Source organism: Strix aluco, chromosome 4 (assembly GCF_031877795.1).
Source record: "Strix aluco isolate bStrAlu1 chromosome 4, bStrAlu1.hap1, whole genome shotgun sequence".
NCBI classification, from domain to species: Eukaryota; Metazoa; Chordata; class Aves; order Strigiformes; family Strigidae; genus Strix; species Strix aluco.
This window is the reverse complement of record NC_133934.1, coordinates 89,507,826-90,032,985: the sequence shown is the minus strand read 5'-3', so window position 1 is coordinate 90,032,985 and position 525,160 is coordinate 89,507,826. Positions and strand designations below refer to the sequence as shown.

The window sequence follows — 525,160 nt, the reverse complement described above, 5'->3', positions numbered from 1 at the left end:
CTGAAATGCAGTGTTAAGCTGTGTCTGACCTGTGGACTCTGAATTTCTCACCCATACAATGTGAAAACAGGGAAAAGCTCGAATTTGAGATTTCATGGCCCAGATCTATTTTGGTCCAGTGATAGCAGTAGGGGCTGTTGCCGTGCAACATTTTGTTTGGACAGCTAGGATTCAAAATCATTGAATTATATCTTCTGGCGAAGGGGAGGGAAGAGGGAAGAACAGATTGTTTAAATGTACGATTTTAATCATGTAGGAAAGTGGCAGGAGAAGAGATGATGTAAAACCCCAAACTTTCATATGTTTTCATTTAAAGATTGTAGATTTGACCAAACTTCTCTTTCTTCCTCTTTTTTTAGGTTCTGAAAATAATATTTATTATTTTTGACCTCCTTTTCATAGCTCATTTTATACTTTTTTTTCCCGTCAATCCTTGAAAAATGTTCAGGTTATGTTTAAAAATAAACGCCTAATATTATCCCTTTGCTGCATGATTGTAAAACTACAGATAAAGATTTAAGTCAAATCACTTGGAAGGACTGATGCCAGACTGGAAATTTCTAGTACTTTAGATACTACCTGGGAACCCAGTGTAATAGCTAGGCTCTGTCTCAAGGCTGGTGCCTCGAAAGACTATGGCTGCATTATAACTGCTTTCCTTGGGGAACATGAAATAATTCCTTCAGGGAACAGAGGACATGACATAGTAAGGCTGGGTTTCTTTGGTGTGGGGTGGGAATGGTGGGAAGAGTTAACTGCATACATACAAGGCCCTAATTCTCAGACTTTCAAATCCCTTAAGCTCAAGGAAGCTGGAGGAGATGTCATTTTAGGGAAGCATACAGTGGAGCATTCACCAGGGTCAACTTGTACAAAAAATTCAAAGTGAAGAGGTTGCTGATTCCCCTTTGGAAAGGGGCAGAAGGGCCAGAGAGAAAAGTTGAGAGAGTAGAGGATGGCATCAGAACAAGGCGAAAGAAGGCAATTCACCAGTCAGCACTTCCCTATCTCCGGAGGCTTGCGTTTAAGCACATCCATCCAATGCAGCTGCAGCTTCATTTTAGGAATCAGGAAATAAGCTGAGTGGCAAAGAAAGATAGGAACTGACAGCTCTCACTGTTCAGGCTCTGCCCTTCACACTGGGAGAGCAAGTAGAGAAGAGCTTTTCTCTTGCGGAAGTGTGTACCATTCACTGTTGGGCATCATCACTTAGTGGAGAAAATGGTAGAGAGAGAGAAGGACTTGTGGAAGTGTATGGTCCCAGCTGCCTGACTGAATTAAGCACGGTGCCTGTGCAGGTTTTGCTGACTCTGTGCCTCCCTGGGATCAGGGCTGGGGGGGACACAGGATGGGAGAGCAAATGACAGGTGTGAATCTGCTGACATTTTGTTTCCAGTGGCTTTGCCATTAACGGCTAAGCTCCTGTTCTCCACTTTAACAAAACCCTTTTAGAGCCCCATTAGTGCTGCCTTTGTTTTTTCTAGTCTGTTTCATATATAATTGTGTCTTGTTTATGGAAAATCCTGAGGTGAAGTGGAAGCAATTTCTCTTCATTCCAGGTGGCAGCAGAGTGGAAGCCAAATCCTGCTCATGCCAAAGACCAGTGTGTTCCTGAGCCTTCGTGCTTCTTCCTTTTTACCCTCCCATTGTATTCCTGCCAGGACCAAAACCAACACCAACTTGGTGGGTGGTTTTTCTTGAAATAACTGAAGATGGCCTATGGGCTCTTTCACACCATTTTGAATTGCACTGCCTTTTGTGGAGCCTGGGGCGAGAGGGGACACCCATATGCAGACAGATCATACCCTTGATGGTGCCACAGCAGGGTGCTGCCATCACATCTCTGCTCTTACAGTAGAGCTTTTGGCAACTATATGTACCTATGACCTGAGCGTCTCTTCCAGCAACTTCTGGTCTTCTGTGATTATCTGTCAGAGGTTTTTAAAAATGATAGTGATGCCACTATCAGCAGCCAAGACTGATCAAAAATTATGTTCCCAGTGGGTAACAGGTAGAAGTTAGCACTCAGTGATATTTACTCCTTGGCTTCTTAGAGAGCTACCTACCTATCTAGCTGTCAGCTAGTCCATAAATAATAAACATGTGTGGGGCATTGAATATACAAGCTGACTGAAGAGTAACCCCTGCCCTGATAATGGTTAGTTACAGCAGTAACAAGAAATACTAAACTTAACATCTTTGTCTTCCTATGTTACTTTTGGTCATTTAGTTGGCTTCTGTTAGATGGTGCCTATGTAACTTGTGAGTTATGAGGCTCACAAGAGGCCAAAGCAGTGTAGTCTGCTCATCATTTGTATAGTGGCAGTGGGGTATCTGTGCTGCTTCATTGATAAACCTATAGAATCCTGCAGTTTCTAAGAAGAGGTGTACAGAAATTGGCTTCTTGATTAACACTGTTTTCACATCCTAAGTCTCATGAAGCCAAACACTGGACTGAAATAACTTTTATTTTTAATTCCTCTCATCCCTCCCCCTCCAAATTAGAAACATAAAAATGTTAATTTGGCTTCAATGTAGTGTTTCATTTACAAAAAAGTATTTTTATTTTCAGATAATTAACATAGTAGCCAGTGAAATATAAACTTGGTATGTCATAGAATTGCCTGATAACAGATTATATCACCTGAACCTGTTCAGGTATTTTCCCAGAATATGAGAGAGAGGTTCAACTTGTTCTTCTGGATCAAGGAGATTTGGATCCAAAATTACATTTTCTCTCACTCTGCCTCTCTCCTCAGTACTGTGTTTCTAAGTTCCTCTCAGTTACTATTGCTGTACTTCAAAACTCTGTTTGGTAGTCTCCATTCAAATGTGATCTGTGCTGTGAAGAGGCTTGCTGACCCCATCCTAATGGCTGGTTAAAGCCACAGTGCACTGCTTGTGTGCTGGTTTTCTTCTTCCTTATAGATTAGTCAATCACGAACAGTTTCTCTAGTGACTTCAGAGAAGCTGAAATCAGAGGAATGCTAATGTAAAGTGATTGAGGAAGAGTGATGGGATACCCTGCAGTTGTTAATCTACTTTAAAAAACAAATAGTCCTCCCAAACAGCCTCACCACAGCTATTCCAACATCTATTTGCCACCCTGCTTCCTCTGCAGTCCCTTGATTTAGCCTTGTTTACTTCATATTCTCTTGGACTTTAGGAGCATCTAAAGTAAAAGAAAAAATCCTCGAAGAAGTTATGCCTTCTCTTATTACATCTTTTGTTCATACCTTGCCACCTCCTATTGCTGCCTGACTTAATACAGTCCCAGCAGATCTAGTTGGGGGCAGCTTACCCTGACAGGTACCCTGATACCCAGTATCAGGTCATTAAAAGCAATTGAACAAGAAACAAGGAAGCTTTCCTGTCTTGGGAGGGGAGCTCTGCAAGTGCCTCTAGGCATCACTAGAATGACTAATGATTTCCAAAGAGAAACTGTGAGCAGGGGATTAAAGTTTAGACATATGGAATCTCCTATACATAAAAAATTGTGCATAGAAGATATAAATATATATGTAAGTATCTGTATTTGCATAGAGTATTTGAATTCTAGAAGAACTAACTTCCTTAAACCAGCTGCAGTGCTGGTATATGGGCAAGTACATGTTACCATGTACCTCACCAGCAGAAGAAAGCTGTCAGGTAATGATTTTCATTTTCTTCTTGTGGGCAAACTGGCTGAATTATTGATGCTTGACCTCACCACCAGCAGCCTGCATTATGGAGGTGTAATAGCAGCTTCTCCTGCAGGTCACAGAGGAAGAGATCAGGTAGCTTCATCCTCAAGAGATGAGTTTACTGTTTCTTTCCTTTCCAGGTTGTGTTTTGATTGCTCAATTCATGTGGGTGTCTGGTGTGTGCTCTTTGGTCGTGTTACTGTTATTCTGTGTATGATTTTGAGGGCTATCTTTACATTCAGAAAAAACAGACTCCCTTTTTTTTTTTTTGGTTGTTTGTGAGACACATATGAGAGTTCTGGCTTTGCAAGAGTGGATTTCCCTGGATTGATTTTGCTGTGCATATATGTATCATTCCATATAGCTTGGAGGTACGCTGGTGTTTGGCTAGAAAGAAGTGTGTGCTTGCATATTTCTTATACCCAGCTTTGCTTCAGTTTTCTCTTTTCCAAGTAATTTCTGTAGTAGTCCTTCCCTTGACCTCTCATCCCATCTTGTATTCTTCCATGCCTACTTCTGTTTTGCAGAGTCTCCCAACAGTTTCATCTCCCATCACAGGTTCCCCTACTCCTGAAAGATACTCCTGCTCACCTGTCTGCTCTTTTCCACTAATTTTAACTTAAAAACGACCTGTACCCCAAATAATTTTGTCTTAATCTCTTGATTAGTACTTTTAAATGGCTTTACTTTGGATTTTTGTTCTGTTCACTTCATGTGTTTATTTTTAGTCTGTAATCCTATTCAAGGTGGAAAATATGTCTACGTTTATAACCCGCTGTATAAATCCACAGTGCTATGTATACCCGATTTTAAGAATTGCTCAAAATAATCCATAGATTCAATAAAGGAAGGCAGCACAACCACTGGGGTAAAGGTAGTTAAAGAAGTGTTCTGTTTCCAAGGCATATGGGCATAAGGAAAGGGACAAAACTCAGTACCTCTGTGCTTCGTTCTCACTTTATGTTCCTTGGAAGCTATTTAGATTCATGCTACAGCTGTGCAAGAGAAGGATTCAGGTGATATTAACATGCTGATGGAAAAGCAAAAGGTGTCTCTGAAGGCTTCTGTTGCTCTCTTTTTACCTTTACTAATTCATCATGTAGCAGATGTCAACTAAGACCCTACACATCTGCACCATGGGTTAATGAATAAGTTTATAGAGCGACCTGTGCATTTTTAGGGAGCAGAACTTCCTTTCTATAAAAGCTGGAGATACTAGGGCAGCCTGTGCAAGGGATGGATCAAGGTAAGACAGGACCAAGGCACTCGATCTCATTTTGTGAGTGATACTCCTTCAATTGTAGCCCCCAGTCTCTCTAAGAATTCCCTACTGTTGGCAGTGTACAGTACATGATAAAAGTTTTCATAGCTGAAAGTCTGGAGCATGAGCTGGCTTAATTAGAATTTGAATTCTACTGTACTTCCTATTTAAAGAGCCTTTTTTGTGTTGTGACTTCTTATACTTTGGGTAACCCATCAACACTATGTGCCTGTTCCCCCAAGGTCAGATAGAAAAGGCTCGTGGTTGTCATTGATGTATCCTGGTTGTCAATTCAAAATGAAAAGTGAAAGTCTAATAGCCTGATAATGATCCCCTGGGATGTCCATTTATCCTGTGCATCATTTTCAAGTCCTTAAACACTTGGGAGTATCACAGAACAAGTCCTCAATATGTCACTGGCACCACTCAGAGAGGGTGCAGCAAGAGATGGTTCTGACATGTACTGTGGCATTTGCAGCCCTGTTATTGTGACCTAATCCCATGATAACATGAATCATTTTAATGGAGATGTCATCAGTGGTTTAAGCCCTCACCATCCGGTCTGCCATCATTACATCCACCGAGTACAGCAACATAACTCAATGATACTGTTCAAATTACACCAACAAAAAATGATTGAAATGTTACTCTTGGTTTCTACTTTTATGAACGGTGTATTCATCTCCTGCAGCACAGACATCAAGCAGAAGAGGATATTGAGGGTAGAGGTGCTGCTGTTCAAGTGCAATTAAGTTTTCCTGTCAAAAAGCAATCATTTCCCTTTCTTAGGGTCTTTCACTGCAATTGAAGGACAGAACTTCAGCTGTATGGGATCGTAAAATGTGAAAGTTATATCAAAATTCTGGATGCCACTTTTTTTCTTCAATGAATCATTTGGGTTTTTTTCCTGCTTTGTTAAATCTCCCTCCACAGTGGGAACTGCAGCAAATACGAAAAGCTGAATGATTATGCATCATTGTTGCATTTAAGGTCTGGAAAAAAAACCCCCAAAAACCAAGATGTGCATCAGATGAGAGTAGTTAATATTTGCAGTACTGGACGTGCAGCTGGGAGCTGAGGACTAAGTCAGACTGGAGTATCTCTGCAGACAGACAAATAGGAGGTAGTTTAAAGAACATGAAAAGCAGAATTCCACTGATCTGTGGCAGAATGATTTTCTCTCTCTTTCTGTGTATATGTATAAGGTTAGTTTTTAAGAAGCTGTTCCTTTTAAGGTAAGAGGCAAGCTATGCTTTGATCAGGGAAGCAGTCAGAAGAGAATTGTTAAGCAACAAAGCAGAGATATGTTATTTCTTGGCTAATAAACTTCCCTCTCTGAAAATAAATTGAGGTTCAGTTTAACTTTGTGTTGGTCATGTGTCCAGGGAACTCAGCCCACAGTTTCTGCTAATTGGCATTCTCATAATTAGCCTCAGCACTGATGCTGGGGGCTGAATGGGCCTCATACACCAAGTCCCTCACCCTCATTTTCAGCAGTTCTTTCCCCTGGTGAGGACTGAGATGTTTTAACAGGAAGTAAAGAAACTTTCTCTGATGATGCCCAATTTTAAGTACAGGTAGTGAGCATGTGTTTCTCAGGAACATCATACAGGCTAGTGACTTGATGGATGTATAGTAATCAGAGGGCACAGGTGATCTAAGGATGAGGCAGCTATCCAGGATTTCAGAAACCTTAAGTTCAGTTCCTTATACCACTATAACCTGTGTTCCTCTGGACTGCCTTCTAGAAATGTTTTGAAGATGACCACAGTAGAGATTTCAAGGCATTCATGCTGCAGAATAAATAGTTACAGCCAGAAGTCTTTAATTAAGAACTGGTGTTAAAGTATTCAAAACTATTTAATCCACCTTATTGTGATTAGCCTAGAACTCATTGAAACTGCTGTCCTAGCATGCACCATTTCTAGTTTATATTTCTCATGACAAATAAACCTTCGCTTCTCTTAAATGAGTGGTCAGGAATGTTGGAAAAATATTTTCAAGGCATTAGAGCTTGGAAAGAAGGCTTTTTCTGAAGGCTGCCTTCCTTTAGGGAAGGCATGCATGAACAGTGTTAAACAGCTATTTTACTATTACTGTTAGCTGGTTTTTCCATATGTCTAGCATAGGACAGCCTAAAAGTTGTCTATCCAAAGACAAAGCATGCTGCTTTTTGTTTGGGTCTTTTGGCTGTACTAGTTTTTGTAAATAACAGATTTCATATTTCTTCCCATTAGCATGAAAAGCACTTTCTACAGAGAGAACAGTTCTTAGAATAAAATTATCTCATTAATTCCTAGGACCTAATAGAGCACACTAGAACTGCATGGATGCTGTGGCCTGGCACTGGTATTGAGCTGAACATGGCTTTAGGCTGGGTTGGAGCTGGTGTAGGTCCCTCAGACGTCATTTCGGCTGCTCTAACTTAATGTAACCTTGTGTCCCAATTGTAGAAGAAACTTCTGTATCCTAGAGCAAAATCCTCTTCAGGATTCTGACAGTGGCCTGAAATCTAGCAATATTATTTTCTTTTAATGAAGTTGTTGTTATTTAATGTCCTCAACTGCTGGTGAACTCAGGTGTGGAAAACCTGGCTTGAATTCTAGAGATACTTGTGAAATGGGGTACCTTACCCTTACTGCTTCTAGCTCCTTCTCCAACAGCTTAAAGGTGATTGTAATTTAGAGCATATGTTAGAGGGGGTTCACTTGTCTTTGTATTTTCTTTCTATTTGATGCATTGTCAAAAGAGAGGAAAATCATAGAATTTAACATAAATGTTAAATGATTAGGAAATGTCCTCCAATTTTCAGGACTTAACTACACCGAGGTAGTTTCATGTACATCAGAAGGATTATTTAAATCAGTAATAGTTCCAGATTTAGATAATAGCTTCAAATTATAAAAAGATGATGTTAGGAATGGAAGAGAGTGAGTTCCCACTGTGATTATCAGTGAATGGGACAATCATCATGAAGCATGGATATATAAAAGATCTGTTTCCTATAGCTGCAAATGCAGAAGAGAGGGCTCTTAACACACACACACACACACAAAATACAGGAAGGGAAGAATGATAAATAGAGTGGAAGCAGCAGGAATGTGAGAGAGCGAGAAAGACAGGCTGGCTGCTCTGTATACTCTCTATTGCCCCTCTTCTCTCTTGGTGGTCCGTCAATAGCCAAGAGAGAATGGAACAGGCAATGTTGCTGAAGACTTGGGGGAACTGGCCTGAATGTTGCAATGTGCAGTGCTCTGGAGGATTTACTTCTCATCTTTTTGGTATGCTTATCTGCTCATGCAGGACACGTTAACTTGAGCTATAGTGTCCTCTGGATCAGTGGTGTGTTGAAGATGTCCCAACTGCTAAGAGTTATCTTTAAATTCTAACATGGTAAATAATTGATTTAACTCAGTCTTCTTTCCCTGTGCTTTCTTTATTAGTGATCCATTTAATGGAGATGTTTAAAGTAAATAAGGATCTTGAAATATGCTACCGAATTTTGAGATAACCTCCATTGCCCCCCTCTGTGGTGTATGAGGCTGAGAAGTCATAAAGTATTCACCAATCTTGGTTCCGTTCTGTGCCAAGGGAAGAAAGCTTTGATAAGAACAGGGAGAGAAACCTTTAGCTGACAAGGCTTATATTTGCCTATAGTCTTCTTCAGCCTCTTACAATATCCACTCTGAGGGCTAAAAACTTAGCATATCTGCTCCCAAGTGCAGGAAAACTTGCAGCCATGGTTTCAGCTCTCACTGGAAAATTACAGATCAGTTTTAGCACCCCAAAAATAAGGAAAAAAAAAAAAAAAAAAGATGGCAACACCTCTTTAGCTGTACCACTGTTGTCGTCCAGAAGGTGGCAAAAAGGTAATTCAGTTCAGCCCCTGCAGAGAGGCAGCACCTACCTGTATTTAAGCATTTCTACACTTCTGGTATACCAAAAAATGCAGCTAGGCCTTGAACTGCTTGTGGACAAACAGCATATTAAATTCTACTCTAGTGTTGCTTGTGTGAACTAATTAAGCCCATGAGAGTGTGCAAGCTATGGCTGAGAGTACCATCTGATGTAGTTCTAGTGCAGAGGTGGCTGTGTGGCTGGGTAGGATTTCAGGATGATGGGCAAACTGCATGTCTGAGCAACTCTGTACTTCCTGGAGACAAGAAGGGACCCTCTAGGTTATGAGTCCATCAATTCACTGGCTTGCTGGCCATGTCTAGGCTATATTGCTATGGGCATGAATTCAGGATGTGCATCTTTTCTTTCCATAGGCTGCCATGTGGATGTTTCTCCATGAAGTTCAGCAATAAACTGGCTCTAGGTCCAATTGATGTTAATAGCAAAAGTTGATCAGACAAGATTAGAGTCATTCTAAGCATATAAGGGACAGTGTGTGACCATCCATCTCAATTTAGGCTGAGAAATTCTATTTCATTAAATTCAAAGGTTGATACTACTGATCCTGATAACTTGTTTTCAAAATATTTATTATGAGCAAGCTTTTGAACACAGATATTTTCACTTGCATGGCAGGGAAAGCAAGACAAAGCAGGATGGTATCCTGCAAGTAAGAAAACATCAGGAAGAGTAGCTCCCTAGTAGCATTGCTAATTTACATCCCCATCAACATCCAGTCTGGGTTAATTTCTCAAACCAAGGGATTCTGAGAAATAACCAAGCATGTGTAAGGCACAGCTCTGCACCTCAGCTTCTGGATCCAGCTTCTCTGGCAGCTGTTGTTACAGCTTGGATTAGGTGCTAAACGTTTACCTTGACAACCTCTCTATTCTCTTCCATTCACTGAGCCTCTTGCTCTAGAGAATAGCAGCAAGTGATGCTTGTGGGACTCAAGGCCAGTTCAAGAATTGCACTTTAAAAGATATGATTCTCCCTAACAATGCAGCAAACACAGAAGAGTGGAAACTAATATTTCTTACATTTTCTGGATGCATTAATCTCAGGGAAAGGACTCGGGAGAATAGCGATCTCCACATTTGTATAGCAAATGGTCCACAGAAGTTTCCACCGAGCTCAGCTGATTGCAGTGACAGTGCTTTCAGTGGTCTTTCTGCCTTGGACCTGTTGTGTCAGTGGAGTGGTCATAGACCTCACTGTACTCCTGCTTGCAGACGGGAGAAGCAGCTGTTTCTGCTGGCACTGAGGCCAAGTTTGGCCTGAAAGGGCAATTTGTACCTCCCATCGCAGAAGCGTGGCCTGTCTAGCCTGATCTGTTGCTACTTAGAGGTCTTGCCACTAGTTGTCCTGCCTAACTTTGTCTTTAGTTGGTAGCATTGGATGAATATTTGGGAAGTATTCCTGCTGTAATTACATTGAATTGCATAAAGCACTGATCTTCTTAAAATAAAGTATGTGATAAAAGCTAAAGCCTGCAGGTGATACAAACATTTTCTTTAGAACCAATGTCTCTTTAACGTGATCATCAGAAATATTCCCAGATTTAAAAGATATTTCACAACATTTCATAGAGGTTACACCAATTTTAATTTTTATTTAATTTGATTTTCGAAAGGTCATCAGATGCTGTGATTTCCTCCTAACTCACTAAGCTCCACTGTGACACTTTGTGTGCTTTTGAGACTAATTTTAGCTTAATTACTTTTTGCAGGGGGGTCAATATGGACAGAAAAAAGGTCGGTAGGTAGGCTGAGCTGAGCTTGCTTAGGTTTCTCAATTTTCCTCATTACAGTTTCCTAAAATTGTTCAGTTGCCAAGAAAATAAAGGAAACTGACTTGTGCCTGGATGAATAAAATTGTTTAGTAATTTATGTGCAGTTTGAGCTTCTTGCTTCGTGGGTTAAAGATCTCCATGAAGAATTTAACAATTGATACAGCCAGTATTAAATAAAACCCATGTTTGAGGAAAGCTCCATTCCTTATAATTAAATAAAACCACTGAGAAATGTCACTGCTCATCGCTATTTGTCACAAAGATGCCTTTAGGGATTTGGACAAATAGCAGAAATCTCTTCTAAAGGGTGAAGTCATACATGTGCCTGTGAAAACCTGTCTCTCTGAAGGCAGTTTTAATTGCAGTATGTAGTAACTGGTTAATTTTTAACCTTGCTAAAGAGTTACTTTTAAATGAGTATATGACAGAAGTAATATTTTGATATTTGCTAGGAAAAGTTGACATTTCAAGCCCACAGGAGACAGTCTTTTACGATTAAGAGCTAAAATAACAGCATGCATAACCTTTCAGGTAACAAGCTAATTGAGCACAGCATCATCTTAGAAATACTGCTTTAGGGAGAGCAGTCTTTTATAATAGCTTTTGTCTTTTTTTATATGTGCAGCTCCACTGTCAAACCAGACATGATACTCAGAGTACAAGATAATATATCAATTTTAGCCATCAGTGCAGCAGGAGCACATAGAGATAATTGTTTCAATCTCAAAATGCTAAACAGGTCACAGACTGAAAAATTCTTCCTCTTTATTTAATGTAGGGGTGGAAGAATTTTCCTTCCTGGAAGCACATTTGAGATGTTCTCTCCTCATGGCAAATCTCTGCTGTATATAACAAGTACTTTTAGGAAATTTTTTCAAAGGTCCATAGTACTGCCCTGTATTTAAAATGTGCAAAAGATGCAGTAGTCAGCATGAGAAGAAGCTTAAAAAGTAGCTGTCTGGAAAATCTGTGCTTTAGATGAGCAGATGAGAATCCTGTGATTGATTGTTTGATTATGGGCATCTAGGAGTAAATATCAACATGGTAGACTGTGCAGCAGCTTAGAAGATGGAAAACCTAATTTATTTGTGTTCTGGATACCAACTTGCCGTGTGCCTTTGGGACAAATGTCAAACTGTGGTGCCTGAACATGCCCATTGCTCTGAATTGAACTTCACTTTGTACAGGATAAAGCACTCCATTTCCAATTCAGAAGTTGATATTACTGAGCATTGGACAAATATCAGAGTTTAAGGGTAACTCTCTGCAGGCAGCCCTCCATTGCTGGAACAGTCTTAAGGGTTATTTTGAGGACTGGTTATTGTATTTGTTCAATTTATGTGGTGTGCTTTATTTGATGTCTGTAAGCTATTGAACTGTCTGGTATTTCAGCCTCTTCTACAGACACAAACATTATTGGAAAATAATTTAGTGAAACCCCCTCCACTACTTATGTGTATTTTGAATGATGGCTGGTTTCTGGCACTGGAATAGCAGCCACTGTGCTCACTGCTCTGTAGTGTACCAGAGGAGCTGTTTATTCATAACTGTTTTAGCTGCAGTTGACATTGGAAGCTGACGGCTTGTGGAAAGCCTTAGAATTTTGTATGTTATATGTAGCTTTTTTTTTTCTTTTTTTTACTCGAGTAAGAATAATTTTTTTTTTGATGCATCTTTTATAAAATGTTGATATAAACGTAATGTCAAAAATTAATTAGCTCTGGTCACAAGTGTTTCCTAAGAAACAATGCCACAATTTCAAAATTTGATGGCCATATTTTAGTAAAGACAGTGTGATAGTATGCATCTCACTTTGATTGAATATGGTTAACTGGATTTTTAAATGCTAGCTGTAAGAGTAGGTCTTACCTATTGATTTTAGTAGTTTCAACAGGTGAGTATGTGCTCCAGTATTAACAGTTGTCCTGAAGATAACAATAGATTTTAAATTAAAGAGATTTTAAGTCCTAATTCCCTATAGCTGTTCCAATGCAAGGATCTGATTTCATTAGGACTGCTTTTGTTGGTAGGGATTTGCAATCATGTCTAAGATATCTGTGGCTGAAAAAGTGTCCTCAGGTAGAAACGTTTTTCAGCTCACAAATTTAGTTTGTAATTTAGTTTGATGTTGAATGTTCATAGATTCTGAAAAAGTCACACACGAACCAGCAGAAAAACCATCAGCCTGCCTGTCTCTGGAGCTCAGACTCTCCGCAAGGTATTCTTCTGAGAGATCTGTTGTGCAAACCTGTTAGTAACTTAGATGATTCATGGATGAAGTTTTAGGAACTACCATTTAATGCAGACTGAGGATATTTTTTCACGAGAAACTATGTCAGTATGTTGTTAAAGATCCATTAAGTTTCTTCAGAGCAATGAGGTGACTGAATCTGCATCATTTCTGCTTTAGAGACAAATTCCCAGTAAAATGAGGACCAGTGGGATAGCAATAATATCAACTGCACAAATTCTTTGCAATTTATCAGACTTTTTTAAAAGGAAAATGTTCAGTGAAGGAAATTGTTCTATAATGCTTTTGGACAATCTTGGATGTACCTTACACTAATAATAATGTATTTTTGAGAGCTACATTTTCAAGCCATTTTCACAAAGTTGGTAGATGGTTTCAGTTGTCTCTTCTGAGCTCATAATTGCACACTTCATATGCAAATACTACCCCACAGCAAAAACCACTGAAAGAGGTATGCATTAAATGAAAAAGGTGGGAGGATTATTTAGAATGATTGATTAAATTTTCAGCTTACCTCCTACTTACTGCAAATGATAATGCTTGTCCTGTGCTTTTCACCTGCAGGTGTCCTCATCTCTGTAAAGCACATTTAGATATGTAAAGGGAAGAGATACCTGAAGTTGCAGGCAGGATAAAGCCAAATCTTCAAACATGGATTGCAAAGGTTGATTTAAATGCCTAAGGCTTATTGTCCTCTGGTATATACGACCTTAATATGGATTTCCCAGTCACTGAGGGCTCTGGTGGTTACTTGTCACAGAATGGCACTATTTTATTTTATCTTATTTTTTTTCCCCAAAACCTGACGCTGGCTCTGCACAGGCACTTGGCAGAGGGAGGCCTGTCTGGAGGTGAATGAGGTACCTGTGGTGCCTGGCAACTCCGCCTGTTCCCAGAGGCTTAAATGGCCTCTTGTATACAGTACATAGCGTAGTCTACAGCCTTTTGGCCCAAGCAGTCTTCCCTCATACCATGCCTAGACCTCTGCCACTTAGGGCTGCTACCACTGTGTTTGCCACCATGCCAGCAGCACACACAACATCCAAGCCTGGGATTTTTGTCTCTTGGAAGTGATGAACGTAGTGCTGCTATCACCTCAGCCTCCTTTCTTGGGCGGCTGTTTCAGCAGTGCTTGTGTGGAGGCCACACTGGTACACCTGCCCAGCTCCAGCGTGCACTGGGCCTCACTCTTCACGTGGGCTTTGCCCATTGACTAGTCAGATCACAGGTCAGGCGTCTTCAGTTTCTTGAGAGGCTGCTAAGGAGCCTGGGCTTTTGGTGGCCATAACTCTACTACATCTTTCTCGGTTTCTCAGGCAAACCAGCAAGCTTTGACTTATGAAACTCTGCAGCCTCCAGTGTATGTGACTCATGACCATTTGCATGCTGCAGGTATCTGGGCCCCTTCCCATGGATTCAGGATCTTACTTTTTTTGATACCACTTTGTTCCTTTTTTTTTTTTTTTTTTTTTTTTTTGCTAGCCAGAAGTCTGGAAGGTGCTTATTTGAGCCAGGACTCAAAGCCTTCAGAGACTCTGCTCTAACTTCAGGTCCCGGGGCCCAAATTCCTGGGTCTTGGCTTCAAATGTGAGCTTTGATTTGAAAATAGAAAGAAGGTAGGAAACCAGCTGAAGGATTGGTGATGTTTTCCACATCCATAAAGTGATGCATTTTAAGCCCACAAAGATGGACAACTATACTGTGTTTCTAGAATATTTTTCAGTGCCTGTTGATGCTGAAGTGATCTGTTAAATCCTTCATGACCTATACTAACCTCAGTCCTCTTTTTTCAGAATCTTCTTTGAGAGTGTTACCATAATCTCACTGTAGTGTTAGAGAGTTGTACTTGCCTTGCGTTTGCCACAATAATTCATTAAAAGAAATGGTCCTAAACCAATCTCTGTGGTCTGGGGATTACATCATGGATCGTAGGAAAGGGTACAGGCTCCAGTGCCTGTGTGTCACTGAGTCAAAGCTGTCAGCGTAGCTCTTTTTGGAAGCAGGTGTGTTTTCAAATCTGAGGCTTGAGAAAACAAAGAAGTTTAGGCTCTCTAAACAGATTTCCCCTGTCCTTTCCATTGTGCTACTGTATTCTTTTATGCCTATTCTGAGTGTGATTAAAGGTGATAAATGTTTTCTGTGGGACTGAGGCACAAGCACACTTCTCTGTACTCTGAACTTTCCAGAAGGGGAATCTGGAGGGGGAAAAGGGGGATGTTGTCAAGGGACCATTCCTAGCAGTATTGATTGGCTTTAACACCAACTCTTTCAGAGTGTCTTTACACTCCTCAAGAAGAAGCATTGTATGTTTGGTGTGAAGAATTTAAAAGCTTTTTTTTTTTTTTTTAAATACGCTATAAACTCATGCTGATTCCCTAGTGAAATTTCTCGACAGTATCTACACTATCACACATTTTACTCTGTCTGTAGACTAACAAAAACATGCAAGGCTGTTTTATATATTTGTGCTCTTGAATGTTAATTACTTTTTAATTATGCTGATTAGTAATGTATTGAACGATGAAAATTTTCCATATTCTTTCTCAGGCCTGTTCCCCACTTGCCCATTTTTTTTAATTGCTTGTAGATCATTTTGTCTTGTTTCATTAGTTAGAGTGATTTTATTTTTCAGCAAATATTTTATTCAACAGGGAATATGGCTTAAGTTTCCATAAATATCAGCTCAAGTCACTTATTATCTTTAGTCTGTAAAGAAAGATTAAACCAGTCTTAAACATAAAAATAAAAAATTAAGCCAGGTAGTCTGGGAGAAGAAAGAGGTGCTGGAGGTGATGGTATTCTCTCTCCCAGGTTTTGAGATATTGGAGACCTGAGTTCAAATCCTGTATTTGCCTTTAAAAGTGTGACTCTATGTCTCCCACAGGAGTGTTGTGACAAATGGACTACATAAATGTTTGACTTAGTTTCTCTCATTGTTCCTCTGATAATGTTATTGGGAGGACATAAGCTGTTGCTTCCTCCTCACAGGTTCTGTGACCATTGCTGAGGATAGCACAAAGTACACAAATAGTCAAGGGACGGCCAAAATCAAAGTAAAGCACTTTTGGAGTTGTACAAAATGTTTTATTCTTCATAAAACAAAAATTGGTGAAGTTCAGTGCTATTCAGAACCAATGTTTTCTCTGATGGGAAGTGAGGATGAGTGAAGGGATATTCTTTGGAGCAAAGTTAATCCACTATGATGCACCCTTAGAACGACCGTTCTGTGTTATGTCTATATTACTTTACTCCCTTAACTTTTGGGACTATATTGGTGCTCTGATTTTGACCCCCAGTGATGTCTGGGAAAGCTTGGCACTAGGCTGGAACCTCAGAGCTGGAGTCCTTCCTTCTGGATGGCTAGCCCTGGGCACCATACCCAGATACTTCTGCAGTCTGGGAAGATGCAGATAGCTGCATCTGAATGATGTAGCAATGAAAAGCCCTGGTCTACCAGAAGGGTGCATTTGTGGACTTGTTACACCTGAGAATCCAGTTGCAAGAGAGACAGTCTTTGCCAAGAAAGTTCTTTCACATGCTGCTGGCTTGTCAGTCTCCAGTGGTATCAGAAGTTTATCTGTCACAGGTGAATCAGTTAGATGTAAAGTTGGCTGGCCTGATCATAAAAACAGGTTTTCCAGGGAGGTATCCCCTACTTCTTGATGCTGGTAAAATGGGAAATATCACAAGTAGAACATTTCTCACAGAATTTTGACATTTTTGCTTCTAAGAGCAAAAGCACATAAAAATAAAACTGGCTTGTTTGCAAAGATTAATGTAACTCATCAGAACCTCCACAAATATTTTGTTTAGGATTTGGGTGAATAAACAGTTTAGGTTCTTACTACAGCCAAGCATTTCTTAAACAGTGAGCCTAATGATTTGGGGAAGTTATTGTGTTACTCCTGTTCAACAATAAGAAATTAAGAGAAAATTTGAGACAGTGGAGAGGTAAAAAAAAAAAACAGTAATTTTTTCTTCCTTGCTGGATAAGACTTAGTTGGATTCAGCTAAAGTAAACCATCTGTCATAAGCTAAACATTCGGAACATGTGGTTATAATTTTGTGTATTAAGTAGAATATGACCAAGAAATAAATGACCAGATCACCTTTCTCACCTAAAAACAATGCTTATAAACTTTGCACTCCTAATAAAAAAACCTCAAACCTGAAAATATTTCCTTAAGCATAAGTTTTACTCCCTATTAGAAAATTATGAAAGACTGAAAATCTGATAGGAGCTTTTCCATCTTTCCTGTTATTGCTGCTTTTGCATGGGATCCATGGCAGTAATGGTGGGTTGGAGCCCAATGCTCAAACTAAGTTAGAGACGTATTTGGGAAGTTTCTATTTCTGTGTTCTCTTCACTGTCCTTTTGTGGACTGTCATTTGAGCTGGGAAAAGTTTCTTATAATGTCTGTGTGGTTTTGTGCCTGTCTATAGAAGTGCATTAAAACTATGTACCTACCTTACATTTTCTAATGGTGTCAAGCTTCCATGAAGTGTGAAATTTAATAATTTGCAAAGAATATACTTATGCTGCATTGTATTTGCATGGGTTATTTGTGTGCTTTTGCCAGAGAACTTCACTTCTGCCTCTACTGATGTGAAACAAAACAACTCACAGTCTGATTCTTCCCTTTATTTCCCACAAAGCCCTTACAAGAGGAAAAAGAAGGCAGATCTGGGACATCTCTGGTGGGATTTTTTGTCAGCTGTAGAGAAATTGTATCAGAAACAAATTTGGCCTTAGGAAACCCAGGGGCATGAGGAGTAAAAGCTGCAATGTGAGCTTGTACAAACCTGTAGTCTAACCTGGATTTGCCACCTTTGATTTATTTACTTAAAGACACAGACACACACGCAGCCAGTACCACCAGCCTGAGACTGAAGTCGGTATCAGGAGTACAAAATTCTGGACCTTCATTCTAAGTGGTAAGTGAGATTTGGATGAGTTATTGCAAGAGCTGTTGCAAAAGATGTGAGACTGTAATGTGAGAAAAGAAAAGCTTACAGATGTAGAACTATAGAACTTGGGGAGGAAACATGGCCAGCTGTTGAAGTCAATTTGTGGGGACCATGCAGTAATTAGGTTTATGGGGACAGAAACCTTATACCAAAATCAGTTTCAGGATAGAGGCCTTTCGTATGAATAAACCTATAGAGTAAGAGTATTCTGTACAAAATTAGATACAATCCATCCTAAGTGTGCATTTAAACACCTTGCTAAAGGGAGTTGTTTGTCTGCAACAACAAGGAACCTGGGTTTTTGCATGCTGAATCAGATAATTAACTTTTGTAATTCTGCAAATATTATTCACTGTGGTATCCTTCCATAGCAAATTTTAAGGGATTGCAGGAGTACCTATAGTCTTATGTAGTGAAGCATAAAGAATTTTTGGAGAAGCTGATGAAAAGCTTCACTCTTGTTTCAGTTAGTCCTGGATTATGCAACATCGGAAAAGCAAAGCCATCTCATTTCAGCTAGCTATTGTTGAAAGCAGCTTTGCTGTACCAACTCCCTAGGAGTTTCTGCACTGAGATATCCCCTCCCTTGTCTTTGTTACTTGACCAAGCTGATATCACTGTAGTACATTCCTGCAGCTTTCTTCCTCAGAGCTGACTTGGGAGATGGCCTTCAGTGGCTTATGTCCACAGGCAGCAGCTGATGAGACCCCTCAGACTGTTGTAAATTCAGATGCTTTAACTTGTGGCTGGGCATAGAGGAGATCATTTGACATTACTTGAGAGGTGTGGATTTGCTACATATTCAGGTGCCATGGCCACAGATGTCTTTTCTGTAGAAAACAGTTTCCATTTTTTTGTCTGTATTCCTTGTTTGTCACCATTCACTGTGGAGCACTGCCTTCTGGACAAGCTAAAGTCTCAGGAGGGTTTGGCCTTTGTAAGTGTTGCCTGAGCGGTGCTAAATAATTATTTTCTGAATGGCCTGCAATATGGTGTTTCTAACTTTAGTACCTATGCTATATCTAAACCACTGCCATTTACACATGACAAGGTCATCAAGAAGTTACAGGGTGTGGGTGCATGCAATTGAAATGCTGAAGAAGATATAGTCCCAAGCATTTAAAGGAACACTCAACCCAGGGTATTATACCATTGAGAGGAAATATCATTTAAGCACATAAACAGAGTTTCCGAGGACATTTCCCAACCACTATTGCTTTTCCTAGCATTTGAAGAATTAGAAGACAGCACTGTTATTTGCTTGTTAGTGAACATGCTTCCCTGCCTGACTTGCCTACACCAGATAGTTTTTTGAGGTAAAGCTATTTTTTGTGGTTCCTCCACATGAATTACGGTCTGTTTCTTCCCGCTAATCAGATGGTCATCTTTAGCAAGTATTATTATTAGTGCATATGTAAATTCAGTGAAATCAAGCTTGCAATGCAGATCCCTGTAATATCTGTGGGTATGCACAAAGTTGCTTTTTAAAAGATGGAGTAGGAGCAGGCTTTGTTTTGTGAGAGAATTCAAAGGAGGCAGTGGGGCGGTGGTGTATGCCCTTGCATTCTTCTGGTCCTTGAAAGAAAACACACAGTAACTCTATTATAAAGTCAGGATTATGCAAATCTGAAAATTAATTTTTGTTGGCTATAGCCGGAATCTATGCCAAAGCATGTCTTGTGCAAGGCATCTTGCTCTCTGAGGAGATAGACCTGTTGAGTATTTGACTCTTGGCCAAATGATTTCTTGCTTTATATTCACAGCTTTTGAGAAAGACTGTGGCTGATTATTCTGTGCAAAGCACAAACCAGCCTTAACACACATTTTCTACAATATATCTGAAAATAAAGTTGAATAGAAAATCATGAAAAAACAGAAGTTACAACAGAAGTTGGCCTCATGGCCAGCTATGTTTTCTTTTTGACACTTAAGTCTTTTCCTGGCATGATAGAAAATTCTGGAATTTATTTAATGAGCTTGAGCATCTCATTTTGGTAAAATAAGCATGTAAAATATAAACATATGTCGTTATGTTCACCCAGTTTTTGAAATATAAGAGTAATTACTGGTGTCTCTTGTAATGTCAGGTGGTTGTAAAGACTTAACATAAAAATACGTTACGATAGTCTGTACTAATAGCTAATTTTCCATGTGTTTTCAGGTTTTTCCACTGGTTTAGGAGAGTTATACAGACAATGTCATTATCCCTGAAAACTGGAGGCCTGAAAATGGGGAGCAACAACAGCTCACTGGAAGAATGCTGTCAATTAGCTTTTGACAAAATGGAAAGTTGCTGCAGTACAGAATTATCACGGAGAAGAAGGTGGGTCCCTGAAAGTTTCTACTGAATGAGTTGTGTGTGTAAACAAAGACAGATACATCAACTGTCAGTCATTTATATTGCATTCCAATCTTTATTTTTATATTTATTTTCAAGAAAGCTTATCTTGTGTTATGCACACTTGAACTCAAGAATCGGGTTCCCCAGGGAATGCATGCTCACATCGGGTAGATTTTTCCCAGCCAAAGTAACAGGGCCATGAGGGGGTCTCTAACACAGCATAAAGCTTCAGGAAAGCTTTGACAATGCCAAAGTGAGGATCAGCTGAGAAAAGATTTAGGATTTCAGTCTTGAAATGGAGTACCTTCCTCTTTCTTGACAGCATATTTATCATGGAGTTATGTGATACAGCCTGTAGTTTACTAGGGATTCAGCCTGTGGTTTACTAGCTACATCTATAGAGACTGTCAGCTGCTATGATGTTCCTCATCAAAGGAAAAATGAGAGTCCTCAGTAGCCATGAAAACAGCTATCATACATCAGACTGACCTTCTGTGTCATTCAGTGTAATGTCAATGAAACATTGACAGCTCTGTAACAACCAACCACCACCAATCTCATGCAACTCAGTGTAGTGGAGGCATATGTGACAACTGCACCACATCTGTGGTTGGATGCTCCTGGCCTTCATTTATGTAGCCTGGCTTTTTCCCCCTGAATTAGCACAGCATTACTTGGTGGCTGCCTTCTCATTTTTACCTCTATAAACCAAACTTTTTCACCTACCTGTGTACTGTATAGAACATGGACAGGTGGAATGGCAGCAGCTGTTGTTGCTTTTGGCTGCCTTCCTTAGCTTGAATTTATCATGCCACCCTCTATCATTTTATTCTGTACAATGTTTCTTTAATCTGTTTCTCTATGTGCACTTTTATGTTTGCATAGTGTAGTGTTCAAAACAGGAACTTGTCTCTGTTTTTTTCTGCAGTTCTTAAAAGCTTTCACACTTTTAACCCAAAATATTTTATCTAGGTTTTTTTTTTGAAGCCTAGTCAGGGTTGCAGGTGCCACTGTATTGGGATGGGATGACCAAAGGTTAGGTGTAAATAATTATGATGTTTGTTGGAGCAGCAGTGTCAGTTAGTCCCAGCTGAAGATGTCAGACTATGTTCTCTGAAATGCTTATCCCAGAGTGGGCTTTACTTTGTGAAAAATAATGATTAGCCATCTGTGGAGAAGAAATGATGTCACGATGAAAATGCAGAACTGGCTCCCAGTCTGGCTCTAGCTAGAAATTAGGTGTCCTGCTCCAAATAAAGACCAGTAGGTAATCTTTTAGTGCCTAAATCCTTTTAGGCCAGTATGAAAACAGCAGGGGTTTTGCTTAAATTTCCTCCTATGGCAGGGGAGACTTGAGAAGATAAATGGACTCATACTTGCCAAGTGCTTTGAGCTCCCTCAGTAGAAAGTGCCAAAACCAAGATAGATGATAGAAGGTTGCTTTGTTTGTAATAATGTAAGAATTTGTTTAAAATATTTCAGAAGAAAAAGGAAGGAATGTGGAAGAGGTTAGGAAACACATATCAGAGAGAACCAATGATAAAAACTTAAGAAGAACAAGGAGATATAAAGCTATACAAAAAATGCCAAAAGGAAAGAGGTAGGAAAAAACTTGCTGTAGGGCAGATAACACAGCAGAAGCCTAAGGCTCCTCAACACTGTGGTAAAAAACAAGAGGAAAAATACATGGGAGAGAAACTGCAAGTTAGAAAAGGGAAGGGAAGGGAACAGCAGAAATATGTAGGGAATTGAACTGAGCAGGTTATCTATTATTTGCTGTGCAAGCCAGCACAGCATAATTTTTTTAGGCTGGCTAAGAGGAATTCTGAGCGCAGAAAACCTAGGGATTGTGCAGGTAGCCTGCAAGAAGGCCTTTATTCAGTCCCAAAGTCAAGGAGATGGAAAGCACTGAAAATATATTTAATTGCAAATAGAATCACTGTTTTTACAGCTCTAACATGATCATGGGAAAGACACGTCTTAACATAATTTTCAGCCTAGTCATCCTTGTATCCAGCTGGGATACAACCTTATGCATAGGCTTCTATAGCATAGCTTTTTTGTTGTTTGAGTCCTGCCATTGTGCACTCTCTTGAAAAGAAGTCAGTCTGTCTAAAACATTATCAGCCACTTCTTCTGCAGTTACATTTTTTGGGGGGATTTCCTTTGACCTGTCTTGTCATGAGGTGAAGCTAAGTAGACATCCTTTTAACTGTAAAACTTCAAGAAGAAAGTCATAAGACATTGCTCTATCTGGGCTATGAACCTCTACCTGAAACAGAAGAACAAAAGTACTCCAAGCATCAGTTCTTGGAATTAGAAAGAACGTGGAAGGTAGTTCTGATTATCAAAGTGTCCTGGGACTTGCCCAAGACTATAAGTAGTTGAATCAACTCTACAGTCATCAAGACTCTTGTTACTTTGAAGATACTTAATGTGGCAACATTTTCAATGCTAAAGACTGGGACATTCCAAAGTCAAGGGCAAAGACTCCCAGCCTGTACTCAGTGACACCAGTTCATAAGATTGTGATAAGAATTAAATAATAAAATACAGGAAGAAGGGAAAAACAATCAGGAGAAGCACTGTCAATAAAACCAGACAAGACACAGCAAAAGTTGCAGCAGCTAGGTTCTGTGGGATTCCCTTTATCGTGGTGTAGACCATTTCCAACTCATTTCATGCTGACTGGTTTGATAATTTCCGTTAGGTCACTAGGCTTTCTGAGCTAATTAACTAAAAGCATGTTAAATGAAATAGGAAAGATTGGACCAGATAAATCCCAAGCAAATGAATCCCTTGGGATTGTATTATTTTATTTATTTATTTTCAAAAAATAGCATCAGGATTGCCTCTTTCCTCTGCCCTCTATAAAATAAAGTACTTTACATGTCAGCAGGATAAGATCAGTTTTTCTTGCAGTTATGGTATTGGCATTAATCTTGCCCAGTGATATTTTGAGATTGAGTGTTTCTATCAGTTAGAAATGGAAAACAACCTTCTAATGTTGCAGATTATTTTATTCATTGTTGCTTACCTGCTCACATAGCCTGGATACTTAGCTGAGCCCAAGGAGGTCTTGTGAGGCAAAGACCACAGACAGCAAGATCCAAGACCATGTCTGCAAGGGATTAATTCTCCGTGTAGATGAGAACATTTCCATGACCATACCAAGCTGTGAAGGTCACCAGAAATCTCTACAGCCCTTCTAATGCCCCATGTGGTTGTTGTAGTTAAAGCAGACGTTTCAGGAACCAAAAAGCAACTCAGTGCTACAAGAGGCATGCAAGAGAGTACGCTGATAAAAGTGCGACACTGTGCCAGAATCAAGCATAAAGCTGTACTCATAGACTGTAAAAATAGCTCTGTGTCCAGTCTTACCCATGAAGCCACTTAGCTACATGAACAGTTCAAACCATCAAGTTTATGAAATCTTTTCTCCTTCCCCTTTTTACTACCATCACTGGAAAGTCCTTTTCTGTCTTTTGGTCCCTGATCATCAGATGTGAGAACAGCTTTTCCTTGGACCCCAATGTGTAAGGGTCAGTCACACTCATAGCTGTTTTTTTCAGTCATAAGAGACAGACAGGCAGGTGGACTCATAATCAAGAGGGTGAGAGAGCAAAGACTTTCCATTGTTTGCCTCCAAGCTGGGCTTGTACACTCTTAGGACCTCAGCCTTCTGTGGCTTGATGGTCCACCAGCATGAGCGCAGGCACACAGACACTGTATGTCTGCATTACTGCTGATATTTCGCTATTGATATTCTCACTGAGAAAGTCTGACCTGATGAAGTTTGTTTTGATTAGCTGCTTAGACTTTTTTACTGCTATCCAGTTGTGAATAAGCAGAATTTTGTGGGCTTTTCAGCATAGAAGCTGAATCTCATGTGTTTTGTTAGACCTAAAGGAATAGATTGAAACCAAAATCATGGGCTTTAATATGACATTTGAGGGGCATAAAGTCTGAGTTTGTCTACTGAAGGATAAGGGACTGACATGATATTTTGGTGGAAATAATGAGCAATAAAGGAAACACAGTGCTATACTGTGAAGAGCATTTAAAGGAAATACTGATTCCTATGGCATAGCATCTATTATTCAGGTGTTTTATTGCCTTCGGGTATAAATATTGAACATATACATTCAAATATACTCTTAAATTTATTATTTAAACTGGTAAATATCCGCTTAAATTTTATTATATCTCTTTTTAAATAAATTACTGAAATTTAACAGAACTAGAATTTGAAAGCAGACTATTAAAGTATTTTAAAAAATAAAACAAACTTGGCATCAATCTTTCATTTAACTTACACATCTAACAATGCATTATGTCATAAACTTCAGTGCCTACAAGATCATTTTTTTCGATTTTAGGATTATTTTAAAAATGTTTTTAGTGTACTGTGAAAGAAAAATAAAACAATGTTTAAGTCAGCACTGTGTTAACAGTTACTAGCCTGGAATTTAGTGGAAAGTAATGACTGGTTGATGCGGGGTGAGCAGTGGACTTTGTCTACCTGGCTTTCTCCAAGGTTTTCAATACAGTTTCCCACAGCCTCCTTCCTGAGAAACTGATGCATTATGGCCTAGACAAGTGGTCTGTGTGGTGCGTGGGGAACTGGCTGGCAGGTCGCACCCAGAGGGTGGTGATAAATAGCTTTTTTTCAAACTAGCAACCTGTCACAAGTGGGGTCCCCCAGGGATCGATACTGGGCCCAACGCTGTTTAATATCTTCGTAAGTGATCTGGATGATGGGATCAAGTGTACCCTGATGAAGTTTGCCGATGATACCAGACTGAGTGAGGAAGCAGAAACTTCAGAAGGGAGAGCCACCCTGCAGGAAGACCTTGATAGTCTGGAAGAGTGGGCTAACAAGAACCTTATGAACTTCAGCCAAGACAAATGTAAGGTCTTGCACCTGGGGAAACATAATCCAGGAGTGCAGCACAGGCTGAGATCTACCTGGCTGGGGGAGCAGCTCTGTGGAAAGGGACCTGGGGATCCTGGTGGACAAGCAGCTCCGTATGAATGAACAGTGTGCCGCTGCAGCAAAGAAAGCCAACAGGATGCTGTATTGCATCAACAAGTGCATCACCAGCAGAGATAAAGAAGTCATTAGTCCACTCTACTCAGCACTTGTCAGGCCACACCTGGAATACCGTGTTCAGTGTTGGTCCCCACTACACAAAAAGGGAGAGGGTCCAGAGAAGGGCTACAAAGATGGTCAAGGAACTGGGAAGCCTGTCATATGAGGAAAGGCTGAGAGAACTGGGATGTTCCAGCCTTAAGAGAAGGCTTAGGGGAGACCTTATCGCCATGTTCCAGTATTTAAATGGTGTCTACAAAGAAGATGGAGACTCCCTTTTACAAGGAGTCACATGGAAAAGATGAGAGGTAATGGATGCAAGTTGCTCCTGGGGAGATTCCAACTGGACACAAGAGGAAAATTTTTCACAATGAGAACAACCAGCCATTCAAATAATCTCCCCAGGGAAGTGGTGGATTCCCCAGCATTGGACAGTTTTAAGATTCAGCTGGACAGGGTGTTGGGCCATCTTGTCTAGACTTTGCTTTTGCCAAGAAAGGTTGGACCAGATGATCCTTGAGGTCCCTTCCAACCTGGTAGTCTATGATTCTATGATTCACTTACCTGCTTAAGTAGTAACATATGGAATCAATTCAAGAATACACAAAGCTGGAACAATAGATAAGCACACTGAAATATTGGAAATATGCATAAACTCCCAATAAATTATTAACATAGGAGGGTGATGACACCACATCATCCAAAACTGTCAAAGATATATGTGGAATACTTGAACAGTAATATGACTGGTTATAAAAATAACTGACTGAATATAAATGAAATTTTGTGACTATATCATAGAGAAAAAAAGATGTAATATGAATCCTCTTTGAACTCATTTAACCTGCCTAATCCACACCGTTGGTCAACAAGACCACTTGGCTATTGTTGCTAATGAAATGCCAGTTTTGTTTATAGTCACTGCATAGTCACTATCTTCTTATTTAAATGGTTTTGGAGCAGGTCTTGACAGTTTCTTTAAAAGAAAAAAAAAAGTACACACTAGCACTTAGCATTCATCAGTGGAAAAGTCTCTCCATCCATGATCATCTTCATTGGTCTTAAACAACTTAAGGGTTGCAGCTAAGCCATGTTCACCCAACATGAAGAAAAAAAATCTTAATAGTTGAGAAGTATTTCAGTATCTTTTAAACTGCATGCTATAAAGATTACCATCTTCAGGGACATGTCTCAACTTCTTCACATATGTAAGGCTGACAAATTGAAATCTCCTCTAACTCTGACACTCTTTTGGTAAAGGGGAAAATATGACATAATATCTTGCTGCAAAACCTTCAAGAAAAAATAATGGCTTACCTGCTGCTTGGTTTGCATGTATGTCCTAAGCAGTAAGCTGAAAGTAATTATTCATTCTGATTTTTCCATTAATTTGTAGATGGTGTTGGATCTTCCACAGATAGAATTAACATTTATCAATATAAGCACTAATTTATTGACAACATTAATACAATTTTATTTTAGCATATTTACGTTTTCATATGTTCTTAATGCAGTTCTATTGCTGTCTTGGAATGCTCAAAGAAATAATGGATTATTCTATTTCAGCTGTGTGCTGACAAAACAAATAACACAAATATTGTGATACTCTGTCCCTTGAGAGATCAGAGGTTAGATAGAAAAATATGTATTTTATGCAAATTCTTCAATTGCTTAATTAGCAACAGAAAGAGGAGTCAATCTACTGTCTCTAATATATGAAGGTTTTGATCTATCAGGTATATAATTTTTGTTATTGATGAATCTCAAGGGAAAACACATATAATTTCCTGATACAGTAGTCTGTATGAATAATTATAGATGATTTTATGGTAAGCTTCCTTTACTTTTAAGTGGTTACCAAAAAAACCTTCAAGAAATCTTTGCTTTGCAGCTGTGCAGGAGTTACTGTCATGACCCACTTTGTATCCTGTCTTTCATCTGACAATCCACAAGGAGCAACTAAAAAGTTGTTTTCATGCGGACTATAGCAGTACTTATGATATCTGTGGCTATCTTAACCACTCCTTGAAAAATCATTTTATCACTCCTGCTAGAATCTTATCCTCTTTTTTTGGTCAGTATAACTGAATGGTGCACCGAGACACTGTTACGGTAAGCATAAATCAGCTAAGAGTGTAAATATAATACTTAAACTCAACCTTAAGTTACAACTACTCTGTCTTATCTGTACTTCATATGTGTTGGGAAACTGTGCTGCTCACAGCGGATGTTCACATCGTACAGAATATGTGTTAAAAAGATGGGGTGTATAAGGTACTTTCAACAATCTATAGATATTCTAGAACTTTGATACATTGCACTGATATTACCTATATGTAAAGTTTGTAGAGAAAGTTAGGATCCCTTGGTTTTAAAGGCATAGCTTAAATATATACTGGTTTTGGTTGGGAGGTGTCGCATGAGGTGGTTTAGAGAAATTACATTGCAGATACCTGAAATCCAGTTATTCAGAATCCTACCAGGGAAGTCCATACGGCACATGCCAAAAATAATATTTGACCAGGCAGAGTCTCAGACATGAAGATCGCAATCATGCCTTCTACTTGGGTGTGCTGTTCAGCCTCAGAGCATCAGAAAGGAACCAGTTTTTGAGTTTTGTGCTTAATTTTTTCTTAACTGTCTAGAGTTCCTCAGGCTGAATCCTGTTGTAAAAATACTGAATCAGCACTTTACCACAGCCTAGTGTTCCACAAAGGTTTGTTTACTTGATTTAACTTTTCTCTTACTTATAATACAATTTTTAAAATAAGGCATGAGTGAACAATCAGCATAGATTTCTGCTTCCTCCTTTATCCTGCGTGTAACACAGTGATAGAGATATTTGCAGTAAAATTGCAGACTTGGTTGTTTTAATTACATAATAAATACATCCCTCTGTAACAGGACTTTGAGATGGAACCTTTTTTGAGATGGATCCTCCTGTCTCTTTTCATTACCATATGGTAAACACAAGAAAGGCTTTCACTCTGTAAGGTCGTATTAGAATATGAATTAGAAAAAGATGGGTTTGAGACAGAGAAAACGTAGATGTATTCAATCACATAGATGAAAATTAAAAGACTTGTAACCCGATTTCTCCTCATCCCTACACAGCCTTGCAGTGCCTTTCTTTCAGGCTTTCTCTTAATCTGGTCATTTTTATGCACTTTCTGAATTACAACAAAGTCCTCAGAGTTCCCCCAGCTTTTTAGTACATACCATTTTGCATCCATCTCTCCTGAGGCTTGCTTGCATAGTTTTTTCAAACTGAGCTTCTTAGAGGTCATCCAATCTCTGCCTATATCAGAGGCTCCCAGTTTGGGGGTCTGTTTCTTTCTGCCTGGCCTGGAATCTAGAAGGTTGCCCAGCTCCTCTGCATGCTCATTTTGAATTTATTTTTCACTTAAGGTAGGGCACTAGCAGACTCGGTTTGGTCCTGCAGGCTTGTCTAAGTGGCATATATAGCAATCAAAGTCTGCTAATTCACAACTGGAGTTACCTCAAAGACTAGATGACATCATACACCAGCTGGTAGCCATGTAAGAGAGTATCCTGTGAAAATTAATGTAAATTTGGAAGAAAGAAGTGAGATATCTGGACACTGAATGAGAACTCTGCTGCCCTGTGCAGGGAAGAAGGGGGATATTCAGGAACAAGAACGCAGTTTATGTTGCCTCATGGCTACAGACAAAGTTTGTATGGGTATAAGGACCTTAAACTTTTTTGGTTAACTCCATCTTGTCTGGAAGAGACTGTTGTATAAACATCAGAGAGTGATATAACTCCTAAAAGACTGAAACCTCTAGGAGAACTTCAAGATTTTGGACTTTTTTTTTTTTTTCAGTCACACTGAGAAATGAAGCTATTTTAAAGCATCTATCCCAGAGTGGTGGAACTGCAGTTTCCTGTTGCATCTAAGGGAGAGCTGGTGTCTAGCACTAAGAGGCAGAAAGCTCCGTGCAGACATTACAGGAGAGTTTCCCATGTTCTAAAGCAATGCTTCCAAAAAATGCAGTAAAAACATGCAAAGTGAAAATATGCAAAGTAATCAGAGGAACATAGAAACATTTTTTTAAGAGGTATTACAGAAAGGATGAATAAGGAACAAGACATAAATCAGGCCTGTTTGTGGCTGTTGGGTCATCAAAAGGATTCAGTTTCTCAGCCTTAACCTGGAGGGTCAGAAACAGCAGCTGGAAGCAAATACTTAGTAGGATGCAAGCAGAACTGGAGAGCCCGAAATAGATCACAGAGGAGGGGAAAAGAGTCAGGTGGTGAAAATACCACGTGAAGTGGTGTCCTGGTGTAAGAGAAGGGTAAATACTGATTCCCATGCCACTCTTTCAACCCCCTCACAGCTCAATGAAAAGTTGTTCTGTGGCCAGGCTGTGGTACCTCGCTGAACTCTGGCTATCCCTTACACCTAATTCCTGTTCTAGGTGACATCAGGACCTTATAGGAAACATCAAGCTCCTTCTCATGATGTTGCTACAAGAGCAGATGGTCCAACTGCTGCTGTGGGAGATGACTTGTGATTTTAACCCAGGATCTCACTAAGAAATTATGAGTCATTCACATGGCCTGTGAGCTTAAGGTGCTATTGAAAGAGAAGTGCTTTTGCATCCACAGGCTCTTAGTAAGTTGTGGTCATATATGTTGTCAGATGGGCTCATTAATTCTAATTGTACACAGCAGGCACTTCAGAAAGTGCCATTTTCTGGGATTGTTACACAGCAACTGACTCACAGGGTGGCCTTTTTCTTCATTGGTTTTCTTGTGTGACACACTCCTGTGACTTTCAAACTGTCTCAGCTACCATCCTGCTGTTTTGCCTTCACAGTTATGAGTGTTCTGTCTTGGGCAAATAGCAGGAGCTCCAGGTACTCCAAGTCATTTTTAGACTGCAGTTTTTCCTCATCTGTCTCCTTAGATATCTACAAGTCCCCAAGGGTTCTTGACAGCCCTTTCTAGTAGCACAGGCACTCTAGTTTTCAATTTTCCATTGAATGAAGTGTCAGCACATGGCAAGCCATACTTTGCTGGTGCCATGCTCTGATTTAACAATGCGGAATACAGCCTCTATCATTTTTCATTAGTAGGTGTTTTATTATTTTGACACTGCTTTCTACCAACCTGTTGTACCAGAAATAATGGGGACTTGTAGCGACATGACTTGTATGTACTTCACTGCAAACTGCTAAAACTCATGTTCATTAAAGGTATCCCGTTGTCAGACATTACTAACCGAAGTATTCTAAAATGCAGCAAGGATAGTACTGACATGCACAAATGACTGCTTAGATATATTTTCTTCTACACAGGAATGAATCTGATAGTCTAGGACACAAATAAGTTGGTTTTCTCCTAGCCAGCAGTGACAAATCTGTACCTGCTTTGCTTTAGGGGATTACTTTTTTTTCCCCCCTTACACCACCTATATCTTGACCTCTCCTTCTGGCCTGTGCAACAACCGTAACAACAATTTCCTCAATCTTCCTGCTTCTCTGAGGCTGGTGTAAAATATCATTGGTCCTACTTTTAGATTTTAAATCCCTAAGTGGTTCTGTGCATGTTCTTTTTAATACTTTTTTCCTCTGATGTCTGAGGATTTCATATGCATTGAAACAAAGCCACATTTAACAATTAAATTTAACCCTTTATTAGCTATTATAATTTAAAGGGGCAAAGCCACTCTATTAGCTGTTCTGCACCATTTGGAGCAACTAGTGTCATCTGTGGCACTGGCCACAATTACTTTCTGCAGGGGTTTGCCCTCAGCAACATCTGCAGCAATCAAAGTTCACATTTCGTCTGACACCAGACAGATAGTTTTTAAAAAGAGCTTGTGTGTGTAACAGATACAAAATCTGGTTCTGGATATTTTTGCTTCTTAGTTCTTTTGTCAAGTACTCCAGAGACCATGTGTCTAACCATCATCAGATCTTGCTTAGTTTTTATGCAACATTGCAATCATATATTTGAAACCAAAATAATTCTATAGCCTTTTTGCTTGTGGGAAAGGTTAGGCTGAGAATTGCCAGGTCCCTTAGGCTGTAAAGAGTTTTATGATCCGTGCGTGAAGACGTGAAGCTTTAATGGCTATGGAGTAAAGCCAAAGCTTCTTTCTTTATTTATGTACACTAACACCCAATTTCTTCTACGGATAAGTGACTGCTCTCCAAGTCTGACTGTACAACTTTGAAAAAATTATCAATATTCTCAGCAGAAGAATCCAAGGACAAGTTAATTTTGCACTTAGATACCACATCTCTGTGACTGGACCATCTTTGGTTAATGCCTTCAGATTTCCAGATGGTTTTATAACAGTTAAATCCTACGTTTGTTAGACAGTTTGGTACAGCAGTATTCAGGATGCTGAGGCAGGTTGACTGAGCACACATTCCTTTACATGCTCCATGTTTCAAATGAGTCTGTACTCCTTCATCTTAGTGGGGCCAGTCTATCATCTTGCCACATTCACCTTGCTCTGCTGGATATTATTTCCATCATAAGGAATTTACATGGTATTTGTTTAGCTTTTGCCCTACAGCTTGTTTTCCATGCAAGGTTTATGAAGGCTCTGACTGCATTTTTCTCATATTTTTCTTAGATCAAAATGTCATGATACAGACTTTTGTACTGTATGTGCTATCAGAAATGCACTGTATCTTTCTATGCAGTGCACAGCCCAACAGAGAACAGTATATCCCAAAGAAGGTGTTGAAGCTGAGTGAACATTTGCGTTGCTTTCTGTCCCATGTAGATATGCATTTGGTATCAATCACCACTTCAGTGCTTTCTTCTTGTATATGGGGAATATTTTCCACTGGAAGTGAAAACTCCATCTTTTTTTCTGGCAGTGACTAGAACCCCATTGCTGGATCTCTTCTTGATGTGTGGGTAAGGGCTTCTCCCTCATCTCCCTTCAGTTCTGAGGAATTTTCTTGGTAGCATGTTGGGAAGTTCTCTTGCAACCCTATTCTGAATGTTTCTGAGATGTTACAAAGTTCTGTGCTGCCCTCTGTGTTGTGTTTGCAACAGTGGGCAATAATGGACACCCTTAGAAGTACGTAAGATTAGGATAAGCGTGTCTGCTTCCCTCGCCTGGGCTCCAAGAGGTTGTTCTTGAGTGACTGAGCCAGAGATGGTATCATTATTTAAGACCAGTAGGTTTTTTCAATTGCTGGTATCCAGATTCTGGCAGTGCTCTAGCTTGTGCATCAGTGCCCAACTTAAAAGCATGGAATTGTCACAGTTGCTTCCAGACTGACAGTTCAGTTCTCTGCTGATGCAGCCTTGTCCATTGCTCCTAATTACTTCTACAGAGATTTCCTCTGAATTAGTGGAGTTGCTGTCATCTTGTTGATGTTAGGTTTTATCTCTTGCTGTGCATGCTCTTGTACCATTTGCAAACTGTTGGTGAGTGGCATTTGCTTGTAGTTCATGTACCTATTCCCAAATGCTGGGCATTGTTCTGACTTCTGATGTTTTCACACTCTGCATATCTTCTTGTGTTTTTCATTGTGAAACATTTGTTTTTCCACATCGTGTCCTTTATCTTTAAAATCTTTGATTTTTGCCTGGATTGGATGACTTCCTTTGCTTGACAGATGTGGATTAGTTTGCCGAGGATTAACTGCGGACCTTCCAGTAGACCAAGGTTTACTTTTCTGAGCCAGGACTCAAACCCTCAAAACTGGCTAATGAGCCAGTTGGTCAGAGATTAGTCACCTTCCTCTCTGCTTTTACTTTCTGCTTAAAAGCATCACATGCATCTATTTCATTTTTACAGAATGCCTCACATTTCAGTAATGAGCCTCAGAATTCATCTGTCTTGGCCAGACTAAATGAAAACCATGGAAAATGTGAACTTCTTTAAAACTGAGTATTGTCAGAAACAGTGTGATTTCCTCTGTCTCTGCTGCTACTACCAGTTCCTTGCAGATACAGATTTTTTACATTTCTGTTCATAGGATGGTTTAGGCAAGTATAGAAATTCCTGAGGTGCCTCTACTTTTTAACCAATTGGAGTAAAAAATTACCTGCTTTCCAGTCCCAGAGCCTCAGCCAAGAAAGTTATTTATGAAGAGATGGAAAGCTGGCAGACCTTTTTTTGTGTGTGTCTTGGGTAGGAACACACACTATTCTTGGTTTATTACTTTGCTTGGGGGACAGTTTATATAAATTTAGTTAATAAACAACCAATAATGTCTGTCTTTCTTGCTACCATACTGTTGTAATTGATGTGGCCATAGAGAAAAGTCTCAGAATGATGTTTTCTTCTAAATCATCCAGGTTGTGTTCAGAAATATGCCTCTCTAAATCTGTTGAAAATAACAATATGTTGCTGAACAAAGAGCAAATTTGGAAATCCAAATATATGGTTATAGCACAAAAGCAAATTCTACCCTTGAGCAGTGCATACTTTCCATAGATATCAGTGGAAGATTCACAGAAGGTTAAGTAAATTCACTAAATTTTTAGCCTAATCTATGAACCACAATTTAAAATGCCATGCAGGCATCTGCCTTGAAAGTGCCAGACCCATCAGGGCTTTAATTCACATCAGCTCCAAATTTCTCCAGTGCCTACAGTGTGACTCGGGTACTACGTGATAAATTCACAACAGTTTCCAATCTGAATTATTGTAGCCCACAGCCACGATAAATGATGCTAATTTGGATTAAAACACTCCTAATCCAGAGTAAAGGTATCCACATGGAGAATTAATCAGAAAGAATGTATTCTGATTATAAAAAGAGTATCTGTTCTAAAATAAAGTCCCCCTGTGAAGGAAAAAGCCACACGCAAACAAATTGAAGGCAGAGTGAACTAATGTAATTGAAATGCTGATGGACCAGAAGAAAAAGGACTTTAACAAGTAAAGTGATTGAAGAGCGAATGCAGAAGCTTGCAGGCAGAGTAGCTACATCTTACTGTATTGCAGGTCCCTGTTGCATGTCTCACCAACTGAGGCTGTCTTGCTCAGGAGTTAGGTAGTAGTAAGTGAAGTTAAGGAAAGGAAGGTGGGTATCTAGGTGTGTAAATAGGTCGGATTTCTCTTTCAGGGCAGTCAGTGAAAGGACTTCCAGGACAAGGGAATCTTTTCTATCATCTTAAATACAAGCTGAGTTTGGTCCGGGCAGTGCATGTGTCTCATGTGTGTCATTGAGGCAGCTGCAAGGGAAGACTGAGAAGGGGGAACAACCCAGTAAGATGCTGAATTCAGCTCTTTCTAGTGAATACTAATGCCTAAAAAATTTATAGATGGATGTGTTCACGTCTGAAGGAACTGCCTTATGAATTTGCTGATCGTGCGGGAGCGGTATGCAAAAGAGGAGGAGGAGGGAAGGGAGGAAGGGAGGGAGGGTGGCTCTAGGACCCGTGCGAGCCTTGCCGAGCAGGAGGTGGGAATTCTCCTCCAAGGCAGCAGGAGCCCGAGCCCAGTCTCAGAGCTCTGCAGAGCCCTCAGGAAGAGCCGGGCACGTCCCCTTCAGAGCCGCGCACCCGGCCGGGACCTGCCCGCGCCCCGCAGAGCCATGAACCGGCTCCCGCAGCTGGTGCTGTGGGTCATCACAGTGGGTAAGGAACTTATTTTTTTTTCCCCTCATCTCCTTACGGTGCAAACTCTCTCTTATGCCCAGGGACTCAGACTTCTTTCATTGCCCCTTCCTTTTAACCTTTAAAGCCAGTAAAACATTCTTTTCAAAACAGGGGAAAAAAAGGAGAGGGGGCAGAAAGTACTAGCATAGAAGGTGGGTGACATGTGGGAAGATAAATCTTGATGGTTATTGATTCGAAGTAAATTTTGTTCACTGAAATGAATAGGTGATTCGTAGTTTTAGGAAGGCTGCTGCTGCCCGAGGCTCTTAGGCTGGAAGCAGGCGCTGTCATTGTACAAGGGCTCAGCAGGAAAATAACCGCTATACCTCAGGACCGTTTTGCTTCTCTGATTACTGGATTGCTTTCTCTGGGACTGTTTTGGAGAGGTGGGTGAAAGTAATGCTTCAGGAGTAGTGAAGGTTGCTTACAAGAAAAGGTGTAGTTTGGAGAAGGTGCTTTGTCTAAGGAGAGAGATGAGGGAGAAGGTATCGGGACTATGAAAGATGGAGTTAGGAGCTCCCTCCTAGAGAGGGGTGCTCAAGCTGAGTTTTGAAAGGAATCTTTTTGCTGGTCTGTTTGTCATTGTCAGCTTTGGTTCTGAAATGCAGAAAGAGGAATGAAATAACAGAAGGAAAGAAGGGAGGGAGATGTTAGGAGGGAAGCTGCAGTAACAGGAGAGAAGTTGGGAAGCGGCAGCATGCCCACAAGCAACGATGGAAGAAAGTAGGAGCGGGTCACGTTTGCTATATGTGCACAGCGGCAAGCAAATTCATTATGAAGATTAGGAGAGAAAAAGCTGTATCAGGACATGCTGAACTTCTCAGAGATTGAAGTTATAATAATGCCCACAGTGCAGAGACAGGGATGTCATCTTGGTCCTTATAGAAGGATCAGGAGACACTTCTGTATTTCTCAGTGTAACAAATCATATTACTCCCAGGCAGGGAAGGAGGTAAGGCAAACAGGTTGTTGGTGCTACAGCTTGCTCTTGCTAGTGCAGTTAAATTCTCTATCTCTGGCTAAATGCTGAATCAGTATGTATTTTCTTTTATATGAAGACAGGCTGGGACATCAGTTTTTAAGCAGGTTTCATTGTTTAGTTCTATTTACAATTGAATGCCAAAGCATAGCTCAGAGCTTTTGGTTTCCTGACTTTTTCTGGCCTGTTATTCCTATTGGGAGGAGGTTGCTTTACCATCAGAGGGTCACTGGGCAAGCAGAGCTGTGTGTCCCCACAGCCTCAGTTCTCATGGCATGTGGTCTCATCAAGAGCTGCTAAGTATCATCCCAATGTTTTTAGTGGAGTGACTTTCAACATGCAAGTAAGGTTAGTGTAAGGAATAGTCATTATATTTGCTGTATCTCCCAGTCTGTGGTTGGAAGCATGACTGTATTAGGACAGAGATAAAAAAAGGTGTTTCAGAGAGAGCAAGTAAAGAGCTAAATGAAAACAAATGTACATTTTACAATCTCTGTCCAATCTTCTGCCAAAAATAATCTCAATCACCCAGGGAGAGACTTGGATGCATGAGCATTTAACTGTGTAGCTGCTGTCACAATCTTCACATCGGGATTGCTTGTCTCACTGGGTTCTTATGGTCAGCTCTCAGACTCTGCAGTCAACTATTTTAAAAGCCACTTGTGTTTCCACTGAGGAAGTTTTCCGGGAGCATAATCTCAGTGTGGCTTTACATTTCCTTCTTTATTTGGAAAGCCCGAGGTCTTGGTGATGAGGGAATTTACAGGTCTGCTTTTCTCTTGTTTTAACTGCCTGGCATATGCCTTTCTAATGAGCTGTATCCTAAAAGGAAAATTTCAGAGTTCTCATCCATTGAAAAATTTTGACACACTAAAGCACGGTGGAGGTCGGAACTCCTTTTGGTGCAAAAATTAAGACTCTATGAGAAAATTCAGAAAGTTGTAGAGAACAGCAGAAAAAAACCCTCAGAAAAAGAACCCCAAAACTACCAACAAAAAAACCCAAAAAGGACTCAGTGCACAAATGTGCCTTGTTCAGTGTCAAACAACTTTGCAGTCATTCAGAGGCTGAGGTTGCACACTAGTCTCAGGAGATGGCTGGGAAGAAGGTGAAAAAAGCCACCAAATGAATGTGTGGGAGAATTTTATTTTTATTTTAAGCACCAGCCTTGCTTTGAGTCTTCATATTGGATGATCTTCCTTTGAATACTTCAGCTTGATTGAGGGGGTAGGTCAGTCCTTTTACTCCTCTGAAAAACAGGGTGGTGCTTGACCAGATGTCATGCTCTTTCCTTTGGGTGCAGAGTCCAATCTGTCTGCAAAATTACAGCACAACATATGTCCTGGGCAAACCTCAAACACCTTTCCAAAAGTGCAGTCATCTTTATGTCATTGTTGAGAGTTTTAGCTATTGAGTATATCCACAGTTCCTGAGATAATATTAATAGAGCCATTTTCTCAAGTCTTTCTTTACAGCCCTTTCCAGTACTTGTAGTGGAGCTGTCACAGAATAGGATATCTTACGTTTAATTTCAGCCTGAGGAATAGTTATGGTTTTGGGTTTTGTTGAATCCTTTCTAAAGCAGAGGGGCATGGGGAGGTTGGTGGCAGGTTTAGGAGTAAGACAGCCAGCCTTCTGTTTGTTTGTTTGTGGAATGGTATATCAGCATGGCAACGGTGAATGCCCTGTTGCTGCATGCTACTTCCTCCATGCATTTGTCTAACAAACTGTTTTCAGAAGCCCTGAAGGTTTTCTTCCTCTCTCTGGGTTTCTCTGCCTCTCAAAACCAAACTGGCCTGTTTTATAGAGTGAGTATTGGCTGGTTTAAATTTAATCAGTCCATACATGCATGAAGATACTTGTGTAGGAGTACCTCATTTTGTTGTAAGTCAACCTGAAATAAACCAGAGCATCTATCTCACTTAGACAAACCTTTACTGCTTTGTGTATCCCTTTGTCTGTCTAGAGGAGAGCATGCCAAGAGTGGAAGGGATGGGGCCCTATATTCTCTTTTGCCTCTTCATTGAAGAGTTTATCTCTTATTTTCTTTTTCTTGTGCCTATCTCCACTCAGTTAAAGTAACACACAGGTGCTTTCAGTACTTTCAGTATTCAGTTTTTAGTACTTTTCAACTGGTTTCAGTATTTTCACTTAAATAGTTACAACGAGGACCGCACCAAATGATCCTTAAAATTTGTCATAGGAGTTAGGTCTGTAGTTCTTTACTATGCATATGACAGCATATCCACCAATACTGTGTCCAGTCCAGATATATAATTCAAGGCACTATGACCGCCACTGAAAGTCAAATATTGGGCAGATGCCTTGAAATAAAAAAAAAACAGTTCAAGTCACAGACATTACAAAGCTGAGGACCCTTTGAAATACAGTGGAAAAGGACAGAACAGATATATGGGCATCCCACAGTAAGGGAGCACATGCAGATCAACGTTGGGGATTTGTAAACTACATCAAGAGGGAGGACTAAGGTGGAGGAGGAAGAAATCAGGTAGTGAGCCGTATGTACTGTTACTTTAGAGCTGAAGACGTCGTCTTGTGAACAGCCACAGGAGAAATCCATCTCACTGTCAGTGTTACGTGGTTTCACGGTTTCTAATTAGTCCATAAGATCAAAGTTGGAGAAAAGGATGCCCCTCTCCAGTGGCGTTTCAAAAGCGTTCCTCTCCCACCCTGCAGAGTCCTAAACAGATACACAGGAGGGTCCCTGTCCTCAGCCTGCCTGTATGTGTGATGGGGCGCACGCTGGCTGTGCTGCTGCGTAGAAGTGCATCTGGGAAGTCTGTGGCTAGAGTGGAGAGATATTTTCATCTTGAAATAATTTTAGTGAAAAATGCTTTATGAAGTGGTCTAGGTTTTGAGCTGTTATGTATGGAGGTTTGTTTTGTGTGTGCACCAGTTAGATCATATTGAGACATTCAAACGAGTCTAGTTGTTTTAACGTTTTTGTTTAATTCAAACTTTTGCTCAGAGAAGTCTTTTATTCAAAAATCTTAAGTCTTTATTTAAAAATCTCAAAACATGACTTAGTATCAAATGTTTAGTTTTGACATGCAATGTTATAGTTCAACACTCCCTGAAATGTGTTGGTCTTTGCAGTTCTATAAAAATTCTGAAGAATTTTCAGGCTGACCTGTGACGGTTGGGGTTTTTTTAAAAAATTTTTTGGGCTTGCCGGTAACTTAGAAAATCCTATGTTAAAGCTGCTCAGTTATCTTGTAATACCACATACCAATTTGTACCTGGATTTGTGCATGCAGGTGGTTGTCCTCAGGCTGATGTTCATTACTGTACATATGCACAGTGGCTGGTACTGTTGTTTGTAGCTTGGTATTGGATTGAATTCCTCAGAAATAAACAAAGACAACCTGAACTTCTTGCAAACCTTTAGTAAAAGCAGAAGCACAGCTCAGCTGCTGAGAGAAGAGGCAGGTGAGCTCTTTCCAGAAATAAATGGAGAGGAAGGAATCCATGGGGTTCTTACTTAACACAAATTGATGGACCTATACGGGAATACTGTTACAACAGTACATAATCTTGCCTACTGTATCTGGAGACTTTTATCTGAGACTCTTACGAGTAAGCATGATTTCTGTATTGAATACTTAAATCAGAGGAGGAAAATAATGACATTAATTATGTTAATTAATTGGATCAGGCTTGTAGTCTTTTCCTGTCTCTCAGCATCAGTCCTTCCTCTTACAATTCCTCTTCCTCCATTCCATTATAATTGCTTCCCTGCTTCTCTCCTCTCCTGGCGTGTAACAAACCCAGTGCTCTGATGTAGCCCCCCATCAGCAGGACAGGGTGTGCACAAAGATGAAACCTGCGGCAGGCAGGATAGCAGGCCAGCTTGGAAAAGTGGTGAGTTGAATGTTTGATAAGAGGTGACTTGCAACTGGTCTGACAGATGTGCTCTGAGTGAATAGGGAGAACTCTCTGAGAGTGGTGACAGATCACACCGGTGGGTTACATGTGTGCAGGAGGAACATATAGAGCCTTTGGTTCAGACTGTGACTGGTTCAGCACCATGCGGAGTTGGAGGGGCTATGCCTGGGGGATGCCAGTTTCCTGCCTTTTTATGCCAGATGTGCGAGAGGGGAGCTAAGGGTGTAGGACCTTTACCACTGAGCAGATGTGACGCCAGGACCTTCCCAGGTCTCTGCATAGCTCCCAGGCAAGTGGCAGGGTGTCACTGAAGCGTTTTGCCTCCCTCAGGTGTGCTGTTTCTAAGAGCTTTCCTCAAAGTGGTGTACCTCCACACTGCAGCTTTTTCCAGTGTGTATGATACCAGCACAGCTGGGCCCATAAGGAGTAATGAAAACAGAGAGAAATGATATAGAAGGAAACAGAGATGACCTTCCAGACTTCCTCACCTAGAAAAGGCAACTCTGACGTAAGTACTGAGGAAATGAAGAACTCAGAATTTAAGTAAGATGCTCATCCACAGGCCAGGTTTTAACTTTATAGGAGAATTTCAGGTTGGTTTTCTATATGTGCTCCTTAACATAAAGCTGACTAGAAAAACATGAAAGTCTACACAATTCTGTACAACTTTGTCTTCTACTTGTTGGTGAAAAACCTGTTAAGATTTCTAACTGGCTTTCTTTTAGGCAGTTGGACTACGTATTTGTTGTAGGTCCCTTCCAACTGAACTATTCTATATGAAGGAAAGAAATTCCCTGACAATGGCACTGAGTTTAAAAAAACAGAGACACATTGACACAGCAGACTCATCAGGATTAAAGGCAGTCAAGAATGAGACTCAAGTATAGAATTAAAAACCAAAGTATTTCCAAAAAGCACAGATCTAGCCTTGCAACTCAGCTTAGCTTTTCCCCTATCTATTGGGAGAGCCATGTATGTTAATAAGACATCACAGATTTTCAGCTAATTGGTATCTGAAATCCCATAAGCTTTGGCATATCAGCCAAGAATGATGCATTTATTCATGCATTTCAGTTGCTCACTTAGGATTTTTTTTTCCCAGTCTGTAGCACAGCATGTGTTTGAGGGCATAAACAGCCAAACTTTCTGGGGTTCAAGCATCTACACCTCTCCCCTGTGTCTATGTTTATGGAGATACATATTTATATTTTAAAAACATAGGAATGATAAAGTAACTGAGTGAGAGCCACACTAGGAAGTTACATGAAGGGATGTGATGGTGTTTTGGTCCACTGAGTAAAGTGCAGGAGGTAAGAAGTGTCTGTTCCTGCATTGTCACAGTGAAGTTTTTGTGCTATCCAGGAGCCAAACGAAACCCAGACTGGAACTTTTTTCCTGCCTTGAATCAGAACTAAGCCCATAACAGCAGTCATATTGGAACCTCAGTGAGAACTGAACCAAATAGATTACTGGTTCAGAGTCACAGTTCACTGAAATCTTGCTTCCCACAGCAGAGATGCTGTTGGCATGGGAGCAGCCTCAAACCATGGTGGACTTTTGAGTGCTTTCGCATTGAACTTCTGCTTTCCCATGGGACCCTCCCAAGTGCCTGCTTCCACATAGTGATGCAGACCTGGTTTGAGTGGCTCTGTGGCTGTGACCAAGGCCTTTTTCTACACGCCGAGGGTGAACTCTGAGTGCTCGGGCACTCCCCTTTGTAGCTCTGCCTCACAACTTCTGCTTCGCTTTCCTGGCCTTAGGGAGGCAGGAGGAAACTGTGGGGATACACGGAGAGGATGAGAGGTGGCCAGTGCTGGGCAGAGGAGCAGGATGGAGGAACTCTTTTTCCAGTGGAGTTTGCCAGCCAGTGTGGTTTGGGATTACCAAAAAGGTTAGCAGCTGTCAGTCTGAACCTGAGCAACCTCAGACAAAGCTGAATTTCAAGCTGGAACTGGGCTGAAAAACTTCTTTGCTTTACTACATATTTCATTTGACAGTTTTGCAGACCCTGGTGCCTTGACTAATACTTTAGACAATGTAAGGATCATGGACAATTATGCTTTCACATTTCTAATACCTTAGATGTCTTTTTTTTTTTTTTAATTTTCTGTTCCTGTTGTTATATTTAACCGAAGTTTTAATTTTCCAAGTATCTGCTATTTATAATTTTTTTTTCCTACTGAGTTCTGAGTGAGTAATACATATTTGCTACTTTGACTTCAGCAAATAGAATCATAGAAAAGCGTGACTGCTTGAAATTTCCTTGGTCTTTAACATGTTTTTAGAGTTTGCTCTATGGCATTTTAATATGTACTGTGCTGGAGTTCAGATATCTTTACGTGAGTAAGACTTTTAAAGTATGTAATTCACAACAGGAGCATTTTCTGTGTTTACAGTCACTACAGGAGCCTGAATAGTATTTAAAACCTCTGAAAGCAGCTTTCTTTAACTCCATGCAGGCTAACAGTTCAGCCTAGATTTTAATGAGACACTGGACTTTATGAATCTTATAAGCCCTGATAGCACAGTCATCACAGAATACTTGCTATCACCATTTTTTTTTAAAGTTTCCTGAAGTCCCACATGCCTCCTGGCCCTTCAAGATCTATTCGGTTCTTAGAAGAGTTTAAACTTTCCCAGAGTTTGACAGATTGTGTTTGTCAGTCTGCAATCCTAGAGAAGAAATTTGAAAGTCAATAAAATTTGCAAAAAATAACCTTGTGAATTAATTATAAGCAAAATGAGGTGAATAAACCAAGCTGGCTTTTATTTAGTTATTTCAAAAGGGCTTGTATTCTGGCTATTCAGGTGGATATAAAAATGAAAGACTATGCAGATCTAGCTCTCTTCACTTCATCTAAAGCTGTACTAGATTGGTCTGATTAGACACACACATTTAGCTTCCCCTCTAAAAGCTATTTTCATTTTTGATTTCCTGACAAGTTTTGGACAGGGCATAGCTTTTCTTATTTCTTTCCTCCCCATTGTAATTCCCAAACATTTTTTCCTCTCTTGTGTGCCTTCCCACATATATAGACATGAAATTAAATGAAAGGAAAAATCTGGGTTTTTTTTCCTGATGGAGAATAATTTTTTCACTTACTTTATGACCTGAAAAGATATGGAAAAAAAGCTTTGCTTTAAACAAGCTGTCTTCCACACTTTCCTTGGTGGATGCAGTTATCCAAAACTGTACAATACTCGGGGGTTGCTTATGATTGTTTATAATAATATTTTAATGATATATTTAATACATAGATTACCATTTTGCAGGGACATACATGACATGTGACTGTACAGGCTATCCGCTATGGTAAATCTAGCTAATAGTTATTTTTTTAATTAAGCTTCAGCAGAATTTACATTCACTGCTGTACCAGGGTACATGTGGAGTAAGCTAGATAGAAACTGCTTTGTGGCTGCAAGAAGGAGGATTGACAAAAAGCAACAGCCCAATTAATAATGTTACCGACATTCTTCCACTGAGAATGGTGGGGAGTACGTTATGTCAGGTGAATGTAGAATTTCAAACATAGAAGTGCTGATTCTTCTGCTGGATTTCTTAGGGCTCTTGAGACAGAGTCAACATGAAGAAGGTCAACATTCAGGCGATGTTTAGCTCAGCTCTCCAGCATTCATGCCCACCTCTCCTGCTAAACCCCAAACAGCAGCATGGACTCATCTTAGCTGTGTCAGTCAGACTGTAAGGATGGTTTGAAACTATCTAGGTTAAAAGCTAGCTTTCTTTTTTGTAAGTCATTTTAATGGTCCAGTTATGGTGTGACCCTATACAGCTTGTGTAGGTACAATTGAGGAGATGGTGATTGAGCAAGGACAAGAAGGGAGTTGGTCTCCCAATGAGGCCAGAGGAAGGTAGCAGGGGGAGGGGAAAGGGGGATGGAATTGTTTTGAGAAACTCTTAAACAGTTGGTTTTTTTTCTGAATCTCTCTCCTCAGTCATTGAATTAAGTGTCTTGTGAAACTAACCTGTAGGATTAGATACCTGAATTTAGACTATTTTACAACTTAGTGATGTCTGTTTTCCATTCTTTTGCAAGGAAGCAAGTGCTCAATGTCAGCCTTGTCAGATAGATGTCAGTGTGCTGACAACCTCCATATGAGTTTTTACCACTGTGAAAATACCTACAATCCTGTTTTACTAAATAGAAAAACGTTGTTAGCTATCTAGTTTTGTATATGGTAATTTCTTAATTTTGGACCTTGTTAGTTTTTGGCATCCAGTTATCAAAACTTTTAACAGTTTTAGGCGTCGCAAAATTCAGACTAGTCTGAATCCTAGTATTGATGCTACAGTACTGAGGAATAAGAGATACACCGTGTTGTTGTGTGGCCTTCAAGGCTCCCCATAGCCCCTTAGACAAAATAGTCTGTTTTCAGCGTTGACCCGTACCATGTCGAAACTGTTGTTAGAGGAGGTATTCTGAAACAATTAGGGATAGGACTGAATCTGTTCTGAAGGTGGTGAGCTGGGGTTTACATTTATTATCTAAAAGGGAGATAGCAAAATAGTTTGGGGCGCAGGCTTAAATTTTATACACAGAATGTTTTATAAGCTCTAGCATGCACAGAAGTGCTCCCATGAGTTTTCAAAAAAAGGTCAGCTATATTTAAAACTATTCTTAAGCATGTTCTTTCTTTCTTGGTGACCCAAACACAAAAATTATAGAATCATAGAATGGTTTGGGTTGGAAGGGACCTTAAAGACTATCTAGTCCCAACCCTTCTGCCCTGGACAGGGACACCTTCTACTAGCCCAGGTTGCTCAAAGCTCCGTCCAACCTGGCCTTGAACACTGCCAGGGAGGGGGCAGACACCAATTCTCTGGGCAACCTGTTCCAGTGTCCCACCACCCTCACAGTGAAGAATTTCTTCCTTATATCTAATCTAAATCTACTCTCTTTCCATTTAAAACCATAACCTCTCATCCTATCCCTACACCCCCTGATCAAGAGTCCCTCCCCATCTTTCCTGTAGACCCCTTTAAGCACTGGGAGGCTGCTGTAAGGTCTCCCCAGAGCCTTCTCTTCTCCAGGCTGAACACCCCCAACTTTCTCAGCCTGTCCTCACAGGGGAGGTGCTCCAGCCCCCTGATCATTTTTGTGGCCTCCTCTAGACCTGCTCAAGCAGGTCCAAGTCCTTATTATGTTGGTGCCCCAGAGCTGGACACAGCACTGCAGGGAGGGTCTCACAAGAACGGAGTAGAGGGGCAGAATCCCCTCCCTTGACCCGCTGGCTACGCTTCTCTTGATACAGTCCAGGATATGGTTGGCTTTCTGAGCTGCAAGCACACATTGCTGGCTCATGTTCAGTTTTCTGTCTACTACTACTCCCCCCAAGTCCTTCTCTGCAGGGCTGCTCTCAATCCACTCGTTGCTCAGCCTGTGTTTGTGCCTGGGATTGCCTCAACCCATGTGCAGGACCTTGCACTTGGCCTTGTTGAACAAAGGAGCAAGAAACAAATCTGGTGAGAAGTGACAGCTAAAAGTACCTTGCTTAGTCTTTCTGAGCTTGGCAAAGGATAAATGTATAGCAAGCACTGTTTTTCTGGTACTTAAACTCTCCAAGCTCAGGTTTCACATCACAGGATAGGGTTAAAAATCATCAAATTAAAACAAACATATTTATGAGCCATCTGGTTTCTGAGTCTTTGGAGTTTGTGTTTGCTATCCTGGGTAACTATTAAGCAATTTTTGTTGCTGTAATTTTCATGTCATTACATGGCTCCAGAAACTACACATTTAAGAAATACGCTGTAGAGGACTGAATTCAGAACAGAATTATAAGCACTGGCAGTACTTGAGACATTTGTTATTCTTTCAGTTGTCCTAACCTACTACTAAAAGTAAATGTACACAATAAATCCATTTTTCCTTTTAATGTGACTTTAAATTTAAGTTAGGCAAAGTGAACTGGAAGGTTCTATTATCTAGTTCTCTTACAATATGGTAAGGGGAGTCAGATTTCCTAGGGCTGGTTTCCAGTTCTGCCACTGCGTTCCATATGATTTGGAGAAGGCTACTTAGTCTTGGTGCCTTAATCCTTGTCCTATTTTACCTGTTTCATCTCCCTTGTTTAGATGTGGTGAGACATAAAACAGTATGTTCTAGTTCCTTGAAATAGAACCAGTGCACTGAATTTATTTTTGGGGGCCTTTTTTTAAGGCCCAAAAAATTAAGGAGACTCTATAACTCAGTTTCAGTGGACATTTAAACGTGTTGCTTTAGAAAAAAAATGTTTATTCTTTTACACTGAATGTTGGGGTTAGTGATAGAAGCTTTCTGACAGCATTGGCTTTTCCATTGGTGGAGGAAACAAAGGTGTTCTCCTTAAAGGTGTGCATTTGTACCGCTTTCCCATAACATATCCTTATCTGCTCCTGAGAAGGCACAGCACTGATGAATAGATGTCAAATTCCCTCTTGTTTCTCTGGTGATGTGATTGATACTCTTCATGCCAGCTCAGTCATTTGTGACACTGAGTCGATTTTCAGAGTATAATTTCATCTTATGAAGAAAGAGAGGAGTGCATATCCTATAATTGCTGGTGTTGGGTTTCTAGGTGCAACCAAATGCTGGTGCTATTTGAAAGTAACACGTTTTGTGAATGCTAACTGAAGTACAGCAATCAGCTTCTCTTTCTCCATCTCCCTCATCTTTTTGACAGAACAGAGTGGACTGAGCATTATCAGTGTTACTCAGTTCGATTTGGTTTTATGGGTCTTGGAACCTTTCCGAGTATTTTGCCTGCTGTGCAAAGCCATTCCCGATCCTCTGCACCTCGTCAGCCCTCCTGCCATGTCTTGCTCTTTCTCCTGTGGCTTGGTGTCTCTTACACACAGTGGGTAGGAGCACCTGGCAGGTTGAGCTCTGTGAAGGATGCACTGATGTCTTTAGGTCTTGTAACAAGTACACAGGTTGTTTTTTCTGCTTCCGTTACAAACACCTGGCATGAGATTTAAAAGAATACAAAGCAATCACTTGGTGTCTCTATGCCTTTAGTTTCAAAGCTCAGATTCTCAGATGCATAAAGAAGAAGAAATGAGTGTATGCAAAGCATAAAGTACACATTACTCAGGGTGAGTGTGCTCTGGAGGCGAGCATTGCTTACAGCTGCAGAGAATGCTAGCCATGATGCAAGGAAGACATTTGAAATCTTGGCTGCCAAACTGTTAAATACCCTGCTGAAATTTGTGCTTAGTTTCACATTCCATCTTCTTAGCCTCCTCTGAGTGTTTGTTTGACTGCTTTCCTCTTCTGGAGTCCAGCTGGCATTGAGAGGGTCAGCTGTTAGGAAGCCCATTTGGGAGTCTCAGCTGGCACTGGCAGACTCCACATGCTGCTGGAGCACTTGCTGGCAAAGTTGTGGTCCCTACCTTAGAAGCTGGCAACAATTTCCAGCTGAGGCTGTGAGGAAGATGTTTGAAAGGTGTTTGACACTTGCCTAGAGCTGACAGGGCTGCGCTGGGGAGAGGATAATAGGGGTAGGTGTTTGCCCACCTTCACTGGCACAGTAACCACATCTCTTACTCAGAGACGCAGGCCTGGGCACTGCACTGTGCCTTTGGTGTGTTGATTTGGAGCTATAGCAGTGGCCACAACTGCCTTCAAAGCCAAGTGCAGGCTTCCCTGTGCCCAGCACACTGCAGCCTGCTCCCTTGCAGGGCTCCATCAATGAAGCCTGTCTTACTAGTGTCCTGGGAACTGAACTGGCTTTCCATCATGCCTCAGAACAATTTTAAAACCTAATCTTGGTCTGAGTAGAAGACAGTAGAAGAAAGTAGGAATTCAGTGTCCAAACAGCAACTACTCTCTACCCAGCCTTTCCAAAATATTGTGATATAAAAGGATACGGTAACAGATTCTGGCTTGGATACTTCAGATGTGGCTATGGTATTATCGCAGGTTACATGTCTCTCCTTTTTTTTAACACAAGATGAAATTACTTCTTGTCAAAGCCATTCCTAGGTGGAGGACAATTCAAATAGAATCACAGGATTATAGAATCCTGTAGGTTGGAAAAGACCTTTAAGATCATCAAGTCCAACTGTTAACCTAGCACTGCCAAGTCCACCACTAAACCATGTCCCTGAGTGCCACAACTACATGTCTTTTAAATACCTCTGGGGATGGTGACTCAACCACTACCCTGGGCAGCCTGGTCCAATGCTTGACAACCCTTTTGATGAAGAAATCTTTCCTAATATCCCATCTAAACCTCCCCTGGCACAATTTAAGGCTGTTTCCTCTTGTCCTGTCACTTGTTAACTGGGAGAAGAGACCAACACCCACCTTACTACAACCTCCTCTCAGGTAGTTGTAGAGAGCAATAAGGTCTCTCCTGAGCCTCCTCTTCTCCAGACTAAACAACCCCAATTCCCTCAGCTGCTCCTCATAAGACTTGTGCTCTAGACCCTTCACCAGCTTTGTTGCCCTTCTTTGGACATGCTCCAGCACCTCGATGTCTGTCTTGTAGTGAAATGCTTCGACATCTGCTTCTAGAAGAATATACTATCTACTATTGACTCTGCAGTTCCCTCAGAGTGCATGTGCTGTGCACGCTCTGTCACACTTTCTCGTTACTGTAAATGAAGTGGAGTTCATTCTCTGCTTGCAAAGAAGCAGTAGCTTTTATTGACCAGGTAGCTGGCTGATGTAGTGATACAGATTCTTGGAAGTGCTTAGGACACTTCTGGTATTTACAGCATCGTTTGCGACTTCCTGATGCAGAAGAGTTGAGGCTTCTTCAGGGGGATCTGGCACAGAAAGGATGTTTTGAGATGTGTGATTCTGAGCGAGCTCTGAAAGAAGTTCTGTTGAGCACTGATGGGAGGCTGAAATGACACCAATGATTTTTCCATGTTACTTTCTCCTCCACTGGGATGATATCTACTGAAGTACCAGGAGGGCAGTGGGAACTCTTGACAAGCATATATAGAAAAGAACAGTACTACTCAAATATGTATTTGGTCTTTTCCTGTGAATGATAATCTGCTAACTACAGCTACAATTTCTGGCTGTTTACAGCTGAAAAGGTAAAATGAGAGCTGGGATGAGCAGTTCAAGTATGATCTAAATGTGTACAAACTCTGACAGGTGTGCTGCATTTGGTGGGCACAAGTCAGGGAACCCATGCTTGGTCTGGTAGCTCCTTTCTGGATGTCAGAAGAGTGTGCACTGAAAGTGTAGGAATTGTGTGGAACTGAAGAACCTTTCAGGCAGTGCATGTGTTAACCGTTAAAAGCTACATGCCACTGTGAGGCGTTTTGTCACCTTGTGAGCTGCCTTATGTAAGGGACTCCACAGTGATATACTGCACTGGGGGCAGAGCCAGGTTTGCTTTAGGACTTGTCGTGATTCAGGCTTTTACTGGGGGCCAACAGAGAAGAAAACTGCACAAGCTCTTGACCTCATGTTGTTTGTTTTCCTCATTGTGCTGGCTCATGCGTGTTGGCTGGTATCCTGGGAGCAAAGAACTAAGGCTGTCTGCTGTTTGTCTCAGCTTTGAGGGCTGAGGAATAGAAACCTCATTTTTCTCCCTTGTGTGGACAGGTCTGGAGTGACCCCTTGCAGTGAAGAAACTCCAGCCACAGGCCAACAGTAGTCAGGCACTGGTCTTTAGGAAGGCTCTAGTGGGATGTGCAGTCTCTTTCTCTGATAAAGGTCTGATTAAAGTGAGTAATTACCAAAAGGAGCTGAGGGCCTCATACCATTTCCCCACCGATCACTTCCAGAGAGCAAGGGTTATTATTGTGATTCCTAAAGAACTTCTTACTTTGGAAGGTAAGTGGTGGTGAAGCAGGTCTGGACTCCAGCAGCTACAGTGTTTCATGAGTTTACTCTAATAGAAGATAGTTTTGTTTTCTCTTGAACAAACATAAGAACTTGAGTTGAGATATCCAGAGATTTTCACATTTATGTGTTCTATTTGTTTTCATCTAGCGTATTCTACTTGTTTCTCGTGCACATAGACACTTTCCAGATATATCCAGAAATGCATCCAGTTGTGTTATTGTACTGCCTGCAAATGAAATAGCTCAGGACTAGTAGGAGGGGCTGTCCCCAGTCATTTTCTTTCAGGCACTATTTTGTTCATTAGTGTTTAATCAATTTATCCATGGTCTGAAACGAAGTCAGAAAATTTCCCAAGAATCCTTGTTTCTTTGCAGACACTCATTCTGGTTTCTTCTGCTTTGATGTCCTTGGACTGATTTCACACTGGGGTAGGGGTCTCTTGTCATATTCTCATCTTCAGCATGAAGCTTAAGTCAGGCTGAAACATCTTTGGAAGGAATGAATGAGAGAGGCCCCCTTGTTTTAAAATGGATCAGATCAGTGCCGGTATGGTTACCTATCAGTCATTTGGGTTTTCTACTACTCATTCCCTTCCATAAAGCTGTCTGGATGTAAGAGCTGGGGGATATTTTCAAAGCACAGTTTGTGGGATGTTAAGAATATCAGATAGTGTTGGCTGTGCCAGTGCACTAGAGTAATTAATAAGGTTGTCAAACCCTGAAGCTCATCCTTGCAGTAATGAGAGACAGTAATCTGAGGCCCTCTTCCTTGGGAGGAAAGAAATTCCTAATTTCACCATTCCTATTTTGGCACTGATCCTGAAAGGGTCCTTCAAAGGAAAGGAAGGGCTCATTATATTTAATGACTTACTGTCAGAAATAAAATAAAAGCATTCATATGAAATATCCCCCCCTTAGGTGCTTTCCAGTTGGGAAGTGTGGTATAGTAACCCAAAGATCTCCCCTCTAAACCACACCTTACTCTCTTGGAAGCCAAAAATAAAATAAAATGAAAAGCCAAGATAAAGAAGTATCCTTCTCATCGTAGTCATTCTTTACAATACAATTGACTGTCTTCTATTTTATGTGTTTTGAGAACATCTGGCTATCATCCCCTCTTTCTTCTATGTTTCTTTAATGGAGGGGAAAACAAGTGAAAAAACTGAAATGTAGGTGACCACTCTTCTGTTTGCAAATTCAGTTTCCTACCAAAAGCAGACTGGTACAATTCATAAATGTTATGTTGTTTTAGGCCATGAGCAAAAACTGTGCTATGTTTTTTCAACCCAAAGGTGATATTTTTGGATTCAAAAATAAAGTTCAGATCTTGGCACAAATGACAGAAATGTCTTTGAAAATAAAGAAACAATTTGCCAAACAGCCATAAGGTAGTCTAAGTCATCCCTAACTTTTAGTCCGTTCAGGAAGTCCTAAATACCAGGGCTCTCCCACCCGCTGAGAATCAGTTACATGAAGTTCATTGCTCACAACAGTAATCCCAACTGCAGTTTGAAAAGGATTCTGCACCTCTTACATTGACCTGGCTGTGAATTAAGGTATTCATACTAGAGAATCATCTCTTAGGTGGCACATATTTTGAACAGTGTGGACAAGCTTAGTCCTAATCCTTTTCATAAGAGAAACGTGCAGATCTTAGTACACTTCCCAGACTCACCTTCCTCTTGAAGGCTTGGCTGTCATACTGTTCTGTAACAGCGATCAATGAAAACATCACTCTCTTTAATGTTCGGCATACCATCAGGGCTCCATACTTATTAAATTGTCTCGTTATTAAGAAGACTGTTTATATGGGTGCTGTTATTTGAGTTAGCATCCTAGCCCTGTCTGCACAGATTGATTTCCTGATGACTACTCCAAGTCTCTCCTTTTTTTTCTCAAGGTCCCTGATAGTTCATATTTTTTCTTTCCAATGGAGCTTTCACCAACCTCATACATACTATACCCTAGAAAGTGCCTTTCTTGCCATGCCACTGTGGCCTGCCAGGCCTCATTGACAGAGGACATCAACTGTGATCTCTAAACTAGTCTCCCACTTTTTGTTTGTCCTGTTGCTGTTGAGGAGGGACATCCTCTTTGTCACTGCTGTCCTTCTCTGAGACACTCTTTCCTCTGGCTCAGACCTCTTCTTTGCCTCCCTGATTTTTGACCTCCTCAGTCTGGAAATGGTGCCTGCCTGCCCCAACACTGTCATTGTCTTCAGTTTTGGCTGCATTGCTGTTTGGAGTCTGAGGTTATCTTGCAGCTTGGTGCTCCCATAATTGCTGCTTCTCGCCACTGCTTTCTGTAGCCTGTCTTGTATCTGTGCACGGATCTGCTCACTTGCACTCAGTATTCTTGGGTCCACAACAAAGCCATGGCAGTGTGGCTTCAGGCAGCTTTTTTTAAGCTCTCCTGGGCTCTTCTTCCTTCCCTCTGGGCTGCAGCACACCATGTCCATGGGGACTGCTCTCGGTACTTTGGGCCCACTGATTTTTGCTCTCTACTTCTAAAAGGGTATATTGTGATGATACAAAACTACCAAGTAGCAGGTCTCCCTCATCCTCATATCTCTTTTTGTCTTTTGGTCATTGGTTTCTTGGCTTTCTAGTCATCTGTTGCTTTTGGAGAGAGGCTGGAGTAGCAGCCCATGGTGCTAACATAATTTCTGTCATTAAAAGTAAAAAAAAAAAAAATCCATTCTGACTTTTCCAAGTGTTGGCTTGGGATTTAAAGAAATTGTGAACTGTCCTCTTGTTTGGCAATTGTATTATTTGTGTGTCTTACATTGTTCCATTTGTAGCTTTAAATGCATGTGTGTTTATATATCACACAAAATTGGAAAATTAGTTGTTCTTATTAAACTTCAAACATCTTCTCTCTTTCCTCTTTCATCATTTCTTTCCATCTCTCTTCTCAATTCACTTATTTTGGTTTAGTCATAGCCTACCTTGCGCAGAAATCAATAGATGTCTGATCCAGAGAGTCTCCATTCTAATTTTCAGTTTATGGATATGTGCTTAGCATTTGCTTTTTTATGTCTCTTTGTTAATTGTCATGAATGGGTTTCATGATCCTGGTTTGTTTCTTCCTTGACATAATTTCCATCCCCTTCTCTTCATTCAATAAGCAGGAATGTCCTGGGCATTAGGTGGTTAGGGGTCAGTGCAGATTAACTGGAAACACTTTTCACTGCAGTTAACCTAGTGATCTACCTAGTCATAGTTCAGTGGAAGTTAGGTGAGCTCTTTTTCTTCCGGGTTTGTTAACTTCTATGCTGGAGGCTGTGCCAGTGCTGATAAAACTCTGCATTTTCCTAGGCTGCATGTAGAAATCTTTTTTTGTCTTCAGATTACTTCCTAGATATCCATTTCCTTGGAAACCATTCTTTTTTATGCCACGTGACTGCTGGACGGGGTCTGGTCCTTCATCTGCATCTTTCATCTTCAGGATTATTCTTCAAAGTTACTAGTTGATGCCAAAGTTCTTCACAGAATAATATAAACATCCTCTCCCTTTTCCATGTCCTGATTTTTTTTTTGTGAGGGAGGAGGTGGCATGGAGAAAAAGAATAGGATGTGACCCTGAAGAACTTGGAGGAGACACCAAAGAATGAGCAGGATAAAAACTTCTTCTGCCCTCTTTTTACAGATGACAGCCTGGGCACTAACAGAACAAACCCCAGGTAACACAGAGTGTTGGTAATGCACTGGGGAATTTAATCCAGGGTCTTGATCATGAGGAATGCAAGGGATACTGCCAGAAGATTCAGTTTTTAATCTTGTACTTTTCTCCAACTTAGTTCAGCCACTGAAGGGCTGCAGTCTTTTACTGTCATGTCAGAGAATTTTAGCACTTGTTAAGAGGTACAAACCAATTCACTGTGTGGCACTTACAATAGGATTCCTTTTGGCCAACTTGAGCCATTTAGTAGGTGAGCAGTTTAAGCTAGTCTCTAGACTCTTCCTGCAATGCTTTTCTCTCTCTGTTAACTAGCTTAGATTTTACACCTAAGTACAAGGTGACTGAAATCATAAATCCCACTCTTACATATTTACCAGACAATTTATGGTAAGAAATAGTTTAATCTCTTAACAGTACTCTTGTGCATCCCACCTTTTCACAACTTATGCCTATGAAAACTAAAGTTTGGCATGGAGCAACTGGAATTTCTCCTTCTGGAAAGGAATTTGGCAGATACTGAGAGGAGACTTGTGGCAGTACTTCCATAGTTTCCTGGCAGTATTGAAGAGAAATTGTAGAGGATGGAATCTTCCATGCTGCTCCACATAGCTGCTGCCAAGGTGCTGGTGGTAGGCATACTGCTAGATGAAGTTTAGCAAAAAATTCCTGTATTCATAGTCTCATATGAAAATATAATCTGAGAAAGATGGTCCTTTCTGACAAAGGAAAAACACAAGTTCTGATACAACTGTATACATCTGATCTGTTAACTGGAAAGCTAAATTATACATTAAAATACTTGTGGTGTAGGTGAAAAGTAGGATGAAGCAAGTTACTGTGAAAAATAGGCTGGGCACTAGAAGCTGTTAGCTGTTTCCAGCTGTTAGCTGTTTGTAAAGTTGGTATGAGCTGCATTTCGCTGATACTAGAATCAATGGCACACCTATTAATGACCTGTGCCTGGCACACAGACTGTAAACAAGAGTACATAAATGTCAGTGATCAGATCAGATTGTTGCAAGTACAATGGCAAAGACTCCTCTCAGAAAAGAAACAGAAAATGCAAAGGTTGTATGCTTCTGAAACCTGCTCTCCATGAGCAGACCTAGAAGGTCCCTGTCAAAGTACATCAGTTTATTATTTTTTTCTATTACATGCAAAGCAGCTGAATATCACTGTGAAAGCCAGGAGTTTGCTGCCCTAACACTTCCTGGTCTGTTCCCTGGAGACCTAGCATATTCTTTAATATCCATACCACACAGTGGCTCATAAAGAATGCAATACCAACAAATAAACTAATGAATGCCATTAAAAAGAAAAATCCATGAAGGATGGAAGGATATGTTTTCATGCAGATTTAGTGAAAAAGATCTCAGGAGTAATCTTCTGCTATGTTTTGGAAAGCTGATGGAGTATGTCCTTGTCATTAGAAAATCACCAGCTGCAGGTGTGGTTTTAAATTGATGGGTTTGTTGCAACTTCAGGGTGTTGAAAGATTGAAAAGAGCTCAGGAGCTGTAGGGAATGTTCACGTGGACAGGGCTGTTAGAGTCTCCAAAGAATAAGGAGAGTTTAAGGCAACTTTTTATTCCATGAAACATGGTCTTTTAAACTGTATTCCTATTGTTAATGAAACAAACATAATATAATTTTTCCATTATTTTGCTCAAGATTGTGATCAGGATCCAGCATTTCTTTGGTTTCCCTTTCACCCTTTTTAAACATCAAGAAAATGCTCACTTTCTTTTCATACTGAGATGCTTTCAGCATTCTGAGACTTTCTAAAACGAGTGTTACGACAGAGGTACCACCAGCCAGTTTGTTAAGGACTTCTGGGTTCAAGCTGTCTAGAGCTCTTTATTTTTAAATTGTTTATGCCTGAGGAGGTAGTGCTCTTACATTCTTACATGGCAAACGTGTACTGTGAGGTTTTTTTTCCTCATAAATACAGAATCTACTGTTAATGGAAAAATTTGCTTTTTCAGTATCATTATTGTGAACCTTATGATTTCTATACAGTAAATGACCATGTCTTTATTTCCTCTTGTGCTATGTGCTACTTAATATTAAGCCACGTGCATTCAAATCTTGCAGGACTGAAGTAGGAGTGGTATAATATAACATGTCACTGATTTGTTTCTTCTTTTCTCTAATGCAGCCTATCCTTCCTATGCAGATTCATAATCTCATAGCAGCTTCCCTCATATCTCAAGGTTTCTGGAAAGGTGTGTAACCAGGAGCTAATTACAGAGACACATACACCAGTTGCTGGTTCACTGGATATCTGTTAATAATTTGATACTTCTAACCTGGCTGAATGACCTCAGATTCTCTTTCTTCTCTGTGTGAGAGAACATCCGTTCACTTCTTTCATTTCTGTACTGTGGTTATTTTATTGCTCATCTATACCCTTGTGGTTATCTGATATATATCACTGTCACATGAGAATAAAAGCATCAACCATCACTTCTTAAAATCAGTTGAGGAAGTTTTGTGCACACATCAGCAAAGAAAAGGGTGAGGGGTTAAGAAAAAATGTTGGTAGATTTGTCAGATAGTGCTTACAGTTGTTACGTATGTGATCAAATAGATATTGGAATTGTGTCAGCCCCTGAGGTGCACCAAAACACCAGGTGTCTGATCACTGCAAGCTGTGCGACATGGAAATGAATGTTAATTCTTGACTGATGTGAAGAGGGTGAATGTTGAATTCTGTTCTGCAGCATGCGATCAGAAAAGCTTTAAAATGACTGGCAATGGTTAGGCAGCACCCACTATACTTTGAGTGTGATGTTGCAAAAACTGAGTTTACATGGAAGCAGCTCAATTAGCAGAAAGACCTTAAAAGGAGGAGACAACAACTCAGTGCATGTTAACATCTAAGCATCTTCATTCTTAGATTATCATAATCAAAATTCCATAAAGAAGGAGTTCAGCCAGCACAGGAGAGCTTTGATGTGACTGATTAAAGAAAAACTGATCTTTTTATTATTTTTCAAAAAACCTGTGGAAAGCACAATGTGGAAAGCATTGAATGCATGATAGGGTATATACTGTTTACTTCTTCAGGAGGATAGATTCTTTAAGCATTGACAATAACAAAATAGGATTGTGGCCGTACTGAGGAAAGAAAATTTAGAGACTAATTGGTAGGAGTTTGTTTATGGGTAGAAATCACATAGTGGTAAACACTCAAAACCTGTGTTACAGATACTGTAGCATCATCTACACTTCAGAAAATGAACACAATGTTGCAAAAGTACTTGCTACTTGGAATAACGATCATAAGTTTTCTTAGAGGCATGCTTGAAAACAGATAAACTCTTAAATAATGAAGGGGTTAACATGAGTTTGAATTGTGGTGGCTGGAAGGGGTTAGACTGCCACCTAGCTCCAAAAGCATCATCTAATGAGGAGTGCCTCATCCTCTCCTTCCCCACCCCCAGGCCTGCCTCTCCTTCTCAAAATAAATCTGTGTCTGAATAATGGAAACAAGGAGTTTAAATAGAAGACTTGGAAATAAGGTTATTTCCAGCAGCACCCATTTCTGGAGAAAATGGCACCATGAGAAACACAAAATGATCTAATATAGAAGTTTAAGAGAGTATTTAATGCAACTGGCCAAACTTCCAAGCATAAAAATATAACGTGCTTAGCGCTATTAAGTTGCGGAATATTTAATGACAGTATACATACGATTGTGTGAAAACATAATATAGCATGCGATCGGAAATCTCACATCACAGCTTCAGTGCCCAACTTATTACTGAGAAAAAGACTGAAACTTCTAACTTTTGTCAGTGTAACTGTTGCCATTATTTCTTAACCTTGATATTTACTTATATGTAGCCAATTCAGGAAGCTACATTAAATTCCTAGTAGTGTTAGCCCATAGTGGATGTTAGTCTACTTGAAATAAACAGGAAAGATTTCCTTTTATTAGCTGTTATTCCAGTTTATTCGCAACTGAACTGGAATAACTCCTATACAAATGCATCTGGGTAAACTTACATTTTAATAAATTAAATGACACTCGCACTGAAAAAGTTGAGGGCAAAATTTATTCTCACATAATTCAGATGAGGCTTTCTCTACTTCCCTCATTTTCTCAGGTGCAGTGATAGGACAGTGGTTAAGAGCTTTGTGAACATACACATTGTTTTTTGAGGGGTGTGGTGTATGTTTTGTTTATTTTCAGAGCTGCTAGTAGACTGTATGAGTTTGGCTGAAGAATGGAAAGTAATGCTTCAGCTGTGAATTACAGCTATAAAGATTCTGGGATCATGTTAAATGAAGTTGATACTACCTATACTGTCCAACTGTTACCCCAAAGGCAGGAGGAAAGGAGCATCCTTGACTTTGTCTCCCGTTCACCCCATCTAGGTAATGTTTTTGTAACATTCACCGCTGCTGGTTGCACCATGGGGTTTTGTGAGAGTGTCATTGTCATTGGGGTTCTCTATGGGGACACAGGCCAAATTTTAAAAGGCAAATGCCTAAGTGGTTTTGTTGGTTTTAAATGCATTTAAAAACTCTGTCTAGCATGCATTTTACAAGAGAATGAGACCACACCGTCTATTTCTAGGATGCAGAAGTCACTTAACTGTCCCTGGATTTCTGATGTAAGCGGATCCCTGAATCCCTGAGTAAGCGGAAGTCCATCCCAGTCCTGACATTTTAAATTTGTTTTTATTCTTAAAAGAAAAAAATGTGGTTATTAGGAAGAAGGGCTCTTTCTCATGATTTACCAGTCCTATTGGGCAGACAAATATCTCCAGTTCACTTTTGAGTGTCTGGGAAGTGAAGACACTTGTCCTTGGCTGTATCAGTGTAACAGTTCAGTCCTGAAACACTGGGATTCATTCCACCCAGGCTGTCCAGAGAGGATTCAATTCTGTTGCTAATCCATGACTGGCAGACATGCAATGAACTCTCCATGTCTGGAGGTACTTTTCTCTTCCCAGTGCCTATATGGGAAGCCCCTAGACAGGCCATGTAATTTGGACACCTCTACATTTAGAGATGTGTAATCTCATTTTACTACTAGTTTTTGTTTTCTTAACAAGCTACTGCATTGCTTGGTGCCAGTAATTGCAGTAGTCTGCATCAAAGCTTCCAAGATGACAAAGCGAAAAAACCCCTAAACCTCTCATTCTCTCTTCCTTTAACCTTGAAGGAAGGAAACTTCCTTGTCTGTTACTCTACAGAATAGGTAGAGTGTGGGCATGGTTGAAATGGTGGGAAATAGTGCTGTTAATAGTTCCCTGTATGTAAATAGGAAGTGGATAGACTTTTTGAAACTAGGAAGCAGGTGAAGAAGTATTATTCGGAGCTATACTGTGAATTAATGTTTCAATAATGACTTTTGTTAAAAATTTGGGGGTTTGTATGCAAGATCAGAAGTAAGACTAGCGAAGTAATAATAGTTTGTGTAATGACAACATGATACAGGAAAGAAGCTTGCTGCACTCTCTTAAAACTTGTTTAAGGGTTTAAAGTCAGCCTGGAATGTCATGGCCTGCAACAGCTGCACCAAGTCCACTGTGCTAGACTGGAACCGAGGTGCAGCTTCAGATCAGAGGAAAACAGCCATCACTTTCAATCTCTTGATAGAGAATTGATGAAAAGCAATTCTGTCTGTGTTAACCTTGTGATTTGATTTGATTAGCTGATGCATTCATTTGATGATTTCAGAATTTGATTATTTAAGACATCACCATTAACCCATTTGATTTATTGATCCGAATTCTTTGTGACCTAGACTTGGCTATAGTTAGATTTTAATTTAGAGAATTTAAACCAGTTTTGCCCTAGTGATACCTTGGTTTGTTCTTAATATTTCCTTACTAATTTTTAGAAAGAATATTTATGCAGAGTGCATAGAACTATGTTTTGTATATTCTTTGCTCTTTTAAACCCAGAAGCCTTGAGGGAAAAAATGTAATTTAGCTTTGGTATTTGAAAGATATTTGGCTCTCTTTAAATTAAATCCTTTGTTCCCACATATTGCACAATACTTCAAGCAGCAGCAAAATAATACCCTGTAAGTTGCATTTTGCTCATTATAAGATCCAAAATTAACTAATAACAGGTAATTATCCACAAAATGCTATTCGCTCATTTCGGCAAATCTTTTGAATACATCAGTTCACACACATAAAACCAGGTCTTTATTGTGCTGTGAACTGAGTTAGGAGAAATGTCCATATAAATAGCAAAAGAGAAAACGTCTGAAAACCCAACATCTAGCTCCACCAAAATACTGTAATATCGTTCAGAATGACTCATCAAATTCACATATTTGGACACCTGGCTGGAGGTCAAAAGCTTTTATATTCAACAGGCTTCTTCAGTGAAAGTCAGTTAATCCTGAAACAGCTGTGAGTGAATACAGTGTGCTAAGGAGCTAGAACAGAGGGAAAGCTACAATAATGTCAAACTGTGTGTGGGAGTCAAGACTGGATTTCAGTAGAGAGGTGAAAGGCTCCTAGAAATGAAGGTCTGTTCTGCAGGAAGCAGAAATATGTGAAATATCTAAGCACAGCCTAGGAGGACACCTTGACTCTCTATTGCTTGAGAATACACAGAACACTGTTGAAAAACACTGCTGTGTCACTACTAAAGCAGCCTTACAGCCTGAATTCTTCATGGCTTTTTGTCTGGTTTGGTGTTCATGACAGACTGCTTGGACTTATGTAATGGTGTTGTAACGTGCCAAGGCAAGGAGGAGTCAAGTGTGTGACTTACTGACAGCAGATTCACTTGATCAGCCAAGCATGCTGCAAAAAACTAGAGGACTATAAGACCAGTTGGGTCCCTTGGGTTATTGAGTACAGCCCTGTCATGAAAATTTAGATGAGAAAGGACTTCCAAACCTCCACCCTGTGCTGGGAGTACTGGAAACACAAAAAAAAGCAGGAGCTGACTGTGATGCTAAACTCTCAAATCTGTGGCAATGGAGTAGAGCTGTCTTGTGGGTTTTCTTACCCAGGCCAAGTGTAGAAGCCAAGGATTAAGTCTGATCTCTTTTCCAGGTGACAGTTGCATCATTCCACCTGAAAAAGATAGTTGCCTCATTAAGTGATGGCTTGATTTGAACTGTATCACAAAGCCTGATGCAGTATTGCAGGAGTATCAAGCAGAAGTGGGTAACTGAACATGTGCTCTAATGCTTGTGGGAGCAGCAAAAAGTAATAGTATAAGTCCTTTTCACTAGCTTGATTTTTCTAAACATCTGAAATCAATTTTGGACAGCTTAAATAAGTTTCCCACATGCTAAGATTCTTCCTGTTTAATGGAATATGCTGAAAGGAAATGACTTTGCTTAATTTCTAAAATGCTGGGTTTAAATTTTCCGAGCAAATTGTCCTATGTACCAGTCCTACCAGCAAGGAAATTAAGTACTAACTGTGCAGCATGCTTGCTGCCCTGATTTTTTGAGGTAATAAAGAACCTGGGGGCATCCTTCCTTGCTCATCTCTAACTCAGTTATTAGACTGGTTTCTAAAGAAATAGTAGAGTTAGGTTCTAACACCAATAACGATATTTCCCATGGATGTCTCCACTAATGGTATAATGCAATGAAAAGGTAAGATGTGCTTTTAGGGTATTTGCTGATTGCCTTCATGTGAGCTGAAAGTTCAATTGGATGTTCACTGATCTGCCTCTTTCCTTCCCAGTCTCAAATAGCTATATTACTGGGAATGGCAGAAGAAGCATGGACAGAAGACATTTTTGTCAGTCTTGGATTATGTGTTGAATGTTAAAACCACCACGACAGGTCATTTTCTTATGGATTGTGACTTTCCCTGTTTTGTCTTAAGGCAGGGGTCTCTCCTGTTCCTAGTCCACCTAACATTGATGGGCAATTCATGAATGAAGCATATGTGTGGAGAGCTCTCCAGAACCTTCTTTCATGATCATTGCCTTGTCGCCTCTGCTGATTCACAGTAACAGGGCTCACAAGCTAGGTGGGAGGGGACATCTTTCAGAGAAGACATAGGATACAGGGTTGACTCTATTTTTCATTTATTTCTTTAGCAACACCTGCTACCTTTCCCAGGGGGGGCGGGGGGGGGGAACCAACAAACCCAACAAAACCCAACTAATGAAGAAATAAAGCCTTTAAGGTTTTCCTAGCTTGCCTGGGGGTTTTTGAGCCTAATACATAAAGCAATGGGTTTTCGCATACACACATGTTGAGAAATGTGACTGAAGTGGTTGTTGAGTGTGTATAGATTGTAGAGTGACTTCAAAAATGTGCTTAAGAAAAGGAAGAGAGAAAGGCAATCAATTAAAAGCATTATGGATTCAGAAAATGTGGGCAGAACAAGGGCTGCCCTTTTCAGGAGGGGGAGAGAGCTTCTTGGCCTGTCAGGCATGTGATGGGCATTAGCAGCAGAATTCAGACAGTGCCCTGAAGAAATCGAATTGTCTATTGAAGAAGCGGGTAAAATGTATATCCTTCCCTTTAACAAAAATAACTGCATTTTTCCTCCAAGAGATCAAGCAAGTCAAGTGGTTTTAGTGTCTTTTTATGGCCTAAACCAAATTTTCACAACTGGGTGTAAAATTGGGAGACATTTTCTCACATGATCTAGAGGAGTGTATCCTATATCCTTTTGTATTCCTGGGGGAGCATTTTCAGTACATAGTGTTGAGCAGATTTCTGTCAAGAAGAGAAACGTGATTTGTACCTAGGACCACTGTACTTCACAGACAGATGATTTTTCCTAAGACTCCTGATAATAATACATCCTTCTCTCAGAACTAGAGTAAAGTATCCTAGGCAAAAGCAAGTCTGTCATGCTTCAAAAGTCATCTGCTCTCTTTCCCCCTACGCAGTTCTTCTGGACTGTGCTATTCATATTTCTGCTTTATTTAGCAGTATCTGGGCATGTCTTGGACAAAGATGCTTAGATGCTTTTTGGGGGGCACATACTGTTTCATATAAAGAAGTGTTGCAGTCTCCAGCCCTTTGAGAAGAGCAGGTAAGTTCTTTGGAGCAGGCAAGAGCAAGAGGTAAAGAGAACATGCAAGCAGAAAAAATTATTCTCTCCCCCTTGTGTGTTTACAACTTCTAAAATATGATTTTGCAATATAAAAACTTATCTTACCTATAAGAATGCAAAATTTCTGGAATCCAGTCCTTCAGTTCCCCTTTGCCATTTCTACTTAGACTTTTGGTCTGCTTTTTTTCTGCCTTTGCTTATTTCCTTCACAGAAATAAGCTTTTTTCCTTGCAGGTTCAACAGTCTGGCTGTCAGGCACACTGGGGCCACATGGCAGGTAGAACAGCCAGCAGCAATGTGTGGGGATTGTGCTAGCGTGGTATGAAAATGATTGAGATCTGAAGCTGTTACCTGAACTCCCAGCAAGACTTAAGTTGTAGTGACACATGTTCAGGGTCTAAGCTTCTGGCCATAAAGATACCTTCTGTAGTTTTAAAAAATGATCAGTAAGGCTTTCCTAACTAAAAAAAAAAGCATTGCATTGCACAAGAAAAGTCAGTTTTATCAGTTGGGTTGGTTTTTTTTTTTTAATTGTGTGACTAAAATTAGTCTGCTTAACTGCACGTTTTCATGACTTTCTCTTTTGTACAAAACAAATGTAATCGCGTCTCAGTCACTAGTATATGCAGGCACACTCACATGCATGCTCAGTGATACCTATAGATAAAGGCTATAGTAATGTGTGAACTGTAAGTATCAAGTATATTCTCAGATACTGCCTTCTTATGTGGAAGCCTACCATAATTATGGTGTGGTATATTTTTCCCTTCTCAGTGGCTTTAATAAAGAGTAGTGAGTGGGGCTTCTGAGCAAAATAATTCTGAGAAAGTCAGTATTTTATGGCAAAACACAAGTTCTGCTCCTCTAAAAAGACATAGGTCTTGTACTCATTTACGTGGTTACCCCAAGATGTATGTAGCTGGAGCATTTGGATGCTCGCAAATGAGAACCTAAAGAAGTAGCTCTGTTGCAGTGTAGTAGTAAGTTTTATTAAGCATACTTTACCACTAACAGTCACGTTAAGTTCTGTAGTTTCCAGGAGGAAGCTACATATCTATATCCACAATTCCATATCTAGTCTTCTGCTTGGGAAAGCAGGAATTGACAGCACAGCTTGTGACAGCTGAATACTCACTTCGGGAGCCCAATGATGTATTCTCAAAGCAGTGGATGCTACCTAAGGTTGATAGCTTATTTCTCTGAGTTCTTTTTGTAAAAAAAGCTCATTTTAATATTTGAGCACAATTCAGTTATGTCTGTCTCTTCTCTCCTAGCATATGTGTTTATTCCTCTTCTCTCTATGCATCTTTATTTGCTGTGACATCTCTTCATTGCCTCTTGTCTGAGAATGTGAGGTCTTCTGAGCTGGGATTTTGCCTTCCTCTACATGGGATAGAGCCTGGTCCTATTTATCTGTGTTATCTATGTGGAATGTATTATTGATTGGAGCTTCTGCCCATGCATAAACTGTTAATAATCAGTGGAAGAGCTGAAAATAAGATGCAGTTCTGCAGGTCTTGAGGGTTTCTCTTCCCCTCCTGAATTTCATAAAAGATGTTTCACACAGCTCTAAGAAACCACAGCCTCATACAGCTTAAAAAGAGGTGGCCAGCAGCCAACTTTCAAATAAACACTCTCTGCTCTTTCATTAAAAGAAAACATTATCATAATATTAAATTACAAGCCAAATGGTGAAGGTATCTTTCCTTGTGTACAAGCTATTATCCTTTGAAGTCATAGAGCCCAGAGTGATTTTCACATGAGGGTGACCAAGTAGGAAAAAGGGAAAAAGTAAATAAAACAGTAACATTGGTTGTTTTTCACATTCCTCTCCTGGTTATAGAAACAGACGTGTTTGGATAACAAGTTTCTCGTTACCCACATCTTTTTCTTTCCCTGAACTTCAACGCCCCTTATTCTTTATTTGTCGTCTAGGATATGTTACCTTTCTGGCATGCCTCTCCATATTGACAAAAAAGGCTAACATTGCAACTGTACCCTTGTGAAACATTTTAAAGTCATATATTCTATTCAAACCCTTGTTGATGCTGTTGCAAGAAAGTGTAGGAAGCTTGCCAGTAGATCTAGCTGAGATAAAAGAGAAATTTCATGAAAGAGCTGATAAAAGGCCAATTTTTGTCCTGGTCCTAGATAGCAAACCTGTTAGATGAAAGAGACTACTAACAACTAATCCTACCAATTATTGCTATTTTTTCTTCTTTTTAAAAACATGTAAATAAAACTTCTCACTCATAGACTAGCACTTAGCACTTTGTAGAATGCAGAACTGGATGATCAAGATGGGAAGTTAGGAGAGCGACCTGGCAAAGCAGTGTGTGGGTCTGCCTCGTTGCACATTTGCACCAACAACTATCTTTGGACTTTGTGATCACACAGTTTCTTGTGCCCTGACCCCTTCCAGCTCAGCTGGGGGCCTTATCTGCTGCTGACAGGGGTTTTCTTTGGCAGCTGCTGACTGACCGTCTCTGTCACCATGTATCACAATGTCTTTAGCATTCTAGACAGTACAAAGAAATAAAAAAATCTGTTTCGTCCTTGAGGTTACTTTGGAGTTTTTGGTTCTGAACTCTCTTTTAAGGGTTCCAGACAGTTGCTCTTTATGCAAATTGTACAGTTGCTACCCATTAAAGTTTGCTATTGACTGTCTCTTGGAAATTCTGATGTTCACGTCTGCTAGGTGGGTAATTGGGTGACATTCTTGGTAAAGTCTTGCTGTTCTGGTTTCCCAGCATGTTAGTGTTTTAACTGCTGCTCAGTCAATTTGTCTTTGGTGTAAAGACATCAAGCATAGGCAGTAACAATTGCATTCTCCTCTCTTTTGTGAGTCTGAACTATTAAGTGATGAATGATATGTTGCAATAACTATCAGGTCAAATTACTTGCTATTTGTTCAGCTCACCTTGATACATTTGAACTTCTCTTTCAAATTAATTAACCAAAATGAGAACTGAAGCCATAACTATGGTAATCAAAATGCAGTTTACAGTGTTTTGCTACGTTATTACTGTGAAACTCCACTCCAGAAGAAACGTAAATAGTAGTGCTCAGTAATAATAGGTACCATTTCTGAATGGATCTATACCAGCATCAAACCAAGGACAACCAGGAATATCGTGGTTCTAACAAATCTGTCTCATTCTACACTCTATGCTCTGTACCTGCTGCTGATTCCTCCTCTGGATGCTTTTTTCCAACAGGAGTATTTGTGCTATGTTAGAGATTTGAGCCTCATTCTTACACTTTCATACTTAGATCAGTATTTTAAATCACACATCGTGCTTTTGATACCAGACCGCATTTCAATACTAGGAAGACAACTGGGAGCTTTTCTTGCTGCAAGAAATTTTGCCTTCTTTACAGAGGTTCTTTGTGTACCAGGACAATATTAGAAGTAGTCATGTAACTGTAAGTGTCCTTATATAACTGACGGTTTAACAGCATTTTCCACAGTCTCCTAGGAAAAAACCAAATAGCTGGTACCTCTGCCTCTTCTCCCACTTATTAACTACTCTGCTCAAATTGTATGTGGGTTGTTTGTTTGTTTCTTTTTTTAAAAAGTTGGTTTTGGGGCAGGAGCGGTTTCTTGGGTTTGACTTATTTATTTAGTGGTGAATTTGCAATCCCTCTCAGGTTTCTTTTTGATAGATTTATTTAGACTTTTCCTAATCCCTTGCTCCTCCTTGGGTTGAGATGAAAGTCATCTCTGGGGCAGTCTCGGAAGTGATGAATAGAGGCAAGTAGAAGCAACTAACTAGCCGGCTCTTACAGGCTTCTGTCTTTCTAAAGGGGTGGTGTAACTCCTTCTTCCCTCTTGTTTTTCATTAAAAAGGAAGCTGAGAGCAGAGCCCCATTTTAAAGACACGAGGTAAAGACAGGGATAGCCTAACCTTCTTAATAAAGCAGTCAATCATTAGTAAGGGTGTGGAAAGCAAAGGAACTAGAGGAAGTTCACAGTGTTTACTACTGATTCCACAAGGAGGATTTTGTGATTTAGAAGAGAAAGTACAATATGCTCAATAGCAGAAAATCACAAACAATGATCTTAAAGATTGGTATGGCCAAATGAAATGGATACTCACTCTTTACAACTTACATTATGTGGATTAGACTGTCCTTTTTTGATTAAATATGAATTTTTCAGCTTAAAGCATGGCATCTGGTGCTTTCCCAAAGTGGTATTTTCATTTTTTTCTGCTACATTTGTCACTGTCACATCTTGGAAACAGCTGTATATATTGAGCTGCTTGGTTTATATATACTCTATTTAATTTATTATCTGAGTGTGTTCTCATTGTTAAAAATAGATGTGGCAAAATATTTTTCTTTTTTCATTGCTGGTCAGGCTGTTGTGCAAATGGCCTTGTGTGTGTGAATATCACATATTTGTGAATATCACAGTGCACAAATGTGCATACTCACTTCAGGGCAAAACTGTATTGAGAAGCACTTTGCATGCAGTTTGTGCAAGTGACTTAGAGTATTAACGTGACAAGAGTATTAACGTGGAAATCATCTGGGAGCATGCGAGTTTTGAGGCATTTCTCTTCTGTCACCTGTATCTTCTCAGTGTTGCAGACTTCAGTGGTGAATGTGCTCTTCAGTGGAGAGTGCATTTTGGTAGGTTTTAATGAAACTAGGAGATAACATTGTTTCTGATATGAAATTACAAAAGGATGGAATTATCTGCCATGTATGGATTAGTTTCAGATCCCTCAATAATCTCCTAACAGATTCATACAGAAGCTGAATATTGGAGAAAAACTTGTAGGGTTTCATGGCCAAGAGTCTTGGAGAAGGAAATTAGGTTGGCTGTGATAGTTCTTCCTTCTCCTTTAGGAGAACCAGGAGGGTAGGTAAGACAAGAGCAGCCAAGTCTTTGCATCACACTTTCATTTCATTCTGCTAAAAGCACCATCCCCAAGAGGTTGATCCCATCACCTGTGTTGTTATACTGGGTTGTGACTCAGAGGTCTAATAGCAGAGTGGTAATGGAAACCCTGCTCCTGAGTAGTGTCTTTGTGGCATGAGAACCTCTGTTCTTATCTGGGAAGAGTTACCAGAGAAAGGTGTGTATCTAATAAAAATGCTTACAATGATGTATGGAGCATCCTTATAGCTGATTTATGCTGCTATGCAAGGGTTAAGTTCTCAAAGGGGAATCCTTAGATGATGAAGAGCTGTTGGCAGCCATCCTTGTGTCAAAAGTAGATCAAAGAAAAAAAGCAGTGCAGGAAATGTGCCTTTGTGCTTGGATGGCCTCTGTGAGCAGAGCAGCCCCTGAGGGATTCTTGGAGCAGAGCATTCCTAAGGCTGTTCCTAGTAAAACAAGGATAGAAAGGAATATTAAGTAACCTCGAAGATCAAGGGAGCTCAAGGACAGCTTAAAGTCACTTTTGTCCTCTCCACTTAAGTTATGTTGTGTGAAATCAAGTAACTGAAAATAATTTTCTTTTTACTAAATTGAATTCTACAGGATCAATTTCACGTTCATTGTAATAATTCTATCAAAACCTGGATCTCAAAATTATATTTCTTTCACTTTCTTGCTGGCACACAATTTCTCTTTTGCTGCAAAACGTTGCACTGCTGTGCCACGGAAGCTGAAGGGCAGGGACACATTGTTCCTGCCACAGGCCACAAAATGCAGAGGCATCTTGAAGCTTGTAGCTGAACATCTCCTAGAGTGCAGCTGTCTAGCAATTATGTCTCCCATTTCTCTTTTGCCTAGATTTACTGTTCACTCTAGGCAGCTCACAGAGCGTTTTTTGGCATTTTAGCATACGAGTTTGTTGAAAACTAAATATTCTATCTCATGGGAAACTGATTTTGGAAATCTTGTTTCATTTCTAATCATGATGAAGACTCAAAATCCTAACATTTTTCACAAACCAAATTGTTTCAGATTTATGCTTTGACTTAATCAAAATGAGTCATTCAGTATGGCAAAGTCTGTTTTGAAAGCATTAAAATACTTTCCTTCAGCTAGGTATTGCACCATTTTACTGCATTAATGTTACAAACTCTGAATTTGAAGCAGATTACAGAGTAAAGAAGACATGTTTCGACCTTAACAAAATGCTCTAATAGTTTCCACGTGAATATTTGGAAGATATTAGTATTTCCCATTAAGTAATGGAACTGGCATTTTCATATAAAAACATGCCATGAGAAAATAATCACTGCTCAGCATTTTACAGTCATCAGCAGAGAGTGAGGCTATGAGCAGTCTTTTGAGGGAGCCCTTCTCTTCCGCTTTCTAACTCTCTCTGCATCTACAGGCTTTATATCTTCCTTCACCTTCCCTTGTGACTAATTATGCCTGTCACATCTACATGTGTGAATTCACACACACAGATCTCCTTTTAAGCTGCAATTGAAAAACCCTATGAGTGCTGTTCTGAAGGAATAAAACAATTATTTCTTCCTCTAAATTTATGCATAAGAGCACAACGGTTTTGAAGTGCTGTTCCCTTGGAAGGCAAAATGTATTTCCATCATGTATTCCTTCTTAGTTCTTCTTTGGAGCTGCTTGAAAACCTCTATTAAGAGTTGGACACCTGCCCCTTAATTTTATTCATCTCAGAGTTATATGTCTAATGTAAGTCAGTCATCCAAGCTATGCTCCCTCTGTGATGATGGTTCTTTGACAGTTTGTATTAAAACAGGTATCTTAGGGTGCAATTTCATATCCCTTTCCTCTAATGACAAAGCCAACTTGAAAGGCTTGCATCCTTCCTCTTCCCACAGCTTGTCATTGTGGTTTTGACAATATAACCATTTGCATGGCCTGACTGTAAACGAGATCAAAAATATTGCCAGGTTAACCTAAAAAATTTAACCAATGAGAAAGGAAAATTTTCCTTAAGAATGGATGGTGGGCTTATTGTAGAAAAATGAAAGAGTGTTTTAAAGTTTGAAAAGAGAATAAAAGGTCTCAGGGAATCAAAAACATTTTCTTTCACTTTTTGGTTCATTGAATACTTTGGGTTCCCCCCCCCCCCTTTTTTTTTTTCCCACCTCTGTTTTGGCCAGTTTTTACAGACCCAAGAAGATCCATATTCCCTCTGAGAAAAACACAGTTATGTCTCTCTTAATTTACTACAAATTTTTCTTTCCCCATTAATGTGTATGGAGGAGCAAGGGAAGAAAAGATACCAGATTAAGAGTTCAGGATCTGGAACTCTGCTGTCTCCAGCACAGATGTGATATAAACAGCAAATGTGGTTTTTACATGCCATCACCCAGGAATGCCAAACATTCAGATGCAAGGCTGTAGCTCAGACCAATGAAATTCTACCAAGAAGTTGATTGCCAGTGAAACTTTAGGTCATATGGACAAATCGCTCTTATTTAGAACCACCATCAGTACAACCTGTGTTAGCTGTCAGTATAATTTCTGTACAGAGTTAGCAGAAAAGGAGTGGATGCCTCTGCTGCTAGCAATCACCCCAGCCTGAAGAGAAGAGAAGAGAAGAGAAGAGAAGAGAAGAGAAGAGAAGAGAAGAGAAGAGAAGAGAAGAGAAGAGAAGAGAAGAGAAGAGAAGAGAAGAGAAGAGAAGAGAAGAGAAGAGAAGAGAAGAGAAGAGAAGAGAAGAGAAGAGAAGAGAAGAGAAGAGAAGAGAAGAGAAGAGAAGAGAAGAGAAGAAGGACAGAATGGAGCTTCCCTGAACAGTGCATCTCAAAGGTCCTTGGAAAGCCTTCGGACAATTGGATACCATGGGATTGATTCCTGGCAGCTTTCATAGAGGTGAGACAATGCAAAACCTAGTCCTTATTAGCTGTGAGTAATAAGCAGTTAGTATTATAAAAATAGACATATGAGTAATGAGCAGCTGTGCTATAAAAAGAGAAATCTTTCTAAGTTAATGTGACAATATGTGTACACGTGAGTATGCGCATGTATACACTACACAATTACTAGATTAGGAGGACACAGTAGATGGCATATTTTTGGATTTCAAGAAGTGTTTTTGGCAGCCTATTTCTCAACTGTAATTAAAATAGTCATTTGGATCTATTTCGGTAGATGTACATGTACACTGAAAACTGAATAAGAAATCATAATTAGTAAGTTGCTATTCAAATGCAATATGCCAGGTTAGGGAAGTAGTATCAAAAGGAGGACCCAAGAATTCCATCTCATATCTTATATAATAGGTGAGTTTTGTGAGAAAAATGTAGATGGCATGGGCAAAACTTCTGTCTAATAGCTGTAGCACAGTGATGGAAACCTGCAATGAACTGTATTTTGTGTCGGAGCTTAAAGAGTCTTTTTTTTGAGTGCAGCATGGTGATTTTATTAGAAACAAAGATTTGAGGCATAAAAGGATGAGTACGCAGTCTATAAAGCATTGGAGAGGATAAAGAGTGGTTGGACAACCTGATTCAGGAAACATCACTATCCAGGGAAGGAATTGGCCACTGAGTGACCGAATAGAGAAAGTGAGGAAATGAGAGACAAAGCAGCATTTTGTGTAACTAGGGGCAGCAAGGAAGCAGGCATGCTGTGAGCAGTGGGGAGGAGGACTGTAGGAATTTTGTACAACTGCAAATCTCTAGTCATTCTGTATGTCATGGAAACTGCAGATGATCTTTGGCAATCCAAGTGAACAGTGTAACAGGGAGTTACTCAGTGCCTGGTTGTGAAAAGCTCTTCAGACTGATCCACTTACAACCCTTCAGGGAAGATTCTTGTCACAAGTCAGCAGGTGGGCAAGGAGGTGGTGTTCTGTTTCTTGTGGGTGGGATACCAGATAGGGTTGCAACAGCTGAGTAGGTTCTCTGAAGTAAATAAGCAAGGAGCTACAAGGAAAATCCATACTAGCATGAATGACTGGTTTTAGTTTTGCAGAATATAACTAATTTTTAGAAGTCTTCTAATGGTGCTGAAGAAGAGCATATACAAGGTATGTTTGTAGATGCCATTCATGTTCTGCACATAAAACAATACAGAAAGTTTTTTTAAAAAAAGTCTGTAAGTATTCTGCTAGCCAGGTATGTTGCATAAGACTTGGGTCTGTGAAATGCATGTCTATATTCTCTGGGGAAAAGAGACTCTGTGGTTTGACTGACCTCCAGCTCACTGGAGGGGAAGCAATCTTCTAGACTTTTTAGGCCAGATTGGTTCGGTTGATATTAAATTAGCAACCAAGGGAAATGATAGAAAAGTGAGGAATAAAAATCACTTGTTTAGCAGAGAGTCGAGAATAAAATTAATCAAGGCACCAAGGACTGAAAGAAGAGTTCTTTAATTGCCTACTACCAACGTGATGAGGCTGGCTAATAAACAAGTGGCAATGGAATGGAATTACTAATTTCTAAACTTAAATGCTGATAAACTGGAATTTCTCAGACTAGGAAGGAGGATTTTTGTGATTGGAATCAAAGGACAGAAGTAGGTTGGGAACAGTACTACGTGGCAAAAATGACATTTCATCTTTCCCTAGCCATTGAACCAAATGATCTTGAAGGCCAAAAGATCAATTAATACCCAAAATAAATGTTGATGTACTTGCTGATGACTGCTGTAGACCGTCAAATCTGACTAAAGACCTGGATGAAATACAAACTAGCCCCTTTGTGTAAGGGGAGGAAAAAAGAGTGTGCATGTGTCTGTGTGTGTGTGTGTGTGTGTGAAGTCTTCAATACAAGTGACATCTTGGAGGTTTCATTGTGCCAGCGTGAGAGCATCTTTGCAAATGTTGAGTAGATGACAACATCTGAATGCAAATCCTCATGTCACATATTACAATGTTGTCTGAGACCTATTCTCAGCAAGTGAAGAATTGAGGTAAGAACTGAGCTCAGAACTAAACCCAGACGTTATACAAGTGGAAGTGATTGTGGCTTGAATACACACTTCTTTGAAACAGAATAAAATCTGAAGCGGTCTGACATGTACTTCAGTCTAGATAGTCTAACAAATGGACTTTAGTGCCTAAATAACATCTGAAGTGATGTATCCTGGTACTTCCAGAAGAGGTAAATCTCCCAAAGTTTAAAACAATGTCACACTAACTCAGTTGGAAGAAAGGCTGTGGACATAAAAATGCAGATAATGGTTGGGTTGTTTTTGTAAATGGCTAGCAAGCCACAAGCCTATAGCTGAAAGGGAGGCTATGCTGGTATAAAAATAAGGAAAAAAGTACATTGCTTGCAGTAAAAAGAAGCTGAAAAGTCAAAAAATTAGCAATAGATGAAGAAAGAAAAAGAAATTAAGAAGAAACCAGCAGCAGAGTTAGGAAGTCTAAGGATGTTTCCCAAGTGCATTAGTATCAAAAACACCTTAGCAATTATATGAATCTGTAATAGATGTGTGTAGTAGGTTTGTCAAAAATGGAGACAAAAAGAAAAAGAGTTCAATAAACATTTCTAGGAAAAAAAAACCAACAATTGATGCTTCACTGTCACATTGAAATGATGCAGAAGTTTTCATAACACAAACATGTGAAAAAAGCAGTAATTAAAATGCCTTGTTTGTAAAACAACTGGTCAAGACAGCTTGTGTTCAAGAATTTTGAAAAACTAGCTAAGGAGCTTTAAAAGACATCCATGTTGAATTTTTCAGTCAGTGCTGTGATACTGAAGAAATGTGAAGAACTGGAAGAAGGTTAATGTTTCATTAGTATTTAAAAGGGTAAATGGAATATGCTGGATGGCTGTATTTAGTTATGTGTGCTGATATACGCTCTAGTCATGTGAGTAAGACTTGGTAATACGAAGATTGCTGCCTTAACATCAGTCTTGAGTAAAAATATCAGAACTCTTGATAAAGGTTTAAAGAACTAGAAAAGGCTTTATAATTATATGTCAGTCTAAAGGGCTTATTTGAAAAGACATCTTGATGCACTGCAATTTTTTTTTTTCTGAGTTTACCAGTTTGACAAAACTCATAGTGTGGATGTAGGGCATTCCTACTTCAGTCACAGACTTAAATTGGGAACTCCTGATATGTACTTTGGTGTGTGCCTGGGCTGGTACAAATCACTATGTCACATGTAGATTTAAAATGAAAGTATAAATAGGAATTGTTATTGACTAACTCTGCCTGTAAGTTTCGTGTAAGGGTAAGTTCTGGGCTATGTGTTATTTAACAGTTTTAACAGTAAGTCAGAAAACAACGTAAAAACTGTACTGGTGATCTGCTGATAACATAAAGATTAAGATAGGGAAAACTAAGGCAGAGTCCAGCTCAACAGCGCACTAAAACCAGCTGTCTCAAAGGAAAATAATACACCTACGGAGGATAGAAATACCTGTTCTGGAAGAAAACATGCCAGAGAAAGACTTGAAGTCATGGTGGATGATCAAGTAAGTTTTTATTCTGGCCAAAATGACTGATGAGATTGTTGCACAGATGAACAGGGACATTTCAAGACAAAGCAGAACGGCCATTCTGCATAGCATGACATTAGTGTGCACTGATGTCTGCCTTTCAGTAAGAACCCTGAAAAACTGGAGAAGGCTCTAAGAAGATCCTAAAGTATCACCTCACATAATAAGCTTTGGCAAAACTGCATTTTGTCATGTTGCTCCCCTTTTTGACCATTACCTGCCATCTATCTGGACAGAGTACAAAAAGAGTGATGAAGTAAGCAAGGGACATGGGGACCAACCAACTAATGAGCAAAGAATAAAAGTTTAATAGCAAGCAGCAGGAGATCACAGTGATATTTTCAAGGTGAAGTGTTAATAACTTAAAGCTGTAAATACTCATGAAGGAGAGAGATTGAGCTGAAAGTGGAAGGTTTAGGAGTAACTGAAAAATGCTAGGATACGTAGTAGACAAAGAGTCTTCTTTTCACTAGTCTGACTTCCTGACAGTCAGGTCTATTAGTCTGTACATTAGTTTAGCTTCTCAGAGAAGCAGTGAGAAATAATGAGTTGCTATTTTGATATTAGATGGGGAAAACACTAGAAAATTCTCTAAACGAAATTCCTTTAATGCTCTAAAGGAAGATGGCTTTGCTGACCTGGAATTGATTTACAATCATGAGTTCTAATTATTTTCTGTAGTTCTCTTCTCTTCTGCAAAGTAACATTAGCATTCAGGAAAAATTTCAGCTCTGCAGGTGTCCGAATGGTTTTTTTTGTAAGATAGTGAAAGAATTGGAATTACCTTCTGAGTGCTGGTGGCTTCTGATTTTACTGTGTTTGATTACAGAAAAAGCAATAGATTTGTGCTGTACTGTTAAAAGATCCCATATTTTTGCTGTGACAGTTGAGTAGTGATACATTTTCTGTTTCTTCCTGATCATTTTATGTTCCTTAATGGCAGACCTAGCTTAAAATCACTGATCTCCTTTCTCTCCATCTTTTATTCCTTTTCACTTAAACCATTGCCTTTTGCTGATCAAAACAGAGAAATTGGGTATTAGATAAGCAATAGTCTTTATTATTTGTTTAATGCTGAAATTCATGTCATACAAGAATTACATACAAGCATGTATGAGAGGATATGATGTGAGGTCATTAGAAGCATCTCTGGAGTTCCCAGTTTCAAAAGAAAATGAAGAAGAGTTTCTTTTAGTGACTGTGTGCACTAGATTTTAAGTTCACTCAGAGAGGTTGAATGAGTGAGAGAGAAAAATAATTGAGATATAAAGTCAGAGTGTAGGCTGGACTGGAGTGTTACAGAACCACTATCCAGATCTCATGTATGGAATCATCATACTGTAAATTCTCCTCTACTCAGCCATAGCCAGAAATTCTTTGCTATGAGGAAAAAAATGAATGGGGACGTATTTCTGTGGGTGCGTATGAACAAATTCCTTGCCTATCACTGAATCTAGGGTCTTCTGATATTTTGTTTCTCAGTGAACTCAGCTGTAATGACTGCCTTTTCTTCCTCTCATATGACCAGTTCAGTAAGTGGCATCTTCCCAGAGTAGGCAAATAGGGTTGTTACCAGGTGTTTGAATGAACCCTCTTAGCTTTTTGCCAAAATTGAATAGGGTGTTGCTGACAGAATACACAGCGGATAATGTAATTAGCAGATCAAGTTTCATGCAGTGCTCTTTGTGACAAAGCAGTAAAGTGTTAATATATCTTAATACCAGACCAGCAAACTTCATAGACGCTTACCTCAATGGTACAAAAAACTGTTGTACCTTGTTTGTCTCAGCCATCACCAATGCAATGGATTTTTTTTTTTTTCACACTGAAGCAGTAAATCCATGGTTCAAGTAGATTAGGTCTCTGTTCATGGTAAATCTGCCACTGAAACTTGTCTGCTAATGAGAAAGAAGAGGAAAATCCCAAAGGTGTGTATGTAATGGGTGGAGGGGAGTGCAAGTCAGATATTTTGATTAAGTTTTAGTTTTGTCAGGAGGAATGTCTCTAGCAGAACTTCTGCAATGACTGTACTACATTTTGTGGGTCCCATGATATTTAGGCTATTTCCAAAATATATGAGCAACTTGGATTGTAAGGAGATGAGTGGGTGGAACAGGCTTTACAGAAAGCCCTGAGGGAAGTAAATACTGAACCTACAGCAGTGTTTAACAAAGATCAGGAGATATAGGACTGAGCAACAGACACAGAACATAAGTTGGGAGGAACAGACTCAAGTTGTCAGAAGGTCTTGTTCTCTTTCCACAGCATAATTTCTTTTAACGTAGTGAAATAGATTTGTTTGCAGTACGTGATTGATTTTTAGCATGGATTTTTCATAAGGCAAGCCTTTCATGAGGCTGCCAAAACTTTGGCCAGCTAAGTGCCACATAAGAATTCACATTTTTTTTGAGGATTTCATCCCATTATTGAACATACCTTACTTATAAGACACTGACACTGATCTGCTATACAGTGCAGAATCAGCTTTTCCAACATTAATATCCATAAATATTTGAACACAGAGGCAGGAAAAAATGTAGGGATTGACAATTGTTCTGTGGAGACTACAGGTCTGGCATCAGTACAGTGTGTGTCTGCTGCAGCATGATGCTGTTCTGTTCTAAAGTTATCCTTTCCTTAGAACCCCATGAAGACTGATGGCTGCCTTTAGTACTATAATAAAAGATGGAAGGATATAGCATTCTTACGCTATGAAACATTTCACAGTATTTTATTCAGAGTGGTGCACGTTGCTGTATATGTTAAAATGAAAATAATTTTAACATTTTAAAATCAGACCAGATATTGCTGAAAAACCAAAAGCAGTGGTAAGTTTGAAAAAGTTGAAGATATGTTCAAGTTTTGGGTGGTTTTCGGTTTTCTTTTTCTAGATCCTTCTGTATGTTTTCATAATATTACTGTTCAAATTAGTTTTGCTGAGAATATCTTAGCTGTTATCAATGGGATGTCTACACATTTTTGTCTCAACTGCAATTTATGTGAATAAGATTCCTGTTTCCTCTGACATGATTTCACATTTTTATATTGCTGAATTCATAACCCACATGGCTGAGGTTTGAAAGAAATTCATTTTGCATCTCTCTGTCTTTGAACATCTTTTGAAAATAAATATGTTTTAGTCAACTTGTTTATGATTCCTAGAAAAGACTAACACAATCTTAAATAAAGATTACTGTGTGCTCAGTTTGGGACTTGTGTATTTTCACATGCACATGTTGGTTAAATAAGAAAGCCATTGTTGGTATGAGTTGTTCAAAAAAGAGATACGAAGGTAATGAATATTTAATAGTCAGAAGTACTACAATGGATAATAATTTTGGTAAAGTTGTTTTCCTTTGAATAACAAAAACTTGATCCAGAACACCACCTCCATTTAAAATTGGCTAATCTTAGCATGCTGGATTTACTATTCACATTGGTGAAGTAGAAAATAATTTCTATGGCCTTCTATATCTTCTGAGATTTTGGTCTTTTTATCCAGCACAACCAAACTTTACATCAGGACTCTAAGGTCTGATCTAAGTAAAAATGCACAACTGTGTATGTCTTGGCGCCATAATCGTGATCAAATGTCACAGTTACCTATGAAGGTTTTTATAGCTCTATGACAAAGGGATCCCTAAGATAGAGCAGTGCAGGGGGATTAATAAGAAGGGTATTGGACAGACTACATGTTCTAGATATCAGATACAGGAAAGTTACTTGATTCCTTTGAAAATCCCAGGCTTTGTTCCTGGCAGTAAGAAAGGAATCTGTTCTCTGGATGTGTGCAGTGATGCAAAGGTTTCATTAGTGTTAGTTTCAGATGGAGTGTTCTTGTGTGGTGAAGATGAGAGGACTTATGCAGGTCATCCCAAAAGATTGCTGATAAATCCATGTCATGTATTGTATAGATAGCACATATTTTACAGTTGAACTCTTCTAATCACAGAATCATAGAATGGTTTGGGTCAGAAGGGGCCTTTTAAAGGTCATCTAGTCCAAGCACCCTGCCATGGGCAGGGACATCTTTCCCTAAGACAGGTTGCTCAAAGCCCCGTCCAACCTGAATGCTTTAGAGGTGTAGTTGTTGGCAGGCAGCTGGGTGCTGCAACATGGGCACTACTGGAATATACAGTGTCTCTGTAGACTATATATGCTGGTAAAAATGTCAGTGGATAAAGAATAGTAAAGAACACATTATTAAGTAAAGTATTCTGCTGTAGTTATGTTTCTGGGAAGTGGTAGGGCTATTCTGAAACATCACTGGGACAGTACTGCACCAGTACACTGCAATGAGGTTGAGCGTAATATAACAGGGCTTTGTTAAATATATGTTTCTGCTTAACAATATGGGAGCATAGTTTTGTATAGAAACATCAAAATCTTCCCCTGTTCTTTTTGTTTTGTTATAGTTGTTGTCTCCTGTTCTGGATCACATGAAGAAAACTCTTCTTCACCAAATCCACCTCAGAAGCTCTCCCTGATAAAAAGTAGGATGATTTCATTGCATCAGCCTTCTAAACCAGGTACCATAAGTCCTCTTCCTTACATCCTCCTTATTTCTACTTCAGAATATAGGTGCCAGATAGATGCTGGCAGTCACAAGGACCCTTTACCAGAAAGTTGTGCCACTGGATTTCTGACTGGAAATGGAGGAATGACCCAGAAAGGCCAGTGTAACCTTAAGGGAATCCCTTACTTCCTTATTAAAAAAAAAAAAAAAAAAAACAAACCAGGAAAGAAAAAGTATAATCTTCTCCATCAGCACAGTGAAATCCATCAGATTTGGGGTTGGGAGTTCTTGAAATAAAAGCTAATTAGTGGAGCTACTTTCCAGCAACTATAGAACAGACTACCTTCCTTGATACCAAATTAAGTTTTTTTTCAACTGTAATTCTCTTTTTCTAGGCATTATAAAAGCCCAGTGAGCTAGACAAAATGCTTGTGAGATAAGTAGGATGAATTTTGTCTTACTGTGGTTCTGGGATAGATGAAGCAAACACTAAATGTCTAAGAGAAACGAGTCAGTTGTTATCAGTGGTGTGGCAACTTGGAAATTGAAGTGGTGCCTCTTCATTTAGTGGAATAATGACAGAATGTTTGAGGATGGAATGGACCTCTTGAGATCATCTAGTACAACCCCCCTGGCTCAAGTAGTGTCAGCTAGAGCAGGTTGCCCATGACCATGTCCTGATGGCTTTTGAACATCTCCACAGATGGAGACTGCACAGCTTCTCTGGGCAACCTGTTCCAGTGTTTGACCACTCTTACAGTAAAAAGTGTTTTCTTGTGTTCAGATTGAATTTCCTGTTTTGCTTTTTTTAATTTGTGCCCAATGCCTCTTGTTCTGTCAGTGGACACTACTGAGAAGTGTCTGGCTTCCTCTTCATTCCCTCCCATCAGGTGTTTGTAGACATTGATAGAATTTGCCTAAGCCTTCTCAGACTTGAACAGTCCCAGCTCTGTCAGCCTCTCCTCTTACGAAAGATGCTCCAGTCCCTCAGTCATCTTTGTGGACCTATGCTAGACTTGTTCCATTAAGTCTGTATTTTTCTTATATGGGGGAGTCCAGAGCTGGACACAGTACTCCAGTTGTGGTCTCATCAGTGCTGAGTAGAAAGGAAGGATCACCTCCCTTGATCTGTTGGCAACGCTCTTCCTAATGCAGCCCAGAAGGCTGTTGTCCTTCTTTGTCACAAGGATGTGTTGCTGGCTCATGGGCAGCTTGTTGTCCACCAGGACCCTGAAGTCCTTCTCTTTAGAGCTGCTTTTCAGCCAGTCAACCCCCAGCATTTACTGGTGCCAGGGGTTATTCCTCCTGAGGTGCAGGACTTGGCATTTTCTTCTGTTGAACTCCAAGAGATTCCTTTCAGCCCAATTTCCAGCCTGTCCAGGTTGCTCTGAATGACAGCACAGTCATCTGGTGTGTCACCTGCTCCTCCCTGTTTTGTAACCTCTGTGAACTTGCTGAGGGTGCTCTCTGACCCCTTGTCCAGGTCATTAATGAAGATGCTAAACAATAAAGAAAGGCCTGTGCATGTTAGAAAAGTCACATACATTCCTCACAGGAGGTGGCAAGGTGACCTAGTCTTGCCAGAGAGGATTTCCTTATAGTAACATCTTGCAGATGGTATCCAATTCTTTAAAGTGTGATTCTTCTTTCTGACATGCCCTGAACTGTCCATGAGCTTTCTTCAATCTAAGCTTCTTCAGAGTACTTTTGTAACATCTTAAAATATATCCTTTACTGATTGTAGTAATATAGATATATTTCTCTATTTTACTTTTTCCTTTTCATTTCTGTCACATTTTGCCTTTCTTTCAACCTGCCCTTGAAGTTCTCCAAGTTCAGAGTGCTAAACAAAGCTGGATGCGAAGCATCTGTAAAGTGGTACACAGCAGTGTCAGAGGCTGCAGCTTTCAGCGTTCTCTTTCACTGTGACCACATGAGTGTACCCAGTTCTTTTCCTCTGTGATTTATGCTAAACAGCAGCTTCTTCTTGATGGATCTTTCCATCGCAATGCAATGCACGTGATTGTCGGGGCCATCCCAAGCACAAACACAGGCTGGGCAATGAGTGGATTGAGAGCAGCCCTGCAGAGAAGGACTTGACTAGATGATCTTCAAGGTCTTTTCCAATCTAGATGATTCTGTGACTTGGGAGCAATAGTGGATGAAAAACTGAGTATGAACCAGCAATGTGCACTTGCAGCCCAGAAAGCCAACCATATCCTGGGTTGTATCAAGAGCAGTGTGGCCAGCAGGTCAAGGGAGGGGATTCTCCCCCTCTACTCTGCTCTCATGAGACCCCACCTCGAGTACTGCGTCCAGCTCTGGAGTCTCCAACATAAGAAGGAGATGGACCAGCTTGAGTGGGTCCAGAGGAGGCCACAAAGATGATCCAGGGGCTGAAGCACCTTCCTTGTTGAGGACAGGCTGAGAGTTGGGGGTGTTCAGTCTGGAGAAGAGAAGGCTCCGGGGAGACCTTACAGTGGCCTTCCAGTGCTTAAAGGGGCTACAGGAAAGATGGGGGGGGACTCTTGATCAAGGGGTGTAGGGATAGGATGAGGGGTAACAGTTTTAAATGGAAAGAGGGCAGACTTAGACTAGATATAAGGAAGAAATTCTTCCCTGTGAGGGTGGTGAGACACTGGCACAGGTTGCCCAGAGAAGCTGTGGCTGCCCCCTCCCTGGCAGTGTTCAAGGCCAGGCTGGACCGGGCTTTGAGCAACCTGGGCTAGTGGAAGGTGTCTCTGCCCATGGCAGGGATGCTGGAAATGGATGATTTTTAAGGTCCCTTCCAACCCAAACCATTCTATGATGATCTATTGCCAGAAAGCTCAGAGTCCTTTTTTTACTGGATGTCAGCAACTTCCCTGATCTATTTCAGACTCTTCTTCCAGGAATTCAGATCCTCTCAGGCCTCACGTTGTGGCAGATAGGTTTTATACAGCTTGGAGAGTATGGGAATCAGATGCTTTTGAAGGAGAATGTTGTGTTCACTTATCTGAGCTGCAAACTGCTTTGTTATGTGAGGCATGTTTGAAGGATTAAGTTTGCATTTGTACAGTCCTTGCTACTGCAAGCAGGGATAGTGGTAAGATTTAATGAAATTATTTTGTCATAAATATTAGCTTCAAGTAAGCCTCTATTTAAAAAAGAAAAGGAATATTTTCTTTTCTGAGCTCTCAATTTGCTTTCTTGTGCTGTCATGCTGTTGTGAGAGAAATTGCTTTCTGGGTTTTATGACCAACTAGATTTTTACCTGATAGGAATATTTGTACTACTGATAATAAGTTTGTGGATACCGAGTTAACCTGTCAAACTTTAATAAATTTGAAACGGCACAGCAGGTCTGGATCAGGACTCTGCTTTGTCTCACAGAGCCATGGAGTTTCTGAGCTATTGAGATCCCTAAAGCTGCTTCACTGGATCATCAAACCCTAGCCTGAAGCTGTGCACAGACACCTTTCCCTAGAGCCAGCAGAGCCAGGAGAGTGGCCGGTGTCCTCCATCCTGTGTCTTACTGGAAGCTGGCATTGCATACACACATACACACAGCCTGTCCTAAGCCACAGCGATGTGCAACTCTAACATCTGTGTTTCTCTTACCCCTGCACACTGGGTGGTGTTTTATAAAAATGTAATTACAAGACTTTAAAAATTGGGAAAACTTGTCTACTTCGGCTGTTGCATTCAAAAGATGTTTCCATTTCTTCTTTTTCTGAAAGTTTAGTTGAAGTATAGCCAATCTTCTAGAGGCTCTTATGTTTTTATTTCTGCCCCACCTGTGTTGCCTGTGCAACTACCTATCCTTGTTATATCACTGACCTTAATTCTGTTCTTTATACCTGTCTTCTCCCCAGGAATAAGGCAACCAAAGGGATAACATTGTGTCATTCGTGTTTGCAAGGTTTGAATATACTCCAAACATCAGGATCCCAAATACAAATGTTTAGTCTAATTATTTCTCATATGGCCTAGGGGTCCTCCAGTTATTACTGTAATATTATTATTACTACTGAAAATAAATATCGTGCAAGTTAATATCAGTTTACCATATCTATTCAGCCCCACTCTGCGTGGGAGAGCTTTGTGCAGCTAACAGCCCTTCAGGGAGTTTATATTAGATTGATGAGAGAACAGTGAATTACTTCTTGTCTGGTTTATAATATGCTGATTATGAAAAATTCTGGGCAGGATGATCTAGTGTTCTCAGTGCTGCAAATGGACTCTGGAGTTTGTTAAGAAGGTGTTCCTGTCCATCCTGCTGGAGGAAAGAAAAGCTGTTTTAAAAAAATAATAAATAAATATGTAAAGCTTGCATTGCTCAGCTATTCTGCTTAAGACCCTGTCAAAATCTTTCTATTGCTGAAAGAGGGTTGCCCTTAGAGTTTCATTTTTTCCTCTCTGCCAAATTGCTAAAGCCATACAGTTTCACCATTCTTGCTGCACTAGGTATTATCCTCACTCAGGATTTTATATTCGTGTGGGTTAGACTTTCCACTGATGTAAATTCACTATTGATACTGGTGGGAGGATGCTGATTTACACCTGCCAAGAGTTTACAGGGTTGTTTTTCATTCTGGCATGTTCCTTTAACTGCCTTGGGAGAGACTCTGTTGTTATTGCACAAGACAAACTTTCTTTTTCCCCTCAACTCTTCCATTTCTTGGGAGAGATAGTCCCCATACGCTGTACATCTGCTCATTCATGTGTCCACATCACCCCTGTCCCTTGAACTGGGGAAGGTCTCATTGAAACCTTTGGTTTCTCATAACAGAAATCTCTTGTATCATCGGCTCAAGCTGTTCATGGGTGACGTCTACAGACAGTTTTGGAAAACCGGACTGGGTGTTATCTTCAGTTGGTGTCCTGGTGTCTCAGGAGAGGCAGCAGCTTCTTCTGGAAAACAGTTCCTCCCGTGGAGATGTTGAAGGTAGGCAGAGTTACAGATCCCCTCGAATGGACATCTGCTTTCTCCCAGCACTGGTAGCAGCTGTGGGTGGTAGCAACAGAGCCAACATGCTGAGGCCTCAGGCACACGTCACTAAAAATACTGCCATATGCTTGTTCTGGTGCACAACTCGTAAGTGCACTGTCAGTGCCCAACAGTCACTAAGAGCCATATAATGTATGTGTGCTGCCTGAGTTGTGTATGTATGTACCCTGTAAACAGCCGGCCCCTTTATATACTCATTTGGTATCTCCCTGTTTTAGGATAAGCTACTTTTGCTTACAGAGACTGGATTTTTCTTAGGAAACTCAATCCTTTACAAGCCAGGGCTGGCTTCACATGTCTGCTGTCTGACTTGCAAAGTCTTTGGCTTTTGTTTCATTGGACATGTCTTCACTCTGCTTTGTTTGGTTTCTTCTCTTCTCATTCCTTCTATCATTTCTTCACTTATTTCCCTCATTTTTTCTTTATTCTTCTTTCTCTACTTTGTTATTTTTTGGGGTTTTGTGCATAGTCTTCTTCTTTCTTCTTATTTCTTTCATCAAACTCCTTATTCGTTTTCCTCTTATTACTCTCTTATTTCTCTCTTCCATCCACACTGTGTGTCTCTTCTTTTTTTTTTTTTTTTTTTTTTTTTTTTCTCCTCACAGGGGACATTTTCCTTCTGAACACCAGTAGGCTCCCAGATAGATGTGAGTTCAGCCTGCATAGCCCCATCCTGCCTGGGAGCTTGGACTCTTGCGTGCTGGAACTGGCCATATGTTCACAGGATGCTGTTCCTCTCCTCCAGAGGTTCACAGTTGAAATCAGATATGTGGAGACAAACAGAAATATAATAATTTCTCTGAGAGTTGGCCATGAGGAGGATGCCGGGTAAGACAATCAATTTGCAGCTGTTTAGACTTTGAATTGCAGGGCAGGGTGGAGTCCCCCCATGCCACTGTTTATAAGCATCTTCTCCCTTCTTGAGATCATTGCTGCTGTTACAGCAGAAAATGAAGGTAGAACTGTCAGGACTGAAGCGTGCAGCTTCCTGACAGGATGTCTGTAACAGACCCAGGTTTTGAGTGTCCCCTTTGCAAAAAACACACTTGCTTAGGACTTACTCTTCTTCACTCACATGTGTAAGGGTCAAGACTGGTTGACACTCTCACTGATGCTAGGACTATAGCTGTGAAATGCACTCAGTCCAAAGACTGCCTTGGTGATGTGACTGGTATGTCGAAGTATTCAAGGAGTCCTATCATTGTTACAAGGGTCACGTTTCTCATTTTAGGTTTTACCTCTTTTGTATTTTCCTCCTTCTGTCTGCTAAGTTCAGGAGCATCCTCTGTTGCTTCATTTGTAGAGTTAAGGCAGGTGAAAAACAGAGGCTAGAGGTGAGAAGAGGTGAAGACAAAAAAAAAAGTGCAGCAACCCTGGATCTTGTTCTGTATTCTCTTCTCTTTGACCTTCCCAGTGTTTTACTTCTTAATTCTTGTGTGTAGCAGAATGCAGTAAGGAGGAGAAATGAGCAAAGGGAATCAATCATAACAGGAAAAGAAGGAGAAAAGTCCACGTGTCATCTGATTTTGCCATTTTCAATGTGCTTGTTTTTCCTTTGCTGCAATCTGCCTTGTAAGAACCTGGGTCAGACACACAACAGAGCTTTTTATTTCCATCACCTGACTGACTCCCATGGAGAACTTAAGCAATAGATCCCAGTTCTTGTTTTCTTTGAATTCTTTGGCACTCTCCAGGCTGCCATGGAGATCTGTAGCCAAGACTTCTGGTCAGCCAAAGATAGCAGAGTTTGACTAAAAAAAGGTGTTTATTTTCTTTCAGATCCCCCTCTCTCTCTTTCTTGCTTTTAGCTATTGCTCACTTCCTTCCTGGCTACTCCTTCCCCTTCTTCTTGCCAGTTTTACAAGGAACCTGTTGCATTTTTTGGGATCAGTTTCTAATGTCCTTTTTTACCTACAACTGCCCTTACTGCTTTGAATATTTGACAAGGCTCTGCAACTGCAGTCACAGCTCCATTCCCCTGTATAAACTCATAAAATACCTTTTTGATATACCTAGCTGGCCAGACCAGGCTTTGATCACAATCACTGCCATATCTCTGGAACAGATCGTATATGTTGTTTAACAGCTTATTTGAGCTCTGCAAAACAATTCTACATGCAATCAAGATTATCATCTCTCTAAAAGTGATGGCATTTAGTTTTATTAGAATGGAGTTAGCTTGACTGGAACTTGGCATAGACACTGGTATTACTTTTTTTTAGTGAAATGAAGCACTGATAAGTTCAGAGAGTTTAGTATTAAGGTTTTAAAGGTGGAAGGTGACTGAGTCCTGTTTTAAATCAAGATAGAAAGGAGGGATTGAAAAGAGACAAAACAGAGTTAGGAACCATATTAAGTCAAACAACCTTCCTTTTCCCCCTCATTACAGGGAAACTCTTTAAAATCTCTGCACAATTCCAGAAAAATCTGAGTGTGCAGGCAGGACAAAATTTATTTCTAACACAGTGATTGAGCTGCTTCTTACTAGGCAGGTAGTCTGAAATGAACATTCTCTCCATGATTAAGATTTTAGCAACATTGGTTGTTAAGAAGAGAGACCATCCTGAAGCTTTGCAGAGGCTTTCCATAGGCAATGAGAGTTCTACAAGCTTTTCGATGCTAACCAAGCACTGCTGCACAATTTAGAGCAGAACAAGGAGGACAATGAGCAAATGACCTTGAGATAGATGCCTATGTGTAGTACATAGTTTAACCATTGACAATTACTACTAAGGGATTGTCTTGAGATCAGGGTAGAAACTTAGATATAGAAAAAAGTCTAGGTGGCACTTTTTCAGATAATCAGGCACTCCAGAAAATCCTGCTCAGTCCCTTTTGTCATCCTTCAATTCCAGGATCAATTCCTTCATCATGAATTCCAGCTGCACTACTAGGATTTATCGTTAAATTGTTAATATTTTCACATATACCTTATTCAAAGAACAAAGAAACAGATGGACCTTCAGACACCATGTCCTCTGAACAAGCAGGTCAAAGTCACAGTATTAATTGTTATATATCACAACCATAGGGCGTGGGTATTCTGAGTTACTACCATTAGAGGGAGAACCACTGAGGGAGTGAGGCATTTGAATTCTGTATATTTACAGAAAATATATAAAATTACATTTCTCATTATCTCAGTAGAGTTCAAACATCAAGACCCTCTAGCTTTGCTTGGAAGCCCAATCCTTCTTCATCTGGCACTTGGTTCAGAAAGCTGTCTTCACTTTCTCAGGGTTACAGTTATGGTGCTTCTTCAGGTCACATCTAATGTCTTTTTTACTATTTTGCTTATCCCACCTTTATCCTCTTTACCACACAGACCCAGAAACAGTCACAGCTGAAAATTCTTCCAAGTCCTGTATGCTTTTGTTTTGAATGGTTTCACATGCTTGTGTTTGTTGTTGACCACAATTATTTCAGTGTTGTCAGCCAAAACTGTTTCTGTAAGGAGCTAGTTTCTTTCAACTCTAAGTGCTCACAGTTCAGTGAAAATGAAAAAGCATCACTTGGGGCAGGGATAATCCTTTCACTTTCTGTGGTCAATAAGCCAAACTGATTTTGTTCTGTTTTCTTTCTGAAGTATAAGGCACTGACCATGATGGTCTGATAGGTCAAAAAGCAAAAAGTTCATGACCATGTGCACACATGGATTTTCAGTTAGCCAACCTCACAAAACAATTATTGCTTAGCTTTTTGTGTCTTCCCCCTTTTTTGGGGGGATGGGTGGGGGTGGTGCTAGCTTCTGAGACACTTGTAGAAACTTACTATCTTTGACACTTCTGTTGTACGAATGTGGTTGGTTTTATCCACAAAAATTATTTAACTTCTACTATCGTACATGGAAACATTGTCATATAGTTCATCTGAATGTCTAGAAACATGTATGGTACTTGGGTTTCATAAATTAGGTGTCCAACTACATAAGCCTTTGAAAAGGAGTAGTCTGGTAGGCATCCTCAGAAAATGCCTAATATGTACTGACAACAATGAGCAGAGCCATTTTGATTTTAAAATGCAGCTAGAAAAGGAGAGGCTGTCCAGCCGTTATATAAGACCATGATTTTTGAACACTAATCTGGGAGTATGACTTACTGCTCCTCGTTCTTCTGTTAAAATTGCACCCAAAAATACACTGGGTCAAGTAAGAACCCTCTGTTTGGTGAAGGCAAAAGGGGTAGGCACGTGTCCTGCTCTCTCATTCATTTCCTTTTAAGTCCAATGGCTACAACTGGATGTTTGTGAAGACTTGCAGGCAACAACTTCCTATATGTAGAAAAGTAACGTAAAACTTCTAATCTGTATGTTCACTGATTAAGCCTAGAAGCGTTTAGTGTGCATACCTTTGTACAATAACCCATGCAGCGGTCCCCCTAATTCAGAAAAGGTTTCAGCTTTCCTGTTCAGCTTCATTGAATTTTTCACTCTTCATTAAGAAATTGCTGTTCTTAATATTAAAAGTCTGTCTTAAAATTAATGAGTTAACTTTGTTGGATACAGAAAAGCATGGCATAGAAAGGAATGGTAAGGAGGGGGTGGAAACCTTTTGCTCAGCAATGGAGACTGCGAGGCTAATGAAAATCAAAAGTTGAAAATACAAATCAAAAGTTGAAATTATAGGTTTGCAGGGTGAATCTTGATTTCTCTTGCCTCTTAAGCATCAGGTTGCTTGCAACTTCAAACTTTCTATCCATGCAAATTTCTCAAAATTATGTCAGACTCTAGTAGCCCTTCCATACATACAAATCAATTTTAACATCTCTATTTAGAAGAAGAGTAATATTACCTCCTTACTTGAGATCTGGTTTGACGTAAAATCAATAGTAAAGGTATTGCCAAGCTTGGCTTATCTGGAAGCCTGCTGCAATGATCCATCTTCTGCTAGATCAACAATGGGCTTTGTTCCTGATTCCATTAAGAAAATTAAATTCGCTCGGACTAGCCCCTGTTTGGATAGTGGAACCAAGCAAAGAAGGTGTAATTATTTACAACATTAGAAATCTTGCTGCAGTTGGATCTTGGGGGTGAGGCTTTCTTTGAAGGGGAATACCTTAATGATGATGAGACTCCATGCACAGAAGTATTCTAGGTGATGCAAAGCTACTTGTCATTTTTGTGGTCTCTGGATGCTCGCCAGCTTTTGCTCTGGTGTTATAAATGGAGTCAAATTTCAGTACTAGAGATATTTCAGTGCAGAACTAGAATATTTCATGGGACCTTAGGGCTCTGACTCAGAAAAGCTGCCAGTTCACACAAGTAGTGGTTTAAGACAGTGGCCTTGCTCTTCTACCAGATGCCACAGTTCTCCCAGCAGAGATGTCAGACCGGACAATGTGTCTTTCTCAGTTGTGACGTTTCAGAGGTTAGTTTATTGACTTAGATCATCAGTGGTTTTCATTTATTTTGATATACCAGCTCTAAACGGCAAGTTCCAAAGTGTCTGGCTCATAAACCATGTAGGATTAAGGTGCAGCAGCTGAACTAGTCACTGTTTTCATCTGTGAGGCAGTAATCTCTTTAGCTGCTGCTACTAATTGTAACACTGGTTGTGAATCAGAGGCTGTGTGCTACAGGTTCCTGCATGTGAATCAGAGGCTGTGTGGTACAGGTTCCTGCACTCAGGGGTGTGATAACACTGGTGATACTGTGATGTCTCAGCTGCGGCGTGCGTTGTAACTTGGTGGAGGTACTGGAACTATGTCTCAATGCTTGGAAGGTCTAGTATGCTTAATAGGTAAATTCAAAATATTTAAAGACTGTCTGTACCTTCAGTGGCTCATTGAACCAATTTGATTAAGACCCATTGATTTTTGTGGCCAACAGGATGTAATGGAGTGATGAACAAAGCTGTGTCATGTAGCAGAAGTGATTCAGCTCTGGGTCAGTGCTGAATGATCTTGGATGTTGTGCCACAGTGTGGCGGGAGGGGATATATTTATAAGTGTATTTGTAAGGTATATTTACAAGTGCTGGACATTCCTGAAGCTGCACTGTAATGCAAAATGAAAGTAAAGTAGTTGTTCTCCTTTGGGTAGTAGAGATGGTGCAGTTGTGGTTCAGGGCTGGACATTTCTGAAGCAGAATTAAATTATATTGAATTATTGAATATGATATGATGGGGCAGGAAATGGGAGAAATAGGGTTATCTTGATAAGAGGAGCTCAACTTCAGATGAGTTTAGGATATCTGTGGTATGTGTGTTCAATGGTGAAAGTGGAAAATGGGGGAATGCCATAGAAGGGATAGTAAGAAACTCACGAGAAAAAGGTTGGTTTGTGGAGGGAAGAATGAGTTAGGTAACTAATCAGTGACAAGTAAAAGCAGGGAGAGTGATAAAAAATTAAAGTTGCTTTGGGTTTTTTGCAAGTTGCAAATTAGGTGATCTCTGATTTTAATATTGTGTTCAGTAGAGATGTGTTTGTTGTCTGAGCGTTGCCTTCTAAGGTGTTTTTGGGGCAGGACAAGGGCTAGATGATCACTTCATGGCAGCTGAAGACATTTCTCAAATGAAAAAGTAATACTAGGAGCAGAGCCTGAGCAACATATCTTAACACTGTGGCCTGGCCTCCTTATCATCCCACTGGCACTGACTTAGAGCACTGACACCTCACCCCATGCCAGGCCAAGAGTGCCCCCGGCAACATCAGCAGCATGTAGGGTATGAAAAGAGCTTAGAGCAAGGATTCCTTTGCCAATATCCTTGCTACAACCCCTTTACAAAATAATAGTGTATAGTTTTAACTGTATTTTATTGTCTTGTTAACATGAGGTAGAAGGGCAGTTTTTAAAAATAAAAATAAAACAAAAAGACTTAAGACTCGTCCTGGATTTTTTAATGACACCTGGATACGCTAACTTCCATCAGACTGATTTGAGTGAGGTACTTTGACAATTCCCAGTTAGTATCTCTCTTAAGCTTTCAATGCCTAACAACCATCTTTAAAATTAAAGTGCATGGGACCATCTGTCTTTCTCTGAACTGCCGCAAGTGCTGCACAACTGAGAAACCTATGCTGTCTAGAGGCTATGGCATTTGTTCTGTGGCGAAATGTGAATTGCCAGAGCAATCTGCATTTTCTGGAACGCCACTTCTCTTCTTCCCCTTGCTTTGTGGGTGCACTCTAGCTTGTTAAACTGGGAGATTAGATAGAGAACGCACAGAAAAAGGTTCTCACACTTGACACAACCACGAAACATTCAGGGCCAGACATTTACTTCCAGAACATACAATGTCACTCTCAGCTTGAGGACAACCAGAGACTTCTGCAACTGCTTGGTTGATCTGTACTTGCAAGAGCAAGCAGAACACCATATATGTGGAAGGTACATACGAGGGGGGTGTGGGATGTTGGTGTGCAAAATTGGTGATAACAAATCCCATTTTAACTTAAGAATCATTGGGAATGGTTAGATCTTTTAATCGTTAACAATAGGTTCTGCAGCAAAGGTAACTAAACACGAGCTTGTTAGGCTGAAAATGATTTGTTTTATATTAACACCTGTTTGTTATGTTGGAGTTTACATTCATCGATCTATTCCCATGTCGATACTATTACTTCTATTTGGTGCAGTGCAGAATCTTTATGCTAGAGACTCCATGGATTTCAGTGTGTTGTGTGTATGTCTGTTAGCTCTTTGTTGTTTTCTAGGATGAAATGGAAATACCTCATGGCCCAGATTGGCCGAATAGAAAGACCTTTTAAAATCACCTTGGTGTATTCAAACTGTGGAGCACAAGAGGATGGAGTACTGGCGGTGGGCTCCTTGCAACTCAGGAACTGCTTTCATGGTATGTTGCAATACAGTCAGGTTTGGAATAACCAAATGCAGTCAGAAAAGAGAGCAGCACCCTCACCAAAACCGGTGAGTGTGATTAGGGAGTCGGTCAGATGGGATTTAAATGGAAGCTGAGTCTCCTCTAGAGTTTCTAGCAGTACTTACCTGTCAAGGGTCACATTTGCGTGTGTTTTATGTGTGTGAGCGCATGTGTGTGTGCTCCAAAGGCAGGGTTGAAGCTCTGATTATATATTGTATTATATATAGCACTGATTTAAGTGATCCTCTCTGCTTTTCAGCTTTGCTTGATCTTTGTGTGAGAAAACAACAGGGTTTATGCTGCATCCAGCAACAGGAATGGAAAAAAGTACTTGCCTAGATTATTTTAGCATTTAATATTTTTCTTTCTTAGATAATCAAGAACAAAAGACTACCCTGTGTCACCAAAGCCTTTTCCATATTGGGGCTCTATCATCCAAATCTATAAAGAAAAGAAACATTGATCTGCACTCCATAGGGTCTGTTTGCTACTGCCAGGCTGAGAACTTCTGTCTGAAACGAAAATAATTGGAATGTAGTTACTTTCTCCAAAGTACTGAGTGCTGAGCTCAGAAATCATCAGTTTTACCTGGCACGCACAGTCCTGTTGTGAATGTCGTGCAAATGATCCTCAGTAGCTGTGCAGAAACTTGCTAATGTCATCTAGGCTTCTTGGAAGTACAAGAGTCTGTCAGCACAGGCAGCCTGCAGGTTGGAGACATCATCTTCTTCACTTCCTGTTTTTCATGCATTAATATAATGCTGTTGCCTCCGTTTTGCAGACACTGTAGAAATAGCTTGGAATGTAATGTAAAGACTTCGACTGTAAAAAGAGAATACTGAATACTGGTTTCACAGAGTTGTTTCATAATATATCATGAGACTAGTTTTGAGATTTAATTCTATTGCACTCATTAATCTTTTAATTTAACAAATGTTATATTTTTAATGTAATTATTTTCTGACAGTCATGGAGTTTTGAGGGGATGCATACAGGCTGAAGCACTATGCTAAACACTCAGTCCTTAAATAAGATGATACATGTTCCCAGCACAACACAGTGCCATGGAGAAATACTATTTCAGACTGTGTACCTGGATTGCTGCAGAGGTGTCCTTTTCTCTTTCTTCTGGAATTGGTTCCCTAACTTTTGCATTTTTTTCCAGAGCAGTAACAGTCTCAGTGGAACTTCTGTGCAGAGCTCCACTAAAGGGGGCAGTAGGTCCAGAAGAGACCTACACAAACCTGCAGGTCCATTACAGATCCATGCACACACATCTATGGGGCAGGCTGGCTGCATTAAGAGTCATGCTTTTGGGAAATATCAGATTTAAAAATTGTGTTCAGTCTGGTCGCTGGGTACCTGTGCAGTCAGTCAAATGCTCCTGCAGTACAGCTGACTAGACTATGAGCGAAGTTGCTGTGCAATGAGCAGACTTGCTGGGGAAGCAGCTGTCTTCACGGGCTGGGTGCCACAGAGCTGGCACAGAAATGTGTCAGCAGCAGGACTGTTAGTTAAGCCTGAGTCTCAATAGGGCATAGCAATGTGTCAGTCAGGACAGGTATCTCTGCCTCCAGCAGCAGAGTGTCATGCAGCATGCCACAGCTGCCTGGCAGGCGCACAGTCGCGTGTGCAGAACTGAGGAGCACACCGCGGTAGGAAACAGCCAGGTCCTTCTCAAAATAAAAAATAAATTAAAAGTGTTTATCTAAAGATAGCACAAACACAGCAGAAGAGAGTGAATAAGAGAGAACGGAGCAGTAAATTTGGTCTCCGTGAGAGCTGAGGTGATCTGCAGCAATCTCATGCTGGATAGAAACCTACATGGTAAAAAACAGAGGTGAGTATCACTTATCACCCAAATGACACTTTCTGAGGTCCTACACATGAAGGCTGATACACTTGAAGGTCATACACATTCTGCCAACACATTTCTGGGCTTCTTTCCCCTTTTTCCTTTAGATAAAGAAAACCAAGGTCTTTCTACATATGACAAAGGCTCCACCTTCCCCTGCCTTCGTGGAGGCTGTGTCAGCCACCTACAAATATGTGAATTCATCAGTGATTGCCCTGCCAAAGAACAGGAGGGAGTGAGGTGTGGTGAGTATGTGGCATGGCACTTCATGGGAATCTTCAACCCATTAGAAAAAATAATTTAGAATGAAAAATAAGTTAAATTGATTCCATCTCTAGATTAATTCAGTGTTTGCCTTCTGAATTAATTTAGCCTATTTACATTAATTGGATATCAAGATTCTCTTTGAAAATTCACCCTATACAGGCTTAAATGGATTTGGGTTGTTTGGTTTGGTTTTTTTTAAATATTACAGTAAGGATTTCAATGACTTGCCTTTCATAGTTGCTGTTACTTCAGAGAAAGGCAAAATGTTATTTACATTTCTGCAGCTGGGTGAGAAATTCCTTCTGGACTCAAGGTCTGAACATCCCTTCAGTGGAAGGTGCTGATTATCTTTCTAGTGCCAGCCATGAAACACGGTCATAAATCTGTCCCTCCAAGATCCCCGTTTAGTGTTCTTCTTGCATATCATGACAGAGAAATCCCCTGACTCAGTATATGTGGTGCTAAGAAGCATTTAGCTTTATTGCAAGTACAGTGGCAGAGGTCTAAAATAATCTGTTGATTGTCCTTCCTTTAAATGGACACAAAAAATTTTGTGATGCCTGCAATTTCATATGCAGCAAGGCCTTTATAAGCATATGGCAGTGATTTACCATTCTTTAGATTGTGGGAGCTGCAGTTTTGCAGTGTCTAGAGCAGGACAGCACTGCAAAGTCTCAAATAACTCCAGATGCAGTGTTGGTTTTCTGATGGTGACTCTGGAAATAAACAAATAAGACATATTTAATATTTTGACGTTGAAAAACTATGTGGCATAGGTTGAGTAGCTTAGACCACCACAGTGAGTTTTGACTTCTGCTGCTGTTTGTGTTGTTCCATAATCAAGCTTCTTCTATTTTCCTGCTTTTTCTTATTCTCCATTGTAGACAGTCTCCCAAAGGGCTCACATTGCTCTTTTGAAGAGGGTCCATGTGGCTGGACACTGAATGAAACCACAGCATCTCCTTGGTCTATTCAAGGCTTTACTGAAACAATTCAAGATGACTCATTTGTAGGGTCTACCTTGCAAGCCACTGGTGGTAGGTTCCTCATAGTTCTCTCTCGCTCTGTGTGTGTGTGTGTGTATGTACATTAGCCTTGAACTTAGGGGTTTTTTAATTGGTTTAGAATCACTGCCAAAGAACCATTTAACATCAGTATTATCTATAACAACTTTAAAGGTAGCTAAAATGGATTCAAACCTCTATATGAAACAAGTTCTGCAACAAAGTTAATGTAAAACTATCAGAGACTAGGGTTTTCCTTCACCTTAAGAAAATTATATCATGAATTCTCTTTTCTCTACATGTACTTCTTCTCTCCTTCCTCTTATGAGCTATGCAATTGCAGAGTACTTCAGCAGCAACATGATAGCTGCTGCATCACAAAGTAAAAATTGCCCAACAGAACCAGGCAGCTTGTAGAAACAAATAATTTGGAGACCCTTGCCAGACTCCGCCAGTGGGTTAGGAAGAGCATCACATGTAAGCATATCCCAAGGTCAAGTGATCGTACACATTCTGTGCCATCCAATACCACAATAAAAAAGTCAGCTAATTCCCAGAACTGTCAGCTTGGTAAATAAGAAAGAGAGAGGCCAGACCCCCACATATTCAGGTTGAAATTCAGAAGTGTTAGCACAGATGAGTCTTGCCTCACGGTTCCCTGTCAAAATGGTGTCCATATGAGCGTCCTGTTTGTCTCTTGAGAGCTTGTATAAACTGTCCCTGGGAACAAAGACTACAAATAAGCTCTTCCAGCCCAATGTTTGTCTCAGCCAGTCACTGATGCTAAATGGTATAAGAATTAGGGCCAATCAGGACTTCACTGATTGGTGTGAGCTTCCGTATGGGAAGATACTTGAGTGGTGTCTGAGGTTTGTGCACTCATCTCCCAGGAAAAGGTTTGGGATGTTGACTTCTGTGCTGCTGAAATCTACCAGAGTGCTTATTATATCCTCACTAGTAGATCTGCTCTCAAGCCACACTTGTCATCTTACTTATGCTGTGCTTCAGCACAATGATGTTAAATTATTTCAAGAGACTATAAAAAAAAGCAAAACATCATCTTGTCTTTTCTGATTCACTTTTCTGTTCACAGGACACTTCCTCTACCTGCGAGCAGACAGCAATCAGACAAGCGGTGTGGCCAAGGCTTACAGTACCAGCTTGCCAGCCAGTATCACCACTGAAAACTACCAGGTATATCACTCTGTCTTAGCACTGTTGTGGAGTTAATCATCAGGTTGTAGGTACTGTTTGCACAATTATCCCATTCTCCTGTGTCTCTGCACACTCTACAAAACACTGTAAAGCAGAAGAATTGGATATACCACCTAGCTAGCTGTGTGTTGAAAACTGGAAAGAAGATGTGAAGTGCATCCCCTGAAAGTGAAAGCAGGAGCCCCAAATCAACTCCTCAGCATAGGAAACTCCCCAGCCTAACTGTACCAACTGTTTCTCTGAAGGGTAACCAGAACTGTACGGGGTGGCCCTGGTTTGTAGGAAAGGGAGCTGCCTGGCTGGGCTGTTGAGTCATTCAGTATACCTGCTGCTGAGGCTTTTCTTCATAAATTCTGCAATACTTTCGTAGGAGTTAACAAACTTGACAGTCTCACTGAGAACAGGAGTGTGAAGTTAGCAGGCATTAGATTTTACAGGAATAGATGAAGATGATAAACTTCTGTTCATATTCTTCAGGAATTTCAAAAGGTGAGGGCAACCTGGCATGGATAAAATCACATAACCTGCCTTCAGCCCCCATCTCTACAAAGGATAAAGTGAGCTCTGAGATGCTGGAATTAAAAATATTAAATAATACTCATAACACTTAGGAAAATTAAGCTGCAAGTTTGAGCTGGAGTCAAGCCCTGCTAGGGGAAAACAAAAAGCTTTGATGCCTCCTAATTAGAGTTGGCAAAAGAAATGTAGTGCAGGTGTCAAAAATGTAACTGCAGAATTTATATTTATTTATAAATCCAGGTCAAATTTGCTGGGTAGTTCCAATAAAATAAAATGTGCTTGGATCTAGGTTCACAAAACCAGGAGAAGGAGTAACTGTTGGTTATGGTGTACAGGTCACAGGAGATCTGGGCCCATTCTCTCCTCCCCTGGCAAGGATTTGAACCCACATTTTAGGAGCAAGGAAATTCCTGTGGTTGTTCCTCGCAGCACATGCGTGTGCGTGCTCCCTTTCCTGCTGGTGCTGGTGTCCCTGCAATATAAAGAGCAGCTAACTGCTCAAAGCGGTGGTGGAAATAGCAGTTCTCTCTTGCTCTGTGGTAAAATGGAAGTTGTTGCTCCAAAGAAAGAGGAACGAGTCCTGCTTCAAAATATTCTTTGGCCTGGTGATCAGGTTGCTCACCTGTCATACGGGTGCTACGATCCAGATGGTGCCTATGACTTGGAGCAAGTGTAGGGATTGAGGTTTCTAGCCTCTAGAGACAGCCTAATTCCTTATTTCAAGGGCATTTGGGGCAGGGCATCTCTCCACTTGGAGTGCTTTTGTGACGTACATAGTGCCTGCATATAGACTGAGCAATATCAGTACAACACATTAACAGGGGTGGTTACAATGGGAATCCTTAATAGATCTAAGCTGTGGTTCAAACCCTTTCACACAAATCTTTAAGCTGGTGAGAACGCTGAAGAGGAATACAGTTAGGATTATTTTTCTGCAATAACCTGACTCTAGAGGAAGCATTCAATGATAAAACATTTCAGAGTTTAAGCCTGTGTTCCTCTACTTCGCTACTTTTTTCTTCCTGAAGGAGGTAACAAGGAAACCAGTTCTCTCTCACCCAGATGGTGCCTGAGGCCATGGATATTGTCTCATCAGTGGCTGGAGAACAGCAGCCCAACAGGAGTGTCAGTCAGGGTGTCCACTGAGAAAATTCTGTGCTAGGAACACTGATGAGTCATACAGAAGCTGGGGGGGGGGGGCTTAGTGGTGTTCGTGATTAAACAGTTTGACCCAGGATCAAAGGTTTGGTGTGTCAAATCCAAGGAAAGGGAGAAGTGAGAACCTCTCCTTTTTTATCACAGGATACCATTTTTTTCTCTTCTTTCTCTGTTACAGATCCAATTCGCAGTGCATGTTTTTGGCAGCTACAATGGTACCATCTCCTTGTCTGTCAGGGAAGATGTAACGGGAGTTCCAATCACCTTGCCAATGTGGGAAAGGGCGGGGAGCTGGAGTGATCACTGGTTTCTCATCACCTTACCAATGCCAGTGCTTCAGAACCGGTAAGAACTCCACTGGCAGCATCCAGGGTTATCCCTAGAGATTTAGTAAATTATCACTGCTTTTGTTGTGAAGCATCACTTTCATTCTTGCCTTCTTCCAGGGCCATTTCTACTGAAAAAATTGCAAGAGTACTGCAATTCTGCTTGCTGAGGAAGTATTCTGTCATACATGCATATATCTTCATGCATATACACAGCTCAGCTCAGCACAAGCCCACACTGTGTGTCTGCAGCCTCAAACAGTGCTTAGGTATTGGAAATAGCAAGTGTCTGTACCAGAAACATTCTGCCAGTCTGGGAAAGCCAGTATACTCACAGTGGTAAAGTGCTCCTAGTAGGGAAACAGCATTATTAACATAGCTGCACTTTGTACTCCCACAGTAAAAACAGCCATGTGAGTCAAATGAGTGGTAAAACCACAGTTTAGCCAATACAGCTGTTTAGTCTAGGATCTATATCAGTGCAGCCTAGACAACTGGAGGTCATTCATTGCCACATCACTGATGCAACGATCTCAGGAAAAGACTGTTGCCCAAATCAGCCTTGCACTGAAGTTTTCAGTTTAGGTGTGAAAATACAATGTGACATTGGTTTTCAAATGAAGTCAAATACTGAAGATTCAAAGAATTTCAACCCAATGTAATTTTAATCTGGTATTTCTCTTCCCTCACCCAGTGTCATTCAATCTCAAGCCATGTAGTTGGTGTTGGCAGCTGGTTATTTTGCACGACACAAACAACTTTTAAATTGCTCCAATCTGGCTTTTTGCATCCTCAAGAAGGCCTGTTTCACATGATACTTAAGACAAAAAAATATCAAGGTCTATACAGTGAATATTATAAATGGAAAAGTATCTACCAAATATTGGCAATAAATAATGTCTCAAAACTTCATGGATTAGAAGGTGTGAGAACATTCCTTTTAACTTCAAATTTTCTCTCTATCTTTGTGTAAAAGGCTGAGGGATGTGGGTCTGATAGCAATTCAGACCCCAGCAGCAGTAAAACTCAGAGAGAGATGGTGTTGTCCCACCCTCTTTCTAGTTTAAATTCATTATTGTCTTTGGTCTCAGCACTATCATGTGTTGACCATACATACCTTTGTCCTGAATTATTACTTTGGGATGGGATAGGTCTGCATGCTGGCAGTGTATTTAGTAATCTTGTCTGAACTAATCTGGAGCCCTGTGGATTAGCATCTGTTTAGTTCTGCTTATGTAAAGTATGACCAGTGAATTTGCCCAGAATAGCTCTTTTCCCCAGGCACTTTCATGTGGACCTAACCACAGCAGAGCCCTAGGGGTTCTTCAGAGGTATTTAAGACCTTCTGCCTCCTCTGATATACGGTCCCTCGTGCTTATCCCCTGAAGCCTCCAATTTTCTACACCAGTCCTCTGTTCTCAAGTGAAACGGATCTTCTGTGGCAGGCGGGAATGGACAGTAAGAGGCTTTTAGGGAGCACTAGCCAGCACTGAATGAAAAGCATTACAGTATTTGAATATCAATGTTTGAAAGAGTTGAGCACTTGGACAAAATGAAAGAAGTAGGTAGGTCATGCACAGATGTATTATGACAGTCTGCTTCAAGTAGTTCTACCTTGTTTCACTTCATGTAACCTTCTTGTATGCCATTTTCAAACAAATTTAAAATTGATGTGGCACAACAGTGACAATCATTGTGGGTGAGGCTGGAACTGTTCAATCTGGCAAGCAAACCTGTGCTACCTGAGCTAGCCAAGTGACTAACAGAAGTAATATGTTGTCATTTGCTGCGCTGATCTATAACAGAAACAGCACACACTTTGCTGGAAGGTGTTGCAGCTGTTTGCCCCAAGTGAGGACAGGCCTCTTGCCTTGTTCCTTCCACGTTCTGCTCCTTCTGCCCTGTCTCACCTGCTTCTGTGAGCAGTCAGTGCCTTTCTTCCTTGTTTTCATATACTTGGTCTCTGTTCCTTCTTCAGGTTCCCATTTGTGAATCCATTTTATCTGTCTCATGCTTCCAGGCATAATTTTCCTCTCTGAACTCCTCCCTGATTGTTTTCATCTCTCTTCTAGCAGGTGCTATGTCTCTGTGTGTTGTTTTATTTTTCATTGTCTAACTCCCTTCCCTGCACTTCCATGCCCTTCTCCTCCTAGTTAATTCTTGTTCACTTTTATTTCAATGTTCCTAGACCTACAATAAAGGTTTATTCCCAGTCTTCCTGTTTGACTGGCTATTTGTTTCTCTCCATAGATCTCAGGCCCAAAGCCCCTGCACACCAAGTCCAAGCTCCCCTGTTGTAAAGTTTCCAGGGAGCTCCCCAACCTCTCCAAGATGCCACCTCGTTTGCTCTGGATTCAGTTTAGGCAGCTTTTTTCTCCTATTTGGCCATGGTCAACAAAACAAAGAAGGTCTGGGGAAGAAAAGGTCTATTTGTTAATTTGGAAGGGCAGTTCTCACTTCATGTATCTGAAGCAGGACCTGACACCCTTCATAACAGTACTGCCATGGAAAGTACCATTTAGCCCCAGACTTGAAGATATCCAGGGAAGAGGAGACTGCAGGATTAAAAAAATTCAGCCAGGCATGGAAATGTCAGGGATTTTAAATTTTCAAGGACATTTTACTAAAATTTGAATAGATTCTAATTCAAATAGAAAAAAGCTCATCCCTGCCATGTGAATCTTCCTCACAGATTTCAGATCTCACTTCCAATACCTGGTAACACAGAGCACTTAAAAACTTGTCAGCATTTTCGAGCATGGTCAAAATGATGAATCCCTGCATTGCCTCATCCTCAACACTGGCAAAATATTTTGACTGCTAGGCAAGCCATACCAAAGTGTTAGGTTAATGGTTGGACTAGATGATCTTCAAGGTCTTTTCCGACCTAGATGATTCTGTGATTCTGTGAAATCACCCAAAATAGAAAAGTTTAGCCTAAATTGGTTTAAAGTTGGTGAAGTTGCAAACAATTGTAAATAGAGGTGCATGGTGAACACTGCTGTACAGTCTTAGTACAGTTTGTTATAAACCTCCATGAATGACTTTTCCATATATTTATGAGTGCTGGCAGCTTTCCTTGGTGATGCAAACTCCAACAATGCTGTACTTAGGGAATTTTTTAGTACAGTGTTTGGGCTGGCATGTCATTTTTCCTGTATCCTGAATCTTCAGGAAACTCCTCTCCTTCTCTTGCAGTGCGAAAGTGTTGTATTTTTCCCAGGTTCCTTGAAGGGATGATAGCCAGTAGCAAAACGGGTGGGAGGGGACAGATCACACAAGGAAAAGGGGTAGACATGAACTGCAACACCAATAGTTGCTGTAGCAGCGCATGAACGGTTTGATGGGCCTAGAAGTAGAGAAGCCTTAGGATAGAAGGAGGAGGCCATGGAGGGGATACATAAGTAGTTTTTAACAACAGCTTCCTCCTGTGAATTTATTTCTTAGGAGAGAAGGAAAACAAACTAGTCTGCTGATCAACCTCTCAGTTGAGTGGGCATCTAGCTACTTGGAAAACTGCTTCTGGTGATCAGGTGGCAAATTCACTGTCTTAGTTCACACACACAGGGAAGAAGGCTGCTATCAGAAGAAAATCAGACAGGCAGAAGACCAGACATTAGAGAGCTGGAGAGTGTAATATGCTGGAGTCAGCAAAATGAGTCAATGCGCAGGAACACTGGAAACCCCTCTGGCTAACACAGCACAGAGTTCAAAAGGCAAATTCCTTCCCTTTTTCTGAAGTCGTGAGGAAGGGGAGGCATACAGAGCACAGAGCTTATGAGATGTCTATTCTCATGCACTGGGGGAGGAGGGGTCATTCCTCAGGCTCCCACTTGTACTCAGCTGGAACAGAAATCTACCTTGTAGCGCAGTGCTGTGGACCCTCTTGGGCTCTGACTCTGTGGACCAGACACAGCAGCTTGACCTGACCAAGGGTATACTGCCATGTGGGTGCCTTAAGTAAGGGGTAGACCGTGGTGCTGTATCTATGGCTGTGGGTCCCAGAAGTGCCCTGGTCCTGGGCTGAGAGTGCTGTGACTTTCTCTTCCCTCAAATGGTTGGGGGAATTACTGTCTTGTGTCAGTAGACTTATGTATGAGGTCTGAAAATACAAAAGTATTGCTAAACCTGCTAATAAAGAGACAGGTTTCTGTAGGAAGGGGATCTAAATTCCCCTGCTAACCCCATAGCTAAGAGTGAGCATTCAAGAGACCCTTGATTTGCATTTGCTCCAGAGCGCTCAGATCCAGCAGGTGTGAATGCTTTCATTTAAGCGCAAGGGGCCACTCTTGAGTTAGGGTAAAAGCAGCTTATCCCTAAAGATTTTGATTCAGCTATGGAACATCCTATTAACTGTGGGTATGGACCAATACCTGGCTGATGGGTGGAATATGCACACATACTTTATTGCCACTAATTTAGGACGTGTGTTCCTATGCTGAATGATTAATGTATTAGGTCAGTGCTTGATCTCTCATAAATCATCATTGATCTTCACCATTGACAGCAGTAGAGGTCCTCTCTGTATGCTTTTTAATAAGCTCTAAATGGACTGGACATTGGACATCTGTTTATTTCTGAGATTTAATGACAATTCAGTCCTATCTATTAGAAGGAGATCCTCCACCCCATTTTCTTTCTTCCTTGTAAATTCAGAATGTGGCAATGCACATGGGACATGACAGACCTCCTAGATAAGTAGACAAACACCTGGTCATGGTGGAAGAAGATGAGATAGCCCAGAAAGCAAACACTTCAGGGAGTTATGGCTGAAATTTAAAATGTCCTGACCTTCAGCTGAAATAAACTCATGTCATCTGATTGAATTACATTGGCTGAGGATCAGGCCCAAGATTCCTGTCTATTTGGGTATTGTTCTGTTCAGTTTTTATTCTGGCTACCTCTTTGGGGATGGAAAGGAGGAGATTACTTTTTTCCCTTCCCTTTTGCACATGTCTAATTCCCTGACTGTTTATAGCAATTGAATAAGGAGGATTTTCTGTGTTTTACTGAGGCACAGTAGCTTGTGTTTCTACATGTGTGTGCAGTTAGCAGGAGAAGTAGGGCTCTCATTTTTGTTCCCCACGAAATGTGGCATTATATGAATGTTGTTTGGGCCTTACTAACTGTTGATGTGTGATTGAGATTTCTAGCAAGCCCTTTTGGCTGCTCAGCAGAGCTTGTCTGGAAGAAACATTCTAAATAGTGATGATCATAATTTGATGATAAAGGAACATTGTGGTTTTAGTTGGGTTTTGTTTGTTTGTTTGTTTTTTCCCTTGCCCCTTTGTCTGTCTTCTCTAAAACTTCTGTCTTATTGCAAAGGTTTCAACTGCACCTCCTGGCAACCTGGGGCTGGAATTCCCAAGCTGACATTGCAATCGACAATATTACATTTGGACTGGACTGCTTCACTGACGGTGAGCCACAAGTGTTGCAGAATCCCTTAAAGAATCTGGGTAGTGTAATCAACATCCCACAGATCCAGGACACACATGCTCTGTTCTCCCTACAGAGTGCACATGGATCATTTGTGTTAGCTTTTACAGCACAATGCCATTCTACCTCAGACCCACTGAAGATGGCAAGTAGAGGCAATTTTACAGTGTGTCACAGTCTCCTAGTGCTTTTTTTCCCTCTAATCTGGGATATCCTGTATCACACAGTTGAGACCTGTCTGTGTGTCTTGGCAAGAAACACTAGACTTACTCCTTAGCCCCTAAATGGCAGGATTACATCACACTGTTCTTCAGCAGTCCCTGCTGACCTATGCACCCTGGCAATTGATAGCTGAAGGGAATTTGTTGAAACCAAAGGGGAAAGTCACCATATTTTAGTGGAGGGAAGAAAGAAAATGAAGGAATAAAGTGACTCTCTGACACTAAAGTTGAGATTATTGCAACAAGTTTGTTTTACTCCGCAAGGAGGTACATCAGCTGTCACTGCCAGATATATAACAGACGTGCTTTCCTTTGCTTTGTTACTGTGAATGTGACTCACAACAATGTATTCCACTGAAAAATGGAGCCAGTGCTACCTTCTGAAGCATGTTAGCAAGAGTTGGATTTTCTTAGCAGACAAGTGGAAAGAGGTTGGATAGTTGAACCACTTGCAAATACTAGAAACTTCCTTCTTTTTGTCCCTGGAGAAAAGACCTATATGCTCTGTTGTAAAGGAACTGAAGAATATGCAGCACTTGAATTGTGACTTCTGTTGCAGACAAAATATGCATCAGTGGTTCTGTGCTACACTTCACGTGCCACCACACGCAGTATGTCAGTATTTAGGGTAATAACGTGTCCCTGCAGAGGCTAGCTGTAGCCTAACATAGCATGTGGGAAGTCTTATGTCAAAACAGACGTGTGTTAAAAGTTTATTACCAAAAGTCCCTTTTCCCTCCCACCTTTGTCTGATTCAGTCTCCTGTTCTCTGTCCCTTTCTTCTGTGGGCACTGAAACTACCCTTCTGTAAAATTCTGAGCATGCACATTTTCATTTGAAATTAAGAGGAAGAGATGTTCCTTGATGATAATGTCATTTGTTCACTCCAGCTCCTTAACACCCTTGGCTCCCAAACACTTTGGGACCTCCATGCTAACACTTTGCTTTGAAATCTTTTGAGGAAACTGAAGGGAGTGTTTCTAGATTCTCTTCCGCCAGCTGATGTGCACCCAACTGCTGGAGTTTATTGCTCTCCTGGGAGCCTTCAGTTTACCTGCAGACATTTTGCTGGCTCTAGTGTAGGGATGTATCCTTTGGCAAATAGGTGGGGCATAAATGCCACTGCAGCAATTTTATCAGAGCTTGTCCATTAGACTGCCGAAGTTACTCCTCAGTTTCAATTAGTATAAATCGCAGGAGCAGCTGGCACTTACCCCCTCTGAAGGTGTGACCCAGAGATGTGTGACTCATGCAGAAGAAAGGCATCGTGAAGGAAACATGTTTCTTGGAAACCTTGCACTTGCCACTGTTCCTTGAATTCTCTTTGCAAATGGACGTTTTCTCGCCTCTGAAAGCAACCCTCTTACATTTGTCTTCTCATGACTTTAATTTAGTTAGGTTGCAGAGAAGCCCAGCAGCTCTGCTGTGTTTTCAGTAATGAAATTATTTCTCCCTTGCAAGGACAGGTTTCAGATGTCAGTGATGGAGCCAATTAAGATCCAAGCAGTGAATTCTTTGCATGAGGGCAGCAGGAAGGATGTATGGCAGGAAGGAAGAATTTGCTGCTTGCTAGGACGTCAATATTATTTTCTCCATCTATTTCAATCCTGTAGTTCAATTGCTCTACAAAACCCAGTGCAGACTCTGAAAGCACTGCTCATCTGTATGCAGGCTGGGAAAGAAGGTGAGATTTTCCATATACCTCAAAATCGAGGGAGAAGATTCAGTAAGATTTAGGAGGAAAACAAGTGGGTAGTGAGGGCAGCTCAAGGAACACCAATAAGGACAAAAAGAAACAGACCATTCTTTGGATGGCAGCTCCTGGACAGTGACAGATGTATTCCTTGTGAAAAAGGTGAGATGAAACCACCTTCTGGTTCATACAATCACCTTGTGTATGATGGTGTCACAGACCAGGTGACATGGGTCTGGTTCATTGTGAGAACTTTTAGGGGACAGGCATAAAGATATTTTATTGTTTTAGTTAACTGGTGCTTTTGTAGAAAGAGATCTGAATTTTGAGTGTCTGAACATGAAAATGTGGGCTGGCATGGCAAATAGTGCTGACTGTTGCCCTCCTCAGTACCTATGCAGTCGTTGCTTTTACTATTCTCTTTTGGTGCTCTGAGAATTATATTGTTCCAATTAAGATCACAGGTCTATGGTCTATCCAAGTGCACTCTACTGCCTTGGCCTAGGAATTACACTTCATTCTGTGCATCATTTACAATTTCCCAGAAGACTGATTTGTAAATGGCGAGATAGTCCAAAGAGAGCTTTTGTATAGCATATCTCTAGTTCTTGACTTTGGAGTCCTCGACCCAGCAAAGCCTGGTTCTATTGACCTGCCAGTCTCATTGCTTGAGCTGAATGGTGGGGGGTGGTTCAAGCTTCATTATGGCCTCATTTCACAGATTTAAGAAGGTGTTGACTAGAAATGCAATAGATCAGCCAAAGGGATGGGGAAGAGGGAAGCTGGTGCAGCTTCCTCATTCTCGATCCCACTCCAGGACAAGCTGGAGAGGCTTTCAGGAATACTCCAACCTGCATCACTAAGGTGGGATCTCTGAGGAGACCATGCACACTTTGAGGATCCTGTGGGGCACCTTACTCTGATTAATCCCGGCCACACGACCAGTATATATTTTTTCATTACAGTCCCAGAGACAGAGAAGTGGGAGTGAGTTACGTTAGCTCTTTGCCTGCAGGAGATGCTCTGTCTTTCTCCTTTACACTTTCTTCTGTCCATTGTCAGTGTGGAAATCGACAGCATTAACTAAATCCTGGAGAAAAGTCCTGTGCTCTTCCTATTTTTCTGCTATAGGCACACCTTAATATGAATTAAGTCTTGTTCCCTTCCATTCACTTACAGTCAACATATTGTCTGTCAGAGGAGGAAGTGGAACCTAAAATAGACTGGAGCACCAGCCCCTGGATCCCATGTTTGTAGAAAATGCCACCTTATAAATTCATGTCTGACAGTGCATAAAATATCAGCCTTCTAAGAGTTAACAGCTCATGTGGACAGGGTGATGCTCAGCCTGTCTTGCAGCTTGTCTGCTGCTGAGCACGGAGGAGACAGAAACTTTCTTCCAGCACGTGAGGGTTTGAGACTGTTTAGAGAAGGAGGAAAGATTGTTTGTTTGGAAATGAGGCATTGCCTTAGGATACACAGTTGGGATGCTGCAAAAAAATTCATGCAGACTCACAGACCGACCCTCTATTTCAGGCAGTGATTTACATTCCTTTGCTCTGGCAAACATAACTAGACTTCTTGTACGTCTTTAAGTATCTGAAACTGTTGTGACCTTTGGGATTCGTAATTCAGTGCAGGCCTTGGGAGACCAAGCATCTTTTCTGGCGATGCATTGTCTTTTTCATTTGCTTTTCCTTCTTGTGTTTGATCCAGTTCATTTGTTTTGGGTTAATTTAATTTTTCGCTGGCTTGACAATTTCATCAATTGAAGTTCTCTATCTCAGTACGAACAGAGTGTGTCAGTACAAAGCTCCCTTTTACTTCCATCCATCAATGTGCCTTCAGTCAGACCTGGGGGGAATATTCTCAGGAGTAAAAGCTCAGGAAGGTCTCCATGCTTCAATTAGTTATTTGGCCTTTCTGACACAGCTAACAAGGGTGTTAATTATCGCTATTTAGAGCAGTGGCTTTGCAGCAGAGATAATTGTCCAGCTGGAATTGAGTGAGTCTCTTTTGAATAGAGCATCAAACAGCTGTTAGATTCTCACAACTGGAACAAATTGAAATATTTGTAATGTTTTTCAACTGATGAAAAATGTTCAGTATTAAATTAACTGAGGGCTCATAAAATGGAAGGAAGTCTCTTCTTTTTCTTATAGAGATTTTCCAATCAAAGATCTGCATAAAAAATGGGTAATTTAACTATTGAAACAGGATGCTTGCAAAGCAAGGGCTCAGTTAATACTTTTTCCTGTTGTAAGGCAGCTTTGGTTGTGTGATATTCTCAATGCATTCAGATGCTTTGGATCAGCAATTGCTTTGAAGTCCCTCCTCTCTGAGAAAGGGCTGATTTTTAAAGGTCTGTTTCACTAGTCAGAAGTGTAGCATTTTACTTTGTGTTTTTCAAAAAGGTTTGTCCAAAGATTTACAGCTTGTGTCAAGGGTATGCTGCTGTTTCTTACCTGTGTTTGTTAGTGAGACATGTAATTTTATTTATTACTTTACTCTCTAAGCAAGGTCTGAGCTGCTCAAAGTTGGTTGCTGAAAGGGGAGAGATCTGTTAGGCTGGTTTACTTACAATGACGCCATTCAGAACCAAAGATAACAATGTTTGCTATCACTCTCCTTTACACCTCCACTCATTTGTCTGTCCAGAATTGTCACCTGCCTGCCCCTTTGAGCAGCAGAGCATCAATACCTGGTATCTGTTCTCCCGCACTATGCTTTTCCTAACTTCTCTTGTAATCACAGCCAGTGCAATTTGCTGGCCAAGGAGCTTATCCTGCACATGAGTCTGCATGGGATAAAATAGATTTTATTCATGTGAAGACCCACTGACTTCAGCACAAATACAAGTAGCTAACCCAAGGCACGGGCCCAAAAGAATAATAATAAAAAATGATTGTTTAAAACACCTTTTCTGGCCAAGGTATTATTCACTTATTTTAACCAAATGGTTGTACTTTGTTCATTCGTGTGATCTTTAAATTTTCCATCTCTCTTTTCTACCATTCTCCCATCTCTCTCATCCATTCTACAAACTATTACAGGAAGACAACCAAATCATTCTGGTGGGAAGCACCAGTACCCACAGGAGATTAGTATCCTGGATGAGCATCTTCTGAATCCCCTGGAAGAGCCCTCCCTCCCAGGTACATGATTCGGTACTGAAAACCTGTCTTTTGGCTATAAAAGGTGGCTCCCTTCCCATCTCCTCTGAGTGATCTGTCTGCCCTATAGCAACAGGACAACTAAATATAATCCATCCCAAAGATGTGAAGACCATATCAGGCAGTGTCTGTTTGGCTATATGGCAGCAGTTTGCTGGAGTCCAACTCACCAGTGCTTAAATAGCAGGACCTCTTTAAAGAAAAGAAGCTTTAAGTAAAAGCAGAAGCTGCATGACTCAAATTCGGAGTACACAAAAGCCAGCTCAGGAATGAAAGGTGTAGACCAGTACAGAAATCTGGGCATAGAAAGAGACTTACTGTGACTTAGTGAGCAGTGAAGCTGAACATAATGAATGGAGAATAGGGGTGTAAGGGGGTGTAAGGATGAAGATTCAGGGAGGGGAAGTAAGTGAGGATCTGGAAATCCATTGAGGAGAAAAACTGGATGAAAAACTAGGAGAATAGGGGACACTGGGGACAGTTTACTGATAGCAGTAGAGACTGCCACTCTGGAGGACCTGAGGATGGAAGGTTGTGCTTGAGGCTGCTTTGCTGCCAACAAATACCTGTGTGAGACTGCACCACCTTCTGAAGACTGTGTCCACCTGAAATGTGACAATCTGTACTGCTGTCAGTTCCTGTTAGCTCAAGGGGCAGACATTTCTGTAATGTAGCTAACACTCTTATCCCAATGATCCATCTGCATGTTCACAGGATGACATCTGTTGGGGATAGTTGTGCTTGCCTTTTCCTTTAAAAAAGATTAGAATTTTTCTTTTAAAGGTTTGTGATTTTTACTACTATTAATAATTCAGCTCTTAAACAGTTCTACTTCTGACTCTGGCCCTTGTGCATGCACTGCATCCTACAATTTTAAAATGCATTATTAGTTTTATTCTTAGGACCCATCTCATTCACCGGACAAGATGGATATGTCTGGGCCTTGAAGAAGGGTTGTGAAATGGAAGAGATGGTTATCTGCTGCACTGTTGTAGAAATGAAAGAATAATGCTTAATGAGAGCCAGGAAAAAATTAGCTTGAAGGAAAGAGCCCCTACTGAAAGTAGCAAGAGACTGTCCTCCCGACTGTTGCTGCTGCCACAGGGTTCTTGTGCAAGGCTGAGACAAGTCACTTAAAACCTTCACCATGTTTCGTAGATGGTCGCTAGTTGTAATGGCAGAAGTTTTCCACCCTTATTTCTGTGTATATGCTTCAGTTCTCGTCTAGAAAGTTGAATAATATCTCCTTGCTGCATACTGGCACTGACAAGAGAAATTTGATAATGTCTGTGAGACACTTGGATAAACCCCTTCCTAGAAGTCCCATCCCTCCCTCCCCACACCCCAATTGATGGGCTTTATCTGCAGTCCATGATTTGTTAAATAGTGTGCAGGAAATAAGGTGAGAGGGGGGAAAAGGCAAATAATGACTACATACAGAGTGCTATGACTAGAATAAAGTTGGGATAATAGAAGTACTCTGTGATCATATAATTAAGGGTGGTATCTTGGTGGATGGTATTATGAGGGAGCTGCTTTAAAGTTGAACAGACAAATTTAACTTTAGCATGTACTGGCTTTCAAGTCCTCGACAGTATAAATGCAAGTTTAAGCATTTTTTGGTATGATTATAATAATAAGCATGTGATCAAAGAGACATACTGAGTTTTAAAGTCCTGTAGACAGCATATGGTCTTCCTCTTGATCATCTGTTTTTTTATATATGTCATTAACGTTCTTTGTGAATAATAATAATATGAATTTTGTTATCAAAGGATTAAGGAAAGATATCAACAGGAACAGTTGTTTGTTTCAATGACACTTGCCCTTTGGTTATATAGTTCTGTGAGTTATTGCACATGTCTGAGAAATAAAGGGAAGCTCACATCTGCCCCAACTCTTGCTATTTTGGTCACAGGGGACACATCTGTTGTTCTCTGGTGGTTCACAACATGTGGTGCCAGTGGTCCACACGGGCCAACTCAAGCTCAGTGCGACAGCGCCTATAAGGACAGCAACGTGTCGGTAACTGTGGAGAAAGAGGGCAGGCTCCGGGGAGTGCAAGTCTGGAGAGTGCCAGCCACAAACCGATACAGGTGACTATCAGTGTGTGCTGGAGAGGCAGCCACGTTTAACTACTTTTTGTTTGTGGAGTTTCAGCAAGCATAAGTGTGGGACCATCTGTACTGAGTGAGTGGAGGGGGCAGTTAAGTAAGAGAAAAATAGGAGCATCAGCTGTAAGGATCTGTGTCTGAGCTACTACGAAGCATGGAATGGTGGAGTGGTGACTTAAATCAGAACAGGAGTGAGCATGGGAATGTGGTCAAGTGGAACTGCTGCCATCATTTCAGTCCCAAAGTCTCGGTCTTTTAGATTTGTCTATATCAGCTCATGCTATTTGCTCCTGAAGTCTCTGTCTCAAGTGCTCTGGTGTAGAGTGGGTCTATCCTCTTGAGCAGCCTAGCTCCATGGGTCTCAGACAAAGAATAGCCATGAGATGCTGCAGCAGAGGAGCCTGCTCTGAAAGCAATGCCTGTTTGGAAGTGCAGGCTGGGGAGAGCTTGCAGATGGAGCTGCTTTGGGGATGAGAAGTATGAGATTTGTCTCTCTAACTACTTACTTTTTCTTCCAGGATTTCTGCCTATGGAGCAGCCGGGGGGAAGGGAGCCAAAAACCACAATAAGAGGTCCCACGGGGTCTTCATCTCAGCCACCTTCCAGCTGGAGAAAGATGAGCTGCTGTACATCTTAGTGGGGCAGCAGGGGGAGGATGCCTGCCCTGGGGTGAGGGCTGCACAAACACATGTGGGCAGAGACTTTGCAGATACGATTCAGTGAGATTCAGTGGGTGGCTTGGGGTTTGGTGATGAAAGATAGAAATCTCAGAATCCAGCAATGAAATCCAGTCAGGAGACTGGGAAGAACCAATAAACCAAGTTAGAAAGAATCTCAAAACAAATATAAAGAACTCTGAAAAGAAAAACAATCCCAAAATGCACAAACAAATATGAAGCCCACAGGAACTTTGCTTTAAGCTCCTGGTGTTTGAAGTAAGTTCTTCATCAGATTTCTTCTGCTTATTTTAAGCAGGGAGCTAGTAGCCAAGAGTTGTGTGCTGCCTCTCTTATTTTTCCACAGCCTGGGTTTCTTTCTGTCTGCCAGCACTTCAGATAATTTACTATTATTTATGGAAGCATCCAGCAGCGTTGTGGCTGCTCTCTGTTAGACACTTTCTAAGCTTAGAGACTAAGGTCTGAATCCAAAGTCTATCAAAACCAGTGGGAATCTTCCCACTAACTACAGTGGCCCCTGGATTAGGCATTTGTAATGACAAAAACCACTCATGAAAAACAGAAATTGATGGCGTGAATGCTTATATATGTGTCCTCTAATGCTAGACCCAAAGATTTGAAAGTCCTTTTATCACTTAGGCTCAAAAGTTGCCTCTTTTCAACATGAATTCTTTGGTATTGTCTCTTTCGAGAAATGTGATCTGTCAACGCCTGCCCTGGAACAAAGCTGTTTTCTCTTTTCCCCACAGATAGACTGCTGAGTTTTGGAATACATACACTATTCTTGTAGGCATCCAAAGTTACCATTTACCTTGCCCAGAGCATATGATGCCTTGTGTAAATACTGCAGCAGATACAAAACCCAGCCTTTTTTTACTTTAGATAGTACAAGGATTGTATCTATCTAAATAAAACATACACTTGTATATCTGGAGTTCCCTCTCCACTGAACTCTAGGCTTAGCTCATAATCTGCAAAGTTGTCCATTATTCCATTGCATTTCATGACTTGTTCTCTAAATTGCAAAGTATAATGCACCACTAACTAGCTCCCTTTGGCAGACGCTATTGGAAAAAGTTTCCATTCATTTTTCCCACTTCCAAAGCCCAACTTTCTTTGGCTTTGGAAATCCTGATTAATCTATACGTTGAGTAACTAATGTTTGTTTTTCTTTCCCTGAAGAAGTTCTGCAGCTCCAAACCTTTGTTCTCTCTCCTTAGATTCAATTCACTTGCTTTTCCCTGGTCCTCATCTACCTTGTCATCTTTTGTCCTCTTCTTTGAATGAGAGGACACAGGCAGTAAAACTGGTGCCACGTTTCTGGCCTAGATATGTGACATGACCCTCACAAGTAGGGATTTCACCTGCATTGAGACAACATAGCAGTTTCTGCAATCATCCAGATTTCATCATCTGAGTGAATCTGGGCAGATTTACAAAGTCATTGAAACTTGTGGAACTCAGTGTTGAAAAAAAAAATAATAAAACCTAGAGATGGCCAAACAATCTTTATTTTTTATAGCTTTTTCAGTGTTCTCTAGTATTTAGAAGGAATAGGAAGCTGAGACTCCAGATTTCTCTTCCAAGATGTGTCAGTAGGTCACTTAACTATGTGCAGGTCACCTCTGTCTGCTTTATGTGTTTATGACCTTGAGAAATACCTAATAAATACAGCAGGAAGGAAGTTCTGAGAATTAATCAATAATTCAACACATTTTAATGTTCTTGGGTATAAGAAGTTCTAAATATACAAAATATGAATTATGTGATGTCAATAATGAGTTATTGCTGTATTGCTTTGTTTTTTTCTGTGAACATTGTGTTTTCACTTGCATGTGTAATGTGAGTTTGCAAATCAGAGGTTACAGAGACCTCAGCTGTTGGTCCTTGTAGAAGAGTTCACTTTCCACAAAGATAATACTGATTTATATATGCCTCATATACATCACAAACAATACAGTATTGTTATACTGACATATATATGGCTCATACATCACAAACAATACAGTATTGTTATACTGACATATATATGGCTCATACATCACAAACAATACAGTATTGTTATACTGATATATACAGACAACTCTCAAGAGTTGGACTTTGCTTATATCTGAGTGCATCTCTTGTCTCCATTCAGGGCAATCCTGAAACCCAGAAGATCTGCTTAGGGGAGTCATCTCTCATTGAAGAAGATTACAAAAAAAAAAAGGACCTTAAGGACTGGGCTGGAGGAGGTGGCGGTGGAGGAGGAGCAACCTACATCTTTAGAGTAAGTACTTCCTCTTTGCATCTTCCCTGAACAGTGCCCAGCAGAACAAGTAGCTTTCACTGTCAATCATGGCATATGATACTCAGTTCTTAAAAAAGGTGATGAAAAAGGAGTTGTCTCCTCCTCTCTTTCCGTCCCTCTCTCCCTCTCCTTCTGTCTCTCTTTTTGTCTTTTTAATTTAAATTCTTTATCTCCTTTCATATCCTTGATTATATTGTCATTGTCACTAAGATAGCTGAACTGGTTCCTCCGTTCTTGACAGCTCAAGTCTGGGAATCACACCAGGATCCCACTTTAATACTGGCAGTCCTAAAGAAAAAAAAAATCCCCAAACCTTGGTGTTCAGTTAAACAGTTACTTTTGCACACAGGAACACGATGTAAAACATTTTTGTAATGAATTTAGGAAACAATCAGTAGCATTGCACTGGCCTTGGGCCACTCTTCTTTGGCATGCTTTCATGCTTTTTGATGAGTTTGTGTGAGTTCACTTATCCAAGGGATGTGAAGTTTTTCTGATGTTTGATGGGGGGTTTTCCAGCAGAAGGATGGGATTTTCGAACCTTTGCTCATCGCAGCAGGAGGAGGAGGAAAAGCCTACCTGAAGGCTCAGGACAGCTCCCTGGATGATGCACCCCTGGAACAATTTGAGAACAGCACTGCAGTACCTGGAGTCAGCGGGAGGACTGGGGCAGCAGGTGAGACATTAAAACCACAAAAGGTCTGAATCATATAGCTGAATACACACATTGTCCTGTAGGCACGAAGTGAGGAGCTTCTTTTCGATCTTTTGGAATTTTTCTGTGGCAGAAGTTAAAAATATGCTGGTAGTCTATAACAGATGTCTTCTTACATGGTGTGTCACCACTAAGATAAAAGAGAATGCATAGGACAGGTGATGAGTGCTCCAGTAGAGGCTATAGGAGGACTCCTCTCTTCTGTGAAATAGCTCAGCGAAAATTATGTTTGGGGGATAGAGCTCACTCCATAACAGGAAGACTTTTTCCCTGTTACTCCCCTGAAACCCTAATAGCAAGAATTACATTATGGGAATTATATTAGAAATAGCAGCTTATTTATGATCTTGCAACAGCTGTGCCTAGAATCCATTCCTGAGACAAAAAAATCCAGTGGTTCTTCATCTCCTGCTGTAATAGACTTATAGAGGGACCACTAGTGGGAGATGAGGAAATCCTGTTTAATTTTATTTCCCGAGGGAACTCAGCATCTCACATGGCTGAAAACCCTAACCAGTTATCCCACAGGGGAGTGGTGGGCTCCTTATTTCCCTAACACCACTAGAAATTGGTGCTAAGGTGCTGGTTATGCAACACATACCACAGGTTGTGCATTAGATTTCCACTTTGCAACTACCCATGGCAACAAGGAGCTTGTCTGTATATTCTCTTAACCTTAAAAAAAGAGTTAACTTGAATGCAGGCACGTAAGAAATTAATAAGGGCCAATCTCTGTCTCTACAGTATCTCTCCTACTTTCCTCTGCTTGTGCTTCCCTCATCTGTTCTTGTTTTGTTTTCTCAATCTCTGACTGAAGGTGGAGGTGGAGGGTGGCAAGATGAGAGTCTGCTTCCTCAGGCTGGGAAATCCCTTCTGGAAGGTGGAGAAGGGGGTCAAGCTTGTCCCCAAGCACTAACCAAGCTTCAGTGGGCCACCTCTGGTGGCTTTGGTGGGGGAGGAGGTGCTTGTACTTCTGGTGGAGGAGGTGGAGGCTACAGAGGTAAGTACTAGAGGAATAGTCATGATGTCTAATTTTGTACCCTTCAGAGCATCTGCAGTTAAGGGCTAGAGCTCTTAGTGCAGAGGTACACTGCTGCAGATTCACAGGTGATTCACAGATACTTCAAGCTGAACAGTATGAAACCTGCCCTACTCCCCACCATCTCTCTTTAATTGGGGAAATCAAGGTTATAGAAGTGTTCCTATGTCATTTAGTATTTGAAAGGTGTGCTGAATCACTCCTTCATTCATTCCCAAGTTGCCCAAGGAAAATGTTCCATTTCTTTTTTCTGTTTAAAGCAAATATATTTTTACCTTTCTGAACTGAGAAACCTACACTGGAATAAGTCACTTCACTAAGCTTGGTACTGACTGGGTCAAGTGAGCATTTATCCATCAAGGACATTATACATATTAATATCACTGGAAGGTTGCAGAGTGACCCCAAATTCCCCCAGGAATGAATGCAACACTTCGGAGGCATCACATTTTTTGCAGCACGCAGCACTGATCAGCTAGCCATTCTATTCTTTCCCCAGGGGGCCATGCCTCTATCAATGATGATATCACAGCTGGTGGGCAGGATGGAATCTCTTTTGTGAACCCCATTGGAGAGATCTTCTTGCATCCCCTGGCAGGTACAACATACTTCTTATTCCTCTTAGTTCTTTTCTTCCTCCTTTTTCCTTCTTCTTCTCTATTTCCTCTTTCCTGCTCCCTCTCCTCCTGTCTTTGCTTCTTATGCATTTCATTCAGGCATATTTCACTCTGCCGGTCAGATCTTTAGCTGTGGTTGTTTCTTTAAATATTTCTATAGTGCTCTAGGACCTTTTTCCTCACAACCTCTAAGCCAGGAGAAACACCAGTCATCAGGTTCAACTGCATATCCTCAGTCCCAGACATTTCCAGGTCAATTCACTTCAAGACCTCTCTGTTTGCTTGAGGGACCCAATACCTTCTTCCATCCTGGCCCCCATCAGGTTTCTGATGTGTCCGCACTCTGTTGGACTATCTGATCTCCTGCAGAGGAGGAGAGAATTTTTGTGCCTGCTGGGTTTTGGGTTTTTTTTTCCTTACCAGAACCAGATGGGAAAAACTGAACTAAGCCCACCTGTTGTGTCTAATTCCTTGCTCAGCCATGGAGAGTCACGGTGAGGTGGAGGTTCAGATCTATCTTAACTGCAGCCACTGCCACTCAGACAACTGTAAGCGGGACCCTGACACCAACCTGCCAGTCTGCCAATGTGAGATGGGGGCTGTGCTAGCCAATGACAACGTCACCTGCACTGGTAAGATGTGAAGTTTTAGCCTCATTGGATAACGTCTGTATTCTTTCTATCGCTTCTCCTGGTTTTTGTGATTGTCAGTTCCTCAAGTTACAGCTAGTGGCTCCAGTGAATATGGTGTTACGAGAAATGTCAGTCAAACATATGACTGAAAATTCCTGATGTCCTTTCCTTACACACTGAGCTGCATCTCTGTCATCATCTCCAACATTCAGGTTTGGATTAGGTAGAAGGTAAAATACCCATAAAGAGACACAGTGTAAATTTCCTGAATGGGTACAGTGTATCAGATATTTAAGCGCAAATACCTCTCTGGTATAACATACCACCTACTGCTGAGTTATTTAAGCCACAAATTACTTCCTTCCACAGCAGTGTCCCACTGTGCCTGTTCAGCTGATGCCTGGTATTCACTGTTATTTCCTGATGTAGTTTTTTGGAACTCCAAAGCATAAAGGCTGTAGAGAGTTTCAACTTGTGAGCAGTGATGTTACCCAAAAAAATGAAGAATGGATAAGAAATCCATGTTTTAGCAGTTAGTTTTCTATCTTCACAATGTTTTAAAAATTATTTAGGTATTTTTTTCAACCTCCAGGGCTAGAGGGATTTGCTGTAATTTTTATAAGGTGGCCTGGCCATGATCTCTGTATTGTTTTCTGAAATAGGAGCAACCCTCAGAGGGATGCTTTACAGCAGCTCTGGTTGCTTTCTGATAAATGCACCTCTATTTTTCTTTTTCCAGTGCCCCAGGGTCCTATCCCAGAGGGACACCTGCCTCTCCCACTCCTCCTAGCTGTGGTGACTGTGATTGTGGTGCTTGGAATGATCCTCACTTGTGGCAGCCTATCTATCAGTAAGAAACGTTTACTCCTTATCACCCTTAGACGTGTCTTTTCCCAGCTAAATTAGACAAAAGGCAACCACCCAACCACATGCCACTACTTTTAATACTTTAAGCCAGAGTGTTGTGGTCTCCCAAGTGGATCAGAGGGACAGGGAGAAAGAAGTGATAGAAAATATCACAACTCCACAGTTAGGCACAAGCATAGCCCCAAAGGGTAAGGACTGCTCTGTCCTGGTATTTGCTACAGAGAAAAGAGCTTGGAAAGCCTTCTTAGCAGGTGTTTCTTCAGCAGCCACTGCTATATAGGCTGAATTCACAGTCTGTAATTAAACATATAATTCATTCAGGGAGTTGCTATGCTTTTTGGGACTCGATGCCAGCAAGATGTCTTGTGGAGAATCGTTTCCTCAGCCAATATACAAAGAATCGGAAGAAACCTAAGTTGCTCTACACGAATAAGACTGTTTGCATATCCAGTATTAAATCACTATAGAATGTGGAGGAGAGCATGATACTCATGAGCTAAAGACACTTCTTAAGCATTTATAATTATGGAGTTGGTTTCTTTCTGTTCTGTGTGGTCAGCATTATCTTTTCTCTCCAGGTGTTGATCTTGTTTGTGCATTTTTATTTGCCTCCTCACCCACAGTTTACCACCTTAAGAAGCAGCAGCTGGAAGGAGCCAGAGCACGACTGCAGAGCCCAGAATATAAACTGAGCAAAATCCGCACATCGACCATCATGACAGATTACAACCCCAACTACTGCTTTGCAGGGAAGTCCGCCACTCTGAGTGAGCTGAAGGAGATCCCGCGGAAGAACATCTCTCTGCTTCGGTAAGGCTTGCTGCAGGGCTTGCTCTCTGGCACAGGAGAGGAAAGGCAGCCTGAAGCAAAGGCAGAGGTAGGGCTCACATGTTTGTTTTACTCATCATCAAGTATCCAGGACAAGAAAACAAGGGCCACCTGTCTGACTAACTGGAAAGCACCTAGTCTAAGCCAGCCAAAATATGATAGATGTGACACTATGTTCTCTAAGATATTTTGATTCCACAAAGTTCTCAAACAGAAGTATAAGTTCCTGGGTCTCCTGTTCCATGTTCCCACACAGAGCATAGTGTATTTCACCTCTGTGTTTTTATATGATGTGCTAGATGACACTTGCCACCTGGCAGTAACTCCCTTCCAACCCTATAGCAGTATTTCTTTTCCAGCATTTCCTGTCACAAGGAAATACATGCTGGGTTGCTCTTTGGCTCTCAATACCATCCAGATGATATTGATCAAAGTTATGTAAGCTTTAGAAGAAAAAACTTGATCATTCTTACGTGCTGTCTCCTGAAGACATCAGTTTGCAGCTACCTTATTCTGTTGTTCTCCAGCTCTTTCTTGCCTTGCTGTTGCCATACTTGGTGATAGGGCCCTAGGATTGAGCAGGCTGCTTTATTTGTTCAGAACCATTAAGGACCCAGCCTCCCTGCTTCAGTGACAGAAAATACCGAGAAGTTGTTTTCAGAAGCTTTGAGATGAAAACAAAACTCTGCTGTTGAGTCCATCTCCCACAGCAGGTTCTAATCCTATTCTTGGACTGGATGAAGAAAAGAGCTCGGCCAACACTGGATCCAGGGGCATAGTATCATCTGTTTTCTCTTCCAGGGCACTAGGACATGGTGCATTTGGTGAGGTTTATGAGGGAACTGTGGTAGGCATTGCAGGGGATCCCAACCCTCTTCAAGTTGCTATCAAGGTCAGTACCCACAAATTTCTTATACAACAATAATTACCCATAAGAACCATATTATCTTATTATCACATAATGACATATGCATGTGTGTGGTGCAAGTTTCCACACATTGCTGCATCCAGGAATTATAAACTTTGATTTTTAAGCTGTATGACACTAGGAGCAGGCTGAAAGTAAAGCGTCTTGTTTGCTGCATGCCTAATGGCTGTAAGTTGTGGTGTAACTAGAAGAATCTAAAAAAGGCAATCTGTTCTGTAAGCTCCATTGCTGTTGCTCAGGTGAGATAGAATCGGTGCCCTCAGATGGGAAGTTTTGTGAATTAGTCACCTGGAGACTGCATAATATGATTAGTTAAAATAACAAATTCTTTATCAACATAAATAAATATAGCTCCCTTGAAATCAACACAGAACCATCAGTTCACCCCAGCAGAGAATCTGCCACAACGGCTTTTCTGCCACAATGATTTATAGATCTGAGTAGACAAGCCAAATAGAAACTTAAGAAGAAAAAATAGCAATAAATAAATATTTTGGGGACATTGTGGACTAGAAGGGGATTTCTAAATCTTGTCTAAAGAAAAGAAAGCCCTGGCAAATATTAGTATGAAGCATTTATGTGACAGCAAACAGCAAACATCTATAGTAATGCTTATATATTATTACTTCTGCATTTCAGTGATTTTGAGTGCTTTTTCCTGAGTTTTTCACATGACGTTATCATATTTAAAAATTTTTATTGTTTCTCAGTTACATTTCCTTTATACTGAGAGTAGTGTTTGTCTGCCATATGCAAAAATATCCTATTATTGCACAGCGTTAAATATGCTGCTGTGAATATTTATTGCGATATCATGCTAATTTCTATGGCATTAATGGCAAGAGAGAACAGTCTGGTTTTCTGTGAAATTACTGCTGTTGCCTCAGGATTTGTCAGTTACTCAGCCCTGAAGTTAAGGATGCTCGTAGCCTGCTTTTGTTCTTTTATAAGCCTGTGACTCAGAGAACCAAATCTGCTTCTATGAGTTCAGCCCAAAACATAGCCCTCATTCATAAAAAGAAGTTCTATTGTTATTTGTCCTGTCTTTCAAAACCCTCTTTTAAAAAAAAAAAAAAGAAAAAGTGAAAGGATCACGCATTATGACACTTTGTTATGAACTTTCCTGTGCCACTGAGCAAATGTGCATGTGTATGAAAACCCAGAACAGACACTAGCAAGCAGTTGTAACTGCCCAACCCAGTTTCACTGTCCAGACTGGAGGAAGCACCACAGCACAGTGGCAAACAGAAGTAGATCAGCATGTTTTTCACTTGTGATAATACAGTGAGGATATCATCAGTTTTGAAAGTCTCAGCAATGATGGCTACTTGTTAGGGCCCTGTCTGCCCACCTGCCCCTTTTCTCACTCATTTCCCTGCAAAGTGACACCCTGAACATCACCAGAAGGCTGCTCTTCTCCCTGGCTGGAAACTGGTAGAGTATGCGTGGGGGCCAAGCTGTGATCACGCTCACCTTGCTTCGTGATGGAGCCTATCAGTCCTGATCTGACTTAGCAGAAGAAGCAGGTGTAGACTGGGAATAAATTAAAAAATATATTTGCAACATACGCTACATATTGTTTGTGGATATTCCACCAATTTAATAGATCATCTGCACTGTCCTGTGTGAAGCAATTACTTATTTCAGTAACAAAATGCAACCCTGTCTTCTGTAGCCCACGCTACTGGTGACAAGACCTGTTTCTCCATCAGCCTCACCACACTAGGCACTAAACGTCCCACCTCTCTGCATGCAGTTTGGCAGCGGGCACTACACGCAGCTGTGGCTAAACCGTTCCGTAACGTTAAAACAGTGGGCACAGCAGCAGGCGCTGCTTCTACTGCTGCCTGCGCTCTCAGTTTGTGGTTATCAGTGGCAGATGCTGTCCAAATCTGCTGGCAGGAGAGAAAGATATACGGCCACGTGACACAATTATTTAAGTCATGTGGCTGTATGTGTCATATGACATAGAAGACATATAGAAAAGGGAGAATAAATTAACACCTGTCATTTTAAAGTGCTTACTAGACCTGTAATTCCACACCTAATGCCTTTCTTGATGTGTACCTGAAGCTATTTTGCTCCAGAACACTGCATAAATTTAAATGCAGACAAAAAAAACCCCTCCAAATAGGTCACCAGCTCTCTGTTCTAACTTTAACTACCAAATGAGTCATTGGCAGTCCAACAAACTGGGTACTGAAAAGATGAGCCCCTCCTCGTAGATTCCTGAAGTCATTCACATGTTACATGCTCTTTCTATTTTTTTTTTTTCTTTTTCCTTTGGTGGTCACCTAAATGTTCTCAATTCTTTGGTGGGATGGTCCTCACCATCTTTACCTCTCAACAGACACTGCCAGAAGTCTGCTCTGAGCAGGATGAGATGGATTTCCTGATGGAAGCATTGATTATCAGGTATAGTTTAAGGTTTTTATATTGGTGGTTGGCAGGGGGGAAAAGCGTATTGCAGGTAATAAGAATCATTTATCCACTTGCTTGGATTTGGAAAAGAAATCCAGCCTTATTTTTCACCAAATGGCATTTTAGTAGCATATGAGTTACTGGTTTCAGCTACTTGTTCATCTCGGACAAGGTAACTGAGGTTCTTTTGTTGCACATCTCTTGTGGTTTAATGCCAGTAGGCAACTCAGCCCCACACAGCAGTGGGATGGGGAAGAGAATCAGAAGGGCAAGAAAACTCATGGATTGAGATAAAACCAGCATAATAGGTAAAGCAAAAGCTGCATGTGCAAGCAAAGCAATGTAAAAAGATTCATTCACCACTTCCCATCAGCAGGCAGGTGTTCAGCCATTTCCAGGAAAGCAGGACTTCATCATGCCTAATGGTTACTAGGGAAGGCAAATGCTGAACTCTGAATGACCCCCCCTTCCTTCTTCTTCCCCCGGCTGTATGTGCCGAGCACGATGTCATACGGTGTGGGACAATCCTGGGGTCAGCTGTCCCGGCTCTGTCCCCCTCCCAACTTCTTGTGCCCCTCCAGCCCACTCACTGGTGGGGTGGTGTGAAATGCCTTAACGCTGTGTAAGCACTGCTCAGCAATAGCTAAAATATCAATGTGTTATCAACACTGTTTTGATCACAGATCCAAAACATAGCACCATATGAGCTACTGTGAAGAAAATTAACACTATCCCACCCAAAACCAGTACAACATCTCAACAAAAATTTCTGCTGGTTGGTTCTGTTGGTCATGTTTAGAGGAGTAAAAAGGCACATTATTCTACAAACGTGTTCTGCATTTGAAATGTTTTCATTTTCCAAGAACCCCGTTGCTCTTTTACTAAATATAAATCATGTCCCGACACTCTTAATAAAACAAATTTTCAGTGATGAAATGGAAAACAATAGGAAAGCTCAAGATTAGAGTCACCTGTGCAGTGACTCAGATGTTCAGCCTCTGCAAGACCAGCACCAAGGTGGTACAACACAGGCTGTGCCAGGGAGGTACATTTTCAGGCTTGGAGGCTAGGGCTTAAACTATATTCTCTCTTGCAAATAAAAGTAAGAGTTTTTATAGGAGCAGGTTTGGCAGCTAAAGAAGGAGAAAGTGCAAAAAGCTTTTCCCACTGTGGCTTTCAATCAGTAGCTAAGCGTACGTGCAGCCTTTTTGCTTTTCCTATCTGTGGAACTGTTTGCCATAAGTAAGCACTCTTTGTAGTGGAGGTCCTGGGCTTTTACCTTTCTTTGCACAAAAATAGCTGGGTGAGACACTCTGAAACTGCTGTAGGGATAAGGTAGTGAATACGGCTCTGTGTGTGTAGCTTGCACAGCTGGAACACAGCCCTTCTCCCAGTGTGGCCGCTTCTCTTAGAGGTGTTCTGGCTTTTGATGTCTATGCAAGCTTGACGGAACCTTTATAAGGTCCCATCTGCACGACCATCTGACAGTGAACTATGAGATCTATAAAACCTGCTTGGAAAAGGTGACAGCCAGCCATTCCTATTACCACCTGTACTTTAAGTATTCCGGTCTTGGAGTTTACTTCATTAACCCAAATCCATAACCTTAAAACAATAGTATAGTGAAGGGTGACTTTAAAATAATAGTATAGTCGGGGATGATTGTAAGTGATCAGAACTTATGCATTTTTAATTTGTGCAACATGAAGTTCCTCTTCTTATTGTCTGGCCCAGCTCATACTTAGATGCTAGTTTTCTGCTATTAAAGCATGAATCTCATGACACAGTGCCACTTCCTAAAGTCTGGAAGAACTTTGGCAGCTGAATGGGAGGTCACACTGATGTATGTTTTTTTAAAGAGCAATTTCAATCGATTCACTTAGTAGCACATGACTCTTTCTCTTTCCCAACTTCCTTTCCATTTTTAGTTCCTGTATTATCCAGGTAATCACTCTCCAAGGGAAGATGGTGCTTTCTAATGACTGAGTCTTACTGAGCTTCTTGACAATCTCAGCTTTCTTTTTTAAGAGGCAGAAATCCATCACCTAAGCCGCTGCTGCAGTAGATATTAGCTGGATCCTGCTTTGGCAGACTAGACACTGAACTGAGTCCACCAATTAGATAGCAGTATATTTAACATAACTAATGCTGAATTAAAATCCCCACTGGTCAGGATTTTGTTTCAGAAATACCAATAATATTTACATATTTTAAGTGCTTAGCTTTCTTTTCCCTCTCACATCACCCCCATCTTTCAGTCAGTGCGTCCGTTAAATTCTCTCTTTGCAGACAGAAGGCTCTGCTTTGCTTTCAGCTTTTCATTCCTTCTGTTGAAAGCTTTTCATGGGCAAAGCCAGGTGTAACCCTGATCTTGGGGCTGTCGTAATCAGAGAGGCATTTTGATATGGCTGAAGCAGGGATTTGTTTAGTAACTTGCACTGCATCAGGATTTGCTTCAACCCAAGTTGTCAAAGCTCAAGGCACAGTGAGTGTGATGGGTGTTGGCCAGGTACTAATGTTGTCTTTCTATTCCATGTTGCTGTGATCTTGGCTTTCAGTAAGTTCAATCACCAAAACATTGTGCAGTGCATCGGTGTTAGCCTACAGACGCTGCCTCGCTTCATTCTGCTTGAGCTCATGGCTGGAGGAGATATGAAAAGCTTTCTTCGGCAGAATCGACCCAGGGTGGTGAGATAACTTCCCTGCTAGGCTTGTGGTTGATTTTAGTATTGTTATTTTTATGATAAATATTGGATTTTGCAAATTATCTCTGATTTCTAATACTATATTGATGCCAACCAAGTACAGTGAATATTTGGAGTTAATTTATGGTTGGACTAGATGATCTTCAAGGTCTTTTCCAACCTAGATGATTCTGTAATTAGTTTCAATGTTCTTATTATGAATAGCTTATTCCAGATATGTGTTCTTGCTTCTTAACAGTGTGATCCTGGGCACCTCTGTTAAATAAATATATATATCTGGTTGAGTGGAGACTTTTAAAAAAAAAAAAAAAAAAGAAGAGAGGCCTGATTTTACACTATTTCTTATTGTATTGATGTTCCTATGCTGGCTGCCTACAGGGGCAGGAGGAGGCTGACTGGTGCCTCATGTACTCCTACAGCACATGATGCAGTTGAACAGCTTCTCCTCCACACACATATACACCCCAAATAGTTATGACAATATAGCTTCATGTGTGTATAATCCTATGCTGGTATTAACATGTTGTTGAAAGACCGAGCTTAATCTCTTCTTCATACAGGAGTAAATATACTGATTAAATGCACTTAGAGTGGTATAACAGCACCCAGATGGAGGAGTTTGTATATCTTTATTTTTGGTATTTATAGTGAAAGTGGTACATTTTATGTGAGTAGATAAAGTCTGTGGGCAGCAGAGAATAATAAATACTCTTATTTGACTATTATGTATAGTAGTAATGTAAGCAACAATTATTTTTTAAATATCATGTGAAAACAAACCTGCTGCTATGTTAGCTGCTATGCTGGCAGATAGCAAATACAGTAGTTGAAGTCCCCCTTAGTACTCAAAAAATGTCCCTGTACACCTTTTCTGAAAACAGAACTAGCCCCATCATTAATGTATTTCACAACAAGTTTCCCTGGCTGCAGAGAAAATGTGTGTCCATCACAGTCTTCTGACAGAGGAATGCCAGAGCAGAGCTAAGGTCTGGAAGTCTGTGGTTCTATTTCTCCTCCTTACTCTTACTTTCCTTTCCAGAAATGCCTACTTTTATAACTGCAAGTCTCCCTGGCAGATGTCCAAGAGCTTTGTCCAATAATTTGCCTAGCCAATTAAAATAGTGCTCAGTGGCTATAGTGTATGTTGTGTGGTTTGAGCACAAGAAATTACAGCAGTAACAGCATCCAGAACTAAAAGCAGCCTTAAAAAGAACAATTTATTTGATATCTCACAGACTTTTGATCAGCGGTGTAGTAATCTCTCCCTACCCTTCCCGAGAGCAATACAGAAGTTCCCGGAGAAGCACCAAGGAAATTTCCCTATGGGGAAATAAATGATGGGATGAAAATAAGCAGGGCTCCTGGAGAAAGACTTCTTTATTGTTCTTAGTTAGGGAAGTGCAGGTGGAGAAGGGCCAGTACCAGTCCCCAGGTCCTGTGGTAAAGCATCCCTTTTTTGTATACGGCTCCTGAGGGTAATCTCTGTCCTTCCACAAGGCTGGATAAGTTGATGAATGCTGACTGCTGGTTCAGAGATGTGCACTCGTGCATCTTTGCTCTCTCTCTCTGAGTTCATGTGCTAATTTCCATTGATAATTAATTACCTCACTCTTTAAAAATGGGTGGGTTTTTTTCTCTCCCATCTCACCTTTTAAACTTGCTTGTCTTTTGATTTCACAAACTCCAACACCAGTAGGGAATAGTTGTCTCCCACCCCCTTTACTAGGCTACTCAGGCCAGGCCACAACTCTCTTGCCAGCTTACACTCGTGCACTGTGCTCAGGAGAAGTGAAATCTTCTGAAAGTTTTTTGGCTTAAATAAGAGTTTACTCATTTTCTAACTCTTTACTTTGATCTGCTTATATTCCTTTTCGCTCCTGACTCATTTAACCCTTCCCCCACACTGTATGTATGTCTCTCCCTTTCCCTGCTTCTGCCTCTCTCTGATTATCCCCTGCCTGAAGTATGTTCTTCTACTCCACTATTCTTCCCTCATCATTTGCTGTGTGTCCTTTTCCAGAATCAACCATCCACACTAACAATGCAAGACCTGCTGAACATAGCTAGGGACATTGCCTGCGGCTGTAAATATCTGGAAGAGAATCATTTCATCCACAGGTGAGGAGAAATACTCCCTTCTGATGTACCTCAAGGTGCGTGAAGCTCACACAGTTTCTATTTGCAGTGGATTAGACAGAACTAATCTCCAGGGCGGGAGACAGAGATTTCCTCTACCAATATAGGCTTGTGCTTAGATGTCCGGGCCAGTCTCACTGGTATTTGGTAGGAGTTAGGCTCTGCACCACCCTTTGCAATGCTGGGGAGAAAGGAATCCTTTGTTCCCAGTGACCATTTTCAAGTGTTAATTTTCAGATGCCTACAATGTCGACACATTTGAGATTAGCCCTGTAGTCCACTAGATGGTAGTGTCACTCTGTGTTACCTTGTAAAACGATAAGGGATCATTTCTCTCTTTTCTCATTTCCCTACCTTGACTTAACGTTTTCCCTATCCCATCAGCACCCAGGTACCTGATATTTGAGCCATTGACTAGAGAAGGGTAAAACAGGGACAATAAGAGGTAAAAACACGACTCTAAGCTTCCTTTCCAGCTCAGCAGCTGACCTGCTGTGTGATCTTGGGGAGCCCCTATTTGTCTGTTCACACCTCTTTTTCATCTTCTGTAGAGAAAAAAATGTTGATATGTCAGGCTTCAAATAAGAACAAAAATTTATAGAAGAGGTAAAGGTTATTATGGGGAGTCTTTTAAAATTCCCAGTTGGATATTGGACTCCTTTGTTTCTGATTAAGTGTTGTTTCAGCTCATGATGTTCCCAGGCATAGTATAACAATTCCTTTCTGAGCATGAACTCCATGCTGAGTTCAGCCCTTGTCTGTAAAGGAAAGGAGAGGTCTGCACACAAGAGGGTCACACAGGCTCTAACTAAACCAACGTACAGCCTGGTGTTATGCAAGCAGACAACTGATTCACCCACACGCCCAAGCACGTGTACGTACGCATGACATTGCACAGAGCAAAGAGGCAGAGCTAGCAAGAGTGGGTAGAGGCCGGAGAAACTGAGGGAAACAAGTGGCAAGCAGCAGTTGGAGCAAGAAGCCATGAGATTGAGATATGGGATATGTTATGGCTTTATGATTAGAGCATCTGAGACAGTTTTCAGTCTCCTTTATATTGTAACAATAAATAAGTACCCTTTGAAAAAAGGATTAGAGTCACTAAAAAAGAGCAGTTAGAGCATGCAACAAGTTTTGGTTCTTGGATCTCTTAATAAGTACACAAGGGGTCAGTATTCTAATTGGAAACTTCAGAGTTAATTGCTACAGCATTATTTTTAAAAATCCTTACTGTAATAGTGATATCAAACTCCACCCACCCTGATCTATTGAATTCATGATAAGGGCCAATTTTCGCTTCTGCTGCAAGAAAAACAGTAGAAACAACAGACATTTTCTCCACAAGCGTTTTATAAAACCAATTTTCATTTCTGCTGTCAGGTAGATGTTCCCTGGTTTTCTTATCATATGTCACTGAGCCCAGCAGTCATCACATAAAGCTTCTAACATTTATGTCAACAAATGAAAAGGCCAGCTGTTATTGCTCAAGACCAATCTCCATTTCAGGAGAGAAATGGAAGAAACTAGTGTTTGATTCTTTTAACAGCAGCATATCACTTTTAAAAAAACTCTCTGGGTCAGGTTTTGTGCTGTTAGATCTCTAGGATAAGCAACCTGGGAATGGACTTGTTTTGTTTTAGCCAACAATTTAAGAAATCAGTACAGAAGGAATTTCATTCAGGTTCTATATTAGTATTTGTTAGTGATGTCAGTGTTACTTGGAGTGGGTTGGGAAGGGGAGAAGGTTACCATTTCAGGCAACAGGTATCCTAGGAGGAAAAGGTAGTGTAGTGGGGTTGTGGAGATGTCACTAAGGGCAGGTGTTGTCATCCAGGAGTCACAGTTGATGATGGAAGAGAAAGCTGAGCTTGACATCCAAATCCTGAGGGATTTTTCAAGGCTGGCAGTGGGAAGAAACATATGAGTTGTTCCAGGAGCTCGTTTTTCTTGGCAGTCAACAGGACCCCCACAGTGCTATGATTTTTAATGAGTTCCTTTTCACAATGCGTATTTAAAATGAACAAAAATCCTTCAGTCTTGGCCATGCAGTCATTACTGCCATTTGACACAAGCTAAACCTGCACACAGCAAATGGCTGCTCCCATATGTAGCTTTGCTTGGTTCCACGGGAGATATCCAGAAGCACCAAAACAACAGTTTACTGAATCTGGTCCTACATTGACTTTTCAGGCAGTTTACTAAGACTACCCCGTAGCATCACATCTGAAACTGCTGGAGACACTGCTGAGATGTCTCTCTTTAAAAAAAATAGAGCAAGACAGAAATCGGTTGTAATGCGGTTGAAGCAAAAGAGGTTGGATCTGTCCCTGGTCTGACACTGACCCTGTTTTCTGCCTTAGCAAAAGGACATAGGAGTGTGGAATGATTGGAGAACACTGGGTGGAAGATGTAATATAAATGCAGTTTAAGAATTGTGGTTAATAAAAATTACATTGTAGCTGACATTATTTCTTATTTTTAATAAGGCTTTTCTCATTTGTGTAAAGATGAGTCAACTAAGACTTGCAGGACTGAGTCTAATATTCTTTCTTTATTCCTTTAGCTAGTTAAGAGTTTAGAATTAGAATTGATAATTTTTTTTTTTCTTTTTTAAGAGATATAGCTGCAAGGAATTGCCTTTTGACCTGCACTGGAGCAGGACGAATAGCCAAGATTGGTGACTTTGGGATGGCCAGGGATATTTACAGGTAAGTGAAAGGCCATTTCAGTTCTATGAATAACTCAATAATCTGTATCATTTTTGACCAGTTTGAACTGTCTGATAGAATCTGAAGCAGTGGAACCGTCCATTTCTGTGTCTGAGTTTGATTACCAGTTAACTAACTGGCACTACCAGACTGTAAATTAACACATCTATGCCTACTAGCCAATGGATTTCAACTGTTTTTATTCCAGATTGGGCAACAGAGAACGCTACAAACACATGTGGACACTAAACCAAGCATAAGCAAGTTTATTAGCTAGTTGATCATAAATAATCTTAAATTTTAAAAAACCCTACCATAATTCTCAGTTTTTGATGTCAATAAGACTTGCTGCATCAGCAAAGCATTGACAAATCTGATGTCTTCTGCTGCGCACCTACAACACGCTCAGCTTCCATCCCAGTTCCAAGGAGGGTATAAAATACTGCTTCAATGCACTGTTGATGTTGATGACTTTTCCTTTTTCTCACTTGGCCCCCATTGCCGCATGCAGTCCCCAGCTCTGTTGCTGTGGTGATAAAATCTTTTATGTATCTGAGCCCTTTCAGACTGTGTGACATTTTCCATGTGTTTTATCTTTGCCAGAGCAAGTTACTACCGCAAAGGAGGAAGAGCCATGCTTCCTGTCAAGTGGATGCCACCAGAAGCTTTTCTAGAGGGCATTTTCACCTCCAAGACTGATACCTGGTAACAAAAGTCTTTTAAGCACTTCTGCTACTCAGTGATAAGGGTCAAGAAATGTACTGTTCAAGAAAAAAATATCTGCTCAGCAGGAGCCTTAAAAAAATGACAGAATTTCCCAGAAAATTATTGGAAGTCTTCCCTCTGCATTCAGTAGAAGCATGGCTAAAGAATTCTGAATACAAATTTAAAAACCTAATGTAAATGGAGGTAATAAAAATTCACTATACATAAATGCAGAGTATCATATGAAGACAATCAAGAAGTGAAAAGAGAAAGTTTAGATTCCCAAGAAGTATCAGTTAAAAATCCAGACAAATACCATCAGACACTTCCCTCAACCCTCAGTATCTGCCCCTCAGTTTCTATCAGTGATGAGTCCTGCTTGTATATCTTGTAAATGACTCTCTCTGTACCACCCAGGATTACTCTTCTGTATAATTTTTTTCTGTTGTATATAAAATGACAGCAGATTTAATCAGAAGTCCTTGCTGGTTGCTGAGGAAACAATATTTATATATTGATTCCTCGTGTAACTTGATCTTTCTTTAAAATAAGCACCCCCTCAGCAGTAGCACATTCATGCACAGGTGCTGGGGAATGGAAACTTTCCAGTTGCTTAAGAACACGTCTCTCTGCCTGTACAGTAGATTCTTCAATACACTGTACTGAGACATTCCCTTAAATGCCACACTGACCCAGTTTCCTGAAGTTGTTAGTGATGCCGGAAGACAAGGGATTGCTTATCAGTGCCTAACTGTGAACAGCCAGTACTAAATATTTTGAAGGAAAGTGCTACAGTTCCTGTAATAGGCAATAAGTAACATGTGTGTACTGGAAATTTCTTCCACCTTTGCAGCAAATAGTGACTCTTAAAAGTCTGACCCTGCTGAAGTCCTGGCAGGATCCTCTTGACTCCCCTGGCTCTAAGTCATGTGTTATTTTCAGTGGCACTGCCTGACTGACCCGTGGATATAAAAAAGGAGAACAACCGTATCATGACAAAAATAAGTGCTGCGGCCTTTCAGTTTCAATGGATGTCTCTCACTTGATTTTATTCTTGAGCATCCTGCTCCCAAACACTGATTCAAACCTCTCGAGTCTTCCCAAGTAAGGTAGGAATCTCCACACCAGATGTAACAATTCTTTTCAGTTGGACCATACATAGCAAAGGGTGTCCTGGCATTTCCTGCTCTAGAAATAACGAATGCAGCAGAAAGAACAACTTCAGAGTTATTAAAATATTTTGAAACATCTGCAAAGCTAGCTCTGGAACTTAAACAAAGGTTTTGATTGATTGCTTTTCTATATCAAGGTTGACTCATAATCACGCTAATTGCACGTTACTGTGGTCAGCCCACAGCTTCGAAAGGTTGTTGCTGTGGTTTTACCTACACAGCTTTGTGCCAGGTTTGTGGAGCACAAATGAAACCTAATTGGTATTGCTGCCTGGTTTCTGACACAGGTCCTTTGGTGTGCTTCTGTGGGAGATTTTCTCTCTAGGCTACATGCCCTACCCTTGCAAAACCAATCAAGAAGTGCTGGAATTTGTCACCAGTGGAGGAAGAATGGATCCACCAAAAAACTGTCCGGGACCAGTGTAAGTATTTCCTTACTCCTACAGGCCAAGGGATAGCGGGTATCAAACAGGTTAGACAAAGGCAAGCACACACCATCAGTCAGGGAATGGTGAGTGCCCCCAGTGTTAGGTGGGTATTGTTGAACGTCTCTTGAGCAGCTGCCTCTTGTGTACAGCTTAGACTATAGGATTTGCTTTAAGTAGTGGGCCCCTAATGGCTCAGGATCCAAGAATGCAGAAATGACATGTCCACTTTTGCTCTCCTCCTAGGGGCCACGTACTGAGTGCAGTTCCTCTGGATCCATGATCACTTCATACTGAAACACATTTTACATAATTATCTTTCTTAATCGATACTGTTTTTTTAAAACTTATTTTAAGGTACCGGATCATGACACAGTGTTGGCAGCACAGTCCAGAGTATCGGCCAAACTTCTCCACCATCCTGGAAAGAATCAAGTATTGCACACAGGTAGGTCTTTGGTATCCAGGTGGATGATCATCCATGGAATGCCAACTATCCAAAGGGAGGAGTCCTGACAGACTGATCTAATTACTTTCTTGATTGTGGTGGTGCTGTTGGCTCAACTGCTCTTTTCATTTGGGTTTTCCAGTATCCATCCTCACTCTCTTATCTTCAGCCCAACCAAAATGAGATTATACTGTTCCTGTGCAAGCGGATCCTTTCAGCTCTCAGCTTGTTCAGTAGCAAAATGTCCTCCATTTTGTGATGCAAAGGTATTTAGAATCTCTTTCAAGGTCCATATTCTGACCTTGCCTAATGTTGCTCGAAAGCCACAGCTGAACTGGTACGGAGTGGAGAGGGGAATGAGACGGCAGGGTGAGTTGACCATCTGGTAGCACTTTACAGCCATAGGCCTGAATCCAACCTCCTGAGAGAGAAATTATATATGAGTGACCCCCAGATTAGCCACTGATTTCAGTAAAGCACAGCCTCTGCTCAAAGGAAGCACATAAATGAGAGAGCATTTCTGCAAGTCCTAACAGTGTGCGATATCCAGATGGCACATAGCACCTGGTACGACGTGCAGGAATATTGCCCAAACCTGATGTCAGCCTCTGCCAAAAGCTTTTTTGCTCCCGTAGCTATCTCTCTTAAAATGCAGGTGTGACAGTCACCCTCGTGAAGCTCAGGGTGTAAGAGATTCTTGTCTCTCTTCAGGACCCTGATGTGATCAACACTGAGCTGCCCATGGAGTGCGGCCCTGCACCAGAGGATGAAGGGAGTACAGTCATGCGCCCAAACATTTCCAGTGGGATCGTGCCCCTGTTGGTAAGCCCTTCTCTCACACCTCAGACAACACCTAAAACACTGGACTCCCACCATGCTGGGCACAAACCTGCACAATGTCCACAAGAGCTACTGGTGGAGAATCTGAGCAACTGGACTGCTCGAGGGCCCAGCCTGCCATGCCTCAGCGATTTCAGCAGTGGGTCCTGGTTCCAGCAGACCTCGAACCAGAAGTTGGAGCTCAGCAATCCACCAACCCACAGACTTAAAAACAAAACAAAAAATCTTTGGAACCCAACCTATGGATCGTGGGTGCTAGAGAACATCTGTCACTTCAGCCCCAGCTCCAAGCTCAAAGCAACTCCAGAGCGGGAAGATTCAGGCTTTGATGGGAATTGCAGTTCCTCTCCTAGCTCTCGGGCATCGCCAGCATCTCCAAGTCGAAGCAACCGCCCTCACCTGGATATCAGTGGGATTGAACTGGTGAAACTCCAGACCTTCCCCTGCGGCAATGTGAATTATGCTTACGATGACCTGTGCTATAGCACTGACCACCAGCCACCAGCGTTGGTGGAGGTCAGAGCAGCTGTGCTGAGGAGCTCAAGTCTGCATAGAGATGAAAAACCTTTTTATAAAACAGAGAAAACATCAAGAGAGAGGGACTCCGGTCTGTCTTTGTCAGGTGACCTGAGTGTTACTCCAGTATAACAGAAACGATTCTTCCAAAGATCAGGGAATGCGTGTGTCTGGAAGGACTACTTCCTATTTCACCTACTTCCTCCATTTAAGTTCCTTCAGATGGGTGATGTTTCAACATCAGCAATGTTCTGCTTCCTCCTTCTACCTGCTGGATTCCCAGATCATTAAAGACAGTTGAATTTCTCTCTCTGCCCCTCAAATGTGTTCCACTGAACCAGCTTAGAGGCATTGCTGCTCTGATTCAGAATACAATACTTAAAAAAAGGATTCCTCCTCAATCTGCTCAGGTGAAAAGAAATGGACCTACCATCCAACTGCAGCATTTGGATGGAAGTAACGACCAACACAGATTGCGCTTCTTTCTGACTGAAGAAACCAAAAACACATGCTGTGCCAGCAGCAACCAACTTGCAAAGGCTGCTCTAGTCCCAGGAGCTTTTTACAGTCCTGATGACTTACTAATGCTGCTCAGTAAATAAATAGCAGCTACACTTGCATCTGTTTTATTAGCAGAACTTGTGGAAAAACATGAAAACGGAGCTACTGCTCAAATTGGAAGCAGTAGGAAGGATGAAGAAAAAATCTGGGCTCCTCTGAGCATGTGCTTTGAAAACAAGCAATGACGAGGAAAACAAATTTACTATTAAAAAAGAAAAATAGCTGGTGGAGCTGACAGCATCCCTTTCAATAGTGAAGGAAATGTTCTGCTTGCCTCGTGGTGTCTCTTTCCTTGCAGCTCCTGGCATGGAAGGGGCAGGTGGTTTTTCAAGAAAGGGTGAGCTGCATGGCATGATGAGAAATGGACTGTTTTTATCTTTTAGGGGACTTTACTTGGGATGAACTTCATTTTTTGTAAGTACTTTGATATTCAGCAGTAATTTCCTGTGCTATGTTGGTAAGCATTAAGCTGAGGCTCTCAGGTAGCTGTCTAGCATTTGGTGCACTGGAGTTGTCCTTGGTTTTAGTACCTACTTCTCTAAGGTGTCAGGGCACCTTACAGTGCCCTTTACACAGGAAGGTAGAATAGCTCAACCATTTGAGAACCCTAAAACCATGAGTTGGCTTCACACACCTGAGCAGGTCTTCATTTATTCTTGCATTGCAAGCATACAGACTTGCTGGTAAAGATAGTTGTTTGTTTTGAAGACAGCTTTCTTCTGTTGCTTAGGGTCTAAACTGATGTTTACTGGTTAAAGCCTGCAAAATAAGGAGACTGAAAAAGTAAATAATTTGGATTAACCTGAACAGTCTCAGAAGCATTTTGTCTTTGTCCCACTCCTGAATGTTGCACTGCCAACCTACAGTGGCAAATTACATGCTGCCTTTGTGTGTAATCAAGTTGTCTGGTGAGATGTCAGTTGTAGACTCTGCCCGATTCCTTTCCCAGGGAAGAGCTGCTCTGGTACAAGCTTCACGCTTAGCGCTCAGCTGCAGGTACAGTCTGAACATGTGGGCTGGCAGGAGAGGGTTTGCTCTGACCACACAGACTGCCTGTCCTCTGCATCATTCCGGGGTGGATGCTACTGAGATGTGGTACAGAAAAGCACCAGGTGAAGAGTCTGAAACCATCTTGAGTGAAATGCATCTTCAGCCCAGGTTTATGCTTTGTTGGTCTGACTTTGTATCTGTTCCAAGCTTCCTACAGTTTTAGGCCTTTGGCTTTAGAATGAACAGCTTCACATACCATCATTTCCAGACCCGAGTGGTGGTGATGGCCACCTTTCAGCAATGACCCCTATGCTATGGAAATAATTCCCATGTTGTGAAATGACAGATGGTCAGAACAGAGGGGTGCCTCTGTGGGCCAATGCCAGGCGTGGTGTCAGGACCGATGGGCTTAGTGACCAAGGGAGACCATTTCACTTTTGCTTTAGCTCTCTGGCTTCTCTCATGTTTAGCTCAGAGCCTGTTATCTTACATCCAGGAGCTGCTACAGCCCACTTAGATGAGACAGAAAAGCCCAGTTAGTGGGAAAATTTCTCATTCTTTCCTCTTGCAGAAGGTAGTGGTTTTGGTCAGGGTTCAAGCTGGCCACCTCTGGAATGTGCCAGTCACAAATACCTTATCTACTTATCTACTACTCCTCTACCCTTAGCTAATTGGAATAACATCAGTTATTCTTCAACATCCTTACCTTTCGGATTATGTTAGTCCTATGGTTTATGCATTACTAGTTTTTTCCCCAAATGTGAGCTATCAGGTTCTCTGACAGTTGTGACTGGGCATCAGCAACTCAGCCCCTTCCTCCCTGCGGACGTGACAAGGCTGCAGCAGGGTGCAGTGCTCCTAGGTGAGCTGCAGTGGACGTGACGCTAGCTCGCTTTCCAGCCCTTGTCTGGAGCGGGCTCTGTCCTGAGCAGAGCACTGGTCATGGCTCTGCTTTTGCAGGCCCATTAGGACTCTGCTTTCACTTCTCAGCCCTCAGCATGGGTGGGACATTGGTGGTAAGAGAGGGGTGAAATAATGACTTGTTCAGAAGCCACAGGAGGTTAACTATACCACATTTTTCTTCCTGCAGACTTTATGTTATAAAGTAGCAGGCACAAGAGAGTTCTTAATTTTTTTCACGTGGAAATGACTATACAACCCCCTAAGATTCCCATGAGAAGCAGGTAGGATCCCTGCTGTCCATATGGTTACCCAGCTTGAGCTACCACTGTTTTCCCCATACGCAGCACTTGCCTCAACATAATTCATGAATTTAGAAAGGCCCATAGCGATAAAACAAGGTAAACAATTGGAAAGTGAGGCGAGGGAAAAGCACAGTCCTGTTACAACTGCCACAGGCAGTCTTGGCTGCAGCTATGCCTTCAAAGTTCTTCAGCCCAGCACTTTGGACAAATACCAGTTTATAGCTGCATCAAGGTACGTACTTACAGGAAGAGCACAGACAAAGCTGCACTGAGCCAGCACACACCACCACCCTGCACCATATCTCATCTCTAAGAGCGAGCAACAGGGGGGTGTTGAAGGGCAACTGTAAGAGTAGGGTGAGCATGTAGCAGTTATTTCCCAGCTTTGCTGGTTTACAACAGCACGTAGCTCAGGGACGTGCTGAACCAGATGCAGCGTCTTGTGATAGGACAGAACATGGACCTGCCTGTACCCAATAGGTGCTGAAAGAAAGAGCTGGGAATTTTAAAAGAATCTGCATTAGCAACCTCAATTTTATACAAGCTCTTAAACACCTCCAATGGAACTAAAGGTAAACGATCTTCTGTCAGTGCAGTTACCATGAATCTTTGACCTGTAACAGTTTTTCTGTGCATATCTGATCTCTTAGCTGCTTTTTACAAACCCTCACAGATAATGAATTTTTAATTAATATCCTGGAGGAAATAATGCTAGTATCACTCCTGTTGTGATGCTGAAATGCTACATGCTGTCCAAACCATATTATCTAAAAAGAAAGCAATTGCTATGACATATACTACAACTTTCAGTCCTACAATTCTGAGACTGAAACTTACTGTTCATACAATCAGATCTCATAGTGCTCAGTTGCTACCCTTTCAAAATAAAACTTGCTTGGAACTGTTTTTTAAGGAGACACTTTATAATCAATGAGTTGAACCCATAGTGTCAAAACTAGATTACTTTGGCAATTGAAAGCCAAAACCTGTTTTGAGGAATGGCATGAGCTGGAGATCTGGGATTAATTCAAGTGAAGTCCTGTAATCCATGTGAAAAGTCTTCCAACACTTCCCCACTGGAGAAACAGCCATTTACAGGATTATTATAAATTGCTCTTCCATGGGTGTCCGTCTTTTAACATGTTACCAACTTGGTTTTAGGATTTGTGTGTATAGAGTTGTTGGGTTTTTTCCTTCTGGGCTCAGCATTAGTACTTTATGTTGCTTCATACAATCTCACACCTACATTTTAAAGAGGGGACGGAATAACAAAAGATGAAATAATAATGCAAATTTCAATTTGTCTTTCTCTCCTTTCTTTTCACATTTGTTGATATTCTTGCTTCTGATTTGTCATCTTTTCTCTCCTCAACTTCAGTGTTTTGCATCTTCACTTTCCCTTTAAAGAAACAGAATTTTTAACTGCACAGATTTAAGGTGTCCCCCTCATATCAACCCTCTTCCTGAGGTAAGTTCTCCACTGATTTGCCGATGGGCAGGTGTGTGCTAAGAAAGCTTCGCAAGTCTAATGAAATAATTATGGGCTTCTGCAAGTGTAACTCACTCCTCAGCTCCTGTGCCCTCCTGCTACTTACCTGAAAGAGAAGGCTACTGCTGGGAGCAGAGTTTTCCCCAGTGTATTTGCATCTCCACAGCTGTGTCAGCCAGGGACCCCACTTCCCCAGGCCCTGGAGCAGCAGAGTTCCTGTAGCCAGGGCCGTGCTCGCTCCTCCTGTCTGCCTGCCCCTACCAGGGGCAGAGGCCTTAGGCATGACATCACTAACATCTTCCCCTCTCATCACATGACTCTTTCATTTAGTTGAATTGGTTTTGATTACCTCTGCCCATGGCAGCACTTCTTGCCAACTTACCTTTCTGGGTGAGTACTGGCTGTAAGTAGATGACACGCCTGCTTCTACGCGATTTAAAGCTGACAAGTGTATACTTCTAGATTTGCAACACAAAATAAAGGGATGCTAATGGTGGCCGTTTCCCTCTCTGCTAAGCACTCTTTGCACACAGGTAAGATGGGTTTTGGAACCAAGCCTCCAATGCTAGTTTCTAGATGTATTTCTTAGAATCACTTTTGTTGTAGGAAATATTAGATGCTAAAGACTACAAGCACAAGAAACACTGAAATAAATAGCTTTTGTCCCTTCTCTAAGGAAACTCTTGAAGATATTGCTGTCCTGTGACCAAATCACAGTGGACGTCTTTTTTCCTTCAGTCTCATTTATTTAGTAGCATACACACTTCAGAGTAACAAACACTCAACCAATACAGTCAATGTCAAAAGTGACCATGGTCAGCATTGCATTGTAGTGTTCAGAACGGATGCATGTGGATGATACAGGCCATTTGATCTCAATACCTTAGGAATAACAAATAATAACAACAGCAATAAAAAAAAAAATAGCAAGAGCCCTCTGAGATACTTAAGGGTTTGGTCCAACTCCCATTGAAATCTTTCCCTATAATAGGAACTGGATCAGATGTTAAGTGAATTCCCCCTGTGTAAAATTAAGAGGGATTTAATTTTTACCACTGGTTAAATTTCATCCAAATTTATATCCTTGTGGGGCTGCAACACCCATCATTTTTAAACTTAGCTGATGTATCTCTTTGTGCATTTCCTTCTATATTGCACCTTCCTCCAAAGAATCTCACAGCATCTTGCAAGCAATAATGGACCTCACACCATTCCTGTGAGGTAAGTAGGTACTATTCCCATCTGTAAAATGGGAACAAAACTGAGGCCTAGGACAGTTGTCCAAGGCCAAAAAAACAAGTCACCGACAAAGTTGAGGGAGAGAAGTCCTACTGCTAGATTCACACAGGAATACAGCAGTAAGCATCGCTGCATTTAACTAGTGAGTTTAAAGACCTTGGTGCCAAAGTCAGAGGTTAGCTGTTCAGCACCGAAGTGCCTCTGGGCCAGCATATCTTTCCGTGCTGTGGAAACACAAGTGCTCTCGGTAGCTCCAGAGTGAGGCAGTATCTCCACGGAGGCATTAAAGATCTACATTCTGGATGTGTATGTGAACAAGAACCTTGGTCATCACGCACCAGCTCTATGTTACATGCCTGTGCAAAGGCATCACGTTGACCCTCATTCAAGGCAAGCGACTCCACAGTGAAAGGCGGCTGTGCCGCTTCCTTGCCCTCACAAGCGAGGGCAGGCAGACAGGCACTCTGGGCCAGCGATGGGAGTCAAGGTATCCAACTCACCCCAGGGTAGTTTGCTCACATGCTCAGAGTCTCAAGCCCCTTAGAGCTCCAGCACTCAGCTGCAGTCCCAACTTGCAGTTTGCTAATGAAAAGCTGCCTCCTCTCCTCCTTTCCCATAACAGTAGCAGAAGATTGTGACTCCTTCCCTTTTAATCCCTTAGCAGGCAAGAGAGCCATCTCAAAACTAACTTGCTAGAACTATCTGTCATCTAGAATGAGTTTCCAGACCAGGGTCTGCCATAGCAGAGGTTTTCTTTTTTTCCCCTGACCTTTTCAACTACTGCAGAGGAATGGATCATTCTCTGTGTTTTCCCCCAAGACCAGGTCCTGCAAACCATCCAGGTGCTAGCAGCCATTGGTTTGTTTGAAGCCACTGGTACCACGTTGCTTCTAGTTGTCCTTTAGTACTCAACAGTCATTCTAAAAGTTTGTCTCAAATTCTCAACTGACATTTGAGCATCAACTTTTACCCTCTAACTCTCCCCTCTAGAACATAAGTTACACTGGTGCAAAAGATTCACAGATGTGGTAAAAGAAGAAAGAAATTTAACTCTGAAGATTAACTAGGCAAGCCACTAATGAATTCTATCACCTTCACAGTCTCATTTCTAACTTTTCTAATTTTTTTTATTATGGTAGGACTGCTTGCAAGTGCAGTTTCATAGAAAAGGTATTGTTATTAACATCCTCCCCTGTGGGACCTGCTTACTTCCTATTCTCCTTAAGCACTGCTCACCAATGGCTTACCTGTTGGCTGCAGGGAAGGAGGAAGACTTTTAGTTTCAAATTGTATGAAATTCACCACAGATTAGTTCATCATCTCATAGCAGTTCAAAAGTTAGGAGGCATCTGGAATGATATCTGTGCTCTCTATTGAAGGCTTGCTGTCACTTCAAAAAAGAAAGGGTAAACCCTCTCAAACATCTAAGTGGAAAATTCATGAACAAACTATCATGAAAATAAAACTGAGAGGGACTCTGGAGGCCACAGCAGAAGTCTGAATTTGCAGCGAACTGCGAAAATAATTACCAGTTTGAAACAACTTCTGGTTTAGGATGAAATGTTTCCACATGTCATTACTTCCTACAGAATATCCACTCTATGTCACCTAATGTTTAGGTCACAACAGAGCTTGAATTTTCAATACTGTTGTTTTGTTTAGAGGTGATGAAAGAGCCATGAAATCTGACTGATCTCTTGGTACAGTAGTGTGTTATCTAAAGTAACTCCTTTTAGAAGTTATTTTAGGCTCTTCAATTCTAATTACAAATGTTATAGATAGATTTCATTCCGGATCTGGACTCTACAGTCTTTTTTTGCTCATGATCACAATTATTACTGAAATAGCAGTTTCCCAAAGCATGGAGTCAGTTTCACATATCCTAAAGTTCTCAGAACCTCTCCTGAGCACAGGACACCAGCAAAAGACAGCAATTCCTGGTCAATTACTAGCTTTAGATGTTGAAAGGCAATTAACAATCAAATAGTAATATAAGTCATGTCCTCATTTTGAAAACTGCATCACATTATTAATGTTAAAACCTGGAATGTGAGTGAACATGTGAATACTGATAGTATTTATACTGCTAGTATTTAAAGAACTGTTCAAGTGACTAGAGGCAACCAACAGAGAAGGTATGTGAAGCCATTACAAGAAATCACTTCAGTCTTTCTCAGTTTAACCTAAACACTGTGAATTTTCTGTGGCTGTGCCTGGGCCACAGCAAAAGAAGAATGAACCACAGATGGCCCCGCGATTCCAGACGGGGACTAGGGGCTGTGATATATTGACATCCCTTCCCCCAAACTGCCCTGAGTTACCAGCTGATACCCTGGAGGAAGGGTGCCTGGGAATTATCTCACCATTAGTGTAGTGCTGTGAACGCAGAAACGTTACCCTCCTGATCGCTGCGCCAGTCTATGCACTTAAGTGGCAGCATCGTCTTTGGGAACAGGAACATGGCCAAGAAGTCACGTGCATTAGGAGACAGTCCAACCACGATCGTAAAAGATCACACTAGTTGCTGGCTACTAGTGCGTGTGTGTGCACATGTGTAGGGCTTTTATCTTTAGAAATACACAAGCCTTGGAAAAACCCCTTAGTTTCCTGGTCTGTGTGCGAAAGAGTCATTACTGATTTTCAGAACTGCAGTTCAGCTGCAAGAGGCCAAACTTGCCAAGCTAGGCACTTGCCCAACAGCCCACCCAGCCTGAAAGTCAACTGTGTTTGGAGACAACAGGCTGCTATTCTCTCCCTAGAGTGTCTGTAATCTCCTGAGAGGCTACATAAAAAGCAAAGGCTGCTCTTGGATAGAAGTGAATCAAGGCAAGGGTAGGGGAGAGGAGGAACGGTCAAGAGCAGTTACCACACCCAGCCACTACAAACTGCCGTCTCCCTTTGCTCCAGGTTTCTTCTCCCATTTCCACCTCGTGCACACCGTAACACAGTGCAGCAGAAGTTGTTGGTCCAACCTATAGCGTATACAGGAGCAAGGAGACTTGGAATTAGGGGGAAAAAAACCCACTCTTGCTGGTTTCAAAACTATGCAGTTCCCTGAAAAATTGTATTCCTACCCTGAATCCCCAAGAACTTGCTCTGGCTCACTAAGAGATAATCTGGAGTCCCATCTGTTTGCCAGAAATCGGAATCATTCTGGGCTGCCACACAGACCTCTTGACTCATGCTGGTGTGATTCCTGAGTATGGAGATCTTCATTCTCTGAGGACCAGTCTGAAGCTGGGCTGGTGCAATACAGACCAATCCGGAGTTATTTAGGTTCATAGAGGGCCGATGCAAAGTCATTTTGATCACTAACTGCTGGGTTCTGGATGCAGCTCCCTCTGCACTGATGACCTCAGGAGTTTGAAGGGAGTTAAAGGTTTCCTTCTAACTGAGTGAGCCCAGTAGAGCAGAAAGTTACAGAGAAGCCCTGCAAGTTTTGTGCCATTCTCAACTCATCTTTCAGTGATGCTTTCCAAGATGCCAATCAAATTGTCCAACCCCAGCAGGTACCCATCCTCCCTGTTGCCTTCTTGCCAGGGGATCCTGTGATCCAGTGTCTGCCCATCAGGGAGAAGGGTGGTCTTTCCAAAATCGATCAGCCACACATTGGCATTCCCACTGCCATCATGTACAAAAAGTAGTGAACTTCCAACGACCTGGAAGACAGATTGAGACGACATGGTTAAAAACACAGCTTTGGCTCTCCCCTATCCCTTAACACTTCCTGCTACGCAGATGACCTCCTCAGATGACCTTCTCACCTGTGACCCAACAGACTTTTGGGCTCGACTTAAACACTGACAATTTACATGCCCCATTTGCATAACCATATCCATTTGTAACGTATAAACAGGCGTGTAGATGGGAAAAGGGACCCTGTAGACAAAAGGAAGAAAAGGGATTCCCCAGCTCCCTGGGCAGCAGGTGTCAATTTGAGCAATTCAACAAAAGCCAGTGACTACTTTCAAAGAAAGACCATGACCCATCATTAACAAAAATGCCTCTAGCAACAAGAGGACATCAACAAGGTAAAACGTCTGATCTCAGAATCTTGAGCTGTGACAAGCAGAATGTACAGTGCTAAGCATATAAGCAGAACATACAGAGCAGAATTATACAGTGTTTCAACATAAATCCAGTATAATTAATATAGCCTTCACTGTCAAACTACAACTGAGTGCTACTGTAGCAAATGCAAGCTTCCATGTTGCCATTTCCATGTAAAGATTCCCACTAGAACACACCAAGATTAGAGAAACCACAGGAAACTGGTACTGATAAACCACTCCCTGCAGTGTCCCAGAGCTATAAGTGCTGGGATGTTACAAAGATGGGAGGATTTCTTATTCCTCAACTGGATTAATCTTCTGTATCGTTGTGATAGAAGCTTTGTGGTATCTGTGTTGTTAACATATATTAGTTTTCTTGTACTACAAACTCCTTTCTGCTAATACAGCAGGCTATGCTGAATTACACCTGAAGACCAAACGAAGCAGCAATGCACCTCCACAGCATTACACTCACTGCTCACCTCATGTCGCTTGAAGAAGTCTGAGGATTCAAGAATGATATGAATTTCCTGCAGACGCTTGAGGTATTTTTTCTGGAGGAAGAGGAGAAAAAACCCAACCCATAAACATTTAAGTAAGGAATGAATGAAGATAGTCTGTTTACAAGAGTCAATATAATGAAGAGATCATGTTAATTTTAGGTCCTTCAAGGTCCTAGAGGTCCTTCAAAACATCAGGTTCATCATTTGGAAGTCAATCTGAGCATACACTTCAACAGGCCTTCATAGTGAATGAACAGCCTGGAGTTTCTCTGCTGCATGTGTTACACCAAGCATACTCATCTGCCTTGCTTCAGATGCAGTAAGACTTTCTGCATCCCTTCTTTCTTCTTTGTAAGAAAGAGAAAACAGTTGCAAGCAAATAAAAATCTTTCAGTTCTCCACAGTGAAAAGAATGAAATTGTGTTAGAGACAAGGAGCTTCAACTGGGGCGGGGGGGGGGGGAGGATTAAAAAAAAAAAGTAATTACAAAATAAGGCCTAATGCATAAAGCTCCAGTATACATTTTTAATACTGCCCTGTGTTACCAAGCATGCTCGTCCTGGAGGGCTAATGTGCCTTCATAACAGCTTCTACGCTGCAGCAAAACACTAGGGCATCCTTTGAAGTTCCAAAGACAGGAGACATGTCACGCCACGTACCCCACGCCTGCTGTGCTCCCGTGAAGCAGTGCAGGAACTGCTCTTCGAGGCGAGTCTCACCCACAGGAGCACAGCCAGCCACCAATCTCACTTCCTGCCCCCATGCTCTGGTTTTAGCCTCTCCAGACTGAATTCCCAAATCACAAGTTTTCCTGCCAACACAAACCTTGCTTAGACATCGTCATCCCTCTGATGCATCTAACACCCATGGTCGAAGGTGGCAAGCCGTAAGTTAGCTCGACTGACGTTTTGCTAGCACGAGGAACTCAGGGTGAACTCACGGCGAGAGCTGACAGAACTGCTCTCAGCCAACTACTTCTCACAGCCCACCAAGTCCCCATGTCCACTCCATCTGCTGAGAGGGACTGGAAGTCAAAACCATTTTCTTCCTTGGTAGCTTAATTCACTTTTCTTGTACCAGAGGAAGCACAGCCCTGAAGGAAGTTCACTGGGTCAAAGATCAGTGAACCTGAAGAGTTCAGACTCACCAGAATAGTTGTGTTGCCCTCAATGAATTCCACAAAAACCTGTAGAACTTGCTCCTGCGTCTTTGTAGTTTTGAAGTTTGTGTTACATGTTCCATCCGCCTTCTGCACAAAAAACGCACAAAGACAGAGACGATTTACGCTACACACATATCATTCCCCTCATCAGTCAATCCTCTTGAACCATCAACAGCTCAGCTCTTGCTAACCAGATGAAAGGGAGTAGTTGAACAGGAAGAGAGCAGATAAACCAAGCAAGCAGCAGAGGAGAACAGATACAAAAGCTGATTGGGTGACTTTAAATGGCATTTCATTTCCTGTTGAGTGCAGTTAAAAAAAAACAACTCACGATATTACCAGTTGCAGGAGGGTTTTCTCACATGCCAGTACTAGCAGTGCAAAGTTCAATGGGGCAAACCACAGTGACCTCTTTGGTTGTCCTCTCATCTAGCCTGGTGTAGTCAAACCCTGGCTGGGGCTGTAAGGGGACATTTTCAAACCCAATTTTACCAGTCCTTTTTGGTTTTGTTTTGCAATGGGGAAATCAAAGAATTGCGGTTAAGACTCTGTTTCTGAGATACCTTTGCACATTAATGTGACCCAGAAGACACAGAACGGAAAGCTAGTTGCAGTCAGGAACAACCCAGGATTGGCAATGCTAGCAGTGACAAAGCAGGTGTGTGAATTCTGGCAAAGGACAGCACGGGCATGCTGGTATCCAACTGGGTGCTGGAGAAAGTCAGAGTATTTTTGTGCTAGCAGGAAGGCTCAGTACAGAAGCATCCTGCTGCTGAAAAAACAAGTCTTTTCACATGCTGGTACTGACCAGTTTGTTTTTGTGGAGCTACAAGTAACTAAGAGCAGTGCAGGAATCAGAGAAATCTGTCAACATCGACTACATGAATATGCATTTCTCCAAGAACACCCCTGTTGCTTCAAGAGACACAAACAGGAGCTTTTAGGACACGCATGTAAAATACAGCAATTACTGCAGTTGGTAGCCTGTGTCCACTAAAAGCCTGCAGGATTACCAAACTGTATTCCTCTTCGTTGTATCAGTCTGAGTAAATCCCTCATTTCCATTATAAGAGTAAATCAACAGGTCATCAAAACGTGTTCCCTCCTACATGTTAAGTCACTGCACCAAAACTGGGTAAATTCAGCTCCAGTCTCAGCAGGTGAAACACTATTTACTCCACAGCAGAACTCAGCTCCTAGTATATACATGAAAAAAATCTGATAATGCTAAATTTCCAGATTTATCATGCAGGAGAATGAACTGACTGAATGGCAAAGCCATGCAGAACAGCCTCCCACCTACCAGACTTTCTAGCAGCAGAATAAACAGAATTTTCTTCCAATGCTGTGGGCCAGATACAAGTGTGGCATGTCAGCCCGATGAGATGTGTAAGTTATGCAAGAGAAGTTCAGCAGGTAGGCAGTGAAAGTTAGGAGCCATCTGATCTGGTGCATGGTAATACTCAACAGCACACAGAAATCTGGGACTCAGTCTGATGCCTCGTACCTCTTCACTGGAGTAAGACTGTTTTAAAAATAATTTCTCCCTGTGCCCCAAATCCCAGAATAAATCTGGAATAGCTGCTGTGTGTTCCCTTTTCACCCATTTTTGTCTGGACAGACTAGTTGCTCGCTTCCCTGGTGTTTAGAAACACTTTTATGGATTTTGTTCGTTTGCAGTGGTTGGCAGGAAACGTAACTGCTGCCTGTCTTTCCTTGCTGTAAACAACATCCAGGTTTTGAACGACACCATCCCTTGTATTCTACAGCAGGTCCTTGCAACAACTCCAGATGTACCTGATCCCCAGGAGGCACTTGCCTGACTCGCTCCTTGGAGTCACACCTTGGTCGAGGGCTCCACGTCCATTCCTGCACAGCAGAGCGGGCCGTTACATAGTGCAGCTCAGGGGCCACTTGCAGCACTTCTCATTTGATGGCTGGCAGGAGGGCAGGCTTGGTGGCTCCACAGAACAGTGCTACCTATCTTAACCTGCCTGGTCTCGCTCAGATTCCTCTGTGGACTTGCCTTAAAGGGCTCGGGGTTAAGGTCGTGACCTAAATGGATTCACAAAGGTTTATGAATCGTATCTGATGTCCTCCTGGGAAAAGGGCTATCCCAGATCTACAGCTAAAGGAATGGTACCGAAGGAAGAAGTAACTTCCCAAACTGCACAGAGACTTGGTGACAGAATGGGAAGCCAGAACGCCTGATTCTCAGCCCCACTCATCTCTGCTCTGCAAAACTATTCGCTTCGGGTTGTAGAGACAATGTTTGTGATGCCTAGCCTTCAGACAGCTCCTTCCAGAGAGGAAACCTGCGTTCTGAATCTGGCAGGCACAAGAGACTGAGTATCAGGTGCCAGCTGTAAGGAAACCCAATGGTTCAAACTATTTTTCATAAGAGGAAGAGTGACAAACCCCATAAATGAACCTGGCTCAATTTCAGAGATATGGAAGCAAGGCAAGGAAGAGAGACGAATCAAGCTAAAGAGAAAAGGTACCCCACTGATGAAGAAGGAGTCCATATGGTAAATCAGATCTCATTTATTGGCAGTCACTTCACAGAAGGGCTTCTATGATTTCACTTTCTTTGCTTCTTCTTCTTACTTCAGCAGCCCCAGGGCAGGACTATTTCTGAATGACCAAACCCAAGATACCTGTTCAGCCAACTCCAGGAGTTACCAGCACACTCGGGGAGAACAACCCCTTTTTCCCCATCAGCCACTAGCTGGCACCACTGATCCTTATAGGCTCTCCTCTCAAAATGGGGATCTCTGCAGCACAGCTTTGCTTTTCTGCAAATATACAGAACTGGATGCACAGTTCAGCTACAGTGAAACAGTGCAGGGAGTACAGACTAGCTGTACTGCTTGAACAAATCACTTTCTGTCACCATTTCTCCATGTAAATAAAAAAAAAAACACACACAAAAAAAAGAAAGTGATACCTACATCCCTCATAACAGCACAGGGAGATAGAGGAAAAGGTAACGTACTGCACTACTCCAAGGACTAAGTATTTGTGTCCTGTTTTGCAGTTACAGCATTGTCTGTAACAGAAATATCATGCAGTCTGTGTGTCATCCTGCTCCTACCCACCTCTGATAGCCAACCAAACCACAAAGAACAATCAGGAGGCTCTACTGGAGCTCCCCTGTGTTCCCTTAGCTCAGTCACTCTCCAGGATTCAACATAAATCTGTACGACTTCTACGCTGACCAACTATCTTCCCAAGAACATATGTAAAAGGTTTCAAGATCATCTGGGCTTCTGATTCCATTACAGAGAGCATCCAAAAGACCTAAAATGGTACAGGACTAAAACAGGTATATTGATAACATCATGAGATGGCTAAAGGGTAAGACAGGAAGTGTCTTGGCTGGATGGGAGCCAGATCATCTACCGCCCAGACGGATCCTGCCTGAGGATGCCTGTGTCTAACAGCCAGGAGTGGGAGGCACAGCGTGCAGGGGGCCAGCACAGCATGAGCTGGAAGCCCTAGTTCCTGTATCGCAGCAGGAGAATCTGTGAGTGAGGAAGGGAGAAGACAACACAGGGAAGCAGAGAAGAAAGGGGTGTTTAAAGAGCCTTCAGCTCATCAGCGTCACCTTCTTTTATCCCTTTCTTCTTCCTACGTGCTTGAACTATGAAATGGAAGGAAACCAATCCAGATTACAATTTACAATGTCCTAACGTATCTAAATTAAATGTGCATGCTCTGGGAACATCCTGAAATCACACAGGGTAACCCTTGCTAACCGCTTCACAGCTGTCCCACCACAGGCTTCAGGTAACAAGTACCCATCCAGGGTGTGGGTGGGTTTGGGCAGCCCTTGCCACGCTCTGTGCTGCTACAGGTACACCACCACTGAAACCCAAGCGAACCAGTTTAAGGCTAGCTGTGACAGGCCTCTGCAAACAGAAAGCAGGCTTCTGCATTCCAGCAAGTGTCAGCATTGAAGTAACTGAGGCAGGTGTTGATACTCTGCAAGTAGGTCCTAATGGGCTTCTGGGTGGGTACCTGACATTGCCACAGGGCACAACAAATATAAAGAATTAATGGGTAGGAAAGAAAATTGCCAAGGTTCTTTTGTGGCAGTAAGGTAGTATCCTAGGAAAGGTACAGGGGCACAAAGATATCCATCAGGAACAGCAGATAGACTTTGTTGATGGAGAAATTTTATTTTTGGTTGTTTTGGCTTTATTCCAGCTACATCTATACCGGATATTGTCATGTACTTAAAAGGAAGAGGAGTTTCCTCGATCCCAAGAATATCTAAGCTAATGCTTTTAACATACCTTGCAAATAAACATAACTGGAACAAAAACACTTTACTGTGATTCACTTGGAATAAATATGTATAGTTCCTGGATAAAACAAGTAATTGCACGGGGAGAGGCAGTTATTTCTTCAGTTCTGAATTCTTCCTTATAACCATCTCCTTTTTATTCTATCTACACTGTGTACCTGCTTCAGTCCTTCCTACAACGTCTCTGCAGTTGAACCAAGTATGGCTGATGTGCATTTGGTGCTTCACTTCATTGACACAACTCTTATAATTACAATGGATGTTTTAAAACCACAATACAGTGAACTCTGTGGATTCAATTAGTGCACTTCACATAGTCCTCTGGAAAACCTGGCTACTGATGCACACTACCTTTTTGATTAATCAAAAAAATCAAACAAGTTCAGCCTCCAAGAACAGGCAGAAGGGAAATTATTACCTTAATCCCTTCAATCCTGAAGCCCAGGTTGGCACTAGAGCTGATGGTTTCCCTCCACTGCATGTATCGGGGTTTGGTGACAGCATGCTGGGCATTCTCTTCAGCCGTGGGAGCAAGAGGATCCACTTCAATCATTTTCTTGTACATGTCCTTACGCAGCTTTGGTTTCTCACGGGCCTTAGTCAACTCCTCCTCTAGGTATGTCCTGCAAAAACATCACATCCCAACAAAACTGTAAGGACTCCCCAAATGTTTCTTTTTACAGCTTATAAACTGGCCTCAAGAAACGTCAACCAAGTGTTATCATTACCCCAGTTTCACATATGGGGAAACTAAAGAACACAGACTGATGACTGCACAGGGGTATTTAGAGAAACAGCCGCAGGAATCGGGAATTGTATCATGCATTTGTTCTAACTATACCTTTACTTACTGTTATATGTTATTGTTACAACTGCAAATAAGAGAAAGCTGAATTCCTACTGTGCCATGAAATAGAACTGTATTTTCAGAGGACAGTTAGGAGAGATCGCTTACAATGAAATCAAAAGCAAATAGGGCTGCTGAAGTCTTACTGTCTCTTCTCTCCTCAAAAAAAACTAACATCTGTCATGTGTGACTTTTTAGGTCTCAGAAGGCAATTAAGGTTTTACTTAATGCATCAAAGTGAAAGACAGATTCACTCTTCATATAGTAAAAATTAAAGAGTAAAGCAGATTATCTGAGCAGTTCCAAACCAGAAGAGCTAACCTGAAGAACAGGAAGGTGAAAGGTGACAAGCCTTCCACATTTTGCTGTTATCACACTCAATCCATCCATCTGGTAACCATTAGAAAGGCACTACCTATGTTCTCTACATTCCCCTGGACTCCTAAAGCTTGCACCTTGTCAGGTGCCTGAAACGTACCTTCTTCATCACAGTGTAATAAGCCAGGCTAGTGTTTAGGAGATGCTGTCACTCATTACCAGAATGTCACCTACTTTGAATAAAATATGTACTGCTGCAAATCCTTCTACTCTTTCTTCTGGGCATAGCAGTGCTACACATTTCTACTCTGATTTAGCTGACAATTCCTTTAAGATTTTGCATCTATTTGAAAAGGCTTGTCTGCACTCCTGTAAATTGAATAACTCATTTATGACAATAACTCTTGAGCATCTGAGCTGACACCCAAAAGACTATTACGACAGTTCATACCTCTCTGTACTGTTACTCCAGGCTCTGAACAGATTTCTTATCTCTTTGTTATGCTTAAATAACATTTTTGAGGTTTTCCTTAATCTCAGACAAGAAAAGGAAAAGAAAAGTGAGAATCTGGAGAACAAGGTGATAGCATCACAGAGATGTTAGAGTAGGGAAAAACACAGGTCAGTCCTGGGTACATGGTCAGCTCTCTGAAGAAAAGATTAATACCAGTGAAGACTCAATCAAGCATTGGAAATGGGCTTTCACACTGTTATTCAGTCATTCGCACCGAGATGAGAATTTTACTCCATCGGGTTTCTTGAATCACTGAATACACGAAGATTAAATGAACTGGTAGTGAATGAATCATGTAATTTTTTTCCCCAAGTATTATTAGGCCACTGCAGAAAACTTTATCTTAAACCACCCCTGAAAATTTCTCGGTATGGATAGTTTTTGAGGCTATAGATCAGTTTCCAGAATCCACGCACAATCAGGCAACAGGGGGACATACTTTCCCCTCAGGTTGTCCAAGGTGACTGCCAAACCAACAACAGGTTGTCTGGACTGAATCCCAAGGCTCTCAAAATGCTACCAAACTTCTCTAGACAGAGCATGACCACATCTCCCCCCTTCCTTCAAACGCACTTGGGTTAGAAAGCACTTTCTCTTTCGTGTACCCCACCTGATCCCCATCTTGCAGTCCATCACACAAGGCCCTTCAAAATCAGTAAGCAAGTCATCCAGCTGAATGTAGCTCTCGCCATCTCTCTCCACCACACCATGGAAGCAAGGGACGCAGGAGCGTAGCGGGTCTTTCATCAATCGCTCAAAACACTCCTTTTCATTCTCTGAGAAGCGTTTGAGAATCTTCCCACTATCAGCTGCCTTGAAACTCCCTAGAAAAGAAAATCGAACACGTGCTGACAAGACTGACCCACAAAAAAGAAAAACACCTTCCCCCAGCACTCCAGCTTCATCTACCTCAGCCTCATGACACGAGTTAAAGACTTCCCCTGAACAGAAAAGATAACATGCTTTACATAAAGAATAAAACTCCCAGGACAAACACAGCCGTTGGCAGTGAAAGTCCGTTTGGATACGTTCCCATGTTAGAATTTATAGCTTTAAGGAGTGCAGCTGCTCCAGGCCATCGTTTTTTTTTCCCCATGCTAAACTCTTTGTTAGGATATTAAACACTACTATACTTACTAAAATGCACAGGAAGAAGCTCTGAGTCAGAATTCATTAATCCTCTGACAGGCTATCTTAAAGCTGCATAACACTACCAGTGTTGGCTTTGTCCTCAATCCTCAGGTAGGGTATTACCTGCTGTGGGTGTGCCTACGGAGGCGGCATGGGCAATCAGTGATCGTTAAACAGCCACCAGCAGGCCAGAAGCCAAGCACTGCCCTTCACACACACACACACACACACACACACGCGTGCGCGCGGTGACTGCGCAGGTGTGTACCGCCAGGTACTGCCTCTTCTCCAGAGCCCTGCTCATCTGCTGGTATAGCCTGTGGTGCAATTGTTTTTTTACAACCCTGTGTGTGAATGGTATCCAGTCCAAATGACAGTCTGCATAGGCCAGGACTAGCAGTAATTAGACTCCAGCTGTCTGGAGTCTCCTTGTCCAGACACTCTCCTGTCCTGCAACCTGCCTATAGCGTCTGTGGAAAGCACACTTTTCATTCAGAGGTGGTCCCTTTTAATCTACACAACACAAAATACGCGCCAAATTAGGAGCCTCATTAATCCTGGGGCTAACACTCAACTTTTATCACAGCAGGATCCTTCAGCCATTGCAAACTGGTTCTTCTCTGACAAATCCTGGAACTGGCACTGCCACAGCACAAGGGTGAGGGTGGTGAGGGCCCAGGTTTTAGTTTAGAAAGAACTTGTCATATCAGAGAAGAACAGCTGCAAAAAGGGTGGAATAAATGCAACCACAGAAAACTATTTAAAGCAAACTGGAGCAGTATCTCTCCTAATCAGCTTCTAGTAACCTCTTAACCCTCCCTCTTCCACCCTACTACACAAGCCTCCAGAAGGGTTATGATGACACAACCAGTGCACCACTCCTCACAGACCAAGCCAACCCCATACACACTGAAATAAAAACTGCAGTAAGATTGGGTCATCTTGGCACTCTGCGCAATACAAGTCAGCCCCTCCAACACCGCTGTGCAAAATGCAGCTGCTCCATTTCTAGGACTAAATAAATTTCTCTGCACAGCTTTGCGAGCACCATATTACTGTATTAGCATATAAAGAGGTGTCTCAGGTACTGCATGAAAGCACGATGCAGCGTAGGTGCCTGCCCACATGTGTACTAATAAACCCCACGCAAGCACGGAGGAACAGGGCTGCATAGGAATTAAATGAAGCACGAGAGAAGCAAACCTAATGACTTCCCTTTGTTGTTTTTTTGCCTTAGCAATGAAGCAAAGCCTACACCAGCAGCACACTTACTAACTTCTACAGACACAAAACTAGAACCAGCCAACTGAGCTGCTCCTTGCACTCATACAGTGAACAATGACAGACTCACAATGCAAACACCTGGTCAGCAAGTCAGTTTTCACCAAATTTGTTTTCCACCCAAGGGGGTTGGAGTTGGTATTAGAAACACTGTCCTTGCCAGGGCTGAAGCACTCACAGTAATCCTTCCCACTAGGGAACTAATATATTGGCTACTCAGTCAAGAAAGATGATCCCATAGCACAACCAACAGCAATAGATGGACTAGGACTTCAACTCCCCAGTCCCTCTTGTTTCCCTCTAACACGTATTTTACATATATCACCTTACAAGGATTCATCAGCACCTGGGCCCTTCCCCAGAGTCTGACCATTGCTTCCTTGCTCATCTCGTTATTTGGGTATGTCACTCCCTTTCCCTGTCCCCACCGCAACTGAAAGACAGATGTTCTAGTTCACAGATTTACATGATACTGCCTGCTTCCTTTTTACCTGAAGGAAGCAAATAGAAAAACACTGAAACACTATTTTCCGTGCTGCTGCCATTCCCACCCCACAGACAAACACATTGAAGATATCCATCTTACCTGTATGCCCAGCCAGCTGCACCCATGAGTAGCGTTTCTTGAAGGGGCTGATGACTGGTAAGTTAACCATGGTTTTAATTGTATGCCATGCCTTTTTCTGAAATACAAAGAAAAGAAATATTAAGTTGGGCAAAAGCTGAAATCCTGACATGCCACAAACCTACCACATAGATTCATGCACATTGAATTAATTGTTCCTCTCTAATTTGTAAGTGCTCAAAGGTGGAACCACGAAACAGACACTATGATCATCGCTGGAAAAACATGCACATGAAACCAAGAATGGACAAAATACTTAAATATAATGCCCTACCATCCACAAGAAAGCTGCCTGCAAGAAATAAAAAAGTCATAGTGCACGTCACAGGCCTGTTCTTAGCCACACCTGACCCTCTCTGGGTGTGAGTCACACAGTATGGGGACAGCAGGTGCTGAACATACACTTATGCACATTTAAGTTTCCATGAGACACGAACATAAACTGTTTGCCGCTGTCAGTAACACTTCCTTTCCCAGAGAACTTCGGCATCACCCCATGATTAACAGCTTTCTCCAAGTCAGCAGGTGAGTCTTACTGCGACAGATGCATAGAAAACGCATCTCTAGTTAGACAGGGAGGTCACCCAGGTTCCCCCAGCACCCACTCACAGTGTGCTGTAGAATCTACTCCAAGTCACAGATTTTCCTGCTCCCCACCCTCTTTCCCAATCTTGTTACTTTTTAACAAAGCTGGGCATTGCTCTGGCCACCTTTGGCTGCGCACAGTGCAGGTGTCTGGGTACCGCTGCAGGCAGACAGGGAAACAGAACAGCTGTTCACTGGCTGAGTGCTCCCTCACACAGGCAGAAAGGAAAAAAAAAGTAGAAAGTGAAAAAGTCTTATGCTCTGGAACTGAAACCCAGGTGGGAGAGAACCACAGCCCACTGGTGTTCATGTTACACTCTGAGGGATCGCAAAGTGCTCTATAAACAAGGACAGCAGGCTCATTTCCTCTGTTGCTAGAACATGATACCCCGCTGGAGAAAAAAAAAATGGAGCTGCACAATACTGGTGCATGACAATTTAGTGCTGAGGGTTTTTTTGCTGAGATCACATATAGTTGGCCATTAGCCTGCATTTACAGAAGTGCTTATCAATGGCCTAACTGGGGTCCACCAAAAGCAATTAGAGGCATTGACTTCACTGAAAATGAGTTTAGGTCATTGCTCAACGCCTGAAAAATCCACCTTCAAAAACAACCGTGTTTTCTCTAGCAGGGATATTGATCTGATGATCTGGATGCTTAGGATATGGGATTTTTATTGTCTGCCACACTGTGCTTCTGTAGAAGTGAAAAATACAAGTGAAATTGCAGGCAGTGATACACGGGCAAAAAGTAGCTTTTCAGATCACACTCTGACGTGGCCACCCTTCCCCAAACTTGTTCACTTATACCACGTTTCTTATAAGGCACCCTCTTGCAGCGTTGGTCACCATGTGAGGGCAAAACCCTGCAGCTGTCTGTATCAAGAGGACATGGGAACTCACAGTAACCAGTGATCTTTAAGGATTTGTCTTCACAATAAAGTTTTAAGTTATGCTGCAAATTAAACTGACATAACAATATAATCACCATATGAGCATACTTAACTCTGAAATAAGATTGCTTCTTCCTATTTAACTTACTTTGGTTCTGAATGCAGCTCAAGCTGAAATGAAATCACTCTCGGTCTGATCTAAGTGCCCCATGGAGCAGTAATACTTTTGAAAACATACTGTGCCAGGGAGAGGAAGCATCCAAAGAAAATCCTGGTGGTTTGAGAATCATGAGTCAGTTGCACTTATCACAACTCCACAGATGTTTCTAGCTCTAGCTAAACTCCAGTTTCATAAATACCTTCTGCAAGTTTAAATGACCCTTTCATATTCTGTATTACTTGGATTTCATATTTTATATTATTTGCCTTAAGTCATTCCAAACTGCAACCCTGCAGTGCTAAACAGTGACTTGGCTCTGCCACAGAGCTAGCTGCTGTTTAGTGAGGGAGACTCTTGCACACCACTTACAAATGTCCATAGCCTCCTTCTGGAGGAAAGTGCAATGTAAATATTGTTATTCAAGTATCAAAGATAAATTACTTTTGTATAGTCTATTTGCTGGAGTTAACTGATAGCAGAAGCCCTTCAGTCTACTCTGCTGTTTCTACTCCAGAGAGACACAGTCCCAAATTATTTAAAGAACAGTTGAAAGTAAACATCATTCTGAACTAAAATGACCCCTTTGAATGTAACTCCTGCCAAAGATTGAGTTTTTGAAGACTGCAGCCAAGTTTTCAGGTAACGCTGCTTTTCCCCCATCCTTTAATCAGAAGTCAGCATTGCTCCATAACTCTCCCATAAAGATCCTGTACTCGTCATAATGTCCCACTCCCAACAAACTGCATCCTGTCTCCCAGTGACGTGTCATACTGCTATATCCAGAAGTGATGAGCAGCACAGGCTTTCAAGGAATGCACATCAACTGTCAGTGCCACACCACACTCCAGTGGCTTTCCCGCCTCCTCCCTCCCACCCAGCCCTAAGAAGCTGCAGCTTTTATTTGTAGTGTGGGTGTGAAGGAGAGACAATGGGACAAATCCAGCCCCAGCTCAAGTGGACTTTGGCTGCTTAGGTTACAGCTGCCTTGGATGAGTATGTTTAAGCTACTTATCCAATATGCAGTCACTGATAATTTTTTTTTAAATTTAAAAACAAAAAATCTCTTCGTAAACCTTTTTCCCCCCACAAGACAGGGAAAACGTGAGTCTCAAGCTAGGAGGGAACGGATTGCTTCCAGACCCATTCCATGGGGCGTACTGCCATCGGCAGGGGTTCAGCAGTTGCACTTTCCTCTACCGCAACTTCCAGCCTCCCAACTTACTCAAACCAGGATGCAAATTGCCAGGATGCAAACAGGACTGCATGCTGTTGGAGCAGTGGTGTGAGTGGGAAGATGAAAACTTTGTGTGCCTGCTGTAGGAGGAATCTTTCTCACTTCTATTTCTAAAGCAAGATCTCTTCCTCTTTGTTAATAATGGTATTATGTGCTTTTCAAATCACTGCTTTATGCTGCAATGGCAAAGAGGACTGCTACCACTGCCCATCTGTATTTGCAGTCCATATCTCCCTCACTCCCTGTTTCTTCTAGATTCCTGTTCAGTATTCCTTGATCTTTTGCTGTCTGGGTTTCTCCAAGCCCTTGTTTCTTCTAGATTCCCAGCCAGCATATGCTATTGACATATATTCAACGAAAATTCAGATTATCTCTGTACCAGGATTACCTGAATCAGATGCCCTTGACATCACCGATGCTGTTTTATATGCCTCAAGATCAATATACTCAAGAGTTCTCCAACAGGAAAAAGGAAACCATTCCAAAAGTGCCAAGAGGCAAGCATGAGAAGTATTAGCATTCTTAGATTCAGCATATAAGTTACTCAATGTGAACTGTAACTAACACACACTATATATATATATCTATCTCCCTAAAAAATAAAAGGTGTGGGATGCTAAAGAGGGGAAAAGCCAGTTTCCTGCCAACGGGTCAGCATGTGACAGGCTGTGCTACTGGAACCACGTCCCTGGTAGGAAATGAACAAAAATTCAGGGGAAGAGAATGGGAGAACCGATTCCAGCAATGGCAGCCACAATGCATACAAAGGACTGTGGCTTGGTATCTGACATTGATCTGTGTTATCTGGATTACTCTTTTGAATGACTCTTCCGACTTTGAAGCGCCACACTGAGGAGAAGCATACAGCCACGCAGCAGACGTGGCAGCCTTGCTCTGTGTTAGCACTGGCAGACGCAGACAAGATGCTGGCCAGATCAGGTATTCCCAACCTATTCAACCCTGGATAAAGGCAGCTGCTGCCATCATGTCTATCCATTAAGAAACAGCAAAGATGAGCAGCAGCCGAGAGCCACTGGCTCCTGAGAGCACAGCTTTCTCCAGGCCTCTTCTCATGATGAGAGCACAACTTCATACGTTACTAGTATGCAGAAGCACAGCCATGATGATCCTGCCCAAATACACCAGTAGGACCTGGCTGAGGAAAACCCAGTAAACTCACTGGGAGGTGTTTCATCCATTTTAAGGGGTTTTGGCTTGGTCCCCAAGAATTAACCCCCAGGAACTACCAGGCTTTCCTGAAACCCTCCTACCATTCCAGGAGAAGAGCTGTATCATCCCAGTAGCCAAGCTCACTGAACAGATTAGTGCAGACTCCCTGGATTGCGTGAGGTTTCCTTGGTTGCTGTTGTTGTTTTGCAGGCAGTATAGAACAAATGGAATCTCTCTCTGAGCATATGCTGAACCCCTCAGGGACAGGAGAGCCACTCTGACTCCTAAGGGCAACGGGGGATAGGGACCTGACCTTCCTCTGCTGTTCTGTGAAAAAATAAATATAATCTCTCCCTTATTTAAGGGTAAAATGAATACAAGGACCTCAGTTCTGTGAACACCTTAAACACATGTAGCTACCCTCAGGTAAGCATCAACAAACAGGTTGCAGAATGTAGTCCTAAGTGAAGCAATTACAATTATGAAAAACAACAAACACATCCAAACTGGGGGTGGGGAGGGTGGGGTGTGTGAAAAACCTTTTCTTCAGGAGGAAAAGAAAAATGCATCAGTTTTAATAATTCTAGCACTTTACTTGAAACTACAGTGAGTTAGAGAACAAAACTACACTGAAAAGTAACATAAATCAGCAGGGTCCCTAAAAAAGTTAATTCTTCCATCAGCAGCAGAGTAAAGGAGTAGCTGCCTGTACTGGTAAATTTTCATGGAAATTCTGCTAGACTATAGTAAAAAATGACCCTTGAATCCTTTTTCCAGGGATATTTCAGCAGTTTCTTTATCCAAGATCCTGTTGTCTTTTTTTTTGTGCACTAGTACAAAGCCTACGCAAGCCTACAGAGAGCTATTATGACAGCAAGAAACAAAAGGATAGTGATAAATTTCTTTGTAATTTTTTTTCCTAAAAGGCTTTAAGAAAAGAGTACTTAATTGTCAGTCATTGTAATCTACCGTTCTCTTAAAGTCTTTACATCATTTAGGCTAAATTCTGCCACTCTAGGACACGGGGGCTGAAAACTGATCTGTAACACTGGTTGCCGCTGCCTACTCAGTGTCTCACTATCTCCTAGAAGGAACAAGGTTCCTCCACAGGGACTTGCAAGGAGTACAGAAAACTATAATTATCAAAAAGTTACTACATGTGTTTCAAAATAATTCTGCAAGAGCCATGTGCCCAAAACACAAAAGCACTGAGCAATACCTTGCCTGGCAGTCTCAGCCAACACAGTGCAAATGAGCAAGCATGCGAGAAGGTGATGGGTGTTGGCCTCTTTCGGGACACAGTAACCGTAACAATAGTGACTGGAAAAATAACGCCTGGGAACCCGTCAGACCATTAGCTGGAACTGGCTTTATAAGCAGGCCCTAAGCTAACACTAAGCATTACTAAGCTGGGTATCAGTTATGACTTATCCATGCACAGTATTAGTCATTCTCCAGTGGCTCACCTTTCTGCTGTCATTTTTTCTACCCCTCTTCCCTTCCTTCTTCCTTTCTGGGTCACACACTAGCACCCATATTACTGTCTTTGAGTGATACCACAAATCGTCATGAGGTCCATAAGATGATTCACAGAGCTGTTGTAAGTATCAGTGTGAGCAGGTGGTAGGGTCTAGTCCTGCAAATACCTCTCTGTTAATATTTGTTCTCTCAAAACCCTGTGTATGTTTTACAGTTTTATTATTCAGTTTTACTTTTTATAGTATATACATTTACTTAACTCAGTAAAATGTTTTTAAAACCCTATCAGTTAATTTTTTCTACAAAATCCTTGACTGTTTTATTTACCTTGGTTTCTTAAAACTGAAATAAATCAGCTTGAAAGCTAGTTTGTTTTCTTAATTCTTTATGCCATTTTACTCAATTATTTAATTCCATTTGGAAAATGAAGTTAACATATTCAGATTTGTTCTCCATTTTCAGCATTGTTTGTCACTTTATTTGAATGGGTTTTGACCTGTCATACTGGACCTGCACAAAGAACTTAAGTGTAGGTCCAAAGCTACTAACCATATTATTTTAATGAACTAAGCCTAGCCCAAACAAAACTTTGCTTTCTTCTGTCTCAATGCAGCCACTACCTGTCATTACCATAAAAACCTTCCGTAAGAAATCATTCTGAGTGGACCACAACCAAGACAATTACTAGCTTAATTTAACTACCCTGTAATTAGATAGGCTTCTCCCTCTGTGTGAATGTAATCAGTAACTACAGTGCTATAATTACAACCCATTAAAAAAAAAATTACAAACACTTTAGCAAAGAATTTACCACTTTGACAAAAATCAAAATATTCTACGAAGACAAGTTATCAGCATAATTTCCAAATGAATGAGTTTTCCATGGGTGCAGCTTCAAAGATTATTAGGGATTTCATTTATTCAAGGGAGTGCAGCCCTGGGACAGCCAACCATATGGTTTCATCTCATGGAGATATCTGGGGATTTGAGTGATGTTATATTAAAAAAAAAAAAGAAAAAAAAAGATAGTGAGAGTTGCTGAGCAACATGCTATCTTTCCGGTTACAGTCACAGAATTTGCCTACTGAGGGATTCTGGTTTTGAGTTCTTTCAGTTTGAGGCTTAGTGTCTTCATTAAGCTTGAGTCTTTGCAGATCTGAAAGAGACAGGCAGTTAACTTGGTCAGATCCAGATCCTGGAACAGCAGACATTTTTATGCCCAATATAAACAAATTGGAATTATCCTTGGTTTTTCTTCTAGTAATATATACAGGGATATATATACACATACATACACACTTTTAAAATATCTAAAGCAGCTAGTAAAAGCTTTTCATTACAGTCAATCAAAATTCCATGAGTTTTTTGTTGTGGGTTTTTTTTTTTTTTTTAATTGTCCAAACTATAACAACTCCTAGGCTTGGGATCATTTGGTATTTGAAGAAATCTAGACCTAGCAAGGCATTGTACTGCAATGGAGAAGGTGAGGCATACGTGTCAATTTTTCCCTTATTTGTTGGGAGAAATATAGCTTAAAATATCCACAAAGGTTCTTGTCTAGGGAAGCAAGGTGCAAGATTTGCCCATAGCTAAAACAAAACTGCCCCAAATAACAAGAAAATCCCTGAATTTGTCATATAAGGCACTTACTTTATACTTTCAGCAGCCAGTTTCTGTGCTTTTGCCCCTTATTAAAGGTTTCTGAAATCCTCAAACTAAGGAGATTCTTGCTGCCAAGTCTACTACCCACTTGGCTGAATCAGACATGAATCACAAATCGAGACAAAGATCTCAATGGGTGGGAGGTGAAAGAGCAAGTCAACAAGAAGAATGCTCCCCAAGCAAGCTCCGATGGGAGTATCTGAGCAAACACTCAAACCTTTATAACTAAGTTTCTGATCACAACACTTGATTTGGCTCCCAAGATAGGGTGAGGCTCTTACAGCAACTGATTTTCTATCTTCTCTTGTCCCTGGGCAGTAAACAGGTTCCTGATGCACACAAACACTAGTCTGCACAGTAGCGATTGTTCATCGACAGAAAAAAAGGTGTTTAGGGCCAGAATTGTTGCTCTATGACAACCTACATCAATGGATAGCCCAGCCCAGAGTCTGGAGATTTGAGCATCAACTTTAAAAAGTCAGTGCCCTGACCTGATATGTAACGGCATCAACCTCAGACTGTCAGAGGTGCTATGCCAACCAACATCAACTGTTAATTCAGCCAAATCACTGCAACTGGCCTTCTGCCAGGGCAGCCGTGCTACTTCAAATGCTATCAGGTGTCACTCAAGGAATACAAACAGCATAACCATGTCCCTGATCAAGGCAATCACTGAGTAGTCTCCACATGCCAGATGCCTTGGGAGCCTTGACCATCCTTGTATCTGCTTCAGTCCCCAAGAGAATTAACACTCGCTGCTTTGTCACACAGTTGATCTTCCTATAGCATACAAGAACCAGCTGGAGCTGTAAGAGTGATGATTAACAGCAAGGGAGAACGCCTGCTCCTCAAGAGCGGCAGTTTGCATGCTACACGAGCAATTTCCTGATCAGCACCTCTCATCGGACTGCCAGGCAAACTGTGAACACACCTTCATCTCCCCCACATCTCATTCACCATCCAGCCTCCAAATTTTTGAGAAGAAAGGGTGCTCAGCCTGTGCTTAGCCCTTGACGCTTCCGGTTTTGCACTCAACCATGGGTGAGGGCCACAGCTGCTCACCCAGTGTTTGGCAGGTGTATCCTCTGACTGCAGGGGTTTCATTTCCTGTTTGTACCACACGCAAGATGGGCTAGGCTAAATCTTCCGAGTCATGAGAAACACTTAATGCAATAAGCAGAAACAACACTGCAAGACAGAAGCCTCAGGTTCCTGTGTTTTCTCCTCTGCCATGCCTCACCATGCAGTGAGATGCACACATCATTTGGCTTCGCTACCCTTTAGGATACCTGGTAAGCTTGCTGGATACTCACTGTGTCTGGACTAGAGGAGGAAGCGAAGGAGAGAGAAACGGATGGTCGGTATCAGACTGAATTACGAGGAACACAAAATTTCATGTCCCACTCCACAGCTAGATTCTACTTGTAATTCCAGGAGCAGTTCCTCTTCAAATCAGAGGAAAATTAAGTGTGAAGAAGCGAAAGCATTGCTTGCCTTTCTGCAGACAGCATCAAGAGCCACAGTCTGCTGACTATTCTGCAGGAATCAACATTGGCATTTTGGTTCTCATCATTATCAACTAAAATATCTACAACCTTTATGTCGTTCCCAGGCCAAAAGCCAGAACAGTCAAGGAATTAATTAGATGGCTTTAAAGCTGCACTGTCGCAAAGGTTTCCTTCACTTTTCTCACAGAGATGTTGTAAAAGCCAATACTGTTGACTCAAAGACAGATTTTATTTTAGTAAGAATCAGCATTTTCTGTTTTAAGGGATACTGAAACGTCTACCTTTGATAGCAGGCACTAAACATGCTACCTTCATAGCTTGGGCTCTGCTCTGAAAGACACTGGTTCTCTAATAGGATGGAGCTCTGCCACCTGCCCCTGCTGAACACAGGAAAGCTGAACCACAGAGATTCTGCCCCTACCAGGGTTCTGCCAGAACATCAGTCTTGCTGGAAACCAAAATGTTATTATCCAAGAAGTAAATGGAAAGTTCCTCACTATAGGAAAGTTGACTCACTTTCAGAGCCCAGACATTTGAGATTTATCCAGGCTGTCCATCACCCAGAACAATTTTGTGGTAAATCAAACATCACTTTAGCAGATGGTGTGGCAGAAGGAAAGAAATCTTTCTTAACCTCAAAAACAACTGCAGTTTAAATCTTCAGAAACTTTCTATGCTACAGTTTGGCAATTTGAGAATTCTCTGCCCATCCTCCATTTATCCTCTGCTTGTCATGGGTTACTGATTGACACCACCAGTCATGAGAAAGGGATATCTAGAATGACAACACTCTTTAGATGAAAAAATGAGCCTAACATCCTATTAGGTAGGACACAGAATTACCAGTTCCAAACAGGATGAATATTTGGGAATACTTAAAAACTAAACACATCCACACTTCTCTATACATAGACCAATAAACACGTTCAGCCTGAAATATAAGCACAATTTGTTAAGGCACAAACGTGTCACTTGCGAACTGTGTATGACCTCAAATCAAATGTACTACAACAAGTCCATTTAAATCAGGTGTAGTTTCTGCTTAACATGAAGAGAGACTGTGTTCTGGCAACAAGCCAGGAAAGAACTCCAAGAAGCTAATCTCCCCTGAGTGAACTCCAGGCACTTGGGAAGGAAGCTGAGCATGCGCTTCATCTTATGTGCAAAGGTGGTGCAGCCTGTTACCTAGACACACAGCTCTACCCTGCCTGCCCAGGGCTCGGCTCACCACCAGTTTAACACCCCAGTGATTCAGTGGCCACAGGAGAATCTCCAGTCTGAACAGATAAAGAGAAATGAAGGAAATTTTAATGCTTATCCTTTTTAATAATGCTTATTACACTTCCCCATTTGCCAAAAACCACTACCATCAGGCAGAAATTGCAAAATTGTCTTCTATTAACCAGTCAAACACTCCTCTCTTCCTATCCCTAGCAGCTTGGGTTAGTGAACACATGTTGAAAGCTTACCATGCTTTCGACATATCCTCATGTAAGGGCCCCAGAAGCCATACTCCATATAACTCTGGAATTCTGCCTGAAAGGAATGTCACACTGGAAGATTATTGTGCTATAATTCATTTTTTTCCTGTAGGAAAGGATAGGAAGCACAAGGATAGAGTTAAGGTTGCTGTAAGAACCTACAGGTTATCTGTGATGATTGTGCTCCATTTTGGTCACTATTCCATGAAAGTTTTGACAAACTGGGGGAAAGTTCAGGGACGAATAACAAACATCATATTGCTGAGGCTGAGACAATTGTGTTTGTTTATCCTGAGAGGACCAAGCATGGCAACTGTCTTCTAATTCAAAACAAGTTTTCATAACTATCGGAGCAGTCACTTTTTCTCCACGTCCACTGCAAAGGACAAGAACAAACAGCTTTAATTTGCAACAAAACCAAAACATTCAGGTGAAATATGAGAAAATGGCTTTCTGGGGTATCAGTGAGTTTTCAAACAGGCTTCACAAATGCCTGTAAAATCATGGTCTAGCTTAGTCACAGGGGACAACACCTGCAACCAAGATAGAACCGGGCTGATCCCAGCTTCAATGAGTTGCAACACTTTTAAAGGAGTTCTAGTCACAAGCACCAAGATGGTTCATCATCAGTGGTCTAAAGATAATTCTGTCCTGCAGGACAGTGAAGAGTATTACATGATTTCTTTATGTGCTTTATTTCCACTTCCTAGAAAGTATTAAAACATTCATTAAAAAAAATTAAGTCCCTCAAATGAAGTCTGCAAATCAGGATTTCTGAAGTTATTGTGCGCATGCCTGTACATATGCACATACATATAAAGAGGTTACTGACAGGTTGGGTTTTTTTTTTTTTTAAATGTACTTATATAATTTTTTTCTTTCCTACCATGATAATTCAGCTTCTAACATCCTAAAATATCAGACACTCATTTGCAAAACATCTGAGCAAACTCCACTGCTTCAGTATGGGATCTAGGTCCAGACACATGCCCTTTCTCTGCTCCAGCTCCCACAACTGCAGGCTGCAATAGCTCCACTTCAGAACACTGTTGAACAATTTAAGTAATTAATGCTTGTAAACTAAATTAGAGGCACTCAGATAAGCCATTCAAGTACTCAAATAAGCAGCAATATAGTGTTAAGTGAAAAGGATTATTAGAGTCTAAAAATATGTCATGCAAAAAACAGATCAGACATACACTGGTAACAGTTTGCCATCTGCTCTTCTTATCTATCACAAGACAAAGTGCAGTACTCGGTCTCTCCTCTCCTCCTTTGTCTCCTCCAAACTCACACCTCCATTTTCCTCTAAAGCAGCGTAAGCAGTTACTGCTTCACCTATCACGTACGCACCGTTCAAATCCATCCCACCCTTTGCAATGGAATGTAAGTGTCAACACGCGATAGGCACTGCTATTTATCGGGGTGCGGTATTTACCTAGGGGAAAGCCACATCCTTCAGCAACCACTTTAATAACTCTGAGCGTCAAGGTAGTAACTATGAGATTATTCCAAACCACTGTGTTGAAAGGATTTAAAAAACAAAACAAACAAAAAACACACTCCTATTGGGTTAGCATCAGAACACAACAAGTGAGGCCAGTGTCCCAGACAGGTTGGGAGCCCATAAATGGAATGTGGCAATGATGGAGAAACCCGGAATTAAATGGAAATGGGGACCCTTCACCTTCCCCCATAGGAGTGAGGGGGACTTCTAGATTACACGGTAGTCATTTGGTTTTGGAGCAAATCTAAGATTAGAGAAACTCTTCCTGCCTCAAGACAGCACTAGGAACTATGTAAGGAATCTGGAGAAAAGATGACTTCTCCCTTGAGCAAAACCACAGGATGAAAAGAGAATTTCTGTTAACAGAACAACACAAGAAAGGCGAGTTGAATTCCTCCTCCGTATCAGAAGCAGGTAGTCCCAGCAGACAAGGGATTATTTAAGATTTTAATTTCCATAATGTAGCCTTAAGAGAGAGTCAAATTCAGATCTTACATAAGCAGGAGTGACTCAACGAAAGACTGAAACTGAAACAAGGCATCTGCCTTCCTGAAGAGTTGTGGGTGTTTGAACAATAGTGAATGTGTTGTACAGTGTATGTTTCCTCTGCCCTGAAGGTAAACAAATGTGCTTACAATCAAGATCCTGGAGATCCCACCTTTTTAGAAGCACAAACATCAATTGCCAATTATTAAGACGCAAACCCACCTAAAAATAAAATAAACAGGGTGTAGTTTATACATAGACCATTTATCTACCAAAACTTCCATTTCATAGTAAAAGAGACCAAAAAAACCCATAAAACTTTTAAAGAATTTCATACTGTTGGCTCCTAGCAACAGAACTGGAAGCCACGCTCCCATATCTTGCACAACCACCTACATCAGCCTCCTGAAATACGGAGCAAGCAGCTTCTATGCCAGATTGGACATAGGTAGCAGAACCCAAGAGTGACCAACATCAACACACCAGGGCTCAGCAGACAAAGAAAAGACAAACATTTGAAATGTCATTTGCACACAGGGGAACAAGCCATGCAGTTAAGTTACTTCATAAGCCGAGACTGATTTGCTGCTCCATCTGCTCTTTTTCTTGAAGAATGCAATGTAAAAAGAAAATTGGTGACTTGGCCACATTCATCATGTAGCCATCCCCTGTCCCAGACAGGATTGCTGCCTGTACAATCAGAGGACTGAAAAGGCAGACTGGCATTAAGGCACACAACTATGGCAATGAGAGAGGACGTATTTGTAGAGATAAAGCAGAAAATCCTAATGGATAAAAATGGATGGAAAAATGACCATTAGTTTTCTGTCACTCCAGTTTTAATATTGGAATGGGAAACCATGCTCAGGACATCAGCCAGTCCTGCTGCTGGATGAAGACTTGGAGATTGCTGGCGTAGCAATTAACATGCACAGGGCTATTGTATAGCACAGGACTTCCTCCCTCCCTGGTCTCATTGCTGAAGGCTGTCAGTCAGTCATATATTCTCTTTGGTCTTGCTGTAAACTTTGGGAAGACAAGTCATGAAACTGTTATGAGGGCCTGATTAGTGCCCAGATCCATGCAGATCATTAGGCCAGAAAGAACTCCAGAGATTCGCTTCTTCCTAACATATTTAAAATACAGCTTCATTATTTTTTTCTACTGAATGCCTTTAGTAGCCATGGTGGCATCATGAGCAAGTGACAGGCAAAAGCACTCGGAAGTCAGAAATCTCCACTTTAAAATCCTCTCATAGGATTTTCAACAGAATGGCAGGATCTGTCCTGAAATGAGTACCTCAGGATTCAATTGCTTACTCCTTCTGCGTTAGTATAAAGAAAGCAAAGAAGTTCCTCATCTAAACTCCACAGAACAAGACAATACAAACTGTATCCAATTACCAGCCCAAGATTCTGACACTCAGCATTTTGCACTATGAAAAGTGAAAACTGGAGCGTAGGAAGGTTTCCTAGTTTCTTTGGATTACATTCTCCTCTGAACAAAGCTGACCCTTTGTGGAACCGGCGCCGCTGTTTCTGCAGAACGTGCATGGGTGGGAACGGCTGAGGAGGGAGCCCACAGCAAGCAGAGCTTATCATGATTAGAACATTCAGGTCAAGTGCACTTAGCCAAAAACCCACTCAAACCCCGCAAAAGATAACAAACAGCCAATCTGCACGCACGAACACTGTTCACAGATTTTTATCCTTTCTATCACTGCATCACATAAGCATACAGCAATGGAGAAAAACACAGAGGCCACCTTTTAAGACTTGCTCTGCCTCTGCCTCTTACAGAAGATCAGGGTCTCAAAACCCAGATTTCCTGTACATCCACTGAAGCACCAATGCACAAGAAGCCCTTCTCTTTCTGGGTGTCTCATTCTGCTGAGAATTGCTCTGAGTTACTCACCTTAAAGAAGGACAAATAATGTTTGCTTCAGGCTGAACAATTCTGACAAAACTTCAGTTGTTTCCAAGTCTAAAAAAAGATACATATTGATCCCATTACCAAATTTCTGATGACTCCTCTGAAAAGCTTTTTAACCTTGAATTGTGAGGAAGGAGCCTGATATTTGACAGACCACAGGAAGAACAGAAGCCAACCTGAACAAATCTGGCAAATTACAAGAACCTCGAGTTCATTTGCAGTAGACACTCATTAGTCTTTAGAAGTTACCTTCTGTGGAGATTGCTGGGCACAGCACACACAAGGGACTGCTGGAGCTCAGCCGTGAAGGGGATGTTCAGCCGTCCCACTCTTCAGACACAGGAGGCAAGCTTGGGGAGGCTCAGCTGTGCACCTCGCTTTGCCCAATACAAGTGGGCCCTCTCTCACTGGGCCCGAGAGCCTGTCTGGGTACAGCGTGGCCACGTGGAATGGATCAGCCTGCCCTGGCTCCCGCTGCGACACGCGCTTGGGAAGGAAAGGGAAGGGAAGGGAAGATGAAACACCCTTGTCACGGGTGCCTTCCACTACTGAAACCTAGTCAGATGCTCTGAAATCACCACCTCTGCTGAAAATCTCCCCTGAGCTGTGGCAGAGGCAGTGGTCTTCTCTTGTGCTTTCACATGACCAGTCTTACGGGCAGACACGTTACAACAGGAAGCTGCGTGATTCTAATGCAGGCTAGTCAAGAGCAAAACGTTGGAGACTAGGGAGGTAAGAGGGCTGTGATAGGTACAGAATACACACAGGCAAACAGGAGGGGCATAAATGGGATGGGTCAGGAATGTCACTGGAAATGCGAGGGGAAAGACTAGACAGAAGATCAGAACTTAATGGGTAAGCAGACTATCGCTTTAAAAAACAAGGAAAATAAATTCTCAGCAAAAACACATCAGGAGAACATGAGACAACTGTAGTAAGAAATCGTCATTTAGTCAGGCATTGAAAATATATGAAATAAGAGAACTAAAGTGACTTCAGTGTGTGTATATTAATATTCTACAGTCTTTAATTACAAGCAGACATAGTACTTGATGCACAGAATGCACGACTCCAAACTAATAAACATCTGTTTCATATTTCTGATCAACTCAAAGGACAAGTTACAGTTCCATAGTGACGGATGCCATGTATTGCAGGACCTCTGTTTCTTCATAGACAGGTATGCAGCAAATCAGGCAGGTCACAGGAAGAGAAAGACTGACTTGCCGATTTAACACTGCTGAATGCCGATATGGAGAACTGCTCGTCTTTCACAGCGTCCCTGGGAGAGACTACGCAAGTTCATTATACAGACTTTCACCATGGCCACTAATTGTATTTTTCTCATTCTCCTGTTGACTGACTTGAGCGGATGGGTCTTACTGGCAGAAATGCTGAATATTTGTACCTGCAGCCGAAGTTAATAGGAGCTGTTCTACAACACTGCTCTACAGTATTGTATACCCCTAGGTATTAGGAAAAGCAAAAATTGACACCTCAGGTCAGGCTTTCAAAATTAGTGGGTACTTTTCATATTAACCTATATCTCCTTCAGTATTTTCCCTATAAGAGATAAATAAAACAGTTTGCATAACAGAGGTTGTGAAAACAAATTCATTAAAATTTGGAAAGCACTCTACTACTGCAGTGATGGCTGTCTTAAGACTTCCACACTACTCCATAACTATGTTTACAGCAGATTTCCAGTAAGTGAAGTAAAAACAGTAAAGTCAATGAGGACAGAATAAAAAAAAGGCTGCTTTTTATAGAGTAAGGAATTGTTTGTTTACACTGAATGAATAGGAACTACAATATGTTATTATATAATTAAAGACTATATCATAAGCTCTGCAGAAAAGGGTAAGCATTGCCATAAAGAGGATAACTTAGTTTGTACCGAAAACTTCAATTCTGAAAATTTAACTTTTTGAGTACTCTGTTTTGCATTTGAGATGTTATTAGAGTTCCAATGCAAGCTTAATTCTGCATCTGAACAGGTTCTAGTAGCGGAAGCGTTTCACCCTCCCTTCCCTTCCCAAGCAGAGGGAGACAGGGCGGGCTGATCCGTTCCACGTGCCAGCGCTGTACCCTGACAGGCTCTCGGGCCCAGTGAGAGAGGGCCCTCTTGTATCGGGCAAAGCGAGGTGCACAGCTGAGCCTCCCCAAGCTTGCCTCCTGTGTCTGAAGAGTGGGATGGCTGAACATCCCCTTCACGGCTGAGCTCCAGCAGTCCCTGGGTGCACTACATACAGACTTCAATGAGCACCAGCACCTCAAAGGTGAGAGGTAGAATCCTACATTTGATTCAGCACTCCACCACAGGAAGCAAAGCAAGTAGAGCACAGAAATGACATGCTGTCCACGGTGAACATTGCTGAGAAGAACCACTGCAGTGTTCTCAACTATAGGGAGCTGCTTGAGAAAAGCTAAGGCACAAAGAAAGCTGTGTTCTCTGTAGCAGCTCAGAGCAGTGAAGGCAGCTATAGCTAAGACTGGATCATTTTATGTCAGGATGTGGCAGAGACCAGCGGACAGAAGCAGTTACACTGACAATGAACGATGATTTCCTACCATCACTAGAGAACAAAGGCATTCTCTTTCTGTGCAGTGTTCAGTGTAATTTACCAAGAGATCTTCCTTATCTTCCCTTATCACATGGAAGTTGTATGAAGACTACAGCAATTTGCACTCTCCTCTGATACGTCACAAGTGACCTGTGCCATTAGCACTAGCTCTCTTACCCACACAGTTCCGCGACATCCCAGTTTCCTGTTAAACAGGTAATCATTTGGTGGACTGATGAATCATTCACATTTCAGTGCCAATTACATCCAGACAATAACGTGTATCTATACCTCTGCTTTATCACCTGTAACCACACCTCTGTTATTAACGTGGCTCAAGTATGGATGAGGTCAGAAGGCTGATGAAGAACTGCAAGTGTGAATCTGAGTAAAATAAAGGTGGTATCGGTGGGCTGGGGTAAACAGTTCAAAGAGCTTGCATTCACTGCACCACCTGACTTGGATATTTCAGCCTGTAGATAAGGAGTGTTCCTGGATTCTGGGTCACTGCCAAGCTCCCACAAAGCAGCGTCTGTGTCATGCTTGCTATAGTCACCAACTGGCTTGGAGATTCTGTCCTGAGCTCTAAATCTGGATCATGCCAGGTCTATGATATTGCTTCAAATGAGCTGCCAACTGGTCTTTGGCTAACTTCTTCCCAAGCTTGCCAAGGAATAGAGGGTTTGGGAACAGGCAACAATAGCCAGGCCTGATGGGTTCAGGGTAGGTTTCTTTAGCATCAGTCTCACACTTCCATGTTTTGGAATGTCAAGGAAAATTTCATCCTTTGTGGGAAGCTCAGCATTTCTTGATATAAAAACCCACCCAAATGCTGCTAGCTATGCATTATCGCAGAAAGCATTCTCCGTTACTGACAGGAATGGATCGGTTGAGGACTGGTAACAATATACCGGTGTGTTTTCTAGTGTGGCACTGGATGAACAGGTAGCTCTCCCTCTTCCCTACGGTTTTGCTCAGAATGAGATGATTCAGACTAACACCTGCTTTTTTTTTTTTCCCCCCTATGACATTTTTCCCCAGGTATGCTATGCTATGGACAGACAACACTATCTTGCCCAAGTGGGGAGCTTTTTAGAGAAAGCTCTGATGGTAGAGAAGGTTGATAAGAGCATTTAAAAATGCAATCTAAACCTACGCTATGCAAGATCCAAATTAACATGGACTGACAAGCCAATTCTTTCTGCCTCAGCCCCCTTTCTCTGCAAAAACTACACTGACAGAGAAGGTAGAAGAGAGACAGACAGTGAGTCGACCAGCACTGTACAGTAAGACAAGATCCCTTTTTCCTTCCAAGATGTGCAAGAATAACATTACCTCTTCTGCCATCACATTTTATAGATAATCACCACAAAACACAGTATGATGATCTTTAGTTCTTCTCTCAGTCACTGCTAAGCAAAACAGCTATCTACTGCATAAATAAAATGTGCATTCTCAGCTTCCAGAAATATTAGCTTTATTAAATTGCATCATATTGTGATCATTTAATCAAACTGATTCACTTTAACACATTCCATTGATAATAAACCTTAGATGTGAGTTAGGAGATTATTCGTCTATGTTAACTACTACTCATACAATTAAAAAAAATGTTCACCCTCATCAAACCAGTCTAATGGGGCAAGAGTGTCAAAATCCAAAAATATACAGACATGCAAAGTTTCCAAACTATTGCTCCAGCCACTACCCTTATTCCTTTTGAGACTGGCATGAGTTTTCACAAATAAATCTTCAACTCTGCTGAGTTGATGGTAGCTTGAGAAAAATCTGCTTAGGTATGCCTTCTTTAAATATGAATGCATCACCCGATGATAAGTCACTGTTACCTTCTTTCCAGATGTAGTAAGAACTATAAGGAGGTTTGAACCATAGAAGTGCACATATAGTGAAACTTCTATAACATACCTAATCCAACAGGTCCATAAGAAAAATACATAGAGCTCTTTTCACTTTTAAACTGTACACCAAAGCAACAACATATCCTTTAATGTATGAAAAGTGAAAACTATCAGAGGGAAGTTGATTCATGAGAATAATCTTGTAACCTTTAAGTCACCAGTTCAGATATACTGAGGATCAGAAGCTCTTAACTGATAAGACATTTAATTACCTCTCTCTCAACTGATTTGGTAAGAGCTAACTCATTTCCTACTAGACAAGAACCCACATTACTAATAAACAGTCACCACTAGAACTGATACTGCTGATGTTTCAATATACTCCACCACTTGTGTGTACAGTGGAGAAGAAACCATCCTCAAACTGAGAGAAGGCTCTGAATTCAGACTTTTGGCCCAATAACTGCGACATGGGAGTGTGGAACATACTCTACTGCTGCTCACCTAATATTTGTTCAGTATACAATAGAAAGATTTCAGTATACAGGCTTATTATAAATCAGCATTTTTTAGAACCTTGAAATGCATTCAAATAAAAATAGCTGTTCCATGAGCAGTAAACTAATGAAGCCTGGTTTCTACTTGACTGGTATCTACTGTCCTGGACCCTTATCAGGGTACCTACAGCTTGTCACTGTCCTCTATAAGCTTGTGCCAAAAAAACTTCCAAACCCTGCCACATTTCCACATCCCCCCCACAATTTCCTCACCCTCCTCCCCTGTCCCTCAACTAGTGCCTTCCACATTCCCTAACCTCACCAGCCCACAGCACTGTATGCTCCCTCCCATACTTTCTCCTTGTTCCCCTCAGGACAAGAGACACTACCTGCTGCGGCTGGCTCAAGCACGTAAGCACGGACCGACTAGCCAGTACGCACATGCCAATTTGCTAGTTAGCAAGCAAAACAGAAGACAACTGTTCAACTCCTCTTGCACCTTCTCCCCCAGAGAAGAAAAGGTATGCGCTTATTTTGGTTTCCTCTCTGATCTCTGTGGAACTTTAAAGAGCTCTTGAAGAAACTTTGAGATGTCTATGGCACTGCCAAATTTGGCTGAAATCTACTAAAGTTGTTAAAATGGAATTGATAGAGTGATTACACAAGCTTTCTTTCCTTTGGAAAGTAGGCTAAAAACCCATTAACAGTCTTACTTATGTCATCCCTTCATTCCCATTCTTCATTTAAAAATAACAATTCTATTCTACTGCATTAGCTTATGTAACCCACCCCTGAGCCAAAGTAGTTGAAACTTTCGGTCTGCATCTATTAAATGTGCATGCCTCTCTATGTGTTTGTCCATTTTAAGGTGCTCGATATTATGAAAAATAATGGCGAGAAGATCAGTGAAACCAAATAAGCCTCACTAACGACTATCCCCCAAAGTTGCTGAACTGGTATCGTTGCAAGCAAGCACTGAACTGCTTTTTCTCTAGCAAGCTGTCAGCTGTTCTCATGGTTACAGATCTAGGAATTTGGAATGACGGGTCACAGTTATGAGAACGAGTAGATTTATTTGGCATGTTTCTACCTAGTAAATAACATTCTCCTATGAAGAGGACAAGAGGCTGCTGTACATTGTCACGGTGTTTATTCTCTGTGAAAACCACTTTTTAAAGTCTCTGTCCCAACAAAGAAGGTGCTAACCAGACTTAGGTATTTCTTAAAATTGCTCACTCACAGAATGAAGACAAAAATATATAACTCTTGCACTCTCTCCATTACTATAAATGGACCACTGGTGCTTTCACTGCAAGATTCAACTGTGTATATACACTTCCCAGATGGCGTGAAGCAAGGGTAGAAAAGCACGCTTCCCATTTAAATGCAAGGGAAGGAAGGAATGTTAACTGTTGTCATAGCGTAAAAATCTATTCTGTCAATTGGCTATTTAAAAAATAACCAGTAACTTTTGATTAAGTTAACTGTCAAGATTTGTGAAGCTCCAGCTATGGTGTTATGCAAATTACATTAGCACAGCTATGCACAATTGATTTTCACAGAACCACAAGTTCAGCTAACGGGACAGCAGCAGAAGAGGCTTCTCTCACACTTCCAACTCTTCACTGCTGGAGGGGTCTTCCTCCAGGAAAGCCAGGGCAGTCCAGTTTCCAAAGCCTCTGTTAATTACTGCAAAATGAGATGCGGAACTTGTGCCGAGGAACTGGAACATCACCCACAGAGCTTCTCCAAAAGGTGGGCCTGCCTAGATACGAACAGCATTTCGATCCTGCTGAGCCAGGCTGGAACTGTACTGTAATCGTCAGTCGTCGGGCCCAAGGTGAACACCCTTGGGTTGAGGTTCCCCCAACAGGGGCCCTGACACTCCAGGGACATGCCCACATACTGAGCTCAGTAAGAAACAAAAATTTAACGTTGTCATGATGTGTCAGTTCATCCAACCCAGAATGCTCTGTGAAACGCTTAACTGAATCATTCATCCTCTCGGAGAGCTCTCTGTTTGCCTAGTGAGCTGCCAAGGAGAACCATCCTCCAAGGGGCACAGTCGGGGACAGTGCTCCCAGACTTACCATCCCAGGGTTTAAGGACTGATAATGCCAGGGCGGCAAGCCCTGTACTCAGAGGAAGGGCTCCAGAGTTTCCTCTCTCTCACGTGGGCCTGCACAAGGTAGCTTGAGAGCCCACAATATTTCAAAGATCCAACTGGGTCTTGATTTCCAGGTCAACAGTCGAGAGGCCTCCAGCCAAGAGGCCTGGGAGGGCCTTCTTCAGCTTCGGTCTCAAGCTCCTGGGTCTGCAGATGGAAGCCTTGAAGCCCTGATAACAGGAACATTATCAGAACTTCTGCTCCCGCAGTTGAAGACCTGGCCAAGTTTCCAAGGTCCCTGCTAAGCACTGGGGAGTCTGGTAGGCTTGACGGTCCAGCAGTCCTCTGAGCACTGGTGTGAGCTTAGTCATAAGGTGTCAGGCTCCAAATTAATTTCTAATATTTCCAAAGAAAACTCTAAGGAAATTCCAATACAAGGGAAACTTTAAAATGTCACCATTTCCCATGAATTAGGTAACAGCAAGTTTGGCTGACCTCTGATTCCAGTTTCCTTCAGAAAAACCTCTATCCTTTGTGTCCCACCCTGAGAACAAGCCTTCATCTATTAAAATATATACACCAAAACCAAGAAATATGAACAAAATGTGCCAATTTGCCTCTAAACAGAATCTTCAAAATATAAAACCACTCCTTGGGTTATCCTAAAATTTCTAGTTATTTTCACATGTGCCTGCCTTGAACCCAGAGCCTTCCGTTCTAAAACATACTTACTCGTTCTGCCTCAAGATTAATTAGTAGAAGGACACATCCTGTAAAGTTGAACCCACGGAGGTTCGAAGCACAGACTCCTACTTCGGCAGGCTATGAGCTCACTGCTTCACTAAAGAAACAGCATCTGTAAAGACTGGACAGCTGAGCACAGGGATTGCTAGTACCACAGCCCTGTCCAGTACGAAAAGACATCAAACACGAGAACGAGCCTGTCCCGGTCACCTCCAGGTATCAGCAAGCACCTGAGATGAAGGGCAGTGTGCCTGACCACAGGGAGAACAACAGATTCCCGGGATTCAAGCTCATGGTGGGTAGTGCAGCAAGGAAGGGAGGGATAACTACATGAGCAGGCATTACGCAGATGAAAGATTTGGCCCATTTAATTTATTAGGCAGAGTCATGAAGTTGTGACACTTAGTTCTGCTGGTTTAGAATCCTAGGTACCAGCCCCAGCTCTGGTTTGCCAACTTGCCACAGAAGTGATAATGAGATAAGGAGTATCAGTCAGAACGCAGGCTCCTGGTGGGCAGTTTGCCCCATCTTCCCCTGCGCTGCAGGTATGCAAAAATAACTCAGTCTTTAAAACCGTGAAGTATTTTACCAGTTGAGTGAATACTTACTTTACCAATGAGACATTAAAAAATCCTGCAGCTGCACTAAACTTGGGAAACGTGCAAAAACTTTTCAAAAATTGAATTCTCATACTACTATTAAAGTTCTCAACTTCCCACGCACCTAATGAACAGGACATTCTCTTGGAGTTTAAACCATTTATAATACAGCTATTTTTAGTTGGTCTATAAATCATTGTTAATGGCAACCTTCTTTACTTTCAAAATTTTTTCCTGTAATTAAAAGGTGACTGAAGCCTTTCCCAATTCTGCAGTGCCTAGAAACTTCATATAATTTAAAAGAAAGGAATACCAGCCACATCCACTTATGCTGTATGTTTTTGATACACATGTGGCAGGCTACGGGGAAGGATACAGTTCTAAGGAATGATTTAGGACTCAATATTGTATAAAATACCAGTGATTTCAGAGATGCAGAAGCAAAACCTTAGAGGTAGCAAGGCTTCTTGCCTGAAGAATCGGGTTTGTTTCAGTCTATATTCACAGACAAGTTAACCAGACGCCACCATGACATCTCAGAGTTCTCCTCCGTGTTGCTAAAGTGTTACTGCTAAATCCTTGTTCCCTATTAACCACGCATACAGCCCACTGCAAACTGCAATAGCAGGGATATTGAGTCAAATGATCCTGCACTCCTTTTCCCTCTTTCATTTCTATTATTCTGCTACTTTCACAAAATCCCCACTAGCATAGCATGTATTTGAGAAAAGAAAGCAAAACAGTAGAATCTGGTGTGCAGGGGAAACAACTACTATCTCAGGATGAAAAATACAAATTAAGTAGTATTATTATCGGCTTCTTGACATGCAATATGACAAAGTACAAAACGTTCTGTTTTTTTTTTTCTCTTCCAAAACCAGGCCACAAGTTGATGCAAACAAAACCAGTATTGCACACAGCATTTTAGCTCCTGTACTATGTGTCCTCTAAAGTAGTAAACCCACAATTACCATGAGAAAAGTCCAGCTGGAGGTATCCCCTACAAGTTGCATTACTTCTTGCTTATACATTTTTCAAAACATATGTTCTGCTTGAAAACAATTCAGTGCCAACGAGCTGGCAGTAGAACAATTTAAGTTGCGGTCTCAATAAAGGTAGGAGGGGGAATTTGCTAAAGCAACGTATTTCAGTTACAAAACCCCAAGAAGCATACTATAAGGAGTCAGGCAAATAGATATTAAAGATCATGACAAAGCAACTAACTACATGCCTTTAAAAGTGAACTTCATGGATGAAAGCTGCCAAATTACAGAGGGGATTTACTGAGAAGAATGTGTTGCTGCCAGAACGGACAAAAGCACGCATTCTACCCATTCCAAGCTCCTCCCCATCTCCTGTCATGCTCACAGCAAGGAGCAGCTCAAAAATTGACAACCACAGACTCCAGGATTGAAAGAGACAAAAATTACCTGCTGGTAAATGCCTGGAAAAATTTTATTTTGAAGATCTGATAAAGGAGACTAGGGAAAAAAGAAACAAAACAAAAACCAACGCACTTATGATCCAAATACGTCCCCCCCTATTCTTGGGACATCAAGCACAGTTTCACAGTAGAAAGGAAACAGCGCACACCTGGCCGGGCTTTAGAAGAGCCCAACGTGCAGCGGCAGCGTTTTTCACACAGGCGCAGCAACCTGTGTCCCGTCGCACTGCTGCCGGCCCCGAGGCGGGACTTTCCCGGAGTTTTCGCGGAGTCGGGTCACGGCAACCTCACTCCAAACGGGAGCGCCTGGGGACCCCGGAGGGCAGCCGGCAGGCCCGCCCGCCCGGGCAGAGCGGAGTGTCCCAGCTCCCCCCCCGCCCCGCCGCCGCCGCCGCGCCGCGTTCCCCTCTACCTGGTTGGTGTCCTCGCCGTGCTCTAGGTGCACGATGCCCTGGCTCCTGCCCTCCGTGTCGCTCAGCACGTCGTCCTCCGAGTCCTCCAGGAGGGACGAGGAGCCGGTGGAGGAGAGCGAGGAGGTGGAGAGCCTGCGGGACTGCAGGTGCAGCGAGCTGTCCGTCCTCAGCCAGCCGCCCTCCGGGTGCGGCGACCGCGCCTGGGGGCTGCCCTGCGCCTCCTCGCCCTCCTCGGCGGTGACGGTGAGCCGGGGGATGACGGGCGGTAGCACCCCGTTGGGGGGCCGGCAGCCCCTCTTCGCCGGGTCGGGCAGCTGCCGGGCGGCGGCGGCGGCCACGGCGGCGCAGCGAGCCTCGAAGAGGGAGCGGAGCTCCCCCACGCTCAGCCGCTTGGCCCGGCTGAGGTCGGGGCTGTTGTGCAGCCCCGCGCGGGGCTCCATGGCGCGGTCGGCGCCGGGCGGCTGCCGGGCAGCGCCCCAGGGCCGGCGGCCGGGGGCGTGCATGGCCGGGGGGGAGCGCCGCGCCGCCGCCGCCGGGGAAACTTCTTTGTGGCTCAGCCTCCGGCCGCTGCTCGGAGCCCGGCGGCGCGGCTCATGTCCAGCCCGCCCTCCCTGGGCAGCTCTGACTCACCCACGGCGACAGCCGGCGGCGGCTACCGTGCCCGCTGACCCGGCGCCACGGCCATGGGGGCGCGCTGAGCCCGCCCGCCCGCTCGCCGCCACCGCCCCGCCCCGGCGCTGAGGGGAGGAGCGAGCCGAGCCGAGCCCCGCCGCGCCGCGCCGCGCCGCGGGGAGCCCCTGCCCACCCCTCTCCCCGGTGCCGCCCTTTTGGTTTCGCTTTCCCTGAGGTGGCCCCCGGGGAGCGGCCTCAGGGTGTCCCGGCGGGGCGGGGCGGGGCGGGGCGGGGCGGCTCCGCCACCCCCACACACACACACCCCACCACCCCCCTCAACCCGCCGCCTCCCGCCTTTACCTCTGCGCGCGCCGCCGCCCGCTCCAACGGCCGCCGCCTCACGCCGGGTAACGGCTCCCCGGGCACGGCGGCTGCGCAGCGCGGGATCCCCCGGCCGCCGGCGCGGCCCAACCCCGCTGGGGGCAGGGGGGGAGCCCTCGCGGGGCTCCGGCCCCCTCAGGGCTCCCCGTGGCGCTCTGGGGTTTGTGTGTGACTTCCCCCCCCCCCCCCCCCGCGGTGGTCGCTGCCCGGCCCCGGTGGCCGCGCTGCCATGGCGGCACCTCGGCACCCCCGGGGCTGGCTCAGCGCTCCCCGCGGCGGGCGGGGGGGCACGGAGCTGCCGCCAACCCGCGGGGACCGGGTGGTTGTGCGTGAGGGACCCGTGCAGGGCGTCCGCCTCGCCCCGCCGCGCTGCCTGGGCCGCGCTCGGTGCCTCCGGCGGTTCCCGCCGCCGGCCGGGCCGGGTTTGGCGCCTGGCGGGGAGCGTCCAGCGGAGGTTTGCGGCCGGGCTGGGCCGACCGGGACAGCGGCTGCGGGGCAGAGCCGGCCGCCTGCGAAGCCCGGATTTTCCCTCAGTCAGCACTTTGCCTGCTGAGCTGTGCTTAATCAGGCGGCCTTAAGCCCCAGGTTGCTGAGATACCCCAGCCCCCTCCACGGAACGAATTTCAGCAAGTAACCCCCCCGCCTCGGTACTTCTTGCCTGCTTCACTCCCCCTCTTCCCCTAAACCGTAACCCAGGGCTGCGGCGGGTGCTGCAACGGCAGCTACTAAGACCTTTGGAACAGGAAAGGCGTCCTACCGTAGGGTTACATCAGCTGAGATGATTAGTAAAATTAATCATTTTAGAACCAAATGCTAAAGTCTTCAACTTCGTTTTTGCTCATTTATCTCATTGTTTCCTTGTACTCTCCCATCTGTCTCCTGCCATCTGTTGTCTCTTGCCTGGGACTTGGGCTGCGAGCTCCTTGCAACAGAGGCTGCGCTCACCCAACACCTAACGCAGCGCAGCCCAGGCCATGGCCCTGACTCCGTGGCCCTCTGATACTACCGATAATTTGTGAACCCATCTTGATTCGTTCAGATTATTCGGTTGTGGTTGACTTATTTTACAGCCCGATCTTGCAGATAGTCGTTGAAAAAGTCTGTTTGAACAGGCACCACACGACATGCCTTCTGAGGCAACGGCCATGCCCACAGCTTGCAAATGCCCGGGAGCAGACAGGAAGGCAGCCGGGGAACTTCATAAATAAAAATTCAGGCGTTTTCAGATGTTATTCTAGAATTAGGTGGTGCCTAGCTAGGAATTTGGGCAGTCTGAATTTCCAGCTTAAACGGCCAAGTCTTGTGGTGGATTCAGTTCTTTGTGTAGAAGGAGTGTGGTGGATTTAGTTTTGTGTAGAAGGAGTGTGGTGGATTTAGTTCTTTGTGTAGAAGGAGCCGTGGGAGTTCTCCCAGTCTGCTGCCAAGGTGTATGTGGCGGGTGAGGCAAGGGTGACAGCTACCTGTAAAAGTAAAGGCACTGGCAGTAAAGTGCAGAAGAAAATGGTTGGCAGTGCAGCTTTCCACCAACAGAGAGAGAGAAAACCAAAGGAGGGTATTCCTCCATGGCAGACCTTAACAGGTTTAAATTCTCTCTGAAAGAAGATACAGTCATCACTTTTGTTATTAACTTTGTAATTAGTTTCAAATTTTATAGTGCAGAAAGGCAGTGTCAAAACATGAAGACTGATTAGGCCTAATACATACCTAAAGTCAAAACAGTTTCATCAAAAGCATGATTTTATAACTGATGGTTTTATAAGAAGACTCCCAGTGGTAAATTTATAGAAAGAGCAGAAAATGCAGAGGCCAGTTTTAAACGGTTATCCAAGATTACACACACACGGGTTGGACCCATTTAGCTAATCTATATAGCTGTGGCAGCTCCCATCTGTGGACAAGCAAGATAGCAAAAGAGTTTATTCGGAGGAAAGAGGTTAAGTGCGAGCTTTGACAGGCCAAACAGGAACCCTTTGGGGAGCCCTGCTGTACGTGGAAGGACAGTTCGGTTTCCAGCCTCTTTCAGCCGTTGCTCTGTCTGCTGATTCTGCAATTACAGGATTATGTGTGGTCTGTGATTAGGAAACCTTGTTTAAAAGGTTTCCTTATTTAGGAAACAACCTTAGCAACGGTTCTGAGACCACCAATTCACTCTACATAGGGCTAAGATTAGTTAATAGTTCAGTTATAAAATATAATTTTAAAGGATTTAATTTCAACTAATGAGGATAGAAACAAAATATATGCAATACATTTAATTTTAATAAATGAGTACATGTATAAAAATAGGAAAATGTCATTTTAATAATATCAGTTAGTAGTGATTGGTTGGATAAGATTAGATAGGTTTAGCTCACTGCTTTTATAGCATATCAGCTTTAGAGAGCTACTGATCTGTGACGTTTGTGTAAGATTTAACTCGAAGTCTTTCAACACTACCAGGAGAATAAAGAGATTCTTCAGTCAGTTGGGTATCACCACTTTAACTTGTAAGTGTACAACTGTTTTAACAAAAGGAGCGGTGCTCATGTCCTGGCAAAGTGGTAATGACTTGTACTTTCCACTTGTGAAATCCTGCATTCCTGACAGCAAAGGGCTGTCAGCATCCATTATTGACGCTTGGCAAGAGCTGGATATGATAAGATACAGATCTGTGTGTCCCTGTTTTCCAGATGGGTAAACTGATGTACAGACACTACATGAGTGAGTTGACTACAGGCATATAGTGAGTCAGGGGCAGAAACGGGTGCTTCAGGTTTGCTCTCTGCTACTGTAACCACCAGATCATGTTCCCACCTCCAGGGGTAGAGAGTTTTGTTTATCACAGTCATTCTGATTCATATCAGTGTTGCTTCTCACTGCGGGGTTTCACATTTCACACACTCCTGCTACAAAAAGAACTTTCTGCCTGTATTTATATTGGCAAAAAAACCCCGACTATTTCATTCCCATGAAATCCCTTTCTAAACATTGTTATCACTAGCATATCGCTTATTTTTACTTCCTCTCAGTTTGCATTCCCAAGGGGTGTCTAAGCCTTGGCAATACAAAGGCAAAGAAGATGCTATGGACACTTCTAACAAATGTGAAGGATTTCACATAAACAACAGTTTAAATGCGATCTAGAGGAGAGCCCTGGGTTTAACTTGGCCTGCTTAGTATGTACAAAATACTTCATTGCCCACATGAGACTTCTCAGAGGGCTTAGAGCATGACAGCTGAGAAACACCATGTCCTTCAGTTCCAAACTGAGCACAACCTAAGACCTGAAAAGTAACTCAAGAGTTGCGATTTGCCTGTCTCTCTTGGATGCAACTGATAGAAGGAAGATAATAAGTAGCTATAATATCTCTTTCAGGATGTAAATGGGGGGGAGAAAAGAGGTGGGTACGTTTTCATCTAGGAAGGCCCTTTTTCAGAACTTGAAGAAAGGTACATGAGCCTGAAAGCTGGTCGGGCCTGAGGGAAGATCCCACCTCGCCACAGGCCTGTCATGACTGAGGCTAAGGTTCCCCCCGGTGGCTGAAATAAAGATCCCAGCTCCGCCTGGAAAGTAAAAAAGACAAGCGAGGGATGGGCTGACTTCCCGGCAGGAGCAACTCTGCGGAAAGATGACTCTTCTCCGCCCAGAGAAGGTGGGAGCTGAGCAGGCTGTGGGCTGGCGAGCCTGGTGTAGCTGGCAGAGTCGCAGGGGCGGCGAGGGCAGAGAGCTTCATCGTCTAGACATCAACTACAAACGGGCTGGGGACCCCGGCCGGGTGGTTTAGTTGCTCTCTCTTTGTTGCTCACTAGATTAAGTGAGCAAGTTAGTGCCCGTTACAGTCACATCCTCTTTTTGTCATACAGACATAAGCAGATCAAATTATCCAAGTACATAGCTACTGCATGCAAGAGGAGAACGAGACTCCAAACCCAGGTTATATGATGTGAAAGCAGTTGCTGCAATAAATGTGAGCTCTTTATTTTTTTCAGCTTACTTTTTGTAGGCTATTTGCCAATTTTCTCTGTGCAAGACTTGGAGTCTTTTTGATATGAACTCTGGGCATCTGCTCAATTAATGCCATATGAAAAAAAAAATTTAGGACTCTGCTTTTACCTAAGAAGCTGCATAGCTGTAACTCAGGCAGCAATTCTTAACATCATACCGTGACTGGATTATTAACATGTGCAGTGACACAAACAATGCTTCAGCTGTCCCCTGCCCTGGATCTCTGTCCCAGAATCTGTGGATCAGCACATACAGAAATCACTTTTTCCATTCCCCAGTCCTGCTGTCAGCTCAGCTGTAGCACCCCATAGTGTTACTCCTGAGCAACCCAGAGGCTATGGAAAGTTAATGACCTGAAAGGGGAATCCAAAGCTGCTGGGGAAACACAGGAAAGATGCTGTCGGGTTTAAGCACTGGAATAAAGTTGGATGCAGATTCCAAGGGTATGACAGTTGACTTAGAAGGGGATACTGAGCAGATCCTCAGCTAGGAGGGAGATACAGAATTTTGGTGGAAGTGAGAATGGTTATATAGATCCCAGTGTACGGATCAGCCGAACCTGCAGGAAAGACAGAATAAACCATGAAGGTCCCCTCGTGGCTGGCATTAAAATTACATTTCCAAGTCATACGCCTGAACTCGAGCTATTCAGCTACCTCCCATACTCGGATGCGAGAGAGGGAGCTAGTGGGGAAGACAACATACCTCAAGCACAGCCAGATGCCACTGGCTCCTGGGAAAAGGGGTTGCAAGTGTTTGAGATCATAAAGTGACAGCCATGCCAGTGAAAAAAAACACGAGGATAAGGCCAGGGGGAAGGAAGGAGTGCACACAGCACCCCTGCTACCAAAATGACTCACAGTGGTCTGCTGGTGTACAGAGCGTAGGGTTACTCTCTAGGGGGGGGGTAGGGAAGTACTGTGGGAAGTAAGAGCTACACAGGAGGTGAAGAGAGGGAAGATTTCAACAGAGGGGAAAACACCTGTGTAAAAAAGTGGGGTTTCTCGCACATCTGCCCCGTCTCATGCTGCCGACAGTGGCTGTTCTTCCTTATGAAAGGGGAAGAGTAAGGCCTTTTCATCCCACTTCCCTCTCAGCCTGTCACCACCACTTTTCTCCCTCGCACTCTTACTGGTGGCCTGGGGGCCAACAGATCCAGGGAACAGAATAAGATGGGGAGGACAAGGGGCCCCGGGTGTGCTATTCCATGATGGGAAGCGTGTGCTGAAAGGAGCGGCCAGGTAGCAGCATAGCTGACTGCAGGTTGTTAGTTTGACGTGTGAATTGTGGGCTCCTTCCTCAAAGTGCCTGCAGCTTTGTAAAGAACATCTGGGATACTCTCATGGTTTCTGCTTGTGTTTTGCCTGTTCTTGGCTTAAATAAAAGATTCATCTTCCAGGGCTGTCATTTTAGTAGAAAATCCACACCAAGATGTTATAACAAAGGAAGAAGAAGTTTTGCTGTCATGTGTTTGAGATGATTACAGGTAACACTTCACCCTAATAATCATGTTCTTCTTAGTTCCCTGTGAGCTGACTGAGAGAACTTCAGTATGAAGATTTCATTTAAAGATAATTACTCCAGTGAAACCACTTATTAGTTTTACGCTTTAAGTAAGCACAGTTGTTATTTTTGGTTAGCCATTTATAGCCCCTCAGAACATCAGGACATATTTGCCTGTGTTTACAGTGATGCTTACACTACATTCTGTGGATTTAATCTTGTTTTATAATAGTGTAAAGAAGAGCAGGATACATCTCATTGTGTATACAGACAGACTGTTTCTAGAAGTTTAATTTTACCTCTTCACCCTGCTATCCAGGGGTGTACTTAAAGAACAAATCATTGTTCTTCCCTATCAGAAGAGGTTAAAAGACCTCTCAGCAAAAGGCTATTCCACTTTTAAGACATTTAAAAGTACAAATTATAAAAACCCCTCCAGATTATGGAGAAAGTCTGAAGTAGCTAGTTTAGATTTTAACACAGATTAAAGCAGAATCTAATGTTTTCCACAGAAACTATCACTGGTAGTATTTATTACAACAATGAATCTAGCATGGTAGCTGAATAGAAATAGTCTTTTTAATGAAGAATGTTACTACACAAATATGGTCAAAAGTTTATATCTCAACAGTCACAGGCTTTTATTTCCCTTTTAAAGAGGGAAATTTCTGGAAAACTCTTAAAACTTATTGAACAATTGAATAGCATGGGGGGGGGGGGGGGTGTTAGTACATTAAAGATTTCTTTGTCCACACAGTTTGCTTTGCCAGTTCATTTGCCAGTGCTGCACTAAAAATCAAATACATCGTGAAAAGTCGTAGACACACTGTAGTGATATTGATGATGCCATATGAGTGTATTTTAAAGAAAAGGTAAACAGGAGTAATTACTAAGCAATGAGCAAGCAGCTTTTAGTGTAAGGGTCCAGTTTGTGTTTGTGCAAGATTACTCAGAATGGTTTTTAGGGTTTTCTAGGCTATATAGGTGTTCTTTGGCATGAACTAATTGCAAATTAATGCCAGTCTGTCTATAACAATGATCACTTTTCCCTGCCTATTCCCATCATGCCTGTTGGCACACACATTTGCCTGGTTCTGTAGACTAGATCACAGTATGATGAAGGACTTGACAGGGATTCTTAGTCACAAGACTTGGTTATTTGTCCTCTGGAGCCGACTGAAATATAAAATGAAAATAGAAATACAAAATAGAATAAAAATTAAAATAATCTGCAAAAATATTCAGGAAACGTTTTCTCTGGGGTTTTTGTTGTTGTTTCATAAAATTGATTATTTGCATGCTTTTCATTTATTTGCCTGTGAGAAGTACTTGCACATGCTTTCTTTGCTTGAAGTTGTAGAAACAAATTTAGCACTAATATAAGTAGATGCTTATTGTCACTGTCTTCACAGGGTTTTTCACTACCTGTATCTGGCATATTCTTAGGAAAGTGTTGCAAAGGAAAGTGTTGCATTAACGGCTTAGTCCAGTCGATCATAGACGTGCCAGGGAAAAGAGCGATGGGTGAAATTCACCCAGAGCAGCAGAACTGGCCGTTTCCAGACGCCCCGCTGACGTCAGCGCCGTGCCCCGCGCTGGGGGCGGGCGGTGGTTTCAGGACGGCGGACAGCTCCCAGAACAGCGGACAGCTCCCAGCACCGCGGACAGCTCCCAGAACGGCGGACAGCTCCCAGAACCGCGGCCCTGCCTCCGGGGGCTCAGCCAAGACCAAGCTTAATGGTTGTCCTCAGTTACGTCAGCAGTTCTGTCTTCAAAACAGAGAACCCCTAATCTGTCATCATCTAGAAATCCCCAAAACTACCGCTACTAATAATGCCTCTAAAAAGTGGCTGATAAGATTCTTAAACAGTCAAGCACTGATAACACTGTAACCATAACGATGCTGCTAACGCAAGCGTGACATAACCATTGATGCTGTGTGACCAATCACAGTGGACAGCCTACTGCACTAAAAGTTGGAAGAGTAAATCAGTATAAAAAGTCGACAAAATAACATGTAAAATGTATGCTTAAGATCTGGTTCTTCCAAGCTTTTTCTGTGGTCATGTGTATAAAATTTTAATTACTTTTTTTAATATGGTCTTGAAGGTAAAGTGAGTAGTAGGCTGAATGGAAAATAATCTCTGATTTTTGCATTAAAGAAATATTAGCTCTCAACTTCTGCTGAAGTAGATCAATAATGGGAACTGTAAGAAGGTCTACTTTCCCTGGGGCCATAGATCTGTCTTTTTGTTTCTTTTTTTTTTTTTTTTTTTTTTTTTCCCAAACAGAATCTAAATTGCTCTTGTTTTCTCCTTCAGCCTATTGGAGAAATTCTGAGATTTCCTACACCTTTGTTCAGATGGATTTTTTCAATTCTGTACATGAACAAACTACCCAGGACCCTGCTGCAGAAGTTAATGCTGTCATATCCATGTGCTGAGCTAATATCTGGCACTTGTCTTGGGTGTTTCTGCCATTGCTAAGAGCACAAAGAGTTCTCTTCAGTAACTAAACTGGGATTGCAGATCATTAGATTGGGTTTCCATCTCTGTTTCTCTTTCCAAGACAGCAGATTGCTGGAAAAAGACATGAAAGCAAGACAGGCTCCTGATAAGGAACTACATTACTTATTATAAGACAGGGGTGGTCAATCTTTCAGCAAATTCTTCAGATTACTCTGACAGAATTGGTGGCTCAACCATCAAACATTCCTTCAACCTCCTGAACTCATGGTACTTTTCACTGTTTCATCTTTTCAATGGGACTAGATGCATAAAGTTGTCCTAATAAACAGGGATAAACAAAATAGCCCTGCAAAAGTACTAGGGGAAAAATACTCCACGCTTTTACTGGCATAAAAAACTATTAACATGGTCTTTAATGTCATGGAAAAAATACAGTGAAACAGAGAAAAATGTCAAGGGTATTTTACTCATGCATCCAATACATTATTGCTTCAGGTAAGTGCAATTTTGAAGGCTGCATGATGACCAGACAGGAAGCAAAAAGACCCACATCATCTTTGAAATTGCAAGAAGACCTTTGCTTCTGTAATGGGGTTGTTATCAACTTCAAGAAACACTCTTTGATTTGAGCTTGGGTCTTTTTGTTTGTTTGGTTGTGGGTTTCTTTTAAAGTTAAGGGTGACTTTATTAATTATCATATTTACTAACTAGAACCTAATGTTTTTTGTGGGTTTCTTTCTCTGTATCAGGTGGAGGAATAATAAATCCTCTTTCTCGTATAATGTTATCAAAGTACTTGGCAAAGAGTTTGAGAAATTGCCTCATGAGGGCATAAGCACCTTCAGAAATAGAAACACTGGGCTGAGATGATACAGGGAGACCGCTGTGAAGTGTCTAGGTGTTTGCTGGATTTCATTTTCATTCTAAGAACTGCATTTCCCTCAGAGGCAGTTTTTGGTCATTTTCATGAAAACCTTTTCCCTTTGATACACACACATATGGATTCCTGAAAAACAATGTTATCTGCAGATTTCATTGTGTTAATACATCAGCAGAATTTTAGCTGAGATTAACAATAGAGGTATCGAGCTGCACTTTACACAGAAAATGCCTAATGGTTAGGTGTTCATACATAACCACATACCACACCCTGTTTTCCAGATTGTCACCTGAAGATGAAACTCATATAAAGAGATATTCAAAGAGGGTGGATGGATAAATGTCTCCTTGAAACAGTCACAGAGATGAATCAAAGCACACAAAAGAAAATGCCTTTCCAAACGCAGGCAACAGAAAATTAACTGTCTTCATAATTCATTTTTCTATAACATTGAACCATAAAATTCAGTTAGAGCTTAACAAGGGTGCTGATAAATCAAATCCATAATGCCATATATTTCTGCCCAGTTGTAGGCCAAAAAAAAAAAAAAAAAAAAAAAGAGAGAGATAGTAGGCGTTCACCATGGAAGAAGTTAAGTGCAACACAGAAACACAAAGTTCTTGCTAGAGCAGCACAAGATAATTTCCAGTGTCAGAAGCTGGGCAGTCCTCACATCTTGGCAGGTTAGAGAGAAAAGTTTGTGGCAAACTGAAGAGCAAATTACTGGGACAAGAAAGCCGCTAGTGGCCAAGTTGAAACTGAATTCTTGTCCCGGGGAAAGAGGGAGATAATCAGAGGGAGGGGGGGAAGAGCAGAGGGAGGGAAAGAACAGGCACGAGAGTCTTGAGGTACAAGACTTCAGGCCAAAAAAAGAATGGAAATGCACCAGCCGTCAAGTGCCTCTCCTGGGGCAACCCTCCTTGCCTGGCCCACGGAGCACCACCAGATGGCCTCATAGGAACGTGGATGAATAATCGTTACTCGCTTCAAAGGCACGTGGCGTTTAAATCTAATTTCCAAGGATGCTAGCTGCCAAAAGAAAAAAGAAAAAAAACCAAAAATAACCCAAACGTCCAAAAGTCTGACCATAGGAGGCTGGAGAGTTTGAACAGCTCCAAGTTCAAAAGCTTGCATTAGAATCCACAGCTCGAGTCCTAGGATGTTTGGATACAGTATTGTGGTTCAGTCTTAAAAACACGAAAGGTGACATACTAGTACAAGGGTGACATTGAATTCACAGTACAAATGAGAATGTAATATGTGACATACCCGAGTTCGTGCTTCCAATCTATGTGGCACTTGAAAAGTTACAGGATTGCACCCAGCTTTGGGCATTGTACTTCAGGAGAGGTGGAGACCACCTGGAACTGGAGAGCTTTCAAAGGAGAGCAGCACAGATGAGTAAAAGTTCTGCAAAACATAATCAGTGTGCAAAGCCTGAAAAGAAATGGCTTGCTAAGCTGTTTGATGAAGAACTTTGTCAGCCAGTTGAAGGCAGCAGCTGGCATTGTGGGCAAGGGTTAAAATAAGGAGGTTTAGCGGGGAGCTAGGACTCTGGTGCCATGAGCCAGCAAAGGAGAGATAACAAATCCTGGACCAGACAGTGTCTTGAGGATGCCTTCAGGTTCATTTTCTAAAGATGTCTAGGAGATTTCTTTGCAGGGGAATTGACAATTACACATATCAGTGGAAAACCACTGAATGCTAATTTCAATACCTGCAGGAATTCCACCAAAATCTTTTCTAGAAAAGGTGAAGTACAGTGTATTTGGCATCCCAGGCCTTTTGACAGGGGTAGGCCAGATGGATGTAAGCTTAATTATAGAGTAGAATTTAAGAGACAATGAGTCCTTGATGAACCAGTGTTTATTGTGAGGTTTATTTATTGAAGTTTAGTTAGTGAGGTCTATTTATTGAAGTTTATCACTTCAAGGTGCAGCAGTGTTGGGCTGCAGTTCTCAGGCTTCTTGACCCAAACAATTCCTGGCCCTCACTGCTGTCCCAAAGGTTCTTGCACACTTCAGTAAGGGGATTCAACTTGGACTTTCCAGTTCTCCTCTTCCAGGTGCAAGGCATTGTGTTCTTCTAATCCCTTATCTCTATTGTTGAAGTGAAGCATGTGTAGGAGTCTGGGCCGCGCTGGGAGAAAGTTAGTGCAGACAGAAGAATGCAAGGACGAAGACAAGGCCAGCAAAATAAGGCTGGCAAAAACACACAAGACAGCAGATAAGTGAGAAACACCTGTGGTCAGCAAAAGCACACAAGTCTGAGCAAAACAGGGTATGAGATAAGGGAGTTTTGGCAAGTTTTGGGCTTTACGTGCTAATTGCAATTAACCAATGCAAATGCTTGTAGAGGCGCGTGAACAGCGCGTGTAGATGACCCGTAGCCTATTAGAAGATAGATGAGTGCGTGTACGGAACTTAGTAGAATATAAATGTAACCAGAAAAGGAATAGAAAAAAAACCAACAACTATAATAAAAAAGATGGACGACCTGATCATCACATTGGTGTTGCGTCGTTTCTGTTCCCGCACGGAGAAATAAGGACCCCGGCTAATGGTGACTCCGACAAGCATGTTATGAATATATTCTCATAGATGCTTGAATTACTGCTGTGGAAGTTTACAAGATCTGTATTCTCTCCTGCCCATGACTACTTGAAACTTCCAGGCTGGACAATCCTGAGCTCACAGCCCTTGAGACATTCTTACTGGTCAGTGTGCACAGGATACACCTGTCCCACAGATAAAGGACTATGATATTTCCAAAACTCAACAGCCACGGCAATTCTACTTTTCTTCTCAGACTAGAACATTAACCCTGGAAGTAAAAAAAATTGATCTAGAATCCTCTTTAGCCTTAATTCAAAAGTGGAAAGCACCCCACAAACATAGCTATAGCATAAGCACGTTCACTCCTCTGACAGGTTGATGTAATGTTGTGTAAGCGTCCGAAGCAGCTTGCTAGTCCATACCCATACCAGAAAGTGTTGGCATGCTTTTCAGAGTTCATGTGTCCCCCACCCTGGAGGAATGTCCTGTGGAAGCCTCTGTAGTCAGACAGCAACATGAAGCACTGCAGTGCAGCCCTGTAAAATATTACCAATAACTGAATAGTTCATTCCTTCCTTGCTTTCAGATAGAGATGCACATATTGGCTACACCTTATCCTGAGCAAGAGAGCAGGAAGTATTCATTGATGTACTGATTGGTTTGTATATTTTACCCTTCAAACACCACAGGATCATTATAACCCATATAGACACCTTCTGCTTCAACGATAAATTTGAATTGTTAATTGTTACTGCAGGGTGTTGTGTGTGTCCAAGTTATGGGCCCTTTTAGGCAGACTTGATTACACCTTTGCCTTACAGTGTGCTGCCCTGAAAGATAGAAAAATATTCTAAACTCAGAAAATCCAAGGTTTATTAGAACACAAATTAGGAAAAAAATAAAACAAGACAAACACAAATTGCCATACGTGGTCTTTACTAAGGCTGCAAGAATTAAATTCATATAAAGAATTTATAAAACAGTTTACATAAGAAATAAATGGTTAAAACAGCTATTTCAGGCTATTTTTTATGTATATTATTACAATTTTAGAGAGACTAAATATTCTCATCAATGCCTAAACCTGCAGTTTACAGAATGTAAAGGTCAAATCTCTTTCAGATACAAACAAAACCCCAAAACCTGAGTAGAATGAAAAGCCTTGGCAGCGGCTGTAAGCAGTGCCTACCACATAGCGCACAGTCGGCTGTCAGCAGGGAGACAGGGTACTCCTGAGAGTCCCATGGTGCATAAACCACAGCAACAGGAACTCAGGGAAAAAAATCCAAATTCTGACACAGTATACAGCTAAGTGGGTGTCTGGCTCTGCACAGTAACAGAGAATATTACTACAAATAAAAGCATTGCTATGACCTGTTGTTTAAAATAACAAAACATAAAGGGCTCTACCTGTAGCAATAGTTGCTGTGCAGCAAGACCCCCAAAAAGCCCATAATCGCAGCCTTCCAGATAGGAACCTAATAAAGAAAGACCAAAAAATGTACAATTCAGCTACTAAATACCAAAAATCTTCAGGATAATAATTTGCTTATATTATTTTGATTTATTTTCCCCGTTTTTTTTTTTTTTTTCTTACCTGTGCTTTCTTGCTGGAACAGGATGGACCCAGAATCAATTGTTTAACGTTCAGATGTCAGGCGGATTCTTTCCCAACTTCATTGCTCTATTTTTCCATGCTTATCAAAAGCTAGAAGTCTCAAGGGGGTCCTTTACCATGCAGGCACCCCTGGAAACAAGTCTTAACAAATCTCTGAGGTTAAACAAAATTTAACCCTGCAGGGAGTGATGGCCCTTCATGAGACAGTGTTTCCTGTCTCTTTTGGTTAATGATTAACAGGGCCCTCTGAGACTTGATGTCGATGACCCCCAAATCAGCTTTCTCCCTTATCCACTAAACCGATCTGAATGGAAGATGAGTTTATTCTTAGGGGGCAAAATGTCTTCAAAACATCTTTCACTTTTATATTCACATCTCACCTTGTAGTAATATCTCACCCGTGGAGCAGGTGCTTGAAGGACTTTCTCACACAAAAATCCTTCTTACAATAGTTGCAGTACACCTGGCAACAACCTGTGACTAAGTCAGCATCTGCAGCACCTGTTTGGTGGCCCCTAACTGTGGGAACTCAGCATGAGTCCATACATGCAGTTCAGGTGAATACTGAAGAAGGGATCTGGGAAAAAAAGGAGAACAATGCAGTCAAGTGAGGTGAGACTCAGGATATTAGTCATAGATTTGAGGTGGGACTCAGGATATTAGTCATAGATTTATAGGTAAAAAGCTTTCCCCATAAGTCCGCTAAATCACAGAAAGATAAACTGGAATATGCCTGCCTGGCTTTGGGTACTTGTGCTAAGTTCTGCTCTGAGCTCCAGTAATGGCTGAACTGTTGTACCTTTGGTGAGGCACCACAAATGATGTATCATCTCTTTAACAATGTCTCTACACGGTGGGGTGATGGGACTTTTTGAGAAAGCCCTTTCATCTTGATAAGCTTTGGTACGTGTCCAGAAGAAGCTAGAAGAAGGATCCTGGAGGTAGAAAGAGTTCTAGTAGTTGTGAGCAAAGGTGAGGCGTACGTGGGTAGCTCTGAACCACTGTTGAGCCGGTTCCTTTTCACAGACCTGATCCTGTGATGTATCACTCATTTTTGATCTGCTGATTCACTGGAATTTTAGTCTCAGTATACTGACTGAGATTTATGATCACTTGAGCTTTTTCTTTAAAAATAGTTCTTACTAGGAGCAGCATTGTAACTGCACACCTGTGTACATTCAATATACAGTCAAAACTTCTAAGAGGACATCCTGAAATTTCAGACACATCTATCAGGTAAATTCTCTGCCTATTTTGGTTTTGTTTAGTTTACATTAATTTATGTAAATTATATAATTTAGTAACTTTTTGTTTTATACTAAAGCATGACCTAGCATATAATTCTGGAAGGTCGGGAGATAAGAAGTGCTGTGACAGCAAGAAATCGTGCCAGGCCTACACCACAATCACAGAGCATTAGTGTCTATTTCTTTTTCATTTTCTTTTCCTCTTTCCTTTTTCCTTTTTCTTTTCTTGTTCTACCTCCATGACAGACAAGCCAAGAAAACTGAAGATCATGGAGATAAAAGCTTTTGACATATAACAGTGTGAATGCAGAAATAGAATCACCTTCTAGCTGTGAGCCGTGAGGGCTGCGGTTTGTTTGATGCACAACGACCTGTACAGGTGATGTTTCCTCTCGTTCCCCTTGGTCAGAGGACACTTCTGTGGAGCAGTGAGCACTCAAAGTTTCTTTGCTCATGCCTTTTATTCTGTTCACAGCTGTCCTGCTATGGGAAGTTCCCTGAACAAGAAACCATTAATCACAGTTTACCTTTTAAGATTCACATTCAAAACTGTGTGAAAAATTAGAACTGCTTATGGCAGAATCATCACTTCTAAGTGGAGGAGACATCTGCTTCAAGAAGTGATTGGTGGTAAGGTCTCCATTGCTGACATACACTGATCAACCATCAGATCTGTTATACTTTCACGAAGAAAGTATGATGTCAGGCTTGTGGATACCTATCTGGAAAGGAGGTGTGTGTCGTTATCCATGAGAACAGAAAAATTCTCTCTTATTTTCTCACTGCTGATAGATTTGTAGGAAAGTTGCAAGCTTGACTTTGCAATATTTTTTCTCTTCCTTTCCCCGCTTAACTCCATCTTTTCTCCAAACTGGAACACTCATTAGTATTTGTTAATTCTTTCAATTCTTTAGAAGTCCTGTGAGACAGCTTTATATTAATGTACCAAAGCAGAGCCAAATGGCTTTGTATTTGTTGTTGTCTAATAGCGTGTGGCCTGTGTTATAATTTGAAACAGCTCCAAATCTTTTTTTTGAAACAGATGTTATTGAGAAGGATGAACAAATAGACTAATGTGTTAACTCACTACAGTTTATTACGGTAATTAGAGATTAAACATAGCAATGGTCACATCACAGGCATATAACAATACATCAGAAGATGAATTATGGCACCCCCTACCCCTTCGAATCCACACTGGGGCCTAAGCCCCAAGCCCCACCACACCACCTCCACCCCTGCTCCCAACAGCAAGCACCCACTTTCCTCCCAGGAAAACATCACCCAGAGTCAGCATCCAAAGAAAAGAAGTTCCACTGGGGGTTCTCCAGACATAGGCAGGAGGGAGGCCAGCCCATCTTAGAGACTTTGTTCTGGACAGTACGCTTGTAGGGGAGACAGTACAGGAAGCCTCACTCCCAGGCCATGAAGTCATCTTATCATTTTCATCATAAAGTTTACATGTTTGCAGTTCTTGTGGGCTGACTAGGACTAAGACCAGAGCCTTCATCAACTTCTATTACATTACAATATCAAGAATGAAATAAGAGTAAGCCCTTTTATCAGTGAACTTACAATGCTGTCCAGTGGAATGAGCCATGGGGTTCTTCTGGGCCATAAACAAGGTGGTACAGTCCCCACTCTGCTCTAGGCAACGGGCAGTTGCTCACACATTAGGAAATATTATAGACCAGAGTTTTCTGCAAGCATTGCTGCTTGACAGCTACTGCCAAAAAATACAGGCAACTTAATACAAGTACTAAATACCTCGCAATTTTCTCCTGCAGACTCATTTTTTGACCTCAGCCCAAACTTCTGTGCCCATCTTCACAAGCTGTGAAAGCTTTTTATGACATATAGCGAGTCACCATTGTTTTCATTAACTCTGAAACATATTGCAGAGCTCTTACGTACTCCTGCACCACTGCACAGCAGCTCTTGGGGGGTGGTGTTAGGAAGTATTCTCAAGCTCACAGAAATGGAAATGCGGTAAATTGGCTTGAACATTAAAAGATGCCTGCAGGGGAATGTTACAAGATCCTTTTTAAGGTAACGTCCGTTTTTTCTGTTTTCCAACAGATATCAAACCATTATTCTCATTTTGTTAGTGTTGGTAATGCACAACTTATACCATTCTTGTGTGACACTGCTTCCTAAAACTGTTGTTATATGTGCACGCACGCACACACATGTCCTCTGCAGATTTCTTTGTTGAGACCCACAGCAGCTAAACAACATTATAGCAGCCAGTGGTTCCAGGCAGTGTGCTACTTACAGTTTCCTATAGGCAAATGTCAAATCTGAAAGTCCATTGTGAATAGTTACAGAGAATTTTCTGCATCAACAGATAGCCTTCTGTTACTGACTAGCGCTTGTAGTGAATGAACCAGCCATCTGTTTTCTGTCACCACTGTAGGAAGAATATGTGATCCTGTGTGAAAGAGGAAATAAGAATAGAAATCTACTCATATTTAACAGCAAGAAGCTGGAGGGGAGTATTAACACTAGAGTGTTGATAGCAAAGACACCTATCAAACTCTATCAGTATCATTTCTTCAGTTTTCCTAGGCTGGCTGATGGTGCCAGAAAATTAAAGTATCTTTGCTGAAGCTTATAGCTCTGGAGGGATGTATCATGTAGAAGCAAGTTATGAAGCAAACTTTATTGCCCTCTTTCTCTGTGTGATCTGGCAAAGAAAGTAGGAGAAGCACATAGCTGGAGATGGCTCTGATTCAGAAAAGAGAGAGAGAGAGAGAGACTGCATCCCTCTGCATAGCCTTAACTTTGATGGGAGTAATTTCCAGCTTCCTCCGCCTCAGCACAATTAAAAAGTAAAAAAATCCACATGAACTACAGGGTTGCCAGGGTGGCATGAGCAATCCAGCGGCAAGGGATAGTAGGACTGTGGGGACACCAAATATGGTGGTGGTGAGGGTAGGATCCAGAACCATGAATCACTCCACATAAAATCACAAGCTATTTAAAAAAAAAAAATGTTTTGCTGTTCCTACTTGGTCTTCTCACTTTGGATCTCTCCCTGTGCCAAAGCTGCCCTGTTTATGGAATAGTCAGCCATGCAAGAGCTGCCAGATGTACCAAAGGGGAGTCCTGGCTTTGTCTACCATCTGCTGTCAGGGAGGGATGCAGCGAGCTTCTTCCTCTGCCTCCTTCTGCCACCACGGTCTCATCAGTGTCTGCAGCTGATGTCCAATATATCACTGCATCTTCCCTCTGGGGTAGACCACCCCTGCATTCTACTCCCTGCACTGGGAGCTCTCTTCGCAACCCTCATGGCTCAAGTCCCATTTTTCCCAGTCTGCTTTTCCCTCTCCCTTGGCCATGCTGCTGGTAGCAATGGCTATACAGATTGGTGACTGCAGTATGATTAAGTTATTTTATTGCTGTCCTTTTCTATGTAATGAGAAGCTGTGAGCCAACTTTGGATCCAAGACTAGCCTGCCAGCCTCTGTACATTTGCAGATATAGCTGACAGGAACTAAGCGCATTTGTGATTTTCAAGTTAGCTGCCGAGAGACTGACATCCCCTAGAGGTGGTGCTAATACTCATGTTTGTTTCTAAAACTTGCTACAATTAGTATGGTCACAAATTAATTTTCAATGTGACTAGGCAATAGATTTAAAAAAAAATGGGGCAAGTCTCATACTTAATATGGTAGCATTTATAGACTCTCAGTGATCTAAAACCAAAGCCACCTAGGAATATTAGAAGTGGATAATGGTTTGAGTTGCTTCTCCCACATGCTTTATTGCTCCCCTCACCATAATTCTACAATTTACTTGCACTCAGTCTCCTGTGAGGTGAGCAAGCAGGTAGAACGAATGTATTATCTGAGGTTACCCAGCTCCACCTAAGTGCCATGCTCAGGTAAGTCCCAATGGCTCATGGGCTCCAGCAGGCACAAATGGGGAAAGCCCAAACATTTTCCTCCCTGTGCTGACTGGCCAGTCAGTTGGCTGGGAGGTAAGTGCTTTTGGAGAGTAGATAAGAGTCACCATTCCACTGAGATTTTAGAATCTGCACCACTCCAGTTGTACACTTTAGAAGGTACCTCTAACTACTTGTCTAAAAAAAGATACATTTTTCAGACCTCCCCTCTTAAATCAGACCATAATGCTCACAAAGGCAGTGAGAAGAGTTTGCAAAGTCACCGTGAACAGCAGATCTGCTCATCAGAAGATTTTGAAGAGATGTAAGGGAAACCCTGGCTGGATTGCTGCCAACTATACTGCTTGAGGTATGAGGCTGGTGGGCTGTGGTGAGAGCACTGCGGGAGGGATATATAATCAGGCATTAAATTCTGTGCAATGCAGCTTCAAGCATCTGAAGTTATTTGCTCCTTTCCTAGACAAAGAGTGGTTTGGCTCTAAAGCAGATTATTTATTGCTTTGTATGTCTTTTGCCAATAAAAAATTAAAATAATTTATATTAAAAAAACAGTGTTCTAAAAATATTCATTGTGAAAAACGTTCGTCATCCTTCCCCTATCTCTTACCAACAGACCAAAATCTATCATTTATGAACAGTCTTCGTGAAACAAACATATGCCATTAATGATCAATAGGAAGACAGTAATTTCATGTAGATAAAGCACTGTACAGTACCACAGATCATGGCAGGGATTTGTTATAAGAGTGCTTAGGATGATAAACAATGTCTCTAAACAGCAGTAAAATCTCTGCAGCAGTCAGCCACCAACCCACCTATCTAGCACCTGCACCTGTGAGGTCCAGTTCAGTCCATTTTGTACAAAGTAAACTGTTCTTTGATGAACCTACATTAGTCATTCAGGGAAAAATAATCCTCATATTTCATAGTATAGTTGAACAAGAAAAAATCCATTTCATACAATTTTTTGATCTTCTCAATTTGTTCTGAGTTCAGTTGTCTGAGATACTCCAAGGTGATATCACCATTAGTTCGTTTCTCTGAGCCATACCTCTTCAAGCTGGGATAGTGCAGGCTCTCTGGTGCTCCAATGACCTTCAGAACATGCTCAGAATCTAAACCAAGAGTTTCATACTTACCCAGAACATCATAGTGAATGTTGCAAGGGTCACAGAGCAGAAACATTGGCTTCCAGTGAATGTCGAGAGTACTTGGCGGTTTTGCTATAATGAAGTTGACAAACTCCTGGAAACTCACTTTTTCAGAAGAATTTTTGTTTTTCCTGAACATTGCCCTAATCTGATTAGCAACAGTGATACTGTAGAATGGCTCAGAGTGCAGAAGTTTGTCTCTGTAAGCTGAAACCAGACGTTCCAAGGGATGTCTGGTGAACATCACTTTGGTATAATTGTTCAGAAATTCCTTCTGTATGGCAGGAGGGTAAGTCACCAGTTTTTTGATCAGCGAGGTTTGGTGGATGTGGTCATGCTCAATTTCTGAAGCTTCTGCATTCAAGTCTGCTTGGAGAAGAAAAATAGTTCTCTTCCAGTTGGAGCAGCCTACCTTGGGCACCTCACAGTACATAAATTTATGTTTGTGCTCCACAAAGAGCTGGTTTGCAACATGAGAATCCAATTTGCTTCTTAATTTAAGAAGGTTGTTCTTCAGGCAGACAGAAGCCAGCGTGCTTTTGCGATCATTTTGAATTGCCAGCCAATCTTCTGTGCGATCAGGAAAAGCACCTGCAACCAAGCAAGAAATTTAAACCATTAGTGTGAAATAGACTTATATAAGTCTCTTTCTCTGTGACAATCATAGCACTCAGTCTATCTCCCTGCATACAAAAATTAATGAAGATGATAAAATCAATTTTTTGTTTACTGTCACGAGACTCTACTATGGCAAACATGCAATAAACTATCCTGCTTAGTGAGAATTTTGTTAAAATTCAAACTTTCAACGTGTTAGCAATATTACTCTAAGTAAGATTAACATTCTAACACTTTATTGTGGCTTAACCTCAGCCAGCAACTAAACACCACGCAGCTGCTTGCTCACTCCTCTCCCTTCCCTCCCGGTGGGATGGGGAGGAGAATTGAAAACAAGTATAAATATAAAAACAGTTTAAAAATTGAAATAAAATATAATAATAATGATAATGATAATGGTCATTATCACAATGATAATGATCATTATCATTATAATAGTAATGAAAGAAATAGTAATAAAAGTAATGAAAAGGAAGATAACAAAAAGAGTGAAATAAAACCCTAGAAAGACAAGTGATGCACAATGCAATTGCTCACCACCGGCTGACGAATGCCCAGCCAGTCCCCAAGCAGTGATCTGCCCTTCCTGGCCAACTCCCTCCAGTTTATATACTGGTCATGACATCATACAGTATGGAATATTCCTTTGGCCAGTTTGTGGTCAGCTGTCCTGGCTGTGTCCCCTCCCAACTTCTTGTGCCCCTCCAGCCTTCTTGCTGGCCGGGCATGAGAAGGTAAAAAATCCTTGACTTAGTATAAATATTACTTAGCAACAACTAAAAACTTCAGTGTGTTATCAACATTATTCTCATACTAAATCCAAAACACAGCACTGTACCATCTACTAGGAAGAAAATGAACTCTATCCCAGCTGACACCAGGACACACTTCTAACGTCAGCTGTTTTATGTAGTGCTCTTTCTCTCAGACATTGCCAAGATAGCTATCACAGTGATAGGGCCTTGGATATTTTCATAGTCTTGTTTATCCCTTAGGCTCCATAGTTACTTTCTAACACATTTGGGAAAGGTGTCCCTGGTTCTAGAAAACATTAAGTCCTTCTGTTGGCAAATTCTTTACTCACCTGTTAGGTTTTTTTGTCTCTTACAGAAAAACCCAAAGAGAAATATCCCAAAAATAAAATTTGGGAGAAGGAAAACTAACACCTTCTGATTCATATTATTTTCACAGGAAGGAGGATGACGTGATCTCTAAAGTGGAAATCTGCCTTTCTGTCAACAAAGAAAGATAATCCAAGTCAGATTTTGTATGACATATAACAAAGATAACATGGTATTCTCTTACAGAATTTATGATAGCAGAAGGACCTTTCAAGCCCTATAAAAACAGGCTTTGCTAACAAATAAAATTTCTCCTATGACAAAGATTCGCCACAATTATACTGTTAAACCAAACAGAAAAAAAAAAAAGACCATTTCAAAGTATTACAAAATTCCCCCCACCTTGTCATAACAATGAGCTGTGTATGAGCAAATATGCCTCCCTTCTCATTTAAAGCTGGTGTTCCTGCCAAGAAAACTGTCTATTCCTTCCCATTGTGTAACGATAACCTTATTTAGGATTACAGAGATGTATTTTTTTTAAATAAGTTTACTTGTTGCAGTCTGGGAGTACAAAGTTTTCTGTAACCTGCAACAGGCCTATCCACAAACCTATGATGCATTCAGGATGAGATTCTTCTCATCTCTTGCACTGAAGCTTTCAACTTTGTACAAATAAATTTATATTCACTGCAGGAGAAACTCTTCCACATTCCAGCAGAGAATCCTAACTACTAACAATAGATGACTTTTCCCATTCTCTCCCAAAGTCACAGCACTGCATATATGTTTGCTGCCGCTGGTGCTGCAGCATAAGAGCCCCAAAATGGTTCACTATGGTAGGAAGCATATAGAAGCAGCAGGGGAAACAACAGAAAAGGAGATGTTCCTTGTTCACAGCTAAAGGGAGAGAAGGCCAATGCAGTCTAACACTCAACATATTCCCTTCCCTGTACTCACTCGTTCTGTCCCCTTGCATTTTGTGGAGAGCTCTCTAAGTCCTCTGTAGTCTTACTGTGTTGCCCCCATTAGAAAGCTCTTCATCACCATACTTTTCACTACTTCTTATTTGAAGCAGCAAAATTAAGTGTAAAACCATAACTACTGGCAAACATGACCTTCTACCTCTGTCCCATAAAGTCTGCACCATCAAAAAAGTCAAGCAATACTGTATTCTTTTTCTGCTTTGCAATTTTTCACCCTGAACCTGCTGGGAATAAAAACATCATTGCATGGATTTCTTGAGGATGTAACTTCAACATTTTTTTGTTTTGTTTTTACAAAGATACAACAGGACCACTCTGGAAGTTATTTGTGGTGTCACCCTCTCCAATGTGGATGTACATAAACCCCAGCTGCCATAATGGAAACTGGTTTCTTGTGTATTCTGAGACAGCAATAGAGGCAGCACTAGTTAAACTGCTGAAAATGTACTTTCACACAAGGTTTCTTCCTTTCAGGGCTGACAGGTGATTATTATCTCATTCATCTTTACCTGAATATCTTCAAACTCATACAGCCAACAGCATTACTAATTATTAAATCCCTCTTAGTGTAGGCATGATCTGAAAAATGGAGAGGGATGACTGTTCACTATCTCTGACCTGTAAACATCATTATGAACAAATCTGCAGTCACAGGTGTTAACAATTCACTGGCATTTACATTAAATTGTTAAAATAGTCATTCAAATGAATGTAGTATTTTTACACACAGAGGCAGTTAGCTAATATTTTTGCATTTTCTTCGCTGCATAAGACCATTGTAAAGGCTACAAGAAAAAAATATGGATCGATCTTTGGCCTTTAACCTTTTCTTCACTGCACGTCAATTCTCCCTTTGCTGTGCAATCTATTGACTTCTAATGCATCAAGGGCTGTTTTCAAGGCCAGCTAAAATCAGTCAGATTGTTCATTGATCTCATGAGGTCCAAGACTGAGTGATCCCTTTTTATTCTTTTTCAGAATTGGATTGAAGACACAATTTCACACTGTGTAGCAATTAAAATAAATATGACACTAAATAATTCTGTACAGGGACTCCTTGTTAGAGTGTGCTTAGGAGAAAGAGGTTGGGCTTCATTTACCTTAAATGCTGTCACCTCAGGGTAGTTATTGTTATCATACCCATCTCAGGAATCAGAAAACGTACTAGATTCATTTACTCTATTTAGATACTTGTATCATATATATTTGTTAATTAAATTACTGGTACAGAATATAAGGTCTGCCATAAGACACACTTCATGTTGAAACACGTCAGTGAGTCACCGGAGGGAAACTTGCCTCCTTGAGGGAAAGAAGCTGTTTATGAGCTAGTCAAACACAGGAGACAACTCCTATTCTAAGACACGTGCATGTTTGTGGAAGCAAAAGAATCCTTATTTCAAATCAGGAGAACAGTCAGACCATAAGGAGGGATAGAACGAGCTCCAAGGTGACAGGTGAGATCTGTCTGAGCCCCTTAGAAAACTTCAAAGTGCGTATTGTATGTAAGAGCTAAAAAAGTGCATCAACAAGTGAGTTCCACATGACGATTCAGAAAAGCTACCTGAAGGTGAAGTCTGACGGCTTCTTCTGAAGATGTTTTCTGATGGGAGACCCCAATATGGAGTTCTGTGTAGTGCAACGTCTCCAGCGATGAAAATCACCTAAGAGCAGCCTGAGGAATAAGAGGAAAGAGCATTCTTAGAGCCATTTTATCAGAAAAGGGACAAATCACCTGGAAATGAAAAAGTGGGGGGAAAAAAAACAAACAGAAACCACTTTTGTGATATATTCAGTGTCAGTAGATCAGATCAGATGAACTTCCTCTTCTATTTCTTCACTTAAGTCTTTTTCACATATTTTCAATTGTGTTGTCTATTTTAGACGTAATGAATTAATACTTCTCTTTGCATTTTACCTCATCCTACCTTGAATTAAGTGTGATTTAAGGTGACTGGGTAACTACAAGGCATTCCTGAGCCAAGGTGTGGTGAGTCTATTAACACAACTCCGTAATAAATAGTCTAGTTCTGCTGTAACCAAAGAGCAGCAGAATGAGCTCCCACAGGCAAGGTGGCAAGACAGTACCATAGGACTCAAAAGAAGAAAAAAAGGCAGAAATGTCTTCTAGTGAAAACAGATCTAAATGTCTCTTTGGAACTAACATAGTGCCAAAGAGAAGAGAAAATACTAAAAACTAAATACAGGGAATTAATCTGCTTTGTTCTTATTACACATAGTTGTGGGGGTTTTGTGGATTTTTTTGGTCTTTTGGGGTTTTTTATTTTTCTTTTTAATGAAGCATAGAATCTCCTAGATAACAGCCTTACACTGCACTGTTGGTTTCTGCTTGTTCTTCAGATCACACCATTATAGATCAACCATACATAGCTATGGCTTAATATTTTCAACTCTGCATGTGTTACTGGATTCTGCAGATTTCATCAGAAATCACTTTTTGACTCTTCCTTGGACATTACTAAACAGTAAACCAGGCAGCAAGAGGAATGATCTTCACAGAACTCTTTCTTGCAGAACCCTTTCAGAAGGATTTCTATCAGGTGATGATATTTTCTGAGGCCTGTCAGTTAGCTAGTGTTTAATTCCTTCCATGTGTGTCCAGCTGATTTGATGGCTTTCTACCTTCTTAACCAAAACATGCTGCAATATCAAGTTGAATGCTTTATACAATTCTAAATCCACTATATCAATGTTATTACCTTAATCAACCAAATCCAAACTAAAATAACAGTTTGGTGAGATCCATTTCCAAAGTTTCTATGTGAGAGCAACCAGAGCAATTCCTCAAGCCAAGAGTGGTAGCAAATGGGGAACAGATTATTGGAGAAAACAATGCCAATCATCTCATGTGCATGCAAGATGGCAAAAAGACCTGAATGCCTCATAAAATGAAAAATATGTATTGAATTCCAACCTTCTTTGCACTACTGATAATTTTACCATCTCCCCCTACTAATCTGTGGTGAAGATTCTTTTCTTCCCAGCACACACGGTCCTCATAACAAAACCAAAAATAGTTGTATCACATTCATATCTTTGTTCTCAAGTTTGCTGACCATAAAATGTTCTTTCCATCCTTCTGTTTCTTTCAAGAAATTTATGACAATTTTCTGCTTTTTAATTACTTTCATCATACCCCTTTTCTATAGGCTACACTGTGTATGGAGGAGTGGCTGGCAACCTACTTGCACATCCCCTGTGTGTCAGGCTAGATCATTTGGCCCGGAAGAGCTCTTTGTCTCAAAGATGAGATTGTACTTTTCCAGGGTTCGCACAAAGTTGTCATATGCCTGAGTGGCTGGATAATTTTTTCTGTTAAATTGATTTCTCTTAGTTCATTTGTCTCGTACTTTCTGACCGTTTTGTGATACTAGACCTTCTGCAACCATCCCATACATCTGTTACAGTCTGGACTTCAACTGTTTGTACCATATGTAGCTACACCACAAACACTCACATTTATCCAACCACCAACTTTGGTTTTGGAATGAGTTCCTTTTCCCCTGACCAAAACAAGGTCTGATATAGAATCTCTAGTACTCTTTCAATTAGGAAATATTTAGACAGTCTAAAGAGGTTTTAATGATAAAGTCATGGGAGTACATGACCTAGTACATCACAGATTGAAGGTCTCCCTCCTGCCATGCAGGTTTATTCCTAGCACAGGCACCGAAGGAGTAGATTGTGTTGCCTTGAACAGGTATCTGGTACATCGTTCTGCCCTTGAACTGCTAAAACAATGATTCATAATTTATCGTTCCCTAATCCTTCTCCTGGAACTGCTGAGCCATTGCAATTGAAAAATCTGCAGTTTTTAAAGAAGTATTTAAAAAATCAGTCTGAAAAAAACAGTATTTTGATACTTTTATAAACAAAGAGAAGTCCGATAACTGGAAATGTTGAATAATGTTAAGTCTTTATCTATGGCACCTATTACCCAAGTACAGAAATACGTGTACACACACTCATGTGTGTGTGTATATGTATATCTATTTCTGAACTATACACATGTGTACACATATATATACACACACATATGTGTAGTTCAGAAACACATTAATATCAGTTATACTGGCATATTATTTGCTCCAAGTAAACTAAGTAGGTTGATAAGGATTTAAAGTCTCCTGGTGATAAACTTACAAAGGTGTGTCTCAAGCTAATTTTTCGCAAAGACAGACCTAGGTCACAGCTGAGCATATGGAGTGATCCTCTGTGCCCTACTTGATGATAAGTGGGATTTACCGGATTAAAAAAATGAAATGACAACAATACTTATTTGTGTTCCTGATACATTTAAAGCCAGAAGTAAAAAAAGGTACCAGTAGGGCAGCTCAGAGGAAGGTAGGGAAAATCTCTGGAAACAGATAACATTCTCAGTCACCGAGCCCCATTCTGTACTTAAGCCCTGTTAATCCCTTCAAAAGATGACTGCAAATACATACATACTGATATGTACATGGGTACATAGAAGGTGAGGAGGGGATGACGTGTAGAAACACCCCAAGAACAGCAAGAATAAAAAACGAACAGGACAAACAAGCTTTGCTGGACTCAATTCTGAGTGTGCTGTTCTAACAGGGTGAATTGTGCCTTTAGAAGCAAGACCCTTGCTCACCCAAGTCTGCAGCCCCCTTGTTCCTGTACAACTAGCTATGGATGGACAGGAGGGAGGGAGACCACAGAAACTGGAGTCTCAGCAGGCAGGCCAGCCTGCTCCATGAAGTGGAAAATCATTAGTGGATTAGGAACCTCCAGCAGGCTGCAGACAGTCAAGGGCTAGAAGAACCATCTGATCTGGGTCATTTTGCCAACAGGAGCTAGGGTGTGACATCATCTCACTTCCAGCAGCAAGGGCTGAAAGGTGTTGTGTGAGAACAGGTACAAGCTCAGTAGGGAGACAACATATGAGCTAGAATGGGGGCTACTGAGGAAGAGGCTGATGGGGTTGTCCTACAGAATAGCACACTTTGCAGCAATGAGGTAGGTACGAAGTCACAATTTCCAACATAGGCACAAGCAAAAACTCTTGTTCCCTGCAGTAGCCATCTCAGCCCTCCACTAGTGCATCAGATTTCTTTCTGGTCTCAGCAACTGCACTGCTGTCTTCCTCATTGCCATCATTAAACTGCTTGTTATTCTCATTACACCACCTTCTCATGCCTGTCTTTTAGCTTCTCCTCTATTCCATCCCTGTCTGCCTTCCAAGGTTTTTCTGTACCTGTCGTTTCTCATGCACTATTAAAAGCTCAACTTTACTTTCTGATCAGTCTTATTGCTAGCCCCTGCTACCATTAGCCCCTGATAACAAACAAATAGCTTCTGTTTTCTCCTCTGCTGCCCTTCTTTTTGGAAAAAGTTTCTGAAGCAGCTGCAGAGCTATTACATTTTTCACCTAAAATCTCTCCTTAAAATCTTCCTTTTCAGGGATGCCAACACCAGTTAGGCTGCCAGTGTGCTAAAACTGATATCAACCAGCCGGCAAAAGAGCAAGCGAAAGGAAGAGCCAATTTGGGGATGAAAAGAACCAAAGTGAGGAGAGAAAAAGAGTACATGGGAAAAGGCAGCACAGTTTGACAGAAAAATTCACAGAGAGGCAGGGAGCAGCAACCTGAGAAGTAGTGGAGCTGGGGCCATGGGAAATAGAAAGGCTGTGTAGCCTGCTCAAAAGATGCTGTGGGAAAGAAAGGTTGAGAATGGGAGTGAAAAAGGCACAAAGTATAATTTGGTAAAGATGAAGAAGAACAAATTCAAGGAAATGAGTATAGAAAGGAACATGCAAAACTATCCAATAAATCACGACAAACATTTAAAGAAGAATAAGATTAAATGCACTACAGTCACTCACACACTGGAATCCAACCCTTACTATGTGATCAAACTTGTCTCTGTTTTCCTTCCTGGAGTTGTAGCCAGAAAGGCCATGGGCTTTTGATTTTGCAAGTATGGCCACTTCCCACTGATACTGTCAGGGAGCAGTGAGGGACAGCTCTTCCTTTGGGGATGGGGAGCTGGGTGCCAAGTGCAATAACCACATGGCCAGTGTGGCAGGGGCCTCACCAGCCTGGATCCATCACCACCCCTGGAGAGTGAAGACCTGGAGATGGTGGCCAGGTCCAACCAAGAGACCAGATCATCAGGCAAAGCCATGGTCACGTCAGCTCGTGAGCAGACCCAGCTCAGGTGGGCCATGGGAAGCTGGCATCCAGCCCTGCTGCGGCATTGCTGGGGCAGGGACCGATGGCCCTGGGGGGGCTGACATGAGGTCCTGGGCAGGGACAATTAGTGCTTTTGGGGCCTGAGAGATAATACGAGAACAAAACACCCCCTCTGCTTGGTTACCTGCTAACAGGCTGTGGGGCCTTCTTATCTAAATGCTTAATTCAAAATCCCACGCACTTATCAACCATTTAAACCACTGCAAAACCAATCACAGTAGAGCAACCTTCACCACTTTCTTTTAGGGAATCTAGATGAGCCTAAGAAAGTTGGAAAGGAGAAAGAAAGGGAGAAAGGGCAGTATGGAAAAAGAGCTTAGAACACGATGCATGCCTATCATGGTGGCAACAAATGACCTCCTTCCAGGTTTATTTCATGGGAGGTGGGGCCTTGCAAAATCCCTCTGCTTTTTTCGTCATATTGATAACTAGGTCTCTGGCTTTTCACGTGTCTTAGACTTCCCTCCCATATTTCTCTTCTCAGTTACTGTTGGTAATAGCACTGTTGTCCTTGCCATTCAGGTCTACCCACCTTGTCTCAACCCTAGATCCTCTCTGTCCCCTCTTGCTTTTCACCTCCCTGTGTAAACGTGATTCATTCATTCCTGTCATTGCACACCAAATAGCATAGCCAGAACAGAACTGCTTAGCACACAGCTCCCAGGCAACCTCCTGGCTGCTGTTCACCTCATTATATCCTTCTTGTATTCCCTCCACTAGTACCCCTCTGCCATAACTGATGACAGTCATGATTTCTCTTTTTACACTCCAGTGCATACAAAATGTCTCTGCTTAGATTATTTTCTTTTTTTGCTCCCATCTTCTCCAGCTTCTTCTATCATTCTAGTCCACTTTTTGACCCTTGTTTTCAGGATCCATCACCAGTTTGTCCAAAACCATACCTCTACTCTCATTCCCCCCAACTCTTTTCTTTTTTATACTCCTCCAAAGTCTCCTATACAGAAATCATGCTCGTTTACAGAAGTAACCTCTTTGCCTGAAACATCCTGACCCTTACAAACTGTGCATATGCATTCTCCTCTCTTCCTACATGAATCTCGGCCTATTTTTCCTTTCCTTTCTGGTCTCCTCTGGATTGCAGGACAAGCTGTTCAGCAGAAATATTATGTTTTTATGAAACATATTTTACATCATACTATGGGACATACAGTATCAGATATTAAGACATCAGGAAATAGGATTAAAGTGGTGCATGAGCTAAATCATAGAGAGCATAAGATGAAGTATCTGCTGGCTTTTGGTAACACAGTCTTGAAACTAAAGAACTGACATGTCAGAGTATTTAACGTTACAGTGCACTCTAAGTTCAAAACAGTCTTGCTGATTCAGTTACAGATATGAATGCTCAAAAGATCTGCAGATCTGGCTTCCAGAGCCTGCTCAAGTACCCAGAAAATGGAGAATGGACAGTCCATGAGAGTCTCTGAAAAGGTGGGTGCCCCACACCATGGGGGATTATTGTGACAGACAAAGAACCCAAATCCTCATCTTAAAACCTCTTCACTGCACGCTCTCCCTCATTTGCTGTAGACAGTGGGGATCCTACTGCACAGCCCTAGAGTGTCCCAAGAGCACATGAATTGAGTGTGTCAAGTTGTGTGGCATATTTTGTTTCTTTAAAAACCAATGTTGAAAATGTATTCATGTGGCATCATAACAACATGCACAAAAATCACTGTCAGTGGTGAATCATTTAGCTCCCTTGACTGATCTTATCACAGTCACTCTAATGGAATAACCAATAGTGGCAGTGGGTTCCTATCTTCTGAACAAACCCAGCATCAACAATGACAAGACCCAAGCTCACCAGACTTACCTTCTGACAGCAACAAAATGGTGAGACTCAGGCATGTGGGATGCCATTCCTGGCACTGGAGGAGAATGGTCCCTAGCACAGCTTCTTCCTGCTTCCCCAGCTCCCACCATCAGCATGGTCTGCCGAGATCTTCCATTCCCACTACCCCCAATTCCATCTCCTTGCACCCCACTGCCCAGCAGCTCTCCAACACTGAGTTCCCCTCCTCCTGAACATATATTTGCATGGGCACCAGTGCTTTTCCCTCAGCCCCTGCCCCAGCTGTGACCCCTTCTTCCCCAGTCCCTGCTTCCACTCCTCAGGCAAAATTTTAACCCAGTCTCCAGCAAATCCTCACCTCCAAAAGTCATTCTCATATCGTTCCCAGTCCACTTGCCCAGCAAATCCTGTTTTCCAGCTTCCCAAATGCCCATCAGCTCTCACCCTGATTCTGCTGTTCAGTCTTCCCCATGCACAAGCCAGCTCTTTGCTGGCTCCCACTGCCAGACTCCTCCCTTAATCTCCTCAGTCAACCTCACAGCCCTCTGCACCAACCACACTTCCGAGCCCAGCTCATCAGATCTGTCTCTCCTTCTTCTTCCAAACCTCCCACGCAGCCCCACTGCTTCTCACTCTCAGCTCTGCACTCATCTAGTCCCAAACTCTGCACTTCAGCTCCCCTAGCTATTTTAGTATCTCCCAAACTATACTGACACATTTTCCTTTCCCTCCTACAGCACTTTTCACACTACTTATCAAGACACAGTTTCTTCCTGCTCATTTCATTCTTTGAATCTATTTTGCCAGTGATCCCCAATGCTTTCCCCCCAAAAATCTTGCTTGTGCTTGCCTTATTATTTAAACCGGGTGGTTTGCTCCCCTGTGCCACCTCAGTCCAGAGAGGTTTCACTGTGAATATACAAGAGGAATCCCCTTAACCTCATTTTTAAATGCTTTTTCCAAAGCCTGCAGAGTGCCTGAACTTCTTAGAAGAAAGGTCACCAGAACCATTTAAGATGAGAAAAAAGAGCAGTTTCCAAAACACCCTGTATAAAAATTTGTAAACTATTTTTTCTCAAAGGCTTTTAAAAATTATCCTGAGGTAGATAACTAGGAAATTACCTATGCAGTTGCCAACTGTATTGAAAGAGGAGTGTCAAGAGGCATACTACCCTTAGCAAAGCCAGAAAGCCTCTGTCTCTTCATTTCATGCACCAGAATCCTCGTAACATCAACTTTTAGCTGTACGTTAAAATCCCCTGTTCTTAACTGAGGAGAGTTATAGCAATGAAAAAATTCCTCTGTAGATTCACTTCTTCATGGTGTGATTTGTAAAGCTAAATAATGTCTCAGTTTATTTATCGAGAGATTCAATGGAAATTTCTAAATATATAAATGAAAAAAACCCCAAGAGCTCTGTGACAAAGAAATCTCTCTTTGTGGAGATTTGACTACACTATGAAAATCACAGAAACATTAAAAGCTACTAACAATCCAATTTTACTCACCAATCAGACAACCTCAGTGGAGATTTCCCATTCCTCTGAGTGATGGTAAATAGAAAACAAAGATTGAGACAAAGAGCTATCAGTCCAAAGAGACACATTATTTTAATTTTATGCCTAGGTCTGCAAAGGAAATAAGGGAGAGGTTTTTGTCTTCTCCTTACCTGGACTTTAAGGCTGGGCAAAGTGTTTCTGCATCCACACAGATGCTTCCCCAGAAGAGCATCTGAAACACTGTATGTGTAGTAGTTCTCTTTGACTAAATGCCCAGCTAAAAGGTGCAAGTGTTTCCCTGTGGATGTTTAGGTGAGCATCTCCAGTTGCACATTACAAAGCAATGTGCTGTGTCTGTCTCTGGGTGTAATGAGCAGCATTTAACCACTCCCTGTGTATGGTCTACAGCAGCTGTCAGAGCCTGCCAAGTGCTTCAACAGCAGCCTGCCAAGAGGCTGCCTGCTAAGCAACCAAGAAGAAGGATGGTTTGGAATATGAGGGTAAAGGTAATTTGGTTGAGTGCAACTGTGATGGGATAATGTATATTATTTTTAGATGAGGAACAAGAGGAAAGATCAATTCAAACCCAATGAACTCTTTACAAGAAGACTCCAATAAGCCCTGGGAACTGGAAGGTAAGTTCTCATGGGAAACATGGCTAAAGCAGAAGGAATTCAGTAGAGTTGGCAGTTCCTTAAAGAAATGATGTTTAGGGTACAAACACAAACAATCCCACACAGTAGGAGGATAGGAAGTATGGTCAGAGATCAACTTGGCTAAGCAACACGGTCTTCAATGGCCTGAAACACCAGAAGGAAATGTACAGCATGTGGAAACCAGGTCAAACTCCTAAGGACAAGTATGAAAGAATAGCACAAGATGCTGAAACAAAGTCAGAAAGTACAAAGCACAAGCTTAACTGCAAAAAGTAATAGACATAAGGGATAACAAGAAAACAAATCAGTAAGGAAAAGAAAAACCTAGTGATACCTCACTTGCAGAAGGCTAAAGTACATTTTCTATCACTCTTCACAAAAAGATGATCTGTAATTACATGACTAACAACTAAACTCAGTAAGAAAGAATCCTTCTAAAATAGGAAAAGAACAGGTCGGAGAATAATTTGGAAATACTGCAGTTCACCTCATCCTCAAGTATGCCTCTCCAGTATGTCTCCAGAAGAGCTCTCTATTGGTCATTGACTGTACTAAGTATCCCTTGACTGATAGGAACCTACACTCCTGCACAGATATTGGTGGTGATCTTACGGGCAGCTAAAGTTAGGTGAAATGAGTCCTATCCATAGTAACAGCTGGGTCTGAGGAAATGCACATGAAGATACCTTGAGAACAGAGTGAAGCAAGCTCAGAGCTGTTAGCTTCCTCTGAAAACTCTCAGAAGTTGTGTGAGAAATGTGTGAAGACGTAGACACAGTGCTTATTTTAAAAAGCCAAGAAATGAGGAAGAGACCAATTCTGGAAAAATACTAGAATAAATGAAAAAAAAATATTTGTAAAAGGTTAGAGATAGTTAAAAAAGCTATACCGCCTTATATTTTTGGCATGCTGGCTATTAATTTCTGTAACGGGGCAACAAGTCTCAAATACAGAAGCAGCAGGTCATGTAATATGTTTTAATTTTAATAATGTTATTGACATTAAGTTATAACATTTTCAGAAGTAAATTAAAGTGTAACTATTTCAAGGAGAGTGCAAAATTACCTGGGGAAAAAAACAAAACCACAGACTTTAAAATTAGTTTTTAATAATTTGCTATCAAACTCAAAAAAATATCATCAGTGAGATTCTAGCTGGGTCTGTTCTGGGCCAGGTAATGGCCCAAGTCATGAATGACTTGCATAAAGGAACAATCCTTCAACCCTGTAGACAACAATAAGCCCAGATGAACAGCAAATGCATTTCATGATACATTCTATTAAGAATGATCTTGACATATAAGAGAAATTATCTGTAGGAGAAAACACATCACAATGCACTTGTGTTTACAACTGTGAAGTTTTGAGGGGGAATAACAGTTTGTAAAGACGTAGGAGTGGCAATGACCAATTAGGCAGCTATTCTGCCAAAGAGGGATAAAAGACGTAGCAGTCAGTGGCAAGGTATACATGAATAAGTAGTGTTACACCATACATGTACAAGAATGCAAACCACATATTAGGAATATAAACTGGTTTGCTTGTACAATACATTAAGGAATACCTCCTATTATATTTCTGGCTAGCACAGCAACAAGTGGCACTGTGTCCTGTTCAAGCAAAACTGTTCAGACAGAAGGTAGACCAACTGGAGAGTCCAGAGAAGAGCAGAGAAAGTGGTCAGTTATCTGAGAAAAAAACAAGAAAGAAAGATTGAAAGAATTGGGGTTGCTCAGTCTAGAGAAGAGAAGGCCAACTGAACAAATGAAAACTATCATCTATATAAGTTACCTGGAAAGAGGTAAGGAGGGATTAATATTTTTTATCTGTAGTGGATATAAAGTGATGGGTTTAAACTATGACACTGATGTTTATGTTATACATTAAGAAATTCTTATTAACTTTTCATTTCTGAGGTACAGCTGATTCTCTCTTGGAGCTTCAGAATGCACACGATGAGGTTTTGAGGTCTTTTCTGGTCTCCTTTTGTGTAAGTCTGTGGTTCATCCTGTTGTGTAATTCAGAAGCCCTATCTTACCTCTCTAGAGAAGCTACATTTATCAAAGTTTTCATGCGAATTATACAAATCCAGATTGTTGTTTCAATATAGTGACTCAGAACCAGCAAAGCCACTATGGGGCTGACCACTGCCTGGATTGGCATGATGCCAATTTTTCTACTGTACATCCTTTTAGCTCTCCTAAGAAATGTGAAGAGTTGTGGCAAAAGGACTGTTATCTTTCAGAGACTAGTGTATCTGATATGTGATGTTTGTGCACTGTTTTTCCAAATGTCAGAAATGTGCCTGTTTCTTTCCTGGGGATTCCTAATGGACTCTGCTAGAGAAGTTGTCCTGGATTTGGTTGGGATAAAGTTAGGGTTCATAAGAAGCTGGGAGGGGGCACAGCCAGGACAGCTGACCTGAACTAGCCAAGGGGATATTCGACAATGTCATGCTCAACCGGGGGAGCTGGCCAGAGGAGAGGTGGGATCACAGCTCAAGAATGGGCTGAGCATCAGGTTCTGGGTGGTGAGCAATTGCACTGTACATCACTTGCTTCATATATTCCTTCATTAGTATTATTGTTATTATTACTTTTTCTCTCCTTGTGTTGTCCTATTAAACTGTCCTTATCTCAACCCCTGAGGTTTTACCTTTTTCCTGCAATTCTCCTCCCCGTCCCACTGGGGGTGAGAAGTGAGCAAGCGGACACATGGTGCTTAGTTGCTAGCTGGGCTTAAACCACAACGGAAGTACTCTTATCTGCTGAAGCATGTCCTTCTGGTGAGCTGCCTCACAAAATGCTAATAAGACATGAAACTCATTGCCTCAGGGGGCATTTATGATAAGAGGTGGAAGAGCACTAAACTGAGTGAAGTGAGATGTGGGTAGAAAATATAGAGACACACTTCCTTAGAGGGCTGCAGAATCAGGTTGCTTCATCTCAGTATTTTTTCATGTGCTTGTTCTTTGTATTAATCAAACTTCAAGATCATATGAATTTAATAATGTACCCTCACTGGGCAGAAAAGGTTAAATTTCTTTTGTCTGCCTTCTACTAAAGATCCAATTCTGTCACTGTATAGACGCTCTTGGAAAAAGAATTGTATCATATGGATGACCAGCTGAAAGAAAATCTCACAGAGGGGTATTTGTTGTACTAATGCTTTACAGGAGTTCCTAGGACACATGACTCCATAGACAGCAAATATCAGTGTTGGGCGTTAACTGTATTGCCTCTGCGATTCACTTATGTAGACATGTTCAGGTGATTTTTTACAGAAAAAAAACTCCTTAAAGCAGTTTTAACCTTGCAGAAAAACTACATTTTTCATATCTTATGAACTACTGAACCAGGAAAAATACATCTGATACTGCTTTCTGGCCTTCTCAATTTTTTCTGAACACTGCATTTGTCTAAAATACACAAGATAATCAGTTTCTGTGAGACATATTTTTTAAATTCAGAGTAATATACAATGTAGCATGAAATCCATGCTTATCTAATATCGAATACTACAGGAGTCATACAACAAATACTGTTTTCAAAAATTCACTATCCTATGATTTTTCTCTGGGTAAACTTTTCAGACTTTGCTGAAGAAAAGTTTTGGTGAGGGCCAGGTATTTCACCTTGAATAAGGTTGAGAAGAAAGTTGTTCAAAAGAACAAATAAACTAAAGCATTCATTTATTCTATCAGAATTTCAAAACTTTATAAAAACAGGGAATAACCTTACATATAAAGGCAATGTCTGTCTTCCTGCCTGAGCATAGACCTTTCATCTATAACCACATCCATCTAAACCCACCATGCAGTATCAGTGACTGAGCCCCAAAGGTAAATGACAAGAGCTGTGCTCCTGAGCCCATCTTCCAGTGAAATTTAGTGGAAGATGTAATAAATTGTTTGATAAACTTAAAAGTCCCAGGGTCCAAGTACATGAAGCAATAGCTATCTTGAGAGAAAAGTCCTGGTTCTTTGAGTTTAAAAGATGCCAAAGATATTTTCAGATGTGACATAGATTTTTGTGACACTGTGGAATTGTTTTATAATATCAGTATTCTTATAAGGCTGCAAAGATGAGAGATGTTAATTTAAACCATTTTAATTAGTATCAACAGCATCTAAAACCAAGTAACAATTAAGATAAATCACAGCTTTCCCACAACTTCCACTCTCCAAAAATAAAAGAAGCAACAGCAGCATCTGGATGTAGGAAAACTAATGTAGCCTTGGAAAAGTATATCTGCATGAAGCTCTGCAATGACACCCTCTGGAAAGATCATCACTTTTTAAATTATTGACTCTTCACTGATTATTTTTTTTTCACAGATCCTAGTTCAGCCTGAATACAGTAATACAAAGTAAATATGGCTTTTAATGGCCCCTTTCACAGTTATTTAAGAAACAGGACATGGTATTACGTTGCATAACCATAATAGGGTTTGTACAAATGTGACTAACCGTGCATATGCTCAGCTATGACCCAGGGCTTGCTCACCACAACAGAATGAAGACTATTCATTTGAATGAGAGAGGAAGATGGCAGAAGCACTTTGTACAGTCACAATTAAATAGCACTTTTAAAGGTATCTTTTGCTTCATCCACAGAATACAGGGATGATTAAATGTATAAAGCATACCTCTGTTTTACATTTATGTGCTTACTCATAAAATCTGCCAGTACAGGTGACAAGGATCTCTAACTAGTGAAACACTCCTAATATATGTGAAGCCTGAGGGGAAAAGCCCAAGGTGATCCTTCATTTCGATTTTCTTTGGTTCAAATTTAGAACTATTATTATCTTTCAAAAGGTTAAAATTTTAAAAATATTAAAGCAGAGTGTGAAATAGAAATAGAAGCTAGTAATTAATTTGTATTCTCAATAAACCTTGGCAACCCCCACTCAAACACTGCAAGAGCTGAAAAACGAAGGTAGCTTACTGCTTCCAAAATAGTGTGGTAGAATTCATCCTACAGGTAAAAGTGCAAAAAAATTCAGAAGTTTTATTGTGGAAAGATTACCAAAGCAGCTTTAGGTTTTGACACATAAGAATGCGAAAGTAAAGAGTATTCTGGAAATAATCTCAATAATGAAATGACAGTAAAATAAGGAACTTGTGTGTGCTTTTGTATTCTCTGTATGTTTTCATGAATAAGAGTCCTTCCACTAGCATAAAAATAAGTTTACGACATCATATTGGTAGCTAAAAAAAATTCAGAAGTTTGAAAGGGCAAAAATTCTTGTGCCTTAAGAGGATTTTCCAGGGTTTTGCAGCTAAAGGTTTTAGGTATCAAAGAAGAAACTGAAGATGCTAAATAAGATTGTGTCCTGGCTTTTAATCAAAGCACACATAAAAAATTACAGAAAACTTAGAATGTAATAACCCCTGAAGTAAATAGTCTATAAATAACATCAACAATTCTTCTTCATACTACTACTTTAAATCTATTGTCTACAAAATATTTAGCATTTTATCTGATTTGTGCACCTCCTTTACACTGATAATTACACACAATATTTCTCGGGTAACAGGAATTAGTCAGTGGATACCTAGCTAACATGTTGTGTATTTATTATTTCCTTTTCACTGCAATTAAGGCAATGTAAAAAAACCCCAAACAACCAAACAACAAACCACATCAAATCATTAACAACTGCAAAATTATTTCTGCATCTGAAGAGATCAATTGAAAAGCCAATTTCTTTTGACATCACTAAACATAAAGTCACAACTCAGTATCTTTTAAAACACAAATAGAGAATACAAATGCTTTGATTTACTAGCAAAACATCTAGAAGGAAAAAAATCATATTAATATTCTAAGAGAAATAGAAAAAAAGAAGATAAAGTACGTACCTCTACAACATTTTCTGTCTTTGGAGCTTGATGTCTGGATACAGCTTTGCACAACTCTGGCTCCAGTTTGCTTTTTGTTTACTTAATGCCTTAGCTCAAATAAAAAGAAGGTGTATCCTTGAATACTATACGTACAGCATGACCCATTGTAGTCTCTCTTCAGCAAGAGAGTTTGAATTTTTTTCTTAGCAATATTAGACCCTAGGAAAAAATGGAAGAAAATATTTGGGCTGAGTGACCTTTGCCTTTATTTTTAACATTTTCTTTGATTTTAAAACTTTTCCTTCATCCATGCACTATTCTTGCACTATGCAACCTGTTGATTTCTACTTCAGAAAGGGTCTGATTCAAAGCTCACAGAAGTCTGCTTGAGATTTGACACTGATGTCAAATACATTGATTTCTACCTATTCTGGAGCAGAATGCAATCATTTCACTTCTAGCCTCTCTGGGTTTCAAGAGCTGTTTGGTGACCTAAGGACGGACAAAAGTACATATTTGAAGTATTCAGAGAGATGTGTGTGAAAGTGTGTGCGTTGGATTCATCCTGACATTCACATTTATAGAAGGAGAGAGGGATCTATGAAGGCAGGAAAAGGGTACTTTAGTACTATGCATTTGGCAATCTTTTTCCTATATCTGTCCTTAATCTCTTGCAGCTCACTGATGATATTATGAAAAAAGTTCAACTGTAACAAATATGTAAATAGAAAATGGGCCTATCCTACACATAGAGCTCTGTGTACTGTGACTGCACCTTTGTCATGAGCAGGAAGGGGATTGTGTGAGGTAAGCTGGACTTTCTGAGCTGACACTAACAGCAAGTTAAGCTCACAAAAGCTTTAGGTTCTATTCAGGACATGGTAGCTCCCTGTAGTTCTGCCTCAACAGTTCTGCCTAGCCTCTTGTCTTTTAGCTCATTTCACACCCTCATTTGTACCTCAAAACTGAGAGTCTGCAATAGAGTTAGGTGTTCAGTTTGGGAGATGAAAATCAGACCGCATCATTAGACCAGATCACACTGACAGCCTAAAGATGTGTATCACTGGTACTCACCTATCCAAAGAGAAGGGCAACAACCTAAGAACCAAGTCCACAGCAGGAGCCTCATGTGTTCAATTCCTGTAAAGCCTAAAAGTGGTATGGTTTCTTTTAAAAAATGCCAAATTGCAAGCGGTTTGCTTGATAAAGTTGCCGATTTTATGCCTTCTGCAGGAATAGCACTATGCTAACTACTGTCCATTTAAACAAAAAGGAAGAAAAGCCACAGAAGTTCACTGGAAGTTGCTCCCCAATACATTTTTTTTGTCATCTGTGAGCTATTCATCCTTTGATGGATGATGGACAGTTATTGACTATTTTGGTCAATTACCATTTAATGAGTTTTTAAGATTGAATCGTTTCCAGATAATCTTTGTACTGTACCTTGTTAGGCAGAGCAACACCTTAGCTAAAACCACAAGCACATCAGTTATACATTACATGTATATCTTTAGAAGTTACAGTACCAACCAAAACTATGACAAAAGTATGACCTACAGGCAACAATCATGACTGTTTTTAAGACAGCAATCCCTAGAGAAGAATCAGAAGATCACTGTTCTTATCTGCATGTAACAGAAAGACAGTCCTCACCCAGGAGGCCTGAATTACAAAGGAGTACTGCTGATAGAACAAACTGATCCTGAGGGAGTGTCCTCATTATTAGGGAGCCTAAGCAGAAGCCTCCAACATATTAGGATAAGTGGCTTTGTTATTAGAGAAATAAGGGTTTTTTTCTTCCTTTATCTTAACTCTCATGTTTTTATTAAAAGCACAGAGAAATATATTTATGGTAGAAAAAAGGCATAAGCAGATCACAAAAAGGTGTTTTAACATGCTTACATTTGCAGATGTGAGAGAGATCAGCAAATGCTGGTATTATTACAGAGCAACATGCAAACTGAAGAGAATCTTTTAATCTCAGTCTTTTACAAAAACTTAGCTGCTCTCTCTGGTAGGGCTTTTTTTCATTCACTTCCATTTCCACCTGTGGTGGGAAAAGGAGAAGGTATAGCAAAGTTTAAAAAAGTGCCCATGCTTTCAGTTGTGATGCCCTGTATTACAGCCTCCCACAGCTCCTGCAAAGCTGTACAGTCCTGCTTGCCATACATACAATTCTTAAAGAATTTTGTTGAAAATTTCCATGGCTTAAAAGGCTTGAATTATTTAGAGAGATATAAAGCATCCAAATATAGATGTATTTTCACAAAGTTTTATTCCTGTTCCTGGAAGAACATTCATACCTTCCTGGTTCACATCACAGTTGTATGAGAGTTTCTTAGTGAAATGACTGAGAGCTTTAGTATGGGAAAAACGTTCCTAGATGTGATGGGGCAAGAGACTCTGGTTATCTAGGCTAGTCTCCTGCAGATCTCACATCTGATTTAATTACTGCTTGAAACTAAATACAAGGGTTTGGGCTAAAACACACTTTTCAAAAAAGCACCCAACCTCAATTAAAATTTTTTTAATGATAAAGAATCCATCTTCAGTTCTTCTATCTTAACTCACCACCACTCGTGCCTTTCCTAATAAAAATTTTCACCTTCTTCCCAGCCTGAATCTGCCTAAACTCAGTCATCAGTCCCAGAATCTTGTTAAACATTTCTCCAGTCAGACTGAACAGGCTTGCCATCCAGCTTTGGTCTGCAAGGTGGGACAAAGACAGGAATGAAAACAAGCCAATAGCAGCCAGTGACTTTGAAATGTACTCATCATAAACACATTTCAGGTATTTTGGTTATTCTTATCACCCTTCCCAATCTTCAATATCATCTGTAAAGTACAAACAGAAGTACTGGAGCCAATGCCACGAAAGACCACATGTCAGTAACACAGAGAAAACATTCAGCTTCATTAAGTCAGTGTTTGAAATGCAGTATTTTCCCAAAATGTAACACAGAGGAGCCTAAAGGGCTGGCCTCATGCTCTCTTGTCATATGATGGCTTGTAGCAGGCATCAGTTATTAGTCTCTTTTATCCTTTATCTTCTAAAACAGTGACCTGCAACAAAATGCACCAATCTTGCTTTGGAAATATCAAATAAATTCTAGTTTTAATTGCAAAAAGTAACAAGTGAAAATCAGACTTGTACATTTTCAATCTGAACAACTAAATTTGGGAAAGAGTGTAAGTAACAAACTCTTACAATGCAAAAAAGTGGTACAACTTTAAATGTAGGAGTATCTGTATATAGCACCCTTTACCTCCATAGGTGGATAAACATTAACATATATACTTACATGGTAGTTCAGAAGCATAATAATATCAGTTACATGCAAACTGTATTATTTGTCCCGAGTAAACTAATGAAAATGGGTGATACATATTTAAATCTTCTGGAGATAAATTTGTAAGTGCAGGTGTGTCTCAAACAAACACTTGGCAGGGAGAAATCTTGGTCACAGTCAAGCAGGGTGATCTTCAGCACTTAATCTGGGGATAAGATTTCCTATGTAAAAAATAAAATTACAATAATATCTGTATATGTTACTGATATGTTTGAGTGCCAAGGCAAATAGTTGAAGTGACAGGGTTACCTCATACGAGGCCAGCCAGACCTCTGGAAGCAGCAGGATTAGTGATTGGGCTGCATTCTCTGCATAAACTCTGTTAATCTCTGGATAGTTGATTTGTCACCCAGCTTTTCCATAATTCAAAACTATTTAAATTTGATTATTTAAATAACCGATGCAAAATGAAGTTTGTTTTGGGGTATTTTATAAACAAATTCCTTCAATAGTCTGACAACAAACAAACGAACAAAACTGTTGATACTCTGATCTAGGTTTGGAAGAGACATTTTCTCTCCTGACAGGGGAAAGGAGGGAAAGTAATGTATGCTTGCTACACGTGAAAAAGCAATATTCACTAAAGAACTTAAAAAGGAAAAGAGAACATGCAGAGAAACCTCCACAGTCCCTCGGTTAATATGGCTCAAAAAAAAAAACTCAGATTGTTGCTCTTCACACATCAGTTATTAGCACTGCCTCTTCTCAGACCTTAATAAATGCAGTCTTGCCCTGCTGTAACCACTAATTCAGTAGTCTGTCATGTCCCATCCACTCTTTACATCTCCTTTCCTATGTTTCAATCACACCACACATCAAATGCTCTGAAGACCCTGCATGTCTTTACAGTGTTCATCAGAGGTGCAGCTCTCTCAGTGGCAAGATTTCAAACTGATACTATATCAAAGGTTCTCCTGAACTCCAGGCAAATTAAATCAACAACATTTCTCTAAACTAGATCATATCAAAGATTTTATATCAGTACAGCATGATCTGCCTTTCGAAAAATGTATGTTCCATTTTATTGTCTTGCCTTAATTACTTCTTTCCTTTAAAATCTGTTCTAAAGCTTTGCACACTGTTGAGTCAGACTAATGGCCCTATTGTTGCCTGGATCAGTTTTACTGCCACTCCTGGTCCTTCTTTAGTACGGTTACAATATCTGCTAGAAGAGTAACTGATAGTCCTGTAAAATGCATGATCTGAAGCAGTCCAGAGCTGCAGTGGATTGAGCATGGCTCATTCCCCACAGACACTGAAAGAATTTGTGTGCTAAGATCTGGGTATCTAGCAATCTTGTAATAAACAAGCTGCAGTTTGATCAAAGTGAGCAGTTTTCATTCATCAAAAAAAAGTCAAATCATTCTCCAAATCCTTGACAGTACTACAGCTGTTCAAAGAAAATTCACTATAACTTTATTTTCAATGTGGGCAAAATGCCTGCATTCCCCAGACTCGCACTCACACACTTGAAGTGTTTTGGCTGTCTTGAAAAGAAAAAATAACTCGTTTTTTCTTCTCAGTTGAACTATTTAGTATAATCATAGAGGCTTCCTTTTCTTATTTTCTGCTTTATTGATCTTCAAAACAATGTGGTGTGTTGGTTAACGCAATGATGAATTCTCTTAGGGGTAATATCCCTATACCCAAAGTTCTGCCATTCCCTCTGTACACATACTAAAGGAATTGGCACATGCACTTGACCAGTTAGGGATATTTCTCCTTATATGGAATCTGAATTATATGGAATTTGAATTTAACCTTCTTTAATTGAGGCTAAAACATATGAATATGTTACTAAGAAGGAACAAAAAGCATTTTTCTTTACAGCCCCGAGAGGCAGAACAGGGTAGGTCTGAGGATCTTAAGAGCATTTCATATCTTCAAGTATGAACAGATGACTGGCACCAAGGACTGCAGCCTTGGCAGGTATAGCTAAAACTGTCATAACTAGCATCTCCTTTCTCTGGAAGAATTAACCCTCTGGATGTGGGGCAATTGTAATCTCTGTGGCCTATTTTCTCCTTTGCTGCTGACCGAGACCAAAACAGCATCAGCAGTCAATGGATACAGATGAACGACACAGATTTTCAAAAGAATATTTGTGAAATGTTTTGGTTGCTTACCTATACATAAACTGTATTTATTAATTGGCATGTAGATGTATAAGCATCTTGTTCAAGCCTGGATATAACAAACTTACTAAAATTATATCCTGAACAAAAACTTCCCCCAAACTTCAGAAATTCACATCTAAATTTTGTTTATGCCTTTCTGGGTATTTATATCATGATCATATACACAGCTATGACTCTTCTTTACTTGTGCTTCTTAATATGTATTTTCCAACTTCCACTTGATAAACTCTTTCTAGTTAAATAATAATCTATTGTGTTTAAGGTTCCTCTAGGATATTCTTAACACCATTGTGTTAGAGGAATGTTTCTGGGCTTAAGTATGTATCCAAAACCTCATTCCTGAAAAAAGTCGTACATTTTAGGGTAGCCAACAAACAGGTAGAGCAAGAAACAGTGCCAAACCTATAGCAGGAAGTATCAGATAAGCTTACTCTTATGCCAGGGTTTGTTTCAGAGAAAAGACCAAGAATGATAAGTTTCAAGAAATTCTTCATTAAATCCTTACAGGCTAAGCAAACTTGATCAAATCCATGTTTTACTCATTTACACATAAAGAGAACTGCGAGCCTCCACATGGGGTCATTCAATAAAACCTTTGTTTAATTTTCTAACATTGTTTTAAGGATTATGATTTTTTCATGTTTACTTGCAATTAGAGGAAATAAATTTTTTCTTGTACTTTTTCTGTTAGTTTTTAACTGTGTATACATACTTGTGTGTGCATATGTGTATTCCAATTCTTTTTAGTACAGTTCAGTTATACTTTGACATTTCTAAATGAAAAATTGTACCTGTTCTTTATGTGTTTTCTCTTTCTCATGGGGACATGGCACAAGGAACATCCTACTGATTAAAAAAGACTTTCTACAAAGAAATTTCAAGACATTTTTACTGTCTTTATTCTATTGTCTAAATTCTGAGATTTAGTAGTCAGTACTTTTATGTTGAAAAAATAAACTAAATAAAACATAAGAAATCCAAGATACATTGTCTTAGGGAACTAACAACACAATACAAAACTGTTTCTCTACAGGTTCTCAGTTCAAATAGCACTTTTGCAGTTAAGGAACATCTGTCTTCTGACTGCTGACTCCTGATTTAGGTCAGAGCACACAGATCGCTTCTTAAATTCCACTAGCATCTACCAACATACGCAGAAACCCTCTGAGGCTTGTCAGAGTAGTCTTGTAATAATTTCATACTTCACCTTTGTTCAAAATGTAATATTTTCGGTGGCTTAGTTGATAAGTGAGACACGTTTTACATTAATGTATTTCACTCTGTGGATTCCTTTATCATGTTTCTCAGAATTATTCACTGAATTGGTGAAAGAACACACAATGGTCTATTATTCCCATATGGGGTTGGTCATCTCTGGCACAAATAGTTTCCTGTTCCTTCCACAGATCTTTCCGGTGTACCTGGAAGACATTCACATCTGCACGGAGCTCTCTCTACTCAGTCTCCCTAGATTACAAATGCCAGAGTGCATGCCCAGGAGAAGTCACCATTCTGCTGAACTATCCATATTATTCAGTAATAGTTGGACATCTCTACTAAAAGGCTAATAAAGCAATAAAGTTTGATTAAATTTCAGAGTTGGTCAATTTAAACAACAGTTTTTTCCTCAATGATTTTTTTCTGGATGAGTTCACTCTGTGAGCCATCATTCTGGAAATGTTTTGTACACTGAATCTAATAGCTACAAATTTTATGATACTTTCTCTGGAACAGTAAGGCCACTTCTTGCTCTGCACCTTTAACATTGGGGAACCCTGGGACACTTTCTCCAATGTAAATCTGAGCTTGCAAAAAGGCAATTTCTTAGTGGTCACAAAAAAGCCATTACAATATGGTTTGATTGACATTGCATACAATGCATAAGTTTTATGACAAAGGACATTCAAAGACACAGCATGCTAACTGAAATCTTCGTTAGCATACATAATACATGACTCCTAGTGATGTAAAATCTTAGCTGTAACACTATAATAGGAACAACCTTTACAGAAGGAAAGAAAATGTAATTAAGAACAGGAAATGTGCTTAAGCTTGTGTATATCAGGGCACGTGAACAAGCAGCAGTCAAGTGTTTCAATAGTAGCATAAATGCTCTTTCTGTTGTTCAGAAAGATTAATAATATGGATGTTCACCTGTATCATCATGTGTCATTACGCATAGGAAAAGGAAGGAGACAGGAAAGGGCTACTGAAATAATGGTCAGTTCTCCAAAACTTCACACTCCAAGCAGTTCTCACTAATTACAAAATTAACCTTATTTAATAATCACTGCATCTCAGTGTATTTGCTTGATGCTATAGCTATGCTTTTTTGTAGACCAAATTTCCTTAGTTTAGATGGGCCAAGGGAGCCACGTTCAGTTGCAGAACAGTTTTATGTTTGGCAACTGCATCACAAACAAACCAGAACTGAGAGGCGATTCTAGTGTTACATTATTAGGCTGTACACTGAAGGGTTTGCTTTATAATAAGAACCTGATGCCATACTCCTGGACTGTGATGTTTGGGGCAGCAAGCTGTTTATCCTTGTTGCAACGGAAAATTGAGAAAAGCTCTGAGAAAAAGAACATTAAGCTGTTTTCCAAACAAAAATAAAGACAGATTTTCCTGAGATTGTCATATGTTTTATTCAATTTTGGACACAGCACTTCAGGAAAGACACTGTCAAACCAAACAGGACTCAGGAGAGAGGTGGAAATGATTAGACATCAAAAGACTACGACCTTTGGTAAAGAAATGTAAAAGCTGAGGTTATTAGACTAAGAGAAGACTGAGATGAAACCTAACAGTCTTCAAATATGTAAAAAGTACTTCTGCAAAGAAAAGAAAATAATCTCTTGTCTTTGGAAATAACAATAAATAATGTGTCTGTATTACAGCAAGGAACTTCAGTTAGTTATTAAAAAGAAACTTACAGGGATAATGCCAGTGACTATCCTAGTAGGCTGCAGATTCTCTGCCTACTGGGGCTGGGCGTTTGGTGGCTGATCTGCAGGTCTTCCTGCCCTTCTTTTCTGTGACTCTCATGATATGGTTTTCTTAGTGCTCAATGCTTCCCCTCCACTAAGGCCAGAGGTAATGAGACCCAACCCTCTGCATCAGAAGGTCAGCTCTGGTTTCCCCTTTCCTGAGGGAGAAAGGGGGCTCTTTTTGCAGAGCGTGCTGTTCCCAGCCCACGCAGCCGTGTAGCTGCAGTATAGCAGCAGCAGAGCTGCCTCTGGAGAACCGTCATTACTTCCCCACGCAAAGGAGATTTGTTCTGCTGTGGTAACCTACAACAGGGACCAAAATTCTGTTCTGTTGTAGAAAATCTATGCACACCCACACATGCACACCAGGGTTGCTGCTTTTTCATGCTTGACAGTGAATACTGCACAATGTGCGCATCAGTGGCCAGGGACAGACAAGAACAATGACTTTCATCTTTGATGCAAACAACTGCTAGAAGAGTGCCTCCAAAAGCCTGAAGCATACACATTAAGCTCTCAGAAAAAGAAAGCTTTTCTTTTGCCCAGATTTATGAGCATTTCTCAACCAAGTCAGGGGTCATAATTATGTCAAAGATCACCTGTCAGCACACTATGATTATATCTTGTCACATACCTCTACAAATGTGAATATACCATCAGGTGTGCATTATACAATGGGTGAAGAAAATACATGTCCTAAATCTTCTGCCCAGTTGATAAATGCAAGATATGCCACAGAAAAGGGAATAAATATTCTGTAACTATCTTGTACCACCACATCAGACTCCACAGAAAGCTTAGTCTGAGTCCACTGTAGTGAAGTTACAATAATGAATAATTTGGTTTCTCTTTCTGCTAAGAAATCAGACCACCCTGAAATTTCCTGGCCTCCAGTGCAAAGGGAGGAAAGTTGTTACAGAAAGGTATGGATGCAGTTCAATTCTTAAAGTTCAATCAGCTGTGGCTCAACGGCAATAATTAAAACAGTGCTGGCACCAGTCAGTATAATAATTTTAGAAAGCTTCTGACAGTGCTCTACTAACTGTAACAGAAATGTAGTAATCAAGAATGTGGTTGTCAGAAGGTGGTGTAATCTTTTATTCCCTCATTTTACTTGGAATATTGCATTCTCTGCTCAAAATGCTGCCACTGTGCTGGTAGGTAATAAGACAAAGACTATACAATCACAAAAAGAAAAGAAAAAAGAAAAAAAGCTGGTCAGAAGGTTCCTCTGGACGTCTCCTGGTCCAACCCACCACTTGAAGAGGGACAATCATCAATGCCAGATCAGACTACCCACAGCATTGTCAAGTCTTTAAAAAGTGAAGCATAGCAAGTTGGAAGGTACCATAGGAGGGTACTACTACAGCTCATACAGTGTTTGTGCTCATTCTCTGGGAACATTTCACTGAGATATATTAATGGTAAGAAGACAAAAGCCCTTGGACAGTGTTCTGAACACACTTATTTCTACTCTTTAGACTTTGTAATACAACATAAGGGTGATTGAAGACAGCTGAGGAGAATAATCTGTTTATATTTTAGAATACATATTGACCATTTGCATTAGCTGCATGGTTATCATTGCTTTGACAAAATCTCAGAACAAATCTGACATGAACAACAAGGTGTATTAAGATGAGCAGTATTAAAAAATAGCTATCTTAGTTCTGTAATAAAGTTTTCACCTAAACAACTGTTCCAAGAGTTAAAGACTCTTGAAGGGTCACAGACGACGTTTCATTGCTAGTAGAAGTGTTAACTCTGAAAACAATCAAAGATAGGGCTGTCATCTAGAGGGTTTGGAAACTGCAAACAGGAAGTTTTTGCTGAAATTCAGGATAAGTTATCCCATTGAGAAGAGATCAGTGCACATTCACTAGATTCAGGCAACTTCAGGAAGGGCCTAATGAATCATAGAACAGTTTGGGTTGGAAGGGACCTTTAAAGGTCATCTAGTCCAACCCCCCTGCAAGGAGCAGGGACATCATCAGCTAGATCAGGTTGCTCAGAACCTGATCTAATGCAGTCTTTCCGATAACCCTAACACACAAGGAAACTAGTGCACCCATACCATACCTGGTAACAGTCATCCAGGCCTTTACTCCTGACCATCTTCACTTGTCCCCATATGAGAGGACAGTTTTTTTCTAGAGACACCTCCTCAGAAAGTCCCTGTACTTTCCTTAATGCCAGCACAGTCATTATGTCCTTTTTTATAGGCAGGGGTGTATCTGCATATCTGACTCTCCTGGGACCTTTTCCATAGCTTCTTGTTGTACAGCTGAGAACAAACTGAGGGGTTAAATAAAACTGTATTTACATTGTGCAGTGCCAGCAATTACGGTCAGCTATGTTGACTGGTTTTCATACAGTGTGTCTTGATTCCTGTCCTGTGCTTTGTAGTAAGATTAAGTTTACCACCAGCTTTCTGATGGTATCTCAGTACAATCACGTACGATACAGCCATTGTGCAACCTATTCTCAGACTCCACTATACCTCTATGACTCACATTTTTGATAACTTGGAAAGAGATTTGTATGAAGTTATTTGTCTTAACTACATCCTGCCAAGAGTGATACGGTTTTATAACCTTAAACAGTGCTTAAACAGCACTGAAAATGTACACTAACAGCTCAGGCCTGTCAGCACTTACCATACAAGTAAAACCTGGCTTGTGCTAAGCAGCCCAAATCATCCTGCATGAGTCTGCTACAATAGTGAGCCTACCACTGCTGTGTCTAGGGAGCGTCCCTTCACTACTCTGCAGTTGATGTTTGCGGTTAAGGTGGCCCTTCCTCATCAGCCTTTTGCCTGCTGCTGGGAGGAGTGAGACACTGTGCCACATCATGCCCTTCTAAGCAAGCTACAGCCTGATGGAGAGACTGCTTTGGACCATATGCTGCACCTCGAAGGACTGGATTGCCAGGAAGCTCGTTAAGATGACCTACAGGGAGAGTTTGGTTTTGCTACACACACTGCCACATCCTCACAGGAGACAGAGAGGAGAAAAGGCAAAATCTAGATCCAGGAACTCCCAGGCAGGAAGAAAGCAGAGATTTCTTGAAGCACTAGGCTCGGTGTCCATAGGCAGCGCTCCCAATGGAAGCTGGCAATGGCGTGAGGAGGGGGCTTTCCAAGGAGAAAGGGAGAGGCTCTAGGAAGCTCAGTTCTGAGGAAAAGGCAGGTTAATATACTTTGGGCTATCACCTCAGAGCTGCCCTAAAAGCCAGCATATTACAGGAAGGAGGGACTGCAAGAATCCCTTCAAAGAGATGCAGAGAACATTTCCTCTTCTTATTACCAAAAGTTTCACAAAAAACAATCTTTTTTTCTGCCACACAGGAGACTCCAGCCTTTGCAGAAGAGTGAGGAAGGCATGCAAGCATTGTGCAGTCTAATACATAAACAATTGTCTGAGAAATTGGGGAAGAAGAAAGTTCATTATTTTGTTTAAAGGTGTTCTCCTACACCAATAATTGGGTATCTCATAATAAAACAGAATAGGCTGGGCTTGTGCAAACAACTTGGAAAGAATGTATTTGAGGTCTTGAAGATTTGTTGAAGTGATCATTAAACCACAGAATTTACCTGTATATGACTGTTAGGGGAAATCCTTACTACTGCTTATCACTTCATCTTCATGTGTTTGAAAAGCGTTGAATAACTTTTAAAACCTTGTTAAATAAAATGGAAAACTGGAGCCTGCAGAAAGATCAGATTACTTACTCTAACATGTTTTTCTGTAACATAGAGAAAGGGGTTGGCACATTGCTCCAATGAGTGGAAGTGCGCTGCACTACATGAGTTGTATTAATCTACTAGAGTTAAACACATTACTGATCGCTGTGCATGAAAGTATAAATGGCTCTAATCTTTAACGTCACTTTTGTTACTCGGCACAGTTTGAGGAACATCCTAAGGAATAGCCATTTAGGGAAAGTTTCAAAGAATAAAAACTGAATTAAGATTACCAGAGTAGGGGGTATTTTTCTTTTTGCAGACAGCCTCAGGCTACTGCCTGCATAACATTCTTGCAAATACCCAAATAAGCTCTGGGGAAAAAAAAAAAAATCTTTAGTGCTTTGGTTTTCTTCAGCTTTTTAAAGATAAAGCTTTCCTTCCATAGTGAAGTTGAATAAGCATGGCTTTAATCAGCTGTTGCTTTGATGCAAAAAAAAAAAAAGCCCTTTTCTGAAGTAGTAAGTGGTACCATTTTCAGCTTAACAAGTTCCTAACCACTGATTTTTTTGAAACATAGGTGGCTATACTGAACTCAGTGTGCCTGCTGTGGTCTGGTGTATACAGCTCAGTCCGAGTTTCACCAGTCCTTGTAGCTGCCAGCATCAAGTATTGCTATAAAGGATTTAGTGGCCTCTGCAAGAAGAGATCCCATTTTGCCTCATTCTTCTCCTTGTCATCACAACTACAAGCATATATGGATATCCAGGTGTTCCTACTACCTTATATTCTCTTGGTAAATGTGCCTTAGCATGTCTTTGTCACAAGAAGTACTCTTAATTTCCCTGTCAGAAATCTCAGCAAAACTGAAGACCTAGTGCCACAGGTGCTCCTAAAGGACGGAAAAGAGGTGTTTATTTTGACTTCAAGACTAGAAGGTGGAGTTTGGGACTCCAAAGAGCAAGATAACACACTAATCACTGTATCTAATATTAAGCACTGTCTCTATCCTATCCTAATTTGATGAAAGATAGCTAATAGAAACAAATTAATGTGGAAGATCTGAGCAATCATCACACATTTAAGTGCCTAAATACTTGGGAAGCTCTGGGACAATAATTGTAAGTCAGGCTAAACACTGCTGATTTTAATCCCCATCTTCGCCTTAAGATAGATACCAGACACCTAAGAAGCTTCCAACCAGAAAAAAGTTATGACAAGTCTGACTGAGGTTTCAGACTCTGTTTGCAGGGATTTGACAGAATATGAATTTGGGAAGGCAGATGAAAAGTACAGAAACAATGAGAGGAGAAAGTCAGTCCTAAACATAGGTCCCCACACACTAGGGAAAATCCTGAAGGGAAAAGCACTGGAAGAGCCTACTGAAAAGATATTAGCTGTGAAAAGGAAAGCTACCCGAGAGTCTTCCTGTACTCAGGAATGCAAGACTGATGTCCTTCTGTCACAGAACGAGGCAGTCTTCATATCTGGATCTTCTGTCGTTTTTTCTTCCTCCTACATGACTCTGAACTCCGGCATCTTCCTGGAGCAAAAAAGGGGAAAATTTCAGGTGTCTTGCTCTTCTGATTTTGATACATGTTCAGAAGCTGTAGTTTCTGGGTTTCTTCTGGTCCAGCTATTCCATAAAATCTAAAATTATGTGTAACCAAGAAAACAGGTATATCATTTTAGAAAGTTTTGTGCTGTAAATAAATAATTTGAACCAGTGGACAAAGAGGGGGTCAGAACAGGTGGTGACCACTGTGAGGTTTTCTGATTATGCAGAGCTCTGCACTATATTTTTAGGAGAGTGAATTAGAGAAGTCATTACACTCCGGTGAGGCCTTCTTTCTAATATCAGACAGTCATTTCACCAACATTTTCTATAAACAACCTGAGCTGGATCTGACAGCAGGAGAGAGCTGCAGGTGTCAGGTACCACAAAAGACAACCATGAGACAAAAGTTTGACCTGTCTGGCTTAGCAACAGGAAGTCAAATTAAATACACCACTCACCCACTTATTTGTTTGTCATAGCACAGCTTTGCACTAATAATTTGACACTGAAACCACAACCCTTCCTCAGGGCAGTGTTCCTCAAACGAAGGCTGTGCATGTGGAGAAGCTCCTACCTCCAGGCTGGGGAGCAGCGATGCCGGCTGCTCCTGCGGGGCTGGGTGCAAGGGGATCCTCAGGGTGGCAGGGCCTGTCCCACCACCCAAGAAGGCAGCTGGGTCCGACTGAGAGGACCTGGGCTCATTCTACTGGGGCAGGGCAGGCCAAAACACCAACCCACCAAGCTGGGGTCAGCTTCAGACACAGCCAGGCAGGGCCATGGGGACAGACCAGGACAAGCCATTACCCACCAGTGGAGGCCCCAAGCAACATGCTCCACATACACACCTGAGTAGGACACAAACACCCCACTAGGTCAGGCAGGGCTGAGCTAAGCTTAAATAGAACCCCTGAGCCCATGGGTGTGGGGAAGCCCCAGCTGAGGCTGGTTGGGGCCATCAGGGCATCTTCTCTTTCTGCTTATTATACTCCTGTATTTCTTTTATGCAATGCTTGTTTTGCACTATTTTAATTTGTTCACTGCACTTTGTGAAAAACATTTTCAGTGGAGTCCCTTAAAGCCAATCCTTTTGTTCAGGCTGGTTGGTCCTTCAAGTCAGCAGGATCCCACTCACCTCTGGGTGCCACAGCTTCCTCAAATCTATGGCTGAAAATACTCTGTGGACTATTTTCTCCATAGGTCCCCAGACATGTCTTGGAGATGAACCACTCCTCCCATCTAAACCCTGGTTAACACAAACTCTCTGGGGCTACCACAGTTTTCACAAGGTGCTCAGCACAAGCTCCCCAGCTTCCTTGCAGTGCTGCAGTGACTGTTGCATTGATATGGGTTGTAGGGCTTTGGTTTCCCATGAAATGCCCACGAGTCCTTCTTGTCTTGTGCTCATGGAGTTAATAATTTTTGAAAAGCGACCTTCCCAACAAAATTTCATATCTGCCCTTGTAGCTTTAATCTCATTTGCTGGAGAAAGTAAGATAAACAGTGAATGGAAATAATCATACTGCTGTGCCATAACTCTGTATTTTCTTTTCATTCAGCTTCTAATAGACCTTCAGTAATCCTCTGAAATGTTCAGTTCGCAATTCAAGTTTAAAATATTTTTTTTTGTTCCTTGTCCCTTGTCTTGTTTGTTCAGTGTCTCACTCCCACTATTCTACTGGAAAAGAAGAGAGTGTGAGTAACTAAGCCAGAAATAATGCATGCACCAAGCTGCTACAGTAAATCCACCAGTTCATGGATAATCTAATTAGATTAATATAGTCTATTTTTAAACTGTTTTTTGTAATTTATTTTCTGTACAAATCATCACACTCTCTAATCTATGACACCAAAACCTCTGAACTCCAAATCAAAAACTTATAAGAAAGGTCTATTTTTAACATAGAGTTAAAAGACTGTAGGCGAGAAAAGGGAGTTTAGGATAGAATGAAGTATTGACAGAAACCCAGTAAATCTTGCACTGCCTCATATCAATGGTTGATCTGGGTCAGTCATGCCAGTTTCAGAAAGGGACAACTTTACAACTCTGTCTTCCATAAGAAAAAAGTTTACACATCATTTCATGACTCTCCAGAACAGCTCCTGGGATTTGCTCTCTACAATGTTTGGCTCACTCCTGTCCATCAAAGATGTCAAATTTTGACAGCCTGTCCTTTATTTTAACTTAGAAACTCCTACCTCTCTTTTTTACCCCCTTCCCCTTTTTGTGTAAGAATTCAAATGTTCACTATTCCTTTTATATACCTGATCACGTTCAATAATCGTCTTGCAGGAACCTGATGAAAATTTAGAAAAGCCTCCAGTCTTTTCCACCTTGTTTGCCACTGTCTCAAGTCTGCTTTTCTCTAGAACATTTTCAGTTTTATTTTTCCCTTGTGCAAGTAACATCACAATATTCACATTTTTAAGACAGCCCATTAGGAAGTCCAGTTCTCAGCTTTTTATTGAAAATGTCATAGGTTCAAATATTTTTAGCTATGCCAATTAAGAATTTGGGCTTAACTCTTTAGTCTTTTTAAATGTCTGTACTTTTTTCCCCAGGAATATTGGACTGTGGATACTCTATACTCAATAGAAAATAGGTACAGTCATATTCTTTCACAAAATGTTTGAACTGATAGTAATCAAATTGGGTACTATTTATAAGCAGTTATCACATTTAGTATGGCATTACAAACATACCAGATATTATTTATAGCTTTTTTTAAAAAATGAGATTACATGTTTAGTACTTGAACAGTACTATTTCTGCAAATTGAGAAAATAATCCAAACTGGTACAGAATTTCTTTCAAGCACATGCAAGCAAATCTAGGCCATGTTCAACTGCAGATCTTAAGTTTCTGCAGTTATCATTACAAACTTTTCCTGGGTACTTCTGAGGTTTTTTTACATTTCACATTCTTTGATATACTTCTACATCTACATTCATTCGAGGCCAACAGTATGCAATTTTAGCCATTTTTATATTACATTAGTCCCTGGAGCTAAAGCTAAGCTAAATTTTACACCTTCATTCTCCATAATTACTACAGAATTAAGCCATTTATAGGCTTTTCTTTGCTGTTCTGTTTATCAGATTCCTCTCTATGTTTTTGCTGGAGCACTAAAGAAACATTTGTAGATTTTTTCTTTTTGGCAGTACAACTACATCTTATATTACAATGATTTCCTTCTCACACCTTTAAAATGTTTCTAGATTGATCATGGTGTCTGTAAGTACATGTCTACCTAATGCACACATCCTCTTAACAAGCCCTGGCATGTTTACAAGCATGGAATAAAAGTTTTCTTCTGTAAAGCAATTATAACTATTTATTTCCAAGATTTTATCTTTATATCTAAATTACTTATGCCTGGGAAATTATTTCTGTGCAGTGCATTCTGAATCATGTTTAATGAAAATATATTTTTCTTTTTTTTTCTTACTGCACATGAACCTAGTATCTCACTGCCTGATAAATGCCTATTAAGATTTCAGCCAATAAGTAGACGATTCAGTCTCTTGACACAGCTCTCCCTTTAATGTCTTCAAAATAATTCTTTTGTGTTGTACAAAATACATTTACTCAGTTTCTTGGTAAGCATTTTCAGTCCTTCTCTTTGGACTTTTGTGAAATAGTTTTGCTCCTGACAGGTGTACTGTCTCTTTACAAATGCTGTGGACTGCTTCAGCCTGTTATTTCCCTGTGCAGCCCTACATACTGCTCCCCGTTAGTGCATGCTGACTGCCTTTTGCAGACTCCTCCTTGGACCTTTTCACTTCCATTCTCCTCCGCCCATTTCCATTGTTGTTGTTTTTGGTGTTTATTTAATATCATCCAGGATTATATAAGCTTTTTCCCTTTCAACACTCAGAGCATTGTTGGTTTTATTTTGCATCCTGGTGCAGTTTGATTGTTGTTTTCTAAGTTTAAACTGGGAAATTTCATCTATATTTTCCTCAGTTTTGGATGTTAACATCCTATTGCAAGATGCCCTTGGATCAGATAGCCTCTCCCCAACATTCTTTTACTCAATTTTGTTGTAAGGATTTAAACTGTATTTCTTTCTTTCTGGAAAGTCAGTGCTCTTTAGTAGCTGATTGACTTTTCTTAACTTACCTTGTATTTTTGACAGATACCTAGGCTCTGATCCAGCAACTATTTAAACAGCTGCTTTACTTCTCTTTCACATGGCTCTCTGGGCTCTCAAGGTGAGACACAACTCTCACCTGAGCATCTCCAATTTGCCTGCCACACTCCTGTGGAGTTTCAGGCACTTGGGGTTTTTGGTTCCCTCTTCTCACACAAGTTCTTGTGCAGCTTCTTGACACACTTTTTTTCCTACCCTGCTTCTGGCACAATTGCCTGGCTTGGCTGCTGATGAAGATGAGGCTCTTGGTACAAAGATGATGCTTCTGGTACCAGGGAGCACTCTTCTGAGGCAGCGAGAATGAAGTCAGACTTGGTGGCTCAGAATTAAGAGGAGCCCTTAATAAAAATCATCAGCTCCCCAGGCCGGGCACCCCCATGTCTCTCTGCCTCTTTCCCTGAGGTTTCCTCTCAGCAAGGCAGACAGGAGGGCCCGGCAGCAGGGCGGTGAAGCAACCGTGGGAGCACAGTACGTGCTCTTTGAACAGACAAAGGACTTTCCCCGGCAGGGCTGCAAGACAGGCACTGTTCACCAGCACCATGTTTGCCCAGAGTAAACAGAGGCTAAGGTATTGCAGATCATAACATTAACAAATCAGATGCTGTAGCAATTTAACGCCAGGATTTCAGCTTCTCCTGAGTGAAATTTCAATCTTTCTGTAACACCATTTTCCTTCTTTCTGGATCAAATTATTCACTGGTTTAAATCTATTATCATGAGCCTGGACAACAGACTTTTTTGAATCCAAAAGGACAGATTTCTGTAGAGGGCAGTCATAGTTCTTTTTATTCCTCAGTTTCCTGTGAAATTCACATTGTGTGTGTCAGAAATATTCATTCCTAACCCTGATGCATTTAATACCTTCATTTAGACCATGGGGCAAAGCCGAAAACATGTTCAGGCTTGGGGAGAGAGAGAGAGGAAGGGAGGGAGGGAGGGAGGGAGATGATGAAACAGCCATTGTGGTATACCATTGTTTGACCACTTGGGAACTCTATGACCTTTGAGTTTATTGAGAAATATTAATAAACATGTGAACATAGCAAACCATTTCTCTTCTCTGAGAGCTTATTGTGTGGTTCAGGTTTTTGGAAGAGACTTTTGTAACATTTGTTTGTGTCAAAAATAAAAGACAATTCCTCCTTGCTACCTTTACTTAGCACCAGTGCACACATTGTGTAGTCTTTCCCGTAGAGCATGAAAAGAAACAGCAACTCTGGCGAGCATAAATATTTGAGGACAGAATAGAATTTTCTGTCCCTATCATACACTCTTAAAATAAACCTAGTTTGGGTTTTTTTTTTTGCTTTCCAGGAGGCACATGCAATTCTGCAGAACAACTATTCTAGAGGATGGAACAGAAGGTTATGTGCATTATGATGGGGAAAGGAAAGAGTTACCAGCAGCCTTGAGAGGGAGTGATGGACAGGGTTGACAAGCAAAGGGCCTATGATGATGTGAATGAAAGGGAACATAAAATCAACAAAACAGGGTTAAGCAAGGTCACCTCAATTGCTTACAAGCAATTGCATGTAAGCAAGGAAGTGCCTACAAAGCACCATTATGTGAAAACCCACCAGCTTGTCAGTGTGCCCTCCTGAAGTGCCTGTAGACTCATGGTTGCAGCATGGGGAATAAACATGAGGAATTAGAGATCTGTGTGCAGTTGCAGGGCTATAATCTCTTTAGGATCACAGAGACATGGTGGAATGGCCTGTGTGGCTGGAGTGCTCCAACGGGGGCATGCAGGCTCTTAGGAAGGACAGGCTGGGAAGACAAGGAAGAGGAGTTGCCCTCTATGTGATAGAACAGCTTGAGTGCATGGAGCTTTGCCTGGGGATGGGTGGTGAGCCAACTGAGAGCCTATGGGTAAGGACTATAGAGCTGACCAGTATGGATGACAGTGTAGTGTCTGCTATAGGCCACCTTGTTACCTGTGTAAAACCGTGTGTTTGAATAAGTGCCTAGGTTAAAGTGACACTATTCAAGTCAGAATTAGGTATACCACATTCAAGTCTTCTGAGGAGCACAGGGAGTCACGGCTTTACTATCTAAGCCTGCTTATATATAATATAAACAATGCAGGCCTTACTAACGACTAGGCCCTTGCAGAGAAACTGACTGATGAGAAAGGAACGTCCTGCCCAGAAGGTGCTGAAAGTTGAGTAATTGCTAATGAAGCATAAAGTCAGCAAAAACCTATGGTAACTGGGGGAAAGGTAAAGACAGCATGGGGAGATCGCAACCACCAATTCAATTTAAGACCAAGAAGACGTTTGAGTCACCCTTTGAGTTTGTGCAGAAAAATTAAAAGACACCATAACTTTAGATCAAGACAAGGCATGTTGCTAACCAGTGAGGGACAACGCAATAAGAAACAAACCAATGGTCATTACAGTAAATGCATATTCATATAGTTTGAAGTGTATAAATATACTGAAGTTCTTTCGTGCAGTGTGCTGGCTTTGCCGAATTACCACCTTGCACCCATCTTTGCGCAAACATGAAATAAATAAAATACCTCTGCTCTGTGTGTATACTGGTGTATTGTACACCAGGTAAATGGCCCTGCTTGTGGGACAACAACCTGACCAGGAAGAACAAGTGGGTGAGGCCTTCTACAGACAGCTAGAAGTAGCTTGACATTCCCAGCCCCTTGTCCTCTTGGGAGACTTCAACCACCCTGAGAAATGCTGGAGAAACAACACAACAGGGCATAAGCAATCCAGGATATTCTTGGAGAACATTGATGGTAAATTTCTGACCAAACTGACAGCAGAGCCAACAAAGACAGGTGCACCACTAGACCTCATACTCACACACAAGGAAGAGCTCATTGGAGATGCAAACATCAAAGGCAGACTTGGCTGCAGTGACTGTGAGATGGTGGAACTCAGGATCCTGAGAGGAAGGAGTGGAGCAAAAAGCAGGATCACAACCCTGAACTTCAGGAGAGTAGACTTTAGCCTCTTCAGGGATCTGCTTGAATGAGTCCCATGGAATAAGTCCCTGGAGAGAGGAGGAGTCCAAGAAAGCTGATTGATACTCAAGGATCACCTCCTCTAAGCTCAAGAACAGTCCATCCCAATGAACAGGAAGTCAGGAAAAAATGCCAGGAGCCCAGCATGAATAAAGAAGGAGCTCCTGGCAAGAAGTGGCGAAAGGAAAAATGGGGAAAGTGTGGGCCTGCTGCTGAATGGAGTAGGGGTCCTAGTGACATAGGACATGGAAAAGGCTGAGGTACTGAATGCTTTTTTCACCTCAGTCTTTACTAGCAAGACCAGCTTCAAAAATCCAAGGCCCCAGAGAACAGGGGGGAAAGTCTGGAGCCAGGAAGACATACCCTTGGTGGCAGAGGATCAGGTTAGAGAATACTTAAGCAAACTGGACATATATAAATCCATGGGCCCTGATGGGATGCACCTACCAGTGCTAGGGAACTGACTGATGTCATTGCAAGGCCACTCAATTATCTTTGAACAATCATTGTGACTGGGAGAGGTGCCTGAGGAGCAGAGGAAAGCAAACGCCAATTCTATCTTCAAAAATGGGGAGAAGGAAGACCTAGGGGACTACAGGCTGGTCAGCATCACCTCGATCCCTGAGAAGGGGATGGAACAACTAATCCTGGAAACTATTTCCAGGCACATGAAGGATGAGGAGGTTATTCAAAGTAGTCATTGTGGTTTCACCAAGGTGAAGTCATGCTTGACCAGCCTGATAACCTTCTACGATGAAATGATAGGCTTGGTAGGTGAGGGCAGAGCAGTGAATAATGTCTATCTTGAATTCAGTAAGGCTTTTGACACTGTCTCCCATAAGGTCCTCATAGAGAAGCTGATGAACTGTGGGCTGGATGAGCAGACAGTGAGGTGGACTGAAAACTGACTGAATGGCGAGGCCCAAAGGGTAGTGATCAAGGGCCAGTAATTAGCAGTTTATCCAACATGTCAAATACTGGGTCTGGTACTGATCAATATCTTCATTAATGATCCGGATGATGGAGCAGAGTGTACCCTTGACACAAAACTGGGAGGAGTGGCTGGTACACTGGATAGTTGTTTTGCTATCCAAGGAACCTCTACAGACTGGAGAAATGGGTTGATAGGAACCTCGTGCAACTCAAGAAAAGGAAGTGCAAAGTCCTGCAACTGGGGAGGAACAACCCCAGTTACCAGCACATGTTGGGAGTGAACCAGCTGGAAAGCAGCTTCGCAGAAAAGGACCTGGGAGTCCTGGTGGACACTAAGTCAAACATGAGCAGAAACATGCTCTTGTTGCAAAAAATAAGTTAACAGTGTCCTGGGCTGCCTTAGGAGGCGTGTTGCCAGCAGGTTGTCAAAGAGTGGTTGTGGAGTTTTCATCCCCGGAGATATTCAAAAGCCATTCAAAAGCCATCTGAACATGTTCTTGGGCAACCTGCTGTAGGTGACACTGCTTGAGCAGGGGGGTTGGACAAGATGACCTCCAGAGGTCCCTTCCAACCTCAATCATTCTATGGTTTTGTGATTATACAACAAGGACTCTAACAGCTGACTGAAGATGAGTGTTGACTGGTGAATCCAAAGGGAGCTGTGGCTTTGGTGCAATAAGAGAGTCAAAAACCAAGTGAATTACAAATTCCGTTAGTATGAGTCTTTCCAAACTGCCATCCTATAAAGTCTGGAGATACAATGGGCAGCGAACTGCTTTTCTTCATTATGGGAGCAATCTCTGAGCTCTAATCATAAAAACTTAATGATGAATTTGTAACTGTTTCATAGTTTTAATGAAAATGTTAAAGCACTACTGAAAAATAACACCCGGAGTTTGAATGAACAGCACTGTCTTCCAAGGCTGCAGAATGCCACAGTTAGGTTTAGTTACTGCATTGGACAATGTCCTCTGTCCACACAAAGATGCCTATTCATGATGTTGGAAGTGGGCACAAACATAAAAGATGCAATATTTTAAGAGAAAATTTTTCATTCAAGCCCTGTGATTAATGCAAGGAAGTACTGGAATTAATACTTGTAAGTAAGAGCAATCAAACAACTCATAGATTTGATTCACATAAAATACATTCACACAAAACATTTGCTTTGTTCATTCAGATGATAAATACATCAGTAAAAAATCTCAAGTATTAAACAGAGTAAAGGGATTAAGTCATTGTGCCTTTCCTGTGATACTGATCTGACACTTTTTACAAGAGTTTCCCTATGGGCTTGTATATGCTGGTAAGATGTGAGGTGGAAATATTTGTTTGCTCCAAACTGGGTTGACATTGGCAGACAAGAGATCAGTATCTTTGAAATTAAGCCATATGTTCATTACCTATTTGAGTGGTGTCTGAAAAATGAACTCACCTGATTTATATTACCTAAGCCAATCAGATCCTGAAATTACACATTTTCATTTTTTACTTGTATCCCATTTAAAAACATCCTGAGATTTTGGAAGAAAAAAAAAAAAAAAGAACATTTTAATCAGTTCATCTCTGTACTTAGTTACTCATAAGAGGAAAAGACTGAATGAAAAGAGAACGTGTGCTGCATATCATTTTAAAGTGGAAAAAGTATGTGATATGGAGAGAGAACAAGATTACTAAGATGTAATGTAAAAGCTGTAAAAGAACCAGAGAAATTTGTGATTTATTTTTCCCACTTTTAGTTGCAAATTTAGTTGCAAAATTAAATTTTCAAACACCCTTACAAAAATATCAGATAGGTCCGAAGAAAGGTTCTGTGGAAGGAGAAAATATGTGGAAGGCAATACAATTATTATCTTTATGGAAGGTGAGAAAATAAATATTCTGAATACCCAGTGTATGGGTATAAACTTTTCATCTGGAACACTTAAGCAGCCTTTAGGCTCATGATTTAGTTTCCTTTTCAAACACATTAAAAGAATAGTTAAATAAAAAGATACCACCCATGAACGTTTTCTCAACCTGCTGCATTTGCACAGAACTCAGCTGCTTAAGGTGCTCTGTGCTGGGGAATAGCAGTCCCTCATTCTCTCCTCAGAGATGTGCCCCTTAAACTCTGCACAGCCTGCCTGAGGCATGCTTGGCGTTTTGTCCCGAGGCCCTGTATTTGCCTTGGATGTCGTAGTAAATATTGCAGCGATCACAGAACGGGGACGTGAGTTTCTAATGAACAGCCAAACAGCTGAGCTGACAAATCTGCTTTTTTTAGCCCTCGGCCCTTTGTGGCTCCACAGGTACTAAAGGATCAGGAAATATTGTTGCATTTGAAAAATCTTTCCTCTCTACTTTACTTACCATGGCTTGCCACAGAGGATTAAGTCTTCTACTTTTCCCCCATATCTGCTCCTCAAGACAGGAGGTCTGTGTTTTATTTGCTCTGTGTTACCTTCTCTTCTGCACTTAAGCAATGTTCACCTAGCAAATTCACGACTAATCTCTTCTTCAGACCTCATCTTAAAACAGAAAGCTAAAGCAAAGCAAAGGAAAAGCTGCACTAAGTATTACCAAACTGAAGTGGCAGCTGAGCAGCAACGCTCGCCAGCTGGCAGGATGAAGAACCAAATGGCAGCGAGTCTGTACCCCCTGTCCCAGCCTGGAACATGGTTTCCCTTTTAACAACCTGTTGAAAAAGGCTGTCAGTGACTTGCAGCCCAGAATAAGACTGCAGGAGCTGATGCTGGCACTGCAGGCAGCGTCACCGGCAGCTGCCACTGAACGTGGGCTCAAGATCATGGAAAAAATATCTCTGCTGCTTGCGCCCTCTGGATGGCTGCAGTCCCGGCCGCCAAGGTGTGCTGCCCAGGGCAGAGCTGGGGGACACAGCTAAGTCTGACAGGCTGGGAGGGGAACAGGAGGGGAGGAACGCGTGGTTGGAGGTGACAGGGTGGGGGACTGGAGCTCTGCAGAGGAAACAGAAGGATGATTTGAGACCCTTGAGAGTGTTTGCACAAAGTGCCTCTGAAACCTGACAAGCAGCGTGGTAGAAAGCGTGAAGGAGCTTGTCTGAAAGACGTTTAAGTTGGCCATAGACGTTAGAGGCAGGAGTTGGCATCTCATTAATGATGAAAGATAATTAGTAGGGTGGGGATAAAGAGCAGATAGCCTTAAAAATGAAGGCATATAGCCAATGTAATTAGAAAAGTATATGGCAGAAAAGGGTTCAAAAGAGAGAGAGAGTGGATATGTTGACAATCCAAATGCAAGAAATAAGATTTTAGGACAAATCCCCAACAAAGTTATTCTGTAATCAAATTAAGATGATGGCAATGTCATGGGGACGGCATCCGACAGGTTCTGTAACAATTTATCCACAATCTTTTCTCATGACAGCACAGCTCAGCCCTGGCAACAGAGGAGATTTTGAGCACAGCTACCTGCCAGAGGAATGATGCTCATTGCCCCACACCAGCAAAACCCCTGTACTGGCTCTGCTCACACCTCAGCAAGGAGCACACGGCAGCAGCCAGCCAGCTTAGAGGGGTGGCGGTTGGGCAGGTGCTCTGCTCCTACGCTGCTCATGTTGCAGTTTGCTCTCGTTCCAAATAAGAAGCGGAGGCTTTGAAAAGTATCACTGACATCTGCTCACCACAAATGTTCCTGTAATACCCAAACTGAAAGTACTCAAACATCCGTTTCCCCCAGTACCACTTTTTGTCTTAGTTCCTCTTCACACATTCATTGCTTGGGAAAAGAAAAAAGAAACAAAAATTAAGATCTTTAGCAATAAGTCAGCTATTTTAAAGAGTACAATCACACCCCACACTATGCAATTCCTCTGTAAATTCTGGATGTGATGAAGACCATCACAGTTCCTCCTCCTCCAATAGACTCTTACTAATGAATCTCAGAGACTGCTCCTCTCCATGTCTCTCAGCCTCTATTGCTTGTGAAAAATGTAGTGGTTTCTGCCACTTTGTTCTTCTCTTGGTTCCAAAAGAGACTGTGAACAAACCCAAAGAGGCTAGGTCTGCTGGTGTAATAGTTTTGAAACAACCTCTGCCTCAGGATGCCCCTGAACTGTGGATGTTGAGAAGCTGGGAGAAGATATCGAGGGGAAAGATCACTTTCTTTGCGCCCAGTTTCTTATACTGTTGTCCTAATCATCCCACACTGGCTGTTGTCTGAGACAGGATAATGGCCCAAGGGGGTATTTGATTAGACTCAGCAGGGCAGCTCCAATGGCGGCCCCTCCCTGCCTAGAAGAGGAATGCTGCTTCTCCCTCTAAAGCAGCAACGGAGTATTCCCTGGCAAAACTTCTGACAGTATAACTGCCTTCTTGTGGGAGCCCTTCCCCACCTGGCATCTTTGTTTCCCCACTTGACAGATTTGCAGGATTTAGAAGTCCCTCCTATTGGGAAGCTGTTTGAAAAATGTACTGTATTTCTCCCTCACCACACAATTTCACTGTCAAACTTTCAGTCCTTTTCTATCAAAGAGATAAATCAGTCTCTTAGAGCCTGGTCAGATAAGAAAGTGAAGCTTATTATAGCTGTATGTCTGTCCCACACAGGAAATCTTTACTTTTTCAGAGATCCTCACAAGCATTCACAAGCATATTTTAAATGAATCCCAAATCAATTTAAAGACCAAAAAAAAGACTATTCTGCAAAACTCCTGTCCCTCCAAGCCTGACTACCAGCTTCAGGAATCTCCGTGTTTAATTTGTGGAAACTGAATGCAGTATTCACAGCTGATGTGAGTTAGCTCTGTAGCCTCCTGGTCTGCTATTGCCTAGAACAAGAAATTTCACCTTAAGTGTTCTACCATTACAAGTAAGTGCACTGCCTCTTTTTGTCTTGATAATGCAAGAAGTACCTATTTAATTAAATTACATTTTGTAAAGTCTGGGATCAAGACACATGAGACAAAAAAAGATGTAAACATTTTATCAGGTGTAAGCTAGAGCACCATCTTGACCTGTTCAGCAAGCGAGCCACTAGCTCTTCCACAATCAAGCAAGCAAACCAATTCCACTCGCATCCAAAGACTACAGTCTTAGTTCTGCTGCACCAAGAGAAACTCCTCAAGAAACTTACCTTTTGCTATCCTTGCTCAATGTTAGAGTTAAAAAAGCACCTGGAATTGTAACAATTGCCCAAATGCTAATCCATTAAAAGGAGATTGGTCAAATCATATGGCTCAGTCCACATTCAAACGACTACTCCTCCCTGGATTTTGATTTTGTGTGTCTGTTTCTCCTCACTAATAGCTATTCTAATAGACTCAGTAGCTTTGTCTCAAATTCTTTTTAACAGTCTAATTTCAGCCACAGAACTTTTGAAACAGAGTCTCCAGATTTCCTAAAGGCTGAGTCTTCAAATTGTCTTCTGCTTGTAAAGATGGGTATCAGGTAAGGAATTTTCATAAATTTTATATGAAATGCTTTATTGAAGAATCTAGTTTCCTGATATGGTTGATTTCCTGGATGATGTGCATGCTGTAGCCATTTGTTACTACCTTTTTTTTTTTTTTTTTAAGAGAGATTTAAAAAAAACCCCATGTGCTCCTCAAGGTGATCTTTTTGAATGTGCTTGCCCAAGTGGATGGTTACCATAGCTCCCTGCCATGGCTGAGCGGTGCTTTTCCTCCCTGAACTTGACAAATCGATTCTTTTTAATACTGAATGACTTTCTACAATACCATGTTGGTCTTTTCCCAGGGTTAATTTTCAGCCACAGTAGTAAGTTAAGAGTAGAAATATACATATATATGTTTACTGTTTTATAAAGAAACCAAAGGCAATATTAAACTCCAGGCACATTTTTTCCAGAACCTAATCAAGTACAGCTGTGTTATTACAGACTTGTGCCAAAAAGCTGGTGAAGGCATTTGGAGAAGGGTGCTTATGAGACGCTGCTGAGCTGCAGGAGTTGATCAGCATGCTCAGTAGCAATGTTGCCTCCTCAATCTCCTGAGCTCAGGGGACTGGGAAAACAAGTCAAGGGACCACCAGTGGAGCCGGTGAAGCCAGGCCCTGCTTCAGAAGAGCAGTTCCCAGGTTTGTGTGGGTCAGCCTTCAAGTCACTGCCTCTCATTCCCCTTGCTCTCCAGGCACCACAGCCCCAGCATCAATAGATCCCCTCACCCCATCCCAGCACCCCAGTCCTTGCTTTCTCTGAGCCCCTTGGGAGAAGGATGCAGGATGAAGGGACAGTCAGAAAGGTTGTTTGAGGAACAATGCTGCTGTGCCTCCTTTCTGGTTTCTGTTGTTGCCACCTTGCCGAACAAAGCACAGAGCTCAAGTGAATAAGCACAGCAGAGCAGTAGGGCTTGGACCCCACAATTCATCTTTGGTGTTTAAGAAAGCCCAAACTCAGCCAAAGAGTTCAAAGTGTTTTCACACAGCATGGGCCACTCACTGTGTCCTCTGACAGCCCACTCAGCACCTCAGCTAGCCTCTCCTTTCAAAGTTGAGGTTCAGATCACGTTTGATCCTGACAAACTCCCACTTCAGTCTGGCCCTATTTTAACATCTGAAAAAACATCTATTGTTCTGCTGTGGCCATCTGCTACCATCTCCAAGAAGTCAGGCAAAAAATACCCAGGTACTTTGAAGAACTGTGTACTTGAGACCTAATATGTATAAAGACAGTCTGACAAAGGGGATAGCTTAAAACCTTTTATGAATGAATGGGACTTGGCTTCTACCTCCAAGAGTAAGTTAGCATCATTACTCCCTTTGCAAAGGGACTGCAGCAAAGGGAACTAATAGACCATATATATATACAAAGTGTGATAAAATTAAGTATTTCAAGGTGAAAGTTAATGAGCAGGAACACAGAAAACAAGGGGGCAATAAGCAACCTTCAGAACGGAAATGTTCTCTCATTTTGTAGTCATAACTTATGGTTAGTAACCAGGCATCAACAAACTTGTCATGAGTGATGAGTCACTTTATGGTAGATTACAGTGGATCCCATTACGCATCACTTCTTGAAGAGAGCAGGACCAGAGGAATTACCCAGGCTGTCTCTGCCCAGCATTCAAAACTTCAGTGTGTGGCAGTCTACAAAGACCTCAACCTTAGTTTTCAGTAAAATAATCACCACGGGAACAGTCCTGTCCTGTGACTTTACAATTCAGGTCACCTGTGAGTGAAAATATTCTTTATGAGGACTCTATCCAATTCCCACTGCCTCCCACAGAGTCTTTCCTTTCGCTGCAGCAGAGGCTAAATAGACCATTATATAATATTTGGGACTGTACGTTTTCAGGCTTCTGGGCATTCAGCCCTAAAGTGTTGCGAGATACAATTTATAAACATAATTTCCTCCCCCTCAGTACTCTTATCTGTCTCTGGAAGAGTACTAGTTGCTGTGAACAGATCGTGCTAGCTGAAACAGGCAACACAGTGACAGGAAACTCAGGAGTGCATTCTGTAATATTAATGCTGTAATATTGAAAACTCTTCAGTGCTAAGCAGTAAAGGGATTTTAGTTTAAAGTGAAAGTTTTTGTTAAAGACCGTGTATCCCATGCTGTTACAATAGTTCATTCCCACACCCAGACTTTGCTTGCTAAGCTAAATTGCAGAACTCCTCACAGCAGACCTTTTACTAGAAGCAGAGCTAAAAAACAATTTTACAAAACGCTAAAATTGTTCTCAGCTTACTTGTAATTTCAGTTTTTGCTATCATGCTTTGTTATCTTCAACTTCCTGTCTTTGATTATTTGGGAAAATATTGTGGAAGTTTGCAATGGATATCAATTAATAAGCAACTAATCCCAAATCAAAATTGAAAATTACTTCTTTGCATTTAAAATTCATCTAGTCTTTTTCAGATGAAGTCAGCATTTATTCAAGTGTTCAAGTTTACATTAATAGTGGAAAAAGTTTGCCTCCATGGTCCGTTACAATACTTCCAAGGGCAGAGTTTCATTACACGAATAGCTACTCTCAGTTTTTCATGACTGGTAAGTCTTCAAGAGCAAAGCATGAAACAAAAATTTGTCTTTTTCCTTTTCAGTGTTTATGCTGTATATGATCTGCTTTTCTAGTCACATAGATCAATTTTTTTCCCAAATCAAGGAAGTCTAAAATATTAAACGAGCTGTTGAGCTTGTGTTTGTGCTAACTGCAGCCAGAAAAACCACTGCATTAGGGCCACTCTTGGGAGAAGATGTAATTTTTCATAGTAATCTCCTAAAGCATATCTGGGATACAAGCAACAATTTTGTTCTAACTGCCATACCATCAATCATTAAAAAAAGTCAGTTGTTGCTTGAATAAGAAATACCTGGTATAGGTAAGCAGCAGAGGCTGTAACCAGAACTGCCACCTCAGAAAACGTCCACATGTCAGCTGCCAAGTCACTGGCTTTCAGACAGCCTCCTCACATCAGCTTGTGCTCCTCCACTACCGCTTCCCAGTAAAAGGCCTAAAAACTGATAGCCACACATCTGGTTTTAGGAGCTGATCTTTCGCACAGCAGTTTCACCTTGAAAAATAATGGAAGTGAGTGACCTGTTGGCAGACGTGCCACCAGGAAGAATTACAGAGAAGGGCTGAAGTAGCCACCATTGACGCTGTTGCACTCAAGGCAAACACTCCTGTGCCCCAGGTGGGATATCTGGCAATTGCGTGTTTGCCCACAGTCATGAAGGAGAGCAAACAAATGATTCGAGAATGGTCTTTTCATAAAGCACAAAGTCACAATCATCACGGATTCCAGATAAAGTTTTATCTGTTTGATTTAGCGGCACATTTTGCAGCTCTTGAGATTTCCTTCTCCCTGCTCTTAAGTGAAGATCTTTTGAATTTCTTTCCTGTAACAGGTGCAGTGAAACAAGGCATAGTGATCTTGTTCATACTGTTTACAAAGGTAGATCACTCCCAGCTTCTAATCAGTACTGCCCCTTCCTCCAATCCACTGAATGACAAATCCAAACTCCCCAAAGACTTGATGTATTTTGGTCATTGTACATATATAAACTCATGCCAGAAAATAGCCTGTACTCTTTGCTTCCATGTATGTTATTTAGCATTAATCTGTACTTATGAATCTTGTCTAAAAGGGGCTTTAACAACTTGACAAAGTTACTCATCTGCAGTGTAATTTGTTACCCTATCCACCCTTGTATTTTCTACAGAACAAGCCAATAGGTTTACTGACAAACCAAAAACCTGACCCAGGAAGATTAAGGAAATGTAATATTTTTACTTGAGAATTATCATGAGATTCAGGACACCAATCTGAGACTTCCAGCAAATTTTTTCCCCAATGGTCTTCTTCCCTTTTCCTTTGTTGTGATCATGGGTTTCTGCACTGACCTACCATAATTCCTCTAGAACAGTATCCAAAAACACAGGTCCCAAAGCAAAATTTTATATATTTACTAAAACTAAACAAATTTTAATAATTTATGCACATGCAATTAAGTCAGTGATATTGCTTGGAAGAATTTATATGAGTAACCACTAATTTCCCAATTAACCTATTTCAAAACTTTAATGTTCCTTAAAAATGATTCCAGAAAATTACTTACTGCATGATGGTTTTCTACATCATGGGGGAAAAAAACATGGTTCACTCAAACCAGGTGCCACATTTGGCACAGGTGGAAGGCCAGCTATCAGAAAGCAGCATGTATTATGTCTTGAAGTGTACATAGTATTCATTCTCATGGACCAGAGGTTCTCAGTATTTTCCAGACTATGACCACTCTTTCCCACACTCATTAGGGCTCACTGTTTCTTCTGTGGCCAGAGGATTCAAAATGTGTGGAAAGACAGCAGCTCAGAATGGCATATAAATAGCTTTAGTAGAGCAGAGTCTGCAGCTAGCTTTCAGGAATTAGAAAGACATCGGCTATTGTCAGGATCAAAAAAAGTCATAAGGAAAGTGAATCAACTTTTTTTTTTTTAAGCTTGATATGGAGAAAAGAAAAAAACACAAAGGAAACCCCTCCATAACTATTACTCTTTAAGAAGGGAAATTACACTGCTTTACTTCATACTGCATAAGGGTATGAAGTCTCTTAAAGCACTCAGCTCACTCTTTGACATTAAATGCCAGCACTTCTAAAGATAAAATGGTCCTTATTTCAAATAATTCCTCTCATGTTTCAATGCCAAAGACCGAGCGCAAAGTTAAAGAATACATTCTACCCCAAATACATTCTACCTAACCTAATCACACTCAGATTAATTATTTGCTCTACAGAAGATACACTTTATCACCCACAGACTACTGTAAAGCAGGATGCTGAGAACTTAGGAAGAGCCAGTTGTTAAATTCCAGGTTCTTCGCGAGAAGGTGAGAGTCACTGTCCCCCCAGCAGTGGGCTACGGTAGCAGAACTGCTTTTTACATTTTCCATTCAGTTAAAAAATATAAATTAAGAAATTTATGCATGGACTGTATAATTAGAGAAGCCAGACTGTAATTAAATCAGTAGCCTAAAATCCTCATTTGCAAGTAGCTAAGCGTTGGGTTCGGCAACCTGGATAACTCCTATCACTTGTCTTAAAACAGCTTGACTACGGAGCTGACAAGTTACAGCAAAGTAAACTCAGGTTTCACTTCAAATTTACTGTAAATAGGGTCATAGTATAATTTAGGTTGAAAGGGACCACAGGAGGTCCCTAAGATTAATGTCCTGCACCCAGCAGGGTCAGCACCAAGGACACATTGCTCAGGGCTTTATCCAGTTGAAACTCCCCCTAGGATAAGCTGCACAACCTCTTTGAGCAGCCTGTTCCACTGATTCGCTCACAGAGGGTTTCGTTACCTTTAATCAGAACCTCTAGTTTCAAATTATGCCATTGTCTCCCATTCTCTCACCACAGGCAACTATAAAAAGCAGACTACTTTCCTGACAACTCCTCCACATTTACTGGAAGGCTGCTATTAGCTCCTTTTGAAGTTGCCTCTTCTGTTACACTGAAGACCTTGTTTATGGGCAAAGAGGAAGCATAACATATATATAAGCAAAGCTAAGAATTTATTGTTAGCATATGGAAATCTTAACCTAATTCAAGGATCACTATTAGCCTAGATCTAATTATTACAGGAAAAGAAAGAATAATAATGCAGTTAGAGTACTTTTATACAGAAGTAGATGCAGTAATACAGCTAAAACTGTAACACACGTTTCTCAGTTTCTATCCCTTTCTTAGGGGTTATTTTCACCCTTCTATTGCTCCTCTGGGCCTCTAAGTCAATAGCTCCAGACTGCTGGAAAGGATAACGTGAAGCTGTCAGCATGTGGAGTCCTTTCTCAGGAGGAATATGCTGCTGCTTTATTCCTCCCCCCTCTAGGATCCACTTGGCATTCTTTTTATATTTGCTAACATGCTTTTACATCTTCCTCTTTCCTCATTGGTCTACAGCTCCATGCTATACCCAAATTTGTGATATATGGTTTCCTTCACATATGTTAGATATGACTTCTTTGTTCTGCTACTCCCTAAACACAGTTTTGTCCAGTTCTGGTTCTTTTTTTTTTTTTTAAAAAAAAACCCAACCAAACATAAAAAGACCCTTTATCCTAAAGATTCCTTGAAAATCTGTGACCTTGCACAGTAACTTAAAAGCACGTGCATTTTAAAAAAGCTCGTAGGTAGAAAACTCAAAATGTATTTTGTCGTTCAAAGTGCATCAGACACTTGCTAATCAAATCTCCACTACAGCTCTTCACTCTACTGTGTTAAGAGGCTGAGTCTTCCAGCCTGTTTGGTGATAAATCTACACAATTTTGTTTCACAGACAGCCCTAGCATGAACTCCGTAGACGTACACACCCAGAGTCTCAAAAAGGATGTGTGTGTTGGGAAAGGCCACGCTCCTCATGGTAAGCCACTGTGTCTGAGAGACAAATTGTGTGTGCTGCATGTAGGAGGGGCATGGGGAGGGGGCAGTACCCACAGGGCAGACAGACAAAACTGGAGAAAGCAATATGAAATTACTTATAGAATCAGAAGCTAATTCGGGTCAGAGGGGAGCTCAGGGAGGTCTCCAGTCCACCTTCCTGCTCAAAGCTGGGTAAGCTACAAGGTTGGATCGTATTACTCATGGCATAATCCAGCCTTCTCTCGAAAACCTCCAAAACAGAGATGAAACAATCTCTCTGGGCAACTTAGTCCACTCTCTGACTGTCTAAAGGGTGAAAAACATTCTTCTTACACCTTGGCAGAACTTGCCCTGTTTCCAAGTCACACCTGTTGTGTCTTATCCTCCCACCAAGCACCCCCTGAGAAGAGTCTTGCTTCATCTTAATTCAGTAGCTTCTCTAAGTTCAGCTAAGGACTTTAGCATCTTTGATCACAAAAGTAGTCTGGGTTTTAGTGAAATGTAGCAGAGGTGCAAGTGAACTGACCTTCCAAGAGGCTCCATTTGATTCTAACAGGGAGCAACTCAAGTTGTTAGAAAGTGATTCAAGAATCAACAGCCGCTCTTGCAAAAGAGGGGGCTTGCTTTCCATTAATTATTTTACAGTATTAATATTTTAAATAAAATCATCCAGACTGACAAATGAAGTGTCAGTTTCTGAAAAAACAAATTCCAGACAGGAAACCCTTAGCACCTCAGATCAAGGGATAAACAATCAACCTTATTAAACCAACAAACCAAGTTTATTTATAGAAGTCTGTACAATTGTGATGAACTATGCTAGGACACCAATGAAACAAAGCAAACAAATCTCTCCCTCTCTAACAAGCGGGAGGTGTAGTCACTCACCTTTACATGCACTTAAAGGAAAAAAGATTACAGCTTTCATACACAGTTCTGTAACTATTCAAGAGTACTTTCTTGATGTATTATTCTCAATATAAAAGGTTTGCATGATAATTTACTGACTGTTGCCTCTCTTCAAAGCAGTATTTCAGCAGAATCCAAAGACTTTGAGAGAATAAGTGGCAGTTATGTAGTTGCAGATAACTAGGACATAGCCCATCATTTGGATCTGCATTCTAAACTCGCTGCATCTCCCCTGTTTCCATTATCTCCACTAAAAGTTACTTGCAACACTGTACAGCTCTCATCGATATTTTGGCTGTAGTACAGACTATTCGTGTGTTACCAAATGTAGAAGTTACCTAGAACCAATACATGAAGGGCAAGCACATTAAAAATACTGAATTTGAGTTAACTTTACCTTTAGAGACCACTTGTCATTGAACCTCAGAGCTCTGAGGCATTTCTGTGGAAAAATCAGTTCCTGAATCACTTGATTTGGCAATTATTTCTTCAAAGCATTGGAGAGTGATTATTTTGAAAACTGGCTATTGCAAAATAACTTTAGATTTTTTTATTACAAATCTGTAACATCATTGAAGCTGTTTAAAAAAACAAAATCATATCAAATGCATATCTACACAGTGAATCACGATGTCTCCTATGAAGTTATCATGGTAGATTCCATAAATCCACTCTTAAAAAGTTAAAAGTACATATATGTGAAAGCCTACTACAACTCCAGAGAAGCTGCTAAAATAGGCCATCAAATAAAGCAGTCTATGATTACATATTTACAGAATAACCCACATATGTCCTAGAACTATGGACTATTCGGTAAATAAGCACTGAAGGATTTCTAATTATTTGTTTACATGGTAGATACGAGCTGCTTCATAGGTTGATTTTCTTTTTATACACAGTCCATAGTATCAATCTGCACACAATTACATGGCGTTTCTTTAAAGCTACTGTTAAAAAAGGAAAAGAAAGTTAAATAAGAACTAGATTAAAGTTTCATTAAGAATCCAACAAGAAAGTATCAAACACAGGTTTAAACATAACCAGTGTATGATTTCAGAAAAACAGTAATGCTCTGACACAAGAAGAGCATCAGCATTTTCCCTCTTCAGGGTCCCCCAGAAACATTCCTATCCAGTTCAGTGCTTAAGTTATTATGTATGTACTGGCCTGAGTAGGAACAAACACGTGCTTGCACGCTTACCTGAACGAGGGCCTCTAACCTTTTAGACTTCTAATTCTCTTTTAATGTAGTTCTTAGCTCCATATATTCAGTTGTATCTTGTTTGGAAAAGTTCTTTGTTAAATGTCATTTATATTTACACTTTGATTATTTTTTTTTTTTTTTTTACACCTGAGTGATAATTTAGCTGTCACCTTGTGTCCAGTCAAATATTCCATAAAGCCATACAATTCTTGTGCTAGTGTTGCACTCCACTTGTACCACTTCATATATGAAAAATGTGCATCAGCTACTTCTCATACATTACCCACTGACCTTTCTACTATGTCCTTACTGTGTCCTTCCCCTTCCACACAAAGTGATTTTTTTTTTTTTTTAATTTTTTGTTTGTTTATAGAAGCCCCGTTTAAATGGTTCACAAAGCAAGAAACAAAGTGAGCTGGAGCCCAGTGAAGACACGATGACTTAACAAATATGTAATATTGGAGGCTTGAAGAAGAAATTAAAGCCCAACCAATGAGCACCCCCGGGCCATCCCAGGAAAAGCTACTCCACTCAGTTACAGCTGGAGACCCCGGATGTGCTATAGATGACAAGTCCCACATCAAGAGCTGTGTACCTCTCTCATCAGCTAAGTGTAAGTAAAAAAGGGAACATGACGTTAAACAGCTATATCAGCCAAGCCGTTTTAGTAAGAAGAATCACATTTAATGAGTTTCTTTCTTGCAATTTCAGATGCTCAAGTACAGCTGGTAGAAATTCAAAACAGCCGTAAAGAACTGTGACAGACGGATACAAATAGTACTGCAGCTTAAAAATGATAAAAAACACCTGAAAAAAAGTCACACAACCCTCCCAAAAAAATTTACACTTTGAACCTAAGCCAGTTTTTGAAGATTCCCTTCTCCATAGCTAGGATGAAGGAGGAAGAAGAAGAGGAAGAAAGTGCAGATGACCTTCCAGCCACAAAGGTCTTGCGCCAATGTTTATTCACTGTGCCTGTGGTGGTATGTAAGGGGAGATCACCAAGTGCTGATTCTGCGACCACCAAGAGATTCCTATGTAAATCCAGACCTCAGGCTAATACTGAACACAGAGTGGACCAACGAGCTGCATCAACAAAATAAAAACAAAAACTCAAACTAAAAGAAATGGGAAAACCCCAAATAGCACAGATCCACATTTGTGAGGGGGGCAGGAGGAAAGGGCAAGAAGGGAGGTCTATACAGTAAATAGTTGTATGGTTTATGTTACAGATGACTGGCAGTTTTAAAGAGTCTCTTCCCAGCTCCATTGCTGCTCCAACCCAGAAGGGAGAACTGAAAAGGGAGGAAGAAAAGGTAGGACATCGTCATGGAGCATGCAGGATCAGAAGCAGCAGAGTGGGCATGCTCAAATAAGCCCCCGCCTCTTTTTGTAGTCCTCCAAGTTCAATGATCGCCGAGGGGCACCATCTTTTGCTGGTGGAGCCTTGGAGGTGATGGCCAGCGCCTTGGATTCTGTTGGGGATAAGAAAACAGTGAGGACCAAAACACATGAAAACTACAGATTTTTCTTGTTGCTGTTGCTGACAACTTCACCACAAAATCATGTTCAGCTTCTCTAGTATACATCAGGTTAGAACTTCAGTTAATAATGCAGGCAGTATCTGGTAGCTTATCTTCATAGATAAAGCAGGTGCAATTTTGACTCTGTTAATCCAGCCTTCTGCTGATAAGTATACTTTCATTTCTTAAGAAAACTACTCTGTAGTGCACTGAAATCACAATAGAAACAGCCCTTCAGGCTCAGTTCTGACATCTTTGATAAATCATTATCCCATGAGAATAGCAAGCATAAAGAGACACATAATAAGTGGGCAGAAGTCAAACTTCTACATGTCTACAATACAAATTTTAACCAGTCCCCAGGTCCTTCTGTTAAGAAACAAGACTGCACAAAGCAAGATGCCAAAATGGTGTTCTGTCTGAGGAAAAAAAACAAAACAGCCATACTTAAACCTCTACCTATATTGTGTCTCCCTCATACTTCTCTTTTCAGTCCCCTTCCTGGTTTTCAGTGTCCTTTAGTGCCTAACCCTCATCTGCTTGCTAACTCTCTGAAGTTCATAACTCTCACTATCTGTTTCAGGAAGTCTCCTATTCTTGGCAACATAACTCTGTAGTCTTACATCCAGAGTTCTAATCTTGACCTAGTTTGGAAAGACCACCTCTCCCACTTTCCCTTCTTAACAAGGTTTTAAGTCTTTGTGTGTTCTTACAGTATTTCCTAAATTGCTGTCTTCCAAGAAACTTCGGCTCCAATACTTCCAGAAATGCAAGAAAAAGTGAGCCTTGTGAGTAAAATTGCACCAGTATACTCCCATACTTTCTCTCCACTGGAAGGCAGCTTGAGAGGACGAGAGGAAATGGCCTCAAGTTGCACTGGGGGAGGTTTAGATTGGATATTAGGAAAAATTTCTTCACTGAAAGGGTTGTCAAGCATTGGAACAGGCTGCTCAGGGAAGTGGTTGAGTCACCATCCCCAGAGGTACTTAAAAGATGTGTAGATGTGGTGCTTAGGCATATGGTTTAATGGAGGACTTGGCAGTGCTAGGTTAATGGCTGGACTCAATGATCTTAAGGGTCTTTTCTAACCTAAACAATTCCATGAAGCTAAACTGTTCCTGTCACACATCTCAGGCTCTCAAAGTCAAGATCACAAAGATGACAAACACGGAGTCCTTTCTCCAATTTTCAGAAGTCCACCAATGACTTTGAAAGAGCTATTCTGGAAAAAGTGAGCTCTACCGTAATGAGCTGGACAACCACATCCCCAAATTCAGCTGGAACACCTACCTGAACTGGGAACCTGAAGATCAATCTTTACATCAAAGTCATGCACTTTGAAAAGATCTTCTGAAAGGTCACTGGCTGATTTAGAGTTCATATCTTTATCCTTCCCTTGACCCTGAAATAAAAACTACAGGTAAGTTTCCAACCCTTATCTCTTCAGATAAACAGAGATAAAAATGCTTTTCCCCCACTTCTGTCACAAACATACTTAGTTTAGCTTTCATACTGTTAGAGAAACTTAATTTTCTTTCCCCAAGAAAGAAAAAGCTGTTTCTTTTCTATGATAATGCTCTACAGGACACCTATTTCTAGAAATGAAGCATGCACATCTACTATTAGTCATAAGCTTCTAGAGCAAAACAGTGACAGTAGGAGGAACGTAACAGAGACAGAAATGGAAACTTGCCTTACTCATGTCCTTTGGAGCATCTGGTAATACACCAGACCCGTATTTTGCATTTAGCTGGGCAAGGATGGCAGCTTGGACAGCAGGATCTCTGGACTGCAGGGGGAAAAATTTAAAAAAAGAAAAAAAAAAATCACTGTATTTAAATTGGCAAAAACTATACTGCCATTTTGTTAAAACAGCACTCATATCCATGAATCTAAAACCATAAGAGGCTGTAGATCAGTAAGCCCGATCTTCAGGATCTCAGTGACAACTGAAATCATCCTGCTAGCTGTGTAATGCACCTGTCAGTAACAAACTACGTTATCCTTCAGAAAGTCTTTCTTTGAGAAAATGAGAAATACATTTCCTGTTGATGTGGTTTGCTCCTGGGACTGGTCTTAACACTACCGTTAGATGTATTTGTTTCCAGCTTACAGTTCTAGCTGAAACACTCTACTAGAGAGAAGAAATCTTTAAAAGACTTTACATAATAGTTGTTTACCATACTAAAACTACTCAGTTATGATTCTTTTCTAATAAGTAATTATTTAATTCAAGCCCTGCAACAAAGTTCCTTTTCTATTCCCTTGCCAGTTTGTGGGGACTGATGAGAGTCAACTGATCAGTTTTTATTCAGCACTGATACCAGAACCATATACTGTTCCAGAACAGGCCTCAGCAAAGCCAGATTACTTAGAAGTAGGAGCTGATGACCTTGCTATCCATCATTCCTATAGCTAGGGATTTCTATAGCCAGGGACTTCAGTAGCAGGCTTTGCTACAGTATCACAGGGGAACTTTTTGTTAAACTACTTTATCCATCACAGGCTCGAAATGTCTGGTCTCCTCTCTCCTTTCACAGATCTTTCAGGAAAGTTTCAACTAATTAGAAGTGAAACTCACACCTAAAGCAAGCTACCTGCCCGGAGCTAACTAAATCTGAGTAGTTCTACATAGAACTCACTACAGAAATCTAAACCAGTTGCTTCTCCATGTACATACCCACATCACTTACGTCCTTCAGACTTTGCATTAAAAAAAAAAATACTGCTTTTTCCTCCTTTTGGGATAGTGAGACCACGATCTCACTCAACTACATCTCACCCTGGCATCTGGAACATTAACAGCGTACAGCACAGCTGGGAATTAATACAAACCACATTTTCCTTCCTACTCTCCACATTACACTGGTTTCTGTTTCTCTGCAAATTGCTTCAATTGAACTGAAGTATCACACTCACATTAGACACTATTGTGGGCTTGCACTGCCGCCTAGTAAAGGGGTCCATTTGTTGGTTTTTCATGCTGTGACTTTCAGCCTGAAGAAGAAAAAGCAAATGGTTTTGCAGAGTTAGCTACGTGCACCCTTCTAAATCCTCCCACAGCATTCTGTCCATACAAGCACTCATCAGGTATAATATCAAGATCAGAAGAAAACCAGCAACAGCATTACAGATTAGAAAGATTTTGACACACCCACAGTCCTATGCTTCACAGGGCAAAACCAGCCCTGTTGAATATAACACAGAAAACAGACGCACATATCTCAGGATAGCTAAGGCTTAACCAGTTGTTAAGCTTAACTTTTCCTTAATAGAAGTGTCACTGCAAAGAACTGAGTATTCCCTTTACTCTTTTATTGTCTGAAGTCTCCTTTCTGATTTCTTTCCCATACAAAATGCACAAAGTCACTATTACAGTGAGTAATCTGCTGATAATTGAGTTTATCAAAAGGACAAAGCAATCTGCTTCAAAATTATGTCATTTGCCTATATGAAAGATTTTATACATCATTAAAAAAATTGAGTAACTTCACCATGCAATTATCCCCGTTTGCATCATTTCATCTCTACTTGTACAGAAGTATTAATTCAGCACTATTTACCACAAGCGCCTTCTCAGACTCAACAATATTCCACTCTCTGTTTCTCTGGTTGATGTAACTGCAAAAAGGAAAAAAGGGAGGGTGGGGGAAAAGACAAAGAAAATGACTGTCATTTATCAATCCCTGCACAACAAAATGTCTGACAGCATTCTTGCAGCTTCATCCTGATCACAAATTACTCCTATTGCAACACAACTGCCAACTAGGGTATGTGGACAGGAGTTTACATTTTTGACAGTTTTAGCTGAATTACAGATATGAGGAAGTGAAGACCAGCAATCACTAATAGAGCCATCATGATACACATTTCATTAATATATTGTATAGAAGAGACAAAATCTTGCAGTTAATTCACTACTGCATTAGTTTCTCTTCTCTGTATATTTTGATTGATATGATTTAAGAAAGGAAACTCCCAATATCATCTTCTTACCTGATTGCAGAAATGTTTTTTGTTCTTTGACGATCCAGGGCCTCTGCTCTCTCTTCAAGTTCATTAAGCTGATCTTGAATCTGTTTGGCCTTATCTTGGTCCCCCAAGTCCTCAGCCATAGCCTTCAACCAAACAGTAACTCATTAGGCACTACTCTCTACCACAGAGCCAGTCAGAGAAACAAGGGATAGACCCATGAATCAGCCAGCTAACCCTATTCCAGTTGCAAATGTTCTATCCCACGTGGTAGAACACAACAGAGAGCTAAACTCTCCTTACAGCTCAAGGCAAAACAGGACTTCTTACTCTGAAGAACTCTGAAAACCTCTGAAACTCCTTAAACTAAGGAAGACACAGGAACACTAATCCCAGCATGAGGAGGGCAAGTCAGTTAATGTCTTAAGTTGCAGGTTTGATTAAAATTTAGTATCACTATTTACCAGCTCAGGAAAAGAATGATTATTTCTGCAACTGTCAGTTGCTACTTATCGGGGAGTTGGGACAGTCCCCTACCACACCGCCAGACCAACAACAAGAGCTTATTATGCCACCTGGTGACAACAAAAAGCAATTGCACTCTTCTGCAATGAGACACTAACAATTCGTGCATAGTAAAACGATGACCAAACAATACAGTTAATCCAAAGAATGTAGAACTAAAGATTAATCCAAACTCTTTGGTTTTACTGTATATGAAGCACGAATGCCTTGAAAAAGGACTGTGCAAATAAAAACAAACAAAAACATGTTATGTCTATCTTCAGAGGTACTTAAGACTGCTTGTTTTCTTGACTTCTTGGCTTTGGCTTCACTGTTAGGTCTATTCATTCCAGGTGGTCTACATGTAAAATAGTTCAGCGGCAAGTAAATCTTTCGGCAACAGATTCTTTTCAATATAAATTACCGGCCATGAAATGACAATTCAGTCACCCCCGAGTAAAAAACAGTTTAACACAACTTTTATTTTTCCTATCTAAAAAAGTATAGGAAATCAACTTTCAAATGTTACCATGGGGTACTCTAAATGAAAACAAAACAAAAAAAAGTTTCTAAAGCAGAACAGCTTAAGACCTTCTTGTTTAAAGAACACAAAGAGACAGCCATGATTGTTGGCAATTGCCTTTAGAAAAAGAATGCAACAGCTTTAACTGGGTTCTACATGTTCTGAACCCAGCAATGAACCCTGAGATCCACCTTTTAGCTGAGCTTACTGCTGACTACCACCAAAATCCAGATGAGCTCCAGTTCTTCAAAATCAAAGACTGAATTGAGCTTGCAGGCATCATCTCATCTCTCACCTTTTCCTTTAACAGCTGGGTTTTCTTCATAGCATAATTTGGAGGTGCTTTTCTGAACCTTTCCTTCTCTTTCACAATCTGTAAGATGCAGAGGAAACAGCAAGAAAATGCAAATATGAAATGTCTATTTCAATACTCAGACACTAGAAGCAACAGATCAATATCACCTAAGAAATGTACTTAATGCCAATAGAATTTTACTCATGCTCTTTCTCTGCTGGATTTTTTAATTTGTGACTTGGTAATGAGTTACAGCTCCATTCCCCTCACTTAATGACCTACAAAAATCTGATGCTAATCACATTTGGTCAGTATTAAGCAAGTATTAAACTGTAGAAACTGATAAATACATCTATCATGATACTGTTAGCTTTTCAGAACTTGAGAACTAAGTTGCCATACTCAGGTTAGGAGTTCTGAGCTCTGCAACACAAGTTCAAGAGGAGGTAACAGGACACAAAAGATGAAGTAAAGCATGAGTGAGCACCAAACAACAGCTGGATCACCAAGTTACTCTATCCAGTTATGCAACTTCATTTTGAGCCTTTTATTTTCTTCTTAGGAGGCAAATACCATAATCATTTTGCTTTGTAACAGCTAGGGCTCTACTCCACGAGCTCCTGTCACCTTTAAGCACTGCCACAAACTCACTACAACACACTGTTTACCTCCTCAATGTCCTGGTCATTAAACTTGTAGTTGAGGGCTTCTTTGATAGACACTTCTTTCTTGTTTATCTCATCTAGTGTGGGTAGTTGCATCCCAGCAGAGAACATCTAAACACAAGAGACAAAGAAGTTACTTTCCACTTAAAGTATCCCTGGCAGAAGGCTCCTAAGAAGAAACTAAAGTCTGGCAAACTTACCGCTTCCTTCCACTTCATAAATTCACTTTCAGTAAATTCCTGATTTGAGACAAACTCCAAACGAAACACACGTGAATCGCTGCCATGCCTGCAACAAGAGAGTGTAACAACATCCCTTTCTGATGGTACAGAACTGTGATCTTGGATCTACAGGTGTAAACTGATTCAAGGAGCCCAAAACCAGACACTTAAAGGCTACTCTTGTGGCTCGCATGCTATCTATTCCTAACTTCAGTCAGGTCAGTCACAGTACAGGAGCCTATGTCAGCTATTTGTAGCAAAGGGATACTAGAGAGAAAGTCTGCAGGAAACCTTGTGGCAGTTGTGGCAGTAAAACCCTCAGGAAGAAAGAGGAACAGACCTCTCTCACACCTAAACCTTACATAACCAACTTGGTGACCCATGGCACGATCTTCGGAAACACAAAGCTCCTTCATGTTTGGACCAGTAGCAGTCCTGAATTATACAATGCTGGAGCCAACCCCTATCTCATTTTTCATTCGTTGGCCAGTCAAAAGCCAGAAATTCAAAAACATTTTCAGTGGAGCACCACCTTTGGCACTACCAGCTAAACTAGTATACTGCTACTAGCCAAAACTAAAATTAGTTGCCATGGTGTAAATTTCACTCAAAGCACGGAGCTCTCTCTGACATAGCCTAAGAAGTTATTGAATGTCACAATGGATTTAGACAAGATTTTTTTTTACTCCACACTTGCACCCACGTGCATTCTCCACACGCCTTCCTGTTTCTCCCAAATGGTTAACATCTTCTTGTCCTATCTCACCAGGATGTTTTGTATTGTAATGTTAACCTTCACCTCATGAACCTTATAAGGGCCGTAAGAACAACTGAGAAATCCAATGCTACATTCAGCAGCTTCCCCGCAAAGTACCATTTTATGTTGTAACACATACGCCAGACCCAATCATGTATGCTTTTAAATGATGCACGTTTCCAACATCTGATTATAACAACAGTGGAGAAAAGTTATAAGAGAGTATTGCAAAGCTCAGGAGGCAATAAACGATCATGGGTTACTAACACAAATTAATTGCTCAGATGTCGACACAATCACAAGTCCCTGCATGAGATTTTTTTTTTTTTTTTAAATATAATTATGCCCAAGGGGGGAAAAAACCCCAAACAAACCCAACCCCAACATTCTAGCAGTAAGCAGCATGGCAAGGCCCAGTCTGCTTTTTAGCTCTCATTGCCAAACCACACACAGAACATTATTTGCTATGAAAAGGGCACCGAATCACAAACTGATGAGGACTACTTTGGTATCTTACCGCAACTGTAGTCCTTTGTTTGTCCGGGTACCACCAAGCTGGTAAACCTTTGCAGTCTCTACCACACCAGTTATTTCAGCAACCTATACCACAGAGTACAATACACAAGAGGAAGGATGTAAGAGGGTTTTTACTTGTGTTCCTGGAAAACACACACTATATTCAAGCCTTTTCACTAGGGATCAAAAACCTTAATCTAACAATTCTAACTAGATCAAGGAAAGCAAGACTCTTCAGTGTACATTATCAGGTACTGAATTAGTTGCTTCATGCATCACCTTTGAGTTGACAAATTATACAATCGGAATACTTGATGCACTTTTTCTATCTTCTCAGTTCTGCCTTCCTGACCAAACAGTGTACACTTTCCTACTTTTCCTATTTCTTTTTCAATTAATGATGTTTTGGATTAACATACGTCCCAAATGAAATACACCAGTGCTGCTCACATGCTGAACACAGCCCCTCTGGGGACCTTTTTAATGTAGTTTTTGAGAATATTATTGCATCCTATGATTGTGTAGTTGCAGCAATGAAAAACAAAACTGTGTTCTCAAGCCCCTTCTCTGCTGAGGCACACTGAGGTACTAGAAACACTAGAAACTAAAAAAAGAACCGAGATCATGCAGTAACCTGGGAACATTCCCAGAAATAAGGAGTGAAACCTTACTTGGTCAAAGCAGAGTCCTGACCTCTAGTTTGCAATACAAATGATGAGACAAGACAGCATGAACCAAAGCTGGAAGAACAGGCTTTGTCAGTGCTCCCTCTCTCTCTCACCAAATATATCTCTTCACCTAACTGGTCCCATAGATTTATTTTTAAACCAGTCTCCTCCACTTCTTCAGCAGCAATTATGTTTTCCGGTTATAAGCAATCTTTCTATGTTAATCACTCAAACAATCACAGGTACCTGAGAATTCCTAAGCTGCAAATATTATATTGCAGCACTATAAAAAGAACTAAATCCCTTGAAACCAAACTCACCCGATAAACAGGTTTGCTGTTGTGATTTCCAATGCCAATACGGACAAAGCAGCCAGTGACTGTCTTGGCAAAGAAGGGCATATGACACCAGCGTTCCAGCTTGTGTCGTGATAACCGTACTCGGTTCAGTTCTTCAGGCAAAGACACCGGCTGGGACTTTGGAGGAATTTCTTCTTTCCTGATTTGGGAAAGGTGAGAAGGAATAAAGAAAAAAGGTAGAGACATAATCACCAAAAGAGGAGTCCTGAGCAAGGTGCAGCATGAGTGCTACCTATTTAAATTACTAGTAAAAGGAATGATTCATCACGTTGACTGTAGTTGACTGAATTTAGCATTCATGAGGAACTGAATTTAGGATTCATGAGGAAGGCTTAATGCAAAGTCCCTGACTTGTTACCCACTGCCCCTGCTACTTCAGTAGACTCACACACCAAGGCAGTTTATAGGGCAATGCTTTCAGATAAGCCAGCACATACCTCTGCCCTGTTAATACGCCATGGTTCTGCAGCTGCTAAACTGTAGGACTAAACAAATCTGTAAACAACAGTGCAAACGGGCCTAACACTAACAGCAGGGAACTGAAGTTACAAAGCTAGCCGAGGTAAATCAGTCCTGTGCACCATGATAGAGAAGCCAAGGACTCAAATCCAAGCAATGCAAGTGTGCCCAGAGGCAAGACCACTGTAGAGACACTAAACTGCCCCCAAAAAAGCCTCTAAAACAGCATGTGTCTACTTAAAAGTGGATCTCTGTTTCTGAACACACACTTACATGTAATCATAGTCCAATGTTTACTACTTACTCTTCCTCTTCATCAGAGGATGAGGATCTGGATGAGCGATCACTTTTCTCACTAGACTTATCATCCTCTTCCTCCTCTTCATCATCAGAGTATACTTCACTAGTTTTTAATGGCTGTTTTTTTGCAAGCAATTCAGCTGGGGGAAGGACAGAGAACAAGGAAAAGTAAGCTGTAAATTTTTTGTGAAATCTTCCTTTTAGAGCTGAAACCTTATTGGTTTTTTTTTTTTTTAAAAAAAAGAGGCAGATAGCTGTTAATTTTACACTGGATACAAGTGCCACATGTTCAAATCCACTTGTAAGCTAAGCACTCCACTGTGTATATTCAAAGACAGAAATCGAAAAGCACCTTAAATCTCAGTTGTACTTATCTTCAGTCTCCCAACTTGACTACATGTAGCAATACAAGATGGGTATAACAACTGGATATACAAGATAAAACTATTATGATCAGACAACTCATTGTTATTTTGCAAGGAAAAAAAAATCTCATGTTTGGAGAGGACAATAAAACCCAGTAGAGTAACAAAAAGGGTGGCATCAAAAGTCTGTGGCAAGACAGACAAGATGATGTGTCAGTGAAGAAACAAGCAAATGTAGATGAGGTAGCACGAGTACGATAACTTCGGTTTGGATGGTTCAGAGATTAAATACAGAATCTAAGTGACCAATTCAAATACATGAACTAAGCATTACTAAGTGCCATTTGATGGACTGCGATGAAAGTTTGTTTTGTTTTCAGACCATTCCGGGGAGGAATACAGCATCAGTAGTGCCACACAATACCCTAGGTGGTCACGGTGGGCAAAAGACCAAGGAAAACACAGACACAGAATTCATTCACTCCAAGGTGTAGCATTGCTGCATTAATTAGAAACAGGAAGTAGCACTTTCAGAAATCTGTAATAACGCCTCAAACCGTAGCAACATGCTTTCATACCTGTTCTGTTCTTCCTTTTCTCTCTTTCTGCTTTTAGCTCCTCCATTGCCTGAGATTTCTTGTCTAGCTTCTCATCCCGCTTTGATCGCCGCTCTTTGTTATGTGACATGACCTAAAAACATGCACAGAAAGTCCCTCAACACCAAGTACAATTCATAAATTGAAATGCATTAAAACAAAGATTGTTTACACACTTTGAAAACTTTTCAAATAGAAACTACTAACAAACTCCATTTTGAAATCATTTTTTTCAAGTTCATTTTTACAGAGGCGAGGGAGAGGGAAATCAATCTGAAGCATATTTCTTTTTTCTATTTCATATCAAAAATAATGAACATATTTACACTTCAACATTTCTGCCACCAAGTTTTAGTCTCAAAACTCTTCCTTGAAGTTAAAAAAGAACTAGAGAAATAAAATGGAAGTAATTCTGCAACTAAGAAGTAATGAGGAAAAATGCGATGAAAATTCTTCTCATTTGCTTCTCCTCCTGCAAGGCCAAATCAAGGGACTTGTTCTCATTCAGTAGCAAAGAGAAAAGTTACGTCAAAAAAAACTTAAAGCACAAATAAATTGTGTGTAAAGTCTGCAATACGGATCCAAATCTTAAAATGTGTAAGTCTTCTAATATTTTCCGTTTCTAACAGGTCTATCTGGAATACCGGGTAGCACAGAAATCAGCTTCTATAATAAGCATAAGAGACAGCCATTTGAAGTAAGTCAAAGTAGTTTCTGGAAGGCACTGTAAAAGAACTCTGCACAAGATCCTTTTATATATGCATATATGTATATGTGTCTACACATTATGTACTATATATATGGACTATATAAGTATACACATACGGAGTTGAGAGGGTTAGGGAGATGAGATTCACTCCACTTAATATGTGCCTAAGGGAAAAGTCATCTAACCTAATTTAATTTAAGTGTTCAACATCTGTTTCACCAGAAAATAACATGGCATGAATTGTCAGCTGGAGATGCCCTCCTCCACTGCACACAGGCAACAAGTGCAAACAATCAACTAGTTCTTAGATGGCTGAAGTTAGGCAAGATGAATCCCATTCCATTCTGGGAGCCCATCTGCCCAGACGCTATAAAGAGTTAAGGGCAGGATCTTAATCATCTGAAACTATAGCCAATTCAACCATTTGCAACTACAGTTCAGTTACAGAGGCCTCACCCCAAAACCAGGTATTATCCTCTTTCTATTGGAGGTGGAAAAACTACGGAACTACTTCTGCTCCTCCTAGCATTCAAGCTTTTCCTTGACACCCCTACCAGTAGAAACTAAGCATTCTTTCCATTGTATGTGCATGCAAAGCAATTAAGGGCTGAGCAGTTTCTGGCCTGCTCTCTCAAACTTTCACTTGTGAGAAAGACTGCGTATCTAATCTTTCAGACTGAATGACAGAAGTTTGGCTAAAGGAATTGCAAAAGGTTGCTTTCCTGTTCTCATATGGGAAGACTATCACAGCAACTGCATTTTTCATTAAAAGGAGTTATCAGTGCACCCCTCAGCAGGTCAAAGATGTTAATTCCCTTAAATGAACTGGAAAGGCTAAAGATAGCTTGAGCATATAAATGAACTAAATTCTGACCTGCTTACTACGCTGTTTGACATTAAGGGAAAACATGAGGGGCAGAGAGAGGGAGCATCCTATCTCCTATTGCCAAGGAAAACGGTTTGTTACCAAGGACAGTTATTTCCTACCTGGGATTCCTGGATCTGTGTGAGTTTTTTCTTCTCCTGCTCTTCCTCTTGCTTCTTCTTTTTCTCTTTCTTTTCTTTCTTTTTTGCCGTTTTTAGTTTCTTCTTGATTTCAAATCTAGTAGCAGATATTGAAAGAAAAAGAATGCATGAAAGAATGCTCTCTCCCCGAGTGCGCAAAGTACCACTCAGATGCTATCACAGCTTAAGCTGTTAGTAGGTTGTGAGGAACACTTCCAATGCTTGTCCAAGATGGAGAACCCTTTAACGTTATCCTGTCCCCCACTCCCATTCCCTCCCTTCACCAAGAAAGAAAAAGGTGAAGAAAGGCTGAGCATAGAAAACTGCAGACTTACAGACAGCTAACCTAAAGGGCTCAGGAGACCACATAGCAATGGCTACTCCCCAGAAAGCTGTTCTTACTCCATCTTCATCTTTGCCAGTGTAGTGACCATTGCATGTTGCCTCCAAATATAAAAACAAGTGGCTATTTCACATCATTTGAATCTCAACAGCTAAAAACTTGGTTCTTTAAAGCCACTATCATGTTAACTTTTTCATGCTCAAACTCCCTTTCTACTGGCACCGGTCCATATAGGAACGACTGCAAAGACAACACAGTGAGTCCTCCTTCAGCAGCTACATTCCAATCAGACTCAGGCAGTTTCTGCAGTCCACTGTAGGCACTTCCATTTCTACCTTCACAAAATATATCACCCTGAAATCTTATTTTCAGCCACTGTATTCAGAAGAGCAGTGATTTCACTGGAACTTTTCTGTAACTGAGATTCCATTGCACCATGGACTGGTAATTGCTTTAGTGAAGTGTACATATGGACAAACACAAGGAAAAAGAATTACTTAACTTCCAATAACTGAAATTCAAAATATGTTATCCACATGCACATTACACAGTCCATTCTCCCCAAGTCCTTTACACCTGGATTTTGTGGACAACAAACTGAAGTGCCAGATGAGCTTGCTGCCCTTTATGCCTTTAACATGGAGCGTAACATATGGGGCACAGGCACTGTATCACATGCAATGCCTGCTGTAATCCCAATGAACTCACAGCACGATGTACAACGTACAAAGAGCTAAACAGCATTTTGAAAGATTCAACTTACCATAAAGTTAAATAACTACCCCCCCCCGCCACCACCCCCTTAGTTCTACCTGCCAACTCCCTTACACAGAACAGGACAAACTCGTTTAAGATTAAATCAGTAACTCAAGCTTAGATTGTTTAGCTTGTTTGTATCAAGCATTCTCTAGTGTTCATTTTAAAAGACAGACTTTCAGTTACCATGGAACAGTGAATGAAATGAAGAAATATGGTGTCCTTCTACCCAATCTAAATCCTATCTTTCACTCATTCTGATCCCTTTGAGGAGAGCAGCAAACTAGATAAGACACTGAAAGTGGTATTAAATCCACAGACAGACAAGCAGCACTCTAACTATGGCTTGGACAAGTGGACAGTCTGACAGCAGCTTGTATTGACATCATTTACTCAACAGATGTCAGTCCTCTAGAGAAATTTCTCAGCAAGTGAGAGAAGAAAGAAGTCACTGAAGAGGGAAGAAACTGGAGAAAACTTGCCCCACACATGCCAAATCTTTGCTGTAGACACATGGGAAGAAAAATACCTTTAGTACAAGGAAGCTGCCTGATAGGACAAGTGTTACAGTAACAAACAAACAAAACCACAACACCTAAGGTACAAATCCACAAATGATCCCTTGAAAATGACATATCCAACACCACTCCTCATTATTTCAAGCTCTCTCCTGTTAGGGCCCCAACCAGCTTCACACCCATATAGAGGCAACCCTAACACTGCTCTGTGCTTCACCGTTGTTTTCTGGAAAATTCCAGAAGCTCATATACATCTTACACTTCGTTTGCCTTTTTTCAAAAGTATCAGCGTGTGACAACTAATACAGAAAAGACAGAAGAGAAAGCAGCCTGTCTGACTGTCTGGCATCTAGTGCGCAAAGCAGTAATAGGGCTACAATGGTAGCTGACAGAACCACGTGTATTCAACAGCTGAGAAATTTTCAGAAACTGACTTTTACAAGAACACGCAGAATTCCTGCTGTGTGCTTCTCAACTAGCTACAAGGACAGTTTATGCAAAAAATCTACAGTGAAGCTTAATTCACTTTATAGTGCTGAACGCTTGGACCCCAAATATGAGAGCACAGACCATACTCTCCATACAGATCTAAAATTCACCTTCTCTTTAGCACTTCTCTCTTCTCTATCCGGTTAAACAGCTCCTGCTCTCTCTCCTTCTCTGTCATTTGTTCCAGTCGAGCTCGGTCTTCTTCATCTCCCATCAGATCTTCTCCATAGCCATCATGGAATTCCTCATCTTCAGATGAAGAATCTGAATCTGAGCTAGATGAGGAGCTGTTGCTTTCTGAGTCAGAGACCTCTCCTAAAACAAAAATACAAGGCAGTGAGATTCAACAGGGGCAAAGCCCAACCACTTCATTACAGAATGTTAGCAAAGGATACGAAGAATTAATTTTACACTCCACTTCCATTATACTTGGTGACATGCTTATGTCCCTGAGAAGTTGCTTATACATCCATAACTTCGTAAGTGTGCACGTCCACACCTCAAATGCCACTATCAACCACCACAAATATTCCTCATTATAGCGACCTGAAGAACCAAAATTTGTCATTTGAAGACTGCAATGCTACGAATTGTTACATCGCAAGACAGAGTTGAAACATACTACCCTCAGGACTGGCAAGGCTGTGATGCTAGCTCCATGACTGTAACGAGCCCTCTCAGTTACACATGGGCTTAGCGAACAGCTGGCTTCCTAATAAGATTGGGTAACAACACCTTTAAACTTGATCAAAGTCCAAGTGCTTTGATTATCTCACCTAATCAACTACATTACACCAAATTACAAAAGCAGACATTAGGATTCTTTCTTTCACTTTCATTCTGGTCTCAGTATTTCTGGAAACTTCCAGCTTACGCTGTGGAAACCCTTGATTTGTAAGCACCGATATATACAGGTTCAGTCACTTCATGCTTTGGTCTGTCTCCGCTGTGCTTGATATACTTAAAATTGTAGGCTACTTTATATTCTTTCTTAACTTTGCTTTTTTAGTATCAACTGAAATCGCAACTAACCACCTGCAAACCTTCACGGGCATGATGAAAACAAGAAAGAACGCAGGACATTTGCCCAGCATTGGAACAGATTCAATATTCACGTAAAAAAACTCTGACAAAGTTATAGTAATGATTTTTCTTCTTCCATTTCGGTATAAATGTGCAAGAAATCCAATTCAGAGCAAATGCATGCAAGATAAGCTCCTATTTGCATCATGCAACACTATACGCCTCTCCCTTTGTCATCACAAGAAGTTCGGGAAGGGAAAACACATCAATGAAAATAAAAGAAAATGCTACCCACACTACAGATGGGACATACTAGAAGGAAGAACAGACTTTTCCAGGAGAAAGTCAAGTAATGAAACGTGTCATACTTTCTTCAGTTGAAACAGTATTTAGTGTAGTGTTGCGGTTGTGATGGAGTGCTTACGGCAGTGCTATACTGAATTATATGCACTTCAAGTCAGAGCAAGTTTAAGGGTCATCCAGACTACCGGTAACACAAAGAAAACTCTTTGAAGGTAGTCTTTAACATCACCATTTAACATTACTCTTCAGTGTGCATAAAGGGGTCACTTCACTTGGAATTACACTGTAAGTAGATGCACATGTGTCATCTTACCCTCTTCAGGTGCTGAGCTCTCAGCCGAGCTGTCTTTATCTGAGCTGCCTGAAGAGGCAGCTTTGTTTGTCTGTTTCTTCATGGCTCCTTTCTTCTCTGCCTTACCCATTTTTCCCTTTTTCTTGTTTTTAGAACCTCCAACAGTCCACTGCAAGGAAAGAACCAAGAAAAGGATCATGAAACATGAACATCACTCTTCTCCCTCCCCCAAAGCACTGGAGTAAAAATGACTGAGAAACAGTCCAATACCTGACAGCAACACATCAAGCATACAAGGTAAAAAAAGAAAAAAAAAAAAAGGCAACAAATAGAAAACTTAAACGAAAGCATTTGACGAAGTTTTTTGGGTTTGGGTTTCTTCTTTTTAAAAAAACCCATAGATCTGTTATCAGTGCAAGCCGACAGTTGGTAGGACACTCCTTTCAAAAACAATGAAGGCTTCAGAGTCCGCAATATCTGCCAGGAGAAAAGAGGTACTGAAAACATTTTCCTAGGAAAATAATTTTAAATAAGTGTCCAACTGCATTTGTAAAGATTAGCTTCAGTTTACTACTATTGAACAGAAGCAACAGATGTATTTCCAAAACTAGTTTATTCAAGAGCACATTTGAGATGTCACGAAGGCACACCAATTATACATGACAGTCTTTCCAAAAATCTCAGTTTTACCAAGAGTACACAGCATCTGTATTTTCATGCAACAAAACAATAGCACACTCGCCCATAGACAGTAGTGCCACCACCTGCATCTACGTATGTAAGTCAGAACCAAATCAGAATCACAGAAGTCAGGAAAAAAAGAAGAAAAAAAATCAAATACCAAGTATTAATTTTACTTTTCTCTTAATATCATATCTTCAATTAACTTAAGACTGCAATTTCCACATACAGGACTTATACCACCACACACACGAGGGTAGCAACTTTAAATCCTAAAGTCCCAGGAGAAGGACTAGTATTTACCTTCCACTGTGACTTCTTATTAGAAATTTTACATTGTCCCAACTCCCTGGATAAAGCCAGAAGGGAACAGAACTGGTAAGGATTGCCTGTGTATTATTTAAAGGCTGTAAAATATTTTGCACTTCAGTACCTCTCCTAGAAATTCTACAGGCACAAGACCTTCGGGGATAAGAGTTTCTTTCTACATATATATATATATATTTTTAGACTGTTACCCTCTTCATACCTGTATATTACTCTCATCATTCATGCAATTCACCATCTGTTCAAGCATACGGTATATTAAAAAATACATTCCTAAATCAAATGAGGAAATACTCTTCTGCATAACTGAGATCTTGCGCTCAAAACTACTCTTAACTGGAAAAAAAAATCTTTAGATTTGACCTCAGGTGCACACAAACTTCAGGTTTCTCACCCATTCACTCCTTCCTGGGTGATGAATCAAGTACAACTCTGCAGGCAGTAATCATTCCATCAAATTTGATGCTGACTTCTGCCTGATTAGGCACCATCTTCAGAGAACCCTGGTGTTCAAATACTTTAAATGAAACTCATCTGAGTAGTTAGAAGCTACTACCTGATCTACTAATATCTTTAGAATTTCCTAGGTTTTGGTTATTCTCACATCCAGCCTCGTACCTTACATATTACCAACTGCTTCATTACCATCTTTAAGCATCAGTTGTGCATTCAAAAGTATCTGTCCAAGGCCAGGCAGAGGTTTTGTTTTCTGAGGTAAAAGTACAGCTACCTAGTGGTGAGCCTCCAACTGCAACGCTGCCCTATGCAGTTCCCCCAGTCTGTTACGGTCCATAGGATAGGTGAGAAACTGCACAGAAAGGATCTGGCTTTCTATCAGCCCCAGCTTGTACTCAGGCCTTTATTGGCTTGTTATAATACTGCTGCCTAATAATATTCCTGGTTAACAATGCCCATGTAAATCAGTTAAGAACAAGTCTGTACTCCGCCTGAATCTGCTCAAACCTTAAGGAACCATCTCCTAGGTATTACAGAAAAGTCTATTTTTGCTATTTGCTCAAGAGCTCGCCTACTGCCAGCATAGCAGTGAAAACACAAGTGAGAAAGTTAAACTGAGCATTTAGCAGGGAAGAGTAGAGTCCTCTGAACCAGGGATGCAGAGGTGCTTCCTTCCCAGAACTGTGCTACCTCCTTTCAACGTTCCAACACCGAATTACACCTTGCATCAGCATGCTGTATAGCACAGAGAAAGCCATAATATGCACCACACTTCTATCAAGACCCTGAGAGGTCATGCTGAGATGAGAGAAGCTGAGATCAGATAAAAACAGCAGGACTTCAGTTGTTAATAAAATGTTTAATAGCTGTAGATACACAGTGTTGCGGATCACTCTTCTCAGCCTTTGACTCACAAATGGAATTGTGGAGAGAACCTGGGTCCAGGAAGATGGGACTGAAGAGAAAACCATGTGACAACCTCTTGAATAAAAGAAGTAATAAAAAAAAATATCTCCCCTTATCTACAAAATTTTGCTTTGGTTTCTATTTCACCCTGGAGAATACATTTCATCTTGCTTTTGTTTATGCAAGTGACCTCTGTGTCTTTTAAGTCACAATAACTGGTTGTGACCTCCCAGTTACAGTGCTGTCACAAGCCAAATTCCTCCTCATCCAATTCAGGTGCTTCAGGGGTTATTCAGCTACCCCAATCTCTCATGAATGCCTGCTCATTCCTGGTACCTCTACAGGACAAGACAATGGTTCGAGCAAGTCTTAAGGACAAGTAAATCCTCAAACCCAGGATGTAGACAGTGCCAGGCTCTTTTAGACTCAGAGAATCCTCTGCAGGCTCAGGAACCATCCGTTGTCATTTGGACACTGAATGAGCACTCTGTATTGTTCAGAGAGAGACTAGCCAACATGGAGCTTCTTCTTAGAGATTAGCAGGTCTGGGGTGGGGGTGGGGAAGACAATCCTGGAAAGCCATGAGCTGCATGGCAACCTGCAATCCAAACCAGTGTCTTGAGCCCCTTCCTCACACTCTAGGACACCAGCAGAGATCAGAAAGGCAACATGTTTGCACGTAACATTGAGTAAAAATGCACAGAGTTATAGTCAGAGGCATTTGTTCACTGCGTTTCCCTTAACTCCGCGCATCTCAAACAGCAAACAATAAACATATTTTTCAAAATCAGTCCTCTGTTGCAGCTTCTCCAGGTTCTCTCTTCTGTGTTCCAGTCAGGCAAAGCCAGTCAATGCTTCTCACATGCTTTCCATGACTATAACGCCTCCCCTAAACAGCCCCTCTATTCACTGCTGTGGCCACGGCCACCATCTGGAACCCTCCATGGTTCCAGACACAGCAAGTTAATAAACCCATGCAGAAGTGTGCTGCAACATGGCTTTCTGCTTACTGTTTAGTACTACTGAACAACAGAGCTTTATGGTTCATTCATAAGTAGCAGCCAGAAGAGCATCTCAATTTTTCCTCTTGCTTCCAAGGTTCACAGTGCTAATAGCTTGCATATGTCCCCCAAGAAATGGTTGGATTCAATGATCGTAAAGGTCCTTTCCAACCTAAATGTTTCTATGATTCTAAGAAGTCCAAGTTAAGCCACAGTACCCAGAATGGACTGCCAATAACAAAAGAAAAAAAAAAAAAGCACATTAGAAATTAGCCAGATTTAGAAGTCAGCTCTTACAAAAGCAACTACACAAAGTGATTGAAGAAAATAATTTATAGCCCAGCAAACCTTGACCATATTTCCACTAGGAAGATGCAATGACATCAAGGGGGAGTCGGGAGAAGAAAGAGATAAGTGAGCTGAGAGTGCAGAATGCAGAAGAACTGTTTTACTCCCACTGCTCAGATAGTTGCCATTTTCTTCTATTCACACAGTACCTAAACGCGTTATTTTTGAGATTTTATTTTGTAAATACGTATTCTCCCCGACTATTGTGGTTTTGTTTGGGGTTTTTTGGGGGTTTGGGGTTTTTTTTGTTGGTTTTTTGGGGTTTTTTTTGTTTTTTCCACAAACCTGACAGAGATGCACAACCAAGGTTACCAGCCTGTCATTGCCATATCCTTACCCCCGGGTATGGCTTTTATAAGCAAAAGGCAAATTATAAGCCACAACATCAAAGCAAAACAGGTCCCTTACTAATGGGTTCCTTTCCTAGGCCAGATAAACTTACACACCATGACAACATGACAGCTAAAGAGCACCAAGGTACATAACATCAGCCTACTTTACAAACTTTCATCCGCTCTCCTCCATTCATACAGGGAAAACAGAAGGCAGTCCTCCAAGCAAGTCACCAAACTGCAGTTTCAGCCTGTTTGAAGACAACAGCAGGCAGCACAGATATGAAGGCAACATTTACTGTCTTCAGGGTTTCTCAAAACTGGAAGAACTCTGGAGACAGCACTCCAAGAGCTACAAGGAGGAAAATGCTCTCTACAACTACTGTTAAGTCTAAACAGTAAATAAAAAGCCCTTACTTTTCATGCTCAGGGCCTCAAACACCTTCACAATGACAACAGCCCAGTACTTAGAAAACTTAACGGACCATTTCAGACATAAAGAGGAGACTCAGGGTGTCAACGCCAAAATGCAAAGGAGATAAGCAAATAAAGGAAATACTTTCCAAAGCCACAGAAAAGGCTTTGCCAGGAACTGGCTGAAAGAAAGCTTCGGGCCAAAGTATCACCAGACACCTAATCCACCCTTATTGTCTGACTACTGCTAAAAGGAGCTCACAGAAAGGTAACTAGGAATAAAAAAAGTCTGCCTATAGTAGGTTCAAATTCAGTTTAAACTGCAAATTAACATTTGCTCTAGAAGCATTTCGAGGGGTCCATGTATTGAAAAATGGCAAGAACTGCTGAGTGACAACACCAACATGGTAGATAAGAAATGCCAGTGAAGCAGCACTTTCCGTAACCAAAACAAACTTGGGGATGCTACTGGCTGTGAATACCTGCAGTGTTTTATTTAGGAAGCCTGGGCCAAACAGCTGGAGATGGCAACAGCCATAAAACACTTGGTCAACAAGTGTCTTGCATGGCTCTAGCACCACCAGCCAGCAAGCATCATCTGGACTAACAAAGGCTTAGTGACTTCTCTGGATATTAGACAGTGCCTTATGATTGGATTGTTCTCAGCAAAAACTGCTTGCTGGGTACAAAGGAAAAGTTCATTCGGTGAAAAAAAAAAATTAAATGAAAATCACATATTCAATTCCAGTACCTCCACAAGCCTATCTCTGGAGTAACCTGCTCCCCTTCAGAGCTCCTGCATACTCTCATACTACATAAATCAAGTCCCCAGAAGTTATCCCCATGTAGTTTGCAATTTAAAGCGGCTACTTACAGACCAAACTTTATACCTATTTTGTCCACAGCTGATTCATACTACTTCTTTGGACATGCCAGCCTCCATACAATTACCCTGCGCTATTCAGATTTGCACTTGCACTTTGTTTGGGGTGGGGAAAGTAAGAGCACCTCTCTTCCTTAAGGAAAGCTTTACTATTGCACCCACTAACAGCTGAAGGAAAGTGTCTCCAAGAAAAGTCAAAGTCACAAAGCACACAGCCGATAAGGCTGTGTATAAGAAGATTAAAGCACAGTCTGTTTCAAATTTCCTAAGCTTGAAAAAATGTATGGCAAAGGCCTCACAGGACTGGAGAACCCACTCATTCTTGAAGGTCTAATTAAGCAGTATTATGAAATAAGAGCACACAGGAAAAGACGACATTTAGCATCGTAATCTCTACAAACCCACAAAAGACACCCCCAAACCAGAAGGAACACATGCAGTTTTCTGCTTTCTGTGGTATACTAGAGTGCTCTAACTTGAAGTGCAGTAAGTAGATCCAAACTTTCAAGTCCTTTGAGGGGCATAAAGTCTCCTAGGCTGTTATTCGAGACTGATTTCCTCACTAGCTGCCTGACCACTGCTCACCACCGCCTCTGTCCCATCGTTCTTGACAAGATCATCAGCTATGCAGTTTCCTACTGAATCTGCACATTTGCAAATAAAGGCATAAATGGATATTCCTCACTAAACTCCAGACTAGTACCAAGCATTCACGGTATAACTTTTCTTGTCTGGCAGTATCTTCTGCTATCATCCTGGAGCTGTTAAAAGGCACAACCGAACCCCTCGCAACATTAGAATGAGCACAGGAGGATGCACAGACTTACACCAGCACTGCTAACGACAAATCTTCCGAGAGAAACAAATGGGAGCTCCCAGAACATCGTGGCTTTCTGTCTAATCTACACTGATGTTAGTGAAGTTGTTGCAGAAGTCATCCAGGCTTCACCACACAACAGAAAGCATTCTCTTCCTGTAAGCAATGATGCCAGGATAAAAGAAAGAGCAAGAACCCAGAATTAACCTCCTGCAACTGAGGAACACCATCCACACAATGCCTTTAATAAGCAACGAGGGTACCTTGTGGACACATATATCTCTAGCAGTCACCCCAGCCGTAACCTGGCTAACACCAAACTGTTTACATACAGCAGGCTAACAGTTTGGGATGGTGAGCTCTTGAGTAGTCACAGCCACACGTTGCTCTACAGATATAGGAACTGTCTGCCTCTACAACTGCTTCCAGCTCAGTGTATCTCTTTGCAAAGTCAGTACTTCCTACTGCAAAGTCCTGCAGTCACTATTTGTCAGTTCTCTGAACAACAGCTCAGAGTCAATTCAGCCATGCACGTTCCACAGACCCACCAGAAGAGGGTTCAAAGCATCCCTCCTATTTCACCGCCTGCAACTCACCTTCAGTCCCTTAGCTAGGTAATTTGATTCAGACCACAGAAGTCCTTAAAGTGTTACAGAACCCAGCATCTGCACCATGAACACCTGGTGTGGCCAAGAGCTTTCACAGAAGCACATTCCCACTGAGACACACAAAATACAACATTAAAGATCTACTGAAATCCCTTGGACACCACTGTATAGATGTGGCATGATTTGTACAGGATGTTATTCTACAATTCTAAAAGGGCACTTTCTCTCCCCTATGCCCCACAAACTTTCCTCCCTTTAAAAAATGCAGAATGCAGCATTAGCCTCTGAAGCAGAGGTTTAGGCTCCTTTCCTGTACATGCAACATGGTGACAATCCTGGAACGTTTAGAGCTTGCCAGGAACCACAATAGATGTGCACACTACAAAACCTTGGTGGAAGCACATGGCTGTGATTAAGCACATTTGCCCAGGGCAACAATTTCCATGCCTTTGCCTCAAGGTCCTCATCTTGCAGGAAGGCCAGTAAGACGATTTCAACTTTTAGACCCCCTCTCCCAACCCCCAAGGTTGAGCAAACTTCAAACCAACCACAAGAACACCGATTAAAACCAAAGTTGTTCAGCAGGAGTAGTGTAGTCAAGACTAGGGATGCACACAGCCAAATGACTGGCAGAAGCATAACTGTTATAACCCAGCCTGTCTCACCCTGCTGTGACAAGCAGCAGTTCAGAATGCATATTTCAGGCACAGGAATAGAAGCAAGTGTCCTAATTACCTCTTCGCTAAATCTTTTCCTCTTGCTGCATGGAGGTCAGAAAGAACAGAGTATCAATTAGAAATGATACACAGATTAGAAAGAGTATCAAATGCACACAGTGCCACAGAGATACCACTGCATCTGCAAGGTCTGTGCAAATTCGTGAAGAAATACATTTCATATTCTACATATAATGCCAAGGCAGACCTTAGGTGTAGTTAGTTACACAAGCTAAAAAATATAATTTGAAGCATATTATTTATTCTCTCAGTTTTCAGAGATAAACGCAGATCAGAAGGCTTTGTCATTGACATGCTCTCCGCACCTAAGTCTACTTTTCCAGACAAGCTGGTCTCCACACAGCTTAGAGTAAATAAGCTGTGTGCCAGCAGATCAGAACACACACGGTGACAGACTGAGTGGTCACCCAATAACAAATCTAATATATCTAGTTCATTCAGAGTTTTCTCTCTCCTTATGTCTTAACCATGTATTAGATACAAGAGTCTTTTTTTTTTAAAAAAAAAAAAAGGATTGATTGAAACAGAGTTCCAAGCATATTTATTTCAAAAATGCCTAAGAAAATTAAACCAGACTTTCTTTACACTTATTGGAAGAACCCTGCTACACTACCAAATGGTTAACAGTTTATCACTGGCCTACCCTATTGGTCTTCAAATTGTCAAAATGAATAATCCTTCCTGTAGTTTCAGAAAAAAAATCCACCCCACATAGCTGTTAAATTTTTAAGAATAGATGGAATAAATGACCTCACTATATTGTGCAGAAAGCTTTCAAAAGACATTTGTAAGCCTTCAAGAAAGTGTTTTTATTCAAATACCTGTATGACCTGTTTGTCAGTTCCTCTGTTGTAATAACTCTATTTCAATTTTCACTTATAGATGAAAGCAGAGACTTTTAACCAGCTCTAGAATGTAGTCCCGAGAACAAGTAAGAAAAACAGATCTAGCAGATAAGCACTGCTACACAACCAATTGACAAAACTCTAGAACAAAGTAACACTAAACACTTCCTTGCCTCACTTCAAAAATGCTAATAAAAACACACTCTACTATGTTCTAATGGCCAGACAAGCTAGTTCACAGCAGAGGTCCTGGAGAATCAAAATAGCTAAATAGAACAGTTTTACCACCTGCAAAATAGTACCACCATTTTCTTCTCTGAGGAAGGAAGCTCTCTTCTAAAGCTGAAAACCTCTCTCCCTTAATTCAGAGTCCAGCTTTAGCAGCTTCACTATCACTCCAACCACAAGCATTACACAGGAAAAACACTAGTTTTAAGCAGACAGATCACCAGACCATTCAGATCCCATATGAACATGGGATTAAGCAGGCAGTCATATTTTCTACAGACATTCAGACTATTTTGTATACAGTTACAATTCAGAGCCTATTAATTAAAAGAAAAAGTATTTTTGAGTACACTTCTTCTGGGCTTAATGGGTCTCCCTCAGTCCCACTGACAGCCAGTCCCACTTTATGAAGTCAGCAGGCTAAATATACTGTATGATAAATACACTGGCACTGCTTAGGTACAAACAGACAAATAACCCACAGTAATTTCACTGATAACATGACAAACTCACCTCATCGTCACTGTCTGACGTCTCAGAGTCTGAAGATGCTGTAGGTTTGCTCACCGGAGGCTCCTTTTCTTCAGAGTCACTGCGTTTACGTTTGGCCAACGACAAGAGCTCCTAGTGTGAAAAACCACACAATTATTTTAAAATGTCGTAGTTTTACCAATCCAGGTCAGTGCATATGAACCTTCTCTGTGATATCTGAGCACATCCCAGTAACATGATTATCCCCACTGACTAAGGAACAGAGTCTACTTACATTTCATAAATACATACACACACACAATTTTAATACATCTGGATACTACAAAAGGATTCTGGACCTATAAGCAGCAAATACTACTACCACTGCTTTCTTGGTATAAATGATATAAGACAAACTACTTTCAGAGTCATGTCCAGATCTGTTTTATTTGGATTGGGTAATAATTCAAAAGCATCCTAACTACATTATGTAGCATTTACCCAAAAAGCCAAATACCACTAGAGAGCAGCTCCTTCCTCTAAACAAAAGAGATGTTTGCAATTATACACTTTAAAAGAGAAATACTTCAGGCATCACCACAATGTCATGGCTGATAATATTCAGTCAGCCTGTTCAATTTCTTTTCACTGTCCCTACACACCACAGAATACACTGAAAGCTTTGGACAGACACGAGCTCAAACTAAGTAGAGCTGTTCCCCTCCAAAGGAAGCACTTTCAAAGGCAACACACACCAGCACAAAGAACTAAATGGCTCTCACAAATAATCTCATCATCTGCTGTTCACAGCTTGTTCAAATGACAGAAGCAGTAGTACAAAACAAACATTTCTGAAGCTGCATTACTGTCTTTGTAGTCCATGACACATAATTTATTTCTGAAAACATTGCTCTAGGGCTGATGAAACTTAGGTATGAGTAGAAATACAGTCACACCAACTTCTGCAGTTTTGGGAAGTCAATACTAGATTGGTTTGTGTTAGTTTCACAACTGGAAGATTATTTCCACAGCCAATGGATTACAATTTAGTACCTCAAATAAGAACACAAACACTGCAGAAAGTGACGGCTTAGCCTACTTACCAACAAAGAAACTTTCCACTAGTAATGGCATTTTACAAACCTTTCTCTGAAGAAGGCATGCAACATCAACAGAACACATTTGTACAATTAACCATTCTCTTCAGGAAGCTCCTGATGTTTGCTACAATCTTTTCTAGAACTTCTCTGTCACAACTGTCTCTAAGTAGTCCTTCAACCCAGATTATGGCCCTGGATGATATCTTGGCATATTTACTACTTTTATTCCAAGCAATTTTCCTTCTTTCTTTCTACCCTTGTTCTGTTTTCCATGATACTGTATTAGAAAGGCTCCTACTCATTTGATTCAACAAGCCTAGACTGCCAAGGGAAGCTGTCAAACATTTAACCTACGGGGCTTCACTCAGTATACTCTCATCCTTAAATCAGACCACAGAAACACTGCTTCCCTGCTAGCTAATCTTCATCCGTCCACATCCATATCCCTGCTGTTATAGTTGCTACAGACAGCTCAGCAGAGGAAGCACCTACTAGTCAGGTACAGCTGCAGATGCATGCTTCCAGTGAACGATGGAACAGATGCAGAACCAGGCGGCTATTCCTACCGCCATCATTCTGATGTAGGCTAGAACTAGTCCAACTCCTTCTATTTTCAAGCACTGAAGAAACCACCAAACTAATGTACTAGTGGTGAGATGTTGGCAGCTCTGAAGACTCTAGAGGCATGCAAGATCAACAACATCAGGGCAAGCTCTGCTCCAGTATATTTGTCTAACAGAGCCTCCGATTTGATTTTTTTTGAAGCTCCAAGCCGCAAAACTATTTTTGAGTGTTTGGGAAGGCTTTGTATTGCAACATAGCAACAGCTTCTATATTAAAAACCCTTAAGGTCCAGCACATAAATTACATCAGACATGTAGGCTTCAGCATATTTAACCAGCCAAACTTCTCCCCAGAACAAACCAGCTGTAACACACTTCACCTATAATGTCTTTATTTATCATCTGAATCACATCAACACCTGCTACACCATAAAGGTAAGGCTTTGAAAGCAGCCCCCTCCAAAGTGGAAGACGCCCCTTTGCAGCCCAAAGACCGTTAAACTGACACCAGACATTGCATTTCCAATCCCAGGAGATGCCATGACATTAAATACTTCCCCTTGTTACAGCTACAGGCTCCCAACTCCATGCAGTTTCCCATCAAGAGCTCCCCCAGCTCATCTGCTAACACTAAGGAAGAAGCATTAAACACGATTTAACCACCCTCCCCTTCCCGGGAGCCCTCCTGCCCCGAGGGGCTCACCGGGCCGGTGGAGGCAGGGACCTGACACGCTGCTCTCCCGGCGTGCGAAAGCAGCACAGAAAAGTTGCCCAGCCCTTTGGGCCTCTTCCCCCGCTACCCGAGGGGTGAGGACCGCGGGTAGCCGGGCCTCGCTCCCCGCCCTCCTCAGGGCCAAACCGCCCCGGGAGCATCGCCCCTCCGAGCGCCGCCCTCCTGCAAGCACCGGGCCCGCTGCACAGAGCCCCCGAAACCCGCCAACGCGGGCCGCCTGCCGGGGGCAGGCCGGGGACGCGCCGGAGGGGAGCGGGCTCTCCCCACGGAGGCCACGAGGGCCCGCATCGCGCTGAGGAGAGCGACGGTGGCGCGCAACCCCCGGGCGGGAGTGAGGGAACGAGGGAAGGATGGCGGCGTTTGAGCCCTGAGCGGGCCGGAGATCCCAGGCCCCGCGTCCGGGCCGGGCCTCCCCCTCGCACCTGATCTAGGTTCTCCTCGCTACCGCTATCCTCAGTATCGGAGTCGATAAGGACGCGGCCTTTCCGCTTCTTCACCATGGCGGAGCCGGCTTTTTTTCCCACCCCCTTCCCCGCCCCGGCGCCGACGGCGGCGGCGGCGGCGGCGCGGCGCTCACAGCGGCCCGGCCTGCCCCGCGCCGCCCGCCCGACCGGGACACAAAGGGCACCGCGCATGCGTACCGTGATGGGGCGGGGCCGCTTCACTCCGAGGCCACCGCGATGCGGGACCGCTGAGCTGTGGAGCCGCTGAGCTGCGGGGCCATGGCGCTGCGGGACCGCTGAGCTGTGGAGCCGCTGAGCTGCGGGGCCATGGCGCTGCGGGACCGCTTCGCTGTGGAGCCGCTGAGCTGCGGGGCCATGGCGCTGCGGGACCGCTTCGCTGTGGAGCCGCTGAGCTGCGGGGCCATGGCGCTGCGGGACCGCTGAGCTCTGGAGCCGCTGAGCTGCGGGGCCATGGCGCTGCGGGACCGCTGAGCTCTGGAGCCGCTGAGCTGCGGGGCCATGGCGCTGCGGGACCGCTGAGCTCTGGAGCCGCTGAGCTGCGGGGCCATGGCGCTGCGGGACCGCTGAGCTCTGGAGCCGCTGAGCTGCGGGGCCATGGCGCTGCGGGACCGCTGAGCTCTGGAGCCGCTGAGCTGCGGGGCCATGGCGCTGCGGGACCGCTGAGCTCTGGAGCCGCTGAGCTGCGGGGCCATGGCGCTGCGGGACCGCTGAGCTCTGGAGCCGCTGAGCTGCGGGGCCATGGCGCTGCGGGACCGCTGAGCTCTGGAGCCGCTGAGCTGCGGGGCCATGGCGCTGCGGGACCGCTTCGCTGTGGAGCCGCTGAGCTGCGGGGCCATGGCGCTGCGGGACCGCTGAGCTGTGGAGCTGCTGAGCTGCGGGGCCACTGCGCTGCGGGACGGCTGAGCTGTGGAGCTGCTGAGCTGCGGGGCCATGGCGCTGCGGGACCACTGAGCTGTGGAGCTGTTTTGCCACGGGGCCACTGCGCTGCGGGATCGCTTCGCTGTGGAGCCGCTGAGCTGCGGGGCCATGGCGCTGCGGGACCACTGAGCTGTGGAGCTGTTTTGCCACGGGGCCACTGCGCTGCGGGATCGCTTCGCTGTGGAGCCGCTGAGCTGCGGGGCCATGGCGCTGCGGGACCGCTGAGCTCTGGAGCCGCTGAGCTGCGGGGCCATTGTGCTGCGGGACCGCTGAGCTGTGGAGCGGCTTCACTGCGGGGCCATTGTGCTGCGGGACCGCTGAGCTGCGGAGCCGCTGAGCTGCGGGGCCATGGCGCTGCGGGACCACTGAGCTGTGGAGCTGTTTTGCCACGGGGCCACTGCGCTGCGGGATCGCTTCGCTGTGGAGCGGCTTCGCTGCGGGGCCACTGCGCTGCGGGGCCGCTTCGCTGTGGAGCGGCTTCGCTGCGGGGCCACTGCGCTGCGGGGCCGCTTCGCTGTGGAGCGGCTTCGCTGCGGGGCCACTGCGCTGCGGGGCCGCTTCGCTGTGGAGCCGCTTCACTGCGGGGCCATTGCGCTGCGGGGCCGCTTCGCTGTGGAGCCGCTTCACTGCGGGGCCATTGCGCTGCGGGGCCGCTTCGCTGTGGAGCCGCTTCACTGCGGGGCCATTGCGCTGCGGGACCGCTTCGTTGCGGGACCGCTTCTCTGCGGGGCCATTGCCCTGCGGGGCCATTGCGCTGTGGAGCCGTTGCCCTGTGGAGCCGTTGCCCTGTGGAGCCGTTGCCACGCGGGGCCGTTGCCACGCGGGGCCGTTGCCACGCGGGGCCGTTGCTACGCGGGGCCGTTGCTACGCGGGGCCGTTCCACTGTGGGCCGTTTACCGGCCCTCGCCAGTTTTGATTTGAACCATCCCGCCGACACGTTCCTCACAAACGGGCATCTCCCCCTGACCAGCCTTTCTTTAAACGCAGAGATATTTGCGAATAAACCGCTCGGCACCGCGGAGGGAAAAGATTTCATCTCTGGCGGGCCCGTGAGGGCGGGAACGCTGTGGCTACCGCCGTCGGCGGACCCTGAGCCGCGCGGTGCGTGTTGCTCCGCCGGGCCCAGAAAGCGGCTGGACCCGCCGGTACGGGCGGGAAGGTGAGGCGGCGCCTCAGCGCTGGGGAGGCCGTCGGTCACGGGTGTCGAGGCGGGCGCTTTTGCGGAGAGGCCGCTGTCGCGGCCTCGCTTCTGCCCGCCGGGCTCGGGGCGGGCGGGAAACGGGCCCGGTGCCCAGGCCGCGGCGCGGTTCGTGATGAGGCGCAAAGCGAGACCGTCGCTGGAAGCCGAGGTTTTGTAACTGCTGGGTGGTGGAGTAGTGCTGCCCTTAAATCGGCGTTGCGTAGGGGCAAAAATCGGGCAAAAGTAACATTTATTTCCCATTTTCTCCTTCGTGGTACTCGGAGGAGACAAGGACGAGGTACTGCTGCGTGGGGGGCTGCAGCCCTCCTGCTGGTTAAGCTCTGGGTTGGGGCAGGTTTGCCGGCGGGGCCCAGCAATGGACGGGTCACTGTTGAGGCTGTCCTTGCTTTCACGGCGTGTGCTTCACCTCAGTCCCGGGGGCTCAGAAGTCCTGCGAGGGGGGGGGGTGTCTTTTTTAGGAACTTGCCTGTCTTACTGTGGGATGGAGAAAATGGGAATTCTTCCCATGTGGTTTTAGTCCGCGGTGTGTAACTTAGAGAATAATAGTAGTGAATTTTACCGTGAGAAAAGGAAGATATGTGGCATATAGAAGATATATGTGGGATGACTGGCTCCATTCTTAAGAGCTCAGAGAACTGATTTGATGTTGTTTTGCGATTTATTCTGTGGAAAAAAAAAAAACAAACAACCCCAAACCAGACAACTGGTCTGACTAATTTTATGAGTCAGAGGTATTAGCCTCTGTACAGAATGTTGAACATTAAGGCTCTTCCTTATCAATTACAGAATAGCAATGTGGCATAGCTGTTCCCACCAACAGTGATGCAGAGAGAAGCAAAGACAAGATTTTCAGAATTTTTTCAAAGCTTTATTAAAAAACCCTATTGAATTGCAATCTTTTATGTTAAATTCTTTGGTCTTTACAAACACCTCTGTAATCCTGAACCAGATACGTTGAGGGGGCAAGGGGCTAGATGACTTACAGAAGAAGCAGGCAGTATGGCTGCTGTAGGACATCATATCTGAACAGTCTTGTCACCTGTGACTGTCAGATGAGACTGTCATTCTGGTCCATATGGCAGCAGGGTCTACCTGGTGTGAATTTGTGATTTTCTTATGGGGGATAATACTTTAAAAGATGGCATCTATATAGCTATAGAAACCTTCTTCTTGAGGTTGTTTTTGCTGGTGTTACTTATAATACCTAAACTTACTTACAGAGAAAGGGATGAACAGGAATTGCCTTTTTCTATTTTCAGTTCTATTTGAAGTATTTTACTTTGTTTTTCTTATCTGCATGGGTATTTCACATCACAGGGAGGGGGGAACACATAGGGTGGAAATCATTACGTAAACTAGAACTCTGAGGAAGTGTAATACTTGATGTTATTTTTTTATTCCTTTTTCCAATGTCTTAGATTTCTAGTTACTATCTGGTTTAACAATTTAACAGTTTTACAAGCATCCTATATGTAATTTTTTTAATCTCTTTTTCATTAAAGGTGGAGATAAACTAAGATAGCTCTGGATACTAGTTTTGTTGTTAAATTAATTTCAAACCCGTTAATTGCCTTGCTGGAAGCAAATTCTTCAAGTTTACCATTATGGCTCTGACTATTACGTGGCTGAACAATGCTTACTTACGTGGTAGATGCTGCAGGCAAAAAGTTTTGCACCCTTTACTCGGACCTCTCCTCAGTGATTCCATGTCAAAATTGTATAGCAGCTACAGGAGACCAGGGTCACAGCCTGAGAAAAAAAGGTCTTGGCAAAATACCGATTTCAGTTTTAAGAAGGGCATTGATGTCTTAAAGACTCAGCTAAGCATGCTAAAGAAGGAGACCGAAGATTACTTAATAGGACCTGGAGGCCATCCACTTAGTCAGTACCTGTTGGAACAGACAAGGGTGTTGTGGGAGTTTCGAAGCCAAGAAGATTTAAAAAAATGGGTGATTTCCTCTGATGTGGAGATTGGAGGGAAAAGTGAAGTTTACCTCAAATTGGGTAGGAATAACCAGGCTGCTCTGCTGTATGGAACCCTCAATACAGAAGTACCTCGTGATGGGGAGACAAAATACAGTGGATATTGTAGTATGAGAGCTAAACCGCCAGTGGTAAGTACAGCTTCGTGTTTACATAGCATCTGTTGTTTAATTGGAGAGCATTTTTATGTAGTCCCGGAGACAACACCTGGGCTGTTGTTTACTGTGGTTGAAACTGATCACTCTCAGGAGTATTAGATATTCCTTCCGGAATGTAATTGCTCTGTCCTTTGACCTGGAAAGAACTTAAACTTCTTCTTGGATTTTGTTTTCCTTTCTTAGAAAAGGAATAATATATGTTTGATCATTTATTTACGTTCAGTAGGGCATTAAGACAGTCCTGTTTGCAGCCTCCTTGCAAATGAAGGATCTGTAATGAACTTTTATATCCAAAATCGGTATGATTAAAATAGATGTGTCTCTAAATTTGAAGTTAATTGAATGTGTCATAGGACAAATTTTCTGAGCTTTAACTTGGCCTATTCATCAAACTTGGTTTAGGTGAATGAGCTCATCTTTTTTTCTCACAGGAACAGAAATTATGCTTTGAAATGTACTTTTTTAAAGGTCTGACTCCTACTGTACATCAGAAAAAGTGAGACACAAATTTTTGATAGCTCAAAATTGAGCAAAACAGAACCAGAAATGGATGTGCCTATTATTGATACTGCTTGTTTCATTCCTTATTTTTAAGCACCCTTAAAAGCAAAGCAACATTTCGACTCAGTGTATAAAATGTTTAACTTTTTAGTCTGTTCTATTGTTTGTGAGTTGGCACAGGTACACAGGTAAAACCTTTTCTGGGCCAGAAACTTGAAGAGCAGAGAAAAAGAGCAAGCAAAATCAATGGGCAAATGAGAGGGAGGTGAACACTGATTAAAATGGTGACACTGGGTCACTCAGAGGAATGGAACAGCAAGTTGAATCTCACCTGAATTAAATCCCCAGGACTGCTACTGACTTGTGCAAATGGGACTCAAACTTTCACCTCCTAATTCCGAAGTAGTAGAGTGTATCAGTCTATCTTTATAATGCAGTTTGAAATCAGAGGGTGAAAACATAAATACAAAGGTGCTTCTTTATTTAAGTAAAAAGGCTCAAAACTGGCAAAACCATAAAATTGAGTAGCCACGGGCCTTGTATTAAGGTATTGATGATCTGCTCATCCTGTTACCTATCAGATGAGTTGATAGAAGGACAGTTGATAGGTAACAGCAGTAGTAGTGCTGTGAAATAAAGGGAAAACCTCTGAATTTTTAGTGCTAGTTTTGTCTTGGTTAAAGCAATTCTGGCCAAGAATAGCCCTGACCCCTACCCCCCATCTCTCCAGGTGACCTCTGTGTAAGTCTCTGAAGATTCTTGGATCTGCCTATGTGCAAATCACAACACCAGGACTTTTAAGATCTTTGGAAAAAAATGCAGGCAAGAATTAGACATGCTTGCAATCCATATCTTTGTGAACAGTTAATGACAAAAAGTATTGGAAAACATTAAATGCTTCTAGGGCTTATGTCAGTTTTCAATAAGAGAAGTTATCACAGGAGATAAATCATCCCCCTTCTTCAATTTCTTGTAATCACCTCTGAATAACCTAGTACTGGCCACAGAAGATTAAACTTGATGGACTACTTTAAACTTAACGAACTACATAACTACTCATTCATCACTATATTGTTTGTGTACTTGCCTGGTAGGTAATTTGGTCCTAGGAAGGAGGTCTGATTGCTGATAGTTACAAGATTGTAGTTTGTAAGTAAAGCATGAGTCCTCAGAGTGGCAATACTGTGATTTGTGGGCTCTAATACAGTGCTGAAGGAAATTCAGTGAGATCAGCAACTAGTATGATGAAAGAGTAACCCAGTTTTTACTGTGTCACAGTAGATACTATTTGATGACATAATGAGGGCAGTGATCAAAGCAATAGTGCTCTGTTCTTTGTAATGGAAGTTTCCCTTTATTAAGGAGGAATAATTCTATTTATTATCAATTTGTAGGGATCTTTTGCTAGGAAGAAGTATTATGACTGGTCAAACTTCAACAGTCTGTATTTACGTGTCCGTGGCGATGGCAGACCTTGGATGGTAAACATTTATACAGACCCTTACTTCTCTCATCAAAAGGATGATCTCTACAACTACTTCATGTTCACCCGAGGAGGCCCATACTGGGAGGAAATAAAGGTGAATTAATGAGTCTTTCAAACTAATGAGACTGTCTTGGGCCTTGGCCATAGCCCTGTGGAAGGGGAATTCCTTCAACAGCCACAGTCTGTTGCTATTGCTGTCCATTCAATGACCTTCTGTTACGTGTCATCATACAACAGGCACGTGCCTTTGGCTTGGGAGTTCCCCAAACTGTAAATCTCTGGATTGTGGGAGGGCACACTGCATCAAGCGTATTAAAGATTTGATCCGCTGTACGTTCACCGAAATGCCTGCTGTTAGCTATTACTGGAGTAACAGAACAGATGCAACGATGGAAGCTCAGCAGGTGTTGCCAGGAATATTCGCTGCGATAACCATTTTGTCTGTAATACAAATGGACGTAGGCTGGCGTGGGGTTTGTACCTGTGACAGGATTTGCTTAACTCGCTGGAGTCAGTCAGAGGCTCCCATGTGGTTTATCATTTATGGCCTTTGAATCTGTGACACAAAATAATATTTGGAAGAAATTGGAGTTTTGGCTTTTTTCTGAGGAAACCTGGAGAGCTTTTGTAATTTGCTGGTGACAAGGTTAAGGAGGTTTGCACGTCCTTATGAATTGGCATGGAGTGCTTCATAATCCCGTTGTCCAGTCGTATGAGAACAACCCAGTGTTGTGCAGAGCAGGAGTCAGGAGGATGAAGATGGGTGTGCCCTTGCTGGCTTGCATGCTTTCCTCTCACCCCCACCAGCCAGCCCTCCTGTTTCCTACCTCTTATCACAGCCCCTCCTCCCTCTTGCTCCCATTCAAAGTCACGTTTACCTTATTCTGAACTGCTTGGCTAGAGTGCTGATGTCTCAGTGTGAAATTTGCACTGTGAAATAAATACTCAGCTCGGGTACAGACGAGCTGTCGATACACACGCATGCTAGACTTTTCATTAATTTCTATTTTATGTTGACATTATTGGAGGGAGACGTTCTCGATGTGAACAGCCACCTTCTGTGCTGCAGCCTCTCATTGTGTCCTAACAGGGTGACAATCCTGCACGATGGCTACCAACGGCCACCACAGCACAGCATGGGCCTGGAGCTGGCTGTAAGTGGTCAGTGACAGGGTCAGTGTGGCCCATTTCTCTGGGCCAGTTCTATGTACCCAACCAGTGCTGGTACCAGGTGTAGCAGAGCATCATTTAATTTGCTAAAGCAGACTTTTTTTCTCCTTAAAATTTTTATTTTATGTACTGGTGACACTAAAGTCTGGTTTTGTTTTGTTTCTGCCAGATTCCGTTCTCCAAATTCTTTCTCTCCAGTCGGGGAAGAGTCCAGGATGACCAACATCCTATCTGGTTAGACAAGGCAAGTTTTCTATAGGATTTATCTGTCTGAAATTTCCTGTAAGATTATATTATCATGATATAGATAATTTACAAATCCTTTAACGTTTGTGAATTTGAAATCAAAGGGCCTCTTCTTGTTATAAGGTACTTATTATTGTATGCTTGCCTTTGCATTTCAGTTATCCTACTTTGTGATAGCAGTGTCAGTTTACTTCAAAGGAGCTCCAGAACTATTTTTAAGAAATCTATATAACCAAGAAACAACTCACAACTTGGCTTTTAAAAAAAAAAAAAGTATTTTTTTTTGAGGAATGATCAAAGTAACTAAGAAATCTAAAACGCCAGTTGGCACAGTACTGCCAAAAATAATAAAAGTAAGTGTCATAAACTTTCTTCCTGACAGAATACTGTCGGCGATATCATATGGTGAGATTTTATGTGAGGATGTACTGTATTGGTGACCTTGATGGCGAGCAGCACACTGATGTATTTATAGGCTCTTTTTTTGTTTTTTCAGGCTTTCTAGTCTAAAAAGTAAATGTGTTGAGCATTTTTAATTTTATTTCTGCAGGTAGACTAATTCACTGGTTCACAGGAGGAGACATGTTGGAAAAAATTGTTTCTGTATCTTTTTTTTCCTTTTAAATTTCAGTGACCCTCCAGTATGTAATTGAGGGCAGCGACTACCAAAAGGAAAACAAACAGTGTTAGAAATCTATATTTATATATCTGGAAAAAAAAAAAAAAGGAAATAATTGAGGGCAATTCAGTGATTGGCAGCATGAAAACAATGTTTTAAAACAGAAGTTGAGGCTGTAGAAAGGAGATATGAATGATATGAAGAAGGTGGATCTGCTACAAGAAAAAATATGCTTTATGGGAAAAAGTTGTTATAAAAGGTCTGTGTTTAAATGCAGAAACTGAAGAATTTATCAGGATTTGGAATATACAGTCATTCAAAATGGGAAATGAAAATATAAAGTGGTATATGGGATGTTTAAAAATATTCGCTTGATCTAAGCATCCTCCGCTTAATTTTCATTCCTTGTTATCTTATGCTTCGTATTTCACGGTAAAAACGATGCACTTGCATATAATCTGAAGTGTAATTTTACAAATGTGTTTTAAAGAAACCTAAAACTGTGGAAAGCGGAGTGAAGGCAATTAAAGAAATCTTGATCAAATGTCTTGGTCCCTCACGGTACTGCTGTACGTTTTCCCAGGAACCAGGAATGACATTGTTAAACAGGAATAAAAAGGCAGGACATAGCTGGTGTATCTAGGGCTCACCAAGGCCTGGAGCAGCGTTGAGGTGACTCCTGTTGTCATCCATAACAATCTGAACCAGACAGGTGGAGCTTCACAAACTCTCCAGGCTCCACAAGCCGAGGGGCTGACTGGAGAGCTTGCTTCTGGGGAAGAGGCAGCATTTAAAACGTGAGAATGGTCTGAACATCAGTGCATCTACTTTCTTCAGCTTTGTTCCGCTATTTATTTAGCGTACATTCGCAATATAAATTTGGTCTCAGCCTACAATTTTTCAACTTTATCTGACACATCCTAGGCATTAAATGATGTACAGCTGTCCTTAAAATCATGGGTACGGCTCAGACCTGCACTCCTAGCAGGGCTTAAGGGCAGCTAGAGTTTAAGAGTTGGCCTGCCACTGGTGACCAGCTTGTTCTGAGAACGGCTAACACTGGAGGCTCTGAAAGGCGACTGGTGACACGGCAGAGCTTTCAGGCCAGCCACAGGCTCATGGGAAGCGTGCCTGAGCCACACTGACTTTCATGGCATTTATTGCAGTTAGAATAAAAATTTTTTTTTTTTCTAAAATTGGAAGAGTGGTGGAGGAGAACGTTGGGGGAAAGGAATGAGGAATGTTCTTGTATTTAGGAATGTTATTCTAATTGGGAAACAGTGGCTAAGGACCATGGCTGAATATAAAACTCAGTAACAAGTTTTTATGCATTTTAAAATGTGTTTTAGTGCACTTTCACTTTATACTGGGTGTCTGAATTGGTCTAGGAAGATTTCCTTCCATCCTTAATTACATGGTCTGTGTTTGCTGCTCACGAAAGAATTGTAACAGACTTCATGAAAAATGTGTTTGTAGACCCAGTCATGGTGAGACTGGCCCTACACAAACCTCAAAGGACACCAACTGCAGCGTTGCTTTGGGCTCAGGCCATGTTTACTAAAGGGTTCGATGCGGTGGTGGAAAGGCAAGTGTGAGGTGGTTTCCCACTGGGGTCTGGATTGAAAATGTGATAGTGAAGTGTTCCAGCCTTAAGAAAAGCTGCTGCATTTTGAACAAATATGTTTAAAGTAGATGGCCATCACTTGTTTGTAAAATATGAAAGTGGTAGATACAGTTGTGTTTGACTGTAACGTTGAGTACTGTTCTAAGGTCTGGTATCTCTTCATTAGATCAGTACCCTTGGATTCACGATCGGAGATAAAGTAGATGGTCCGTTCCAGCTGGAGATTGATTTTATCGGCCTGCTAAACGATAGAGCTCATACAGAGGAATTTGCGTATGAAACATATGAAAAGAATCCTCCAGTCTAAGGTGAGCTGGTGGCCTTTGGGACATTCATCAGACATTCATTTTGATAAAACACTTAACATGTGGCTTAGAATCTGTGGAAACATTAGAGAGAAGCATTGACTGTAGTAATCTGACTAGAGTGACACCGTTGGTGCAGTTGAGTGGCCAAATACAGAATCCTGGAGAGATTGTACATAACATGGACTGGAGCAGAGCCTGAGGAGAGCTGTGATGTGTTCCTACAAAGTAGTGACTGCTGACTGGGGAAATTGATGTTTTGGCTTGTCGTAACCTTTACAGAAATAAAAGTATTTCATGAGCTTGGTGTAGGTTCTTTTGTACAGTTTCATTTTCTACATTAGATGGTTTGTAGACAGTTGTAAAACACCCCCATCTACTAGTTTTAAACTGGAGAAAGTGTGATGAGAATTAATACCTTGAGGAATGGTGCTTAAGTGTGACTCAGCTGCTGAAGTTTACAAAGAACAGCACCAGAAGTGGAAAAGGCAGAAGTATTTCAACCTTTAGCTGTGGCTCCTCTGAAGAACTAAAAAAAGAACATGCTGCCCCTGCCAAGATGGAAACAGCAGCGATGCAGTGGGCTTGGCCTTTAGTTCAGAGCTGCTGCTGCCTGACCCTCCTACAGCTTTCTGGAGCTGAGGCTGTTGAACAGAAGTAATGCTGCCAGGGTGGGGGCAGGGGGAACCCCCCCTCCCTCTGCTCCTTGGGGAGGCAGAGCTCAGCTTGATTAGCACTATTACAGGGCAGAGCAGATCATGCTTCTGAACACAGGTGTAGTGTAAGAAGCTCCACAGCACAGAAGCTCAGTACCTCTTTTTCTGAGAAGTCTGGTTTTCAGTAATTTGAGAAACACTTTAAAGAACAAGCAGTGAATTGTTCATTTCAGCTGTCACAAACTTCATCTAATCAAAGCACTGACCTCTGCTGCAGTGACCCTGTTTAAGTGTACTTTACAAATGTTAAACATGCCTACATTTTATATGTAAGAGGCCACAATGAAGCAAGCTGAAGGAGCGCCTTGTATTATCATTGTCCTCTTGCACAGAATTAAATAGCTTAAGAGCAAAAGAAGGATAAGGGTTATTGTTTCTAAATATGTTTTCATGAAGCAGGAGGCAGGCCCATCGGTAAGGAAAACTCATCACAAAAAAGACACTTTAGTAAATACAAGTGTAAACAAAATGTGCTACACTAAGGAGGTGGTTATACATAGTACACTAGATGATAAAACCAGTGATAAACAGCATATGTACAAGATATGTTTCCCCCCATTAAGTTTATAACAAAAAAACTTTGTTCTTGACATTTCAGCATATATTTGATAGGACACTAAATTCATTGAAATAATTATTTGCTCAAAGTTCTAGCTGAGATTACAACTACTAAATTGCCTTTCAAGTTCCATCTATAATAAATCCAGACAGCTTTTCTATGTATTTTTTAAGAGTAACAATAACAACAGCTTTTAAGTAAGGTATCGAATGTGCCTCAACACTACTGTAGCTTTTTAAGCATTATAGATATGAAAAGCAGGATTTTGTTAACATCTGTAATTTACCACACAAAGGAACAACCTTAACTGTTCAAAGCATCCAGTTGGTAGTTTGTAAAGCCACTTTTCAGTTGTGACTTTTTAAAAATAATGTATTTTACAATTAAGTTATGCTGTGAGCTTTTAGTTTTCCAGAGAGCTTGCCTATTTTTTCTTCTCTTGGAAATTCCCTACTATTTCATAGGTCTGCAATTAAAAATGGTGAATAATTACTGTAGCTGTTGTTACTGAATTTAAGGATGGACCTGGAGAACAGGGCAGGCAGACGTTTACAACTCCTTTAATTTACCAGTGGAACATTTTGAAGCTCTCTATCCAAAGCGAGCATTCTAGGGGGTAACAAATGCGTGCTGGTGGACAAGTCTGGCCTAAGTTGAAAGGAGGCTTCTAGAGTATCTTTTTTTCCACTTACATGTTCTTCTTTAACATCTTTTGGTAAATGAGTTAGTTAAATGAAACATTATTAAGGAACTAAAAATATTTCTAAAGTTTGTGAAAGTTTAGAGCTCTTAGAGAAGTTGATCACTAAAACATTACGCCCAGATGCATTGTAAGGCCTCATTCAATGCTCTCTGGAGTCCACTAGCTGATAGCAACCTGAACCATACACAGACAGCACAAATATTTACATGATAGGAACAGTATTTACAGGGATTTCATTGATATTTCTTCTTCCTCCTAACCCACAGGGAGTCCTCTACGGTTTCCAAGAGCCTCAGCCTTTTTCTTTTTTCTCTCTTGCTCATGTTTCTCACGCCTTTCTTCCCTGAAGGGGAAAAAGAAGAGACACAGCCCATATCAAGTTAAATTACAGGCAGAGACACAAGCAACCAAAGGAATCCAAAGCTGACCAGGGCTTAACATCTACTTGACCAGCGTGCTGCATTTGCCATGGGCAGAGAAAAAACAGCACCGTTTTGGACTGAATCCAAACATTCAGGCAAATACTTCTGCTCAGACATACAGGTTTAACATTCAAGGTAACCACATGTCCCTATTCACCACTTCTTCCAAGGCAAAGGTAGATCTCCAAACACTAGCACTGGTAGCTTTCACAGAATAAAAGTCGTATCGGATTCAGAGCCACGCTCTTTGTTGGCCTCTCTGATACCAGACAGACTATTTGAGGCAAAAATTGCTTGAATATGCAGTTCAGGAAAGAACACTTTCATATTGAAATCCTAACAAGACAAATGAGCCATCGTATTTTAAATAATACTATTCATAAAAAGCTAGTGGTGTACTAACCTTGTCTGGAGAGGTGGCTGTTTGTAATCTTTCTTACGCAAAGAGATGTTGCTACCGCCAGACTTATTGAGGACTGTATTCTCTTTACATTCTCCCCAAGGTTTTAGTCGTCCTACAATTTAGGGGCAAGAAGAGAGACTATTGAACTACTAGTTTAGTAGTTGTGTGCTTAACTTCTCATGGTGAATTTTATACTAGCAAGCCTGGTTTTTGCTGGTTGACTTTAAGATGAGATGCCTCTTCAGCTGTATTATCAGTTTCACAAGCCCATTCCCTACAGGTAGTTTTTCTGTAAGTGGTAACAGGTGACTGTACTTACAAGCAGCACTCACCACACAAAGTTCAGCTTCTCACACAACAGTGCACTTAAAAAAAAGCCCCATTGTGTAAGGAATATGCCATATCTCCTGTACATACATCTATTCAGTGGAATACAAGGATGTTTATTCTTATATTTATGGGCTTTTGGTCATACTTATTCTTCATTAGGGAGGCTCTTAAAGCATATATTATGTAGAAATTTAACATCAGTCCACTGATTGTGGGGGAATCCAGAGAGAAAGGGGAAGGGACGGGGAAAGAGCCTGCCAGCTTTGCTGTCATGGTTGTATCAGCACCTTACTTTGAGCAGTGGAGTCTGAGGGGTGTGAGCGACCCAAACTGCCCAGGATCCAGTACCTCTGTGTGGCTGATACCGAAGCGGCCTCGAGAGACTTGCTTTGAGATCAAATGTCTTCTTTGCGCTTGTGGGTTCTGTAGAGTGAGCTGCAAACTTGAAGGGGGTGATAACTACAAAAGGCATCAAGAGATCGTACTTAATTACAGTGGCAAGAACATCGCTGTACGTAACAGGTTGGAAAGTGCCTGTGAAAACCACCTTACGACTATCAAGACCAGAAAGCCATTAAATGCTACCTACGGCTGCCTCTAAAGATGGAATTGCACAGATACAGCTCACTTGAAATAGGGAGCTTTGAGGTCTGGAGAGAGCAAGAGTTATAGAGCATTAGCTCTTTTGCTCCAGTTATGCTACACAATAGCATATATAGCTCCATGTATTTTTCTAGTCCTTCAGAGCAAACTGTGTTTCCTTGTCTCTATGCTTATTTGGAACAAAGTGGATTTTCACACTAAAAAAAAGCAGCATTCTTCTGGAACACACCAGCTTCAGATCAGCAGTGGAACTTTTCTTTCCCCCTAAAAAACGTCAATATTTTCATACAGTAAGGCAGACAGCTCTGGGTTCCTGCCCTGTGCTAATGTACCTGTGACGTTAAAGTATCACTGGTTAGACAGCAGAGCCGTGCCAGTGCAGAGATCATTAGTAATCACAAGAATTCTGCCTTTTCTTACAAGTTGTAGTTCCTGAGTTAATAAGGGTTGCTGAGGCTGACAATAACAGGGTGTCCTGCAACACAGCCAGAAGCCTGGTGCATGCCAATCCCGCAAGGAGAATGAGACCTCTGAGAAGGTGTCAGGGACTCCTCTCACCACAGACAAGATCTCCCTGTACCTCTTATACAAATCTTTTGCTACATAGTCCCTAAAGGTCTAACAGATTTTCTATATTCTTTTCTGTAGGTAGCTAAGTACCATATATTTAAGTCTTAGCACCTAATCATTTTAGTCAAAACACTGGAAACCAAAGGAAACAAAGAAACTACTGCAGTTTCTAAAGAATCAGTCAAATTAGAGAATGAAATTAAAACCTGGGTGCATGACATTAGCTTATAAAACAAATTATATAACAATTCAATAAGACAAAAGTCTTCATCCAAGAAAGCCAAATATTTACCATCCACTTTACCCACCCTTTGGTGCAGTCACATCATTATTTCTTGCATTTCCCTTGCTGTTTTTCTGACTTATTAGTTTGCAGCTCTTTTGGCTCTCAGGTGTGCAGATCGCCTCCAAGTACGGAGACATTCTAGATGGAGTCTTGGTAAGAGAGCGTTTATGCTCATTATCTTCTGTGGCTTCCGAGAACCTGAAAGTTATTAAAAATATGAAGACAAAGTCATCTACAAGGAACGTAAGCAATGTGACAGAATACAGCAGGTTCTGTGTTCTACTTTTCTTACAGGTAGAAAGTTTTACTGTGTATAAAATGTTCACAGCTTATGCATAAACTGCACTAAAAGGAACTTAAGAACTGCCAGCAAAGATATAAGCCTTCATCGATAACAGTAAGTAATATTAGGAATTACAAAGAACTGACTTTCTTATTTTGGAGAACAAATATATTTGGATACAATAAGTTAGTAGATTTCTTTACCAACAGAGATTATTTACTTTAGATTTGAATTCTGTAGTAAAACATATAAATATTGTTAATTTTAAAATTCGAATTTAAAAAAACGAAAGAAATTAACAACAAAACTCTAGAACTCGGATATACAAGGGCAAGAAGCTGGAAATTTTAAGTCAAAAAACCACGTTACCAGCATACCAAGACACACACATGTGCTGTACATGTGTGTGTATACATGTATTTTTAATGTATATGTGTGTATACATGTATAAACACACAAAAGAAAATTCGGAATCTTGCATGAAGTAATACCCTTACCAAAAAGGTACTGAGAGTAAGCTGAAAGCCTACAAGATACGGAAAGACAGTGAGTAAACGTTGAAGAAAGCTATGTTGTGAGAACTAGGAAGTTTATGGATGAAGTGCAGCTTGCAAGATCCACCCTGGCACATCTTTGGACAAATGGAATGAAAGCAAATTCTAAGAGTTTTGTTTTACATATTGCCAGGAACTAAGTAGGGCTGCAGTGAAGACAAAGACCATTCAACAGGACACTGGAGGCAGAATGAATATTGTTTTCATTTTTTGTTACTCACTGAATTCAAAGATAGCACATTTAAAGTAGAAACAAAGCCAGTAAGATTACAAGCTTGATTTTACAAGGAACCTGTAATCTTGACCTTTGAAGAGCAGAACTGCATTCAAGAGTCCCATAATTATTTATTAGGAGATGTCAACATTACAAGTCACACTGACTTCACAACAATCCCACACACACTTTATTCAGGGACAAAAAAGTCACAGCAGCTATAATCTTGACATGTAAAAATTGAGAAGTGAAGGTTATCAGGAAAATGGAAAAATAACACAACTGAGACCTGAGATTAAGTGGGTATTGTTAGCAGGGGGAGAAGGATAAGGGCAGATTATAGACTGTCTAAATCTGAACTTCAGTCACTGTGGAAAGTTTAGTAAACTGAATAAAGCTAGAATTAGTACAATAGTTAGAAACCAACAAAGAAATAGTAAAGACAAGGAAACACTGGAAAGAAAAATGGGCAAAGGTCATTTATCAATGGAGCACCATACCAGACTGTCCTATTGATTCCTTCTTTTAAAGTTTTTTGTTCTAAGCATATTACTAATTTTTACAAAGTCAATAAAATTTACCGATAGCAAAAGTTAATGAAATATTAACATAACAGAGAATTAGATTACTGTGTAGGAATAATGAAGTGCATGTGATGTTTTAAAAGGAACTGAGATGAGATTTAATAGCACTGAGTACAACTTCATTCATTTAGCAATTCCTCATGACTTTCTGGTGTCAACTTTTGTTCCCATCTGCTAGAAACAATCTGCTTGTAGTAATCACTCACAAGATAAGCCCCTGCTGCAATGTCGGGGGGGGCAGGGGATGGAAGAAAGGAAAAAGATAGTACCCAAATAAAACCCAGATGATAACTCCATTGCGAGACTCACCAAGAATGCTGCATACAGTTCTGGTTAAGTAATCTCAAAGATAAATTATTCAGATATAACAGACACTATTATGTTGCCTGACAAAGTGGAAAACCTAACAAGTAAGAGACAAAAACCAATTTGGCTTGGCTGGTTCAGCAAAATGAAAGCTCAAAAGAGATGCAAGATTCCTCTACCATCAGACATCAAAATGAAGAATCAAGATAGTAACAGCACAGTGAGGCTTAAACCAGCCATTAAGCTAGGCTGAAAGTTAGCAATCAGAATTAGTCTCATGCAGTTTAGTTCATGCCTGGAATAGAAATCATGTAGTCAAATCACCGTCAGTGTTGATTATTTCATGTGTATCATACCAAATTTCTCACTGGTAGTTTGTTTGTTCTTTTTACCTGACATTCATTTTGGATGTTGAAAGGACAGAAGGATTAAATGAAGATTTCCTAGATAAAATACTCCGATTGGCAGCGTTCAGAGAATTGCGTGGTGAGCGCCGGAGGTTACTAGGCGTGCAGGTGGCAGAGGATCTGCCTCTTTCTGGATTTGAGCTGAATAACAATGTTTTGCCACTGGTTTGTTTCTAGGAAAAAGCAAATCATGAGTTAGCAGACTCTGCTAAAAGTTTATCAGAAAAGCAGCTAAGGGAAAAATACACGGTGAATCAGAAGCACAGGGTCTCTTGAGTTTTCCCCTTCTTTAAAAGCATATATTAAACATAAACAGTTTTATTTTCATTAAACTGATCCGAAAACACGTACCTTAGAATTGCTACGTGGAGTGCCTTTTTCTGATGCTCTCAAGTGATACAATTTTTTGGCCAGCACCTGACAATAGTTATTTGCCTTAAGTACACATTGTATCAGTGTATGCCATAGAAAAGAGAAAAGTGGTGTTCAGGAGTTTCAGTGTTATGGTTTTGGTATGGCCATTGACAGATTCATTCATTGATTAATCAATACATTACGGTGACTTTTCTAAGGTCTGCGGCACTCAAAGAGGCCCTTTTAGCAGCTTTCACCCATGCAAGTGTGAAATACAAGAACTGACAACTGGGGCCACTGGGAACAACACAGATTGCATATATTTTAAAGGAGAGTCATATGCAGCCATTAGACAATGGTTAAGGCACAAAAGAGGAACTTAATGTTTAATTCCTGCTCTTTGAAAAAAATCTCATCCCCGTTCTGCAGCAATTCAAGCAGTTGTAAACAAAAGCTCCAGGAGATCCTTCACAAAAGTAATTGTGACAATTATTTTTACTCAAAACTGACAAGTTATTTGTTGGTTCCTATAGCTATAACCATACACTGTTAATATATAAAAACTTATATAACCATATAAGTTTTATGCAAATAACTATATGTAACTAGTTATATAGGACTGCAGCTAAATTTCACTGATCATAACATTCCACTGCACGTACACATGACCAACTACTTACCGCTCTAAAGAGATTCTACAGGACTTTTACAGAGAGGCTCTGGAAATAAGTGAATGCAGGAACAGTGGGTATCTTCCTGTGTTATCACTTACCTTGGCTTCATTGACAGAACTGCTGCAGTTTTCAAGCAATTTTTTTTTTCTCTCAATGTAGTCAGCAATAGATTCCATTTTCTTGAAGTGAGCCTCATGCAACTTCTTAAAGTCTAAGAAGTTCCAAAAATAAGAAGAGTCACATATCTGATAAGCTCCTAAGGAAGTTTACTTAATCAGAGAATCTTGCAACACCTATCATTATGGCCTCAAGGAAAATATAACATATGCCCATAATTAAAAACTGTGTATGTACAAGTAACCAAACAGTATGAAATAGAATCTACTTCACCAGCTACAGCACCAGTCACCTGGTGCATGCTCTGGAGAATTATAGAATGGTTTGGGTTGGAAGGGACCTTTAAAGATCATCTAGTCCAACCCCCAAATTCTGCAGTTAAAGAAAAAAATAAATACGTTCATTAGTTTAAAATTTGGAAGTATTTTATGAAGCGATGAAAATGAGCTATTACATATAAATGCTACTGCTGGGCTGTGTTACTAAAGTGAAAACTACACAAGCAGGAGTAATAGCATGTCTTCATGTGCTTTGTTGTTTTGAAAACCATGAATGCAAGTATTATATCCAAAACACAAAGTGTTTGACAAATCAGTTTTATAACATACATGCGAGTCATTTACTACTATGAATTTACAAGTTGGAAGATATATCTTAAAACGTAACCTTTGGGAACTGTTTGCTTGCTTTTTAAAGAGAGGATGTTCTCTTCTTCAAAGAGAAATAGTTTTTTACAACCCAGATTTCTAAGTCAAGTCTCCCCCTCACACGCAAGCAATACAGCTACTTCTAAAGATGGTAGGGTATCTTACTTGGTGTAGTAGCTTTCACTCCTGTTTTCCCAGACCTAGATACACGGCCTACATATAAAGGGATCTTCCCTCCTGTGTGATGAGCATCGCCTAGTACGGTAAGAGTACACAAAATCATTAGAACACCTGGAAAATACTTTGTCATCACAACCTTTTTGAAATTATTTGTCCCAAAACACACCTAAAGTGGGTTTAGGTTTTGAGAAATAAAAACATCACTGGAATAGATAGGTCTTAAGTCTCTCAAAGGCCTTTTAAATCATATGTATGTCAGCAACAGCATGTATCTTACAGTCATACTGGGTTATTACCTTTCAATAGTAAAGTATTTTATGGGGGAAGTTAACAAGAGAACTATGCTTCTGGGAAGCAAAACCAACTTTAAACTCACAGGTCTTGATCTGTTTCATAAACTAGTGTTTTTTAAGTGTTGATAACAAAGAAGAAATACCTTTTGGCCATCTGTGCTGCTGCTGCCTTACATACATATACAGATCCTAAGTTCTTTTTATTATCTCTGCTCTCAGGTATAGTATTAAGCTCATGTTCACATTTTAGTGATTAATTTTATTTTATTAAGAAAAAAAATCAGGTAAAGTCTCCACATTGAGTTCAATATTTGCATATTGAAAGCAAACATTTGCTTTTCTCTTAATTCACATCCCCTTTAAAGTAAACTTGGCTGATCTCAATATACTGAAAGAAATCCTCACTGGAAGCAAATAACGGGTGGTTATTGAAAAAAAAAAAATCAACTTTTCACCATTAAGTGCAGACATAGTATTTTTGTCACACAACTCTTGCTGTCTGAAACTACTGAAAAGAAACAAAAAAACCCTAGAAAGTATGGAAACTCATAATTAGTTACAGGAAGAGAGGTGTAATGTGCCAACTATCAGGATGAATGCTGCCTCAACCAAAGCATTCTCTACATATTCTATTGCTTCTGTTTTTAAAAGAACCTTCATTGAAAATCTTCGTTTGCTAAATTAGTTTCAAAATTAGAGGTGGCCTCCAATAAAAATATCCTTGTAAATTCTACTGAACCGCAAGAATATCCATAACACAGCTCTAGGACTATGTATGCTTGGTCTAACAGGAACAAATAATGGTATGTATCTTATTTGACAGACCCACAATATCAATAAATTATCAGATCAAGCAAACTAATTTCTTCATGTCAACTTCATGCACAAAGGAGTGGGGGAGAAACAAATTCATATTTTCAGCAGCATCATGCTTGAATGTCTAAAAGTCACCAGATAGAAAAATGATCCACTGTAATACATTCAGGTATTAGTGGGCAGTTTAAACAAATTATAAAGGTCTATATGCCCTTTTCTATTAATTTTAGAAAGAAAATGACAAAATCTGTTCATCTGGAGGAAAAGAAAAATGAAGCATGAGCTCTCCCTTTCTTGCTACTTTTTAAAGGAGCCAAGTAGCATTTCAGGTTATTCCAAAAGGCACTGATCCTAAATATCAGGTCCAGAGCTCTGAAGGCAAGCCAGCACAATTCCTACACTGCAGCATTTGTGGATTTGTGTTACAATATGTCAAACAAGTACACAAACGAGACAGATTTTTTCTGGTATCCCCAAATAAGGTACTGATCATCAGGCATGCCTCAAAAATCTTAGTAGACAATAAAATAATCAAAAGGTGCATTTTAAGTAGTACAAATTACTAAACTTACTTTTTGAGAATTTTCTACTTACATTTATCTCCACTACCTTTAGTAGAAGTCTTCTCTGGTTGTTCTTTCTGATGAGTGCCCATCCCTGGATTCTCAATATCTTTCTTTTTAGTTACTTCTTCCTCATTTTGGAATACCTTCTGTTCCTTTTGATGCTTGGCCTGAGGCACTTCATTTTCTTTCATTTCCGAATGCTCCTGCTGTTTAAACATACTTCATTTAAACAGTCTGTTCTGACTGGATATAAAGAAAGGCTGTTGTTTTGAGAACAGTCAGTCAGTGGAACAGGTTGCCCAGAGAGAATGCCTCCATCCATAGAGGTTTTCAATATCAGATTAGATAATGCCTTAGGCATTGTGGTCTGACCTTGTAGTTGACCCTTCTTTGATTGGGAGATTGAGCAAGAGACTTTCTCAAGTCTAACCTGAATTAACCTGTGAAATACTCGTACTGTTATTTCACAAACAGATCTATATTAGAAAGCTTTTACCTGCACAGCTCTAACATTTTAGTATAAAAATGCCTTTATTGGCAAAAGCTAATTATTTGCAAGTGAAAATAAATTTACTGGCTATGTTACTTTTTACTATTATAGTTTTGGTTACTGTACAATCCTTTATCTAACACTAACAGACTAGCACTCCTCATCTTCTCATTTCCCTCCTCTAACTCTAAATCAGTAAAAGTCTTTCATACAGTTTTCAGTTCACCAATACTTGCACGTAATTCTAGAGAAAAACAATCCTACTGCCATCTCACCTGGAGACTTCCCTTCCCTCAGTCATACAACCCACAAACAAAGAACCCACCGAGAGGAGTGGGAATTCAAAAAATTGTGAAGTTAAGGCAATCATCCAACTTCTGTTAATTTTTTTCTACGTAAAGAAAGGGAATACAGCCTTATTTTAGATAAATTCTGAAACTCGTCTCATATCTGGAATAGTGTAATGAACTAGTGAAAGAAGCCTTACATTCAGATAAAGAGTTTGGAATTGTATATTTCTTAGAGGAATTTAAATTATTTCCTTGAAGTAATGACTAGCAAGTAATCTCTGTTCATTATGGAATAGCACAGAGTCAAGATGGACAAAATCAGTGGTACAAAGTACAGAAGACCAGTACCAGAACATTCACGTAAGAACTTCTTCTATATATAAACATCCACACACAAAAAATATACACCACGTGCTAAATGGCAGTGGGAAATAAATCAAGTGTTTAAATTATGCTTGGGAAAAGGGGAAGGGTGGCCAGCACACAAAATCAAGCAATGCAAATCACCTCTTTCTCATCACAAAGCCCTGTATTTTCTTCACTGGTATTATTTTCCACACTGGAGTTTCTCTTTTTCTGGGTTATTTTCTTTCCTTTACCACGTCGTTTTGTAATAAAACGTACTGACTCAGGCATAATTTCCTCCCGATTGCTCAGTTCATCTGATTCGATGGAAGAAGATGCAGGTTTTTCAGAGTCCTGTAGCAGAAAAATACTATAATGTGGAACATATTCGACACAAACATAAATTAGATACTCTAAAGAGACAGTTTCAATTTTATTATTGGAAAAAGTATTTCACACAGAGGAAACACAGTAGCATGCCATTTAGGAGTGCAGTAATCAAGAAATTGGCAATATCTATATTTCCCTAAACATCAAAGCTCATTGTCTGAAGACTTTAAAAAGAAGTCCTACAGTTGTTTTAGTATATAGCACTTTAAATAAGATGATAAAAATCTAATCCTTTATATTTGTAATCTGACTTGCATGATGCTGTGACCCTCCCAGATTTGTACATTCCTGTGGAATACTCTTCACTAAAAAAAATCAGAGCCTCTTCCATTCTTGTTAAAATTAAAAATAAGCTGACAAGGATTACACCTTGCCCTCAAACCTTTAAAGATTTTAAAGGAAGCACTTAAAAGGAGATATATTTTAGAAAAAGCAGATAGCAATTTACTTTCTATCAATAATGTAAAAAACATTGCCATATCCAACAAAATAATTCAGCTTACAGAAGAAAAAACTTCAAAAAAAGTTAAGAAACAATACATTAAGAGGAAACATCATGATTATATCACTTTTATTATAGTGTAAATAAAATGCAGTAATACAAAATCCTTTCCAAAGAGTATCTAGTCCCTTTCATCTAAGCATGCAAAAATGCATAAGAAATTTTTATATTTGGTACTGCCTGGAGCTAAACAAGCAAGATTTAATTAATTTTGGACTGATGCTGAAAGATACATTGTTAATTTTGGCAGCTGAAAGGAAATCAGCTTTGGATCATATAGGAGGCCACTTCAAAGACAGTATTAGCACATGAGTTTCTATCAGTACATGAGTGCATTAAACTAAAAGGCACTATTAAGAAAAATGTAGTTTTATTACAGCTCACATCATGGTAAAAGCCAGTCTCAGTACATGCCCTGCTCTACTAGTTACAAAGCTAGGCCCATCTCTTAAAAAGAATGGCTGATTTATCATCTATTACCATATTTTCATTTTCTTGTTTTGTTCCATGAAAATGTTGCTGCAGTGCCTTCAACAATTTGTCTGCCTGGAGAGAAATCAAAACAACACATGAACCAAATATTGGATTAAGTCATCAAACAAAAAACTGCATAAACCCAACTAGTGTCCTATAAATTGATCCAACAAACAAGCAGAACATTTCCTGAGTCCAGTGGAATAAGGTATGCATAGAGCTTCATTCAAGTCAGTCAAATTAGAGAAAGTACTAATAAATATGGATAATATCTAGATAAATAAATTAGCAAATATATGTGTTAACAATTATATATAAAGACAAATATGCAGCATATTCTCCACAGAGGCACAAAGACAAATTTATCCAACTAGGTTTCTGCCAGTGTGTCTATTTTCCAGAAAGTTTAATTGTTCAAGGATGAGCGAGACTGTTTTTAGAAGTGCTACATAGCTGAATGTGAATTAAAATTGTATCAGATTTCTGCAATAACTTCTGTTTTGCCCACAGTACATGCAAAGCATTCTTCTCACCCATTGCATACATTCAACGATAACAGCAGTAAATAACAACTACATCATTGATATTTTAGGCTATAAAAGACTCTTAAATACCTAATTGGAAAGGACAGCATAAAATCAAACCTGAACTATAAGTTCAACGACAAAATAACGCACAACTAAAACCCCAAGCTAGAAGTCTTAGCCTTGTGAGGACAGGGAGTTCCTTTGTCCACTTCAGTCGTGGATCTTGTTTCTTTTAGGGCTTCATGCCTGCTCCCACGGTTGTCGCAGCGGCCTGACTGCACCCCAGGGATTTACTGGCGGTGCCTACCAGGAGAGACCGAGCCGCTGTCAGAAATCTGCAGCTCTAGGCTAAAGAGACCGGTGCATGCTTCAGTTTCTCTTTCTTAACCACGACGGGTAAACAAACATACGCACTCTCATCCCTTAAGGCACCAGCTCCGACTCCTAAGAAAACCCCCACAGCTAGCCGCACGGCGGGGGCGAAATGCCGGTAACAGGCCTGGGGGCGACCGGCCCCCCCCACAGGCTAGAGCTGTGTCCCTGCCAACACCGCCTCCAGCCCCGGAAAGGGCCGGGGACCGAAGGCTCCCGTCGGCGTAGCACCCAAAACGAGAACAACTCCCACAAGGGCGGGCGGGGCACGCTCCCTACACGACGTCCGCCCCCCTCAGCCCCAGAACCGGGACCACTCTTCGCAGGGCGGGCGGGCGACCGGAGCCCCCCCACCCGCCCCTACCCCAGCCGCAGCGCTACCCCCGCCTCACCCGGAGGTTGGCCTTCAGGCCGGCGGCCTTCGCCACCCGCTGCAGCTCGACGTATTTCAGCGACTCCAGCTGCCGGAGCGAGGAGAGCGCCATGACAGTAGGAACGCCCCAGCGCCAACCGCCGCGCTTCAAATCTCGCGCTCAACTGACGCGGCGCGCCTCGTCCCCGCCCCCGCCGTTCGAACTCGCCCGCCTCGCTGGGCTATTGGCTGGACGAGCAAAGGGGGCGTGCCTGGGGGCACGGAAGCCACCAATAGCGGCACATCCACCGAAACGCAGTATTTTTGAAACGCCATAGGCCCTCCTGGCGAGGGAAATCCCCGCCCTCTCCTGTTGATTGGGCATCCGAATGACACGGTGCTGCCCACTTCCCAATCGTCTCGGGCGGCGACGATTGACGCACCCGATGCCCAATGGCAATGCAGATGAGTGAAGCGCGCGCCAATAGCGAGGCCGGGCAGGCCGGGGCGGCGCGCTCAAACGTGGTGCGGGAGAAGATGGCGGTGCGGCGGCAGCTGGCGGGCCTCTTCCAGGACCCGCAGCTCAGCGGCTTCGTCACTGTGGAGCGGCCGGTCTCCCGCGCTGGTCCCCTCTGCCCCTCGCAGTTCTCTTCATCTCCCTCGCTGCTGCCGTCGCCGCCGCTGACCACGGAGGTGGCGACGTCGCTGCCGCGGCTGTGGGGGCCGCTGACGGAGAGCTGCGCCGTATTCCACTGCCGCGGGTGCTGGGCGGTGCTGGGGGACTCGCTGCACCTGTGCGCGCAGGAGGAGCAGCGGGGGCTCGGCTTCCTCGTCTGCTTCAGTCAGTGCTGGGCGGGCTGGGGGTTGGGCAGGGCTGGGGCCCGCGGGGGAGGGCCGGGGAACCGCGTCTGGGGGTGTCTCGGTGTGAGCCGGTCTCTCTTTCTCCGCAGAAGTCACGAACGACGTGACGTGGGAGGACTCGCTCCTGATCGGCCTCGAGGGAGCCCTCCTGGGATGGTGCGTACCTCGCCTTGCTCTTGCTTGTGGCCCCCGGCCTGCTGGGAGCAGCCGCCACGGTAAAATCCCCTGGGTAGAACCGGGCTTCTGTAAAGCTGGGAACTGGGAGCCCCGCTGGCTTGTGCCCTGGGGTTTCCTACGGGCTTGGTAAACTCCCAAGTGCTTTTTGTACTCCTGCTTCGTCATTTCGGATGGAGAAACCTTTTGTAGGTATGTAGTTTTCGCTTTTGTCAAAATCGTAAGTTTTGCTGCTCTAACCTTAGTTAGTGGAATGTTTGAGCAGCACAGTAAAAGACAGCCTAGCCTTTCGGTATCTTCTGTAAGAAGAAAAGATCTACTATCCAAATTAAAGCATCTCTGGGTTGGTGTTTGTTTATTTGTTTTTTAGGGTTGTTTTTTTTTTTAAATACTAAAAACGAATAACTTCTGCAGTGCAATTCACGACCCTACAATTAGCAACAGGTTTGGTAACACTGGGATTAGTCTGATGGGAAGGATGCAAATACCACCCGAGGACTTACAGAACCAGTAGTTAAAATGATGTTTAAAGGCTATTTTTACAAACTATAAGGGCTGGGAACTTTTTAAATATAAGACTTTTTTTTTTTTTTCGTGTTTTCCTCTCTTTGCATGAGGCTATTATAATCTGTTTTTATCAGGAGGAAATTTCACATCTGTGATCTGGCATAGGCATTGTTTTACCCGTTAAATTATGTTTGAGTAGTATAGCCTAAACCACTCTGATAATGACATTTTCTTCTTTATAATGTATTTTTCTTTAATTGCAACTTATTACAGATATTATATTTCTCATACAACATGCCCAACTTTTTATGTTCACATTCTCTTTGTATGTATTATTTCTTTAAAGAGAAATAATACATACATTTTCATTACTATGTCTTGATTTGCTGGCCTAAGAGAACTGAAGATTTGGTGTCCTCTGACAAGCATGCAGCATCTATGGTTTCAGAAGCTTCTGTTTAATAATATTTTTCCCTTTCTCCTTTTAGTGCTTACAATGCATTATGCTGTCGGTTATGTGGCTTGATCGTGGGCTTCATTCTTTATTCTGCCTCCCGTGACCTGGCATATCTCCGAGGCTTCTTCTGTTTCTTCAAGGATAGCATCCTCTGGTGAGTATACCGTATTCATATGGTCAGTGATTTCTCGGGGAATTTGTAAGTTATTACAATACAGCGTACAACTAATTTACAGATAACAACAGCGGCTTTACCTTTGACTGAGCGCACTGATGTGGGATTTTAATACCCTCTATGTTTAAATTGTTTGTGTTGGTGTGACTCCATTTGATTTGCTTCTTGAGTGTCCTCATGTAATGTCAAAGTTTAAATTTAGTTGTTTGCAATACTAAAATCTCCTTCAGTTCCAGATCTGCTTAGCTAATGTAAGGTATTAACGTAGTTCCACGATAGATTGAGGATATGACTATAGAAACTGTGAATTACTTATAGCTGATGATGAGAGGCTCTTAGGATTTCAAAGTAAAACCACTGTTATGTTTTAAATATTTTCATAATGTATTTGACTACTTTTGGCAACAACTTCAAAATCATCTTAAATAATCTGTCTAAACAATGAATGCAACTATGTGGTTTTTAACTGTTTTTCTTGGGTTTTCTTCCCTTCCCCCTTTTGTTTTCCAGTTATGTCTTAAAAAACCAAATTATAGTAGAAGCTTCTAAGGTGAATTTTCCTGCTGTGACCTTAAAGGAACAAGTGCAGGAAGTAAGGTTTCTACATTAATTTCTATGGAAAATATTTCTTAAATGCTGATATTTTTGGGTATTAGTCCAAAAATATTGATACAGTTACTTTTTTTTTAAGTGCATAAGATGGAGAAAAATACTGACTTATACTGTGACTGATTTAAATGCGGGAGACATGCAAAACATTTTCTAGAAACACTTATCTGCAAAACATACTGAGTTTTAGCTAATTTTTTTACAAGAGTGTGTTATCCTTTTATCTCTGCGCTTTGAAAAGGAAAAAACCAAGAATCATTTAGACAAAGACTTCGCCTAAGTATTACTACTTGTGTTGTACCTATAATTCATAAGTCACTGTTGAATAACTTAAAAAATAGCAGTTTGTTAATTTGTAAGAGATTCTAGCACAGCTGCATTTATGGCTATGTAAGCTCAAAACAGCATGGTAGTGTTTACTTTTAGCATCAGAGACGACACTAGATTCTCCCTTTTCTTTTGCTGTTTAAGTTGGATGTTCTTTTCTGTAACTTGGTTAGTTGTTAACTTAGTAAATTATCTGTCCCGTGGCTCAAATAAAGTTACTGTGTGTAGGAGACAGCCAGTCTATTCAGTATTTATGTGCTTAATTGTTCCTTACTTTTTTTCTTTTTAGTTTCTGTCCTAAGCTTGGAAATGGGCCTGTGACATTTCTTAAATTTTGTCCTCTTTAAAGTCATCTTCCAGTGTCTTCCATTGGAGTGTTTTTATAGGTCAAGTGAGGCTAAAATGCAAAAATCTTACCCAGGCAACACTTCTAAAGTTGAGACACATTTTTTTAAGTAAAAAAAATGGTAGTACTCCATTGCAAACACAACTTATCTGACTGTGGAGAGTTTGCTTGTTGGCTAGAACAAGTGCAAGAATCTGGTGTTTGCTTTTTGAGACATAATGTCAGCAGGATTTTACTCTTGTGCTTTAGATGTGTTAAGTTAAACCCCAGATTCTAGAAATGGCATTTTTGAGGGACTGTCCACATGTAATCCTGAACTCATAATGAAACTGTGTCCACATATTGTCAAAGAAGGTCTCTGGCTGTGTAAAAACTTGTAATGAGTTAACTAGGAAAGATTCGATTGATCATGTTAAGGCTCCAGCAACTCTGCCTCCTTAAGTAGAGTATTTCTGTACATCTCTGAAAAGGGTTATGCTGGTTATACTCATTCATCTTTCTCCTCTTCATAGCGCAGGCCTCTGATTTGGGTGCCAGTTCTGGCTGTAACTAGCCATGCATTTTTGAGGATAAAGCCTGGTATAATTTTCCATCTTGGAAGTCAGCTGCTCTTTAGCCACTGAAAGCGGGGTGCAGATCATTCAAAGATCCAGTGTTAGGACATTTGTCTCTAGCTTTAATACTCTTATTTCTCTTTTTTCCTAGCTGAAAGAAAAACTCGTGGAGATCCACATTCGCATAGAATTGCTGATGAAGCAGCTGCAGGAACTGAAACAAAATAATAATGTGTCAGAAAGGCAAAGGTCTGCATCAAATGCACTTGGCCAGGATATGCAGTAGTCAGGGTCAACTAATAATATGTAATTTTCAAGAACTGCTGGAGTTGTTCCTGCATCTCTGCTGAGTTTCATTATGATGAAGTAATGCACCATAACAGGTTTGAGTGTTGAGCTGTCACTTTATCTGTGTATGGAAAGAACTGATGCTTAAGTGCATCCCTTCAGTCTACATGGAGCACCTGAAAATCTTGACAAACTGAAGTTATGCTTGGGGAAAATGAATAGCTCACCCATGCAGCACATCACTCTCAGACAGTGTAACTGTGACTTTGTTTTTGCCCCCGAAGTCATTATAGAGAATCAGCCTTTGAAATACTAAAATTAGGTTTCTGGAACTATGCAAAACATGCTAACAAGATGATATTCAACGCTGAACTTTCTTACAGAGATCTTAAGCTCCTACCTTTTCATAGAGGTATGGGGTTAATGGCAGGTAGCTGTTGGTCAGGTGGCTCCTTAGCTACATCTGGTATGTGAGACACTGCTAAATGGCCTCCTGATTAGTTCTTTTAGATTTGCTTGTGTGCGCGGCCTGCAAAAGGAGCAAGCTAGCATGTCACAGAAGCTGCACGGTGTGCTTAGTGCATGAATCTGGATGGCATGATGCTGGCTGGAGAACAAGGTTTTGGATTTCAGATTCAAGGGCAACCCACATGCCTGCCAAGTCCTCTGGAAGTGCAGCCTCATGGCTGCACAGGACTGAGGCAAGTTCTGGCAGCTCCATGAAGCTTAGGCTGTGAGCAACTGCCTTTAACAGATTTAAGCCTTTCTTTCTGAGGCTGAAGCTGTGAAACCAAGGAACAAACTTTTCTTCTTCACTTGTGCTCAGTTGTGAGAACACTGCTCTGCTGAAGTTGTGATGACCTGCCTGCTGCCTTCGCTTGGGCAGGCAAGATGTTTCATAAAAAATCTGTAGTGGGTACTTGTGGGCTTTTCTCTGTTTTGAATGGGTTCTGCTTCTTTCCAAACACCCAGAAAGTAATTTGATGGAAAAGAATGCTACTTACCCCTTGTTATTGGGACAGAGTATCTTTTATCCTTAATTCTTGGTAATTGGAGGATTAAGGATACTTTTTCCTCTCCCTTTTGCTGCCTAAAAGGCTGATTTTTTTTTTAAACCTTCCATAAAGATTAGTAGTTGTCTGTAGTAGTCAGAGGTTGGTATTTACTTGATCAACTTCATTCCAGTGATGCAATTTGCCATTCCCTTCTGCTTCCATGTATGACTGGCTGATTGCACTCTCCGTTGCTGCTGCTGCCAGTACTCCCTGTATTTCATGGTCTTACTTGTAAAATAACTCTTGTAATAGGCTTGGAGCAGAAGGGACAAAACTCACTGCAAGGCACTTCAGAGGCTTTAGGTGGGCAGCTGGTACTTCTGCTAATGTTCACTGTGCTGCTTGTTTGATTAAGAGTTCTGGGTTGTCTCAGTTCATTCTGATCAAGCAGTAACAGAGTATCAACAGCCATTCTGCAGGGAGAGGAGGGGTGCTGTCTGTTAAATTCTAATACCGTATGCTGTCTAAATGATTTTTCTTGTTTGTTTTACAGATTTGACAAGCGTAAGTGCAAAAATACAGTGCTTATCAGTGACAGCTAAATTCAGGATATTAAAAGTAACTACCTGAAGTAAAAGTTACATGCTTGTAAGGTCTGTTTCATGGCCTGTAATGATAAATACTGTCTTCTCTAAAATGAGCTCTATCCTGAATCCTTAACTGGAAGGTTGTTCTGAACAGTTGTCACAGTATATGCATGTAAAGTTTAGATTTGCTGTATTTGATTATTTCATTAAGAACAAAGAATTTCTTGAAGTTGTGTTGTGCAGTGACTTATGCATTATGTTTAAGGGCCTGTTGGTCTCTAACTGGGGTCTTGTGACTATGCTCATACTGTGCAAGCATCTCCCCATCTCAGGTAAATGTTTTCCATTATATAACTTTACCTTTGTGTTACTTTCTAAGCGACAGCCCTTTTGTTGTTACATCAGTCTAAGAAACATGATTGATAATGGGACTACTCACTTCTGCCCTTTGTTTCTGTATTGAGACTGTTTCTTGTTACATACTTTAACACTGTTATACACAGTATAGATGTAAATTGTCTTGCTTCATTTAGCTAAGTGTCCACCCCTAAAAGGAGAAGAAAGCTGTCAGTTACATTTTTTATATTATTAAGTTGTAAAGAAGAAATGTTTTAAAAAAAGCTGACATTCAGAAATACATATTGTGCAGATCACTGATGATATCATGTGAGTCATGAGCTGACTTTCTCATAGATTATGTTTGCAGAAAAAAACCATCAGTTTATCGTGCTTGGATTATTGGTTCATTATGAAGCATTACATTAATGATTCCTCATATTACATATTATTTAGTACATAGCATGAATTTGAACAAATAATAGCTGGTAAGTTGTTAAACTACACTTCTCTAATCTCTGGAAGTGGGAGGCCCTCCACTGTGAGTCAAGCTGTGGTCCTTCATGTCTATGTCAAATGATGCATTTTCTTGGCACTGACGATTGCCTGATGCACCTGCTGACACTCACAGCAGCACAGTGTTGGAAGTAAATTCTGGTTTAAGAAGCAAACCACATAAAATGAATGCATTATCTTCAGGAATTTGAGATGAACACTTACTGAGATATCAACCAATGGGTGCACTTTAAGTGATGCTATGAACTTTTATTCCTGAAAGACTCAGGGTTTGATTCCCACAGCCTGTCCCAGATTCAAATTCCTCTTAATCTACAATTGATCAGTAAATACTCATTTTGCTTATTCTAGTGTAGAACCTAATCTTCTCTAGCTAGGCATCTTGAGAGATGTGTTCTAGCTTTAAGTGCAGCCAGGGCCAGTCTGGCTTGGGAGAGATGGGTTCCCTTTTTAAAGGAATACCAACCACTTGGAAAGCAAGTCTCAAGGTCAGGCCTTCTGATGTTAGCTATCCAGCAACCATCTTCTCTTGATCTAAAGAGAAAAACAACTAGAAAATAAAACAAATTAAGGTGGTTGCATAGGCTACTGAAGTAATTAACAATCATACTGTGAATTTTCTGTAAGCTAGTGTAAGGGTTTGCAACCCATAACAGGTTTTGGAAAGCTTACAGCAGTGTTGGGAGTCGTGGCTTCTTCAGTGTAGTCCCCATGAGGGAGACACAGCACTTCCCAAAACTTTCAGCAGCAGCTGCAAGAAAAGCTGTGCCTCCCTGCAGGCTGCGAAGGAATTTTTCAGAAATGTAGTTGCCAAAGCAAGAAACAATCCACATATACAAAACAGTTGTCTGAGGGCCTTTTTAATTTTAGGCAATCTATACAAGCAATGGAAGCTTTCTGCTACCACCTAAAACAATCCTTGAAGCTTTTATCTGAGTATGAGTGAAGTAACAATTTTTCTTTGGTTGCCTTCCAAGAAGTCAGAGGCTCTTGGGCCTGAAGTCTGCTGGAACAGCTGGACCCAAAGCAGATATCCAGCATATGAGAGTTTAGCTCCAATTGCTAAGTTTTGACAAAAGTACAGCAAGTAGAAACATCTCAGAAGTTGAGTGTAGTGTACAGGAAGTTGGTTAACTTGTCTTCTGAACAAATGACACATCCAGTTTTAGTGCATTCTCAGCCTGTGCTGCTTTATTGCTAAAAAAATTTGTATACAGGTGCAGAGTTTCCAAGTTCATTTTTAAACAGTTCCTCTTTACAGTGTCAAAAGAATAAAATCTTATCTTGAAATCCTCAAAGATGCATAGATATAAAAGCAAGCTGCCTTTTGGAAAAACATCAGAATTTGCAGGGAGACATTCTTTCACTGTTACCATGTAAAACGTGTGCAATGGGAGTACATAGTTCCTAGTGACACCAATAATTCCCTTCACTAATCTGTATGAACATGTCATCAGAAGTTCAGTATAATAAGTATTTTCTAGTCTGGTTTTTTAAGTATGAAGGTAACTTAAGAATCTATAACTAATACTTCTACTTTGTTGTTACATCATACTTTTCAGAAGGAGGATATCTTCACTGACATCCTAAAGTAGTTTATCCCCCAGCTTTTATATTGAAGGAAATAAGCATTAACAAAGGATACAACTGATTACTCATCACACAAAATAAAATATATTTAACAGAGTTTAAAACCATGCAAAGCGTTCTAAAGAATACCCACTAAAAATTAGGTGGCTATGGTTAATTGCTGGGTCTACTTTGTTTTACAAATTCTCATTTTGCTTGAAGAAGTTGGCTCAAAGGCTTTCATTTAGTCTAACTTCTGATACCATAAAATAGTTCTCTTATAATATTCCTATCTTCATTTGGCAATTCTTGTGTAACTAGAAAGAATACTCATGAGAAAAATGCAACACACACACACACACCCCCCTTCTAAACCCAAATCACGGTGCTTTATGGATGGTTGGATATGAACAGGTGTTAACTTGACACACAATTTCTTCCTGCAAGACACTTCCTCTTTCTATTTAAGAAAGAGGACTGAGCCTCTGTACATGGAGAAGTGTTCTGCACAAGTTAAGCCCACCTACGAAATTAAGCTATGCTAGAAGTATAGAATTCTGCAGTAACAAGCTAGTATTCTACATGCTTGAATACAAGTTTAAACTTGGAAAAGTATTAGTGATGGAGGCTATGCCACACATTCTACGTTATTTTCAAACTGCCAGCAGAAAATCACTGCATTATCCACTAAGACTCGGGAAATATTACAGAGAACACACTAAAAGTTTACAGAAAGATGGCACCCAAATTCCCTTTTATTTAATAAGTGAAATAAAGAAAAAAGATTATTGCAACCTGTGTTGCAGAAGATAAAAGACCTTCAGTGATCAAATCTCATTTTCTGTTTTTAAAAATCTCTTTAAAGAACTTAAAAAATATACAAGATTACCAGTATTTTCAGGTTCATTCCTGCAGGTGCCATTATTGCTGGCTGGTACCAGTATGCTTCAGTACAGCTGCCTATGTGGCTAGAGAGTTACCTGAAAATACTGTCTATTAAAAAGCTATTCAACACCTGAAATATATGTACTGTGCTTATTAATTTCAGTCTTCTCCAAATAATTTCTCTCACCACACCCAAGCTTATTACCTACTGCCTGGCAAATACAACACTCAATTTGAGTCTGTGGTTACTTGTTTTTTTGTGGTTTTTTGTGTTTGTTCTTTTTTTTTCCACCCATTGCCCCCCCCCTGCACCTTGTAAGAAACTCTGCACCCTTTTCCTTGCTACAGCTGCAGCAGGTGAGAAACCTCATCTCGCCCCTAAACATGCTTAGTTCATGCCCTGCTTTTTACATGCTCAGGGCACTAATATGAACCAGACGAGAGGTTATAAAGGCGAGTTCTGCTGATCCTGGTTCCTGATTTACAGTTTTGGTGCCATGCTTCTGTCCCTATCTATACATTCTGCCCCTTTCTCTACAGAGGCAGCACATTCTCTAAAAAAACAAAATTTGAGAATCAAAGCAGGAAGTTCAAGCTATTGGTATATTAATTCCTATTGCTTCATTATGTATAAATGCATATCTCAATTTACTGGTAATAACTACATTACACTAGACATTTTGAATCATGCATAATTAGAATACTAGCTCTAAGATTTGGTTTGTGGGCCTGTGCCACCTTCCTTCAGTTTCTCCATACAGTTCTTCATGCCTAAGGCATTACAAACTAGCCACCTTCTATTTGACCTGCAAACACACTCATTTGGAGGGGAAGTGGAGAGAAGCAGACAGGATTTACACAGGACACACTAAACAGTAAGTTATAACAGTATAACCTTTTATCTTTAACCTCAGATGTTATAAAGCCTTAGGGAATCTGTCTATTATAACCCAGTACATAGGCTCAGAGACAGAAACTCACTCTGCTTACGTCATGAACACCAACACTTTCTCTAAAACTCCAGAGAAAGCGTAGAGCAGACTGAAAGGGAACAGACATCAGAATCCATGGTTAGTGTTCTGCACTGTTAAATGAGACACCCTGGTTCAACTGTTGGCTTTTGTGTGCCAGTCAAAAGCGCTACAGGGGCAAAATACTGGATCATCCAATAGAAATCTAACTTGAACTGCCATTACGCAGCTCTGTACCTGAACAGCAGGCAGGATTATTCGTTTTGGAGGAAGACCAGACAGTTTCCTAGGGATGCAGGAAGCAGCTATTTCTAAAATTGGTTACCCATCAAAAACTGTTCTTCTCTCTCCTATTTTTCCCTTCTCTGCTCAAAAAAAACCACTGCCAGCTCTTGACAATGTAATCCTTGTGTAAAGTGTCAGTATCCTGAAGCTTGGTACAATTTCTTCTCACTCACTATCAAGCAGTCTTTGCAAGACTCTTTTTTGTCCTAAATTTGACAATTATCCTCAGTTGCAGAAGGTGCAATTCCTGAAGGTGCAATTCCGAGCACAAGTGCTAGACCTTCTGCAGCAGCACTACTGGGTATGGAAACAGCATTTACTCGTATCATCTGGGTTTAGTACTGCTGAAGGGAGCATGTCAGTACTGGTCACTACACCTTTGATATCCCACACTGAAGTGTGGTAGCATTTAACACTTCCACTTAGTTTTAGAAGCAGTAAAATCAAGGGGGTTGGAGCAAAAGTCATGGCATAGTACAAGAGCTGAAAGGCAAAGGGATTATTCCTTTTGTTGCTGTGAATAGTAATTTCTAGTCTAGTAGCCCACAGAATACAGATCATTATAAAGTCTGAACTGGGAAGAATATGCAGATTGCTTGCCTTGATTTCCTCCCCCCCTTCTCTGAATAAACCCTTGAATAATTCTGTTCAGCCACAAAGTTCATACTTCTGAAGTATGAACATGACCGTGTTTTCATTATTATTTCATTATTATGTAAATGTACTTGCTGACCACAGACCAGAATAAATTTATAATTTCTCTAGTGTAATCAGATAACCATCATATTAAGGTCCCCTATGGCCAGCTTCCAATTTTATCAATAATTCAATAGTTGGAATTTAAGCCGATTAAAACCTTCCAGATCAATTAGCTCTTCATACACATATTACATATTAGCTAACACTTAATTAGGCATTCTCATGCTTATCTTGGTTACTTTATACCATAAAAACGCTCACAGCCCTCACAGTCCCATTATCAGCTTATGAAAAGCCAAAGGGCTGCACCTCCAGAATTCTGAAACATTTGAAGCCTCCAAATTACAGTCCAAATTACTTCTGCTTTCTAGAAGAAATCCACGAGATAGAGCTAAACCTCTGATGTAATAATTCTGTTCAGAATACATTATTATCTGTTGGGCCATATTGTCTCTATAGACTACATATCTGCACTGAAAACAGTGTCAACTATGGACATTTTAGAACTCCTGTGGCTCTCTTATGTAACCCTTTGATTGCAAATACTTTGCTGGGTGCAGAGGCTACAGCTGTAGACCAATCTCCCTTTGTGTTACCAGAAGCTTCCCAGTTCTTGCCTCTGCAAAACTTCAGGCATCAACAGCAATCAATTATGGTCTGAAATAGAGTGTTTAGCAAGGCTAAAATTATTTTTTGCTGTAAAGTAACGTTTTTAGAATTCTACAATTGTGCTTGGGATGTACAAATGTTTTGAGTGTCAAGTGTTCTCTCATTTCTTATCACAGTCCAGTATTTTGAAGGGTTTAGTTTCTTCCCAGAGAAAGAGAGCAAGTGCTAGACTACAAGAAAGAAAAAAATATAGGGAAACTTCAGCTATCCTTTAAAAAAGAACTGTCTGCCCTTCCCCCAGCACTCACTGACAGTGCTTCAGACATGTGACAACGCTAATTTTTTTTTTTTAAATCAGGTTCATTAACTAAGTATTCAAGTGCCAAATTCCCTCCAATGAGAGGAACGTAAGAGGAATTCGCCCATCTTCTCAGGAAGAGACTCTTCAGACAACTACCTGCAGCACAGAGCGCCACAAACTTATTTGGTTATTACCCACTTACTCTACTGTACAGTCTTGCTAATGCAAGTTAGTTACTATCACATGCAAAACAGTTATTGCTACTAAAGTTCTATTTTCTTATTAAATCATCTTATGGCTTTGTTTGCATCAGGGATTCTTCCCCCTACATACTGTGCTATTTTGCATTCCAGTTTCAGAGGTATTTTTCAATTGATTCTCCCAAGCACTAAACTACTTTATTCAATGGTACAGCTACTTCCATTTAGAATTGAACCTAACTCTCAGCACAGGTCCCCCAGAGCTCTGCTGTAAATGGCCCACCTGTCCAATTTTCTTGGAAATGTATTAGATGAAGAGGGTTGTTTGTTTAGGTTTGGGTTTTTTTGCCCCTTATGTACATTAACTCTGCACAGATTACTGGTTTTGCAACAAAGTACGTGCTTCTTGATTAATTAGTTGAGAGATATATCGTATGAAAATTTCAAAACCAAGCAACCCATTCCCTCCCTCCCATTAATGGCCATTTACAGGCAGGTCTCAGGGAAAAAAAAAGATGCAGTATCCTCTCTAAGTTGAAAGAGAATTTTGTTCTTGTAAAAGAGAGAAATGGGTGAAGAGCAACACTGGCACCAAGTAAAAGACTTTTTCCTAGGAAATCAGAGGATGCCATCCACAGAGCATTGCGCATCTCAGGAATCATACCAGTCTCTTATTTGACCAGCCCAAGCTGCCCATTGAGTGCTAAATCATTTGGACTTCCCCTGGTCTAAACTTTCCTTCTGAAAAAAGCAGAGGGAGAGGCAGAAATTATTAAAATTGCGCTTAGAGCTGGAAAGCAATACTGGAAGTTACCTAAAATACAGGCTATTGAATTCTCAATAATACAGGGGTGGGGAATCTCTGATCCATAGGCTACAGATAGCCTGCTGCACAGATACAGTCTGCAATGTTGTTTTTCAACAGCCCTTGACCTTATTATATTCTCTCTTCTTATTATTAACATTAAGATGTATGTAAATGCAGGATCCACCAAAGGTGTTAAAAGATTCAATAGGACTTCAGCCAAAAAAGGTTCCCCATTCCTGCAATAATGGATAAGTCTTCTACACATAATTGGCAGATAGCGTTTTGCAACCATTAACTTATTATATAATGAGGATAGTGTTTAACTAGTTATTACAATTATATAGTCAGATCTGAAAAAAAAAACCAACAGATTTTGTAAATGATCTTCAGGTAGCAGAGATGTGTACAAAATGCACACAAACTCCTTAGCATATTCACACTTTTGAGTCTATCACAGGTTGGGTAATAATAAAATTGAAAATGCTGCACACGGAAGAAAACACATTCAACAAAGACTAAAAAGAGAAGAAATCCACTGAGATGAGAATTCTGGACACTTACATACACTAGCTTACTAATGCAGTTGGACAGATAGACTAAAAACAAAAGACTAAAAACAAAAAGTCAACTATGATTCTATGAAGCCCATTAAGTGAATGCATTCCATTTCTAAAGATAGCGTTGCCATTGTCAAAGGGAGGATACTGCATGTTTAGACCATGTTTGTGACATTTCTATTGTATCCTTTCTATTGTTAATTACATTATCACTGTTTATTAATAAATTTGTCACTCTGAAATTGTAAAAATACTACTAGGCTCATGCACTGATCCTAACATGGCACTACAGTTTGCTACAAAGCACTAATGCTTATGGAACTATACACATCTCAAAATGGAAGACATTGGTGATTTTGTTGTTTTCAAACAACTTGTAACATCATTTTGTCCACAAGTATTAAAATATATATATGTATATATATATGATCTATTGCACATGCCCCTTGTTTTTGTAATCCTTCATGTGGGAAGATTTCCAACCAACACAGAGAAAAAGTGGAGCAAGAAAAATTAAGTAGGCTGTGGCAGCATTTCCTAACACAGCAGTTTTATAAAGGTGCTGGCCGGAAAGGTACAGCAATGGGGGTCTTCTGGGCATGCACTATTGGAGTATTACTTCTGTGGAAGCCACAGATCCTTAGCCCTGCTAAAAATACTATGTTCTAAAATTAAACTTGAAAACCGATGTTACATTATCATGGATAGGAGTCAGGAAAAATCAGCAATTCTATTTTTTTTGTTACAATGCAGGGTTACAAAATGTTGAGGGTTATTCCTATAGGAAAAGAAATCAAAGAGCTTAACTTCTACTCTCTAGTCAGATAAATTCTTAGTTTTCGTACATGCCCACAGAAAACAAAAATACCTTCCTGTCCCCAAAGTATTTTGTCATCAAGCTATGCAAGAAACAACTGCTAGCTCTAACATCAGAAGGGTAAGTATGGGCAGAAGGAAGAAAAGAAAATTCCCAGATCTAAAATCAGATGTTTCTTATACCAGATACCTCCCAACCACTTATAATCCTATGATATTGACGGTACTTTCCATCACTTAAGAGATGGATCCTGCTTCTACAGACATCTACATTAAATCCCATTGGTTTCAGCATAAGGAGGCCCTAAAAGGAAATGTGCTTTTCTAGTTGCCTCCAATGCCAGAAAATTCAGACCATACTCAGCAAAGAAATCGTACACTCTTAAAAGAAGTCAGGCCAAGCTGGTGGTAGCCTCATCAAGATCAATGTAACTCTTTATCACACAGCTCATCACAACATTACACACAATTTTAGCGTGCCTCTCTGCTCATTACAGTTGGCATTATTTTGATATGCAATGTCTTGCCCGTCACTCTTTAGCTTACATGTCTGATATTTTCTTCATGGAAACAAAAAATGGGTAAAGCTGTCATTAAATCTTATTGTTACAACCCAAGTCTAAACACAGACTTTACTCTAAAGATTAGGATCAACATCAACACTTGTCCTTATGGAACTTGGTCCCATAAAATGTCACATTTTAAATATTAGAATGTTGCCCTTGCAACCTATCATTAAGATTTAAGAAGGAATTCAATTGTTGGCTTTTTCAGCCATTTTCAGACTGTCTGGCTCTCTCCAGCAGTTTTCTAAAATGAAAAACAGAACAAAACAAGCAATCTAAAACACCCACCCCAACCATGCTATTATCTCCCAAAACCTATTAACAGAACCTATATACCTTTATTTGATCCAGATTTGAAAATATTGGTTTTAGCTAATAAGTCACATTTTCTAAATCACAAGCTTGGAATAAGGTGCACTAAGAAGAGCTCCAGATTTGAAGTGGAATAGAATACATATCCCAGTTCTGGGGTTTTTTGCCAAGAAATCTTACTTGCCATATACAATACCATAGCAGGGAGCATGTAAACAATATACGCTCCCATCTCAGAATGACAGAAAAGACCCTATATACTCACAAATGATGGAGACAAAGAATCTTGTGTAAACATAAGAACAACAGATTGCGCCTTAGTTTGGGAAGGAATAAGAGGAACCAGAAAAAGGCCCATCCTAAGTATTTCTGCTCTCTCTCAACTCACCCCTCTTATGTGGCTAACAGTTCATTCTCTTGGGCCTATTTCTGCCTAGATGGTGGAAACATCCCGGTCATCTCAGCTCTCAGTCACAGAAAAATCAAAAAGCATCAGCAGTACAAAAAGCTGAAACTGTGCCAAGGAAGCCGACTGGATAAACTGCAACTTTACACCTCTGGTCTCTCCCACCCCATCAGAAGTTAATTTATTTAACAAAGAAAGATGTTCTGCCCCATCTCTTCTACAGTAGAATGTTTTTGTTCTTTTTGCTGCTAAGGATTCATAAAAAGCCAGAGGGAAGGAATGATTTAACATAAACCTAATCGTTATCCTGTTACCCCAGAGGCCTTTAAAGCTTCCATTTTTCTTTGCTAAAAATGAAATGGTGCAGAGTAATTTCTCCTCCTGGTGAAAGCTCTTCATACCCAGCACTTACATACGTTTACACATGCAAATATACATTTTGATCACAGACTGGGACGATGCATTTCCACACTACAGACAAGGTGATTCTGCATTTGTTCCTGTGTATTAGCTGCTTTATGTGAGCTGACATCAAGACATCTATCTACAAAGTCAAGCCTGGGTCCTGGCCTAGAAAATACCTGTATGGGATGTCCCCAGTTGTTTGGTAAGTTTCTTCATCGTGTCAGAACAGAAAATACGTTCTGGTTTTCCTGCTGCAACTTTTCATACATGTCAGGACAGTCTGACATAGCAACGCATGCAGATACTTTATCCACTGGGAATTCCAATACGACACAGTGAAGTACTTAACCTTCCTAAAATGAAGAAGGAGGTATCAGTGAAGAACACCAGCTTCCATTTGCGTCTGATTAGAAAGTATTTCTCATTTTAGAACAGAATGCAGAAAGCGGGATGAAGAGCTGGCCCAGAAGACATTTCTTCAGGGAAACAAATGTTGATTTCTGTTACTCTGCTTTTGAGTTTTGATAGAACAGTGGGGTACTTCTGTGGGAGAAGTCATCTGGTGAATCAAATGTTGGGTGAGATGGTTGAAACAGGAAGTGGAGAGATCTTTGTTCGTTCAGCTCCATGGAAGTGAAGGACAGGTTTTTGCTTGCTAGATGAGAAGCATCCACATCTCGCAGCCTATGAGCAAGCAACAGGACTACCTTCTTCTTGAATGTCAGGAGAGGATCTGGAATCCCAGAATAAAAAAACAGGAGAGGTAGTTTAGGAATCAGAATAAAATACATTCAACATTAAAATGCCCACTGGTTCATTCCTTTAAAAGCCTGACTCCAATGGACAAAATCAGCTGGCTTCACAAACTGCAATAATCCCTTGCTCTGTAAGGTTTTATATCTAACTGCAGATGTCCATAAGATGGCTAAGGAAATACTACAGAAATGCTGAACTATATGCTTACTCAGAAGCAATGCATCTAAAAATATACCAGTGTTAATTAGCTACGGGGTTTCTTAACTGTGACTCCAACATACAGCATGACAACGTTCAGGTAGCAGCAGAATGCACACTGCACACATCGTATATTCTGCTATAGCAGGTCACAATTCAAAGAGACACCATAAACTATCACCTAATTAACTACGAAACTGCCAGTGCTGTAGAGAAAAAAGCACTTATGACAGTTCTAAGATCACACAGATTAGGTACTTTCACTCATTTCTCCCCACTTAGCCACAGCGCAGACATACTTCAATAACTCATCTTGTCACTGATCTCCTGGCCTTTCATCAGTGACACTCACCTGGTATCACCTAGTCACAGTAGCTGTTAAGATATGATTTTTTTGCTTTAAGTTTGATGCCAGTCTGGATTGGAAGGTAACGTGGGTGCACTCCTGCATAGCTAGTGCCAGAAACATTTGATTATCGTTCTCCTGTACTACAATGAAAGATGTGAATTTTTTTTTTCTTTAGTTTCTCTCTCTCACATAAAAGAACATGAGGATACACCATATCTTCTAACCCCTCCTCTCTTGTCTCTGTCAGTATTTCTCTCTTATTCCAATTACCTTAACCCTTTAGTTGACCAACTTCAGAAATAATCTTCCAGTGACAATTTTCAACTCCTATGGCAGAAGTAGTGAGCAGATCATGAAAATGGAAATACAGCACACGTCACCATCACTTCCTCTCGAGACACTCAAATATTTCAGCTGATCATGAACTTGACCATCCATGCTCACACTGTTGGGAAAGTCTTATTCTTGTTATGAAGATGGGGAAAAACAGACCTGGAGAGCTGCAACAAAACATGCCAAAGGTTTGTGGCAGAGCTGAGAACAGAATATAGCACCCTGTTACACACCTTAACTACCAGAATATCTTTATTTCATTCACTGGAAAAAAAAAATATCAAAACTCCAGAAGTTGATTGTCATCCTTAGAAATTTTGAATGTACTTTTTTCTATTTGATAATTGACATTTGGTTACGTTATCGTTCTTCCAATCCTACTGTTTAACAAATACAACTTTTAAGACAACTACTCCAAGTTAATACAATTATGCAATCCGTGTCTCTCAGCAGAGCAAAATGACATCACAGGACAGGAATTTCATAACTTTAAAAGCATTCATTCCTGTTAGAATATATAGTTATATCAAAGTTTTTTTCAAGTGAAGCCCAAGCTAAAAGCTGACACTGTGACAACATTCCAGTTCTCTGAAAGTATCCTACAAAAAACTAAAATCTCAATGACTGATTTATTTGGATGGAAAAAAAACCCTAAATCAACCAACAAACTTGGTAAGTTTAGTACCTGATATTTAGGACCTAAATAACCTTATGGCTTTACTCACCATTATTTTTGAGCAATCCACATCCTCTCAGTGAGCCTAGAGAGAAAGAGACGAACAAATGAAATTAAATTTGTATCTAGAAAGCTATTCAAATCATACATGATTATCTGCACATGACACAAAAGATGAGCCGTACCTTCCAGGAACTAGTTAAGATTTTTAGACATTCTACATAAAACATGCCAATATTACTTTTCAAATGATCATATTCACCCCCTTCCTTTAGTTTAAAGGAAAGAATGGTCAAGTGAGTTGGGCCCAAGTATGGAAGACCCAGGACAGGCAAACTTTAACCAAGAACAGGCTGGGGAGGAGAAGCATATACCCAAAACATGGATGAAAGCTTTTGTTCAGAAACCATTCTGCTTCCTGGAGTAAAATCATGTGTGTAGGTCATTCCACAGAATGTAGTTTACATAGTACAATACCTTTTTTCCCTGAAATTTGTTAGTTTCTACCTTACTGAGAACAGCCTACAGCCCATGCTGGACTGACTATACCTGAAGCATTAAGTGTACACCACTACTGAAACAACTTTTTAATGGAGCATATTTTGAAGATCATTGACCTTGGTCCTTATGGTAAGCTATCATCAACAGACACACACTTCAGTTTCATAGGAACTGAGATGGACACAATTTGAGTCTCCAGTAAGGCAAGAAACTCATGTTAATAACAAACCGTTGTAGCAAGGAAGCATAATGACTGCTCTCAAGGATGCTGAGCTGACAACCTAACTGGAAGAATAATGAATTGCTATAAGCAAAACTATCTGATCACACAGAACACCGTTAAAAACTCCCAGTATCCTCACCAAAGTATTACTAGCTTCCATCCTCCTGCACAACACAGCATTTCTGCAAGCACCAGGGACCTGCACCTGCAGAAAAGTCAGTGTCATCAGGTAATCGCTAGCCCTCGATTTCAGGGTCGTTATTCCATTTTCATGTTCCAATTCTGACCCTTCCCATTCCAAGTCCTCCCTCAAGAACCTGCCAAGCACTGTGTGACTTTAAGAGAGGGAGGAACCAACAGCAAATGATTCACAAAGCAATTAATTTGATAAGGAAGAGTTATCAGGAACTCTCCCAAACTTACTTACCATAATGGAAACTATTCCCAATGCCAGTCTTTGAAAAGTTGGGTTTTCTTTCACTTAATCTAAAACTATGAATTAACTAAACTAAATACTAAAGTAAGTCTTATTACAAAAAAGCAGTAGGTGACAAAGCAACTCATACAAAGAAATAGTTCATCCAATACTGAAATTGGTTTAAAATAAAATAAAAACTTGGTTAAACAAGTTCACTGACTTTGGGTGCCCCAGTTTTTAACTACTTTGCTCGATATACTTTCTATCTGACTTTCATAGATTATGTGGGAGCAGAGTTCACACTAGTACCAACAGAATTTGCAAAATCAACTACATATAAATCAAGGCTATTAAAAATTAGCAGGCACTAAAAGTGATAGTGACAATACCAACTCTACAGTTAAAAGCTAGTGGAAATTATGAAGAAAATTTAAGAAAAAATAAGACTGTTTTTCTTGTTTCATACCTTACCCACATTAATTGATCTGGAACAAGAAATATTTGTGAGAATGCAATATATATATTAATCCTTTTCTGTTAAAAATACAGGAAATACTATTTTTATTAAGTTTTGACCTATTGCCCATTAATTTTTTTTTTCCTCTACCATAACTAAAGGTTAGTTTCCATGAACTTTAAATCTCACATTCAGATAGACAACTTCTTGGAAACAGGCAACTAACTTCATGAATTTCAAAGCCAAAGAGAGATGATGATACCTCATACATAAATTTATCAGCAAAGTTGCAGTATTTGTCTTTTCATATAGATCAACATGCCTTATTACCAATGTAGCAACGGAAAAAGAAAATAATCATCAGCAGCACACTAGAGTTGAAAACTATACTAAAATGAATAGTGTACAGCTATGCTACCAAGTTTTACTCCAGCCCTCACACTCTGTTTTAAGTTACCCTTAGTTTTAATTACATTGGTCAGCAAAAACTCAGATCCATTAGATTTGGCTTTCCAAAATACTACCCTTCTCTCTCTCAAACGCACACACAAACGTGCCAGGAGATAAGCAGAATTAACAGGGACATAGAAGATGATTCTTCCTCTCTTCCCTACAACCTGAGAAGTATGTGATAAAGGAAAGATCTAGAAACAGGTTTATGTAGAAAGACCAAGACACAAAAACTTGAAAGTTAAATGTGGTGGTGATGTGTGAAGATACAGAAAGCCAATTTAGTGCTACAGATCACATGTTCATTAAGGTCTTCCCCATAGCTTAAGAAGTGCCAAATTTAACCTGGAAAGCTGATAATGACAAAAGCTTAAATCATAAACACAAAATACAACAGAAGTAGCTTACAGTCCTGCAAAAAAATCAGCTGCCTTTGTGCTCCTTTCATTTTCTAGGGACCTTTTAAAAAGGCATCTAAAACCAATCTATGAGGCAATGTAGAGAACTGTAATAGACTGTGTGACTGGAGAAGGGAGTGCCTAAGCGTGGAGGCACCAACAGGAACAGAGAGCAGGAACAGGGCTCTCAAAAGGGCTAGTGTTAAGGGCACACTCGTTAGCAGGTCATCAAGGCCCCAGCACACCCCTCCTGCAATTTCAGAAGACACCCAGATCTGGAGACAAAGAACACTGATAATCCATGGAGTGGAACGGGGTGGAGACTCAGAGCATTGCCACCTCCAAAACGGTACACAAAGGCGTATCTGACACCGAGAATGGTTGTCAACTTAGAAGAGGCCAGAAGACATAAGGACCCCCCAGCTGATGTCCCTTGTCCTCTACATGGGGTCCTAGACTTACAGCTCCAACACACAGCTCCAACACCCCTGCTGCAGTGCTCAGCTGCTGGGCAGACGTCGCAGGCACTACTCACCTTCTGCCACTTTGGAGACCGCAAGCCTGAGCGTTTTGTTTTGCTTCACATTTTAAATAAAACCACCTTCCTCTCCTATGAGGTTGCCAATGGATATTTCCTACACTCTTGGTACAGCAGCAGAGAAAATAGGGAAGACTTTTACAGCTGAGCTTTCTACTCCATGATACACATACCGTAATAATGTGCTCCTTGAATACTGTTCAGGCAAAGAAACATCCCTTCCTCCACATTCTATTTTAGAGAAATCCTCCTTTTTTTTTTTTTTTTTTTTTTAAATCCTTCAAAGACTGCGCAGGCCCTTGCATCTTGCATTCACATAACCTCCGGCATGTCAGGATTGGTTTCAAACACTGTTCCTTTTCTACGTTTTTAAGAATGAACGTGGGAGGTGTTCAAGAGATGCTCCAGACTCTTCACAGACTCAGTCAGAATTTTTAGCCTTAGTTGGCCCACCATTTTTGACACCCCTCAATGACAGGTCACCATCATAAGATGCATAGCCTGTTCATGCAAATTTTCACAGTGCAGACTCACAGCGCTGTTGGCAAGACTGTAAAACAGTGCATATAATTGATTTGACATATACCAGGGTAACAGAAAACTCCCATTTTTTTTGTTTTTTTCCCTAAGATACTACTTCTCACAGCTCTTGTGCATTCAGAACAATTAAGAATAAATACTATTCCAAATGAATGTACTTACTGCTAAAATAGCGTTACAACTTCACATGAAAGAAAGTTGATTGCTTATTATTCTTTTAATGATAATATAAAGCACAATTACCTTTATATGTAATATGCCAAAGGCAAATCCCCTGGCATATTTTAACAATTCATACACAGACATGTATAAGTAGGAATATTCATCAGTAGCAGCATACTGTGCCTTAATGTTATGTTGCTCATAAGCTGCTATTACTGTTACTACATGAATAATATAGCACATGAAATTGGTAAAACGTTCCTTAGGAAATCCGTCTCACAAGCAGCTACTGCTTCCAGAACTAGTTGTGACAAACACACCTAGCAAATTTATTTGGAGTTACTTCACCAGTTACAAACAACTACTTCATTATTAGATCATGTAAGATAACATGCCATATGTCCCCAAGATCTAAAGCTGTATTTCTCATTTAACCACTTCAATTTTCTTCTGTATTGTTATCAGATGTAGAACATAAGGAATCTCATGCTAGTGACAGTAATCCTTTTCCTTTCAGTAAGAAGTATCCCTGCCTTTTTTTTTTTTTTAATTTAAACAAAGTACCATGTAGTACAAAATACCTCCAATAGTTTTTAAAAATTCAGGGCATACCCGACCTGCATGTTACTAACACGTAAAGGAGAATGGTTTTTAGTAAGTTTCACATGTTTCATCGTGTGTAAAGTCGTTTTCACCTTATTCTCAACAATCACATGAATTCATAAGGCTACAGTCAATTCAACTGTAATCTCTCCACTCTCTGTAAAACTTAATTTTGCACTGTAAATTACTTGTGCGTTCTGGTTTTGTAAAATGATTTGGAAGCCATCCCCCTTTGTGCACTCCTGTGTCAGCATGACATAAAGACACCAGAAAAGGATATAACTGGTCAGATTAGCAAAATCGACCTAGCAAACAGATTTCATGAATAACAACGACAACAGAAGAGTAACTATGATCAGCTCTATACTTGTAGCCAGAGATGAAAAGGCTCATTTCAGATGGTACGGCTTGGTTTCTCCTCTCCACATACGCCGTCAGCTGCAGCTGTTCACCGAAAGCCCGTTCCCGGCGGTTCCCAACTCGGCTGCCGGGTGTTGCTGTGCAGGGAACAGGCTCTCCCGCCCAGCCGTCTGCTGCCGGCCGGAGCTGCGGCTCGCCCGCGCCCCCAAATCCGAAGTTACTCGGACTTTTCAGGGCGGCGGGCGGCTCGACCCTGCCCGCGCCCGCGCGCCCCCCCCGCCCCGCCCCGCCCCAGCAGGTCTCCCTGGAGGGCGCCGGTCGTCACCACACGGACACCACCACCCCCCACCCCACCCCACGCCGCTCGGGGCCAGCCCAGCACTGAGGCCGCGCTGCCGGGCGGGCGGGCTGGCAGCCGCCCTGCGGCGCTCCCCGACCCAGCCCAGAGCGGCGGGCGGAGTGCGCCTCAGGAACCGGCGGGCGCGAACGTGCCCGGGCCCAGCCCAATCACGGAGCAGGACGGGGAGGCGGGTGCGCGGGCGCCCGGGCCCAGCCCAATCAGGGAGCGGGGCACCAGGCACCGGACTGGGTGCGGTCCCGCGCCAGCAGCCGTTGTTCCCCGCCGCACTCACCTGAGCGCGGCCGGGGCCGCGGGGCCACGGCCGGCCCCGGCCTCTCCGTCTCTTCCTCTCACTCCGCCATCTTCCCCTCCTTACCTCGGCCACCCGGCGGGGGGCTCGCGGCGCCCGGCGACGCCGGGCCCGCCCACTCGGCCGCGAGCCTATTGGGTGCCGCTCCTATGCATCAGCCGTCCAGTGTTGGCGGTGATTGGTCAACAGCGCGCGTCCATCAAGGACGGCGGCCTCCCGCCTGCGAGGCTTTCTTTTCTGATTGGCCCCGGGGAGGGCACGCGCCTGGGAAGGGATTGGCTCGAGCCGCGCGAGCAGGGCTGGCCTGGGGCAAATCCTCCGGTGACCTCCACGAGCATTTAAAGGAGCCGCTCGCCAAGGGCTGCGGCGGCGCCAACGCCTGTCCCACACCCCCGCGGGCTGAGGGGCCCCGGCCCGGGACGGAAAGGGGCGGAGGGACCCGTTCCGGCAGCCCTGCCGGCACCCGCCTCCAGCTACGGGGCTGGCGGCAGCCCGCCCCGCCCCGCCGCCGTGCAGGCCGTGGGGAGCTGCTCCAGGCCTGTGCGGCTCTCACCGGTGCTCCGGGTCAGCCCCGTGCCTCACCGGCACGGCCCGTTCGGGCGGGGGCTCCCCTCGAGAGCCCCAGGGTGGAGCAGTGCTGCTGCCGCTCCCCCGTCCTCCATTTCACCGCGCAGCAACAGCCGCCCCCCGCCCCCCCCCCGTTCCCCGCCACCCGGTTGCGCGTGCAATCCTGGCAGCAGCAGCCCTGCCGTCTGCCTGGGCCGCGGCTAGCAAGCGATCGTGATGGCTCTGAATGACTGCCTTTATTCATTCTGTCAGTTTGTGTGTCATCTGCAAAAAGTATTTTTTTTTTTTTAGCAGCGGTAATTTTACACTTCAAGCTGACGGGTGAATGTACTGAATTGCATAGAAATACAGTCTGAAATATCTGGGATAATACATACTTCCTCATATATTCTTATGCTAGAGCTTTCATAAATACAGCTACCACCCTCAACACAAATCTAACAGACCAGGACTTCCGTACTGGAAAATAACTACTGATTATCCAGGCCACTATGATTAAAAAAAAAAAATCAGTACTTTGTTTCATGACACTATTACCAGGGGGCAGTGACAGAACTGTAAGCCCAGATTTTTGGCATGGTTAGTTTTCTTGCATTATGTACACTTGTAAACAAGTTTACACTTTCAGAGGCAAAACCACCCTGATGAGAGGAGGGATGCTAGAGCAAAGCAAGCTGGAGAGGGCACTTCATGGTCCACTGGCTGTCAAGCCTGCAAACTATTCAAAGGAAAGTTTCTGCATCTGTTAGTGGAACAATTTAAGTGATTTAGTGCAGAATTCCTATTCCTTTTGAGGACACCACAGCCTGTCTCCACCACAGACTCTCCTATTGTCCCTGTGAATTCATCCCACAAAGAATAAAATCTATTCACAGTACTTTAAAGTACTCTAGGCTATCATCATGCATTCAGTGCTAGTTGTACAATGAAGCCATAGAAATTGAGAAGTCCTCAAGTAAAAGGCAGATTTGGAAGCAGCAAAGAAACAAATCTGCATGTAAAGAGCCAAATGGGAAAGGGGAAAAAAAAAAAAAAAGAGGCAGCTGTAATGTGATGTTGCTACTGGAAGCAGAAGTGAATCATTATCACTGCACCTAGTATTTGAGTAGGTGCTTGTCTCCAAAATGTTTTCAGAGGGCACTTCTGTGGCATGTTCCAGTTTTTCCATCCTCAGATTCAGAGCTCAGAAGAATCAGTTTGTAGATTAAACACCAGTACATAAGGAGAGACATTTTTGCTGAAACAGTAGTGCAGAAGGAGACAAGGGAGAAAGGGTAAAAAAAACTGAAGGAAAAGATTTTAAAAAAATTAAAAATGCTCCTTTCCAAGTTGCATGGCAGCCATTTCCCTTTGTTCCTGATGCACAGGGAATGTTCACATTGGTAGAACAAATCAGGGAGAGGTTGGAGATGTATATGCACCAGTAGCAATGCTCTGGGGGAAGGTGCTAAGGAGAAAATGAAGTTCTATTCATTATATAGTAGGGGTAGAAAGGAATAGGTTCTCCATCCATCAGTGAAGAAATCGAATGCTCATTTTCTGCTCTACATCCACTTTCTCCAAAACCTGCAACAGAATTCAGAAACAGCTACTTAAGTTACTGTACATACTTCTCTCCTACAAAGTTTCTTACTCTACTATAGAGGAAATGGGCAGGAACATGGGATGTCTTCAATTTGGCATGCCAGTCTTTCATCTAGAGACTGCTATTTTTCATTCCAGACTAAGGTCCTTCCAAGGAAAGAAACTTCAGCCATTAAAGCTGGAAGAAGGCGTCAACCAAAACGTTAACTAATGCAGTTTCAGTCTGCCAACAGCCCAGAAAGGCTTGGATTCCCAAAATTAGACTGTGTGGGAATACACAGCCAGGAAACAGAAGAGAGAACAGAGTAGAGGAAGTGGCAGGAGCAGTCACTGAAGAGCTAAAAATCAAGACCACAGCATCACTAACACAGATAATTGTAAAAAACTTCATTCACTGAACTGCTATTAACACCAAGGTATGAAGACATTAGGCTGCTCCAGGCTGTTTCAGGCAGTAGACTTTACTGTTCCAAGATTAGAATAATTTATATTTGAAGAGTCCTCTGGAGGTCTTTTAGTCCAACTCACTCAACTCCTACAGGTTGCTCAGGGCCTTGTCCAGTTAAGTTTTAAATCTCTCCAAGGAAGGAGGTTCTACATCTTCAGCAGCTATGATCACCCTCTTGGTAAAAAGTTTTCCTTACAGCTAACCAGAATTTTCCATGTTGGAACTTGTTTCTGTTGCCTCTTGTCCTGTCTTTGTCCACCTCCAGGATAAGCCTGGTTCCTCTTGTCAATACCATCCCATTAGGTAGTTGAAATTGTTCTACTATAGGACAACTTTTTCCACTGACTATGTAATTGCTCCTTACAATTACCCATTTCTGACTAACAAAAGATGTTATTCAAAGGACTAGAGCTAGGAACTTGAATACTGCTATTAGTTGTGTCACTAAGATAAAAATCTACAACTGAAAACTGATCAGTACAACGATAGCAGACAAATTGCTGTGTTATAACTGTGCTAGTCAGGCTACTTGTGTAGCAAGTGGTTGCAAAATAAAAAAAGTGAAAATTCTGCAGTATATTCAGTGCTGTAGCTTATGTAAGAGTATGAAGAAAATATGGACTAATTATTAGCACCCTGACAGTATAAAAAAAAGTCCTGATAAAGAAGGGAAGAAAAAACTAGCAGAAGGCTTGCTTTGCCCAAATGCAGGCAAGACTATTTGAAAGACTTCCTCTCTGTTTCCATTTGCATTTAAGTCTGAATGACTTGCCCATTACTGAGCAGTTTCATTTAGTAAGTAAAAGTGTAGTTTACCAACCTTTACAAACTCTGCAAAGGAGATGGCACTATCTCCATCTTGGTCAGCTTCCTGGATTGTCCTGTCAGCAATGCTGCCCAGCTGCTCATCTGAAATGTTGACACCAACCATCATCCGTAATACCTGTAACATACAAAAGTCCCCAGGTTTATTTTTTTTTTAAAAAAACAAAATAACCATTATTGACATAGGAACAGAAGTATTCTTAGTGCTGTTTTTCTCATGTATACCGTGAAAATAACATCATACAAGAACAACCCTGGAGGATTTCCAAGGAAGTAATTTCTAGACAGACTCCTATCTGTGCTTTGTACACCAAGGCTTTCAGGAAAGACAGCTTCCTTTTGTAGCCACCTCTGACAAAGAATCTTGCTTTTTTATTAGGCAGCAGGAAGAGGCAGAAGTATGAGAAAGCTTTTGGAACTAGGAATGAGTACCTTTTTTTTCCAATGCTTTTGTCTATTTTTTTCCCCCCCCACAAAACATAACATTCAATTGAGTATCTGCTGTTTGAGATAGTTGCCTACAGGAATTTTGTAAGTATGGTCAAATTATAACTGCCATTACTCTCTACAGTTAGCAAAGCATTTTCTATGCAGATACAAGAGGGCAGTTTCAGTCAAAAGGAAACCCTTGTCCTACATCAGGAACCACAAATTGCCATGTCTACTTCCCAGGATTAGTAGCATGTAATTACTCCCAGCTCAAGCCTAGTTTCATATATATGCAGTGTTGATGAACTTTGATTACCTTTGCTGCAATTTCAAGAAGTTTTATTCTATTGAGAGGATGCGCAGAGTATCAGGCAAACAACCTAATCCACCTCAAGGATTGTCCCTGTGAAGTCCTGACAGAAGCACCTTTGAAAGTCATAGAAAGTAGTTCTTAAGGGGCTTAGTGTATTTGTTGGATATTTAGGTATCACTTCCAACAGGATCTGCTTAGCCTAGCACTATGCCTTAAATTTGAATCTAGCACTCCCCATCTGATAGAACAGCCTGGGCTACCAAATGAGATTAAAGTCTCATACCATATCTAAAGCTTTAAACCAGAGATAAGCAATTAGCCACCAAATTCCTTCAGTTCTTTTGAGAGGACTGTTGTTAACTTCCCTCTTCATGCTAGATGGGTGTGAAGTCACAGAGAAGGTCATGATAGAGTCATTCAAAGAAGCCCTGTGCTACTTACCTGAAGAAGCTCATCCCTGGAAATCTTGTCATCTTTATCTAGATCATATAACCGAAAAGCAACTACAGGGAAGAAAAGAATAAGCAGTTTAACTCAAGTGCCATTATTTTTCTTCATAACAATACATTTATGTAAAAAAAGTATTAATAAATTATTGTCAGAGAATTAGCTTAGAATTTTAATTCACCATGAAATTCATGTTACCACTAATTCATTCAATCCTTTAACTTCAGAGCCAACCATTTTTACATTACCATTCATTCCCTTTGACTATATTCTGGATGAGATACAACAGAAATTTTAGGTGCTCTGAGGACTGTTGCCAACTTTGATTAGTGAGCAGGAGCATTCTGCTCATATACTGTAGGCAGACATCCAAATACTCAAGAAAAGTACTCAGCTGAAGGTGAGGAAAACGCACTATATTATATGGAAGACTGGAGAAAGAAGCAGAAAAGCCCATTCATGTATGGGATGTGGCTTCTAAATCTGAAATAACTTTGGATGCAAACTATTTTGAAACCCTTCTGTTACGATACATTTGGAAAAGCAGCTACATTACTTGAGATTCAATCAACTCCACCAAATTCCAGTACAAGAATGGGTCAATTGTTGACATTCTGAACAGCTAAGTTTGTAAGTTAAAGAAAATCAGCTGTTAGAGGATATCATCTACAGGGAATGACTGCACAGAAGATCCCAAGCCCCTTCACTCCCTTCCCAGAAAAACAAAAAAAGAAAAATAATTGCTTCTATAGGAAGGTTCACATTTCTTACAGTGGAGCTTGTTACTTCGGCTGTTGAGTGGTTCTGGTCCATTCTGGTCTTTGCTCTTTTCATTATCTTCTATGGGTCGGAAGTGGGCTAGTGTCCTCATGAATCCACGGAAATTCACCTGGTCCTCTCTGCGTAAGCATTTCAACAGGTCAGTTTTAGTACAGCTTATACAAGTTCTTTCTTTCAGTAATGAAGAGTATGAATGTCTAAAGTATTAACACCATGTAGACTCTCCCAGTCCCACCTCCCCAGGGTTTGGCTGCCTATGCTCAAACCCAGCTCCAATACAGTGCAGCTGCAACCTGGGATCATGCTGTTTTGAAGCATGATGTATAAAAAAAAAGCCATGAGAAGTCTTGTGGAGGGCTCTCCTCCCCTTGCCTGCTAGCTTTATTTACACTGAAGTTCTCACCCTTGGCTCTTGCCTGAGCTATTCTGCAGCTGTGCCTGAGTCTGGTAATGTATCTTGCTGATCTGGACCCTGATTCCCTGGACACACCTAAGACTTGCTTCGCCACTGCCAACTTGTCTGGCAGCCACTGGACTGCTGGCTGATGTGACAACAGTCACTGCACCTGCTCTACATTTCCTGTTCAGGTGCTGTGCCCTTTGTCAGTGAGTACATCGCCCCTGCCAGCTCTGCTGTCACCTTTGCCTCCTGCTTGTGAGGCAGCCACTGCCCACTGCTCTCTGACAAATAGCTCTCTTCTCTAGAGTTTCTGTGGGAACCAGCTACATAAGTACTTTCCAGGACTCCTGCTTTCTATTCAGGAAACCCTGCCGGGTATTAGCTGGTATGACTTGATTAGACAATCCAATCCTCACCAATCAGTAATGCCAAATGTGCTCAAGAACAGCACCAGATCCCATAGAACAATCTAGAGAGGTACAGTGAAGAGAGACAGTACTGAAAATTTGATCATCTCTTTGGATTTATGTTAGAAGTGCCATAAACTATATGTTAAATGTCATCAAAAACTAAACAAACAAAAAAAGCTGATCTAATAACAAATGTACGCTTAGAGGCTAAAAGGTGAAAAACAAGACTGAATTGGTTACTTAGCATAAAATAGTATTGCTACGAGTTTGCTTTAAGAACCAAAGTCCATACCTGCCCTTGACTTTCTTTAGAAGTGTTCAGCAGCAGAGCAAAAAGAATGGAAAACTGCGACATGAAGTCTGAGTTTGTCAATGAATAAAGCACACAAAACTCTTGTAAGGTTGTGAAGTATTTGTCATTACAGAGTGAAAACATGCTGAGGAAACAATGTACCCTCACACATTTTGTGGTGTTTGAGGCGTTCAGCTATTAGTAAATTCAAATTCTGTGCTTTAATTGTCAGCATTTCACTCCTATCAAAACTTCATTTTGTGCCTGCTCGCAAATTCAGTCTGTTGGAACTCACCCCTCTGGAAAGAAGGCATTGATAATTCTGTCTCCCAGTGGATTGATGGCAAGCTCTGGAATCCGCTGGAAGTCTTCACGGCTAAATAAAGCAAGAACACAAGTCTGCATAAAGTTGAAGTCAGAGGAGAAAGAGTTGCTTAAAAAGAATTCACAGTAAAACATCCGTTGGGTTCTATTTCTGCTGCAAGACACTTGGTGGTTTTTAAAATGTAGCTCTTTAAATCATGTTTTCCCTATGACTAATGGCACAAAACAAAACAAAAGACAACGCCAAGCCTCTATTACATTACAGACTAGCAGCGTTCATTTATCATGTTAACAGCACTTCTCAGATGCTAACATTGTTTGTGCTAGAAACCTTCCTGTAATGATGCCAACTAGTTTGCAATTTAAGGAAAGGAAAGCTTCTGAAATGGCTTTGAGGGGAAATATGGCTTCAAAATAAAAATTAATTACTTTTTTTTTTAATAATTATTTTGGTACTGAATCATTTGAGTTGGCATGATTTTTCCAGACTACCCCTTCCCAGATTTTGGGACAACACCATACACCTCCAAACATACCACACAGAGAATTTTTTTTGTTTAATGCAACAACTTTAGATCTTATTATAAATGCCAAATTTCAGATTATTTAGCTTCAACCAAGCAGCACCCTATTTTAAAGTAGTAAATTTAGACTTTGATGGGGGCCTGTACGCCAGATGTAACTTCTCCAGTACATTGCAAATACTCACTGCTCTTGCCAGCCATTCTCCTTTCTGCTCATGATTACATGTACACAGTATAAGCATAGCTATGCTTACATTGTTACAGCTTTTTCTGATCTGGAAGACATCATGAACTGTACCGATATAAACACATTTTAGATCAGTATGACATGAACATAGGATTCTTTCTATTATTAGAGTTGCACTAATTGTTTTTTTTCTTTTAACCTATTACAATGTCACTAATGGGGAAGTGGGATAATCTTGGTCTGACCAAGGCAGACACACCAAGTGTGCCTTAGTGAACACTTTGGTCAACAGGTGTGGTTTTGGGTTGTTTTTTTTTTCCTCCCCACTACAACAGAGCACAGCAATTCATCAGTTAGTACAAGATGTACTCCATAACCATTTAGGTTTTAAATTGCAGAGATAACAGCAATGGCGTAAGGCTGTAAAAAAAGAAAATCTATTCTGTCTGAATACGTAGCTTGACATTTCTCGCCCAATCTCCAGAAACACTGGCAATCCCCTTCAAGTCAAATGTAGTCCTGCTGATTTTGAAATTTGGATCAAAATCTCGAACTTGGTTACTAAATGTTTGCTACTTTTGAAACCTGTGCTCACTAAATGAATCAGCAACAATTCATGTCATTACACCAGAAAATTGGCAGAGTAAAGTAAACACCAACAGACTTTGAGATTATTTAAGCCTTTTAAATAGATTTAAACTCCTACTGTGATCTTAAAGACACGGGAAAAAAAGGAAATAGCTAACCTTATTACTAGTCTAGCCTGGGAAAGGCACAGAAGCAAGACGTTCTAGTTTAAAATGCATTAGCACTCCTTGCACCCAGTCGCACCACAGCACTGTTAAGAGTCCCAATTATAAATACCTCTGTTACAGCACGGTTAAACTGTTTGACCTTCCAACGGAGCAACCTGACCATATTTTTAAGCTATCCCAGCAAACTTCTGCTCTGACCAGGTCTGAATTATTTTTAATAGGCAAAGTTAACATCTGTATGTTAACTGTAAAAGCTCATTACCAGGCCTTTCAGGACTGCTGTATTTTAAGCTATAGCTGAAAGGCAAAGTATGCATTAGCAATTTAGACAGGAGACACAGTGATGTGGAAAGCCTATGTCCTCATAACAAAATTTTAACAGGACTTCTGTGTCAATGCTACCATTTATAAGCTAAAAGCAGCAACTGGCCTCTCTTCCATTTAGAGCAAAATCCTAATGTTTCAGACTTTTTTACTTGCATATCATTTTTTCTTAGTATTAAGTCTCAATTTATACTCAGGATTTCAGCCTCCAGTTGTTCTGCTTTCTAACAGGAGATTAACAATTAACCACAAATAACTCCCCAGGTTTCAAATCTATTTGTCCTGTCATTATCAGAATTGCAATAGACCATTTTTGCTTATTAAGAGCACATTACTGAGTGACTGTTATAATTGAAATAGCTGCAACAGCCATAAAAGTAAATGAATGCATGATGCAAGTTATTCTCCACTTTATAAACCAAGGCTTCCTGCAGTCATTAGGGACCAACTTCACCTGGTTGAGGCTGGAGTTTACAGGAAATCTGATGCTGTCTACTTCTACGTTCATGTGCCGTAGCAACAAGGCTCTTTTAACATATCTTTCCAGGAACCTGGCTTCTGTTAAATCCTTGCTTAAACATAACGTGCAAAGCAACCTTTAACTGCATGTCACCATTATGCAGGCCAACCATTTAATATATATGCCAGTGCACGCACACTTAGACATACTCTGCAGTAAGGAATTTGTAGATTCCAAGACAAGTATTTCTAAGCATGAGTACACCCTCCAAGGCACACAGCAGATCCCTGCCATAAAGGTGGCTCTGCCTTACCCCAAAGGCTGCAAGAAACCTACTAGAGCTGTTTTTTCTTCCTTTATTTCTGGTTGTTCATCCTTCTTTTACTTCTAGATATTAGCAGAAAGTACTGTTCCCTCAACAGGGGTGAGGGGGGTAGGGATCGAGAGCTGAGAGAAGTAAAACAACGGAGAGAAAACAAACCATATGCAAACCAGAAGTGGTAGATGAAATGAAAAATGTCCAGAGGATATAACAAGAAATAACTTCAAAAGGGGAAATAATTAGAAGTAGTAAGGTGTATCATGCAAGATGGTCAAACAGATTTAACAAGTAACTGAAGAGGTTTCATTGTTCCCTTCCCTTGCTAACATCAGCTTTGTCATTCATCAAACCTTTTGGCAGTCTAATGTATCTCATTAACCCCCAAAAAAGCTCCTCACCTTCCTCCTCTCCATCCTCCCAATTATCTTTCTGTTGAATTAGCAACTCAAAGTGGTTCAAAACACTTCAAGAATCTAACAGCACCATGGCTGACAAAGAGGTGCTGGGAGACTGGAGAAATGACAGGGAAAGAGGATGGATATCCTCCTCTTTCACAGCTGTGTCAGCCACCTCATCTAACTTCATCTTTACACATGCTCTACACAAATTTTAAACATTGCTTAATTATCAGAGGAGTAATTGGCTTATAAACATTAGGCCAAGAAGTATGCTAAAAGTAAAGGTGATCAGATGAGCAAGGTGGGGGAGGGGGGGAAAGCAGTGTGAACAAAGCATGGTCAAGGATGGAAGTATAGACTATAGCAGTACCCGTATCTCGCTTGTCTTGTCTGTTTTAGACAAAGCTAGAAATCCTGTGCATTTTCTTAAGCAAAGGTAAAGAAGTCCACATTCAGGGAGCTACATTTTACATTTTACTTTGAAATCTTGCAATATCAGTTTGAACTAGTAAGAAAAAGCCTGACACCTTTCCAGACTGAGATGATACAATTCACTGGCGAAGACCAACAGATGGCCTGGCTAGCTTGTTACCCTTCTCTCAGGACCAGAGGCTTTCTGAAGGTCTCCAGGAGACACCGTCTTGTGAACAGCTTTCATAAGCATAAGATATACACAAACAGCTCAGCACATCTATTCTCCTCACGTATCAGCTTTCAGAACACTTACCTTCCCTTCCTCCTTTCACACTCCCCAGACCATACCAACTGCTGTACAGTAAAAAAAAACTTCTGAGGTGCTTAACCTGTCATTTCCCCCGTGCAGAAGGAACTACTGTAAGTGGGAGGCTCGACGCAAAAGTTACATGCACAAGTAGCAGTTTAGACAAGTATCTCCTTTTTATAGCTCTGTATGTGTCTGTCTAGAGGTACTTATACTAGTAGATAAATTCTGGAGCAGATTTATTCTTGTGTGGTGTACACTTCAGTACCAGCCCAACAAGGAGACTCACTGAAGCAAGCATATAGTTATCTTGGTCATATGCTTCAATGTCCTCATCTTGGAAATCAGAATGTAAAGAAAACATGCACACTGGCTTCCTGCTGACCTATAGTTAAGATGTAGGCAAAACAAACATGCTTCCAGATTTCACAATATAGATGTGGCTACAGACATCCAGGGTACCAACCTTTTGTTCTGGCAACTCAACACATCACAATATTGAAATCAAAGGTGACAAAAGAATTTTCAAAGGAACAGTGTTGTCCTGGCTTTTACAACCTAGTTCCACTCAGATGGGGCAAGTCTGAGGGAGCTTACACATTCTGTTTAGGAAAAGTGAAGCTAAGGAAAAATGTAACATTTTTCTACACTTTTAAAGACTTGATAAGAGTTAATAAGTAATCATGGCTGTAGTCATTCAGAGGATAAGGGGAAAGCCAAAACAAGGCATATGAAGTTTTGTCTCCAATACCCTTCTCACACCTCATTTATGTAACGCTATAAAAACAAAGTAGCTTGAAACTGCACATAGGTACACTGGTGTCCTCATCTGGGCTGGGATAGAGTTAATTTTCTTCCTAGTAGTTGGTACAGTGCTGTGTTTTGGATTTAGTGTGAGAATAACATTATTAGCACACTGATGTTTTAGTTGTTGCTAAGTAGCACTTATCCTAAGTTAAGGATTTCTCAGCTTCCCCTGCTCTGCCAGTGAGCAGGTGCACAAGAAGCTGGGAGGGAGCATAGCCAGGAGAACTGACCTGAACTAGCCAAAGGGCTATTCCATACCACAGAACATCATGCTCAGTATATAAACTGGGGTGGGGGTTGACCAGGAAGGGCAGATCGCTGCTCAGGCATCAGTCAGCAGGTGCTAAGCAATTGTGTTGTGCATCACTTGTCTTCTCTTGGGTTTTATTTCTCTCTGCCTTTTTAACTATACTCCTTCTCATTACTATCATTATATTTTAGTCATTAAACCATTTTTATCTCAAGCTGCGAGTTTTACTTTTTTCCAATTCTCCTCTTCCTCCCACTAGGAGGTAAGAGGAGTGAGTGAGCAGCTGCGTGGTGCTTAGTTGCCAGCTGAGGTTAAACCATGACAACTGAATAGAAGCATCTGGCTAGGAAAGATTTCAGCTTTGGATTATAGTTTCAGAATAAACTACCTGTCTTCTCTAACCACCAGGATTAATCATCATCTACCAGAACTTCTGTAGAAAGTGCTGTTTACCTTGCCCATTTTTAATACATAGATAAGGACAACAACACAGCTTTTCCCCTTCTTCAGAAGGGTGATACACATTTAAAGATTTATTTCATGCCATAAAGAACCGCCTAACACCTCTCCTGATCATAGTCACATGAGTGATTTCTGCCATGTCTGATTTGCAAGTCAAAGGTGTAAGTCATCCTTACAGAAACAATCACTCATAGGAAACAAACAGAAGACATGCCTCCTAAACTGCTTGGCAGTAGTAAGCAAGTGGTAACTTCATCTTGCTTGTCTCAAAGTAGCAAGTTCTCTTTGACCAGTATTTCAGAAACCAACATTTATGACCTTCCGAGCTGTAGTTCTTACTCTCTCCTCATTGTTTTTTTCAGGAAGTAGTTTTCCATTACTTAAACTTAATGGTTTCCACATATTGTGGGTGGCAGGACAGGTTTTAAATTTTGAACACCACTAAGTCTGCCACATTTGGGAGCAGGCTATGCTTAGAGGCCAAGACTGCAAGTTAATGGATCACAGCTTGCACAGTTGCTGGGATTTTCCAAACGAGCTTCACTTCCTTTCCCAAGTACCACGTGATTATCAACAATGAAAGTCAAACTCCTCCTGGTACATAACACTATGAAACTAAGCATTGTGCAACAGACATTCATAGCATATTTAATTAATTACTCCTCTTACGTAAACTGAGTACAATCACTTTGAAGTTTATAAAAACTTTATGGACTCAGGTGAATTTAAAGTTGGAGGGAAGAGTTGAGGAAGAATGTGTGCTAGATTCAAATTGTGCTAGACTGGCAGCCATCACCTGTATTCATCAGTGAAGACTAAACCCATGTGCAAAGTTTGAAAAGGCTGTTAGTGTTGTTTTTCAAGTAATATCATTTTGAGCCACAAGTTGTATTAACCTTACCTACAATATCATCAGTTGATCTGTATGTCACAATTGCCAATTAGCCAATACCACAATTTATATGATACATCGGCTTCGGTGACAGAGTGGGCTTAAGAAGTTCCTGCCCATCCCATCCCAATTGTTTCCACACCCACAATCTGTTTTGTCATCCCTTCAGCTATGCAAGTCCAGATATTTACAGTACAGCCACAGTCCAAATCACTGGAGTCAGTCAGCTTAAAAATATCTATACAAACCAAAAGGGGAGGGAGAGTATTTTTAACCAAAAATAATCACTCAGTAGTCCTGTTTACAGTACAACTCCACAACCAGTTACTTAAATGTTAACTGAGAAGTCAGCAATTTGTGGCACCAGAAGGAACTGCGTATTTCCTTCAGGAAAGGAAACAGCAGTAAGCCGGCAGTAGACAGTGTATCTTACAACTTGTCACCTTCATCTTCTTAGCAGTGATTCTGGCTTTACAGTTAGGTTGGTTTATAGGTAGGTCTAGCTTTTATAGCACATCCCAAAAAAAAAATCACATTTTGCAATATCATATACAAAACCCCAGGTGATCACTGAATCTATGTTTACTGGGTTTGACTGGGATGGAGTCACTATGAAAAAAAATTAACTCCCTCCCAGCCAGACCCCACATACTATGCTACAAAGTCCCTTTCCCCTTCCTACCCTCTCCTGCGTTCTCCCCAGCTTCCCTGTGTATTGGTTCTGGCATATGCAGCTATACAGTGAAGGGGAAAAAACCCACCCAAAAACTGATCAGATTCCTTTTCTGTTGTTTTGCTTGGTAAGCTTTCAAAGCTCTAGGTTAGTTTCCAAAGATGAGCCCTGAGTACCAGCATCAACACAGAAAAGCAACAGACCTTCAGTGGCAGTATGGTCTTAGCCCAACTATGATGGTCGCAAAATCGCACCCCTGGTGCAATCATGGACAGCTGCTCTTTGTCATACCCTTCATAATATTAATGTAATCTGTAGGCAACATCAGAAGAGAATAATAAGCAATTTAATAGAATCAGAATTCATAATTAGTTCAGTAAATAAAGCGCAAACCAACACCAACACAATATAACCAGAATGGGGAAGGCTAGAGAAGAAAGCAGGCAGAGACATATTTTAACAGGCATTCATCCCACTAGAGTTTACCTTTCAGTTGAGAATACTCTTTCCAGCAGACTCAGTCCATTAAAGTGAAAAATGTTTTGCAGAAAGTTTAAACCTCATCTTTATTTCATCATAAGTTGAAAGAAACCATTTCATGTCTGTAGTTTTCAAATTGTAGACAGAAGACAAACACTTTAAAGGCCTTGGAATATCCTACACTACTACTTTAAAGATTAAAATGTGTATTTGTTTAGTCACAGTGACTCAGTTCCAGCTCTTTCTTTTTATTTCTGAGCATACTAATAGACATGGGTGTACAAAAAGAGGTGAAGAGTTAAGTATAGTAAAGGGCTTGTACATCAAAGTAGTGTTAGAAGACACTGGGTATCAAAAACAATTAAGAGCCCATGGTCCCAAAATTATAAATGATCTTTTTGTTATGAAAGCCAGGATGAAGACAACATAGTGGAACCATTCTTATAATAATTATTAGAAGCAACATATAAAGAAAGGTAAGAAATAACAATCTAAAAACATGGTTTCACATTTCTGAACATTTGTTGTGAGACCTTGAATGTCAAACCTGACCTTCCTTGTATTAAATGCTACAAACCTTCAGCACTACAGTAAAGACAGTCGGTATTTAGAGCACCTCAGTTCAACCATCAGACTTCTCCTGACCTTTCATAAAAGAGAACAAACTTGAATGTCCATGTAGACGGTAGGTATGAAAGAACCTGTTATAATAGCCTCACTGATTCACCACACGAGGAAAACGTGCAGGCATCCTGCGACAGCAAGCCACCATTACAGATGTGTGTCAATGCAAGGACAGCTGAACGAGTGGATACCCACCTAAGAGTGCCATTTTCTCCTTTGTCTAAGCTGGTGAAGCGACTGTACAAGCGGGTGATTTGACTGTGGGAGACTGAAGAAAAAAGAAAGAAGAAACACAAATTAGCATGTCAATGATTTCTCATAGGGACAGACCTCATTACACTGAACTACTCTGTTGTCAGAAACTGTTCAAAAAAAGATTACACAAAACAAGTTAATTTTGAAGAACATAGCAATCAGCAGTTTAGGGGCTTTGTGAGCTATAAATTACATCTTAATATTCAAGAATCCACAAATAAGGCCATTCTTCAAAAACGTGGCTAACTGCCTTCTACGCGTTTATATTTTTGGTCTCTAATATTCTTTGGTTCAGTGAATGGCAATTAAAAAGAAAACAATAGCTGATTCACAGTTCCACTGTATTTCCCTTATGGTTAGAAATGATCTGGACACAGACAACTCCACTGATGACCTCTACATTGTTCATGACACCACAGACCTCTGCAGTAGTATCTTTCTTTCCCTTTTGCTTATCTCTACTACTGTTGACTTTTTCCATCTAAAGATGGAAATTGTACTCAGTTTCTCTGCATAAGGAAAGTAAGAGAGACTTTACACCTGATCACTTTTCTTCCTTTACAGGACTGCCTGAATCTAAACAGTTTGTTCATTTTGGGGTTCGCTAAAGTAATTCCCAGGTTTCTAGGACACTGAGTTAAAAGTCAAAAAGCTTATTTCTAAAGAAGTTCAGGAGGGAGTTGGGACACAAAGCAAGCAGAAAGCTAATGCAGACTTTTTAAACCTGCAATTTGAAACAGAAATTCCAAAGCCAGTATTAAGCTTAGCATCATACTGTCAACATTACCAAGATATTAGACAACCCAAGACACCAGACATCTACATCTTCAGAACAGTCCATGATGGGAGCGGGTTAAACCTATCTAGAATAGCAATTCCTTTTACACTGAAAGAATGCCCTACAGAAGATCTTGGCTTTTCAGAGCCTCTTGAGATGAAGTTAATAAATACATGAAATAAGACTGAATTGAATTTTAACATTTACTCAGTAAAGGTGTGATTTTCTACACTGTTAAACTAGGACTTAGTGTCATTTTCGGATTCAGTTGTTTTAAAAGCCTTCACCAGGACACGTACAATGCTTTTGTTACTTGCTAAAACTTATTTGGGAACAGGTTGCACAGCAGTTGGCTGTTCTGTGACAACAGAGGCAATATTTTTTTTTTTTCAGGTTTGTTCTTTCTCCATGCTATTTGTTTAGGTTCAACTGCTCCCTCCTTTAGGATGACCTGCCAGCAACTGGCCTTTTTTTTTTTCCTTCTCTCCTTGGCAACTTTCATTCTTTGCATAGGGTTGGGCAATTTGCTCAGTTCCACCTAAGACAACTTCTCTACAGTAAGACTGGGCAGCTTGCTCAATTTCAAGTTAAGCAACAAACACAGAGAAAGCAGGCACCAGTGTTCTAAAGACTTAGAATTCCTGCATGTCTGATTTAGTGTTTTAGATATGATAGGCAATAACAACAACCGATGATGAAAAAAGAATAGCCTGGAGTTACATATCCAATAAGAAGCCATGTACTCCCACTCCTCCTTGGAAAGAAAGTGATGAGAATTCTATTCAGTTACCATTTCCAAACTAATATCAGCAACTCCATTTTTGGAACTCCTCCGTAACAGCTAGTATGTGATAAATAGTATGTAGCTATTGACAGGAGAAGAGGTGTTTTTGTTACCGTCATACTAGACAAAAAGCCTATCATAGCTATACGGGAAAGGAGGATGATTCGGGTCCACCACTTTATTCTTTCAAAATTTCCTTCTTGGTTCTCATCCCTCACAGAATCTGCATCACTAGACACTTTTCAGAGCCTTCTCACACAAAAATAAAGATTTTGCTATTGCCTACTGACCATTCAGGAGAACCAGAAACAAGACCTGCAATTTATGACTGCTTCTTAATATCAAACGTTAAGGCTGAAAGCTAGATGAAATATGATTTTCTCTATGCTGCTGCCCACTAAGGTCCTTCTAAAAATTTAAGCCAAGACTTCTAGAATACAAGCTGTAACCTCTATTTTACTTCTATTATTAGAAAGTTTTTTGCAATTAGACACTCAAACTCTTGTCTAAAACATTAGTGTAAGCTCATATACATTTATATACTTAGAAAATACATAAATATCCATCAGAAAATCCATCACCATTTACCACTAAAATATTTTCTCTCCTAAACTACAATATGAGCAATAGTTTACTATTAATCCTTAGGTAGACTGCTTCAAAGCATGGGAACAAAGGGTGTGAACCAAATAGTTTGAATACTGTTACATTCCAATGGCTTTCCAAAAGCTTGCAACAGAATGCAGACAAGCAACACCCTGGACCTCATCTGTTTCTTGTAGTTGTTACTGAAATACAAAAGCAATTAGGACTACTTGAAGGTTTTTTCAAACTCAAATTTCAAAATGTTTATATGCAAAACAAACAATTTCCGTACAACATTATATAAGATTTAGGACTGTCAACTTGAGGCTTAGCACCTGTTACTGAGAATCTGATGGAGACTTTCTGTCACTAAGTAGAGGTTTTTTTAGTGGATGCATTATTCCCCAGTTCTTGGAAACATTACCTTTGCAGATGTTTCTGAACTTATTACAGTAAGAAGTGTTTTTCACCACAACATAAAAAAAATAATATAGACTTTTAATCCAAACTTAGATTTAATTCAAGAGATTAAGTGTCATTGTATGGCTTTTGAAAGACTATGCTTCAAGTCCCCTAAAAGATATCTTTATCTCTTCAGAGAAAGAACATTAACATGTGATTCATCACTCACATTAGTATCATCAGCTATTCAGTTTTGTGCTATATAAAATGGAACAAGTGAAAAGTCATATAATTCCACAGTTGCACTCAACTGAATTGGTTAAATGTTCTGTTCTGTGCTTCCCACTTATCCCACATGAGCTGAAGGAGTCATGTTTCACAGTAAGGAGGCCAAAACCAGAAACCTTAGGAGCACTTACCAGAACATCAGTTTAAGGTGGACATGTAGTACTGCCAAATTTTTCCACCTCTACAAAGTCCCTTTCTCAAACTTATCAGCATCAAGTTTCTAACAAAACATGGGATACTCTATTCAGTAACACTAACTTCACATTCTCTCCATGAACTTTGTTCCAGATAAACTAGTGTCCTGGGTTTTTTTTCCCCCACCTTGTACCTTATATAAATATTTGAACCTATATGAAGTGTATAACAGCACTAAGAGCTTGGTGGAATTTTCCATCTACCTAGAGAAGTTTAAAGGCAGAGGAAAATCACATTCCTAGACTGTGGATACAGGCTGGGGAGGAGTTTGATAAAGTCAACGAGACATTCAAACAAGCATGAGTCAGAAATTAGCAATGCTTGATTAACAAAGTGGTAAAACTTATAAAACTGAGTAGCAAAAACACAACTGAACTAAACTCAGGCCTCAAAGCTTAAACCCACTGATGACAACCTTAAGCTCCTGTAGTGCTAGGGCCTGAATAATAGGCCCTGAAACAAAGTTGACCTCTAGATGAGCCTCACAACCAAACATTACCCATTATTAATATCTGCTAATTCATAAAATCTGTATTACCATTAGCATTTATTAATTAGTATCTGATCATTAACAAAATATGTATGCTCACTAGTGAAAGATGTAGCTTAGACAAAGTGTAATTAGTAGTGAGGATGAAATGCTGTAAGAATGTGTATCCAACTTCCCTTGTTCAGCCTTGTTCAAGGCTGAGAACCCAAGTGTTTGGTCTTGTTAGAAACTCCCTTGGTTCTCCCTTCCTGAGCCCTGGCCAGGTTTTGGGTGGAATCCAACAGGAGGATGAAACCAGATGTTTCCACTCAAAGAAAAGCGCAGGTCATTCTGACTTGCTGATTTTTGATATGTAAGGCTGGACCCTCTTGCCACAGCTTTGGATGCCTCACCTACGGATGGACACATCGCGTAGGACTTCCCACTCGCAGGGAAAGGCTCTCCAAATCCCCGCTGCAACTGGGGCTCCCCAGCACCTGCGGGTCTGGATGTTGGCAACGTATGCAAGCAGTGATGGATCCTTCTTAATCACTATTCTCCCCTTTGTGTAGTAATGATTAGGTGCATTACCTTGCTTGTTCTTATTTTCTATAATTAACTGTATGCAGTAATAAGAAAAATACAGAATAGTACACTTAATTATTACTTATTTTTGGTATTACTTGGTTATATCCTTTAAGTATTAACAGTAAAATAAACCTACTCTTTTCACTCTGGTGTCTGAGTTTAATCGGCATCCTCGATCAGCAAAACAGCTCCCCACTTTGAAGACAGAACAAAAGCATTTAGAGGCTAGAGTCAAGTGGTTTTACTGCTTAGACTGCCTATATAGCCATCTTACTGGTATTTAACTATCATGCAAGTAACATTCTAAGAATAAGGCACCACTGACAATAAATATTGTCATGAGGGGAAAAAAGTAAAGCCTTTTAGAGTAACATTCCAGATATAGGGTTTGGTTTTTGAAGCATCTTTATAAATGAGGTGAGGCTACTGTTACTCTATGATCTTTGTGAATAAAAAGAAAAAACCCCAGAACACCAGCAAGTTCTTACTGGATAAGTACACTCTGACATGCCTACTTGTTTATCATAGCCTTCCTGTAGAAGGTTCTCTTGACAGATGGAAAAAGGATCATGGAAACTATGTTAACTCACTCAGCTGTCTATTACTCTAGCCAGTACGGTCTTAATTTTCTTCCACTTCTTTCCTGTAGCCACTCACTTTCCTGACACAAATAAACTATCACCTAAAATTAATATATAACACCATTTATATTGGAAAGAAAACCGAGGAAAGTATTTGCATATGGCAAGAACAGATCAGCAAGCATAAGCAGGAAAAAAAAACATGATCTGGGAAGACCTTGTTTACCCGAAGTCGGGGGGGGGGGGGGGGGGGGGGGGGAAACACCAGTGATGTTATGACCTCCCCTCTTCAATTAGTTGAGGACTCCCTCCACTTACTATCATTCAGTATTTGCTAGAATTCTGAGACAGGCAACCATTCTATCAGTCAAATTAACACTGTGATCTACCTGTTCTAAGGTATTTTATATTTATGGAAAACAACTTGATCAAATACTATAGCGTAAAGTAGCTATATATTACAGTCCAGCTTGAATAATGCTCTCCCAATTGCTGGCTAGTACAGGAAATCTAACTTTTTTTAGTTAACCATACACAACTTTTCACAAGTTCCTTTATGTTTTAAATGCCTCTCCGCATTCATTCTGAACACCCTTAAGACAACTTTAGCGATAGCCTATGAAACAAATAACATTTGGAAAAAATTTACTATACAAGGGGAGCTTTTTTGGGCTAAAAACAGCTGCTGGAGGGAAACACCAGCACCAGAAACACAGACTGACAAGTCTTTGAAATCCAACTAGTTGTCTCTGTGCGAAGGCAATACTGCAGATACCTAGAGCACCGCTCCTCTCTCTTCCCACCCAGGGGAGTGAGCGGCTTTCACTAAATGCCGTTGTACAGACGATCTTCCCATCCTTAACCCAGAGTAACGGCTCCCACGCGAGGTCTCTCCTGCAACCCTAGCGCGGCCAGGAACCGAGGGCACTCGCAGATCCCAGCTGACTGGGTGACAGATTTCGCTTTCTACTCTGCCAAGCAAGCACGTACCAGCCCCCGCGGCTGCCCCTGTCGCGTCTAAGCCAGCCCAAAGCACACCTCAGCTCCCCAGCAGCTGTATTTACAGCCGGCAGCTGCTGCCGGCCCTAAGCGAGCGGGAGAACGGCAGAGCCCCGGGCCCCATCACCCCGGGGCCGCTCCTGCGCGGCGACCAGCACGGGGCGGAGGGGGACGGACGGGGGGACACGGACACGGGGACGACGACACGAACGAAGAGGCATTTCCCAGGTTTCCGCAGGCCTACAAGGCATGCCCGCCCCCGGTAGCTGGGACAACACGGTCCCAGCCCAGGGCCGGCTGGGACCAGACACTGCCCAGCCAGGAAGGCAGTGGTCGCCCTCATCTCCCGCCGCCGGGCAGGGTCGGCCCTCCGGAGCACGGCTCGGCGCGCAGCCGCGAGGGGACAGACAGCGGCGCGGCTGGCCGAAGCGCCTCGGCGGCTTGAGGGACAGGGCGCTGCCCCGCGCCCAGCCCCCACAGCGCTGCCCAGCCCGCCTCGCCTCAGGGCCCCGCACTCACAGCCCGTCTCCTTCTTGATCTCCTCGATCTCCTCGTCCCGCAGCAGTGTAGATGCCCGCGAACCCATCGCCACCACTGGGCCCGAAGGGACGGGAAGGGCCGCGCTCCGCGCCGGAGAGAGTTACGTAGCCGAACGGCGACGGCGGTACCACAGCCACCCCCGGCACGGGCCCGACCGCAGCCGCCCAACTGTACTGAGGCGGAAGGCGAGCCCGCACCGGCTCTTATCGCCCGGTCCGGCCCGGCCCTGCCCTGGCCGCCCGCCTCACCCCGCCCCTCAGCTGCACGGCTGCCGCCGACCGACACCGACACCGGCGCGCATGCGCACAGCGCGCCAGGCCGAGGCGCGGGCGCCACCCCTGGCGGCGGAGGCTGCTCCCAGCAGGCGGCGCGCGGGGCGGCCGCTACCGCCCTCTGCCTGCAGCCCTCCCGCGGGCAGCTTCCCCTCCCTGATTGGCTGTGGGCTCCGATGGTCCCGCCCCCCCGCGGTGTGGGCGGGGCCTCGGTGGCGCCTCAGCCCCTTCACCGCTCTGTCCGGTGGCGCTGCCGTTCTGCGCTGCCATGGCCCTTAGCAGTGAGCGCTTCGGTCCCTTTCTAGAGAAAACCATTAAAATCACCTTAAAATGTGGTGTCTTCCAGGGGGTGCTGTATCACGTCAACTCCGACCGGAGCCTCCTCCTGCGGGCAGGTGAGGCCTGTCGCCGCCGCGGAGGCAGGCGGGGCCGCGCCGCCTCCCGCCGGCCCTCAGGGCGCCCCACGCCGCCTCAGCTGGTGTGAGGGGAGAAGGAGGGGTGCGGGCGGGCCCAGCGCTGCCGGCCTGGTGGCTGAGGGAAGGGAGGGCGCTGGCGTAGGAGCGGCTGGCTCGGCGGTGGGCGCTGTGTCGCGGGTGGCGCAGGCAGCCTCCCACGCCGAGCCTGCCTGCAGCGCCCCGCGGAGCGTCCGCGGGTGCTTCCCGGGAGCCCAGACGGGCACTGGGATGAATAAAACGTACACGTGGATTAGAAGTTGGCTTTACCTGGCTGTGCTTTCAGCTGTGGGACCGTGTAGGTGTAGCAGCCCTGAGTTGTGTCCTGCTTGGTGCACAGCCCTCTTGGGCAAACCCTCTTCCGTAGACTGAAAGAGCTGTTGCTTAAAACCCATTTGTTGATTATTTTTTCGCAGTTAATAGTACTACCTTGTCCTACGGTCTTGCTTTGTTTTGCAAATGATAAGCTTTTACTCCAAACACTGGAACTTGATGAATGTCTGTATCTTTTCCCCTCCCTCATTTCAGTGAAGAACTTGGAAACTGGCAGAAGCATTCCAGGAGTAAAGCTGTTTTTTGACCGTGAAATAGTCAATGGTGAGGCTTTTCTCACTTTGGGGCACGGGGGTCATGCTTACTCTTTGTTCAGCATTTTAAATCCAGTTTTTGGTCGCTGTGATGAATTCTTAAGTTGCACAGCTTTCTTTTAAAATCAGTAGGAATTAGAACGTAGCATAAATCACACAAGTTTTGTTCCCCAATTATCATAAGTGAAATAATAATAATTCCCCACTTTGTGAAGGTCTTGTGACTGTACTGCATTAAAGCTTATTAGTTAAATGTCCAATAAAACCAGTAATGAAAGTAAATCACTCCAAAAGTAATCAGTTGAGATAAATGTGCCTCCTGTTCACGTTCTGAGGGCAAGTTATATTCAGTGCATGTGTTCTTACATGTGCAAGACTTCCACTAATTGACTCTCCTGGGAAGTTAAATTGTTTAAAGTTCTAGTTAACTTGGTTTTGCTTTTACTTGCACAGGCAAAAGCATCTCTGTTAAATGGTCTGAGCCTCTTTCCATGATACGCTACTGATAAGAATATGATATTATTTAAGAAAAGCATTTCTAGTGTATAAAGGTCTTGTGCATTTCTATTGGCATTTGCTTTGCTTTGGGGACAAGGAGCAAAGCACTGAGGGGGAAATAGCTAGAAGGCAGCTACTGGATTTATCAAGTGATAGTAACTGACTCCATTCTGCCTTTTTCCTTGCACCTGCTTTATATGTAATAATCTGTAAAGTAATTAGTTGTAGTTCAATACTGACTTTGGTTTTGGTGGGATGCTAAGCCATTAGTCTTGTTTAAATGCTAGAGTTCAGAAATACACCTTATCTGGACTACCAATGTAAGTTATTTTGTAGAGACTTGTCTATCAGAGTGTATTTAAAATTATTCAAACTATACTTTGAGTTCAGTTGCTTTTTTTTGCATGTATGGCCATGTCCATACAGTAACAGTTATGGTTCTCTTTTATTTTTTTGGGGGAGGGAGATGAGTGTCAAAAAACTGCTTGTTGGTGCTAGAGTATAAATTGTTTGTTTCTATTGCAGTGGAATTGCTGGATGAACCAGATTCAGGGAAGGGAACAGCTACGGTCTCTGAGTATGTTAAAATGTTTCTTCTTTCACAGTAGGCGAAGGGGTGGGATGCGCTTGCTGGGGGAGCCACCACTTACATTTAGTATAATACTGATGTTCAGACTCAGCTGTGCCAAGTTTGTATTTCTCTGCTCTAGAGAGGTGAACAAGGTGGTGAGCAGAAGACGTCCACTGTGTAAAATGGTCTTTCAAGCCATTGCTTAAAATTTCCCTCTCTCGCTTTTTTCTTTTTTCCTTCACACTAGTGCTCCTAGGTAGAAGAATTTGCTTGGTTTGTTTCCTTGTCAACTTGTGGTTTCAGGGGGGGTTTCCCATGAGCACTTCTTCTGTGGTGGAATAGTTCCAGGACAGTTGCACAGGGAAGATTAGGTTTATACACATGCTCTCAAAACATATAAATATGACTTTGGGAAGCTGGTAAAAATATGTTTCAAACTCCTGCAGACCCATGCTCCAGATGGCTTTGCTTTGAGTCTTGTCACAAGACCACATTTGAATAGTTTATTCTTCCTCTTAAGAGAAGTAGGAATGAAGTGGTGTCTACTGAATAGTCCTTAAAATATAGTTAAGAAGCATCTAGAATTGTGATTAGCAGCAGTTGTCTTGCTTGCTGCGGTCTTGTCTTCTTTCTCCCTGTTAACTAAGCCTACATTCACACATGCTTGAATATACTCACCTCGGTAGCAGACTCCTGTGTTAATCCTTTAAATATACAATATTTATATACAAGATTCTTCAGCTACATCTAAAGGCTGATCAGAAAGTTTTTTTTATGTTTTATTCTATTAAGCTAGAGATGTAATACACATGATGGGAGATACATAATCGTAATGGGATTTTCTATCAATATAAGGAAATTTATACTAGTAAGTCATGTTGCCCAGTGAAGTATTCTTGACCTGTTGTAGAAATTAAGCATCTTATATGTGACATCTTTCAGTCAGGTGAATGTTTACTAACTTTTTTTTTTTTTTTGTCCTGAGATGCTACCATTTTATATGATTTAATAGTTTCCATTTGATTATAGTAAAGTTTTCCATTTGATTATAGTAAAGTTGTAGTGGATATAACTGGTTTATGTATTGGTGATCTTGTAAAATTGCCCTCCAATTACAGTAACTAACTGATGGATCAGATATTGATTCAGTGTTCAGGCTTAGATATTTAAATTGCATGGTTCTTGGGCTCAGGTCAGGTATTCCATTCTTTGAACTCTTTCTTTCCTTGAAACCATTGCTGACCTTTGCAGTGAACAACTGTTCAGGTTCTGCCTTCACCTTTAAGAATAAATATGAATCTTATCTGAAATAAAGGCCTCTTTGTGCAAAATATACTTATTGTTGGGTAGCTTCAAGATCTTCTTTAAAAACCATGGACACTGGATTAGGAAGTTGCTTCACATCCACCAGTTCACTGTCTGGACACAGGTAGGTGGCATTGGATGAAATAATTTTCTTTATTAAAATGTCCATACTCGTGGAATGTGTACTGTTTTGACTTCTGTGCTATGTATGGTTGCGTTGCTCGTGCAGGTGCACTTCAGCTGATGAAGGGAACAAACAAGCAGACACGGGACCAGAAGATTGTGGCCCCTGGAGTTCTCCTTGTGTTTCCCTAGAGAGCCAGCTCAGACCCTCAGATACCTTAGAATACTCCCTCTCAGGTAATGTGGATATTAGTTGAGCAGTGTAGTTAGTTTGTCAGACAGCATCTTTCCCAGAAGCTGTGATCAGGTTTGCCTGTATCAGAACAGGATGTATGCTGAAAGAATAGTGGTCACAGAAAGATAGGTACAGAGCTCGTTACCTGCAGATGTGCTCTTTGCCTGCAGATACGTACACAACATCAGAAGGAGACTCATCTGCTTTCCAGAATGTTTCTCCCGTAGCCCTCATCAACTGTGAAAGTGGCTGAGCGGCACAACCGATCTTTTGGAGAAATCAAAGTGCTTCAGCCAGTGAGCATTCCTCTCTGGCAATTGCTTTAATCCTATACTTATTCCTGAAATGTACATGGCATGATAAATAACTCAGAGCTGAGTCAGACTTTGGTTCTGTGCTGGCTGTCACGTGCTTGCATTGATTTGGTTGTGTGGTTCCTGCTGTACACATACACACAGGTACAGATCTAAAATGTGACCGGCTTGTTCTGTTCTTGTAGAGCCATGACAAGAGTGCAAGGCCTGTATAAGCTAAAGGAAGGTTAGCTGCGTTTACTTGGCTAGTGTGGGAGAAAATGAGCAAGGATTCATGTGATCTGGGAAGAGCCTTTAAAAATTTGTTCTTACAATCTTTCAATTGACTGTTATTTTAGAGTTTAGAAGATTGTCCTTGTGTTGTCATGGATGTATATTATTAACATTTGCATCTTACTTGAAGAGAAGGGAGAATCTTTAAGGGAACCCTTCTTTACTTGTTCGTTAGACATTGTTAAGCAGATGTTAAAAAATACTGAAATCTGGCTTAAATTCTCTTTGACCCCTTGATCACTTAGCTGTCTGTGTTCTGTGGTGTCACTGTCTGTAAGTTTTGTCTTTGTATAATCATTTTCCTTCCCTGGACAAGCTTGGGAATTGATGTGCTGCTTTTTTTTTTTTTTTTTTTTAATGGATGTAATTTTTTAAACTGAAACCTTTTTGTTTCCTTTATGCATCATAACAACAAAAAGTAATGCTGCAACTTGCTTTTAAATAGCCAGTTTTTCTGTTGAAGAACAGAATTTAGGGTCATGCTCTAGACTGTACACAACTGAATCAGACAGTTCAGTAATCTAGTTGGGTGTGTTCAGGAAATAGGGAAGAACTGAATAGCTAAACCAGAAAAGTAGAGTGATTACACAACTAAAATACATATCTGTGCAAAGTTCATGCAAGTAGAGGAAGTGTCTAATGACTTTTTTTTTCTTCCTTTTAGAGGAAAAGAGAGAAGAGGATGTGGAGTACACAGTTGTTGATTGTTTCCAGCAGAAATTTGACCCAGCAGTAAGTACTACAGAAAGCTCTTCTGCAGCATATGTGTCTTCAAAGCCTGTTCCGTTCTGTGAGTAGACCCATTAGGTGGCAGGATCATGAGCACTGCTTCACAACGGCCTACGCTGGAAGTCGCTTTTACAAGACTGTAGTGAAATTTGAGTAATAGGTAGTAACTGACTTTTTTAATTCGAGTAGAAATGGTATCTCTGGTGGCATCAAAGTATGTTTAAAGTGTGCCTATATGCAGGGAAAGAGTGCAATGCACATGAGTTTGCAGTGGGTGGATGTAAACCTGCATCAGTGTGTGTTGGTTGCTGTTTTCAGACTCTACCACCAGTAACTGAGGTGAAGGGTCAGTATTACTATTTAGTGAACATTGTTTTTTGTTTAGGAAGGGAACAACATGAGGATTTGTTGGCTTTTGGAGGGGGAATTGATTGTGTTGGTTTTGTAGGTGTTTGGAACTCCAGACATGCTTAGACCTTTTTCTCTTAAGTCATGTATAGTAACACAAGCAGAGTTGGTAGAAAAGCTTTGTTTCAGAACTTGAAGCCAATGATAGATTTATTATTAAATTTAATAGCGTTTTTTAGATCCCGAATTAGACCAGCAATACTGTAGGTCCTCCATGCCATTTTGTCTTGCAGTAACATCAGTTGTGATTTAGATTCTTATGGTAAATGTATTGTACATACAGAGGAAAAAGCTTTTCCCCACAGGAAAAGATTTTGCTGCTTACAGAGGAATCTAATTGTTGCTTGAAAAATAAGCTGGTTTTTTAATTTCTGTTTGTCCTCTACTCCTGTGTTACATATGCACTACAGGTTGCTTTGTCTTAATTGTGTGAAAACTTTTTATGTCTGAGAGTAACAGGTTTTTCTTTTGTGCCTTAGAAAATGAAAGGAACACCTTCTTTATGTGATCTTAAGGAGTTCCTAAAACCTACTTAGGAGAGTTTCTTGGGAAGAGATCAGGGGAGTCTATATTCTTTAGTTATCCATAATCTCTGCTAAACCTATCATTGATGTTTCTAGTTGTGGAATTTCCAGCTGTCTGTAACTGGACTGACACTGGGTCTGGTCCTTTTGGATCAGTATATATCTGAGATTCATTGTGGTTTTGGTCTGTATGTACCTTTTTAAATACGGATCATGACCAGAAAAATTGCAGTTTACTATTTGTCCCTCTGCCTATCGTTCTCTGGCACTGTTTATTTTATCCTTATTTTTTCCATTAGGTGCTGCACCTAAAACAGCAGCGTGTTGTCAGTATAGCAGGAGAAGGTGTTAATTTATGTCGTCATGGAAAACTCTCCTGGCTTGAGGTAAGAGGCAGATATTTCCCAAAATGTGCCACTAAACAGAGGCAGAACTGAGAAACATTTGGGGATTAGCCTATGTTTAAGACTCACTGACGTAACTGTTTTGGTAAGGGATATGATGTTCTTCAAGACAGATCAGGTATTTCATAAAAGACCTGTTACAGAAAGAATTATGTCATTATAAGACAATATAATAATTACTAAACTTATATGTAATATATACATTTGTATATGACAATGTATTTGGTTTGACATCTTTATATACGTGTATATGGGTAGAGATATTACACTTGTCAGCTGTTACCTATTGAAAAACTGCAAGACCTAATCACAATGCCAATATAATTGAAGGTGTAAAATCCATCTAAAGAAGATAGAGTATCTTAATTAGCTGTGATATTATCAACATCTGAAAAGGAAGGGACAGAAAGGAGAATAGCTTAATATGTTAGCTCAAAATCATCTTAGTTTATTTTTAAATAGGTTTAAAAGTGAGTGTTTATCCGAAGCAAAACCTTGTGTGGGAGTTCATGCTTCAAACCTAACTCATTTATGCAGAAGTAAGCGTCCACAAAATGTTTGCTTTGGTATGGCTAAATTGCTTTCAAATAACAGCTTTTGTTAAACCATAATGAATTTGAACATAGGCAAAACCTCAATTTTATATCCTGTTTGAAATGCTAGGATGGAAAATGATGTCCTTTATTTCTTTGGTAGTAGTCTTTGACAATGAAAGGAATGTCATGGGCACAAGAATTTTGTTGGAAGTGGTTCTTTAAAAGTGGCACCATAATAAATGTAGGAACTTATTTTAAGTATTGTGCATAGGGTTTGTTCTTGATATGTCTCAAAATCCTGTAGTTAACTGTGTATAGTAGACTACTGGGTCGTTCTTTCTAATTATTGCGAGAGTCTCTGAGCATCTCTGGGAAAAACAAGACTTTTTTATGAATTAGCATTAAGGAAGCTAAACCTGCTCTCCCCATCATAAGCCTGTACATAGGAGTTTATGGCTTGTGGGCAACACTGCGCTCTCTCCTACTTTCTTTGTTCTTCTGCCCCTCACTCATTTTCTCTGCAACTGAATTTGTTGTAGATAGCAACGGAGCGCCATATTTTTCTATTTGATATCTTCCTTCTGGGACCTCAGGCTTTCAAAAATGGATTACAAATGGTGCTGGAAGATAAAAACATTGTGAAGGTAAGGGTACAGGGTGTGTGAGAACATTTGTGGTGGCAGAGGTCATATACATATATAATGATCTACCTGCACCAAAAAAGTTGCAGTTGGACACAGATTTGTCTGACAGCTCTTGCTTGCTTCAGGTCATGCATGACTGCCGCTGGATCTCAGACTGCCTCTTTCACCAGTACGGTGTTCTTCTCTTCAATGTCTTCGATACACAGGTACTCTTCAAATACTCTGGTTGGGAACAAAAATTTCAAGGAGAGAAACTTCAGCCTTGTTCAGGGCGTTCTCTCAGAGAAGGTTTAACATTACTAGAATGTGACAGTTGTTGAACCATGTAGTGGTTTTGTTCTAGCTAAAAAGAACCAGCAGGCAAGGCTGATAGTGTTTAGAGCCTTGTGTAGACTCATTTTAAAAGGTAAAAAAACCATCTAATATTAGAAGCAAGTTTAATGTGGTATTTTTTAAGATATATTAACTGGTCTTGATCAAACTTGGAACAACCTGAGGCTACTGTGACTTAAACAGGAGCCAGATCAGCTTGTGCTTTATATTCTTCGCTATTCTTTCTGCCCCTTTCACAAGTGTAGAAACAGATTCAGGCTACAGGTATCCAGCACTGGGAAACACCTGCTAATAAATGCAGTGGTGGAAATGAAAGAACAGGCCAGGTTACCACAAAGATCTGTGTTTGCTGGTGCTGGCCCAGGTAGTTGTGGTAGTTAATGTTGTGTGACTAAAAGGAGAATTAGAGCCTTTTGAGTGAGAAGAAAATAACACATTGGCTGTGATCTTTCATAATAGGCATGGATATGGTATGCATGGTTATGTATGACTTGTCCTTGCCTATATACTGACTTTTCATGTCAGATATAGACTGCCTATAGTAACTCTTCAAAGCCCTAATCCAGGCTATGTAGTAAGTTTAATAGAGCAGAGGTTTCTCTCAGTCCCCTTCTGATCTTAGTTTGGCCTTTTGCCCCTAACAATTATGTTATTCCATTACAGGTCAAATATCAGTGTCAGTGTTAAGTCTTGACTGCATGAAAAACGTAGGGGTGAAAATTCCCACCAGTGCTCCAAACTGTACTGGCTAGAATGTGTAATTGATACAGTGGAAATAACTAACCAGAACTATCCACCTGTCTGAGGTACACAGAATTGCACTCACTGTTCTGTTGTCTTGGTATGAGCTGACATGCCTGCCTTTCTTGCACTGATAGATCTCTGGGCTTAGATTCAGTTACTCTCATTTATTGGCCTGAATCCTACTTCTAATGTAAATAAGACAGTGAAGTAGTCTGGTTTTGGCTACCCTGCAGTGTACCTGATATTGTGGGATTAACCTGTCTTGTCTTCTACTCTGTACTGCTGGAGCAAATAACTGCGAGATATTGCTGAGCAAACTCCCATAGATGCTTTTTGTGAAGCACTTCTTAAAGACAGCTTCCCAGTGTTGTTAAAATTGGACCAGACCATGTGCACAAGTGAGACTCTGCTTAAAAACACAGCAATGGAATGAAGAACTCTGGTTGAGATGGGATCCTACCTGCATAATTTGGAAGGCGTTATTTATCCCTGGTTTTGGCCAGTTGCTGCAACTGTTTATTCCTTGTAATAAGTAACCTAATATAATTAACACAACATGTAGAGGATGGCAGTGAAAGGTTCACTGTCTTCCCCACTGATGTTCTTGTAGTACTTAAACATCACCTGTTGAAGTAACTTTTAATGATAATGTTTGTGGAAGTCTGGTACTGCTGTTTCACAATTGACTGTCTTGGGGGGCAGGGGGTGTCCCTGTTGGGCTATAGCAGCCTAAAAAGCTGCATAGTGAGTAGGCAGCTGGCTGTTGTCGGTACTTACATCCCTGACATTGCCTTCTGGGACACTTCTGCATGCAGAGGGTAGAGCATTCTCACGCTCTGAAATCCCTGCCTGCTCTAAAATGTTGTTGGTTGCATATCTGTGTACTACCAAAAGAAGTAATACAATTCTTCCTAGAGCTGTATGCTGAAAGAATAAAGAAGAATGACTGCTTGAGACTTTCCATGAGACAGAGGTCTGTGTGAGGTTCAACCATAAAATGTACAAGTGAAGAAGTCACTGCTGCTGTCTGGTTCCACAGATCAATGCACATCCACTACTCTTTAGTGTGTTGCAGTTTTTCTGCCCTTGAATCCAAGCCATTAGCATGCAGTGACTTTGGACAAAGATTTTCACACTGAAAACTAAAACATTGTTTTCATTGTGGGCAAGTTTATTCTATAACTCCATTCAGATTAGACTCTTTATTAATATTGATCACAAAGATGTTTTCATTTTTGTTTAAATATTTAAGTCTTTTCTCTCCTTATTTGGAAAGCATTGAAGTTTTTTTTCTGGGAACTGCCTCTCTAACCATCTAGAAGAATGGAATATATTTCCATAGATTTGGACATCATCCTTGTTTTGACTTTGAGTAAAAGTAACTGATTACTTGAGAAGTTCTTTCCTGAGGTTCCACTTCATCTGCGTTTGGCCACTGAGAGTGAAAAGCCAGAGAAAGTTTTAGTGGTTAGAAGTACAATACAAAGGACTGTTCAGTAATGAATGATGGAAACTTCCTTTTTACCTAGGGATTTGTGTTTATAACCCTGTGAAGGTCAGCTTTACCTGGATCTTCTCCATTTTCTTTTCTTCAGTGAACTCATCAGTTTGAATTGTTGCAGTTCCTTTCTCCAGGTATGTTTCCTGCCACTTTGCAGCTGGTGGTTGTAGACTTCTTTGGACTGCAGCAAGGTAGTCAGCCTCGCAGAAGTACAGGGAGTCCTAGTTTCTCTATCCTGCTACTGAGCCTAGGAAGTCTGACCCTTGCAGTAAAACTGGGGCGGCCTGTAAGCTTGTGGTTTTGTTTGTGGGACTGTGGATGCTTGTGTTGAGTGTGGCTCAGGGTTTCTCGGGAGGGAGTAGTAAGAAGAAAAGAAGGGCTATGAGAGGTAAGTGGGGACTTCAGGGAACCAAAATGGGAATCTGGGCTTTTGAGTAGCAGAGGAAGTCTCAAAAGGGAAGAGGAGGGTAGGCTGTTCTAATGACAGATAGCTCAGTCTCAGATTTTGAGTGTGGATGCAGGCTTTTTATTTTTTCCTCTCTGTTCCTCTGGTAAGTGGACTCTTTTCCAGGCTTCCCTTTTCCATGGTCTTCTCTCTGCACCTGTTTCAATAGTCCTACTCATCTTTATGTTCCCTGGTTAGGGACAAGAGTCAGGGCTGTTCTAGCTCTTACTGTAAAAGGGATGAAACCAGGAGGAGGAACGAGCAAACACCATGCTATGCGGTCATTGCTGGAGGCTGTTGTCTTCTTTCCTTCTCACTCTGTATGCTGTCAAAGATGAGTCTTACTGGCAAAATCAGGTTTTAGGCACAAGGTCTTTGACAATTTACATATTCTTTCATCATGTTTTCCTTACATTGCATCACTGTTTTGGGTAAAAGGCAAAGCCATAAGTATGCTGGGGAAGTATCACTGTATGTTTACTCTCTTCTGATACTGTTCCTAACCACCTGATGTCTGGAGACAAGAGTACTGGGCTAGAAGGAGCCTTAGCCTAATACAACATATATAAGTCATTCTTAAAACTTAATTTACCCTTTTATGTAACTTAACAGCTTTAAGGAGTCAGATTACTAGCTCTGCAACTGCATGCAGTCAAAATGAGGATCAATTTGTTTGCAGTGGACTTTACTTCTAATATGCATCCCCACTGTCAAACCTCCACATTGTTTGCCTTGGGTTAACGGACATATCAATCCCTTCCATCACAGGTTGCTGATGCTCTGCAGTTCTCGATGGCAACAGGTGGCTTCCTTCCGCACCGTGTCTGCACGTTACAGGAGTGTTTGATGCAGCACTTGAAGATACCTTCCAAATGGGATGCCATCATGAAGCAGCAGACGGCCTCAGTGAGTGATTCAGTGAGGCACCTTCTGAAGACTCTGTTGTGAGCTGTGCTTTGCCCATCTTGAGATGTTTCTATCAGGTTTTTTAAGAGCATGGCACTGTGCAGTCTTCAAATTCCTGTAGCTAAGGACATTTTGTAACACTGACTTGGGAAACAGATGCAAGCTTTGGTTGGCATCAGTGCTTGTCCTGGTATTTCCTAATAGCTCATTTGAAATTAGGGTTTTGAAGAACCACAAAGCTTGTACAATAGAGGATATATATAACTTGGGTAAAAAATGTTCCAGATATCATAATATATTTGACTAATTCTGAAACCTAGTTCCAACAGAACAAGTTGGTTAAAATGAATTCTGAATCAAGTAGGGAAAGAGGAAACTTTTATTGCCAGCACTATTAGCATGAAAAAATGAGAGTAACAATTTTTTTTTTCTTGCTTGTGCAGCTCAGCAGCATTTGTCAAATCATTGTTCTCTATTGTCTTCAGTTTTGTTAATCTTTCAGATGGGGAGAAGCAAGGGAAAACTTAATGGGCCAGGAGCTCCTAAAATCTGGGGAATGTAAGCTTGATAAATAGAATAAGACTAGATTATTTCAGTTGTAAGGGACCTACAATGATCATCTAGTCCAACTGCCTGACCACTTCAGGGCTGACCAAGTTAAAGCACGGTATTAACAGCATTGTCCAAATGCCTCTTAAATGCTGATAGGCTTGAGGCATCGACCACCTCTCTAGGAAGCCTGTTCCAGTGTTTGGCCACCATCTCAGTAAAGAAATGCTTCCTAATGTCCAGTCCAAACCTTTGAACCATTCCCGTGTGTCCTACCACTGGATCCCAGGGAGAAGAGCTCAGCACCTCACCCTCCACTTTCCGTCCTCAGGAGACTGTAGAGAGCCATGAGGTCGCCCCTCAGCCTCCTTTTCTCCCAGCTAGGCAAGCCCAAAGTCCTTAGCCACTCCTCATAGGACATTCCTTCCAGCCCTTTCGCCAGCTTTGTTGCCCTCCTCTGGAGCCATTTGAGGCCCTTCACATCCTTCTTGAACTGTGGGGCCCAGCACTGCACACAGCGCTCCAGGGGAGGCCGCACCGCCGCTGAATCCAGCGGGATAATCCCTGCTGGGGACCGGCTGGTTCTACTTACTGTGTGTGACGCACCCCAGGGTGCGGGTTGTCCTCGTGGCTGCCAGGGCACACGGCTGCCTCCCAGTGAGCCCGCTGCCCACCAGCACCCCCAGACCCCTTCTGCAGGGCTGCTCTCCAGCCACTCCTTTCCTAATTTATACTTGTGTCCGGCGTTACTTCGTCGCAGGTGCAGAATCTGGCATTTCAACTTGTTAAATTTCATCCCATTAATCGTAGCCCAATGCTCCAGTTTATCTAGATCCCTCTGCAAGGTCTCTTCTCCCTCAAGAGAGTCAACAGCACCTCCCAGTTTGGCATCATCAGCAAACTTGCCAATGGTGCATCCAACTCCTGAACCCAGATCGTTGATAAATATTTTGAACAGAGCTGGCCCTAGAATTGAGCCCTGAGGAATACCACTGGTGACTGGTCACCAACCAGATGTAGCGCCATTCACTACCAACACTTTGAGCTCTGCCCTTCAGCTCGATCTTCACAGAGCACCCCACAAAGCCGCTCATCCCACAGTAGGACAACTTGTCAAGAAGGTTGCTGTGAGGGACCATATCAGAAACCTTACTAAAATCCAGAAAAATTACATCCACTGCCTTCCCTTCATCCACTAGGTGGGTGACGTTATCATAGAAGGACATCCAATTATTTAAACAAATAATATATAAATATGCTAGTGCCAGTCGTGGCATATTTTTGCTGAGTTTTTAACCACCTAATTTCACTTTTTCAGGGGTGGGGGGAAAGACTTGCAAAGAAGCTATTAAATATGGGAACTAGATACTTAATGAGACCTCACTATATAGGCAGGATTTCACTACTGAATAAGAACAGTCTCCTACCAGAGCATTTTCTTCTCCCTTCATACTGGTCTTGTAACTTCCTGAGTAAATTTGAGTGGTTTTGCAGTGCCTGTTCATAGACTTAAAATCTTTCTCAAAAGCATGGATTAAATGTTATTTGATATTGCTATAACAGCTACTCAGTGAAACCTCTAATTTGAACACAGCTGTATTTTTATATAAGTTTTGGAATTCTAATAGTGTCTCTCAAAGTTTCAATTTAGAGCATTCTGTATGGCAAATCTAAGCCAAGTGACAGTATGCCTTCCTTAGTTTACCAGACCAAATCCTCTTGTCTGAAGACTAAAAGTAGAAAATGACTGTGTAATATGTATGTAGTAAGCATACCAGTGTAAGCCACTCTGTAGTGACAGTTTTGCTCAGGGTATCATGGTCATGCTGCTTAATTGGGGCTTATTTTCATGTTCTTCTGGTTCCAGTTGTGATGGCTGAAGATGTTACTATTCCCAGCTGCTTCCCTGGCTCTTTTGATGGGAGGGGTTTTTTTCCACCTCAGATCTTTCAGCTCAGCTGTTAGGAATCCAACCTAGTTTCAAGTGTGGGTGAGAGAGAAAGTAGCATTAAATGCTGGAATAGGTGTGTGTTGGTGTTTGGTTTGTTTGGGTTTTTTGAAAATGCAATCCTTCCTCCCAAACTCCTTCCTCTTTAACATGCACAGGCTTCTACACAGATGGCATTAGAAGCTGCAAGCATTCAGTAGCACTAAAAATAGAGATCAGCATTGGGAGATATGTTGTAAACTATGGAAGAATGTGATTAAAAGCTTTGTTACAATTTTTGCTTAAATAACTATTTTCATTTGCATTGGGATACACAGGAGAATCCTGACATATGGTTCTTGAGACCCTTTCCAGCTTCTCTGCTGAAAGCACTTGCTCTGAAGGCTATGTATCTTCTGCTGCTCCGCTCATCTCTAATGGATAAATTGATGTCTGACCTAACAGCTGTAGTAACTGATTATTTAAATGCTTATCAGACTGGGTCTGGAGATCACCTTGAGAGCACAAAGGTAGGTATGCCTTTGCTTGTTCTGCTGGTTAGTGATTTGATTGAAGGTTCTGATGGATAAACTCTGGAGCACCTAGCTACAGCAGCTTCCTTTTCTACAACTGTACATCCTGCTCAATGCCACATACCTGGTTCCCTGTGTGCAGGAAGAGAAGTGATGGTGTCTGTCTCTACCTAGCTGCATTTCATGTTAATCCATTAGCGCAAATCCACCTCAAGCTAGTATTGTGGATGGTGAGCTGTAGCTGTTAAGGGACAGGCACGTGTGCCCTCTGTTCACTCTCATCTGAGACTGGGCTCAACAGGAGCTCTGTATGTGTGAGGGTGTGAAGAAGGACAGGCTGTTGTGAAGTGTTGGTAGCTGGAGCTGCCAGAGTTGGTTTGTTATGGTAAGAGCATTTAGTCCCCAAATCTTGTTCTGTTTTTCTCCTATTCTGTCTTCACCACTGAGCTGTTTTGCATATACTGGCTGTTTCCGAGAAATGTTGTCTCTTGTTGGTCAAAGATTTTTATTTCTGTAAAAGCATCTCTGAGTTATCTTGTCTTCCTACCTAACAAAAAATAAATCAAGTAACGTTTTTCAGCTTTGGTTACACAGAACCAGTAGTACTGCATGCCCGGATACCTTGGAGTGGCTCTTGGATGGTGGACACTTGTGTAATTGCTAGTTAATTTTTAAAGCAGGGGTGGGGAAATCAGATTTTTGGTTAAGGAGCTTGACTTCCTCCACTAGTGGAAAGAACATGTCCATTTAAACCAAACAAACAGTGGTGTTGGTGTGGTCTGTCTCTCTCTTCTCAATGAAAAAAATCTTAGGAGGGCTTGCAATAACTATGTAAGATACTGCTGGTATTCGGGTGAGAAGTGAATGGTCAAACATCTTCATCACAAAGAGACTGAACTAACATGGTTGAATCCTGTTACTGCTTCACTTTTGCAGTTGTAAATGTCTTGAAATATTTATTAGGAAAAGAAAATGCAGGTCTATCTTCATGGAAGAAGTTGTCTTTTTCTTTGCCCTGGTTTAACAAAGCCCTGGGGCACAGAGTTGAATCCTTTGGGAATTACTTAAGGGCTCAGACCAGTAAATCCCATTATTGAGGATTTAGGAGATTAGTTTAGATAACCACAAGAGGTCATAGTTGCTTCACAGATGGAAGAAAAGAGGTCATAGCTGAAAACCTTTTCTTTATAGAGGAGACCTGCCAAAAAAAGAAGGTTGTTCATAGTTCTCGGAGGAAAAAAAAAAAAAAAAAGAGCTTGACTTCTGAATTTCCAGTGTGAAATGCATGTAAAGTAGGCATGACACAAGGGAAAAGAACATTCTGTTAAAGTGAAAAGAATACAAATTCTGTTTTGCACTGGGCTATTTGTTTGTAGATTTATTTTTTTTAAAGTGGTACTCAGGTTACTGAAGACAATCCTTTTGTAAATCCATTTATTCTGTAAGATTAGCTGAGGAATTAATTTGATCCTGAGCATTTCAAATGGCATTTTGAAGATCTATTTAATATCACATCTGATAATCATACTTCCTGCAGTTGCTTTAGAGATCTTGTAGTATGGACACTAAAAGTAGCCATTTTCACCATCATTTCACTCTTAATCATTTTCTGTTGTTTCTATATCTTGCGAGAAGATCACACAAATGAAAGTTTCTTCTACTTTATTTAAAATCTGTTTGCAATGCATATTTAAACTCCAAACATGGAGTTTGGTTTAGTTAAATCTGGTCTATGACTTCAGTTTCTTTGCTAAGTAAACAAAGTTGACTTTAAGGGAATCCTTTGCAAGTTGATGAGTTTCAGCTAAATCTGTTTTAAGGGGAAAAAAAAAAGGCTAAAAAAAAAATATCTTTGTTTGTGCAACTACTAGGCTTTCTGGCTAAGTCTGTATTAATTCCCTGAATCAAAAAGCCTTTGTTCAGATCTAATTCTCAGAATGAAGTAATAGTCAAGATACCACCACGCCCCCCATTTATTCTAGTGCTTTTTCATGGATATTTAGAAGTAAAATTTATCTATCGCTAAGGTCTGTGTTATGCCTTCTGTGTACTTTGTGGAGCTACAGTTGAAAGTTACCTAGAAAATGCTTTTACTGGACTATTTTACCTTTTTGTATTTTACTGGACTATTTTACTTTTTACACTGACCAGTTCCAATTTCCACTTGTGCTCCACCTTTGGACCCTTGGTGAACAGCAATCTGGTACAATGGGCTTGAATTCATCTCGAAGCCAGTCTCCAACAGCAGCACTGGAGTCCTGTGCTTGACAGCTGTGTCCTCCAGACAGGATCTGGTGCACTTCCAACACTGCTTCAGCAGAAGTGGTGGATCTCCTTGGATTCTGAAGTAAATACTTGTGACAGGGAAACATTTTGGAAACCTGAAATACATTATCTACTATGCTCTCTCCACGCTAGAGAACTGGAAGAGGTGCCTCTGTTGCTGAAGCAGGACTGCAGCAAAGCCAAAGACAATAAATGCTCCAGGGCTGTAAAGATATCTTGCACTACTACTGCTTCTAAATTGGAAGGTGGACATAATTCATGAGTGAACAGGAACCATCTGTGGTACTTCAAGCGTTTACTTGAAAGTTGTGGGAGTGAAAGTCACTAGGCAAGGGATTCTTCAAGTTAGCACGGCCTCTTTGATTTATAGGCACTTGGAGAAGGTGACGTGATCTGGAAACTGACTAACTTCCATTACTCCAGGTAAGGAAGCCTCTTCTGGGCCCTTCTCTGTTCTGTTTTAGTTCTTGGATTGTGCTCTCTGAACAGAACCACCAGGTCTTCAGCCTTTTGACAAAGGGAAAGTTAGTTATGCAGACATGCCTCCTGCAGTGCCTCTGGGCTACAGAGGTGTTTGAATATGTCATACCTGACCAGAGCAATGAACAGAGCCATGCTTCCCTGGCTGCTCCTGTTTCCTTGATCTTACTGAGTAACATCATGTCACAGAGAAGAATGCTTTTTTTCCTTTTCGCATTCCCCCAAACTTACAGCAGTCCCATATAAACTATACTTGCAAAACAAGTACACAGATACAGACGGTTTCAATCATGAGACTTCATTAAAAATGAAGTGCTGAAGCACTACATACCCACATTCCTTCCCGTCTCCAGCTGTCACATGTTGAATCGCAGCTCCTGGATCAGGGTTTACAACACTGAACTTCAGCTTGGACTAGCACAGTAACATCCTCTTAATCTTTCCTGGGTCTCTGCCACATTCAGAAGTTCATAGTGCTAATGGCTTTTGTGTGTAGTAAGAGTATCAGGATGTACTTGGTGAAAAAGATGCTTTGGCTTTCCAGTCCAAGGTTGCCTGTGAATTGAATAAGGCTGAGTAATGACCAATAACGTCGAATAATGACTACTGGGGCAGTTACCTACTCTCTCTTTCTCTTGTTGAATCGTGGGGTTCAGCCTCTGGGAGCAGATCCAGACCAGTATCTTCTCCTCTTGGAAACAGCAGCAAGGAAAAGTGAATACATGTAATCGTGGAGCAAAAGCCAAGCCTGTTCGCTTGCCCTCATGGATCACTGCATCCACTAAGAGTTGAGGGAAGACAACTGTGAGTAAGGCTGATGAATGTAATTGTCAACACCCTTCCTTGGGCTCTCTGTGCCCAGCCTCTGCAGTCAGTTTTCCACATGCATCTCCTCTTCCTCACTGAGAAGTTTCTGTGTGCTCTAGCACGCCCCCATTAGTGGGAGAATACAGGAACCACTTTCTGGCTAAATGCACAGCTCCTGTTAGGGTCAGATCATCCTTGTGGCCTTCAACATATTCAGGAATGCTTGATTGGAGACTTATGCATAATTACACATGCCAGTGTCTAATTTTGCCTTGTTTTTTGAACATGCATGACTGGTGGGGGTTTTGATTTGTTCCAGCCTGTTTCAACAGAAGCTTGTACTTTCCCTTTACTTAAGACAAGTTTTCATAAATAATTTGATGGCAACAAAGTCTTATGTTATCAGAGGCCATGAATAAGCTGGTAGAAATGGAGATGAATGACAGTTTATTGCTTTCACAGCAATAAACTGGTAAGAGCTGAGCAAGCAGCAGTATTTTGTGCAAATAGTATGTTTGAGTCTTTGACTTAGATGTCATAATTCTTGTGAGCAATTGCAGCAGTCACTGGTGGTAGTCCTGGTTTCACCTGAGGTTTCAGTCATCTTTTCTTTCCCTTGATCCCTCTGATGTTTTGCAGGAAATGGCAAAGAAACAGAGTCCTTGTGGTCAGCCAGTGGGCAGCTCCTCCAGCAAGAGTTCGACCTTGCTTCTGGACAAGCCAAATACATTCTTTTGTCATTTGGTAGTTGTTTCAGCAGTAACAGAAGATGTACTGAGGAGCTGGCCCATGAGCTGGTATGCCAGGTGGGAGACATGCTGTCAAGGTGGCAGGATGCAACTCCATGGATTAGAGCTTTCTTCAGAAAAGGGTTGTGGCAAAGATGGGGATCATGCACCCTAGCAGTAAAGTATTGCCAGTGGTCCACAGCAGCCAAAAATTATAAAGCAACACCCTTGCTGATGTAGTACTGGGAGAAGATAAGGGGGTGGGGGTGGGGGGGGTGTGTTTGTGGAAGAAAAAAATGAAATAAAAAGAAAGGCATCTCATTGATCCTGACAATTTTGGAAACGTATGCTGACACTTTCTATCATTTCTTGTGCCATTACCTGCAAGTAGTAGTTGAGTCTTCTGAATAGTGGACACTTCCTCTTAAGCAACTGTCTTTTTACCCACAAAGCAGATGCAAACCAGTAACTTCTGATCCCCAGTGCTTCATTGTCAAAACCCTCAGCTTCCCTCTTCAGCACCTTTCTCAAACTGATAGTCTTTCTTATGGCTGTGGGGGAGAACTTGACACAAACTTCCCACCCTGAAGGTCTCTGCCGTTTCTGCATTTTCAGCATAACTGTCTGCCAGGAGTAATTGTTCTTCTTATGGATGCAGACATCAAGTAAAATAGGTTTCTGTGCTTCTGCAGCTCTGTCACGAAGAAGGAACTAGTAAAGAAGCTACATGTGCTAAATTTCTAACTCTCGTTGTAGATTCATATTGTGGTGGTGTTATATTGTTAGGTACTTGGAAATGCAGCTGCATTTTGATGTTTAGGACTTAAATTCAGAGAAGCAAACGCAGCCTGAGAACCCATCAGTATAAAGAAGCAAATGTTCTCCTAGAAGCACAGTCCTTTCTTGTTTGGGTGGTGACCGTTCACAAGCAGAGCTCTGGTACCACAGGGGAGTTGCACACTCCTGTGCAGCAGAGTTGATTTCCCAGTGCACTTAAGGTAAAGATGCAGTAGGTAAGGTGCGGTGCAGCATATAATACCAGATAACATGTTCAGGACATGTGATGGCATAACCACTGCTCTCTGTCTAAATATAACTGCATGCCTGAGCCAGAAGTTTTCCTAATGGGCAGGTGAGTTGGGACTGCACACAATGCATATTAATCATTATGAACATACAGCCCAAATTTTCATGCAACTCTGCTTTAAATGGTTAAGGGCCTGGATCACCTCTTACTGTAGGATACTGTAGCAGTTAGGAAGCTGGATGTATGTTCTTCTGGTTAAAGAGAACTGAAGGTAGGGTGTTTTCAAGTAAGTGCTTACTCTGCTTTTTTCTGTAATCCTGTTTGAATTATTTAGCCTTCCTCTGGATCTGTGCAAACTTTTAGATGCAGGTTTTGAGGCATGGCTTCCCTTTACAGACGTTGTGGTAACTCTCTTCCAGTGCATCGCATCTGTATATCCTCTCATTCTATTCTTAGTGTTTCTACCAGTTTCTGCTCATACAGACATCTGACTTAGCAGCGTGTTTCTTCCTGTATCTTTCCTGGGACCTCCTTTAAACCATCTTCCAGTCCCTGAGTATCGAGGCAGGTTTTAAGCAAGATACTATAGTTCAGCTTTCTTCCACTGTTCAGGAATTTTGGGTGAAATCCATCTTTCTGTTGGTATTAAGTATTTATGGGACAATCTGAAATAGATTCTGGGTATATAATGAATGTTTTTGGTATAGGAATCTCCTCATTTTTTTCATGCTGAATGTAGAAGAGAAAAAATGTTGTGTGTTTTACTGTGCTGCTTTTGTATTCTGATCGCTTGGCCCTGCAGCATGGTTGACATTTTGTGCAACTCTCATGTTTAGAGAAATTTTTCTATGAGTTCTGTTATATTTTTGATAAATATTAATAAAATTATTCTGTCCTGCCCTTTTGTTTTTTCTGTAACTTCATCCTTACTATTTTCTTCACTTGGAGGTGTCTTTGCTTTCCTGAAGGTTGCTTACTTCATAGTCTACATCCCCCTAACCTGTAGTCCTGCCAATTTCCTTTCACCTTTCTGTGATCTTTTGCTGTTAGGTAATGTTTGCTCTATGCTGCTTGTATGTTGTCTCTTCAAGTTGTCTTCATGCTACCTGCTAGGATTGAATTTGCTTGGCTGCCTCTTACTACTTTTATCAAGCTTCCTTATTTGTGTAATTCTCCTTTCTACAGCTGAATGCAACTGTGGATTTTTTGTGTTGTTCCTACAAAGATGGTGGGCATTGCAGTCCTCTTTAAGGGACAGATCCTTGAATGTAATATTTTGAACAATGTCCCATGCACTGCTCAGGATGAAATCAAGGAGTGTATCAACTTTCACATACTTCCTAAGCAACTGTTTCACTGATTTGTTAGCTATGTTGGCTTTTTCCATGTAAGTGGTTGTGGGGTTTTTTTTAGCTATAAGATAGAATACCATGGTTTAAAATGAAAAGCTGGGAAAGCTGCCTTTAAGTGGCTCCTACAAGCAACCATGAACTGGTTATGCCTCTTTTGGGGGTTTACAACAACTTCACAGTGCAAAAGGTTCCTCAGGAGACATCTAAAACCTGTATGTGAACTATTACTTAAATCTTGAAGATCTTCATAATAAAGGAGTAAACAATAAATGCAAGTCTAATATTTTTCCCTTTGGGTTGCCTTTAAAAGAGAGAGTGGGGGGGGGGGCTTTTTTCCCCTGAGGTATTGTTTGGGTAAGCAGGTAGTTGATACATTCCACAGATCCAGTGAGAGATGATTGTTCTGTTCCATTTGCTAATTACAGGGGGAGTTCTTACAAGCAAAAGTAGAGCATGTGTATACATATGTATTGATTTGATTTCTTTTCTGTTTCTTTTCTTTTTCCTTATCAGCCCACTTGCATGGAGCTGCCACAGGAGCTGCGTCAGCTGGCAGACATCCAGAAGCTGCGAAGGGAGAAAGCAATCAAAGACTACAGAATGAATGAGGATGGTCTTCTGATCAGACCAGCCATGGAATTCAAAGCGAGAAACGATCCACAGAAGGATGGAAGCTACAGAGATGACAGGGATTGCCTTCCCACAAATAAAGCGGTGTCTCAAATGACAGCCTTCTACAATCAGGATGTAGTTCGTCAAGAAAAGTTTGAAAATCAAAACCAAATGCTGAATTTGTGGAAGAATCTTATACCAACCTCAAGCTGGCTGTAAGAATCTAATACCTGATACAGATGACTTGATGAGCTCATACTGGGTATCCAAATGAAAAAAGGGGCTATTCCCCGTGCAGAAGTGTCAGAAAAAAGCTCCTTTCTTTACAATAACAGGTAAACCCATTGTTGAATGGAAATAATGATGGTTTTTCTTTAGAAGGAAATTCCTTCTGTGTTTGACTGTTCTTCTCGAGCTCTATTTTTGAGATCCGTTTTTTTCAAGAGCTATTTTTAATTTTAAAACAGTGACTTTGTTTTTCTTGCATTGTTATCTGACCAATGTCTTAAATTGTATTGCTTCTTTTGTTACCTGTTGCAGATAGGCAAAACTCTCATTCGATATGTAAACAGGGGAGCTTATAAAATGCCTGTTCATTGAGATTAGAAGGGGTTTGCTTGGAAAAATTAATAAACCTGGCTAACCCATGTGGGCTTGGTTTATATACAGATAAATCTCTTGGCATAGCTATACAAGTCTTTCATAGGAGAGTGAAAAAGATCACACCCTAAATGAACCACTATGCTGGCAAAAACAGCAAAGCGGTGTGCTAATAAAAAGGACTTTTCTGCCAAGTCAGAGTTATTTTAGGCTGAGAAAAGAAGCTTCCCGCTGAAAGTTGTTTGCTGCTCTTTGTCAGCACTGCTGTATCAAACTCGGGTAGATAAGGCTGTAACACTGATGTGGTGTGTATATATAGGCAAGGGTGTATAAATGGGGGAAAAAAACAGTTAAAATAGTTTAAAATGTGTATAGGAATCCCCCCACAAGCAAAATAAGATCTAAATGCAAAACCAGTTTATCTTCAGAATACTTGCTTTGGCTGGTATTCACTGAAAGTAAAGCTCCTCCAACTGATAGTACTATTCTACCAGATGACAAAATTAACACTGGCCATGCCTGAGCCTTGGAACGTTTTTTTGGCCTATCTCTATATTTGACTTGCAAGCAAAGGACTGTAGAAAATTCTTTGCTTTTGAAATTCTGAATTTGTTTCTTTAAATACATAAAAAATGCTGCATGTTTTGCCATTCAAATGCTTCAGACAGGGTGGGGAACACCTTAAGTCTATGGAAAGTTTTGTTCTCAGGGCTGTGGCTATGAGTATTGGTAACTGCTGATGAACAACATGAAATGGGGAAGAATGGAAGAGATAAGTCACTGTCCCGACCAGACTGCAGTCCAAGAACGATCTGGGCATCAGGCTGCAAATTTAGTTATTAGTTAGTAGTAGTGTTAGTAGTAACTATGTTTTAGTAGTAACCAGTAACACCACCTTGCAAGGGACAGGATGTCTCTGTGGGAGTAGGCACCAATACCTATTTGAGCTGGTTTTCTGTGGATGTAAATTGGTGTGAGTAGCTGCTTATGATGTATCTGTGGGTATTTCTTTTAAATATTGTTAGGGGAAATGTGTGTTGGTGTTTTGGTGTGTTTTTTCCACTCCACAAAGAGTACTAGACCAGCAGTATTTAAATAAGTCTCTTCTTTGAAACTACAGATAGGACTTGCTCACTTCCAGGAATGGCAGAAAAACTTCCAAGGTTTGCTCTTTATCACTGCATTTTCTACTTTTTTTTTGTAAACCCTTAACAGTATTCTCTAATCAAACTATATAGTTCCTTTTGTCTCAGTTCACTTTAGAAAAATAAACCAGGTTTGAAGCAAGTTTGTCTTACAACTTATTTGGAAATTGAGCGTTTCATCTGGTCTGCTAGCAGATGCTGGCAGCGGACTGGGCTCCTCTCCAGCACTGCAGCTCATGTCATTCGTCGGGAGCAAGATTCTTCCAGGCAGTGATGTGTTCTCAGAAATCTGTGAGGTACAATGGGGAACATGCAGGCTCTTCTGAGCCAGAGACAGCTCCAGAGCACTTATGTTTTATTTCCACAACTGAAATCATTTGGGTCCATCCAGCTGAATTAGTGGAGGGAGAGAAAAAATGGCGATATATTAGATCATAGAAGGACGAGGAGGTAGGAGGCAGAGACAATCAGGTCTGGGATGTAGAAGAGTGGTCTAGAGTGTCTCTGTGCAGGATACAAACTAATTGCTCAAGGCACCTTTCTCAGCAAGAGAATGAGCTGCATTCTCAGCGTCTTCTAAGAAGTAAAGTCTGGCTGGAACTGTATTACAAAGGAGTAACAATTTCCAGACAGAGACCTGTCAGTGTCACTGCAGCTGTGCCACTATATTGCTTTAAGTAGCACAGCCTTCCTGGGTAAAGGCGGCTGCAGCTCTCCCGTTCTCTTTTGGGAACAGCACAAAGAAAAGAAATAGATTGGAATGGCGTTGTCACTCGCTGATGCATAAGATTGAAAATGGCAATTTTTTTAAAAGGAGAAAAAAAAGGTGGGTGTGTTTTTTTTTTTTATAATGGTCTGTAACACCTTGTCACGCACTTTTTCCTAAGTTTGGTAGTGATGGGTGACAAAATCATGTACACTACTTTAAACTATGTAATTGCTGGTTGTATTTAGGGATGCAAGGTACAGTAACTACTTAGGGACAACTGGGTAGCAAAGTTTTTCTGGGACAGTAGCAATGGTCGTCGTTATTTCCTAGTACTTGTGGTACCTACTGTGTGCGGGGATGACACAGAGCTTAGTCACGAAGTAGGAATTTCTATTTCTAGGCAATAGGTGATCTGGCTTAATCATTCATTTAATCGTTTACTGTTAATGTACTACTTGATGTGGGAGACAGCTCACGGCCCCACCGCGTTTACATGGCAGTGTCTCCCCACGCTTAACTTTCAGGCCTATTTTGTCCCGAGCGCGTGACAAAGCCAATGTGGTAAAACGCACGTAGCTCCAAGTACCCTCCTTTTGCCCGTAAACAGCAAATTAACCGTGACAGTACCCCGGTTCCCGCGCCGTCTGCGCCTCAGCCCTCCCCTCGGTGGCGGGGGGCCGGGCCGGGCCACGCTGCCTCCGGCGGGGTTTAGAGGAGAAGCCTCGCTGAGCTCCGCGCCGGAGGGGCGGCAGCTCCCTGCCTCCCCACTCCTCCTCACACACCGCGGGGGCTGAGAGCGGGCCGGTCGCCCCCCGGGCGGGGGAGGCAGTTAGCTAGCACCGGGGGGACCGGGAGGGCGCCCCCGACCGTGCCCGCCCCGCTCCCCCGGCGCCCCTCGCCCTTCCGGCGGCTCAAGGGCGAGCGCGCGTCACTTCCGGCCCAGCTCCGCCTCCCCGCGCGGCAACGCGAGAGCCCAGCCCGCCTCGCGCGAGACTCGCGGGCTCACCCGGCCGCTTCGGCCGAGTCCCTTCGGCAATTTCCGTCACCGCCAGACTCTACCAATCGGCCGCGGGAGCGCATCGATGGGAGCGGGCCCCCCGCGGGCTGCGTGTGGGGACGGCGGCCGCGGTGCGGGCGCGGGGACCGTGCGGCGGCTGCGGCGACGCGAGCGGGGCGGCGGGGCCGAGGCGCGGGACCGGGGCGGCGGGGAGGTATGCGGGGCTCGATTGTTCAGGCCTGGCCATGGCGCCTCTCCTCCCCCCCGCCATGGCTCCCCGTGTCCCTGCTCCTCTCCTCTCAGTGAGCGAAAGTGGCCGCCGCCGCCGTCCCAGCGCCCGCAGCCGCCGCCTCCTCCTCAGCAGCAGCGCGGGCGCCATCTTGGCGAGGCAGGAGTCGAGAGCGCCCCGCGGCAGGACACAGGCAGCGCCAGCCCCGGCAACGCGGCGCGAGAGGCCGGGTGGAGCGAGCGGGGGAGCGAGCCCAGGAGACACCCCCAGCCCCCAACCGCCGCCGCCGCCGCGCCAGAGCCGGTCCCGCTCCCCAGGTGAGCCACCGCGGCGACCGAGCAAGGACACGCCGGGCCGGGACTATGAGAGGCGGTAGCGGGGCCCCGCCTGGGCAGGCCGCGGCTTCACCCCCACCCCCCCCCGCTCCCCCGCTAAGCGGCGGCCGCAGCAGCCGGGCCTCTTCTTAAAGGGACAGGCCCCTTCCCCGCCCTGCCCGCCGGATGCGCCCCGATATACCGGCGCAGGATCCGCCTCTCCCCCGCCCGCCGCGGAGCGGATCGGCCGCCGGGCCACACGCCGGGCGGGGAGGGGGAGGCAGCGGCGGCGGGCCCGGGACGGGGGGGGGGGACGGGGGGGGTGATGGCGGGGGTGCCGCCGCCGTGCACCTGCGGGCGCACGTGCGCGTGGGGGGCGGTGGCGCGTGCGCGTGGGGGGGGTGCGCGGGCGCGCAGCGAGGGCGGTGGCGCGGGAGGGGCCGGGCCGGGCCGGGCCGGAGCCGCGTCCCGGGGAGCGCAGCCGCTTCCTGCGGGCCGGGCCGGGCCCCTCCGGCCTCCCGGGGGTGGTGCCGCCGCGCGGGTGCGGGGGCAGCGTCTGCTCCCGTCCGGGGCCGGGTGTGGAGGTGTCGGGCTGCGGCCTGTCGCTGCCCCCGGCTGACGAGGGCAGGGCGGCGCGGGCAGCCCTCCGCGCCTCCGGCCGCATGATGCAACGCTGCCCTTAACCCGCGGAGGCTTCTCGGAGCGGGCTGCTGCTTCCTGGCAGCGCCGGGCTTGGCGAGGGCCGGGGCCTGTCCCAGCAGCGACCAGCGTCCGCGGGAAGGGGTTGGCGTGCCGAACTGGTGTCCTCCTTGATGAAGAGTGTACATAAACCATAGTTGAATGTTACGTTTGCACTGGTGAATACTTACACTAGAAAATACTTCTTTAAAGCTGTGGCATAGTCTAATCACGTTTCGCTGCAAATACATAGCCTAATACAATTTCTGCTGTGAGTAGTATTATTTAGCATTATCTGTTCTTTCTGTTACCCCGTTGCTGATCTTGTGTGGTAAGTTTCCCTCTCCGCAGTGTTGTAGATGATAATAAATTCCTTTAGATTATTTTCTTCGTTGCATGAAGAAAATGGTGCAAGTCAAGTTCCTTTTTTGTAGTGAAATGTCTTTATGTGTCTTAATAGACTTTTAGTTTTCTTTCATACGAACAACTGTGCTGTATGGATTTGTACAGGATATCTGATATGCCTGTGTGTGACCAACACTCATCTCTTTTTAATTTACATGAATTGGAAATGATGTATTTGTGTTGTCATTCCTTTAATGTGTATGTAGAAGAGTACCTCATGGCATTCAGAGGTTGGTAAGACAGTGAGGGAAAAGTACAAGAAATAGGACTGTAGCTTGAACCCTTTCCCAGTGTTTAAGGATATTTCCTGTAATTCACTTCTAGTCCATCTTTCACACATATGTCATTAAAATACTGCTTTGCATTTCTTGATGGTTCAAATGAGCGAGTTTTGTTCCATTTGGGTATAACGTAATAAGCTGTAAATTCTGTCATAAGCATGCTATTTGACAAGCTAAATTACATGCTAGGGGTTGTTTTAGATGGCAAGAAGAAAAGGGTCCTCTTAGAGCTTTCTTGGACATAGTTCCCTTTTTGTGGTCTGGGGTGGAGGGAGTAAAAACCGAACAAAACCAAAAACATCCATGCAGTTTGTATTTTGTGTACACAGAGAGAAGGGGTGAAGCAGTGACAGTGTGTGAGGGTAACAGTTGGCGCTGTTTTATAGAGCGGAGAGTATGAATGTGTCGTCAGAGGTGGTCATAAATACTGTTAACTGCCCTTTGGGACAAGACATACTCTAACTGAACAATTAAATAGATTTGTTTTCCTGCTAGTTTAAACATGGAAGCAGAGCTGTGACATGCCAGCTTTTGTGTTTGGTATGTTTTAAGGTGTTCTGGTTTTTACTTATGTATATGCTTCTGATAATTTTTTTGTAGAGCTGTATAGCTTTTTTTTTTCCCATGATAAATTAGGCCCTATCTGTGACTGTTACTTCAGCAACTCGAAAATTTGGAGCCTGTGCCCTACTGGCTCTTCTCTGTATTTATAAGCAATTAAAAGGTGGAACAGAGATCAATGAAATGCTGTCTCATTCCTTGGAAAACGACATAAAACCTTACCACAAAAGCAAAACAGCAAAGTAAATTACTGTATATAGGACAGTACCTAGTTTTAACTAGATTTCATTACTCAGAAAAGCGATCAGAATGGCTTCTTTTTAATTTCAAACTGAAATGGTGTGAACTCATACTTCAGTTGTATGTACATGCCTTTTATTCATTCAGCTTGAGTTTAGTGAAGACTGGGGGCTTTAGATTCATATGAAAATCCTCCTATCTGCTTTTTAAAAAGCAATAATCTCTTATGTGTCAGTTATATTTAAGACACTGCCATAAAAAAGACTATATGTGGATTATGTTTTGCTTTAAGACCTGGCATATAGTATACTCTGGAAAATGGTTGTCAGTGTAACTATATGTTTATCAAAGCAAGCTAAAATTTGAGAGGGGAAAGAAGAGTGTGTAATTCTCCTCCAAGCAAAATACCTCTTCAAGTGTTTTATGCCACCACAATTGTCTGTATTGGAGATTATATGCTTATAAAGAAATCTGACAAATATCTACCTAACTGATACTACTGTACTAATGTAAGTTTTCCAAATAGATTTTGACTTAATCTTCTGTGTGGATATGTATGTTTGTGTCAGGGGTTATTCTGAAGATGTTACTGCAGGAAATTCCTACAGGATTCTGCTATTCTGATGAGAGTCGTATGTCTCAATTGTAAATTTCTTCAAGAAAAAAACTATCTTAAGTGTTTATGTCAGTTTGGAAAAATCTCTCTTAATAAGTTGGTGTCAAAACTCAAAGCATGAAAAGACCATGTGTGGAAAAAAACAGAAAACTGCTAAAATGGTGAGGGAACTAAGATAGCATAGAAGGTTGTATTCTTGCTCCCAGTTTTTAATCCTGCTTTATGGATAAAACTTTCAGTGCTGTAAATAGAGATAGGAGGAACACATACTTCCTGTGTGTCAACTGGGATTTCAGGTTTTTATCCCCTTGAATGTTCTGTCAGTGTGCTTACGCTGGTTGGATGGAGGCAAGGTAAGAAACTCTGCTTTTGTGGACTGAAGTATTTGAACAAATAAGCGTGCTCACTTGTCAGCTGGTAACACTTCATATACATATCACTTACTGTGTGCGGGTGAGACTGTTTGAATTAGTTTTGCCTCCCTGATTTGCCTTGTGTTTGTCATAGGCTAAGAGGAGGTACTGTGGATTAGCTGCTGTGTTGTACCTTTTACCTCCATGGCAGCTTGTGTTTGTGTGTGTGCCGTCAGCTAGGAGTGTAGTTGTTACCATTATTTACTATGATGTTAGTGTTAGGCATAAAGAGAAGAAAAAGTAATCCTCTGGGCCTTACCTGAGATGTAGAGATGCCCGCAACTGAGGGGGGAAAAAAAAAAAGAAAACCAAGAAACTCCTGGAGGAACAAAGTGCTATTTCAAAACAGCTGTACAAAACAAATCCTTTCTAGTTTGCAGCTAGGCACAAGTGCTGAACTGTGTGCTTGCCACTTACGGGGCTCCTGCTTTAAATTGGTATCAGTAGCAAAAACTTGTTGAACTTCATTCAGAAATAGCTAGTGGCTATTTGTTTAAACTGGGAGAATCTACTTTGAAAGCTAAGCCGCTTCGTGAGAGTGGTGGTTTTGCTGTGTGGTTGCTGCGGGTCTGTGGGTATAAAACTTAGAAACCTTGTTATAACTCTGCTCTCTGAGGACGTCCTTGGAGGATACTTCTCCAGTGCTGGGTGTTTACTTACTGACTAGACGTTGTAATGGGCAGACTTGAAAAAACAGAGTGAGTGAAGAAACCCCACCCCTATATTAACATTGAACTAAGCAATGTGATTTAAGACAGGATAAGGAAGCCTTCTTCAGAACTGAACTTAGACCTTTAAAAATATGTATGTGATTATGAGGGTTATTTGTATGAAGTTGGTGTGTATGTGTGTGTGTGTGTATATATATATATAAACTCCTAAATTCAGATCCTGCTGATGATATTTTACCTGTGCTTTTAATAATTCAGAGAGCCACATCATTCAATTAAATGGCTTCAGTGTGGGCTTCTGATTAAATAAGAATGTTACAGGATTCAAAGTGCCAGCCAGGCAGTGCAGCAGCTATTTACTTCCAAATGCCAATTTTCTAAACTGTTACAACTGTAGGAGAGATGAAGGGAGAAAGCAAATGACTACTGAATTTCATAGTGAAACAGCATAAAATTGGCGCATATCAGTGAGAAAGTCATGATGGCAGAAGGATTACTCTGTAGCATCCAGTCATTTTACCACCTGTAGCATATGAGCATTTACCTAAATGTTACCATCAGTAAAGAAAACATTTCAAAAATCGGTATTTTTGCAATATTCCTTAAACTGAGTAGGCAAGAGGATAGATTTGTTTCAAAAATAGCAAAAAGTGGAATGAATGTCATCACCATGTAAATCCACTGAAGCAATGTCTTGGGTGATGTCTCGAACACTGTCACCTGCTGTAGTGGATCAGGCTGTTGTGTGCCTCTCACTTGCTTGTTCCCATCTACTCTCACTTCTGTATTCAAGGGTTTTTTGCCATTGGAAATCTTGGTTAAAACGTAGAGTGGGAACAAAATAAAGAAGTATCTGTCAGTTAGCTTTCTGTATTATTACTTTGATCAGCAGAGAAGCGCTGTGTGACTCTTAGCGTATAAATAAATGAAAGGCTGAATTCAGTGGCTGAGCTCTTCTCTATTCAGTATGCCTGTGTAACACTTATTAAATTTGTTACATTTAAGAATATTGTTAAGCTCTCCTGTGTTTATTTGTTTATTCAGTAAGTGGGATGCAGACGAGTAACTGTTTGGAAGACGAGTAATTAACTTTATATATACAGGAGCCTCATGGGACAATTGAAATAGGAAGACAAGCAAAAGCATGTCTTTTTTGTACAGGTGAAATGCAGAGTACACACTGTGTCAGCACAAGAAGGACTTTATTAAATGCAGAAATGTAAGGTTTCATGATCTGGGAAGTAATAGTTAAGAATATATGCGTCTGAAACAAGTACAGATGAGACAGGTACTTAGCCTGTACACAGGCTAAATGTACATGCTTAGCATAGTGTACACAACAAGGGCAATTAATGTATTAAACTACGGGATGAAACCTACTCTTCACAGTTACTGCAGTCATTGCAGACAGGGGGTGTTATTTATCACTTGCTTTCACATTGGCCTGGGAACTCTGTGCAGTAGCAATGAGCCACTTCTGCGAAAATGTCTTAGTTTTCTAACTACTAAACACATCTGATAGCATCTTCTTTACATAGGGTCATTTATATCTTACAAGTAAAGAAATAGTCTTCTGCTGAGTTATCTCCTAAGCCGCCTGAGCGTGGAGCCAGACGAGCCCCCTTGCCTGTGTGGGGCAGAGGCACTGCTCGGGTCTGGTGGATCCACCTAGACCAGCACTTAGGCAAGTGTGTCTGGGCAGCTGAAAAAGCATCCAGTTACTCATTTTAGATCAGGACTATGATAGTGTTTGTTTTGCCTCTGGCCTGTTTGCTGTCCTGCAATTAAAAACTTGGCCTCAAATGGATCTTAATTCTTTCCCTTTTATTTTGTTGTTAAGCTTGTATAGTTTTGTGAGGGCAAGGCTCACGGGGGTGCAAAACAGTACATTCGGTTTGTTAGCTTCCTCGGAGGTGGTGAATCCAAATAAAGTCCTGTGTGCTTTGTGCCCATTGGAGCACATGTCTTTCCTGCAGTGCCTCGACAACAGGCAGTGCCACTAAATGTTCAGTTTGGGGAAGGAGGCTTTCTACAAAGAGCAGACAGGTGCAAGATGCCTTGTGGTTCTGAGTAAAATCATTAAACAATGGTTCCACATAACATTTTGGTTGGGAAAGTAAAATAATACCATGTTAATGTAACACATGCTCTGTGTAACACATGCTCTGTGGAGTGGTAAAAGGGATCACCGTACTTTTTCTGGCATGATACTAGGGATTGAATCTTGCTCCTATAATATAGATCATTTTTATTAGTGATCTGAAGGAAAACCACTTTCACCTTCTTGGTGTCCTTTTCTATCTCCTGAATGATTTCTTCAATCAGAGACACAAGTTTCATGTTTCCTCTCATTTTCTAACCGCTTTTACTTTCTTCATGGACCTGTCTCTTGGAAGACAGTTTTTGGTTTTAGGGTGGTTTTTTCCAGATGGCTGTTAAGTAATATGACATACATAGATGAAAGTTTGGAAAACTTGAAACTTAATGCCCTTATCATAGGGCAAGCTTTCAGGTTCCTTGTTCTGTCTGTTAACTTCTGCTGGAAATGGGTATTTGGTAACAGAGTTCAATCATTCCATTGCTGTAAGGTGTACGAAGATCTAGCATATAGAAAGTTGAATGTAGATAGCTTCAGTCTAAAAATAATTTTTAAATTAGGCCTGTTATCCCGTCTAACAATTTCTAGCATGCTGTTTATTGTGTATGGGTAAAGATGTTAATTCAAGGCTAGGTGTTTCTTAAGAAGTAATAAAATTTGTTCCTGTTCAACCACAGCCGTTAGTCTCAAGGTGATAATCGCTTACAGTTTTTTGTAACTTTGGAAGTTCTGAATCTGTTCTGTAATTTTTGAGGATAAAAGAAAAAGTTAGCTGCTGGTTTTCAGACTGTATATGTGAAGAGAACAATTTGAAGACCAGATACTCAATCTGTGTTTTCACTTAAATAAGCCTAAAACAATTCAGTCATTTACAATTTAATAATTGAACAAATATAAAATGTGTTGCACTAAATTAATGTGAAGCTTGCTTCAGGTTTCGTAGTATTTTTAAGAAGTGATAGAAACCAGAGAATCCTTCAGCAGAACAGTTAGTCTAAGTCTTTCAAAAGCTGACTGGTTTTATTTTTGTCCTCCACTAGAAGCAAAAGCTTAATGCATTTATTTATTAGTAAATATTATCATATTCAGGGTATTGACAGCACTTTCATTCATACAGTGACAACTGTGACTTTGGAAATAGTTTAAAATTATCATTCTCATTATAACAATGGTGGCATCTTCTATAATCGAAGAAAACTAGAATTCCAGTTGACAGAGGTATTACTGTAACAGTTGTTAGGACATCTTTCGTAGTTGAAGGAAAATGAAATGGCAGTTAGCAGAGCAATAAAATGTTTTGATAGCTTTGTTATTAAAGTACATATTATGCAAATATTGTTTGTTTTTTTTAAGAATATAAAATCCTGAGAATAAATAAAAAATTAAAATCAGGCAGGCTATTTTTACTAGTTGAAAAAAATCAAGCTAGAGTATACTCTACATTTGTAAATATAAAAAGTATCTAGATTGCTAATTATGTGTTACTTTTTCTTCAGTAAAGATAACAGTATTTTCAGAATGGAAGTGGTTTTGGTCAGGTATTTGGAGCTTGTTTGTCAACAGATAACAGCTATGTTTTGAGTGCTGTAAGAGTAGCATTACTTTAAAGGAAAAGTCTTACAGGTATTCTGTAAACTACAGCTGGGAACTGAGTGGGAAAAACAACACAAGAACAATATTTTCAGGAGTTCTTCCATTTTGGAGTAAGTTTATATAGATGATTCAACTTAAGAATGATAATTTTCCATACAAGTTTCATGGTACACAGCTGCCCTCTGTTCAGAGTTAAACATGTTATCTTTAATAGGGATGAAATTACTTTAGATGTTCAAGGACTGTCTTCATTGTGGTTTGCATTTCTCTGTCACCACTTGGATTATCATACTAGGTCAGTGCAGTGCTCATTCCTATCAAACAGCATCCACCAAGTCATAAAACAGAAAACCAAGAATCTAGTTTTTGGCTATGGTAATATTGTGGTGTTTAGTGTGAATTTCTGTTTGTTTGTTTGTTTAATATACTTATTAACTGCAGCCTAAGCTTTTTGCCCAGAACTGCCTCAGTTATGTGTTCTGTGAAGTAACAGCATTTGGTGTAGGGTGTAGATTTGCCTGCTCACCAAGTTGGTTGCTTTCAGAGGTGGTGGTGACTGTTGTTTCTTCTTAACAGCTGTGTGTTCAGAGGCACCTGTGCATGAGGAGAAGTTTGTTCTATGGCCTCAGAGCTGGGTGCCAGGGAGGATGGCAGCTGCTCAGAGCTGGCAAAACCCCTTTATCTGCAATATCTGGAGAAAGCTCTGCAACTGGATCAGTTTTTACGACAGACATCTGCCATCTTTAACAGGAGTATATCCAGGTACCAAAACCTTTTCCATTTTCCCTTGGGAATGCCAAGGAAAGGCAAGCATTTTTATTATATTGTTCCCAGTGAACATCATATTAAGGATTTAGTAGCAACTTATTCATTATAAACTCTTCCCCTCTAAAGATTTTGGGCTGTGCTTCTCTTAGCTCACACTGATAATTCAGTGTGTACACACAAATTAGCATGTTTTAAAGCTCTTTTTCGTAGCTGAGTGGCCAAAACTTTCTTTGTCTGTAAAAAGAGGATGAAGAAGCACTAAGTTGATTTTTTTTCATTTTAGGGTCTGTAGCCGTAAATGAAATGCAAAGACTGTTGTCAGATGCAGAATTTATCTGTAAGCTGTAGCAATGATAAGTGAGTCATCAAGGTACATTTCTGTCCCAAAACAATTTACATTTACTTTCATCAGTGTTTTGGAATTGTAGAGTTACAGAACTGGTAACTGTATGGGTAATAGATAACAGGTATATTTACGAGCATGTAGTAAGATCCACACAAGGTATAGGAAATGTACAGCTTGTACATGTACGGTAGTGCTGAGGATGATAGTATTTTGCTTTGGTTTGACTTGATACTAGTTTCTTGCTTAGTTCATGCTTCTCAAATGAGATACCTGCTGAGGAGTTAACAGGAGAGTATTAACAGCAATATTTCTATTGTGTAAAATTACATCTGAAGCTGTCTCAATTCTCAAACCTTTAGACAAATGACCATATGTAAGAAAGTTGCATGGGCGTCTCCTCTTTTGAAGATTTTAATTTCACTGTCACTATATTATGTATCTTCTTGCAGCGATGAAAGTGAAGATGGATTGGATGACAATCCTTTGCTGCCTCAGTCTGGGGATCCCCTGATGCAAGTTAAGGAAGAGCCTCCAAACTCTTTGCTTGGGGAGTCTTCTGGAGCAGGGAATTCCGGGATGCTGAACACGCATTCCCTGAATGGAGTACTGGAGCCAGGTAGGCATGTGCTAGGTTGAACCTCTGCTTTCTTTGGGATAAGCTGGAAAAAGCATTATTTCTTGAGAGTTGTTCTTTTTTTCCTCTAAACAGAACCAAAGTCTGAAAAAGGGGGCATGTATAACTTTTCCAAACTGAAGAAGAGCAGAAAGTGGCTGAAGGTAAGAATATTGGAAAGAAATGCAGCTGTTATGAAATCTGTTAAGTAGAGTTCCACTAAATACCCTGTAGACGGTGGTGAGTGATTTCATCTTGTCATCTGGTGTAGATCATGGTGTAGAAACATGGAAGCAAGTGGATGGCAACAAGAAAATAAGTTGAGCACTGGTCAGAGCATTATCACAAATACAATTTCCAAATACCCTAACTTTACAGTAAATTTGTCATCTCAGTAGTCTGTTTAATTTTGCTTTACATGTACTACTGAAAGCTCAGAAAGCTAGACTGATGTGTTTTAAGAGCTGCCCTAAACAATGTGATGCAATTTAATTGAGGCAAAAATCTTACACTGAAAGAGAGACATATGTGCTAATATCTTGTGTTGCTGAAAAGAGGGCTCCAAATGAATTTTTCAGTCTTGTTCTATATTGGCTTGTTGTTTGCTGCACTTTTTGTTTTTGAGGTAACTCAAGCTAGTGTCCCTTGTGAAGAAGAAAGGAATGGGTTTTTTGGGGGATTTTTTTTTTTTTTACATTAAGAAAAAACACTTAGCAAAGGAAAAAATACATTCTACAGAGGCTTCTCATCTTGGAAATGAAAAGAAAGAAGAGTATGCAATAGTTGATAATGAGTATTATATTAGACTTCGGGTAGAACAAAGTAGAATTTTGTATCTTTCATTTTCATCGTGTAGCAAAATGGACAAGTAGGCATTTCAGTTTTGGTGAGCAGCAGCATTTTAGTTAAATTTCACAATGAGTATACATTCAGAAACTTGAAGTAATTTTAGTACACTGTCCAAATTAAAATGATCTATTATGAAATATATTCAATGGACATTTGGGTCTCGGCTGAAAATTTGTGTCTAAGATGGGCTCATTACAAGGTCCAAATGAGGATGGAAGGAGAGTGGAATGGTGGCTTTATGCCATCTTTGCATTTTCATTGTACTGTAGCCTTCTCTACTTAGCAAAAGCAGGTTGCCAAGAGGTCAGACGAGAACCAAACCTGCTGCAGCTGATACAATTGGAAGTGTTAGAACAGCAGGACGAACTATAAATGGGATAGGAAAGCACCTGCGATCATACATCACAGAATTCCCCTGATGGTATCCTGGGTTTTCTCACTGCTGCTATTCTGAGACCACAAACAGATAAATTGGATTCTAAAATGACTTAACTATCACCAAACTAACAGAAAACTATCTCCTCCCAAATCGGAAAGTGTTTATTGCACTCAGTACTACACAGCACTGTACCTCTGAAAACTCTTTTTCATTTGAGGCGTTTCAGATGGAAGACACTTTGTAAATAACTAAGTATTGTTGTTGGGCCAGCCCCACAGTCCTTTATTAGGTAAAGGTTCAAGAGTGCTTTGCATAAATAAGCAATTCAGTATAGGGACTTGAGATTGTTAAATGAGTTTCCATTTATTCTTGTTAGAGTATCCTTCTGAGTGATGACTCCAGTGACACAGATTCGCCAAGTGATGAGGACGGAGAGGAGGAAGAAGAATTTTCTCTTTCAAGGGAGGAACTTCACAATATGCTGCGATTACACAAATATAAGAAACTGCATCAAAGTAAATACAGCAAAGACAAAGAGGTAAAAATCCAGAATTTTTACATCTCCGTCATTTTTATTCTTTCCTTTAACTCTCTTATTTTAACTGCTCTTACATTTTAACCAAAAACCGTAATATTTTGTGGACTGAAAAGTATTCTATTGTTTGGTAGACTTAGAACAATCTAACATCAGTTTCAGACAAGGGTTATATAATTACATACAGACTGAAAAGCTGTTGATGCGTAATGTTGAGAATCTGTCAGTAATTTATGTAGTCAGTACTGGCACATGTGTTATATATGGCTTCCACAACACTGTCCCAGTCATTAGAGCAACTATAGGGTGCTAGAGTGCAAGATTTGGGTAATATATATGAAAAATAAGGTGCTGTGGGCTAAAGTCTAATACAGGCAGTAGCTGCTGTTCAAGACTAAAATGTATATTTAAACCTAAAGCATATACTTGCATCATCATTGAGGTGACAAGTAGTAAGATGATGTTTACTTTCTTGAAAGGGAGTTCCTAGTTTTCTTCCTTACTGTTTTCTGTCATTCTTTGGGGTTTTCTTGACTTTCTTTCTTTTTTGCTTTCTTGACTTTCTTTCTTTTTTGCTTTCTTGACTTTCTTTCTTTTTTGCTTTCTTGACTTTCTTTCTTTTTTGCTTTCTTGACTTTCTTTCGATTTTCTTCTAATCTCTTTTTTTCCTTCTTATAGGAAAATAGTCTGCCACATTTCTGCATTTTTCTTAATATTAGGCCAAATTCAATGACTGTTTTGATTCTTCTAATAATATATTTCTTCAAATTATAAGGGCTTTTGCAGAAATTTTCATTGCTGTTTTGAATTGCACCAGAAAGTAGTCTCAGATGAAGGAAGTCATCCTATTCTGCTATCAGAGGATGGGTCTGAAATTAAAATTTGTCTTCTTGTTTCATATGGGTTTGAAATTTCTCCAGAAGAGTGAAGAAATACTTTCCCACCCAGGTCTTTGCTTCTGTTCACTTCTTTCCTTTGTTTACTTGTTAAGTTCTAAACTGAGATTGTGTTAGCTTCTTGAAATATTACACAACTACACAAATATTCATACACCCAATTTTTATACAGGTCATAACTTTTGTTAGATTTTACATAAATATTTATTTTCAGACTAGTAAGAAATAATATCCAGTGGAAATAACCAGGGTATTGTCAGATCAGCAGTACACAGTTATGAGGGGGGAAACACATCTGTCCAAAAAAATTTGTTTATGCTGATGTTTTTACCTTTCAGAAATCTTTTATTAACTTACTAGTATGCATAGGTTTTAAATAGTTAATTTCTGCCCTGTACTGTCTTTAATTTGCCTGTTTATATGTAATCTGCATATAGTTCTTTAATATTTCAGTTGAATAATGCTTGGAATATACTGGCTTTTTTGATAATTTGGGGAAAAATGCTGAGGTAGCTATATTTTTACTTGACAATCTGAATGTTCAAGTTGTTTGTCCTTGTGGAAATCTTTTAAATGCCTTTTATCTAAACCCATCCTTTTACATCCTTTGGAATGATACAGTAGAACACGCATGTAATTTGGGATTGCAAGCAAAATAAATAGGAGGTCTATAATTGGACCACTTCATGTAAAGCACTGTCTGTCTGGGCAGCACCCCTATGGAAAAGGCAGAGCAGTGTGTTTTGACAGTGTAAGCTTCACTGCCCGCTCTTCCCGTCTTAATTAACTGGATGGGCTTGGCTCCCTGTGTAGAACTTGGAGGCCACCTCTGGGAGCAGTGGTTTCACTTTGGACACTATGATCCTTGATAATGATGCTAAATATGGAGAAGTGCATGTTTTCAGATCTCTTACTTATGATCAAGATCTGAACTCATTTACCTGCTATCTCTGATATCTGCTATCTCTGTTTTCCTGTACCATGCTCATTTATGTCCACTCCAGTTGCAGCAGTATCAGTACTACAGTGCAGGACTGCTGTCTACACATGATCCTTACTACGAGCAGCAGCGCCACCTGCTAGGGCCCAAGAAAAAGAAGTTTAAAGAAGAGAAAAAATTAAAAGGTAAAGTCACTAACCTTGTGTTTTTAAATGGCTGCTGTGATTAAACTTCTTTCCTACATTATTTCCTTTGAATAAACATAAACGTTCAGAACTTTTGGGTTTTGCATGGAAGTACCCAGTTCTGTCAAAGAAAAAATCTTCAGAAAATACTGTGCTTTATCTTCTGGCTTCTAGAAAGCTAGAGTGAAAAAAAGGAGCGTGAATTGAGAGTTCATGGCTTTAGATTTTCTTTGTGGACCTCTGAATCTGGAAGTTGGAGTTATGCAGTAAGTACCTTATAGCTTTATTCATTGCTTCAGAATCCATAAATACCATTGTGTGTCATGGTCCATTTACTCAGAGTTTTTTGAAAACATGGTAGTTCCTTGAAAAATGTAAGAACTTATCTGGTACCTGCTGCACTTACTCCTGCATATGTAATTCTAGTGAACAAGAAATGATAGGGAGTGAAAATGTTTTCTGGAAATTAGAGTGAACTCAAAATTTATGTCCAATGTGAGTTAAAATAGAATTACTTCTGTAACCTCTCAGCTGGAGTTTCTCAGATGCATGTTTGCCAGGAAGCACAGTTTCCTTTCTTGATTGAGCTGGCAGCAGCTGTAAATCTGTAAGGAAGCAGGAAGAGAAGTCTATGAACTGTCAGCATAAGGTGAATTCTCTCTAGTGCAAGTACTTAACTTTGAGCTGTGTTTTAAGGGGGCTATTTTGGGCTTCCTTCCTTCCTATCTTTCTGCAAGTTCCTTTAACAGTGTATTTTTTTTCTCCATTAATCTTGCAGCATCCATGATTTTGCGTACTCGCGAAGAATATTTTTAATATCTGATACCAGTATCAGTTTCCTCTGAAAGCTGGTATCTGTAATACATGATAATATGCCAATCTTTTTCAACTGCTGAGAAGTTTGGTTTGAGACTTATCCTACCAAATGCTAATGCAGTTACCTTTAAATGTCTTACCTTTACTTGTCTTTAAGTAGATTTTTACCACAGAGCAAGAAACATCGCACCAGGTCCCAGACATTATAATTCCTAAGACATGTTTCCCTGGGTGGAAAAATTAAACAGGAAAAGATTTCCATTATAAAGTAATGAGGAAATATCTAATATGATAAACAGGTGGTACCAGAATTGGATAAGTTTGACTTTTTTGTTGGTTCCACACATAAATTGACTAGGATAGTTTACTCAGGAAAGATACCTGACTAAATGTATCCCAAAAATAGAAAAAGAAATTGATTTTTATGATCATTGTTGCCATGCAGGCAAGTTGAAAAAAGTAAAGAAAAAGAGGAGACGGGATGAAGAACTCTCTTCAGAGGAGTCACCACGACGCCACCATCACCAGACCAAAGTTTTTGCCAAGTTTTCTCATGATACACCACCACCTGGGTCCAAGAAAAAGCATTTGACTATTGAGCAACTTAATGCACGTCGGCGGAAAGTGTGGCTTAGCATTGTTAAAAAGGAGTTGCCAAAGGTGAGCTTGGCTAATGGCACTGGATCTGTGATGACAGCAAGAAAGTGGAATAGAAAATTAACTTAGTGGGGAGTTGACACTTGCCAAAACATAGTGAAGTAAGACATGATTTTTCTGGTGGTCATTAACAACCAAACTGATACTCTGTACTCTGTAAGCAAAGTGTAGGTTGAATTTATCACCAGTGATATCCAAGTGGATCATGCAGTGCTTTGCCACTATTTTCATTTGACTATCCCACCCTTTTCTATGAATAGTACAGTAAACTCTAGCAGATACTCCTTCCAATCTACAGGATAACAATGTAGAGCAAACCAGTATCTAGGTTTTACATAAAGTTCAGGAAGGGCGTGTTTCAATCATGGTAGCATGTGTGTTTTTTGAAACTTATTTCAGAAACAGTCTATGGAAAAGTGTTTGTATCATATAGAACGAGCTTCAGGCACATTTGAAATAGGCAGCTGGGTTCACTGTCAGTAGTTTTCTGAGCTGTGATTAGAGTGGACCTTACAACCTGCTTCTTGGAGTTCACAGTTAAGAGGTTTTGAATTCTAGGCAGTTGAATATGAGTGACGGCTGTATCATCCTTTATAAGCTTAAAAGCCGGGCAAAGGGTATGTGCGGTGTGATAAAGACTGTTTTGATCATATAAAGAACAGGATCTACATTAATTCTTAACATTTTTAGGATACAGTGGAAATTTTTGTTGTTTACTTCAGTGATAATAGTGGAATAGGAGAACCCTGCTTTACGATAGTAGTAATTAAAAGAAACGATCCTGAAAAAGGAGTTGGTTTACATGCTTCCTTCAGGAGTTGGAATACATTTATGTATGCCTTCAATAATTAAGGATGAAAAGCTGTTTTAGTCAAAATAAAGAATACTTACCGTACCTGTACGCAGTTGTACAATAGTGTGCGTGGCTGAAGTTGGCACATGTATCTGCTGAGGACTGCACAGTGATCTTTTAAAGTACTGTGAAGCCATTACCCTTGTAACTAATTTTAAGATGATATTCTTTTGTAGGCATACAAACAAAAAGCCTCAGCCCGCAACCTTTTCCTAACCAACAGCAAAAAGGTAAGTTGCTTAGCTTTATACTGTTCTGTGTACTGGATGTAATAAGCAAACTGTAACCTCTTTTCTTCTGTTTCTTACAATACTGAGTATGCTAGCAGGGCAGTATAGGAGAAAGCGTGTATAGAAGTAATTTGTCATTTAGTATAAGGCTTTTCATTTTTTAGATGTGTCGTTTTGGCATGTTTCATAAGGAACAGATGAGCACCATGAATTTCTCTCATGAGATCTTTTTTGATTTCGTAAGATTTAGTTTGTGTATTTTTCATTTACTGATCTTTGATACAATAACTTAGTGACTTTGGTACACTTTGTTGGCTTTTGAACTACCCATCTATCCACTAACTAGAATTTGCTGGTTATAAGCATTCTTGATTAAATAAAGGAGCTCTTGGAATATTAAATGTGTTCATTTACATAAATATATATAGGATCTGAGACTGAGAATAGAACAATTTTCTGCTGAAGTGATTGCAGAAAGAGTTCATGTCATCAAAGTCTTCTCTGAGAAGTGCCATTGTCTCTACCTAGAAGGCTTTACTTTAGGAACAGTTGGTAATGGCTTTCTGAGCATTTTTCAGGTGTTACGCTCAAGTGTTTAATTCATTTATATGGCTAATGAAGAGGTAATCAAGTATAGGGCTGAGAATCGTCAAGAGACAAGGCGATGTAGGAAATTTTCCATTCTGTGTATACCTTATGAAGAAAGTGAGCATTTTCTGTGTAAGGAATGCAGAAAAAAGGACCTGCATGTATATATTTAAGAAACTTTGCTGTAGGTAGTTTTTCCCTGTGGTACTCCTTAGCTAGCAGAGACTGGATTTCTTTCTGATGTCTGGGCAAATAGCCTGTGTTTATTGTGTTTGTAGGTATCACAAGTTGCATTTTAGCAAGTGAGTGATGCAGCAGACTTAGAGGTTTGGAAATTCTATTTTTTTTCTTTGTTTTTGTTCTGTTTGATCATTTGAAATCTGCCTTAGAGTTGTTGACATGCAGATTTTAGTGGAGGAAAACAACCTGTCACAAACATCAAACCCAGCAATTTTGACCATTATGACAATGGCATTAATTTATTTATACTAGAATGAAAAAGTTACCTTATATTATCCTTCTTGAGATGGTAGAAAAATTGTAGGATACTCCGTTGCTTTTCAGTGTATTAACATGAATGGGATTGTGTTCCACCAATACTACTACTGCAGCAGCCTTATTAAAACAGGAGTAAAGAACCACAGAAAAGTGTCTAGAATAGGTGAGTCAGAGTTGCAGTCTGGCCTTGAACTGTGATCTCCTGAGTTCCTTTCAAGGATCTCCCCACCAGAGCAATACTTTAAGTACCATGCCATGCTGAAACTGTCTTCAGGTTTTGTCTTCACCATCTCAGGAGGTTTTTGGAAGTTCACATTCTCTTACACCATTTCAGAAGCATTACTGCTGAGTAAAGTTTTTCTTCTTCTGAAGGATCAGACTTGGCTATAATTAAATCTGGTGTTTAAAATCTGTTTCCAAAACCTTTCTTCTCTCTAGCTTGCCCATCAGTGCATGAGGGAGGTCCGTCGAGCTGCTATCCAGGCCCAGAAAAACTGTAAGGAAACTCTACCACGGGCACGTCGTCTTACCAAGGAGATGCTTCTCTACTGGAAAAAGTATGAAAAGGTGGAGAAGGAACATCGCAAACGAGCTGAGAAGGAGGCTCTGGAGCAACGCAAGCTGGATGAGGAGATGAGAGAGGTACAGCAAAAACACAGATTGCTGATAATTAATCTGTTGAGGAGACACAGAAGTGACCAGATGATTTGAGTTTCTAATTCCAAGCCATGAAATTCAGTCATGTGTTCTGTTTCAGCGGTAATTCACGTCTTCCTTCTGCTATCTTTAAATTCTTTACGTAGTTCTTCAAATGTTAGCTAGAGGTGATAAAAAAAGCCTTCAAACTGCGTAAATTCTTTATAAGTGACTAAAATGGAGGAAGGGATTAGAGAAGCAGCATGTGTCTCAAAGACATACATAACTCAGTGTTGATAAGGGCCAACCTTTTGTGATGGTTTGTACATCATTTTCAGTCCAGAAGGCAAGCCACCTTCTCATTCATACTGAATTTTCTTTTTTTTTTCCCCCCTCTTTTTTTCGCCTGCTGTAAAATTATATTGTAATTTATGGGGCACATAATTTTTCTGTGATTGCTTTTTTTGTTTGCCAAGTGACAGCTTCACGGACTCCCTTACAGAGTAATAGGGGCTGAATTTAAGAAAAAGCTTTCTTGTCAAAGCTCTGTGGTGGATTTGTGGTTGTTAACCTTACGTGTGCAGTGATGAGCTAAGGTTGAATCTTTAGAATACCTTATGTTTAGCTTTATGCTCAAATTATGCTTTTGTTTATTGTGTTCCTGTCATGGCTGGGCCCATGTAAACCTCCTGAAGTTCAACAAGGCCAAGTGCAAGGTCCTGCACATGGGTCAGGGCAATCCCAAGCACAGATACAGGCTGGGGGATGAGTGGATTGAGAGCAGCCCTGCGGAGAAGGACACGAGGGTATCAGTGGATGGAAAACTGACTACAAGCCAGCAGTGTGTGCTCACAGCCCAGAAAGCCAACCGTGTCCTGGTCTGCATCAAGAGAAGCGTGGCCAGTAGGTCAAGGGAGGGGATTCACCCCCCTCTACTCTACTCTCGTGAGACCCCCCCCTGCAGTGCTGTGTCCAGCTCTGGGACCCCCAACATAAGAGGGACACAGACCTGCTGGAGCAGGTCCAGAGGAGGCCATGAAGACGATCAGGGGGCTGGAGCACCTCCCCTGTGAGGACAGGCTGAGAGAGTTGGGGGTGTTCAGCTGGAGAAGAGAAGGCTCCGTGGAGACCTTAGAGCGGCCTCCCAGTGCTTAAAGGGGCTACAAGAAAGCTGGGGAGGGACTCTTGATCAGGGAGTGTAGAAGTAGTACAAGGGGTAATGGTTTTAAACTGGAAGAGGGCAGATTTAGATTAGATATAAGGAATAAATTCTTTACTGTGGGGGTGGTGAGACACTGGCACAGGTTGCCCAGAGAAGCTGTGGCTGCCCCCTCCCTGGAAGGGTTCAAGGCCAGGTTGGACGGGGCTTTGAGCAACCTGGTCTAGTGGAAGGTGTCCCTGCCCATGGCAGGGGGTTGGAACTAGATGGTCTTTAAGGTCCCTTCTAACCCCAACCATTCTGATTCTATGATCATTGTAAATTCATAAGCATTTTGTGAAGGTTTTGGCTGAATTAGATTAATAGACAACTTACAGCATTCTTTTAAACGAGAACCTAAGAATTAACAGAGTTTCTGCAATGTCCTGCTGAATGCCAAACAATGAAAATATCTCAGCTGTATTACCTAGCGATGTATTTCACGTATTCTACCATAATTCTTTTTACTAGTAAATAACAGAACTTTGGAGTTAGGTTATCATGAGAGCGTTTTTGTAACTGTTTAGTTCTTTTACTGTAGATGACTAAAATCCTGTTTATTTTGTCAATCTTTTAATTTTTCACTGTAAACAAAACCTCTGAACTTTCTTTTTTTAGATTATGGTGTTCTTTGCCAGGATTGCTGAATTTAAAAGAACTTTTCATTTACAACAATTTTATATTTTAATATAGATGTTTATGGTCGTGGTTAGTGTTCTTATGTGCAACTAATATTCTAGCATTTTGATATCAGTGATGTGCATAACATAATTAGATTAGTTGTTGATATATTATTAGATTAAAAATTTTTTCTTTAATGATATTTTAGACATTAAAATTTTGTCCTGGTTTTTTTTTCTCCTTCATCTGTTTTCTGTAAATCCTCTTTTCTTAGGCTAAGAGACAGCAGCGAAAACTGAACTTCCTGATCACACAAACTGAATTATATGCCCATTTTATGAGTCGTAAACGAGATATTGGACATGATGGAATACAGGAGGAAATCCTACGCAAACTGGAAGACAGCTCTACCCAAAGGCAGATTGATATTGGCGGAGGAGTAGTGGTCAACATCACCCAAGAAGATTATGGTAAACGATTCATCTACAATCCTTCCCATGCACTTTTCTGAATTTTACTGTACTCCACACGTTATCATGCAAACTTAGAATTTCAAGCACAGAATCCTTCTGTGTAAGAAGCACTACTATAATTACTGGAATTTATCTGTGTGTTAATTTGGGGGGTTACTGCTGCAGAGCTCTAACATGGAGATGTTGTTTTCAGATAGTAACTATTACAAGGCCCAAGCTCTGAAGAATGCTGAGGATGCTTACCAGATTCATCAAGCCCGGGTATGTATTTTTTGGCTCCATGAAGTAGAAGAGAAAGCAGAGTAATTTTAGAGGCCACAGAACAAAGATCTTTCATAGCAGCCAAGTCAAGTAGTTTGGTTTAATCCTGGATGCCAGATTTGAATTTAATTTCATTGCCACTTTCTGTGCTAAACAGGTAGAAATCCAGAATATAAAGAGGAATAGGCTTGTTTTCTCTTAGTTTCTGGCTGAGATGCTATGTCGTAATGTGAAATGTAAGGCCTTTTACTATACAGTTTCTTGGTAAGTTAATATGTTCATCATCTTATGCATACTTTCCTCTTCCTGTTTAGACCAGATCATTTGACGAAGATGCAAAGGAGAGTCGGGCAGCTGCTTTACGGGCTGCTAACAAGTCCGGTACTGGCTTTGGAGAGAGTTACAGTTTAGCAAATCCATCTATCCGAGCAGGAGAAGATATTCCACAGCCTACCATTTTCAATGGAAAACTGAAAGGTTACCAGCTGAAAGGCATGAATTGGCTGGCCAACCTATATGAGCAGGTATCTTAGTACATCTTGCAAAATTTTAAAACTTCTAGGATTATTTAAGTCATTAGAGTAAACTTGGTAAAAAAAATTAGTGGTTGTAAAAATAAGACTGCGTGTACTCAATCTGTAATATCTTTAGAAGAAAGGAAAATATTATGTAAGCCACATAGTGGTATTCTTGATTATTTAGGAAAGAACAACTTTGAATGGGGGCATTACGTTCAGGATTCTTTGTGGATGTTTATACAACTGTTCATCACTTGGATTATATGCTAAGCAGACTTTTGCTGCTTGGAGCTGCATACTGTTTCAGGCTTGGGTCAGCTGGTGAACTGCAGGCAGCCTCGTCCTTGTGTGTGTAACCCAGTTCGCAATGTGATCGCGAAGTGCAGATAGGCTGAGGGAAAAAAATCAGACTGAGAAATGAATGAAAGTGCAGCTGAGATAAATTATCTCTTAGGAGAAGATGTAAGAGACAATAAAGTGTTTCTGAGTTGTTGCAGTGGGGCTGCTCACCCTAAATTCACTGGCAACCGTTCTGCTAGTCCTGTATGGATTAAAAGGAGTAAGGTGAAGGTGTTCATTTATGTATCTTTTGCAGGGCATCAATGGAATCCTGGCAGATGAAATGGGTCTGGGTAAAACAGTACAAAGTATTGCTCTCCTTGCACATCTGGCTGAGGTAGGTGGATTATAGCTTATTCCTGGTCAGTATACTTGATAGAAGATGCATACTCTTCACGTGTTGAAAATGAATTCTAGATTATAAAGCTTAAATGTCTTTAAAGGCATTTTACCCTTTGTTTTAAAGCGGAGCCTTTGAAATGGGTGTGGGTATGTGTGTTTGTGTATATAAAAATAACCAGAATTTTCATTTATTTATAGAATAACAACTTTTCACTTGCGCTGAATGTGAAAGCCTGATGAGAGCACAAGATGTACACTTCAGGGTTCACTGAGTTTTACAAATCAGACTTGTAGAAATGAAACACAGATTCTGAGCTTTGTGGCAATCAGTGTGGATTTCCATATTTCAGCAGGGTATTTTTGGGAAGCATAGTGATTCTTCTGTGCCAGGGCAGACAGACAAAACAGAAAAAGCAACAGGAACTTCTTCATGCAGAAATGGCTGTTTTTATTTCTAAAAAAAAGGCTTGATTGGCATCCAGTAACTTGCCTTAAATAGGGGATATCAACCAAGTGATACTGAGAGCAGAATTAACTGCAGTAGTGACCAAATGACAATTATGTGCATTTGTTTATGTTCCTTTTGATACTAGTCCACTGGCACTATTGACCACAACACTGGAAGGGTGTGCAGAGCTGAAGGGTCTTGAGCTCATCTGTATGGAAGGGATAACAGATAGGCTTGTCTCCCTGCTGCACTGCAACTTGACATTTTTGGAAGCCTGCACAGGGCTTTTACTTTTTCTGGCTCTTCATTATGCAGGCCAGCTTGTAACTACTAATACACCAATGGATCAACTTAGTTATTCACCAGAGGGCATTCTAATCTGATGTGATGGAGCAAAGCTTTCTAATGCCACCTGGAGTTCTTTTCCTCCCCAAAATGATAGGGGCTGTTGGTACTCAAAGGTGGCAACTTTCAGAAACAAAGGGAATTGTTCTGGGACCAACTTTGCTGTTATGAAATTAAGTCTTAGTTAAACATTAGATCTGCTCTATTTGATTCTGTATCACCCTGCTGTGCTGGGAGGATTTGCTGTGTTGGATATAGTTTGCTCATTTAGTAGTTGTAAAGCTGTATCAAACTGTCTCTGTATCCCTTCCCCTCAATTAATTTGCGGGTCTTTTTTTTAATTTTTATTTTTAATGTGTGTATTCTAGAGAGAGAACATCTGGGGACCTTTTTTAATAATTTCACCTGCCTCTACTCTTAACAACTGGCATCAGGAGTTTGCCAGATTTGTACCTAGATTTAAGGTAATAAGCATGTTCAAGAAAGTTCTGTTTTCTCAAAAGCAACCGTTTTGTTCTCCTGAGTTCTTTGCCACATCTGGGTGTCTAATTACCTTGGAATTTGAAACTCTGTAATGAGCCTGATTCTGATATTTTTCCATCATCTGTTTTTTCTGGAGCATTCAATTATCTAAGGCTTAAAAATGTTCTTACTCTAGTCACACGATTTTCATTTTGCATCAGCTTGAAGATACCTTCTTGTGTCTTTAAGCTGATGTGTGTGAGGAATTGAAATGGGGCAGGGAAATGATGTTCAGTTCTAATGTGTGGACCTGACAGCAGATTCAGGAATAATATTTCAGTCTTATGTACTGTCTTTAGGGTTAGAGCAGTATTTTCAGTCATTCATATCAATTTGAGCAAGATAAAGATTGTACATGAACAAATCCTGGCTTGCATTAGAAATAGCGTGGCCAGCAGGGACAGGGAAGTGATCCTACCCCTGTACTCGGCACTGGTGAGGCCGCACCTCGATTACTGTGTTCAGTTTTGGGCCCCTCACTACAAAAAGGACATTGAATTACTCGAGCGTGTCCAGAGAAGGGCAACGAAGCTGGTGAAGGGTCTGGAGCACATGTTGTATGAGGAGCGGCTGAGGGAACTGGGGGTGTTTAGTCTGGAGAAGAGGAGGCTGAGGGGAGACCTCATCGCCCTCTACAACTACCTGAAAGGAGGTTGCAGGGAGCTGGGGATGATCCTCTTTAATCAAGTAATAAGTGATAGGACAAGAGGTAATGGCCTCAAGTTGTGCCAGGGAAGGTTTAGACTGGATATTAGGAAGCATTTCTTTACAGAACGAGTGGTTGGGCATTGGAATGGGCTGCCCAGGGAGGTGGTGGAGTCCCCATCCCTGGAGGGGTTTAAGAGTAGAGTCGACATAGCGCTTAGGGATATGGTGTAGTTGGGAACTGTCAATGCTAGGTTAATGGTTGGACTGGATGATCTTCAAGGTCTTTTCCAACCTAGGTGATCCTGTGATTCTGGGAAAACTGAACTCTAAACAGATTAGAGGGAGAAGGTATGCAGTTGTTATTGCAGAAAGTAGAAGAACCGTAGACATGCAACCAGTAATCAAGAAAAATGAGAGATGTGAGGCATAAATAGATAAGAACAAAAATATTAGAAGAAAATAAATTGAGTTCTTAAGGTATACTGTAAGTGTGAAAGCATAGTAAGTAGAATGCAAAGAACAGTCACTGAAAAACAAGCTGCCTACCTAGTCCCCAGTGAAAAACATTGGAGTGTTGTAAAGGAAGATTTGAAAAGAATGTGTACCGCTGAAACAGTGTTGAAATTTTAGAATTAAATATAGGCAAAAGTGTCAGAAGCTTGCAGTTACATCTGCAAAGCAGAATATAGTTTAAATAGTTGAGTTGTTAACATAGTAACCTTTGATATGAAGAGGTCTTGATCGTTTTTTTTAAGCATCTGATTTTCTTTTTTACAGAGGACAGTAAGAGACACCTAGTTATAAGTAACCAGTATGCCAGTAACATTCAGGCTAATTGTTTGAATGTCTTGGTTACTTGATAAGGTGAAGGAAAATACTTTGGAAGTACTACTATAAGTAATATTTGATTTCTTGATGTGGGGTAGGGCAGTATTAAAGGACTTCTCTTTTCAGATAGCTTGTTCTGCAGATCCCTGATGAGACTGTATGTGGGTTATGGTGGTGTATAGTTTGAGGTATCTATATGAGGAGAAGTTGTGCTAGAACATAGTTCAATACTGGATGATTTGAGTATTTTGGGATAAACTGGGATGTGTATAATTTGGGAATATACTTTGGGATAAATTGGGATTACTGAGACTTCAAAGAAACTGATGAAATAGAAATGCTTAAGTTAGTGAGGAATTACTTTTAAAAAACCTAAAAATAATCCATCTATGTATTTGCATGGTCCAAAATAATAAGGGCCCTGATTAAAAATCCTGGAGTAGAAAACATTAGAGCAGTTGGCTATTCTACCTACTTACTTATCTCTTGTATCAGTTCATTGTATAGAATAGGCGAGCAACTGTTAATGCTTTCTCCTTCTCATAAATGAAATACAGAAAAAGTTTTAAAAACGCAGTCAGGATGCTTGTGAAAAGATAATTTTCCCTTTTTTGACTTGGAAAAAAAACCCAAAATGTTTCTGTCATTATATAGCTGTTCTTTGGGTTTATTGCATAGTAATGTTTACCTCATCCGTGGAACAGAACACGTTGTAAAAAGTTTTCTAAACTTATGATTGCCACATGTTTACAACTTCAATCTTTTTCAACCAGTTTTGTTCCTGCTTCTAATCATACAGAAATGTGTAGTCAGTCATGCTTGTAGTAAACCATAGCAAATTAATTCCTTCAGGTCCATGGCAGAACATGTAAACTCAAAGGCAAATCACTTTTTTATTAGCCTTATTATTTCAGAACAGTTGGAATAATATTCGACTAAAGGCACTTTGAAATTTGGAGCTTGTCAGTTGAAGCATGGAGACGTTTAAGACCTTTCACAACCTCAGAAAGCAGCATTCCTCACTTTGTCTTAGTTGAGTGTAGTCCTTTCGTCAGACAGAAGATGGCAGTACAATATTATTAACCAGTAACTGGTTTCAGTGCAGGGCAGATCTGTTCTGAGTAATGGACCCATGAAATTCTGAGCTATAAATGAATTAACAGATTCCTCTGGCAGCAGTGCTTGATTTTTAAAATTCTTATATTAAATATGTCTAGACCAGATGTTTTAACTTTAGCTCAGATTTCTGGGGACAGTTCTGCAATAAAAAAAAAACAACGGGACAATGGGAAATGTTAAACAGGAGAAAAAGCCCACTAGTCCTGTAGGGTTAACTGTAGCGGTGGAGGACAGACGTCTTTCTGACATAAGCAAAGTATCATTTTTAATTTTTAGAAAAAATTACTATAAGGTGTAACATGCTACTGGCGTTATTGAGACTCTCAGCATAGTCTGATTTAGTCTTTATACTAGACATAAGTTGTTTGATATCTTTGCCTGGAATGCTCTGTTTGTAAATGGTTTTAAGTGCTTTCTGATTTTTCTCTGTGTTAAGAAAGATAATTTCCCTTTTCATTGTTTTTGAGAAAGAGATCTGTCTTTCTCATTTTGTAGAATACATAGTATAAAATTCTAGAGCAGATATGTCTTTATTTGAAAATAATATCTTTCTACTTCTGTACTGTTCTAGGTGCTACCTTACTGGGGAAATCCCCATGATAGAAAGGTGATCAGGAAGTTCTGGAGTCAGGTAACAATAGCACACTCATGTGCTTTGACCATCTTTGTTATTTGTGCAGAGTAAACCAGAAACTGTTGCTACAAGCCACCAAGCTAAACAGTGTGTGGAGACAGAGTTCTGTTTCTTCATCCATGTAGTAGCATTTTCATTAAGTTAATGAGGTAGAAGGCTTCTCTTGTGCTGGAGAGCAATACAGTACAGGGCACTTTAGGGCAGTATGGAGTTCAGTGAAAGAAACCAGAGCTCTGTAAATAAAGCGGGAAGTTTCATTGTCAAGGACTGTTTATTCTATTTGGGTAACCTAACTCAGGATGCCCAAGTCTAGCATCCCTGCAGGCCTGTCAGTTTGTTCCTGATTTAACAGCAGCATTTTGCAGGGTTCAATGCCTGAGTCTTGTCTGGCACATTAAGAAACATCTGAAGTTGTTCAGGGACTAATGGGCTGAAGTCCAGATCCACCAGTTGAATAACTGTGCTGTAATTAATTAAAAAAGTAGCTGAGGAAAAATGCAGTAATAATAAGAAAAGATTATGAAACAGAAGTCTGAAATTACAGTATACACAAGTGAACTCTTCACAATGTATTTACATAATGTGGACATTTGTTTCTTATTTTGTGGTTGTAGAAGACATTGTATACTCAGGATGCTCCTTTCCATGTGGTGATTACCAGTTACCAGCTAGTAGTACAGGATGTGAAGTATTTCCAGCGAGTGAAGTGGCAATATATGGTGCTGGATGAAGCGCAAGCACTCAAGAGTAGCTCCAGGTAATAAATTAACTGGAAACAAAAACTTCTCTCTCTGTCAACCTCATGAAAACATCAGGATTACATAAATTGATAGAAGTTAAAATTGACATCCATAAGACCCTAGTGTCTAACCTAGTTAAGTATCTAACTTAGTTAAGTATGTGTATAACTCTGTGAAACTGGATTGATCCACTAGATTTTCCTTCTCCAAATATGTAAAATGTAATTAAAAAGTAATTAAATTAAAAAGTAATTGTGGAGCAGAAACTTTCATTGAGTACAGGATAGTTAAACAAAACAGTCTGAAATGCTGTTCATCTTCTTTCCTGGCTACTCACAGAATTCTGCCTAGTGAATACTTTGTAGTCTTTAGCATATATTGCTATATTGGCTCCATTAAATGCATTATTTTGATTCCTCCTTCAGTGGCACTTCCAGACACAAATGAAGGTCAGAACCTTGTGAATGTTCTTGGCTGCAATAAAGCCCAATCTTTGCCATAAGACTCTGTGCCAGAAAGCTTTCTATTTGTTTTCAAATAATGGATTTGTCCGTCTTTATTTCTGTAATTGCTTTCCCATAACCTTTGTCCAGGTTGTCACTGTACACTGCAAGTTGAAGACTGCTTTAGGTGCAGACTCATTCTTACCAAAGTCTGTCTCTTCAGCGTTCCTTGGAAACTGCCCCTCTTAAGTGTGTATATATATGTATAGCTCAGCACTCCTGCCACAGTAGACCATACACTTAGTGTTGTAAAGTCTGAAAAATACATGACATTTTGATTCATAACAACTGTTTCTTTTGGGGAGTTAATTATTCTGATAATGAGACTTTATTAGTATCCAAGCATTTGTATTAAAAATGAGTAAAATGATACTTAGAAAAATAAAATAATTGATGCACATTTCTTTGTCATTTGTAAAAGGCTACTTCTTCCTGTAATTGTCTTTTGAAAGACTGGGGAGTAGCTGTCACCGTTTTACTCAGTGACCTCCAAAAATTATTTGGGAAGGTCACTGAAAGCAATTGGTCTTAAAATTCCTTATGTTTTACTGTCTTCTACAAAAAACAGTTTTAATGATTTTTCTTAATTTTTTTCATCAGCGTTCGCTGGAAGATCCTACTACAGTTCCAGTGTCGAAACAGATTGTTGTTGACTGGGACCCCAATCCAGAACACCATGGCTGAGGTATTTGGAAGCTCACAAGAGTGGACGTTTCTTTATAAATAACAAGAATATATACTAAATATATGTGAACAGTTGAGAAACCTGTTGTATTTGTGTGGTTGTGGAATCATGCTTGTAGCAAACCACTGGCAAACAAATATGGGATCAGCTCTGGGAGGGGAAAATTGGGAAATGTGTCACACATTCAAATAAAAATAAACTGAAGATACCCAATGATTAGTAATACCTAGATTACAGGATGAAATCTAATTCTTGGGGCTTTTCCTTCTGCTGACTGTAATCATTGTGCTGTGTTGCTCACTGCTTTCTAATGGTGTTTTGCTAAGTTGATATATCTGGCATTTTTCTGGGTGTCAGGGTGGGGAGGAGGAAGAGGATGCAGCTGGGTTTTGTTTAATTTTGCCATGTCTCATGATCTAGTAAAGTGATTTTGCTCATAAAGAGCTGCAAGTGTTTGGGATCCCCAATTATCTTGTCCACAGTAGGGTGACTTTTGCTGATCTACTGTTTTCTCCTTTTAGCTGTGGGCCCTGCTGCATTTTATCATGCCAACGCTGTTTGATTCCCATGAAGAGTTCAATGAGTGGTTTTCTAAGGACATTGAGAGCCATGCAGAGAACAAATCCGCCATTGATGAGAGTGAGTGCAGTGTGTAACTGCAGTAGTTTTTATATTAAAAATATGTTGCCTTTTCCAACTACTAATGGATAAACTTTGTCTCTCATTTTTTGGTAGGAGAAATGTCCTCTAAAGCACAGGGTGCATAGTGTGATTGAAATGTTATGGTTTGTTGTCCATGGTTTATGTCAAAGTTTGTGTTTCTGACTGTAATGTAGCATGTGAAATGAATAGAAAAGCATGTAGTGAAAATGTTGACTTGCTATTTGTTTCCAGTCCTCCTCCTTCCCAAACACAGGAGAACAAATATTGTAAGTGTTTCTTAAGTTTCTACAGAGCACATGATCTTGGAGATCTTCTGAGTCTGTTGCAAGCTCTAGACATAAAAATTATGAAGTGAAGCCCTAAACACCTTTTGAGCTCCAGAAGAGAAGTATAAAAATTGTTTTAAATTTTATTTTTTTTTTTAAAAAAAAAAGTATTCACAGTAAATTTTAGGGAATAGTTATGTAGAAAATCTAGGTAAGTTAAGTAGCTAATTGGAGTAGAACAGCACAGTTGGAACCTGTCACAAAAATAAAGGCTTTAAGAGTTCTCAAATACCCGGAACTTTGTTTTTACAGGTTATCATAAAGAGTGCAGTAGTCTGTCAGTGCGCTATGCCCTGTTCTTGTGATGTTACAATTTGGGGGGCGCGAGACTTAAAACTGTAATGATCTCTTTTCATGAATTAGCACTGTCTCATCTGAAACTTTCTTCTTCACTAATAGTGATAAATTTAAGCCCATATTGTTCAGCCCAGAGGAATATAGAACACATAAAATGCTTTAGAAGTTTATTTTTTGAAGCAGATCTTTAGGTTCATAAGTTAAACAGTGGAGCTTGGCACTCATTTAAAAAAAGAAAAATCAACAGAGAAATGTGCTGTAAGAACTCATATGGGGGGGAAATGGCTGAGCAGTAAGGGACTTAATTTGTAGTAGAACACCGTATAGTTTTCTTCTTTGGTGAATTAATTGTTCCTTCTTCCCCCTTCCCTGTGTTTCAGACCAGCTATCCCGCTTGCACATGATCCTGAAGCCTTTCATGTTGAGAAGGATCAAGAAGGATGTGGAGAATGAGTTGTCAGATAAGGTGAGCAAAAGTATTTATCTGGAATGAGTATTTCAACTTTATTGTTATAACTCTGTTCTCTAATCTGGTTTTTGCAAACTCATTTGTCAGTCTGCAAACCTTAAATTTCATTGTAGACCTTTCATGGACCTTCAGTTTCTGGCACCATGACCCAGCAGTCTCATTAGATGTGAATGTAACTGAAGAACCCCTAATTAATAAACCTTTCTTCTAGGGAAAACATTTTGTTAACAGTTACAAATAAAAAAATCTTTAAGCCTGATTAAGTTGACAGAAATACCACTAATTGAAGTGAAGGAGATTGATACAGCAGTGATTGGGTAATAAACATCTACAGTTGCCTTTGTGAAGTATGTGGTGTAGATTTAGGATTCTTTTTGCTTGCTTGTACAGAGCAAGAAATGCATAGTGGCAACATCATACTCTTTTCTCTTGTTAGTCTCCTAATTTCATGTGGATGTTAGCTATACTGGATGATCTTGTGGTCAATGTGTCCCCAGGTTTTGGGACCACTGGCTAAGAGACATCTACTTTGTTCTGATGTGCTTATTCAAAACTAGAGCTTCCCACAGACACTGTTAGGTGATGCACCTGGCATTATCATGGGCTCCTGACACCTGTTTAAGATGGCTCTAAATGGGTAGCATTTTAACAGTAGGATAGTAGAATCGAGGTCAGATTTTAAGCTGATCAGCTGCACAAATATGATGTTTTCAGACTTCTTAAGAATCTGTTTGCTTAGTTGTGCTCACATACTTTTAAAGGTCTGTCTCCTACATCATTACCAAAGCCTTCCGAAACACACCTATCGGTTAAGTGCTTCCCAGACTGGATCCTGAAATACAGATATGAATGCAAGTGCCTATATATGTATTTTTTGAGAAAGTTATGTTTTCCTTAAGATATGTTTCTCTCTGCTTTGTGTGTACTGATGTGGTCATCCTCCATTTCAGAGATAGAAAAGGCTAAATCTTCATTACTGTTTTGCAGATTGAAATTCTTATGTACTGCCAGCAGACAAGTCGACAGAAGCTGTTGTACCAAGCTCTGAAAAACAAAATCTCTATTGATGACCTCCTGCAGTCCTCAATGGGCACTACTCAGCAAGCACAGACCACCACTAGTAGTCTCATGAATCTAGTCATGCAGTTCAGGAAGGTAAGGCTATTTTAAGTAATAACTTTTTAAAAACATAATCATTCATTAGTACAGAACTAAAATGTGGCTTCTAGAAAACACCATATAAAAAAAAATTCTGGCATAGGTAAGCAAATTTGCAAGCAGTTCAGTTGTGTTTCTGATGCAGTGTAGCATGATGTTGGGGTAGAAGAGCTTTAGCCAAATGGTGCATGCATCTGCTAACTGGTTTGGTTCCAAATTGGTTGTTGAAGGAAATCATTCACTTGGGAAGAAGAGGCAATAGCTGTTATGTGAATAGGAAAAGGTAAGAAGTAGTGTTCAAATTTGAGCAGATGTACTAAAATAGCTGTGACATACTAGTCTAATATTAAAGTTTTAGTGATCAATAGTCATAGCTGATTTGGGATGTCAGTGCTGCATCAGACTAAATTAATTCCTCCCGGTGTTTGACATGCCCTCTTTCTTACAGGTGTGCAATCACCCAGAGCTGTTTGAGCGACAAGAAACTTGGTCTCCATTTCACATCTCCCTAAAGCCATACCAGATTTCAAAGTTCATCTACCGTCATGGACAGATCAGGGTCTTTAACCACTCACGGGACAGGCAAGCCTTCTCCACTTCCTCTCCAGTTTAGCATATTTAGTATTATTACTTAGATTTATTTGAGCTTTGTAAGTGCTAATTAACTGCCTTACCTGATGTGCTTAAATGACATTGGCCAAGCGATGCATTCCTAGTTTTCTTTCATTCATTCAGCTGTTAAGAATCTGATACGTGATGCTGTTTCTCGGTGGAATCCTGATCATCAAATACCCCTTTGATTGAATAAGAAAGTCAGGAAAGGGAATTTAGAGTTGTTGCTGATGATGTGTAATAGAATTAAACTTTAAAAGAATTCTTAAAAAAAACCCCAAAACCAAAAAAAACCCTGGTTTCCCTTCAGTGAGTTTTCATGTTTAAGGAAGCTATTATCTGTCTGTTGTGACATGGTATATCGTGAGCATCTGCTAGTGCCTTGACAGCTTTTAATGCTTACCTTGGATGAATAAAAGCTGCCCGAGTGCAGTTTTGTCTGACTGTGGGAATTCTTGATTAATTTTGTTTGCATTCAGTTATGAGAAATGCTCAGGGCAGAGATAAGAAAGCTATGTTTGAAGGTAAGACTAACAGTTCTACAGCATCAGATGCAATTCCAGAACAATGGTGTGTCCCAGTGTCAAATGAACAATAATGCATGTGGACTGATGATGCTTTTCTCTTACTGCCATGCAATTCCAGATACCCAGAGTGCTGAAATACTTACAATGAAGAACTGAATGGTTACTCTGCGTTTTCTGTTGATTATGTGATTGAACATTGTAAGTTTTAACACCTTAGTGATTTTGTTTGGTTTTGTTGCTTTCATTTTCAGGTGGTTACGGGTTTTACTTTCGCCATTTGCACCAGACCACATCCAGCAGTCTCTCTTCCATAGAAAGGGTAGGTTTACAGTCCTGGGAAGCAAGTTGGGTTGCACACTTGCATGTGATGTTGTGTAATATGTCTTATTTAGGGGGAAGGACTGAGATGCCATATCAGTCCTCTGAGATAATCTGATTAGAACCTTTTAGAATTTTGTTATCATTTGTACTTGTACATATATTTCATTTGCTCAGTGAGGTAGAGGATGGAAGCAGCTGGAAGAATAATCTATGGACAACTTGTTACTTAGTTACTTCAGTCTCTTGTTCCACTCCTCCTGTCTTGTTTTAACCTGCTTCAAGGGATTAATGCTGCCTTTTTAGTCTAATTTTTCACAGATTCAGTTCAGAGAAATCTTGGATTAATTTCAGAACATGCTGTATTGTATGTTAACCTGCTAACTTCTCTTTCAACTAAAAAGTACATAAGATGCAAGTGACCCAGGATCTAATCAATGAGCAAAAAACCCACATAAGCTGTTTATATTGACAAATACAATTTATTATTATAGACGATTGAAATTTTTTTCACTAAAAAGAGCTAATTAGATTGCTCAGCTGCTGGGGTAGGGAAAACTTTGGGAGAAAAAAGCAAGAGAGATATTGTCTGCATTACTATGCTGAAATCTGTTAGCATGGACCTGTTCAGCTATGCAAAACCCTTTTCAAGTAAGAATAACCAGATGCAGCTACAGGAGTCTGCAGTAGTTTGTAATGCTCTAACTTCCGTATGTCTCGCTAATTTTTCTGGTTTCTGTTTGGTTTGGTATTCGTAATAGACTGTTTTCTTGGGGACATTTTTTTGGCATACCATAAAAAGAAAATAGTTTTGGGAATATAATTTTTGTGTAGAAGTTAAAAGGTAAAAAGATATGAATGGTATTTGGGATATGCAGTGCACATGGGTAGGCCTGAAAGACTTTCTCCATTGACATGGAACATAATCTCTTCTGCTCCTCACCCTTCACTGCAGCATATCCATCATCCTTGCTGTATCCCTTGCATCCTTATCCCCATACTCACATTTCCCTACCAATTCCTACATCTCCTTCCAACCCGTTTGACTGACTGGTTGGATGAGAGTGAGAGGGAGCATGTTTGGCATGAGCTATGCGTGTTCTGGTCAGCTGTCTGGCAGATACGTGTTTTGATTCACAAATGTGCACGCTGCATATTGATTCTTAGTAAGTTAAATCAATGTCCTTACTGGCTGCATGGTTTTCTAGCCTAGAACATGTTTGTCTGTCTTGGTAAATACCCTTCTCTTGCCCAGACTGGAAAATGAACTGGAACTTGGTGTCAGGCAACAGCAGTTCAGATTAAATTTTCAATATTTCTGAAAGATCTAGGTTAAATTAGGATCTCCTGTTTATTTACCTAGATTTGTCATATGTCAGAGAATGTGTACCTTGAACTGATGAAGTAAGTTTATTGTTTTCAGATATGAGTGTCTTGTGAAATGTGTTGGCCTAACTTCAGTATTTATTTGACATAGGCATCAATGAAGAAAGCTGTTTTTCTTTCCTCCGGTTTATTGATGTCTCTCCGGCAGAAATGGCAAACCTCATGAATCAGGGACATTTAGCCAGGTGAGGACAACTGAGGTTTTTTTCCTCTGTTTTAGTAATTATAGGAAAAGTAGAGGTGATGTTGGAGGCATCTCTCTGTAAACCTGTGTTTTCTATGCCTCCTAATATTATAAATTGTCTATCATTATCTAATATTACAGGTATAGGACACCACTATGCAAGGCAATTTTTATGCCTCTGTCAAAAGAAAACCTCTGTTACAAAGATTTGACATTGTAAATACACAAGATGGTCAAAGGGCAGCAGAAGAGTTTGCTTAGGTCACACAGTAGGTTGCTGGCATTATCAAGCATGAAATCCAGACTTTTGAAGGCCAGTTTATTGCAATGCTTACCAGTTGCAATTGAGCATATGTTTTAACACACGTGGAATAAGCTTGTGCTGTGATAGTTGTTCTTCAGCTCCGAGCCATATTGTCTACTTTCCACATGTCCTGTTTTTAATATGGAATGGAATTTCAAGGCGTAGGCTTAGGATAATGGATTTTTAGTATCCTGAACTGCATTATCTTGGAAAGGGAAGTGATCTGTTTTAAGTTATAGTGTACTCTGCAACGGACAGTACTCTGACTGAAGTTAAATAGTGACTGTAAGAAATTTGAGATTAAAAGCAAGTCTTTATTAATAAATAAAGGTGTTTTGCTTAGGGTTTTGTAAGTGAAATACTGTTGTGATTTTGGACTACTGTTTCATTTGTCTGTGTTTTAGTAACATAATACAAATTTCTCTTGATCTATCTGAAGGATCTTTATGATAAATTCTGCATTCATTGTGCAGGTTGTTATGAATAATTTATTTATAGAACAATTTACAGAGGAGTCAGAGTGCAATTCTAAGTAGTAGTGGCTAACTCGGTCTGGACCCTTTTAAACGAAGTGCTTCAAAGTGTATTCTGATTTAATCCCTTAGATTCAGTTAAGCCACCTTAGAAGGAAAATAAAATGAGTAATATAATTGGAAGATGTCTAGCAAAAATTATTTCCTTTAAGTCAGGACACTGTAAGCCTGAAATTCTGAAAAAACATTTGTGTCAAATAGTTACGTTGTAACTCACACCTTTCTTTCACAAAGCAGTGATTAAATTTATCTACTGTGTTTTGTTTCAGATGGTTAGCTCTTTTCCTGTCTCTGAAGGCATCCTACAGGCTCCATCACATGCGTTCCTGGATGGAGACCAACGGGGAGAAACAGCGGGGGTCACGTTTTCTGGGGAACAGGGATTTCTTGCTTGATGTAAATTTCCCTCTGTCTTTCCCTAACTTGCACAGCTGCACTTTGCTGCAGGTAAGGAAAATTTCTGTGATAAGGAGACAGTAACAAATCCTCATCAGTGAGAAATTAGGAAAACCTTTCTATCCTTATAAAACAGAGGAAAACAAACTTGAAAACAGGATGACTTTATTATCTGCTTTATTAGATATAGTTAATAATGTTCAGAGTGCTGAATAGAAAAATAGTTTAATTGCTGTCTTCCTCCCATGTGGTGATAAATTTCAAAACTTGCTATAAAAAATAAATCAGTTGAATTAGAAGTCTTAAAAATATTACTGGAGCAATACGGCTAGAGTCATGATTTGTCAGGGATGGATTCTACATGCGAGCTTAAGAGTTTTATAATATTTTTCTACATGTAAGATGCTTGTTTTCTGACTGAAATAAACTCTTCTCAAATTCAATACGTTGTTGCAGCAACTGGGGAAAGCAGAGACTTCAGCCTAGCAGTGTTTCAGAGCTGATGGACATGCATTGTGAATGGTGTCTTTCTACTCTGAAATTTACTTCTGCTGCTGTCTGGTAGACTCCAAATGTGTTCATCTTACTGTGTAATGGAAAGTAATTTTCTCTAATCTTTTGCCTGTGATGTGTGTGAAGGTTTTGTCTTTTTATGACTAAATTTCTGTTGTTAGGTTATATCTCCGTTGATTCGTTCAACTGGGAAGTAAGTTCACAAAAGTGGTAACATAGAGTCAGGAAAGCATCTAGGTCAGTTAGCAGATATGCAGTAAAAAAAAAAAATCTTTTCTGAAACAGTGAGATCGTGCCAAATTTCTCTAGGGAATATTGCTTCTGTTCACGAGTCTGGAAGGGGAAAGGAGATAGCCAGAATTCAATTGAATAGCGTGTAGAGGAAGTTGAAATTGAAGATGCATAAGCAGTAGGAAACCAACTTTGGACTTGGTGTCATGTTTTGCAGTGTTAACAGCAAAGCCAACAAAATGAGTCGTCCTAGTTATCAAACAAAGAGCAAGCCAACTGAGTGTGTATGCCAGTTAACTCTGGCTGTGCTGGTCTTCTGTGTTTCCATGTGTAGCTTGATAAAATGTCTGCGTTATATGGATTTGCTGTCAGGTTGGATTTTTTTTGTGATGCATTCAGCTGTTTGTATACTGACAGTGCAATGCTTATCTCAGAAACTATACTGCAGCTCTGTCCTCTCATTGGTATGGTATGGTTAAGGAAAACTTGTGTGGTGTCAAATGTTGCAGTCTAACAATAAAGGAGTAGATGGTATCAGAAGTTGTATGCGCTTACAGAAGATAACATTCATTTTTACATGTGTAGAAAGACAATCTAGATCTTTACATAACCTTTGGGTTAGTGTGTATAAATACTAAAATGAAAGTCATTATATTTTCTTAACGAACAGAAGGTGAAATTATAGATACTAAATATGAGGTGTGGAATATGCACATGTAGGTTTTAATACTAACAATGAACTGTAAAACATTTGGATAGGCTACAGACCCCCCTGTACCGCAACCTGGCAAGAATTAAACATGTAATTTGCTTTCTCCAAATAGTTTCTGTTCTTTGAAGAAGTCATTACCTGTGTCTCAGGGGATCCCAGTGCTGTGACTGGTGTAACTAGTGACTGGTGTAACTAGTACCTTTTACATAGAAAACATCCAGCTGAGGAGCAAAGTTCATCAGTGTGTGCAGTACAGAGCATTTGTGATAACCCCTATATCTAAAGGAAGTTTAGCCCTACAGTTAAGACATTCTTTAGAACTGTTTTCTAACCTGCATGTTAGACAAATTGTCACCTGGAGTCACTTTAAAATAAGCTATGTTTGCAGAATTTTGTTTGTACAGCTTACATATAGAACATTTAAAAAAAAAAAAAAAACAAAAAAAACAAAAAAAACCCCAAAAAACACTCCAACCAAACAGGGGGAGCAAAACCAAAGAAAAAACCCACAAAAACCTTGCAAAACTGAAGGGAGAGTTGGAAAACAAACGGCCCTTTATGTGCATGTCTTTTAGCAGCATGCATCATTGTGAGTGAAAATGGACTCACTTTTTTTATCTTAGCCCAAATTTGAGAAACTGTCAATGTAAAATCCCCTGAGGCTTCCTCTAGAGCTTCACAAGATAGTAACATGTAGGGCAGTGAGGAGGGGGAGAAACAGAGGAAAAAGGAAATGGTATAAATCTGGAAAGGCTTTTCTTAACTGCTCAGATCAGCATTTCCGATAGAAGAGACAAAATATGAAAATAAGTCAGTAGACAAAAAGCACATTTATTTTTAATAGATATTTCTGAAATTGAGGTAACACCTGTCTAAAGACAGTATGAGTTTCTTCATGTAAACACAGAAATCCCTTGCAGTGTGAGGTCTCTTCATTCCCTTTACTCAGCACCTCCACAACATGTGTATTATATTTGTATACATTGATTTAAATTAATATAAAATCTGATCTGTTGAGATGAACCCTTCTCTCCTTTGCTTTCCTAATTTTCTTTCTATAAAAAAAAATGAGTGTTAATGAGCTTAAGATGCTGGTAGCAATCACCCATATTTATGTGCAGCTCTGTTTGCAATATAGGAAAGCCTCTTTCAACACTTAACTTTGGACTGCATAGTTGCAGTAGATGTGTACATTCTCATTTTTTAACAGTCCTCCTCTTCAGTTCTTGAGTTTGTTGTACTAAGGTATAGGAGCCATTTCAGAGCTGTGGCTGTGTTCAGTTCTGTAACCTTACCTGGTCTTTTCCATGTGTGACTGATGGGAAGCTGGTTTCTGCTGTCCCTGTTATATCTGGTGTCTGCTCTGTCCATGAATGCTTAATGGCTGCGTATGTCAGGGAATTTAGAGAGGAATGTTTAAGTAACCTCCTCATAATTCATGCACAGGAAGCATGGCGCTGAACACCAGTTTAATGCCAGTGTACAAGACCTACTTCTAATACTGTGTGTATACAAAAATAGCATTTTTCTCTTATTTTGGATACCTTCTTGGAAGTTTTCCTTTATGTTTCTTCCTGGGTACTTCTAATTGGGCTAAAGCCAGCTTTGATGGCTCTTTGATACTGTCTTCTAAAAGGGAATTAAATAACAAACTTGCATAGGTTTGGAATTACAGTTTGTTAGCTTCCTCTCTATCCACTTCTTGTATTCTCACTTTCCAGGAAATAGTTACCAAACCCCTCTAATGACCAGGCCCACAATCGGTATGCCAATGCTTGTTGTCATAAGACTTACTGGAAAGCTCTTGTGGCTGCATGCAGTGCTGATTCCTCTTCATAAAATCAGCTGTATGCCCAGTGTGTGGGCCAGGGGTTAGGGAGAGAGGGGCTTTGAGCTTAAAGCAGTTGTTGTGACTCTGCCTAGTAGCCAGCTGTTGCTGAGAAGGGATGTCACTCTTCCCCTCTAACTCTTGCTGTCCTTTCTTTACTCCCAGCCTCTGAATCCTGCCTCTGCTCATGTGGGCTTGCAGTGTCGCATCCCCATGGGAGCCAACTGCAGAAAACTTCCTATTTTCATGGCTGCTGAATTTGTTCTTTGATTAGATGTGTAGCTAAATAGGCTTCTGGAGGGGTGTGACAGGTGATAAAAGTAGCACAAGAAGTGGCATGGTATGGGAAGGGACTCCCCCTTCTCAGCAGCAGTGCTGGTGCTTTGTTGCCACTGTTTCTGGTTCTCAGATGAGTAAGCCAGCATTCACACTGGTTGTCCACAGCCATGTACTCCCAGCTGTGTGCTTCCTACTCTGCTGTTTCAGCACATGGCCTCTTTTACCAGGTGGTGAAACAGATCACAAAACTAGCTTGGAGTGAAGGGGCAAGTATTTGTTTTCATCTTGACCAACATCTTGATGAGTACAGACAGTTAGGCCAACAAGAAGGGACTCTGCGGGGACAGGAGTGAACATGTGAAGCAGTTGTTGCTTAAGCCAGCATTACTGATAAAGAATTGCCAGCTGAGTAAGAGCCTGGTTTTGGGATCATCTCGCATTATTCAGTGTGGCCCAAGCTTTGACCTGTGATTTTTTAACCCTGCTAAGTGTCAGTGAAAGGCTGTCAGCTCTTTCTGCTCTCACCTTTTATATAGAGGAGCAGATGCTTAGTCAGAGAGTATGAACTTTCTTTTTCCAGCTCCAGACCATGAGTCACACTGGTTGCAGCTGAAAGGCTCACATGCTAGGATTGACTGATTGTATTTCTTAAGTGGTACTAGCACGTATGTACAGTAAGACTATTTTTCTCCCTTGTCATCAGGTTCCAAATTACATGTGCCAGCCATCTGTATCTTGCCCAGTGCATCTGTATGTGGAAATAGAAAGGGCCCAGAATGCATGGTCTGTAATAGACTACTGCTGTGGATGTTTTCTAGCATTTTTTGGCATACATGGGAATGCATATATCCAGTGTATGACATTATATACAGAGTGTCTGCTTCTATCATGTGCCCTGATGTTTAGAACTTAAAACACTGGGTTTTTAGAAAATTGGGAGGTTCTCATGCAATTCATTTTGGTGCATTAGGATGCAATTAATTTTGGTGTGTTAGGAACTGAGGCAGAACAATGCCAAAGCTTTAGATGCTCTTCATGTTTTACTGAAGTGAACTGCTGGAATTCTCAGGAGGGCACATCTTGTGATCCTGTGATGTGTGGCATACGTCTTAATGTTTCTAAAACTGTTGCTTGTTTCCTATAGTATGCATAAAAATGCTCTGCATACTATAGGAAATGATTATACATAACAATAACAATTGGTTGCTATGAATATAGAAGTGTCAGAATAAAAACTAAGCAGCAAAAATGGCTTAATCTATAGGCAGTTTATTTCATTGTTTGATGCAGATATAATAAAAAAGTAAATATAATAACTGATGCAAGTGAATAAAATTTAGTTTTCTGTTATTTTCTGTGTAGAGTTGAGCACCTTCAAAGAGCTCTCCTTTCTTTAAACTGCAATGTCATCTCAGTGTCCCCACTTTTGAGTCAATATATTTTTCTCTATCAAAAGGACGTTGATACATTTGTGGCAAATTCCAGGTTTCATACATGGGGGGGTTCATGTGTGTGAGTAACCATGCTAGCACCTTGAAAGTCTTTGGGATAAAATTCAGAGCCATTTTGCATAGAAAATGAAGAAAAGGTTGGAAAAGATGAAAGTCCAAAGATACCAGTCCAATCTCATTTAGAGTCTTAATTTTTTTCTCTGCCAAATTTCATTTTATCCCTGCTTCAGAGTAGATAAAGGAGTAGCTAGAAAACAACTTGAGGGTCAGACATACTAGAATATTCCCATCCCTTCTTCATTATAAAAGCTAAGGTCAAAAGGTTCAAAGAAGGAAAAACTTGTTTCTGGTGCCAACTGAGTGTAAAGGCAAGTATTGAGGGGAGCTATTCTGATTTCAAGCATTTCAGGATTCGAATGTTCTGATAATTACACAAAGATCCTGCACATTGTCACTGTAGAAGATGTGTAGAGTTTCCTTTTTCAATGAGAAATATTTGGTGAATGTCCTCTGTCTGTCCTTCTCATGGGTGGTTACAAGATTTAAGAGTTTTTCTTTATAGCCATAGTAACTTCTTAATTTTAATTTTGTTTTCAGAACCTTGTGTTCAGTAGCCACTCTAAAGCAGTTACTGGCTATTCAGATCATGTCATACATCGAAGGAGATCAGCTACCTCATGTGTACGGTGCTGCCAGGTGACTGAGCTGCCGTCCTTCCTGTGCATAGCCAGTCCGCGGGTAAGTCAAAGTTAAGTTGTAAATTATGTATTTTCTATTGTGTTTTAAATCTTGTTAGAATTGTGTCTTAGGAACAGGATGATCTATTAGTTTCTTGTGGTTGGGTAAAACTGTTGTGAGGATATCCTTTCGCTACTGTACTCAATAGCACGTTTTTTCATAGAGGAAGTGACTGTAATGTGTACTGAAGGAAAAAGGAAAGTTGTAAGATGCACCCAACAGGAGTTATTCTGAGATACGTAGACTTCACTTTCTCTCCTAATATGCAAAGCAGTAAAATTATAGAAGAGATTGTCGAGTAGATTCCCCAGTAATCTGAGGGGGAGATGTAGGTATGACATGAACAGAACGGATTGGTTGTTTGGTCCACTCTGCTGACAAAAGGGGGCTGAGGAGCAATGCTTTTTTGAAGAGGATGTTCATTTTCTCTCATTGTGTCATCTTATGCTCCAGAAAGGAAACACCAAATTGCAATATACAAGGATTACTTGAGTTTGCATTTTCTAAATCATTTGGATATTAAGTGCTACTGCTTGGGGTTGTCCATCAACTATTAACTGAATTTTGAAATTACTTTAGCTGAAGCTTCCTGGGCTGACAAGAGACCTTCATAAGTCTATGGCTGTTGTTTTCATTCCATGTTGTTGGATCTTGACAAAGCTGGACAAAATGTAGTTATATTACCAGGCTATCCAGATGCCATATTCTTCAGTTACTGTTGATATTATTGCTGTAGTCTTGATCAAATGGGGCTGCATGTGCAATTATACATTGGCATCTGGAGAAGAGACGATGGCAAGTAAGACTCTGCTTTTCACCTACGTGCTGCTCCTCAAGCTGAATTCATGTGTGCCTGCAGCTCTAGGGCCAGGGATCCAACTGAATTTTCAAAGTCATGTATCGCCTCCTAGTCACAACATACTACCTAGTTCAAGAACGAGCAGTTATTCTGAGAGTAAATTGTGAAAACCACTTCTTCAGATTCCTTTGATTTGTTGCCCTTTGTAGTTGAATTTGCATTGCAGATAAATATGTTGAATACTTCCTATGCATTAGGAAGGGAGGAGAGGGGTTCAGAAGGCTACATAGGAAGGGGAAGGAAAAGATGAGGAGAGATCATATCTGACATACATTCTGGTGAATACAGATTGCTTGTTTTGGCTTGGCTGGTGTATAAAAATGATTAAGTGGAGGCATGGATTTTTGTTTCTAGGAATACAAAGGCTTAATTTTACGCTTGTTAGAAACTTTTGGCAGGAGTGTAGAAGACCTGAAACAGCAGAAAGAGCACATATGTTCTCAGAAACGATAGCCTTCTGTTGTTGTTTGACCTGTGATGAATTTTGGGAAGTTAATGGAGCGAATCATAGAAATAGGAGTGTATGTTTATGTAGCAGCTGGGGGAGTGAGTAGAGGTGAGGGGGGGGCTTCAGCGTTGTTTCTTTCCACGTCGGCAATTTTCCTGAGTACAGAGAGGCCTCAATCACAAAAAAAAAAAAAGTAAGTGGAGGATGGATCTTGTATTCTTGTATTCATTAAGAAAGGAATCTGATTAATTCAGTTTAGAGTAATACTGTTTATTTTAGTTTAGCGGTTCAGTAAAGTAGTGTGTCAGAGTTATTGTAGTCAGAAGTGGGTTTGGGCATCTCACAAAGTCTGAAAGATTAACTTTGCACGAAGATAAATGCATTTTACATTTTTACAATTTTACAGTTACCCTAACTAAACTAGGTTATTGAATTTAAGGTGGCAGTGCATTCATATATCCCTACCACTGTATTTTTTTGGATGTATTTCTGAACCATGACTGTTACATTCAGTCAGTTTGACAAGAATGTGTTGACATAGGAGCATTTAGTACTAAGAACTACCCTACCTTTTGTTATGAGTAAAACCACAAAAACAAACCTGGAAAAAAAAAAAAAAACCAACTGCGCCATGGCAAAAAGGAGAGAGGGGAAGCATGAACAAGCTTGAATGGAAGGTTTTTTGGCTCTGTCTCAGAAATGTGTCATTTTTTCTTGTAAGACCGTGTAAAAGATGCAGAGCTCTACCCTAGAAGTGTGTGTATGCATTTTAAAAAGTGTGGAGCTGACAGTAAAGATAGTCTTATATCCTCAGATGTCAGTCAGTGTTACACAGGCATGCTTCCTACATGGGAATATTTGTTCTTCTTAATGTAGAAATTGCACTGAGGCACACACACAGAGAGTTTGTCTCAAGATTGTCTCCTAGCTCGTCCTTTAGGTGAGGTATTACTTGTGAGGAATTACTTGTTAGCTTGTAGAATTTTATGATGTGACTTCATTTTTCTTTTAAAAATCCTAGTGTACAAATCTTCATATTGATTTCAGTAGATAAGTCATGTTTCTGTGTCAGAACTTAGTCTGTTCCGTTTTGTGTGTAGTTGCTGCTGGTCCTAGGTGTCCTGGAAATATAAGTAAGACAGGTTGTCTGTGCCTGAAAGACTATTTGTTCCAGTCTGTCCAGTGTAGAAATATGAAGTGAAATGTGGTGGTTAGCAGTGTCCTTTAAAAGAAACAACCTTAGTCTGTATCATCATTGCGGTGTACATCAATGTTCAGGCAACAAGACTTGAATTGTGAGAGGTCTTGCCCTCTCCCACAAAAGACAGTCGTATGCTTTGACTGCAGATGGCAGTACAAGATAGCATCAACTCTAACAGTATCTAGTGAGTAGTGGGAATGTGTACAAAGTCTTACTTAACACAGTCTCTTTCAGTTTGCAGTGTTTCATGTGACTGTGTGACCTATAAGCCAATCTGGTTTAAAAATAGCTCTTGGCATCTTGCAAAACAATACCTTTACCATGATTGCTAAGATTTTGTATGCTTTTTTGATTTTATTTTGATATGTACTATAATTGTGCTTATGAATCTGTTTAAACAATTGATTTGCCCTTGCAAAAATACATCTCTGTGAGGTTAATTTCTTCCTATGAGAAGAGCTCCTGTAAAACAGGAGTGGACCACCAAGAAGATCTTGCTTGATAGCTTTTACTTTACTCTGAACAACACAGCTGGTAAATGTTCAGAGAGGAGCAGCCAGCATCTAAGATATCAGACAGTCTGTCCTGAGGTATGGGTTGCTTACTTCATCTTAGACTTCTAAAGTACATTATTTAAAACTTGATATTTAAACTATTTTATTGCTTATCATTTAGTTAAACCATTAAAGTATTTTCATTTGCATGATACACTGTTACATATGGTATTCTCAATATGTAGCAGTTAATTGTGTCATGCCAGAGTAAACTGGAACAAAAAATTAATCATCCTTCAAATACATAAAAGTTTTTTGTCTGCAATACAAAGACAGTTCTTTCACTACGTTTAATGTTTCAGTTGTCCCATTATCAAACCAGTTCCCACCCTTTCTCAGTTCTCCAGAAACTTAGCTAGTTGCTGTTGGCTATCAAACCCTAGAGACTCCCATACTGTTTCTTCCTATGCAGCGCTCTCCTTTTCACAAGCTTTCACAAGTTTGATTTCCTTTGTGTTCCTTTTCATTTGTTATGTTGCTTTTCATAGTCTCCTAGGCAATGTGTTCATTTTGCATGTTAGGATTTGTGACACAATGTTTTTTAACTTACATGAATCTACGTGGATGATCTTTTAAAAATTGTAATTCTGAAATAAAAACAACAATGACTGCTAAAGCAGTGATTTATTTGCTTCCTATATTGGTGAAGAAACCAACAAAGCATTGAAAATTTATAACTTTTCTGTGTTTTAAGTCCATACTGTAAGGTTAATTGTCTAATATTAATTTTTAGTCTCATTGTTAAGTGAGTTTACAATATGTTATTAAGTCTGTTGATAGTATGTGAAAGTTTCTACTAGCTTTCTTTTATAAATTAGGTTATAAATAGCTTTGTAAATGCTTACCCCAGAATGTTGGCCCCAAACAGACTTACACTTAGAAAAAACAGGAGGAAGAACTTGGTGATCTGCATTTTTATTGGAAGGAATTGTGCTAGATAGTGAATTGTTGTGTATTTATATTTGAGTGAAAGTAGTGTAATTGTTGTATTTGTTTTGGATCATGCAGTTTAACTCTTGGTGAAGTATCTTAAGAAAAACCCATCAGAATAGGCTGTCCTGGTATGTACCATGGCTCAGTTATGCTTTGGGGTTTTATTATTTCAGTATCTTGAAGTTGTCCTATGAAGGACAGCCTTGTCTGCTGGGATGAACTCTTTACTCGAGGACCTGACAGCCACTGGGCATACAGCTGTTTGGCTAACATGGACCTTCCAGACTCTGTCCAGATTTGGATGGACAGGGCAGAGCAGGGTAGTTGAAGTGATGGAGCCGTGCCAGAATAGCTCACATAGCATGAAATCAAGAGTTCCTGTGTTTGCAACACTGGTCTGCCCAGCTGGGTTGTATGTACTGAAGCAGGTAATAGGGCAAGGGATTCATAGAATGGCCAGAGGAAGATGGCCACCTTGTGCTTGTTTGCACTGTTTCTGTGGTCCACTTCTGTTCAAATCAGCTGTCAAGCCCAAGAAATGTGCTGTTCCAAAATGAGGCTGTTTTCCTGTTCATTTTTTTCCTTTCTAATTTATGTATCTTCCCAATTTTAAATTATCGCATGAATTTCTGTTAAGGACAATATGTAAATCTCATCTCTGCTAGGTAAATACTTGATTGTGGAGGGCAAAAATAAAAATTTAAAAAAGGAAGAAGAAATCAGTCAAAATGAGACGTGCAGCAAGGATATTATTCTTTTACTCTCAGCTTTGCTATCAGTTGTGTAGCAATTGGCACAAGGCATTGTTTATCAAAAGGCAAGTAGGCCATGCTTGGTTATTCATAGGACTTTTTTTTGTGGTGTGGGAAGATGTTGCATCTTTGCTTATTTTAAGCCAGTCTAAGATTGTTTTCCATTTGTACATGTCAGTAATGATTTGACTTTTAAAATTTGATCCTGTGGGAAGGTGTCTGAATCGGGGATTTGGGGATGAGGGGGAATCTGAACAAGAATATTGATTATTATTTTACTTGTAGGTAACAGCTGTGCCACTGGAGTTCTACTGCAATGACCGAAGTGCAGAATACGAGCGCAGGGCACTAAAGGAAGGAGGAAGCCTGGAAGCAAAGCAGTGTGTACTCAATGGAGCCCCAGAGCTAGCAGCTGACTGGCTGAAGCAATGCTCCCAGTTCTTCCCAGAGTATCCAGGAGGGCTGTTAGGGATCAGGCCTCAGAACGGCTGGTCTTTTATCAGGATACCAGGTAAGTTTGGAGGTTGTCGTGGAACAGAGATGAGATAAGTAAGGACATCTGCTCTTTGGTGGTAATTATGCTTGGTTATGGGCTTTTTGAGGGGGTGGTAGTGGTTGTGTGTGTTTTTCCTCCCAAGTGAAAGTTAACTCTGGTATCTTAAAATACACTGTGATTTCATATCCTCTGTCTGGAGTAAAGCTGTCAATGGATACTGAACAAGTCTAATACAAACTTTTCTAATGCTTACAAACCCCTCTTAGCATGCCAGCCCACCACATGACTGTAAAGAGATGGATTTGCTTTCGAAAGCACAGTCTACTCTCACAACCAAATACTATTTTGAGGTTGGAGATAGGAAGATTGCAGGAAAACTAAGTTATACCTTGCCACCTAGTGTATTGGAAGACCTTTCTATTGACCTAAGGGATCTTTTCTTGGTCTTCCTAGTGAAAGAATAAACATTACTGGTAGCAGTCTGCCATGAGAAGAACGGGTTTGGGGACCAAGTTCAGAGGAAACTGGCCTGGAAAACAAAGCATGAGGGATTTACTGAGTTTCAGTTGCAATAAAGAAGACTTACTCATATTTCCCAGTAAAGTGGGAAAGGTACCAGTATACTAGTAAAGTAAATGCCCTTCATTTTTTGCTATAATTAGATGAAAGTAATGCGAGATTTGCTAAAATTTGATTGCCAATACTGCATTGACTTTCATGGGCCGGACACGCTCTTGCTGTTGGAAGATGGTCCGGAGCAGTGAGCCGAGTTGTGCAGAAAGTACTAGAGATCAGAGAGATAGCCAAGAGGAAAAACAGCTTACACTGCCAGATGCTAAGTTATTCCCAGACCCTTTTGGGTCAAGGATGTTTGGCAGGGGAAGTTAGTGCAGTAAAAGGAAAATGGCCTTTTGCTTGCTGTAGTCCGGTTTAAGAAGGTACCTCATAAGTACTTGGAGTCATTTGCACATTTGTATCTGTGTAATGGAGAAACCATTTTTCATGAGCTTGCACTAGATTAGTATTCAATGACAGCAGATGAGTTTATAGTTTCTTCAGTAATTCATTGAATTGTTTATCAATTATTTGGAAACAGAAAATGAATTGTTGTAGCAGAAAGTAGGGAAATAGTGAAGGGATTAATTAAAGTAAAAGGCATGCGTAGAGAAATGAAGAAAAGTAGATGATGTAGAATAGAGAGAGGGCTGCATTCTCTTGAAAAGACTTCCATTTTAAGCTGATGACCTTGTCATCAGCAAAAATTTGTAGAGGAATAAAGGTGGGGTTCAAGAAGCTTACAGGAATGAGTGAATAGGTGCAAGGTTAGACAAATTGTTAAAGCACAGCAAAGAATTTAGTTGAGAAGGTGGCTGAGATTAGTGCATTATGTAAAGCTGGGTTAATTTAGGAGGTCTTAGAGCAAAAAGTGGATTAAAAAAAAAAGTAGTTTCATACAGCTGTGTTTTAATTAGGTAGAAAGTAGCATTCAAAAGCTAAACTTACTGTAAGAGGAGAGGGCACATACCACAACAGGACAGCTGTGTTTATACGTGCAGGAGCAGGCACAGTGTATTACAGAAGGTGATTGATGTGCTGAAGGAGCCATTTACAAGGCTGAAGTCTAGCAAGTGTCAAATGTAATGGTAGGTGTGAAGGTCTGTGGTAAATAGGTGGCAAGAAGAAAAGGGGATACCACTCTCTCCTAACCCTGATCTATCCTCTTCCAGTCTCAGTGTTCCCAGTACCCTGGCAGCAGACTCAGCTGCGATCACTGTGGGAATCTCTTGAGGCTTTTCCTGTTCTTTGAAAGAAAAATGGTCCTGGATTAAATGGCAGGAAGTGTCTGAGTCCTTTTAGCATCGATAAAAAGCACCGGCCTCACTGGCTGTTTACTGTGAGAGCCAGCTAGCTCCTCACTGACCCCATTGTGCCGTGCAGACTGTCGGGAGGGGAACCAGGGGTGTCAACTGGAACCCAGACTTTATCTCTCTTTCCTCTGCTTTTTGCATGTCCAGAAGCACTTTTTCTCATTCTCCAGAGAGCGGTGAGCCCAGCTATGGTCATCGGCCAGAGCTCCTGACAAGGGTTATTTTGAGTCATAATCATTTATAACTATTCTTCCCAGGCCGTAGGATCCCATTGTATCCCCTTGTAGATAATTTATGTTTGTATCCCTGTGTGGCTGGAGGCAGGGACTTTTTTTTCAGACTGAAAGCCATACAATATGATTTGACAGTTACTTTCTTGTTTATTTCATACAGTACTGAAGAACCCAAAAATTGTGTCCTGGGGAGAGTTCTTTGATGTGCAGTCCAGGACCTCTATCTCCTGACTTGCTTAAAATTTTAAACATTCCTTTGATGCTATTAAAAAAAAAAAAAAAAAAAAAAAAAAAAATCTGAAGACATTGTCATTGGAAATTTTCACCGATCATTAAAAATGGAAAATGTAGAATTGCAAATTTTGGAAATCCCATTTAAAAAAGAAATAAACTGCCTTTTTCTTCCCCAGGGTAAAAGGGAATGAGAAATAGAAGTGAGAGAAACCAGAGTAGAGGTGGAAGACACTTTTTCTGTTTTGAATAATTGTGGTGTTTTCTGAAGATGGCATGAATAAAGTAGTACGTTTTCTGTTACTGCTTTCCAGAATTTGTCCTTTGAAGCACTAGGTGGCAGGCTTTAAGCATGCAAAAATATTCGATCTTGTAAAACACAATGGTGTCAAGATATCAGCTTAAAGATGCCAGGTTAAAGTCAAATGGTTTTCTCTTCCAGAGATGATAAATCTTTTTTTCTTAGTTTTGTTTTGCTTTCCTAAAAAAAACCTCACTTTCTCACCAGGGCAGTCTGCTCTGATGCTGAGATATTGGACATATTATGAACTGTTAACAAGTTACTAACTTTTCAGACTGTAAGACCATCTGCAAATAAGTTCTTTACTTGTAATTTGCATTTTACTGCTATTTAAAAATAGTAACTTACACAATGGAGACCTAAGGAGCCAGCAGCAAAGGACGCGCATCATTTCCAGTTACCAAAACTTAATTCTACCTATTCATGCCTGTGTGAGAAAAACAGTAGCATTTTGCTTTTGGAAACTTGCTAATGTGTTAATCTGAGTCAGTCGAGGTTGACTTTTGAACAGACCCTGTTTGTTCTCTCAGTTTTCTTCCAGTCAGATGGCTTTTGGTTAATAATCATAGTAGCTTGTGATATATATCTAGAATTTTCATGTTGCTTCATTCAATTTAATTAATTCTGAAATAGCAAGCTGACCGATTAGAATAAAAGCAGAATGTCATGGCTGTATGAACTTAAAGGAAAGAATAACATTTTGTATAAAGAGTAAACATTCCTACTGTGCAGAGTTTTTGATTTACATAGATGTATTTTAAAACCAAATGACCGTAAGTCATTTCCATTTTTACTTAATTGCCAAAGTTCAAAGTTCGGTTTCCCTTAGAAGAATGCATGAAACTATTAACTATTTGTACATAATTGAGACTGAGTTCTGCTCTAGAGATGAGCGTGTTGTCATACATTATGTTGCACTTAGAAGAAATGCCAGCCTGAGCTGTGGTCTTGAGTTTTCCTTGCAGTATCTCCTTGTCTTGGCGCTCTAGTTGACAGATTCCCTACGGTAGTTGCTAATGATTCAAGCAATGATGTGGCACTTGCTTCTGACAAAGCAACGAGACCACCATCAAAAGGGAGAGCAAATGGGAGAAGAAGAGTGACTAGATAGGCAGACAAGTAAGAAAGAGCAGAGCTCTCCTCTTGGATTCTTAGCTAGTGAATTGCAGGAACATGGCTCTAAACTTATGAAAGGAGAGAGCGTTCACAGCATTGGCTTATAGTGTAAATATAATAGCTAATAATTTTAAACAATATTGACAACTCACAGTTTTTTGAATTTCACAAAGCAGAACTGTTGGCTGCATCTTCTGATGTCCTAATGTAGATCCCACTAATGCCAGCATCAAATCCATTATTTATATTTAAGCTAAAGGATGTTTTTGAAAGAGACCTTGATTGACATACTAAAGCGATGAAGAATCTACCATGTTTCTGGATAAAAGTATTGCTGACTTGTTTTTCCTCACTATTGGAAGGATAAGAGGGAAGCTTGCCTTGTTTTTACAGTTTTAACAAGTCACTGGATACTGTGGCTTTCGCTGGTAGTATGAAGTTCTCTTCTGTTTTTAAAAACCTTTGTCCAAAAGAAGAACCGTGAATAGTGCCAGTTGCTTTTTGAAAAATGGAAATGGATCAAGTTTCTGAACTCCGTCACTGCCTGAAAAGTTTTTTAACACGCTGAAATCTTGGAGATTTTTCCTGAATACTTTCTGTTTTTTTCAACCTTTCTGAAAGGTGTACTAAACCTAGGCATATTATTTCAAAATGATCTTTTGAATTAAGTATAGAACAACAACTACGTTCCTGCTTTTCTCAGCAAACCCCTGGTTGTGTGTGCAAAAATCAAACTTAGCCCTCTGTGCCACATCACTGCACTCGGGCACTCGCAGACTGTGTTGCCTGCTGTGCTCATAAGATCTTTTTAGGAGCACTGTTGTGTGATCCACACTCCTCTGTTCCACTAGTATGAACTTGGTTTTAGCTATATTAAATGCATAGTGCTCAAATGAATGAATTAATTTTTGTATATACTTTCTTTTTTTTAAATCGGAATATTGTGCAGAAAGCTGGATTTTCTTCAGCCCATCAGCTAATTCATTCTGTGCAGCGAGAAGCCTGCAGAAGTGTTTACCTGCTAGACATTAGAGAATGGTACCTGCTAGACATGTTGAAAATATTTGGATCCTGTACTAGCCTACACCATCTGCAGTTGTCGACTTTCCGTTTTGGCTGTAAACCTAAATTCAGACATCCCAAAGAATAAAGAATCATCAGTAGCCTTTCCAAGAGATAATTTTTTTGGAAGAAAATTTCTCTTCATCCTCTTTCAACAGTAATGTATTGTTTACTGAAGTTTATGTACAGAATGTACAAACAGGAAGATCTCCTTCCTGAAAAATACTTCATGAGCAGTGCTGAAATAGAGAGGACATGAAGTATAAAATCTGAAGTGACTTAAAAGATTGCCATCTGGAAACATTTCTTAAACAAAACAAAAAAAAAGTGGAGGGCAGGGAAGAAAAAGAAAAGTTAAGGCAGTGCTGTGAAGGGGCTGTTATTTTAGAGTGACCTAGAGAACTGTTCTTCACTTTCCATGTTGGTGAGGGGTTTGGTCTTTATACTAGATCTGTGGAGGATAAGTCTAAAGCTCAGCAGCAGGTAGCAGCAAATGTCCAAAAGACATTAATGTGTGAAGTAGAAAAGACTTTCTTCAACTGTCAGGGCATGTTGTGGTTGTTGATCTGGTCAAGATGAATCCTTACGTGAAGGAAAAGGCTGTCCAAAAAAAGATTGAGTCCATACTCGTGAGGACATCAATCTGTGATGAGATTTTGCCAAGTGGATATATTCATATACTCCTGTCCCAGCAAACAAACATTATTGTTAGCAGTGTGATTGTAAAGTGTCAGCCAGAAGGGATGTTGCAGTTTCTTCCATCACAACTTGTTACTTTAGAGATTATAATGCAGTGAAGTGCTAGGAAAACTTAGAAGTGAACTTGTTGCGTGTAGTTGTTTTGGCTTTAGTAGTTACCTGATTTTGTTCCATTTCTTTTTTAGACAAAGAGAGTCTGATCACTGACAGTGGAAAACTTCATGCTCTTGATCTTCTGTTGACACGTCTGAAATCTCAAGGACACAGAGTTCTCATCTACTCCCAGATGACGCGGATGATTGACTTACTGGAGGTAGGAGAGCTATAGCATACAGAAGCCAAATTCTGAAGATGCAGATTTAGCAACAACGTTTTGAGGAAAATACTATAATTTGGATGCAGCAAGCCTAGGGTAAAAATACTATATTGAAGCATACCCAGTAAATGCGTTAACGTGCAATATAAGAGCTGCCATCCAAAGATAGACTTAAGGTCCAGCCTAGTGTCATTCTTCCCCCAGTCTACAACAGCCAGTGGTATGAGAAAGATGTACAAGAATAGTGATACTTCACAATTAGTCTCTCAGTGTCCAGCAGCTTGCAGCTCAAGGTCATTCTGAGCCAGATGTGCCTTCTGTATAGTCAGTAATCCTAAATGGATTCTCCTTCCATAAATTGTTCAGTTGCATCTTGAGTCTTCCTAAGTTTTTGTCATCTGCACTGCCCTGTGGCAAGGGGTTCCATGGCTTAATTAGCCTCTTTTGCTGGTTTTGAACTATTTTCTTCTATTTTCATTTGATGCCCACGTGTCCTTTCATTGGAAGGAAGAGGGAGAACAGTGATGAATGTTATGTTGTTTGTAATTTCACAGACTTTTACTGTTTCCCTCTATCATCTTATTCCTGTGCAGAAGTTTGGTAGACATTAATAATGAAAGGTTCTCTGGCATATATGATAGGAAAGAAATTAGGAATTAAGTCATTACTCATTATTTAAATACAGTCAGCCTGCCTCAGAAGAAAAAAATCAGTGTTTGATTAGCAACCATGCCACCAAAGAACTAGTCTGAAGAGACATTAGTAGGAGAGCTATTCATTTGGTTTCCTATTGGTAATACTTACAACAATTAGAAAGAGCAATACTTCTGTTTCTCTGAGGTTCTGTTGAAGACAGCAAAGTTTGAGTTTTTGGCTGGATCTGAAAAAAGGAATATCTTGTGTTACAATGTCTCTGTCCCTTATCAGTGAAGGATTAGTAGTAATAACTTATGACTACCTAATTCTGAGTAATAAAATAGGAGGCTTGATGTACATTAATTTCAAAGAGGCGATCCTGATAAAGTTTTCTGTCTGGTGGGAAAATACTTGCATTGGGCAGTATCATTTCAGTACTGCTGAAACAGCAAGATCCTGTGATCCTTCAGCCATTAGTCCTAGGTGTCCATGGGCTCCCTCAGCAGTGTTTGACATGGGATGCTATCTTCTCCACAATAAAGCAAAGAGAAAAAGTGAGAACCGTGAATCAATAGCTGCCTAAATCATGAGTCCTGTATGAGCAGGAGTGCATTTTAAGGTCAGCACTTAATAGTTCAGCAACAAATCACAAGCTGAATTTTGTTTTTGCTGCTGTGAAGAAAAACAGAACTTGTATGGTTGTAATTCTGTGTTTTGGCTCTTTGCCCAGCATTGCTTCCTATGTCTCTTTTTTTGGCAAACACTGGACATGGTGCAGGTTTGTTGACACCCTACATTACACCAAGAAGCTCATAAAGCTGAGTGTTTAGTGCGTCTGTTTTCTGTTAACATTCCATTTTAAAGGCTTGGGAGCACACCATTTTGCTACATCACCTCCTAAAGGCTCAACTTTACTTGTTGGGTTTTATTACCCAACAAGCCACCTACCAAGTCCTCTGTTTTTCCTACTCCACACCCATGTAACAGAAGCTAGAGTTAAGCAAGCTAAAAATCAAGCAATTACTGAGTTTATAAGAAAATCCTTGTAAAAGTTGCGTAGCAGTAGATATTTATTTTTTTCCTGAACGGAGATATCAAAATGGATCTCCTCTGTCTACTTCAATGTGAAAGAACATAAGATGTCCTCTTTCTTTTAATAGTATTTTGACTGTGTCAGTGTAACTGCTACGATATCATACTAACCTAATTATGCAGAGCAGAGAGCACAAAACACATTGTTTACAAAGTTATAAAACCATGTTTGTTTGATTTAGCTTGAGCTGAAGAACTGCTGCTTAATTCAGCCATTATAAAATGTCAGATACAAATAGAAAGAGGAAAACTATTTTCTTTCAACAGAAGGGGATAAATTAGAAGTTCAGTACTTCTATTTCATGCAGATAATTTTAAAATCACGATGTTTGTTTTTCTCAGCTCGTTTGCTTTCTCTTCTGTGGGAGAGTAATTGTCCATTATTTCAGTGGGAATCGCATTCATGTGATGAGGTGTCAAATTATATTCTGCATGAAGTCAAATGTCTTAGTTACATTCTACCAAAAGTTTATTAATTGTGTCAAAACATAAGACTACTCAATTTGGACTGTGAAATAACATGAAGGGAAAAAGTCTTATAATTTTTGAAATATCAGTGTCAAAGCCCAGAAGAGCACTGACTTTAATGGCACTGCATTCTTACCATACTCAAGGCATTGTGTGTTTTTCATGTATAGGTACTCTGTTGCCAGGACCACTTTTGTTATTATCCCTAGATTGATACTTTTGGTGGTTTGGTGACCCCTTATACTAAACAAGATTGGCAGATACATTTTTTCAGACAGGTCTAGAATAAGTGTCTCCACTGAGATTAAAGCTTCCCCATGAGGCTTTTCCCAACCCACCCCATCACTCCTTGTGGGAACTATAAGAATGAGCAGTCATCAAGTACCTTCCACAGTTACTACTTAAACAGTTGCTTTGCCATCAGAGTGCTCTTTTTCGTTTTTTGGGGCGTTTTTTGGCATTATTTTTTTTTGCTAAAAGCACGCCGTGATCAAAGGAAGGTGATGGAGGCAGAGCAGAACCTGTTAAGCAGTGTTGAACAGACAACTAGCTGAAGGCTCATGCACTAAGCTGGTTTGCGGGGCAGGGGAACAACCCATGAATGCCAGTATCCCAGGTGCAGAATAGCTTATTCTTTTGTAATTTGTGCCTTAGTGGAAATGTCTGCAGTCTGGGATAAGGATAAATGCAATGAAAGAAGTTGTTTTCTAAAGTGTGTTTGGAAGATGCTAATGGAGAGATTGTTACTAGTGAGATGAGAGATGAGTAGATCAAGATGTTGAAAGGTTGAATCATCATAAAAGCAGATAAAGAAATGGAAGAAAAAGGCCTTTGTGATAATAGAAAAAGGATCAATCAAACCTGGAGAAAAGGTTGCGTAGTGCCTGATAGACAACTATATCTCTCTGGTTTTAGTTGGTGACAGAAATCTGTCAGAAATTGAAGAAATCAGTAGTAGATTAGGGCTTGAGTGTCTGTTTGGTGAAGTAGCTGTTCTCTGCTTTAAACTTCTGTTGTTGTACTCCTGAAATCATACTAGCCATGAGCTCTGTTTTGTATAGGTAGACCAAGATTTTAGCCATTTCTACATTGTTAATTTTATTTACCTGTTTTTCCGCTTTCATCTGCCATACATTGAAGCTTTTTTCCAGTACAGCAGTGTTTTTTCCAGGTTCCTTATAGTATGGCAGCTCTTTCACCTTTTCCGCAGTAGCAAAGTGGAACAAAAAGGAACAGGAGCCCTGAAGGATAGGTGAAAAGGAGAACTGAGTGGTACTGTCAGAAGGTTCATTAGAGTGCAAGCACCACCACGTCTTCTTGCAGCACATTAGTTCTGTATCTTCTGAACACTGCAGCTTGGAGCAAGATACATCCAGTAGTTCTTGCTGCTAAAGCACCATCTGTTTCCTTTCTGTCTTCATTTGCAGTCACAGCATCTCAAAAAGGCACATGCACCAGTAGGGTTAAATCTAACAAATGTAACTAGTAGGAGTTGCATCTCATCAGCCAAGGATCACATTGTTAAAATATCAGAGGGTATCTTTCCAAAGAAGTTCTATGGATATCTGTATAGCCTGAAGAGCTTTCTAAGTAATTCAGATTCTATCGATAGTTGCACAGGTATCAGGAAATGCTGAGTGCCTTAGAGCATGAAAAATGTGTCTCACTGGAAAAAGCCTTTGCCTACAGCATTCCTGGTTGATGCCATTTGATTTGTGTCCCAGTCAATGGTTTCAGTTCTGCTGCTTGACACGAGCTGTGGGCTGACACATCAATGTAATGTTCAAAGTGTTCTTGTACACAGTGAGATTCACGGGCTCTTTACTAGGTGAGATAAAGCCTGGACAGACACTAGTGTACAGTACTGGGTTTTTAAAACCGCTAGTCAGGATTTGAAATCGTCAGGGAGCAGATACAATTGGTTTGTTAGGAAAGGTTCTCTTACGCAATGAAAGCTCAGGATTTAGTAAAAATTTAGTCTTTGTGAAAACAAACTTCCTATTTTAGTAATTTTATTTACCTATTTATTTATAGAAAAAGGCACAGTACCATAACATTGTCTGCAGTGCAGCAAATGCACCCCCAACTCTGAGCTGACATCATTATTTATCTCCTATGTGAAATGCAAAAACTGACATGATTGAGTAGCTTTAATTTCTGAATTTCTATTATTATAAAGTATTGCTTACATAAGATTGCCTATAGCATATTTATTGATGACATTTAGGGATTTTTTTTTTTGTAAGTAGAAATTCTGCTTTTATTTTTTCTTCTGGGAGAATCAAAATTGAATGGTTTCAAGAGCAACTGTATTTTTCTGGTGTGTGTTCTTCACAGGAATACATGGTTTACAGGAAACATACGTACATGAGATTGGACGGTTCTTCAAAGATTTCTGAACGAAGGGACATGGTAGCAGATTTTCAGAACAGGTAATTTTTTTACAAGGTGTTTCTGTGCTAAATTGTGTGTACATAGAGAGTTGGTGTAAGATGTAATGGAAATAAATGAAATTTACACTTAATCACTTAATATCACTTTCCTGATATCATATGGACCTCATTTATCTAAAAGAGTTTCTAGGTGGTTTGCTGACCAGGAGTCACTGGTGTTGATATGGAATGCAGTTTTATGTAGGATATTTGTTATCTGTGAAACAATATTGGAAGGAATTTTAGTGCACCCACCTATTGTACTTCTTGCCTTTCCAAATATACTATTGCTTATAAAGAAGCTGAGTAGAAAGGCAGCAAATGTTTGTTGGTTATTATATGCTCTGACAGTTGACACTGTGAAGATGAGATTGAAAATCTTGCCTATGCTAGAGTTTTGAAAGTGACCTAGTTTTCTGCAAAACAAACCATTTAAGCATGTTATGTTAAGAAACCTTAAACTAATATACAAGTGATAAAATGGGGATTTTATTAGATAGTAAGATACGCTAACCCGTTTCATTTAGTAAAACAAACTGGATTCTTGTAATTTTTACAAGCACATCAAGAAAGAAGAGTATGTAATAATTTTATTATAAGTTAATATATTTTAATATACCTTTGTCTCCACTAGGGTGCATTATTTATAATGATTGAATTTATGGTTATTAAGTTTCCTTTTAATCATGAGATATGGCTTGGTGTCAATTTGGTATGGTAGTTCAAAGTAAGGTTACCCTTCCCAGATGTTGATGTGAGCTTGTAAGGAGGTCACTGTTGTCATTGTTGTTTATTGCAGGATGAAAGCAGCATTCTAGACTAGAGAATGGTCCTTGTGTTAGCGGTCCCAAGGTAGCTGGGTCCCTTCGTAGCTGAAGATAGGAGGGGAAGCAATATGCAGCCTTTCAGGCCACTGGTTCATGAGGCTTAAAGACCTGAAGGACTGTATTGCAATGATGAGCCTTATATAAAGCAATAAAACTTGAAAAGAATGTGTGCCAAATACGAGAAGTGAGAGGAGCATGCAGTATTTTTCTCCCTGTTTCCAGGTGTCAGAAACAGATTCCTTGCAGGTTATGATGTCCTTCTGGAATCTTGACTCTTCTTCCTGTAAGGTTCTTTAACCAAAAGAAATGGAGAAACTTTTAATGAACAGAATTTGGTTTTATTAATGAATAGAACAACTGAAGAAAAATAATCATTTCAGCAGGATATCCCTCTGAGATCTAGGTCAGCCAGTCTAAACAAGAATTCCTATTAAAATGTTGGTTGAGTTCCTCTTATACATGATTTACTTATGAGAAATATTTTCAGGAAAAAAAGCCTGATGGAGACTAAACTATCCTGCAGGATATCCTAGCAGGGTGCTGCAAATATATAGCTGTGGAATTATAATTTGTTCCTGTAGTCTGTGGCACTGTCCACTTTCTTCCCTTCCCATATGGCATTTCCAGAAGCATTTCACAGCTGGATGTTCAGGTGACTGTCTATATGCACGTTCCACTATTGTTAGAAGAGTGAAAAGATTTCCTCGCTAAGGATCACCTACATTGCAAACAGGCGCCTGCTGACTCCTTTGGCTTTGTACCTGCAAGATAAAGTCAAGAGATTGACAGCTTGGCTTCAGTTCCTCCCAGCTGCCCATAGCTCTGGATGGATTTTTGTACTCTTAGATTTTGGACTGCCAGAAACCTTTCTAGTTTTAGAGTTCTTGGTGCTTTTTTTGGTGTGTGTTAATTCATAGTTTTCATAATCATTTCTATTGTGTATTGGTAATTTCTTTAGGGGGGCAGGGGGAAATCTTACCTTGGACCAAAGAATGGGTTCTTTGAGAGTCTGTTTTTTTTTATACAGCCTTGCAAGGTACTTGTGAATGTCTTGAAGTTTGAGTCCTGAGAAAATAGTTCTGCTTGACCTTCAAGGATATGGATTCCAAAGCCCTTAGGTTTTTTAGATTTGTTTTGTTGTACTAGCATGTGTGTAATAGCCTGCAATACACCCAGACTTCCTCCAGGAAGGACAAGAAAGAGCTTTTAGATTTGATGAGTGGACTTCCAAGGGCAGACTGCCTACACATAGTTAGTCAAGAAGGAAATGTCCCGTGCTGCTCATTCAACAAGAGTTTCTGGTGCATTACTAATTTTGCACTAGTGTACAGACAGTGTGGTACGAAAAGAACACTGGCAATGCAGTGTCTTCTCTTAAGCAGAGGGCTTTGCTCTGTCACTGTCAAAGTACAGCATGTGAACCTCTTTGGAGTCCTTACTGGTACTGTCTGCTTTGTTTGCGTCAACTTATTCACAGATCCATACGGTGTTAAACACTTTTAAATACTGCTGACGCCCCAGTGGCACTAGTGAGGTTCACGGCCTTAACAGAAATCCTGATTTCACTGTTGCCGCTTGTCGCAGATTAAAATATTTGACACTGTTATCATTTAGCAGTAATTCAAGGTTTATTAATGGTATGAGGAGGATCAAAAGGTTGAATTTTAACAGCACTTAATGATTCACCAATTTAAAGATTAACAAGGTGATTTGGTAGAATACGTTATAATTACTACAGCGACTTAATTACAGATTGGAGAATGACAAGATTCACACTAACTTACTACATGGTACCCTAAATCAAAGTATATATATGTGAACACAAAACATATACACACACAGACAGTCAAAAATATTTGGATTTGGTGACACTCATGGAGGCAAATGTGCACATTTAAACACATAGATGGGCGGAGAGTTGGATGGAAGAGACTAGTCTGTAGTTAAAATTTCCCTCTTCTTGAGTCTGGAGCAAATACAATGCATAGGTACTCCTCAACGGGCGATAACTGAGCCTTGAGAAGTCTGACCTCACCCTGGCCTTTCATCAGCTTTATGGGCAGATGATCTTCAAACCTTGAGGATTGTGTGCCTGAGAGGCATCCCAGCTCAGGGGGGATGCTGGTCACAGCCTGCTGTGATCCAGGTGAGCTCAAAGGGTCTCGCTTAGGAACACTGTTTATAGGGTCCGAGATAATTGACTTTCATCAAGTACTCTTCCACTTCAGCCCAACTCAGAGGACAGAATATGCTGGTACTTTCTCCCAGTTGCACAGGCCTAGAACTTGCTAGATCTTGAAGTTCTGGTGTCACCCCCTTTGGGCCATGACCCAGGTACAGATGTACTGGGCTGTCGGGAGATGATTGATTATCATTACGGTTCCCAGACGGTAGGGTAGGCAGGAGCCAGGTGTGCTAAGGGGGTGCCTCAATGTTCTGATCCACTACCTTTCCCAGTTCATCTTGGGTTGGCCTGTGGCTCAAGTAGGGGGGGAATTGCACCAAGCAGCCCAAGAGAGGAGGGGAGTTGCACCACCACACCGCTTGAGTTGTCATCAGTACTGGTCATCCTATGTATAGGCCTGTCTCCTTTGTCTTCTGTGTGAGCAGTGTTAGAACTGCCATTGAATCTCGACCATCGTTGTCCATTTTGTCTGACTCCTCAAATGGTAGCTACGGCCTAATGCACTGTTACAGGTGCTTGTCTAGTGCGCCCCACCTTCCTCAGTTATGTAAAGGGTTATGAGGCTTAGAGGATTATTCCCAGGTATTGGGATGCCTCATGTCTCTCTTAACAGCCAACACCCTAAATCTGGTGCCAGCAAGTCTGACCCTTGACACTAGTATGACTGTATTAGGGTTTGTGGATGTTCCAAGGAGGTGTTCAGAGACGACTTTCACGAAGTGTCTTGTGGAATGATGATCCATCTTCTACTAGGGCCTTCTGTCTGGAGGGCCACGTTCACCAAAGGCAACTGGTTTGTCATCGACTTCCGTGCTGTCTGAGGAATCCCGAGGAACATAAATCTAATACAGTTAGAGCAAACTGAAAACGCTCCAAGGTGGAAAGGACAGCATGTGTACAGTAATAATGGCATTCACTTACAGACTGTGTTTCAAAGAACTTAAGTTAGAGTGAAATGAATGACTTGCTTTTGTGCGATATCTGATCATTAGTGCTGTCTACATAATCATCCTTGAAACATTTTACGGTCAATCACAACTGAATTATTATATTATTATCTTGAGATTAATCAATTTATCCTCATTTTACAGATAAGAAAAGTGGACAAAAGAAATTAGAACTTTTAATGTGAATCAGCAATGCAATTAGGACTAGAGCGGAGAAGTTCTTAGACTGAAGGACTTCTGTTTGTGCCAGTGGACCCTTGTCCTTTTCTCATGTACTTCTATGTTTGCCTTTGTATTAAGATTATTCTCCCCCCTGCCTCCTCCCCGAGTTGTTTGTTCTGTTCAAAGCACTGAATTTAGAACAAAGCTTGCACCTACACAGTTTCAACGTTTATTTTTCTTTCTTTATCGATTGAGAACTGTTAAGGAAAGATTTTTTTTTTTAACATCAATCAGTTTTGTGAAACAATAAATTGTTCTTTGTCCATATGAAATCTTAATTTCCAATGAGGGCAAGATAAGCAAGCCCTAGTTTGTTTTGATAGAGATTAATAAGCTGCTATTGCAAACTGAATGTTTGCGTGTTCTGACAGTCCTGATTTGTAGATTAACTTCTCTCACTCATTCATATGGGGTTTTTTTGACCATGAGCAGCACAAAATGTTCTGAAGTCTTCAAGTAATAGAAATAGCCCTGATCACTTTATATGGGCCAAAAAATTTTACTTCTGTCGTTATTTCTTGTTCATTGTGCACAAAATAGGTTTTGATCTCTTTCCTCTACAGGAATGATATTTTTGTGTTCCTCTTAAGCACAAGAGCTGGAGGCTTGGGCATTAACCTTACAGCTGCAGATACGGTAGGTGAAGTTTGGTAAAGTAATACAGAATAAAAAATCAGATGTTTAGGTTTCAGTATAAATATTTCTTTGCTTTTCCTGCCTCATATGTCTCCAGCCACAGTTTTTCCCAAGATGCTCATCTCCTGCCTCCCAGCCTTATGATTTATGTAGGAAAATTGGTCTTTCTGTGTGAAAGTTGGCACTCTTTTAGCCATGCTGATCAACATTTTTTAGTACTGCCATTCACATCATGAAATTTCATAAACTTGTTTACTTTGCTCATATTTACAAAATAGTATTATCTTGATGATAAAGTTGTAGACTACTGGACACTTGGTACACAGTTTTTGGTTACAGTTGGAAATATTTTCCTTCTCCCCACATACTTTAGTAGCAGAGTCTAGAAAGGAGTTGCATGACTGAAGGTGTCTACAGATGCAAATAGCACTTTCATACAGTGAATGCTGTTTCATGTATGACTCTGCTCTTAAGGTTCAGCTGCAAACGAATCAGGAGGACAGGTACCTTTCTTCTGTGCACAGAAGAATGAAGCAATGCCTCTAAAAGTACAAAGTCATTTTCACTTGAATATTGGCTTGTCAGGACTGATAAATCACTTCCTTCCCTACTCATCCAAGGTGTAAAGGCATTCTGATTTAGGTGAATTGCAAGGATTTGCACTCTGGAGCAGCTGCCACTAATCACTAGGGAAGAAATACTGACCTACATGAACCATTTATCTCTTCAATAACAGCTATTCTTGTGCATCTAACCCAATACCTTGTGTGCATGCAGATTTGACCCCAAGACAGACTGTAATCCTTAGCCACACAAAACCAAAGATCTCCGAATCAAAAATATTACATTATTTTTTTTTTTTTTTAAATACCCTATCATATCTTCCTGTCACTTAAAAGAAATCAGAAGAAAGCAAGTATCTGTAGGATTTCCAGGGTTGAAAAGTTCTCTTCATTGAAATTGCTTCAACAGAGGAAATAAACAGATGGAAGCACAGGCATACTTCTGCAGGCTCCTTACATGAGCATTTTTAGTTCTGTGTTTTTGCAACTTTCTGAATACTTTGCTGTCTAAAATTTTTTTAAATGGTTTTGTATGCTTACTGTGCACAGAGTACTGTTGGAATGATAGGGCAATATGAATGTAATGTGGCATTTCAGGTTTTTGTAGTGAAAGCACTAGAAGTGTTAGACTAGACTAGACTTTATCCAGGTTTGAAAGAAAAGAAAATTGGAGTATTACTTTAAATGTGAAATTGTAATTTGATGGGCTTTTTCTTCTTAAGGTAAACACTAAAATGGCTCCATGTTGTGGTTAACCTATAATTAATAATATGACAGTGACTTAATGTGGTGACAGACTTAGGAATTTTGTGCCTCCAAAGCAGATCTGTTGAAGAAGATATTAAAGGGATTTTATGGAAGTTGAAACATTCACAATGTCAGTTAGTTTGAATTCATCTGAAATGCAATGGAAAAAAATTCACAGGACTAGGCAAAGCTAGGTTAATACGGCCTGCAGTGGGCCAGTAATTCTGTGGGTGTATAGTAGAACTTTTATCAGCATGTTGGATTTTTGTTTGTTCAGTCACCAGGTGCCTTAAACGTATGGTTTTATTTAATCCTTTCTGTTCTGGTGTTCTTTTGCAGGTAATTTTCTATGACAGTGATTGGAACCCAACAGTAGACCAGCAAGCCATGGACCGGGCACACAGGCTGGGTCAAACAAAACAAGTCACTGTGTACCGGTTGATATGTAAAGGCACCATTGAGGAGCGCATCTTACAGAGGGCTAAGGAAAAGAGTGAGGTAGGATTAAAGAAATCATCTGGAACAAGAAGTTACAGAAACAGTATCAGAAAACATGTTTCAAAATGAGTAAAGAAACAGAAAAGGTATCTGCAGGGAGACAGAAGAGAAGCCAAAAGGGAATGTTCAGATAAACAAATCTGTGTCCCTAACACAGCAACATTACAGCTGCATTATATGGACTAGGAAGAAGCTAATTATTTACACTATGACTTCATGAAAACTATTCCTTATGATGCAATGAAACTACTCAGGTCCTGCACTTGGGCCACAACAACCCCATGCAGTGCTACAGGCTTGGGGAGGTGTGGCTGGAGAGCTGTCTGGAGGAGAAAGATCTGGGGGTTCTAACTGACAAACAGCTGAACATGAGCTGGCAGTGTGCGCAGGTGGACAAGAAAGCCAGCAGCATCCTGGCTTGGATTAGAAATAGTGTGACCAGCAGAAGTAGGGAGGTGATACAATGCACTGGTGAGGCTACACCTGGAGTATTGTGTCCAGTTTTGGGCACCTCAATACGGGAGAGATATCAAGGTGCTGGAGCAAGTGCAGAGGAGGGCAACGAAGCTGGTGAAGGGCCTGGAGAATAAATCCTGTGACGAGCGATTGAAGGAGCTGGGACTGTTTAGTGTGAGGAGGAGAAGGCTGAGGGGAGACCTAATCACTCTCTACAGCTACCTGAAAGGACATTGTAGAGAGGTTGGTGCTGGTCTCTTCTCACAGGTAATTAGTGATAGAACAAGAGGGAATGGCTTTAAACTGCAACAGGGGAGGTTCAGACTGGACATTAGGAAAAGATTTTTCCCAGAAAGAGTGGTCAGACAGTGGAATAGGCTGCCCAGGGAGGTGATGGAGTCACCATCCCTGGATGTGTTTAAGGGTCGTTTAGATGAGATGCTGGGGGATATGGTGTAGGGGAGAACTTTGTAGAGAAGGGCTGATGGTTGGACTCGATGATCCCAAGGGTCTTTTCCAACCTGAATGATTCTGTGATTCTATACTTAGGTTTCTTTAAGACAAGAGCTTCTGTCTTTGCTGTGTCAGGGCTACTGATTCCTCTCATGATATACTGTTATACCACAGCTGAATTTTTTTTTAAAGAAATTTGGAAGGTAATCAAGTGAAAATTATCTGAGGTATGAGGGTGGCTAGAATTGCTCAGTGTCCTGAATGTCCTGAGCAATTCTGCAGTAAGCAGTAAATCAAGCAGTAAACCAAGGATCAAGCAGTAAGTGTATTAGAAACTTTAAACCTCATGACACTTTATGGGCAAGAAAAAATTAAGCAGATTCGCCTTCTTTGGTAGCAGTAGGTATACTATATACCCCATTCAGATGTTTTGTGTACTCAGGCTTTCTTTTAGCTTTCATCTTAGATGCTGATCATGGTGCTGCAGGAACTGAAGCATCTCCAGCTGAATGCATTCGTGTTTCCCTTCTTGAAACTCACCCGTTTTCTGTAGGATACTGCACTAGAGTCACCTGTTATCAACCTGAAAATAAAGTGTAGTCTTTTTGCTGGTGATCCAAATCATCAAAATTGGCTTATGCTAAGGCTTGTTCTCTTTTGCTAAATTGAAGCTCTTCTTTGTTGTTTTGTTTTTTGGTTGTTTGGGGTTTTTTAATACAGTTGCGGTAATAGAGGTTGAGTGAATCGCTTAAACTGAGACACTGACTCAATATGGAGATTTAGTTTTCAGTCAAGGAGACTAAAAATGTTGTACCCTTTAAGAATGTGATCTGCATGATCCTCTGTGCAGATTACTTGAAAAATTGGACTGGTATTTTATACCTGACAGGAGTACTGCTGTATTTTCTTTTTGTTCAGCAGTATATTAATACTGTTATCATTTGTTGTTTGTTACATGGTGCTTTAGAAGAAGTGCAACTTTGCAAAAGGGATGGCAGTTTTCTGCTTTCTAGCTCAGTTGCTTCTCATATTTTATACCCTTAATTATACTCTTAATAAATCTTCCCTGAAATTTTGCTACTAACTTTGGTATGATAGCGAAGTTGAGTCAATTCTGGCTTACACAGATGCGCTGGCATCTTTTTTTGGCTGACTTTCACTGAAGGGTAGTGAGAATGGTTCATGGCTGCTTTGAGTAATTTTTCCTTTTTTTCTCTCTTGGTTTTTTCCTTCTAGATCCAACGAATGGTGATTTCAGGTGGCAATTTCAAACCTGACACCTTGAAGCCAAAAGAGGTGGTCAGCCTTCTGCTGGATGATGAGGAACTAGAAAAGAAATGTATGTGAAATTCATGTTGCAGCATGTTCCCCATCTTCTACTTCAGCTTATGAAATCTGTGTTTTTATCTCTACAAACACATGTATTGCTGATAACAACTTCTGTTTCCTGGCTCTTTTTGTATTGCCAACTCTTGTTAGTACAAGCTGGTTTCATATCACTGCTGAGCTGAAAGATGAAGTTGTGCAAAGAGAGACATGATGATGTGATAAAGTTTTTATTGGCACTCATTCAGGATCATTACATTGTTCCTGAATGACAAAGCTTTGTCAAGATTTATGTAGGTCATGACAAGAAAAGTATTAGTAAAAATGCTGTATTCCAATATACTTTTGAATCTGTATTAGAGGTACATGTTTTTATAGTGAAATTCTTCTTTCGAGCAACATAAGACTTTTTAGTAATTTGGATACAAATAGTTTTAGTAAGTAGTGTTTTCAATGTGGTTTAGTTTTGCTACAGCTGACTTTTCTTCACAGTTCTGTTAGAACTAGAATTTCTTGTAAGATTCATGAAAGGTATGAAATCTTTCCAGTGGTGACAACTTTGTATTTCTTTTCTGACAGTGCGTCAGCGTCAAGAAGAGAAGCGACAGCAAGAAGAAACAAATCGTGTGAAGGAACGTAAACGTAAAAGGGAAAAATATGCTGAAAAGGTACTTTGATGCAAAGAGGCTGTCTGTGTCAGTGATAGAGCCGGAAGAGCTCAGGCTCACTATTATGCGGTGTGGAAACGTTTTATGCAAAAGCAGTCTAACGAGTAAAGCCTTCTTCCCTGTGGCACTTACTTACACAGAAGAAGGATATTACAAAATACCCAATGCATAGTTATCTGTATTTTAATATCATTAGTAACCTGAAAAATAAGGAAGTACTGCACATCCAAACAAGACTGTAGAATCACCAGTAGTCTGCAGACAACAATTTGAGGACTCATGCTTGAAAAAACCAAAATGATCAACTGATTGTTCTATGACATATAAAATGGTGGCTTAATCAAGATTTTGTTCTGCAAGGACAAAAAGGGAATGTAAACAAAGCACCAAACACAGATAAAACCTATATAGCTGCGTGGCTTCTGTGAAACATGGGAAGATCAGTTTGTTTAAAAAAGATAATTAAACTAGTTTATGAAAAGTCTGAATTCTTGAGACAGGGAGACTTTGCATTAGTTAATTGCAATTTTGTGTAATGGTGAAGAATTTCAGGCTCACTCTAAAAGGCCATGGAAACCAAAGTAATTCTGTAAGAGTAATTCTCCATCATTCCATCTATTTTAGGAAGAAAAAGTACCAAACCCTACTTAAATCTAAAGAAGGAGCCTTTAAGGAACCTGTTACTGTGTCCTTCAGAAACTTGTTCAGGGAAATTCTGGGCATGGCATTCCTTGAGTTATAATACTGCATTAGATGTTAAGATTCTGGGTTGCTTATTCCCTTTCTTCTGTTTTATCATCTTTTTCATTCCTGGTATTGTTTTATTTATTTCAGAAGAAGAAGGAAGATGAATTGGATGGGAAGAGAAAGAAAGAGGGCATGAACCTTGTGATCCCATTTGTTCCCTCAGCTGATAACTCCAACCTGTCTGCTGATGGGGACGACTCCTTCATTAGTGTAGACTCTGCCATGCCCAGCCCTTTCAGTGAGGTAGGACTCACTGCTGCTTTAAACTATATACTGTTTCAGTTGTGGCCTTACATCTTGTAGGATTCTTGCTTTCCATTATTTTAGCTAGTGTAGAACTTCGAGTATTTGGGGAAGTGAGATGTCTTAAAGGTGAACCATAGAAATTAAAATAATTTATTGAAAACATAACAGCTGCTGATAAGCTACCTTACAGCTCCTCATGTTATTTGACTTTCCATTATTCCCCTCTTTGCTCTCTGCCTCCCTTTCTTACAGAGTTCATGCCTTGACTCTCCTCCCTTTCAGCCCCTGAAATTTTTCCATTCCTGCCTGCAGTCCCACTTACTTTCTTCTCCCTTTTTCCTGCCTTTGTCATGCTCACATTTATAACTGTGTGCCTTCTTCCATACCAATACCTTCCATAGCAAGAACAGTCTCTTTCTGCTCCTGAACCAAACAGTATCCCTCAAACAGCTCCTTGACGTTCAGTTTCTTTGTAAGTACTCCTTGCTAGTCTCACCTACATCTCCGTCTCTGCTTGCTTCCTTGCTTCTGATTCTGAGTTAGCGTGGGTTTTTTTCTCTGGAATTTAAATTGTAAATTCTCAGTGGCACACATCTTATTTTCCTTCCTCTTTTTGTAAAGAATTGCAAATTGGTTTTGGCAGCAAATATATTTTGTTCTGTGCTGTGTTGATTAAGATTCCTATGTTGTGTTGTTCCCTTATTGACCAAGATTTTTAGTAGCAGTAGTATTAGGTTAAGAATCCTGTTGTTTTCTCTCTTGCAGTTGAAGATGCACAGTTGAACAGCAGTTTTCCTAAATCTCTGCTGAGACCATTAGTCTCCTCCTTCTTAACTTAACATCTATTTTCATGAATTGAAATTAAGTAGCTCCTGGAGGTCTTTACTGCTGCTCAGCATGTAAATAGAGCATGTGGTATGATTAGGCAGATCATGTATCATGCTGCTAGTCTCACATAGAGAAAAGGAGAGAGAACAGAACAAGTACCAGTTAATTACTTGCAATTGTATGTCTTTTAAAGATCTTACTATGTTTGTACCCCTCCCTTTCCTAACCTGAGAAGTGACCGGCTTTGTTCTCTGTCATGTTTAGATATCCATTAGCAGTGAATTACATATGGGCTCTATCCCTCCCGATGAGAGCAGTAGTGATATGCTTGTGATTGTGGATGATCCAGCTTCTTCAGCACCTCAGTCAAGGGCGACAAACTCTCCTGCTTCCATTACTGGCTCAGTTTCAGATACCATGAATGGTCAGTACTTTTACCTTGACTTACTACAAATATTTATTAAACATTGACTTTGTATGGCTAGGTGATACCTTTTCTGTATTTTAACCAGAATATATGTATGGTTGGCAAGATTTGGGGAAAAAAAATTGCCTTTTCATTGTGAAATTACCTCTGATTTGATAGGAAATATGTTTATAGTCTGTTGTTCACCTCACTTTCCTCTTTTCTGTGTTAGTTACTCTTAAAGTTTTGTCCTTTGTTCTTGTGTTACAGAGGTGCATTCTACTAGGTGCATGTTACCAAATTACAGACAACCACAGAACTATTAATCTGTAAACTTTTCCTTGAATTTACTGTTGGCCTAATAATCAGTTGTCTATTTCGAATCGGTGATTGGAGTGGCTGTAATTTTAAATAACGGCAAATATTTTTAAATACCATAGTTTTCTACACTGAAATAAGCACAGCCATAGTTCTTGACAAGTTTCTTTAAGAACAGCAAATGGAAGAAACAAAATATCTATCTTCAAATAAGAAAATGCTTCATCCTGAAGCAGAACCTAGAATCTTCCACCTATTTGTGGATTGGATTCATAATAATAATGACAAGAAGTTGGAGTTAATAAGGTGTGGTTGATGAAGAGTGAACTTTTGTATACATGATTTCTTTTCAGGGGATCACTGCTTGCTAACAGTGTCTGTATTAATGTAAATGAAAAGTGTCAGTTAATAGGAATGGTATTAATGTAAATGGTAGGTCGTTATGATGCTGTATTCATTTGTGAGTCTTCTGAAATACTATAGCAGTTATTGTTTTAACATTCTTTCGTTAAGGTGTTTCAATGCAAGATACACCTCTCACTGGGAGAGGCCAGTCAGGTCGAAGCCGGGGTCGTCCTAAAGGTTCGGGCAGTGGATCAAAAGGCGGCACTGGGAAAGCCAGAAGCCGGAAATCAATAGCGGGAAGTGCAGCTGCAATGGCAGGTGCCAAAGCAGGGGCAGCCGCAGCCTCTGCAGCGGCATACGCAGCCTACGGGTACAACGTCTCTAAAGGTATGTGGGGAATGGGGGACAGCAGGCTGCCCAGAGCAGAACCAACCCCATGAGTTTGGGTGATTGTTGTTTACAGCCTGTCAAAAAATAGATATAAAGCATTGTATTGGTGGTATTGTTTGTCCATTATATTCTGAGATCAGGCAGTACACAATGTGACATGGTAGTGGTGTGGGAGTATAGCCAGTTTCACTGCAGATGCCCTTGAGAGTCTAGTCCTGCAGAAGTTTTGTCTGCCCTTTGAATTAATCTCATACCGTGTATTTTTCCTCTTTGTTTTTTTATTTTGGTGTCCTGACAAATCGGATAGTGTTGTTTAGCCCATGGGTATGGCTGTGGCTTTCCTGCATTGCTGTCATGTTGAAGTTACAGCATTGGGTCCCAAAATCTGCTAAACTGATGGTGATGGTGCTTCAGCTTTACACCAGCTGAAGGTGGCCCAGGGTATAACTGCAAGGTGTTTTGTATCTTAAGGACATGCCTCTTCATTAAACTCTCGTAAATCATATTGAATACAGGATGGTCATAGGACTGATTGTTAGTACATTGTGTGTTGTTGAAGAGCCACAAGTGGAATAATATGCTCACATGGAATTTGATTCTCTTTTCCATTACTAGGCATGTCTGCAAGTAGCCCTCTACAAACAGCAATTATTCGGCCTTCTGGACTTGCAGACTTTGGACCTTCAAGCGCCTCTTCTCCCTTGAGCTCCCCTTTGAGCAAAGGAAACAGTGTTTGTGGGACCCCCAAAAGCTTAAACCTGACCAGCAGTCTCATATCAGAAACTTCAATTCGGAAGCAAAGCAAAGGTGCCCACACCTCAGGTGGTCGGTAGTAATTTTGAACCCCCAAAGCTTGTCTGAACTGCGTTGGCTTTCAGAGTAGACCACCCTGCCAGTTGGAGGCATGCAAATGAATGCCTTGTTACTGTCTAGCATGTGTGTGAAAAGAAAATCAAAGCACAATGGGAGTGGGTGGTTTATGTGAGCACTTTGATTATGTGTATTCCAAAAAAACTATCTTTGCAGACACTGCGAGAAGGAGGGAAGGGAGTCTGGGGTTACTGGGAGAGTGTCAGCTTGTGTTTTATTGACGCATCTGACAAAGATTCCCATGAAGGCATCCAGCTACTCCATGCAATATCCTGCAGCTGCGTGTGCTTGAAGTCACACCACTATACTTTCTCTCTTGTAGCTTGAGGTGGAACCCAGAGTTAGCTTTATCCTATGAAATCAGTATATGAACCCCAGGAGTATCCTGTAGAGTCACAAGACATTTCCGTACTGGCAGCTGGTCAGTGTACGTGCTGGGGTAGTTGGAAGCTAAGCTGAAGATGATGTGTGATCAAAAAAAAATCTTGGATTCTTCTAGCGTGAGCCTCTGGGTTCTTTAAAGATTTGAAATGCAAAGCAAGGTGTCTCAGGTGGTTTCCAGGTAATGGACTCTTTTCAGCACCGTTTGTCAGGAAGAGGTTCAGAGCTGCAGAACAGAGTGCTGGCAGGCCTGGTGAGAGCAGCAGCACTGCCTCTACTTCACGCGGGGGAAGAAACCACAGGCCAGTGGTTTGGTTTCCATTTTGGAGTTCTCATTGGCACGAACGCTCGCTGTGTTCAGAACAATTTGTCTCACTTCTGAGGTGGGCAGAACTCTTAAAAGCTTAGAAACAAAATAAGGCTGTAATTTGTACAAATAGCAAGAAGAGGGAAAGCTGAAGTGCCGTGGAAGAGTTTGCGGCTGCTCCTCTCACTCACTGTGCCGTGGCAGAGCGTGGTTCTGCAGCTTGCAGTGCTGCGAGGGGAGCAACAAAAAACAGTCCCGAGAGAGAGAGAGAACTGTGCCATTCCCTCTTCCAGCCAAATCCTGGGGAAAAAAATTGTCTCGTATCCCAACCATCCATTGACTGTTCTTCCAGTGTGTTTTCCCTTCATCTTTGTGACCATCACACGTACTAGCTTGGTTGAGTTCACTGCAGTGTGCAGGTACCAGTGGCCATGTCCCGTCAGGCTGATAGAAGGCAGCGCTGCCAGTGCCCGTCTGTGTTCTCATTCTCTGGTTGCTCCTTCCCCGATGCCGATGCACAACCCCCCCCGTAGCCCCTTGCTTTGCTGTAAGCGTTGTCTGCATTGCACTGAGATTTAGGTGTGGGGCAGTTCTTCTGTCTGACACATTGAATTAAAAGGCTGTTCTGCCGGGGCACTTTCATCCCTTGAGAGAGAAGCAAGTTGAGTTGCAGATCTGGGCTGTAACAGCGAAAGATGACTTTTTTTTATTATTATAATTTTTTTCCAACCCCAAATCCTTTGCCTGGCGTCCTACAGTGTGGAGCGAGTGCTTCCTGTTGGCTCTGCCTCTAATTTGCACACCTGAAAATAGCAGAACTGAGCTTAGTTAGATTGATTTTTAAACAGATTTGCAGGGGATAATTGAGGGGGAGGTGGTGTTTAATTAACTCATGAAGACTTCCCCCTTCCCCTCCTATTCACATGTATATATGATATTTAGAGGGAATCAGACAAATGCCAAGCCTTTTTTTCTCTTTGAATGTGCTGTCTATTTTTATAACTGAACTTGTACATATGTATAAAGAGAGACACATCTTTCTTTTACTAACTGGAGAAGAAAATCTTAAATAAAATGGAGTGAGATAATTTTATGTAAATCAGCGTCTTTGTGTTTTTTATGCATATAGCTGTATGAATGAGAGGATTAGGGAAGAGAGCGTGGAGGGTGTGCATCTGGAAATGCATCTAGAGACATATGCTGCTCAATGTAATGCTCTAGAGTGTCTACGCTCTTCTGAGTAGCACGTTTGTAACCTTTTTCAGTTACAACTGTACCCTTATCACGTGTCTGTATTCACTGATTATCTCATAATCTGTTTTGGAGTAGGTATGCAGCAGATCACAAGGAAACAGAAGCAAGTATAATATGCGTAATTACATACTACCCGAACGATGATGGTTGAATTCAATACAGTTGATTGTTCTGGGACATCATATTCTACAGTTTTTTGTTTCTTATTTTATTTTTTTTCAGTGGGAGTGGAAAGGACTATTTTATGCATGGTCTTGATTTTCAAACTGCTGGACAGTTGTATCAATTTGTAATCCAAAGTGGAGGGAAAAAAAATATTTGTAACTTGAAAAGATTGCAGAAATGTAGTATGTACTGTTGCATGCTATACTTTTGGAAGATTAAATATTGATATTTTTAAAACTGGTAATACAAAAATATATTTAAAGTCATTTAATCTTCAAAAGAAATACCAAATGACATCACACGTTGTGGCAAAAGTAGTGGTAGACTATCTGCTTGCGAAACTTGCGTCAGGCTAGTGAATTCAGGAGGATCTATTGTTGAATGGCTAGATTGTATCCAGTTCAATTTTTGTAAAAAGTTAAACACACGCATTCTTTGTATTATTCATCATAGAAGAATTGAGATTCTGTGATACTAATCAAGGAATTAGGAGGAATTCATGTGATGGCTGATCTATTCAAATTTCTTGATTTGGGGAAGGAAGTAGTGCTAGAAAGACAAAGACTGGGAATTTTTTTAAGGAGGTGGAGGTAGTTTTGTGATCAACACTGTGGGGAATGCTTCTATGAAATGAGTAAAATGGACATGCACACTGAAGCTTTGTTCTTTGAAGTTTCAGTCTGAGCATCTTTTCACTCCAGCTGTGTGTTGTGCACTTGTCTTGTGGATTAATGGCAGAGAAAGTCACTTTCCTCTGGGGGATCAAGATATTTGCTACTGGCAGAAACAGAGTATTGAATGAACTGAGTTCATGTTTTAAGCTGGAATGGTGAAATAGGTGTCAGTATGTTTTGGGGGATGTTGGAAATGCTGTGCATTGCTCATGCTATTTGATGATGGCATTTTACTCACCAGTTACTACAAAACTGTTAAATACAGTTCACTGATGACTACTGCTGTTGAAGACATTTAAAGGTGATAATTTTCTTAGGTCATCTGAGAAGTTAGGACTAAAAGGTGCTGTCATGTCCCACCCTCACACACATCTTTGTAGTTTAGCCTACGAGGGATGTCCAGTTCAGCAGGGTCCCCAGAACACCCATTCTGCCGACTGCCATGCATGGTCAACAAAGTCTTAACAAGGAGTGACATAATAAGTCTTAAAGACCAAAAACTGCAACTGCAATATTCCTTTGGAAGAAAGCAAGAGTAATTGAAACCATTACCTTCTCAAAAAATTTTGCAGGGTAGTTGGAGGCAGGAGACAGGGATTTCCTTCTGACCTCTAATGCTGAATTTAACCCTTAAGCATGATGAGCCCCCATGCTGTTTGCCCTCTGTCTTCTCTCTGGATATAGTTAATCATCAGCACCCTGAAGATGGCGAAACCAAGCAAAAAAACTGGGGAAAAACCAAGTCAAATGATGCATCAAAGAAGCAAGAGAAAAACTTCTCCTTGCTCACCACAGACAGGTTGTGAAAGCCAACATGTAGGATCATTATTATGTTATAAAAATAGAGCACTCCAGCATCCTCTCAACTCCTCTTCAAAATCATCTATATCAGATACAGGGACCTGCATTGCAGTCCTCAGAAATTCTTCTGTTTAGCTGTACAGTCACTCTGCAGCCCCTTCCACACAAATTCTTGGCATTTCTTAAAAATGGTTTGGTTCCTTGGCTTCACAATGTCTTCAGAATTATTCTAACTTCCATTTTTAATTATTCTGTGGTAAATTGGAGTCCACTTAATTCAAATCAATTGGAGATTAATTAGCCGTCGAGCCATTCTCTTCTTCTATCGTGGGTCAAGCCTGTTGTCCTCCTCATTTAGTCAGCCACTAGATCTCTTCCTCTTCTGCAAAGAGATAAACAGGTTACTGTAGGAGGGGTTTCAGCTAGAACTGCTTTAATTCTTAACTTCAGGATATTAATACTGCACTGTCCAAATGTAGTGTTATTTCTGTGCCTTCTCCCTTTCTGTTGCATGCTTTCCCCACCACAGTGTATTTGCTGTCTCACGATCCATTTGTGGAAAGCTGCCTGTCTGCCCAGGGCTCTATCTTGCTTTATTCCAGTCTTCCCAAAGTATTTCCTTTAGCAGCATGTCCCAGTGGGGGAGGCACAACGAAGCTCAGTGGGAAAAGCTCCATGCGGAAGGGACAGGGGTCTGCACTACTTTGATGGTAGCTCAGGAGCAGCTGAGTTGCAGCTGGGAAGAGGAAGAGCACAACTGATAAAATCACTTGGGGGCAGGATGTGGATCAGTGTAATTTGGGAAATGCTGCCCTGTCACCACTGCATTGCCAGTCCTGATCTCCTACTCTCCGTGGAGCGAGCTGGCCTGCTTCTGCTCCCAGATACACTTACAGGCTCCTCGGCTTCTCACTTCTGCCTCCGACTTTCTTTTTTGATGACTGTTCAGTCTGAAACATGCATTATAACTCTAAGGGAGCCTTACAGGCATGTCTTGTCTCCCCTTCCTGCTCAGGAAGGGATGCTGAGCCATTCCCTGCTGTCCTTTGGAAATTTCTGCTCTAGTGGCCAGAAAAACAATTTGTAGCTCACTACCCAAAGGGATGCTGCTTGCATGTGAAGTGTAACTGAGATGTGCTGAAACTGAGGCTAAAATAAAGGCAATCACATCTTATGCTCCTAGGTGTAAGCACTCACTGAATTGTGAAAGATTTTTTTTTGATTTGCAGACTGCACCAGGTGCACAGCAGTGAATGAGAGAGGGGAAGGGGCAATTCATCCTTTCTCTCAGGAGCATCATTATTAGGATGCTACAGATGGCCCAGCTGTCAGATTCACCCAGCAGGTCTGTATTGTAAACAAGTCTTTCTTGTAGCACTCAGATTAGCATTTGCTCCTCAGAAAAAGCCTGCAACAAACGGCTTGTGAAACAGAAATACGTGGTAAGATGTGTTGGGTTTCTTCCAGCTTCACCCTCCTCTTAGCTCCTGCCTCCTTCCTCAGGAAAGTAAAGTTACTCCAAAGCTAATGGGTCTTCCAGGCTTTTTGTACCAAACTCTATTTACGTAGTGTTCTTCTAGGGGCATATGAGGGAATTCATTTGCATCCCAGGCATGAGGAAGTGTTTCAGGACTCAGGTATGAAATGATGACTCCTTCCTTCCTTAGCTGATGAGCATCAATGATAGAATGAGGTAGGGGAAGAAAACATTAAAACACCACTTCTGTGCTTCTTGAGTTTTCCCGTGGACTGTCTCTTCCTTCTTTGACAGTATTGCTGGTTGTGTTAAGTCTGTCGTACTTTGCAGGAGCTGATGTGAGCTTCCAGGCATCCAGGGATTACGGTGTCCCTTGTCCTCTCTGTGACATTGATTTGCAAGCACCTGGTTTTTCCCTCCCTGCTCCTTAGCCTTGCCCAACTCTTCTCAAGACTCAGGTGTTGTCTTCAGGGCTTTTGTTTGGCAGGAGAAACATTTCTGTTTAAAGGTGTTAATTTTTAAATGCATTGACCCTCGTAGCCTTGCATCTCAGCGTTACGAGAACTGTGAATTAAGATAAAGGTAAGCATATATGCAGTGTGTGCGCACTGTTACCATAAATATACCTTCACCAACTTCTTCAAAACCAAGAAAGACTGTTACTGTTGCTGAGAGATTAGGACCTACTTGGAAATTTACTACTGGTTTGGACTGTCACACAAAACTGATGCGTAGGATCAGACTATTTGTGTGTATTTTCTTATAACAAGAAACTAGTGGCTTTATTCTCAAGATGTATTTAACAAATGCTATTCTACTAGGAGAAACAATTCCTGTTTATCTCACCTCTCACCTGTTCTTGTAGTTCCTCTGATGTACCCCTACATCTTAACTTCCTATCTGGGCCTTCCTCTAGGAAGGAATAAATCACAGGTGGGAGACCTCTCTCCGTACTGTGATAAGATATCTGTCTTTCAGGTTTCTTTTAAATTCTGATGTTACATGTTCCACTGATGTTATAGCAGAGTTCAAATGTAGAAAGTCTCATTTGTATTCAGGCTAGTGAGTGTATTTCAGAATTTTACCGCTACTGGGCAGACAAGCGGTTTTATGATGCTTGCTCTGTAATGATGTTCCCAAATAACTCCCCTCCTAGGTAGGCTCTTTGCAAAGAAAGAACATTTGCGTTAATTGGGAACAACTCTAATTCACTTCATTCTTTATTCAAGTAACTTCTCTCCATAGATGACCCTAAACTTTGTATCCAAGTTGCTCTAAAACCCATCTAACTGCCACACAGAAAGTGTCTTCAAAGCAGTCGCCTTTGGTAGTCCTTACCCTCCCCACAGCCAGCCTTAGCTGGCAGTGCACAGAGTGCTTGTCTGTATTTCACTCAGCCTATAGAAGGCTGCTGGTTTGTTGTTTTTTTGTTTTTTTTTTTTTTTTTTTTAAGAATGGAAGAGTCAGCAAATTTCACATGTAGTTGGCTGAATGTTGCTTTTTATTTTTTTTTTTTTTTAAACTACATTAAGCTTTTGGCACGTGACTGCAATTAGCTACGTGCTGATCAGTGGAACGTGCTGCTGCTCGGTAAATGCAATGGCATGAGGCCGGACACACCCTTGAATGAGGCTTCAGTGCATGTGACAAAGCTCCAGGGTTTTCCTTTGCAAGCAGAGGAAGCAGAAGGGATGTTCAGACTATATGAATTTTGATAGAATCTTCAAAATGAACATCCAAAAACCCCATTTTTTTTTGGACATTCCCTGGATCTGGGGGGTGCTGATGTGAGGACTCTTCTGTGTCTTGTTTCTTCTTGTTGCTCCTGCTCTTTCCATAGAGTTCAGACGAACGCTTTTGTGGACGATTTCTGCATTCCTACAGACCTCTCTTTTCTTAACATTTAATTCAGATTTTTGTTTGATTTAATCTCATTTACAGACATAGTACTATGGTATTTATTTGTAATGGATCTTGAAATAGCTCTAACGATACATAATGGTACATTCCAATCTCTGGATTTCAAGTGCTCCCAAAACAGTAATTCAGCTTCGTGGTGTCAGTTTGTCCAGGAGACTGCAGTCTTTCATCATTTCTGTCATGTTCGGAGTTTGGAAGAAGTTACTGTATCTAACTTGTAGTCATAATTTTACTGTGATATATATTTAATCTGGTTAACATGAAAAAAATAATTGCTGCCCAGTTTTTTAGTAATTTGTCACTCAGCTCAGTTCCTATTGACTAGTTGAAAATTTACTGACATTGTGATGCTGAATCTGTAATGCACAAGTAGCTTTTCAAACATGGTGTTGATTTGGGAGTGGAAGTCATGATGATTTCTTTTATGGGCTGCTATAACCCCAAGTGATTTACATGTTTTTGAAACACACCATCATGAGCTTTGCAGGAGGTGGCTTGCTTCCCTGGGTTTGATAACTTGCTATTAGCATATGCAGTCAGAGGTATATATTGTATAACTAATGTAATTCAGTTACACTGTGGTTTGCTGTCCTTAGCTATGTATCATTGTGTCTGTCTGGAATCAAATAACTAGATGTAAAGAGTGAGAACTGGTTTGGGAGAATATTTGCAGACAGATTAGAGAAGCCCATCTCTTCCTTGCAGCGATATAATTGATAGCAAATGAGAAAAGTAATGCTGTTTAAATTTTTAATTTAAAACAGATCTCGTGTCTGAGCTGTTACAGGAATGTTTATTCTCACATGTGAGAAGTTTGGAACTGCCAGCAGCTGTGAGCCTCAGCCGTTAGCTAAAAAAGCTTGAGGGACTGCAACAAATTTGAGTGATGTGTACAAAACAAAAACACCCCAAGCTATATAAAAATGTTTCTGTTGAGCTTAATTTTTAGTTGGCAAATAAATATTATGCAAGCTTAGGTACATGAAGATTTAAGAATACTGAGAGCAAATTACTAAACTTGCAACCAGGCAGATTCTCATTGGGCAATGGCAAACATTAAGAGTATCTAATGAAAATTTCTGATGACTCTCGCATCCTTGCACCAGGATCGAGTGCTGATTATGCGAGCACACATTATCTTTATTTCTGACGTAGTATCTCTGAATACCTAACGTACAGTTCCAAGTACTCTGAAAAACATCATCCCTCAACGTTTCACACAGTGCCTTCAAAGTCACTGTATGCTTTTGAAATCATGTTCTTGATGTCTCGGTTCCCCATCTGTATAGTGGATATAATATCTCTTCACAGAGGTCTTGTGAAGAGGAATTAAAGTTTGCAAAGGTGCTACAGTGATTTGCAAAGGTCGCTATAGTGATTTGCCAGAGAAAAGTCGAAATGGGGAATGGTCCCTCTGCATTTGGAGCAAGGTGTGCATAAACAAATATAGGATCGTACAGGAGAAAAAGCAATTGAACTGGCTGCTTATTTTTAAGATCCTCCCATCAGGTGAAACGAGGCAGGAGTCCTGGGAAAAAATAGTGGATATTTATTCTGAATGAGGCTAGTCCCATAGTTACTTTTTATCCTCAGTCCTGAACTCGTCTGCCCTCAAATTATAGGATGTATTTCCAGGAATAGATTCAATATAGATGTAGTTTAGAGACACAAATGCTGCCAAGAATTGACTGCGCTGCACAGTGACAAGAGACACCGTTTCATCTGGCCCCTGCCTAGCAGGTCCAGAGGTAATCGAGCCTCTTAACAGTTGGAAGATGAAAAGCATCTATCACAGCCGTGGGGAGCTGCGCATTCCTGCTTTTCTCCCTCTCTAAAAGTGGGACTGTGTGTTCATGGAGAGGAACGTCTTGGAGAAAAACACAGTCTTATAAAGCAGGCCAAAAGAATGAATGTATGTGTAATCTAAAATGAATTTATGTATAATCTAAAGGCCTGCTAGCTGTTTGGAAGGTAGTTTTGGCTCAGTTTTACGTAATGAAGTGGGTACTTCACTGGAAAACAAAAATAAGTGAGCGATTTCAGCCCGTGATGTCTGTAGAAGCATCCTGAGGATAAAGCTGCTGACACCAGTTGTCTGTAACAGTATCTCCCACCCCTGGGGCCCCCGGCCGATGAGCGACGTGCCAGCCGCAGTCCAGGGAGGTCACTTGCAGCACTGACGGTTGTTGTGACACGTGAAAAGCACACACACCAGTGCTGCCCTGGGTTCCTGCGGGGTGAGCGGAGGGAACATCAACACATCCACGGGCAGCCCCTGCCTTTCCTCACCGGTCCCTCCCTCCCGTGGCATTACGCGCTTCCTTGGTGCCAACTTGAGAGTTTGGAAAGGCTGGTGTGCCGTCTAGACAAGGAGGGGATAAAAAGCTGCTTTTTTAGTTTGTTTTCTAAATGTTTTCAAATGTCGCATACGCTTTGTGTAGACAGAGTTTAATATCAGCAGGCTGGCTGTGGTTGCCCCCGAGGCGGTTTGTTTGTTGATGAGGTTATAATTGCTGTAAATGAGTTGGATTCGAGTCTGTGAAATTACTTCAGTATTGTCTGTGCTGTTGGTGTTGCTTGGTCCATAGCTCCAGTTCAAGGCAAATCAGATAGCCAAGGCCATGACCTAGCGAAAACCCAGTGCTGGCATTAGCCTGGACCATTCCCAGCCTCCCTTCACCTGTGAACAAGGGCATGCGGGGCAGGAGCAGTGCTGTGCAAACGAGCACGTCATGTCATCTGTGTGCACGTGCTAGTGAACCCCCTGGTCTGCAGAAATCTGCAGTGGGAAGTATGATCCACAGCTTCGTGCGGAGCGTGGGGTGGTGTGCCCGGCCGTGGCCACTCTGCACGCCGTCTGGCACGGCACAACTGGGCTGCACATCCTGGCACATGCCCAGTCAGCCCCGGTGCACGTTCATCGTGTTTCTGAAGGACAGGCTTGCTAACCAGCAAGGTTGAATGAAACCCATCCTCTCCAAAAGTCATCCTCTGACTTGTCTTCCCGTGGGTGAAGTGCTCACAGATTCCTGGGTGCCGCAATAGCTGATATCTGCTTGCAGATGAAGCAGCACTCTGGGGCTCATTCCTACTGTGTGAGCCAGCGGGGCTCGAGCAGTTGGGATAAAAACTTCCCTTTTCCTTTGGTGACAGGAGTTTTAAGTGCCAGTAGCTATCAGGTGTCTTTTCAGTTGTCAGGCTCAGGCCAAACTGATCCCTGGTGGTTTTAACTGAACCTTCATGGAAATGAGTCCCATTAAAACAGTGAGGTGAGGGAGGCAAAAAGCAGCGTAAACAGGCGGACGCAAGAGAGAAGTCTTTGTTCTTGTGTCCCCAGAGCAGCCCAGCGTGGTCTGGGAACAGTGTGGTGTCCCCAGCTAGGAAAACAGCACCTCTCTGTCTTTGAACTTCCCTGACCTTTTACGTTATTTCAGTCTCATTCTCTGGAGTTCAAGGTACTGGCTGTGCTTCAGGAATTCGCAAGCATAAACACTCATCAGTGTGGCTGGCACTACGATGAGATGAAAAGGGAGTTGAGAAAGAATAAAACACATCCAAAAACCAAACAAAAAGTGTACAGGGTTTGTAAACAAAGCATGTAGAGCTTCCCTAGTGCTGCCCAGAATGCCCACTTCCTTCCGCCCTCCCTTCTCTCCTGGGCCCAAGGCTCTTTCAAAGCAATATGGGGCTTCTCTCATAACTTTAATACAGCATATAAATTAGGGAGGTTTTCACTTAAGCCAGGACAACTCATTAGTAGGAAATTCCGAAGTCTGCTGAGCAGCTGCGGGCTTTGCTGCGAGTGTAGTTTTTCCACAGCCTAACTGTAAATCTAGTTTTTTTTATCCCTTCCTGTGCCTCCGGTGCGTGGGGAACCATGCCGTGCTGAGCTAGGATGCGTGCCAGTGGCACATGGCTGCCCACTCATGCACTTTTTAATGTTGCATCTGTCCTTGAGTTCTAAAAAAATCTCTTTGGATTTGGTGCTACTGAAGTATGTGCCATGTTGTGAAAACTGGCAGTACCAAAGCAAGAAGTCCGACTCAGGGAAAATCTCCCATCCAAAGTCTGCTCATTTGCTTTCCCCTTTGCCTTTGGGATGAGGTTATTGCGCTGAATGTGATATAACCCGATTTAAAGTTTTACAAAAGACTTCCAGGCCTAGATTGACTCCGAGGTTTTTGGGACATGTTGGCAGTGCTACCTACCATTCTGGCACTGAACTATCTGGAACATGTTATATGGAGAAGCATTGAAGCGCACAGGTGACCACATCTATGTGTTTTGTGCTGGATATTTTACGCAAAGTCAGTCTCACTTGTCCTGGTGCAGCTGTACACCAAGTAGACCCTCCTTCTTTCCACTGCTTCACCACCCAATCTCTTGGGGTAGTAGGAGCAGAAGAACAGGCTGTTACCAAGCAGATGTTGTTTCTGGACACATCCACTCGGCATACCGTGTGCACAAAGTGCTGTCCAGCCTCTGCTGCAGAGGGGAGCCCTTGCCAGAACGCTGCCTTTGCAGAGGCTGTAGCAGAAGATCACCAGCTGCTCCCTCACTTGCATCGGCCGACCAGCCCGTGTATCGCTGCAGAGGCTGTCCAGGAGCAGCGATAAGCATTCTTTGAGTTTTTTATCTTTTGCTTTTCCTCTGCCTGTGAAACATCTGTAGGTAATTAAATCCACTTTTCAGCCTGCCTCTTGAGCGGCAAGCAGACAGTAGACACATATGGGCTAGCACGTGCTACCTACAACCAGCTCCTGTAACAGCTGCTAAATCCAACATGTGCCATTCCCTGTGACTTGCACGCTGCCTGCCAGCCTCTCCCCAGCATCCACGGCGGAGCCCCAGGGACCCTCTCGAGGCAGGGGTATGCATGTGGAGCTACGCCTCTCTCCTTCAGCACACCCCGGCACTGAGATCCCACGCTGGCTTCTTGATAGCCTTCAAAGTCTGTGCTGGCCCCACTTTTTGGATGCTCAAATGTATGTTCTCCTCAAGCAGACCCAACCAAGACGTTGGCTGCTTTATGCTGGTCTGTTCCCCACCCTTCTCCATCCTCTCTCACCACCTCCCTCCCACACTAAGCTGCATGCCTGTACTGCCATCAACCACAAACACGAGTTTGGTCTCACGGATTTTCTGACCTGGCATCTCATCTAGAAAAGTACACCAAGTGCAGCTAAGTTCACACTTTGGTGATATGTATTTTAAACTACATTTTTACTAAAGCTGGAATCGCCTAGGTAGAGGTTTACCTGTGTGAAGTCTCCTCAGTTCTTAACACTCCACCTTGAAACGGGGATGATGCTGTAGCACCTAAGGAAACAGAGACTTTTTCTTCTGGTTTTGGCTTCCCTCAATCCTTTTAACATTGCTGAGTTTCTTTATCCTTTCTCCTGCCCTATTAAGGACCATGTGCCCTCGGGAGCGCTTTATACATATGAAGGGCACGGCTGGATTAACTGTTGTCATCTACTTTATTTAGCTGGCTGTGCCACTGCAGAGCAGCTGGGTAGGTCCCGTCCTAATGTACTCAAGGAAGCAGTAACTCAGGGCTGTGTGGGAACTGCCGGGCAGCAAAATGGAAAAGGTTGAAGAAGGGTCTGAAATCACATGAATTATGCTGGGTTTAGACTTGGATAGAGTGTGACTGATAGTGCTTGTAAACATGTTTCTATTGCAACCAGTTTCTAATGTGAGGTGACCTGATAGGCACGAGCTTGCCACAGGGAAGCCAGAGAAGAGACAACTGCATGTGCAAGAGGAAGCCACTAGATAGAGAAGCACCTCCAGAAGTGTCTGGCAGCACTGCGCAAATGAGGGTGGCTGTCACCCTCTGACAAGGTGAGTGCTCCTTCCCTGACCAGCCATCAGGCCAGTGCCAGAGCTGCACCCACAGCCTGGGCTGGCAAGTTGTGCCATGGAGAGGGAAGGCCTACATAGGGGCTGTCACCTTGTGTGTCACTGCTGGCCTGGCACTCCCAAGGGCCACAGCTGTATGACTGCCTCCAAGCTGCAACTATCTTCCTCACATCTGGTTCGTCAGAGGCAAGCCACCATGGTCCCTTGTCTTTGAGCAGCAGTACAAACATGAGCTGGGCATCTAGCAAATGTTGCAGGGTGCCGTCTCTCCACACTCACATGGCCAAAGTTCAAATTTGGGATGCTAACCTCTTAAATTCAGCAACTGGCCAAAACGTGACCAGTTCCCAGACTCACAGGACACAATTAAAGCCTCAGAAGAAAGAGCTTGGTATCTCACTGTCTGTCCTAGTGACTTAAAGATGCAGTGACAGGACGGCAGCAGCTTTTCATTACTCCTGAAAAGAAAATGGGGTCCTTTTTTTGGAAGTCCACTGCAAAGAACTTACTGGGAAGGAAAGGGTAGTTCAGTGAAGTAGGGCATCTGTGCTGAAAATACTTTATTGTTCAAGGGAAGAAGAAACAGCAGCTGAAGGAACACGCCTAGCACTGACAGGTTGTTCACAAGCACTTGCTGCTTGTCTTTTACCAGCGATGTGAAAGATCACGGGGCCAGCCCAGGTGAAAGAGGATGAACCAGCAAAGGGCTCTTCCTGCAGGGCAGCAGCATGGTCCTTAGTGCATATCACCTAGTGACTCCTGTCAGCAGGGTCCCTGTGCCTTTGAAAATTTGAGAGGTAGGAAGATGTTTTTGTTTATTTTGGAAATATTTTGGTATAACCACAGGCTTGTAGCAGTAAGGGAGTGTTTCCCTGCAGGTAAGTTGATTCTTTAACCCTTTGATTTTCCAGCTGGGGGATACAGCAGCTCAGGTGAAGTGAGAGCCTCCACAGAACAGTGAAAGCATAGTTTCCTCTAATCTGTTATCCCTGAAACATACACCTGCCTTTAATTAGTGGTAAAGTCAGTTGTTTCAATTAGTTTTCACTCCATCACTTAAGTCTTGAGGCAGGTAATACTGGTAGGTACAGTGACCTGCTAGTGCTGAGGCAGCTGGTGACCAGAGGAATCAGACAGGAACCTTCCCCCCAGGGGCACGCAGCAGAGGAGCAGCAATTGCTCCCTCCCTGCAGCCGGCAGATCGGGCTGCAGCAGCAGCCTCTCATCCTTCCACTGTTACTTCTTGGAAACAGCCACGCCAAGTTACACTCAGAACAAAAATCCTTTGACCTGCCAAGGGAGAATTGCATTTCTGTGCCTGCCCTGCATGGTCAGGAGGGCTGGCTTGTAGCTGAGGTCAGCACCAGCACTCCGGAATCAGCCAGAGCTGGAAACTGGGGAAAGTCGCTGAATCCCCTTCTCTCAAAGGGCAAGAGTCAATGGGCGCCTCTCAGGAGATCCAGCATGGGCAAGCTGCTCAGCAGGGAGGTGGGTTGGTTTTTTTTAAAACACAGCAAAAAAACCCCAAAACCCGTAGGAAATACAAAACCTTAGCTGTAATGCTGCTGTTTTTTAAAAAAACAAACCAAAACAACACATTAAAAAAGAAGGATCAGTCTGACATTTAAGTCAGTAATGAAGAAGACCAACACCAAAGTACAGAGGACTAACTTTGCAGTTTGTTTTATTACTGGGCACAGCACAGTACCACTTCATACACATACAAGCCACAGTAATACAAACAGTCCCTCTCCTTTTTTATAATCAAAACCCCACCTGGTATCTGGGAGGAGTCAGGTGTCCCAGGGGTCAGCTCTCAAGAGCTGTTTTGCTGCAGTTGCAGTAGTTTTCTTACCAAATACTATGGGTTTTCATACTGTTAATATGTGAAGCTGAAGTCTGAGCCTGCAGCAGCGCCTCTGCTCAACACCAATCGAGGCAGGCTCTGCAGCAGCTCAGAGACTTGCAAGTATGCTCAGTCACGGTCCTTCGCAGCCGAATAAAAGCGTCACCAGACAGGCACCCCGGTATGGAACTAGAACCCTCAAATGTTTCTACAGAAACCCACGTTATCCTGAAGCACCACAGGTTCATCCTGGACTAGCTGCAATGCTGCTGCGGCATCCAGCCAGCCTTCCTGCAGGCAGCACGGACTTCCCATGCAGGCAGGACCGTTTCTTACCGAGTCGGTTAGCAGCACAAGGTCAGCGGAGCTTGGAGAAAAGCTTCTGTTATTAAAGCAGGCTTAGCTCCTCAGAAAACTGATTTAAAACTAGAAGGCACAAATGCAAGGTTGCATGTGGGCTGCATACCACTGTGGCATGTGAACAGTTTAGACACCCCTCGTAAGGGGAAATACAACACATAATAAATACGACATTTTAGAAAATAAGTGCATTACTGTGATCCTTCACAACATAAGGAAGTAGGATCCACAGGAACCTACAGAGGCCGGTTCACTCCATATTGCACAGAAGTCCTGAAATTTAGTGTCAGGTCATTGTACTGGAGGTGGGACGTGGCAGGGGGAAAAAAAAAAAAAAGGTCTTATTTGGCAGAACCTGCCCAAGTCTCCACCACCACAAACAGCTTTTTGCCAATCTGAGGTAGAGTTACATATATACTGCTTAAACCCAGTCAAGTCCTGCTCAACTAGTCTTCAAAGAAAAAAAAGTGCACAGAATAGATGAGCCTCTTTCTTCGCTAAAGAAAGTGAGGTCTGACCCCTGGAAGCAAGCCTTACAGAGCAAAGTTCCAGCGAAGATCCCTGCTCCCCTCCTGGAAAGCAGCGACAGCTATCGTGGTGCTACAGGTAAGGAGTGTAACAGGTACTAATTGCAAGCCCTACAGCAAGCATGTTTTACTCCACTTCCTCCCTCCCCTAGTACTTGCTCATTCTCCCTTTATTCACTCAGTCCAGTATATTTTATCAGAGTTAAGATTGTCCCCATTGCTTTCTCCCCTATGTCCCTTCTACTGGGACCCTGCAAAAAATTATTTCAACTCTTAGACTTCTGAGGGTCACTTGCAGTTTCTTCTAGGGGCTCCTCTGTGCAGTACAGGCACGGAAGGATGGAAATAAGAGCCTCTTCGATGGAGAAGAGATGTTTATCCTCTGCTTGAGGACAAAAGTAGCGCATAAAGTCTGCCAGTCTCAGCAGGTACTCAATGTTGTGACCAGCACAACCGCTTGAGACGATGATCTGAGCTGCAATGTCTTCTTCAGACGCTGGGCCAAGGTACGAAGGGTTCTGGGGTGTTGCAATGTAAACAAGAGCCAGGATGGGTTCCTCTGCATCTTTCTCCTGAGGGTGAAACTTCACCAGCTTGGTGTCGTAGCCTCCCAGGACAGCTTCTCGCATGTTGAGATACTGGAGCGATGCAGCAATTTGTTCCCCACGGACTTCATAGGCCACACCCCACGTGCATGCCTGAAAGTGAAAGAGCAAGGCGGTTATGGGATGCTCTGACTGCAGTGGACACATCCGCTAGCGTTTCAAAGCGAGCCTGCCTTGCTTTGGGGGTCTCTGCACAGCTGATAACAGGGCAGAGGAGGATAACACACCCCCGCGCCAGTCCCAGGAGGGCAGAAGAGCACTCGGCTGCCGACACCAGCCCCCAGTGTGGGGAACACGGCCCAGCCGCGGTACTCACCCCGCCGTCCTCCAGCAGCGTCACCACCCGGCCGGGCTGTGAGGGAGAGTCAAGAGAAGAAGCCGTTAGAGCCGAGCGCGCCCCAACGGCCGCCCTGCGGGCCCCCCACGGCCGCCGCCGCCGCCCTTACCATCCTCTCGCTGCCGCGGTGGAAGGTGTCTCCCTGCCAGAAGCGGCGGCTGTACCCGCGGATGAAGCCCACCTTGCGCGACGTGAACTCGAAGCCCGGCCTCCACACCAGCGAGCCGTACCCGAAGATCCACACCGGCGGCGTCAGCTGCGGCTCCGCGCCCTCCGCCTCCCCCGGGGCCGACGACGAGGTGGAGGAGGAGAGGAGGAAGGGGGGCAGCGGCGGCTCCGGCCGGCACTCGGGGCGCTGCGGGTCGCGCTTCATGGCTTTGGCGCTGAGGGGGTCGCGGCGCTCACGGGGCGGCACGCGCCGGCCGTGGCGCTTTAAAGGCGGCGCCGCCCCGCCCCCTGGCGGCCGCCCCGCCCCGCCCGCGGCTCGCGGCGGGTGATGCAACCGGTGCGGGGTGTTTCGCCGCCCGCGCGTGGGGCCCGGCGGCGCGCGGGTTGCGTCAGGCGGGGTGGCGGGCGCGCGCGGGCCTGCCCGGCGGGAGGGCCCCCCGGCCCGGCCCGGGAGGGCCTGAGGGGAGAGCGGGGGGATCGGGCGGCGCTGCCCGCGCTCGGTGAAAGCTGCCGGGGGAACGGGGCGGTGCCGGCGAGGGGATTCCCGCCGGGTGATCCCCGGGGATGGCCCGCCCCGTCAGAGCCCTGCGCGCGGGGAAAGAGCGGCCGCTCGCCCCCGGCGGGGCTGCGCCTGGGGCGGCTGGAGCAGGCCGCGGCGTGCCCAGAAAGGAGGGCCAGGGTCGGCAAGTTCTCCTCGGAGCCTGCCCCGCGCTGCCGCCGCTGGCTTCAGCCAAGAACGGGAGCTGCTGCGCTGGAAAACCAAGCAGCTAATATTAAACTGGGTGAAAGGACAGCTCCTGAGGTCGGCGGGGCTGAGGCATAAGGCATATGGGTGAAACAGAGCCATAAAAGCCACATAAAGGGGAGGAAATGGTGCTGGATCCGGTCAGCTGAGTGCATTTTCCCTTCTAAATCCAGGCTGGAGTGTGGGCTTGTAATACATAACCTTTGTTACATAGATGGGTCCAAGAGCTGGCTGTGTATGAGATGGAGACCCAGCTGTAGGTCAGCTTTAAGCAGGTTGTGACAGCCGAAGAGCCCGGCTAAAGCGGTGGGTTCAAATTACAAAACTGCTCGTTTTGAAAACAGGAGAGAGGAGGGGGGGAAAGAATGAGTAGCAAAACCATTTTACAGAAGTATTTCCCATTATTGTTCTTGTCCTCTGCATCTAATCACTCCAAACAGTCTATTTACAATCTTTTCTTTAGTTTCCTGTTGGGCCCCTTCCAACCATCATCCACCTTTCCATTCCACTTAACAGGGCGTTGCAGCTACAACGCACACAGACTGTGGTGGGTGCTCCCTGTGCCTTGGCACATGCACCACGGGTGACATCAACAGCCTGCGTGGTTCTCGCATCTGCCCTGCCGTGCCTTGCACAGCATGGCCTCCTCTCCTGCCCTGCATGACGGGCTCTCTGACTTGTCACCTTGGGTGACCCTTCACAAGGTCAGTCTTAACAAAGCTCCTTCATTCTCCTCTCCACTTGCGCTTTTCCCAGTCACCTTCTCTGTCTTACTCAGGCTCAAAGGTATGGGGTCGGCACTGCGTCCTCCCAGCCCTTCACACCACACACCCGTGCTGGTACAGGCTTGCAGCCTCTGGTTCCTTCCCCACCAGTCCCTTTCCATAGCCAGAATGTGAATCCATCCCCTGTTTATACAACCGCCATACCGGAGGCCTTAGTCACAGACAAAGAAGTGCTCTAGAAAGTCTTCTTCTTTGCAGCCGTCTGTGTCAAAGCTCTGCTTGGCAAAACAAGAAATAAATCTACATTTTCCGTCTTGCGGGTCCTGGCTCCTAAGAGACAAGACCCCTGCCTTAGCTGTGCAGTTTGTCAATGCCAAAATAATGTGGCTTTTCAGTCAAATGAAACCAGTTTCGTCTGGGAATTAAACCAATGTGTCCTCTGTGTCCCATTGCAGCAAGCGTATACTTTTCATATTTAGTTCTTTATTTTTTTCCTGCTAAAATCAAGGACATTTGAGCGAAACCCCAATATAATAAAAGCATTCAAACATTTGGCTGTAGCTGCATCATCCTTATCAAGCAAGGGCACAAACAGTGACAGACAAATCAGTGTCTAAAAGATAAGCTGAAGAAGCTCTTGCTAGGTTCTGGTCTTAGTGATACCAGTAAAAAAAAAAATCTAGCCTCTTTCTTCAGTTTTCCTCAGGATGTGAATTTTACCCATCTGAGAAATGCGCTGGATTATGCATGTCTCGTAAATGAAGCACTAGATATCTTATCTGCTAGTACAAGCTAAGGAAAATTGGATCAAGAAATAGAAAATACGCTACTGGGAAATGACTACATGCTTGCTGATGGGAGTGGGGGGAAGGAAAATTGCTCCTTTCCACTGCAGAGCTGTCTCAGCTGTGTGTCTGTCTTTGTCAAAAGGCTCTGCTAGGTGGCTAGGCCAGCTTTGCAACGGAGAGCCAGTGCCTAAAGCAGAAGCCTTAGGGGACCAGCTTCAGATCCCGCACCAGTTAAACACTACAGATCTCTGCTCCCTTCAGTGCTGTTACACCCAGATCATTTAGGTATGAGGTTAGAAACTCCTTTTGAAGTCAAGTCCCTGATTTTCTTGTGTAAAGACATTGGGATATTGCTCCACCATTAGGAGCACAGCCTGGGGGAAGGCTGTTACTGAAGTTGTGACATAGCAGCAAGAGGTTAAGCATTTATTTTGGTTTCAAGCTTTCATTAATCCATTTCTTGTTACTGACTGTACCCACATTGTACTTTGGTTAGATAAATCAAAGGGCATAAGGATCACCAGGGGTGAAGGGCGGAGCAGAAGAGGTGTCCTGGAGATGGTATAGATGTGGCTATGCAAGTAAAGCAGGTGGATGCTAAGGAGAGGATTTAGTGTCTGTCAGTGTTGGAGCTCGTGTTCATTCGTAAGGCGAGGAGAACAGCCTGCCAAACTGAACCACTGGCATGCTCAGGCAGGTGTGAGGGAGGACGTGGAGTGGCAGTGGGGTTAACTGTTAGGGAACACAATGTAGATTCAGGAGTACAACGAAAGGAGATGGAAAAAAAGCATAGGAGTTTGACAGTTTAAAAGTGACTAAGGGAAAAAGGAATGGAAGATAATGGCCATACTCTGTTAATGATAAAAAAATTTAAAAAGCTTAACAGTAGTAAGAATTTTTTATTTTGGCCTGGAAACCTTTAGGAAGGAGAAAAAGGCAGTCGTCGCAGCTTTATTTGTTACATCCTGAAACTAGCTTTTCCAGGTTTCGGGAAAAGGAGGAGCTAGTTTCTCTTTAGCAGTGTATGTTCTGCTTCCCCAGAGTGAACGTTCCCGCGTTAGTGCCGAGTGACTAACAGTGCCAGGGTTGCCTGTTTTTCAGGATAGTGGTGAATCACCCCAGAGCCAGAGGAACCAACCACAGGGCTGGCGTGACACGTAGCAGTGGATTGAAACTGCCATTAGCTTCATCTTGTGTTTCAGGCTATTACTTGCTTCAGTAAGCTGAGGACACACACTGGGTTTTACCGAAAGTGGTTCTATTCAGAAAATACCAACTGGGGACAGGAGGATCACCAGTTCGTTTCCAGGTACCCCCACATCTTCCTCCAACAGCTTGGCACTGCTTTCCTCTCTATATAGTGAGCAGACAGGAGAATCTAAAAAATAGCTCTGCCCCTTTTCCCTAAGGCTTCAGTGAAGATTACAGCTACTGCAGTTGGAGGTGAGGTTCAAACAATGCCACAGACGCTTTAAGGCGATGTAACTCAGTACTATTCCCCTGATATTCACGATGCCATATCTATGTGCATCACCAAGGATCTCACATCTGTTTGCTGAATCCTATTCTTATGGCATTTACAAATCTCCTCCAGATGTGAACACTTACCATATAAATATGCATCCATATAAATAAACATCCTTGTTTCAAACACGGAAATACAGAAGTGGCAATGTCAAAGCTTCCACATTAAAGCTTGGGGATCAGGAATGATGTATGGAACAGTAGGCAGGGGTGTATTTGGATTTGTTTGCTACATCCAAAGGGAATGTACTTTCATTGTTAAATGCTTTAACTCATGGGGTTAAACAGAGTTCCAAGCAAAGAGAAGAAAAAACGGTAAAGGACATACCAGTACTTTAAAGAGAACAACCCTAAACTCTAGTGGCTACAGTACTGTACAGACACCAGACTGACAAACAAAAGCCTGCGTATCTAGGACAACAAGGAAACTGTGCATACAAAGTGCCATTCAGGTGGAAATCAAACAAGGCAGGGAAACCAGTCTCCACATTTAGGTGGCCTGCATGTCAACACTAGTAATAGGATTAATAGCTTGGGGGATTCTTTTTCAGGGCAGAACTTAAGCTGATGCTGATGCTGACCCACTCCATGTTCTGTCTGTCACCCCTACAGCTGCTACAACTCTGGCTGTTGTCAGCTGTGTTGGTGGTTTTTGCAGTGTGCCCAGTTCATATCCCAAAGGCCACTGAATGCCCACAGATGGGAATGACAAACTTAGTTGAGCTATGACAAACTCGATTTGTCATTGAATTAGTTACGTGAGGGGGGACGAAAATAAAAATCCATAGATCTGAAGAGCATTAACATGCCAACAATCCCCAGTGTCCTGGTAGTTGACTGAGAAGTCCTCTGAAGAAAACCCAGCATTATTCTTTTGGCTTTTGAGTCTTGTACACCAAAGTGATCTGCTACACTATGCTTTTTGCCGACTTTCCCTCCCATTCTCACTGCAAGCTGGTGGGCAGTTTTGACCCTGCTGGCAGGAGCTCCCCTCGGTTGCTCTGGTCACCCTGTCCCTCTGTCACATTCTGTGTTGCTGACTGATACTGAGGTCCCCCCAGCACAGGCCCATAAAAAATTTCTTGGCAAAGAATCAGAACTCCAATTTCAGGCTGGATTTTAGCTTGGTTAAGGGCAGACACAGTGAGCAGAGACAGTGTGGAGGGTTGTAGCAGGAGCTTAGGGAATTTTGTCTTTTCTTCCTTTAGGGAAGAAAAGAAACTCAAACACTTCCTACAAGCACAGCTTGAGGGATGAGCATACTGGATACTGGACGTAAAAGCTGAGTACAGAGCTGCTGGAAACCCCTTTTGCCTGAGCCCATAGCATCCCAAGCCTAGGAGCTCATCCGAGTGCCAGGCTGGGAGCTGTGAACTAGATTGGCTCATCCTTCGGTGCTGTGTAACTCCCTGCTCTTCGCTCCCTGTGGCCTTAGTCTGCTGCCCAGGTGCTACGCTGACACCTAGAAGGGCATTTTGAGGAGTCACGTGCATGTCCACACAGGTAAGACACAGACGGAGGTGGCATGGGCTCAGATGGCTCCGATGGCTTGGGCAGGAACCTCAGCCTTGACTGTAAATGTCAGTGCCTTATCCGGGCTGATTTAGTGTTGGCATTTAGTTTCACGTCAGGAGGTGATTTAGTTTTACTTCTAGTATATGAAGAGAAGAAAAATGGGTTTATAGCTAAAATTTTAACAAAGCATGTTTGAGAAAAACCTGAAGGAACTGGTTGATACGAGCAGGTAGGCTGAAGAGTCCGAAGACAGAAATGTGGAAGACCCTCAGTCAAAGTTAGAAAGCAATCTACGGTTTGCATCCTAAGCAGGGAAAGAAAGGTGTTTAGTGAGTAACCAGCTGATTTCAAAAAGGGTTTAAGAAATAATAAGGAGCTCATACAGGATGGAAAAGGAATAATGCAACAGAGAAACCTCTGTTTGGCACTTTACTATAGAATGAAGCAAGAGCTTTAGAAGTTAGGGGTAATTTACACATTGCAAAGAGTTTAAAACTCAGTAAGAAGCTTTCTAGTCACATAAAAAGAGAATCAAGAAAGAAGTGAGATAACAGGCAGCAATATGACTGCCAAAACTAAAGATAGCTTAGATGCAAACCAATAAAAGACAGGATGGTGATTGTTATGAGGCTTTTAAAAAAATTACCACATCTGAAGCAAAATCACAGTTCTAAGAACTCCTGGTGCTTGTGTCAAGGGAGGTGAAAGAACAGACACAAACCAAGAGTTTATTAGCAAGGAATGTAAATATATCTAAGTGGGACAGGTACCACATGACTGGAAAATAGCAAGCAGTGCCTGTATTTGAGATGTGAAAAATAAAATGCAATGTAGCAAACTGAAGTTAGTTAGTCTGACCTCAATAACACACAAATCTTTCTATTATGTGCTTTGACAGAAAGAATAACTCAGGATGCAGATATAGTTGAAATACACAATGGGCTTAGCAAAACACTTCACTGCAGACTAACTTCACAGCTGTCTTCAATAATTGACTTCTGCAGAGAAGAGAATGTGCAGATGTAGTTTGCCTAGGCTTCAGCAAAGTATTTAATAGGGTAACGCATGACAAGTTATTAGGTGAGATGCAGACAGGAACTGTTACAAGGGAGATGACTGCACTGGATAAGAGAGGAAAACTGGGGGGCATTAACCGGGTACTGTTATTTTGAGACATGCTGGTGTGGTTCTGGGCTGCATGAGGGAATCACCCACCAAATCAGCAAGAGTTAATGCACAACACCCTGCTGAAGCTGCAACTGAAAGACTGTTTACAGTTCAAAAAAAAGATGAAAGCATGGACAGAACAGGGGAGAGCTGTTCAGCTGATCGAGGGAACAAAGACCCCTCCCTCCTGGAGGATGCTGGGCTTGCTTAGCCTGGCCGTATGTAAATGGGGGAACAGGACTGGTTTACATCATGGAGTTTACCCTGGTGACTGGTGAAAGAGGAGGAGAAGGGAGCTGTTACTCAAACTGAATTGGTACAAAAGCACATGAGCAGTAACTGGACATGAGTGGCATAGCCTGGAGGTTGAAAAGAATATCCTAACCTGCAGAGCAGCAAGTTTTTAAAATTGCATCGCCCACTCCTCCAGATGAAGAACCAATAACAGAAAAAAAACAACTTTATGTAGACTTAACTGCAGTGGAGATTGTGTGATGTCATTATGTCTATTAACTACAGTGCCCTTCCATCCAAAGCTCTTGTTTGAAGAGCAGAAAGTTTCCATTTCAGGAGCATCACAGGAAATAGCAGGAGCATAGTCTCAGTCAGTTGGAGCCAAGCTCCAGGATTTCCACAGATTTGTGGTGTCAGAAAGGCTTCATCAGTTTGCAGTGATAAGGTTCTGTCCTGACTTGCTTGCAGCCGTTCTTGCCCACATCATCACAGAGTCTTCACAACAAGCATTGCTTCTCTGTGGCCTAGATGTTATGGATTCATATTCTACTAAACCCAAGACACAGCTAGCTAGAGGATGACCACAAAGCCCCAAACAGGCACAGAACTGAGAGTTCTGAAATATCTGATTGACGTACTGATGGCAAAACAGGAGCTGCAGAACAAATGCAAACCCTGAAGCACCATCTCATCCCCTGACTACTGAGGAACCCCAAACAAGGTAACATTACAGCATCATCTGGAATTTTGAAGACAATTCATGTTCTACTTGCCAGCAGAGAAGTGAGCTACAAGGTCTGTCACCAAGCTTTAAGGAAGGACCAGAACTAGCCGGCATGCTTTCTGAAGACAGGAAGCAGCAACTTCCCAAGTGTGATAATGGCACAAGAGGTTTAATAACAGCACAAGAGGTTTCTCCTCAGGAACAAAACCCATAAACCACACAGCTAAAGAGACACGAGAAAGGCCTATAGAGTAAGGATGAAGTCTGAAATGAGACTAAGGAGCACAAAGAAGAACCAAATGCTCCCTCTCCCAGCCATCTGGTAGAGCCCAGCATGCCCTGGTGTAAGGAGGGCAGCCTGATGCCCAGCAGCCCTGCCCCTCCTTGTCGTGGCCGAAGGGAAGGATTTACACCTACAACAGTCACTAATAGCCTTCATCTGAGAGAGAGAGGAGACCCACCTGCTACCCACTCATCCAAATCCTTATCACGGCAAAAAGGAGAGTAGTAACAGTGCTGCTGTTTAGACTCTTGATTGCTCCAGGGCAGGAAGGTGTGTGTGTTGACTGTCCAGTCAAAGCAATAAACCAACCACTCACCATGTGGATCAGTGTGAAGAAAGAGAGATAAGTAGCTGTCTTGACAAGAAGCTGCTCCTTCACTGAATCCTTTCTCCTTTACAGTTTCTGATGTGTAAGTGTGCCTCACATTGTATTTCACTCTTTTGAACATTTGAGTGTTGCTACTAAAAGTCTGGTTGCTGTGGCAAAAAACCCTAAATGATCCTGACGTTGTGGTTCATACCAAGCGGATTATCGTTAGTGACAAATACTGAAAGACTTTGCTTTAAACATGGCCACGCTGAGCAGACTTTTGTGTTCTGATGTTAAGACTATGTTTCTGCCTGAAGGGAGAGTCCCTATAATAAATGGCTGAAAATATTTGTCTTTATATTTTAGTACCTCTGGCACCTATACTGAGAACCATTTGAGGTTTGAAAAGTAGATGTAGAGGTGTTGTATGTGAGCTACTCTGTTTGTTTTTGTGGTATTAATAGAACAGATTCTGGCTCAATGGTAACTCCACTCCTTTTGTGGAATCATGTCCGCTTAGGTTTTGGGCCCTTGGTTCTCAGCTGTCTCAAAATAAAACGCTGCTTTCTTCTCCCTTTGCTTTGGTAACCTAGGTCTTCAGCTTCCCTTGATGAATCTTTTTGTGATTAGCCCAGCAGATCTGAAGATCTGTCCTTACTAATTACAGGTACTCTTCCCAAAGACGAGGAGCAGAATGCACCAATGATCACCACCTTCCTTAAAGCACAATGCTATTTATTTAGAACAAATGTTATGGAAAAAACACTTGATAAGCCAAGAAATGATTCACACACCTGCTAAGCGTTGCCTGTCTTCCTTGTGGTGCCCTGGCAAATATGATAAGCAAGTTCTGCCAGCTCTTTAATTCAGAGAGAGCATCTGTGTGTCAGATCAGGCTGTCTCTCTGCCCCAGAAGACAAAGCTGACTGCCAGGATAACAGGCACGGAGGACTTGCGTGAATACGCGCAAGTTCCACAGAAACACACTCATTCAGCCTGGAACACAAATGCACAAGTAACATGTGCTGCCCAGCAGCCTGTCCAGACCACCCTTTTCATGCTGAGGGCCAGCGGTCAGTTCTTGAGCATCTCTCCAAAGCTGGATATGCTCCTGCCTGTAACCTGGGTGCCAGTCATGCTGCTCTGTGAAGTCAAGTGCTTGCCACCTTCTTGCATGCGGGGACAGCAAGAACTTGCGTGGCTGGACAGCTGAGAGTACTCAAAAGTAATCAGTAGCTGCTGGACTTTCTGTATGGCCGGTAATGGGCATTGTCCTCCTACACTCAACCACACATAAGATCAAAACACGAAAAGCATCTGCCTGGACAGAGCTGTTGTGTGTGTTGGCTGTGACCCGTCCTGGGTGGACCTGGTCCATTCCACGCTTCGTAACCTTTGTGGCAGTTCACTGTAGCAGCATTTGAAAGCTCGGTGTTATCACTTCCATCATGGGGATATCATGACTCTCAAATACTTAAAAACTATTAAAGATGATGAAGATAAAGTGATTTCAACATTAAACTTCTTTCAGCTCGGTTTAGGAGATACAATGCTTCCAATCCTGCTGGAATGAGAGGTCAGAAAGTGCAGCAGTAGCCCATGTGGGAACAGAATTTTTCTAGTGAAATAAAATGGATTCTCTTTTTAAGACAAGTCATGATTTCTGTGGTCTGTTCTCAGACTGGCAATGGCTCTCATCACAGCCTCTTTGAAGTCTGGGTTTGGCTTTGAAAAGAAAAACAGCCATACGTGTGTGTTACTGTCCTCTTTTTGGGGAGAGAAAGTTTCCTTTCTGTCCCATATGAAAAACCCGTGCCATGTGGCAGAATGGTTGTACTGTCCTGCACTCAGATGGAAACAGAAGGCTTGTTGAGGGCATATTGCACCAAGTGACAGGCTGTGGTGGTAACAGAAGGCAGGTGGGAGGAACACCAGCGGCCAGGCTTCAGGCACTTGACTGCCTGGCCAAGACTGCTGTTGTAGTGGCTGCAAAGAGAGAGGCTGATCAACAGGGTGAGTCAGAGCATTAGCATAAGTTGGGGTGAATTCCCTGTGGCTGCACTGTGCAAGGGGGTGTGTTTTGGGGAAGCTGACTCCAGGCACGTACGAAGACCGAAGACCGGGAGCCGCTGGGCTGCTCCACCTCTCCTGCTCGTGACTCATGGCACTGCCAGTGCAAAGAGCCTTGGCCTGTGTGTCTGTACCAGCTGGGCTTACTGGGATCACTGGCATTTCTGCCCTAGCTTTGTGTCATCTAGACATTCCTGCACCTGGAGGCACCGACTTCACCTCCCTTCTCCAGGCAGAAACAAGAAGTTACTACTCAGAGGTGGTGTCCTTATCTTCTGTTCCCTGGGCATAACAAGGCCTGGGCACATTTTGCATGAAATGGTGGCTGTGTTGCCATGCTGTGGCTCAATGCCTAAGCAAGCAGGGCTCCTGCAGCCCTGAACAGCCAGGCCGTTAACCAGTTACAGCTTCCCTGCTCCCAGTGCAAATGTGAGAAGGCCACTGCCAGCCTTTTGGTCGAATGCACGGTAAGGAAGAGTAACTCGACAGCTTTTCTAGGTGCAGGGAAGATGTTCCCGCTGCACCTCCTTGCCATGTAAACTGTGTGTGGGAAGCGTTGACAGTGCAGTTCTGTGGTCCGTGCTCCTATTTGGAACGCAACAGGAAAGTGACTCATGTGACATTACATCCCGTTCTGCGCAGGGAACGTGGTGACTTGAGGGACAGGCGCTGGGCCACACTGTAGCTGTGAGATTGACAGCAAAATTATATAGGCTGGCAGTGACCAAGCTCTTGGCTGGTTGAGATCACTAGTGAAGGCATTTGAGCTCCACTCAGCTATCAATGACCTGTAGGCACCAGCAAATAGATTTCTACTCCATCAAGAGCTGTCATACTTTGCCAGTGTTTTAATTCCTGTGGCTGAAAACAGCATTCAGTGTTGACAGAAGAAGGTATTTACCCAAGCAGACATGACAACAGGCAGACAGTAACTCCTCCCTGTGTGTAGCTGCAGTGACATAGTCTGAACTTTTTCCTATGCTCAGTGACCATGTCCTGATGTTGCTCCTCTCTTGGCTGACTCTGACCTATCAATATTTCCTACGAGATTGGTTCTGCTATTGATCCTGACCTGGCACTAACCTTTTCCAGCTCTGCCATGACATCTCTACATTGCAGATTTTAATTCTTCTTGTGCTCCTAACCTTGTCTTATCTCAGACCCTGCTACATGCTGAGCTTTTTGTAACTGACCTAAGAGCAGAAGCTAAACTGCTGAACTCAGTAGCTTCATCTATTTATACCAAGGCCAGTTTTCCTCATCGCTCTTCACCCTCTAATGCCAGCTCTCAGCAGCTCTTTGGTAGTTTGAGGTGCTGTGGTATCTTCCCAGTGCCAAATACCCTGCCTAGTTATGTCTGTCTGTGCGTGGTGACAGTGACAGTGTCACCAGATCAGAATGTAAGTGCAGTTTACCTGCCTTGGCTGGAGTAAAGGGTAATGTGGGTGCAGGAATACAGACATCTGGGCTTGTTGAGCTCTTGAAAAACAATGGGACTTTTGTGAGGGGAGGTGGAGAAGAGGGAGAAGTGAGGTTGATGTGGCTCATGTGCTTTTTACAAGTAATCTACTTAAATTAATCCAATCTGAATTCCCCCTGCATCCCTGTACCTCATCTGTAGCACTCCATCCCCCAGAGCCACCCCGCCAGTCATAACAACACAGGGTGAAGTGCGATGTAGTTTGGATGAATCTGGATCCAGATTTTACCAGGGCACCCTCCCCGTTTAATGGCCAGCGTGAGATCTGGCAGGGAGCTGTACAGTGCTGACTCTGGGGAATCTCCTCCTGAGGCAGACTAAAGCTGGGGGCACTCTGGTAGCACGGACGCTGGAGGCTGATGACTGGTGTGTCAGTGGAATATCAAAGTCATAACCTGAGTGATTGGTACGTGATGTAATGATTGGACTGGAATGCTGTACACAAGCAGAGGCATCGTCACCGCCTGTTTACTAACTCTGGTGTTACACATAGCCTGAGGTAACCTCAGGCTAAGGAGAGCGCAGCCAGATTTTTGTGAGGTGGGAGCACTAGACTGGTGCCAGGATAACAGCTGACAGTGTCAGCTTTTTTTTGGTAGGTATTTTTCTCCTCTCATTTCAAGGAAAAACCTTGAAATGTTCCCTTGATGGTATCCTTGGTATAAGATTTCACAACTCTCAGCTAATACATGTATTTTAAACCCTCAAAGATGTGTGAACCCCACCTTGGTACAGATTACACTGTTGAGGAAAGACTCTCTGTCCTGTTACCTGTTGTGTATTGGATAGAAACCAGTTCTTTGAGTCCATCTTTCCTGCAAGAAAATAAATAAACTCTTACCCCAGAACCCCAGACAATTATAACAAAGTGATTGTACAGCTGCTTCTGATGAATGTGAAATTTCTCTTCGCAGTGCTGGGACATGCACAGCCTATTCTTAATTTTGCGGGGTACACATACATGTCATGTTGCAGTACGGTGAGAGCTTTCTAATATATTTCAGTCTTCTCTAGTATAAGTCCCATTTAGGAAATCTGCACCAGCTAATATAGGAAGGCTGTTGCCTTATCGCCCTTTAAGAGGCTAATGATTCTTTAGGATAATCATTTTCTCTTTTTAAATCGCCCTCTAATCTCAGAACGTCCAATCCCATAGCACTTGGCCACAGCCTGCCAAGACCCCAAGCCTCTAGCAGCAGGTAGCTTGTGATGTCAGCTGGAGTGCCTGGGCGATGTCTGGGGGAGAGAGGCTTAATGTGGAGGTGGATGCAGGGTGAGAGGATAGTAGTGTTCTGCTCTCTAGGATCTTGGTTGGCAGAGGCTTATTCCTAAAGTCTGTCACTGAAGGCTAATGCCAAAATCTTTAGCTTTATTCCATATTCCACTGCTTCAGACAAGAATGGGCAGTCACAGTGCTGCCCACTCATGGAATGACCATCTGTGTGTATAATGTTATGATCAGACCCCGTTATGTTTTAAAGCTTACACAAGAAATTAAGGATCTTACCAAAGCAAGACTTGATCAAAATTATCAGAGGTTCCTGGGTGAAGACTGTTAAGAATGTGTTTAAATCACTTGATGCTGAACTTAATCACATGCTTAAAATTAAGCAGTTAGTGATTCCTTTCATTTGAGTCTGAGTCTATGCATAAGTCTATGCCTTCAGAACCAGAGGCATGAAGAATCACTCCAGGTCTGCCAGTGCCTTTTCTGTCCAGTCCTGGAGATGGCCAAGATGATCAAACTGTTGTCCAGGGACCGTTTAATGCTGCATGTCTAGTTGAATCATTGTCCATCCCCCCCTCCTATTCCCCATTTCATTACCTGCTGGGCTGAAATAGGAGCCTATAATATGAAAGCTCCTTGAGCAAAGGCTGTGGATGGCTGTTCTTTTCTAGATCCATCTGGTGGGAAAGTTCCCCACACTTGGTCTGTCCCAGCTTCTCACTGTCCCTCCAGACCTGCTGGCAGGGTTGTGCATATGTATTTTTAGCCTAAATGAGCAGGGCAAGCAAACTGCTATTCAACAGGTTAAGCTAACATCTGATGGCACAGCAGTTCAGAGTGCGCAGCCACCTCCAAGCATTCCTCTTTCCCCTTAGCTGCCTCATTAAACTGGCTTCCCAAGTTTGTGCTGCCATGTAGTGCAAAGCAGTACAGTAGAGCCCTGGGATTTCTTAGCCCTTGGATTTCCATGGGTGAGCAGACAGAGGAGAGGGAAGCAGGCAGCTGTTGCATGTCAAGTGTTTGGCTATGAATAAGCGTGGAGGATGCAAGGGTAGGCAGGTTAAGTGCAGCAGCAGAAAGGATTTAGATTTTGCTGCAAGGTGATGGAGTGGCCCAAAGCAGTGATGGATGTAGCTGAAGAGGGCTCCATTCATCTGATGCAAAGCCTACGTACTGCACTTCTTGCAGTCAAGCAGTAGAACTATGAGAGAGCAAATCTAAACCAAGAACTGAGTCTTTTCCTCTCTTCAATCCAAGGTGACTTGGTGTATGTTGAACATAAATATAGTTCTGCCATGCGTCTTCTTTCAAACATCAGCAGGTGTGAGGTCTTCTAGTTCTGTCATGACGATGAGTTCTGCACTGAAGAAGAGTCAAAACTAGGCTCCGTAGCATCCTCTGTGAAACCTTCAGCCTAAGAAGTGACCCCTCTGTCAAACTTCAGCTACTTTCCCGTAACAGAATTTGCCTATTTTCTTTGAGCTATTTTTGGCTGTTCTTTAGGTATACATGTGGTAGAGGAAGATTATGAGAGCAATTAAAAAGGAATTGCAAGACGCTGTGCTGGAGGTAATGGAAGAAAGGTGTCATGGTATGGTTGTGCAATAGCTTCATGTTTTCCATATTGCTCATTCTGGAATGCACTGTGAGACGTGAGGACTCAGTACCTGAGTGGAAGGGTCATTGTGGCATGTTACAGTATTGGTGATATATGTAGCAAAGGTTGCATCAGATGGCTGAGCATTAGCAGTAAAGAACATCCAAAGATCCCTAAAGTGGGGAAGGCCAGCTGGTGGCCACATGTGCCTTTTCCGAGAAGACATCAGATCAAAATAGTTACAAGCTGAATCCCCCAGTTTTTCTGTGCTTGGATTTGAAAACAAATAATTTCATACTCGGTGACCAGCCTAGTCAAAAAGCAGCTATAAATGGAAAACTCAGAAACAATAGCAGGGCAAAAAACAGCATTAAGCTCTCAATATGACCCTGTAAATTGAAAAAGCTAAAAAAGACAAACAGGGGAGTTGGGGAACATGCAGTTTGAAAGCATCATTGGTTTTTGTCAAATTTTTATAGACAAATATTTTTTCTGGTATGTTGCCTCTGTATGAGAGAAATTAAAGCAACTGCTTAGATACTGTTATTTGTCAAATATTATAACCTAAGGATCCTGTAAGAAAATTGAGCAGGCAAATTTCTCCTCTTCCTACACAGGGTTCTCACTTAGTTTTCTTCCTTTGCTGATCTCTCATTCTCCTCATACATTTCCAAGAAACCTAAGCAGAACCATTCGCCTCTCAGCAAGCTCAAATCTGTGTATGGAGAGATGATGTGAAAGAAAGATGCTGATAACCATGACACCTGAGATGATTTTATGCCTTCAGTAGACCACAAGTACCATGGAACCATAGCGTTGACTTTGCTGTATTCATTGCCTCTAGCCTTGAGCGTACTTCTTGCCTGAGCAAGCTCAGACATTGCATCAGTGTCCTCTAGTGATGCATAGAACTCTTCTTACACCAGCTAATTGAGACTAACTATCCCTCTCAGAGGCAGATGAGTAAGTATTAGCTGCACTTTACACCTAGGAAGAGTGGGAGGGGAAAGTGGCTTGCCCAAGTTTAATTGGCAGCCAGTGTGAGCAATGTCCGAGTACCCCGTTTGCCTAAGCCCGAGCCCTGTGCGTGCAGAAATTGTAAAGTTCTTTATGGAACATGGGAGATGAGTTAAGCATTGGGCTAATCCATTCTGTGTTAGATATTATATCGCTTGCTGGGTGCTAGGTAATGTATTGAGAAAGATGTGAGGGGAGCAGGCTCAGAGGCACAAGTTGCACTGCCAAGCAGAATAACAGTACTAGTGACATGGTGGCAACAGGCTTGCACTGGCCTGCTGAGCGCTGGCAGGAGGACAGCCTGGGTAGTCCGATGGCAAAAGGGATGCTGGCCTTATTTCAACTGCTCAGTCTGGCTGCATCAGTGCCCTGGTTAGTATTTCCTTCCTTCTTCTCTAGAGAAAAGACAAGATAATTTGAAGCGCAAAGCCAAGACTTTGCCCTCTGGAGAGATTCCAGAGTTGCAGATGGACCGGGCTCTTCGCAGTGCTGCTGGAAAGCAATTACATTTGCAGTTCAGGGGAAGGGAAGAGGAGGAGGGAGAGTCACTGAACTGACAGCAGGGATAAGAAGGTAGCTCATTAGCACATCATCTTTTCTGCACCCTTCTGTGTGGGAGCAGATCTCCATATGATGACATTCAGAGTCTGGCAGGAATGTCATCCTGAGCTAGTAGGAATTTCTCTGCAAGAAAGCGTGAGTGGGTAGGTTTAAAGAGATCAAAAGTGAGCTCCTCTGCGGTCCAAAGAGCATAAAGGTTCATCCTTCATGGTCATTCTCAAACTTCACCAGCAGCTGCTAACCTGAAATATGAAAAGGAAGCATGGAAGTAATGAGGTATTCATTAAAAAGAAAAACAAAAACCACCACCAACAACAAAAACCTTCTGCTGCACATCTCATCCACTTTTCTTGTTCCAGCCTTGGAGTGCACTCCAAGAAGCACCTATTTAATGCACTGAGTCTGTGGTAAATCATAGCTGGGAAAGATGGTGTCTCCCTTTACTCTGTGAACACCCTCTATGGCAGATGAATTTTTAAGTGAACATTAGCAGTAGAGAGCTGATTATGTACTGAGCAGTGTCTTGTGCTTGAGGAATTCCAGTAGAAGCTGTGCAGGAGACCTTGCTGTCTCTGTATGGCATTTGTAACAATTTGGAGAATGTGAGTCCTATGGCAGTGACAATGGCCTGTTGAAAACCCCATAGTACACCAGTAATAAAGATGTAATACACTTAATTATGAGCTGAAGGGTGAATTCCTTACAGGCTTATTCAAAAGACTCATGTGATTGTTTAACAGCACTAAGGTGTGCATTCTCTCATCCCCTGAGCAGTCCCCACAGCCCCAGAGGAAAATGTCAGCGAAAGCATAGCTTAACCATTCTCTGAAGGAGGTAGTCGTGAATAGGAAATGTGCTCATGCCTCACCTGCCAGGCAAGCAGAAACAGCTATGCACCGAAACAGTCCTCCATGGCACAGCTCGTGTCTCCTTTTTGTGAAGATGTCTATGTTAACGTGTGAAAATATCTGTGTGAGGTTCTTGAGTCCTTTTGTTGAGATGGGGGGGAGGAAGAGGCAAAAAATGAACCCACACTGAAACGTTTTAAACCCAGTGAAGCAGCAGGTTTAGACCAACCCTTATTTTCTCCTAGTTCTTCTGTCTCCTCAGTATAAATGTTTTTCAGCTCAGGGTGGGGAAATTGGAGTGCCCACGGGACCTGCAGCGCCATGGTGTAGTAACACCTCTTTTTGGACAAGTGAGCAGCTCTGGCAGCCTGGGTTTGCAGTCAAAAAGGGGCTCTTCAGCATTGCCTTCAGCTTGTGTCAGTACAGGAGCTGTGCCATTACCCTGGGCAGATTCTGAAAGGTGACAGTGTCAGCAAGGTGGAGGGCAGAACTGAAGAGAGGCTTTTGTCTTTAATGGTAACGCAGCCTCCACCCACAGAGGATCTCAAAGCACTGTACAAACATCTGCTGTAAACTACAGTGGATAGCAATACCTGACTGGGAATGTGAGGGACAGAGAAAGAGGGTGAATTCTGCAGAGGGCAGATGCAGAGACTGAACAGTAGGAGCTGGGAGAAGAGAGAGGGAATAGATGCCTTACCCTGAATTCCTGTGATCCTGATTTACACCCATGTAACTCTGTTGGAGTCAGTGCAATTACATTAGTAGCATAGCTGGCTGAGAAATAAAAAATGTCTCTTGACCAGTTGTTCTTTGTACTATTAGCACAAGCTTTCTTCACACTCCAGAACATGCTCCATCCAGGTTATAGAAAATTGCAAGCTGTAACTGTTCAGCAATGCTTTTTATAGATAAAAAAAGCTGAGAACAAGAGGAGGACACAAGACGTGTGATCAAATATTGCACAGGTTAATGCAAAGGCATTTTGGACCTAAACACCCAGCCCTAGAAAATTACAGCTGGGGCTATTCAGCACCCTCAAGGCAGCTGCATGCCTGCATGAAGAGGCATTCCCTTTCATTTGTCAACTGCAACCCTGTGGCATTAACTGCCACAGGACACAGAGCGGTGGCTGGACTAACAACATTAATATGAAGGTGTTGTTTATGGAAGTGAACAATTAGGTTAGAAAGATATAAAGGGTGGCATCTACCCTTCTTCTGGAAAATGACTGATCTCTGCATGTCTGGGGTGGGGTCTTCTCCTGTGGTATCCTGTGGGTTGCACAGCAGTCCCTTGAATGCCTTTGCCTTGCTGGAAAATGACTCAGAAAGGTTGGAGAGCTGCAGTTAGTTGTTCTCAGGAAGGAGGTGCAGGGCCTGGAGAAATGAAACAGGAGCTGGAGTGAAAGAAAAGCAGAGGTGGACAGCGAGGAATCCTTTTCAAAGTAAGTGTTCACAGTGCAGCTGCTTGCCATGACATGCTGATGCCTTTTGCTGTAGGCTTACAAATACCCCTTAAACTACTCTAACTGCCCCTTTGCTAGTATAATTTCCAGCACGTGTGCGAGCATGAGAAAAAGAAATTGAAAGCCAACCAGCCATACCCCAAAACTTCAATGCTGCAGAGGTGACTCACTGTGCCAGTCCCTGAGGGGACAGGGTGACACATCTTGGTCAAGGTCAAGGGATGGGATTCTCCCCCTCTACTCTGCTCTTGTGAGCCCCCCACTGCAGTCAGCTCTGGGGGCTCCAACATAAGAAGGACTCAGACCTGCTTGAGCAGGTCCAGAGGAGGCCACGAAGATGATCAGGGGGCTGCAGCATCTCCCCTGTGAGGACAGGCTGAGAGAGTTGGGGGTGTTCAGCTGGAGAAGAGAAGGCTCCGGGGAGACCTTAGAGCGGCCTCCCCATGCTTAAAGGGGTCTACAGGAAAGGTGGGGAGGGACACTTGATCAGGGGGGTGTAGGGATAGGACAAGGGGCAATGGTTTTAAACTGAAAGAGGGTAGATTTAGATTAGATATAAGGAATAAATTCTTTACTGTGGGGGTGGTGAGACACTGGCACAGGTTGCCCAGAGAAGCTGTGGCTGCCCCCTCCTTGGAAGGGTTCAAGGCCAGGTTGGACGGGGCTTTGAACAACCTGGGCTAGTGGAAGGTGTCCCTGCCCATGGCAGGGGGTTGGAACTAGATGGTCTTTAAGGTCCCTTCCAACCCAAACCATTCTAGGATTCTGTGACTCTCTGATCTTTAACCAATCCTGGCAAAGCACATGGCCTGTTCTCCCCACCTGCCTCCAAGCTGCCCTGGGAGTCAGGCTTTGGAGCCTGCAGTCCCACAGACATGTGTGCTGTCTCTCCTGCACACCTTCCAAAGCCTTGTGCTCCCCGGCCTCTCTTCCTTTGTGCCCCAGTGGCAGTGATTAAATATTGATGTGCTAATGCACCTCTGACAAGAAACACAATGCTGCCCTTTGGGGGGGGGGGGGGGGGGGCGGAGCTGGAGCAGGTCCCTGGCTCCCTGAGGCCTCCCAGTGGTACCAGGGACCCCAGTGTGCTGCTGAGCCAGGTGTACAGGTGTCCCCTAAAGCAAAGAAACAACTGAGAAAACCACAACTGAGAAAAACAGAAAGGTTTCTGCCCCCTCAGGGCGCAGACCAAAGGATGGCTGCTTCTCAGCCTTCTAGTTCAGCTATTTTCAGTCAGTTTTGTGATAGCAGGCTGGGGAGAGATGAAACTTGCTGTCTCACGCACAAACCTCTTTGTTTGTTAGCTTGCTTGATTACGCTGAAGAACTCCTGGTGCTACAGCTGCAGTCCAGGGACCCTGCTTGTGGCCGGGGGAGCACACCAGAGAAGGGTCCTGGGGTAGGAATCTGATACTGAGGAGAAATGATGCTGTTTGCTTTCTCCCTGCACCTGCTGCTTCTCTGCAGTAATGCTCCTTGTGTGGAGCTGCAGGCTGAAGCTGAAACATGAGCAGTGCCTGTCGGAGAGATGCCCTTCCCGGCCCTGCATGCCAGCGCTGAATTAATGTGCGCTACCTGGTGTGCTGCATCAGATGCTGCACGGTGAAAGTCACTGAAGGCCAGGGTATAAATTCCCCAGTCCCCTGGGTTTCTCGAAGTGTAGAGTTTGCTTTGTCTCTTACAGCTGTGGAAGAGGACATTAGCTTTCAGTCTCATTGAAAATGCCTGAGTTACATCCCCTTGGCTGCAGGGTCCCGTTCTGATTCCTTGTCTGTACTGTAACGTGGGTTTCGATGCCGCACACCCCCTTCCCAGGACTCCAGCCTGGCAACTGTCCTTGCAGACAGCATTCTGCAGTGCCTCAGTGCACTTCCCATGGTGATACAGACTTCTTACTTACGGAGTCACTTGTGACCTTACCATTGCAGTCCCAGAGCTGTGCAAAACCTTCTAACTGTTAAAAAAGTACTTTGGCCAGGCATCTTCAATCTGTGGCTGTGCAATGATGCACCTGTATTCCTGATATTAGTAAGCTATCCCTGAAGCCCCAGATCTTGCTCACAGTAACAGTACATGCCTGTAGCCATGCAGCACAGGGCGTTTTACTCTCTGTTAGCCCCACTCCCCTGTTCCCCACTAACCAGAGTGCACAGTGACAGAGCGCTGCTGTGTCTTCAGTTACAAGAGACCCTACAGCTCTACTCTGTCAAGGTGCTTCTTGTGACAGGCAGATGTAGTCTGCCACCTACCCTGAGCCTTCACAGCCTCAAAGCTCCAGTCTCAGGCTGCAACTACTCTACAGACCTCTACTGGCTAAGCAGTGCTGATCAGGGATGCTGTATTTCTGGCTCTGGAGGGACTGCGAGACTGCCTGTGCTCATCCCTGTGTGAGGCTTTTGGAACTGGTGCAAATACTCACTCCCTTTTCCCGCTGCTCTTCCTGCCCTCCTGCACAGATGAATGTACTTGGCTTTCCAAAGACAAAATGTGAGTACAAGAGCTGGTACATGGCAAAGAGCTCCTTCAACACCAGAGCTCTCACCACTCCCACGTGCTGCCAGTTTGGATTCGTGTGGCACGATCTGCTCCTCTCCAGCCTGTTCCCAGCAGTGTGCCCCACAGTTACTCGTGGTGGGACGGTCCGTAACGAAGGTAATGTACAGAAAATGCCCTGCTCCCATTGCCTGCTCAGATTTCTGACAACACCACTCAAATGGAATAGCCACAAAGCTTTATACTGCAATGGGACCACTCATAACGGTGCAGCCTTGTTTCCATGTGTTTTAGTAAGAAAACTGTGCGTTCAAAGCATGCATATGTCATGTTCATTTAGGGTCAGCTAGGGAAATCAGCTTTCATTTTTTTCTTGTACATCAGTTATTGCCACTTTGATGTCTTCATTCTGCAGTTCAGGACGTCCAGGGTCTTTCCTGTGCTGTGTTTCAGAAGCACCTGAATATTACGAAAGCTGCAACAAAGGACAGTTCCTTCCTCAAATAGTTTACAGTTTAAATAGGGCAGGCAAAAGGTGAGGGAACAGGGGGCCTTTTTTTTTTTTTGCCTACTCTAGGTGAGATGTGAGGAAATAAAAGTGCCAGCTCATGGTTTCACTGGTGTTCTGCTAAGCTTAAATGGGCACATGCCTCTGGTGTATGTCTGCAAAGGCTATTTATTTTTCTTTGTATTTGAAAGGTGATGACCTGACCCAGTAAGTAACTGGTAATATGTATTAGCTGGGTCAGGCCCTGAACTGGGTACTGGACACTAAAGAGGATTCACTTAATCTGTCTGTGACAGGTCATTGCTGCAGTGACTGCAGGAGAGCAGGCAAAGCCAGAGACCAGAGCTACATAACAGCTACTAGGAGGCTCTTGTGTGCTTTAGTGTGAACTTTTATTAAATGCAGATTGTTCTCCTGTATGTCCCTGTCCCCCACCCCCCTAAAAATCAGAGCATTTGCTTTCTGCCAGCCTGTAGACTGCTCCCTGTCTCCAAGAGATCTCCAGGATCCTGTTAGGACTTGTGATACACCATCAGGCAATTGGCAAAAAGGCAGAAGTCTTCCAGGGATTTGGGAAAGGGACCCCTTCTGGGGTCCATGTGGTTCTTGGGTGCTTATACAGGGGTGTAGAGAGGAGGAGGGTGTTCTTTCCATCCGAGCCGGGGAGCTCACCTTGGCGTTAGGGGCTGTGACATTCAGGGAGAGACTGAAACAAGACTGGGGACATTGTTTGATTACAGGTAAAGAGAAAATACCACACACTAAAAGGCCTTAAATAGAGCGGAGAAAGGCATAACCAGAAGTGGCTAGATGCTGAAAGCAAATTCAGCTGTGAAAGTGAAATGGTTCTACCATGGGGGTAATTAGCCACTGGGACTAGCTACTGGAGACCGCATTAATCCCCCATACTTTGATGTCTTAACATGCTTTCCCGCAGCATTTGCTTTAGGCAGGTCAGTGCCAGGTTGCTGAGTAAACAGAAATCGCTGTGACATACAGGGTGTCTGAAGAGGTGAGCCCTGTGAGTCCCTCAGAGCGCAGACAGGGCCGTGCTTCTCACGGCAGCCTGCAGCAGCCCCCACCACCAGGCCGGTGTCAGTGGTGGTATTTTTGTGTGAGCTAAAAAGGGGGGTGCTGGGAAGCTGGTTCAGGCTTGGGAAAAACAGTTGGCACGGTCGTAATCGGGCAGGAAACAGGAAACAGTGTCGTGAGGTAACAAACAGGAAGCGATGATGGCAGCACAGCGGCCCAGTTTGGGCTCAAACTCAAGGAGAGCAGTGCTCCACTGTGAGGGGAGGCGGCGGCAGCCACGTCTGCCTCCGCGCCCGCGTACCACCGTTTGGTTTGCCCAGATGCTGTTTACACTGAGCAGCTATTTAAACAATAAGATGAGACCGGTAAAGGCTTATTTGCACTTCCGCAGCCGCGAGGAGTCTGAAGGAGATGAATGAGTCCTCACAACATCCTTCTGAGTCACGTTAGCATTAACAGCTCCACCTTGCATGTCGGGAGAGGGGAACGGGCAGCTGTCAAAAGGGAGGCTTTCTCAAGAATATGTGGGGGTTAAGCATCCGCATCCTGTCCTTCAGAGAAGCATTGCCTGCTCCTCAAATTTACACCTAAGGATGCATCTTGCACAGCCCAAACCATCTTAAAGGTAGTTGTCAGGTTTCAGTTAATGGCGTTGACCCTTCCAAGAGTCACCCTTCGCTCCCAGTTACTTCAGATGCCTCTCCAGGGGAGAACGCTGGAAGGATCTACCTTTCTCCGTGAACCCTAGATGAGCTGCATGGTTGGCTTAAACTAGACGCTTTACGCTTGGAAGGCTGCGGTGAGGTGAGATGAACCTGCATCTGTTGAAGATGACTGAGAGCAGATTGTGGAGCAACTGCCAGAATGGTGAGGAAATTCTTCCTCTTCACGTATGAAAAATGTGTGTCTGATGTAGGGGCTTTTTAACCGTGCTGTCTCCATGAAAAAGGAGCTTTTTGTAATTATAAACACATGGGCATTTCTACCCGTTCCTAGGATGTAAGTGAACTCTGTCTCCAGAAACCTGGCCATGCATTGTGAATGGTATCTAGAGTTTTGGAGAACTTCAAAAACCTCCTCCTAAGCCACTTATGACAAACATAAATACCATTAATAGAGTGAAAATCAGTGTAAACTTCATCAAGGGAGGGGGTCTGGAGGAAGAAAAGATCTTCTGTGCTACAAGGAGACATGAGATGAGGAGAAGCTATTGATGATGAAGCTAACACCAGGACCTGGTGGGCTGAACTGAAAGAGGGGATTAGAGCAGGGCCATTTCTTTTGTAATCATCACACTTTTATCCTGTGTGGGTTTTTCACCCCCCAGATACATTTTGTTCAGATTGTCTTGTGTTTCTTTCCAGTTCCAGAGAACAAATGAGTTTCTGGGCAGGAACAAAAAGGCTTTGGCAATGCTTTGGCATTTTCTGCAATGCAGAAAGCGTAAGGCAAATATTAAACGGTGTTAATAGAAGAGGAATTTCAAACGCACAGTCATTCATATTTGCACCAGGAATTTTGACCCTGCTCACAAACCATTGTGGGAGCTGTGTGCCCAAGCACAGGAACTGTCAGTGCTCCCGCATGGTGCTAGGAGTGGTCGAATCCTGTTCTGACCAGTGATGGCCTCTCCAGCTATAAACCAAACTCTCAGCAGATCTGTTTGGATGTTAAATATAGGTTGATTTAATTTAATTTATAAAAACAGACACGGTGCCTCTGTGACCTTCTAGGCAGGTAGTTAAAAACACAATCAACAAAGCCACTGTGACGCCAGCAATAACTCAACAAGTAAGTCATAAAGCACAGATAAAAGATGTCATCACCAAACAGCCTCTCCTCAAACTGCATGTTTTCCTCATTTATCTGTGTATTTGCAAAACATGACTATGAACAAGGTGCTGTTTTGCACCTTGGGACTCTTCCTGGGAAGGACCTGGTCCTCATGCAGAGCAGCCTGCAGGGTGGGTTGGCTGCAGGGTTAGATGGACTCTGACCACTGCCTCCACCTTGGTTGGCAGGAGGAAAGGCACGATGCTCAAGAGGAAAAGAGGAAGGATTTTTCTATGGTAGTTGTGTACTACACTGCTACCAATGTGAGAGGCAAGTCCGTCACTATTCTATGGTGTGTGGGAAAGATAAAGTAGTTGTGGGATCATCTGTGTTATGCAGGTCACATAACATCCAGGGTTATGTTCTCTCCAGATGTGGACCACTCTATTTGCCTTAGCTGTTAGGTCTCCTCTCTCACATGACATGTCAGTCAAAAGCCCTGAGTGACCCAGTCAGAGGGGAGGACAATGAGTTGGAGACTTGCAGAGCAGGAGTTATTTTCCAGTCCACTCCATGCCCTGCAGTTTTGAACTTTACCTGCTCTTCTTCCTGCCCAGGCGTGCACTCCTGCAGCGTGGAGAGCTGCACAGAGCCTGTCACCACCGAGTCCCTCGGGCCCATGTGTGGAGGGTCACTAGAAGGCAGTGAAGACCTTTGGGTGGCAGTGACTGCTGGATGAGTCTTGTAAATAGATCAACGCTGGGTCTCTTCCCCCTTGCATCTCCCAAGGGCTGAACAGCTCATCAGAGGGGACAGCTGATCTATCTGTGGAGAAGGGAGTGCCTCTGGGAAAAGGTGACAGTCTGCCATCAAGATTGAAAAGGGAAGGGACAAGGGTACGTGCTGGTCCCCAGAATCAAATGCTGTGCATGGAACAATTGCTCTAGCACTTGACATTATTGCTCTGTATACAATAATTTACCTGGTGAATCAGGGAGTTCTGTCCTGACCCCGCAGCATGATAGACCACTGTGCTGCAGAAGTATGCTCCAAATCTGCACAAGGGGAAGAGCAGCGAGGCCAACGGAGGTGGTAAGACCAGCAGAAGGAGGAGAAAGAGAAAGGGTTGTTTTATGGTGCTGAGTCACCCTGTTGCCCAGACGAGGTCTGAGAGCAGAGTAGGCAGGGTTAGAGCAGGCGCAGGAGTGATCAAGGAGAAATCTCACTGCTTTGGGCATCACCAGTCAGCAGGATCACTGCCTGTAAGCTCTGGGAGCTGAGCTGGCAAAACTTAAACAGAGATAGTGTGGAGGGGGGGAAATCTTGCTGTTGACTCTCCAAAGAGGCCGTAAAATTGAAGTTATGAAAATAGTGAAGCGCGGCAGAGGGCCACTGAGTTATGTCAATTCTCCACAACTGGAATTTGGATTGTGCTGGGAGTGTCGTCTCTGCTGCATAAAATCAATATGGTATGTGAGATAAGGGATGTGAGATAAGGGCATGACAGGCAAACATAGATACATAACTGTTGCTTAAGCCACTGTAGTACAGGTTTGTTAGTGACCTGCTGTACCTTTCTCATTTTAGCATGAATTAATGAAAAAAGACTGAGGAGCAATGAAAATACTTGAAACGCATTTTTACAGAGATGGTTTCATCTGTTGGACTAGATGGTTGCAATTGCATAATAACTAATTCAGGCTTTCTCAGCAGCTCTTTCAAGGCTGAGAGCTGTGCTGGACAAGTTTTGTGCATAATAAAATGCATTCTGCATTTTATCCCATTTTAGGCATGTCCTGTACCAAGCCTAGTTTCTACAATCATCCCTCATCCACACTAGCCTAACGGAACTCGCTGCCCTGTGCTGTTTGCATCAGCACAGTCCTGCTGCATGTTGTCTCAGCACCAGTGGGTGCTATAGTTCCGGGTATATCCTGGCATCTGTTTCCCCTAATCAGCGGACTGTTTAAAGAGGTAAATGATGAAGGGCTGGAGCCGAACATGGAACAACTCAAGTGAAGCACCCCTCTCACTCAATTCAGCTCTGAAATTGTTCAGACTGTAGGGCTCTGCGTGACTGTGAAATAGTTTCTGTCAAGTACTAATGCAAGGAAACACCAAAGAGTTTCTCAGAGTCAGGACTCCATACTTAAAATGGTTCTTAAAACAGTTTTGTCACATTGCTTTTAAGTGAGTTTGTGCAGTTTTGTGAAACCGAAAGCTAAGTTTAGGTGCAGTCCTCGAGCCAAATCTGTAATCTTGCCATAGTTGGTGCAAATTATGCTGAGAGAAGTTAGTTGTACAGTTGGGTCTGAGAACTCTGTAAGCTTGTTGAGAGAAAAGACGGTATTTGTTGGTACATTGATGGTCCTGACATCATCTGTGGCCCTCAAATGGAATCTCTGAAATTCAGGTTGAGTCTTTAGAGTCCAGGAGGATCTCAGAGCTCCTCCTAGTGAGTTCATAGACTGTGGCTCAGAGCTGGACTCACCTCGGGGCGGGGTGGGGGGTGGGGGGCAGGCTGATGAGCAGCTAGTGCACAGCAGCCTTCAGTAAGGAAATTTTGGACCAAAGATGTGGGTTAAATCCAGGTCATATTATGTGTTCAGCTAATTTGCTTGTAGTTTCTTTGGCAAGGACTTGGGGATGTGCACACGTGCATAGATTCACATATGCTTTCCATCTCCTCCTGTGTGGAAGCAGGCACTGCTCCTGTTTTTCCTGTGTAGGATCTGTGATCTATTCTGGTAGCGGCATAGTGCAGTACTCCCTCCAGTAAATATTCACAGATTTCCTTGTAAACTGATGCTTTTTTTTCTTTCCTCTCTCCTGTGTGGATACACAAAGGCATGTGTTGTACCTGCTTTACCCTGTGGGATCTACATAATCAGGTCCATGGGTTTTAATGGATTTCAACTCCCTTCTGTCTACGGACACCGTTTCCTGTCTCATTTTGGGCAGGAAGAGCTGAATCTTTTTTGGTCTTAGCATTCCTGCTTGCCTAGGCTTTGGGAAGAGTTCTCTGGCTATTTTCCTGTTTGATTTTTGTGTGTGTTTTGTTTTAAGCAGGACAGAGTGCATGTGTGTATGTAATCCATGTGCTCAATTAAGAGAGGCATCTGTTGGGTTTATTTCACATTGCCGAGGAAGGACTGCAAGCAGGGAGCATCTGCTCAGCTTTTTGTCAATGGCTTGTTTTTCATAATTTGCTCTACAGGGTGAATGTTTGGGGAGGGGGAGGTGGCTTTTTATTTCTGAGTTTCATCTTAGATTTATTTTTATGGCAGCCAGGGAAATTGGCTGGGATTTGAAAGTTAGTTTTGCTAAGAAAAGAAGTGAAGAGGGAGAAACAAAACCATCCGAAGTAAATAGTATTTATGTAACCTTAATAATAAACTCAGAAGGACCCTTATAAACCATTATTTGCAATATTTTAATGACAAAGTAAAAATAGTTTGTTACAGTGCAGTTTTAACACCAGTGGGGGTTTTTTGTTTTGTGTTTTTTTTTAAAAACTAGCAAATTTTGGTTAGATTTTATTTTGGGGAAAGATAGGAAAGGCATCCCACACTAAGATGCTTTTTTGGCATTTTGTCAACAACAAAAAGAGTCTGGTTTTAAAATAGAGCAGCAGTGGTTTCCTGTTCTTATAGTTTTTGCTTTTGTGCGTTCAGATGTTGGCTGTATTGCACCTAGCTGATTGAGTGAGAGATTTAATTGTCTGTAAATGTATGTGCTTCAAAGGCTACTAAACCTGCTGGAAGTGTTTTACACGAGTGTGCTTTTTACACTTTTTTTGTGGATATGTTCTCCAAAAGGGCTGTGGGGGATAATGACTTTGTGATGCCCTGGGAGGACATGGTTGCTGGTGTAGCATAGGGAACTCCGGAGGAGAAAGCCTGAAACTCCCCCTAATCCCACAAGTGAAAGACAAATCTTACCCCTCGCCATCAAACAAACAAGGATACAATCCTGCAAGTGTAGATGTAGATGCTGTGCAAGAGTAACCTGAGGGCAAGATGTGGGTCTTGCTGAAAGTATTTAAAGAAATGGGATTAAAAAAACATAGTAGTCGTATCTTGTTCTGTAAGTGAACCCCAAGCCAGCACATTGATTAAGCCACTTTGAAATGGTATTAAATCTTTATCTTCCATGCCACAAGTTGTCACGGAAGAGGAAGAGCAAAGCGTTAATAAAAATAACTTTCCTGACAGTTCAGTCCCACTCCATAGCAAGAGAATATATATATAATTTAAATGTTATATATCACTATAAATATGTATAACTTTTCTGTCAGACGAATGCCACTCAGCTGAACAACTTTGTTGACATCAGTTAACAGTATAACCCCTTCATAAAAAGCAGCCGACAGCAGTTGGTGTGCAAAATGTAAATGTAAGGCCGACGGCAGGGAGCAGGCAGACAAGCTTACTTCTGGGGCTTCAAGTAACCTTGGCTGTCACAGAATCATGGAACCTGAAGGGTAAAAGGACAAACCACAGTAAACTTCGTAGTAGCAGGAAAGTATTTTCATTGCTTGAAAAAAAAAATAAAATTCAAACTTTGTCATCACATTAAAAACATTACATGAGAAGTAATAAACATATTTACACTTCTGTTTTGATTATAAATATACATTATATACAAAATAATGTTATAAAACGTAGAAAGTTCAGTGCTTCTGATTTTTTTTAAATTACTGAAATACTAGTCTTCAAAATAAACTACAAACGGACAAACTAAAACCCATATTATTGATTTCTGAAGGTCATCTTCAAAATGGTCCTACATGGTCAGAGCAGAAGGTCAGTAGTGGACATTATGAAGGGGTCTTGCCTGCACAGTTCAAGGCAGTAGATGGGCTAGTCCAACACCAGGATTTACAAGGGCAGGAATATCGTTGTCCCACAGATAGCACAGTCCGGGTTTCTTTGAAGAGATCTTGTTTCCTCCCTCCTCATTCTGCCCCACCCCACGGTCTCATCCCATTAGTGTCACAGCACTTTCCACTGGGGTGTCCGGTATTATTGCAGTAAATATGTATATAAGAAAAGAGCTTCTGCACGCCTCTGGTTTCCAGGGCCAGGTTTCCCCTTTTCCAGGTAGCAGTGGGTGGGTATGAAAGAAACAGGATGAGCCTAACACCTTCTAACTCTAATCTCCACCTGTTTTGGCAGAGGGCGTCTCAGTGGGTGCTTCGCTACTGGGCACTTGGAACCGGGATGAAGGACAGGAGTTGGAGTTTTACAACCAGATGGAGAAATGGGGGCGGGGGGGGGGTGGTGGTGTCACACTGCTTCTTCTCCTTCAGAAAGTAACAGCTGCAATTTTGAGACTATTTGCAGTAGAAGGTGGCACCTAATTCAGAAACACGACATAAACCCCCAGATTTGTGTCAAAATAAGGCGGGCGGGTGGGGGGTGGGGGGGGGAGAGAATGAGGAAGGAGAAGAAAAAAGTAATGTCTATTCACAACCACTGGTAGTGCAAAGGGCATGAAAACAGCTGAGACAGCTCAGCACATAAAGGTTCTAGGAGCTGATTGATTTTAAACGCATTTGTAAGGCTTTAAATAGAGCTGGGATCACACCTCCTCCTTATCAATGGGGAAGAGGCAGTACACATTCCTTATCACAACTTTTCCTTCTCGAATGTTTAAATCCACAAAAATCCTGTCCCATATTGTGGCTTGGGTCAATCTGTTCCTCAAAGCATCACCAAATGAGATGACACGTAAATTCGGTCTTCCTCTTCCCTTCCTCCTCTCACCCCTGTCTCCAGTACATGCAGCAGGAGAGAGGAGACGCAAATAGGTGTGTAGCAGGAAGTATCAGCCACCCCTACCCAATACTGTTCAGGTAACTGAAAAAAGAGCAGTCAAGTCTCTGTTTGGGCTTGTTAGACTCTCTTGACACATTTTAGGCACTTTTAAACCCAGAAAAAAAAATGGAGACCTCGTTTATACTGTATCCATTATCTGCATAGCAATGTGTCTTTCTTCACACCTTCCATGGCAACATCTGTGATAGTTAAGTGCCTCCTCATCTACCGGCACCTCCCATAACCAGAGTTCTGGAAAGCCAGGGGTCTGTCCATGAGGAACTGGCCTCAATATCTTTTAAAAACAAATTAAAACTACAACATTTTTAACCCCTCTCTCTTCCCTCTGCCTCCCCTCTTCTATAGCCAATGAGATTTCTGGTATCAAACTTCAAACAAGGGCAGTAAGAACAAAAAGGTGTATTGCATCTTTCAGTAAATTCACAGTCTGTCCAGTTCACCCAGTTCCATCCTCCGCCTGAGAGCAGCAAGTTGCATGTAATTAAAAACAGTCCAATCCAGTTCTGAATTGTAAACAATGCAGCAGGAACGTCCATCTACTGGCATTACCAAATCTGAGGTGCAAACGGGCTGATCTTCAGTCTTATACCTGTCAGGATATAAAATAAGGAATGAGAAGGAAGCACAGCATGCAGAGTACTGCAGAACTAACAAATTGTAATTCAAGTATGTCAAAACAACGCAATTCAAGCCAGACATTACTGCAGTTTAACTATCAGCGTTCAGTGGTTTTGGCTGGGTCCAGAGACAATTAATCACCAGCAAAAAACAGTCGTCTGTATGACGAGTAGCCTCTCTACCCGGACTGAGGGGAAGAAAGCTTACCCATCTGGGTGCCTAACATTAGGTCTCTGTAAAAGCATATGGTATAGTTAAATAGCTTGTGTTCAGAAGCATTAGGCCTGAATGATGTGGAGAGAGGTTTCAGGGGCCATCATTCTGAAAATAAAAACACTTCTGGAGATGCCTGATGTAAATCTCTGAGTCTAGCTTTGGTCAGCAAGATCTTCAAAGGAAGATACGGTATTTAGGTCAGTTAATGGGAATGAAGCATCTAGCTGTCATTTGTATCTCTGAAAATCCTTTCACTTAGTCTTAAACTTTTCATATTGTTGGTTGACTTGTGTTCCAGCTTGCCTCCAAGAGGACATCTGATATCCACCCTGGCAAGGGAGACAGAATCCTGCAGATCTGACTTCACAGATCACTGCTATATGTCACAGCAAGCTTCTCCCTCCTGGAGTCTGAAACTAGTCCTAAAGATGGCTACACGGAAGAAGGCAGGTGTTGGTTAATGCCTTGACTTCAATTGAGCCTTTTTCCAAAGGATCGGTAATTCCTCAGGAACTGGTTGATTCCTCAATAGCAGCTTTAAAGTCTTTAAAGTTCAATGTTAGGCCCTTCCTTTTTCATGTATCTGTCCTCTGGCTTTTCAATATAACATCAAAATCTAGATGTGCTTATCAATAACAGTGTTAACTTCTGTTAGAGAATATATAGCTGGAGCTTAAACTCCAAGAGTTGAAATTACTTTATTACAGGCTTCCTAAATGGCTGTTATGTCCATCCGCTAACACATTCAGGTACCTTCCACCTTCTGCTGGAAATCTATAGCTTTGCCTGTTTCCACAGGACACAGACTATCCATTGTAGTCATGGGAAAAAATGTGGCTTTATATCAGTGGGCCTATGAACGATTATTATTTCCATTTTTGCTGACTACATATTTCAGAGGAAATAATCCTACAATGTGCTGAATTTTTATAGGCTGATGTTCTGTGGTTTCAGCTCCCGCTGACTTATCTAAACTCGAAATCTCTGGTTTAATAAAATCAGAGCTGCTAATTTCTTTCTTTTCCCCACCACATGTTCTGTGTGGGCCACAGAAGAGGAGAGGTGAATGCTGGGAAGCATTGGGATCCCTGGAATTGGAGTAACCTTCTCCGATGCAATTCTAAAGGCTAATTTACCCCTTTACTTTGTGAATTCATGCCTGTCCACCTGTGTGCTTACTTACCTCTGTGGCTATGATGCACTCATTCCTTTCTTCTGTTATCACAAAGACGGACTGGTACATTGAATCCCTCGGAGAGCATATCGCTGATATCCTACATTCTGGCTTTTCACTAAGGCAGGGCAGAGAGAAAAGAATGTTAGTTGACTACTAACAAGCCTGACACTCAAAATCTACCATGAATATGGAAAGGTGGAATGAGATAGCTGTGAAGGTGTGGGAGGGAAGTGCAGAGGATGAAGTTGCACATGTTCTATATGATGGCAGGACATTAGACTAGAGAAGTGGCAGTAAGGAATAGCTACTGTCTTCCTGTGCTTCTGCCCTGTCCAACCTAACAGCATGCTCCTCAGATCCCTCAGCGTAACGGCCACAAGCAGATCCCAGACAAGACTTTCAGTACATGTATCAGAAGACTGATGAGCCAGTGATTAGCTGCCCTTTTCTTTTTTTGAAAAAGAGTAGTTATTTTTACTCTATCATTCTCAGTAAGCAGATCATTTTGCCCTCTTAAGAAGCAGAATACTTATTTTTAATACTATATGCCTTAACTGTGGTTCCTCCACGATCTATTGAGGAAGGAAAACCACTTTTTACCTTCACCACTGACCTAGCCACTCCCATGCCCCTTCACAATACCTGTATTAGCAGCATCCTGCACAAACACTCAATTTAATTGACTTAGTTAAGGATACTGCTTGCCTGTGACACACATACTCCAGTATGAAGATTCCTGGCTTTGCTCTCATTTGTATGTTATCCTCTCGAGGTTTCTTTTTCCCCCCATATTTTCTTATCTGCTTCTAGACTGGTATGAAGATGAGGGGCCTTAAGAAAGACTAGAAGGAAGACTGCATTCTCACCTGTGTAGCCGGAGGGGAGACTTTTCTCCTAAACACTTTTCACTTTTGTAGTATTTATCTTCCTGTGTCCCTCTACTTGTCAGGTCTTTTACCAGATTGTAGTCCAGTTTATGATTCTTGGGTTTGTAGTTTGATTTCTCCAGTCCACAGTCCACTTCAAGGTCTTTATTTTTATTGGTGTTTTTGAGCTGGGAAGCTGGAATGAGATTGTCCTTCTGGAAGTCAGACAGGTTGTTCATCGTCTCCAAGTCCTGCTCTGGGTGCATCCTCATCTGCCTGATGACCATTGCAATCATGCAGAACAGTATGAGCAAAGCCACCAGCCCCACCCCCATGGATATAGCAATCCAGGGCACTGGTTTAGGAGGAAGCGTAACGGGCACTGAATAAACTGGCAATTCGCAACGGTTGCCCATGAAGCCAGAAGGACAGTAGCAGACAAAGTTGGCACTATAAAGTCCGCTGTAGCATGTGCCTCCATTCTCACATGGCCCAGAAGCACATTCATCTCTGGTTTTGATGTCACAGTTCCTGCCACTGTAGCCTGGCAAGCAAGTGCAGGTGTAATCGTTGATCAGGTCATGACAAGTTCCCCCATTGGAACATGGGTTTCTGGCACAATCATTGATGTTTATCTCACATTTCTGACCAGAGAAACCAGCCCGACAACGACACACACGAATCTGACCAAGGTAAAAGCAATTACCATCTGAGGGAAAAAAAGTGAAAAAAAGAAATAAAAATTAGTCTGCAATGCACTTCACTCAGAAACCTAAACCCCTCCCTGGTTGGCATTTTATACTATCTCAAGAAGAAGGAGGTTATCTTACAAAACAACTGCACATCCAGAAGTTCCTTCTAGTTCACCTAATTGTATCACCACGCCTTAAACATATGCCCCTTCTAAATATGTAATAAAGTCAATTTAATTTACTTAATTCTGCCATCTTTCCCATCACAAGATAAACCTTGTGCACTGTTTCATTGCATAGAAAATGCCAGTGAAAGCCCCCCGCCCAGCAACAGACTAAAATTAGGGTAGATGCAGAATACACTGGGGGAGAGGAACTAATATATTAGAGGAAGAGTAGAGGTCAGATTGGATTTCTATCACTTCTGCACTGAAAAGCACAAATGAGTCAGAGGCAGGAGATTTTTTGATAAAAAGACTCACCATTTGCACAGGGGTTGCTTGTGCACCTGTCTACTTTTTTTTCACAGTTTGACCCTGTGAAGCCGAAAGGGCAAACGCAAGTGTAGCTGGCCCCTTGTTCTTTTTCCAAGCACGTGCCACCGTTAAAGCACGGAGAATCTATACACGTCAGAGCGCTGTGCTCACAGTGAGTGCCGTAGTAGCCAGGGGGGCACAGGCAGTGATAACCATTCTCCATATCCTGCAAAACACAACGTTAGGCCGCTGTTATTTGATGGCACCACAGGATAGCTGCTTGCACACTTATTTTTGGTTGGCAGCGAGCGCTCTTCAGTCCCTTCTCATCCACACTCGGATGCGGCAAAAGCGACATTTGGAGTGTAAATAACTGCAGGCTGGACTATGAGGGATAGAGCTGTGAATCGGCCATACTCAGCGTGTAGGAGTAATCATGCAGCTACGCCAGCAGAGCAGATGCCGTTGTAGGGAGCCTACCAGCAGCTAGACAAAAATATTACTAACACCACTACTGTTTAATGGGATTCCCGAGGTCCTCCCAGAGCAGAATGGCATGTGTCGACCTACACAGCTGTGATCAGGCCATTTATCCTCGGTGTGAGAGCCCTTTTGCTCTTTACAAGGGCTTACATTGCTTTGCCATGGGGAAGTCGCACCACTTGGATCACAACAAAACTGTTTCTTCTTTCCAAGTGCTGTATGTCCAAGGCCTTGAGAGAAGGGAGCTAGGGTCTTGCGTCATTAGCTTTAATCTAAGCATGCATCAGATTACATCTGATATCTATAATCGATCAGTCTTTATCAACAGGTAGAATCAATCGTTGACTGGGGCCGAAAACACACTGAAACACTAGACTGCAGGAAACTAAAAATGCAGAACCCTGTTTCACAGAAAGTGTTTCAGCTGATTGCCCTCACATTGACTGACGCTACGCTCCCATGGCAAAAAAGCAGAAGTCTTCTTTTATTTGCTATTAAAATACTGATTTAGCACATTTCTGTATGAACCTTGGTTTGAGAAGCTTGTTTTTTACAGATCTGCTCCCTCACCGACCTTGGATCTTGCCAAGCTCTCATAATGGCTGCCACAGAAACCTAAGGATCAGTTGACTGGTTCTAATCTAGATGATACATCTCCTCCTGTAACAGACTTCCTCCCCCGACACCTCTCGGGAAGGGTTCAGTATGATAGTTGTGAGCGTCAGTAATGAACCTGTGTACTATCAAATTCCCATTATGTTGTTACAGAACCATTTCTGAAAAGGTATCCTGCTTCACACAAAGACTTTACATTTAAAATGCCCTTACCGTGCAACTACCGCCATTCCTACAGGGATTGCTGTCACACTCACTGATCTCATGTTCGCAGTCAACACCGGTAAAGCCAGGTTTGCATGAACATGTATAGCTGCCCTGGCCAGTGTTCATGCAAGTCGCTCCATTTTTGCATGGTCTGTGGTGAGTGCAGTAGTTCAGATCTGCAAAGATACTCGGAGTTAGAAAAGACGTCTTTGACAGCTGGGAAAAGACATTCATACAAAAACACTTTAGTCAACAAAAAGACAGAATTTTCAGTGAAGTATTTTAATTGTGCTATCAATAGCAATATTGAAGATGGTTATCCAGGTTATTATCAGTAATAATCAGATGTTTCAGATTATCATCGATTTTAGGTATTTCTCTATGTCCATCACTATAATAGGTGAGCTCTCAATTTTGAAAGACCTGGCAAAAATTTAACTTTCTTAGTGCTTTGGTATACTTTCCCTTTTTTGTGTGCATAAACCCGTTGGCCGCAATGGGATTTAGATGCCAAGTTGGAAAACGTACTTTGTAAGCGTGTGTTCTCCGAAAAACATGCCACGGCACTATAGCCACTTTGTGTGCAACACGTCACATACTAAAACAGCGAGCCCCATCTTTAAGAGGTGTGCTCCAAGGCACATTCTGGGGAGGCAGGGAGGAAATAAAGATGTTTTGGCTTGGAGATTTAAACAAACACTAGAAATCTTCTATTGTTTATTTACCATGCTCTCTTGTTATGAATGTTAGTAGTTTAAACTGTCTAAATGCTCTGCCAAGCTTGATGGTCTTTTTTTTTCTTCCTTTAGAGACAGAGGTTAAGCACACAAGTTCATAGGACATAAGTAGAAAGTCTTTATTGTCTCTATAAATACCATAGAGTAATTGGAATACAACTGGTTAATAGATAACCACAAGCAGAAAAAAATCTGCAACTTCACTTTTCCTGCTTAGTTCAGACTTTGCCACCTTAATCCTACAACTGTCTTGAAAACACTTAGCTTGCTTTGAGCACTTAATGATCTCAGTGCCAGCAGTGCATATATGGCCTTGAGGACATGACTGCTCAGCTGGCTACGGTTCAGTGATTCAGTGGGTTGAATAGGTGGAAGTGGTCTGGTGTACCTTAAAATGGAACCTGTACTTTTCATTCTTGCTTACATGATTTTTCTCTCATGCTCCAGACTTATCACATGAGTTAACTTCCTTGTATGCAAAATAAGGAAGGTCCAAATGATGGTGTTTACCGCTGCTGGAAACTGTTTAGTAAATTGTTATAGTTGTGCAGGGAATAAGTTAAACTTAGCTTGAGCAGGCAGAAAACTTGCCTGTTCAACACTCATCCAGGTTGCTGGGTTTTTTCCCCAAGAGAAAAACTTTTTTTTTTTCCCCAAAACTGCAGCTACCAGAAAAGTTTGCTTGTTTTCAAACAAAACCACCACAAATACAAGAATTGGTATCTAAGACAGCGGTGGTATAAGCTGATGCCTGTGAACATGTCCCTTCCATGCAGAAAGTTAATTCTAGATCCAATGGGTCAGATTCCTTAGTCCGGCACTGAGGAGTAGAACCTAGAGCCATGAGCACAACCTTCAGAACTAACCTTGATCACAGAAGAGGCCACCCCATCCTTCATCACATATGCACTGCCATTGTGTTTTACAAGTCCCGTGGCGGCAGCCTATATGGGGAATGCATTCATCACAGTAGCGGCCTTGCCAACCGGGACGACAGCTAAAAGAAAAGTCAAATTAAAACATTAATGACATGGAAAAGAGTTTAAGTTTCTGTTACAAGGTGACATTTTAACTGAAGTTCAGATTGCAATTGCCATCTACTCACATGCACTCTCCAGGCTTGTTGCAATATCCATTCTGTTCAGTACATCCAGACAGACAGATGGCTGTAAAGAGAACATAAAAAAGCAGAAATGTTTAGGTAAATACACACAGCACTACAGAATACACTTTTAAAAGGGCAAATGCCAGATTTTAAAAAACACTTTGAAAAACAGTTTTGCACTTTCAAAGCTTTGTTTTAAAAATTCTCAGTACGGGGAGTTCTGGAGCAGGAGGAAGTGAACAAGGAGAGCCAACGTTTGACAAGTTGTCCTTTAGTTTTTCTGTTTATACAACAAACATGAACTCTTGCAACTCTTGCTAGAAAAGGAGCAAGAGGAGGTGGCTTTGGCTTGTGTTAGTGAAAGACTGAAAAAACCCAGCAGGACCCCGAGCTCACCGTAAAGATTCCCACTACTACACCGCAACACCTGTCTCATTCTCCTCTGGCAGCAGGAACGGTGGAAGCATTTGTGTGGGCAAGCTGCTAGCATTTTAACTTGGAATAGATATCGCTGATTCAGGGATATCAGCCAAGATCCTTTCTCTGCTAGCTCACTCTTTGCTGCTAACGCTCACAGAGGTGAAGTGCAGCGTTGGTGGTTGCAGCCAAAGGGAGCAAAGTCCTCAGCGTGCAACTTTCTCTCTCCGGGCAGGAAAGGTCAGTGTGAAAACATGGCCCCGGGTGCCTACTGGGTAACTGCGCACAATGCTTTGTTACAGCGTCATTGAAGCCAACGTATTTTAAGGACTGATCGCAAAGACAGCTACCACAAGAGTCAGGCCAGCTTGGTGGAACTGGGCAAGGGGACATGTTTTTGGGACTCAGGTCCCTTCATCAAATAAGCTCTCCAATGCTTTGGGGGGGCTGCATTTCCTCAAAGGCCTCTTGGGCATCGCCCCTAGCCCACACTAACACCCACGTAGTGTGGATCAGGGCCTAGGGAAGTCCAAGCGGGACCATGCTCCTCAACATGCCGAGGCCTCCATGAGCTCCGCAGGGCCCGCCTGACGCCCACGAAGGCCCCAGGTCTGTCCCCGTCCCCGGGGGCACTTACGCTCGGTGCAGTACTCGCCGGTCCAGCCGGGCAGGCAGGCCAGGCTGCCGTCCGCCTCGCAGACGTAGTGTCCGAAACGGTCGTCGCGGCGTTTGCAGAGGCGGGAGCAGCTTTCGCCGTAGTAGTTCTCGCTGCAGACCACGCGGTAGGAGTAGCGCAGCTGGGTCAGCGGGCCGCTCTGCACGTCCTGCGACCAGTCCTCGCCCACCGCCAACGACCGCTGGATCGACATCTGGCTGATCAGCCAGTCCTCCGAGGGCGGCCGGGAGCCTGTGGGACAGCGGGACCCCACACCTGCGTCAGCGCCCGCCGGACACCGCCCACAAGGTCCCCCCGCCACCGCCATGAGAACCGCCCGCCCCGAGCGCTGGGGAACCCCCTGCCCCGCCGGAGGGGAGCGCAGCGAGGTCCCGCGCCCATATATATATACACATAGGTGTGTATGGAGATATATACGTGGGTAAGGGTATGCCCCGCGTGCAGAGCAGGAGCGCGAGCGCCGGCCGAGGGGGGCTCAGCGGAGGGGCCTTTGCAAGCGAGGGCTGCTGTGAAATATCCTTTTCCTCTCCGCTCGGAAAAACATCCCAAAGCCATTATTCCTTTCCAAAGGGCGGAATTCGAGCAAGGTGTAAAATACAGGAAAAGGCGGCCGGGGCTCGCTGGCAGCCTCCCGGCTTTCTCACCGCAGCCCGCCTCGCTTTCCCACGCCAAAAATAAACCGGAGGAAACGCAATTGTGTTGGAGATTAGGGCCGGGGCAGAATCAAAGCGGCCCCTGATGGATATCGTTGGGGGACCGGCTCCCGACAGTGGGATAAAGCGGCCCGGGGGTTAGATGGTATAAACAGCTGAGCCGGGGGCGGCCGTTAACCGTTTCGGGATGGGGGGGGGAAGCGCGAAACGGGAAGGGGGGGGCGCGAGGGGCTCTCCCGCCGCCGCGAGGGCGCCCCCTGGCGGCGGCGGCGCGCGCGGCCGTAGTCACCTTCCGGCAGGTAGTTGGCGGGCGCGTGCCAGGCCTGGATGATGAGGGAGAAGGTGCCCTGCGGGAAGGGTGGGGACAAAGGGGGGGGACAAAGGGGGAGAAACCAGCGTCAGTCTAGCGCCCCGGCACCCGCCCCACTCCCCTGCCACACCCTGCCCCGCTCCTGCCACACCGTGCCCCGCCGCCCGTCACCGGCCCCTCTCCCCGCGGCTACGCGCTCCCCCCCCCCCCCCCCCCCCGCTTTTATTTCTCTTAATAACATTTATTCTCCCAGGTGCTTCTGGGCTGGATGCGCTTTTTCATCGCCTTTTTTTTTTTTTTAATTTTTAAAGGAAGTTCTGGAAATAAATCTACCGGCGAAAGCAGCGTGTTTACGTGAGGGCGGGCAGCGCCCTGCGGCTGCCCTGCCCCCGCCGCCCTCCTGCCCCGCCACCGCCACCGGGATTAAAGCGGGATCTCACCGGCCACGTGAAGTTAAAGGGCAACTTAATGGGGCTGTCAAATCTCTCCGTATCCTTGATGCTGAAGGAGTTTATTCCCAGAACCGGGGTGATGATGCTGCCGAAAGTGCAGGAGCCCGGGGAGACCACTGCCTGAAAATGCTTCAAGCACACGCGAAAGAAGGTCCTGCAGTGGGGGGAGCAGGGCTTCCCGCTGGCCAGGGACCCGTGGCTGTTCACGAATTCGTGCAGCTCCAGCTGGAAGACGCCAGAGCCGGACACCCTCTGCACAAAGGGGAGACACACAAAATAGCCAAATCAGACCTTACCCCGGCTTTGCCATGCAAACTTGCTTCCATCACCCACTTTACATTTCGCGAACCCTTTTTTTTTTTTTTTTTTTTTTTGCGGTGTGCGATTACCTGCTGCAAAATCATTAACAGAAACGTCAAGCCAAAGATGCGCAAGGCTGTCATCCTTGTGTTATTCAAGCTTCCCAGTTCTTAGTGGGCTTAATTTTCCTCCTGTATTCCTCAAATGGTCCAAAGCAAGCGCTTCTGGGTCGAGGGAGAAAAGAGAGGCGTCACGGCGATCCTCCTGGAGCAACCTGCTCTTCCAAATATTCCCCGAGCACCAGCCGAAATCGGAAGGTAAAATCCAGGTGTCGATCCGTCCCTCTTCTGGGAATTAATCCTCCAGCCAACCGCCGACCTCTGATCGCTGTCGTCGCCTTTATAAACTCCAAAGCCGGGTGGGTTTGGTGAGAGACGCGGAGGGGAGTGCTTAGTGTGGAACCGCTCCTCCTTTAACTGGTGCTAACAGCGCTCAGTAAATGGAAAACTTGCTTCCCTTCGAGCTGTTTATATAGTTGCCTCGCATCCTCGCAAGCTCATTATGTAAACTGTCAGTCAGACTCACGGGCGATCCCTCCCCTTTTCCATCTTTCCTTTCTGGAAAAAAAAAAAAAAAAAAAGAACCAAATGTTGCGGAGAGCCCTCATATCCAGAATTAATACCCTGCCGCCGCTGCCGCGCTGCCCGCCGAGGAGCCGAGCTGATTACGAACAAGCCCAGCATCTGTTGAGATATTTACGGCGCTCGCTCGGGGAGAGTTCCCTCGAAAATCCACAGAGCAGCTTTCCACAGCGCCCCGGCAATAGGGGAGGGAATGTTTAAAAAGCACCTTTCTTAGTTTGTTTGTCTGCTTTTTTACCCCCCTCCCCAACCTCCACGGGTGCCCCCCCCTCCCGCGTCCCGGGGCGGCGGGACGGGGCCGGCGGGCAGGAGTTGCCCTGCCCGGCGAGAAAATAAAACTAAAAGTAAAAGGGTGCTTCGGGCACCCGGGACGGCCCCGCCGCCGGCTCCGGGGCGCAGCGGCTCCCTCCGGGGGCAACCGTGCCGCAGGCCCGGCGTTATTGCCCACCGCGGTAACGGCGGTGCCCGAACCCCACCGAGGACGGGGGGGCGAGCGGGGGCAGGGAGGCGGCCACGGCGGGGGCTTGCAGGCGCTCGGTCACCCTCCCGAGATGGGGGTGGCCCAGGTCGGCGGCGGGGACGGAGCGCGGCTTTGCTGCTGCTGCCGCCCCGGCCCCCAAAACCCCGGGCAAGGGGGAGACTCGGGGGCTTGCAGGCGAGGGGGGGGCCGCGCCGAGGTGCCGGGCAGCGGTCTGGCGTGTGCCAGCAAAGCCCTTGGCCTGATTGCAGCCTGCGCTTATTGTTGGGTCGCGTGTCCCTCATTAAAGCCAAGCACAGAGAAGGCCTTTCATGTGGCTTTTTATTTCAGCTTGTTAAATGGATGGGAGGCCGGGGGGGGGGGGGGGGAAGGGAGAGATAAACCTTCAGCTGTATGATAATGAGGTCTTGCCACCTTTATGCCAGCGCCCGGCTCGCAAGGCTGCGGACCTTTCCGGCGTGGATCACCTGGGGAGCAGCTCCCTGAAAGTCGCCCTTCAACCTCTGTGCTTGCCCAAAGGGTCGTTCCTTGCGGCGTTAATTCCTCAGTCCGTTCCATTTCGGGGAGGGGGAATAAAAAAGGAAAACCGAGGATCTGGCTTGTTTGGAGGCGAGGCAGCATGGGCAGGGCGCACCCCGGCTAAACTTCCCTGGCTTCCCCCTAAATTTTCACCAAAACGGCGGCTTTTCCTGGAAGCCAGCTTTGGGCCGGGATGGGGTTTGGGGTTAAGGCCCGCTATGGGGGGGCACGGCGTGGCTCCCGCGGAGAAATAGCTGAGCTTCCCGCGGGGAAAAGCCACGGACACGGCCGCCGCCGTAACCTGTGCCATGGCACCAACGCGCGTGGGTGTGGGCGGGTTTGGGGGCAGGCCAGGAATCGGGGGGCGCCGCCAAAAGGGGATTAAAACTTCTCTTGGTCCCCGCTGTGCCCGGGAAAGACGGAGCCGAGATGGGGGGGGGGGGGGGGGAGCACAAGCGCTGGCGATGTCGGGGAGCTGCACCCGGGGCCGGGCGCCCTCGGCTTGGCTCCGTCCGGAGCGGCCCGGCTGTCGCCTGGGGGGGTGCGTGTTCGCGCGTGTACGTGGCCTCGGTGGGCACGGCTGGGAGCCGTGTCCGTGATGGAGATAAACCGCAAGGCAGAGGCACAGGCGAGGAGTTCTTTTGTCTCGGCCTCGTAAACAAGTGGGAAGGAGGAATGTGTCGCCGCTGATGAACTCGGAATTTTGCAGCGATCCGCCCGGCCAGATCCCGGCTTTACCAGCAGCAGCGTCAACTGTCAAAATCAAATCTGATGCTAATAGCTTCGGTACTAAATAAAATGAGAGGCCAGATAACATCAGTGCTTGATAAATGGTAATGAGTGTCTAACCTAGGGGAACAGAAGGGCTGTGGGGCTCTTTAATTCAGTATTGAAAGGCTAGCTGGGTACTGCAGGCTCTAGCAGATGTTAGTATGTGTGTGTTTTGATTTTTGACTTGTATTGGACGTTTATTAGGCTAACCAGAGCCACCCCACGCATGGCCACTTGGTCCAGGCACCATCTGGCACAAGCAGGGCGGCGTGCAAGAATAGGCCCTCGCTTTGGTGCTGAGGATCCACGGGCAGCATCTACCATATGGACCCGGAGCTAATGTAGGTTAAAGCAAGACAAGCTGATCTCTGCTTTTCACAGCTCCGCCAAACCTCTCTGCCATCCTGGCGGCAAGCACCTTGGCGGCTGGGGAAGCGCTCCCACCTCCGCCTTCCCCCCCAGACATGACGAGAGGGGTGCAGGCCCCCCCAAGCGCTCCCCAGCCCGCTCAGGACCCCTTGGGCGGCTGCTATTTTTCGAGTCAAACTTTGCACCTTGTTGCGCTTGGTCTTGGCAGGAGCAGAAGTGGCTCCAGCTCCCCACGTGTCGTCGTCGTCCGTCCTCCCCCCCCCCCCCCCCCAAATATTTTCAGAAGCTCGAGCGAGCGGTGCAAAACAGACGTAAAAATCCTCCTCGAAACTCCAGGGCATTATTTTGATTGCAGCTATAAAAAGAGCCCGTAATAAAATAATAACCGGGGAATATAATAAACCACCTGCTGCATGTTGACACACACGCACACGGAGTTCAGATTAAAAAAAAAAAAAAAAAAAAAGTTGCATTAATAGCATCGAACAGCTGAGCCTGAAAGTCGACGGAGAGCGGACTAGAAGCGCAGCTCCTGCAAACTCCGACCCGTCCCCACCGCGCCGTCCCGGGTCACTTCGGAGAGCGACAGCGCAGCGACCTCCCGCAGGAGCCCCGGCTCATTTCGGGGGGTACATGCCCTCGGGGCGGGGGGGAGCCGAGCCCGCAGAGCCCCTGACTTTGCCGAGGGGCAGCGGTGGGGTGCCCGCAGGCCCCGCCGGGGTGCCGGGCAGTGCCCGGTGTCCCGCCGGCTCCCCAGACCTCCCACCCCCTGCTCCCCATCTCTGCAGCTCGTTTACTCGAGGGCAGGGGCCTTTCTCCTATCACCCCCCCCCCCCCCTTTCGCGCCCCATTTGCTGCCGGTTTATCTCCAGGCTGGCCCGGCTCAGCATACGCGTGGCCAGGCCAAACGCATCTCGCTAACGAGACAACGTTAATTAATTCCGGGCGGGTGAAAGTTGCCAGCCTGCCCAAGCCTCCCCTCCCGCCGAGCCCCGTGCCAGGCTGCCCTCCGTTCCCGGGGGGGGGGGGGCGTCCAGCACTCCTTCCCACCCCCCCGGGGTGTGCCCGAGCCCCCCACGGCGCCTTCCTGCCACCCGTGTCCCGCTGCTCTCAGGCTGCGGGCCCCGCGAAGGCGCGGAGAGGGGGAGGTGGGGGGCTGCGAAGGGCTCGGTGTGGCCCGCACAGACCCAGCCAGGAGCGCCTGCACCGCGCCCCCCGCCATCAGCCCCCCTTTTCTCTCTCTCTGATAGCTCCGTATTTTCGCACCTGCCCGCCCGACCCACGGGGGAAGTTCCTTTCCCGCGGGGGTGGGTCTGTGCGTGAGGGGCTCCCGGTAACGTCGTAGCCACTGGGGGCTTCCTACAGGGCTTCTGCTGGGCTGCTTTCCAGGTCCTGCAGCTCCGGAGCAGCAGTGCTGGTGGCCTGCCTGGTGCTCCGGCCACGCCGCGGTGTCACGCGGGATTTTTTGGAAGGGGACCCGCCGGAGCTGGAGCCGGGTGCCCCAGGCTGTCCCCTAAGGCAGCACGAAGCCCCAGCCAGGCTGGCCTGGCTCCCCGGCCTGCTCAAGCTCGGCTGGGGGGGTGTCCCGCCTCTTCCCCACCCCCCGAACCTGGGGGGAAGCCCCCGCGGCCCCAGCCCCCCCCTGTGCCGTGGGGAGCGGTGCGGATGCCCGGGCCCCCGCGGGGGCATCCCCACTCACGCCCCGCACCCCCACCCGCCTCCTCCTTCTCCGCACTCCGCGGATCGGGGCGGGGGGCGCCCTCCGTGCCCCGCAGCCGCCTTTCCCAGGGAGCCGGCCCCCCTTTCCCCCCGGGACCGTGAGCTGCGGGGCGCCGAGAAACCCCTCGCAAAGGGGCTGCTCGCCAAGCCCAGAGCCCGCGGGCCGCTCCGCGCTTCGTCAGGTTCGTCGTAAGGGTTTTGCCGGTACGCGCCGGGTGTTTTATTATGCACCTTGCGCGCCCTTCTCGGTAGCGCTTCTCCTTTCTGCCTCTGAGTTTTGGGGCTGGCCCCGCTGGTGGCCTGTTTGATCCCTTAGTTAGCCGCTCGCCCGTTTATTCAGTGCTCGCCAGCCCTTCCACGTGCACAGCCCCACTTTGTGAGCCGGATTCCCCGACGGCTTTTAAAGCCCTTAGCTAGAAAGTTGAGCATCGATTTGGTGCTGACACATACCGAGAGCCTCTAAATAAAAAATAATAACAAAAAACGGAAAAGAAAGGAAAAGAAAAGAAAAGGAAAGAAAAGGAAAGAAAGAAAAGGAAAAGGAAAGAAAGGAAAAGAGAAAAGACAGGAAAAGACAGGAAAAGAAAGGAAAAGGAAAGAAAGGGGAAAGGAAAGGAAAGGAAAATGAAAGAGAAAAGATAGAAAGAAAATGAAAGAGAAAAGAAAAGGAAAAGGGAAAAGAAAAGGAAAAGAGAAAAGGAAAAGAGAGTAAAGAAAAGGAAAAGAGAAAAGGAAGAGAGAAAAGGAAAAGAGAGAAAAGGAAAAGAGAGAAAAGAAAAGAAAAGAAAAGAAAAGAAAAGAAAAGAAAAGAAAAGAAAAGAAAAGAAAAGAAAAGAAAAGAAAAGAAAAGAAAAGAAAAGAAAAGAGAAAAATCCCCCTTGCTTGTTTTGTTTCTGCCTAAATGTCCATAGCGCGGAGCATCCCTCCAGGGAGCGCCGCTCCGAGGGGTGTTAATGTGGTCGATTTGGGGTACAAATGTTTGGAAATGTTTCCCGATTTGCACAGAAGGAGGGGGGATTTGCAAACTGTTGCTGCCACATGGCTCCTCCAGCCTGCCCATTCTCATTGTAATGAGCCCGGCGCGTGCCTCATCATCTGCCGCGCGGGCGCTCGCCACGGGCCGCCCGGCCACGCCGCGGGACCACTGCGGCCGCCCCCGCGCCCCCCACGCAGCGTCACGCACCCGCGCGGCGCCGGGACCCCGCGGCGGCGGCACACGGAGCGCGGGGAGACCGGAGGCAGTCGCCCCCCCTCCCGCCGCCCTCGCTCCCCCCCGGCGGCGACGGGCCCGGGCCGGGCTGCGCCCCCAGCTCCCCACTGCCCGCCCCCCGCTCCCCGCTCCCCCTTCGCCCTTTGTCGCTCCGCGCCCAGCCCATAAAAATAAGAACATTTCTATTAAAGGCTATAACGATCACTATTGAGCCTCTCGCTACAAATCGATGGCTTCTTTTCCATACAAATGCCTGCTTACGCCTTTATGTTCTCCATCTGTTTGTAGCTAACACCTGCCATTCAATAAATCGATTTGGCCATTTAATGTAACAGCTTCCCGGGACATTTCTTCATGCCAGATGCCACAGCAGCTCCAAACCTCAGCGCCCCACCAGCACAGCCGCCCAGCCTGGGGCTTTGCCGCCGCAGAAACCCTCTGCCAGGGCACGGAGCGGAGCTGGGAAGTAAAGAGAACGTTTAAAAGTGCTTTTTTTTTAAAAAAAAAATATATATTCTGAACACTAACCCCACCAATCTCACCTTCTTCTTCCATGCTGCGGTTTCTGAGCACCTGGGGAGCCACGTCCCGGCTGCCCCACAGCCCACGGGCAGGTGTACACGTGGCGCCGGGTCACAAGCATCGAAGCAGTTTGTGACATTCTTGGTTCCCTTTTATTTTACTCACCGACAAATACTTTGCATGTTTTAAGGGATTTCGTGTTTTAAGGACACAAAGACACTCTGCCCGCATGGTCTATCACCCCACTGCATGGGGCAAAGCTGCCTTGGGCCTCCCTTACTGGGACCTTGTGGGATGAGGGGCCTCATCCTTCTACTTGCTTTGGGGCGGGGCAGCCCTACTTGAGGGGTCACTTTGCTGGGCCTCTGAGCTGCAGCAATGCCGCGGTCCCTGGCAGGAAGAGCAAAGAGAGGTGGGTGCTGGCCCATGGGCTGCTCTGCCCCGTGCCGGGGCAAGCCTCCGTCTTCCCTTTGGCTACGCCCCAACGCGCTCCACGCTGAGCTGGGCTGAGGGAGAAAGGTGGATCTCTCTAGGCATCACCCTGCAGGTCTCAGGGGAGGGAAAACAGCATGGCTGGAGACATGAGAAAGAGGAGTGAGTAATACAGCACAGGGAAGTTACAGGGCAGTTTCCTCGCGGAGGAAGGGAGCAGCTCCGGGCTGGCCAAGTTCCTCTGGAGGAGGCGATTTCAGTACTGCTGGGATTTTATTTGACTGCATTTATTGTATAATTTACTGTGCTGGGAGTGCCTAGAGCCTTTGAAGGGTGCCTTTGACAGGTACCTTTACTGCTCTAAATCTGAATAAATCCATAAAATGAAACATGTAATGCAAAAAACCAGTTATAGTTATGTACATATTTCAGTTATGTGGGTCCGTTTCTTTCTTAATTAGTTCAGTGCAGGCCATGGATACCATTTGCAACTGCACCTGGCTGTAGAAGCCTGATTTCCTTTGAAAGTCAGCAAGAAAGTTGTGTGGTCATTTGGCACTTTCACCTGAGATAGCCTGATAAAATTGGAATTTCTCATAAAAAACACCCCTGGAAGCTATGGCTGGAACTGAGAATGGGTACCTGGGAGACGACCAAATATTCCTCTTTTTTTGAACTTCAGAGTTGTGGGTGAGATTGGCAGGGAAGAGTTGGAGAGGATGGAGATGTCTCACTCGGAGCAGAGGTTCCCACGTTTTTGTTCATATACAAGTCATGTATGGGTCAGCGTTCATGGATGTGACACTGGCCTGAAGCAGCATAACAAAACAAGTACAGGCTGGCTTCTTAAAGGGGAAAAATTCCCTCTGCGCTCTCCATAGTAAATGTCCCATGGGCCAGGCTTTGGGAACTCCTGCATCAGAAGGTCTGTGTCTTCAAACAGATGGCCGGGCAGCCCTTGGCTACTTAGAATATGTTTGGGGCTATATTATATAGCACTGAGTAAAGAGATCTGTCACAGAAAAACAGTAAAAGGCAGTTTTAACCCTTCCCCCGGGGAGTGGCGTGGATCCACGCTCCGCCTTTGTGACCAGTCGCTCCTCTCCCGTCCCCCATACCGAGCCCACGGGATGTTTGGTAGGGGCCCAGCATTGTGGCGCTCGCTTCAGAAAATTGGAGGAAGAAGCCTCAGGCCTCTGGCATGTGAGATTTGGCAGAGCAAACCCCGGAGTCAGGCATGTACGGCCTCGGTGCAGCCACTGTGCAGGGCAGGAGGGAGAGGGGAGCGGAAGGGAGACTTTGGGAAGCACTTCTGGAGTGGCCGGAGGTGCATGGCATCCAACCCTGCACCCAGTGGAGGTCGATGACACGCTGTCACCCTGGTGGCATCTACCTGCTCTGCGCTGGTCCCTCGTAGCAGCGGGTGTGCTGCCATCAGGCGTGGTGGCTGCACCAGGCTCTTGCTGAGCTCTTCTGCTTTTCTCGCTCTCCTGGTAGCCCGGCATTGGGCAGAAGCTGTTGCATGACCAGGACTGAATTTCTGGAGAGATGTGGAGGCCACCCCTGGCAGGAGAAGGTCTGTGGGACTCAGGGCTGAGTTGCACCTGCTTGTGCACCCAAATAAGCCGCAGCAAGGCAGTTGTAACTTATCAGAGCTGCACACTGGTAAAAGTTAAAGGTATTTAAAATACAGCTGGCCACTTCAGTAAGAAATCCATTTTAAAATCCCTTCACTGGAGATAAAACTTGCTAATGACTGAAGAGAGAGAAAGACCATCCTGACATTTTATCCATAGCATTTATATTTATTTCTAGTAAAAAAGATTTTAACCAGGACCAGCTGCTTCCACAGCCCATCAAAAGCAATCCTAGATTGTCCAGATGGAGTCACTCAAGACAGAGACATGAGCAAGGGCTGCCACCGGCTCCAGGATTTCTGGGTTTGTCCTATTTTAAGAAGATCTCACATCCTGCAAACACTGCTTATGGGAAATGATTGGATGCAGAAATCCTAGTGGGGGCCCATGAGGCAGCCTCATGTAGAGATGTGGCAATGTGGCATGCTGACATTTTGACATAACGTGGTGATGATTTTATGCTAGCATCAGCCCTCCAAGAGGAAAGTAAATATGTGACATATTGTTCAGGGAAACAAAACAAACCAGACAATGAGGTCCTGTGCCCAGTGACTGATGTAGCCTCTGCAGGCCCATGCAAAACCTCTTTTCCTTTGTGATCTGGGGATGCTGGGAAAATGAGTGCATCAGGGTATCCAATACCCATCCCTGGCCCATCCAGCCCTCCTCGCTTTTTGTCTTTGTGTGCGGCCATGCAGGGAGCAAACACAGAGCACCCGCTGCGTTTCTATTGTTTCTCCTGTCTAATGGCCCTACTTAGCCATGGAGGAGCGGGATGGATTTGCGCCTTGCGCACATTGTTCTTGGGGTTCAAAAGAATACTTAAACTAGAGCAGTAGTTAGTATGACAATGGAATAGAAATGAACATTCACTCCAGTGGCTGTGGATGGCACAGAGGCTTAGATAATGCGACAAGGGAGAAGAAAATTAATGAATCTGTCTGTCTGTCTGTTGACCCATCAACATAAATATCTTGTCAGTCATATGTGACAGCAGATCTAGTTGGCTGGTAAGAGCTATGTTTGCCCAGGCTCCCAGCTGTATTCTTTAAATCAAAAGTTTCATCAGGTAATTTAGCAGACTGAAGAAAGCTGGTACTTGACCACATAGTGAGCCCCAAATGGATGAGCAATAAACGCTTCATCTGTGAGTGTTAAATGATGCAAAACAATGGTATGCTGGGGCACTGGTACCGACTTCTTCCTTCCACTCCGTGCCCATGGATGGTCGATGCTCCTTCACAGCCTACACAGGAGCCTTCCTCAAGCTGAGCAACTGTGGGGACACCTCGTTGGGCTTTTTAATGCTCTTAGATAGGTCTGTGCTGCCACTCGTAGCCAGCAGGGAGGGACCAAGACGTCTTCTGTCGCTGGTGCCCTTTGTCAGAGGCTGCCTAAGGGGAACAACCATGAAAGTCTCCCTAGGTGACCAGATCACCTGTGGGAGGGCAGACAGCAGCATCCGTCTCATCCTGGAGAGGATGTAGTTGTTACGATGGAGCCATTAAACTGTTGGGTAAGGCTGATATACTGCTCTGTTTAAAAGCCTGGGGTGAGGCATGGGCCCATTCTGTGTGGTTCTTCCTGTACGTACATACACAAACCCAGGGTAGGAAACCCTTCTTCTCAGAGCTTAGGATGAGATTTGTCTCATCCTACTTCAACCATGTAATGGGTATATAGGTTACATTAATTATCTACATCTCCTCTTGAGTCAACAGTGAGAGATGGGACCATATTGCTCATCCTGGGAGGGGGACTCTGTGTGAGACAGGATGAATTATCATCTGCAGAAACCCTTCTCTCTCCGTTGACTCCAGAGGGACCTGCATGACTGGGTCAGGTGAGACCCCTGATTTTTAGAAAGCTAAAGCCAGGTGAGATTAATCCCTTCTTTAATGTGTGAGTAGAGCAGGGACAATGTGATTTGGGAACAAAGGTTGATGTCTCAGCATCAGCCACTGGACAGTTTTTGGGATGCCTGTCTGACTGAGATTAGGATCGGGGGTGTCCCAGTTCTGGGAAGAACACAATCCTTGTGACAAAACTTGCAGAACCAGATACAAGGTATAAAGAAATACAGCCTCATAGGTCATTTGCATTCTGACACTCTTTCTATTGAAACCTTCCTTATGTTGTAGCAGGAAACCTGAGTAAAAGGCATTGCTACAACCCAGGAATGGTGCAAAATGGGATATCTGGATTAAGCCAGAAGTCTGTACCACAGTTGTGATGCTAATGGATTAATTGGTAAAATCAGGTTGTGCACTGGGGATTGGATTTTGAGCACCCTTTCAACTCTGGGAGAAGGAGAGTCTAATGCAAGATTCTGGTTTAGGCCTATTGTGAACAAAATCCGGAGCACTGTGGCAAAGGTAGAGGTAGGAGTGTCTCAAGTGACATATATCACAACTAATGAACTCTTTGTAGGTTACAAAGCATTTCCGTCTTATTGTTCATACATTCAGAATGCTCCAAAATAGATATTGCGATGAATCAATAGCTTTTAAAATATGTCTGGGTTTTATTAATTCATTAGGGGATCTCATAGTTAACCCTTGAATAATCAGCTTAAAAACAGAAGGCAGATTTACTGGCATACGGTTTTACATGGACATTTTGCTGCTCAAATGCCAAGAAACATAACAATTTAGATGTCCAGTGTATTTATTATCTAGGATCTAGCAGAGGCTTTGGCCTTCAGTCTTGAAACATACACAGTGACATCTCAAGTCTTTGGAGAATATCACCAAACTGGGATGCTCTATCTCATGTACTGGGAAACATTTTATTCTGTTCATGATGAATTGTCCAGTGAATGCACTTTACACAATATATTGTACAACTGCTTATTTTGGTGACTGCTTGTTTTCCCGTTTAAGAGTTTTGGCCACATTTTCATGTTGTGTTTCATTTCATGCTTGCTGCAGCCCCCCTGCGGATGAGTGCTGCTTCTTGTCTCATTTTAGAAACAATTCACAGCTGATTAATTTCTGCTAACTCTTCAAATTGATGAAAACAGCGAGCATTCATTTGCAAGGACTTATTCCAGCTTTAAAGTATTCCTACATGTAGGTTTTTTATTTGAGATTTTTGGCAAGGCCTGTGTGATCCTTTTTCCTGGTCATTTCCCATACCTTCTCCCATCAGACGTAGTAGCAGGAGTTAGAACAGGAGGGTAGTCTATGTCCTGTGGCCTTGAATTTAACCACCACGATATCTGCTTTTTCTCAGACCGAGTGAGGATGACAGGGCAGAAAAATCACCAGGGACAGCTTCCCCTACGTTAGCTCTCCAGCAGTGACTGCCACCAGTGGAGCTCTAGCAGGGAAGCAATGACAGAAGATGCTGGAGATAAAAGTCTGGCAGGGATACGACTGCTAGTGCAAATTTTGCTTGCTCCCTCCTGCCTGCTCTTCTTGCCTGGGGGGGACCCAACTCACTGGTACACTTAGGATGGGTAGCACAGGAGCCATATAATCCCACAAAATAGCCTCTCTAATAGACTTGTTTTAAAACATCTCTTCATCCTGCAAACAGTGGGGAAATGATTAAAGATAGGAAATGTATCCACCTGCTAATGTACTTCTGTGGTTATCATGAGGCTCTTAATGAAGGTGGCATCCCTATGCTCACCTGAGGCAAGGCAGCCCTGCCAAGAAGCTCTTCCTAAACCCACATGCAGGTGTTCCTTGTGATGGAAAATGCTGCACTGACCTGAGGTCTGTTGTGAGCCAGTGCTATAGCAGGATAAGAGTGGTGAGCTGGAGAGAGACAAGATGTGTGGCAGGAAAGAATTTTATCCTTGGTTTCAGGTTGGCACAGTTTTACTTGGAGTTTGTAGTCTGAGGGATTGTGGGATGTGCTGGAGGTTTAAGGGGACAATAAGCACTGGATAGGTAAGTTGATGTTGCTTGTAAAGATCTCAGCATAAAGAATGAAGAAAAGCTGAAAAAGGACATAAGAATAGAAGAAAAGGAGAAAAAGTATGTAGATACTTTCCTTGTGTAGTGTGGAGAAGGAGGTGGAACAGAGGGCAGGGGGCTGGGTCTAAAGAGGTGCCTAGGAAGTCTGCTTTAGCACACAGACCTACGATCTCCTGGACATGGGTCTGATTGTGTCTCCTGGACATCTGTTCTTCTGAAGGCAACAGTTTAGGAAAAAAAATGACCAGCAGCTGCATGCCTCTGCTGTGCATTGGTTGGCATCAGTTCTCAGAACAGGTTATTAGCTCTGACTCTTGTTTCCCTTCTTATTTACCAGATAGGGAAATCGGTGAAATCAAGCTCAATCTTAAAATTGCTATTCACACTACTTTCATTCATATGACTTGCAATAACTGCACAGTCATTCAGAGGCAGCTAGCCAGGGTGATTAGAAGATTCATAGAAATCACCATACTCTGAGTGACTGCAGCCTGGATGAGGAAATACCAACAAAAGCTGCTGTACAAGTACAATACTTAAAGAACAGGACCTTTCTTAGCAAAACATAGCAATGATCACAATATGGTTGAAGTTTGTGGTGTATCAATACCAAAGTGGTTTCAGCTCACTCCTAAAATAACAGAGATTGATAAGTTTTGTTGCTTAGAAATCAGCTGAAGAGTCTAAGCCTTGTATTGCTGTGGACTCCAAAGCACCTCTAACACCAGGCTCAGTACTGCCGTATTTTTTGTAGTCTTTTTGTTCAGATCTTAACTAGCCTGGAAATATGCTGCCCTTAATCCTATCGGATACTGTTAAACCAATGAAAGCAGCCACCAAATTCTGTGTCAGTGGGTCATAGTTCAGACCAGGTTCCTCTTATTCCCCAAACTCCTTCTTCTTGAATTCTGTGCTGCTGGGAGATTTTGGACATGCAGCTTTACAGGCTGATACTTTCTCTTACTAATGGATCCACTAGAGCACAAGCAGCAGTGGTGGAAGCTATTCTGTGCTGCTCATCTAATGTTCCTTCATGCCTATGTGGATGGGTAGCCAGCAGCATTAGAAACTTTGTACTACACCCATCAGAAAAGGTGGTTTTGCAGGCTTTGCGTGTGGATCGATACCCACTGGCAGTGAGGCAGAAACCATCCAATTCATTGTATGCAAGATGGGAAGTATGTATAGATGGCAGTGACTATTGGTCACTAACACGTTGGGTGGTGACCTGGAGCGAAGCCACAAGTCACAGCCGGTTTCCTGAGCCAGCAGGCCCTGCTGGTGATTTTGCCAGAGACGGCTGCATTGCTGATTTCCAGCAGTGGTTAAGCTTAGGGGTTGTATTCTGGAAAGCCTTAAGGTCGGGTGAAACGTGGAGCTATCAGCTGCTAACAGATGAAAGTGAATTTACATTACTTTGGCCTAAAGGTTAGTAAGTCACAGAAGTCATTGCTGTGTAGAAGTCTTTGAAATTCAGAGTGCAAAATTTGCAGCCATACATGGTAAAGTCACGTAGGGATGGTCAGAAGATACCCGACTCTCTTCTGTTCCAGAGTTGTTATCTCTATCCTGGCCTAATGCAGTGCCACAGTAATGGGAAGACTTCCCTTGGCTGAGCTCAGGGCAGTGTTCCCCATCAGCTTTTGCCCCATTAGATCCTATTATTTTCCTCCATCTAGGTGAGATCTTACTGTGTTTGGGTGCTGGACAGCCACTGCCTGCTATTGGGACATCTGCGGAGGTAGGGCATTTGGGCAATAGGGAACAGAGCAGCACCAAGCAAGGTATAAGCCCAATTCAAACATGAAAGTCAGGATCAATGTTTTGCATTGATCAGAGGGGTTTTTTTTGAGGTTTGGAAGAAGTTTTCCATAGGGACCTAGCTCTCCAGTGGCTGTGAGTGAGTGCTGAAAGCTAGTCTGGCAAAGGAAGGTATTTCTGTGGAGATGAGATGGCAGCTGACTATTTGTGACAGTTCTTTATCAGGAAAACAGCTCACAAATCAGAGATAACTAATGTCTGAAAACTCTGGGATGAATGACTGCTTTGCTGTGTCGATTTCCCTGGAAATTGGGTGTGTGGACATGTGGGAGTGTGCATGCTAGTGCTCAGGTGAGGTTTCTTGATTAGACCTATTTTTAATGTATGCTTTCTCCCCAAACCAGGGAGTTGCTTTAATCAATTGTCAGTGTCCTGGTTTGAGGGAGTGGCTCAAACCATGACACAGAGGTTCATAGATACGTGACAATTTCTGTGGAGTTTGGTTGTGAGCTTGCTGGTAGCACCTAACACTGAGTCTGTCTGTTCTCAATGATCTCTCACTCCAAATGCATGTAGAGAACCCTCATCACATCGACGCCGTGTACGCATCCACACTGAAAACTCGCTGCTCTTCTAGGATGCTACTGGATACTGCATGGTTAAAAGACCTTCCCTTGCTCTGTGCATAGGCAGGGCCTGAATCCCAGGTGACATTTGATGGCCCCATGTTATGTGGAAGGTGGTCACTTCTACCCACTGAATCTGTGAAGCTCTCAATAGACCAAGCTTTCTCATGCTTGGTGTCATTTTCACACCTCCCTTTGTGAATAGGCAGGTGGAATGTCAGAAGATTTTCGGACAGGAATTGGGGATGAAACTCAACTGCCCTCAATTCGGATTGGCACAGGGCTCTGGTCTCTCCATCTGTAGGAAAGGGACAGGAAAGGGCCACAAAATGTTTGAGGACACAGAGTGGCGGCTCTATCCTCATCTACCAGTGGTTGGATGAGGGACCTGTGAGAACACGCACTCTACCAGATCCAAAGACAAGGCTTGAACAATGCAGTTACTGGCAATATATATGACCTTGGACTGATAGAACGAGAAGAAGAGACTGTTTAGTTAGCTCAGTGGCATATTTTCTGAGTAGACAATAAATGAATGTTTCACCAGAGTTATATCTTTATTGCTTCTGTCCACCCAGACATCAAAAATGTAGGAAACCATTGGAATAAACAAGAGGTGCCCATTTCTTTGGTGCATTGCCACCCACACGTCTCTACACCCAAACGCAGACATAGGCAGTTTATCTTTACAGCAAGTTTTTTTTTCCCTCCCCACCTACAAGCCCTCTCACTCAGCCCATTAACCTAATTTCTTTGAATCCCACTTGTGGCATGATACAGCTATTTTAATCATAGCTGTAGCTGTAGCGAGCTGATATTACCTTGAGGTTATGGATGTGTTCTTATCAGGTGAGCCCAAGGCAGAGTTAAATTGGAGTATGACTTAAAGGAACTGAAAGTGGGCTGTATGCACTCATGTATGGTAAATGAGAAGTCTGCTGGAAACAGGTGGGTCATCTGTGAGTCAACACCTTTACCTGCTGTGTCATACGCTGGTATTTGCCTGGCTGCTTGGAAGGGCTGCATCCTTGTTCCCTTTATGATTAAGAGAGCTGCCAGTGCTCTTAGTACTGGGCAGTACTGAAATACGTACCTCACCTGGCTGTGGGCCCCGCCTGTGTGACCGTGTGTGGCAGGGTGGCAGGAGCCAGGCGAATGTCTCGTCGCTGTCTGCAGCCCTGCCATCCTGCTGGCCCTGCCCTCCTGGGGGGATGCTGGGGTCTGGTCTTTCCTGCTTCATCTGAGACCAGGAGTGTTCGCCTGGAGCCTCTTTCTTGAAAATAACCTAGGGAAACAGCCCAGTGCATAGGCAGGGTTGTAACATGGTCCTGTGGCCAGAGAAAACCGCAGTGTACAGCTTTCTCCAGCCTCTGGGAAGAGATACATGTTCCCCAATTGGAAAGGCTGAGTGCTGCTGCCTGATGCACCCTCAGCCCGGGCCCATGGTGGAGCTTTTGAGGGGGATGAGCTGTTGCACACCAGCTATACAGAGAGGGTTATACTGACTTTGCTTTCCCAGGAGCAGAGAAACAGTGATGTATGTACAGTGGATCAAGGTATGCATGGTAATCTTCTCCGCTTTTTAACTCTACATCCAAGGAGAAAATTCACACTTTTCTTTTCGCAGTCGTAGAAATGCAGCTGCCTCAGCCAGGGCCCATCAGAATATGGTTTTGTTGACTCAAGATTATTCATTTAACAGATTTCCGTTGGAGCTGCTCACAAATGTGGGAATTGCTGGGTTAATCTTCATGAAAGAGAGAAAAATTGGCAGCAGAAGGAATTTTTTGAAAAAGCAAATTAAAGTAGAGGAAAGAAGCGGGTGTGAAGTAAATTATTTGCAGCGGAGTGTTTTCCTTTCTGAGCTAGCAGAGAATATACGGGTATTTCCTGGGGAGAAGAATGTCACATTTAGAGGTGTCCTTCCTTTGCTAATAAAGAGGTGAAAATCCCTAACAGTTAATCGTTTCCAGCTCAAACATGCCCATTACTGGCAGAAGGAGCTCTGTGATTAGTATTTGCTGGGCCTTTGGGCCTTCGGTTTAGTTCCCACATACACTTAATTTGCCGCAAAGAACAAAGTTGCAGTACAAATGATCAAGGAAGTTTTTCCAAATCGTGTTATTGTTTTGCATGTGCCTGAGCAATTCCTGCGAAGGAGGAAACATGAACTAATAGAACATATTTATCGCACAGCTCAGAGAATGCTGTAGCCGTTGCCAGAGGAGATTTCAGTCCGTAAACCTGCCTATTGGATTTTTCACATGAGAAAAGATTTTCTAGGAGGCAATTTTGTTCAACGCCTTGCCCCGTCAGTGTCGCCTTGGGAGTAGCTGAGCTCTGGTAAGCCCTGGGGAACAGAGTGTGCTACACTGCTCTTGAGGTATCCTGAGGATTTTCATGCTACAGAAGGACCTTTGGGTCCAAAAGGATAGAGCTGATGCAAAACTTCTGGAGGGAAAGGGTCCACAACAGGTGGAATGAAAACAAATCAGTGGATCTGTATCATCTCCCAGGTCTGAGCAACTAGGTCAGGGCATAGCCTTTTTGGCAGACTCTTAGAGTCTGGTAGACCTCTAGGTATTTGCTATGTCTCTTCACCCCTTATAATGCAAGCAGAAACAACATTTTTCTGTCATTATAACAACATTCAGCCCAGGACTGGCTTCAGAACCTGAAGGAAAAGATGCAAGGAGGTTCTTTGGGTGTCTCCCAGATGTAGGTGATATGCTTATTTGAAGAGGGCAGATGCATACCTGAAGAGGGGCTTTAGAGCTTTTGGCTTTCACTGCTGCAGCCAGCTGCTCTTTCTGGTGGGCTTGGGCAAGCCCACCCTCAACTTAGTTTCAAGATTAATTTGCAAAAAAAGGAAAAAATACTTACTCTTTTCCTTAACGAGAAGGTTCTGTATGTTTCTGGATCCCTCATGTCTTGAGGTGGATCTGGCTTTGTTAGTGTCGGGAGTCTTGAGAGATGGCTTTACGCAACCTGGAATGACACTGCTTGAGAAATGTCTCCTATGTGAGGTCTCCAGTGCTTCTGGCTCCCTTCTGAGTGAAGAGCATCACGAGAGCAGTTTTTCCCTTAGACCTGGAAAGTGTAGCCTCTGGTGTAAGCCTGCCTTGTGTTGTGAATGTGACCATGCATGTGCAGGGGGGCAAGACCCTCAAAACTTCCAAAGTTTGTGTCAAGTGTATGGAGGTCTCGTATTGAAAAACACCTTTGCAATTTAACGTGTTCAGCAGAGCGCTGCACAATTTGCAAAGCTTCTGCTCCAGTCTGGACATCCCTCTGACTGAGATGCTTTGGGAGCTGAACTTGCTGATTGTGCCCGTTATAGAAAGCTCATCAGCCAAGTGGTGAGGGCCGGAGCCGAATGGTGACGGGTTTGAGCTCTGTTGATATTTGGAGATAGGACCAGTTCAGATTGCATGTTTCAAACTCTGGGTGTGGAATGTGCAATACAGTTTGTAATCAGCCTTCAGTCCATTGTATTTCTCTCATTAATCCTTCAGTGCAACTAACCTTTGCGGTAGGTGAACTTTTTCCGTTTTCCCTTGTCACACATCTAGGTCCCACTTCGCGCCCATTCTAATTATTAGTGAAATACAGCATCTTTATGATGCCCTGGTAGTCCAGAGACTCCAGCCGGGGGCAGGAAATTCCCATCATTAAGGGTTTGCTGAGCTCTCTCTCTCTCCAGAAAATGACATTTACTAATTACATCATTTTGATGTATATGATACCCAAACCAAACATGTTATAAATTAGCAAAAGCTCATTTGTTTCATGAAAAGTATTGTTCTTCTTTTATTCAATGACCTTTTTGTTCCTCTACATCCTGGACCAATCAAGTGCCGGTGTAGTCGCTGACTTCTGAGCACAGACAATAGCTTATTCCGTCTATTCTGTTCAGATGACTGTAGGAATAGGCAGTCACTTTGTCATGTGGAGACTGGAGGTTGTATAAAACCCTTTTTCCCACCATTTAGAGAGAGTCTGAATCCTGAGAGGAAAACCCTGTCATAATAATAATAATAATCCAGAAGCTAGAGCCCATTGAAGTTTTCTCAGCTTTATGATTTGGGTGGGGTTGGAATGCAGCCCTCCCCAGCCAAGGCTCACTTGAATTTTGAGAGCTATAGCATGGATTGGCTTTCTCTATGTTTCTAGCGACAGGTTGTGTTTTTTTCAGTGAGCTTTATATGCAGTTTCCACAGCAAAACTCCCGTGCTTGCGAATTTAGCAGGTCCAGGGACTGACTGGTGCAAGCCTGTTGCTTTCTCCTCCAAACCTTGCGGGATGGGGAGTGTCTTTCTCCTGTGTACTTGTCGAGTGGCCCAGCGTGACAGTCGTGGGCTGGACTGGATGCCCTCTGAGCGGCTGCCATTCAAACACGCAGCAATCATCCACCGCCTTCTCAGTGCTGTGGTGTCTGATGCCTGTTATGGAGGCATGGCAGTGGGCTCTGCTCCAAATAAGCATCCCGTGGGAAATTCCTCTGAGAAGGTGCTGAGCTGGAAAAGGGAAGGAGCAAGGTGATGGGGAGCGAAGTCCTTCGGTGCCTTCTGCAAGTGGCGTCAGCAAATGTCATCCTGGGAACGAGGCGATGGGAGACGGGGTGCCGGGGAAATGCAGGTGGATCATGGCAGGGCCCACCACTGTGCTAGTAGGCTCTGCCTGGCAGTGTTTTGTACCATCCTTGCACCAAGGCAACTCATCCACAAGATCCCTGTGGCCAGCCAGAGAGGAGCAGTGTGTGGTGGGACATCTCGGGCAAGGTCAGAGCTCGTGGCCACCCCATACCTGCACCCCATGCAGCCCCAGCCTGCAGCAGCCCCTCACCGTGCCACAGGGTCCCAGGGAGCAGGCAGGGATAGAGTGAGGAGGGAGCAGAGGCAGGAGGAGGACTAAGACCTCCGTAAATCTCAGGAACAGCAGCAGCTCTCCAGTGCCACCAGCATCCACAAGGGAAGCGCTGAGACACAAACTGAGAGGCGTTACATGTGTTTGGTGGGGCTAGGAGAGGACTGAGAGACCTCATTAGCATCATTCATATATTTGAGTGGTCATTTAATACCGTTCTTCTTCCTACCAGCCCTTTTGGAAGGCAGCGTGTACCATTCACAACAAGTGTTTATCTTCCAGCTTTGAAGACAGACGTCAGAATATTTCCCTCCTTATTCATGCTCCATCTTTTCTCACAGCCCAATTATTCATGACATCACCACCTTTTCCTCCTCAGCCCCAGACACAGAGTTTCTGTGGCTACAATTTCCTGGACAAGAATTTCCACTTTGCATTGTTGGGGGGGGAAACAGGAGGAAAAAAAAAAATAGGTTGTTTTGTGTGGAAACATTAAATGAGAAACACAGACATGGAAAACTCAGATGCGCACATACACACACATGCACACACGCAGAGCAACAACAACAACAAGCAGCCACCACCACCAAGGTTATTATAATTAATTTAAAATCTGTTTAGAAAAGGGTTCCTTTTATGTTGGACGGGCTCTTTAAGTGGCTCAAGAAGTATGAAAAACAGGAAATCAAACTGCCTCATTAGGAATTGACTCTGCTCAGTAATTAGAGGCTAGAAAACAAAACAAGGAAAAGCAGGTGGCAAGTGAGCTCCAAGCAGGCAGCTATTGTATCATTTCAATGTTCTGCGGCCTAACAGCATTATTTTTTCAGAAAAGTGTTACTTCCACAGAGAAATGATTATGAAAATCATCCGAAGTTTAATGGGAAAGTTCTGCTTGCTCAAACTCAATACTGAGGCTGCTAGCTTGCTTCAGCCTAGAGTTTAATTCATAATTAGGCAGTATTTTGCTGTGTTTAAAAAGACAACTCTGTTCTCCAGCATTGACTGCTCTCTAGCTAAAATCATGTTAAAAGTAATTACCGAGCGATACCATATTTTGCTGATACAATCAGATGAGATAACCATAGACATTAATATCAATTATATTTTCTAACAATAACCTTTGTTGAGCAAATGCTGCCAGTGATTTCCAGCAAATATCTGTTTATGCTTCAGTCATGCTGGAGTAAGGGTTTGCTGCTGTGCTCTCTTATTCCTTCAGTTTTGCAGGAATGTGCTTTTTGCAGAAAGCTCGCTTCTAAATGCCACCCACAACTATTTGCCAAAAGTGAAATTGAGTTGTGTGAGTAATAGTCGTGCCAGGGCTGGGTGCCCGCTCTGCCCCTTGGTGATGGTCACGGGGCTTGCTGGCTCATTTCGCTGCACCCAGGGAAGGCACACATTGCAAAAGGCAAACACTTGTGGGGAACGGGGGTAGCTCTTTATTGATCTGTAAAATAAGTTTGTAAATAAATCAAATCTTTTCCCAAGAATTAAGTAGCTGGATGCAAAAGATCTAAAATACCAACACAAACATCATCAAACTGTTTTGTGTGGGGAATAACGATGAAGGAAATGGCTTTCTTCACATGGCTCTCCTGCAGGCAGAAAATAGAAGCTACTTTTGTCATATGCTTTTTTTTTTTTTCAGTGGGAATTTTAGTCCAGGTCTCTAAAAACAACAAATACTAACCGATGATAAAGCATGAGTATTTACCTACTGTTTACTGCTGACATCCTGTCAGGATATGGTGCAGCTGAGTGAGTGCATTTTGGCTCAAGATGGGCCTGGTGACTTTGCAGGATGGAGCCCTTGATCGGGAATGTCGAGTGAAGGGAGGCGGCAGAGCAGGGTGATTTATCTCCTTGCCAGCCAGGAGCTTTGGGTCTCTGTGGTGGCCTGTCCCTGCGGGCAGCTGGTGGCTGCAGGCAGGGGAGAGGACAACGCTCCCCACGGTGTCTGCCAGGAGAGGTTAGGTACGGTACGAGGCAAGTCTGGTGGAGGCAAGCTGAAAGCCAGCTGCAATCAAAGCGGGTTCCCTGGTGTAAACAGGGTGTCAGTAAGATTGAAAATCAGCTTTCCTGCAGCCGAGCGGAGCCACGGGGCCAGGGAAGAGGCGCAGTCAGTGCCCGGCTGGCTTACTTCGAGAGCGGCACTGCGGGAGGGACTGCGGCCAACATGGAGGTTTGTGGCCTCTGGCACGTTTCTTATCCTGTAACAAAACTCAGGTGGACAAAGAGGGAAGTGTCTGCTGGGTGTTCAGGTGTTACATGGCGAGCAGCCACCAGCCAGCTCCCCGCAGGGATGGCATGAGCATGGCAGAGGCTTGCCTGCACCCTGCGGGGGTGGGCTCGGGGCAGCTCTGTGCTCTGGGAGCAGCGCCCAAGGGCAGGATACATGTCCCAGATCTACAAAAGCCATCAAATAAAAATAGAAATTCTATCAGTTGTTATTAATAATGTCTCCTCAAATCACTTGTTCCTTGAGGCAATGGCTTCCAGCAGCCAGGAGGGGCCATGGCTGAGCCTGCCCAGTTAAGAAGGATGCTCCCTATAGCTTGCTGCTTTGTGGCCACAGTGAGTGTGTGGCCCTTTCCGCACACAAGTTGTCAGTTTTGGGCTGCTCCCTGCCCTGGACAGGCTGCTTTGGGAGGGAGAGG

At 42.0% G+C, this 525,160-nt stretch overlaps 12 protein-coding genes and 1 long non-coding RNA gene across 24 annotated transcripts; 5 read left to right on the top strand and 8 right to left on the bottom strand.

The window, feature by feature from the left end:
• Positions 1-34,762: 34,762 nt before the first annotated feature.
• On the top strand, positions 34,763-137,819 carry LTK (leukocyte receptor tyrosine kinase). Its single transcript, XM_074824151.1, has 29 exons — positions 34,763-34,867; positions 78,046-78,159; positions 82,918-83,073; positions 83,742-83,964; positions 90,789-90,928; positions 92,918-93,055; positions 93,962-94,114; positions 95,175-95,275; positions 97,152-97,318; positions 102,625-102,719; positions 107,706-107,807; positions 109,744-109,921; positions 110,458-110,608; positions 112,754-112,885; positions 113,426-113,582; positions 114,439-114,621; positions 115,160-115,258; positions 115,757-115,909; positions 116,649-116,759; positions 117,400-117,586; positions 118,406-118,496; positions 120,883-120,947; positions 123,512-123,641; positions 125,679-125,776; positions 128,410-128,502; positions 129,106-129,207; positions 130,667-130,801; positions 131,162-131,252; positions 131,964-137,819. Exons 1-29 carry the CDS (start codon positions 34,825-34,827, stop codon positions 132,738-132,740), a joined length of 4,365 nt encoding a protein of 1,454 aa, XP_074680252.1. The 5' UTR covers positions 34,763-34,824; the 3' UTR covers positions 132,741-137,819.
• On the bottom strand, positions 131,247-177,843 carry ITPKA (inositol-trisphosphate 3-kinase A). 3 transcript variants are annotated; one of them, XR_012623251.1, is made up of 8 exons: positions 177,158-177,843; positions 152,796-152,892; positions 150,408-150,621; positions 148,537-148,741; positions 143,795-143,896; positions 142,627-142,698; positions 141,264-141,751; positions 131,247-131,673 (listed from the first exon to the last, which is right to left on the bottom strand). XR_012623251.1 is itself a non-coding variant. In XM_074824150.1 (7 exons), the coding sequence occupies exons 1-7, from the start codon at positions 177,659-177,661 to the stop codon at positions 141,548-141,550; spliced, it is 1,398 nt and encodes a 465-aa protein (XP_074680251.1). In that variant the 5' UTR covers positions 177,662-177,843; the 3' UTR covers positions 140,604-141,547. The 3 variants fall into 3 exon arrangements, 1 of the variants encoding a protein (XP_074680251.1); XR_012623250.1 differs by lacking the exon at positions 131,247-131,673 and adding an exon at positions 140,604-141,064; XM_074824150.1 differs by lacking the exon at positions 131,247-131,673 and having other exon boundaries at positions 140,604-141,751.
• A 19,362-nt stretch (positions 177,844-197,205) lies between these two features.
• LOC141922391 (carbohydrate sulfotransferase 9-like) lies at positions 197,206-199,528 on the bottom strand. The gene is made up of 2 exons (XM_074821531.1): positions 199,168-199,528; positions 197,206-198,056 (listed from the first exon to the last, which is right to left on the bottom strand). The coding sequence occupies exons 1-2, from the start codon at positions 199,259-199,261 to the stop codon at positions 197,206-197,208; spliced, it is 945 nt and encodes a 314-aa protein (XP_074677632.1). The 5' UTR covers positions 199,262-199,528.
• Positions 199,529-250,580: 51,052 nt separating this feature from the next.
• Positions 250,581-281,175, bottom strand: RTF1 (RTF1 homolog, Paf1/RNA polymerase II complex component). Its single transcript, XM_074824143.1, has 18 exons — positions 280,963-281,175; positions 278,187-278,297; positions 269,112-269,259; positions 267,583-267,787; positions 265,349-265,463; positions 263,635-263,746; positions 262,696-262,831; positions 261,894-262,071; positions 260,907-260,989; positions 259,612-259,699; positions 259,415-259,522; positions 258,747-258,824; positions 257,449-257,570; positions 257,016-257,073; positions 256,372-256,449; positions 255,146-255,241; positions 254,743-254,854; positions 250,581-253,404 (listed from the first exon to the last, which is right to left on the bottom strand). Exons 1-18 carry the CDS (start codon positions 281,173-281,175, stop codon positions 253,298-253,300), a joined length of 2,148 nt encoding a protein of 715 aa, XP_074680244.1. The 3' UTR covers positions 250,581-253,297.
• A 1,689-nt stretch (positions 281,176-282,864) lies between these two features.
• Positions 282,865-291,516, top strand: NDUFAF1 (NADH:ubiquinone oxidoreductase complex assembly factor 1). 4 transcript variants are annotated; one of them, XM_074824141.1, is made up of 5 exons: positions 282,865-283,081; positions 284,626-285,237; positions 287,160-287,345; positions 288,591-288,665; positions 291,077-291,516. In XM_074824141.1, exons 2-5 carry the CDS (start codon positions 284,728-284,730, stop codon positions 291,215-291,217), a joined length of 912 nt encoding a protein of 303 aa, XP_074680242.1. In that variant the 5' UTR covers positions 282,865-283,081; positions 284,626-284,727; the 3' UTR covers positions 291,218-291,516. The 4 variants fall into 4 exon arrangements, with proteins under 4 accessions (XP_074680242.1, XP_074680243.1, XP_074680241.1 ...); XM_074824142.1 differs by lacking the exon at positions 282,865-283,081 and adding an exon at positions 283,093-283,271; XM_074824140.1 differs by lacking the exon at positions 282,865-283,081 and adding an exon at positions 283,094-283,400.
• Positions 291,517-292,225: 709 nt separating this feature from the next.
• On the bottom strand, positions 292,226-305,677 carry NUSAP1 (nucleolar and spindle associated protein 1). Its single transcript, XM_074824138.1, has 11 exons — positions 305,585-305,677; positions 304,300-304,365; positions 303,090-303,281; positions 301,831-302,008; positions 300,113-300,202; positions 299,282-299,394; positions 298,141-298,328; positions 295,830-296,005; positions 294,697-294,807; positions 294,019-294,130; positions 292,226-293,536 (listed from the first exon to the last, which is right to left on the bottom strand). Exons 1-11 carry the CDS (start codon positions 305,675-305,677, stop codon positions 293,449-293,451), a joined length of 1,407 nt encoding a protein of 468 aa, XP_074680239.1. The 3' UTR covers positions 292,226-293,448.
• A 387-nt stretch (positions 305,678-306,064) lies between these two features.
• On the top strand, positions 306,065-312,086 carry OIP5 (Opa interacting protein 5). 2 transcript variants are annotated; one of them, XM_074824136.1, is made up of 6 exons: positions 306,065-306,385; positions 306,495-306,561; positions 307,575-307,697; positions 308,229-308,310; positions 309,706-309,803; positions 311,391-312,086. In XM_074824136.1, exons 1-6 carry the CDS (start codon positions 306,082-306,084, stop codon positions 311,437-311,439), a joined length of 723 nt encoding a protein of 240 aa, XP_074680237.1. In that variant the 5' UTR covers positions 306,065-306,081; the 3' UTR covers positions 311,440-312,086. The 2 variants fall into 2 exon arrangements, 1 of the variants encoding a protein (XP_074680237.1); XR_012623246.1 differs by having other exon boundaries at positions 306,082-306,385; positions 309,706-310,308.
• Positions 312,087-313,439: 1,353 nt separating this feature from the next.
• Positions 313,440-328,877, bottom strand: LOC141923281 (uncharacterized). The gene is made up of 4 exons (XR_012623247.1): positions 327,136-328,877; positions 324,027-324,062; positions 323,239-323,468; positions 313,440-322,398 (listed from the first exon to the last, which is right to left on the bottom strand). It is a non-coding gene; the product is annotated as an uncharacterized LOC141923281 (long non-coding RNA).
• A 1,184-nt stretch (positions 328,878-330,061) lies between these two features.
• On the bottom strand, positions 330,062-350,716 carry CHP1 (calcineurin like EF-hand protein 1). The gene is made up of 7 exons (XM_074824137.1): positions 350,419-350,716; positions 344,171-344,243; positions 336,068-336,148; positions 334,662-334,789; positions 333,885-333,946; positions 332,697-332,819; positions 330,062-331,410 (listed from the first exon to the last, which is right to left on the bottom strand). The coding sequence occupies exons 1-7, from the start codon at positions 350,483-350,485 to the stop codon at positions 331,357-331,359; spliced, it is 588 nt and encodes a 195-aa protein (XP_074680238.1). The 5' UTR covers positions 350,486-350,716; the 3' UTR covers positions 330,062-331,356.
• Positions 350,717-350,908: 192 nt separating this feature from the next.
• Positions 350,909-374,431, top strand: EXD1 (exonuclease 3'-5' domain containing 1). 4 transcript variants are annotated; one of them, XR_012623244.1, is made up of 14 exons: positions 350,909-351,106; positions 351,692-351,760; positions 352,774-352,825; positions 354,135-354,248; positions 354,354-354,484; positions 355,734-355,801; positions 357,030-357,116; positions 358,210-358,314; positions 358,440-358,520; positions 362,106-362,243; positions 365,058-365,249; positions 367,404-367,961; positions 368,675-368,822; positions 369,465-369,771. XR_012623244.1 is itself a non-coding variant. In XM_074824134.1 (12 exons), the coding sequence occupies exons 1-12, from the start codon at positions 350,980-350,982 to the stop codon at positions 372,761-372,763; spliced, it is 1,482 nt and encodes a 493-aa protein (XP_074680235.1). In that variant the 5' UTR covers positions 350,909-350,979; the 3' UTR covers positions 372,764-374,431. The 4 variants fall into 4 exon arrangements, 2 of the variants coding, with proteins under 2 accessions (XP_074680235.1, XP_074680236.1); XR_012623245.1 differs by having other exon boundaries at positions 368,563-368,822; XM_074824134.1 differs by lacking the exons at positions 367,404-367,961; positions 368,675-368,822; positions 369,465-369,771 and adding an exon at positions 372,446-374,431.
• A 1,985-nt stretch (positions 374,432-376,416) lies between these two features.
• On the top strand, positions 376,417-448,194 carry INO80 (INO80 complex ATPase subunit). The gene is made up of 36 exons (XM_074824133.1): positions 376,417-376,541; positions 384,671-384,856; positions 385,658-385,824; positions 385,918-385,985; positions 387,426-387,587; positions 389,485-389,605; positions 390,867-391,081; positions 392,108-392,161; positions 393,686-393,889; positions 395,977-396,172; positions 396,369-396,436; positions 396,751-396,960; positions 397,550-397,630; positions 398,797-398,892; positions 402,117-402,176; positions 402,794-402,936; positions 404,023-404,107; positions 404,629-404,746; positions 405,774-405,859; positions 406,850-407,017; positions 407,469-407,602; positions 408,411-408,478; positions 409,955-410,048; positions 411,154-411,331; positions 416,892-417,032; positions 422,065-422,290; positions 427,971-428,098; positions 432,635-432,729; positions 437,474-437,546; positions 439,196-439,354; positions 441,500-441,602; positions 442,169-442,257; positions 443,092-443,247; positions 444,343-444,502; positions 445,316-445,534; positions 446,153-448,194. Exons 2-36 carry the CDS (start codon positions 384,714-384,716, stop codon positions 446,368-446,370), a joined length of 4,686 nt encoding a protein of 1,561 aa, XP_074680234.1. The 5' UTR covers positions 376,417-376,541; positions 384,671-384,713; the 3' UTR covers positions 446,371-448,194.
• A 12,714-nt stretch (positions 448,195-460,908) lies between these two features.
• Positions 460,909-463,338, bottom strand: CHAC1 (ChaC glutathione specific gamma-glutamylcyclotransferase 1). The gene is made up of 3 exons (XM_074824132.1): positions 463,036-463,338; positions 462,906-462,941; positions 460,909-462,682 (listed from the first exon to the last, which is right to left on the bottom strand). The coding sequence occupies exons 1-3, from the start codon at positions 463,297-463,299 to the stop codon at positions 462,251-462,253; spliced, it is 732 nt and encodes a 243-aa protein (XP_074680233.1). The 5' UTR covers positions 463,300-463,338; the 3' UTR covers positions 460,909-462,250.
• Positions 463,339-491,697: 28,359 nt separating this feature from the next.
• Positions 491,698-503,896, bottom strand: DLL4 (delta like canonical Notch ligand 4). Of its 3 annotated transcripts, XM_074824129.1 has the most exons (11): positions 503,113-503,893; positions 502,712-502,975; positions 502,251-502,308; positions 501,270-501,539; positions 500,216-500,276; positions 499,977-500,107; positions 498,380-498,549; positions 497,075-497,294; positions 495,901-496,609; positions 495,041-495,149; positions 491,698-493,612 (listed from the first exon to the last, which is right to left on the bottom strand). In XM_074824129.1, exons 1-11 carry the CDS (start codon positions 503,164-503,166, stop codon positions 493,607-493,609), a joined length of 2,052 nt encoding a protein of 683 aa, XP_074680230.1. In that variant the 5' UTR covers positions 503,167-503,893; the 3' UTR covers positions 491,698-493,606. The 3 variants fall into 3 exon arrangements, with proteins under 3 accessions (XP_074680230.1, XP_074680231.1, XP_074680229.1); XM_074824130.1 differs by lacking the exon at positions 502,712-502,975; XM_074824128.1 differs by lacking the exon at positions 491,698-493,612 and having other exon boundaries at positions 495,011-495,149; positions 503,113-503,896.
• Between the last annotated feature and the right edge of the window lie 21,264 nt (positions 503,897-525,160).

Excerpts from the sequence above, each read along its gene's own strand:
- CHP1 (XM_074824137.1), bottom strand. The coding sequence starts at position 350,485 with ATGGGTTCGCGGGCATCTACACTGCTGCGGGACGAGGAGATCGAGGAG. Across the intron at positions 332,820-333,884 it reads CCAGGGATGAGCTTCTTCAG|GTATTACGGATGATGGTTGG; the intron begins GTAAGTAGCACA and ends TGTATGTTACAG. Across the intron at positions 331,411-332,696 it reads CCTTTGCAGAGTTTGTAAAG|GTTTTGGAGAAAGTGGATGT; the intron begins GTTGGTAAACTA and ends ATTCTGTTGCAG.
- NDUFAF1 (XM_074824141.1), top strand. The coding sequence starts at position 284,728 with ATGGCTCTGACTATTACGTGGCTGAACAATGCTTACTTACGTGGTAGA. Across the intron at positions 287,346-288,590 it reads CATACTGGGAGGAAATAAAG|ATTCCGTTCTCCAAATTCTT; the intron begins GTGAATTAATGA and ends TGTTTCTGCCAG. Across the intron at positions 288,666-291,076 it reads ATCCTATCTGGTTAGACAAG|ATCAGTACCCTTGGATTCAC; the intron begins GCAAGTTTTCTA and ends TCTCTTCATTAG.
- INO80 (XM_074824133.1), top strand. The coding sequence starts at position 384,714 with ATGGCCTCAGAGCTGGGTGCCAGGGAGGATGGCAGCTGCTCAGAGCTG. Across the intron at positions 417,033-422,064 it reads TGTGCATAGCCAGTCCGCGG|GTAACAGCTGTGCCACTGGA; the intron begins GTAAGTCAAAGT and ends TTTTACTTGTAG. Across the intron at positions 442,258-443,091 it reads GGGAAAAATATGCTGAAAAG|AAGAAGAAGGAAGATGAATT; the intron begins GTACTTTGATGC and ends TATTTATTTCAG.
- LOC141922391 (XM_074821531.1), bottom strand. The coding sequence starts at position 199,261 with ATGAATCAGAAGGTGTTAGTTTTCCTTCTCCCAAATTTTATTTTTGGG. Across the intron at positions 198,057-199,167 it reads GAGACAAAAAAACCTAACAG|GTGCTTTTCCTGATCGCACA; the intron begins GTGAGTAAAGAA and ends GCTTGGTTGCAG.
- DLL4 (XM_074824128.1), bottom strand. The coding sequence starts at position 503,166 with ATGACAGCCTTGCGCATCTTTGGCTTGACGTTTCTGTTAATGATTTTG. Across the intron at positions 502,309-502,711 it reads CCTTTAACTTCACGTGGCCG|GGCACCTTCTCCCTCATCAT; the intron begins GTGAGATCCCGC and ends CCCTTCCCGCAG. Across the intron at positions 495,150-495,900 it reads TCTCCCCTCCGGCTACACAG|TGAAAAGCCAGAATGTAGGA; the intron begins GTGAGAATGCAG and ends GCCCTGCCTTAG.
- RTF1 (XM_074824143.1), bottom strand. The coding sequence starts at position 281,175 with ATGCGCGGTGCCCTTTGTGTCCCGGTCGGGCGGGCGGCGCGGGGCAGG. Across the intron at positions 265,464-267,582 it reads AGAGAAGTGCTAAAGAGAAG|ATTTGAAATCAAGAAGAAAC; the intron begins GTGAATTTTAGA and ends ATCTGCTACTAG. Across the intron at positions 258,825-259,414 it reads ATGACCAGGACATTGAGGAG|ATTGTGAAAGAGAAGGAAAG; the intron begins GTAAACAGTGTG and ends TGCATCTTACAG.
- LTK (XM_074824151.1), top strand. The coding sequence starts at position 34,825 with ATGAACCGGCTCCCGCAGCTGGTGCTGTGGGTCATCACAGTGG. Across the intron at positions 83,074-83,741 it reads CTCCCGTGGAGATGTTGAAG|GGGACATTTTCCTTCTGAAC; the intron begins GTAGGCAGAGTT and ends TTCTCCTCACAG. Across the intron at positions 120,948-123,511 it reads ATGGAAGCATTGATTATCAG|TAAGTTCAATCACCAAAACA; the intron begins GTATAGTTTAAG and ends CTTGGCTTTCAG.
- OIP5 (XM_074824136.1), top strand. The coding sequence starts at position 306,082 with ATGGCGGTGCGGCGGCAGCTGGCGGGCCTCTTCCAGGACCCGCAGCTC. Across the intron at positions 306,562-307,574 it reads GAGGGAGCCCTCCTGGGATG|TGCTTACAATGCATTATGCT; the intron begins GTGCGTACCTCG and ends TTCTCCTTTTAG. Across the intron at positions 307,698-308,228 it reads TTCAAGGATAGCATCCTCTG|TTATGTCTTAAAAAACCAAA; the intron begins GTGAGTATACCG and ends TTTGTTTTCCAG.
- CHAC1 (XM_074824132.1), bottom strand. The coding sequence starts at position 463,299 with ATGAAGCGCGACCCGCAGCGCCCCGAGTGCCGGCCGGAGCCGCCGCTG. Across the intron at positions 462,942-463,035 it reads ACCGCGGCAGCGAGAGGATG|CCCGGCCGGGTGGTGACGCT; the intron begins GTAAGGGCGGCG and ends TCTCCCTCACAG. Across the intron at positions 462,683-462,905 it reads CGCTGCTGGAGGACGGCGGG|GCATGCACGTGGGGTGTGGC; the intron begins GTGAGTACCGCG and ends TTTCACTTTCAG.
- EXD1 (XM_074824134.1), top strand. The coding sequence starts at position 350,980 with ATGGCCCTTAGCAGTGAGCGCTTCGGTCCCTTTCTAGAGAAAACCATT. Across the intron at positions 351,107-351,691 it reads GAGCCTCCTCCTGCGGGCAG|TGAAGAACTTGGAAACTGGC; the intron begins GTGAGGCCTGTC and ends CCCTCATTTCAG. Across the intron at positions 354,249-354,353 it reads AGTTCACTGTCTGGACACAG|GTGCACTTCAGCTGATGAAG; the intron begins GTAGGTGGCATT and ends TTGCTCGTGCAG.
- ITPKA (XM_074824150.1), bottom strand. The coding sequence starts at position 177,661 with ATGCACGCCCCCGGCCGCCGGCCCTGGGGCGCTGCCCGGCAGCCGCCC. Across the intron at positions 152,893-177,157 it reads ACGGCGAGGACACCAACCAG|AAAAAGGCATGGCATACAAT; the intron begins GTAGAGGGGAAC and ends TTTGTATTTCAG. Across the intron at positions 143,897-148,536 it reads TCAGGATTGAAGGGATTAAG|AAGGCGGATGGAACATGTAA; the intron begins GTAATAATTTCC and ends TTTTTTGTGCAG.
- NUSAP1 (XM_074824138.1), bottom strand. The coding sequence starts at position 305,677 with ATGGCGCTCTCCTCGCTCCGGCAGCTGGAGTCGCTGAAATACGTCGAG. Across the intron at positions 298,329-299,281 it reads GTTCTGTCAATGAAGCCAAG|AAACAAACCAGTGGCAAAAC; the intron begins GTAAGTGATAAC and ends GCTTTTTCCTAG. Across the intron at positions 293,537-294,018 it reads CAGCCACCTCTCCAGACAAG|GGAAGAAAGGCGTGAGAAAC; the intron begins GTTAGTACACCA and ends TTTCCCCTTCAG.